The sequence below is a fragment of the Psittacula echo genome (genome assembly GCF_963264785.1).
Source record: "Psittacula echo genome assembly, chromosome: 11".
Lineage (NCBI taxonomy): Eukaryota > Metazoa > Chordata > Aves > Psittaciformes > Psittacidae > Psittacula > Psittacula echo.
The window spans coordinates 5,591,004-6,152,749 of record NC_137746.1 but is presented as its reverse complement, the minus strand read 5'-3'; the positions used below and the strand labels follow the sequence as shown (position 1 = coordinate 6,152,749).

Genomic DNA, 561,746 nt, shown 5'->3' with positions numbered 1-561,746 from the left:
AAACGGCAGCAGCCCATCAGACAGGCTCAGGTCTGATTTGCACATGAGAGAAGAGGAGCCCTGAGCTGCGGAGCCGGGGAGGAAGCGAGAGCAGAGCGATGTGATAAACAGCTGGAAAGCCCGGCCCCGGCGCTGCGCTGCTCCCGCCGTCGCGAGTCGGCCCCTCAGACTGTTTATGGAAAGCCCAGTTTGCCGAGAAATCCATCTCCCGTTTCCTGTTGATCGCTGGGAGCCAAGGGCCGCGCTCAGCTAAGGGCTGCCGCTGCAGGCACACGGAGGGAGGGCTGAGCACAGGTCAGGGGATGCGGGGGACACACAAGGGGATGGATGGAGCTGTGTGCCCCTAGGAGCAGAACAAGCCCTTGGGTGATTCAGGGCATCCCCATCCCTTGGGACAAGGAGGGGTTGAGTGGGACCACCACGGGGGTGCCGGTGGGGTGCTCAGCCCTCAGTGTTCACCAAACACTTCCAAGCCTCCTTCTGGGGACAAGAAATGGGTCCCCCCCCTTCATTCCCTCCCTGCCCCAGCCAAGCCCGGTCGGGTGTGGAGGGAGCCTGTCGCTCTGTGTAAGCTCACTCAAGGCCAACACCATTGTTGCTGAAGCCGTGCCGGCTGGGAGCGGAGCCAAGCGGGGCCGGAGCCGCGGATGCTGCCGCCGTGGACTGAGTCATGGTCCGGAGGAGCGGTGCGAGGGAGAGCCGGGTCTGACCTGAAACACAGCCCGTATTCTGCTATGAATCAGGACAGGGAGGAAGGAAAAGAGGCTGGGAGAAGCAGGGAGCAATGAGTGGGGTCAGGCTGCTTGAGTCAAACTGATCTGAAAGGAGAGGGGGCCAAGGCAGCGAGCACAGTGATGGGGACATGATGGGGATGGTTACACGAGGGTCTGCAAGGAGAAGGGAGGGCTGGGGGATGCCCATGCCATGCTCTCACTGTGCTCCTCCCAGCTGATGCTTGGAGAAGAGGAAAGAAATGGCAAGGGCTTCCCACACCCTGTGCCAGGTCCCTCCCTGTGCTGCGGTCCCCATCCAGGCAGGGATGGGGATGTTGGCCCCGCACGCGCCTCATCCAGCCCCAAGCACGTGGCCAGATCTGAGCCATCCCACCAGGGACCAGCCCAGACCAGCAGCCCTGGGGATGGGCAGAGCTGGGGGGGAGGGGGGGGGTTGAGGGTAGGTCTGCTTCCTTCCAGCCAAGGAGGGATCAATGCACCCCAAAAATCACCTCTTAGCGCACCCCATTGCCAGCCAGGGCTGTGCCTCCTCCTCTTCCTCTCTCCTTCACCCTCCCCCATGTACATCAGCCATACAAGAGCCACAAGGGCTCCCAGAGCCTCCCCAAACCCCAGCAGCAATATCCGTTGTGGGAAATCCTGTTTCTGCTCCTTCCATGGGGCTTTAGAGACCCCAGAGCAACCAGGGGAGGACACCCACCCCTTGGTCCCTACCCTATTGCTGCTCCCCATGGGCAGGGAGGAGCCCATCAGCCCGGCCAGGGGCTGTCACCCATGTGGTCCCCAGCTGCTTGGAAACCTTCTCCTGGCTCCGGGTCACAAGTACAGATTTTTATAATTATTAGCCTTGGTAATTTACAGTAAAATATTTATTCTGGCTTGTTCCGAGGCTTTGGATTTGTGTTGGGTCTGGATGGCTTTGGGGAGGCACATGGCCATGTGGGGCTGGATGCTCCGCTCCCATCCTGTATAAATATCCATGTGGATGTGTGTGGCCCAGGGAAGAGACCCCGAGAGCAGCTCACTGCGATGCTTCTCTCCCCCTTCCCACTGTAACCCCCTCATGGAGACCTCCAGGCGCCCATGGACCGTGCACCCACCTTTGCACCATGGGGCTTCTCCCCATGCCACCCTGCCCGATGGGACCCCATGCTGGTACCGGAGTGATCCCTGAGGACAATCTGCTCACCCATCTCCGGGTGCAGAGCTGGGACTCCTCTAGAACATCCTTTGCAGCTCTGGCGACAATACCACTGCACTCTGCATCTCCTCACCAGAGCCAATAGCTGTGGATCCATGTTAAGGAGGAGCCCAGAACTGCTCTCCCAGTGCTGCCAATACAAGGGGGCAGCTGCTGTCCCCCCAGTGCCAGGCTGAGAATGGACCATAAGCAGGGGCAGGAGGTGCTGGCGTTGTGCAGACTGCAGTAAGGGGTGGCCCTTTATTGCTAGGGGGCCCCTAGCATCCCTCTTTGTGCTAGGGCTGAGTGGGAGCCGGAGGGTTTTGGGAACTCTGCAAAGTCAGAGCATCTTCCCAGTGTCCCTGGGGATGCGTGCTGCAGGGCAGTGTGTGTGTGTGTGCATGGCAATGGCACTGCACGTGGACAGGACCAACTCATCCCCTCTCTGCTGCAGGACACGGGGTAGGGGGAGGATGGAGGCGATGGAAAGGATGGGAGAGGGAAAGCATCCCGGGTGAGGGCGGGTGGATGGAGGTGACGTGGAAGGAAGAGGAGCTGGAGGATCCCGGCGGTGTCTGCGTGCTGGGTGGTCGGCAGGGCTCGTGCTGGGCTGCAGGGGGAGGGCTGGGAAGATGGGGGCTGGGCCCCCCCATGCAATGGGGGAAGACGTCCCCGAGCACCCTCCTCCGCCTGCCCCAGCGCTGGGAGCCACGTCACAGCCCCCCAAGCCCCAGTGGCTCCGGCAGCAGCGGCCCCACGATGCGCGGGGAGGGACCAGCGGTGAAACTCAACCCAGATGTGCAGCAGCAGGAAACCTCTGCACCGAGCGCAGGAAAGCCCCTCCAGCAGCCCTGGATCCCGAGTTCCTCCCCTCTCTGCTCCTCCAGTGCCCTGCAAAGGAGTCACAGGCGTTGTCCCAGGGAGGGATGAGGACAATGGCTCCCTAGGGATGCTCCAGCAGCTCTTTGGTCTCTGCTTAGGGTCAGTGGGCATGGGAAAGGTGAGCAGCAACCTGAAAGCAAGCTTTGCACCAGCAAACAATCAGTGCCAAGTCCCTGCAGGGCTTATAAAGAGGAGGAAAAGTATTAAAATGGTTGAAAACTATATATTATGTGAGCTGAGTTACACCTCCACAGCAGTGCCCGCCCCTTGACGGTGGGAATGTGCTGGTACCAGCATGATTCTTGTTGCTGCCTGAGTCCAGAGCAGTTATATCTGCATTTACATGGCTAGGAGCTGGTTTGAGGAATAAAAAACTGTCAGTGGAGATAGAACCACCCGCATCTTGGACACCCTCAGCACCCAGAGCCCTGTATAACACCTGCCTTTGCTTTTCTTCAGCGCTCAGCATCACCTCACAGCCCTTCCTCATCCCAAAGCAGCTCTGAGCCTCTGATCTGGCCCCGCTCCTCCTGCCTCCCATCTGGCTCCTGCATTATTAAACCAGACTCACCTTATCAGCCCCTATCTTTTTTCACTGCTCCAGCTTTGCCAGCTGGCAGCACTTGCATTGGGAGGCAGAACACGTTGGGACACCCCTTCACTGACCCTGATGGGTTTGGCTTTGAGAAGGCCACTAAGCAATAGGTCCCTGGGGAGTCCTATTCCTTGAGGAGCTGGAGCTGCCCCCCCATTTCATCCCCCTGCAGCCCCTCTGCAGGGAAACCTGCTGCTTCCCTGCCTGGAGACCCCCGGGAGGCGGCTCGGAGCCGCTCCAACACATGGCTTTAATAATAAACAGCGCAGGAAGGGACAAAGGCAGCTTGTGGGAGGGCAGCGGGAAGCGGGGGGGCAGGAGGAGGTGATGGGTGGGGAGAGAGTGGGGACATGGGGCTGGGATGAGGGGGATGCTAAAGGGGAGCATCAGCCCAGGAGCTGGAGGAGTCCCTGAGGGTACAGCTCCGCGCTGCCCGTCGCCACATCTCTCTAAAGGAATCCCATTCCAGAACTGGGTTAACTGCAGCCACCGGAAAGCCAGGATTAGTGGAAATTGGTTATAAGACAGTTTTCCTGGATGGAAGAAACATATTGTTGTCATCTGTCCTTTGACATTTCAAGCCTATTTTACATCTCCTGCAATTTCTGGTTTAGGCTGTGACATTTCAATGGGTGATTGGTATTTACAGCGGTAGGCGTTATAAATATCTTATATATAAGTGTCTTCTAACATATAGAAAACATTCTATACATTTGTAGCTTCAGAAACAAGAGCTATAAATCTTTACTGGAAAACACAGCGTCTACAAAAAGATCTCTTTGCAATCTAGGGGCAGATGAGCACACAATAAAAACACATTGACATGTTTCACACGCCAGAATTCAGCATTGCTTTATCGCCAAGTGTAAACATGTCACTTCCAAGTCACAGGAGGCATTAGAAGAAATACTCTGCATGGCTGTCATTCAAGGGCTTGGTGACTTGCTTCATCCACCACCCCGCCTGGGCATTGTCCCTGCTCTGCTCTCTGGTCCCACCACAAGGATGCAGCAAGTGCCAGGGCTGAGAGTCAAGGTCACGTCCCAGCAGCTCAGGGGCATGCAAAGGGACGTGTCCCTTCGGCGGGGCTGGCACAGCCACTGTCCCCTCCCAGTGCACAGCACAGGGTCTCAAGAGGCTTTTGGTGGCCCCAAACCTGGCTTTCCATGAGGATCCCATCAATCCAACAGGAGCCTGACCGCCGCCATAGCCCCACCAGCAGCACCAATACCACATCCCCATCCATATGGGTCCCTTCGTGTCACACCAGCACGCACCTTCATGACAGTATCCTCCGGAGGAGGTCCCCATCCTGGAGGAAAGGGCTGTGGAAGAAGACAAAGCCATTTTGCTTTCACAATCCTGCCGCAGTGTGGAATATTTGCATCATCTGGTTTTAACCTCCAGCATCTGGCCCGGGGATGCCTTTCTCAGGGAGCTCCAGCATTTATAGGGTGCAAACCCACCCTGGCTTCTCCCTGTGAGGGCAGTTTCCATGGCCCTTCCTGCCTCCCTCATTAGCTTTGCAGGGCTGAGGTCTTGGACAGGTTAGTGCTTGCCAGGCCCGGCCCCTTTCAGGTACCTCTTTGGAGGAGCAGACCTGGGAGGTGGTTCCTTTGGTGGGCAGGGTCACAGCGGGATCTCTCCAACATAAACCCAGGGTACAGACATCTTCTGTTTCACATAATTCTGATTTCATAGAATCCCAGACTGCTTTGGGTTGAAAGAACCTTAAAGCCCATCCAGCTCCAACCCCTGCTCAGGCAGGGACACCTTCCACTGGAGCAGCTTGCTCCAAGCCCCTGTGTCCAACCTGGCCTTGAACACTGCCAGGGATGGGGCAGCCACAGCTTCTCTGGGCACCCTGTGCCAGCGCCTCAGCATCCTTATAGTGAAGAATGTGTTTCTAATGTCTAATCTAAATCTCTCCTCTTTCACCATAAAGAGATTCCCCCTTGCCCTGTCACTCTTTCCACCAAATCTCATTGCAAAGCTTGATTTAAACGTTGAGCTTCAGCAGGCTGTAAAGACTGAACACAGCATGGAGTGCACGGAGGAGGAACCCATCGTACCCACGGCTCTCCTCAACCTCCCAGGCACTTCGAGGCCATCACAAGGGCTGAACTATCCTCCTTGCCCTCTTAATTAACAACCAATTAACTCAGGGCTAAGCTGGGCAGCAGCTGGTCCCACCTGGGGCACATCCCTGTGGCTGGATGGGGATGATGGGGAAGGCATCCTGGGCTTGGGAGCTGAGGATAATGGGCACAGGGTGCATGGCCTGGCTTTGCTGCAGCACCGTGTCTGGGCAGGCAGCCCCACAGCACTCCCCTCGCAGCCCCCTCTCCTCCATCCAGCGGCTCTCACGGCGCTGCACATCATTTGTCACTCTGACAGGTCCAGACAAACCCGGCTGGGATTAATTAGGCTCCATCTTTGTTTCCTGCAGCACTGAGCAAGGGCCGGGCTGCAGGAGCCAGCACATGGGCAGGCTCCAGCAGGCAGGGACTGGTGCATGGGGCAGGGGGGAGAAGGAAAGCAGGAGTCCCCTTGGACCCCCCCAAATCCCTGCTCCAGTGCTAACACAGCTGGTGGTAGCACACCAGCATGCTAACACATGCTGGATGCTGTCCCGGCTGGATGCGGGCCCCATCCCAGGAACACGAGGCTATGGGCAGCTGTGTAACATGGCCGGATCCAGGACTAGACAACTGCTGCCACCTCGTGCATGGAGGGCTGCCCCTTCCTCCCCAAATATCCCCCCAAAATGGGCCCCAAAGACAGATGGGATCCCCGGGGGGGAGGATGTGATCACGCCAGTGAAGAGAAAGAGGCAACAACCAGCAAGTAAAACCAGAGCCCCCCCGTTTATTAGCAGTTGGTTCAACAGGACCTTCCACCAGCACCTGAGAGCTTCTCCCAACACAACCCCATGGAGGACAGAGGGGATGCAGCTCCCCAATGGCTCCATATATGGCTGCAGGGGCTCCTGCAGGAATAAGACAGTGGAAAACCCCCTGCCCGTGAAACCCCTCTCACTGAGGGTGAAACATCATGTTCCTCCTGCTCCGGAGGCAAGGGCAGCATTCCAGGTACCGCATCCACCTCCAGCAGCAACCACTGCCACCCCGCATCCCTCCATCCGAGGGGGAATTTGGGTGCTTATCCCAGTAAACCTGTGATGGCTCAGTCTCACTTGCCATCCCCAGCAGCAAACCCCAAGGGACAGGACACAGGGATGCAGCTCTGTACAGCACCACCACCATAAAGCCGCATCTCCGGCTGGGAATCCATCCCCTGTATCTGCACTGACCTTCGTCCAACGTCACGGGTAACAACCAAAGAGACCACATGAACCCCTCAGGGCTTCGGTACAAATTCTGGCACTGAAGAAAAACAACCCCCTGCAAAATGAGAACCAAACGAACCCTCCCCCACCCCCCCCACACCCCAACATTATTAAAATACTTTTTGTTTTTAATATTCAAGAGGTTTGAAGTTCTCAGCATCCTTCTGACTGCCATTATCCCAATGTCCGCCCTGTCCCCAAGATCTGGCTCTCCTCTGTGCCAGGGGACATGGGGCACCGCTTGGCTTTACCACAGGAAACACCACAAGTGAACAAGATTGAGGGTGGGCTGTGGGGAACAGGAGCACACCGGGACCTTCAAACTGGGACCTGCGCACTGGGACCAGCACACCTGGACCAGCCTCCTGCTCCACCACAGTCCCATCATGCTGCCCATGGAGGGAGAACAAGAGGTTGAGGAGCTTGAAAACAAATAGAGATGATGAAAGAATTCATGCCTGAACCTTTCATAAGAAAAATCCACTTTTCTAAGTAGAAGTTGGGGAATCCAGTAAACTCTCCTGTTTCGTGCAGTGGGGCTGGTGGCAGGAGCAGCTCTGGGTCCCTCTGTGCTTTGGGTCTCCACCAGCTCCGTTCTTCTGCTCCAGCTCAGCAAAGTCACCTCCAGCATGCCCAGAGTGGCTCCTCCACCCTCGGACCAGGAGGTGAGGGACGGCTCTTTGCTGCCCTCAGGCCCAGGGAGTTGAAGCCCATTTTGGGCTGAGAAAGGAGGAATTCGTGCCACTTCCCCATGTAGGGCAGAAGGGACCTCACCGACAGGTCCAGGAATTAAAAAGGGAAAATGAAATAGAAAGGGGTATGGGGCAGGTTGGCAGCACAGGGACTGCAGTCAGGCTGCCTTGGGCAGCCTCCAGTGCAGCCATCTGCTCCTGGGGTCCTCTCCAAGGCCAGGTATTGCTGAGGAAGGTCCCGCTGGGTGCAGGGCTCCATCCCACTCAGGTATCGCTGGGTCATGGTGGGCAGCAGCTACCTGGTGCTCTGCAGCTCCTCCCGCAGCCAGGTGGGCAGCGTCTGCCCCATCTTGTACAGGAGCTTGGAGAGCTCTATGTTATGGTCCCTGTAATAGTCCCGCAGGAAGGCGCGCGACTGCAACGGGAGAACACAGAGGAAGGTCAGGGGACCAGTCCCAAGCCCATCACCCCAGCATGGCCCCCTGGCCCCGCTTGGGACCATCCCATGAGGCCTTCTGCATACTCACATCCGAATCCATCTCAGGGTACTTCCTCCCTTTGCTCTTCCCCAAGCATTTGGTTTTCCCTCCATCCAGAAGCTGACACCAGAATCCTTTCTTTGGATCAAACCTGTGAAGCGAGAGCTCTGCCTCACCCCTCTTGCCCCGTGCACCTTCCACAGCATCGCAACAAGCCCCTCTGCTTCCCAAGCCTCCACAGGAGCACTTCTCCAACTCATTTAAACCCACATCTCAGCTAACATCTCATTATTGACCCCCTGGTAGAGCAGGTTCCCTGTGCAGCTGCACAGTAAGCAGCCCACCGAGGTTCATTCATCATCACATCGTCCTGCTGAGGGAGCACAAGGGTCTACATAAGTTTAGCTATTATTTCCTGTGGCACTTTCAGCCCTGGATACCCTCAGGAGCCCCACAGCACCTGGGTGCAGACTCAGAGCAGCCACGTGTGTAGACAAGCCCTGCGCAGAGGTAGATTATTACTTTTCTAGGAGCTCTGGAGCCTCCTGCTTCCCACAATGACTTTAATGTCTGGAAGGCTCAGAGCAAGGTAACACCAACAGAGGTGCCACGCTGCCAGCAGCAAGAGCTGCTCCCTGCAGTGTGTGCACGAGGAGACAGGGTACCAGGGCTCAACACTGTCACATGCAGCACAAACGCACCCCTCAACTCTGCTCCAAGAGCCCAGACCTGCTCCCAGGCTGCCTGGTGTGACACCACCATCCCTGCTGCAGTGTCTGGGTAAGCACAGCAAAGCAGGGTGCCTGTTGGATGTTTTCTGATGACAGCTGCCCCAGTGCAGGTTGCAGCAATGAGGAGCTGCTGCTCCAGCCTCAGGTGAAACCCTGGTCTCACCAAAACCAGCAGAGCTCTGTGGAGAGCCCCAGGGCTGGAGGCTGCACCAGGAGCAAAGGCAGGTGGGAGGAAGGAGAAGCTCAGGGAAAGACTCACGCCAGGGTCTTGTGGTAATCGATGAAGTTGGTCACACCGAGGAATTTCTGGACTGTCTCCATCACTCTGGCAGGCTCCGTTCGGAGCAGTTTGCCGTCCAGGACCAGGATCTGCAAGGAGCAAGGCAGGGAGGTGAGGTGCTGCTGGCTCCCAGCCCTACTCTCCTGGGGCACAACACCACTTTCACTGCACCTTTTGCCATCTTGAAGCCAAACCCGCCACTAGCCTGTGCAGGGTCCCCTTTTGGATGCTAATGTGCTCTGGTGTTCACTTACACTGGGTGTTGAAAATGAAATGCAAACAAAAGCCAGGGCCAGGATCCATCCAGGACATCAGAGATTCAGCCTGGGGCTGCCCAACCCGCAGCCAGCCAGGATTGCATTACAGCAATTACGCCAGCAGCAGCCAACTAATAGACTTTATAAGGTTAACTGACAGTGGAAAAATCATTCAGGGACTGAGCCTGCACAGTGCCAGCAGTGCTGCAGTGAGCAGGTCACAGCAGGGCTGGCATCCAGTGCCCATTTCTCCTGCAGACAGCTCAACCACGGGCAGCTCTGCTGCTATTTTTGTCCTCTGATGCTGTGGTGACACCAGACAGGGCAGCCCCAGGGGGTCTGTGGCCAAGAGTGGCGGGTGAATGGTGAGTGCCCCTGCAGAACCATCCACAACCGTTCACCCTGTGGCTCCCTTTCAACCCTGCTTTGGCAGAGGACCAGCACAAGGACATCTTTGGGCATCATCCATCACCAACCTCACACTACAAGGGCTTTCTTGTACAGTATCTCCCCTCTGCTCCTTCTCCAAGTACTTCTATCCTCCCTCCCTGTGGTTTTTAGTGTATAAGCAGTTCCCATGGGAGCACCTTCGCAGCTGATTCTGGACCCAAGCTCTTTTCCCCTCACATTCTTGCCTGGTGAGGGGTGCTCCCCAGTGTGCTGCCACTGTAGGAGTGGGTGCTCCCATCCATACCTGGTTGGCGTGGTAGCTGTTGAGCCAGCGCTCGATGTGTGTGGCGTACCAGCCCGGCACCAGGCAGCGGTTCTGCAGGGTCCGGAGCTTCGGAGCAGCCTCAGGTCCTGCTGTGATCACCTCATGGAAGGTGTATTTCAGGGCAACTGGGTCATCATGAGCTCGTTGGTGCTGTCAGGCAGGAGCAAAGCAGGTTTGCTCCCAGGACAACCCAAATCCTAGGCTGCCCATGAGGCACTGTGTGTCCCAGGCCACCATGCTATGGTGTTCAACCAGAAAATTCAGCACCGAGAGCCATCCCCCCTCCCAAACCAAGCTGACAGAATCCCCTTGGCCACCACCCCACGGGGCTGCCCACAGTGGGGACAGGCAGTGGTGGGCAGCTCACCTGATACCAGGAGTAGGCTCGATCTGCAGGGTTGATGAGGATGGTGATGACTTTGGCCTTGGAGAGCAGGGCGGCAGCTCGCCGGGGAGCCACTTCTGAGTCAAAGTAGTTGGCACTTTTCTCGAAGTAGAAGTCAGAGGTGGTGTTGGAGGGGATGGGGAAGAACTCCATGTACCTGGGGAGGCACAGTGTGAGGTGGGTAGACAGGCACCGTGAGCTGCCCCAGAACCCCCCTTGCAGGTGATATCTCAGACACTCCGTACCAAGCAGAGCCCCCCAAGGTCTGACACATTGCCTGGGGCTCCACAATTCCCTCCAGTCATTCCAGAGGCCAGGCCTCACCAGATTCCCCAGGCAGACCCCCAAACCAGGAGATAACATATGCACAGAAGCCTGGCTTCTGCCAAGGGCAATTCTGAGCCCTGACAAGCAGCCTTGCCTTACAGACAACAACTCAGAGAAGAACCATGTGATGGCCTGAAAGCACAGGGCAGAGCGTGTGTGCGATTCATCCCACCTTGCAGCACCCAGAGCTGCCAAAAGCCAAGCAGCTACAAGGCTGATGGGAAACCCCACAGCACCATCGCTCCTGTTCCCAAAGGAATTGGTGCTCCCAGCTCAGCTCCCACAGCGTGGAGACCTACCAATCGATGCCCTTGTGGTAGTTGTGTCCGTTGAAGAACTGTATCTCCTCGAAGGTCTCTGAGCTGGGGTAGTTGCTGCTCAGGTCTGGGTGCATCCCCAAGAAGAGATAAAGGGCAGTTGTTCCTTTGGACAGACAGAAAGCAAGAGCTGACTCGGGACAAACCTCCCTCTGAGCTCTGCTGCACGGCAGAAGGCTGAGAGGCTCTTTGAGGATGTGGGGGAATCTGGCAATCCCCCTGGCATGCTCATGGCACAGAGGGTGAAGAGAAGTACCTGTTTTTTGAGGCCCAATGATGAGGAGCTTTGGGAATCGGTCACAGGTCTTTTCTTTGGACCAAATGTCTTTGTGCCGTTTGTCTTCACAGGGATCCTGAAACACAGGAGGGAAGATTAGAGACAGGGCAGCCTGGATGGGACCACACACCACTGCTCAGCCCCCTCCAGACTCAAAAGACACACAGCGAGGCCACACTGCTCAGCAGGCAGAGAAAAGACCAGGCTTATCTCCAGATCTATGGAGCAAACTCCTTCCTGGCACCACCCCCAGAGCCACAGAGACATTTAAAAGCACTGCCACCCAGAGGATCAGAGGGAAACCCAAGCTGGAACGGACCTGAGGAGGTCATTGACTCCAACCTCCTGCTCCGCCGAGGGCCAGATATACCCTATTTCCCTTTCCCAGCACAATAAACGTGGCTGATCTCCCCATTCCAGGCATGGGAGGTACCTGCCACAGCGGGTCCTTCTCCTCAGAGAAGATCTGGAAGTACTTCTGTGCCAGCTGCACCGGTGGCAAGGTCTGCAGCTTCAAGTTGGTCCAGGAGTTGAGGAAGCGGACCAGGTGCTTGAAGGTGTACAAGCCAAGGCGGTCGTTGCCGTAATTGGACAGATGGGTCATGAAGATGCTGATCTGAAGCAGAGAGGATAGAGCAGGGGTTAGTGGGACCTCACCCAGCAGCCATCCCATGCACTGCCTCCCACCCTGGCTAAGGACATTGGGGGCATCTCCCACAGTGGTGCTGAGGGACAGCTCTGCAAGAGACACCTCTCTATCTGTTCCTGTGCAGTACTCACGGGGTTGAGGAGCACGGTCAGGAACAGTTCACCCCCGTTGATGATTTTGTCCAGCTCACTGGAGCCACCAGGGTATTCGTTGTAGAAGATGGTGTGTGTGAAGAGGCCGCAGGTTTGCCGGGGGAGTACCTGGGCAGGAGAAAGATACGGATGGAGTAGGTGGTGAATTGGCCACACTGCCTCCTCCAGGCAGCCAGGGCTGGTTCCCTTTCTCCTTCTAAACAAAAAGGGGGTCCTTAACCCCCCAGGGGTCAGCACCAGCTCTAGTGTCCCTCACCACCCTCAACTTAAATCCTGCTACCCACAAGGGACAAAGGTGAACAGTTGGAGGAGCCAAGAATTGTCCTCATGTAAGCTTCCTCGATGCAGGATGAGCAGAGGGCACAGCCTCCTCAAATCAAAGCTGCCCAAAACCCACCTACTGAGGTTCTGGGTTTTGGTGGCAGAGGCAAGAAGAGAGACAATGGAGCCTGGCCACCTACCATGATGCCATTGTGGATGAAGCCACGGCGATAGCGAGCGGGTTTCAGGTGGGGGTATTCCTCCGTGCTCGTCACTTTGATTGACCAAACCTGCTTCCAAGCTTCGTACAACTGCACGTGGACGGGGTACACACCTGAATGGTGGGGGGCCACGGCGTACCCCATGTCAGTGGGGATGCCATGCTCCTGCAGAGAAGACAGAAGGGAGTGGGTGACTGTGGAGACCCCAAAACCACAACGTCTCAAACCAACTTCTCTCCAAGGGACTGCCCATTCCCAACTATTTGTGCGTCTGGGGAGCAACCAGGGCAAGGCTGTGTTCACCCATCCTCTCCTAACCAGGGCTGTCTCCTTGAAAGGGAGCCCAGGAGCAGACATGCTGGGTGGACACTTGCTCCTCTGCTTCATGTGGACCATCCTCATCCCTGCCATTTCTGCTGTCAACAACACCACAACAGCAACAAAGCTCTTCTGCAGAGAATGAGGAGATATATCTATCTACACAGGACTGTAAACTGGTTTATATCAGTCTGCTTCTATTGTTTACAAAGCAGCCTAGAAATTGAGCTGGAAAACTGCCTATCCAAGTAGGGGTGGTCTGTCTCGCTCCTATTAGGCACCTTTAATTATCAGGCAATGATTTCAAGTTAGGCTGAAGATCCCCCACTTAGGCCATGAATCTGGCTCTACTCGTTTGGATTCAAGACAGCTGTGAGCAAACCAGTCGATCACAGCATGATCTGGTCTCAGTGCTGACTTTATTAGGACCACAAAGGGGACGGTCCAAAAGGACGGACAACCCCTTACCAAGCTGAAGGTCAAAGCCTGCCTTTATGAACCAAACATATCCCCAACAGCTCGGCCTGCAGAGGGAGTTTCCATCAGCCTGAGCTTCCTGGCACACAGCCACTGCTCCAGGATCCCACATCATTGCCTAGCATTGAACAGCATCAGGCTGAGCACCCAACCACATCCCACTGGAGTGGAGCTCTGCATCTCCCATGGAGCCAGCCAGGGAGGCATGGTTGCAATGCATAAGCGATGCCTCCCTCTGAACAGACACCGGGGCAGCTCACTGCCACAGCAGCAAGTTGGCGGCTGCAGATAAATCCTTTTGCTCCAGGTACTAGTGTATAAATGGATTTACCCGACCAGCTGTAACATGGGGGACATGACTTAACATCACCAGGTCCCTAAGCAGAGACTGTCCCCCAGGTCACCTGTTCGCCCCACTTCTCCATTCTCCCCCCACCATAAGCAACCCCACCAGCAGAATCTTACTCACGACAGCGAATTTCTTGTTTAAGGTCATCTGCTCGGCGAGAACCGACTGGTTGTGGAAGAGGTGAGGCTGCATGTGGCTCCACATGTGGGGGAACCACCAGAACTCCCTCACGTAGGACAGCAGCAGGTCATCACCTTCGTCCTCAGCATCAGTACCTGTGGGCATGACACTCACCATCACCACCAGACACACAGAGCCCCTCTTGGTGACCAGTTGATGGGGTGCAGCAGGGTGGGATGCCCAAGGACACCCCTGCAGCCCCGCCATCTGCCTCTCTGAGCACTGGTTTGTGCCCCAACACACAAAGCAACGTCCTCACCCTCCTTACCCGTGTGGAAGAATTTCCCTGAGTATCCCAGGTTGAAGGTGAAGTTCGGGATGTGGGTGCGCAGCTCGTTCTGCGTGTCAAACAGCGCCTGGGAGAGGGTGAGAGAAAGCATGATGTCCTCAGGATGTGGCCACTGGGATGGCTGCCATGCCAAGGTGAGGAACCATGTCCCAGAAAGCTTCACAGGAGGAGAAGGGATGCTCTGGGAGCAGGAAAGCTCATCCCTGGAACATTCTGGAGCAGGCACAAGCACCCATCCCTCCCCTGCCCACCAGCCAGGACATCACATCCACACCTTGACATCTTCCACCTTCATGCGCGTGCCCTCCTTGCCCACAAAGATATCATCGATGTCCACCAGGATGTAGCGGTCGAGGGGCAGGGAGAGCCTCTTGCCCGTCAGGAAGGAGACAGAGTCCACAAAAACCAGCTTGTGCAGCCAGAAGTTGAGGTTGTTGCCAAAAAGCACCCTCTGGATTCCGTCATGGAGGCCCAGGTCCTGCATCACGGTGGTGTGCAGCGCTGCGTCCACGCTCATGTGCGGGATGGACTCGGCCGACTTGGTCTTGGCCAGGAGGACAGGCTCATAGGTGGAGTGGTTGGACTGGAAGACGGTCCAGTCCTCCCCGGGGAGCACACCCTTCTCCACCTCGCTGGGGCGTGTGATGTACAGCAGGGGAGACTTGGGGTTGATGCTGCAGTCCTTCAGCGCCAGGTTGGAGTGGAGGAAGAGGGGGAAGCCCTTCAGCTGGGCGCTCAGCAGGCTGTTCTCGTTGGCCTGCATGGGGGAGATGGGAGCTAGAGGACGTGGGATACTGGGGACGAGCGCCTAGACTGGCTGTGCAGGCAAGGGCTCACTGGGGGCACCGACCATGGCAAGGGGGGAAGCAGCTGGAAAATGGGATACTAAAAGCAATGTAATGATCTCAGAGGTGTTTTTACCCCCAAAACACTGAGGGGCTGCACAGCCCTTCCACAGGGAGAGGGCTAAGATAGTGCCCTCTACTAGAAGCCTGTGCCCATGCCAGGCTGTGAGCTGGCTCCACACCATCTCAAGCTGCCTGCAGAAAGCAAGGGGAGGGCAAAGTCCTTACAGGGACACCCCAGCCCCCTGGCTTATTCCTATCTTGGCCGCAGGGTCTCAGCTCACCCCGTGCACCCCCTTACCTTGAAGAAGCCAATGATGCCCACGCCATACTCCACACAGTACTTGTCCAGCAGCTCCCGGTTCCAGGCGTCCAGGTTGACGTACTTGAGGATGTTCTCATAGATGATGAGCGCAAAGCGTCCCCGGTCCTTGTCGGTCAGCGTGGGCATGTCTCCCTTCCCTGGAGCTATCTCTGTCCTGTATTTGAAGCGGCTCGACTCCAGAATGGCCACGATCTCCTGACCAAGCTGTGAGTAGAGGCTCTCCACAAAGACCAGCACCAAGGGGTCCGTGCGGGAGGAATCAGCCACCTTGAGGGTCTTCAGTGGCAGCAAGCGGGAAGGGGCCACCTTGGGCTCATCGCAGTCCGGCCCCACCACGTCCCCAGAGGGCTCCAAGCCCTTTTTCCACCCATATAAATAATAAGCAGAGACAAAAACACTGAGCAGGCAGAACGCAAAGAGCAGGAGCAACACCACCTGCGGGGAGAGCTGCCAGACACCGCGCCGGGCCCTGGCCAGCACAGTCATCCTTGCATCCGTGGGGTGAGGTGGGGCCCCTCTCCCTGCTCACCCCCTCCCCTTGAGAGTGCCGGGGAGGGGAAGAAGCAACAACCGATGCACTAAAGAGCAGGTAAAGTCAAACTGGGTACTCCTAATAAATTAAACCACTAGCGGGCTGCCCGGGCAGGCTCTCTCCCCTCCAGCGTCTGGCGTCCCTCGCTGCCCAATTCATGTCACCATGGCAGATGCACCCAGAGTCCCCTTGCCGAGCCGAAATCCCCGTGGTGGTGGCAGCGGTGGCAGCAGCAGCACCATGGCCGCAGCAGCACTAAGGGGCGGCGGGCGGCCTTGGCGCAGGTCGCGGCAGGCATGGGGACATGGTGGCTCCCTGCGGTGTCCCGGTGTCCTGGCTCCACACAGTGCCCTGCAAGAGAGAGGTGGGATGAGTGGGGATGGATGGTGCTGGTACCAACGGCAATGCTTTTACTGGCAGATCTCTTGCTGTGTGCCAGAGCTTGCTGAGAGGGTGCTGTGAGCTCCTGATGGTGGCACGAGCACAGCAGCACGCACATGTGCATGGGACCCCGGCTATGGTGTGAGCCTGGAGCGCAGCAGCATCACCGGCGTGCTATGGAGAGGAGCCCCCATCACACCAAGCAGATGGAGAAGCAGCCTCACTCCTCCTGTTTGCACAGTGTGGTGAAGAGAACAGGGGTGAGAGGGGTCTGAGCCCCATCTCCCTACCAAGGGCAGGGAGGGACACAGGCAGACAGCCAGCACGAGGCCGAGCCAGGAGCCGCCAGCCAAGGTCACTGAGATGGGCACATGGGAGCAGCCACATGGAGCCAAAGGGACCTTGGGAATATTTTTGTTTCCCTGTGAAAAGCCCATTTCAAAAAAGAAAAGAAACAAACAAACAAAAGAGGACTGGGCACTACTTGCTGGGGGTGAAGTCACCCAGGGCACACACACTGATGCAGGCAGTGTGCTTAAGGAAGAAGTGAAAGTGTTGGTATGGTGTCTTATCCCCAAACTCATCACCAGTGCTGGGGACAAGGGCAAAAGCCCCTGTTCCTCCCCAGGGAGAGCTCTCTGTGCCCCACTGCACCGTGGCTGAGCACCCACCCCACAGACACCGGCCAGGTACATAACGGGATTAAACGTGGCGGGCTGAGCGGTACCATGGATTACAGGCTGGGGCTTGGCAGGGTAATCCTGTCATCCCTGCCCTTCCTGCATAAACCCTGCTCCAGGATCCGCTTCCCACTGCCGGCAGGGTGCTGCTTCACCCAGGCCCTGTGCACACTGTCAGCCTCCATCACCAGCACCCACCAGCATCCCTCACTGCCGGCTGTGCCAGGCACAATGGGACATCCGGATTTATTGACTTGTAATTTATCTTTGTGCACATGGATGGTCTCCAGGCAGGACCATGAGAGCACCCACCTTTGCTCCTCAGCCCCTGAGGTGTGCCCTGCCCCAGCTCACAGCTTCCTTCCCTCCACTGGGGCTGGACCTTCAGCATCCCAAGGAGAACACCACACCGGGGCTTTGGACCGGGGTATTTCTCCAGGTCCAAAAGAAGCAGCACACTGGGACTTGATTTTAGGGAGGCTTCCCTGCCCAGGTACCATGCCTACTGATGTGGAGAGTTGGGACCACATTCTCAAGCACCCTGCCCATGCCATCCTGCTCCCCCTCCCTTTCTTTCATCTATCAGGAGCAGTGGGTGCTGGCAGACACATTCCCATGGTGATGGGTGGGCAACTGACAACCAGCAGGTTTGATGCCAAGTGGTGGAGATGGCGGCTGACGGGCATGACCATGTGTCCATCCTTGCAGCACCCTCCACACAGCAGATGGGAATGGGGCCCCACATCTACATCACCTGGCATTTCCAAGGGGGCTTTGTTAGTCCATTCTCTTCTAAAAGCTTTTAATTATGGTACTTAATGAGCAGGCTTTTGAGACAGCATCTCCAGGCAGACACTGACTGGCTCTCCCTGGGGAGGGAGCCTGCCACGTCAAAGCACAAGAGCAACACCTGCATTGGACCCCTGGAGCAGCTACAACATGAGCCGCGACCAGGGCAGGCAGCATCCCACCCCACAAACCTGGTGCTGAGGCAGGAAGCAGCAGGAATCCTGCTCTGCCAGTTCACTGCAGAGAAAACCCTCCATGGGGAGGATGCTCTGGGGTGTCGATGCTCCTGCTCAGGGCTTTTCCCATATGAATTCTATGTCAGTGATCCTCATAGGGAGATTTAAATGAGCTCTTAGGCAGAAGTTCTTCCCTGTGAGGGTGCTGAGGCGCTGGCACAGGGTGCCCAGAGAAGCTGTGGCTGCCCCATCGCTGGCAGTGTTCAAGGCCAGGTTGGACACAGGGGCTTGGAGCAAGCTGCTCTAGTGGAAGGTGTCCCTGCCCGTGGCAGGGGTTGGAGCTGGAGGAGCTTTAAGGTCCCTTCAACCCAAACCACTCTGGGATTCAATGAATGGGTGCTGGTTCCACGCTGCCCAGCAAACCCCTGCTCATCCCTGGCAGTGGGGGGAGAGCCAAGAGCAGGCCAGGGAGGGTTTGCATTGGCAGGTTTAGTTCTAAGAGAACAAAACAAGCTCTCAAAAGCAACAGCCTTTCTGAAACAAAAAGGGAAACACGATGGTAAAACAGAAGAAAGCCCACAGGAGCTGGCAGGGTGACAGCGGGAGTCAAACTTCCTTTTAACCTGATTTTTAGAGGCTGCTCAGGTGCCTTTTAAAACCACGGTGCTCATTTAAAAGGCACCGGCTGGAAATGTCAGCCAGAGTCCCACACACAGACCTGAGGCCCCCAGAAACATCACACAGCACCAGCAGGCTTCCATCACACAGGGGGTGCTCAGCCTCACACCAAGGACCACAGGAGAAAGAGGCCCAGAAAATGCTCTTTTCTAGTGGGTTTCTGAGCACAGCCCTGGCCCAGGCTCCACTGAAGAAGACGTTTGGAGAGGAGGCTTAGCCACAGTGCTCTTAATCCGGCCGCCCTGACAAACACAATCAGCATCCGAGCAGCTTCCCCAGCGCAGCCGGAGCCTGGAGCACCCTGCAGGGCTGGACCAGTGTCCAGGAAAGCCCTGTACTATCAGCACTTCAATCTAAGGCAGCTGTAGGAGGAAGGGGAAATGGTTGAAGAGCTTTGCTAAATCCACTCTCCAGCATGGTTTGAGGACTGCAGCTTCCCCTTGTCCGGAGCTATTGGCCAGAAACACTCCTTGAGGACCACTGTACCCCAGAAAGCCAGAGGGGCACTGGAGGGGATGAAACCACCTCTGTCAGCAGCTTGCAGCACTCTTCCTTTAACCTCCGGTGAGATTTTGCAGGGATGCAATGGGAGGATTAAATATAAGCAAGGAAGTACAAGCAGATCCGGAGGAGAGGGAAGGGTCGGCAGTCCCGGCAGACAGCCACAGCAGGGTTTGATTTATCAGGGTGCAATAGGTCTGGCTGCAGGTGCAAGATGTGAACATCAGGCAGTTCACAAGTCCCAGTTGTCAGATAAATCAACTGTCCCAACCCATCCCCGGGACGGGAGGTGAGCTCAAAACCATGGTGCGATGCAGCAAGGAACTGCTCACACATCTCCCTTTCCACTTTGGAAAAGGCTGTAAGGGAGCGAGTAAGCGTCCACGTGCATGGAGAAGAGACCCCAAGACCTTTCATGTCCAATCCTTGACTCCAGTAGCTCACAGACCCCCCAACATTCAACCCACAGTGATGGGGCCACATCCTAAACACCGTACCCCTGCTCCTCACCCCTGAGGGAGAGCCCCACACCAGCAGTGCTGGGTAATCACCTCATCACCCCCACTCCAGCTCCACTTCCCCACGTAAGCCAGCCATGGGGGTTAAGCCTGGATGGAGGAGGATTTAGACTCAGGATGCTAAACTGCATCGCCTAGCTCAGTGATCTGCAATCTCTTCTGCTCGCTCCAGTGCCTCCCTTCCCATATCTGACCACCACAGTGGATACAGAAAGGTTGGCCTCACCAACACATCTGCTTATCTCCCACTTGTTCAGCTCTGGAGCCCTCAACACAAGAGGGACATGGACCTGCTTGAGTGAGTGCGAAGGAGGCCACAAAGATTAGACATTAGGCAGAAGCTCTTTCCTGTGAGGGTGCTGAGGCGCTGGCACAGGGTGCCCAGAGAAGCTGTGGCTGCCCCATCCCTGGCAGTGTTCAAGGCCAGGTTGGACACAGGGGCTTGGAGCAAGCTGCTCTAGTGGAAAATGTCCCTGCCCGTGGCAGGGGTTGGAACTGGATGAGCTTTAAGGTCCCTTCAACCCAAATCAGGCTGGGATTTGATGGCAAAAGGCTACTGGAAGGTCTACATTCAGCCAGGCTGGGACCTAGGATCCCAGCAAGGTGACAGCGCTCTGCCCACCATGCCTGCTGCGCCTCACACATCCTCACCAGCATCCTCAGCAACCACTAACTGGTGCCCTGCACCCCAGGAATCACAACTACCTTTAAAAGATGCACAAAAGGCAGCCAAATTATTGTTATTATTAATAGGTTTAAGTTCTCTCTAGAGGGAATCCCCTTCATTCCACTGGTAATATTTAGCGGGCTACAGATCTAAAACCCCTGAGCTAAGCATGTCCTCAGAGAGGAGATTAATGCCATCATATTATTCAGGAGACAACTATGAGCTGAAGACAGGGGAGCTTGCTTTGAAAATGAAGAAGTAACTGGCATGAAAACCTGCCTTTAAGCACCTACCTCTGCACCGCTGCCTTTATCAACTCTGAACAGCAGTGATCCCAGCCTCGGCTGGAAACAGCAAAGAGCTGGGAGTGCTGGCATGGGAGAAGAGCCATCGCAGGCTGCAAAGGACAGCTGCCTGCCCCTGTGCCTATCGCCTTCCTCCCCAGCCAGGGCTGGATTCACTGGCCAAGAGAAGGCACCATCAGGAGATGAAATCCTTTGCTTCAGTATGCAGTGATGTGAGGATGCACACTGGTACCAAAGCACAGGAGGCAGCAAGTCCAAACTCCCTCGTGTAGCAGCCCAGGGAGAGTAACCTAAGATAAAAACTTCAACCACTGTGAAAATGGGATTTTCCTGGCAATCCCCATTTACTGACAGCCTGGGAGAGCCTTTAGGATGGCCCCAACAAGACACGGATGGAGGGATGAGCTGTATGGGCATCCAGATCCCTCCTGTCAGGCTGCAAACTCAGGGTGTCCAGGCAGGGAGAGGGATGCGGAGCACATGGAGAGGGGAAAACAAGCAGAAGGGCAGAAACAAGCTGAAACAAGCTCGTCCTGGCCGCCTGCTCTCCCCGAGGCTGCCCGTGCACCACAGGCAGGTTTATAATGCCAGATAAGGAGCGTCTTAGCGATAGATTACACGGGCTGCTTAAGTGCTTTGCAAACAGTAGTTACAACATGCCAGGGAGAAAAACACCCTGCTGCTGGCCGGGGACAGCCCCAGAGCTGCTCTCCTAAGGACACCCGTGTTTGCCCAGTGCCCAAAAGGTGTAAAATCAAACAAGGACAAAGGCAGCCTCAGCAGCTGCCCTTGGGACAGGCAACTGCTCCCATCCCAAACCCTCCCAGCTTGGCTTCTCCCCTCTGTGCACAGGCTGGATGAGAGCAAACACAAGGGAATATTGGGAAAATTTATCTGGATTTATTCAAGGTCTGGAGGGTTTGCACCCCAGGAGGACTTCAGGAGGAAAATCCTCCCTTTTTCTCAGCACTTTGAGACTCGATTTATAAAGCCTGGTTGGAGCATCCTCCTGGATTGCTGCTGCTGAATCAAATACCCCCTTGATACCTCGCTCCCTTTGGATATAAACCTCCGGCTCTGGCTGCCCACAACCTGCCTGCTCCTCTGAGAAAGAAACAATGAGCCCAACGCAAGCGGTCAAAGATCTTCACATTGAAAAAGTTATTTTTGGCCACAGCCCCTTGCTCTGGAAGAGCTGTTTTTCACCCAGAAAGCCCTGTGAGCACTTTGGTTTTACTGAAGAGATAAAGGTAATGTTTTTCTCATGTTTTCTTCAAAAATACAATCCGGAAAATGGCTCTTTCCCTGCAGAGGGATGGAAAAGCAACGTTTGGTCTGTGGTAAATCACTGCCAATATCTGCTGATTTTTTAGGGGAGAAATAAACCCAAAACAATGATAAAACCCAGCCCAAATCCCAAAGAACTGGGTGACGTTCCTGGAAGCCCATGATTAAAACTTCTCCCCATGGCAAGCCCGACTGACAGGGCTTTTAAGACTAATTCTAGCAAACCCCATGTCCTAAACCCACTCCCCAGGTCCTGCCCCTGCTAATCCCCATTCCCCAGCCCTGAGGTGCTGCAGCCACCAAGGAACCCCCCAGAGACATCACTCCATTTCTGATCCTTGGGCACTGGTGGCTGCCACCCCCCTTGTCCTCAGTACCCTGATTGTGAAGAGCACCCCTCCACACCCCCCCATCTCCAAACACCAGCATGAATCAGCCTCATCCATTAATTAGGCCAGCAATTAGCAGCAGTCATTAGCTTTCCTATGTCCCAGGGCTGCTGGCTGGGCATTGATGCTCCCCAACAGCATCCCTACCAAACACCCCAACACCCTGTAACCAGGTTGTGTTTTGGGCCACGCTGCTGCCTCCCCCCAAAAAAGCAGGAGCTTTTTGGAGGTGACTCCTCCTCACCGGTATTTTTTGCCCTTGAATCTTTGGGAGCAGCCTCCCTCCAGAGGAAGGAGCTGGGGGAACTCTCCCAATCCTTAATTGAAAGAGGCGCTTAACGAGGAGAGTTTCTTTTGTCCCTTAATTGAAACAGGTTCTTACTGACAAAACTCCCCATGAATTTTAAGTGGGTTCGCAAGGAGGGGGAAATCCACTCAATGAATCAGGTTTTCCTGCTTTGAAATGTGCCATGTGGGTTCCTGCAGCTCTCCAAGTGCCCAAGAGCCTTTCTGGACAAGCAGGGCCTGCATCCCAAATATTTTAAAAGGAAAAGGGACAAGGGGAAAATAATCTCATATCAGTTTTTATACAGTGCTGGATGGCAGCCTGTGCTCTCACTGCAGGTCGCACAAGGACTCCTTCCCAATGAAACACTGACTGAAAACATCTCAACACCACCTTTTGCTGCCTGTGACACTTTGCTTGGCCAGATTTTCCCTGGAGAGATGCTGATCCTGCTGCAAGTGCGAGGGTGATGGTGGATCACAGGGAAGCAGTGATTCCTCCCCTCCAGCCACGGCAGCACTGTGTGTCCCATGGGACAAACCAGCTGCTTTGTTTTCTTGACAACTTCCCATTACAGGGAATTCGAAGTAGGAAGGAGAGCAGTTCCATCCTGCCACTCTGAGGAGCGCAGGCTGCCCTGCCAAGCACTTAAACCAGCCCCAAAACAGTGCTTTTGCAAAGCAGTGTCCCTAAAACCACAGCATGAACCAGCTCATGGAGAGCAACCACCCCCCAATGCCTGCATCCTACCCCTGCAAGGACGGAGCATTGCACAAGCTGCCCCCTCCTCCCAGGGTCTCCTGAGGATCCAGACTGCATTCATCCTGCCTGATGCTTTGCTGAGCCACAGCCAAGCTCTGCTTCCCTGCAGTCTGCCAGGAGCCTAATACATCCATGGGGCTGAGTGCTTCGAGCAGGTATTGAATGAGAAGCCAGGTAACTGCCTGATGTGCTGCAGGGACGGCTCTCGGGCTGTTAGGTCCTTTGGGGAAGGGCTGGGAAGCACAGGCGGATGCAGAGGCGGGATGCTCCAGGACCAGCACACTCTAAGGTCATGGCCAGGCCAAGTGGAGGTCAGATCCTTTATTAGACCAATGGACAGAGTTGGAATAAATGACACATTTTGGGTGTGCAGGCATTCCTCAGGCCCAAGAGCACATCTGTGTTCTCTAAAGGTATCTGTTAGGCTAATAAACACATTACCTCTGCACGCAGACTTCACCACCCTTAAAAAGTACCAGAGGCTGCAATGCTCACTGATGGTGAAGCCCATGTGTGACCCTGCAAGGGCAGCATCAGGGCTGCTGGCACCCGAGCTGCCTCTGGCCTCCCCTCTTTCCAGATCCCTGTATGAGGATGGATGAATCAAGCAGCATGTCCATTAGAAGCCTGTTGCTTTAGTTTACCAGCTCCCAGGCTACAGCATCAGCCCTGTCCTCTCCTCCTCCTCTGCAGAGGTTCCAAGCAAAGCAGATGCTTGAGGAACCAACCTAGATGCCCCATCTACACCTCCACCCATTGGCCTCATGCACTAGCTTGTGCTTTCAGCCAGTGAGAGCTAATAAACCACCATAACATCTGCTGCTTCATACCCCACCAGCCAGCTGGGCCAGGGGACCACACCATTTCCAACTGCTCTACCTGGGGATATTCCCCGCTCGCTCAAGTGGGCTCCCATATCCCCACTCAGCCATCAGGCACAGCACCCCCATCCCAGGTACCATGCATAGCCTCCCTCTGTCCCGGCCTTGATCCCACTGTCCATCGTAAATTCATGAGGCCAGCACAGCCAAGGGATGAATCCAGGCTGCTGCAGCACACATAAAATGGCCTGAGCTCTATGTTTATACTTCAGGCATTGACAGCATTTTGCAGCCGTATTTCAGGACAGGGCTGTTGACACTTTCTAACACATCCCTTTTTTTACACTGGTAACATCACCCCAGGCTCCAAGCCCTGCAGGGCTGTATAAGGCTGTGAAGAAGCAAACAGTGGTCAGGAAGGGGGATATTCAGTGAGATGCTGACAAGTAGCTGAAAAACATTGGGGTTTTGCCGAGGCCAAGGCACGGGAAGCAGAGCCAAGAGAGCAGCATGCTAGCTGGAGCAGCAGGGACACCCAGGGGCTGCCATCCTTCCAGACCATATGCAGAGCCATTGGAAGAGATCCACATCTCCACGTGCGGTGTAAGAAGAGAAGGACACTCCTCACTGTACATCCAACCCTCAACATGCCCAGAGACAAAAAGAAAACACTTCTTCCTTGCTTTGCATCAGTGATGAGATTTCCAAGATGCTTTGAGTTCCCTAGAAGTGGGACAACAGAGGAGAGAGCCCTTGGGAGAGAGCCTTGGTCTTTCCAAAACAACCTCCACCTCCATGGCTTTGAACCAAACTAGCAGCAGGGCTGAACTCCAGGCGTTAATATCAGTGCAACTCCTTCTAGGATAGCTCACACTGAGGATCTCTTGACCTTCCTAAATCCTTCCAGGATCTCATCTTCCCTGGGCAAGGGCTGCAGCAAGGTCCTGCTGGTTTTGGGAAGGACACAGCACCAAGGCGCTCCCAACCCCAGCCTCCTCGCCAGCACCGGCAGTCACGTGTGGGATTTACGGCTCGATATTGATTTGTCTTTGCAGGCTCTGCCATTCCAGTCGGTGGCTTTTGCAGGAAAACAACATGAATCATAAGCTACAGACCGCCCTCTCCCTACGTCCGTGCTGTTTGACTCACCCAGCAATTCCAGGGGTCCTGGTTTGAGGGCTGCCTGCTCCACTGCACCCAGGGATGGGCACAGTACAGGGGTGCAGGAGCCATCAGCTCCCACAAGCAGCTGGGGACGGAGTCCTGAGGTTTTACAAGGTGGTCTCCAAGAAAGCAGCATCATGCTTTCCCTCCATCCAAGTCCTCCTTCTCCTGTCTCAGGCTACAAAGGCACCGGCACACTCGTGATGATGGCACATTGCAAAATGCACAAAGCAATGCCAGCATCTCGGCCAAAAACACACAAGGAAGTCAAGGGCAGTCATAGGCTCACAGAATGGTTTGGGTTGGAGGGACCTTCAAAGGTCATCTGGTCCAACTCCTTGCAATCTCCAACTAGACCAGGTTGACCAGAACCACATCCAGCCTGGCCTTGAATGTCTAATCCCGAAGTCCTAAAGCACCTTCTAGAGCAGGGCAGGAAACATCACTGAGACGATGAACCCCAGTCCTCTGTGGCCACAAAGCAACCGCAAGATATAAGAGCTTAATTTCTTGCTTCTCTCTCTGTCCTAACCTCATTCTAGTGGGCTCAACCTCAACAACCAAAACTAAAACCCAGCTCAATAAGGTACATCTACAAGGTAGAATTCCACAAAAGACCATTTTAAGCAAGGCTCTCCATGATGCTGCCACACAGCACAAACAGCCAAGAGAGCAGCTCCATCTCCAGTACCTGAGATGGGACATTTGACGGCACCACAGCCTTTTACCTCCAGCACAGACACTCAGAGATGCCCCCAAAACCAAACCTGAGTACAAAAGCCTGCAAGCAAACAGGGGCAGACATCACCAGTGATACTCAGCAGTGGGGACACACTCGGCTGTGCCATACTTCACTATGACATGCTACTGAAAAAAGTATTAATCATTCTCTCTCCATTCCAGCCTAGTTTTGACTTAGAAACGGCATCACTTTTTCTTCTGTTTAAATTACCGCCAACAGCGCATTCAGTGTGCCCTGTTCTAGAGTACTGACAGAGCCATACAGAAAGAAATGGGGGGAAAAAACCCAAAGCAACCCACAGTAAACAGCCTGTTTGGATGGGATGGGTTTTCCATCCCCACCCAAACACAAGCACATCAGATTCACCAGCTTTCCAAAGGCTCAGGAAGCGGGAAAGGGTTTGTGTGTGTGAGCTTTCCTGTCGGTATCTGTGCCCTGTGCTGGCAGCTCCAGGGTGGAAAGGAGGGATTTGGGGGCTGCAGCACCATGGCACACACGAGGGCCGGGCGAGGTGACCCTCCTGTGTGGCTTGGGGACCAGCAGGATGGCAATACAGGAGGTCCTGGCTTCCCCATACCCATGCACAGATGCTCCAGACAAGGCGCAGTGCTGGGAAACATGAGCTTGGCCATCACCTTTGCTGTCCTTACCAAAAAGGAGCACTGACATGGGTGAAGGGAAGATGCTCAGCCACCCCACCAGTGGGATTTGAGGGGGTTTTCCTGCTGTATAAAGCCCCGCACGTTTTCTCTATTGTTTAATTTCCTTCTTCCCCACCCAGAGCAAGTTCACTGAGAAGCGAGGAACTTATTTCCTATTGAATCCGTCCTGGTTGTTTTATTTGGAAAAGGACGACTTCCTCAGCCGCGGTCCCCGTGTGCAGCCGGGAGCAGCAGGCACGGGGCTGCTCACCTCCCAGTCTGCACCAGCACAGCACTGGTACAAAACACTCCGGAGACTGGAGCAACAAAGATGCTGCTTTGCTGTAGGAAGAGCTGCTGCTTCGAGGCTGTTGGTGACAAAGGAGCATTGCAAGGCACTGGCTTCCCAGCCCTGCGCGCACCGGCAGCGGGAAGAACACCAGCCCCACGGTGTGCTGCGGCAGCGGGAAGGGAGAGCCCTGGCGTTGGGATGTGACCGCGGTGGTGGGAGCGAGCACCAGCCTCCATGGGAAGCAAAGCCCATTATCAGTGATGCCCAAAGGTGGCACGCTGGTGCAGCTTCCATACTACCGGGCATCACCGGCTGCCCCATCGCTAGCAAAACCCAACAGATTTGGGGGCAATAATAAACACAGCGATGTCTGAGAGGCCCAGAGTTCACGGGTGGCTGGGGAAACGGAGGACCTCTCCTAGAGGGGAAGATACGGCGCTCAACAGAGTCCGGCCACGCCGTGCTCCATCAGACCTGACCTCCTCCAGCCCTTTATGATTCCCCGCTCCTGCCGCGTTCGCTCCCGGGAGCGGGGCCGCTTTAGGCCTCGCACCCCACGCCCCGGGTGCCCGTGCTGCGGCGTGGCCTCGGCGGCTCCCCGCCCGCCGCGCGGCCCCGGCCGGCTCCTCCCGCTGGGCACCGGAGGGGACGGGACGGCCGGGCTCGGGGGTGAGGAGGACGGTGGGGCCCGGCAACCCCGCCGGCCCCGCTCCCCTCCCCAGCCCGGCGGCGGTGCAAGGCCCGGCGGGTCCCGGCCCGCGCTGCCGCCCGGCCGCCCTTTTGTCTGAGCTCCCGCCGCGGTCGGCCCGTACCTGCCTGCCCTGCCGGGCCCGCTCCGCACCGCTCCGCCAGGCCGCCACCACCGCCCGCTCCGCTCCGATCGACTCCGCCGGGCCCGGCCCCGCTGAGCGCGTCCCGCCCGCCGCCCCGGCCAGGCACCGCCCCCCGCCCGGCCCGGCCCGGCCCGGCCGGCCCCCGGCAGGCCCAGGCCCGGCAGCGCCGCGCTGGGCTCCGTGCCCGGCCGAACGCAGGACGGGGAGTGCGAGATGCGGCCCCGCACACAGCGGGGTCGGACCCACGGGGCTGCCCAGCGCCGCTCCCGGCTGCTCAGCCGCGGTGAGAGCCGTGTCCAGCCCCGGTGGTGCCGGGCACACAGGGTGACCATGGGCTGTGCGCTGATCTCCCGACGGGAGGGCTCCTTTGATGCCCCGGGCATGGGGCGTGTACAGTGATGCCCCGCGATGCTCACAACAGGTCCCTGCTCTCACGGCTCTTCGCTGGGGCAAGCACCGTGAGGTGTCCTGAAGGGTAAAGACCAGGCAGTATGTTTGGTGCCACAGGGGTGTTAGGCTGATGCCTCCTACAGAATCCTTTTGTCTCAGTGCGCCCTTCGTGTCAGGTTTTGAAGCCTGAGGTTGTCCCCATCCTCCTCCTCATGCACAGAACCTGGGTGTGATTTCAGAGCATCAGTACATCACATCATTTTGCCCCTTCCATCTCAAGACAAGCTCAAGGTGCGCGTCCGAGTTACGGCTGGCAGCCCTGCAACCTGCATGAACACATAGAATTCCCTTTGTTCCTCAGAAAGGGGAAAAACGAGCTTAATGTGGCTCAGCTCTCCTGCCCCTGCTCTCCCCATGGAGGCTGCCAGGGGCTCTGGTAGCATGTGGAGACACGCTCTGGTCCAGGGGAAGGGAGCCCATCACCAGCAAGAGCTAGCCAGGTGTGCCTCACCACCTGCATGAGGAGGGATGCAGTACATGAAGAAGACCCCATCAGGTTTCATGTCCAGCCCATGGGGACAAGTTTCATGTCCAGCCCATGGGGGTGAGATATAGCAGAAGGTCTGCTGGGTTTGGTTTTGTCGGTGTGCTCTGGGACAGCTTCCGACTTAACAGGAGTTGAGGAAGCAATTTCAATCAAATGAAACAGGCAGATAAACAAACAAAAAGCAAAGAAGAAAGGAAGTCATAGGGAAGGAGACACAAAGAGTCGCAGACAATTATGGCTGCACATTTTCTAACGTGCTCCGAAGCACTCACTGAAGTCGAAGTCCTCTTATCCTTAAACATTTCTTTTCCCGCACAAGCCTTATCTCTGAAGATCTGAGAATATCTTTGCTTATGCCAAAGTTACTTGAAAGCTCAGAAAACAAAAAGGGACAAACAGGAAGCTTTTCAGCTGCAAACTGCCGTAAAGGGTATTAAAGGGATTTCTTCTTCAGCCTTGAATGGTTTGCAAACTCAGCCTGAAAATGTATCTGTGGTGGGAAGAGCTTTCTGAGGCCATGCTAACCTCTGTCAGAGCTCTAGCACAGGAGGTTCATGCACGAATCATGGAGCAAAAAGCCAGCAATGAGTAATTCAAAGGCACGCACCAGACTCCAAGGACAATCTGCAGAATCCACAATCTCCAGCTGTAAACTTTTCCACTGAAGAGTTACTTCTGAGAAAAAGGAATTTGATGAATTCTTGGCTTGGCTTTTGCTAATACATATTTTTTTTTTACCCAGAATGAAAAGAAGGCTGCTCAGGAAGGCATTGCTATTTATTAATACCAGCTCTGCAGTTTACATGAGTATCAGGTAGCAGGGCTTTCTTCCTTGCCTATCTTCTATTTGCAAACACAAAGGAAACCAGTTCCCTTCCTGCATGCCTCAGCTTCCAGGCTCTTCTTCAGCACATCTGTCAGAAAGAAGTTTAGCGGCTTTCCTCCGCATTGTCTCCAATTTATTAATCAACACTTTCAGCTCCCTACTGAGTTACAGCCAAATTATGGTCCCCTTGAAGTCCATGGCAGCACTTCCACTGGCTTCATTAGGACCAGAAACCGGCTCTTGAAGTCTCTGCCAATTCCTTAAGTGCTTTAACTTCAGCGTCGGAGATTTCTTTTTTAATCTTCTTACGCCTGTTTCTGACACACCATTTTACATGTGTGCATGCACAAACTGCCTTTCGGAACTAAAAACGGCCTTAAAAGCAAATGGAAAAGCTTTCCTTCTTTTTTTTTTTTTTACCTGTGAATGGTTGCATTTGGGGCCCAAATTTCTTTTTGCCGGGGCTGCTACAGGAAAGATGCCATTTCGAGGGGCCCAGAGCTGTCTGAGAGCCAGGACCACAGACCCTGCTCTGTACTAAGTAGACAGCAAGGGTTCAGCCTGCTCGGGAGAGCTTTGACCTCTTCCAGCTCCAGTCTCTGTTTCAAGGCCACCAGTAAGGCCACTGGTCTGGTGGTTCGTGGGAACAAGACCCAGGCATGGAAAGAGCACCAAAATTCCTGTTGTGGGAAGCCCGGAGCAGGGACCTTTGCAGGTCAGGCCAGTTGCCTCCCACTGACCCCTCACCAGGACCAGTTCACACCAGGGCCAAAGCCCGAGCAGGAGAAGAGGTTGTGAGCAGCATTCCCATTTGCCTTGCTTCTCCGGCTCCTTTTCTGTTTAGTCACCGGCTGAGTTATGAAATCCGCCTGCAGCGTCACTGTGTCTGTGGGTTTCCCATGGGCTGGAGAGGCTATTACCAAGGAGCAGCTGGAATGTTAATTACCCATTAAGGAACTAAATCTGGGGGATTTCTCAAAGCAAATACACATCATATTTGGCACTGACCCCACCGTGGCCTGAGTGTCCTTCCCATCCAGGACTGAGGATGCAATCCTTGCAGCCCCTGCTGGGTGCCTCCCTTCTCGCTCATCCCAGCCAGAGAAGGTCGTCAGTGCTGTCTTCAGCAGCTAGGACAGCCTGGCTGGAGCTGGCACTGGAGCTCTAGGCACATTCTGCAGGCAGACACACCAGGACTGGTGCAAGGCAAAGTAAAAGGAAAGAATTTGTCCTGGATACTGGAGAAAGCCCCATCCTGCACAGAGCCTGGAGGTGCTGGGAGCAGCCTGCCTCCCAGCTGCTCTGGGGCTGTGGACAGCATTGGATTTTGAATGTTGGGTTGTTTCTATTTAGAAGCTCATCTGGTTATTTTAGCCTGTTACCCCATAAGTGGACGCTTGCCTGTTTCCTTGCCTCTGGCTCGCATCTGTTCCTGGGGAGCATCTGAGGCTGGTGCAAAGCAAAGGATCCTTACAGCCTGTGCTGCACTCGTGGCTCCTTGAGGAGAGGAGGAGTCCAGGCTGACCGCACACCCTTCACAGTCCCCAAACTCCTTATCAGATGGGTCACCCACAGCCACACACATGGCCTAATGCAGGGTGACCTCTGCAGCACTCGCGTGCTGCTAACTCCTTTGTTCCCCCTCCCTTCAAATCAGGCCACGGGCTGTGTCACTGGAGCCTCTGGCTGGAATTACAGCGCTCCTGCCAATGTATATTTTAAAAGCCTCTCCTTCAATATTTAAACAGGAAGATCCCTGTCTGCTAATGAAGAGAGGAGCAGGTGAAGGTGGCCCATGGGGTCAAGCCAGGAGTTATGGTGAGCAGAGAGAGCTTTCCAGGGGAAGAAGCCCAGCACATGAGGAGCAGGGAGCCTCACGGACCAAATCTCTTCTCCCTGGTGGCAGCTGAGAGGTTTGCATCTTGCAGAGACCTGGGATGCTTGGCCAGAGAAAGGAAAAGGTACCCCAAAAGACGTCAGCCTTGTTCACACAGGGATGTCCCCCTATAAACATGCAGCACCCCAGTGCTGTGGAGCTGATGGGTGTGAGAAGGAGGTCAGAAGTTTCCCACAGGGCAGCAGCAAATGCTGTCAGTCAAGCAGAGGTGCTGCAGACGTTTGCCGGCTTTTGGACAGTGCAGCCTCACTACGGGGCCATTATAAGGAGGCTCCCTCGTACATCTGCTCCCCTGCAGCCGGACCAGCTCTGACTGCAGGTCCTGGGCGCAGATTGGAACCTGTCAGCTTTCCCCATCCATGCAGGCACCCATGGGCGTGCTCCCAGCCTGTCACTCACAACCCAGACCCACGTGGCACCGAGCTCACTGAGCGCAGGGGCAAGGCATCTGAAGCCGAGCAGTACCAAGGCCAGGTAGTGGATATGAAATCAAGCGCTGTAAGGTCTCCTTCAATCTGCCTTTTTCCAAAGGTCTTTGATGTTTCCCATCCTTACTCTCCTGAATGCTTTTAAAATCACTTGGAAACAGAAAACATTCTCTTACTGGACAACCTTAATGTAAAACTGTACAAATTTATATCGTTTGCTGGCGAGGTGGAACAGATCTCCCGCTGATTGCTCTGGGAGGGCAGTCCCTGCACTACCGCTCGCAGGGGCAGAGCCCACAGGGAATGACCTGGGTTGGAATCTCTCCCATTAGCTCCTTAACAGAAAATACTCCAGACTTCTGTGTATTAAAACCACCACATACATCCCCTTATGGGGAAAATCCCAAACACCTCCTCACAATCAGAGCTCCTGCCTGAGCTCAGCGAAATGACAAGCAGCTGCCTGGAACCCTGACAGCAGAGGGGGAAAGGCTTGTGCCGCAGCCCAGCCCTATCTGAGCCCGGTCAGTGCGGACTGCGGCAGCATGCTGGCATTAAACTGGTTTTCACCGTTGTTTTTAAACCGGTTCAGGCCTGCATTTCCGAAGCATGCCCAGCAACACCGCCATCTTTGGGAGGGATGCGGAGGATGGAGGATGCAGCCATCTTGGGAAGGGACATCGGAACGTGGCCGCCGCCATCTTGGGAAGGGATCCTTCGGGAGGCGGCCGCACCGTCTTGGGGAGGACAACCGGCCCGGTTTGCCCTCAGTAGCGCCGGTCACGGTTTCACGGGACTGGCGGGGCCGGGAGCGGGGCAAAGCCCTGCCCGTGCGATTGGGAAACGCCGCTCCCCAGCGCCATCTTGCCGCTTCCCGCCATCACTTCCGGGTGAGCGGCGGTGACTTCCGCCTCCTGAGAGCACCACTTCCTTTGCAGCGGCGGCCGCCGGAGCAGACGCGCAGGTGAGAGCGGGGCTCAGCGCATCCGCCGCCATCCGCCCGCCCGCGCCTCTCCGCGGGTTCCCCGCCCGCTGCCCGCCTCCTGGGGCCCGGGGCTCCGCGGGGCAGCGCTCATGGCGCTGGGGGAGCGCACCCGAAGGAGCGGGGCGCTAGGCCGCGGGCGAGCCGGGGACTGGCGGAGCTGCGCGTCCGGGGCTCCGGCGCACGGTGAAGGGCGGCTGGGCCTGGTGCAGTGGAGGAGCGGGAGGCCTGGCCACGGGGCACGACCTCGGGCTGTGCTCGGTGGAGGCAGCGGGAGGCGGCTGCGGGCCGGCCCTGAGTGGCCGGGGCTGTCCCCTCTGCGGGCTCGGATGAGCGCTGGAGAGCAGCGGGTTCCTTGCACCGAGGTCAGTGTTGGCTTCACAGCGGCCGCGGCTCAGCGTCTGCACAGTCGTGTTGTGTCGCTGTCGCTGGGGTTCATGGCTGGAATGTCCATGGAGCCTTTTGCTGGCTGAGGGAAGAGGATGTGGGTCTCCGAGTGCCTGTGTAAGCCTTGGTTTAACAGTCGGTGCTCAGTGCAGATTGCTGTGCAGAGAGGACCATCGGGCTAAGGCCTGTGAGTGAAAGTAGGTCGTGCTTGGATGGAGTTCCTTAATGAAGCCATTAGGCTTTTCTCATATGCAAGGCGCTGGTTGTAGCTGGTATTTGGCAGGAGAGGGCAATAGGGAACCATCTTCCTGTGCTCAGGAGCAGGTACACGGGCTCCCCAGCCAAGCCCTGCTGAGTGTCACGTCTTCTATAGCTGGGTTTGGGCTTCAGGGCAGAAGACTTACCTGGGTTAGTCCCAAGGATGTGGTCAGGACACCAGTAACGTAGAACCCAAGCTAGTATTGGAAAGGTCTGCAGAGTCAGAGCTTTGTTACAGTACGCTGGTCTTTAATTGCTTGGTTAGTTGTTTCCTTTCCATAAAGTCATAAATAAGCAAGGGGGAGCTCTCAGCACTGCCGGTTATCAGGGAGAAAGTCTCCCTCGTGCTCTGGGGACATCAATTGTATGAAGCACAGCCTAGGTACCTCCTGCTCTGAAGTGCAGCTGGAGAGACCTAGCTAAACAGTTGTGGGTGGTGATCTGTCTGGCAGCATACAACAGAGCTGAGAACCTTGGCTTTTGTAAGTCCACTTGTATTGCTACCTGTGTTTTGCCAGTAGTAACATACCTTGCTTGGTAAAGGGTTGCAGTAGCAGGGAATTCAATAAAATCCTGTAGGAGAATGCTGAGAAATGCACCATTGCTCACAATTCTCTTTTGTTGTTGTTCAGAAATGGCACCTCGTAAGGGCAAGGAGAAGAAGGAAGAACAGGTCATCAGCTTGGGACCTCAGGTTGCTGAAGGGGAAAACGTATTCGGTGTCTGCCATATCTTTGCTTCCTTCAACGACACTTTTGTCCACGTGACTGACCTCTCTGGGAAGTGAGTATTGACCACCCATGGCCTTGCTGCAGACCCTGGGTCCTTCAGTTTTGAACACAGAAATGAGATTTGGGTCGAGGTTCCACCAAAGCCCTTGAGCTTTCTTCTAATCTTCACTTTTGCCTTTTGTAGGGAAACCATCTGCCGGGTGACTGGCGGCATGAAGGTGAAGGCAGACAGAGATGAGTCTTCTCCCTATGCGGCTATGCTGGCGGCCCAGGATGTTGCCCAGAGGTGCAAGGAGCTGGGCATCACTGCCCTGCACATCAAACTGCGTGCTACCGGTGGGAATAGGTATGTTGGCTGGGCCTGGCTTTCCCAGAGGATGTGGCATGGTCTTAGGACCATTCCAGATTGCACCAGAGCCCTTCTTCGTGCTGCCTCAGTTGGTAACGTGACTGCAGTCTGTGAATTTGACTTCAGACTTGACCCAAAGGATGTCTGTTGCTTTGTGTGGTGACTGGCTGATGCCACCCATTCTGAACCCATTCTGAATGGCATCTCCAGTTGACTGGTGCAGGGGTGTGCTCTTATTTATCTGGTAGTGGATGGGGAGGTGTTTGGAGATGTGTTACCTTGGGATGACACTGAAGTGCCTGTCTAGTGGTTGGTTGTGAATGATACGGGTCTGAGAACCTGGATGTTTTGGGATGAGGAAACTGATTTTAACACCACCAGCTGTTTGTCAACTGTGTCCAACTTCTGGATCATTTAAGGGATTATTGGTTGTGATTCTCTCCTCCAGGACCAAGACTCCCGGACCTGGTGCCCAGTCAGCCCTGAGAGCTCTGGCCCGATCTGGAATGAAGATTGGTCGCATTGGTGAGTGATGGAGAAAGCAATACCTAGATGTGTCTGTTATGGTACATGAGTGCAGAGCCTTTTTACTTCCAAAAAAACCCAGTTTTGAGGGATTATTTAGTAAAAGGAGCTTTACAGGCATATGTGCCACTCAGTTTGATGATTTAACTTTGGGATGTTCTTCTTGGCCTCTCTCAGATGGCACTGAAGGTGTGATTTAATTTAAACAGATTCTTAAGGGTATGATTCACCAGGAGGCGGCGTGAGCAGGCTTCAGAAACAAGTTTCTGTCTGCAGGATAAACCCAGCTGCACAGCAGGGTGCTCATGGTCCTCTGCTGAAACAGTGCTCGTGCCAGAGCTGTTCAGTCGCCTGGAAATACTGTGCTGGTCTCAGTTTAATACTCTGAGTCAGTACTAGTGGAGTTCCAGCTGTTCAGGGAAAGTCATAAGTTTTTTGGGGAGTTGTGAGAAGCAGTGGTGTTGGCTGCTACAGAAGTTACCTGAAGCACGCTCTGTTTCTTTGGAAGCGCTGTGGCTGCCCAGTTTAAGTGGGATGAGAGAGGGGGATTTTTACTTCTGCAGCATTAAAAGCTCTTGGTGAGCTCGGAGATAGCTTTGCTCCTGTGGAGTGTTCATCCTGCCTGTGCGTGGCCTCTGCACTCACAGGGTGCAGCTGTGGGGTGTCATGGTTTAAGCCCAGGTGGTAACTAAGTACCACACAACTGCTTGCTTGCTTCCACCCCTGGTGGGATGGGGAGAATCAAAAGGTAAAACCCGTGGGTGTTTAGTAATTGAAATTAAGTAAAATAACCCAGCTGAAACCAGGTCTCAGGGTGTGTGGTGGGGTTGGGTGGCTCTGCTGTGCCCAGTTGGTTTCTTGGGGTACCTCTGGAAGGTAACAGTGTGGTTCTTTGTTTCTTTTCCCTGCAGAGGATGTCACCCCTATCCCCTCTGACAGCACTCGCAGGAAGGGTGGTCGCCGTGGACGTCGTCTGTGAACAGTGCTGCACCTTTGCTTATTAAAGCTCTTTTAAACCTCTTCTCCACGGTCTGTTTCTTATTGAGGCATGCTCAGAAGTTGAGTGGCTTCAGTTTGATTACATGCATGAATGGCTCATGCTCTTGGGGCTGGGCTGGTTTGGCTGCGAGTGGTTAGTGCTGCTGAAGAGGTGCTCTTGATTATACATGGAAAGCTTCTAAAAACACTGGAATTACAGCTCCCTTGGCTGCTCTGTTTATGTATTTATACTTCCAGAGGTATTTAAGAAAATGACTCCTTACTTCTTAGGCACTGCTTTTTGCTTCCATGGAATGTGCTGCCATCACCTGGAATAAGTGCCCAGATCCACCTTTGCCAATGTTCTAGCTCTCTAGACTTTGAAACCGCTCCTGTTCCTGTCACTTCCTCAGATGTGGCAAAATCTTAGACCAAGATTGACGGGCATACAATACTTGAGAGCTGCAGATTGAGATTGGTGGGTTCTGTGTGCCTGTGGGTAAAATAGCTGTGGCTTCTACAGCCTGAGGGAGAGATGATGCTGTCATTTGCAATAGCCATTTGCACCTCCTGTGCAATAGTGAGGTCAGCCCTTGCACAGAGCAGCACTTGTTTGCTTATGAATCCCAGTTTCCTCACAGTGCAGTGTGCTGCAGGTCAGGTTTGTGTCAAGGCAGCTACAGCTCGTCCAGCTTTGCCTCCTTGGTTGTGGTTGTGGGCTCTTGGCAATGAGTGAGCTCATGTGGAGCTGGAGAAATGTTTGTGCAGGAATACTTGTGGTCAGGTTTAAGTGATGGTTATTTATCAGAATTGGTTGAAAAACTTAAGGATTCTGAGCAGTTACTTGGCAAATAGGAACAGTTTATACATGATGTGTGACCTGTGAAGTGAAGCTGGCAGGCAGTGTTCTGATATCCTGGGATCTTGGACAAAGTATCTCCTCAGACCTTCCCTGTGAGGGTGCTGAGGCGCTGGCACAGGGTGCCCAGAGAAGCTGTGGCTGCCCCATCCCTGGCAGTGTTCAAGGCCAGGTTGGACACGGGCTTGGAGCATCCTGCTCTAGTGGAAGGTGTCCCTGCCCATGGCAAGGGGTTGGGATTGGGTGATGTTTAAGTTTCCTTCCAACTCAAACTATTCTATGATCCCAAGGCTTGAGAGCCTCATTGCTTTCATGTGGGCTCCTTCCCACACCTTTGCATCTCCAAATGCTTTAGAGGGGATTCCTTTGCCTGTCTGCTCCTCCTGAGCCTCCCTCCCCACACAGGAAGGGTGCTGTGGCTGATGGTGTCGGAGGTGCTCTGCTCTCAAAGCAGTCTCTGTTCTGGTGCAGTTATTCAGCCTGGGTTGGTTCCAGGCTGTGTTGCTCCTGTCAAGCTTGGTCTTCACTTGCTGAGGCCCAGCTCTGTCACAGTGAAAGGGGATGAGTTCCACAGTAGAGGAAACCAGGCTGTCTGATCTGAAGCCATGGTGTACCTCTGTCTTCACAGGGAGAGCTACTTGGATGCTTGTGGTTTCGAGGTGAGTCACGATCTCTTGGAGGTGTCCTTGCTGTGGAGAAGAAAGCTGGGCTTGTGAGCAAGCAAGCTAACTGCCGCTGGGGTTTCTGCAAGCTCTTGCTTAATGCATGACTTCCCTTTTCTGTGGAAAAAAAATCTGCCTGGACAGATGCTCCTAAGCCAGCATTTCCCTTGGCACAGCCACAGAGGTTTATTTGTAGTTTCAGATGTGGCCATGGAAAACTTGAGAGGAAACTTCCCTCACTGTCCTAAAAGTGCACTATTTCCCACTCAAATTGCTCTTTTCCTGTACTTAAAGTGTTCCTTGAGCTCTGTGTGGAGAAGGTGCTGAAAACATGAACCCAGCAGTGACTCAGCCAGCACAGAGGAGGGAACAGGGCAGAGGAGCAGGATGCTGGTTGCTACTAACACCTCTAGGCAGTAGTGTTGTGTGTACTCTTACAGTGAAACTTGCTGCTGTTCTGGTGTGTGTTGCTTTGTCCCTGGTGACAAAGGGCTGCTTCACAGGGTATCTTAAGGAAAGCTCTACAGGAATATAACATCCAGTGCAGGTTGGTACGAGTTTAACAGACCCTGCTTGCCTCTGGGTGTAGTTTGAGGTGGTTCCTGCTCAGCTCCATCTCCTGCTGCCCACGAGGCAGAGCACAGCCACCCCAGGGTTTATCCAGGCTGTTTTCAAGGACAGGCATGGAAATAGGAATGTGTCTGCTCAGTGGGATGAGAAGTGGCTTTTCATCTGGCTGGTGGGTTCCCACCATGTCACAGGGTCAGGCTGACCTCAGGCTGGCACCCAGTGGTGGTGAGCCTTGCAGTGGCATTGGCTCTTCAGAGGAGGTTGTTGAAGAACCAGATGGGACCTTCGGGTCTAACCTGGGGCAGGAGGAACCCAGACCTCCCCCCTTGCTTGGTGCATCCTGGGGAGGTTTTTGGGGCTCACACAGGGAGCAGGAACTTTGCTCAGTACAGGAAGGTGGATTTGCTTTATTATCCTTTACCTTTGGAGGCAGGAGCTCTGCTCTCCAGGCCCAGCTGCTGTAAGCCCAGCCTGTGCCATGTCCCCTCACCATGCCGTGGGCAGGGGTTTCCCGGGGCTCACTTCACAAGTAATGGCAAAACCAGCTTTTATTTCTCAGCCAACCTGACATCTGAAACAGCTTCCTGTGTCCGTGTGAAACCCCAGGGAGAACTGGTGAATGAGGAAGAGAAACCGGGGAGCTCAGCGCAGAGCCGGCTGCAGGAGGTGTCCCAGGGCTGGCTGGAGGGAAAGGCTCTCCTGGCTGAGTGTGTGGATGGGTTTCATGCTCATGTTGGTCCCTGCCCTTTCCCAGCTGGATGCCCTGTGTGATTTGGTGAGGAGCTGCATCATGGGATGCTCATCCCACCGCAGGCACAGGGCTGTTTGGGATGCAGCACATCCCAGCCTCATAAACCCCTGGAGACTGATCTGTGCTCTCTGGTGAGCCCTGTGGCTCAGTCATTCCGCTTGGGTTTGCCCAGGGGCTGATCCTGTGCTGCTGAGCCATCACCTCATCATGGGCAGTGGGGAACATCCTCACCAACCACCAGCCCAGGCAGGATCTATGGGCTGGGAGCTGCAGGATGGGGGCTTGGCTGGTTACAAACAGCTTCATGTGGGTGCTCCTGGGGCTGTTCCTGCTTTCCTGCCTGAGATAATTGCTCTGCTGGCTCGGGTCGAGGTCCTTGGGGAATGAGCAGGTCTGAGCTGAGCCCTGAGCCTGCTCATTGCTCCAGATGGCTGCTTCTCACCCCACAATCAGCCGGTTCCCAGCCTCCTCTCATGATGCTTGTCAGGTTTTACATGGGCAGCACAGGATGTGCACAGAGACGAAGCCTCGGAGGTGATGGGTGCTGATGAGTCTGTGCTAGTGCGGGTGCCAGCCGCAGGCTATGGGATGGAATAAAGCAGTCTGGAAGCTGCTCTGTAAAAACAACTGTGCTTTCCCAGGAAAATACATTTACTGACTTAAAAACCACTTTAAATGCCATGGCCAGTGCAGAAAGGTTGAGGGGAATTACTGAAGAAGTCAATGGAGATGCCAGTGTGCAGAGCATGGGCTGATTTGGTGCTGGGCTTGGGGGCTCAGCCAGTTTATTGCCTGTTTGTGGTTTCAGAGTCAGGCCCGGCTCCATGAAATCACTGCGGGGGTTCGCTCCCCAGGTTCCTGTTCAGGCTTTCCTTGGTTCCCCTTAGGGCTGAGGCTGGTCACCGAATGAGCCTGGAGCATGGCCCTGCCATGGGGGGCTTATGGGGAGCTGGGCTGAGGCTGTGAGAGATACCCCTGTTTCCCCAAATCCCCCTGTGACCAGCATGGGCTGAGGGCAAGGGGAGAGACAAAAGATTATGGAGGGGTTTATGTGCTTTTGCTTCCCTCCCCTTTATTTTTAACACCTCGGGATGGTTTCTGGATGCAGCAGCACTTCACAAGCAGCAGGTAAATGATTTGTCTTCAAAATAGCCTCGGCAGAGGAATGCAGATAGGGGCAGAAGCTGGGTATGAAGTGGCCTGGGGTGAGGCTGATGAACACCCTTGGGCAGCAGGTCTGTGCACCTCTGAGAGCCCCAATGCTTTCCTGCTGGGTTGCATGGGAATGGGACCGAGCACCAAAGTCCTTCCCCTGTGTGTAGGCTGTGATTTCCCTCCTGAGAAGCTGGAGCATCATCCACCAGCACCTGCTTCTCCTGCAGGGCAGCTGCTGGGATACCTTGCCTCGCTCCTTGGAAATGCTTTTCATACAATCCCAGGTTGGTTTGTGTTGGAAGGGACCTTAAAGCTCATCCAGCTCCAACCCCTGCCATGGGCAGGGACACCTTCCACTAGAGCAGGTTGCTTTTAGGTTGTTATTCCTTAGCCCTGTTCTTCCAGCACACTGCTGGGCTGGCCGTGCCATCCCGATGGATGGAGTGGCTGAAGAAACCCACCTGTGTCCTTACCCTGTCCTCAGCCACCTTCCAGCCCTGGGGCCATGTGGAGGTTTGCAGGTAACCGGTGACATCCGGGCCATTGCTTTTGGTTTCGCACTCGGTTTCACTTCTGCTGAGCCCTGGCCATGGTTTGCTGGGTCGTGGTGCTGGGCATGGGGTGCCTGGAAAGGCCAAGCCCTATGGCTCAGCGCTGGCACTGGGGCTGTGTCAGCCCCAGGGTGCCCCAGGTCCTGTATAAAGTCACCTACAATCAGTGTTATGGGGTGGAATGGCTGCTCTTGCACATACAGCACTAATGGGGCCGTGGGGTGGGCTATGGGCTCACACTGCCCCACTCCCACTGATGCTTTGGGGTCACCCACCTTGAGGGGCTGCTTCTCCTCCCTTGGGTTTGGGGGTTCAGCCGCTGAAGCCATTGCAGATAGGGCAAGAGGGGTGCTGCAAAGGGAGGGGGAGTTGAAAACACTCGGTGATCCTTTAATCATCACTCCTGCAGCCCGAGAGGTGCTGGCCAAGCAGCCCTGCCCCGGGAGGGTACAAAGTGACCCCATGGAGGGTCCTGCTCAGCTCTGGCATTGCACTCAGCATGCCACTTCCTTCCTCACGCATTGCCTTCCAGCTCCCCATCCCACCTCCTGTACCCCATATCCCACCTCCTGTACCCCATATCCCACCTCCTGCCCACAACCAGGGATTCCAGAGCCCCTCAGGCCCATGGCACTGGTTGTCACCAGGCTGGACATCATGATCCACCAGTGGTAATGGGGTGGGAAGCGACGCCCCGCGGAGTGACTGTGGTGCTCACAGCCGCATCCAGCATCATTTGCGGACCGGGGACCTGCCGAGCTGAGGTCTGCCTGGCAACAAGTGATGCACGTCCCGGCAGCCAATGGGGATTTTTTCTGCCCCCCCCGGGGGTGTAGGGGCAGGGTGAGGGCCGGGGTATTTCCCGTGGCAGCGCTCGGGGTGCTCATTGCCCATCGGGGTGCGCGGAGCAGCCATGGCCGAAGAGCAGCGGGACCTCATCTCCAACCCCGGCAGCAGCATGCTCAATGTCAGGGGCACCCAAAGGTGCTGTACTGGGGGCACGGGGATGGGGGCTTGGGGAGACGGGGGTCATGGGGAGGGCAGAGCGATGGGGATGTGGGGCAGAGGAGGTGTTGCGTGGCTGTGGGGTGGACCATGCAGTGGACCCGGCAGTTGGGCGAGGAGGGCACAGAGTGACTGTGGGACAGAAAGTTGGGGTCATGCTGTGGCTATGGGGCGCTGTGGAAACAAGGGGGCCGTAGCGTGGCTATGGGGTGGAAGGAGCTGGAGCATGGCTGTGGGGAGGGCAGGGGCATGGGGTGGGTATGGGGTTGAGGGGGTCACTGTATCTCTGGGGCTATGGGGACATGACATTGCTATGGGATGGACAGGGGAACAGCACGGCTATGGGGCAGGCAGGGACACAGCGCAGACCCAGACCCCAGCCAGCTCTGTGGGGCCACCCCCATGTCCAAGCCAGCCCCATCTCCCACACCCCGGGGCACTCCCAAAACTTCCAACCAATCAGAAGCCCGGAAGCTCTGACATCATCAGTCGCCAGGCAGACATCGGGACGGCGAGTCCCGCTCCGGACATTGCCTGCGGCAGCCGGACAGCACCCATGGGTACCCGCAGCTCATCGGGTACCGGCGGCTCCCTGCGGCCCTGCTGCACCCCATCAGACCCCGTGCAGGGCCTGGCAGCGTGGCAGGCGGCTGCATGGCGTTGGCTTTGCCTTCCCTTGCCATGGGGCGCGATGGCAGCAGCGACACCTTCGTTGTTTGCACCAAGTGTTAACACGGAGGTGCAATCTGGCACCCCATAGAATCATAGAATAGTTAGGGTTGGAAAGGACCTTAAGATCACTTAGTTCCAAGCCCCCTGACATGGGCAGGGACACCCCACACTATGGACATGTCCTGAACCCCCTGGGACCAGGAAGGCTTCAGAGGACTCCATCATTGCAAAAGGCGATGCCCAGAGCGATGCCGTGCCCCTACATCCCCTGTGCCCCTCCGGCGCCTCCTCCCTCTCACCCCACGGTGGTTTTCGGTTCCCCAGTGTGGAGGAGGGACCTTCACGCTGAGATTTCACTTCTGCACATCGCGATGGGGGCAGTTTGTGCTTGTCTGGTGGCAGAGCCCCTGGGAGGTGATGGTGATGGTGATGATGAGGTGTGAGGACATCTGCTGCTGGGGGCTGGTGCTCCCCATGTCATGGCAGGGGGCTGGAACTGGATCATCTTTAAGGTCCCGTCTATGACTCCCTGTGCTGCAGGTCTGCGCTGGGCAGCAGAGCCGCCCTCTCCACGGTCTCCATCCTGGTGGCCCTGCTGATCGTGGGCCAGGCTGTCACCATCTACTTCGTGTACCAGCAGAGCGGGCAGATCAGCAAACTGACCAAGACCTCGCAGACCCTGCAGCTGGAGGCACTGCAGAGGAAGCTGCCGGCCAGTCCGTAACCCCACAGCACCGCTGTGCTGGTGATGGAGGGTGGTTGGGAGAGGGGACCACCGGCCCCGGCGCCCCTCACGCTGCTCCTCCCTCGGCAGGTGCCAAGCCGGTGAACAAGATGAAGATGGCCGTGGTGAACACCCCCATGGTCATGAAGGTCCTGCCCCTGGTCCCCTCTGCGGGCAACACGGTAAGAGATGCTGAGCGCTGTGTGGCTGCTGCTCGCTGCCCTCGGGGCTCAATGCCAGTCCTTGTGCTCATGCTGTCCCTTTGTCTTTTCCCTTGAGGCCATGGCCCCGGCCAGCAACAGAACCGTGGACCAAGTCAAGCACCTGCTGCTGGTGAGGTCCCCTGTGTCCCTACCGACCCCATAGCTGCCCCCTCCGCTGCAGGAGGCGATGGGACCCTCTGCTTCCAGCTCACTGTCTGGGGACCCGTTGGGATGCTCAGAGCTGGTGGGAGCTCCTGGCCTCCTGCAGTGCCCATGTGGCTGATACAAGCCGAGCTGCTGCCCTCACACCTCATTTCTCTTTGCCCTGTCTCACTGCGGTGGTCCCTCTGCAGCAGGCAGACCCCAGGAAGATGTTCCCAGAGCTGAAGGACAACCTGATGGACAACCTGAAGCGCCTGAAGAGCACCATGACTTATGAGGACTGGCAGGTCAGTGCTTGCTGCTGCCCTACTCATCCCCTCTGAGGAGCTGCTTTGTGCAGGGACTGGGCTGTCCCCACCAGTCCTGCTTGAACCAGGTCAGGGTTACTCTCACCCCAAGGATGCAGGTGATGGTCATGATCTTCCCTGGTCCAAGCTGCAGCTTGGTGCACAGCTCTCACTCTGTGATGGTTAATGTGCTGCTCCCCTTTATTGCAGTCCTTCGAGTCCTGGATGCACAAGTGGCTGCTCTTTGAAATGGCCAAGAACTCCAAGCCAGAGGAGGAGCATAAGGAGATCCCAGCAAAGAAAGGTACCAGGGATGGGGGCTCCTGAGCTGGGAAGGTTTGGGATGGATCCTTTGGGAAAAACCACCCCCTGTAGGTGCCACCATGGGGCTTCCCAAAGGCAACCAAACCCTCATCCCTTGGCCAGTCAGTCATGGACCTCTTCATTCCATGGGGAGCCTCTGGCTGGTGGTGCTTGGGATATCACAGGGCTGCTGCTTGTAGGGCTTTTGGGATGAGTGAATGTCTGAGAAGCTGCAGCACCTCCCCACATCCTCAGTCCTTGGCTGGCCCCAGCGCTTTAGGTCACCATGGTGGAGCTTCTTCACCTTCCAAATTGGATTTAACTGCTCTGGATGAGAAACTTCTGCAGATCCCAGGCAGCAGAAGGGCTGGGGGGGTGCTCACAGCATCTCCCCTTTGTTCTTGTTGCCCTTAGTGCTAACTAAGTGCCAGGCGGAGGCCAGTTCTGGGGGTGTGCATCCGGGCCGGTTCCAGCCGCAGTGCGATGAGAAAGGTGACTTCCTGCCCAAGCAGTGCAATGCCTCCACCGGCTACTGCTGGTGCTCCTACAAAAACGGCACCAGGATTGAGGGCACTGCTACCCGGGAAAAGCTGGACTGCGAGGGTAGGTGGCCAGGGAGGGGAAGGAGAGCAAGGAGCAGCCTGCGTGGATGCTGCTCCTTGTTTTACTTGTGGATAGGGAGAGCTGACAGAGTGCTCAAGCTGTAGGGAGCATCCCTCATTGGTGCCAGCACCTTAAGGCTGGAGAAGTCCCTAAACCCAGCCCTCACCTAAGGTAGCTGCAGCTCAAGGTGTGAGGTCGAGGCCTTCCATCAGCCCCTCGTTGCTCCCAAACCTGCAGCTTGTGGTGTGGGTGCAGGCTCTGCCCCACTGCCCTCAGAGGGTCCAGCACCCACATCCTGCCCTCTCTCTGCAGTTGCTGCCACTGCTGCCCCCCGCACCACTCCGGAGCTGGAGGAGATGATGTTCTCTGGGGTGGACATGCTCAGGCTGGGCGCAGAGAAAGGTGAGTCCTGGGATGGGGAAAGCCCTGGGGGCTGCAGCAGAGGATGCAGGGGGCTATGGGAGGTACATGTCCACCCCCAAGAGCACCAAAGCAGTGCTGGGGAGGTGGAGGTTGCGATGGAGACACAACAAAAGCAGCCTGAACTTTGGAGGGTCCTGGAACCATCTCACTGACTCCTTGCCCTCTTTCCCCTACAGTCAACTAGAAGAGGATGCCACGGTTGCTGGTCCAGACTTCAGCATCCAGCTCACGTTTAGTCTCTTTGCTCTGTTTCATTTCTGCTCTTACACTGCTTTCCAAGGCGATTAACACTGGGTGCCCCTGCCCCTTGAGGGTTGTGCCCCTTCTGCTGCAGGACCAAGCTGCCACCAGTGCCAGAGCCACAGAGTCCTCCCCCCAAGGTTGGTACAGGGGGCTGGAGAATGATTTCAACAGTGTCAGACCCATAAATCCTGTTCCCTTTTGCTCATGGGCATCCCGCAGCAGCCCAACAGGCGCACAGCTCACCCTGCTGAAGAATGAGCCGCTAATGCTTTCTTACGCTGAATGAACATTAAAAGCAGCAAAACAACCTCCACCAGCTTCTTAACTGACCCCTGTAGGTTGAAGCCCTGTTCGAGTGCAAGAATAGAGGGATTTTATTGTGGAATGCTTGGCTTTGATTCATGTTCACATTCAGCTTGTGCCTTCAGGGTGGAGCACAGCCTCAGCAGCGGGTAACAGTGGGCAGAGGAGTTGACCCTGGAGCCAGAGGGGCTTCTAATTCTTCTGACTAGAGCTGATAATTCCTTTATCAATGACCTTACAAGCTAATTATATCCAATAAACTTCCTGAATAAGAAAGCCTTGTGGGCAGCTTGAGCAGGACAGCGCCTACGTGTGCACTGTCCTGCATTGTTTTAATCTCAATAAAAATCAAGTCAAAGCCACTTGGACATCTGTGCCTCGATCCAGGGCCGTACACATTCCTTGCCCCATTCCTGGCCCAGGAGTTGTTCCATCTCCATGCACACTGGGGTCCCCCTGCACCCCAGCATGGTCCCTTTAGGTGAGTCCCAAAAGGGTATGAGGGCAGCAGGCAGAGCCCTGCCCTCACAGCAGAGCCTGGGAGGGAGGAAGCCAAAGGGCCCCAAGCCCTTTGCTCCTCATCTCCTAAACCCCATGGCTGGGAATGAAGGCACATCTCATACAAGATGCAGGGGAGCAGCAGGCTGGCTGATGTGCCAACCAGTAATGAAAACCCCCACATAAACCAGTGCTAGAACACAGAGTTCAAAGTTGAGAAGCAACAGACTTTTTTGTCCTTAGGAGCAGGCAGAGAGCAGTCAATCGTTCCCAGGGGATGAAGTGATGCCTACAAACCTGGACAGATGCTGGACTCTGCTACTGTACCTGCAGCACCCTTGGGTGATGGCTGAGCCCAGCGCTGCCGGGCCCTGCTCCCCTCCCTCCCCCTGCACCAGCTGAAGCAGAATCTCCTGCTTTTCTTTATTTTTGTATTCCATAAAAAACCCAACCACCCACATAAAACGACACCATCTTGGCCAAGAGCAATTGCTGGACACAGCTGCTCAGTGCAACTCCAGGGACACAATAACCATCATTGTTGGAATAAAAAGTAAACCCAAGAGCTCTCTTCCATAGTAGCAAAAGGACAGCACAAATCACAGGAGGGGAGAGGAAAAGCACAGAAAAAGGGAAAAGTTTCTCTTAAAAATATAGCTCTGTGATGAGGAAGAGGTGATGGGGGTCAACGAGGAGGAAGGCAGTTTATGCAAGCTGGCTCTGCTCCGGTCAAACTGCCTCCTTGGGTTCAGTTCTTGTGCAACAGGTGAGCCATCGTGAGTGAGGGGCACTAAACAAGTCTCTGGGCCCCAGCAGGGCAAGAGGAGGCAGCAAGTTGCACTGCTCTGCTCTAACAGTCACAGTTAAAAGAAGTTATAAATTATTCTTAAAAAAAGAAAAAAAAAAAAAAGGCTGGAATTCTCCTGATGAGCTTCCTTTTCCTCTCTGCTGTGTGATCTTCACCCACAAATCCTTAATCACAGGGATGCGGTACCTTTGGGGAGAGGAGTTAAAGAGTTAGGGATGGGGAGGAGGAGAACAGTCTTACAGCTGAGCAGAGTGAGGCAGAGTCATCTGGTCCACTTCCAAGTGCCTACAACACCACCATCTATTCCACATTACTTTTCCAAGCTCCCTGTGCTCAGCAGGGGCAGACAGACAGTGCCAGAGGCTGCTTATCTCTGCTGATGACAGAGGAGAGCAACGTCCAGGCTGGAAATCCAGTTCTCAGCAGCTAAAGAGTTGAGGTCAAACACATCCTGAGAAGCCAGCACGCTGCTGTGTGTCCTTCCTTACATTGCGGCGCTCTCTGACCCTCTGACCTAAGGCCAGGCTGACTCAGTGAGCATTCAGAGGGCACACTGTCTTCCCAAGCCTGGGCCAAGGCTACTGCTATTCAGAGGTACTGACAGTCCCCACAGGCCAGGTACCTTCTCGCAATCCTTCAGGTTCGGCTGTTTTCTTCTTCTAAAAAGAAAAGGGCATAAAATAAATTAGTGTCATCACACCACAAATTTAAAGGACACAGCAAAGCCACAAGCCATGGAGGCTTCTTGGCTACCATCTCTAGAGGGACATATCCATTACAAAGAACATCCTATAGTGTCCCTCTGCATCCTTTCCTAGCCCTTGGGATGGAAGGCAGTAGCCTGCCAAGCTTAGAGGTCCAGTTTCTGCTGAAAACTACATGAATAGAGTTGAAGAGCAGCACTTCTACCTTGGGCAGATTCTCTGCCACCAGAATGGCCCCTGGGTTTGACCCTTCCAGGGAAAGGGGTCTTTCCTGAGGGAGCAATACAGGAACAAGCCCTTCTTTGAGCCACCCCAATCCCAACCAGCTAAAGGTCAGGGTTGTCTCAAGAATAGCCACAATTAACTGCAGCCTCCTCTGCATTGCCAGCAAAGCTCTGTTCCTCTGCAGCCTGGCATGCTATTAGGATGAGCATCCCAAGTGCAGTTCAGAACAGCTCTCCCTGTGGTACCCCACTTCAGGGTCTTGCACGTACCTTTTTCTTCTTCTTGTGAACCTCAGCAGAGCCATCTGCTACAGGATCCCCTTCAGAAGTCACCTTTTTGCCCTTTTTCTTTTCTTTTCCAGTCTTTTTTTCTGGGAGAGGGAAAGAAAAGTCAATTAAGAGAAGGATTCTGGTATTGTGAGCTCTGAGATGGAGCACAGACTGGCAGGAACATCTCCACCAAGTGTCTGATCAAACCTCAGCAAGCTTTACAGGGCAGTAGCTGGGTGACAGCAGGGCCCTGGTACACAGCAGCTCACCCAGGGCTGCTTCTCCAGCACCTCTGGTCTAGAACGGTTTGATCCCACCATTCACGCACATGTGTGCACAGAATTACACAGGATTCCATTCCTTCCACCTCCTGCTGCCCACCCCCTCTGAGCAACCGCTTCAGTGCTGGAGCAGCTGGACCAGAAATCAGAGCCAGGAGAGCTGCTAACACCAGATGGACACAAGGTTCAGCTCAGCACAACTGCTTCAAGAGGCCTCAGCTCACCTGGGGCAACAGCCCACACAAGAGCTGATGGACAATGTACTCCTCCAAAAGGAAGGGCTGCGTGGAAGAGAAACCCCAGCAGATCTGGCCCACCCATTCTATCTCTTTGTCTTTTGAACCAGCTCTGGTTTGCAAATGCAGTCTGCACTGCAAAGAAAAGAAAACTGCCTTTGCATTAGGGCAGCAAACAGCATTACAGAGCAGATGCAGGCAAGAGGGGCAGGAAATGCTCTTAACTGGGAGCAGCAAGCAGGAGCATGGAACAATCCTCCTCTTTCTTCAGAGATTTGAAAGCAGCAGTAATAGCCTCGAGTCAAACCTCTTGTCTGAGCTGCTCACCAGGTTGCAGCACAGACAGTGCTCAGGCAGGGCCAGGAAGGGGCACTGTCACCCCGCAGGGAACAGCAGTAGATGACACAGCAGATGACAGCACAGACTTCAAGGCTGATCTTTTAAAGAGGCTGGCAGCAAGCGGCTGTGTTCAGGAAGCTCTAACACGAAGCCCTGCACCCATGAACACTGGGCTGCTTCTGCCATGCTCACAGTGTGGCAGAGACCTTCTGCCTGCCATCCCCAGCCACACTGCATCCTAGCTCTCTGTTAGGGTGTGGTGTTTGCCAGAGAGGAGCCAGGGCAGGGAGCTGGGTTAGCAGAGCTGTTCTGCATTGCAGACACAGAGCAAGGCACCACACAGAGTGCAGTGGGCAGAACACAGCCCTTGTGGCTTACAACCAGCAACACCTCTCCCAGAACAGAGGTAGGAGAGCCCAGCTTGCTGTCTGCAACACAACCTGATGCTGAGCCTGCAGAAAAACACTGAAGTGAGGTGTTAAAAACCTGGCATTGGCTTTAGGCGGGCCAAGAGTGGCTGGAAAGCTGCCCATTGTAAACGGACCTGGGGGTGCTGGCTGACAGCAGGCTGAATATGAGCCAGCTTGTGGCCGTGAAAGCCAACAGCATCGTGGCTTGTATCAGAAATAGTGTGGCCAGAAGAGCCAGGGCAGTGATCTCCTTCCTGTGCTGGGCACTGGTGAGGCTGCACATCGAATCCTGTTTAGTTCTGGGCCCCTCAATGCAAGAGAGACATTGAGGTGCTGGAGTGGGGCCAGAGAAGGGCAACGGAGCTGGTGCAGGGCCTGGAGCACAGTGTGATGGGGAACTGCTGAGGGACCTGGGGGGTTCAGTCTGGAGAAGGCTCAGGGGGGACCTTATCACTCCCTACAACTGCCTGACAAGAGGCTGTAATGAGGTGGGGGTCAGTCTCTCCTCCCAGGTAACAAGCGATAGGACAAGAGGAAATGGCCTCAAATTGTGCCAGGGGAGGTTTAGACTTGATATTAGGAAAAATAACGTGTAAATGTGGCACGTGGGGACATGGTTTAGTGGTGGGCTTGGCAGTGCTGGGTTCACAGTTGGACTTGATGATCTTAAAGGTCTTTTCCAACCTAAACAATTCTATGATTCTAGAAGGGAAGTAGGCAAACAGGAAGCTAATGGGAAAGTGGGTGCTCCTCACAAACGCAAGAACCTATAGCAAATGCAGCCCCAGATGCTTACTTTTAGCTCCTTTTTTCTTTTCCTTGCTGCCTGGCAGCTTCCCCAGCTCACCAGCTACTTTCTTCTTTTTCTTTTTGGGTATTTCTTCATTAGCTTGCACTTTCCGCTTCTTCTCCTTGGGCTGCCCAACAGCCCCATCCTCTTCTGGATGTTTCCGCTTGTGAGACGTTTTCTGTTTCTTGTTCTCTTTGTCTTTGCTCTTCGCTGCTTTCACAGCCTTGTCTGCCGTGGAGGAAGGTTTCTTCTTTTCCTTCTTTTCTTTTTTCTCCTTTTTCTTCTTCTTCTTCCCCTCCAGCCCTTCCACTGGGTTTTGCACTGAAGGAACTTTGGCTCCGGCGATCTTGGTTTCAATTCCCAAGCTTGACTCCTCTGACTGTGGGACGGAGAATGGTGCAGATGATGCTGGGGTCATTTGTGCACCTTTTGCCCCAACATGATTCTCTTTTACAGCCAGGGCTTTCTTGACTGGGGAAGGCTTGAGGCTGGCATGATCTGGCTCCATTTTTCTTGCCACCTTCTCTGTGTTGGAGGCTCCTGTGGCTTCCTGCCCTGGAGGAGGACAGCTGTTCTCTGCAGAAACATCGATAAGAGAGAGAAGACAACTCAGGGAGCATTCTTTACATAGACCACAGGGTTATTGGAGGATGGAAACATGCATGTGAAGAGGAGCATCTGGCCCTCCCCCTCACAAGCAAATCCTGCTATAGCAGGGTCAGGAAAAGGCATCTCATCCTGGAATCAAATATCCGGTGAGGAAAGTGGGTGACAATAGCTGCAAGAGCTTTGACTGTCGGACCTTCCATAGAAGCCATCACTACCACAGCACACCAATGCAGTGTGTATCACTGTCAGGGAGAGCCCTACTCACTCCCATTAATTGCATTAATTATTGCAGTTAAAGCAGGATTGGGAGAGGCCAAGGCACACAGCACAGAGGCTCACAAGAGCGGCATTCAAGGCAGAAAGGGCTGTGCTGTGGCCAGGGGAAGCCAGCAGACGGCAGCAGCACTCCACACTGCTGAGCTCTGCAGCGGAGACATGCTGGGAGCAGGGCCCTGCCCCAGTGTCACCCTCCTGTGCCAGCACCACTTTGCTCCTCAGCCAGGCAGATTCCAGCCCTTGCCAAAGGAGACCCACCTGCTTTGTGGTTCGTAACCACCTGGTCCACGTCTGTGTCAGAGTCACTGCTGTCACTGCTGCCGCTGCTGGAGCTGTTGGCTGGGCCTGCTTTCACAGGGGCCCTGGCATGGGAGTTGGCAGCAGTCACGGCTGCTTTCCCTTGCCCTGCTTTGTCCACAGGCTGGAGGGGAACAGTCTTTGGTGTCTGGGGTGTTGCTGGGGTCCTGGAGGGGCCCAAATAGCCTGTGAGGAGGGACTGAAACAGCAGAGACACACTGAAGAGTCACAGCAGGGCAGCCTTCTACACACCAGACATTCAGATCTGTCCCTGCTGCTATTGCTCCCATGCTCCAAGTGAAGAGCCCACCTTTGGCCACCCACAGAGAGATCCTGCACTGTTCAGTCAACCCTGCAGAGAGGCCAGGGCTGAAGGAGAGGGGCCAGCACTGACAGACGCTGCCTGAGCTGACAGCAGCAAGAGCTTATGGCCAGAGGTTCTCCTCTTTGTTCTTGCCTGGTAAATGAGGCCTGGGGGAGGCTCCTGGCCATTAGCATGCACCCATGCACAGCTAATGCACTGCAGATGTGCTGCACGCCCTGCACGTTACTTACAAAGGGAATTTAATGGCTTGGACACGGGTTAAGTTACAAATAAATGTGGAGAAAGAAATCCTGCTGCTATTGGCACTGCACACCAGCTCTCCTGGATTAACCCTTGCAAGGCACCACCTCCTCCCATGCCATTCCCCCAGGAAAGGCACCATGAGCCCAGATCCAAGGTCCTGCAGCCTGGGGAAGCATTCCAGGTTCAAAAGCCTCTCTGCACTCATCAAAAGGGCACTGCTCACAGCACGGCACTGGGGAACCCCCATATCTGTGCTGGCAAACCCACCCAGCACCCTGTTTGCTATGGCTCAGCATTCAATCCTCTCTCTGTGCTTTTTAGGAGCCAGTTGCAAGACCTGAAAGGATCCCATCCTGCTCAGCTACCATACCTGTGATGTTGCTGCCTCCTCCTCCTCCTCCTCACTGGACTCCGAGGAGGAGCTGTGGGCTGTCTGGGTCCCTCCTGGTTTCTGCAGCGAGCCTGCTGAAGGAGCAGAGTTCATCCCATTAAATCCAGCACTGCTGCCTGGGGCTGAGCTCACGTTCCCAGCACAGTTATTGCCTCCAAAAGGCCTTCTGCCTCCAAAGAAACCAGTGTCCTACAAAGCTGGAGAGGAAGAACTCCTCTTCAAGCACTATGTGAAGGTGACACACCTCCCACAGGGTAACAAAACACTGTCCCCACCCTGGCCTGGCCAGCAGCACTGAGAGCATCTTCTTGGGAGAACTGACCAGGCTTGGGGGGTTGCTTGGGTGCCTCCTCATCGCTGCTGTCTGAGGAACTGCTGCCCATGGGCTCCTCCGCCTGGGTGGGTGGCACAGCCTGGTTCAGGCTGGTGTGCTGTGCTGGCTTCCTCGACTTGGCCATGGGGCTTCCCAGGAGCGGAGCAGCCTGTGGTGTGGCAGCACTGCCTGGGGGAGCTTTTCCCACAGGAACCGTTTGCTTTAGGCTAGAAGCAGTGGGGACCTAGAGAGAGAAAGATGAAATGCATCTGGAAGGAGGAATAACTGCCCATGCCCATCAACTATAAGAACAAGCCCATCTGCTCTGGGCTGTGACCACCTCAGCCCTTCTTCAGCAATAGTGCTTCAGTCTGTGTCAAGGTCAGCCCAAGAATCTCTCATCCAGGGCACAGAATCTCCATCTCCCCTGGCCCAGAGATGAAGCAGGCAGCTGTGGCAAAGCAGACAACTCCTGACTGTACAGGGCACTGCTATCAGAAAAGAAGGAAGAAATCAACCAGCAGCTGGGAGGCAGGAACACAAAAGGTACCAGGGCCACCCTCTGCTCATCTGCCTTACCTTATGGTGTGATAAAAGTGGTTAAACCAGAGCAGCTCCTTTCCCCGCCCTCCACAAACACATTCCCTCAGCTGGGGACAAGGCACCAGACTCAGACTCCAGCAGACCCATCTCCTCAGGGAAGCTCCCCAATTCAGTCTCCTCTGTCATTACCTTTTCTGCCACCACCTCTTCATCGGAGGAACTGCTACATGAGCTCTCGGACACTCTGATAACTGGAGGGGCAGGAGGTGCTTCTATCCCCTTCTGTGGTGGCAGCGTGGCATTAGCCTTAGCAGCCACTGCACTGGAAACCTTGGCTGCTTTGATGTTCTGCTGGGGCAGAATCTAAGATAGGTGAGAAAGAAAATGAGGACAGAGCACAACTTGCAGGGGAAAAGAGACAGAAGAGACCAATCCACCACTAACTCCTGAGCCCTTCCATCATTTTCAGCACAGCACCAAGGCTGTTGCATTAGCTCAGTGCCCCAAAGGCACTCATCCTGAGGGCAGGCAGGCAAAACATGATGTGATCCCTATCCACTGCAACACCAGCAAGACTGCTTTTGTAAACCCTGCTTTGCAAAGTGGCCACTTGGACTCCAGGATGTTTCCTACGCTCTAAAAACCACACAGTAAGAGTTAATTGGCAACAGAGACAAAGACACCAACCACAAGGCAAATCCGTCTTCAGGTCCACAAGCAAGCCACAGATTGCACAGAGCACATTAACAAGAAGCAATTTTGTTGCCTCCCATTTGAAACCTCCACACTAAATGTAAGGGGGATTAAAAATAGAAGAGCCAGGGGCATGGAAATCAGACACTGACACCAAGTCCAAGACACAAATGCCAGCAGAGGAGGGAGTAGGAGCAATGAAGGAGTGCTCAGCCTCCTGGTTTGTGCTACAAGCAAGGCTACGTGAGCAGCCCTCCCTCCTCCCCAGCTCCCTGACAAGCTGGTCCTTTGTGGGCTGACATTTCCCTCACACAACATCTGGCCTTCAGCAGGGAAGGCAATGCTCTGCTGTGCTGAGAGCCGTCACTGCGACGTGAGCTCGCAGCAGTCCTGCACACTCCAGTTACAAGCTCCAGTTACAGCAACTGCATTACTTTATACAGGCTTCGTCCTATAAACAGGCTTTAATCAAGCACTGCTCAGGCTGGCTGCCTGCCCAGCAGCCCTTCCCCTGGCCACAGCATCAGGCAAACACCGGGAAGTCTCCTGGAGTGCATCTCTCAGCAAGGGTGCTGGCTGGGCAGGGGACACACGTGCAGGACAAGAAGAGCACTTGGACACTAAGCCCTGGGCTCAGAGCAGCAGCCAAACCACCACCATGTAGGAACAGCAGCCACGTTCCTCAGTCAGTGCTTCTCCACATGGCTTCTTTCTCAGGCTCAAACTGCAGCAGAAGTGCAGAGACCCAAGACAGCTTCACAGTGAGGCAGCTCAGCCACTGCTCTGCAGGACTGGCATGGAGATACAAAAACATGTGACACAAAGAGATTCAGGTGAGATTGCTGGGACTGGCTCCACGACACATAGCAGTGCCCTCGGCACAGATACAAGGTCACCTCCCTTCTCCAAGGCAGAAGCGTGGCTCCTCCAGCTGAAAGGCAGCAGGGCCACTGTGCTACTGCTACAGGGAAGATCCTTGCAGCCTCCCTAGTCCTGTAGAGGGGGAGTCCAGAGAGCTCCAGCCACACCACACAACCAAGGGATTGGGAGGAACCAGAGGGAAGGTTGCCTTGGAGCTACCCAGCTCAAGAGAACACTCTGCCTGCAAAGATTTGGCTGCTTTTCCAACCTAACTCTCTGGCGGAGGGCAAAGGGGACAGAGTCCTAAAGGAGGCCTGGCTTTGTGCCTCTATTCATGCTCCTGCCCAAACATTCGCACCCTCCACTGCTCCTTCATACTGTGAGCGTGCTGCAGCCGAGACATGTGCCCAGAGCCAGGTCAGTGAGACCCAGGGATGCCACCAAGGAAACCTGATCCAGCCAGCGGGAAGGTTCCTCTCTGCACCTCTCATCACTCACCAGCTACCACCTCACGAGTCCAGAGACCCACACCCAATGGGTCAGCAACTCCTTACCTGAGAAGCAGGCACCACTTCCTCCTCTGAATCTGACTCCTTGCTGGAATCATCACTGCTCTCCACAGGTAGAGGGGCTGGGGCTGCTGCTGGAGCTGGTGCTGCTGCTGGAACTGGTGCCTTCTTAACACTTGTTGGCTGTGGCACAGCATTGGTTTTCACTGCCAGGAAAGCATAAAAGATTGTCACCATCAGAAAGAGTTGTTCTCCATGGCTGACCAGAGCAGGAGCTATCACACCAGGCTGGGCCATTCCACATGCAGGGGAGAAAAGGAAACCCACAAGGATGCAGGTGAGGGATCCCGGCCACTACCAGGGACTTACCAGCTTGCAGAGGCTGTGTCTGTGCTGCAGGGGACTCCTCTTCACTGTCAGAAGTGTCACTGCTCCCACTTTCTGAGGTCTGGCTTTTCAAGGTGCTTCCCACTGCTTTAGGAGCCTGGCTCAGGTTGGGAACAGCCCCAGGCTGTCCTGTTAACCTCTTAACAAAAAAGAGACACAGGCCCAGAAATGGGGAATTAGTGTAGGTATTGTCCAGGAGTTTAAATGCAGTTTCAGCTCAAGTTGGGTTTTGTTTTACTCTTAACACAGCTGTTACTAACACTAACTCCATCCCTGGCCTGTCAAGATTGGAAGGGGCTTCAGGCACTGCCTCAACTGAGCTGCTGAAGACACATACCTCCTCCTTTAGCAATATGCTTTTGAACAGGAAGCACAAGTGTGTTTTATCTCACGAGCACACAGGGTTCATAACACCAATTCCTTATTGAGGCTGAGGCACTGTCTGAACAGGAGCTTGAGGGCAGGAAAAGCACTGCAACCCCAAGATCATCATTTAAGCATGACCTTCCCCCAGCTTGGAGAATTAGTGGGAGCTGGGGAGTCTTGTGCTAAATCACTTGCAAGATTCAGAGGCAGTATGAGAGAAACTCCATCCTAGAGCTGCTGGAGAGCTCAGCATAGACACAGGGCTGACAAGCACTTAGGAACACAGGGGGCAGGCAGAGACAGACCAGTATCCACCCTGGAAACCGACCTGTCAACAGGTCTAAGAACTGAGACATCTCCAGACAACAAAACTCTGCAACTCACTTGCGTTGTACCTTTCTATAGCACCCATCAACACTGTGATGTCCCAGAATAGGCCACGAGCCAGTGCCTCAAGCAGTGTCAGTGCTGGGAAGCCACGACTATCAAAGCACAAGATACACAATTGCCAGGTGAGAGGATCTGTTCCCAGCTCCTCCCTTGGCTTGGGCCAAAGGAAGCAGACACCCCCTTCTGCACATTGCTGAGGACTGGTGGCGGCAGAGGGATCTGGGAACTTCACCACCACTGATATTCAAGCAGTGCTCTGCACCCACTCAGTTTACTCCACTCATGGCTCATCTCTGGGCTGCTCTGCCAAACAGTACACCATGCTTGCCAGGGCAGGCAGGCCCCATCCAACCCCCACATGATGGCAGCTCGCTCCAGTGCTCCACCTCCAGCCACGACACTCCTGCAAGGTGAGAGATTCCCGCCTGGCTGCATGGCCCATGCCACCCCCTCTCCCGACACAGCCATTCCCTCTCAGCCCACAGCAGAGGTCCAGGAGCACTTCAGCAGTGCCAGCTCAGCCGGGGGCTGCTCCTGGCCAGCATCTGAGAGCACCAGCCAAGGAGCTTCCCGGGAGGACAGATCTTCCTGTGCTTCCTGGCACAGCCCTACCAAGGGCTGCCACTGGGGCAGTGTTTATCATCTCCAAGCCAAACACTAAACAGACAACAGCATCTGCATGTTTATCCCATTACAGAACAGCTCTCTGAACAAGCCAAGCACATTTTGACTCTGCTTAGAGAGACAGAAACCTCCACTAGCACTTTGGAGGGGGGGACTGCAAACCTCACTTGTCTGTTTTGTTTTGATACCAGTGAGTCACTAGCTCCAGGAGAGAGGCCAGATTTGCAGTGCTGAAGAGAGAGAACTACTTGAAGCAGACACAAGAATTCACACGCTTGAGCTTCCCTCCCTCTCGTCCCAAGCACTGCTGTGCAAGGGAGAAGTGTACAGGGATCAGAGCCCACTCACTCACTTTTAAGACCTTCATAGCAATGGGATTGGCTTCTCCCTCTACCTGGATGCAAGGCATAAGGGCTGCTTCATTTCCTAACTTAGCAAGAGATTGGGAAAGAGCTGCTGTACAGAGGCATCCCGACACAGAAAAACATAACAGCATCCACAGAGAAACCACTATGAGCTTTATACAGCCTTGGGACTCCTCAGATCTTCCAGGGGGGAGGCCAAGGTCCCTCCATCCACCTCATCTTGGTCACTGTCAGATGACTGACAGCCGTCACGTCCTATGGCATGGCCCCAGGTGGGATCAGGCCAGTGTTCCGCTGACAGGCATCAACAAAACCACCATGTGTAACATGCAGTTTAATAGACAAGCACACTAAAGCGAATCAAGTATCTATCTCTCTGTATGTAGTGAGTAAGGACAATAAAGCAAATCAGAGAGATATAAGTAAAGCACAGAGGAAAATTAGCAATGTATCAAATCATTACTGCATAGAGAGAACAGAGATTAAGAAGAAACACGTCACTAATTACCACCAAATCATCACCCAGGCCCACACTTCAAGCTGGGAAGCCCTGCTGCAGCTGATGCCAGGAGTTTCAGGTAACTGGGAAAATTCCCATGCGGTGCATCCACCTATAGGTCAGGCTCTGGATTTGGCTACAAGAGGATCCTGCTTTTATACCCCTAGAAAAAACAGTCGGCTTTATGCCAGCTCATTTACTCGTGGGGCTGTGCAGGATCTCATGATCTCCCTGCTGTCAAGGTCAAAAGACAACTGCACCTTTATGTTTTCCTGCCTTTTCCCATAAACATATATAACTCTACTGAACACACTGACAAAAACATACTCTGTTTTGTCTCTCAGTCATGAGTGGAAAACAGCTCTCAGCTAGGATCCCATTCATTACAGCCAGCAGCATGGCTGAGTTCATAGAATTTGTGTTGGAGGGGACCTTAAAGCTCATTCAGCTTCAACCTCCTGCTCAGGCAGGGACACCTTCCGCTAGAGCAGGTTGCTCCAAGCCCCTGTGTCCAACCTGGCCTTGAACACTGCCAGGGATGGGGCAGCCACAGCTTCTCTGGGCACCCTGTGCCAGCGCCTCAACACCCTCACAGGGGAGAGCTTCTTCCTTATACCCAACCTAAATCTCCTCTTTAAGTTTGAGTCCAGGGAGCAGATAACACAGGCAGACAAGAGCCACAGGTACTGAAGTAACTCAGGGAGAAGGAAAGTCATGAGGAAATCATTTTTCCTGCTCCCTCTCCAGCCCCCTGAGCTGCCTGTGGCTCAGTACAGTGACTCAGCGCCCGCACAACCCATCTGCCACTCCACTGGGTCCATTTACATCATGCAGTGCTGCATGACAAGAGGGGAAACAACACTGAGCCACGTGTGCTGAGCACGCTGTAACAATCACACTCCATTGCTGCCTGTGCACCACCACGGTATCACCACCAGGACCAGTATCTCAGCTGTGTCACAACACAGCAGAGGTACAACTGTCATCTGCACAGGAGCAAGGACAGGGCTCAGGAAGGGAAACAGCCTCTCCATCTGGTGTGAGATTTGGCCTGTGGTCCAAGATAAAGACTTGCAGGCACAGCTTCCACCAGTGCAGCCTGCACAGGTTTTCCTGAGATGCTAAAGAAAGACACAGGTTCCAAACACACATGTGCATCTCATGCCCAGGCCTGGTAAGCAGAAGCTGAAGCCTGTCCATAGGGGACTTGAGTGCCATCTTTGAACCAAAACATTCAGGAAAGAGGAAGCAGATCAGAATTAGCAGTTCCAAAAGAAAAGGAGCTCACAGCATCCTTAAGATCAATATAGACTGTGCCCCATCACCATCCTTCCCCATCCCCAAATAAGCAAACACCTTGTCAACTTCTTTGACTAAATATTCCTGAATCTTCAGGGGTAAACATACCAATTAAGCAGTTCAATTTAAGCATGATGTTCATTTTAATTGTGCTAATCCACCCCCACAGGGAAAGATGAAGCAGCTTCCAACGCTCTGTATCTGTTTGGATCTTGCACAGAAGCCAGAGGAAGTTGCAGGATACAGTAAGTCAGTGGTTAGCATATGCCCAAGTAGCAGATGGTGAGGATGAGCTAAGAAGAGTTTGACTAGGAGGACAGGACTGTGGACACAGCTAAGCCTAATGGTTTATCTTCAGGCTTCACTCGTGGTCTCTGCCTGTAGGCTACTGATATGTGAAGAAACAGTCTGTTTGGCAAAAATAGAGCTTCCTTGATGACAAGCTCTTCCTTGCTGACTGTGGCTGTTGAGAGGTAATCACCAGTCTGCAAGAGGGAAGATGCTGAAGTGGTTAAATAACCATTGGCAAGACAGCTACCTGCTGCTGCCAGCTTCCAATCAACACCTGGGAGAAACAAACCTACCCCAGCACATCCTTCACCTAGAACTCTAACATGGATGAGTCTTGATAGTCTTGCAGCAGGACCCCATGGCACAGCTATCAGAATAGCTGCTCCTGCCACCCAAAACTGAATCTTCACATAGAATCACGCAGGAAGAGAGCAGCACAGAGCCAACTGTTAGAGATCCATCCCCCTCCACCCACCTTAGCAGACCAAGGCTATGAAGACAAAAATGCAGAGCCTCTCTGACTCCTGCCTGTCAATAGTGAAAGGATGTGCTGACAAAGAGCCTCCTTGCTAGGACACGTGAGCCTCTGCCCCCGGCTTCCCTTCCTCCCTTGCAGATAATAGCTGCCATCTCCAAAATGCTGCTCTCAGGGCAGTTTCTGCAGGGCCCTGCAGCTCAGAGTCAAGGCAGAAGGTCTCTGTACAACATGCCTGAGGGTGCTCTCAGAAAGGGATTTGCTTCTTTATAAGTTCAGCCACCTGAGTTCAGACTAAGTTCATAGTCCTTCTCTCAAGAGAGGTCCTAAACAAATCCTCACAGGAGAGCCAAGACCAAGCTGTCTGTGACCGCACACACAAGGGTTACAGAGGGGCATTCTGAGGAGCAAAGCATGAGTGAAACAGTTGGTATCTAAAAGGTTACACCCCCTCCCCTAGTTTCCAAGTAGAAAGAAAGATCTTCCTCTCTGAGGGACAGAGATACAACATAGGGACAGAGATACAACATGCTGCTGGTGTTTCAAGGAGATCAGTAGCATCGTTTTAAGGGATAAACAATTTTTTTTGCATATCCCATCCCTTGGCACTGAGTTGAACACAGTATTACCTACCTTCTGGCTGACAGGCACAGGATAATCCTCCTCTTCGCTGCCTGAGGAGTCAGAGCTCTCCACTGGCTTTGCACTTTCAGCAGGCTTTGTGGGAGCAGCAGTCCTTCCCAGTGTGGTTTTGACCTGCTTTGGCACACCTGGCTTTGGTGCTGGCTTTCCTTGGGAGAGGGGAAGTGTTTTTGCTGGAGCTGCTTTGCCGGAGAGCAATGCTGCTGTTGTAGGTTTCACTGGGGATGGGACAGCTTGGGAGGATTTTGGAGGTGGCTTTGTCTGGACAAGACAAGAACAGTGAAAGAAGGCAAATATCACAGCAGCATAATACATTTTGCACACACTGTAATCAAGGGAAGAGATTTCAGAGCCCCCTGGGACAGGTGAATGTTAAAGGAAGATCAGCAACTGGCAGGACACAAGGCATCCTTTCATCTAGCTATGCAGGGATGGTCTCCCAAGATGAGAAAGCAGGAGCAGGAATTCTCCATCAGCCTGTGATACTACCAGTTCCCTCCAGTGAGGTGCACTGCGGCACATTGCACTCTCCACAGTGGGGAAGCTGAGCTGTGCTTCACTTTGACAAATTAGACACTATTTATTGCAATTTACAGCTGGGAGGCAAATTCAACCAGGACAATTTGCCTCTTCAGGCGGCAAAAGAATTGCTGTGGCTTTTTTATTTAAAAGTACTGATGGATTTTTTTTGTTATTATTTTTAAGAAGGGAACAATGGCTTGAATAGAACTCAAAGACATCAAGGTGCCTTTAAACATCCCCTGCCTCTTGCCTCCCACCCCAGTATGACCTTGCTACACACTACATGCATTTACAATTCCTTTTCACTGTAATTTCTAGCCTTGGAGGGGCATGCAAGGAGAAGCAAGAGCTCAGACAGACGCACCTGGGTTACCGATGGAAGTTCCTCATCTTCACTGTCTGATGAGTCGCTGCTCTCTGATGTGTCACCGGGCTTTGCAGCCCCAGAAACCGTTGTGGGTGCAGGTTTGGCCTGGGTTGGTGCCACTGCTGTCTGCCGCACTGCATTCCTCTTGAGGGATGCTGGAGTAGCTGGTACACTTTTCACAGGCCCTGCATTAACCAGCACTGTTTTCACAGCTGTTTTTGCCTGGGAACAGGGGGAACAAAAGGGAATCACAGCCAGTTAACATCTCAGAAGAAACCCATTGAGAGTTGTAACTGCATGGAATCTGTTTTAAAGGAGGCTACCTCGATAATTTTACCAGGACAGGCTTGTTCAGATCCACAGCCTGGGGTGTATCTGAAGCAAACCACTTTCTCCATGGATTGCCTGACTATATCTGTGGAGTTGCACACCAATCACCTCCTACAGACCAAATGATCACCCTCAACTTCACGCACTAAGAGGAATGGGGATAGAATGGTTGATGCTGGCAGGGGTTAGTGGGACTCTCAGCCACACAGCATGTTTCTTTGGCTTTGGAGATCTCACACACCCAGGGAAGGGGGTGTTGTCAGAATACAGCATTGCAGCATTTCCTCTCTACTTCAAGGGAAGGGAAGCGATTTCCTGGAGACAAGGAACCTGGCCTGGAGAAGTTACCTGGACCACTGGAGTTGCAAGCTCCTCCTCGGAGGATGTCTCATCACTTGATTCCTCACTGCTGCTCTCAGCAGCCCCAGCTGCCTGCTTTGCCTCTGAAACACAAGCAAGGAGATGTCACAGCTGCTGCCTGCTCTGAGCTCCCCGAGCATGATGCTAATGTAGCTTTTGAAGTCAGGAAAACAAAACAAGACACAGAGAGAACTACGGGGATTTGCAGGGAAGAGGGCCTAGCCCTGCTGAAAGCATCAGTGGCCTGCTGGGAACAGCTTCTCCAGACCAACACTGGTCCACAAACACCTCCCCTCAGTGCAGGCAAAGATGGGAAATCCTTCCTGGCCATCCTCTGACCCTACAGGAGCTGCCCAGCCACACACAGCTCCCTGCAGAGGTACCTAACATGGCTGGAGCTCCTCTGGAAAAGAGCCAAGAGAAGGACCATTTTCAGAGCTTCCCCCAACACACACACTGCAAAGCAGTAAGATTTCCCTAAAGACCTCAAAACTGAAAAGCAATCGCTTTACAAGTGGGAATATAAAGAGGAGATGCTGCAGTGCCCTTCCAAAAAGCTCAAAGCATCTGCAGTGTTAGTACTGCGTCTCCTCCAGATATGCTATGCTTTTATCTCCAACCCTATAGTGCTGGGTGCTGCCAGACGGACATCTCAGCACAGAATCTGCTGCTTGAAATGGGAGCAGGCATGCTGGCTTCATCCCACAGAGCTCCGGAGCTGGCTCTTCTGCAGTATTCTCACAGCCTCCCCTAGGAGCAAGCATCGCTCTGAGCTTTCCAGCACGGGAGCTGAAAGGCACAAGCTGAAAGCACAGCTCAGACCTGATTCCATGCTGGAGCTGGAGCACACATGCATCTACCACACTCTGCTGGCTCCTTACCCACTCTGGGAGCTGGGCCCTTTGCAGCCGCTGTCTCTTCTTCCTCATCACTCTCTGATGAGGAGCTGCTGCTGGAGCTTTCTGGTGCTTTGGTCGATACTGGTGCTTTGCTTTGACCTACTGTGGTCGTGGCTGTTGTGGCATGCCCAGGCTTCCCAGGACCAGGCAGTTTCTGCCCAGGCTTGGCTGGTGATGCAGCTGGTGCATTGGGCTGCTGCTTGTTTGAGACCACAGTTCTGCTTGCAGCAGAGGGCACGGCTGCTTTGCCTGCCAGGGCAGTGGGTGTGTTTGGAGAGTGCAGGGAGTTGGTGGCAGCTTTGCCACTCACCACAGCTGGTGGCACCTACAGGGAACAAAAGAAATTAGAAGCCTGTAAACAGAGGAGGGGCTAAGCTGGATGCAACATATCTTAAAGAACAACCTGACAGCCAGGAAAGCCATAGAGCTCTTTAGGGAAGCATCTGGGGCACAGATCTAATAGAAGCATTATGTCAGTGTAGGAGGGTCATTTAAATACGAATTCCAGCCCACAATTCTACACATCCTAATGAGCCTGGGATAGTCCTGACTCCAGAGTACTGTCAGCCTTCAAAGCCAAGAGAATTGCCTTACCACAACTGCACCTTTTCCAGCTGGTGTCTCCTCTTCTGATGAGGAGTCATCCTCTTCACTGCTTTCTACATTCACTCCCGAGTTGGTGGCCAGGGGAAGGCCGACTACTGAATGGGAGAGAGCCACAGAGACATCCTGTGAGTGCACCTCTCGCATCAGGATGGCCTCTGGTTAGCAGGGAGGGCAGGGTCCCATCTCCACATCTACCCCAACACCACCACCACTGTCCTTGCAACAGGCAAGTGTTTCTCTCCTCCACCCCATCCTTCCCACTACCACGACAAGGAACCTGCCCAGATCTGAATGTTCCCAAGGACTGGTCTACAGCAGGTGAGACCAAGCCAAAACATACCAGATACATGGGGTTTTGTTACACTACATGAGCCACATCAGCTAAACCAGGGATCTATTCCAACCTCTAGACAGAGGCTTTCCAACTAATAAGTTCTTCCTTCATCCATCAATCAGGCCCGCCTTTCCTGGCCCACAAACACCTGAGACCAACTAGAAGGTGCCCCACCGTGGGCAGCATTAGGTTCCTGAGGCTTCATCCAAGCAACAACACCCATCCCTCCCCAGTGAATTGCAACAGATTTCTCCTAGCTTGAGCAGACATCTGTGCTCCCAGAAACTCCACATGGCAAGGAGGTGCTAAGCTAGTTAAACACAAGGGAATAGCCACCACTTTATAAGCATTTTCTCTATCCAAGCAAGTCCAGCTGTTCCTACACAAGCCTCTGATCCACTCTGTCAGTGCCAGGGAGGTGAAACGCTCCTACCATTTGCAGCTTTTGCCTTCTCTTTCTCATCCTCTTCTTTGTCTGAGCTCTCAGAGCTGCTCACGGGATCAGGAACTCTGATCTTTTCTGGGATGGCTTCTTCCTCATCACTCACCTTTCTTCTCCTGGAATTTGAGGGAGTTCTGAAGGAACAGAATTTGCATCAGAATGGGGAAAAAAAGTGTCTTAAAAAGAATAAAATGCAATTATACACCTACTCTCGGGTCAGACTGCAGCCTAAGGACAATCAGTGTCATTCCTCTACAGCTCCTAAAGGGGTGGGAGAAATACTTCTCTAATCTGCAAGGAACAACTCCAGTCTTCCTCAGGCAACCCCTGAAAGCAACATATCCCTGCAGTACTCAGAGGAGATACTGTACATGTTTTCTCCTGTGTCCTAAGCAGACTCTTTCACCCTTCATCAGAGAAGTAAAAATGTGTATGGTCAGGCTGGTTCTGGTACAGGACAAATTCCTTCTCCAGGAGGCAGCTACAGCCAGACAGTAAGTGCAACCCCAGGGTTAGGACAATGAACGCCAAACATGTCTTGGTATGCCACAAGGCCAAGAGAAGTGAGTCTGAAGGCTGTAAAAGCCTTATTCTATTTCTTCATTTGATTTAGGAACAGGATTAGTTTAACAATTTGGCCAGTAAAGACTGTGCTTATCAGTGTTTTAGTAGCAGAGCTGTAACAGCAAGGTTTTTGCAAGCAGGCAAAGCCAAGGGCACATTTGCTGTTACAAAGTCCTGTTCACTACTATAACAATTTAAAAGAACAGGGCAAGCCACACATGCAGCTCTGCCCCTACAAACTCTTCCTGATTCAGCAGCAGCTGATAACACAACAGGGACTACTGTGAGAATCTGTTGTGGATGACCAGGGGCTCAGGGATACTGCATGAGGACAAACAGCAGGGCCCCAAGGCACTTGTTAGAGGGAGGAACTGCAAGCCTGTTTCTGCACTGCTACATCCTCACCTAGATCCAGTTTTTCTCCTGCTCAACAAAACCATGGAGACACAAGAGCTGGGGCTGCACCAAGGCACGAGGTGTTCTAGCAAAAGACACCTTTGAAGCAAACACCCACTTCCTGAGGCTGCTGCCATGGCTGCTCTGAGGAGCACCTTCACTCCAGCGCTTGTCAGTACAGGCACAGAAGCCCAGCTCCAGATAACCCAGCTCTGTGGCTGTCACCAGTGTCAGACCAAAGCCAGCGGCGCACAGGGTGGGTGCAAATGTCACTGCACCCCACAGGGGAGGTGCTGCAGACCTTCACATGGGGTACTCACTGGAATAACTACACAGGAAGGTGCTGGGCTGAGTATGTAAGGACTTGAAACCAAGAGACTTCCTCTGAGTCAGTAGATACATGATCTATGACAAGGTTTAAGATCCTGTAAGAACTTTGGCATTTCAGTATCTGCTCTAATTTCCTGCTCTTGGGTCAACACTCCTGCAAAGCACGTGGCTTTAAAACAAAGTGAAACAGAACTGGGAGAAAGATTTCTGCCAGTAAAGCATGATTCTGAGCCCCGCAATACTCCAGTATTAACCTCAACCAGCAAGAACAGCATCAGCTGCTCAAAACTAGAGTATAACAACTTATCCCCAAGCTCAGACTGCTGAGCACGATTATCATCCAAAATACTCTAACAACAGAAAATTCTAGCAGATAAAGCTCACACATGCCATGCAATCTGGACATTAACACAGCCTGGAATTTGTTCGATCGGCATGTCCCCCTTCGACTTACTTTTCCCAGTGGGTAAAGATGTCCTCGAGAGAGGCCGAGAGGGAAGGGAGCAGCTTCTGTGAAAGCAGAGGGAACACGAGTCAGGCATCAGCCCCGGCTCAGGCTGACACCAGACAGCAGCGGCTCCTCCAGCATCCCCAGGATAACGGAACCATGCCCCGCACATACCCTCCCAGTAACACCCCGCTGCTCCGGGAGCCGCCTCCCTGGGCAGCACCGGCAGAACCTCCTCTGCCCAACACGTGTTCGGGACGGCTCTAACTGGCGGGCTGCCGGCCTCAGCCGTCTCCCCGGAAGCCACTCGGGGCCGGGACAACACGTGGGTCCAGCGTGGCGCAGCGGGAAGCGGCACAGAGCTGAGGGCCCAGGGCGCGCCCAGCCTCAGCAGCGAGGGAGCAAAGCGGGACCGGGACCGGTGACGGAGGAAAGGGGACCCGGGCCCTCCGAAGGCCGTTACTCCCCTCACCCCCTGTGCGGGTGCCCCCGGTGCGGGTTACCTGCCCGGTCTGCGCCTGCAGCTCTCGGGCCGCCCGGGCGAACCCGGCACGGAGCAGGTGCTGGTGGATAAGGGCGAGCAGCTCCAGGGCCCCGCGCCTGTCCGCCGCCATGGCGCGGCCTGCGGGCCCCGCGTGCAGCGTGCCCGTCGCGTCACAGCCGCTTCCGCCGCGCTGCCCGATGGGAGTTGTAGTGCGGGGTGGGCAGGATGAGGATGGGGGCATAGCATGGCGGGTCTATAGCTGCGTCCGCGGTGGGCAGGGGGGGATAAGAGAAGGATAACGGGGGACAGGCCGCTAAGAACGGGGTGGGAAGGGCTGTGGTTACTTCAGACCCAGCCCTGGCAGTGTTCAAGGCCAGGTTGGACGGGGCTTGGAGCAAGCTGCTCTAATGGAAGTTGCCCCTGCCCGTGGCAGCGGCTGGAACTGAATGAGCTTTAAGGTCCCGTCAACCCAACCCAGGCTGTAATTCACGGGTCTGTGACATCCACTCAGTTTTCCTGCTCTGAAGGCAGAGGCTTCACTCTTACCACACTCTCTCAAGGCTGACGTAGTGCTGGGGGAATATTGAGCCGCTCAGGCAATTCTGGGGCTAAACCAAGCAAATTAAGAGAGGGACAAGGAGTTGCTGATGCAGAGCAGCTGCTGGAAAGGGGCTGCGCCGTCACCACCGTGCTCCACACTGACACTCTCCAGGAACAACCTGGCTCCCTTCGCTTCGGTAGGGGTTTATTTTTGGGAGGTTCAGTAACGTCCATGGCGCGCCCATCGCTCGCTGAGATACAGGCCCTTTATTTGTATTTATAGGCAAGATTAAATATAAACCTGGCCCGGCTCCAGCTGGCTCTTGTGCCTTTGACACCGGCATCACCCAGAGCTGCAGAGCCACTGCCCGGGTGGCAGCTTTACAGCTCCTGTGAAATGAATCACAGCCCTGGCTGGGGCTGGCACAAGCAGCCATTGATGCTCCGTGTTCATATGGCCACAGCACACGCCACAGCGGGGTGGCTGGCCCAGGGCTGTGTCCCAGAGTGACTGCTGATACTCTGAGACGACCCGAGGTGCAAGGCCTGGTTTGGAGACCTGGTTCTTCTAACCTGAGGGGAAGAGCCAGGTAAAAGCAGCCTGGAGCGAGGCAGAGCAGTGAAGGTTGGGTGTCTCTTGGAAAAGCTGGCCTCTGATAGTGAGCTTGGGTGGAGATTCAGCCTCCTTGGTCCACAAAGGGCGCTGCCTGCTGCAGCTATGTGGATGAACAGATTTAGATGTATTTTGGTACAGTCTGGAATGGTTTTATACCTCCAGGAACCCCTTGGTTTGCTTTATTAAAACCCTATTCCTGTCTCTGCCTGTTCCCTCCAGGATCCTTGTGATTACAGGAGGCGCTGCCCAGACCTCAGCTAAAAAGAAGCAGAGGGTCCTTCCTGAGCAGTGGAGCTCTGCAGACAAATGTCGCACAGTTAAAGGATCCCTGTGTGGTGCAGGGAAGTGCAGCAGCGCTGTTTCTCTTGGTCTGAATGGAGGGTGGGTCGGAAGAAGGCTGGAGGGTGGCAGGTCACCAGAGCAGCAAGCCATCAAGATGCCATTAGGGTGACGAAGGAGGGTGAGAACATCCCGACAGCTCTCAGGGTAGGATGACACAGGCAGATCCCTCAGCTCACTTTACAGGAGAGGGGAGCAAAGTCCATGGTAGCAGTGCCCTGGGTCCGGGTTGGAAGTGTTCTGCCAGGACAGCTTTTCCAGGGCTCTCCATTCTCTGTGCCAAGGGAAGATGCTCTACAGGGTGCCTGGGGAAATGAGGTGCATTAGTTCCCCAAACATTAGAATACCGACAAGCCCCTGCTCTGCTGCATTTCAAGGTCTCTCCTCTCTGTTGGCTTGGAACTCGCGTGCACTAGAAAGCATAAATGGTTTGGTTTTGACCAGTTTCAGTAAAACATGGAAGGGAAAAATATAGATGAGCACGATGGGAGAAAACACATTCAGGAGAACTGCTCTTAAGAAAACCAAATAGAATATCTCAAAGCCCTGAGCATCATGGACATATGCCTTGAAAACCTGACTCCATTTCCCCCCCAGGTATCTCTTCACAGGTCCACTACAGGTCAGGGTCACTTGAGTCCAAAGCCTCATCCCCTGGAACCATGAATACCCTCAGCAAACCGCAGCATGGGGCCTGGGAGTAGCACAACCCACTTGAAGGAAGAAATCTGAACACAAATAGTATGTATGCTGCACCACAATTACAGGTAGCGAAGGTATTTGAGGCGGTTGGTAAACATGCCAAATAATAAATAGAGCTATTCAGTCAGCAAACAGCTGCAGGATTATAAATAGGAAAACCTACCCCAGCTGAGACCCAGCAACACGCACACACTAAGGAGAGATTTGTGTGTGTGTGTGTTTTTTGGAGGGAGGTCGAAACTATTTTGCCCACTCCTTATTTTAGGAAGGTGGAACGTCCCTGGTGTGTTTCAGAAGCTAACCTCTTGGGTATGCCTTCTCCATGCCAAGACACTGAGTCACGGAGGGATCGCAGGAAGCTGTTTCAAATCCAGACAGGGGATAAAGCAGCTGTAATTGAGGAGCCAGCTGAGCTCTGTCTGCTCAGAACCACACAGCCCCATCCCTGCCCTCAGCTCTACAAGCCGAGAGCTTTGCTCGCTGCCGCTTTCACATGTTCCTTGGTTATGGCTTGGGGTCAGCCTTGTCCACATCTATTCCGTTCTGAATGAGTGCTTGTGTCTGGGCCAAGCCCGGGGTCAGGGGGCGTGCTTGCAGGCTGGAGAGCACTGTCCTGCCTCCAGTGGGAGCTGACAGCCTCCAGGCAGGTCTGCTGGACCCCTGGGCTTGCAGGGATGTGTTGCTGCTCTGCAGGCTTCACTTGAATGCATTTGTCCATCCATAAGTTTCATGGCTGCTGATACCAGGCAGAGCCACAGGGATGTTGCTCCCTCTGCCTTGGCCCCACAGCCGAGGGGTGGGATGGGTGGTCAGGGACAGGACCCTTGTTGCCTCCAGCAGTAACTCTGATATGTCTCATGAGTCAGATTGTTGGCTCAGTGGGCAATCCACGTTTAGGAGGATAATCTTCCTGGCCCAGTTCAGAGGCTGAGATGAATTTCCCTGCTCAAGTGCCCTGCACTCTCCCTCCTGAAAAGCACCTTGAGGAGAGAGAAGAGAGTATCAAAGAAGATGGGGATGGGTCAGGGCAAGGGGAGTGCAAGAGAGATGGAGATGGAGGGTGTTAAGGGATGGTGAGGAGTGGAGGTGGGAGCACAGCAGAAAGAGGAGAGGGGGAGCATTGAAGGGAGACATAAGGACAGAGGAAGGAGTTCTCATTTTGAAGGGAAAGGAAGGGAATGGAATGGAATGGAAGAGAAATCTAAGGGGGATGGAGAAGAAGTGACCAAGGAAAGATCAAGCCAGCACAGTGATTAGCTGTGGGGATTTGTTCACTGAAGCCCCTGGTTGGCAGCTCAGGGTGCAGAGGGAGGGCTGCCCGGTGCTGCTCTGTGGGGCTTTGGGTCACTCTGATACCAGCACCACTCACCACAGCCTGGGGAGCACATCCTGGGCTCCTGCCAGGCCCTGGGCAGCACTGGGGGCAGAACTGTCCAGTGCCAGTTTCAGTGCTCTCAGCCCCGTGGGGTGGGCTGGGGCTTTACAAGGACAAGGAGCTGCTTTGGGAACAGTCTGACTCAGGAATCCCGGTTTTTTTCTTTCTCTCCCCCTTTGTTTTGCTGTTCTCCCCCCCTCCTCCTTTTTCTTTGTCTGCTAATGCGCAGCAGATGGGAGGAAATGCCATTTTAAATGCCACAGCATCCTGATGAAACTCGATGGGTTATGGCAATCTCGGATGAATCATGGCATTGTTTTGTGTACATGGCCCTGCTGCAGTTCGGCCTTGCTTGGGCAGCTTTGTGCCTGCAGCTTTGCTAATCCACATTGGGTTGCTCAGGGATCACCCCAGCAGGTGCCCCCAGGACCTGGGTGTTATTAATTAATAAACCAGCCTCATTTTGGAGGCAAAACTGAGCCCAAAGCGCGTTATTGCTTTATCATTGGTGGAACCAGCAGCCAGCTTCGAAACATCTGGTCCACGCTGCCTTTGGGGACGTGGGGGTTATAAATCACACTCCATTCCCATGTTGTGTTTATAGGCTTTCCGCACAAGGTGGAAGAACAGGGTTGAGAGAACCCAGCCCAGCCCTCCCCTCCCCTCCCCACCACCTCCAGCTTAGCCCATGGTCCCTCCAGAAAGCTGGGCTGTGTCCCTGTGCTTCATCCTTTGCCCTGCATCTGGGATGGATCCACAGAGCCAAGGCTGAGGTGGGTTTCTGTGATGTAGCCGCTTGCTGACAGGTCTTCGCTTAAGGTGATCCAATCATTTCATCTAAGCCATCAGGCAGGAGTTGGGTAATATTGACTCACTCGCTGGCAGCTTGCTGCCAGATGAGGAGGAACAGCTCAGGAGTTAAAAAAATAGTAATAAAATACACACATCGCAACAGCTCCATCACTGAACCTCGCAGCGAGCCAGCCCTCTCAGCTTCAAACTCAATAATCGTGGGGGGAAAACTCACCTCTAAGCCTGCAGAATATAAAGCAGCCTTTTAATTTCAGTAGCTGAAAGAACAGATTTGAGAACTACAACGAGCAGAAGACGTGACATTAAAATTTGGTTGCAATATGCTTAACAGTCTCGATTGGAAGTGTATCTCTGGCTGTGTCTAACTGCTTGTGTCTACTGCCGTGGCAGTTACTCAGTGCTGGCACAAGAGCATTAAGCCATTTAATTCCTCCGTTTTTTTGGTTGTAGATCTAACATACATGGATGCAGTGAGCAGAAGGGCTGTTATGAATCAACCCCCATCCCAGCCCTGCTGTCCCCCAGGCTCTTGCTCTCATTTTGCAAGCATATCCCTGTTAAAAGGCCTGGCAGGCTCGTGGCGTAGCACAGCCAACACCAACAGCCACAACAGCTCCGCTGTGTTTATCCAGATTCCAGCAGCTGTACCTGGGGGGAGAGGGAAGGGGTTGTGTCTGCATTCATGAAGCCGTAGGTCTGAGATATTACTTTTCTCCCATCAGGCATCCTTTGCTGCTTTAATTTAAGTCAAAAGCAGTGCAGCAGGAAAAGGAGGGGAAGGAGGGAGTGGGAAGAGGCTGCTCACACTGGGGTCATGCTGTGAACCTGTGCTGTGGCTTGCGCCCTTCTAGCATCCTGAGCTTCCTTAGCTCAATTCTGACCAGAGCAAAACCCTTTCTTCTGGTTCAGTGTCCAGGTATGAGCCCTTGTTTCTCAGCAGTGAGCTGATGAACTAACAGAATGGGTCACCCAGGGGAGGGTTCACTGTGAGGAGCATCACTGTGTGTCCCACTGCCCTGCCCTGTCATCACCATCCTGGTGTGGGCTCAGCCGTGTGCTCGTGGTGGAGATGCAGTGATCTGAAAACAGGGAAAGAGAGAGTTAAAAATAAGGAAGACTTCACCTCTCTCTTTCTGATGGTTTCTGGTTTGTACGTTAGTGTCCCTGGTCCCCTTGTGCCTGAACAAGGCTGGTGGGCACAAGGAGAGCACCAGTAATAGGCTCTTGGTGTGTGCTTATTTCATTTAGCACATCCTCAGTGCTGTGGTGAGGGCTTTAGAGATGTTCTTACAGCAGTTGCTTTCTCTGCTTAGGGATAAAGCCACAGTAGTTAAAGGGAGTGGACAGATGCCAGATGCATTAGTGCTGCTTGCAATCATGGAGGGCCCATTTGTTGGGTGTTTTGCCTCAGAATGTAGGACCCCCCAAGAGCCTACCCTTATTTGGGCAGGGCTCAGTCTGAAGGCAAGAAAGACTTGCACATGCACATCCAGCATGAGCTTTGCATTGTGCCATAGTGGTGCCAGACCTTCCTGATGCTTGTGGCATGAGGAGCCGAGGCTGGGGTGATGGCCCTGCTTACAGCATCCTCATCCTCCATAAGCATGAGTGCCGAGCCAGCCCGGGCCCTGCACAACAGAGGGAGCCACAGCCCAGCACAGGCAAATTCTGCTGGGCATCCCTCCTTTTGGGTCCGTTTTGAGGTGGCTTTCCCTGTCCTGATGGGGGATTTTGCTGTGAGGTGATACAGCACGAGTGGTGTGTGAGCTGACTCAAGCAGAGCAGTGATGCCCCACTCCTCCCAGCACAAGGAGGTCCTTCCCTGAGTAGGCACTGGGAAAACCACCCTTGAGCCATTACCTGACCACCCTGCCTCCTGCCAGACGAGGAGTGGGCAGGATGCAAAGCTTGTGCTCCTGGTACCGAAACTTGTCTTGTCTTTGGCTTCCTGGGCAGGCTGTGGAACACTCTGCCTCTGCTCAAGTGGGATGCAGCCCCACGCTGGCTCCAGCCACATTCTCCGGTTTAGTGTCACTTTGGTGTACCAGAATAGCTCAAGTTTCATGCAGGAACAACACGTACACATGTGCTTCTGTAGAAGTAAGAAGTTCTTTACTGTGAGGGTGGTGAGGCACTGGAGAAGATTGCCAAAAGAAGTGGTAAATGCTCCATCCCTGGCAGTGTTCAAGGCCAGGTTGGACAGAGCCTTGGGTGATATGGTCTAGTGTGAGGTGTTGCTGCCCGTGTCAGGGGGGTTGGAACTGGATGATCTTAAGGTCCTTTCCAAACCTAACTATTCTATGATTCTATGATTCTATGAAGTAACATGGAAGAGGAGCGGGGTTGGATCTGTGCTGGTGCAGACAGCAGAGATGGGCTCTTGCAGCAATGTTAGTCCGTGTCCTCCTGGCCTTGCCAAGGGGACAGCACGGTCAGAGATGCCTGTTAATCTGTGTATGACAACAGTACATGGGAATTGCAAACAGATTCTTGCGTTATCTTGCTCAAGGGTTATTGCAGTAAAGGGATTTAAATTGGCTTTTCTGACAAAGCATGTATGCAGCAATTCAGAAATTCCACCAAAGCACATATATATGTGCTTCTCTTGGAAACAGAAAAACCCCATTATCCAAAAAAAGCCCTGCACTGTTATTAAACTCTGGGGTTTTATCCACGTTTCATTAGGAATCTGGACATACTTGAAATGGCTTTCAGGTAAAGCTGAATGAATCTCCCTCTGTCTTAGAGGCTGGTGTGGCTTAATTTCCTAGCGGAGATTTGGCTGCTTTGGGAGTTGGGTAGGAGATTTCCAGCACCTAAACTGGGAAGGAGGGAGTGCCTTAAAGCAGCCCAATCTGAATGACTCGCAGATGCTTTCAGTGGCTTGCTGGGAGCGTGGGGGGAGCAGGGGCGTCAGGATTGAGAGGAGCTCTTCCTTGGCCAGTATTGAACCAGATGGGCAAGAAATTGCTCTTGAGATGCATGATTCACAGTGCTAAGAAGCGGCAAAGCTCATCCTCCAGGAGCAGCCTTCCTGAAGCCCCTGGGAGCAAACGGCCAAAGCAGGGATGCTGGAGCAAGGAGCAGGCTGAAGGCACTCCCCTGCCTTCCCTAGAGCAGGGGTCCTGGATGTGGCCGCCTCAAAGCCACAGCAAGGCTGCCAGCCCGTGTAAGCCACAAGAGGGTGACAAAGTCCCATCCTGTGCTGTGGTGGCCATGGACAGACCCAGAGATGTCCCTGGCTGGCAGAGGACAGCAGGGCCCCTTGGAGACCAAGCCAGGCTGGGCAACCAGAGGCTCTTGGGAAGTCCTTGCTGAAGTCCTAGATGGGAGAGATGCTGGCTGCAAAAGGGATGCTGGTTCTGAGGAGCTGGGGACTTTATTTCCACCTGGCTTTAATTAGCATCACTGGTGGCATTGGCAGACCATTCCTGTTGCCAAAAGAGGGGGAAGATCCCCAAAATCACTGTAGCAGGCAGGGAAAGAAACCTTGCCTTTAATCCCCATTGGTGGTCTAATGTGAAACCCACCTTTTGGAGTAATTTTGAAGCACTGCTCAGTAACTGTCCAGCAAGTAACTGATCCCAGAGCATCTGCACCACGTGGAAGTGGTACTGAGAAGGGAGGATGCTCCTGCTCCTGCCATGTCTTTTGCCCCCATGGGGAATCTGTTGCAGCTCCCAACCCTGTGGCCTTCCCTGGGAAAAAGCAGTGGTCCCCGCTGCCTCTGCGTGCTCTGCCTGCCTCCCTGGAAGCTGCAGCATCCCCCTGGAACACTGTGTGGGCTTCTCGCTAGACGTTCTTTGCAGTTTTGCTTCGAGAGGGACAGCCCGTGTTCCTGAGCAGCCGCCCAAGGCACTGCCCAAGACAGAAGATTTAAGTGTTCTGGGAGGTATCCAAGCTGGAATCTCGTCCTCCTCCTATCCCACGAGGCCTGGACAGCGGGTGTGGGCTTGACAACATATCTGGCCATGAGCTCCAGCCAGCTTCCTTGTAACTTCATCTGCCGGTGGGATGGGAAGAGCCTACAGTGCACCAGACAGGAGGGTGGCTCTGCCAACCTCTGATCTTGCCTGTTGATGGGAGCAGGCTGTGGAGGGAGCTGGCCGTGCCTCCATGGCCCTGTTTTCCCACGGAGCATGGCTTCATTTCACCCCTCATGCTATTGCAGGAGCATCTGTGTGCACCAGTGCATGTGAATTGGGATGTGTATTTGCAAATCCCCTCACTCCCATCTGTTTCTTATGCTGCTATTGATAGAAACACCCCTGGGTGCTTCAGGGGACCAGGGATGTGGGATGCTGGGATGCAGCCATGCAGCGTGATGTGAAGGAGGGTGTGTGTCCGGGTAACACAGGCTCTCTTCTTGCAGCTGCAGCTTCTGCCCTGAGTTTATACCCCAAGGAGATCCTTCTATTTTCTCTTTAAATATTAGAAGTAGTTAGAAGCTGCTTATGAGTAATTGCTTGGACTGAACAGTCTGGTTTCATTTAAGTGGTCAGTCTGAAACACTGGATGATTTCGTAAGGATAAAAGTAAGAAAGACTCCTTCTCTTCCAGGCTCCCCGGAACTTCCATGAGGTTAAACCCCACCTCTCCTCACCCACCCAGTACTCTCTGTGGAGACCTCCCCGAGGCAGGAGGGAGAAAACATATCTTCCTTTGGGAAGAGTGGTATGAAAGAGGAGTTGGTTACGCTGAAACCATGGGGTTTGGTGGGGAACAGCTCATCCCACACTACCTACAGTCCCACAGCAACAGGCAGAAACATTTGCTGCCACTTCCCAAGCCAGAACCATGGAATAAAGCCGGTTGCAATGCTGAATGTTACAGTTCTCAGTGATTCTTGTGACAGCGAATCTGCCTCGGGCTTCAGTCTCTAAGTTGCCCTTAATACCACAAAAATCCCTGCAAATTTCATGTTGTCTTTGGCCGTGCAAACGCCACGCTCTGCTGCAGTGTCGATGGCAAAGGAGATTTTGCAGGCCTTGGCCTCGGTGGCGCTGGTTTGGATGAGCCAGCGGCGGGGAGCGGGTGGAGGGAACAAGCTCCGTTTGGTGTGTTCAGCACATTTTATCAGCTTACCCGATCCGTAGGCAGATGAAACAGTGCAAGTCAGGCAGGGTGAGAAGAGATTTCCCAACAGGGTAAGCAAGCATTTGGAGACAGGAGGAGTGTGGGAACTGCAAGGGAAAGGAAGTTTTGGGATCTGTGGCTGGGGAAAGCTTTGTGCCCTCCCTGCCCGTAGGGATGTAGGGCTGTGGGACGGGACTGTGTGGACCCATGCAGCCTCTCCAGCATCCCCCTGCACAAGCTCTGTATTTGCCTTGCTGCTCCTTGACACGGAGCCACATCCTGATGCGTACCAGGGATGTGATGCTGAGAGGCTGGACCTTGCAGCCCTGGGCTCTGGTCACCTAGCAACTGTGCATCGGATAGCACGGCAGCGCTAAATTAATGGTGTTCGGCAGGACCATGAACCCTGCTGGGCCCCACATCCGCATCCCTGCAGCTGGAGCCTCGGCTCCTGCAGCCTGTCATGTGCTGCCAGGGTAGCTCCATAATCCATGTTCATGCTTCCCCCTTCCCAAATCCCTCTCCCCATCCTGGATTTAAGCCAGTCCTGTGGCACCCCGTGCAGTGGGAGCCGCTTTCAACCTGTTTGAGAATCAGTTTCTCCCAGGGCGGGATCCCGACTGTGCTTTGACTTGGTTCCTGGGGCTGATCTACACCCCTGCTTTCATTTAGCTGGGTGTTTAGGGGAGCTGAATATGGGTTATGCCTTTCCATTTATAGTTTTAGCAAAGCATGATTGGATTTTGCTCCAGTCATTTCTTATCTTGACTAAAATGTCAGTTTTGAAGACCTATTATTAGCAATTTTGTATAGCTTCTGGATTACTGCACCTAATCATGAATCACCCTCTGCAGTATTGATACAGGTATAGCTGCCCAACAGCCATTCTGTAAGTTATGCCTGTGACTGAGAGCAGAAAACCCTTGATGGTAAAAGGGGTGGGTTTGAAACAGGGGGATAGCATTCCAGATCTGGTGTCTGGAGCACATTTATCTGCCATCCTTGCGTGCAACAGGACTCCCTGTGCACATGGTGTGGCTCAGATCCAGCTCCCAGCACCAGCCTGGGACTCTGCTTCCAACCCCTTCCCCTCACTTTTCCTCCTTGCTGCCCATGTTTCCTTGCAGGGTCCCCCAGAGCTGGGTTTAGTGCTTTCTGTTTGGGTAACCCCCATTTCTTTGCTCAATCTGGTGGGTTTACAGCTGCCTGTGCTGGAGTAAATACAGCTCATCCCAACCCACAGCTCCAGGAGGAGGCTGCTCCAGGCCCCTCTCCTTTGGAATGGAGTTATTTCCATGTATCAGTCTCACTGTGCACAGTAGAGCTGCAAATGCAATGTGCTGCCCCCAAAGAATCACTCCTGGAGGTTTTCATTCAAGTGAAATACTCCAGTGTGCTCCCCACTAAATCCAGATGACAGAAACTGGGATTTCTTATCCTTTTGCTCTGTTTCCCATTCGGAAGGGAGGAATTCAAGCTCCAAAGTTTAATCCTAGATTTCTCTGCTGATGGAGCTCATTGCACAGCTAGGAAAGGAAGCTCTGGTATGCTTTGGGCATGACTGACGCAGGAGCACAGCTATCCTAGACCTCTTCTCTTCTGGTTCAGGTCCAGAAGTCAGACAGGTCTCTGAGTTTAAACAAGGACTGTCTGGTTTGACTCATCTTGGGAAGCAATAGCAGCAGCAGGGCTGATGCATAAAAACCCAGGGCAGAGGGGAATGCAAACGCTGAGCATTCAAAGCTCATCCATTCATACCTTGCTTTCTACCCATATAAAATGTGGGCACCCATGGCCTTCGAAGAAACTTCAGAAGAGGCAGCACACCCTCTCCTGTTAGCAGTGAAGGCTGATGAATAATAGAGTGGACTCACCCACTCGTGCTTTAATCTGTCATGTTCTATGGAAATTAAGCCCTTCTCTTACAAGAAGGCAATTTGTGCTCTTGGCATCCTCAGCGAGAAAAGAGCTCTCATCTCTCCTGCTGGATTATTGATACCTTTTGTATTAAGTAATGCAATGTCTAATTGAGCTCTGCCTGTTCTGAACCGCTCCACAGCTGGGGCTCAGCAGAACAGAGACCTTTAGAGAGGGTGGCAGCATCCGTGCTCTGGGGAGAAGCAGCCCCTGGGATGCGAAGGGAACACATCCTGGGTACACATGTGGCCGCTCCCCCTGCTGTGGTGCAGGTGGGAGTGCGGCTGGCACAGGCAGGTGTGTTTTCCTTGCTCTGAACCGGGGCTATAAACAAGCAGGGAGCTCAGAGCATCCTGCCCTGCCCTGCGGCAGCTCCCCCGGCGAGAAAGGGCTCCTTGTCTGGAGCCAGTACCTGAGCCAAGCCGGGGAGTGCCGGCTTCATCCTCCTCCTCCATGCCTTGGCTTGAGGCTCTGGGCAGGCATCCTGGCCATCACATCTCCTGCCAGCCAAAACCCACCGCTGCCTTTGAAGAGGTTGCACCTGAAAGGGGAGATGGGAGCTAGGGGCAGACAGGAGCCATGAGGCTGCCCAGCCCTGGGGAGCGGGTGGCTGGTCCCATGCTGTGGCCTGGGAGGGGAGCCAGTACCCTGGTGGGGGGTTAAGAGGAGGTAGAGGGGATGGGACTGCTCCCATGGACCCAGCAGTGTGCCTGGTCCATGGGTCCCTGCCTGCCATTGCTGCTTCTAGGAGAGCTGCCTTCCTAGGGTTAGTGATGGAGCTTATCTCGTGGTAAGGGTGAACAGCCCTCTGCTCTGCCAAAGGCACCAGGGTGCAGCCTGGTGTGGCTATGGGATGGAGGGGTGTTTGACACCGATGCTGGGAAGAATTGCTCTTTCTTCCCAAGCCCAGGCAAAGCTGGAGGAGATGCCAGCATCTTGCATGCTTTGAGTATTGAGGAGTTTCTGTGTATCCCATAATAAATTGTGTCAGGAATGAAGGTGGGGAGTCCAAAATCAATAAGCTGGGGAAGCCGATGTTAGGGTCACAGAGCATCGCTGCCAGAAACCAGCTATGCTAAATGCTTAAATCCTTCCTTCCGCTGTCTTGGGACCTTCTCCTCTGCTTCAGAGAGAGCCAGTCCATTGAGGCCAGGGGACCTTAGCAAAGGTCAGTCCTTCTGGAAGAGATGTGTGTTGGGGACAGAGCAATATCAGGATCCTTAGCCATGAGGGCCCGATGGGACCAGCGCAAACCCACCTGCCCAGTGTGCTCTCTAGCTTTCCATCTCTATCACACAGGCAGGTTCGTCACCTCCAGCCTGTCCTGCTTGCAAAGCCAGGCTCAGGTTGCTTCCCCTATATTCTCCCCACATCCATTGGGGATCCATGTCCCAACGCATCCCTGATTCACATCAACCGGGAATTCTCCATCCATCACGCGAGCTGCAGGGCTTGCTGGGAAGCTGCAGCGGGATGTGCCTTGATTCCAGGGGTGTGGATTTTGGGCTTGGGAAGGGGGAGCAGGATGAGGAGGGAGAGCACCCAGGCGATGTGGAAAGCTTGCCATAAGGCATGGGAAGAAAGGAGCGGTGCCAAACCCATGGGCTCCTTTCCAGCTCTTCAAAGCAAGCACGCCAGTCGTTAGAGAGAGGAGAGGAGAAGGCGGCGAGCTGCAGTTTCCCGGGAAGTGGGGAACAGCAAGGAGAGGAATATCAGATGGAGGAAGGGGAGCTGATGGACTGAAGTCTCCTGATTGAAGGGGAAGGAGGAAAACCAAACACGAGCAGCAAGACGCTGAAGCCGTTCCATGGGAGAATTTGCAGAATCATTGAGATGTATCCTCAGTGACCAAAACTGGAAGAAAAATTCCTTAACTAAAGAGCCAAACTGCTCTAATTTAGGGATTTTATTTCATATTTCACTTGTGCTGGGAGACCGGGAGAGGAGGAAGGCGAGCTGCAGTGTTTTGATTGGGAACAAAGCCTCGCCAAGCCCAACATGTGTTGTTAGGGGCTATGGTTTACATTAGAAAAGACTCTAATACTGTGCTACGGCTTCTAAGTGCATTTTGATGATGATGATTATTTTCAACTGCGCAAATGGCAATGAAATACGGGCAGGGTATCAAAAAAAAGAGGCTGTTTGGCTCCAAGAGCAACAACCAGCAGTGCTGCGGAGCCCTTGTCTGAGCCATGGCTCATGCTCTCCTCTCTGCCCCCATAACGTGCTACCCAGGGGCTTTGGCATCCAATGCCATGGCTGCTGCTGCTGCAGTGCTCCTCATTCCTTTAATGATCATGAGGGTTGCATAAGCAGGAACTGATGCACATTTGCTCTTTTCTCCTCCCTTGGCTCCAGCTTCCACAGAGAGAATGATGGTGTGTTCAGAAACCTCTGAGTTCCCCCAGTCCAAGCCCCATCCCTGTAATCTAGTTGAGGTCTTGCCACAGCGGTTGCTGCTAGAGAATCAGCTTCTACCCACAGGGCCCATTGTGGCTGGAGGCAGGGAGGTGCTGGGCTCGGGGTGAGGAAAATGTGGTCCTGGAGTGGGAAAATGGGATTTTTAGGGGATGCCAGGGAGGAAACAGGTCCTGGCACTGCCTGGCAGAAATGCTGCTTGCCCACTGTGCACAAGGGAGGGGAGATGATCCCAAGGGTATATCCTTGGAGGATAAGACATCAGGGGAGCAGAGTGCTCATGGCAGGGAGAAGACCAGGATAGAACCATGATCCGTCCCTAGTCCAAGGGCATGAAGAGTGGGACCTCTTGGAGGCTCCCAAAGTCAATGGAGAGACGTTCACCTCCAGCTTGGGACCATCGATGCCTCGAGCCTCCTTCCTTCCCTATGCATCTCCTTGCTGCTCCCTCCTCTGAGCCTTTCTTCCCCACCTTCTAGACAAAATAACACGCTCTCACCATTCCTGGGACTGCTCCCTTCTTTTCCAGACTTGCCTGGGCTCTTTCATCGTGCCAATAAAAAGGTAAACGCATCACACGTTGGCCGGGGAGAGCGGAAACCCTTAAACATCTGAGAGGAGAGAGCGACGCGCTGTGTTTTCTCGAGGCAGGCTTGGCTCCCCAATGCCCCGTTAGGTCAAATGTCTTGCTCTGAAGAAGGAGAGAGGGGACTTATTAAAACCCTTTCATATTTCTTATTTTTAAGGTCCATTTCGACGGGCCTGAGGCCAAAGCGTGAGGGGGAAGGGCACCGTGCAAACAGATTGTGCAATATTTGCCTTGCACAGAGCTCCCATTGTAAAGCCTGGGAGTTCTGCTTTCAATAATTCCCCTGCCATAATGCCTCATTGATGGAGAGAGAAAGGCAGCATTGAGGGCTCAAGGGGCTCCAGCCCCTGGAAGGGTTAAAAAATAAAGAAAAGGGGGGAAATAAGGGAAAAAAAAAGTAGAAGATTTGAAGCTCGGTTTGAAACTTTGCTGTGTGGCCTCCTGGCACATCGCAGGCGCTGAGAAATATGTGGAGCCTGTTTGCATAACCCCGCTTGGAGCGAGTGCTCCCGGAGCCAAAACACAAGTGCGGCCGGAGCCGGGGGGCAGTGGGGAGAAACAAGCAGGAAGGGCTGTGTTTGTTTTCGTTCTTGCCCCAGGCCACATGAAATTAATGAAATAAAAAAAGGGAATATTCAAATATTTGGTTAAAGAACCAGCTGTGCGAATGCGGGGAGCTCTGCCAGCTGCAGGGACACGCAGGGACCAGGCACTGGTCAGGGTTTGCTGCTTTGTAGGTCATGTCACCAGGTTGAAATGCTTCAAAAGGGCATTTTGGGCTTTGGCTGATGGGTTTATCCCATCTGCTGTGTGATTTCTTGGAATGGGGGGTTTGCTTCCAGCTGGGAAGGGTCTGCGGGTATGTGGAAGTGCTAGGTTGGGGTGCAGTGGGTGACGCTGTGAGATGGGGAAGCTCAGCTGGGGTGCAGTGGGTGATGCTGTGGGATGGGGAAGCTCAGCTGGGGTGCAGTGGGTGATGCTGTGGGATGGGGAAGCTCAGCTGGGGTGCAGTGGGTGATGCTGTGGGATGGGGAAGCTCAGCTGGGGTGCAGTGGGTGATGCTGTGGGATGGGGAAGCTCAGTTGGGGTGCAGTGGGTGATGCTGTGGGATGGGGAAGCTCGGCTGGGGTGCGATGGGTGATGCTGTGGGATGGGGAAGCTTAGTTGGGGTGCGATGGGTGATGCTCTGCCCACAGAGCCACTGTTGGGTCTGTAACCAGCACCCATCTCCCCATATGGGGCTCCCCATCCCCTTGAACCATAAAACCACCATGGGTCAGGCTGGGAGCGAGGTTCAGTGCCTTCTGTGTCAGCAGCTGATGTATGGGGAGGAGCGGGGCTGTCCTTGCCTGGGCAGATGCAGGACTGAAGCAGGCAGGGTCTGCCTGCTGGCTCAGCATCCACGGCCAGGCTGGCTGCCAGGGGAAACCTCCTTGTTGTGCAACGTGCTGGAGCTCTCCAAGGAAGCTCCTGGCTCATGAGACATCTTTGAGCAAGGCTGGACGAGTGATTGCCCGGAATTAAGAGCAGTGGGGAGGGAGGCTGCAGGCCTTTTTCCATCCCTAGACCTTGTGATGCATTAATCACCCATGGAACAGCCGTGCAGCTGGCTTGAATCATCCTGACCCAGGAAAGGGTTGTCACTTCTTCCTCTTCCTCCTCCTCCTCTTCCCTGACACCTCCTGCCTCCCCACCAGATGATTTCAGGGGTGCTGTTTGAGAGTCCCATTGCACCCCATTGTTCCTGGGATCGAGAGCAATTCCGTGTACCGTTTGCTGCTTTTCACCTTCTTATCATGCCTTGGAGGAGAACCCATCATCTCCTTCCTGGGAGGTATCTGTGTGCTGGGACACAGCTGGCTGCCCCAAACCTTCAGAGCAGGGTCAGTGCCACCAAACTCACTATTGATTCATGCTTTGGCCCTTGGGAAAGCCCTGAGCTGAGTTAACTCTGCTCTTTGCTCCCAGACCTGGGGCCAGCTTGGACCCAACAAGGATTTCCACACAGATCCAGAACCCAGGAGGTGCTCAGCTCTGCTCTTTCTCCTTGAGGTGGGCTCCAGCCCCACTTCTGCGTCCAGAGAATCCTTTCTGCTGCCCCCATCTTGCACCTCCCTTCCTGTGCCAAACAAGACACAGGTCATCTGTGGTCTGTGCTGCTTCGAACACACTTTTGCTGCCTCATCTCAGCCCTGACATCTCCAGTTTCCTCTCTAATCTGTGCTATTCACCCAAACTGACTATTATTTATTTATTTGGAAAGAGCTGTGATTATAAACCATGGTGATAACTCTGCCTCTGCGCCGAGGTGTGGGGCCACAGACTGGGATGCTCAGGGAGCCCTACAGCCCCTTGAAGGGAGGCATGGAGAGGTCTCCCTCAGTTGCAGGGACCCATTGGGAACCATGGAGGAATAACAGGACCCAGGAGCTGGGGATCCCAAACTACCTCTGTTCCCCTTCAGTAAGGTCCAGATTTTGCCAAGAGGAGGGAACTGTTTAACACTGTCAGGGGAGAAGAGGGAGACGTGAGGGAGGCAGGCGAGTGGTGGGAAGGAGCGAGGGGAAGGGAGAAGAGAAGCAGGCGGAAGAAATGAGTGATGAAGCCCCAGGGATTAATCAGACCTCACTGAAAGGCCCAACCCAGCCCTGCCGCGCTCCTTCCAGTGAGCCGGGGCTGCTGCCAGCAGGGAAGGAGCAGAACACAGCCACTCATCACTGCCTCCTGTCCCCCTGCTCCCCATCCTGTGCGTCTGAGCCCCCAGGCTCAGGGCAGTGCCCTGCATTGGCAGAGGGACCTAGTGCACACCAAACCCTGCCCCTGGCTGGCTGGGGCCACGGCCAGTATAAACGGGCCCTCTCTGCCTCAGTTTCCCCATTTGGAAAATGGGTGCAGCAGCACCCATCCCACTCTGTAGTGCTCTGCATGCCCCTGGGTGGATTTATTCAACACTGGAAGTGTCCCAACAAGTTTTAGCAGCTTCCCTTTGCCCAGGATTTATTTGGATGGGGATTCGATTTATTTGTTTGATGATTCTGGCCCCTGCAATCCCCCCACGGGCACAGCCCTTCCCAGTCCTGTCTGGATGCTGCGGGGCTTGGGCTGAGCATCCCACCCGGGCCATGGTCACACGTCTCAGGGCAAGCAGGGAGGGCAGTGCCGGTGGCTCAGGGAACACCACCATTAGGACCCTGCACGCTCGGGAGCTTCCCAGCTTTTTCCTGGAGCTGCTGAGCTGGGAGGGGCCGAGCTTGCGGCTCCCCATAAACCTGGCGGCTTAGCCCACGTCCCAGACAGATGTTGGGACTCAGTGCTTTGCAGCGGAGGTTGGGAAAAGGAGTGGGATGGCTTTCCTTCCCTGGGAGAGCTCGGAGGAGCGCTCGGCACCCCTGGGCTTGAACTTTAGCACCCTCTTCCGCAGGAGTTGAAAGGAAAGGATCATCACATCGTGTCGGGATAGCAGAGGAGACGCCAGCTACTTCCTCCAGCAAGGTTTTAATGGGGTCCTTCATAAAGCAGTAACAGCAGCGAGTGAACGCCAGGCGGGCAGGAAGTGTTTGCAGCACTCAGGATGCTTGGGGATCACGGCGAGGAGCCCGTCCTGCCGCACAGATGGGTTTGATTGGAGCGGCGCGAGGGTTATTTTCTTTTGACTGAAGGCAACCCAGCCCCGGCGGATTAAAGCTCTTTGTGTGCTCCAGAGTGTGCCTTCATGGGAGCTGCTCCCGCAAAACTGGCTGCAGGGGGTGCGGGGATCATCCCATAACTTGGGGGGCTCCCCTGGAGGACCGGGGTAACTCCTGTTTCTGTGGCTCCCAGACGATGCCGGGGCAGTAGCTTCCTTCGCAGGCGTGCTCCAGGATGGCCGTCTATGCCCTCACGGGCTTCTCGCTCGTCAGCCTGCTCAGCTTTGGCTATTTATCCTGGGACTGGATGAAGCCCAGTTTGGTGGCCGACGTGGCCACAGACCCCATGGAGAAAGTGCTGCCCCCCACCTTTTCCAGGCCACCCCACATCATCTTCATTCTGACCGATGACCAGGGCTATCACGACGTTGGGTACCACGGCTCTGATATCCAGACACCAACGCTGGACAGGCTGGCGGCTGAGGGGGTTAAGCTGGAGAACTACTACATCCAGCCCATCTGCACCCCTTCCCGGAGCCAGCTCATAACCGGCAGGTAAGGCTCACACCCCACTTGTGTCCCTCCTCCTGTCCCTTCCTTAGCTCTGAAGGGCTTAACCCCAGCTCACTGCTAGGCAGACGGCCCCATGTATTGGCAGATGATGGAGAACCTCCAGAGAAAGGCATCTTGCTGGCTTTCCTTAGAAGGCTTCACGAGTAAACAGCTGATTTTCTCGTGGGAGATAGTAGCACATGGCAAGGCCAAAAATGCAGATGCTATTGGGTCGAGGATGTCACTTTGGGTAAAGGTGGTCTCTGGCCATGAAATCCTGCAGTACCAGGCAAGGAGCTGTGTCCCCAGGCTGTCCCATACTGCTGTCACACTGGCCCTTGGGGATTTGCTGCTGGGCTGTGGGGTTGAAGGATCATTCTCCCCTGCATCTGTGAGTCCCTTGGACTGTAGTTTTCCCACTTGTGTGTTCAGTGCTGCATTATCCAGAGCCTGCTGGTTGCTGGTCCATCGCCCTCTCCCATAGTGCACAGTCAAATCTCCCCTTATCCTGGGATGTTCTGCCTCCTAGGACAGAAGGGGCTTACCCTGGAGCAGCCCTGGGAGGTCAACACTCACCATAGGAGGTGCCTATGGATATGGCAGTGCAAACCCACAGGGATTGCCACACAACTCTTGCTTGTGCTGCCCAACCCTGACAGAGCCCAGCCACTCTCCATGGGCAGGCAGCAGCAGGGATAACTGCTGGTGGCATCCTGGTGGAGCAGCCCAGTGTGCTTTTGAGATGTCTGCTCAGCCCCTCTCTTGTTTTTGCATCTGCTTTTAGTGTTATTGGATGGATGAGGAGCTCCAGGTCTCTGGTGTGGAGCTCTCTCCATGTGGCTGTGTTGGGTGACATGGAGATCTGTATTATACATTTGGGGTCTCTAGCACATAAAATGCCATCTCATTCCCACCCAGCGCTGCTCCCTGTTGCCACTGATTCCTCCTGGCTCTTCCCTGGCAGGTACCAGATCCACACAGGGCTGCAGCACTCCATCATCCGCCCTCGGCAGCCCAACTGCCTGCCCCTCGACCAGGTCACCCTGCCACAGAAGCTGCAGGAAGCCGGCTACTCCACACACATGGTGGGCAAGTGGCACCTTGGCTTCTACAAGAAGGAGTGCCTGCCCACCCGCCGGGGCTTCGACACCTTCCTGGGCTCCCTGACGGGCAATGTGGACTATTACACCTATGACAACTGTGATGGACCGGGCGTCTGTGGCTATGACCTGCACGAAGGGGAGGACGTGGCTTGGGACCAGAGTGGGAAATACTCCACCTTCCTCTATGCCCAGCGTGTCAGCAAGATCCTGGCATCCCACAGCCCCAAGGAGCCCATCTTCATCTACGTGGCCTTCCAAGCGGTCCACACGCCTCTGCAGTCACCCAAGGAGTACATCTACCGCTACCGCTCCATGGGCAATGTTGCCCGCCGCAAGTACGCTGCCATGGTGACGTGCATGGATGAGGCAGTGAAGAACATCACTTGGGCCCTCAAGAAGTATGGCTATTATGACAATAGTGTGATTGTGTTCTCCACTGACAATGGTGGGCAGACCTTCTCCGGGGGAAGCAACTGGCCGCTACGGGGCCGCAAAGGGACGTACTGGGAAGGAGGAGTTCGTGGCATTGGCTTTGTCCACAGTCCCCTGATCAAGCGCAAGCGCCGGACCAGCTGGGCGCTGGTTCACATCACAGACTGGTACCCGACTCTGGTCAGCCTGGCCAGGGGCAACCTGAGCAACGTGCCAGGCTTGGACGGCTACAACGTGTGGCCTGCCATCAGTGAAGGCAAGGAATCACCACGAACAGAAATCCTGCACAACATTGACCCCCTGTACAACCACGCCAAGTATGGCTCCTTGGAGGATGGATTTGGCATCTGGAACACGGCCGTACAGGCCTCCATCCGGGTTGGGGAGTGGAAGCTCCTCACTGGTGACCCAGGATACAGCGACTGGATCCCCCCACAGACCCTGACCAACTTCCCAGGGAGCTGGTGGAACCTGGAGCGTCTCACCAATGGTCTGAGAAAGTCCATGTGGCTCTTCAACATCACCGCTGACCCCTATGAGCGCTACGACCTCTCAGACCAGCGCCCAGACGTGGTCAGGACCCTCCTGATGAGGTTGGTGCACTACAACCGGACGGCCATCCCTGTGCGGTATCCTGCGGAGAACCCCCGAGCACACCCGGACTTCAACGGTGGTGTCTGGGGACCCTGGGCCAGCGAGGATGATGGGGACGAGTGGGAAGGTGGTGGGGAGCCCCTGAAAAGCAGGAACAAGAAGAAGAAGAAGTGCAAGATCTGCAAGCTGCGCTCTTTCTTCCGCAAGCTGAACACCAGGCTCATGTCCAACCGCATCTGATGGGCGACTCCCCCAGCACTTGACCCAGCCTGGCAAGGCTGGAGCTGTGGATGGCAGTGCCATGATGTGGGAGCAAGGGAGAGGGACAGATGTGGAGATGGACAACAGTCTTTTCCTTACTCCAGGGTTCACCTCAAAACACTTCACCTCTCTGGCTGGACCGGTGGCAGCAGGGAGGTGGTCCTGGTGGGCAAGGAAGGGTGATGTGGGCTCAGTTGTGGTGCTTGGTGATGTAGTGCAAGTCTGCTGAGCTGGGCTGGCCCATGCACAACCCCTTTCGAAGACAGAGACCCTTTTCTCAAGGACTCTGCAGGCAATTGCAAAAGCTTTAATGTTGACCATTGCAGTGGCAGGAGGAAGCATGAGACCCTGGGGTGGCTCTGCCTGCAGGTTGTCCCTCGTCTTGTCCCTGTATATCCATGCTCCTGACTCTGCCTGCTTCCAGGCAGCTGCTACATTTGCTCTTGCTCTAGAGCCTCCCCCAAACCCAAGACCATAGTGTTTTCCTGTTATACTTCTTTGTGGAAGGATGGATTCTTGACCATGGACATCAGACTTGAGACTGCAATGGCTGGACTCAGCCTTGCTGCTACAGGAACCATGCCTTTTCCCCTCCACTGGCTTGGGGGACCAGGAGCAGCCCCAGTGAGGAACTACAGCCCATGCAGATGTGGTTGGATGCTCTTAGAGGACACATGGTTCCCCATGGCTCCACATTTGGGAAGCAGGTTTGTCCCAAGTTCTGGTGGATTTCATATAGATCAGCCACGCAGCAGACTCTTCCATCCACAGGCTCTACCATCACCATGTGCATGGCTGTAGGCACCCATGTTCCTCCCCATCCATCCTACACATCCACCCATCCAACTACCGCTTCCCAGTGCTGGGGTTAGCTCCATCCCCATATCCCCACTGCTGAACTTGAAGCAGAGGGAGCATCTCAAGAAGGTCTCTGCAGAGGCTGATGTGCTGCTCTTTAGCTGCAGGACCTCAAAGCCATGAAGGGGGACAGGGACAGCTCTTGCCTGCCAGCACCACACCACATCCCCTCCCTGCAGATGGGCACCACTCTCCCATCAGCACCAGCACTGAACGGGGAAACACCTCCCCATCATCACCCCCCTGCCATGGGGAGCCAGCCCCTGCGGCAGCTCCAGACCAGCGCCGAGCCCCCCCGCGCATGCGTACGTGTGCTCGGAGGAGAAGCTGGCGAGGATGAAAGAGGGTAAATAGCTCGAAAAGCACTTGGGATGCATGGTGCATTTCCATTTACACAATGTGTTTTACATTTCTCCCCACAGGTTTCTCTTGGTGCAGCGTGTGTAGGCGAAGGCCCTGCTGTGAATTTTGAAAATAGTTATTTTTGTCTCTGGAAAATGAGGCCCGTTAGGACTTGTCAGCTCTTGGATGAGCAGTGTGGGCTTTCTTTTTTATTTTTTTCCCCTCTTTTTTACCCCCCCCCCCCTTCTTTCTCTCTCCCTTGCAAAATAACATTCATTTAAAATCTGTCATTGAAAGATGTGACAATTGGCAGCGTGCACGCTGAATACCTTTCAGTGTGCTTTCAAGCCCTGTGTGTGAGAGAGAGGGACGGGGATGGGAAGAGAATGCAATGACACATTTGTATTTTTTTCCCCCTTTCTTACTCTTAGCTTGGATTATTTGGGGGAATTGGGATTTTCTATAGAAACAAAGAGAAAAAAAAGAGAAAGCTGACAGCAAGGCAGAATAGAGGAGACCTCTTGTTGTAGAGATGAGAAGGAGTTTGAGAAGCTGGAGCATGGCGGTGTGTGCACCGGTCCCAGCTGCTCCATGCACGCCCATCACCATGCCATCCCGTTGGTCCCCTGCATCCCTAAGGACAGGTTTCAGAGGGGAACTCAGCACCTCCATCAGCCCCTTCTCCATCCCTGGCTGCCTTAGCACACTGCTCCATGGAGACCGCTCCCTGCAGCATCACCCCATCAGAGGTGAGCCCGGGAGGATGCTGCACATCCCCAAACTACCTCAACCATCCAGCCCGCTCCCATGGGATGCGCTCCATCAGTGTGCCCACTGGCAAAGCCAACCAATTGCTGAATATAAAGCAATGCTTTGCTGAAGAAAAGGAGACTGCTGCAGGCTGAGCTGGAGCTGGGCAAGGGGTGATGGCTGCTGGGGGCTCCGGAACAAGGCGCTGCAAAGGGAGAACTGATGCCAAAGGGAGGGGGAGAGCGGGGCTGGCCATGGGGCGGGTACAAGGCTTGGGAAACAGCTTTCATTTCCATATTTATATAAATACATCCAAGTTTAGTCCTTCTTTTTTTTTTTTTTTTTCTTCAAAAATGGAAATTTCCATGAAAACACGTTCGATTTTTCTCCCTTCACTTTTACTAATATCCCCACGACAAGGTTGGTCTGGTCTTGCTTCATTTCCAGTTGCTGGGCTGGTGCCAGGCTCACAGCCTGGCCATAGCATTGGGTCTGTGTTCTTTTGTTTTAATTAAAAAAAAGTTGCATTATGGGTTTTTACAAAAAGAAACAGTCGAAGGAAAGTCTCAGTCCCTGAAAACAACGAGGAAAAGTCAGCAGGAGCATCTCTGGATGCTCGGAAAGTGCAGAGCCTCCAGCCCAAGGACAGCAGTTGTCCTTCACCTCTGTTTCCAGTCCCGTATCTGAACATTGGCTGTTGCTCGGGTTCCCCATCCCACCACTGCTCATTAATGGTCTCTGCAGGAAAGAATGAAGATTATGCCCAAATCCTGTGTTTTCACACAGTTGAAGCCCCTTGGCAGTGCCTGTGCACTCTGGCTGCCAAGGGGTTAATGCAGCTGGTGAGATGCTCGGGTGGTGGAGATGTGTTTGCACAGACAGGCTGAGCACACCCCTCCTTCCCAACCACCTGTCAAAGAGCAGTGCAAACCCAAGGCTGTCCCAAACTCCGGCAGGAGCTGGGTGCAGGATGGGGCCCTGCAGAGATGATGGGGCAGGGGGATGCATCTGGGGCCAGTGGGCTGAGAGGAGGTGAGAGTGGGGTGGAATGGAGGGGCATAAGATGATGACAAGAGATGAGGATGAAGATGGGGGTAGGATGGGATGGAATCGGGATGCAGGTGGGATGGAGTTGGGATGGGATAGGGACGCAGGTGGGATAGAGTTGGGATGGGATGGGGATGCAGGTGGGATGGAGTTGGAATGGGATGGCGATGGGGATAGGGTAAGGATGAGGATGGGGGTAGGATGGATCAGGCAGGATTGGAGGTACCTTTACAGCCCACAGGCGTCTTCCACTTAGGAAAGGAAAGAAGCCCAGTAGGTGGAAAGGGGATGGGCATCTTACCAAAACGCCATGGTGGGAGGGTGTCAGGGCACCCTGGGCACCTCGTGCTGGGGAGAGGCTGCTCTGGACCAGGGGCTGTACCTCATACCAGGCAGTCGCATCCTTTCTCCTTCCAGGTGTCTGAGGACGAGAGGCTTTGCAGAGGTTTCTCCCCACCCAAAGCCAGCTCCAGGGAGCCGAGTGGCTCCTGCTGGGGGTCCCCAAGTATCCATGGCCATGTCTGCAGGAGGATCCCTGCCCATGGACCCTGGTGTTGGGGAGAAGGTGGCCTTGGGGACACCCTGTCCCAGCCCAAAGCAGTTTCCTGTGGCTGCAGGAGTGAGCTCTGGGACCCGCAGGGACAGGGCCAGTCTGCAGACGCAACCCTCAATGTAAATCAACTCTTCTTACCATGGTATTTATAATCTTTATCTAAAAATAACCCCAAATTCAGCTTCCCATAGGACAGCAACTGAGCATCCCCCAGACCCCAGCTTGTGTGTGAAACTGTCCCAGTAATTCTGGGATGTCTGCAATATGTAATTGGCAGCTCCACTGGTTTTGCATGCAAGGAACTGCTGCAAGCTCCTGGAGGCCCATGAAGAGTCCTGGGAGGAGGGGGACCTGCTGCAGCCCCCCAGGGACACACTTGGTCCTCCCTGAGCTCATCCAGTGCATTTGGGGTTTAGCATCAGACCTCAGGTGCCCATCCTGGGCTGCAGAACCCACTGTGTGTGGGGATATTTGGGAGAGCAGGCGGCATCCCTGGAGAGGCAGCCCAGTGATGGAGAGGAGCTGATGGGGATGAAGGTCTCCATCAGGCGGCCAGACCCGAGCACGGCAGCTTGGCTCTCCAGGGCCCTGCAGGAGCACATCTTGGGCTGGCCGGGAACAGAGGCATCGGCCAAAGGGAGACATCCAAAACAGATCCTAGGGCTTCTGGGAAGGGGCTGGAACTGCTGCCCTCCGCTGGGAGCGGGTGGGAGAGCCCCCAGCCCGAGCGGGACAATCCCGTCCGGAGCTCTGCTCCCCTTGGTGTTCTCCAAGCACCCGGGAGCGGAGCCGCACAGCGGTTCCCGCTTGGGAAGTGCATCACCGGCAGAGCAGAGCGTGTTGAGCACCCAGGAGCCTGACACCCCCTCACCCTCAGGAGGGAGAAAAGCAGAGGAAAAGGGGGAAAAATGAGCAGAGTGCGGGAAGGGAGAAACCTTTCCTAGAAAGCCATGTCTGTGCCAGGCAGGAGAAACCTGGGCAGGGAGGCAGGGTCCTCATGGAGAGCTTTGGCATCCTCCCTGCCCCCTGTGAGGGTGTTGGGGTGCAGAGGGAGCTCTGGAGGGAAGGAAGGGCCAGATCCATCCTCCTGACTGTGGGATCATGTATGTGGGGTTGAACACATGTATCAGCCCCCGGGTGGCGCGGGAAAAGGGGGCAGGTCACATTGCAGCACCCATGGGCACATGTATGACAGCAGAGGCAGGAGCGAGGCGGGGTGAGCTGCCCCCGGCATCCGTGAGGCTGGTGTGGGGGCTCTTCCTCTAATCCTTTGGCTCCAAGGGGCTGATAGGGGTTGGCAGCGTAAAGCTGGAGGAGGAGAACATTCCATGAGCATCCATATGGCTGCAGCAGCTCCCACGGCAGCCCCCTGCCTCCCAGCACGGTTCTGTGTGGGATGAATGAATCCCCCTTCATGTGGGAGCAGGATGGGTAGGAGACGGGCATGGCAGGGTGGTGTTTCGGGTACCACCACATCCCCAGGGCACAGATTGCACATGTACATCACCCATGGTGGCCGGTGTGCTCTGCCCATGCAGTGGCAAGGCCATATGGGTCTGGAGTCCATTGGCCCTTAGGGAATATAGCCCCATGCCCTGTCCATGCAGTGGGAATTGTGTCCTTGGCACCAGGGTCCCCCTCCAGCTGGGCCATGCAGGAGCGGGAGGCTGGATGTGGGGATGCAAGGTGCGGATGAAGGTGGGTAATGGTGCAATTAATGGAAAAGCCATTAGACCTTTCTCCTCCTCCCCCTCTTCTTCCTCACTCCGCCACTTGCTGTCCTCCTCCACTTCCACCTCCTTTCTTCTCTCCCTCTCTCTGCTCCTCCTTCTCTATCTCCTCTCAAAGATTTCTTCCTATTTTTGTCTGGTTAGAGCCTTTTCTTTTCCTTTTAACCCTTCCATGGCGGCATGAAAGGGAACTCAATCCATTTCAGCTGCCAAAGGCAATGCCCTCCCAGCCGGTAGTGGGAGCCCCTTCTTTTGGGGTTGTGGTAGCTCCTCCTGCTGTAAAATCATCCAGAAACAGGGCAATAGCTTAGAAGAAATCTCTTCGGGGGGGCTCAGAGGTGGGAAACTGCATGGGGTGGCGTAGATGGAGGAGAAGGTGCTGGATCCCCAGTGGGTGCTGGCAGCAAGGTGGGCTCAAAGGGAAACCTCTCCCTAAGGTCTTGGCCCTCATCACTCCACTTTCATTTCCCTTTTTGTGTCTCCTCAAGCAGCAGCAAAAATCCTGATGAGGATGAGGGCAGACCTTGCTCCTATCCCACCATGAGACCCCCAGCACCCCCCAGCACTGCCAGCCCCCCCCTGCAGCACAATTGGGGCCACCCCTGCAGGGGACCCTGGCTGATGGCAGGCCAGCCTGGGGACCTGTCATGGTTGCTCCAGCTTCTCCTGACACATTTCTGCTCCATTAACTTGCACCCATACCAGTGTCCCCCATCCCAGAGTCCCCAGTCCTGGAGGGATGCTGCTGCAGGGCCTATATTTTGGGGGGGAAAATCAGTTGCCGGGGCGACAGCATCCTCCTGCAATATGAAAACCAGGGTTTCCATGGAAACCCTTTTTGCCCCAATTATCCTTCCACTGCCATGTCCTTTAATTTGCCTTTAACATTTGCATTTTAGGCTTCTCCCCACCTCCTCAGCAGCAGGGTGACCCCCGGGCAGCCCCCAGGGCCGGGTCCCCATCAGGGCCCTGGTCCCCACGGGCGCTTGGCGGGTTTGGGTTGCAGTTGCCCGGGCAACAGAAACAGGGCGTTTCTGGCAGCGGTGGTCGCCATGGGGACGGGGATGCTGACGAAGGCTTGTGAAGCTGAGAAGACAAATTGCCCTCATCATTATCTCCGGGCTTGTCAATCAAACATATTCCCTTATTTACCTCGGCGAGGAGAGAGCCCCAGGAGCACACGGAGAGGGAGGGAGCGAGAGGAGAGCAGCTTGTCCCAAACTCGGCACTGGGGAGGGAGCATTTCCAGCCCCTCGGAATGGCCACCATCACCTGCAATCGCTTCACCGAGGAGTACCAGCTCTTTGAGGAACTGGGCAAGTAAGTTAGAGATGGGGATGGAATGCTCGGAGTGGGGCTGTACCCTGGCTGGGAACTGCCAGAGATGGGAGAAAGGAGACAGGCATGGAGCAAATGCACTGGGGAGCAGTGGGGGCAGATTTGGGTTAGGATGGGGGGGATTTGGGTTAGAATGGGGGGCTGCCTGCTCCATCTCTTCCCGAGTTCGGGTGCTCGGTTGGGAGCTGGGGTCAACCCCATGGGGCTGGAGCTGCCCAGGGAAGGGGGCGGCTGCCATTCCTAGGGAAAAGCTGCTCCTGAATGTGGATGCTGCTGGCTCCCCTGGGAACTTCTCCAGCTGGGAGGAGGGACAGGACCGCGGAGGAGGAAAGCCAAACCGCGGGTGCCCCTTGCATTTCCTTAGGGAATTTCTCCTTGTGGATTCACCGGGGTTTGGTGGGTTCTGCAGGAGACCCAGCCTGCCTGGCAGCCCCTGGTGGCGCTTGGACAGTGTCGGGATGTCTCCCACCCCTATCCCACTGTGAGCATCCCCCTGGGTGAGCCACAGCTTGACCCTGCTCTGCCTCCTGGAGGGCTCAGCTGGGCAGGTCGGGATGGTCATCGCGTGTGCCTGGATCAGGGTGTGATGTGTGTGCAAACAGAAATGCCCATGCATGGCATCCGGGGGCACACCGAGCATCCCGGGGTGGATTCCAGGAGATTCCAGGTCCTCCATGCGGGGCTGAGGGAGGGATGCTCCGTGTCTCCCCGAGCATGTGGCTGTGAAGCAGGTGCAGGAGTGAGCAGGCGTGTGCCTGTGTTTTGGTTCCTGTGCCTTTTTTTGGAGCTGGTTTGTGAATCTGGGGCGTGTGGCCACGTTCCCATCGGAGCAGCTCGGCGATGTGGTGCCTCTGCTGGGTGGTTGGTGCCCGGGCTTTGGATGTGCAGCCGTGTCCATCCATAGGCTCCAGCCCCGCATTCCTGCATCTCCTGTGCCTAAACCGGCATCCGCACACATGTGGGAGTGTGAAACGAGGATAAGGAGAGGATGGGGATGGAGAAATCGAAGGTTGAAACACAGGAGGGTTTTGGGCCAGGCTGAGCACTGTCAATGTTCCCCAACCAAACAGCAGCACAAAGTGCAGCTCCCTGGATGCAAGCAGAACCTATGGTCCCAGGATGTGCACGTCCATCCCCTTGGCACTGGGGTTCTGGCAGGGAGCAGTGGGTCAGGGAGCAGGTCCCTGCAGTGGGGACAGTCCCCACTGGCACTGCGGGCATGGGAATAGGGAGTTGGTGGCGAGGTGGGATTTGGGACCTGCTTTTCCAGAGGGTTCTCATCTTTTCCGGGCTCTGAGGCTCTGTGGTGGTGGCAGGGGGTGGGCAGGAGAGGCAGAGGCTGCAGGGAGCCTGCGGGGAGGCTGCTGGGTCCTGCCTGGACAGATGTGGCTGCGGGGATATGGAGGGGAGCGTGAAGGCCAGGAGCGATGGGGAGCACCGGGATGCGTTTGGGATGCAGCACTTTGCTAGGAGGGTGCTGACACTGAGGGCTGAGCACCCAGACTCGGGGGCTGCCCACACTGCTCAGCACCGCAGTGTAAACCCTCCTCGACAGATGTGTTTTGATACACTCCTGAATGAAGGAACATGTGCCAGCTCCCTGTGAGCATCACACCCCAGCCCACCCGACCCCTAGGATGATAAAGGGACTGAGCTCCAACCAGCATTCCCAGCTTGGAGCATCCCTTAGCTTTCCCCTCCACTCCAGCAGACAGGTACCACCGCAGCACCTAGGTGTGTTCCCAGCTTAGGGGCTTCTCCAGGCTGGTCAAGGCACTGTGGAGCTGGTTGGGGATTTTCCACTGGGATGGGTTCCAGCACATCCTGGCACATTCAAAAATCAGCGGTTTCCCATGGGGAAATTTCCACTTTCTGGGCTTAGAGAAGGAAATGAGGACAAAGCTGCACCTCTGCTCTGCTGCAGCAGTGCTCACAGTGGGAAACGGCATTCCTCCTGCAGCGAGATGCTCCTGGTGCCGGTCAGGATGTGGGGTCTGGCAGGGGTGAAGCAGGGCGACAGCACAACTCTCCCACATCCAGACCCCAAAGGAAAGCAGCATCCCGCAGGAGCTCAGAGCAGAAAGGGTCCATCTTGAATTTGCTGTCCCAAGGGACTGGGGCAGTCCCCTGGGGGGACATGGGGTGTCCCCAAGCCTGGCTGGCAGGAGGAGAGGTGCTGGGTGCCAGGCTGCTGCACCCACCAAGCTCCTTTGCCACCTCCTCTTCTGTCACCCATCCTGACACCCAGATGGGCTGGGGGTTAAGGTCCCGCACATCAAACGGTAGCACTGCAAAGGGGCTTTGTGGATGGGGGTTCTGCAGAGCCTACCCCATGGGGCACGATCCTTGGCACATCTCTGCACCTTCCAAGCAGGGACGTGGACCTGTGGAAAACCCACTTCTGCACCCCTGGCAAAGCCCAGCAAGCGATGGGACTCTCCAATCTCCCCCATTGCTCCTTGCTTGCAGAAGGGGACCAGGTAAAGGTGAGGAGCAGCAAGGGGGGGGGGAACGGAGAGAGGATCCTGCCCACAGCCCCCCTGGAGTAGGATGAACATGAAGTGCGGCTCCATCGGCACCTCCAAATCCGCCTCCAAGGCAGGTTGTGGGTGAGGCTGGGGACAACCACGGCACTGAGCGGTTCGAGCTGATCTGCGGGAGATGGGGTTATTAAAGAGACCAAGGGAAAAAAGCAAACATGGAGGAACAAAAATTCCCCAGCCCACACCGAGCTCTCGAGAGAGGAGATAAAATGCCTCGGAGGAGGAGGAGGTGTTGAAGAGAGGGAGGGCGGCAGCAGCGCAGCCCAGCGCTGGCAGTGAAGGTGTGAAAAAGGGAGAAGCGGAGCAGCCCCGTGGCAGAGCTGTTGCTCGGGGGAAGGTCGTGGGGCCGAGGCATGGACGGGTCGTACCTGGCCCAAGGACCAAGGGCTGGGATGCAGCGGTGCTGGAGCTGAGGGTTGGAGGGACAGGGCTGGATGCTTGGGTGCGGGTTCAGGGGCACCCTGAAATGGCAGCCGGTGGGGGGACATGGACGTGGTCACTACTTGTGGTCCAGTGCTAAAACTGGGACACGCTGTCTCCTCTGGGATGGATGCCCCATCTCAGAGCTAGGCAGAGATGGGAACCCCCAGCTGCTAACAGGTTTGGGGTCCATCCAAAGAGCCAGCACCCCAGGAGGGAACTGACCCACGCCACTGCCCATGGCCAGGGAGCAGGACACGTCTCCTTCAAAAGGGGTTTCTTGCACCCAGATGGGGCTGAGCTCCCTGCCTGGTACTCCCTGCACTACCTGCAGGCAGCCTCTGGTGCAGGAGGGACTCCCTGAAGGTCTGGACAGGGACTGGGACAGAGCTATGGCAAGTGTGCTGTACCCAGGGTGTCCTGCACCCAGTGCATTGTGTCCCCTCTGCCCTCCGGGCTCACAGGGTCTTGCCTGTGCTTCACGGAGTCCAAATAGATGTTTGGTTTCTGTTAAAAAGGCCCAGTGAAGCCAAAAGCCATGAACGCAGGCAGGGGTGTGAGGCCTTGTTCTCTGACAGTGCAGTGCATCCCATCCCTGGATGCTGCATCCCACATTCCATGGCTCCCTCTTCTCTGCCGTTTGGTTTAGTTTGAATAAATGCATGAGTGAGTGGCTGTGGGCATTGGGATCAGGAGTGGCCATGGGTCCCACAGCCTTCAGGGCATCTGGGACATCTACGTCCCTCTAACTCCATGTCATATCCTGCAGCAAAACCCTGTGGCTGGGACACAGACCCTGAGGTGGGGCGGATGAGTGAGGGCTTCCCTGCTTCCTGCACTCGCTGCTGCAGACACTCCTGGCACTGCAAGAGCAGCACATATGTCTTTAGGAAAGAAATATAGGAAAGATGGGTCACAAGGATGCACAGGAGTCTCCCAGTCCTGGGCTGTGCAGGGTTCCCAGCGGGATGGGGAAAGTGGCACTGCAGGGCTGGTGATGGCTCCAATCTCCCACACGCACAGCAAGCTGGATACAAAGCATTTTGCTCCCCCTCTCCAATTATCCCCCCCTCACACTACAGGGATATTCTCAGCTCAGCTGTTCCAGCAGCCGGGATCAGACAGCAGGATGGGGAGGCCGGGAAGCACCGGGATGCTGTTCCCCTGGCACGTGCCGTGAGCGATGCTCTGCGCGGCGGCGCTGGGCGCGTGGGCTGCCGGCTCCGCTGGGGCTCCAGCTCCATCCCTCCGCATCCCGCCGCTCGCCTGTTCTCCTAAAGATCCCATTCAACCCCAAATTGCCCATCTCCACCCGCCCCCACCAGTAAAATCAATTATCCGCCGCTGCTCGCCAGCCTGGCCTTTTATTCCTCAGCAGGGAGCGGGAGCTGGGGGGGGGAGAAGGTGGGGCTGGAGGTGGGAGTGCTTTTGATAGTTGTTATTTTAGCGATTGGAAAGGTTTGGCAGGGAAGGAACCTGGTACAAAGGTTGTGCTCAGCAGGGCTGGAGCATGCGTGTGTGCGTGTGCAGTGCAGCAGCTCTCAGCATCGTACTGGTGTGCTCTCAGTGCTATGAGCTGGCAGGGCTCGCGGTGTGGGATATGGGGCAGAGAGGCTTCTTTGAAGCATCCCAAACACTCGTGTTCATTTTCCTGCCGGGAGACCCTTGCACATTGGCTCGTGTGTGTGCAAGCAGCAGCAGCATCAGTACCCATCCTGCTTGGCTGCAGTGGTCCTGGTTTGCAGGGTCCCTTGCGCTGATCCTGTCCAGTTTTGCATATGAGGGCATCTTGCACCTCTGGCCTGCACCCATGGTTGTTGTTCACACCCTTCTGCAAAGTGCTGCTGTGATCGCATGGTCTTGAGCATGCAAAGCCACACACATAGGCTGAAGTGAAGTGTCAGAGTGCTGCATGCTGGCTGCAGCCATCCTAGTGTCCCTCGGAGCCAATATCCCTGGTAAATTACTGCCCCTTCTATCCGAGGGAATAGGTAGGGCAGAGCCTGGGAAGGAGAGGAGGAGGAAAGGTGCATGATGCCTGGGTTGTCCCAGAAGCAAATCCTGTGTTAATCCATGTGCCTACCCCTTTCATTCCCCAAGGCCAGTGGTGCAGGGAAGCCAATTTAGCCCCTTCCCTGCCCAGCACTCAGCCCCATCCCTGTCCCTCACCCCACAGGCACATTCAGAGCTGAGCCCTTCAGTTCTCCCTCTGGCTTCTTGTCTTCCTAGGGGTGCTTTCTCCATTGTCCGGAGATGTGTAAAGGTGCTGGCAGGACAAGAGTATGCAGCCAAGATCATCAACACCAAGAAGCTGTCTGCTCGAGGTAGGTGCTGACGGTGTTTTTGGGGAGGTGAGAGGCAAGCAGGGTTTCTGGAGCAGGAATCTGTCCCCTTTGGATGGTTCTGGGATGATGCCTTCGATGTGCAGCAAGGCAGGGGGTGTTTAATGTGCAGTGGGGGAGCCCCTTATCCCACTCTGTCTGTATGTGGTACACACTGAGCTCCTTTATGGATGCAGTGAACATCCCAAGGAGATGTCTTCATGGCTGCTCACTGCATCCCATTCAATCAAATGGATATACCAGGACTCTGGGGGTTTCCCAGACCCCAACCTGCCTGGGGAGCTGCAGGACCCCATTTCCCTCTGAGACCCCCCCACAACCCTGCACACCATGTTGCGGCAAAGTGATGGATACAGCCCTGCAGCAAGTCAAACTGCTGCCAGCCTTGGGTGCTGGGTAGCACAGTTATTCTGGGAGCATCACCTCTGAGAGGTGACCCTCTGTCCCCGCTCTCAGGGGCTGCAGGTTCCCTTATCCAGGTACCTACATCAATGAAATGGGGAGATCCTTTAAGTGGGGGGTTGATTTCATTTCTGGCCGGAAGTGGTCCCTCACCCCTCACTGCTCTCTCATTAATCGCTCTGGTGAAGCATGTTGCTGCTGGAAGAGGCACTGGTGGGTCTGTTCTGGCTGCTCCTCGGGGCAAGGCTGAGCTGAGCCAGCACAGAAAACCTTCAGTGAGTCCTTGCCTCGAGGCAGGGACCGCTCTGCCCCAGGCATCTGACAAAAGAGCTGCAATGAGGAGGATGGAGAGGATGGAACAGCAGCTGCCGTGCCCCTGGCTCCGGCTCCTACTGTCTGGGTCCATCAGGGAGTGAAGGATGGGTGCCGGGAGTGAGCTCCCTGCTGGGAGGGTTTAATTAACTCCCTCCTTAGTTTCCTTCCCTAATGCCACTGCTCACCTCCAATGGCAAAACTGAAATGCAGAAAACGGTGACAAACTCCTTTCTGACCCCAAATTAAATCAGTGCTTTGCAATCTCCCTCCTGCAGTGCTACCGAAGAGGCACAGCACTGATGCTGAGCTCCCCCCTGCTCTCCCCAGCATCCCTCTTTGGGCATGTGGACCATTCTCTCCCTCTGAAGCTGAAGGCTCCCAGTCCAGGGCTCCGGGCTGGTTGTACTGGTCTCGGCGCTCAGCTCCTGCCCGTACCCCAGAAAGCAGCGGGGTGGGCAGCAAACACCTCCTGGCCTGCAGCGCTGCCTGGAGCAGCAGATTGAGCCGCCCTCCCTCTGCTCCCTCCTGCCTCCGCTTGCCCGCTCCCCCAGTTTGCCCCTCTCCATCCTCTTCCGGGCTTTGCGCTGTCCCTGCCGCAGCTCCGTGTCCCTCTGTCCCCTGGAGAGACCTCACTGGGGTTATTTTCCCCCCTGAAATCACCACCTGCTTCTGCTGATGGCCTTGAAATCCCCGGTTCTGCAGTGATAACACAGGAAATGGTGCTGCGAGGAATCCCCAAAGGCGAACAGGAGCCACTCTCCCGCAGGGATGTGCCTAGGGATGTGCGTAGCCCTCACTCCATAGGGATAAGCACCTTTCCCAGCCCCTCCTGGGTGCCACCGGCTCTCCAGCGCTGCCCCTTCCCCTTTGGAAGCACTCCATCTCTTCCCCCCTTTCATCTCCCTGATCCATTTTCCTCTTCGCCTGGTTTTCGCTGGTCTCCCACTCCCTCCCCGTGCTGTCTGCACTTGATCAAAGCACACCAGCCTCCCGCCAAGCCGCCTGTGCCCGGCTTTGCCTTCGCAGGCGTTTTGGTGGTGACAGATTGCGAGGGTACAAAGAGGGGGGCAGCGCCTGGGGGGGGCTGCATGGTGCTGAGGGTGCCGCGGCTCAGCCAGGGAGATGGAGCTGAGTCGGGCGGTTTGTGGTGGGAAAGGGATGGGGGTCACATTCCCTGCCCTTTCCTGTGATCTCTGGCTTCTAAGCAAGCAAAGGAGCTTTGCTGCATACGAGATTCCCCTTGGGCCATTTGGCTCCAGGTTGCAGATGGGGAAACTGAGGCAAAGAGTGAAAATCAGTGACTCACCTATGGTCGCTGTCAGGCAGGAGCAAAGGGGGACAGAAAGCAGCTCCCAATTGCCCAGAGAAGTGCTTGTCCTCACTGGTCACACTGTTCCTCCATCCTTTCCCTGCCCTACACCCCACAATGGATTTTGGTTGTGAACAGCAACAGCCTAAACCCTGCCTTGTCCCTGTTGCTGTGTCCCACGGCACTGGGGAGCACTGCTGGGGGCTGAACAAGGCCAACAAGACTGTCCCAGACTTTGGCTTTCAGATCCCAGACAGGCTGCAGAATCCACCCCAAGCTCCAGGGTGAATGTCTCCTCGATGTCGAGCCCCACAGTTGCTGCATGGGTGATGCTGAGCCCTGGGGAAGCTCCAGCCCCAGCAGTGAAGGGGCTGCATTGCCTTGACATCTCAGCATCAGAAACACTGAGGTTTGGTTTGATGCAGAGTGAGACTCTGGGGTGTGAACCTGCAAGGTAACACTGACAGACAAGCAGCCCTAATTATATCCACACTTCTGGGTTCCTTCTAGTGTGAAATGCCTCCAGACAAGGCACCTCCATGCAGGGTGGCTGGGGCAGGTAAAAGGAGGGAGAAAAGTGCAGAGCCAGGGAAAAAGAAACAAAATGATTTGAAAATCATTCTGAGCTGCTCCAGAGCGGAGGCTTTTTTGGCTCAGCTCAATTTGCTTTACCCAGAGCTCTGCTGTCTCACATCCCTGAGCCTGGCAGAAGCCAGGGAGATGGACCTGTGCTGCCTGTTTGGAGACTGGCCCCAAAGCAAAGCAGATTTTCAGAGCCAGGGTTTTGTGATATAAGAAAGCAAAGACCTGATGTGAAACGGCTGGGGATGGAGAAGGGAGTGAAGTGGATGGCCCCGTTTCAGCCTGACATCTCTCACTGATCGGCTTTATCTTCAGCTGTTCAAACTGTACCATGTGGGGCCAGGAATGCCCTTGCTGAGTGCCTGTGCTTGACTGCATTAGAGAAAACAGAGCAAGTACTGCTGGCAGTGATAACTCAGGCAGCTCTGGTGTATTCCGGAGGTGATCAGGGGCTGTTCAGCAAACAGAGGGGAGAGAAGAGTGTGAGGGATCATCCAGCACCCAGGACTGCCTGTGGCATTGGTGGTTGGGGGCTGCATCCGTGCTGACATACTGTCCCTCAGGCCCTGATGCTGAGCATGTCCCCAGACCCATTCTTCTTTAGCGGAAAAAGGATGGGTTTGCTCCTTGACAGCTGCTCTATGCCCCCAGCTTCCCTGTGCTGGCAGCTCATCTGAGAGAGCACGGCAGGAGCTGGGAGCAGATTATTCCCTTCCCCAGACCCTAATTTAGGGCTGTTGCCTCTTTCAGATCACCAGAAGCTGGAACGAGAAGCCCGGATCTGCCGCCTGCTGAAGCACCCCAACATCGGTAAGCACATCCTGCTCCTTCCCTGCCTGCCAGCCGAGCAGCCAGGCAAATGTGCCACTGTTCCATGCTGGCTTTGTGCACTCCTGCTCTCCCATGCTCCTGCCAGGGCTGGGGGGTCCCTATCAATAACATAACCCTACCTGCAGCACCACAAGCTGTTTGTCCTTGCCCTGTGCTCCAGCCACCACCCCAGAGACGGAGAAGGGGCTCAGTGCCTGCCCTGTAGCTCCACAGAGCATCCCTCCTCTTCCTCACGGGAGGCAGCACCTCCAAACGGGGTCATGGGGAGAAAGGCTTCCAATGCACGCAGGGGGGCCGGTCCTATCTAACCCACTTGGCCATAGCTCCTCAGGGAGAAGCGGGGCCACAGCAGGCTGCAAGGGGCTATTTTTACTCCTCTCCCGCTCCCCGGGTGCTGTGTTCCTCTGCATGCTCCAAAAAGCGGCTGCAGCTTGGAGCAGCAGCAGCAGCACGGGGCGTGTAGGAGGAGCGATGGCGGGGGGAAGCGAAGACTTTCCCACCGACCGTCCATCTGAGAGTAGCCTCCTTCGGAAAAGCTGTTTCAGGAAAACTCCTGAGCCCCTGCAAAAGACAAAAATAGGCCAGAAGGAGAGAAAGAGAGAGAAGGGAGGGGAAAAAAACTGCAGCAAAAAGAATTCCCAAACCCCATCTTTGAGAGTGATGCTGATGCTGGTGGTTCGGCAGTGGGAATGGGGATGAATCCCCTCTCCGCTGCACCCCAGGATGTGCCAACCCCAGTGGGATCCTTTTGGGAAAGCATTTAGGGGTAGGACAATAGCTCTGCAGCCGTGGAATCTGCAGCCAGGAGCTGGGAGCTCTTCCATGCTCCTGGTGGCCTGGATCTGTCCTTCCCAAGATGTCCTGCAGCAGATGAAGGGGGACAGACCCAGGGCCACTGGGACCAGTGGTGCGGCTCCTGCTCCATAAATATTTCGGTTTGGAAGGAGCCTGTCAGCTTCCATGTGCCTGAGGCACACGGCTGAGTGGCAGCTCTGCCCCGCATTGCTGGGGTGCTGGACACTGCAGGATCCAGCTGCTGTCCTTCCTCATTCCCTGCTTCGGCAGGACCCCATTTCCTGCAGTCCTGGTGGGAAGCGCAGCCTGCCCTGGTCACAGCAGCATCTGGAGCCTTTCCTTTGCTCCAAAATACACGTAAGGATTGCTGAGACCTGAAGGAAATGTGCTGTAAAGTGTGTGAATAACAAGAAATACTGGGAATGGAGGAACCCATTGCCTTTCCTGCTCCCTCATCCCTGCTGCACCATACCTCACTGGCCATGACCTGCAGAGATTGCAGGCTCAGAGCACCCCTGCTGTAAGCACAGTGCTGGAAGGGGTTAACGGCATGAGATGCTAACAGCCCAATCTCCACTATTTATACCCAGGAGGTTCTTCTCCACCCCACACCCTCTCTCCCTTCATCCCCCCCCACTGCTCCTGCTGCTTGGAAACTTGGGCTCCAGCTTCCCTTGCATGCAGCACAAGCCAGCTAATTACCCACCAGGAGCTGGAATGAGCTCTGCCACTGCAGACCAGTCCTAATGAGAGGAAGAGGAGTCGCTGCTGCAGGGGGCGAGGGGAAGGCAAGGCAGAAAACAGCTCTCCATCTCTCCCATGGAGAAGCATCCCAGCTGCTGATGGTCTTCGCTGGCTCCTTACCTGTGTGGAGGGGTCCTTCTATCTCTCTATGGGAATGCCATGCTGTGGCTGTGATCCTGGAGGAACCAACCTGTGCCTGCAGGAGAGCCCTGCACAGAAAGCCTTGCATGGGTGGTCAAGGGCAGCTCCAGGACCCGCAGCACATCCGCGGCACTGGGTGATGTATCAGGGAGAGCTGCAGTTTACCAAAGCTGCATTTCCTCACAGGGAATCTTTCCTTGTTGGGGAAACTTTGGCTACACCCAGCCCTGGAGGTTTAACTCCAGGTACCCCTTGTCTACTGACTCTCAGTCCTGAAGCTGTGTCCTGCCCCTGCCTCGGACCTCAGTTCTGAGCTGAAGTGGTTTGGCCGGCACAGCTCTTTGTGACTGTGGCCAGTAACAGATACTTGTAGGATCAGGCTATATTTAGAGCGGCTGCTCTTTCTTATGCCTTATTCCTGGCTCCTGGCAGCTACAGGCAATGGGGCTTCCCAAAGCAGGGGCTGTATCTGAACCATCTGCTTATCGTTACACTGACCCTGTCCGCACTGAACAATACCCTCAAATCCCTCCCAGGGAGGATGAAACAGGAGGAAACATGTTTCTTCCAGCAGAGGAAGGCAGAAAAGCTGGGATTACGTGTTGGAGAAAACCAGGGAGCAGACAGAGGTTTTGGAGTGCAGGGGATGTCTGCAGAGGCCAGCAATGGGGGAGTATCCAAGTGGGAATCTAGGCCTGAATAACCAGAACCTGCTGCATGGTGACAGGTTTGCGCCAATCTATACCTGGCATGGTGTGACCCTTGGTGTGATGATCGGGGTGAGATGCAGCCCCACAGGAAGAGGTGGGAGACAGGGAGAGCACTGCCTCCAAAGGAAACTTATCCCGTGGTGATTCCTGGATATCCCTGACCTGAGACCACCCAAGGAGGAAAGGAAGGTCATGAGCAGAAACAAGAGCAGTGTCAGTGTCTGGGCTGGCAGCCCAGCGCCCTGGCTGAGCTCTCCCTGTACCCCGATGGGGCAGAGGGCTGGGGCATCTGCTCCTGCAGCCTGTTCAGGACACAAGATAGCCCAGCAGCTGCCAGGGACCTCGGCCAGGCACCAGCCCCGGGCAGTCCCTGATTTGGATGTGACCTTTGAGCCTTGCACCCCTGCCAGAGGCTGGGGATGCGCTGGGGTCCAGCCAGCAGCAATAGCAAGAGGAGGAATAGTCCTGCTCTGCCCTTCCCCAGCTCCTGCTTGTGCCCAAACGGGAGCAAAGGGGAGCAAAGTGGGAGACAAACATACCCCATAACCCTTCTGTCTCTGCTGCAGTGAGGCTCCATGACAGCATCTCTGAAGAGGGCCATCACTACCTGATATTTGACCTGTGAGTAATAGTTAAATGCATCTCTTAATCCACCGGCAGCTGCGTGCTTCCACCCCGGGGTGATGCACCCTGCATCCCACAGCCCCCCCAAGCTCTCCCCCATCTGTCACCTCACCCAAAACCTTCCCACAGGCTGGGTTTGAGCCAAGCTTGGGTCCTCTGAGCCAAGCAGAGGGCAGACTGTGCCCCGCACACCCAATGCTCCCCCTGTGCATGTTGCAGTGGTGTTTCGGAGGAGTTTGCCAGCACTGAGCGTGCCATAAATCAATCCAGCTCTTTGAGACGGCCGAGTGTGACTTGCCCTGTTCTCCTGCAGGGTCACTGGTGGGGAGCTGTTTGAGGACATTGTGGCCAGGGAATACTACAGCGAAGCGGATGCCAGGTGAGCACGGACACACACTGGGCTGTGGAGGGGACAGCAATTGTCCCCTTCTCCTGTGAGCTGCTCCCTCCCAGGGTCCTGCATGTCTGGCTTGCACAGCACAAGTTTCTTCCATGCTGGGAGGTGTTTTACAGCCGCTCTGCAGCACATCCACATAAACCAGATGTGTAGTGGAAAAAACCAACCACAAACCCAACTCTTTTTAACTCACTCAGCCCCTGCGCCACGAAGTGTGTGTGTTACTGCAGGGATGGCTTCCCCTTGAATAAGGCTTCTGCCAGCCATCACTTGCAGCATCTTTCTTCCCCGGGGTGATGGCACAGCCCACATCTGATGTCCCTGTGAAGGACCAAGGCTCTCTGTTCTGGCAGGGGGGAAGTGCAGCACCATGCTTGTGCCCCAGCCAGAAGCATGATAGCACAGACACCACACAGTCCTCACCCCTTCCCCTCGCAGCTGCGCTACCATCGTTTGCAAGCATCTCTCTGGCATTTATCACTTGCAAGCACTAAGGAGGAGCAGTCAAGACAGGCTGGGTGGGAGGATGTGCTGGAGCTCTGCTTCTTTCCACCACCCCGCTGGCACCAGGTACCCTGCTGCAAAGGCAAGGGGCTGGGACCATCTGAGCCACCCCTTCAGTCCATGCTGCTCGGCCAGCGGACATCAGGATCCTCATTTGTGTGAGGGGACATGATCTGGCCCCCTCCAGCTATTGCTGTGTCTCTTGGCTTTGCCCCCAGGATAAGCATAGCCCATACAAATATCCAAGGGAGTGGTAAGCTCTGTCTGCATGGAAATATTGCAGAAACCAATCTCACTTAATGGGTTGCCTGCACTGAATCCACTTACAACTCATCCACTTATTAGTGTCATGCAAATAAAATCAAATACATGTAAATAAAGGCGTTCTGCCTTGCACACAGCTCTTTGGGAGCAGAAATGATCATTGCCTTGGTCCTTTCCCTTTCTTTCTCATGCATGCAGCAGAGATGGGGGTTTAATGAACTAGATACAAAGCCAACAGACACAGCAAGAGCCACCTGTGTTAGAGGAGGCCAGGGAAATGGGGCTGAAGTGAAGGTTACCTCTGTGTTTGAGGAGCACATCTAGGTTTGGAGACCATATCTGGGCTCACACTGTGACTACACCACTGGTCTCCAGCTGCTGTTGCTTCTATGGGAACCCCACGGGTTCAGCTGTAGCCCCCATGCTCGCAGTGACTGGGTGTCTTACTGGGTTACAACTGCTCCCTATGGTTGTGTGGCTTTTGGTGAGGGGGACGCTGAGCTGTGCTACAGGGCTGCTGGTGGGATGCATGATGGGGAGAGGGGCAGGGGGTGAAATGCTGCCGAGTAGAAGTGTCAAAGGGAGCTCTGCCTTGCTGGCACTTCCCTGAGCTCTCATCTTTCTCCTGCAGCCACTGCATCCAGCAGATCCTGGAGGCCGTCCTGCACTGCCACCAGATGGGGGTGGTCCACCGGGATCTCAAGGTAGGAGCTGCAGGGGAATTGCTTGTGAACCCCCTATGCCATGCAAAACCCTGTAGAGCAGTGCCCAGTGTCCTCCAAGGCAACTGAAACAGCAGTGAAGAACAGCATGTAGGGCTTCTGGAGAGTCACAGGGCAAAGACCAGCTCTGGGGTGAAACAGCACAAGGGAAAGGGGCTAGAAAGGTCCTTGTAGTCCTTTTGCTCCTCTTCAACCCCTTTCTCCTCCTGCAGCCCGAGAACTTGCTGCTGGCATCCAAGCTGAAGGGTGCTGCCGTCAAGCTGGCTGACTTCGGCCTCGCCATCGAGGTGGAGGGGGACCAGCAAGCATGGTTTGGTGAGTTGGACTGGCCCGAGGTGGGGCATGTTCCAGCCCTTGTTTGATCAGGGGGGGCTCCGGGAGGGATGCACATCCCCAGGAACTGAACCCCAGGTCATGGGAGCATCCTGGCAGCACCAGCCTGGGAGGCAGAGGTTGATGTCTCCAGCTGAGCCCCTGGAAACAGCCCAGTATTGATCCAGGGCACAGGCAAACAGCTCCACAGGACTTGGTGAGTCACCAACATGTCCTGGTGAGCTGGACAAGCCAGCAACAGGGGCAGACCCCGGTGGAGGAAAGCCTCTTCCAAGTGCTGGATGTGCATGGCAGAGCACTCCAGGCTGATGCACCAGCCTGGGGTGTCACGTTTTGCTCTGCTTTTGGGATAAGCAGAGGTTTCTGGAGGGAGGGTGCCTGTCGCACTGGGTTGGCATGTGCCAGGACCAGGGCTCTTGGCTCTCATGGCACTGCTGGTGAGCTGTGTGGGGATGGGAGCTGCATCCTGGCAGTGTGTGACGGACTGTCTATCCCAGGTTTCGCTGGCACCCCGGGATACCTCTCTCCTGAGGTGCTCCGGAAGGATCCCTATGGCAAAGCTGTGGACCTGTGGGCTTGTGGTAAGTCAGACCGGGGCTGAAATGCCAGGAGAGGGCTGGGATGGCTGCGTGGGATGAGGCAGGCTGTTCATCCAGCATGTACTGAGTCACAGTTGCTAGACACGTCTCTGGAGGTCAGGGTGGAGGATTCACCCAGCAGCAGCCGCAGGGGAGCCTTCTTCCACCTGCAATGGGGAGGAGGCATTGCCTAGCCCTGCCAGGGCACGTAGCTTGAGGCTGTGCATGGTGGCTGCTGTCTATCTCCCCAGCTGCTAAGCACATCAGCATGGAGCTGGACCCACCAACAAGCCTTTCGCTCCTTAATCAGGGAGCAAATCCTCCCATTTCCTTAATGTTTCAGTTTCTCTGCTTGAGTTGGGCCATTCCCTGGGTTCAGTTTGCTCATACCTCCAACGACGAACTCTCCCACTGATCCCACATCTCTCCTGGGCAGGCGTCATCCTCTACATCCTGCTGGTTGGGTACCCACCCTTTTGGGATGAAGACCAGCACCGACTCTACCAGCAGATCAAGGCTGGGGCTTATGATGTGAGTGGATCTGTCTTGCTCCCCCCTTTCACAGTGTCCCCTCTCTCCTGCTGTCCCTGTCTTGCAGCCTGCTGCTCCAGAAAAGCAACCAGGGCAAATTCAGACAGATGGGAGCAAGTTTCCTTCCTCTACTCTGTCCAAGCTGCCGTGCCCATGTGCACACTGGCATGTTTCAGTTCCACTTTGCAGGACAGATAGGTCTCATCCTGGGCCTTCCACTTTCCTCACTCCACTCCTGCTCTCCAGTTTTCCATCTGGCAGCTTTTCCAGTTGCTACTGTCTCCCCAGTCTGTCCCATAAGCAGGAGCAAAGGGTTGCAGGAGCACCAGCTTAACAGGCTTCTGCTCCTTCTATTGCTCTCTGCAATCTCTCACCCTGGTCCCTTTGCTTTGGCAGTTCCCCTCCCCTGAGTGGGACACAGTGACTCCCGAAGCGAAAGATCTCATCAACAAGATGCTGACCATAAATCCATCCAAGCGCATCACAGCAGCAGAGGCTCTGAAGCATCCCTGGATATCGGTGAGTTTGGTGGCACTCAGTGGTTAGGATTGAAGATCTGGAGATGTGGGGGTTCACAAGAGGGGAACATCTCACCAGGAGCACATGTTATCAAACATACTGCCTGGCTCTCTTCTCCATCCTGGGAAGATGGTTCCTGGCATGGTTCCTCCCAGCGCTCTCAGAGCAGCCTTTTCCCTGAGGCTTTGCAGCAGAGAAAAGCCGGGAGTGTGAATGCAAACAGCATGTCCCCGGGGGAGCTGGTGGTGGGAGAGACACACATGTTCCCAGCCCTGGTGGGGACAGGCTGGTTCCTTGGCATTACAATGGGGGGGGGGGGGGCCTTTCCTCGGGGATGGTGGGAGCAGGCTTGTGTTTACCCATCCACACACCCCATCAGCAACCTCCTCGCTGCACCTCACTGCTCCGGCTGCCGGTTCTCGCCCTGGATCAGCACCTAAAGACAGGAGGAGTCCATGGGTTTAACCCTGGGATCTTGGACCATGTGCAGACCCTGAGCACACTGACTGGTCAGCTGAGGGGTTAATGCAGGGGGCAGCCAGCTCTGCCTGCATCCCCCCCTGCCAGAGCAGATCCTGCTGACTCCAGAGCTGTGATCTCCTGCTGCCCATTAAAGTTTCATCTCCTGCTGCTGCAGGCAGCTCTGGCCTCTGCCTTGGCCACGGGAGATCTCACACATGTGTGAGAGCAGGGCTGGGGGAGCCTCTTCCCACCCTGGACCTGCTCTGAGCCGTGTCTCTCTTCCCCCAGCACCGCGCCACTGTGGCATCATGCATGCACAGGCAGGAGACGGTGGATTGCCTGAAGAAGTTCAATGCCCGGAGGAAGCTGAAGGTAACTCTCATGCTCTCCAAGCTGGCTGTAGAATGCATGGTGGGTTTGTTCCCCATATGGGAAAGGACAGGGTGGTGCCATGGGGGTGACAGACAACTGGGGAGCCCCACTGCGAAGAAGGGAAAAGAGACGGAGTGCAGTGGAGGCTGCATCTGGCTGGGGTTAGAGGAAAGCCATGGTGAAGGAAAGCACTGAGGCACACGGCTGCCCTGGACTCTGAGATGAGGACTTTGCCACTGGAGTCAGTGTTGAGGAAGCTCCTCTGTGGGGCAGGACATGGATCTGAGAGGCACAGGGAAGCCCCTTTGCTTGACGAGCAATTCACTGGGCAGGCAAGGAGCAAAGTGATCCATAGACAGACAAACAGCTCTGGCTCATCCACACCAGCAGCCCCACAAGCTCCTCCTTCTCAGATGCTGCCATGTGCTGCAGCCTGGACCCCCTCTGAAATCACCATCTCCCCAGGCTTCACTGCCAAGCACCCACCTTCCTGCTGCTTCTGAGCCTCAGCACAGTGCTGGGAACAGGCTCTGGACACCACAGTGCTTCCCCCAGAGCCGGAGACACAGAACGGGGCAGCTCTGCTTTGTGCCACGATCAGAGCCATCAGCACTCCAGGCCTGGCGGTGATGTGGCACAGAGCAGTACAGCTGCAGGCCACTAACAGGATTATTAAGGAAAGAAACTGGCTATAAACTATTATTACTTTTTGGCTAGACAAGTAATCAAATTAGTTCAGGCACACACTTCAAAATAGTAATTCATTACTGCAAGCAATCAGTCCGAAGTAATCCCATTATTCACTGAGCAGTTAGTTGGTAGCCTCGGCTGGAAAAGGGGAAGCATGTTTATAAATGTTATTTTGTGGTGGTGATCTTTGCGTGGCTCCCATGAAAAATCCCTGTCCACTTAGCTGGCACAGATTTAATTGCAATGAAATCCGGTTCCGCTCCCGGTGCCTTCCCTTTCTGCCAGCCCCGATCAGCGGAGTCATGCTACATGCAGGGCAAGGTAGAATGAGACTGAAATGTGCCCCGGGGATATTTAATATCCCTTTAATCCTGGAGGAAAGGCAGTTTTGGAGCATGCAACCCAACGCTGGGGATATGGAGTCAGGTACTCAGGGGTGCTTTTGATGGCAGGAGAAGGATATCATCCCGTGGGCCTGTTTTCTTCCAGCGAGGTGGCTGGGGACAGGTGATGAGCAGGGCTTTCTATCGCTAAGGCTGGCAGGAGCGGAAGGATGTGAGGGGCCAGGGCCCAGTACACCCTTTCCTTCTGCCTTCTGTGTCTTTCAGGGGGCCATCCTCACCACCATGCTGGCCACCAGGAACTTCTCCGGTAGGTGCCGTCTCCGGGGCTCACCTCCTTGTCTTACAGGGCAAACCCAGAGGGTTCCCTAGAGAGCCAGCTTTGCCTCTGGTGTCACAGTGGGGCTGAGGTTGCAGCCTGGTACATGGTATCATGTGCTAGTCCAGGCCATGTTACCTAGTACCTCCAGGCTGGGTTGAGATGCAAGAGAAGTGTCTGGCTGAGGCACAGTGGTCCCCAGAGGTTTAGTCTACATCCAACCATCTGGCTTGTGCCAGGGTAAGGATATGGGTGCCGAGGGCAGCCAAGGCTCAAGCAGCTGGTTTAGTGTCCTCCTGGAGATGTTTGTGTCTCTGGGAGAGCATCCTCCACACCATGAAAGTGCTGGAAAGCTCCCTGGGTTCCACTGCAGGCAGATGGCAGCAGGGTCCCTCGGGGTTAATCCTGCAGGGATCTCCTCCTGCTCCCTATATCCCAAAGCCTGCATAGAGACACGGGAGCAGAGCAAGGAGCCAATCTTTGCATGGAGAGAGGTCCTGGTACATTCACAAGCTCCCCTGCCCCAGTGTCCTCTTGGGGACACCCTGCTGCCTCGGACCAAGCCTTGCAGATGGGATTCCACAGGCATCGTGGCCATTCCCAGGCACAGAGCTCATTCTCTTGCTGTCACCTACAGCCCTTGCCACCACTGTGGATGGCCCCAACAGAGGTGCTGCAGTGATGGGACAAGCCAGCCAAGCCTGGTATGCTGACTGAGGGGGCTGGTGGCATCTACTTGGTGTTAGATGGGTGCTTTGCCAAGGCACCCCACAAGCGAGCTGTAGGAGATGGGGGCTGCTGGCCCCGCTGGGTGCCGGGGCTGTGTCCGTGGCTGGTATCTGCATTTGTCAGGGGGGATCGTGCTGGTCCCACATTTAGCACTTGTGGGCAGCTTGGGATGGGGCTGGAGCAGCCCAGCAGCTGGGGGGATCCGGTGTCAGCCCCCGCACCGCCGGGACACTCAGCATCAAAGGGCAGGAAACTCAAAAGCATCCCTCATCGCGCTGCCTGCCCCACGCACAGCTCGGCAGGGGATGGCGCTGAGCCCCTCCGATCCCAGAGTGTCCGTGTGCGGGCCGGGCGGTGGGCGCTGGGACAGGCGCCTGCTTTCCATCCATGTCAGAGCATGGCTGCAGCTGTCGGCGGCCCCGCAGCACATGATCCCGGCAGCGTGGGGCTAAAATTAGAGGGCGGCAGGCGGGGAGCCCATTCCACAGCGCTGCACCACGCTGGGGCACCAGCACCCCCTGCACACAGCCCTGCGGCCCCCATAGCGCAGTGTGACGCGGGGAGACGGGGCATGCCCCTGGCCGGAGCCACCGGGGCAGGCCGGGACGGTCACCCCTGAGGGTTGTGCTGGAGAGAGGACGAACGCCGCTGCTCCTGAGGGATCCTGCCGCCCGGCACCATGCTGCTGCTCCTCGCCCTGCTGGTCCTGGTGCCCTGCCTGGCTCTCCTGACCTCCTTCCTCCTCTCTCCAGGAGGCAAGAGCGGTGGCAACAAGAAGAATGACGGCGTGAAGGTAAGCGCGCTCCCCGCCGCCCTGTCCCGCCTGCCCTCCGCTGCTGCTGGGCACTGCGGTGGGGTCTCTGTGCAGCGCCGGGCCCCGCGGCACTCGGTGCTGTAAAGGGCAGCTCTTGGCCCGGCTGTCCCTGTGTGTCCCCGTGCTCGGCTTCTGCCAGGACAGGCAGTGCACAGCGCACCCAGAGAGGGGAGTGAGGAGAACGTTTCATTGCTGACCCTCAGGGAAGGCAAGAGGCAGAGGCTGGACCAGGAGAGGGGACAGGGGACATGGGGTTCACCCATCAAGTGAGATGGGTAGCTGCATTTCCTGCTCGCCCCAGCACGTGGCTGGTGGGGCTGGGCTCGTCCCCACCATCCTGTTCCATCCTGTCCTCAAGGGCTGGGGTGCTGCTGGGTGGCACATGGGTGTCTTCAGCCCTCTCAGCAGCGCTGCTGGCCCGCTGTGCCCAGTGCAGACAGAGCAAAGGAGCTTGGTGATACTTGGCAGAATAAATGGCTTGGTGATGCTTTCAAAACAAGCTGGTGCTTGTTTTCTTGGCCTGCAGAGCCCTCAGGTTCGCCTGACCCTCCAATGTGGGGCCAGGCCATGACAAGGTGGCTCCTGGAGGCAGCAAAATCCTGCTGCCGAGCAGCTTCCTCTGGTGATACGGAGATGTGGTGGTTGGCAGTGGTTAGCAAGCTCTGCCAAACTCCTGCAGGAAGGAATGATCCACCCAAGGTCTTTCCTTACCTGTTTCCTCATGGACACAAGGCATCACGCAGCAGGGAGAGCTGGCGTGATCACATTCCCCACCACAGGACAGGTCAGGCAGAGCTCTGCGAGCCTGGCTGCAGCATGGTTGCTCTCCTTCCTTGAGCCCTTTCACAATGACCCAGCTGCTGGGCTGTGAGGGGAGCAGGGTTTTGGGAGAGCAGAGCCCTCAGCTGGCTGCTGCCCTCCTCAGTGGAGCCAGGGCTCTGAGGCTGGATTGTCTTTCTCTCTCTCCTTCCAGACCCAGCAGCTGGGACAGGACAAGCCTGCAAGGCTTGAGACCATGCACAACTTCCAAACCTCCACAACAGACAATTCTGGAGCAACCTGCTCTAGTGGAAGGTGTCCCTGCCCATGGCAGGGGATTGGAAATGGATGAGCTTTAGGGTCTTTTCCAACCCAAACCATTCTATGAGTCTATGATATGATTCTGTGAGAGCCATCAGGAGATGCATTTTTAAGATGTAAAGGAGATTGGTGGAGGGAGAGCTTTCATCAGGCCTGGCCCAGCAGAAAGGGACAGCCTTGAACTTCATCTCTAGCATTGCTGGGATGGTGTGGTGGTAGAAGACCATTTGCCAGCCCAACTTGCTAATGACACTCCCTCTTGGACTTCAAAGTAGCTTTGAGGGCAGCTGTTATCCTAGGAAGTGGGGCACTTATAGCAAAATAGCTGGTTTAGGTAAACAGGCTTCTGGCCCATCACTACAACTCAGTGAGGAGAGTCTGGTTTCAGAGGCTGGTTGGTATTCCCAGTCCTCAGCCCCTTGTTGGAGAGTGGAAAGCAGCAAGTGAGGCTTCACCCTGAGCGCAGCCAGCCAGCCAGCCAGCCAACACTTGGCTCAAGAGAGTGTACGGGCTCTGCAGAATGAGTCTGCATTTGTATTGCCCGCTTTCCAGTAAGTAGAGGTGAGACAAGCTCGCTAGATGGCCAGGAGGTAGAAGAGGAGAAGACAAAGTAGAGGCAAACTCATTCCCAACAGGTTGCTTATGTTGGCCACCCTCAGCATTATCATTCCCACCTCATTCGCATGCTTAATCTGCGGGGATTTACAGCATAACCCAGTCATGGGGCACAGGGAAGCTGGGTGCTCTGGGCAAAGCTTTGATGGCCCATGTCAGGGCATCGCTGGTCGGTGGTCATTTCTTTCCATCTTGCTGGAAAAGTGAGGCAGGAAAGTGGAAACTTGCCTTGTCTGGGTGGGAAGGGAATGGTCCTGCCAGCTCAGAGCAGGGCTGTAAGTCAGGCTACGTGGTGTGAGTCATTGGAGGAAGAGTTGTGTTCCCTTATGGAGGAATCTGCTGGACTGACCATCCCCATGAGGGCAGCCACCGCTGCTGTTGCTGCCTAAAGCTATGCAGTGGGCAGCGGGTTGCTGCCTTCCAGCCTGCCCCCACAGCCCTCCAGCACGGGGATGGTGCTAGCCCAAGCTCTGAGGACTCCAAACACCCTCCTGAGGAGGTTCCTCCCTTACTAAAAGCATTCACAGGACCAAAACTCCCTCTCGAGCCTTGCGCTGGGGTCTGTGGGAAGTCTTCCAGTCCCAGCAGCTACAATACCTTCACTGCCCTGTGTAGTGTCACATCTTGTCCCATTGTAAACTAATGAACTCACTGCCCCATGTCACATCCTGTCCCGTCCTAAATTAATGAGCTCACTGCCCCGTGTCGCATCCTGTTACTGTATGTCCAGACTCGACGCGGTCACTGCTTTGTGTTGCATTCTGTTGCGTCTGAAACTTCTGCAGTTTGCTGCCCCGTCTCATATCCCTGGGTAGCAGAAGCTGTCAGCCCTGCTCCAACAGCTCTGTTCCACACGAGGTTCTTTCTAAAGTACTGCAGCTCACGCTGCCCTTTAGGACATCGGTTGTTTTGGTGAAGGAGGGACGAGGATTAATGTAGGAGCTGGCAAGGGAGGAGAGAGCTGCATCAGCGGAGGGGGAAACTTGGTGATGCTGCTGCTGGGAGCCAGTGAGGATGTGAAAGGAGCAGTGAGGGGGAATGGATATCAACAGTTTTTACACTGCAGCCCACACATGCACCCTAATGGGTTGCTCCATGGGCTTTTCCAAGAGGTTTGCACTCTGTGTGCTGCTTTCCCCTGTGACGGCAGGAAGAGCCAGTGCCCTGTTAAATGTGCTTGTAAATACTTCGCTATTTGGCACTGCAGCCTCTAATTCCTGCATGCTGGTGTTCCCTGCTGCCTGCTGTGATTCATCCCCTGGGAGCCGGAGGTGGAGAAAGGGCATGAGGCCAGCATGCACATCCCCCTGTCTCCTGGGTATGTTAAAGATGGAGATGGGAAGCAGAACACAGCAAGGAAGGAGAGTCCAGAAGTAGTTTGGAGTTGCAGGCAGAAACGTGGCTATGGGGTCATCCAACCCCAAAGCTTTAAAGCCTACTGCTAGTGGTCAGGAATGGAGATAAGTATGTGTAAGGTCTTCTCTTTGGAGAAGACTTGTCCTGATTTAAAGCACTGGACCTGTGCTCAGGACAGCTTCCCACGTGGTGTGTCTGCCTTGTGGGGTTGAGTAGCAAAAGCGACGCTGGCTTTAAACCAGCCAGACTAGCACTGGTCTAGGTCCAAAGCTAATTGAGCATCTCCACACTAGTCAGCAGCATGGGCAGATGCACCCAGAACAGCTCCAAAGCCTGAATGTCGGTATGGCATATTCACAGGGTGCAGGGTGGTGGAGCTGCCTTAGCTTTTCAGCATCCCACTCCTGTTCCTGCAAACTTGATGGCCTGGTCACAAAGCCACCAGAGTGGCCATCAGGTCCTAGGGGACTCCCTTTTGGACTAGCCAGGTCCTTGAGATGAGCAACACCAGAGATTGTGGCAGGTCAGGTGCCAGCAGGAACACGGGGAGGGAGCTGGCATGGCATCACCAGCACCACAGCCTGCAGTACATCCCTACAGGAGCACCAGGTTGCCCCCCCTGTGCCTTTCGTTTGACCCTCCAAGAGGACCACGAAGGGTGGCTCAGGAGCTGCTGCCTCTCACGTGCTGCTTTCAGCCTTTCTCACTCTGTGTCTCTTCCTGTTCCATCTCTTCTCCTTGTTTTTCCAGAAAAGAAAGTCCAGTTCCAGCGTTCAGTTAATGGTGAGTGTCCTTCGTCTTCCTCAATGCCGATATTGCTGGGCGCCTCCACATGCTCCAGCTCCCCCCGTTTTTGGAAGTTACCTCGGGGTAGGGAAGAAGGGACACCGGGGTTGGAGGGAACATCCTCAAAGCCGTATCACCCACAAACCCCATAAACAGGGTTGGTGCAGGCACTTGCTGGCTGGTGGGAAGCCAGCCCTGGTTCTTGCTGATGGGTTCTCATGCCGTTTCTCCCAGTTCTCCTGACTCAGGTCTGCAGGCTGCATCGGTCCAAGGAGCCTTGGAGAAACACCTTCCATGCCTCTGCGGGGACTGTATGGTCATGGGACACCTTGCCAACCTACATCGGGGTATTATGGGTAATACATAAGCAAGGCTCTGCTGGGAAGAGCTAGCAGAGCCATTGCTCTAGCTCCGCTAGCAGAGTTGCCTTGATGGGGCTCCTGGACAGAGACAGGGGGTCAGAACCCCTTTTTCCCCCAAAAATCTGTGTAGTGCTCAGCTGTTTCTTGAAAGAGCTGTGTCTCAGCCTTCGATGGTCCATGTGGGTCTTGGAAGCACTCTGTTTTATTGTACATTTCTCTCCCTACTCTGCGGTCAGTGTGGTCTCTCTCACTCCTACACAGTCCCCTCTTTCTCATCCCAGCTCCTCCTCGCTGTTAATTTGTACATCTCTCTCTTTATCGTACAGTCAACATGGTGTCTTCCACCCCTGCACAGCCCCTCTCCCTGCCCCTCCGGCAACGCTCCTAGGAACCCACCAAACCCCCCTGGACCTGCCCCATCTCTGTCCCCACAGGTGTCGGTAGGAAAGGCAGCGCCGTTCCTACGGGACCCTCCACAGCCCAGCTCTTGTGCCCTTGGCTACAAGGAGTGGAGGTCAGGGAGGGCTCTGCCAGCGCTGCCCTAGAGCTGTGGTTGAGGACGGGTTGGACCTGCTGGTGTTTTCCTTGCTTTCCATCCGTCGGCACAGTCGGGTCGGACTCGGGGGGCTGTCGAACACACGAGCTCCACCTGGCGTGGGGAGATGGCCCCTCTCACCGCCCCGTCCCTCCTTTCTGTTCTTTGCTCAGGAATCGTCGGAGAGCACCAACACCACCATCGAGGATGAAGACACCAAAGGTACCGGCAGGGGCACATGGGGAAGCGGGCAGGGTGCTCCAGAGGGTGCCCTGGGGTTGTTAGTCTGGCCATCTCTAATGAGATATTGGCCTTGGAGAAACCCACCACCATCGAGCTGCCCCTGGGCCTTTCAGAGGTTGATCCTCTGATGGTGAGGAGGATGGGGTAACCCAAAAATAGGGATGTTCCCTGAAAGCAGGCATGGAAATGGCAGGAATCTGCAGGGATAGCAGCCCGGCTGCCCGCTCCTCCAAAAGAAATGGCCCTTTGGGAATAGCCTCCAGGGGAAATCCCTGCCTCCCACCTGCCTGCCAGAGTCAGCTTTCTAAGAATAACCCAGGGAATAACGTATCAGTGCTAATTTGTAAAATCTCTCAAAGTGATCTGAGCACAAACCAAGATGGACTTTGGCCTGACATGAGGGTTAATGCGACATGAGTCCTCCTGAGGAAGGCAGGCGGTGCTTGGGAAGTGGTGGGTGTCCCTTTCCTCAATCCTTGAATTAAATCAAGCATGATGCTGCTTTGCATTTGAAGCAGAGCGTTGTTAATAAGCCCAGGGTTACCTCTGACAGCTCCTCCTGCATCCCAGGGAGCTAAGCCTGCCCTTGTAGCCCAGTCCCTTCCCAGATGAGCCGACAAAGGCCAAGGGCATCTCACCACTCGGTGATTAACCCTTTTGCTCTTTTGGAAAATACAGGGGTTTTCTGTGCTGCCCTGACTTTCAGGGATGAAAGCCCTTTCCCACATCTCTCTCCCACGTCACTCCCCTGCTTTTTCCTTGGACAGTTTCCGATGTCCCCCAAAGCCATGTGGTCTCTTTCTAATGAAAACCAGAGCTCTCACCGATGCTGCAACACCAGCACTTCTGCTTTGTGATCTCCTTTTATTTTCTGTTTCTCTTTAAACCAACAGTACGGAAGCAAGAAATCATTAAAGTCACAGAGCAGCTGATCGAAGCAATAAGCAATGGTGACTTTGAGTCCTACACGTGAGTATGCTCAGCAGGGGGTTGGATCGGGTGTGGGCTCAGCCTCCCAGAGCGGGTCCTTCCATGGAGGTTTTACTGCTTCCCGGGGTGACCAGGTTGATGTGGTGGTGTGGCATTGAAACCGGGAGGCAAGGGACATCAGTTTCCAAACCTGATGCTTCTCACACTAAGCCGACCACAGCTCTCTGGTCTCATTATTATGGATGAGCCTATTTCTGGTTTGCAGAGAGATGAATAACTGTAAACACGATTTATGGTGGAAGAAGGAACATTGCATCCATGGTATCCATTATATCCAGATTGCCACAGGCTGTTTGGAAGCATAACTGCTTTCTACTTGCTGAGCTGATGCTCTTCAGAGTACCCTTCTGTGTCCAAGGCCTATTTAATTAGCGTTGTCTGAGCGAGTGCAGGTCTTCATCCCTGCCTCAGAGAATCACAGCAGGGATATTTTGATGCAAAGCAGAGAATATGACTTTTTCCCTGCTGTTTTTATTTCCTACAAAGAAGATGGCCATGTTTTGGGAGGTTCAATTTGAGATAGTGATTGATGGAGAATTTACCCTGCCTGCTTGGGGTCCCGGCTGCAGTCAGCGGGCTGGAGGAGAGGTGGGGTGGGCTTCACGCAGCATATAGGGCTGAGGTCAGTTCTGCCTGAATTACTTGCTGAGGGAGTCATCCTGAGCATGGGCTTGCAGGGTCTCATGCCTGAGATAACCTCTCCCTTTCCTCTCCCCTTGTTACCTCCCCAGGAAGATGTGTGACCCTGGCATGACTGCCTTCGAGCCCGAGGCTCTGGGCAACCTCGTGGAAGGCCTGGATTTCCACCGATTCTACTTCGAAAACCGTAAGCAGCCCCCTTGCATCTTGAGGGACCCTTCCCACCTCCCATGGCCCCAGCTGTGTCTTGACCTCCATCAGCTTCCTGCAGAGAGGAGGGAAAGGGTGGTTTTGGGAGCACCTCTGGCTGATCTGGAAGATTCCAGCAGGAGGAGAATCAAGCCTGTTAGGTCAGCTGGCTGCATGCAGAGGAGTTGTTTGGTTAGCTGCTTGCTAGGTGGACCCATCCGGAACTCACCCATGCAGCACTGACTCAGCCCCTCCAAGCAGAGAGTCTAACCCAAGCATCTCCCCTTCCTGCAATGCAAAAGCCCCCCAGACTCCATCTGCTGCCTAAAGCCACTTGTCCTTGTGCCCTCTTCAGTGTGGTCCCGGAACAGCAAGCCTGTGCACACGACGATCCTGAATCCCCACATCCACCTGATGGGAGACGAGTCCGCCTGCATCGCCTACATCCGCATCACGCAGTATGTGGACGCGGGAGGGATTCCCCGCACTGCCCAGTCCGAGGAGACCCGCATCTGGCACCGCCGGGATGGCAAATGGCAAATTGTTCACTTCCACAGATCCGGTGCACCCTCGGTCTTACCGCAGTAACCCCTGTGAGGCTCCGGGGACAGGGAATGGGGGGGCAGGAGGGGACGATGCAGGTGATAAGGAGAGGGATGCTCTGCCAAAGGGATGGTCGGAGCAAACTCCTTCTGTTCCCGGTTTGTGTTTTGCAGCTGAAGCGCGGTCCTGCCCGTGTCGGGTTTGTCACTGACTGACTACCAAGGGGACGCCCCCTCCGACATCTTCACCTACGGGACTTTGGCTGTTGGCTCTGCTGCTTGGTTCCCGCTGGAATAACCCCTCGCTTCTCACCGCACACACGCAACAGCCCTGCCGGCACCGCGCAAACATCCCATCGAACCCCCCCACCCCGCCGGGGCCCCCTTCCTCTGCATGAACCATGAAAAGAGAAACCATGAACCTAAACCCGAGTGTCTGGCCAGTGAGGTGATGTGCCCTCAGCTGCATGGCGTTGGTGGGACACCCCCACTACCCAGTACGTCTCCTGAGTTGGGCTCGGACTCATCATCTGCCTCCATCCCCACCTCTGCCGGGAGCCCCCTGAGGAAGAGGAAGGCGGTGGGGTAGTTTGGAGCCACTCCGTGCTGTACCCTCCCTGTGTGCAGTGGATTTTGCTTTGCTGCTATCAAGGTCCCTGTCCGTCTCTGTGGCTCTTGTCTGCTCCCGACCTGAACTACTGCTTCCAGGCAGCCTTGACTGGGGAACCACGATTTAAACCATCTGCAAAGTCCATTTTCCACGTGCCCCCAGGCGAGGAGGGCAGTGTTTGGATAGGTGAGTAAAGGCTATCTGTTTATTTCCCCTTCCCAGGAGCATAGGCTGACTCCTTCCCAGGAAAGCAAGTAGATTTGCACCCTGGCTCCGGACAGATGGGGATGCTCTCCCTCCTTCCTCCCTTCTCCTGTCGGAGCAGGGACCAGAAAAGCTGGGAGAGGAGAAAGATGACTGCTTCCCAGCACTGCGCTGGCACAGCCGGGAGCCGGGGCTCTCCCATGGTGACAGCATCTCTCTTGTGCCCTCCTCCTCACCCACCACCCATCCTGGATCCTCCACCCCTGCCCCTCGCATGCAGCACCCAGTGTTCCCCATGCTGGGATGGGGGCAGCTGAGCTGGGCATGGATTCGGGGTGCAAACCTCCATCACCCACCCGACTCCTTCCAGCGATGAGGAATGCGAGCTTTAGTAACAAAACTCTGTGCTTTGAAGAAAACAAACAAGCCTTTAGCTGTCTTCTACTTTGAGCGCATGCCTTTTTATAGGGAGAACAACCTTCCGTGTATTTCGTAACTTGACTTTGAGTATTTGCTGAAATGGATCTTTATGTAATAACTAGAAATGTTCAACTGTTTAGGACTGGGGGGGGGGGGTGTTTGGGGTTGCTGTTTTTTGTTATGTTTACATTTGGAGATGGGTTGTGCTGCCACAATGCTCCTACCAGGGGTCCTGTGGACGCCAGCCCCCACCCCATCCCATCCCTCAGCATTGGGTGGGCAAAGGCACCCATCTCCAGGGGCACCCACCTTCCCGGGACACCTTCCTGGGGCACCTTCCCGCACCCCTGGGTAAACCCAGGCAGTGGCTCTTGGGGAGCCACTGGGACATGGCTTTCAGGACGGAAGACATGGCCGGGAAGGGGAATTTTGGTCTCACCTCTTTGCTATCAGGGAGAGGTCTGAGGTTGGATATTTTCCTGGCAATTCTTCCATTTCTTGTTCTCTTTTTTCCAACTGGAAGCTCTTTGCTCATTGAGGTGAGGCTCCTGCAGCACTGCTGCCCCGGGGGAACTTTCTAGCTCCACTCTTTTCATCTGCATGGCGTTTAACTTTCTAGACAGTGAGTGTGTTGAAAAACAAAGAAATGAACAAAAAAAAAATGCTTGTTTTGGACATAAAAAAAAACAAAAAAGGGGAAAAAAGAAAAAAAAAAAAAGGAAATGTTTTTTTCCATGTAAATTCTGAGCGTGTATTTCGCCTTTTCTGTGGTTTTGAATGCTTTGCTCTCTTGTCAAGGCAGGGACAGCTGCTGTGCAAAATGCAGCCTCATCCTTGCCGACTGCAAAACTGTTTTCCCACTGAATAGAGGGGAAGAAATCCAAACGGCTGGGGCATGAACAGGCCCTGAGAGGTGTTCTGTTGTGTCCCGCTGTGCCGGCGGTGCGGTGGTTGCTGGTGATGTGTGTAGGAGATGCAAATGTTCTTCTCCATGCTCTTGGTGGACCTGTGATGTTTGACCGTGGAGCTGTGTTGGCTTGCAAGAGGTGGCCCCAAAGCAGGGAAATCCATGCAGGGAGAGGATTAGCTTTTAAGGTAGAGTTTGGGAGTTTTTACAGACCTGTTTTTTCTTCCTGTAGTCAAGTAGTGCTGATTTTATTTCATTTCTAAAGGAAGGACTCGGCTCTTTCACAGTTCTTTCCCTCTGACACCACAGTGAGTGTTTCATCCACCTCCTGATGCCCAGGCTCTCCAGGTGTCAGGAATGGGTTTGGGGATCAGTACAAGATGGATGAGGATGGAGGAGGTCATAGCAGGGCCCTGCATAGGGGCTATAGTGCAAACGCTGTTTCAGCCTGGCTTTGGAGCTGCTGATAGCTGTGGACCTCGGATGAGCTGTGAGGGTGAAGCTGTTCCAGCAGACACTATTGGAGGAAGGACTGGGACAGGAGGTGCAGTGGGGTTTGCCAGGGATGGAGGATGAGATGCTGTGATGGATATAATCTGCTTTCATTGAGAGCCCACTTTGGGCAGTCATTGGTAGGGAGGGACATCTTGGTTTCCAGTAAGGCTTTTGACATGCCTTCTCAGAGGTGGTTTCTCCTCTTTGGGGTTTCCATGTGGTCATCTCTCCAGGAACAGGTTCCTCTGGAGGCAGCTGGATGTCCTTGCAACACCTAAAACGTTTCTGATCCTTTCTGAGAGAAGCAGAGTCTGGGATTTCAACTCCTTCCAGTCTTCCAGTCAAGCTGAAGCCTGACCAAGGAAGACCCAACTTCCCAACCTGCCCATGCTGGCAGCATTAAGCACCTGCACTTTAGGGGTCTGCTTTGCCTGGTTTCTATTCCCCACCTCACCCTGCTTCTCCAGAAGTTTCTGTATCCCCAAAGCATCTCTGCACAAGCACTGATATGCCACTAACCTTTTCTTTCAGTAGCCATGACGAACAGCTTCTGTCTTTTGTCTTCCTTCATATCTCCTGATTTGTCCTAAACTTGCAGGAAAATTAAAACATAATCATCAACTGCCACTGTCATTTGGCTCACAGAGCCAAGGCTGCTGCTGTTATGTCTGTACCTTTAAGCTGCTGGTACTGTCCCTGGCACATGCTAACTGGCATCACCCCAACAATCCCACCATGGCTCTGGGGATGACAAGGGCCAGGGCATAACAATATGGACAAGGCTACCTTGTTGAGATGGAGATTACTACCATGGACCTGCTGGATCCCATCAGCCTCAAGGCTGTAGATTAGGCTGTGGCACATTTCATCCTCTAGTACAGACAAAGTCCAACTCACCTGGTTGCGTGGCCATCTGGATCAAACCCACATCAGAAATCCTCCAAACAGGTCATCTCTTCCACCTCTTACAGACCACAGGGGCTATCCAAGTGGAAGCACTTGCTGGGGTGGTCTCAGGCTCCCAGCTCCATGGTGAGCTTGGCAATGGCCTGTTTTCCCTTCTTGGCTGCCAGGGTTCAGCAGCAACAACATCATGTCTCAGGTCTTGCTGGTGCATCCACTCTGGAAGAAGAGGCCATCCTGGGTCTCTGCTCTTTGCTGGAGGAGCGGGTGTTCTGCTCCTTACCCTGGCCAGGCACAGACAGGGGAGCTGTCTGTGCCCCCCTCCTCAAGTATATGTCCTCTTTGCCAGGCATCAAACCCCTGTCTGACCCCAAACCTGCTTCCTTTCCCTTTGCCTTCCATGAGTTGAGGTCCTATGGAGCCCCAGAGGTTGGAGCAGGCAGCAGTATCCATTTGCTCCCATTTTGAGATCATGGTCTGCTCTGCAGCCCATGGCAGGATCCCTGGGGAGGACCAGCAAAGAGCAGTGCCATGTCTGAGAGGGAAAGCCACATAGCCCCGTGGACCAAGGTGTGTCTGTCAGCAGAAGATCCCATCACCGTCTCCTCTGATGAGAAGGGCTAGCCCTTCTTCCTTACTGCAGGACACAACTCATGGTGTACACCACTCTCTTGGTGCAACAACCATCCTCCTCCTAGCAGTGTAGAGACCCCACATTGCCCATTTCCAAAGGCACAGACCCCAGCTCATCCACACCAGACAGGGAAACCCAGATGTGAACAGGCTGTCGAACATCAGAGGAGGGGCTGACGGCCTCTCTGCCGTCCATCCCCAAAGGCCACCCACCAGCTCCTGGCCGAATGTCCTTCCCTCTTGCAGGTCACAGGGAGTGGAGGGGGCTGTATGGAGCGGCTCCTTCCTTCTTTGGGTTCTTCTTGTCCCTTTTTTCTAACTGTTGCACAATTTTAGGGCTTTTGTAACATTTTTTGGACAAGCAGGGAAAACGTTAACAGTGATTTAAGAGAAAAAAAATGAGATCTCTCTCTCATATATATTATATATATATAAAAAACTATATACTTACAGGAAACCTCTATGGAAATATTTATTTAAGATGATTGCAAAAAAATATATTATAAAGGAAGAGTTTACCAAGCTTTGTCACGTAACAGAAGATCAGGCCCCGGGGAGGGGTGGCTGCCTGTCCCCTCGTGTCTGTCAGTCCGTGCGGTTGCAGCTGAAGCCTTTCTCTTCTCTTTTCGTAAGTGCACTCGAGCTGTTGAGCAGTGTGACCGTGTTGGATTCAGCGGGAGCTTGGGGTGGGAGGGTTCGGGGGGGGGGGGATGTTTTTGTTTCCTTTTCCTTTGTTTTATTTGGAACCTGTGGCTGTGAACAGAATGATCACTGCTCAAATCGGATGCTCTATCTGGGGAGGGCGGCGGGGGGACCGGGCGCGGGGTGGGTGTGGGAGGGAGGGCGAGTGTCAGTTTTATTCTTGGTGTTCAAGTGCAATAAATAGCTACCAACTTCTGAGCATGGAAACGGGTGATTCTCCGTCACTGCAGTGACTCACTGTCTGTCACCGCCTTGTCCCGCTGTCACCGCGCTCTTTCCTCGAAAGCAGAAAGGCTGGGATCAAGCCTTGGGCAGCAGCTGCAGGCAACGAGGGCTTTCCTCCTGCCTGCAAGATGCTGGTACCCTGGGTGCTGCCTGCCTCTTGCCGCCATCACCAACCCTGGGCTTTGGGAGACCTTGATGTCATAGAACCATAGAATGGTTTGGGTTGGAAAGGACCTTAAAGCCCATCCAGTTCCAACCCCTGCCACGGGCAGGGACACCTTCCACTAGAGCAGCTTGCTCCAAGCCCCTGTGTCCAACCTGGCCTTGAACACTGCCAGGGATGGGGCAGCCACAGCTTCTCTGGGCACCCTGGGCCAGCGCCTCAGCACCCTCACAGGGAAGAGCTTCTGCCGAAGAGCTCATCTCAGTCTCCTGTCTGTCAGATTGAAGCCATTCCGCAGTCACTACACCCCCTTGTGAAAAGCTCCTCTCCAGAGGGACCCCAGGGTGGGTTTGGGGATCCCAGGGCAGCTTTGCCCATGCTGTCAGGGTGGCACGGGGGGATAGGGGCTGGGCTCGGGCTGCCACGGTCCCTGTGCCCCACCGCACACCCCAGGCCCTGCAGCTCCTGAGCAGCGAGATCCCCCCTCCTCATCTTCATCCCTGCCATGTGCCGCATCCCCGGCAGGGAGCAGCATCAGACCGGGAGCGAGCCCCGGGCTCCCGGAGCGGGCAGCGCGGCGCGCTGGAGCCCAAAGCAGCGCGGGTGATGTGCCTGTCTTCGTGGTCTCTGGGAGAACCGGGTCGCATCCTGGGATGCCGGGTGAGGATGCGGTATCGGTGCCAGGAGCAGGGTGTGCTGCCACCAGCGCATCCCACATCTCCCTGTGCTCACCCACACATGGCCCTGGGGATGTCCCCTCTGCCATCCCACGGCCCCAGCACCTTTTGCTCTTGGTTTCCTTTCACTGCTGTCAGCTTTGCTTCCCAACACATCCCTGGTGCAGCCTCTGCTCCATCCTTTCCATCGCTCTGCAACTGATTGGCAGCAGCTACCAAGTCCTGAGGATCCTGGGATTACAGGGAAGGATTTGAGAAATGTGACAGGACCCCATGCAAGTAGAAAAAGGTCAGAGACATGCAGAAACCAGACCAGCTTGGTCAGCCCAAAGCACCTCCATCTCCATCCTGTGGGAAGGCATCAGGCTGTCCTGGTTCCTCTGGGACATTGTGGCCATCAGTGACATGAAACACCATCACCGGCTCCATCACACCAAGCAGACTCCTATGTGTGCCCCTCCTGGGGCCAGCCCAGCCTGTGCTCCCCAGCCAGCACCCCCAGCAATGGCTGGGCAGCACCATGACCTGCTGAGGCCTCCTGCTCGGTAAATAGTGTCAAGGTTAGAGCGAGGGATTCATTGGGGCCATAAACGTTTATGGCAGGCCCTCCCCGCTGCCCAGCCACCACAGCCTGAACTTTCCATCAGCGATGCTTTTATGGCTGGTCTCTAATGATTAACCCTGCCTAGCGGCCGAAGGTGCTTTGCAGCACAGTCGTGAGCCCCACACACATGGGGAAGCTGGGGCTGGGGGACCCCCATCATCCCTGCAGGCTGCAGCCATAGTGGGGTGCTTTCAGGAGGATGTGGAAAGCCACCAGTGGTCCTGCAGGGAAAAGGAAGGGCAGAGCTGACTGAGGAGAATGCTCAGCATTCCTGTGCATGAGAAGGTGGCTGGGCAGGACAAAGGCAGCAATGAAATCTCCTCCACCATTAGGAAGTGTCATTCAGGAAAACTAGCCTTGCCCCAGAATTCATTCCTGGGCTGCCATAGCCCTTGGGGTTAACAGCCCAGTGCACCAGGGCCACATGCATCATCCAGCCATAAACACTATTTTTTCTGTTTATCCTGGGTTTTCAGCTTTTACCTGGACAGGACAGAGATTTGCAGGGCAAAGCACAGAAGGGCTGTGCCCTCCACCCCTGGAAGCATCCCTGGATGTGCCCTTCTTGCATGCTGAGGACCCCCAAATAACCCAAGCAGAAGCTATGTCACACACTGCTTTTTAATGGCGAGCTGGTGGTACATGGGAGAAGGCGCACATGACATCAGGGTGACAGAGACTGGCAGCATTGAGTCCCAACAGCCCCATCCAAGACCTCACTGGTACATCCCAGGACAGCAGCATCAGCAAGAGATTGGGTCTTTGGGACACAGGCCCTGGGAGACACCCCAAAATCACACACTGGCACTAAAACACAGCCCTTCTTTCCCTGGGAAAAGCAGCACGCTTGGATCTCCCTTGGGGATGGAAACTGATCCTCTTTTGGAGCTGGGTCCAGCTGAGACATCTCTGACCTCCTGCACACATGGAGCACAGCTCACCCCAGCCCTACCAGGCACCATGGGGAAGAGCTGGCCTGACCCACTGAGGTCCCTGGGGGATCTGCAAGCTTGGAAAGGCCCAAGCTGGTCTGTGTGGAAAGCTTTATTATTTCTTCCTTCTCATTGCTTCAACTGCTCATTTATTAGGTCACATTCCTTGAGCAGGACACCGATTTGTACTGGTTTTGCTGCAGTGCCTCCGGCACACACTGTCCTCAGAGCACGGAGGATGTTGTAGTCCTTTCTTACACGTGTTTGTGGGTTACTGGAGTTAAATACACACAAATAGAGAACAGACCAATGCAGAGGATGTCCTCCTCCTCCCCACCTCCTGCAGCCAGAGCATCTCTGCATCCCTGTAGCTGGCGCATCCTTGTAGCTGGAGCATCCCTGCATGGGGAGGGCAGGGCTAGGGCTGAGGGTGGAGAAGGGCAGCCCGGACACTTCAACCAGACACCATCACAGGAGCACACAGACGTGTCACACAGTTGTCACACTGAACAGAAACACCTCGGAATGCCGGGACAAGCAGCAGCTCCATCCTGGCTGGGTCAGGGCGGTGATGAGGACACGAGCAGGGTCAGCACCTCCCAACTGCTCCCAAAACCAGCCCCTGGGGCTGTCCTGAAGTGCCACAGTGCAACCTGTGTGAACTGGGGGGTGAGCCCCCTCCCAGCCTGTGGGGTCCCATCACATCATGGACTCCTCCTCCTCCTCCATCTCCCGGTCCACCTCAATGGCCGTGTTCTCATAGCTGGTGATGCCGCCGTATTTCCGCATGTGGACCATGAGGGGCTTGGGGGACTGGCTGCCGGGCAGGCTCGCCACGTACAGCCCGGTGCGGTTCTCCTCCAGCGATGGGCCCCAGTCCATGGCGGGCCGGCTGGCCTGCTGCACCCGCTGCGGGGAGACAGGCACCCTGCACACCTCTGCTCCCAGTGAGGATGGGATGGGGTGGGATGGGGTGGGATGAGGTGGGATGGGATGGGGTGGGATGGGATGGGATGGGATGGGATAGGGTGGGATGGGATGGGATGGGATAGGGTGGGATGGGATGGGATGGGGTGGGATGGGATGGGATGAGATAGGGTGGGATGGGATGGGATAGGGTGGGATGGGATGGGATGGGGTGGGATGGGATGGGATGGGGTGGGATGGGGTGGGATAGGGTGGGATGGGATGGGGTGGGATGGGATGGGATGGGGTGGGATGGGGTGGGATACGGTGGGATGGGATGGGGTGGGATGGGATGGGATGGGATAGGGTGGGATGGGATGGGGTGGGATGGGGTGGGATGGGATGCGATGGGATGGGGTGGGATGGGGTGGGATGGGATGGGATGGGATGGGGTGGGTGGGATGGGTGGGATGGGATGGGGTGGGATGGGGTGGGATGGGATGCGATGGGATGGGGTGGGATGGGGTGGGATGGGATGGGATGGGATAGGGTGGGATGGGTGGGATGGGATGGGATGGAGTGGGAAAGGATGCGATGGGATGGGATGGGATGGAATAGGATGAGATGGGATGGGATGGGATGGGATGAGATAAGATGGATGGGGTGGGATGGGATGGGATGGGATGGGATGGGATAGGATGGGATGGGATGGGATGGGATGGGATGGGATGGGATGGGGTGGGATAGGATGGGATGAGATGAGATGGGATGGGGTGGGATGGGATGGAATGGGATGAGATGAGATGCAATGGGATGGGATGCAATGGGATGTGATGGAATGGAATGGGATGAGATGAGATGCAATGGGATGGGATGCAATGGGATGTGATGGAATGGAATGGGATGAGATGAGATGCAATGGGATGGGATGCGATGGGATGAGATAGGATGGAAGCTTGTGCTGAAGCTTCTTGGGAAGGCAGCTCTGTGCAAGTGCCCTGCTACAGCTGGGGAGCTGCTGCCGGGGGGGGTACGGTGCAGTGAGCTCTGCTGCCTCTGCTTTGGACAGTCTGGGGAGAGCAGCAAAGCCCAGCAGGGCTGGGAAAGCTGCGGGCAGCTCCATAGCCTGCTCCAAGGAACCCCACTCATGCTGCCTATGGCTGCCTGCAGCTGCCTGCAGGGGATGGCAGCTGCATTCCTCGCTCTGTCGTTGCTCCTGCAAAATGGGGGCAAAGTCCCACGTGCCCATGCCCGCCCCATGCTATGGACAATGTGAGCCCCCAAGGACAAGGCTTGTTCTGGAGGTGGAGATGTACACAGAGATGCCCCTTGAGAAGCAGCGTGATTCAGTGCCTGACTGGCACCGTGGGAAGGTGACGCTGGACATGCCCTGGGATGCACCATCTCCCACACCCCATGGGCAGCAAGGAGGGATGGGGACACACACCTCCAGGAGAGAGGATGCAGAAGGTGACAGAGGATACAGGTGCTCGTGGTCACCCCTGCATGTTTGTGGGGTGCTCCCCAGCAATGCCGGCCCCAGCACCTCCTACCTCCCACAGCGTCCCTTCTTCTTGGAACACAGCCACCACCATGCCAATGGGAATCATCAGGCAGGACAGGACTCCCATGAGGATGCCCAGGATCTCGGCCCAGGCAGGGAAGCGGTAGCTGCCGTACTCAGAGGGCTGGTACTTGACGATGTTGTACACCAGCAGAGCCTGTGAATGGGACGAAAGTGAGAACCCAGAGCCCTCTGAAGGTATCCTGCTCAAAAAGGGCCTGGAGATGATGGGGACCTCCCAGCAGAACCCGAGTGGTCCCTGGGGCAGGAGATGCCAGCAGTTACCATCATTGTTGCTGGGGACAGGACCATCCAGCAGGCTCTGAAGTAGGGCCCTGGTTTGAAGCCCAGCATCATGTGGATATCTCGGCAGAACCTCTTTATGCCTGGAGGAGGCAGAGGGAGAGGATTCAGAAGCTGTGATACAGACACAGCTGTATCACAGCTGTATCACAGTTGTGTCACAGACACAGCCCACCTTTCCCTGTGCCCCTGTGGGGACAGACAACTTACCATAGACACGTGTCACCACGAGGCAGGTAGTGATCACCACCACCATGAGACCAAAGCCAGCGCTGTAGTCATCCAGTAAGACCAGCCAGTACATCCCACCCTGTGGAGGCAAAGCACAGTGGCCAGCATCTCTGGGGCCATCATCCCAATAAGCCTCTACCTATGTCCTCCTGCTTTCGGGGACACGGTCCTCTTAGCCCCTCTGTGGGCACTAAGGAAGACAGTGGTCAGGCTCCCGCAGAAGACATTGTTCTTCTGGGGTTGTGCAGGGACAGGAATAATGCTGTGTTGCTCCCCTTGGACCTTACATCCTAACGAAGCCCAAAATCATCAGTTATATGTCTTCCACCTCTACAGCTGATGTGAATACTGGTGTCTCTGCAAACGCAGCCTGTGCCCTAAGCTCTCCACAACACATCCAGCCCCAACCCTTACCTCTGTTGTGAGGATGAGCCCCATCAGGAAGAGGGCAATGCAGATGACAGCAGAGAACGAAGCTTTCTTTGGCCGCAGGTAGTAAGGAAACTCATCTGTGACTGCTGTGACAATGGTTTCCATAAAGGCAAACTACATGCAAAGGAGAAGAAGGTCCCCATAGCCCCTGGGCTGCCCAGGCACCATGACTGGCTCGGTGGGCTCTATCCTTACCTGGCTGTCCAGGCCCAAGGTTAACAGCATGAAGAAGAACAGGAAAGACCAGAATGGAGAAAGGGGAAGCATTGTCATGGCCTGGGGGTACACCACAAAAGCCAGGCCAGGACCTAGGGGAGGCAAAGGACAGCAGGGTGAAAAGGGGGTGACAGCGCTGGGTATAGCGGGATGGAGGAGAGGAGAGCCCAGCAGAGCAGCACCACAGTGGGGAACTGAGGTGCAGGAGGGGTCCTGCAGCAGAGAGTGAGAGGTGCAGGAGAACCAACCTGCTCCTTGCTCAGACATCACTTTATTAGACATCACTTGGTGTTGCTCACAGTTTGCACGGCAGGAACTAGTTTCTCCTCTTCCCGCCCTTTGGCCAGCTGAGCATATAGCATCATCCCTCACTATGACCCCCTCAGGTGCCTCCCACCCTAAAAAGGATGCTCCTCGGTGCACCCAGGCAGAAGGTGAAGAAGAAAGGGTCTTTGGCCTCACCTGCTTTTGCCACTTGGTTAACAGGGACCCCAAGCTCCTGGGACATGTATCCCAAAACGGAGAAGATGGCAAACCCTGCCAGGATGCTGGTGACGGCATTGCCCAGGGTCACTATGAAGGTGTCCCTACAGAGGAGAAAGAAGGTGCTCTGAACATGCCCACTCCTTCCCACTCCACACCAGTGGCATTGCCAGTCCCCGGTGTCACAGTGATTCTCCTCCAGCTCCTCTCTTGGCATGTGCTTTTCATAGCCAAGAGGAGCGTCTATCTAATGGCATAGGTCATTTTGTGGGGCTCCTTCCAAGCTTTCTTTCCCCTAGGACAAGGGGACAGGACAAACAGGCACAACTCCAGCCCCAAACATCCTCAGCAGTCAGCACCTACAGCCCAAAACTTCTCAGCCAGATGTTGTGCTTTGATGCTTAGGAGAACTTTCTTCTACAGAGCCCTCTGTCCCTCTTGAGCCTGTGCAAGCTGCCAGGTATCTATAAGGTGCTTGGGCAAGGAGCAGTGCTGGGTGACCGTGTGCTTTGAACCCACCAGCTGAGGTTTCAATGGCTCCCCCAACCCATGGTCTTTACAAGACAGGAGCTGGCTCCTACCTGTAGATATTCTGATGGAAGGTGTTGTAGGAGGCGAAGGTGAGGAGGCCCCCAAAGCCTACCCCAAGGGAGTAGAAAATCTGCAGGGCAGCCTCGATCCACACCTGGGGGAAGGAAGCAGGTCTGAGGAGAGCCTTTCCTTGCTAACGCACTCACCACTCACACTGGGTCTGTTGGCTTGTGGAAGGACTAAGGAGAGGATTTTAGAGCCAGCTCAGTGTAGCATGTAAATGCCCTTGTGGTCTCTGCTTACCAACACTGCTGATCCCAGGAAAACCCCTGCTCTGCACACTGAGATTGCTTGAGAAAAACAGAACAGCCAAATCCAGCATGAGCACCTATAACCACCCTATAGCCCATCACAGGGGTTAATCCTGCCCATGGTTCTGGTACTCAGGGGAGGTGGAGAGCATGCCGTCCCCTGCATGGAGAACCAGAAATGCAGGCATGGGGCTGTGCCCCGTGGGAAGAGCCCTATAGACAAGGTGTGGAGCAAAGACAGATTGCTCAAAAAAGGCAAGTACTTTTGGTCTAGGGTCAATCAAGAGAGGACTTCAGGTCAGGGGGTGGCCAGAAAAGGCATCAAAGTAAAGGACCCACCTCTGCTGCACAGTGAAGGTGCAGAAGAAAAGGTTCGTTTCTGTGTGTTGGACAAGACCCTGCTCACCTTGGAAGAGAGCAGGTGATCGAACTGGGGTGTGAGGTAAAACCGGATCCCTTTCCAGGCCCCCTCCAGGGTCACGCCACGGATGAGCAGCATCACGAGGATGAGGTAGGGGAAGGTGGCAGTGAAGTACACGACCTGCGGGAGAGCAGAGCCCACTGGGAGAGCTGGGGGCGAGAGCACAGCACAAGTGGTCCCTCCCAGCCCTCCACTGCATCTCCCCACACTGCCCGGTCCTTGGGATGCAGCAGGACCAGTGGTGTCAGCCCTGGCACTGTCTGGATGTGGGACCCATCCCCAGGATGCTGTTTCTGGGTCTCACTTTCCCAGATGTGCAGAGAATCACAGGCACTGGTGAGCATCGCTGTAGATCACCCCAAAAAGCACTGTCCAGCTCTTACCTTTCCCGAGGATTTGACTCCCTTTAGGATGCACAGATAGACGATAGTCCAAGAAAGGAGCAGGCACAGACACAAGTTCCAGCGGATCCTCCCAGGATCCCCAATCCCAGAGCTCCCCTGGATGTGCAGGACGTATCGGCTAGGGAGAAAGGAGAACTGCTAGTGAGCGGTCATGAGCAATTCCTGTCTTCTCCCTGAGGCCTCTCTGGACCCAGCAATGCCTCTGCTCACAAAATAACCTTGTCAAAAATCCCAGCGATGACAGGCAGCTATTTGATGGGAAAGGGGGAGCCGTTGGTGTGATTTCTCCACCGTGCATTAAAGAACCCATAGGAGATGCCTGGAGGCTTGAGAGCAAATTCCCAGCCAGCCCAGGTTTGGGATGCATTTCGGTCTAATGTATCTCCAGGCCAGCAAAGCAGTGCTAACTCATGGGCATTTCCCACATCCCAGGGACATGATCCTAATGCCTAAACTGAGATACTGCCCACAGCTGACCCATGAGAGCCCATCGCTGCATCCACAACACCAACCATGAGACATCCAGCACAAACCCTTCACCCGTCACCCCATCCCCATGCTCTTGCTGGTTGAATGCCAACCATGTCTGTATATATAGAGTGACTTATAAGGAACACTGTAGAAAACTTTAAAAGACAAGAGGAAAGGGAAGATTTAACTGAAAGTGGTCTAGTTGAAGACATCCCTGCTCATTGCAGAGGGGTTGGACTAGATGAGCATAGAAGGTCCCTTCCAACCCAAAGGATTCTATGATTCTATGTCCCCATGGCCAGGCTGAGCTCTGTACCTCCAGTACTCCTCGCTGGGGCTGACGGTGTTGGTGATGTTGACGGGAAAGGTGGTGTTCCCCGTCTTGATGACGTGGTGGTCCAGGCACAGGTCGGTGTTCCACCAGTTGCCGCAGTGCTGCCAGGGCAAGTCGCTTGTGAGGGATGCAAAGAGGTAGAAGAGAACGTAAGCAATGATCATATTGTAGTAAATGGCCACCAGGGAGACGATGAGGATCGTGCCCATGCCAACGCCTGGAGGAAGGAGAGGGTAAAGAAGGAGTGAGCCATCTCTCCGGAGCAGAGAACACCCAAAACCAGGGTCAGACACTGGAGCTCAGCAGCCAAATGTTTAACCAGCCTGAGGTTCACCAGGAGGGGGACCTTCTTATTGTACCCTCCGGACAAGCCTTCTCTGAACTGATGATCTATTTCATCACACAGGTGATTTTACTCCAACTTGATGTCAATGCTTGATTTGACCTTTTTTTGAATGCTTTATTCTTACCTTCCACAGCCATTGCTCAGCTTTGGGGCTGTATTTTGTACACTGGCTGGCTTAATAATGTTTATATAACATGACATCCAGAGCCTCCAAAGACTGGTAGACCTCATACATATCTTGCAGCTATTAAGCTAACCCAGAAGTCCATCTTGCTCCACCTGCCCCCAGGATTTAACCTAACATGAGCTTTGAGGATCATGGGATGCGGATGTTGGTCCATGTCCTCATCAAGCAGCTCTTCCAGTGGCCACACAGAAGGTCTGGACTTCACTCACGCACCTTTAAAGAGAGGGCTTATCTTCCAGACAGCGAGCGGCCCCAGGCTGGAGAACTGGCCAAGGGACAGCTCCATGAAGAAGATGGGGATCCCGCAGATGGCCAGCATGATGAAGTAAGGAACCAAGAAAGCTCCTGCAAGAAGCAAGGAAAAAAACCCCTAAAACATTCTACCAGCCCAGCTCAGCCAAGGGGAGATGTGGCCCCTCCAAAGGGTGCCCAAGTACCTCCTCCATTGGTGTAAGCTCTGTAGGGAAACCTCCAGACGTTTCCGAGGCCCACACAGTATCCAATGCAGGAGAGGAGGAAATCCAGCCGCCCCGTCCAGTTCCCTCTGTCCTCTGGGCACCCGGAGCCTAGGTCCCCGTCCTGGCTGCTGGGGCTCACCAGGAGCTCTGGGGTGATCGGCTGAGCAAGAGAGCAGGGGATGGGATAGAGCGGAGAAGGTTAACGAAGGAATAAAAGCAGGGGGGGGAAGAGTGGAGAAGGAAGGAGCTCTGAAAGCTCTGGTGTGAGTTTGTGACCCCAAGTTACAGCACTGACACTTGTCCAGCCCTTACTTTGCCTGAGGATTTGACTCCCTTTAGGATGCATAGTTCACCTGGTACTGAGGTACAGAGGCAGGAGGGTGCTGTGGTCCCTGCTGACAAGGCACTGGGACCAGTACACGAGGAGCCCATTTGGGAACTTTCCCTTCTTTTTGGGCTCTTAAAAGAAAAAAGCAGTCATCTCCATGTCCCTGAGTTCAGGGGTTGTAGGGAACAAGCCCATGGGATGTGATTGAGGGAGAGGGATCTGGATTTGGAGGGATCAGCCAGGAGGAGTTGTCGGTCCCCAGCATACATATGTGTTTAAAGCCTATAGCAGGCCTTCATCCATCCCCTGGGAGATGAGAGCCGGATGAGCAGAGCCCGGTGCTGCCCTGCTTCAGCCCCTGGGGAAAGTGGCAGCTATCTCCTCTCCTCCTCCTCCTCTCTGGCTGGACCAAAGGATGCTCTTGCTGCCAGTTCCCATGGAGACAAGGAGCCGCTGCTGATGGAGATGGCTGCAGGCTCCCATCCTTCACAGGGTGCGCCCCAGCTCACAGCCCTAAGGCACCAAACACAGGGGTGAACCCATTCTCACCCAGCATGAAAACCCCTTGAGAGACAGGACAAGCAGAGCAAACTCTTCCCAAAGCCAACCTGAACTGCAGAGCCCGAGCTCTGGTGTTACACTAAACCCCATCATTAAAAGCCCATACCCGCTGGATGCTGCCTTCACAAGGCAAGGGCCAGAACAGAAAGCTGAAAACACAGGCTGAAAAGTCAGAATGTGACCCCAATCCTGTTGCTGTAGAGCTGTTGCCTGGCAGCCCTCCTGCAGCTAAAGCAGCTCTCCAGCTTAGCAACTTTTCCAAACCATGGCCATGCCTGGTAATTAACCCAGCACACGCAGTGAGCATGACCCACAGAAACCTGTGTTTGTGGGTGAGGGACAGACTGCTCTGCTACATCCCCCCCTAAAGTTTCAGCAGCTAAATCCTGTATTCACAAAGGTCCCTCTGCATAGGGACAGGAGCTAAGGGGCCGTCACAGTTTGGTCTTTCCCCCCACCAGAATGCTTTCCAGTCCATCACACTGCTGGGGACCTGTTGCTTTCCAGGTTTGCATCACACCGAAACAGCAGGCAGGGATGCTGGGACATCATTAAATCCTCTCGCTTAATTCCTGCACCTCTGCCTGAATCCTGAACAGCTGCAGAAGGGCAGCAGCATGACCTGACTAAATGCAGGTGCCCATCCATCAGACGTGGCAAGGAAGTCAACAGAAGCAACCAGAAGAAAGGAACCAACCAGACCTTTTCCAAATGACATGGCCCAGTCCCCATCTCTGTCACCCTCTTCAGAGGCCATGGGATGGAGTTTGTCACCCATGCCTTAGTGATGACTGCCCCCCCTTGTGATATCTTTAGCTGGAGCTCTGCAGTTTAAGCTTGGGACCCCAGAGCAGACAGCAGAGACTGCTCAGGAGTCAGATAGACCCCAAGGAGGGTGACACTGCAGTCACATCGGGCAGGGTGGGGAAGCACGGGCCAGGGATGCTGCTGGAAAACACACAGACAGGCTGCTCCAGGACTGTAATGCCCCCAAATGCCTCAAAACATAGTCTTCCCATAGAAATTACAGCAAACCTGGCCTATTTGCCTTACTAAAAATGAACTGCAAAATGCAGTATTTAGGGCTTGCAGCCCATCTTTGTCCCAGATAGCAGAGAGATGCACACCTCTACTTCAGACTGCTGAAAGCTCACATGCTGGCTCAATTCCATCCTCTTTTTTTGGGATTAATGCTCTTTTTCAGCCTTTGTCATAACAGGAACCTTCTTTTCCAGCAGCAGCTGAAGTGCTGTAGTGCTACAATATTGCTCTAGTGCTTTCCACCGTCAACAGCCATCTTTCAAAGCGGGCTCCTGTCTCGCGGTTATAAACAGACGGGGACTAACAGCTCCCTTGGCAACCACATCCTCTTTGAACACGGCATCACTTTCCATTATTCACCACAAGATGCTCCCAAAGAAGTCGGCAAAGCAAAGGTCACTGGGAAGAAAAAGCATTTTAGTCTCTGCCAAGACAAGAGCTGGCTTCCATAAGGAAATTGCCTTGTGCTAATTATTTTCTGTAAACCAATTTGTTTTAGTGAGTGCAAATCTCAGCTGCATCCGTGAGAAACCAGCCAGATTGAAGTTACTTTTTTATCACATTTTGCCTCCATTCAAACGGGCATTGTGGGGTTATTTTGTCGGTGTTTTTGCATGGACCACAGCCTTTGGTTGGGAGGAATGCCACCCAGCACCAGATTCCTTTCCTGTGGATCCGAGCCATGTGCGAGCACAGTGCGTCTGTAGAGTGTGAGTCACTTAGGATTAGTTTGAATTGCTGGTTAATCTCTTCGAGAAAAAAAAAGAGAAAACGGCATAAAAATGAATTCAAATGCGAAATCTCTTAGAAAGGGAAGTAAATGAAGCATCTCGATGGGGTGGAGGAGCCCCTTGAAGGGCTGCCCCAGCCCTGGGTTCCCCCAGCCTGGAATCACAACACGTGCCAGGAGAGGGAGCAAGTGATGCTGGAGCCGCCACAGGGGATATGTGGAGATTGCTGAGGCTGAAGCAAACTCATTACAGTGATGTCCAGAGCGAGTGTGCACCACTGCGAATTCTTACGGACTTTCATCCTAAAACCCTGGGGAAGGAGTAGGGGAAGTCTGAGGCAGGCAGCGGAGGGCAGCGGCTTGGGCCTGGCTGGGTACAGGGAGGCGCAGCCCAAATCCTGGCTCCAACCGCTGCTCTCCATGGGCTTTAGTCCACTTCTACCAAATAACCCACAAAGCAAATAATCAAGCAAATAAAACCCATCCGTTCTGCTCTTCTGGAACTACTCTTATGCAAATGCCAACCCGAAATCCTTAGTGCCTGAGAAAGATCTTCTCTATTAAAGAGGAATTTCCATATGTCTAAAACATGCTTGGTGAGAAGGCTTAAAGCTCCCAGCTCACTGCTGGGAAGCGGATCACAGTGACAGGGAGAGGATGCTATTGGGGCGCCAGGGTAGGCGCTGCAGCCAGGGCTGTGCAAACTCCTCCATTGGCCATGGATGGCTTCAGACAAGCCCAATTCCAGCACTGGACATGGGGATCCCAAGGTGCTGGGTGGCTGCAATCACCAGGTTCTCCATCTGGAACTCAGCAAGAGTATTTTGGGGTAATGAAGGATAGGAAGGCCCTGGGCAGCAGTGGGAATAGGGAAAATAACTCTGGAGACATCTGCTTTCCATTCCAGTGAATTGCTGCGGGACTAAATGAGTTCCTGAGTAAATGCTAAACACGATCACCAGCAGCAGAGGAATTCAAGGATCTCAGGAAGCCTTTGGAAGGGGCAGAGACAACTTTTAATGGTTCTTACAGTCACAAAGTCATCTGAAAAAGCAATTTGTAGGAGAGAGGAGGAGAGAGAAGAGCCAGATGATGCCTCCAAACAACAGCGGAGGAGGAAAGGCAGCCCTGAGGCTGCTGACTTTTGCCAGGCCACTGCTGGCTTTTTTATGTCATATCCCAATATCCCAGGAATTTCCTGGCAGGGATGAAACTCTCCTGGGTTTTCATTCATCTGAAGGCTGGTGGAGGTTGGAGTTTTCCTGCCCTGTGGTTAGTGGGCATGGTTTGGCAAAGGGCAGAGCCTGTGATGCTCTGGGAAGGGCTGACCCACTGGCAGCAGCAGCGTGTCCCCATGCAGGAGAAGTGGCTTGGTCTCCAGTGGGAGGGTAGATGGGGACTCTGAGCCTGGAGTGGCTCTGAGGGGAGCCAAGGATAGGAAAGCCTGAACTTGGCTTAAAACGGGTTTCCATAAGGGTACAAAGAGGGTTTGCAGCTCTGCCCTGAACCCAGAGGTCAGGGTCCAGCACTACCTTTAAACGCATCCGAGGAGGAGGCATCCGGTGGGAAAGGCACTGCCCAGCTCCCCGCGCTCATCCCGGAGGATGAGGGGGAAACCCTCACGTTCCACCACCCCCGAGCCCGGGCAGCCCCCGGGGCTGGTGGGAGCCGCCTTCCGGGGTACCACGCTGCAGGCGGCAGCTCTGCCCCGGGAATCACCGCCGGGAATCACCGCCAGCATCCTGCGGGAAGAGGCAGGGGAAGGGGCAGCTCAGGCCCTCCACTGGCCACTAACCACAGCGACCCACGGGTACGAAATGCCCCCATCCCTCTGCCCCACATCCCGCTGCTGCCCCACGCACACACACTATTCCCGTGGGCAATCCCCGCCAGGGAAAAGTCTGTCGTCTCCCCACGGAGGCTCCCGTGAAGGGGGTGGCTAAAGGTCCATGCCTTGTCCCCGGCTCCCAGCCCTGGGGGCATCCCCGCTTCCCGGCTCTCACCTCCCGGAGATGCTGCTGCCGAATCTTCTTCATCCCAGAATCCTGTTGCTATGAGCTCCCCGCTCCCGACACTTTTCCCTCTCGCTTTCTCCGGCGATAAGGAGGGAGAAGGGGGAGACGGCGAAGCGATAACAGGCAAACGGGGGGGGGGGGGGGCACACAAACACCTTCCTGCCGGCGGGGGAACGGGGGGAGCGAGGCTGGAGGGAAGGTGCTCCTTGAGTTGAGGATGGCTGCTGAGCGGGGAGGGAGGAGGGACGGCTCTCCCAGGCTGGAGAAGGGCTGTCTGTCAAACGCACCCCTCCGGGGGGGTCGGGACCTCAGCCCCCCACCGAGCCAGCAGGGAGGGATGGAGCTGACTTACTCATGCCATGAATGCATCAGGTCTCCGTAAGGATTGAGCTGACTTTGCAGGCACCCTGCAGGTCCCATGTGCCCCAGGAGCGGTGGCAGCAGTGCGAGTGCAGGTGCCAGAAGCTCCCAGCATCTTTCTGTCCAGCTCTGAGCTGATTTTCTCATGGCAGGACATGGTTGGAGCCTGAGAAGGCCAGAAGTGACTTCTGCCCATGCTGCTGGCACTCAAACCCCAGTGGAGGGGAGTGGGATGCTCAACACCCATCTGTCCCTTTGCGTAGAACCAGTGCATCCCACCGTGCTGTGAGCAAGAGCAACCCTTGGGCAGGCCCATGGGTGAGAAGCTGAGCCCACCATACCATGGGCCTGACGCTGCAGGTCACATGCCCGGGGTTTGGATGTTCCTGTTGAATCAGCAGTGGGATCCTACAGCCCCAAAGCCCAGGGGTGTGCAGGCTTTTCCCCACCAGTCACATCCCCAGTGAGATGGCAGAGAGGTGATGTGTGTCTTTTTCTCCCACTTTCATGGTGGGAAATGTCCCCAAGAGAGACAACCCCACATGCCCCAGGGCCAGCGTGGTACCAGGAGAGCTGCTGTCTGCCACAGTAATGCCTCTTTCCCTTTATAATATCCTTTTGTCCTTCACTTTCCCCCTGGACTGTGCCCAGTCCATCAGGGTGTGTGTCTCTTTTCCTACAGTGCTCCAGCCTGACCCAGACCTGTCTCCAGCTGCTTTGCTCAGGTTTGAAGCTGAACAGGCAGCACTGGGGATATGGAGGACAATGACTGAAAGGACCCAGCCTGCCAGATGTAAGAGCACATCTCTCTGACACCCAATGGCCATCGTGCTCCTACAGCCCTCCAAGCACTTATGGCAATTTTCCCCAAAAGAAAACCTCCGAGTTTTCTTTTGCTCTCCGAGTGAGGAGCATAAAGACACATTTCTGCAGGCTCCAACATGATGAAGTGGCTCAGTGTTTGCACTGTGGGCCTTTCAGAGCTAACATTTACCTGCATTTCCCAGTGGCAAAAGTGGAAGGAGCAAACTGCATAACGCAACAAACATCTTTCTTCACACTCAGCTTCCTCAAAAGAAGAAGGTCTTTGGGCAGCCATCCAGGCAGGCTCTACCTGCCTTGGACTCACCCATCGCTTCCCCCTCTCCCAGGATGCTGGTGGGAATGCTGAGCCTGGATCTGGCCAGGCTGGCCCCATTGGGCACTGTCCCTGCCTCACCCTTCCTGCTCAGGGCAGGGATGCTTTGTTTGCTCTTCATACCTGTGCAATCTGAATCAGCCTTTCGGCTTTTTCCCTTGGGATCCACCTAAAGAGAAGTGTCCCACAGCCACCTCTGCAGCATGGGAGGGAAGAGACTGGTGCCACCTTGTTACAGCTGTCCCAGTCCCACATCACATGGACTGAGCCCTGCACAAACCACCCAGCCTTCCCTGGGTGGACTTCAAGCCCCTGTCTTGCCTGCAGGCCAGTGTTTACCAGTAGGGACATCAAGGGCTGACACTACCCTGAACTGTTCGTGTTGATACCGCTGCTGGTGGGATGCTCTGTACCTTGAGCTCCCTTCTCTGGTTAAGCTGGTGTTGCTTTGTTAGCACCATCATCTCTCCATCACCTTGGACCACCAGGGTGTAGACATCCCACCCAGGGCATCTGGGGTGCTCCAGCATCTCATTGCAGAGCTGGTGTGAGTCTTGCATCACCCTGGAGCTGGCAAGAGATCCACTTTATGGAATAGCACCTGCCAGAGGCAGTAGGAGCCAGAGGAGTCTTCCCATGAGAAGCAATGCAGTACAGGTACTCCAAAACCCTCCTTGGGCAGGTGACAGATTTAGGGTCAGGATTAGGGTCCCCATGCCCTGATCCCTGAGTGCCTACCACTAGAGAGCACATATGGGGCTTGCAAGCATTTTCTATCAAGCTTTGCCTTCTCCCACCCCTAAGCCACCCCTGAGACATCAAGTAACCCTTTCCCTTCCCTGGGGCTGAAGCACAGGGAAGGACACACACATCTCTCCATCCCGATGCAGTGCCCGACAGGCACTGGCACTGTGCACGCTGCTGCCATCCGTGGGAAAACACCCGCATCCCAGTGGCAGTCACCTGGGAAGAGGCGAGAAGGTGGCGGCTGGCAGCAAGATGGGCCCGTGCCCAGATCCGTTCCATGAGACACGAGGAAGGCGGCAGCGGCTCCGGTTAGTCACTGCCGGGAAGCGTGCCATGCCGGAGGCTGCCGGCATCTTCGGCACATGGTGTGCGTGGCCTTATTTTGATGATGATTCCTTTGAGGAGGGGCAGCGGGAGCCAGTGGGAAGCATGGAGGATGGAGCAGGAAGAAGCTGCAGGGGCTTTCTGGGGACAGTCCCCAAGGGCTCCCTGTTCTTAAACCCAGGCTTTCCCCATAAGGATGCCCATGTAGGGCTGTGGCATTCGGGAGGCAGCTGCTGCAGGTGCTAAACCAGGTGCCTGTCACCTGCCTGGGGTGCAACTGACAAGGTGGCACGTGTCTGGGGGGTTTGGACCAAAGGTCCTAAAGCTGATGGGGACATGGGGTTCACAGCCTCTCTCCTGGTGTGGAGGGAACCCTGCGGGACTCACCCATCCCTGCCCAAAGGATGGTGGAGGGAGGAGGCAGGGGAGGACACAGGCTTTGGGACGCAGCAGATGCATTTTGTCACCCATCCAAGGGGTGTGTGTGTGTGTTGGGGGAAGGGGTGCCTGGGTGTGTGGGTGCATTTATTGCCTCTTCCCGCCAGCGCTGGCTCCCTGTGCACACACAGGACACAAGGGCACAGCCCCGCGGCTCGCTGGACTTTTACCCTGCTGTGCAAACAGGCAGGCGCCAGATTAGGGTATCAGTTGGAATTTCATCCTGTCAACGGCACACGCAGACTCACTGGGAGGGCGGTGGAGCATCTTCCCTCCAGCCTAGCCCCTTGTCTGCTCATAGGCACCCAGCACAGCGGTGAATCTGGGACATGCAACGTTACATCCTCCCCAAGGATTCTGCTTCCCTTCAAGCTTCCCCCTTGCAGGTGATGAGGATGCCTGGGGCTGCCACTATCTCATCCCCTGCCAGGGCTGGATCCCACTGGCCAGTCCCCATGTGGCAATGACAAATCGGATGTCAAAGGCAGGCAAAGCTGGATGCGGGAGGAAGATGCATATGGAGGATCCAGCCCTTGGCATGGGGACCATGATGGAGTCTCCATGCAGAAGTGACCCCAGTCTCCCCGCTCCAGCCCAGATCTTTGTGCAGGTGGCCCATCCACTCTCATCCCTTTTCCCATACAGCACCAGCTTCATTGTGTTCGCCTCCTCAGCCTGTTTTAGCTCCTGATGCCCCACATCCCCCTGCAGAGATGCAAGGAGGTGGTGGTCCCATGCCATGGGCTGCCCAGGAGCCATGCTGGTGAGCACGGAGTCACCAGGGTGCAGTGGGAGGTGCAGCTGCACTCACAAGGTCAGGAAGAAACCCTTTGCTCTGTGCCTGTCTCTGCAATGCCACCTCATCCTGCTCCTGCTCCTCCATCTCCTCCACCCACAGGACTTTATCCTGCATCAGGTGTCCCTCCACAGCCTGTCCTGCCCAGGTATCTGGTCACAACCCCCCCCCACCTCTTCCCAGGCAACACTTGGAACATTCTGGGGCTGGAGGAACTGTTCTGGGCAGTGATTTGAGGGCAGCCGCATGCTCAGTGCCCAACAGGAGCAGGAGGACGTGACTGGGATGGAGAGAGGACAGTGTCAGGCACCGATGCCAGCTGTCCCAGGCACTATCTCACATCCTCATTCTCTGTTTGCTCTTCTTGGACAAGGAGGATATTCAGCCCATCAACAGCCATAAAATGAGATTAGAGGCCAGGAAGCACCAATGGGAGGTGGCCACGTCCTCCGTGGGCAGCTGGCCTTGTTCTTTGGCCTCCAGCAGCCCAAGCCTGGCCTCACCCTTTCCCTGGCTGCCCCCAGGGCTGTGAGTTTGGAGGTGATGGGTTGCCCAGCACAGCCACCTCCCTTGGTGACAATGGGATGTGGCTGTGCCATACAATGGTATGGGCCATATCACTGCCAGCAATATCCTTATGGGATGGGCACACTGCATGTTACAGGGACAAGGCTGCTGTGCCAAGACATCCATCCATCCATCCATCCATCCATCCATCCATCCACCCATCCATCCATCCATCCATCCATCCAACTGTCCATCCATCCATCCATTCCATTTCAGTGGGTCTGGTCTCATGAGCGTCAGTGCTGGTGAGACCCTGGGGCTGGCATCCTCCCTGTGCCACAGCACCATAGGCTGGGAGGAAACAGCAACAAACCCACAGAATTCCTGCTTGCTTTTATTGTCACCGATGCCTAAAATATAAAAAGGAAAACCAGTTCTGCCTTATATACACATAAACTGAGCCAAAGTCCCGAGCCAAGGCAAACATCATCCTCACCACTGCGCGCAGCTGGCAGTGGTGGCTGATGGAGGTGTCACCTGCCCCCATGGAGGGAGACCCAAATCCCACAGGGGATGGAGCAGGGCTGTGGGCACAGTAGGACGGCAGGGACCCGCTTGTAAAACCCAGAACGTGCCTGGATACCTTGTTTTCTGGGCCAGGACATGGTGGGAGGGATGAGAGGCTGGCAGCAGAGAGCGCAGCCGACGGATGCAGTGCACAAGCAGTGTTGGGTGTGATGTGAGGGTGCTCTGCAGGCAGCAAGGGAATGTCTGCTGCTCCACGTTTCTGGAGCTTGGAGAGATGGTGCTGGGAAAGGCCATGCAATGGTTGTGCTTCCTCCTCCCTGTCTGTCTTGGGAAGCCGCAGCCCAGGAGCTGCAGACCCTCCTGTGTCCCAGTTGCACTCTGTGGCCTTTGAGGCATTTGAAACTGGGCTGTAAGTTAACCCAGGCCAATAGAGTGGTCAGGACCCAGCAGGATAAAGGGACATTTCAGCTGCAGTTCACCAGCAGGAAAAGTTACCGACACACAGCAGGCAAGAGGTGATGCAGTGCATGGAGGATGGGGCAGACAGGGAGAACAAAACCCGCAGTCCTTTGGGTTTTGAAGAAAATCCTCTGTCTTTCTGGAAACCACCTCTCCATCACCGAACACCAGAGCATGTGCCAGCCCTTCCTCTGCCTGAGACACCCCCTGCCCACCCTGGCAGCAGCTCCCAGTGCCCTTGGTGGTTGCTGTCCTTAGGAGAAGCACCTTAAAGCTCTCCTGGTATCGGCCCTTCTGGAGCTGGGTCTGGTTCTTGCATCATGTCCCAGTGGCAAGCCTTCACATTCTCCTCCTATTCCCTACAGGAAAGTGGTCTCAGGGCTCAGCAAAGTGGTCTGGCACCCATGTGCCTGTGCCTAGTCCCTTTCGCTCCTCTCTGTGCTGCAGGTAGAGGATGGTGCAGTGCTGCTTTGCCATGGCACAGCCAGCGCACCAGAGCTTCTGGATGCATCTCTGTGTGTCTCTTTGTGGCTGCAGGGGCAGAGCTGGGAGCACAGGAATGGGCACTACAGATAGGGGGGAATGTGGGTGAGGATGTGCTGGGCCTCTTGCCAAGGACGTGCTCCGGCTCATCACCATCACCATGGTTTGAAGGAGTCCCTCAACAGGTCCTGCAGCCAAGAGTCCTGCCTGGCTCCCGCAGCCCAACTTGCTCTGCCTTCAGCAGCCCCCTTCCCAGCACAGCAGATCCAGGAGACCAGCTCATCAGAAACTTGTTCTGCCTTGAGTTCAGCCAGGTCTCTTTTCAGTCCAGTCTTGTTCGAACTGCTCCAAAAGCATCGGGCAGAAGGACACAAGGCAGCATCCTACCAGCTCCACTTGGAGCACCACCGGAAAGTCAGCCTCCTCCACCACCCCCTTCCTTCTGCTGATGTTAGGATCTTGCTTTGAGCTACAAGTACTAGAGACCAGACCTGTGTGTGTGTCCACGGCAGAGCAATACTACCTACCCTATGGTTTTTACATAGGAGAGAACCCACCAGCCCCTTGGGATGGTCCCGGTGCCACCTTGCCCAGCCTCGCTGCCCACCTCATTGGCTCAGCCAGGGCCCATCATGTCTTTGGGAAGGGGCTGTCACTTTTCAGAGCACATGGGCTGGCTGGGCTCTGCTGCATAGTGCTTATCTCTTGGAGTCTATAGCTGGTGAAGGGGATTAAGGCATGAATTCTTCCTTGATGGTCAGTGGAGATGAGGAGACAAGGTTCGGGGCAGTGCTGCTGCAGAGGCCCCCGATGGGTCCCAGGGTGCTGACGGCCGGTGAGGTTGGTGTGGTGGTGCTGGTGGGCTGGCTCTGCTGCTGCATCTTCTTCTTGTTCACCTTCCTCTCTTTTGCCCTCCTGTTCTGAAACCAGATTTTCACCTGCAGAAGGACAAAGATATCAGAGATGGGGCAGAGATGGGGACGGCAGAGACGGGGATGGATGCAGATGATGACAACCCTCAGGGTCCCCCTGGGGCAAGGAGGGTATCCCACAGTCTGGAAGAGAAGGGAGGTCTGTGGAGCAAGGTGAGACCAGCACTGCCTGCTTGGGCTGCATCCCTTCCCCTCCCCAGCCCCATCTCTGACTGGATGTGGCTATTTGGGATGCTGCAGCACTGACCTGCCGCTCGGTGAGCCCCAGGGCAGCAGCCAGCTCAGCCTTGCGGCGGATGGTGATGTAGCGGCTGTAGTGGAACTCCTTCTCCAGCTCCAGGCGCTGGTGGTCCGTGTACACCACCCGGTACTTGTCTTTCGTCCTGGTTTTGCCTGGCAGAGAGAGCAGAGCAGGGCATGAGGGAAAAAAGGGAGCAGTGGAAGGGTTGATTCATCCCCAGGGGCGCAGAGGAGATACACAACCACCCGTGGAGAGATGAAGAGAAGCATAGCAATGCCCTGGGGACCAGTCGGGAGACTCCTACTAGATTTAATGCTTATCCTGGTAAGCATCAGGGTGTGTTTCCATGTTGGAAAGTACCTGGGCTTTGGGGAGATTGCTTGGTGGAAAGAGCAGGAGGGATTCAAAGGCATCCTGAGAAGATGGACCATAAATCCCATGTGCCATGAGACACTGTCCCCAAGAGGAGCTACAAGCCCTGTGGTGAGCTGAGGACATTGAGAAGCCTCAGCGATACCATCCCTAGTGGAAGCAGGAGTTTGGGTGGTGTAGAGCAAAGCTGTGCTTCAGAGGCTCCACAGTAGACTTGACTCTAATCAGACATCAGAGAATCTCCACAGAGCAGAACTCCAACCCCCAGGCTGCAAATGTGTTTCTCAACCAACTCAATTTTATTTCTCTCCCTCTTCCTCGTTGCAAGGAGGTGGGGATTCTCCTAAGACACTCTTATGCTGAATGATAAATGTAAAAGAGCTTTGGAGAGAGGACAATCCACGGCCATGGTACGCTGTGAGTGGGAGAGGGGCTCCCTTGGGGTCATTTCCCTCACAGCATCCCTTGGGATGCAAAAGGCAGTTGGTTTTCTACTAAACAAGCAAGGGACAGCAAAGGTCCTGGTAAACCACCTGTAGAAGCACCCCTGGGTGCAAGTGGGAGCTGGGGTGGGCACAAGAGATGTCTTGCCCTGCTGGGACTTGACCCCGTGCTCCCAGGCACAAAAGCAGCAGCCCCATGATTCAATTTAGCACCCAATTTCCATGACTATGGCACTCTCTGTGTCCTCCTGCCATTGCTCCTGGAGGTGCTGGCATGGGCTCAGCATGATGTGAGTGTAGGGTGATGGTTGGAAGTCCAGTGTGGTCCCCAAGAAGCAGTGAAGCTCTCCAGCTTGAAGGAAGGTAGGAACATAACAAGGCTGCAACATGGCCAGAAATAGAAACCAGACCTCCAGTCTTTAGCCACTAACTCATACTTCAGGGATATGATGAATTCAATCACTGCTTCAGAGTGTGGAGCTCAGTTCATCCTAGGGCTGTATAGAAGTGAACACCTAATCCCTTCTCACTACCACTGAGAGCAAGCCTGCCTCTGGCCACACAGGGTGACTGAAGACAAAAACAGGGTAAGAAAGGTGATTTGATTGAGCAAGATGTGTATGGAGATGTCTGCAGACACACAGCTGAAACACAGTGGTTTCATGTGCGAGGGGTCCACAACAGTGTTGCTGGGTTCTTGTCTCCTCTTTGGCAGCTCAGAACAAACCTGACCACGGCACAGTGCTGGGCTGGAGTGATACCAGGGCACCCTGCACATGTGGGACCCCACATTCTTGCTCTCCCACTGGGTCCCTGTCCATCCCATGGAGAAGGGCTCATCAGTGTGAGAAGGATCCTGCATCCCAGCCCAGGAGGGACCTGGGCTCAATTCACAACCACAGCGATTCCCAGGGAGTTACAGAATAAACCAGATGCGCCGGTGGAGATTGATGCAAGGTTTAGCAGCTTCGTGAGAAACCAGGCTCCTCTGTCAGCTCCGGGATCAGGGACTCCTACAAGGCTTTTTTTTCTCATAGAAATCTGTCTTTTTTTTCACTTTCATTTGAAAGCAGAAACCTTTTTTGAAGAGATAATGACTTAAAAATGATCTTATTTGCAATGTTGCTATTTGAATACCGCTGCTTGTGGTAAAAAAACACAGCTGGAAAGCAAAGGAATTGACAGATAATGTGAAAAAAAAATTAAAGAATAAAGAAATAAGGCGGTTTGTGAATACCACATATGCCATGAATTTCAGCAAGAATTATGCTGCAGCTGTAAATAGATCCATCACAGCCTGTTCTTTGTAATTCCCTTTCCCTCTTCATCCTTGAGGAAGCCTGTGCTTTGCCTCTGGTCTGATAGCTACCGGCTGTGCTGGTGAGTCTTTAGTGTGTGAGCTGGTACCAGTCTCTTGATGCCCAGTATAAGATAGCAAAGACTCAAAGCAGAGATCTCCTGACCAAGCCAGTGATGGAAAGTTATTAATCTCAACTAATTGCTGGTTTCGGATGTTTGCTGTATTCGGGAATGTATTGAGAGTGATTCACAAGATAAAGAAAAGGATTCTCAAGAAATACTATTGACAATGAATAATTCAACCACCTTGAATATGAATGCTGGGTTACACTTAACTCTCTCCTGGAGATTTTTTATGGCTCTGTGAAAGGAAAGAGGAAATTCAGACAAGCTCCTTATGAGGAGCCCTCATCCCTATGGGGAAACTCTGGCACTGCCGTGGGGAGCATGGCTGAGCAAAGGAATGGAACCACTCTCACATTTCCAGGGAAGTCCAGTGGATGTGGACCAAGCTGTCCCACAGGCACGATAACCCGGAGCTGCTTCAGCAGGAGGGAGCATGGTTGGGATGAACAGGGGCCAAAGTGCTGGTGATGCCTCCTAGCACAGCGGCTGGACCCTTTCAGCCCTCATAGGCATCTAAAGTGCCTCCTGCTTGTCCCCAAAGCCCAGGCAAAGGAACTGCTCAGGCAGCCAAACGGAGCCATCCACAGGGCCAGTGGGAGTGGGAGTGGTTTCGGCTTTGGGATCAAGGCAGGGCCAATGGCTGCGTGGGGAGAGGGTATCGTTACTACTGTTAATGTATAACCCTAATAGCACTCACCTGAGCCGTGATTAGATAAGGGAACAGCTTTAATGTGCTGTGCAAACCCCAAGGGAAGCGCTCCTGAGTGTACACGCACATGCACTCATGCTCTCACACACGTGGGGGGACAGGTTCCCAACCCCAGCCTGGATCCACTCCCCATGGCATCCCTGCCCCAGGGATGGAGCTCCTGCCCTGGACTGGGTCAGGAGCCTGGCAGGGAAAGGATAAATCCAACTAGATCCTTGTGCCCATCATCCAGGGCTCTGCACCCTCATGGCCATGGTGGAGCCTGTCAGACAGATGGTAATTCCCCCTCTCCAGTGCTGCTGTGCCCAAAGGGTGCTTTCAATAAGAAACTGTGCCCCAAACACCCTAACAGGTAATATGGGGTATTTGAGGCTATTGAGGAGCTCCAAGAACAGGTGGGAAGGGACTGGTTCAAACCAGGAAGGAAAGTGACCATGGGGTGGCTGTGGCACCTTGGGAGGAGGCGGAAAACAGTGAAGGAGCAGAAGCTGATGTGTGTTATTTGGAACTTCTCTTTTCCCAGTCCCACAGAGCGATGCACCCAGCACGGCTAAGAGGGGATCAGGCCATCTCTGAACAGAGGATCCTCATCCACAATACACAGCCCTCCCAGACACAGCAGGAGCAGTGCGGCTGCCAGAAGTGAGGAGCATAAACCCGCATGGCTTTCCCAAAGGTCTCTATTTCACAGGTCAAAGCAGCTCCAAATTGCAGCAGCAGCAAACCCTGGCTCTGCAGGGAGCCACTGTGCAGCCATTAGGGCTCTGATCAGGGCAGTCCTGACCCACTTGTAGAGGTACCAACAGGAGAGCCCATCATGGTGCTGGGTGTTGTGCCCCATTGTGGAGGCCTGGGGACACATTGGACAGGAGGTGCTGGCGTGGGGGACAGAGGTGCCAGGCTGCTGGGTGGCTCTGCACGCCCCATTGCACGACGGCTCCTTGCATGGTTGGTGGGAAGAGCCTGGGCAATGTGATCCTGGAGCTGCCCTGCGTGGTGGCACCTTCCTGGCAGAGCTCTGGGCATGCACTGGCTCCATCAGTACAGTCTTGTCTGCCTGTCTATCTGTACTGTGTACCTGGCTCCACACTATCTGATGGCACTACAAGATTCTAATGCTGAGAAGCACCAGGTGAGAAAGTCCCATCACTGGTGAGAACCAAGGGAAGAACTTGTCCACACTGGAGTTAAAGTGCAGCAAGATGGGGTGTCTCTTCCCTCATCACTGGGATGGGGGCTTTCTCTCCAAGATAAAGCTGCTTCATTCTGAATGAGCAGCATCTTCCTGGAAAGAATTAAATCCTCCCACCCCAGAAGAATCAGTGCTCTATCAGGGTTTGCCATTCCTCCACAGGGAAAGCATCAAGGAAAACTTTTCCACACTTCTGCCACAGATTAGGCAATGCTATGGGTGGAGAAACTGAGGCACATAAGTAGCTCTGAGCCAGAGTGGAGTCCCAGGGTCAAAGCCTTGGGACTTGTGGGACTTTGGGCACCTTCCTTCAGGAGGGGAAATCCTCCTCCCTGCAAACAAAGGGACAGCAGAGCAATGCCCCATGACAGAGACCACAGACCCAGGAGAGGGCTGGGGTCAGCTCCTGAAGCTCAGGAGCCTCCAGGCTGGCTGGAGCCACACTCATCTGGCAGCCAGATGTGCTCCAGCTGCCTCTGTGAGCAGGGGTCGATGCTCCCTCTGCCGAGCAGCAGTGACAGCAGCCGTGCCGTGCAGCAGTGATGCTGCTGCTCGGGACACACAGCCCAGTGCATTTCACTGTCCCTAAACCCACTGGCAATGGGAATCCCGAAGTCTGCACTGACTGACACCTCCCTCTGCCCCCCTGCCCCACACTTGCTTGCTCTCCTCATTTCCCCTCCTGCTTAGCAGCCTCCCCAAAGCACCCACGCTCCTCTGTGGTCTGGAAGGGGGATAAACCCAATCCCCCCACCCTCCCTGAATGCTGGGAACGTGCAAGTCAGGGTTTTCACAAGCCTTCCCCCTTCCGTGCATGCTTCAATATCATCAGCTATTTCTCCTCTGCCACAGGAAGCAGAGGAGTGATGGATGGGAGGACCAACACGGGGTAAAGAACCAGAGCCATGTGGATTGCTTCATCACCACCAGTGAGAAACGAACCCCTCCAGAAGGCAATCCTTCCCCAGATCCCTGCCTGAGATCATTCCTCTGACAAAGGGCATTGGATATAGACAACTGCTGGGTGTCAAAAACTGGGTGAGAAGAGCCACACGCCCCCCAGCATATTGAATGTCTCTGTACTGCGGAGGAAAGGGATGACGGAAGGAAGGGAGGATGGATGAATCCATACCGAACAGACCCTACCAAGTCTCTCCCAGCTCCAAGTTGGGGAAATGAGCATTTCAGCCCTCAGGGTTGAAGGCAGGACTCATCTATGCCTGAGGGTGCTGAGGGTCCCAGCAACCCTCCTACCCCCAGGGTAGCTCCGTGCATGGCTGTTTGCCTGACACTGTCCCAACCTGGGGATTTTTTTCTGGTGCCAAGGACTTCAGAGCAACAGCAACACTCCCATGGGCACCCACAAGGGATAAAACCTGATTCAGGTTGGTATGTTGTGCGCTGGCAATGCTTCTCTTTCAAAACCACGTCGCTTGACCTGACGGCTTTGTAGCCTCCTGCACAGAGGATCAAGCTGGGTGCTTCCAAAGAAGCTTTGCTGTAAGTCAGTGTGGCTGCATGCCCGAAGGCTGGTGGAGTCATGAGGCACATACTGGGGCTTGGTGCGTGGCACAGACATGCAGGTCAGCCTGGCTGCTGGGAAGGGGCAGAATCATTTGGGTGAAGAGCTGGATTCGGGAAGCACAGACCGGTGCACAGGAGCACAGGCTGGCCCTGGCTGGGCTCCGTACTGCTGGCACAGCAGGATGGGGCAAGATCTGCACCCACACCCATGGGCAAAGCCACCCCTCCTGCAAGCCTCATCTTCCTCCCAGGAGCTGCAAACCCCAAGGGGATGAGGAGCAGGTTGCTGGTGGCTGCAGTGAGCCGGTGGTTCCTAATCCCAACCCCGTGTTCTTGGACACAGGGCAATACGACAGGAGATGCTTCAACCCCGAGGCTGGGCGTTGTGGCATTTCCCAGCCCTGCAGTGATTCAACCCTTTATTTTGGCAACCGGCAGATTCTTTCAGTTGCTCCCATGGTTTTACGAGCGCTGAGCCAAGCGCTGCCAACCAGGCTCCTGTGCCGGGTCAAAGACCGCGCTAGGGCAGCCAGGGCTGGCCAGCACATGCAGGCTGGGAACAGCCCCTTTCAGAGCATCATCTTCACACCAGCCCCATGGCACTGAGCCTGGATCCAGCGCATCCAGCTCTGTCACCCAGCTGGATTTGGCCTGGCTGTGGCAGGAAGAGGACAGCAAGGTGCCGGTGGTCCCATCTGCTCACCAGGACTCCTCACCCCCTTTACAACCCAATAGAGCTCAGCCCATCCTTACTATGAGGCATAAAGGGTGGAAGAATCCATCCCCTTATCCAGACAATCTCAAAGCTAACAGCACTGGAGTAAGCGTCCTTGAAGGGTCCCCTTGTAGGAAATATCTGTCATTGACCAGAGGTTTAAAGTGTCCCTCTGCTAATCCTGGGGTATTAGCTGGCCAAGCCCATCACGTAGGTACTGCCAGTGCTCCAGGGAAGCCCTTTTTGTTCAAGGAAAGTCAATTCTAGGAAAGTTTGAGAGCCTGTACCTTGGCCAGCAGGCTGAGCAGGCAACAAATCCCACCGGGGGCCAGAAGCAGGTTGTGGGTTAATAATTCAAGGGGAGAAGACTGATGGGGCCTGATGCATGCACACACCGAGAGACCTGGGGGAGCAAACAGTCTTACAGAGAACAACCATCTCCTAAAGAGGGGTCCCCCACCCCCTGCAGGGACTGACTGGGGAAACACACTGCCCTCCAGCTACCATCATCACCTCAAAATGTACACATGAGCCCTGCCTGTCCAGGGAAAATGATTCTATCTCATTACTGGGGTTTTTTGTCTTTCCTCCAGTTTTCATGGATCTCATTAGGGCAACAAATAAACCTGGAAAATAGGAAAACTGAGATGGAAAACTGCACACCCAGCAAATAGCCACTCGCCATGCTCAGAGCATCACTATTTGCTCTCCATCACCCCATATCGTGCCCGGGCACCATGGGCACTGATGCCACCTGAAGCCCTCCATGAGCACATTCACCTCTCCAAGGGATGCCCCAATTGCACTTTCGCTTGCAATATTTAGCCCTGCAGCCCCAGGTCGATTAGTGACCTAAAAGCCAGACCCGAGGCAGTATCTGAGGATTTGCATAACTAACGAGCAAAGGGTGAATTTCAAAGTCCAGGCAGCCGCTGCCTCCAGCGCCTTCCTGAGCTTTTTATAGAGCCGGGGTGTAATTCACAGGGAAGTTTGCAAATAATTGTGAATAAGGAGGAAGCTGAGGCTCTGCCACGCTGCTCATGAACAATTTATGAGCGAAAAAGAGGTGACATCGGAGGGAGAAATGAGGCCAATCTTCCAGCTTGGGCCCCTCCAAGTCCTTATTTCCAGCACTGGCCCTCTGGTGTTGCAGTCCCTTCTGCTGCAGGGTTACCTTGGCTCAGCTGGGTGAAGCACACACGTATTTAGCAGCAGGTATATAGAGTCACTCCCTGTAAAGCCCGACTGCCATGAATCACTGGGAGATTGCTCGCTGGTTTCTCTCAGCTTCTGGATTGCATTTGCAGAAGCCCCAACACACTCATATTCCCTGTGCAAAGTCTTCTGTTACCACCGCATAGCTCATTCCCAACAGCTTTCAAACTATGGCCAAGAGCTGTTTATACAAGGCAAGACAGAGAGGGAACCTTAATTTACAACCCTCTGAAGTATTATGATTTATGGCGTTCGCAATGAAACTGTTGATATTTATAGCAAAAGAACTGCGTATTCATTTCCTATTCCCACTGCAGTGAGATGGGTTGTTAATCAATCCACACTGATTAAAGTCCAGTTTATTGATTTCAATAAAGTGATTCATCTCAGAATTCCACCCCTATCTCTGTCAAACCCATCTCTGCCCTGCTGTCTTTCAAGTTGAATGGAGAAGAGCTCTTTTTATATTTGATGGGCAGCCCTGGAAAACACAAGCTGCATCCCACTGTCTCCCAGCACATAGTCCCACCATGGTCTAATCCTGCGGTTGCTTAGCACCAGCAGCACTGGGTTTGGAGCCAGCAGGGATGCAAGGACAGGTCCTTCATCTGCAAATGCCTTAGAAAGGGATCTCGCTGGTCATCCATTCTAAGGAAGCACCACAAGAGAGGGGCTTTCACCCCAGCACCCCTCCTTGCATCACTGTGGCTTTGCTAGGGTAGCTCCTCCTCCGTATGCAAGGAGAACAAGGCTGATCTACTTGTCCCTTTTGTATGTATTTAATCTAAGAGATACAAACTGAGCAACTAATGATAGCTTTCCAGAATTGAATCAACTCAATTGTCATCTAACTCAATCAGAGGCACTTTCAAGCCCCAGTTTTATCTCAGGCCCACTGCTGGGTGTAAAGCCATGCCCTTGATCCACACCAGAGCTGTGCTGATGTCTTTCTTTCTCCTCTCATTAATTTTCCCTCCCACCTCTTTCCTCAGAAGAAACTGAGATGTTCAGACCTACAAAGCCTGCAGAAGTGGGGGTGTCCCAGCGGCTTGGGGGGCTGCAGGATCACCCACACTTCCATCCCAGGACAGAGGAAAACCCCAAGCCCTGGCACATCTGTGGGTCTCCATCACTGGGTATGGGAGGAGACATTTCCCCCAGATAGGTCTATGCAGTGGTTAAAATGGGCCAGGAAGCACCAGCCTGCCTCTCCTCTCTGCTTTCTGGACCCAGGCTGTTTTTTTCCATTTATTGGGATGTTCTGTCTGCTCCACTACAGCCACTGGTCCTGCTGGGACAGCCTCATCCCTGTCACATGAAAGGGGCAAATAGGAGAAGCTATATTTCATGCTGGAAGACCCCAGGCACATCTGCACAAGCCCCTCACACGAGGGTCTCTACATGGGTCTTGATCAGCAGGGAGCCAGAAACAAGCCTAAAATTAGAGACACTTTGCAAACAGAGAGCCCTTACCCCAGGGATATGGGGCGGCAGTAACCGAAAGCAAACCTGCCCCCAGGAGATGCCCACAGCCACTCCTGTAGTGAGTTCGGCCTCAGCAGTGCTCAACAGAGCTCATGGCCAGCACAAGAGAGGGACAGGGGTGGCAGGTCCAGGCAGGGCTGGTGGGCAGAGGTCCCCGGCTGGGCTGGCAGCGGGATCACAGCCTGGAGGGGGAGATGAAAGGGCACGGGCAGGGCAGGACAAAGGGCCCCGCACCTCACCTCGCTGCCAAAGGAGCCGGCCACCATCTCCATGACAAAGGCAAGCCCTTGTCAATTTGGGCTGTCCCCAAGGGGGATCTGCCCAGTGCCTTTGAAGTGGGCAGCAGGGCCCCAAGGGCAGGGGGCTGGGGTCACCCAGACGCTTCCCCCTGGCCCTAGGTCAGGAGTTCAGCAGGGACAGGAGCCCGGGGACATGGGGACAGGACCCCGTGGACAGCACACCAGCAGTAGGGAGAGGAGGGGGGTACCTGTTTGTGGGGTGCAGGGCACCCACATGCTGTGCACATGCACACGCAGTTGTGCTGCTCCTGGAGCACCCCCATGCACCCTCCACGTGGCACTGCTCCCAAAGGCACCACGCTTTGCACACACCATGCACACACAGCACTGTGTGCACACATTGAGCGTGTAGCATCCCCCATACACGCTCGGTGACACTATCTACACAGCAAAGCCCCATACACACATGCTGCTTACACATACACAGAGCCTACAGCACCTCATGTGTGCTGAATACACCTTACACACACACACACAGAGCACATGTGGCACCTTCCCTCCACATATACACATACGGTACCGTCCCTGCACACATGCACACACAGAGTACACATGCACGCAGCATCAGGCACCTTGCACATCCCCATACCTTGGGCTCTCACATGGAGCTGCATGCCAGCTCACACTCATGCACAGCCGCAGCCCCACACGCTCACCCCTGCACATACAAGGCACCTCATCCAACCCCCCTTGGGACTGCTGAGCCCCAGGATCTGTGTTGTCTCTGGCTCTGCTCATCCTACCAGGCAAGGGCAGGGGTGCAGGAGCAGAGACTGGCTGGGAAAAGGACTTTCCAGCCATAGAACCCCATCTGTCAACAGCACGGAAGGACAGTGCGCTCCCTGCCCATCCTCAGCCCCTGCCACCATAGTGGTGGGGTCCCCCTGCAGCTTGAGGCCAGGTGCCATGGTGAAGGCAGGAGCATGCCCTGGGGAGGGAAAGCCATAGAGCAGGATCCGGCCCCACAGGGCTTCAATCCCGAGGATGACGCAGGGGAGCAGTGCTGAGGGGTTTTCCTTACCGCTGCTGCTGGTGCTGGGAATGCTGCGCCTCATCCACTCGTATGGGGTGCGCCTCTGGGCATTAGGGGAGAGCTGGGGGACCGAGCTGCTGATGGGTGGAGGCAGGAGTCCAGAGCCTGGGGGCTGAATGGGGTTAAAATCTGGGGGGCTGAATCCAAACTGCCCGGGGCTGGCAGTGGAAGGCGTAGCAGGGGTCCCATAGGAATGCCAGTCCTCTTTGGCAGGGGTGTAAGGAGAGCCCCAGGCGGCTGCCGGCTGCCCGTGGTGCAGGTCGTTGTTAATCCCCGGCACATGGTGGTAGCTGGCGAAGTCCGAGTACTGAGGCGGCCCCGGCACGTAGTTCTGTGGGTTGAGGTTGAGGCCGGGGTGCCGGACGGGGCTGGGATACATGTTGGTGTCCTTATCCAGAAGATAACCTACATACATCTTCCCTGGCCGGCTCCATGCACATGCTGCACCGCCGTGCCGCCGACTGCGGCCGCCTTGGGCTCGGTTTGGTTGGGTTTGGTTTGGCGGGAGGTGGCTGCTCCTCCTTCTCCACCACTCACCTGGGCGCCTTGGGGAGCTGTGTCCTGGGGCCAGGCACCTCCCTGCCCACAGGCTTTTATTGGGCCCAACCTCTCCCAGCATTTGCATTGAAAGGCAGGTTTGCATTTCAAAGTGCAGGAACCCCAGCGGGTGAGGGGGGACAATGCAAACCTCCCACCCCAGCTGCAGCAGGGACAAGGCACTGGGTGACCCCTGGGAGCACCGGGGACCCCGTATATGGTCCCTTTGTAGCAGCTGGATCTGGGGACACATCCCATGAGGATGCCCCAAGGGAGCACACCCCATCCCTGCAGCCATCGGTACCCCAGAAGGAGGGTGCCTTGGGAAAAGCTCTTTTATTAAAGCCTGGTTATGGGCAGAGGACAAACTGGGCTGTGCCTGCCATCAGCACTGATGTTGGGGGGTATCAAACCCATGCTTCATTGCGCTGCTTTCCCATGCCTGGCAGCAGCATCCAACTGATACGGGAAAAGGGGGTCTGGTGGGAAGGGAAGGTGCTGGGTGCTCCTGTGTTTACTGCATCCAAGGCAAACCCATCCCTCCAACCCCTATAGCAAAGATCAGCCTTAGAGAGCAGGACAGATGGACAGAGCCAGCTGTGTGCAGAGGGTATGCCCCACCATGGACCCAATGGGTAGTCCTTGGGCTCTGACACAGCTCCGAGGGGCTTGTGACCCTGTGGTTGTTCCACAGTTGAGGAACCTCACTTGTTCCTTGTTCCTCACCTGTTTTCTCCCTTAAGAAGCAAAACCATCTCCATGTTTTCTGATAGGGAAAACCAAGCAGAAACGAGGCCTGGTGAAGCTGTGTCACCCCCGGCTGTGCTGGCCTCCACTGTGTAGTCACAGTCATCACTTACAGGCTGGCTTTTTCTCCTCGAACTCAAGCACAGCCCCACAGAGGCTTCAGAAGGGTGTTTTGTCACCTCCTCCAAGGCCAATTCTACCCTTTTCTCTGCACCGTCCCATTCGCCTGCTGGAAACATGAGCAGGGAGAGGACTGTTCAGTCCTCACCCTTCTGGGGCATAAACAGCCTGGAATGTGACAACAAGGAACAGAAAAAAGGAGAGAAAAAGAGGCAGAAAAAAAAAGGGATTTAGGATGAAATTGAGAGGAGGGGATAAAATAAGAGACTTTCAGAGCTTTTCTGATTGCAGATATGAACCTGGGAAGTGTTCCCAGCCTGGGATTGCCTGAGATCTGTGGGGCTTAACAGGAAAATGGTAAGAATCCCAGCAAAGCCTCTCTGGCTTGAGGAGCTCAGTACATTCAATGCACAGTCATTTCTTGCCACATTGCTGCTGGTGGCCGATGTCCCCAGCATTAGCTGGTGGGTTGGGGACAGCATGAGTGCTTCATGGGGCCCCACTCACCCGCACATCAGCCCTTCCTCCCCACAGCATCCTGAGCTCTCCCGTGCTCATGGAGGGATCAGCATGTCCCCGAGCCCCTGCAGCACTGCTGTCATCTGTTTGCTCAAGGTGGACTTTGTGAGAGCTTGTTGTACCCACCTCGCAGCCCTCCGAGACACAGCCAGGCCAGGCTGCTGCTGTTCCCAACCTGCAATCAACCAGGAGCCACCTCCAGCCCTGGAGCTGTGGACCTCTGCATCAATCCTGGGCATCTCATCCCATTGCAGTCCTGATTACGTGGATGCCCCTGTGACACATCCGCTCCCTGCAAGAAGTGGGAGGCAGGATGAGATCAAGGGGAGATGGGGAAAGAGGTAAGGGGCCTGGTTTGCAAGAAAGGAGTAAAGTCCTAGCAATGGGAAAACACCCCCAGAGCTCGCATCTGCCTCCTAACACTGAGCAAGGCCAGAGGTACCATGAGAGATGAGTTATTTGCAGCATCCTTCCTGTGCTCCCACTGTCCCCAGCCCCTTGCCCAGCCTTGTCCTAGCTAGTGACAAAGGTGACCATCATGTATATCCTACCCAGTGAGCATCTCTGCTCAGACTGCAGCACAGATTGATTGATGTGCTCTATAACCCCATCTATCCTGGATTTTTCCCAGGGTGTCAGCACAGTCATGAATTTCTTCAAACAAGAGAGCCAAGGCCTTCCTCTTCCTGCCAGCAGAGATGCTGGTTCAGGAAATGGGGAAAAAAGGAAGAAAAGAAGGAAATTCCCCCCTGAGCAGATGGTGGAAGGCAGGTGGCTGCTGGGTCCCACCCCAGGGATGGCTGCATTTCGGGGATGGGGATGCTGGGGTTATTCTTGCCACTGGCTGTATCCCGCAGGCAGTGATGGGCAGCCAGGACCCCCTTTCTCTTTTCCCAGCCCCTGGAACTGAGGCCAAGGGCTCAGGCAGCTGCTGAGGACCAAGAATTAAGGGGTCTGGGTGCAGCACCCCATATCCTGCATCCTTCAGCAGGTGAAGGGCTCATTGGGGTGCAGCATCACCAAGTGCCTGCTCACAGCCCTGCCACCAGCTCCCCGGAGTGGGGTGGGCGCACAGGTGAGGACAACTGGGCCATAAAGATCCACCAACAATGACTTCCTTCTTTTCCTTTTCTTTGGCCTGTGTATTGCTGGTGGGGATTACAGTTGGTGAAGTTTATGCTGGGGAAGAGTCAGGTGAGGCTCCCCTCTGTGGGCTCACCAAAGCTGCTAGAATGGGCCTGAAGGGTGATGCTGGTGACCCTCGGTGCCTCAGGATGCCACCCACTGCAGGGTCCCATACATGAGAAGGTCAGGGGCTGCAACAACCTTTAGGGGCCCCCAGCTGGGTGATAGGAGACAACAGTACCCTCCCCATCCACCTCAGAGACCCCCAGCAGCAAACCCAGCCTGCGGAGCTCCTGCTACTCCTCCAGCCCTGAGATTCCTGGTGGAAACCAGGCGGATGCAGCAGAGAGGGAGAGCAGCCAGGGCTCCCCAGGCACTCCCTGGGGCTCGGTGCTGCTATCCGTGATCGAGTGATGCCATCTCCTGGAAGCTGGAGGGCTGGGGAAGGGAGCGCGGGGAGGTCCCCGGGGCCAGGCTGCAGGCGGCTATCACAGATGGAGCAGGTTTGCAGGAGAAAGCGCCCCATCACCTCCTCCTCCCGTGCAGGAGGCTCTCACCCTAGGAACCAAGCCCTGCCTTGTCCCCTGGCTTGCTCTGAACCCAGCCATGGATTCAGCAGGACAGGGAGATGCCTGCAGAGGGTCGAGTAGGTGCCCCCCTTCACTTTCCTTTCCTTTTAGAGCCTCCTGCCCCACCAACTCCCTGGCAGCCCCATGGGCTTGTGGCCATCCTACTCTCCCCTGCCCCTGTTGCTCTCAAAGGCAAACTTGTGGCCTCTGACCAGCACATCCCAGAGCTGTGATGCCCCCCACACACCGCAGCCCAGCCTTTCCTCCTGCTGCAGGAGGAAAGGGAGAGCAGAGCATGTCTCCTGTGCGTCATTCCTGCCATACACCTTTGGAGCAGCATCCCAGAGAGCAATGGAAGGACGGGGCAAGCACAGCCACTCTGCTGAACACCGAAGAGCATCCCCTCCTCTCTGGCAACAGATATCAGCGCAACCCTCTTGCAGAGGACAACCCCCTGCATCACCTCCATCAGCCCCACTGCAGACTCCACATGCCCTTTGGCTTTTTCCACATGCCTGAACTGCATCTCTGCTGGCACTTGTGTCCCCATGCTGAGGATGGCTCTACAGAGCTGGTCCCCAGGGATCTGGATCAGCTTTCCAGGTAAAATGCTAATGGCACAAACCCTGGGACTATCCTCAAGAGGATACAGGGGACATTGACACATCTATCATCTCCCATTGCCTTCCACCATGCTCAGGGCCCCTTCTCTCACATGCTGGTGATGTGATTCCCCCTGCCCCAGCACAGAGCTGGGCGCTCTCTGTGCAGCTGATGGGAGCTGAGGATGCCTCACCCTGCAGCCTGTGACAGGGACACAGAGTCCTGAATGTGGCTGGGGCTTGGCAGGGAGCATCCTGACCGTGCTTTGCTCCGCGTTTCAGGCGCTGTGTAAACAGAGGGTTAACGACTCCCACATTAAGTGACTGCAGATGTGTGGGAAAGGCTGGGGCGACCGGACGGCATCGCTATTAGTATTCACCCAGGAGCCTGCCGCTACCTCCCGGGGCTCCATAGAGCACATTTAATACCAAGGCTCGTCGTGGGGGTTAGGAAGAATGCGTGGGATGAGGTGGGAAAGGCCCCACGGTGGGGAAAGGCAGCAGAGTAACAACCTCTGCTGCTGGTTAGAGCTTCCTTCAAGTGCCTGAACCCCGAAGATGAAGGGGATGGGTCGGCATACATCATGGCGTATGGCTCAGTGCTACCTCCTGACACAGTCACCCTGTAATGTCCATGGCTGGTGTTCCTGGTGCTGAAGGATGCTCCCCAGCATGGGATGCTCCCCAGCACATTATGCTTGGCCATACAGTCACTGTGCAAGGACCACAGCACTTTCTGCCTCCCCTTCCTCCCTGGGCACTGCTGTCACCCACTGCCACCCTGGTAAAGCAGGACCATGTCCATGGTAGTGGTTCCTCCAGAGGCCAGAGCGGAGCTCTGCAAAGGGCTGGATGAAGCCTCCAAACAGCCCTCCCCAGGTCTAAGGAGCTGGATCCAGCCAGGAGTGAGTGCTGGCAGCTGCCACGGTGTATGGCTTGCACCGATGTGGTGCTGTGCTCCCTGGAACCACTGCTCCTTTCTTGTGGTCTATGGCTCGATACCACATCAGAGCGAAGCTGGAATTCCTGGGCTGGCTTGGAGTTGATAGAAATTTGGAGGAACCGAAGCTAGGGCAAATCTGGCCCTTGTTAAACCTGCAGAGAAGCAGGAAAGGCCAACATCTGCTTCTTCTTCCCCACCTGCCTCTTGCCTCTTGGTACATGGGACCTGTTGCTGACTCCAGCACAGCCATTCCCATCTTTGTGTGCGTCACCTGGTGTCTCTTCTCCACATCAGGCATGAGATATGAGCTTTTTCCCATGGTCCCAGCTCTACCTGAAGAGCTGCTTTGACCCAGGTGATGCCAGAGCAGACCATGCCCTGGAGTGTCCCTATCTCATTGCATGACCCCAAGCCCCGCTAGCACTTAATGATGCTTATTAAGGCTGGAAATCTCCATCCGGAGCTGCTCTGAGCCCACTCTGCAGCTGTCCCAGCCCCAGGGGAATCACGAAGTCCATGAACGGGGGGTGCAGGCACCAAAAATAGAGGTGAGCAATGAAGGGGGATGAGGCAGACGTAGCCGCGCTGCTTCCCTCCACCCACCCGCTCGCACCACGAGTCCCTCTGGCTTCGGCGCTTCCTCCGGGCTGGCCTTTCCCAGGAGCTGCTGTAACCCCGATGTGCTGCTCCTAAACAAAGCGCGCAGCCCTGGATGCTCCCTGGGGAAGCACAGCACGGGCCGCTGCGTGCTTGCCGGGATGCTGAGAGCTCTCCAGGGCTCTCCCAGCATCCCAAAACAACGAACCCTGCCCTTTGCAGGCTTATGCTGCAAGAGGGTTTTGTTTGTCTGAGTTGTCCTTGCTCCTAGCCCATGAGTGGGCATTTGGGTCATCTGTTTGCAGAGGGGAGAGAGGGGAATTATGTCTGACTTTGGGATAAGGATGCTCTGCCGTCAAGCACGGTCTGTGACAGCTTTTCCACCCCCTGCTCGCCCCAGGTAGCCCGCCCTTGGTGAGAGAGGTCCAGCAGGATTGTACCAGCGAGTTTCTCCCTCTCTCACTGCTTTAAGAGCAGCGATGTTGTCCTTGGAGGGGGAATGCTGCCTGGAAATAGCTCGGCTGAACTATTCCCAGCAGCCCCACCGCGCAGGGTCCTGTCAGACACGTCTTTATCCCTCGGGAAAAGTGTCGGGAAAAGTGTCGGGAAGAGCCATGTGCTCAGCACGTCCCCTCTCAGCCTGCCCCCCGTATGAGCCACTCTCACACTCGATAACTCTTCTGCGTGACAGATTATCCTGGATCACTGGGGGTGCTGCCAGGGCCCCCTCACATGTGCCTGTCACCACGTCTGGAGTCAGGGAATCAGCCAGCCTGGTGCAGAGGAGAAGCAGGGTTTCATCCGGCCATCACCCTTCATTCCACTGCACAGCCTGCTGTCAGAGCCCTCCAGCTCCCGGGGCTGCCTCTGCAGTATCCTTCCTTTTCCAGCCTCCATCTCCTGCCCGGGCTTAATCAGACCAGCATCTCCTGTGCCCTGTGAGTGCTGGCACGGAGTCGGTGTGTGAGCCCTGTGCAAAGTGCTGCTTATTTCGTGTGGATAACTGGGGGTGCCACAGCCCAACTCTCCTCACCCTCCTTTCCCTTTTGTTTTCCATAGGTGCAAAGAAAACACTGATAATGGGCGATAAGAGGCAATCTCTTAGGCTCATCCAGCCCGGGAATCATTAGCTGTGCCTATTGTGCAGGCGTTTGTAGTGAGGCAGGAGAGAATGAATCTGCCTTGCAAGTAAGTCAGGAACGCAGATTTCAGTGGTGTTGTCTTTATGGGAAGGGCTTTTCAATTCTTGGAAAGGGAAAAATAATGGTAGAAGGGTATCTTTTCAGGGAGTCTCCTTTTTCAGGATGCATCTTTGCAGTTTTTCTTGTTTGGATCCCACAAAAGCACATCCCCAAATGGAAATGGTGGTGAGAACTGATGGGTCATAAGATAGTTTTGATCCACAGAGCTTCTGCACCTTGTTACAGTGCTGAAATGAATAATAATAGTAATACGACAAATCCCCTTTTGGACAAATTATAAAGTTTCGCCTATTGAGAGATTCTCAGAAACTTTCTTTGAACTCATCAAGGTGTGGGGAGGTTTTAAAGCAGGTTCATGAGCCGGTTTGCACCTCCCCAGCACAGGAGGGGTGCAGTACATCGGAGCTGATAGCACGGCAAGATCTAAACTCCTGCTGCCTCTCCCAGCTCCTTACCCTTTAGCAGCCCAACCAAACCCATCCTGTGCCGCAGCATCCCAGCGCCACAGAGCTTTTATCTCCCTTTCCATAAAGGAGGTCTGGGAGGGAGCGTTGGCGGCCGGGGGTCAGCGGGGCTGGAGGCGCAGCGCCGGCACGGGGAGGTGTCCGGGGGGAGTATTCGGAGCCGGTTCAGTACAGGCCTTCTTTAATAAAAACATGAGTCAGCTGCTGGCGTGGGCAGCGGATTTTCTAAACATCCCCTCATATCCTGAGAAAGGGAAAAAAACGAGAAAGAGAAAGAAAACGGGGGGGGGGGACGGGGGGGGGACGGACTCGAAGGGAGGGGAAAGATGTAAAAGAAAAAGAAAACAGGGAAAAAGGCCAGAATTGAAAGCAGACACAGGGAGAGAGCAGCTCCTTCCCTCCGGTTTAAGGAGGAGAGAGCCGAGCCGGGCCGGGCTCCTTTTGTTTCCCGTTAGCCGGGCCCTCGTCTCTCCCCTCCTGCAGCCTGCAGCCTGCAGCAAAACTCCCCTTTCCTTGCAGCCTCTTTGGCTTCTCCTCCTCTTTAAAAGCCTTTCCCCCCCCCCCATGGCACTGTCTGCCGGGCTTTAATCGCAAGTTTTGCTCCGCAAAGGGTCTCCACAGAGGGTGGAGGGAGGAAGTCGGAGGTTCCCCGCTCCTCATTGGCGAGGCAGCCTCTCCCCTTCTCCTCCTCCCCAGCTCTCTTTTATTTATACACGCACTCACACGCGTGCACATCCCTTGGCCAGGGGCTCTGCTCCACGCTGGGGTCCGAGCTGGCCGGACCCTGTGTCCCAGACGGCCTGGGGGCTGCAGGGATGCACTAGAGGAGGAGAGCGAGGGTTTGGCTGCAGCCCAGCCCTGGCACAGCCCAGCCTCTCCTTTTGATTTGGGTTTTTTTTCCCTCCCCTCCTCCCTTCCACTTCGTTTCTTCCCTTCCTTCTCTTTCTCCTTTAAGTGGGAAAGCCTTGCCAGCTGGGGAAGGCTGGGAGGGCAGGGAGAGCCTCGGCACACAGCAGATAAAGGGTCCGGAGGAGGAAAGGAAGGAATCTCGGGGCAGCCAGTGCCCGTGGGACGTGCGGCACAGGCGCTCGCCCGGTGGGACCCTGACCAAGGTAAGCCCTCGCGTCGCCCACCCGGGTGCAGGCTCGCTTTCCTTCTCTGCTCTGGCTTTCCGACCAGGAAGACTTGTGCTGGAGGTGGTATGGACCCCAAGGATCCTCGCACTGAGGCAGTCCGGGTGCTCTGGAAGGGGCTTTGCTTCCCTGCAAGGGGCTGGCACCCCAAAAATGCCCCACCAAGCCCTGGGGAGGTGGTGTTTGGTGGAGAGTGGACGAGCTCTGCTGCATCCCATGGGAAAAACCATCCCATCAGCTCTCCCCAGGTCCTGGGCTAAGACAGCTGCAGGGAGCCAAGGGGAAGCTGTGGCTGTAGGGCAGGAGGGGGTTCTGCTGCAACAGGAGTGGGGTCCAAGGGATCTCTGCTTTTCTGTGGGGAGCTCTCGATCTCTCTCTGGATCAGGGAGTTATTCTGGCTTTCCTGACCTGGCAGCTGTGGGAGGACTGGGTTGTGCATGGGGTCGCTATTCCCAGTGAGGCATCTTTTAAAGGTGTGAGTGTGCCCCATTGCAGAGCAGTGTCACTGCAGTGTTAGACCCTCCAAACACATCCATGATCATCCCTAAATACAGGGTGCTCCTAGGACCACTCTGCTTCGATCCATGCTCCTGGTGGGACTCCTGTCCCCATAGGCAAGGCCAAGGTGTAGGGGAATGTCCACAAGCCCTGCTCAGGGCCTCTGCCCTGATGTGCTGGATGCTGGAAGGGGAAAGCCTGTTAAAACCCTTGTAAGCATGTATGTGGGCAACAATTTAGTGTCCCAAGAGCTCTGGAGCTGAGGGATTTCAACAGGCTGGATCTGGTCTGGGATGAAGCTGTGCTGACTCAGGCAGCCCCAGCAGCTTGGGGACAGGGATTGTATGCCCTGTGGGGCTTCAGTGCTCACACTGGGACCACTGTGAGCTCAGAACATCCAGCTCCTGCACTCACCTGTCAACAGGAAGGCCTTCTACAGGGCTTGTGGTGGAAAAGGATGTTGTGCTGCTCCATCCTTGCCCCAGACCACTTGGGGCTTCTGCTAAAGCAGTGTGAATATAGCTAAAAGTAGTCAGTTTAGCGCGTAAACCCTGTCTGCAGGGGCTTGGCAGTCCTAAATCTTTTCAGAGGGTGTCCCATTGATGACATAGACTAGCAATATTGAGCCCCAGTGCTCCACAGGGACCAATGAGAGGTTGGTTGAAGGTTCATTTGCCCCTCAGCATCCTGCAGGACAAGGAGCCTGTGCATCCCATACTGTTGGGAAAGGGGCATGTTCCATCAGCAGTGGCAAAGACATGGCTCTGGCTGGCAGAGGGCATGTGCTGGCCTGGCTCAAAGCGGAAGATGCCAGAAAGCCACCCTGGCTGGCCGCCAGCCCTGGGCATAGTCTGACATGAGGCTTGAAGTCACTCTGTGACACTGATGTCACCCAGGCTGGGGTGTGCTTGTGGCCCTGGTGGCAGTCGCCAGCCCTGAGTCCCTGGGTCTAGGAAGCACCCCTGTGTCAGTTGGTACATCAAGAGGGGTCAGTGTTTTGGAGAAGCATCAAGTCACGGTTGACCCATTTGCAGCGTGCAAAGGGCTTTTCTCTCTCCCTAAACCCAGCTGTCCCTTCCTAAGGCTCAATGGCATGGAGGGTCCTCACTGAAGGAACAGGGAGAGGGTCTGCAACCATCCGATTACGTGCCCTTGGCTCATCTCCTGCATCCCTGCACAGGATTCAGGTCTGAAAAGGGAGCGTGGTCTGAACCCAAGCACACTCAGCTCTAATGCTGCAGTCAAGGAGAAGTCAGCCATGCCTTGCTGTTCAAAGCCCTGGGCATTTCTAGTGGGGTCCCGCAGGGCCTGGGCTTGGTCCTCTGCAATCTCTACATTAACCACCTGGGTGATGGACGAACACATGCACTAAGCTCTGTGCTGGCACCAAGCTGGGTGGGCAGCCAGTGTATGGGCAGATCAGAGCACAGGGGGATCCCAAGGGCTCCAGAAGTCTGGTGTCAACCAGGCAACAGAGAGCTGTGCCAGCGTGCTGCCATTGGGAAGGAAATACTAATGGCTGTGTGTGATCTTGGGAGCTAACAGCTGGTATGGTGGGAAAGGATCTGGGGGCTGTAGTGGACACAAACCAGACTGCAGTGTGGTGGGGTGAAACCCGCAGCTCTTCCCATGGGATGTGCTGAAAGGTGCAGGGCTGGAGGCAGTGTGAACATGCAGACTGAAGGGAGCGGGTCCTCCCAAGCAAGTGATGCTGAGAGCTTCAGCAGGGATGTACATGGAGTGGAAAGGCTTGGGAAGAGCAGGGAGGGTGATCAGAAGCCCAGGAGGGGCTGCAGAGGTTATAGAGAGGGGTTGATGGGGATCTTTGGTAACCAGGTATCATAAGGACACGGCCTTCATGCAGAGGGAAGGTCACTGCAAAGAGAAAAGTTAGCTTTTAGGGGAAATGTCTGTGGGTTTAGAGATGTGAGACTGGGTGCCTTTGGCAACACAGGTTTCAAAGGACATGTTGGGTAAACCTCTGGCTGGGGAGATGTGAGCACTGCAGCAGGACAATGACCCCAGGATCTTCATTTTTGATGGGTCTGTGATAGGATTTCCAGAACCACACTGTTAAGGAGAGCACTGAGCCCTTCTCTGGGATGAGGGCAAGATGACATTGTCTTAGTGAGCACTAGAGGAAAGCTGAAGTCAAGAAGTGCTCTCTAGTGATGCTATACAAGAAGACACTATGTTGGCTGGCTATGGCATCACCTGAATGATAGGGAGGTGGGATCAGCCACTGCCACAGAGTGCAGGCAGGGACTTCTGTGCCTCGCTGCACCCTGGGGCCAGACAGCCCCTGAGGTCCCTCCGGCCCCAGTGTCTGATGCGATGCTGAAGTGGGATGGGATTGCAGTGGTGTTCATAGGGTCAGGCTCCAGGAAGCATCTTCCCAGGATGCAGCAGCAAAGGGCAAGAGTGGAGGATGTGCGCAGTGACCGAATCCCATGGGAGCACAGCTGCCGGTGGCTGCCTTTGGCCCAGAGCTGGAGGAAGCTGGGGACCCTGTGAGCTCGGGGCTGGCTGGATGTGCCCTATCCCTGCGAGGGAGGATCCAGGCTGAACACGTCGTGGAGTTTGTTTGTTTGTACTTTAACTGAGGGAAAGAAATCCCCTGGAGAGGAGCTGCAAGAGGAGGGTATAGACCGGGTATTGTTTCCTGAGAAGCTGGAGCAGCTCCAGGAGGCTCCTTCCGCTCCACCAGGCAAATTGGACATAACAAGGCTTGTTTTAGGGGTGGCTGTTTCCCTCCTCCTTCTCTCCCCAGTTGCCTAATTAGGGTTCTTAAGCCAAGCGCATCCCTGCCCTGCTCCGATCCCACAGGGACACCTCCTCCTGGAAGTGCAGCAATTTCCTGGTAGTACAGGGGACAGGGAGCAGACCCAGCTGGGACAGGGACATGTGCCAGAGATGCACAGAGGGGTGCTGAGATGGGTCATGCACTGACAAGGTGGTCCCACAGGTCCATTTCCCCCCCAGCCTGGTAACAGGAGGCTTACAGTGAGGGGCTGTCCTTCACATCCTGCTTTTTCATCATCCCTGGGCACACACTAACATACTGTGATACTGTGATACTGTGTGATACACTTGGGACACAGGCTGTGGCATGCCCTAGGCTGGTTCTCCTGCAACCACCAACCTGCAGAGATGGAGCACTGTGGTATGGAAAGCCTGTGCAGGGAGCAGAAAGGCTGCTGCCAGGAAAGCCAGGATGGTGCAGTGAAAGTGGTGCATGTCCTGCACCCTGGATGGGCTCATCCTCTCTGCTCATCCATTCATCCAGGTCTCTGCTAACACCCATCCTATGCTCTTCCCCAGGCTCAATCAGAGCCAGTGTGTTATGGAGGATGTGAGGTGCAGGAGCAGGGAAGGGCTGGAGAGTGCAGGGATGTAACCAGGGCACTGTGCTGGCTGTCAGACCCTGGGCTGCAAACAAGGAGACAGATGGAATAGGAGGTACCGTCTCCCTGCTCTGGAGAGGGGCTTCTCAGTACATCCTATGGGCAGCACCAGGGCTGTTCGGGGACCGAGGCTCCCAAAGCAGGCAAACGTGCCCCTCAGTGTGAGGCCCCATCCCGCTGGTCCCTCTGCCTTCCCTCCTGGCCTGTCTACCATGCGAAAGAGTCTGTGACTGAAATCTTAATGCTACCGAGACACAGTAATTGGCACCAATTAAATTGCTACATTCATGTTTGAATTGCTTTAACTGGCGAGACACACTGTCTTATTTATACAAAAAATATGTTTGCTTGTGGGTTTGTCTGAACCGGGGCCAGCAGAAAATGCACCATTCCGAGCTCCAAGTGCATTCCCCGCTTGCAAACTGAAGTCACCTCGGTTCCAGCCTTTGCAGAGCAAATGGTTGCAGAACAGAAACCTGCTTTCCTTGGGGCTGAGCGCTGCCAGCATCGTGAGAGGGGTCCTCTCCTCTCTGCCCACAGGCAGCTGCCAAGTTTCCCTCTCCAGCCTGGGAGCTGTTTGAGAGAATATGGTCCGGTTCAAGGATTGCTTGTGTGGAAAGCAGGACTTGATGTCCATTGTGAAGCAGTGCTCAGGGGAGGGCAGGGGGTGCTGGCAGCTGCCAGCCCCAGTGCTGAGTCCTGCCTCAGTTTCTCCTATGGAGGATCCATGAGGTTTTGGGGGCAGAGGCTGTTGGCAGTGCATGGATGCAGAAAGGAGCTGATTTTTGCTCTGTGACTGAGGGGAGAGGAACTGCTGGAGATTATAAAGGATTCTTCATGCAGGATAGCTTGATGGTCTTAAAGGTCTTTTCCAACCTAGTTGATTCTATGATTCTACAGCAAGCATGGCTTGTGCTGCCTGGCCACAGCACATAGGATGAGGTTATCCAAGAGGGAAGCATCCCTTCTGTAGCCTGTAGATGCACAGAGAATGTGTTGGCTTTCTGCATCACCTGCTCCAGAAAACTCCACTGCTGCCTCCAGGTCCTGCTGTGGGGATCCTCTCCCACCCCAGCCACAGCACCAGGCTCCTCTCCGGGCCCTGCACATGGGCAAAGGGTGCCCTGACCACAGAGCTGGTGAGCACCTAATCCCAGCCACAAGAGCCTAAAACCCCAGAACAAAGCGGTTTAGCTCTGGTCTTTCTCAGGCAGCCAAGAGAGAGGAGCTGATGGATCCACACAGATTGTTTCCTCCTCCCTGACAGCTCTGTGTCTCAGGGCAATTTTCAGAGCAGGATCAGGTTGCTCATCCTTTGCTGGGATGTGGGGATGGGAAGACCACAACAGTGACAGCTCCTGGGGCTCTGCAAAGCCCCTACATCCTACTAGGGCTCAGGATGGCTCTTTTCTTGTCCTGCCCCCATTGCCCTCCCCTCGCAGCTGATGATTAGTGTTAATTAGAGCCAGCTGGGACCTTTGGCTCCAGCCCTGGCCCCACCATAGCAGCCACCCTCAAACAGTGACTGTGAGCAGGTGATGGAGATGCTGATGTGCTGGGGACTGTTTCCTCCTCATGTTTACCTTAGCAGAGTGCTTCCCTTGAATTCCCCTGAAGGCAGACCCGGCTTTCTGACAGCCATGGCACAGGAGCAGGGAAAGTCCTGGGTGTACCAGGGCATTGGATGTGCAGCCAGGATGGTTCCCAGCCAGTGGTCCCATATCCCCTGCTTCCCCTCTGCACTCCACTGGTGGCAGGGGAAAAGCATTGGGTGAGCAGATGGGCTCTGCTCAGGGAGGCAAGCCCCATCCAACCCCACATGCACAGAAGCTGGGACCCCACATATGCCAGTTTGGGGGTGGCGAAGCCAGAGAGCTCTTTGCGTCATTGTTGCCCTGAGGATTTGCTGCCCAGCTGGAGGGGCCAGCAGTGGAGCAATGCAGGGAGCTGCGTGTGTCCTGGCTCATGGTTTGGGTGCCCTGCAGCCACGTTCATCCCTCGCATTGCTCACATTGCTTGTGAAGCAGCCTGGTGTCTCTGCTGTCAGGGGGTCGGTCATGGACACCCCCAGCTGGGCTGTGTTGTGTCCTTTAGGGCATCCTGCTGGAAGATGGCATCCCCCTGGGACAGTGGGACATGAAACACTCCCAAAGGGGCACATTTGTGCCTTCCTCAGGGAGTCATCACACTGCAAGGGGTGAACACAGCCCTGCTCCAGCACCCCCTTGGTCATGCACAACATCCTTCAGGGCAGTGCTTCAGCCAGCCCCCAGCATCACCATGGCCCCGGCACCTTCCTGCTGCCCCAGGGACACCAGGGAGGGCAGGATTTGGCCGGGGTACGCAACAACGGACAGGCAGGCACTGCATCAGCCCTGCTCAGCGCGTGGCAGCCGTTCATCCCAACACCCCCATCCCTCCTTCCCTGGCCCTTGGTCCTCTCCCAGGGTTTTCCCACAGCCTGGGCCAAGCTCTTAGGCTCCGGGAAGCAGCCCCGGGGTCTGGCCTTTCCTCGGAGAGCGGAAGCGGGGGAGCATGCGCAGCCCAATGGGCTATGGATACCAACACTCGGGGCTGGGGGATTATTTATAACACTGGCACCCCTCCAAACAGATGTTTCGTTTTAGTTTGAACTCGCACTAAATGGGTCACTCGCTTCCTTCATCTCCCTTGGGCTTAAAACAGAGGAGGAAAGCGGGGAGGAATAGGGGTGAGAGTGTGGGGTTCTTTGTGGTCCCACGTCCACCTGTGCCAGCTCCTCACTGAGAGCCCATGGCTGGGGGTTGCTGGGTGGCACATGCATGGGTTTTGCAGTGCATGGGTTTTGCAGTTCTCGGAGAGGGAGGATGGATGCAGCTAAAAAGGGGCTGCGTGGGGCTCACCACCCCACCCCATTCCTCACATGGCTGACCCTGGGGCTGCTGAATCATGCTGCTGGGGTCCAACACAAACTCGTCATCCTCCCCAGCAGCCTCCCCCTGCTTTGAAGGCACTATCCTCGTGTTCGGCTTTCTGACAGATGCTGTCAAAGGGAGGAGGCTGGCTCTGCGAGTTCATGTCCTGCTGTTTGCTACAGAACCAGTGCTCTCATCCACACAAACACCTCCTTCAGGTACCACCAAAGCTGGGGGCAGGATATAGGGTCCTGGGCAGGGTCTCCAGTCACACCAGCCCTGCTGTCTGCAACAGAGACAGGCAGGAGAGCTGTCCCCATCAGTGGGCACAATAACCCTGAGCTTTCTGCCCCATGCTTTGGTCATCTCCTAGAGCCGTTGGTCCACACCAGGGCTGTGGCTTTAAACACTTCACAGACCAAAGAGATCTGCCAAAACCACTCGGAGGGCTCAGGCACTAGCGATGCTGTCTGTGAGCGCTTGCAACGCCTCACCTCTGCATGACTAAAAGAACCCCCAAACTTTTGCACGTTGCAAACAGGCACCCAGGGCTCTCAGCATCCCTTGGTCTCACAGGGGAGACCCCTTGGTGCTGGCAGGTGAGAGGGCAAGGAGGGTTTTGTCCCCCAGGCATTCATTCTTTGTGCAGGGATGTCCTGTGGGACCCCAGGAGCTCCCCATCCCCTCTGCTCCTCTGCCTGGTTTCACATTTCCTACCTCTGCGTTTTATTAGCAGCTGTTTATGGGCTCCCCCATGTGTGTGCCCTGCCTAATCCTAGCCATGTGCTGGGAAAAAGCAAAAGGGCTCTGTGCTGACAATCTGGCCTGTGAGTAAACACGGTGTCATGGGAGCCGAGGGACCCCAGAGGAGAGATGTTGCAACTCCGGACGGCTCCAGCCAAGGGAAGGGAAAAAAAGCAGCTCAGTTTTATTTAGATTAAAGGGTGGGAAAGAAGCAGAGGCCGGAGGGAGGGTGGCAGAGGAAAACAGGACAAGCCAAGGAGTTTCACTGCCGGACAAGCACGGCTTGGGTTTCATGGGTTGCCAGGCTTTGCTTGGAAAGCCTTCTGCCTTCAAAAGCAAGGGGACGTGCCCCCCCCCCTCAGCCAGGAGGAGCCCTTGCTCCCTGGCTGCGAGTGGTATGGATCATGGGATTCATAAGGGGCTTTTTTTCTTGCATACGGGCACCCATGATCTCAGTTAATGACTCAGATGCGCTCAGACAAAGAAGAAATAAAGTATATTTTACTTCCCGCTAATCTGCACCAGATGTCCCTCGCTGTTTGGCAGGGCAGCAGAGCCAGTGAGCATTGTGGGAGCGCCTGGAAGCATAGCTCCAGCAAGAAAAGGGGATAGAAATAGAACGCCAGAGGAAGAGAAAGGACCAGCGGCTGCATGAGAGGCCTGGCTCCACTTCTGCTCTCCCCACAGCCATCAACTGAGATGCCCTCATGGGCTGTGCTAGTGGGAGTACCTCTGCCCGGTGCCACGGGAGCAGGGAGGCTCAGGCAAGGGGGACAAGAACAATGTGGGGCAATGGATACAGGAATTGCCTCTGGAAACGTAAATGGGATTTGCTGGTGTCCAGCAGGCAGCACATCCCCTTGTGGTGATGGATGGTCTGTATGGACCAGAGCTCACGCCAAGGGGGGTTTCACCCTCCCTGTCATGCTGAGCCATCCCCTTCACTGTGCACCAGCTTTGCAGGCTTGTTCCCAGCTCCCACAGCTCTGGGGGTAATTGAAGGTCCCCCTTACCTGTTCTTTGTAGGGTATTAATGGTTGTGGAGGAGAGGTGAGAAACATGGCATGCTTGGGAGGAGGGCTGGGATGGCTTCCTTGGTGTGGATGCCCATCTACCACTGTAGATCTCATGGTTTAAGGCATTTACATAGCTGGAAATGGCCCTGTCCCATGTGATCCATGCTTGGGGATGGGCAAAGCCAAATGATGCTCATGCCAGCAGGGGCTGCCATGTGTGTTGAGGTGCTGTGCCAGGAGCACTGCACTGAGGGAAGGGGACTCCGAGCTGTGGCAGAGAACACCAAGCAAAGTCAAAGGAAATTCATACCTTGTTACCCAAGAACAGTCAAGGCTGAGCCCACACAACATATTTTGGGCATTAGCAAAGGCATCTTTGGCTTACCAGCATCCTTAAACAAGAGGTAGGTCTGGAGTGGGAAAATGGTAATACATCACTAAGGTTTGGTGATGCTTGAGCTCCTTAGCAAGGCACTGCAAGATTGGAAGAGTGGCAGAGATGGCTGAAGGAATGGTCCTCCCTAAATAAAGGTGGGACAATCCGCAGCAGAGGCTGGATACGGCTCTTCCGTGTATTCAGTCCCCTGGGTGTAGCCCTGCTCCTGCTGCAGGAATTCCCATCCATCAGCCACAGAGGCATCAGCCCCCAGCTGTGACAAGTAGGGGAGCAGGAGAGGAGGCAGAGGAGAAAGCCCAGCTGTCATCAGGGTTGGGATGCAGCAGAAACGGGAGCAGGCTGCTCCGCAGGAGCTGTGAAGTCATGAGATGGGGAATCATGAGACTTGAATCCTTGTCCTGGTGCAGCCATGGCCCTGCTGCGTGGCCTTGGCTGTGCTGTTTGACCTCTTTGCTCTGGCCCTTTTGCCTGTGTTCTGTCTGTGAGAGCACGTCTCTATGAGCTGTCAGAGCCCGGGGTGCCCAGGCCCTGTGGGTGCTCAGGGATGTCGAGGTCCCCCCATTTATCCCATCACCCCACGCAATGCACTGCAAAAGCAGGAGGTTAGAGATGTTCAAAGGGGCTTTCAGCAGCGCCTGGCCCCAGCCTCATGTGGGACACTCTCCTTCCAGCTGGCAGCGCCTGGGAAGCGCGACAGCCCCAGCGGTGGCTCAGCGCTCCCTCTGCAAACTCCACTCTCGGCATCCGGAGGAGGAGCAGCGCCGGGCGCATTCCTGTGGCCACGCATGCAGCGTGCTGGCCAGCCTGGTGTGATTACAGAGCAGAGATAGGAACAATGTGGCTGTGTCACCGGGCAGCGACACTCGCCTCTATCCATGTCTCGTTTGGACTCAGAGCTGTCCCAGACGTCCCATGCCATGGTGCCCAGCTCTGGGCTGGCTGGGCAGCGTGGAGGCAGCAGACGTGGTGTGCAGGCTGGCTGGGAGCCATCCTCCTCCATGGGATGTCCCCAGGGACCCTAACCCCCGGAGAACGCAGCCACCCCATAGGCATGTAGGGCTGGATGCGGGTGCAAGGCTGCATCACCCGGCCTCGCTGTGAGCCAGCTGACCGCCTGTCTCCTCTCCCAGCCACATTCCTCCCTTAGAATAATAAACAGAGGAAAGCTCCCTGATGGCTGCCCTCCCATCGCAGTGCTGGAGAGGGGCAGAGGGGAGGTCTGTACTTGTGCTGGTGGCGAGGAGAGGATGGTGAGGGGTACAGCGTGGGGATGGAGGGCTGGGACTTCACCTTGAAGCCACGATGGAGCTGCAGGGCTGACGGAAGGGTGCTGGACGTGGCACTGCTGCAGGACCTCACTGGCCAGGATGAGAGGAGACAACAGGCTGTACGGCTTGAAAATGCTCAGGTCCTGGCCCATGGGAAGGATGTAGGAGTCCAAGGGGTCTGTGGCACTCTGCTAACTTATAGGGCTGGAAGGAGACAGTGCAAGGCAGCTGAGCATCATGTAGGTGCCTGTGTTTCATCCCTGGGCGGGATAACATCTGGGCGCCTGCTTTGCTTTTTTTGCAGAGTAGGGCTGCACCCACCTCAGCCCCTCCTTGTCTGGCACTCACAGTGTGCTCTTGCTAAGAACAAAAGCTGAGTTTGAGAAGGGAACAGAAGTGCTCTCAAGTCTCTGTGTGCATTTGCATCCCTTGTGAAAGGCCTGTGTGCACCCACATGTGCAAGCACACGTCTCCATGACAGGGAGAGAAAGGTTTGCCCCTCTGCAAGCCAGACTGCATATGTCCTGCGGGACAGGCAGAGCTCAGCATCTCCGAGCATTGCCTCTAGCCCTGGCCAGAGCAGACAAACAAGGGAGAGGTCACCACTCTGAGACGTTGCCACCCTCCCACTCTGCTTGGGAAGCATCTCCAAGCTAAATGCCTTTCTGCAAACCCAGCAGCTTTATTAAAACCAGCTATGAACACAGGGGAGGCGGCAGATGGAGCCTGCAGGGCTCTCACTGCCCGCTGAGGCAACAGCCATAGTAGCCTGGCACCAGCATGTACCCACCAGCTCTGGCAGAGCAGGAGTTTGCCCCATCAGTGAGCCTGCAGAGATCAGAGGGACTATGTGTATGTGGATAGTCTATGTGGATAGAAAAGCCAAGATCTTGCCTGCAATAGGACTAACAGTGACAGCCATGAAGCTGGACACAGCTAAAAGCTGGGAATGAGCTTGGGAAGAGCTTAGCTGCTGACAGGCAGATATTTGGAGGATGGGGGGGGGGTGAATACAGCCTGGCTTGTGCATTCAGGCAGGGAGGGGTGAGAGGAGAGGATCCCAGCTGTCCTTAGAACCTTGATCATTGAATAATGGATGAATCACACACCTCTGTAAAGGAGAATTGGGAAACAGAGGTAATTGTTCTCATGGCAGTGCTGGGGGGGCAGTGAGTTCAGATTGCCCATCCTCCTCGTCCCTCCTGCGGGTTGGTGCTCTCTGAGGGTGGGTGCAGTGAGGTCACATCCATTTACAGCCTGAATTTCACCTCAGTCCATTCACCCTGCCCACCCCAGCTCTTCCCTGTGGGTGCTCTCATCCCCTCAGGCAACGGCAGAAGGGAGCAAGAGTCACTGCGGGGTTTTCTGGAGCGGGGAGAGGGAAGCTGCTGAATAAGCTGGAGAGCTGGGAGGGTTTGCTGGTGGATCAGACTCTGCTGAGCCAAAGCAAGAGAATACTAAAAACATCTGACAAGCGCACGTCATTTAAAAACCATTTCCTCCTTAACATTGAGCAGACCAGGAGGCCACGCCAGGGCCAAGAGGCGTCTCGGAAGAGACGGTGCCTGGGACCGGGTCAGCAAGTCTGGATTGCCACTGGCCATCCTTGTGCCTGGCCAGCAGCTCCCCAGGCACTGTGTCCGTATCACAGGGCTTCCCCTTGGGCTGTGCCTTGTGAGCAGGGTCAAAATGCCTCTTGTGACCCAGCAGCAGGGCCGGAGCTGTGAGATTCAGCTCCATGCTGAGCATCCTCAAGTTCAGGACTGTTGAATTCATTTGTTCAGGCACAGAAAAAGCCTTTTCCCTGTTAATACTTCCCTTGTAAGCTTCTTCATTTGCTTTGTAGAAATACTCATCCCAATCCCTGCAGGCACTATGGGAACCTGTCACTGTGTTACATGAGGGGCAGACCCCACTGCTCTTAGGGAGTTCTGAACTCATCTGGGCTCTTGATTTGCCCCAGGCAGGGCTAAAAATGCTCTGTGGGAAAGATTTCTTGAGAAATGTTGACAAAAGCAATTTTTAACTACAAAACCCTCTTCAATATTCCGTTAGAATATACATAGTTAAAAGTTACATACAAGAAACTCGGGGGTTTTTTTTAAGGGGGTTCCTTGGGCTGTTTTATTTCGTTCGAAGGAACAGAAAATGGTTGGAGGGGGATCTGTTTTCTAGCAAGTTTTGTCTCACTGGGACAGAGGGAAGCAGAAACTAAGGGAAAAAAAGGCAACTTGTGGAGCAGAGGGACACAGAGGCAGGGCTCTGCAGTTGGGGGAGCGGCATCTTGAGCACAGATTGACTAGAGTTGACTTGAATGAGCAAGAGTTGACACAACTGCTGGAGCCTCCAGCAAAATCCCTGTTTACCAGCGGGAGATGCCTTAGAAACAGTTCCTTCTGCAGATCCGGCTTGAGATGGAACCAACCACCCAGCTGGGAGGGAAAGGCTGAAAACTGGGAAGAGATGGGAGGTTTCTAAGCTGGAGAAGGGTGGCTGAGGGACCTCCCTCCTCTGCTGCAGTGCTGAGCTCATCCTGCTTTGCTCTTGGCAGGATTCAGCCACCAAGCCATGGAGCCCACCATGGTGTGCCCTTCTCTGAAGACATCTCTGTGGTTCCTCATCCTCACTGGTGAGTGCTGTGGCTGGGGATGAGTGTGCAGGGTTGGGCCCTGCATGGGGATGCTGCCCTGGGATGCTCACTCCAAGGCAAGAGGGAAGAAAGGGGCAGTGCCATTGGGCAGCACAGGGGTGAGCAGTGTGCTCCGGATATATCTGTCACTCTTAATGACTGGGTCCATGGGCTCATCCCTGCACAGCGCTATGGTGGGGTTGATGTAAAGTCCCCACCTGCTTCATGCTGATGCACAGTTGGGTGGAATGAGAAGACCTTTGCAAAGGGGGCACTGTCAGGTGTGCTCAGTCCTTAGTAGACATCCGAGAACCCCCATTAACTGGACATTATGGTCACCCCAACAGCACGAAGGATTTGGTCAGACCCCATCTATACAATAACCCCCGCAGCAACACAACAGGGCACCCAGCTGCATCTGGGCTGTTCAGAGCATTGCTGTGTCCCTGGGGGCTGTCCCCAGCTGCCCTCCCCACCGGTGAGGTCACTGGGGAGGATAACACATCCCACTGGGACATCTAGGTAAGGAAGCTGGGAGAGACATGGGGAGCCATTCAGGAAGACCTTGCCTGCTCTATTGCTTCCAAAGGATTTCCTGCCAGGTTTTGCTGCCATTCCTTTTCCACTTTCTTGTAAGCTGACATTGTTTCAGCCTAGACTGTGTCCCATCTGACACTGTCCCTGTGGAGAGGCAGCCAGCAGAGCAGGGAATTGCCTCATCTCCTCCTCTCCTCCTTGCCTGCTAAATGCATGGCCATTCCAAGCCTTTGAAGGTGTCACCGGGTGGTGAGAAGCACAAGGCAGCACTGGGTGGCACTGAGGGTGCAGTTACCTCGCAGAAAGGTTGGACAGACACAAGACATAGCCAAAGCATAAAAGGGGAGGCTCTTTACTCATTATTGCCACAGGCAACACGGGCAACTTTGAACACTGCTAAACCCATGATGTCTTATTTCCTCTCCAGTGAGGGTTTCGGGAGGTACAGAGAATGAAGGGTGACCTATGTAGGTTTAATTTGACAGGACATTCCTGTGGTGACCAAGGAGGACAAATCCAGGAAGGTTATTTTTCAGTGTAAAGGCTGACACCTACAAACCAAACACATTGGCATGAGGTTGTGCTCCAGCCTGCTTCCCTTTGGATGAGAGGAATCCAACCTGGTCTCATCTCCCTCCTCTCCCAGGTCTGCTGGAGGTAACATCCGGAGCCAGCAGACTGCACATCGAACCTGAAGACAGTGAGCTTGTCCTCAGCCTCCACAGCACCTTCTCCCTGTTGTGCTATGGGGATGGAGCAGTGCTCTGGGAACGGGAGGGTCAGCCCCTCACTGCATCACTGGAGCACAGGGATGGTGTCTTTGTCAGCAACCTCACCCTCAAGAACGTGACGGGCCGTCACACTGGGGAGTATTCATGTACCTACAGCCCGGAGCAGGCTCCAGAGCCGGTGGAGAGGAAAGCCATCTACATCTATGTTCCAGGTAGGGGACAGCATGGCCTCATCCCCCCATTTACACAGCCTTTAGCAGCCAGGAGAAAGAGGGCTTTGGATTATTCTGTCTCCAGGTGCTTGGCCTCCCCAGATCCTCCTTCCCATTGCAGAAGACCCCTCATAACGTCATCTGGCTGTGGCATGTCTCTGGTATGCCAGGTCATGGGAGAAGCCCATGTGTGGTGTTGTTTGGACAAGTGGCAGGGGAAGCAATGGTGCTAGGCAGCAGCATCTGAGTTTCTCTCACCCTCCCACAGGTGGTTTGGCAAGCCCATGACATCGCAGCTCTGCTCTGCTATGGGGAATAAAGGAAGAAGCATTCCACTAGTCAGGAGATAGAGCCCTGGGGCAGTCCTGGAGAAGCACAGAGCAGCCCTGCTTTAGCTTCAAGCAGCTTTCTGTAACCAGCATTCTGTTTCTCCCACAGATCCCTCCTTAGTCTTCCTTCCCACAATGACCTCTGAAGAGCTCTTCATCTTCATCACGGGCTACACTGAGGCCATCATCCCATGCCGTGTGACAAACCCACAGATGCAAGTGACCCTCTATGAGAAGAAGGTGGAGAACCCCATCCCAGCAGCTTATGACCCACAGCAGGGATTCAGAGGCTTCTTTGAGGATAAGACCTACTTCTGTCGGACAATTGTGGATGACCAGGAGGTGGATTCAGACACCTTCTATGTCTACAGGATCCAGGGTGAGCTGCCACTGTCTTGTCCTGTGCACCTGCTGTGGCTGCTCCTTCAGCCCAATGGCAGGGGACAGCAAGGCTCTCCAGCTGTCTCCTTAGTGATGCTCTTGATCAATCTAGAGGCTGGATTTAGTCCTGTCTCCATTACAGAAAGCGTCAGCTCCACCCCTTAGGGAAGAGGCTTTCCAATGGGCCAGTTCACTCAGGATAAATGGACTTGGCGCCCACTCACCCCTTCCTTCATGCTTCATTCCTTTCTTGCACCTTCTCCACAGTCTCATCTGTGAACGTCTCCATCAGCGCAGTGCAGACCGTAGTGCGCCAGGGAGAAAACATTACCCTGATGTGCACCGTGAGCGGCAATGAGCTGGTCAACTTCAACTGGGATTATCCCCGCAAGCAGGTGAGTGCTCCAGCCCCATGGGCTCCAGGCAGCAGCTCCAGCCTTTACCTGATGTCCCCTGGCAGTGACTCATCAATACCCTAGGTGAAGCTTCATAGGAAGCTGTGGGATGCTGCTGCTGCCACACAGAGGGGCTTGATGGGATGATCCTTAGACTCAGGCTGCCTCAGTGGCCTCGGATCAGTGCGTGTTCCCTGTTGCTATGGCAGCAGACTGGGGTCCTCTACCTCCTCCTGCTCCCTCCCTGTGAGCCTGGCTTTGTAGCTCCAATGGCAGAACATGCTCTTGAGTTCTCAGGCCCTATCTCCTGTCCCTGTTGTGCAGGCAGGGAAGACCGTGGAGCCCGTGACTGACTTCCTGCCCGGATCCACCCACGAGATCCGCTCCATCCTCATCATCCAGAACGCGGAGCTGGAGGACAGCGGGACCTACGTCTGCAATGTCTCTGAGGGCTACCATGAGAAAACAGACCGCAAGGACATCACGGTCCATGTGATCGGTGTGTTGATGCCCACAGACCCAAAGCCACCACAGCACACGGGTGTCAAGGCAGGATGTCCCAGAGTCAGAGTCCCTTTACACTACCCTACGTAACCGTGGCAAAAAGGAATCCTCACCTCATATCACCCTGCCCACTTCATTATCCCAAACCTCCCACTATGGCTTTTGTGACCCTTTATGATGGTTGAGGGTATAGGTAAAAGCATTTCTGCACTGTGCACTGCCAAAGTGATGTGAGATCATATTGTCACCTCCAATTTGCATCTGTCCTTTGCTCATGTAATTTGAGGGAACCTGCCCCATCTCCACGAGATAACAGCTTTCTCCCAACATGCCACCTGCCCCATGAGCTGCTCTGCTCCAGTGTGGCTCTGAACCACACTCCCCTCACATCTAGCTTGAAGCCTTGAAGGATGGATCTGGAGCTGCCCCACCACTTCTGTGTGTTCAGAGGGTTTTGTTCCAGATCCGTGTTTGTCCAAAGGGCTGGAGAAGGGGTTATTTCTCTCTCTGACCCCTCAATCCCTCCTGTCCCCTCTCAGAGCGTGGCTTTGTGCGCTTCCACACCAGCCTGCCCAGCACTGTGTACGCCGAGGTGCACAAGAGCCGCACCATCCAGGTGGAGGTGGAGGCCTACCCACCACCCAGCATCGTGTGGCTGAAGAACAACAAGACATTGACCATGGAGAGCAGCAGCGAGTTCACCATCACCAGCAGGAACCTGTCAGAAACCAGGTGAGGGCCTATCGCTCCCCACCAGGGTGCAGGGAAGGGTTAATTCTCAAAGCAACCTCCAAATTGCTGGTTGGACACAGCTGATGAATGACTTTCTAAGGGTGGATTTTGAGCATGCATTGGATGGGTGGGAGCTGGTTGCCCTTGAGCATTATCAGTCCCCAGATACCCTCCCACATCCATCACTGTGGGACTGTGTCTCCTCCAGGTACCAGACAGGTCTGGTGCTGGTGCGGGTGAAGCAGGAAGAAGGAGGCTTTTACACCATCCGGGCTTCCAATGAGGATGATGAGCAGGAGCTGTCCTTCCATCTGCAGATAAATGGTGAGGATGGGCATGCTAACATGGGGCTGTGGAGTGAGAGCAGTCTCAGGGTGAAGATGGACCTTCAGGCTGAAGCCTCTACTCCCCTGGCTGTGGCTCCAGAGTGCTTTGAGTTACAGAAAGAGCATTCAAGCAAGAAGCATGCTCATATCTCCCCCTTGGTCTCAGAGCAAGAGGGAGAGGGACGCAGTGCAGACATCAGCAGCTTGGTCTTCATGCTCCGTCTCAGTGTAGTAGATACAGAGATGATGCTTTTCCCTGTGCTTGCCTGTGCTCTCCAAGCAAGTTAGATGGGAGCAGGTCTCTTCCATACCCCCTCAAACCTTTCTTTTTGCTGTTAGCTTTCAAAACCCCACAAAATCAATGCAATGAGTCCTTCCTCACTGCCTCCTCATCCCCAGGCCATGTCAGGGGCACAATGGAATCAGGTTCCCCTTCCATCCTGCAGTCAGAAAGGAGGGTTAATTCCCACCACTGTCTCTTGGTTTCAGTGCCAGCCAAAGTGGTGGATCTCAAGGAGAACAGCAGTGCCAGTAGTGGGGAGCAGACCGTGACGTGCTCTGCTGAAGGCATGCCCCAGCCGGAGATCAGCTGGTCTACTTGCAGAGACATCAAATGGTAAGTGGAGTGATAGAGCCCATGGCAATGGCTGGATACTTGAATTTATTACAATAACAGATTCTTATTTATCTATTTAAGTATTTATTATTATTTTTTATTTATTTATTACTTAGGGCAAAATTTTCATGCTGGCCTCAGAAGAGATTTTCCATATTATGGGGGAGGGGGAGGAGGATTTGGAAGAAATTTATCATTGCCACCTTCCAGTACCTAAAGGGGCCTACAGGAAGTCTTGGGAAGGACTTTTTACAAGAGCGTGTAGGGACAGGACAAGGGGGAATAGACTTTAGCTGAAAGAGGGGAGATTTAGATCAGATATTAGGAAGAAATTTTTCATTATGAGAGTGCTGAGGCGCTGCCACAGGGTGCCCAGAGAAGCTGTGGCTGCCCCATCCCTGGCAGTGTTCAAGGCCAGGTTGGACACAGGGGCTTGGAGCAACCTGCTCTAGTGGAAGGTGTCCCTGCCCGTGGCAGGGGTTGGAGCTGGATGGGCTTTAAGGTGATTCTATGATGTACTCTTCTGGCCACACACCCAGGCAGCCCATGGAGGTCCCTGCTGCCTCTCAGATGCCTTTATCCTCCCCTGGACCAGGTGCAGCACCAAGGGGCAGCCCACCCGGCTGCTGGGGAACGAGTCGGCAGAGATCGGGCTGCAGACCAACGCCACGTACCATGCGGAGCTGCAGGTCTACCGCGTGAACAGCACCCTGCAGCTGCACAGGGTGGACGAGCCCCTGCTCCTGCGCTGCACCGTGCACAACTTCCTGGGCACCAGCTCGCAGGACATCACGCTGGTCCCACACGGTGAGGGCTGAGGGAAACGTTTGAGACAATGGTGGGGAGATGGATTTTTCTGTCCATGTCTCCAGCCTGTTCTCACAGGCAGGAAGCCTGGGTATTTCTGCCCCAGATAAAGCCTCCTTTAAGTCGAGCAGGAAAGGATGCTCCAGGAGGAATCTGGAGCCCCATGGACATCCCCTTCTCACCACTAGCAGGGTCATCCATCTAGGGAGGCAAGATGAGGGTGCCTGAACAGGTCCCTGGTGCCTTGTTATTAACCCGTGGGTCACTAGATGGTGCCACGGACTCAAACATCCACGCACCAAACATCCTAAACCCGAGGAAGAACAATCTGAGTCCAGGCCAGAGCTGTCAGTGCCCCCCAAGCAAATCAGCCCTCCTGGCTCCTTACATTGTCCCATGGTCAAACCTCTCACAAGGCAGCAGGCTGTAACCACCCATCACCCTATTACCCATGGGGGTGCAGGGCACAGGTCTGCCCAGGAGGAGAGGACAGGCACTGTCCCCACACAGAGAAGAGTTCAGAGCCAATATCTGGGGGGGATGCATGTAGCAGGAGGGGAACAGTGGCTAGAAGAGGGAAGGGGAAGGGTACAAGCTGCACTGCTGTCCCCTGCTTTCCTTGGGGTACCCAGGCCATGCAGAGGTGGAGGAGTCTGACTGCTGTGCCTGTTATTGTTGTAGCCTTGCCGTTCAAGGTGGTCATCATCTCTGTCATTCTGGCCTTGCTGGTCCTCACTGTCATCTCCCTGATCATCCTGATCGTCCTGTGGCAGAAGGTAAAAGACCATGGGCTCCATCAGTCTCTGCATGCCCCTGGCTAGACAGGGAATGAGGCAATGACTGCAGGGACCAAAGACTCCCTAACAAAGCTCACCAGTATCCCCCATGCCCTCTCTGACCCTCAGCCTCTCAGATCTCTCTTCCCTTTACTCCCATTTCCAGAAACCTCGCTATGAAATCCGCTGGAAGGTGATCGAGTCCGTCAGCTCTGATGGGCATGAGTACATCTACGTGGATCCCATGCAGCTCCCGTATGACTCCAGCTGGGAGGTGCCCAGGGACAAGTTGGTGTTAGGTAAAGGCTTTGCAGGCCCTAGTGATGGACCCCTGGGGTCCTGGATGTCTGAGGGTTTAGGATAGGTTTGGGTTTGTGATCTCCAAAAGAGACCAACCCAGAAAGAAACAGAGATCCCTGGATGTGGTCCCAATCCCAAACATCACAGTTCACAACCACTTCCATGCCCACCAGGATCACTGGTGTGGTTTCAGACCAGGGACTTGTTTTTTCCAAGCTCCTCTCCTCGAGGACCTTCGCTGACTTTGTCTCCTTGCTCTTTCTCTGCAGGACGCACTCTCGGCTCCGGTGCCTTTGGACGTGTGGTGGAGGCAACAGCCCATGGCCTGAGCCATTCGCAGTCCTCCATGAAAGTGGCGGTCAAAATGCTCAAGTGTGAGTTGCCCCCACACCATCCCTTTCCCTATTCTAAAGCTGCAAAGGCCAAACAGTGCCCATTCACTCCCCTCCTTGCCCTGTCGAACAGCCACTGCCCGGAGCAGCGAGAAGCAAGCCCTCATGTCTGAGCTGAAGATCATGAGCCACCTGGGACCTCATCTCAACATCGTCAACTTGCTGGGAGCCTGCACCAAAGGAGGTAACTGAGAACTGTCCTTGGAGTGAATAATTCCTGCTTTCTGGTTCAGAATGATTCACCCTTCCCTATGGAAAGCCTTGTGAGGCTCTGGAAGCATTTCTTTCTAATGTGATTGAAACTGAGCAGCCATGTTTCTGTTAACCTCCACCTCCCATCTCAAACACAGATTTCAGGTTCCCGAAATGCTCAGTACTAGAAAGGGAGCTTTCCCTCCTGGCCCTGCTTCGACATCCTGCAACCTGGCAGTGCTTCTTTGGCATGATACTCACTGAACAGGGCCAAGGCAGGGCTGATGTGGGTGCTGTCTCCCACCAGGACCCATCTATATCATCACCGAGTACTGCCGCTATGGGGACCTGGTGGACTACCTGCACCGCAACAAGCACACCTTCCTGCAGTGCTATGGTGAGAAGGCACGGCGAGAGGCAGAGCTGTACGGGAACACCCCCAAGGAGGACCACGTGCAAAGGTACTGGAAAGCAGCACTCTCCTCCTCCCTGGTGCCTACCCCATCATAGCCCTCATCAATAAGGCTGGTGTTCCCAGGAAGGATAAGTACACTTAATCCAGACCAGTGCAATAAAAGCTGGGCCAGCACTGGGACACAGCTGATCGCTCTGTTACCTTGTAAGACCAGCCCATGTGCCAACCAACCACCTCTAAACAGCTCTTGGCAGATGAGGAGTTAGCAGAGGCAATATGTGTGTCCTGGAGGATGGGTTTGCTAGCACACACTCTGGCTGCTCCATGCCAGTTGGGAATATTCCCTGGCATCACTAACTTCACTGGCATAACCATGGCTATGCATTCAGCACAGACACAAAGGGTTCCCCAGCATGTCTTTACCCTTAGAGACCCCAGCTCTGCATTTTCAGGGCAGGTTGTGTTGCTACTGAGCCTAAGGGAGAAGTGCTACAAGGAGTGCAGTTGCACAAGAGGTCCTACAAGGAAAGGAAAATGGTCCTTCATCTGTTTGCCAGATGTAAGGGATGCAGGCACATCAGCACAGAGAAATGGTCCCATGGGAAGTTGGAAAGCAGCATTTCCTTCTAGCAGGCCGAAACAATATAAAATATAGCAGTGTCAAGACATCAGCACAGCTGCCCTCTACACTTCCTGCTTGAAGGCAGCTGAGATCCTCGTAAGCACTAAGGAGTCTCCCAAGCCGATGGGGATGTGCCCCACAGCTCCAACCACGCAGCAGACTTCCCTTGCCCAGCACCAGCATGCGGAAGATGGGTGCTGCTTCCCAGATGCAGTTGTTGCTCGCTCCCTGCTGTGTGGGGCATTTCAGTGCTGGGGCTGAGGGCTCAGGAATTGCAGTCCCACAAATCACTGTCCCAATCCCCTGCGTCTCCTCCTCTCCTCTGGATCTAAACAGCCTCTTTGCTTCCCCCACAGTCACCTCTCCTTGTCTGTCGAGAGTGATGGGGGCTACATGGACATGAGCAAGGATGACTCCCTGGATTATGTGCCCATGTCTGACATGAAGGGTGAAGTCAAGTATGCTGACATCGAGTCCTCTAACTACGGCACCCCGTATGAGCTGGACAGCTATTCCCCATCAGGTAACAGCTCAGCCACAGCGGGAGGCTGAGGGGCTTGCGCTTTGGGTGCGGGATGCCTTTGCTTGCAGAGAGGGGTGATTTATATTGAAAAGGTCACTTTTGGGATGAGTTTAGCGGTTGGCTGAGTAACACCAGCATCAATCTCTGCTTGCTCGTCAGCTCCTGAAAGAACAGACCGGGTGACGCTGATAAACGAGTCTCCCCTCCTCAGCTACATGGACTTGGTGGGATTCAGCTTCCAGGTGGCCAATGGGATGGAATTCCTGGCTTCCAAAAATGTATGTATGGCTCTGGTCCATGGTGCCTGCATCAGAGAAGGCCAACACTGCTCTGCTGTGTGCTGTGGTCAGCTTCTGCTCGTTGTCCCTCTGTCCATGCCAACCTCCTCCTGGGAGAAGTGGCAGTGAGATTGAATAGCTGCTGACCACTTCTCTTTGGAAACACAGACCTGGGGAGCAGCATGACTTTATTTGCACATGACAGCTAACCCTGGCTTAGATTGAGCTCCAGACCTCAAATTCCTTGACCCTGAGCTCCTCCCAAGCCATGCACAGCACATCTGTGGTGTTATATCATCCTGTTTACAGGGATGACCAAACAGTGATGACCTCCCTGTGCTACAGAACAAGGCACTCGACAGCAAAGCCACTACTCTCCACATCATGCCTGTTAAACCACATGATCTGAGCCTCCCAGGCCTCATCAGAAGTGTTTGTTTAGTGGAAATTAAGCCGCCACACAGGACTAGGCTCTGGGATTTCCTAAGCTTTCACAAGGTCTTAGGATTCCTATGGTTTTCCTGGCTTAGCCAAGGGCAGGCAGTAATACAGTTGGACTGTGTGAAACATCACACAGGGCAGGGCTAAGAGAGGGGGCGAGGATGGCACCAGTGATGAGCGGAGAGAAATTCCTGGCTCTCTGCCTGTAGCCAGACAGTTCATGGTCAGTGCTTCCTTGTGCTGTCTGGGAGCCCCTCGCAGTGACAGTGTCCTGCCTCCCCCTACAGTGTGTGCATCGTGACCTGGCTGCCAGGAACGTCCTCATCTGTGAGGGGAAGCTGGTGAAGATCTGTGACTTTGGCCTGGCACGAGACATCATGAGGGATTCCAACTATATCTCCAAAGGCAGTGTGAGTACCAGGAGCTGTGCAAGCCCTTTCTTCCTGGGGCTTTGGGCCTGTCCATCATTGTGCCAGGGGTGGTGACAGGGCAGGACTCCCAGAAGATGGTGTCAGCATCCTGATGTGCTCTGCACGTTGTGGAGTACAATTGCATATCCCTATCCCCAGGCTCTTACGGAAGAACCTGGGCAGCAGCAGTAAAGCTGAGGATGGTCCCTGCAGAGCCCATCACTGGCAGCAGTGCTGCATCCATTCCCTACACAGCACTGAGTCTGGTCCTGAGCTGCAGGCAGGAGGGGTACAAGGTTGGGCAACCCAACAGTGCTGCAGTGGGTCATTGGCCACTCTGGGAAGAGGTTCACAGACTTCTGCTCTAACCACCAGACCACAGGCAAAGAGGAAGTGCTTTCCTCTAGGCAGCTACTTTCCAGAAAGAGGTCTCCAGTTTCTCAAGGCAGGAGAGGATGAGGCTGTAACTGAGCTTGCCCAGAACCTGCCCTGTGACTTGAACACAGCATGTGTGCTTCCAGCCCTAAGATAATAGGGAATGTGCAACTCCAAGCAAAGCAGGCCATGTAATTCCCAGAGAACCTGAGGCTGGGGGAGCTGAGAGTGGAGCCAGGCCCCTCCAACCCCAATCTTTACCTACTCCATGAACTTACTCTCTACTTCTCTTGTGCTTTCTCCCATTTGCATGGGAGAGCAGACAGGCGCTCAGCGCCTGGGCAGGGAGACCCTCCTGCAGAGGGGCTGTGGTTTTCCAATCCAGCCTTGCCATAGCTGCTTTTCCTTCCAAAATGGGAAATGAAACTGGGCCCCTCTGCAATCCTTCCTGGAGATTATTTTGGTATTCATTGTGCAAGCAAATCCCAGGAACAGCACAGCCAGTGCTGGCTGAAACAAGGGCTGTAGATGCAGCTGACTCTCCTCTTGTTCCATTTTTTCCTCTTAGACCTTCTTGCCCCTTAAGTGGATGGCTCCTGAGAGCATCTTCAACAACCTCTACACCACCCTGAGTGACGTGTGGTCCTTTGGGATTCTCCTCTGGGAGATATTCACTCTAGGTAAGTGCACTTGAGATCACGGTGGTATCTATAGGTCTGATAGCACGTTCGCAGGATCCCTTCTCAGATTCCCATTTCTAATCCCCAAGTCCCAACCTTACCAGTCAGGGCAGCACTTCACTTCATTCCCTGTCTCCTTCTTTCCCATGCTGACATTGCTGTTTGGAAATGAAATGAAACAGGAAAGGTACAGAAAAAGGAAACCTTGGTGTGAAATGCATGTTGGCATTGGGTGGCAGCAATCCACCAGCCTGATCTCCTGCTCTCCCTTTACACCTAGGGGGGACTCCATACCCTGAGCTGCCTATGAACGAACAGTTCTACAATGCCATCAAACGTGGCTATCGGATGTCCAAACCCACCCATGCCTCTGACGAAATGTAAGTGCTGCCCTAACATGTTTGCCCTGGGCCTGCAATACACAAGCTGCAGAAGCATTTCTGCCTCTCCTTTCCCCACTCAATAACTCACCAGAGTGATCTCTCGTCCCTCTTGTTAGCTACGATATCATGCAGAAGTGCTGGGAGGAGAAGTTTGAGATCAGACCATCCTTCTCACAGTTGGTGGTGCTTATGGGAAACCTCTTGGTGGATTGCTACAGAAAGGTATGTTCAAAGCAGCCTGTGCTGGAGGTACAGGAGAGGGTCAGTGACCTATAGAGGCTTTGGTTAGGGCCCTCAATCAGGGTTTGGAGACCAGTGTTTAGTGCTCCTGTACCAGAGGATTTTGCTGTGGCTAAGTCTCCATTAGCTTGAATACCCAATGAAGGTGGCTTGAGCACCCTGGGGATACTGCTGAGACAATCAGCATCAACAGACAGGCAGCTTGGATCTCAGCAGCTGCAGAAATCAGACTGCCAGGAGATCAAAACCCTGCTTCCAGATGTTTGGTGTTCTGGAGCTGTGGATTTGTGCCCCCGACATCTCCCTTAGGAAACGTTCATGATCTGTCTCTGGTGGAGGCAGGGTAGCTGAACCCAGCTAGGAGATGCCAGGCCCTCTAGAAAAAGCCTGGGAGGCAGGGAAAGCAAATACAACACAAGTGCATCTTCTCCACTCACGAGACCTTCCCGTTTCTTTGGTAACCTGCAGAGGTACCAGCAGGTGGATGAAGAGTTCATGAAGAGCGACCACCCCGCTGTTGTCCGCACAAGACCCACGATCCCCAGGCTGAACAACGCCAGGATCACAGCCAGCTCCCCCCCCAGCAGCATCCTCTACACCTCCGTGCACCAGAATGGGGGCGAGAATGATTACATCATCCCTCTGCCCGACCCCAAACCAGAGGCAATCTGTGACCTCCCTCAGGAGGCCTCCATCAGCCGGGCCAGGTAAAGCATCGCTTCTGAAAGCCGTCCCTTCTCCTGACTCCCCAGACATGAAAACAGGGCCCTCAAGAGGAAATGGGGATGCTCTGCTGAGGGATAGACCAGGGCTGGGTTTACCAGGAAAGAAGAAGAGCAGCGTCACCTCCATCTGAGCCTGCAGGGATAGAAATGAACCAGGGGAGCTGGGACATGAGCTAAGATAAGGTGCCATCTCACATCCCCATACATCAGCCAGCACAGCTGGGGACAAGTGACCCCATTCACAAGGAGGAGGGCACATAGGGACCCATGGTCTGCAGAACACAAGGGGGTGCATGTTGTGTTTTAGGGCTGAATAGACCAGACTGATACTGTCTGGAAAGCTATACAGATAGAGTGAGGGTGCTTGGAGCTCGACGTGCTTCTCAGCTGTTGGGAATCCTCTCCCACCAGGAGACTTAGGGCAAGGCACTCATTTCTCTCTCCCTCTTGTCTCCCTTCAGCTCTATGCTGAACGAGGCTAACACATCGTCTACAATATCCTGTGACAGCCCCCTGGGCCTCCGGCAGGACGAGGAGCAGGAATGCGACCCACAGCCAGGCTGCCAGGAGCTGACCACAGGGCACCAAGAGGTGGAGGAGAGCTTCCTGTAGTCAGAGCTGGGCTGACTCTACATCTCCCTATGGAGAGGCCAGCTGAGGGGCTGACCCAGATGTCACAAGAGCCATGCTCTGTGTCTGTACATCGGGACACCCCTGCCTGCCCCAGCATCCCTCCTTCCCTCCTGTCTCCCAGCGTTGGGTGGGGAATTGAAGACTTTTCCCCATTGCCATCCCCTTTCCCCTTACAAAGAGGTAGCTCAGTGCTAGCAACCTTCCAGATCACTGCCACATCCTCCTCAGTGATGAAACCACTGCAGGAGGGAGACATCTCACAGGCCAACATCTTCTTTTCAAGTGGAAGACGTGGGTTGGTTCTCCACAAGAGACGCCACTTTCTGCGTTACTAAGATGATGCTCCAGCCTCTTCCCCCTCCACGGCGATGAGTTTCATCTCCCCTGCACCAGCACTTCTCTGATGGTCTCAGCACCAGCCACACTGTGGTTCTGTGAAATGCCAGTGGGATGGATGATGTGCCTGGAGTCTATTGCTGGGGCGTAGAGAACCTGTAACACCAGCCTTCAGCTGCTGGAGATCAAGAGTACATTGGGTAGATTCTCCTCCAAGCACAGCCAAGTCCTGGAGAGAACAGCCAGCGTCTCAGAGATACCGAATCACCATCTTCCCTTCTTGACAGCTCTTCTGTGGTGGAAAGAGCATCACAAGCACTACAGGTACCTGTGGCTCTGGGGCACAGCTCTGCACCCATATAGAGAGGCTGTCACACCCTGAAGCCTTTTGTGCCCTGCATGGCACCAGGAGCCCCAGGGGCATGCCAGGAACTCAGAATGCTCTCACAATGACTCTGTTGTTGTAGCAAAGAGGGCAGTCCAGTGTTGTTTGTGTTGTCTGTGTGGACACTAAGCTAATTATTCTCTATTGAAGATTTAAAGGGAACAAATATATTAATCCACTAGCCAGGGCCAGTATAAGAAGCAATATGGCTACTCATTAACCTACTGCCACAAAGCCCAGCTCATCCGCTGGGAAATCGTATAACCCTGCCAGCTGCAAAACGTTTGTGCCTTATCTTTGGGAAGCAAGGGATCCCTTTTGATAGACTGTTCACTCAAACACCCTTTCTCAGGATGGGAGGTCTCGCTGGTCCCTCCTTAGTCATAGCAAGACTATGGGGGGCAATAAGGATGCCAGAACACCAACCCAGGGATATCTTAAAAGAGAGATAGGGAAAGAGACTGGGAAATGTTTGGTCACAGTTGAACTGGATCTCACATCCTGCCACTTTCTGGGGGCCAGACATAGCCACTTGCTGGGCTGTGGCTGAAGTGCCATGGGGAACCAAGCAGAGCAGGAGTAACCAGGGAGGATTCCTCCCTCTTGAAGAGTGGTTTGAAGAATAAAAGGGCAGAGACTTTCCTCCTGCTTCTCATCTCCTTCCTCGCAGGCAGGCCTGGGATTAATGCTCTCAGCAGGCACTTAAATGAGGAGGCTCAGAGCAGGAGGAACACCAGGCTTTTCAAATCAGTTGTGAACAAACCTCTTGCAGAGATAAAAGCTGGGCCCTGAAAAGCAGGTCTGACCCCATAGAAACCAGCAGGGCTTTTTCTTGCGTGGAGCTCTGCTCGCTGCATGCCCCCACTGCCATTAACCCCTCCATTTATGCACCTCTGTGCACGCAGAAGCTGCACAGGCAGGTTTACAGATTCAGAAGTTCCCTCAGCATCTCGCTGGGCTTCTGCCACCTCAGAGCCACTGAGATTTCTTTTTACTTCAACATATGAAACTTCTGCCAGAAACCCCCAGCAAAACAGCTTCTGTTTTAAGTTGTCTGTCGTGGCAATGCTGCCATTTGTGCAGCTAAAAGAGGAGTAGGTGTTTTGTGGGCTGATGTCCTTGCTAAAATGTGAACATAAGGAATAGCACTTTTATTGGCAGCCGGTGGAGTGTATTTTCAGCTCATGTGGTCAGATTCCCCACCATCCGTAGGAAACACACTGTGAATAACAACTGTTTTTCCATGCTCTGCTCCTCCTGCTTGTAACGAAGGAACCATCTTCTGTGGCTACAGCTCATAAAATGATCCTGACCGCAGAGAAACAGTAATTTATCAGATCCTTAGGGTCAGACCACTTTATCTGTGTAAGGTGCTTGGTAAGATCCGTGTCACTGCAACTTGAGCCCATAGGGTGGCACATCAGATCATCCTCATAGCCCCTGTCTGCACCAGCTCCATTTTAATTTGTCGTTCCCTGTTAAAGGTGACCAGAAGTACCCAGTACTCCAGGAGAGGTCAAATCTAGACCTCACATAGGGCATTAATAGATCTGGTCTGTACTGGATTTGGCTTGCCTGGTGTAGCTGTGGGTAACGTTGGCCTTTCCCCAGCCACAACATACTGGCTGTTTGGAGTCATCCTCTGACCAGTCCATGCACCTACGTCTTTCTGCTCTTCCAGCATTTCTAGCCCAGCTACTCCCCACTGTTCCAGACATTGGGTCATCAGCACATTTTGTTAACAAACTGTTATTTTTGGGCTGGACTGACTAATAAAAATATTGAATACTTGTAGCATCCAGAGCAGCACTAGAGAGCTGCTTTTACTACCTCTGTCCGGCCCAAAGATTTCCCCATCAGTTAACCCTTTCTCATCCTCCCTTTGGCCATTTACTTATTTACTTCACAAATCCCATACTAAACTCCACCTTGTACAGATTAATTATTAATTAAATTAGTAATTTCCCACTATCAAATAGTTTCCACCGTGCTGAAAGAGGAGATCTGTGTCTTCTCCTTGCTGGGGGAACTCAGGTATCCTGTCCTATTAGCTGGGCATTACCCTTGGATGCCTATTGCATTTTGCCCCATTTGTAGATGTATTGCAACTATTATTTCCATCAAAACCTGTCCTGGCTGCTGACATGGTGCTAACCCCCCCCCCCCTTCCTTCTTAAAGCAGGTACGCCAGACTCTTTGCAAAATAGTGCAATTCTCCAGAGAGATAGGACCAAATATTTGCCTTTGGCCAAGTCTTGCACTTTGTGGTACTTCCCTGTCCCTACTCAACTCTTCCCATCACCACTTAGGGCATGTACACTGGCTGCAGCGAGCAGATCTCTACCAGGCTGGCAGTGGGCGAAGCCAGCATCTTTTGCTAAGCATCCCTGTGACTCTCCTCTAAGAGAAGGCTTGGTAAAGCTGAGGCTTACAGCAGCCCCCAGACAAGCTCTCTCTGCTGCCGATATTCCAGTCCCCACATGTCCCAGAGGGCGAGGGCCAGGAGAAGGGGTCGGCTGTTTTGCACCCATCAGTTTTGCAGCCATAATTTCCCCAGTGAGGCTCCAAAGGGAATCAATCCCTCTGGGTTTCTAGTTTCAGTGATCAGCATTTTTATTTGAGTGTGGTTTTGTGTTTAGAGGTGGACCCAAACTGACCCCCCCCAAAAGGGACACATCTTGCCACAGCTTGGGCCCGTCTCTCGTGCAATATCTTTTATGTGTAGATTGTATTTTACTCTGCAGCTGTCACATCGTTATCAGCACCAGTGTATACATAATCCTACTGCCAGTCACTGTTTCATACATACCTACATGTATCCCAGAAACTAATGTGACACTTTGGTGTCCCTTTCCACATGTAAGATGCTTCTCAGACTGTGTGCACAGGTTTTAACCCTTTTGTCCTTCTCGGTTTGAGCGTGTTATTATGTTTTTAAGCACGAGTGTCACGTTTAGTGTTTGTTTGTGTCATGTAAAGAAATGTCGAGCACAGCGGACTTTACTCGTAACTGAATCGTCTCTGTTCACCTGCCAAGGGCACCGTGGGGGAGTCCCACGGGGACCAGAGGCAGAAGCGCAGTGCAGATGTGCAGCCAGAAGGAAGTCAGCCAGAAGCAAGAAGCGGCTCTTCCCCTTCTTCCCAGTCAGGGCTCCGGGCTGGGGGAGAGGCAGCACCACACATACAGGGTACTGAGGGTTCTGGCTGAGGGGAAGCGCAGGGTGTGAAGATGGGCAGATCTGAAGAGGGGGATTTCACACATGTCTCCTTATGGGGGTTCCTTCTAAACTGAGATCCCAGCTGATGTGCGAAGGAGGCAAACCCAGTCCAAGCTTTGGAGGCAAATCCAACACATAAGCATGAGGAAAGGCTCTGGTCGGGCTCAGCACTTAGCTCAGGTCCCAGGGTCTTGTGGCCAGTTCACAATGCAAACCACACAGACCAAGGGAGAGTCCTTGGCTGCCAAGCCAGCTCTGGGAGGTGCAGACACAGCCTGATTGCGCTCCCACTTGGGGAACATCAAGGTTGCCCTAGGACGTGCCAAGATGGATCCAGCTGGCTTTGGCAAGGGCAGGGGAACTGCTGTGGTGTGGCTGCATCAGCACTTTGGAGAGATGACTCTTGAAGGGTGGGATGAGGCAGGGAAGCCAACTCACACTGGGAGGCTGCAGTGTTCCATCAACCCTGTCCTTTCCTCCTTGTGGGCTGCACCAGAACTGCCCAAATCCTGCCCTCTCCCCCTCCTGCTGCGCTGGCTTGTTGGCATCACGCTGTTGCTCTGCAACATCTCTGAACAGAAGCAGCATCTGCCTCCGTGCTGTCTGTCAGTATCCATCCCGAGGGCAAAGACAAAAACAGAGTTCAGACTAAGGTACCAAAGAGTTAACATTTTCCTAGGTTTACGGATATATTTGTAGGGTTTGTACTATGTCACATCTATAGCCATGAGATACTATTTTTATGCTGTAAACTTTTACAAATACGTTTTTAAAGAAAGAGTTTAAAAATAAAGGTGTTTTTCTTTTTGCAAAGTTCCATCTCTTCCTTTTGTGTGCCTGGTTTTGGTTGCTCCCACTCAGCGCTGGGAATACAGCTTAACCATGTGGTGGGTGAAGGCTAAGCATGTTAATACGCTGTGCATGACCCCAACGCTTAGCAAAAGCCAAGCTGAGAGCCAGGCAGAGAGAAGCACAGCAAGGCTACAGCTGATTCCTGGGACATGGTAAGGAAAAGGGGCTGCAAATAGGGAACGATCTGCCCTGTCACGTTGGTAACTGTCCAGTTTGTGGATCCCATTGCACTGGGAGGAGGTGGGTAGAGGGAAGGACACAGAGAGGAGTTCCCATGTGTATCCCCTGTGCCTGAGGTTTGGGCCAGCAGCACCAAACAAGGGCTTGATGTGCTCCTTGGGATCATTGCTGGGTCTGTGCTCAGATCAAGGTAGGGATGCAGGAGACACCAGGCTGAGCAGTGCTGGGCTGAAGGAGCTGGGAGACAGCACAGTGCTGTTTGTTAGTTTTCCCCATAGTTCGGTAGCTCAGGTGATGGGAGAGACTGGAGGTAGCAATGGGGCAGGGCACCAGCAGCCACGCTGCAGTGCACAGTGCTCCTCATGTCCAGCTCTCCTCCAAGCTGGGTTCTCCTCTGTCTCTGGGATGAGGAATTCACTGATGCCCTTTAAGGATGAACCCCCAAAACACTGGCTCCCCACACGGCTGCTCCTCCCCAGCCCTGTGAGAGAGGCACCTCCTGAGTCCAGCCCAAAGTTCTCCGCTCTCCTGGCTCCAATGGAACTGCTCTTACAGATAATGCCCGCAGGCTGCTAAGGGAGCCGTTTGCAGCCAGCTCTAAAGCCTGGGGTTGATGTGAAGAGGGGGTTTTGAGCTAAGGTTCAAATAGATCGATGCTGACCCTGTTTGGAGGCTGCAGGATGCAGCCCAACGCAAGTCCCCGTTGGCAGCAGCTGTGCCTCTCTGGAAACCCTTTGTGCACCCAAAGACCAAAGGCACTGGCTGCAGCAGAGGGCAGCTCCAAGTCCTTTTCCATGCTTTTCCTGCCTCTGCTCAGTTTGCCAGAGAGGAGGTTTGGAGGCTCCGGACCAGCTCAGGCTGATTCTCCCCAGATACTCCCTGAGTCACCTGGCAAGACTCAGCCACTACAGGCAGACAGGGCTGAATCAGCAGGGAAGCAATCACCTTGTCCCCAAAGGGGCTGCAGGAAAGGCTTGGGGGGGAGCAGGGAGGGGGAATTGGGAAACCTCAGCTCTGAACCCAGCTGGTTCTCACTGCCCGATCCCTGCCTGGCAGGTCTGCTTGTGGGGATGCACTGAGTGCACACAGGCTGTGACTTGGCACCTGCGGACCCACATCCCCTTGAGATGCAAGGGGCCTCCTCAAAGAGCAGAGAGGCTGAGTGATTGCTTCCCTTCTCTGCATTAAACCTGCTGGGTTCAGTGCTTGTTCTCACTGGTGAGTCAGTTCTCTTCGAGCTGGCATGTGTTCCTGGAAAAAAAGAGTTAAAAAGAAGAAGGAGGGAAACAAACATCCTTTAAAAAGCCCCTTTGGCTCAAAAGGAGGAAAGAATCATCAGACAGACATCTCCTGTGGCCCCACTGCTCGACAGCCCCCCCGCTCTGGGCAGGAGCCCCCCAGCACACCACACTGCCTGTTCTTCTTCCCCACATCCTGCCAGGAAAAAGTGCTGAGAGGAAATCTCCTCTGGCCAAGAGCTGCCTTTCCTCCTCTCCGGACTCGCTCCGGCTCTCCAGCCATCCTCCTGGCCAAAACCAGGAGCTGTCTCCATGCTCGCATGACTCTTAGTCATCCCCAGCACAATCAGCCGTGCTCTCATTCCTTGGCCCCAGGACCTTGTCTTGCTGGTACCTCTCTAACTGCCCTCTTTGGAGAAGCCCATTCCCCTCAGTTTGTGGAGACATGAGAGCCCTTCTCCACATGCACCTTTGCATTGCAAGTGCAGGCTCAGCAGCCACTTTTATGCAGTCATTCTGGATAAGTACATCTCCTTCTGCCTATGTTTTAGAGCCAAGTGTCCCTGCAACCTCCCCACTGATGAGGCTGCAGCTGAATGCAGCTAAGAGGAGCCTTCCAACAGGACCTTCCTCCCTCTGCTTCCCAGAACTGTCAGGTAGTGGCTGTAACTTCCCATCCCAGAACTACCATGAACCATCATGAACTTCTGCTGCAGCGTGGGGTTATCAAGAGATAGAGCAGAGAGCAAAGGGCACACTGGGTCTGACTTTATGTGCTAGCATCTTGCTGACTTGAGCATCCCTAGGACAACTGGTTTGCTTTAAGCCTACTGCTTTGGAAGAGGCTCAGGGGAAGGTTAAAAAGTGCTCATTACTGCTCCCAGGTGCCTGGCAGGTTCTTAATTAGAAAGTGGCTTTAAAAGGCCTCTCCCCCAGCCAGGCAGTGTGATGGATGGGATGAGCTTTTGGGGAGGGTCAGTAGTTGCTTGAGCTCTGATGGTAATAGGGATTGCTGTGAGTCCCGGGCTTGGAGGTACTGGGAGAGGAGGAGAGCTGGGTTCTCATGTGTCCCCCCAGGCCTGCTGAGGACAAGGAAGGGTCTGCAGGCTGGGCCCAATGTGTCTCCTGGTTGGCGAGGGTGGTGAAGGCAAAGCCTGCAGCTGGCTGGGCTTGATCCTTCCTCTGCATGGTGCTGGAGTGGGGCTTGGGGGTGATCCTGTGTGGCCACAGGAGCCCTCTTTGCACCAGGGGTTGTGCTCTTGGTCAAAGCAAAGCAAGCTGCCCTCTTCACAGGGAGCTGCTCCAGGCTGAACCATCTCTGTGGGCCTGTTGTGAGGGTGATGGCCATGCTCCTGTGTGGGTCCTTAGGACCTGAAGACAGCAAGATCCACCAGGCCTGAGGTAAAATGGAGTCCGCCCATCAAGGCAGGGTTTTGTGTCCCAAGAGTACAGAACTCCCTGGGGGTTTGGGTGGCAACAGTCAGGGCTCATTGGCACGGTCCTAAGCCCTGGCATGGTGCAGTGGTCCCTGGGGCTGAACCCCAATCTGATGCATTAGGGTGACCCTAACAGCAGTGGGGGACCAGCAGTGGGGTGCGTGCCTGGCCCCACCTCTGCGCGGGGGCTTGTCCCCGGTGACGTCCCAAAGCTCTGCTTTGTTTTGTGTTTTTTGCCCTCCTGCTTCAAAAACAAACAAAAAAAGGGAATTTCTTCACTTGCGGTCTCTCAGAAAGGAGAAGCTCCCACTGGGGACGGAGCTGCTGCTCGAGAGGATCCTGCAACGCATCCCTGCTCCGTGCTGGGGGCACCGTGCTCCCTGGGGACATGGGTCCTGCTCTCCTGCTGCTGCTCACCACAGCCAGCAACTGGCACGGTAGGTCCATTGGCACCCCAAAGCGCCCCATTGTGTCCATGCTACTCTGGGGCAGTTTGGGGGTGTAATGAGGGTTTCCTGGGTGCCTGGTGTGGGTGTTCCATCCCTCCCTCAGGTGAGAAGGGGTGACAGCCACAGTGGTGCTGGGGACAGGGCAATGCTGAACTTGGACTAATGGGCACAAAGCTGAGCCCCCAGTTGTGTCCACCAAAAGCTTGCTCTGGGCTGGGAGGGTCCCTGCTTCTGAATGCTGCTGGGTGAAGCAGCCACTGCTGCTGTAGACAGGTTCAAGGAGCCCTGGAATTCAAAGAAAGCAGGCAGGAGAGCATGTCTGCTCCATGACATCACATGGAGAGACACCAGCTTGGCATGTAGTGCAGACTGGGCTTAGCAGCATTCTGAAGGTCATCCAGAGCTGGTTTATTATTGTCGTTATAGAGGGAGGGCAGTGGTGGGAAGAGGATGTGTTGAGAAGTCTGTATTGGCTCTGAAGCCCAGCAGCGCTGAGGGCTGGCCTGTGGCTGCCTGCAGCACTGACAGGGTAAGGCCAAGGGGTATGGAAAGGCGCACATAGCATAGGAAAAGCCTTGGCAATGGGAAGAAGGGGAAGGGAGACCGTTTGGGTCTGGGTAGGGGTCAGGAGGAAGGAGAGGTTCAGCAGAACGTGTGTCCTGAGGAGAGCTATACCTAAAATAAACCTTTGTCCAAATGGGTGGGAGCTGAAGGTGCATGGGCTGCAGTGAAGGAGTTGGAAGTCAGCTGCATCGGCACCTTGGGATGCGCCTTGGGGGTGTCTGAGGATTGCTGTTTTCTGGCGGTGCTGGCACACACAGCAGGGCTGTGGGGCCGGGATGTGATGGAAACAGAACTTGGGCAGCCAAAAAGGGAAAGGTGAATCCGCCTGGGTTATGAGGTTGCGGAGATTGCCAAGAGGCAGTAACCCATCAACCTCAAGAGGCACTGAGCCTGTTCTGAGGTTTCCAACCCAACAGACAGACCAGTATTACTAATCTTACATCTGAAGTGCTGGCAGCCTCTCAAACCTTGTGTGGCACTTTCCTCTTGAGCTTGCTTGGGGGCATAATGAGACTTTGGTGTAAGATTCCCTCCTGGAAGGGGGTAGTCTGGGGGGAAGTGTATCCTTGAGCCGCTTCACTGTTCATGCTTTCACCCAGGATATTTGCATCCCACTTGCTGTTGCACTGCATGGTTTTTTTCACTTCAAGCAATGTCTTTGTCACGCTGAGCTTGTCATGCCTTTTCCCATGCCTGCTCTGCTGGCTTCTGGGTTGTGAAGGCTTCAGGGCTTGTAATTGCTTATGTTTATGTGACACCCTGACATGGCAGGCAGTGCCTGATAAGGGTGTCAGACACACGTGTGAGTACTATCACAGTTGGCCGTCTGCAGCACAAAACTGCATTGTGCCAGGGTTGTCCAAAGCCATTGCCTCAAGCTGGAGTCAGAGCCCAGCTTCCTTCTACCTCTTGGACTGCAAGCACATCTTCTGACAGTAGCAGGGCTGACATGGTGTATGTCATGGTATGATGACCCATTATACCCATGGGCTCTTGCTGAGGGGAGTGTCAGGGGCTCAGATCCCGGTTTCAGATCGAGCAGAAGACTTGAAACCTGATCAGGTCGCATCTGTGGTTTTGGCCATCTTGAGAGGTCTTCCTGGGGTTTCTTTTGTTATGGGGGGTGATTTAAACTCCTGAGGTAGAAACCCCTAACACATACATGATGAGCACCCTTTTCCCTGTGCCCTGCCTCACAGATACTGGGGGTGACTCTGGGGAAGGTGTCCTCAAACAAAGCGTTTCCTTGCCATCACTGAGTTGGAGGAGCAAGGAGAGCTCATGCCTAGTGTGAGTGTCAGGACCAGACCTTAGCCTAGTTATCCCCTGGTCAAGGTCCTGATGACTGGCTTCTGTGGTAAGGTTCTCGGGCACCTCTGTTACAGCCTTCCCTTCTTCCTCACCATTTCCAAACCATCAGCAGACGAAGTAATGTTTTGGCTGGCATGGGAGAGGCAGGGACAGAGCCTGCAGCTGTAACTGTAGGTCTCGGTTACACAACCCAAGTGTGGTAAAACCATTGGCCAGCAGTTCCTGGCAGTGCTGCGGAAGCTGCTGGAGAGCAGCAGAGACATCCTTGGGCTTCATGCAAGATTGCACCGTGGTCAGCAGGGAGAGAGCCTGCCCAGCAGCACTGCTTCCCCATTCTGGATAAGGACCTGCTGGCCTGACTTATCCCCAGCACACTCAAAGGAGTGGATGCTTGCGTGCCCTTCACCTGCATTCAGTGTCTCTGCCCTGCCTGCCCTCACTGCACTTGTGTGGTGGTTGTGCTATTGATAGGAGCCTCCAGTGACAGCCTGAAGGCTGCTGGCTTCTTCACTGTTATACAGAGCACCTACCTTGACCCTTTTCTGGCCACAGTATCTCAGTGGAGGATGATGACAACAAGGATGCAGAGTGATGTGACTCTTGTTTTTCCTGTCTTCCTGATGTGGCCAAACCAAGGACCAGCTAAAACATGGCCTCTCCTCCCTGAGCCAGTTTGACTGCAGCTCTGCATCAAAGAGCTTGTGTACCCCATCAAATGATGCTGAAGCCTTGGATGTGAAGGGGTAGCTGAAGCAGAAAGGAGGGATAAGCATTCAATGAGAGCTAAAGCAACAGAAATGTGTCAAGGCCTGCTAGAAAACACACCAAAAAGGGAGGAATCTTGTACCTCATGTATGTGGAAAATGTGGTTTTGTGAAGGATTCTGGGATATGTTTTTCTCCACTTTGGGAATAAATGAGGCTTTTCCTCTTTCCACAGAAAGATAAAGGCATCACGCACGCAAACCCGAACAAAAAAACCCCAACAGATAAAACGTCAAATATTCCATGCTCCGAAGCTCCGTGTCCTCTGCTGCTCCCCACAGGGACAGTCAAGTTGATCCAGGCCTTGTTTGGGTTTCCCCTGGACAACTATATCATTGTCATGCACCAGCAACACTCTCCAAGGCCTTGAGTCTCATGTTCTCAATCCCTCGTTGCATGGAGGGAAGCATCCATCCAAGACTGCTTAAATGATGCTCTTGAGCTCTTATGGATGGGCTCTGATGTTACACCCTGAGCACAGCTGGAAGCACAGGGCACATTTGTACCCTGGACATAGTCTTGCTCACCACATGAGCTGTGAGCAGGGCTGGATGCTGCTTCTGCTGTTGTGTTACAGGGGCAGTGTCTAAAGCAGCACCAGAGAATGGATTTGCTTTAAACTGTCTTTGCTACCCAAGACCATAGCAGCCTTCTCTTCCCTCCTCCCTGCAACAAGGGCTGTCACATCTGACCGCTCTTTCCCTTGAAGGAACATGTATGTTATATATATACGTATACGTAGCTGGATTAACGGTGTCATTATAGGGTGCTTTTCCCTCTCCCACCTCATTTAGACTTCAGATCATTCAACTAAAGAGCTCCTATGAGTTCAGAGCAGTCTGCTGCAGAGTTTGACCATCACAAGACCAAACCCAGCCCCTGTTTCTGTTGCCACCTCCCCAGAGGAGCACAGCCTGCAGTGACCTCCTCTGCAAAGAGCATCAAATCGATAAACTGTGCAGCTACCTTTATACTTCATGTTATTTGAACCTGGGTGTGTGTCCCTTTAAGCTGTTAGCGTCTGGGAGGGAAAGCAGAAGTGAGAGAATAGCCCTGGATAGAGGCTGGAGGGGGGTGCGGAGCCCCCTGAGCACAGATAGCCCTTTGCAATGTGTTTCCTGTCCTCCCAAAGGCCTGCCGTGGGGGTGGCAGTACCACTGCTTCCCCAGCCCCACGGCACTGATTCATTTCTCACTTCCCCCCCACCCTAAATATAGGTGGTGACTCAAAGAACTCACTGACACGGCAAAACAGGGAAAGAATATTTCCCCCTGACACTAAAGGCTGGAGTGGGACCCTGGTTCCCCTTTATTCAGCCAGCAGAGAAGCCATCTTCAATGTAGAGATGGCATTGGAAACCCAGATGGGCTGCGATGCCACTGTCAGCATGGCCCAGAGTGCTTATCTACAACTGCAGCCATGGGCTTTCACGAGCTGTTCAACTTTCCTGTGCCTCAGTTTCCCACATATAATAGATAATAGATAATAGATAATAGATAATAATAATAATGCTGACTCACTTTGTAATGTTTTGATGGTATCTGGGAGGAGAATGTACTGTGTGGTTCCATGACAAGGCGTAAGTTGGTGTCCATCAAAATCTAGTACCTGGTAACCAAAAAGCCAGTGCAAGGGCACACACTGACCTCCAGCTCTGCATAAGCTTTTCAGGTCTGTTTGAGCTCATCGCAGCAACAGAGAGCCCCATTCACTAAACCTTATCTAAACTTCACCAAATGGTGCTATGGGCTAACCCAGTTCATTTAGTAGCTCCAGCTTTGTCACAAAAGGAAAACTGTTGTAAGATGAGGCAAAACCCAGCAGGAACAATTCGCAAGCTAACCTCAGACCTTATCAGCTCCAGATGATCAATTTTCCTGTCCCAGTACTCGAAATGTTCACATGTGGGGTTTCTGTCTTCCCTGAATTCATTCCTTGGAGTATCAGCTGTGTCTGTCTGGTGGATAGAGAATACAGTGATGACAGCCTGTCTGAATCTCAAGCTCAGCCTCCTCCTGATGCTGAGCTACTCCATACTCAGCAGTGTGAACTCCAACAGAGCATCTTTAAGGACCATTTTTGCATCCTCACTCTTTCCTTTTCCTTTGTAGGCTCAGCATCCCTGGTGATCAGTCCTGACGTCTCTGCGCTGGTTGTCAGCACAGGTGATCCAGTCACCTTGCACTGCTCAGGGAAGTCCAAAGTTGAATGGCAAACCAAAAAGGATGTATTCAGCAATGACACCAGCAGCACGCTCAGCATTCCCAAGACCACTTACAGGGATACAGGCACCTACGTGTGTGCTTATGTCAACAGCAGCGACAAGAGCATTGCAACTGTGCATCTGTTTGTGCGAGGTAACCATGCTTCCCTCTTCCAACCTACGCTGGCAGAAGAGCCCCATTCCAGGGTCCATGGCCATTACACAGCTCCTTTCTATGGCTGCGGTTGTGTGTGTGTTTGGGGACCAGTGCAGGCTCCTTGTGAGGCAGTGGCTCACCCACAACTGTGCAAACCCACATAAAATGGGGCATGGGGCTGAAGCACTGGGGTACAGAGCTGCATCTCCTGCATGTGTGGGAATGGCTGGAACCTCTCCCTCCATTTCACTTGGCTTTCCTTCCCAAAAAACCATGATGAAAGTCTGGTTGGTGTGTTATGAACAGTGAGATCTGGAAATCAGAGACCATATTAACAGTACCCCAGATAAGGGACAGAATCGCATGAATCACATCCTTACAACATGACCTGAAACCCAAATATTCTTTTACCCCAGAAGAAGTTACACTGTGGTAGCTCCATCACTTGAGTTGACCTCTTCCCTTGTACCAGAGATTCTACCCTGGGCAGGAAAGCTGGAGGCCTGGTAACTGAAACTAAAACCATGGCGAATAGTTTAATTAGAAGTAAGCATACTTCCCAGGCTCTCTGCCTGTGTGCCTTTACGGGTTGGTTGCTGTGCTCTCCTCAAATGCCTTGGCTGAAATTGGGCTTGTCGTGTGGGTTTTTGGAGGCTGAATAGCTTGAATAAAAATCAGGCAGGCGTTGAGCAGGGCTGCCCCAGAATCGAACTCCCACTGGGCAGCAGTGCTGGAGACTTGCCTTTGCTGGGATGTGTTTCTGATGCATTTTCTGATCCCATTCCTTGGCCGACCTTTCCTCCTGAACAGATCCCAATAACGTGTGGAACACCCTGACTTTCCGGGTTGGTGTGACCAGGGGTGGTAACGCTGAGCTGCCCTGTCTTATCACGGCCCCCGAGTATGGATCCGGTGTGACTCTGATAATGGATGGCGGCTCTCATCTCCCACCTGGGACCAACTATTCTTTCAGTGCCGAGAAAGGAATGACACTGTACAATGTGCAAAGCAAGCAGAAGGGCTTTTACAGATGCCAAGCAGTGATAAATGGAAAAATTGAGAAGTCGCCAAGAATAAGACTGCTTGTGGAAGAAGGTAAAGGCTTGGGGTTGCTGGTGTCCTCAGGGAGACAGCAATAGTTAAGCTGGCCACAGTAGGCAGGAAAGGAAAGGAAAAGCTCCTCACCAGTGGAAGGAAAGACCTGAACCTGCAGTCTTTAAAGGGTATTTAATGGAGGCAAAATTCCATTGGCTCCTGGCAAATTACCAGCAGTGTTAAAATCTTTGCCAGCACTATCTCAGAACAGAGGAAAAAGTCCACCTATCTCCCTGATGATCTGCAGGTCCTCAGGCCCTGATGCTCAGGACATACCCATGGCAGAAGATTCCTCTTCCCTTTCAACTCACAGTGCTGACTGCTGTGCTGTCCCCCACCTGTACTACCCCCCATAGACATGCACTAAAGGAGTGATGATTGCTAGGGAAGGAGAAGGCTAGGGAAGGTAAAGAGGCTGGAGAGGATAGAAATGAAAAGGTAGCCAAGCCCTAGGGAGTCTCCAAAGCACTTGAGGCCTCTGGACCAGCTGACGTTGACTCTTTCCATGCTTGCCTTTGTGTAGCTCTGGAGAAGCCTGTGTCAGTGATGATGGACCCTATAGACCACGTGCGAATTGTGGGCGAGCCTTTCAAAGTCACCTGCAGAATAACTGCTCCTTCCCACAAGTACGATGTCAGATGGGAGACAGCAGCAAAGAATGTAAGTTGTGGAGCTTCAAGGGGGAATAGGGCTTTCCTGGAGACTGGGAGATGTAAGAACTACCCAGACCCAACTCAGCTGCCCAGCCAAAGCAGCTATTCAAGCAAGCTATAGAAATATGGATATGAATATGAATGTCATCCTTTCCTTGGGACGACACAGGGTTAGGAAATACCTGCTCATTGTCAGGATCTTGCTGCAAGAGTGAAGGAAAGCGTATTGTCTCAGGTGAGTTTATGGAGCAGGAGCCACAGTACCTACTAAGGCAATGCTTCTCCACTTTAGAAGCCAGGGCTTACGAAGTAGCAAACATGTTCAGGACACCCAATTCCCATGAGGAAAAATATGGGTAATGAAAGGGAATGCGCTTCAGAATATCCGTGGTGCTGGCTTTTAACTGCTAGGTGGTTAGATGAGGTTTGTTAGAAGTCCTTATTACACCCAATGTCATTATTAAGGAGTTGAAATAACGTACAAGATATGTTTGGATCACACAATGTAAGCCCAACTTGCAGTCAAAAGGCTGACAACAGCTATTATAACCTGAACTGCTGTGGAGTGTCTGCCCTGAATGCTTCAGTTTAATATGCCTCTTGGTCTCCACCCAAATGGCTTTCACTGACAGAGGCTCCATAACCAAGCCCAGAACAAGAGGGGGTCGGTATTTGTGCCATAAATATTCAGTTCCACCTTCTCCCTCCCAAGAAAGTGGCTGATGCTCGCTCCCTGCCTGACAGGTCTCGACAGCTCAGAATCGTAGCTTTGAGAATGAGAACTACTTCATCAGCGATGTCCTGTCCGTTTCAGCGGTGTCCATGGAAGACAGTGGGAAGTACACCTGCATAGCTAACAATTCAGCAGGAGTCAGGAATGCCTCCACAATGCTTCAAGTAGTAGGTGAGCGCCTTGATTCTGCCCCTATCCTGTTCCTAGTTTTGTTGTTGGAAACATGGTTCTTGCTTGTGCTTGAGAACTGCGGAGCTGCTAGGAAAAGACCTGGTGTTCCTTCTGCGTCTTGAGGGGTTTTGGATTGTGGGTGAAACACCTGAAACCTCTGCTCAGTTTCTGTGTGTTTATAAAAATCTTTACAACAAAAAGAATGGGGCAAGGTTATGCTGAAGACCAGGAAAGGCTGGCTACAAAGCAGAGCAAGCCATATGAGCAGAGAATGGATCTTTGTCTCTTCCAGAAACAGATCCACATAAGAGGATTTGGGTATATTATATGCTTGTTTGTACCTCAAGAAGGAAAATTCATCCTTGCAGCTCATACCTGGGGTTTGCTGATGACCCAAAGTTGCTGCAGACCATGGCTTAGAAAGGGCTTGGTCTGTTTCCGAGTGAGAAGCCAGCAGTTCAGCTCAGCAGCCTGTCTTCTACAGGTGATCAGGAGATACAGTTTTAGCCTCATCACTTACTAGGATATGGCATGTAAAACCTATTTGCCTGTTCATTAAGGTTTTCCAGCTCTCCTCAGGCAGAGTGTAATCCAAGCTGCCATCACAGAGCAGCCACTTACAAATACTCCTCTGGCAACATGACCTGTGTAATGCCTCATTCCCTCCTGCAGTCTCACTGCTGAAGCTGCCCTTTCCAGAAACAATCCATTTACGAAGCTGATACGAGTTTATTCCATGTCTCCGGACATGCTTGCTGATGGCCATGCTCTCTTCCTTCCTTCAGAGAGAGGTTACGTGTTCCTCGCCCCACTGCAAGCCACCAGCCAGGAGGTTTCTTTAGGAGAGAGTCTGATGCTGCAGGTCCAGATTGAGGCTTACCCAAAACTTCTCCACTGGGGCTGGGAGCACACAAACCCCCTGAAGAACACTGAGAGCACCCCACTGCAGGGTCAGATGATCCCTGGAAACAACAGGTATGCGCTTTATGGCTTATACCCTGGCCATGGCATGTTTCCAACAAGGCTTTCCTTGTGATACAGGCAGACAGAACACTCTGGATTTGAAGAGGGGAACTGTTCTGCCTTTCGGTCTTCTCTTTACAATATTATTATTAGCAAACCACAGTGAGCAGCTCTGAGCAGACCAAGGAGGACACCACCTCTGTCTAACTTGGCAGCCTTCTCTATAGAAAACCTTGCTGAAGTCAGATCCCATTTGTGGTCTGGTTGTTCAAGTGTGCACTCTCCTTGCAGGAAGAAATTGCAGGGGTGGATGAACAGTACAAAACACTGAATTCCCCTGGGGCTTCTCAGACCTCTCCCATACTCTGAGGTCTGGATAGTGTATGCATCCAGCGGCACTGTGCACCCACGTCAAGAGGAGCCATAGGACCTAAAGGAAGGCACAGGCCTGCTCTTCCAAAGCCTCCAGCCAACTGAGGCCAAAAGGAGACCAAAAGAAAGGGAGTAATTCCCCTTTCATTTTCTTAGAAAACAAAAATAATCCACAAGAGGAACTGCACCACTCAGCAAAGCAGAATGGCTTTAGGGCAAATTATCTCTTGCACTGGGGTCTGAGAAATGGGCTGGGGCAGAATGGAGTGGGCAGTAGGGACTGTGACTTGATGGGCTAAGAAATGCAATAACTCATTCTGCCAAAGGCAGGAGGACCAGCATCCTCTGGGCCTTCAAAGATGATGGTTCAGATGTTAAACTCTTCTTTCTGAGCTTTCACCCACCACTGCCTTTCAGAAGTGGTGTACACTTGATGGCAAAAGGTCTTTCCTCTAGGGAAGATCAGACCTTCCCTGCTTACCCTGCAGAAGAAGTAGCAAAAGCTGGGATCAATGCTGGGAAGTGTTCACCCACTCCAGGGCATGGGAAGCAGCAGCATCTCACTGAGCAAAGACTGTGAGTGCCTGGGTTTCCTCAGAACAGCTTATTCATGGTGTTTACTCTCTGTGTGAGCAGGTATAACACCACGCTCTTCCTGAACCGCCTGCAGGAAGGAGAAGGAGGTCTCTATATGTTTTATGCCATCAACAATGAAACCAATGCATCAATTACCTTCAGTATCTCCGTGAAATGTAAGTGCCTGGCATTGCTCTTTCATTCTGCTTGCCCTGGGGCTGCTGCCCAGCTGGCAGCAGGTAGGATGGACTACAAGGATGCTTGCAGCCCAGTGCTCACACAACACAATCCAAACCCATGCATAGCACAGGGCTTCCTGGTGTTTTATTGTTGCGCACATGGAAAGTAAATCAGAGCACAGAGAATGTGGTCATAGCATTCACTGTTCATGTGCCTTCCCCAACAGCTCCTCCAAGGCTCTGCAAAATCAGGGTGGCAGCCAATGACTCCAGCATCCTTCAGTGCATGGCCATCGGCTACCCTGCCCCACGCATTGAGTGGTACCAGTGCCCCATTCACTCTGACAGGTAAGAAATGCCCAGGAGACTGAGCACCTCCAAGGTGCACAGTTCCTCTTGCTATGCTGACATTTGCGGAGCGGGTAATGTAGTAGAGCCTGTTCAGTAACAGCAACAGGGATGCTGCCCTCTTAAAAAGGTCCCTGGGGACTGAGGAGTAGGTACTGTTTCTAATGTCCTGACCTTGAAGAGTTCAGCCACCTGTGATTCATGTTCTCCCAGTGCTTTTCTGAGGAACATTTGGATCCCTTGGAAAAGCGCCCTGGTGTATGCCACTGTAGAGCTGCATCCTGGCTGGCCCTAGTCATCTTTCTGGGGCCTCCGCAGGCCTAAAGCTCCACAGAGCACAGGATTACCGAGCTACAGTGTGATGGAGGCAACAGCAGCTGCCTGGTCAGGGGTTGCTGGGTCTCACACCCATTCAAGGAGGGAACTGCTGGCAGAACACAGCTGTAGCCACATAAAGACAGTCAAGGCTCTGTCTATACAGGGATTTGATGTTAACGGACAGGTCTTTAGCTGGGCAGAGAGTAATAAATCTCACAGAACTGCAATCATTAATTCCCTTTTCTCCTCCCTAGACTGATACAGGCACCAATTCATTTATGAGCAACTGGGCTGCAAGGAACACTCATTCTCTCCTGCTTGGTATCTCTGCAGATACGAGGACTATAGGCTGCTACTGAATGACTCCAATCCCCAAGTGGTGAACGTGTTGCCCTTCCGAGAGATGGAGGTGGAGAGCAGCATCCCCTTCCAGGAGCTGGGTGCCAACTTCACCTTCTGTTGTATGGCCATTAACAGAGAGGGGAACGCTTCTGACATGCTTCACTCATTCACCATCACCAGTAAGATACTAACTGGTAGCTTGGCAGAGTGGGGAAGGATGTGGGGGCTTTTTGAGGACCCATCTTTCTATACGTATATCCCTGTTGTCTTTCATGAGAGGTGGAATAGATTCCACAAGCCCCCTGTTCTCCCAGGAGCGGGGAGGCTTTGGCATTTGTCAGTCCTGGGAGCCATGTGGGAATTGCTGGCAGGGCAAAGGCTGAGCCATGCCATGAACACCTTATAATTGCAAGACCCAGCTCCAGAGTGCAGGAGCTGCTGCCCACTGGAATCCAGGGGTTGCATCTTTTGATGGGACTGTTCTTGCTGCACAAATCTCAGCCCCCAGTCAGTCTGACCAGTACCTGGTGCTGTTCGTGTGGAAATTGGGCGCATGAGGGGAGCCATTGCAGCTTTAAGTTTGGCAACAAGAACCTTTCTCAGTTTCCAACAGCATTTTAGGGTGTCTCTGAGGCCAGTGCTGGGTTGTGTTGCATACGGGGGAAGCTTAAGTGGTCAGCTGGGCAAAATGCCTATAGAGATACAGTTGAAATACGAGTGTTTAACTCATTCCTGTGTTTTTCTCCTCCAGGAAGTGTCATGGCCCCCCCCAACAAACTCTTCAGCCCCATTCTCTCCACCTGCATCGGCACATTGGTCCTGCTGCTCCTCCTACTGCTCTTCCTCCTCTACAAGTACCACCAGGTCAGATTCCCTGTTGTGTAGCAAGGGCTGCCCAGCTTCTGCTGACAGCCACAGGCAGGGAGCATTCAGCCTGGAGGCACCAGGCAACTGCCTCCCTCATCTCCATTGCCTCCCAGCTTCCCCCATGAGTTTCCTGCACCGTACCTGCTCTGTTCACACCTCTCCTGCCCTGCTCCCTCAGTCCTGTAGCCCAGAGGTCAATGTGACTGTTTCTTGGAGTCAAAGGTGCTCATTCTGTGCTGTCAGTTGCAGATGGTTTCGCTCTGATCGCCTGAATCCACAGTCTGAATTACAGAGGGGAAAACAAAAAAGTGGTTTGCAGCTTGCAGCTACTTCTTATTCTCCTCCCTGCTTTATGCAACGTTGTCTTTATGGGGGAACAGGATGATGTCAGAAGGCGTTTGTCTCCAGGAAGACTTGGTCACTATTTTTAACAAGAACCTGCCCCATTTTCTCTGCAAGACTCATTTGCAGCATTTAGAATCTTCTTCTGGTTGTTTCCATAAGCTGTACCCATCAACAGCCACCCCTGCTCCATCAGTGGGTGACAACCTCCTGGTTCTCAGCTCTCCCTTTTGGCACTCTTCCTTTGACAGCCTATCAAGGCTGCGGATTTCACAGCAAGTTCTGGTGCTGGTTGTCAGAAGATCCAATAGAGCCCTCTCCCAAACACCTACAGGTTTACAGGCAGAGCTGTATTGGGCCAGTAGTCCAGAGACATGAAGGGTGCATTGATGTGCAAGTAGCTCTGAAGAAATAGCTTTTAGGAAGGTCTTGCAAGCCCAAGAGAAGCAGGATGTGTTTATAAACGATCTTGCCTATCTCAGCTGTGAGCTTCTTTAGCCATGACTGATAGCTGCAGTGCTATAGGGGAATCGTGGAGCAGAAAGCAGCAATGCTCACCCTCTGGCAGCAAACAACAGCAAATACATTGAGTGCATGTGGCATCTTTTATAAGGGTCCTCCACCAGAAACTGTGCTGCTTGGAGCATCCTGTCTGAGCCTTTTTCAGCAGCCTGCATGGGTGAGGATGTTCAGCTCTCAGGCAAAGAAAATAGAAGCAATGTGGGGGAGAAAACAAGCAGATGCTTTGCATCAAAACTGCAGATCTGTTTGATTCAGTTATGGTCCCTCATGCCTGTGCTAACCCAGCTTTGAGCATCTCCTCATACACTGCATCCTTCTCTGCAACTATGTGGAAGTGGTGAGGAGAAGCATTCCAGAACACACCTCCTGGTAGCTGAGACCTGAGGGTCTCCATCACAGCCATGGTCATTCCACCCTGTGTCTGCCTTGATGGATCTGAGACTGCCTTTACCACAGTGGTCCTTGCCTGTCTCCTTGAACAGGAGCAAAGGCCACGCACACAAAGCTATTTCACTGTCTGTATTTGTATTTGTGCTCCAGCCTGGCTGCTGAGCCCTCTCAACATGAATGACAACCAGCACAAGCTCTGCTCACAGGCTCCATCCAGCACTGCTTGTCTCTGCCCTGCTGGGTTACTTCTGCCATGAGATTCACGGAAAAGAGAAGAAATTCTGACTTCTCTTTCTCCATTTCTTTTTTCCCCTGTAAGGGAGGTGGGTCTGGGGCAGCCCCACTGTTCTGTTGCGCTCAGCAGCACAGGGTACCAGGGAAGGGGATACAGTGCAGACATCTCCCTCCAGCCCCAGCTGGGCACTGTCAGACACTGGCCTGGTGGAACCTTGCTGATCCCAGCTCTGTCATCCCAAGTGAGGGCATGGGACTACTTTAAGTAAGAGGCAAGAGAGACTCCTGCAGCCGTGGGTCATGACTTGGAGGGGCTTTGGAACAGCAAAGGGACCAGATTGTCCAGTAAAGACCCTGTCTCACTCAGTCCAGGTTCAAACCAAGAAGTCTTTGATGGACTGAAGCCTGTCTTCCCTCTGTGCCTGCAGAGTGAGAGCTGGGACTGGGGAACCCCTGGGACTTGAGGAACATGGAATAACTGGAGTGTCTTCCTTACAGAAACCCAAGTACCAGGTGCGGTGGAAGATCATTGAGGCCTGTGAAGGGAATAACTACATCTTTATCGATCCCACTCAGCTCCCATACAATGAGAAATGGGAGTTCCCCAGGAATAACCTCCAGTTTGGTAAGAAACTTTCCTCACTGCTTGCCTGGTGCTGTGCAGCTCATCACAGAGCTGAAATGCTCCAAGGGGCAGAGCCAAAGCAACTGGGCAGTATCCAAAGCTGCATCTGGGTGTTACAGCAACATCCTTAACCAGGCATTGCTGCCCTCTTCCACACAGGGTGGCAAATCTTAGGGTACAACCTCCCTCTATTGCTCTGAGGAAGGTTGAGAGGACCATGTCCCTCCTCTAGTACAGAGCTGGTGAGCCCATGGTTGGACATGGCCACTTTCCTACTGTCTTTGCTCATAGCAGAGTTCCCCTCAGATGTTAACCAGCTCCTGACTAAGGGATGTGTCATCTTGCCTGGGCTCAGCAGGAATCCCCTCCCACCAGACATCCTCCTCAAGGCTCATGCAGGACAACTGCTCAGTCTTTTTCTATGAAGCATCTCGTAAGCACATTTTTTATTCCCTTTGCAGGAAAAACTCTTGGAGCAGGAGCCTTTGGAAAAGTGGTAGAAGCCACTGCTTTTGGGCTGGGCAAAGAAGATTCCGTCCTCAAAGTTGCTGTGAAGATGCTAAAGTGTAAGCCCAGTGCAATCTGCAAAGGCTGAAATCCCCCCATAACCTTTGGGCAGGATGCAGTGTGTGCTCACCATGTGTTGGTGCTCTCACTTCTGTTGGATGTTCCTGTGACACGTACTGGTGTTGGAATCACACTGCTGCCACCCTTGTGGACATGCACGGCCAAAGGCCCAGGGGGTGCAATTTCCTTTGAGTGTGTCTCCTCCTTTTGTTCTGTACCTGTGTCTACACCTTTTTCTGTCCTCTCCTTTCATCTCTTCCTTGCCCTTTCCTCCCTTCTTCACACAACCTTTCCTCTCTTGTCTTAACAGCATCAGCAGACACGGATGAGCAGGAGGCTCTCATGTCTGAGCTGAAGATCATGAGTCACTTGGGACACCATGAGAACATTGTCAACCTGCTGGGAGCTTGTACCTATGGAGGTAGGATCCTACAGCCCTGCTTCCTCATGGACACCTCCCATTGCCTGCCCCTCCGAGGCTCTTCCCTCTCCTCATCTCACAACAGAGAGCTGATGATCTTGGCAGTGCTTTTTGGACATGTAACTGTGCAAGGGCCCATTTCCAGACATGCTCATGTGCAGTGTGGGTTCTGCTGCCCTGCCAGGAAAAGCAGTCCCCAGGACAGGCCACAGTAACATCAATTCTTAATTAACCCTTCCTGCCTCTCTCCCAGGCCCAATCCTCGTCATCACTGAGTACTGTCGCTATGGAGATCTGCTGAACTTCCTCCGGAAGAAGGCTGAATCCATCATTATCCAGGATTCCGCACTGGACATCTCTTTAGATAGTGCTGCTGATTACAAAAACATTGACCTAGAGAAGAAATACATCCGGAGGTAAGAGCAGAGTTCAGGTGGCCACAGGACCGGGTACTTGCTGGGAGAAGCGTGCTGGGGAAAGATTGAGGCCAAAGCTTTGGTGATTTGCAGAACACCAGGATGTAAAAGCCGCTGGGGTTGTGTATGTTTCGATTTGGTTACACATCCAGGTTTTTTAGTGTTTGGCAGCAGTCATTGAATACCCCAGAATAAACGCGTATTTCAATCCAGTCTGTCCTCCCACAATCTGGAATCAAAACTTTCTCACTTCCTGCACTTTTGGGCACATGGGTTTTGTAGAACAGGAGGCTGAGCATTCCCCATCATTCCTTTATAGGCAGCCCCTTGATGAAAGGGTAGCAGTATTTGAACTCTCACACCACAAGGCACCTCGGTCCCCTTTCTGAATTGGCCTCAACACTGACTTTCCCTTCATCCTCAAGCCCCAGGCTAAGCCACTTCCTGCAGGCAGGGACGTGGTTTCTTCTCTCAGTGGATGTGAAGGGCAGAAGGTACTGCTGGAGGGTTGTTAACAGCCTGCCTCCATCTCTCTTGGTTCTCACTCAGTGACAGTGGCTTTTCGAGCCAGGGTTTGGAAATGTATGTTGAAATGAAGCCTGTGTCATCATCATCATCTTCAGCATCATCAGATTCTGCGCAAGCCAGGGGTGAGTTAAAGGTTCACTTCCGAGTTTCCGTGATTTCTTTATCGTGGCCCCACCTCATCTGGTTTATCTTGGGGAGCCGGGGCACAGCACGGCTTTTGGTACTCGCCAGGTTTGCAGCAGCTCTGCAGCTTCACTTTGAATTTTCAGGGAAAAGCCCAGAGGAAGAAGATGGAAGCAGGGAGGACCTCCGTCCCCTCAACCTCTCTGACCTCCTGCAGTTCTCCAGCCAAGTGGCCCAGGGCATGGCATTCCTCGCATCAAAGAACGTGAGTGCCAACAGAACACCTGCTCCCAGCATCCCAACTGGGAAATGCCAGTGCAGGCAGCAGGCACCGTCCATCCTTGTCTGCATGGGAGCTGGGATAGTTTTGAATGGGGTGGCCAAGCTCAAGCAAACTGCTGCTGGAAATGGGCCTCTGCTCTGTTTGCTGGGTTTTCAGACTGTGCCATGGTGCCTGGTGTCCCCTTCAGAGCCGTGGGTTACGGGCAGTGTTAAGGATGGGAACTCAGGGCTATGTGTCCTGCTGGTCTCACCATCTTCTCCCCAGCTTTTGCATGAGGTCAGGAACTTTGATGTGAAGCTTTCTTGCCTTGGCAGCTTCCCCACTGCCCCAGGGACAGGGAACCGAAAGTGGCCGTTGAGCTGTCTGCCAGAGCTGGCTCATTTGGAGTACCAGGGAGTCACTGTGTGACTGTTTCAGAGATGAGGACACAGTGTCAACAGCCCCTCCTTCCGAGCCTCCTCCCACGGGAAAGATGATGGCCCCATGAGCAACTATAGCATGAAATGTTATGTTGCACCAGCATTGCAGAGCCTGTACTCCTTGTACGTGACACAGTGCCTGTCGCAGGGACTTTTCAAGCAGTACATGTTCCCTTTGCCTCTGTTAAGTGTTGTTTCAGTGACAGGCCCTGGGCTGTAGGGAATTAGCTGGGACTGCTGGGGGATGTTGGCTGGACCTCAGTTGTGCTCTCTTCTCTCCAGTGCATCCATCGTGATTTAGCAGCCAGGAATGTGCTCATATCAGATGGACGGGTAGCCAAGATCTGTGACTTTGGCCTGGCCCGCGATATCATGAATGACTCGAATTATGTTGTAAAAGGCAATGTAAGTAATTGAAATGGGGACAAGAGAAGGTACAAGGGAAGGGTGCAGCTGGAGCATGAAGGATGTGGGATAGGGTAAGCTGCCAGCTTGTCCCAGGCTGCAGGACTCTCTGCTCTTCCAGGCCCGCCTGCCCGTGAAGTGGATGGCCCCAGAGAGCATCTTTGACTGCATTTACACAGTGCAGAGCGATGTGTGGTCTTATGGCATCCTTCTCTGGGAGATCTTCTCCCTTGGTAAGAAAGAACTGAGCTTACAAACCTCTTGTTTTCCATGGCTTTACCATTGCCTCAACAAAAGAGTTTCCAAAGAAATGGATCCTGGATGATTTACTGTAACTCAGAACTCCCTGAAAACAAGTAGCAGTGGCTCAGGCGATGCTCCAGGCTGCCTCTAGCCACCCTATAAGGCTGGAGTGTTACAGGCTCTGACCTGAGAGCCATCTCTGCTTCTGTCACTGTCACAGGTAAAAGTCCATACCCTGGCATGGTGGTGAACAGCAAGTTCTACAGCATGGTGAAGCAGGGATACCAGATGGCCAGGCCAGACTTTGCTCCTTTGGAAATGTGAGTGGATGTGCTAAAGTGACACTAGGGGTGACAGGGTCGCTGGAGCTGCTTCCTAGGGGGCAGGAAGGTAGCACTGAGACCTTGGTCCAGCAGTGTATGCCCTTGAGCTTCAGGTTGGATCCTCCTGGCTGCTCCTTGCTCCTGTAGGAAAGCAGGACCTGAAGCAGTCAGTTAGGACTCTCTATCCACTATCTCCTGCTTATGGACAGAAAGATGGGAGCGCTTAATGTTATATGTTACATTCCTGGCCTTGGTGGGTTTTCTTCCTTTTAAAGTCAGCTAGTTTTGACTCTAGGACTGTAAGACAAGTCTGAGTAGGTTATAGGAAGGTAATGAGTTTAACCTTAAAGAATATAGTACTGAAGGCATAAAGCTCCTTAGTTTATCCACTTCCATGTTCACCTTTACCTGGAGTACTGCACATGTACTGACCCTGGGTTTTATAGTCAGGGGACTGCTCAGTACTGTGTGCCTGAAATAGAGAGTACAGCACAAGGAAGCACAGAGCCTGCAGCAGGACAGTGCAGCCATCCTGTCCCTGTTTGGCTCTGCAGGTACACCATCATGCAGGCGTGCTGGAGCCTGGAGCCCACAGAGAGACCTACCTTCGATCAGATCGGCTGCTTCATCCAGAAAGAACTGGAGGTGCATAAGGAGCAGGTGAGGACTTTTGAAGAGAATGGGGGAGATGTGCTTTCCTCCTACATGAACCTAGCTTCTGGGCAACTCCCCTGGTGCTGGTCCTTGCCTTTAACTGATGGAACCAGTTTAGTGCTGGTGGGCAGTGCAGAAAGGCATCCAGACTTCCCTGTGCGCAAGGGTTAAGCCACTCCCCACCATGACCGAAGGAGGCTGGACAAAGAAATACAGCTGCTTTGCAGCAACCCCTATGGGCAGCAATAGGGGTAGCGATACTACTGTCAGGACAGCAGCCCTGCCCCATCCCATTCACCTGGATTGGACAAAAGGCACACTCCTTTATCACTAGCCATCCTGCAGCTTCACAAAAGCATGGGCTAGCCATGCCTTGTGGGCACAAAGGGCAGCGCTGACTGAGCATCCAGCCCTAGCTGGTCATCCTCTGATGTCCTACACCACTGAAGGGACTGAAACACACTTGGGGTGGGGTTTTTGTCTTTTCTTGATTTCAAGGACTACACCAACCTCCCCTCCACCACCGAGGAAGACAGTGGCTGTGATACCTCTGGCTGCTGCGAGGAGTCCTGTGAGCAGGAGGACAGCGGGCAGCCCCTTCTCAAGGGCAACAACTACCAGTTCTGTTAGCTGGTACCATTGCCCCGGGTGGATCCCACCCTCCTGGATCTGCAGAGTGCATGGTGCTGCCCTGCCCTAGGACAAAGATGCCTTCAGCTTTGGCTCTCCTTCTTCTTCTGAAGTATGAGTGTTACTGACTCCCTCACTGAAATGACAGTGCTAGAGTGACTCAAAACCAAGACTCACCATGGGGTCCCTGAGGCCTTACCTGAAGCGTAGCATAGGTTGTGAGGATGGGAACATGCTACATCTCTACAAGATACAGAGAGGTCCCTGGCACCTGCCTCCCCATCCCCAGTGGGGCTGTGAGTGGTTTGGTTTTGTAGGGTTTTTCAAATGCTAGTTGCAGCCAAGTAAGACATTCCCACAACTGAACCCTTGTGTTTTATGAGCACATCTTGAAGCTGGAACTACTTCACACAGCAGAAGCAGTCCTCTTTCTTGGTGGTCCTGCTCTCTTCCCTTTGCCAGTCTGACCCTGGATGGTGCAGAGTGAGTGTTTAGATACAGGTAAAGCCTCTACTTAGCATTAAATACACATTAACCTCTACATTTCCTCACCCAATCTACCTCTACACAGCTGATGCTTTGGCAGGGAGTGTTTGGGTGAAGCGAGCCAAGAAGCCAGCCCCAGGGTTACGTGAACCTGGGGATGAAGGGCAGTTATTTCTCAGGTAAAACACAGGCATAACTGGTGCACTTCCATGTCAGCACTGAACACATCCCCAATCCAGGAAAGAACGGCAGCTTAAACAGATATGGAAATGATCAACACACATCCTACAAACCTTCTGCATTATTAAACATGTAGCAATCACTGCCTTTGTCCCAAACACAGATATGCTCTTGTACATATTTTCCTGAGTGTATTTTTAATAGAACAGCTGAGATAGAGAATAGTTTTTCATAAGCTAGGGCCTGATGCCCTTAAACTTATTGCTCGTCGAGCTCTTGTTCAGGGCTACTAGTGCCAGTAATGGAAGTAGCTAATGAATCTTAACTTCACCTGGCTCTATACACCAGGTACAGGCACTGACAGGACTCAGGCAAACTACAGTGAGACACAACTACTCTATCACAGGTGGCCTTGGTCATACCCTCAGCAGTTAGCTTGTGGGCCACTTCTGATTATAGTAACCCTGGGTTTATGCTAACACTGAGTGATTCTTTCCTCCTTACTAAACACAAAGCTAATTTATCTGTCAGCATTATAAAAAATGAAATGTTTAGCAAAATGAGTCTCTTCTAGAGCTTTAAAAGAACTGTTCTTAAGGAAGAATGGATCAGAGCACAGGTCTGCAACTCTGCTCCCAACTCCTCAGACACACATCTTCCTCATTACAAGTTCTCAAAACTATTCACTCTTGTGTAATGCAAAAACTTATTAAAAACAAGATTTTAAAGCACTTGCTCTGAGTGGCCTGTCTGTAACAGAGGAAAAATGTAGTCCCCATGAATGGATATAATGGGGGAGTAATTTGAATCGTGATGATGGGACATCTGACAACAGTCACTGCATTTGAGATGAGCACATGGCAGCCACCAAGGGCAGGGGAGAGGCAGAACGGCCCTGGTGAGCAGAGACTCGGAGTTACTGCAGCAGAACCTCTTATAGCAATTGCTTAGATGCAGCAGGAGCTCCTACCCAGGCTATTAAACAGATCCTGAAGAGAAATTACTGTCATGTGCTGCAGACCTCCTCTGAAAGTCACCTCAGGAGCTGCCCTGGGAAAAGAAATGCAGAACAAGAACAGGGGAGTTGACATCTGCAGAAGAGCTTATAAGAACTATACCTCAGCTCTATTTAGCAGGATAATTTTACCTGACACTCTGGTGAGGTGGCCCAAGCCATGTTTCAAGCGGCTCCTCTCAGAACACCAGGCTCTTCCTCATCACCCTGGCAGTGCAGAGCAGAGTCATGAGGTATGTGCACACAGTGCTTGTGCCCTTTCCCACTGCAGCTCCCCAAGTCTTGTACACAAAAACCAAGCTACTCAGCCACAGTTTCACCCCAAAAATTGGAGGTAATTTATTAAATTTTATCACTGACTGAAAAAAGTCACTAATGTTTCTTAATAATAAGTTAATGTTCTTAACAGAAAACCCCCAAGCCATATACTGCATTTGCTCAGACTTAATACATTTAAACAGTACGGTACTCAATAGGTTCCCCTTCATAGAAGGGAGTTTTCAACCACACCACAAGCCTTTGAATCTTCCCCACTGCTCACTCAGGCAAAATAAACTCCCTGGATGGCAACTTCAGCAGTCCCGCATTCCACTTCTCTTCTGTGTGGGTCACAGCACCCATCCACCCACCTTCACCTTCATCACCAGCAACAGCAAAAGGGAGCGGGCAGCAGAAAACAGATGTAACTTTACAACTGCAGCCCAAGGTGTTCTCCAGCCATGCTGCAGAGGCAGAGGTCTCAGCCTGCCTCTTCTCAAGGAGCTGATAAAGCAAACTGGGCAGCAGGAGGCTGCTCTAAACCCCACAGCACTGTGTGGACAGGGGCAGAAACAACATGACACCTAATAGAGCACTAAGACTGCCTGTGCGGATGCAGCTCTGCTAGTGTTTCCCCTGAGGGTGGAAGACAAAACCCTGCTTGCCCTGCTCACATTGCATTCATCCTTCCTCCTTGGCTCCACAGACATGTTTTGTGATTCTGTTCTAAGGGCATGACAAGAGAAAGGCAAGTCCTTGAACAGAATGAAACTGCTGAAGAAAACTGTCCAGGACAACAGCACAGAAATTGAGCGTCCTTTCCACAGCCACCTCCTCACATCACGCTCATACTGCTGGCCAAGGAGCCTGGCTCCTCTGGGGCTCACCCAGTTAATTCTTACTTTAACATACAGAACACTCTCCACTGACTGTATGTTTCAGCTTCTACATTGTTAGTGCTTATAGAAAGGACAAACAATTCTAGCAACTTTCTGCAGCTGAAGCACTCACAACCCTGGACCCCAGGATTGCTGCCCAGACACAGCCGGTTAAAACTGCGTGGCTCCTCCTCAACTAAAAACTCCTTGCAACCAATGCATATGAGACCTCTGCAAGATTTCCAAGCAGGAGACAGATTAATTTAGGGCACTATTTGGACCATTTTTGACAAAATCTTTGCTGTCTGCCACTCATGCTGCTCCCACACCCCCAACCGGCCACCAATATGCACAAAGAAGTCAGCAAACAAGATTCAGAATTAAAATCCCTGTGTGCTTGATACTCCCTGCTCCCAGGAAGGCCTCTGCCCTCTCCACTTGCCTGCTGCAGGGAGGGTGATATTTTGCACAGTGGGTCCATCACACACCTCAGGAGGCAGCTGCAGCCTTCGTCAAGGGGGTGATGAACCCATGCTCACAGCAGCTATCATGACACTATGGAAGCACATAGCTCTTTGGTCATTAACAGCAGTCAAAGCCACCGGCATCACATCTCCAATCTGTAAAAGTAAACCCAAGCCAGACACCTTGCAGAAGCTGGCAAAGCCCACCCATCCATATGGCCAGAGACAGACACCAGCAGGCTGTTTTGTTACTCAGCAACCTCTATCATCATCCTGCTTCCCCTCCTCATCCTCTTCTGTTTCTGTTTTAATCTGGGCCACCCCGAGCCGGTACAGAGCATCGCGAATCACCACCTCCCCAGGCTGGCAGCTCTGCACAATCTCCTGGATCTGCCGATTGACAATTTCCCTGCTGGTGAGGAAGTCCATGAGGCGGTTGTAGAGGTAATAGTGTGTGGCGTTCTCAAAGGTGATGGGCTTTTGGCGGACATTGCTGGTTTTGCTGTCGTTGATAGCAGCAATGATGGCGCTGTACGGCTCCAGCTCACGGCACAGGGACATGCAGTGGTGCTGAGCTGTTGGGTCTCGGGAGCTGTTCTGCTCCAAACCCGTGTGAACAATTCGGCGTGCTGCTGACTTGGTGATTGGGTGCTGCATAGAGTGCTCAGCCACAGTCATGTCCACACTGTAGTGCTGGTCGAGCAGTTCAGGGCAGGACACGTACTGCAAGAGAGACACGTACCAGGTAGAACAAAAAGCAATTTCCCCACAGCTGAGAAGAGCAAGACAAAACTGGCACTTGGTGGAACTCCAACCAGCACTATGATCGAGGAGAGAGGGAGGGCCAACTGATTCAGGCTTCCACTAAACACCACAAAGGTGGTCCTCACTCATATGCCCTCAGAGATAACCCCAAGGCATTAGCAGCCCTTTTCTTCTCTCATTTTTCAAGCAACAGCAGTAGTTTGAAAGAAGTGAGTTGTTGTGTCAAAGTGACATACTCAAAATTTCAGGATTTGAACTGCTCTATTAAGAAGCATGAACCTAATGTAACACCCCAACTGACAGATAACACTTTCCACTGTGCTCAGAAGCTGTGAGCTGGCAAAGCTGCAAGTCAGGAGACACTGATCAGGCCAAATTACCTTAAGGCACAACACATGCTACATATACTTTTTTAAAGTTACTTAAATCTCACTTGAAACTTTTCCATATGGGATTGGCACAGCAGAGTGCAAACTGAACATAACTAACCGTTGGAGGATCCATGGGGTCAGAGAAGCAGCCCTGGTTCTTCCCCCACATCTGGGAAGTCAGGCCAGAACAGCAGACATCTGCACACAGTGCCACTGAAGATGCTGTATCAACAACATACACTGGAGGCCAGTGACGTGAGGAAACCAACAAGTCCACATGATCCCGGGCATTTTCTCCTCTTACTATGTACTTGGAGCCACACACAACCTGGAAAGAAAAGGATTAACACGAAACACCACACTAAAACTGAAAACTTATGGGAAAAATATAGCCTTAAAGTATGAAACTTCCTTTCAGGTATTCCAGAAAACACAGTAACTAGCCAGTTACTTTCTCTAAATATATCCTGTTTCCTCCTCATACACATTCAACTTTATCTTGTTCAAGAAGAGGTAATTTTCAGCTACATATCAGGAGCAACATCAAAACCAGGCTTCAGATCACTAGCTGATATTAAAATCCCTCCAGGACTGGTCATACTCTGAGCCCCAAGGCAGTGTGTTTCATTCCAGAGGCTCAGAGGCACCTACTCCATTGCTTCTATTTAATAAGGGAGTTCCACACTGGTAAGTCAGGTAACATTGAATATAGCAAGACAAGAAAAAACATTGCAGCTCCAGCCCTCCTTACCTGATGTGGACACACTTTGTAGATTTTCCCTCCTGTGTGATGAGCAGAGGCTTGTGTGATACTTGTCCCATTCTGTACAAACTCATAGAGAGCCAGGAGGGAGTAGCAGAGCCGGTCCTAGAAAACACAGGCCCCAGAAAAAGTCTGGATGTGGTTAAAATTAATGGACTCCTCCAGGGGTAGAAGCCTGCAGGCAAGGTCTCCCAAATCCTGATCTCCTCTTCATCCAATAACTTCCTAGTCCCACACTCAGCACTGTGAGGATGACAAGCAATTGCATGATGCTGAGCCTGTGACAAGGTAATTACAGGCTTCCTTTCTTCTAGTCCACAAAAGTTCAATTTATTTCACCATGTGTAAATTATCCTATAACGTGTAGGCACTCACTTCTAACCCACCCCTGCCCTCAGTGCAGTCAGATGAGAAGTTAATTAACTAGGATGGCAAGTGTGAATGAGGGAAAGAGTGAAGAACAGCTCCACTCCTGCAGAGTGTGTGGGCAAACAAGCCATTACCTTTGTATCTGAAGGCTCCCAGGGGATGCTGCACTGTGTCAGAAAGCTCTGCAGCTCTTCTTCACTGTAAGAGCTTAACAGCTCAAGCCTGAGGATTTCTTCCTGAAGGAGCCTCACCAAGGCACTCCCATTACCTGCAAAGGCAGGAAACAAGTCTCAGCATTCATTCTCAGGAAGGAAAGTCACCCAAAGAATTTATTCCAAAGACTACAGAAGCAGAGACTGCACAACCAACCGCCAGCAAGAGAAACCCATGAATAGCTCAAAGCATGTCACAGCCCACACTTCTCTCAAACCCGCTGCTAATGAGGTCACCAGACTGAGCTCAGCAGAGCTGCAAACTCCAGGAGCACTTCTCTATCCTGTCGTTTGTAATCTTTAAATTACTGCTGGACTGACATGAGGATAAACAAGTGACTGGTGAGTGCAGAGAAATGTGACTGAAGCCTTCAGACTGAGCAGCTCCATGCTTACCCTTCATATCTCCCTGGCTCTTCCTCTGGAGCTCCACTTCCAGGAAAGCCCATGTAACTCTTCTGCAGCTCTAAAACAGCTGCAGCCCTATCTGCAAAGCCAACTCATACACTTATTAAGCTTGCAAAGCCAGCTTTCCTTCTTATACCTAATGCCTAAACTGTTAAGGGAACTGGGTGCTAACTAAATTCAGCTCTCATACATCTGAGCTTATTCATCACATGGTTTCTTGTTACATGCAGTCAATGACCTGCATATACTGAATATTGACAACACTGATCAGGACTAGCACTCTCACCTCCCAGACTCGTTAAGTTCTGTAAAAACTTATTCATCTTTTACTGAAATCGTGATATTGAGCTGCACGGCCTGCAGCTGTCTCAGTCCAAGTATCAGTCTAACAGGACATTGACTTGACTGGCATTCAAGTTGTGCATGCATCCCTCTGCAATCAGACTGTGTATTGTTTGGGGTACAGTCTCAGATGCATCAGAGCACACCAACGTATTCAAGCTTTCCCGGGCAGGCCAAAGCTCAAGCTTACTTACCCCAGTATTCTTGCCTTCTCTCAGCAGACAAAATTGCAATCATCAATTCTCAACTCTAAAGATCACCAAAAGTCACCACCACATAAAGCACTCCCTTAATAAGCACAACCTCAGCAGTTACCTGGCACTGGCTGTGCATTCAGGTTCTTGTCCTTCTCAGTGTTGATCACCATCGCTCCTCTCATCAGTGGAGGGAAGAAAGGAGCAACAATAGAAGCATCAAACTTTGTGATGGGGATGCTAGAAGGAAAAGCCACCTGCTCAATCACCTCTGTCTCCATTGTGGACCAGAAGTCTTCTACATTCACTTCACTTGATGGCAGGAATTCCGGCCAAGTAAACTAAAAAGAGCAAGAAACGCACTGGTCAAATACAAATAGCCTTAGCTCAACTGACAGTTTTGAGTGAGACAGCCTCACTCAAGGCATAAGGACTCAGGAAAGTTCTCAGGCTAAATACAACATGATGGTTTCAGACTCCTAGAGTTCCCCACCACCACTTTTCTGTGGGTGAGAGTCAAAACCATTTACTTGACATCAAAGCCAGACATGCTGCATAGGACAAGTGGGGCTTTTCTCCTCATTAGAGAAGACAACACCTCAAGAAAACTGCTGTTGGAGAAAAAACAGAATGCTTTCATGTCACAGGAAGAAGGCCAAGTTCAGCAGCTTTCATCCAAGGTCCCTAACTCTGAGAGCCTACTGGACAAAAGCTGTGGTCCAGAGACAGAGGATCTTGTTTTCCCCAAACCATACATCAACGCCTCTAAGAGGAAGCACAGGCAACACCACTCCAGCCACATCCTCTTACTAGGCATCAGCAAAAAACTGCTCACAAATGTCTCATGTAATTATTGTGCGTCAGAAAGACCAGAGTCAGCAAAAATCATTACGATCTGCTTTGAATACAAACAGGATCTGAAGGTTGTGAGAAGCCCACCTCTATGTTTTTCAGTGCCAGGACATTTTCCACATTCCTCTGGGCTATTTCCACCTTGGGGGTTATGCCACAGATTCCACAGATCATATCATTGTAATCCCGGACTGTCAGGCATTCAAAGGCCCAGTAGCCATTGCACAGCAGTTCCTGGAGCTGAACCTGCTCATCAGGGCTCACGCTTTTTTCTGAAAAGAGAACATGCCACTATTAGAGTTTTCACTTCCTAAAGTCAGTGAAGAGGTGCTAGAACTCTCCTATGCAGAGTTAAAAACAAAGCTGATCTCCAGAGAGTTGTTACAAAGAACTGGTCATCAAGATACTGTTTGGTTTAGGAAGTGATTTAACAGAAACATACCACACCAGAATTTGCCTTTTTGTAACCTAACAATCATCAGGAGGTCAGTTTAGTTTATTACAGTAAAAAAAAAAAAAAAACAAAAAAAAAAAAACAAAACAACCCAAGAAGGAAAACCCACCAGTTTGCTCCTGAACAGAGTCGAGGATATTGCCAACAGCCACTCTGGGATCCTCTCCAAGTTTAATGTGGTTTCGGATTGCAAACAGAAGATCCAAGCTCACTAACAACTTGTTACCCACATTGAAAAGGCCTGCATTTAAAACACAAACCACTTATTGTCCATAGGGTTCCAGATCTTCCTCACAAAGAAATATATTCCTTATTGATATACAACATACAAATACGGTTCAGAGGATAACGGAATCACATGGATAGTGCTTCTGGGACTGTTCCCTCTGCAGATTAGCTCATCTCAGACTTTATGCATTTAAATTTAAATGCTTTTAAATTTAAAAAGCTACAAGGAACAGCAGCCAATCCATCTCCTCAGCTCCACACTGCATTGCAGGAGGCCCACACTGACTGCCACTCAAGCCTCACCAGTCAACACTGAGAAACAGCTCTCTGCAGAGATGTTTTTGACTCATCTCAGGGGTTGTCTTGCAGAACACAACATTTACCACTCACACAGTGAAGCAAGGCACAGTCTTTCTCAAAGCATTCATACGTGCTTTCTCTCAGAAATACAGATTTACTTGCAGAAGAATAGTGCAAGTAAAAAATAATTCAAGCTGAATACACTGGGAAAGGGAAAATGCTTTTCTGTAAGTTGGTATGCTGACATTTTTCCTACCTGTGTAAATATCAGTGAAGCTATGGAGAGCCAAACACTGCAGGTTCAAGCACACTTTGACCTGAGCTGTAACCACCTGTAATCTATTAGCTGTTAGCAGCCAGCACTCCTGAGGACCAGCAAGGGAACTGTAACAGACAAAAGGCAACTCAAAGTCAAGCCAACAGGGGTTTCAGTCCAGTCCTGCAGTAACTTTGGATGTTCTAGAGGAGATGAGTTCATTAGTAAGTCAGTCTAAGCCAGTTCACATCATTTCACACCAGAAAAAGAAATAACTACATTAAAATGATCCCCCTGGCAGAGTCAGGTCACTGCTCACATTCCTTTAACAGCACTAAAACATATCTCCAGCTCCATACATCAGGCACATAGTACTGGAGAGCTGGAGAAAATCTACAGCCCCAGCTGCCCTGGAAGAAGTGTCAGCCCTATTGCTGTGGTACAACAAGTGGTGGTTAGTAACACGTTTTCTCTGCTAGCCTGTCCCCGCACAGAGATTCAGAAAGGCTGCTCCTCTGCAGTACAGCTGCTGAGGAAGAAGTTCAGACAGAAAAATGCCAGTTTTGCCCTAATGCCAGAAATACAGCTGAGAAACCAAGAATCAAAGTGAAAGCTAGCTCCCTCCCACTGGCAGGGGTTTAATTAGAGGATACACAGACACATGTGAGAGTCCCACTGCAAAGCAGCCCAGCATGGAAGCAAGGATTTACAAAGCACAGGTTAGTAAGTCATGAGGTGAGGGACAAGGGGCGGGATAGCACTGTTCTGCAAAAATTACTGAGTATAAGAAGTACCTCTACCAGAAAAAAAAAAATCTCAGTTAGTACTAACCTGACCAAAGGGAAAACACACAACTGGTATCAAGAAAATCTTTTTCATTGAAGAAACAAACACAACAATAAACTACCCAACATTTTGCTGGGGGAAGCATTTCAGCTCACGCTTTTGACAACAAAAGGATGTTTGGCAAACTCAGTAAGGAGATATCCTATAGGCTTTCACAGAAACCTGCTTAAGGTAATCCAGCCTACATACTGGTAGCTTCTGAAAGTATTTCAGGTTTCTATTTGGATATCTGTTCAAAAAAGGATTCACTCAAGCCCATGCTAAGCCATGAAAAGAACGAAAACAACATAAGCAAAAAGATCACACAGGAAATATTCAGATCAGGAAGAGAGAGAAAAGGGAAATCACATAATGCATATCTCACAAGTTTGCATCTGTCAGGCTCAAAACATCAGAGTGGAAAACAAAAAAGAGATGACTAATGAAAAGACTCTGTTTCAAGATAGAAAAAAAATAGATCTAGACTTAGCAGTCACTTTTGATCAAGCTCTCCCCTTGTATAGAAATGCCAACTATGACACACTACACTGCACAGGAGATACAGTTTATCCCTAACCAGCTAAACCCTTTCCACACACTTAGCTTAGTGCCACTTACATCCGCTTCAGTACCAGGGCTAAAGCAAATACTATTTCAGGCACACTTTAACAGAGTATCAGCACAAGGTTGAAAGAGTCACAAGTCTAAAACAGAATCTTACTTCTGTCCCCCTTTGAACAATGGGCTGTTACAGAGGAGGCACTGCGCAGATGGAGACTCATAGTAGTTTGACCAGGAGGTCTGCTCTATGGTGACTGTCTCCTCACTCACGTTGGACAGGATGAGCCGTGAGCTGTTGAGTTCCTGGATGAGCGTGAAGACCTCTGCCAGCTCCGATTCATTCTCTGGGATCTGCATTACCTTGCGCAGCAACTGCAACGTGGACTGACGCTGGATCTCTTTCTGGGAGGGGGTTAAGGGTTCACTGGTGTTCAGCATATCAGACTGACCTGGACTCACCTCCTAAAAAGCAAGTGAAACATATTCAACTAGGCAGGCACGGGATGAAATGTTAAGAAGCCCAAAGAAGTCAAAAAAGGTAGGAGAAACACAGTAATCTTTGTACCCAGCAGACTCGACTTGACTTAATTACAGAGCTCAGCCTTTCAGGAACTCCTATGATACTGCTAAGACCATCAGATTTGTCATTAAACCGGAGCATTTGGATTGAGGATCAAGAGGGTGAGGACAATCGTGTGACAGGAATGTTAAACACATCTAGAGCCAGAAAATAAGAAAACAAACTAAATGAGGAAGAGAGAAGGCACATGCCTCTCAAAATGCAAGCTGCACTAAGGGCACTGCTGTTCCTGACACAGCTGCTTACACTTGAGTTTCACACAGGCCATTTCAGTTTGTTTTGTTCAAAAACATTACACAGTTATGTTCTTCAAAATAAAAAAGACAAGTGCAAGAGTCATATTACCACAGAAACTAACATGCAGCCTGTCTATGTGCTGAGTGGGCATTTCAGCTAAGAACAGGACACCTCCTTTTTTTCCTCTTCTTTTTTTTAATCAATTCTGTATGAGAAAAGCCAACCTCTGAAACTTCAAATGCAAAAAATCCCCAGACAAACCAACCCCAGAATTTATGATTTACATCCATGTAGAACAGCAGACCGCTGAAAACCACCTTTCTACAACAGGAAACAAATACTACACCCTGAAATAAATTTAGGCTGGAAGTAAAGTTGCACTACAAGCCCTTAAAAATAGGAAGCTCTAATAGATCTACTAACTTAACTGACATTAGCCACAAACTGGTCACAGAGCATACTTGGGAGTTTCTTGATGAGGTTCAGCAAAGCTAACACAACAAATGTGACTTTAGGGGTGATTTCCCCAGCACGTACTGACATGTTATAAGCATTTTTAAGCTACAGAGACATCCAGTGGTAGAACTGAGTGCTCTCAGGCTCATTCTCAGCCTGAAACACCAATACTGCAGGAGTTGGACAGTAACATCATGAGTGTTTTCAATAGGACACTATTGTCACAAAAGCTTACAATAATGAAAAAACAATAACATGTTCCCATGGGCACTAGCAAACTAAGGTACTTCCCTGCCCACCTCATGACAGCCTTTTGAGAATACAAGTTATTCTGAACCTTACCAGGGATTTTGCTGTTTTCTCAGCTCTGTCTTTGGCAAGATTGTATCCACAGCTTGGACAGATGCGTGGCTTGTGCCTGTTTGTATACACATAACTACAAGAGGGGTTCTTGCATTTCCCTCTGCCACGTGACGTTGCCAATCCCAAATCCTGAATGACACACAAAAAAGTATTTACTGAACTTGACTTTTAGACATCTTAGACTTTTAACAGTTGGACTTGATGATCTCAAAGGTCTTTTCCAACATAAATATTTTTGTGATTCTATGACAACAAGGTTCTAGAAAAGCCTGCTTGAATATCATGCTTTTCCCCACGTTATGATGCCCCATTTAAAAGTCAAACAGGCCCTGTCACTTTGCACTGAATACTTTTAACTGGCATTCAAACATTTTGGGGCCAGTTCCAGAGACCATAAACACTCACACGTTGAATTCATTCAGAAAACACTGATCCTCCCTGCTGAACTCAAGGAGAGGTGGGGATTACACTAGGACATGAAGGAAAATCTAGTACTTAACAAGATTTAACAGTATGCAGTCACCCTGGATTAGGTCAACAGATGATACACAAAGTACAGATTGTCTCGCATTAAATAGGAGAGATATTTCTGCAAGTCAGTAAAGGAAAGCCACAGAACAGGCTATCCCAGAGATGACATTCCCTGCAGCACAGGTCAGACAACCTGAAAAATGCTCACCAAAGTTACAGTGCAGCTGTACTTGTAGGAAGGGAATAGGTCTGGTTTGACCTCCACTACTTCAACCTGAGATGCCCTGCTGGTCAAAGCACTGTGGAGCTAGAGATTGAAAGCAGAAAAAAAACCAAACACCCATGAGATACCTACTTCTGAATACATATATCCTGTAAGCAATACCTATTAGCATTTTTCCCTTCGCAATAAATCAATTAATGTTCATTTGATATCAGAGGACTACAATACACTGTTTTGCATATTAAGGCGTTACAATTCACACAGAAGTATTACAGCATCTTGGCATACTCTCTCATATTTCACAGGTGAAAGACTTCATAGTCAATATTGCATGTCAGATTATCAAAGCACTAGCAGATCCTCAAAACATCTTTTGGAAGTAACTGGGAGTTTCTCAATGCAGTCAACAAAAGGAGTGTCCAACAGCATTTCTCAGTTCAGTTCTACACTCAGCCATCTCACATTCATGCTGCTTTTGAGCTGTATCATAAAAGCTGTCAGTCATAGATCTTATCATAAGACTGCTACATTTTTATATTCTATTTCTCATCACTCAGGTCGTATCATCTGTGAAAAGAAAACCAACAAAACACAAGGAAACAAACAGGAAAATAATATGCATTTGAAGAATAAACTACAGGTACCTTTCGCTCCTCAGCACTTGGTGGCTGCAGAATTGACTGGCCCAATTGTTTCAGTGTACTGGGCTTCAAGCCTGATGTTCTCACAGGGGAATGCTTGTCTTGAAAGAGAAAAGGGATGCAGCAGGTTAGATATGAGAAAACAGGACCTGTTTCATTCAACGTCTTCGCTAAATGCCATCATAGTCATGTGAGATTTTTTCCTCTGAACTTGGAATGACCCAAGCAGGTGTTTCATGGCCCATTCTGCACAATCAAGAGAGTGCTTTTCTCTAGCATAGGTCACTATCTCCCTTCAGACCTATCTTATTATGTGAGAGAGAGAGAGAGCACTTCAATGTGGTGAAGACAGACAACTGCTCCCAAAGCGTTCCAGAGAATACAGCTCTTACCAGCATTCCCAAAAGCCTGTCTGTTGCTCGACTGTTCAGTGCTGGCTTCTCTCCCCACGCTGGCTGGTGCAGGCAGAATGGCTCGCATGGGTCTTGCTGCAGCCAGCAAGGAGGGCTTCGGTCTTGGTTTACTCTTTACTTCTTGTCCTTTGTGTGTAGGAGTTGAAGCATCAATTCTGAAAGAGGAGAGCTACAGTTGATAAAAAAATTCCATCGATTCCCCCTCAACCTCAATTTCTTCTCTTTCCTGAGCTGTGCTTTATTAGCACAATAATCACAGCTACTGTGAAAGGAGAAGCAGCACCAAGGATACATCTGCCCTGTGACCACAGTTTGTCACTTCAAAAATATTAGCCCTGATAAACAAAATCACAAAGGAACAATCCAGAACTAGCACAAAACAGACAGCAAACAGAACAGGCCTTACAGGAAGCACTGCCAACATCTTACAATTTCTTGGGTTAGTCTCATCAGCACACAAAAAACATCATATGCTCCCATAACATGGAAAACTGACTCACCCCACTGGCTTTTTTGCAGAGGCATTTGGACTCGGCACCTCAGTAGATAGTAGCATCCCCATCCCTACACTATCTTTCTCTGCCTGCTCTGTGGAAGACTCTCCTTGCCGATGACTCTCTTGACTCAGCACCACTCCAGTAGCACTCAGTCTGTCTTCAGCAAGCACACTGTTTGCAAGAACATGAGCCTCAGAGACGATCACTTCCTCCCACTCCAGCTCCTGCATTTGCTCTCCAACAGGCACAGCATTCAGCAGCTGGCTGACAGCTTCAGAGCTTTCCAGGGCAGACTTGGAGGTACTTTCACTCACAGCTGCTGGCTCTGTGAATACTGACTGTTGACCTCTTTTAGCTGCTGGAGTTTTAAGAGAGGTGCCTGAATTTGGCTCAGATTTGTTTTTTGGTTGCTTTTCCTGGAAATAAAGAGATAGTTATATTTCAGAGCTCTACATTTTAACAGATAAGTTTGCTTCACATATGCCAGGTTTGCCATGCCTTATTTAATGCTGGATCAAACCAACAGAATCCTAAGTATTTAAGCAGCAAGTTGTACAAGAGCAGACAGACATCATCTCCTACAAAAGCAAGTCCCTGTTAACATTTTACCTAGCCTCCTGGCCCTCCATGTATTATTTTTAGACACTGTTTATTGTGAAATATCAGTCTTTCTTAAACTCCCTCAAATACCACCATTAGCACCAACATCACAAACTCACCCACCACCCTCTGTAATAAGGGCCCACCTCCTACACTCCGCTTTCAAAGCTTCAGCTCTGATGCTGTCCTTTCACATGATTGAGAATCCAGAGGGAGAGAGAGAACTCCTGTCTTCCTATCTTTTGATATGTGCATTCAGAAAACCATACATTTGAGCAAGTACATGAAACAATTACTTCAGAAAGGTTTTCTGGCTCTAAGAAAAATGTTACCCTCAAGGCTAAGGCTATAGAACCCATGTATTGGGGCCAAGAAAGGTTTGATGTAACACTGAATTGGTATGCAAAAAGACATCAGAAATGGAACCAAGAGCTTCTGGCATGATAAACACATTAATTTTAAGCTCTCTACAGAGTTCATACTCAGAAGGATAATCCAGGTGCTCAAAAACAGCCATAGAATCAATCTTAGAATGGCTTGTTTAAAGGAGACCTTAAAAATCATCTAGTTCCAACACCTTCCACTAGACCAGGTTACTCAAAGCCCCAGTCCAATCTGCCCTTGACATCTTATAACCCATGCCCTTTCCTAAGGAACAGAATGGTACGTACATATTTAGTTTTAGTTCTACTGATGTTACTGCCAGTTAAAAAATCAGCTGGTGCATGTTTTTCCCAGGCATGATACCATAGGAAAAAAGTTGAACTGTTTATGCAAATGTGTTCCCAGAAGAGCAGAATGAAACTGAAAGCAGGAAAACTCCTCTAAAAGTATTCAGCTCTAATCAATGCAGAATTTAACAGGAGCAGACATGCCATATTTAGCCAGAAACACATTTTTGCCGTTAGTCATCTACTTCAGCAGGTTTACAGAACAAAAGCTAAGACACCATCGTCACTATTTGTGCCCTACCACACAGGAAGTCCAGCCATCAGATCAGACACTACAGAGTTTGTAAACTGCCTACAAAAGTTCTTGCCCCTAAATGTTTAATGGATCTGGAAATGAAACAAAGCTTCAGAACAAATCCATAAAAAGCCACTGAATGTCAATGCAAAATGTCACACTGACTATCCTTGAACTTGTGCTTGAGTAGGCTTGTTTCAGACAGAGATTTACAGAAGAACACACATCTATTCAGAGCTGACCAGTTACCATGACATTGCCAAAGTTTCAGGAGCAAGTGTTTTTTGCTGTATACAGCTAGTAGAGATGCCAACAACTTGGGCACAGTAGGTACCATGTGGAGGAAGACTTTTCCACTAAAACAAACTTCACAACTCCACCAACACCTGGTGATTTCCTTCCAGCCAAAGGTCAGAACATCATGAATGATCAGACACATGGCCATAAGTCAACAATACCCAAAGCCACTTCAGCTTTCACTAAATCAACTTTATTAGCTAGCTCCTAAAGGATCATATGCCCACTACAGTTGAGAACTGTTCCTCTCTTCTGTTGAAAAAATGTTGAAAGACCACAGGAAACCTCAATTTGTAGAAGAACTTCAAATACAGATAAATTACAAAAAAATAAATGGCTTAACCAAGTTCCTGAGGTTAGCTAGGGCTGCAGCAGGAAGAACACGCAATGCCTTCCAGTCACAGGAACTACAGAACACAAGGACAGGGATTGCTTCTGGCATTATCTGACTTACTGTGCTAGATCTACACATCTAGAAATATCAGACATTCACAAAGACAGCACTTTTTGTCTAAAAACCAGGGAAGGAAAGCCAAATTTACCTTTGGGATCCATTTCCCTCCCAGGAAGTTCCCACATAATGGGCATTTTGGTGGCTTATGCCTGGTGACATAAGTGAAAGAACAGCCAGGATTGGTGCAATTTCCATGTCCCCTTCGAGTATAGGTGGTTGTCTGAAACGAGAGTTGTCAAGAATTTCTCTACAGAGCTGAAAAAAAACCACAGAGCTGAGCTCATGGCTCCCTTTTTCCTCATAAGCGCTTTACAAAGTGTTATTCAGCAAATCACCAGCACTCAACTATTATTCCTTTCACTGATCAACCGCTACACAGCTGGATCAGAGTGAGTCAGCACCATAACTACTCTGAGTGTAACTGCTCAGTCTATACAAGTCTTCACTGTTACCAGAATTAAGTTCAAATTGCAGAGCAGAGATGAGCAACGCATATAACCTACTATAAGGAGACGCTAACCTTGCATTTACAGTGATGTAACAGTTCTGAGTAAATCATACTAAGAGAGCAAGAAAATTATTCGAACAGCAGTCCACAGCAAGCCAAGATGGGACTGACAGACTCATGTCAATGGAGCAACAAGACATGAAGCCAAGCACTCACGATGTAGAGGCAGTTTTCATTGGTGACTTACTGTTGGATGCAGTGGTCCCTGTTGCTTTACTGTAACTTGCTGTGAACTATTGTAACACCACCAGGCACTATTTATAAAGCCAACTAAAGCAGAACCTGTCATCTTTGCCAGGACAACTGCATCAACACATTTGAGTTTCCATCAGTGCAGACATTGATATTCTGAACTCAACACTCCCAAGGCAGCTGCTGTGCCATAGGTCCCTAACTAGGTATGGGGTTTCTTGAGAAATGCAAGTGCTGCTGTCAAAGAAATGAGACAATTTAAGCTGAGTACTTCTCAGGAACTAACACCTGAGGTGTTTCTAGTCTTCCCAAGACACCTGGAAGAATATGACACTATCTGCCACTATAAATATCTGCAGTTTTCCACCAGCTGGAAGTATAAAGGGCCTGGAAAACAGGATTTGAGGCTAGCTTATACAACCCAAGGAGCTCAGTGCTGACTGTACAATGAATTCCTACAATGATTACAGAAACACAGGTGGCTGCAGCAGTTAGATTGAAGAGAAATAATGGTATTCTTCCTCATACAAGAGGCCACAAAACCTTTTACGTAAGTTCTTAAAACCTTAAGTGACTGTTCCTCTCCTGCCACATGGGCAAAGCAACAGCCACCCACGAGACTGGAGAGCTCATGTTTTCCTGTCAAAAGAGTAGATTCTTACCCTTAAAGGGATGGATATTGGCATTTTATGAAGACCAATACGCATCCAAGTGGAGGACACAGACAGCTACGCAGGCCCTGGAAAGGGCAACACAAAGTGCTATTGGCCAGATGTGTTGTGATAGCATTATCTACTGTTTCCAAGAACTCCTTGAGAAAGAAGGCAGCAGAAAGAGGCCCTATAAGACACTTCAGAAATTCAGAGACCCCCATTAGCACACACAATGCATAAAACCAGGGACAAGATATAAACCGACACAATGGCTCCAAATTGGACCATGATCAAACCCTTCCTACTCTAGCTACGACAAACCTACAGTGACATATCTATACCTTAAAATACCACACAAGACTCTGAATCTCTTACCAATTTAATGGATGCTGGATTCTCCACAACAGAATGAGCTGGCAAAGGTAACATAATGAACTGTGTAGCTGGTGTGGAGGAGCTGCTCTCTTCAGTATCCTGAAATGAAGTCAAAGGGAAAATAAATGCAGAAAACGAGAGATATGGTGATCTGTGTCCCACCCTCTCATGAACACTACCATTGAACATGTGTCTTAAGGACTGATGAAAACAGAAAGCAGAAAATAGGAGTGATCATTTCAAAAGCAATGGCCTTAGCAGGTTCACTCTGGAAATTACTAAACTCTTCAGAGATTGCAACTGCAATCAGCAAATTCTTACCAAATAAAGGTTTCTATAACCTATCCCTAAAACCTCAACTTAAAATTACTCCCTTCTACCTCTCTGTAACCAAAAAACAGCTATCAGGAGCAGAGGTAACATTTTCTCATCCCTAAAAATCTTGTAGCTCAACTGCAGAACCCACTCCAAGTATTTTTATAAGAAAAAATTAAAACACCCCAAGCAGTCATCTTAAGACAGAAATTATATCAGCACATGGCAGAGCCAATCTACAAGCAGAGACTCTAATCACAGACTTACAAAAGGTGCTGTCTCCTTCCCCACTGAGCTTAAGCTCTTGCAGCTACCAAAAATCTTAAGTAAAATGTGTTCAGCAGCATTTGGAGCATTTCAGGTGAGAGTCTGGCAGGAGTCTGAGTCTCACTATTAAAACTTACCCTCCCAGTCACCACGGTCACCACAGACACACCATCTGACACCTTAGGACGGGCCACAGCAAGGCTCCCACTGGACATGTCTGTGGAGTTGTTAACTAGAGTCTCCTCAATAACTACTCGAGCTGTCTGATATGGTTGCCCTTCTATTTCCAAAGAAGCCTCATCCAAGAGGATATCTCCAACCACTTTCTCCGTCACAGGCCCAACATAATGAGAGAGAACCTCTGATGCAACTGCTTCCTCCAGAGCATCTGGCTGGGTGAAGGCAGCAGTGTCTTCTGCCAGCCCTTCGATGGCGATACACTGCTGAGAAATGGCCACATGGCTTGAGTCCACAGAAAGGATGTTCTGCACAGCATCACGGGGGACACTGGTGATGTTCGTGGAAGCTCTTAAGCCTTCAGACGCTGCCTGACCCTGTGTGACACACAGTTCCAGAGACTGCCTGCTCCTCTCTTCATGAAGAGTGGTTTTGGGAATAATGATATAATCTGAGCGAGGAAGAATCTTACGGAAACCTGGAATGTCTGGAACTACTGCAGCTAGAGTGGACACCTTGGAATTCTGTTGGCAAAAACAGAGTATAGAATAAATAAATAAGAGAAAGGGAAGAGATTCAGGTCTCAATCCTGCTATTTTAGAGCCTGAAGTTTAAATCGTTTCCGAAGTAGATTGCTGAGAATTTCCCCCATGACAGAGCCTGCAGAATCCCTCTCAGCCCTGGTTTTACCATCCACTTTGCCATCAGTCACTCTGATGACACAACACAAAAATAACTATCCCCATCAGCAGATATTAGACATATCTGTCATGAATTTCAAGACATTATCGCTTACTGAACAGAAAGTGAAAGCAAGACACAGGGGCCTCACACACCGCTTCTTTACAGGCTCTCCTAAGCAGAAATACAAACTGGAATCTGCAGTTAAATGATCCTCCAACACACAGCACTATGTGAGCAGTTAAGTGCCTTTCTTTATGCAGCAAAGAGATGCCAGGAAGCAGACTTACCGGGTCCAATCCCTCTTTCTCTAATTTGGCTTTCTCCAAGTAATAGCTTTTTTCAGCCACACTGAGCAACCTCCAGCTCTCACTGATCTTTTTGTTGATTTCAGATTGAGGGAGGTGGGGGAGCTCTTGCTGTACTTTCAAGTAAATATCATAATAGTAGAGGAGGTAAGCAGATCTGAAATTAAATCAGACACCACAATATTAAGGGCATTCTACATAAATTCTTCTGGCAAAAGAAATCTACAAGTTTTACGTTTGTCTCAAGGTCAAATGACAAGTATGTTACATTCAATTATACTTGTAAATGTGGTTTTTAACCAAATGAAAACTAAGATTCTGGGGAAAACCTCTTAAGTAGGGACAAAGAGGCTAAGGCAAATTATTTTGGGGTAGACAAACTTTAGATCAAGCAATGGTAGCACCTCTAAAGACAAGAATATCCAAGTAGGCTCAGAGTGTCAAATTAATGTTTTCTACATGATATGTTACACTATGAAGTGTTCCAAGCATACTGCAAAGTTCATTCTCATCAGAAACTGCTCCCACAGCACATAGGAGCTGAATGAAGGCACAAGGAACTTACCTAGGCTTTTTGGCTTTTTCTCCATGATCACCAGTGCTTTTGTATTTCTTTTTCTTCTTAGATGGCACTGGTGATGATGCATAAGTGTAAGTGCCCTCTATTTCCTCCATTACCACAGTTACTTCAGTGCCATCATACGGAGCCTCCATTGCTAAAAACATATATTTTATGTTATGCACTTGCCAAGTTAGACCGAATTTCTCAGAACAAAGACTGCTCTTGATCATCTTTGCAAACTGCCAGCACCAATGGCCTAAGTTTGGCTGTTATTAACTAAGGTAAGTACATGTTAGCTATTATCAATTTTTAGAAGAAAATACTTTTATTACTACAACCTCAAACCCATCTGTTCAGTGCAGGCACACTGCATCTGCACTCCAAGGCTGCAGTTCCCCAGGAACCTTACAGTTAAGTTTGGCAATCCAGAAGGAGCCTCATCACCCAAGAAGCAGGTGTCCAGCTACAAGGTACCATGGCCATGCTCCCAAAAAGTGAAGCCAGAGCCTGAATAAGCACAGAACCACCTCAAGCCACCAGATCTCTAAGGCTTCTGGCTTCACACCGATGATGGCCACAGCCTCCAGGGCGCTGGGAGGCAAAAAAGACACGATAAGCCTCAGGAGGTAAAGGGCAACGCTACCCAGGCTCAGGCGCAGCCCACGCCTGACCCGACCTCGGCCCCACGCAGTCACTAATCCCGGTCAAGCCCATTAAATCCAGGTCCTGTCTCCCGCACAGTGGCCGCGGAGCACTGGCGAACTTTCCTTCTATGCGCCCCCCGAGAAAAAGCCCCATAGCCTCGGCCACTCACCGGGCAGCACTGGGGACGCACGGTGGGACAGGCAGCGAGCTGTGGTCACATCCCAGCCGGGGCGCAGCGGCGCGGGGGAGGCAGCGCCGGAGCTACGGGCCAGCCGCATGGAGAGGAGAGCTCAGATGGGCTGTGCGGGGCGGGCCACACCGGCATACTGCGCCGGCGGCAGGCCTGGCCCGGAGCGCTGGAACAGCACCGGCACCACCACCGGAAGTGCAGGAGGCAACATCCGGGTCGCTGCGTGACGATTGGAGAGGGCGGGGCTGGAGCAGCGTCCTCTTGCGTTATGGCGGGAAGGAGCGGGAGGCGCGGAAGGGGCGGGGAGTAGGTGGTGCGCGGGCGCTGGGTGTTTCCCGCCAGTTCTGACGGTGGCGCGGGACCTCGGGTGTAGGGGAGCGCGGCACGATTAGAGCGCAGTTAGCAAAGGGCTCTGTCTGCTGGGAGTAGAAGTAGAGTCGTGTGCTTGTGTTCTCCAGTGGTGCTAGCCAGGCTTTTGGTGTGGCTCAGAGCAGCAGGTACAGGCCTGTCCCTTCCCCTCATGAGGGAGGAGGTGAAGCTCTGCTCCTTTAGCAGTGCAGTCAGCCCTGCTTCCCGTGCCTGGTGATGAGGCAGATGAGGTGGCAGCATGAGGTTCAGATCTGAGAAAGCTCAGTGCCACTTGACTAAGGTGGTGGGTGTTCCACAGGCAGCTGGGTGTATATCCAGCGCCATGCCACCACAGCAGCATGAGAGCCAAAAGATCCTCCTGCTGCGAAATGGCAGCCACTCAAGTATTCTTGGGGTCATTGTGTCCCAGCATTTCTTAATCAACATTTCTCATTCGTTTTGGGGAATAGAAGTTCCGAGACACAACAAAGTTGTTTTCTCTGTTCCCATGCACACCAAAATACAGTGTTTTGCTCCTCAGGGAACAAAAAGCCCCTTAGGGCTCTCATGGCCCTTTTCCTTTGCACCTTTTGGAGAGCAGGACGTTGCACAGTCCTTGCTTTAACATGTTTTTCAAATTACACATTGTGTCATTTTTATCTATTCATGCCTATTTCTGTGTTTTACATCGTGACTTCTAACTTTAGAGAAATACAAACCACATCTATCTCATGCCTTCTTGGATCTCAGAGAAGCACAATAAGGGCTCCTTCTCTAGTAAGCCATTAATAAACGCCACAGAGCAGCGGTACGACAGCCAGTATGAAATCTGCAACCAGTTAGTTATTCTCCTGAAGTTCTCTACAGGCGTTTGTGTTCTGCTAGTGTTTATGTGCAATAATTGGTGGCAAACTGTCTGTTCTGCATCAAACGCTGCATGGCTTCACACAGCCCTATGCTTTTCTGAAGCTCCGTACTTTTATTCGGATCGATATACTAAAATACTGTTGGAATTATTACCTAGCCAAATATATATATTAAAAACAAACAAACAAAAAAAAAAAAAGGTTTAAAGGACTCATGAACAACTGAAAAGATAATTTAAGAGAAAAAATCTTGAAGGACAGTGGCTGTGCTTACATTGTTGTTCATGGAGGAGTTTCTAATGGCATGCAGGCTGTCGATGGTGTTAGGAACTCAAAACACCTGAATTTGGCATCTTGACTCTTCCATGGACATATGGCTTCATGTCAGAAGTATGATATCAACAGCATGTAAATTAATATGGTGTAGTTAGTATTTATTAACAATTTATTAATAATTAGTGATATCTATTGTAAGCCCAAGGGACTTTACAAAGGAGTACCTGCTGTGTCAGGAAGGGGAAGGCACTCTCCCCCCTGGACACTTTATGCATCGTTACCTCAAGAAATGAAAGGTAACAATGGAGATAGATTGCACAGGGATCTCCCTCTTCATTTCCCTGATAAAGTACAAAGGCCACTTTGAGGGAGTTCAGAAGGCAGCCAGGCATGCTGAACTAGAGCAGGTACCAGCCTTTACTTTGGAAGAGTCACTTGAGAGTCTGCTTAAACAGATGAGAAATCGTAGCAGATTATTATTAGCTTCATCCATCTCGAGCTCCCTCATCTGCAAAGCTTTCCAAGGCTGAACCCCTTCTCCTATTCAATCAACACAAAGTTGTCAGGCTGTAAAGTGCGGCTGAGGCGTCTTTTCTCAGTGCAATTTGACATCATCTCTGTGTCAGCCCCTCAAACAGCACCAGCCTCCAAGAGGCTTCCGTGACACCAGCCCTTGAAGCAAAAGCTGTGTGAGATTGAGACAGCGTGGAAGTGATGAGGGAAACACTGCCAGGAGCTTTGGGGGGTGATCTTCACGTTGGAGAGGTTAAAACCCTCATGGGACCTGCGCTGAGCCTCATCTGTGGTGAAGGAGGTGTGCAGGGAAATTTAGGAGCACTCTGGTAGACCAGCTGCAGTCACCAGGAGCTGTTTTCATTAGTCCTAAGTAATTTTAAACTACTAGGACACTACACTGGCGACCATAGGGTCACACCTTCCTTTGAGAGTACAACCACGCTGAACTAGGTCCTCCATAGCCCTGCACACATCTGCTACAGCTCCCATCTCACCCTGCTGTCCAGTCTTTGTGCTGATAGTAACTGCAGCAGCGTGATGGAGCAGCCGTCAGAGAGCTGGAGACAGCAAAGGAGCATCTGTCTGTTTGTGGAAGGGTAAAGGAGCCCTTTTTCCCTCAGAAATGTTGCAGTAAAGATGTTACTATTTATACAATGGCACCAGTGGAAAAGCAGAAAGGGATTTGTTGTATTTCTGATGAATTCTGGCATGTTTGGGAGCTGTTTGCAAGAACAAACATGAGGGATCTCAGAAATGTTAACATCTACAGTGTTTCTAATTATATACACAGGTGTCTGGGGAGTTGGGGGTTACAAAGCAACAAAACTTGGTCTCTTCAAGGTGTCTGTAGTGAACAGGCACAGCACAAAATTACCAAGCAAGAAAAGGAACCAAAAGTTCCATACTTCATTTCGGTAGCAAAAGGTAACTTCTTATTTTATCCAAAAAAGCAGGCATCAAACTGCTGGAGTTACTGTACCAACCTTTCATTTAATCCTCCAGGATCATAAAGATTTCAATTGCTCTGCAAGGCTGCTATAGCCACAGTTAGCACACAGGGAAAAAAATGCTTCGCTGTGAGGGTGCTGAGGCGCTGGCACAGGGTGCCCAGAGACGCTGTGGCTGCCCCATCCCTGGCAGTGTTCAAGGCCAGGTTGGACACAGGGGCTTGGAGCAAGCTGCTCCAGTGGAAGGTGTCCCTGCCCGTGGCAGGGGTTGGAGCTGAATGAGCTTTAAGGTCCCTTCAACCCAAAGCAGTCTGGGATTGTGATGTGTTAGGTGATGAAACTAATGACAGCCAGGAGAGGAGGCACCCTTAAAAAGACTGTAGAGGGTTCCTGGGGCAGGAGAGAAACCTAGTGATGCATTTGTGCACAGTAATGAGCAGCACAGAACAGGCGAGGCAAGCGTTCCCATCGCTTCTTTATTGCCAATAAAGGAAAGGAGATAGCTATTGAAATTGAAAAGTCTCATTTCATTAAATTTGGAAAGGGCAATTGAAGCAAAGCTGTGCAAAGCTCACCGGAAGGAACACACCCAGCGTTGTGGCCACTTGATCACTGACGGCGTCTTGGCTGGTGGGAAGGGGAGATGGAGGTAGGGGCAGCCATGAGGGGAGACCATGAGAGGAGAGGAGGGGCAGCCATGAGGGGAGATCATGAGGGGAGAGTGGGGGTGTCCGTGAGGGCAGATCGTGAGGTGAGAGGAGGAGCAGCCATGAGGTGCAGCCATGAGGGAAGATGAGGGATGGCCATGAGGAAAGATCATGAGGGGAGATGAGGGGTGGCCATAAGGGAAGATCATGAGGGGACAGGAAGGTCTGCCATGAGGGGAGATCATGAGGAGAGAGGAGGGGCAGCCATGAAGGAAGATCATGAGGGGAGAGGAGAGGCGGCCATGAGGAGTGGCCATGAGGGAAGATCATTAGGGAAGAGGAGGGGCGGCCATGAGGAAAGATCCTGAGGGGAGAGGAGGGGAGCCATGAGGGAAGATCATGAGGAGACAGGAGGGGCGGCCATAAGGGAACATCATGAGGGCATAGGAGTGGCGGCCATGAGGGGAGATCATGAGGGGAGAGGAGGGGCAGCCATAAGGGACAGCCATTAAGGGAGATCATGAGGGGAGACGAGTGGCAGCCATGAAGAAAGATCATGAGGGGAGACGAGTGGCAGCCATGAGGGGAGATCATGAGAGGACAGGAGGAGTGGCCATGAGGTGTGGCCATGAGGAAAGATCATGAGGAGAGAGATGGGCGGCCATGAGGGAAGATCATGAGGGGAGAGGAGGGGCGGCCATGAGGGAAGATCATGAGGGGAGAGGAGGGGCGGCCATGAAGAAAGATCATAAGGGGAGACGAGTGGCGGACATGAGGGGAGATCATGAGAGGACAGGAGGAGTGGCATGAGGAAAGAACATGAGTGGAGAGGAGGGTGGCCATGAGGGAAGATCATGAGGGGAGAGGATGGGTGGCCATGAGGGAAGATCATGAGGGGAGAGGAGGGGTGGCCATGAGGAAAGATCATGAGGGAAGAGGAGGGCGGCCATGAGGAAAGATCATGAGGGAAGAGGAGGGGCGGCCATGAGGAGAGATCATGAGGGGACATGAGGTGCGGCCATGAGGGAAGATCATGAGAGGAGACGATGGACGACCATGAAGGAAGATCATGAAGGGAGAGAAGGTGCGGCCATGAGGTGCATTAATGAGGGAAGATGAGGGGTGGCCATGAGGGAAGATCATGAGGGGAGACGATCGGCGGCCATGAAGGAAGATCATGAGGGAAGAGGAGGGGTGGCCATGAGGGAAGATCATGAGGGGAGAGGAGAGGCATCCATAAGGGGCAGCCATTAGGGGAGATCATGAGGGGAGAGGAGGGGTGGCCATGAAGGAAGATCATGAGGGGAGAGGAGGGGTAGCCATGAGGGAAGATCATGAGGGGAGAGGAGAGGCATCCATAAGGGGCAGCCATTAGGGGAGATCATGAGGGGAGAAGAGGGGTGGCCATGAGGAAAGATCATGAGGGAAGAGGAGGGGCGGCCATGAGGAAAGATCATGAGGGAAGATGAGGGGTGGCCATGAGGAGAGATCATGAGGGGACATGAGGTGCGGCCATGAGGGAAGACCATGAGAGGAGACGATCGGCGGCCATGAAGGAAGATCATGAAGGGAGAGAAGGTGTGGCCATGAGGTGCATTAATGAGGGAAGATGAGGGGTGGCCATGAGGGCATATCATGAGGGGAGAGGAGAGGCATCCATAAGGGGCAGCCATTAGGGGAGATCATGAGGGGAGAGGAGGGGCAGCCATGAAGGAAGATCATGAAGGGAGAGGAGGGGCGGCCATGAGGTGCATTAATGAGGGAAGATGAGGGGCGGCCATGAGGCAAGATCACGAAGGTAGAGGAGGGGCGGCCATGAGGTGTGTTAATTAGAGAAGATGAGGGCGGCCATGAGAGAAGATCATGAAGCAAGAGGAGGGGCGGCCATGAGGGAAAATCATGAGGGGAGAGTAGGGCCTGCCATGAAGTGAAATCATGACGGGAAAGGAGAAGCAGCCATGAAGAAGAGATCATGAGGGGAGAGGAGGGGCTGCCATAAGGGGCAGCCATGACGGGAGATCATAAAGAGAGAGGAGAGGCAGCCTTGAAGGGAGATCATGAGGGGAGAGAAGGGGCAGCCATGAAGGAAGATTATGATGGGGGAGGAGGGGTGGCCATGAGGGAAAATCATGAGGGGCAGCCATGGTGGAAGATGATGAAGGGGGGGGGGGTGACGGCCATGAAGGGAGGGAAGATCATGAGGGAAGATGAGGGGTGGCCATGAACTGGACCCAGAGAAGCATCTATTCCTATCACTGTTGAACTGCCCCTTTCAGCACAGTGCCCATAGCCACAGCTCTCACCATAACAGCAGGACTTGAGGGTGGCCGTGGCCTGTAACTTAATCCTTCTCAGAAATGCAAGAAAGGTTGACAGAACTTATGGCCACACTTTTCACTGCAGTGTGGACATACAGTAAAAGGCAGCACAGTGCCAGCAGTGAAATCAAAAGCTAACAGCTTCTACTCCTGGCACAGTGCAACAGGTTGCCTGCTATAAGGGGTAAAGCTTGACTGGGTGGGAGACAGCAGAGCCTTTTTGGATCTGAGCTGAGACTGCAAAATGAGCTCCCTCAGGACCTGGGAGCCATGATCAACTCCACTAATTTCTGGTCCCAGAGCACTGATGTTGTTTTTTAAATCTTGCCTCGTGCAAGATAAGTAAATACATATTTTTTTTAAGAGATACTCACTAGGACATGACACTCCTTGCACTCACATCTTCCCCTGGAGATAGAATGGGAAAATGAACAACAGGAGGGACGTGAAACCAATAGCAGTATATTGGAGAAAGCTCAGATACTGGTACCGTTTGTCTGAGGTACACTGAGTAGATGTGAATCCCTCCGGTCTTGCTCATTCTCCTGCTCTGCAGTGCATATGATAGCATGGAAGGTCTGGTTTGCTCTCTGATGTCACGTTTAGGGTATGTCAGGATGCTGATGGTGTGCACCATTGCTGGACCTTCAGTGGCATGGCTAGGAAAGAAAGGACAGGTTAGATGGGGCTTTAAGCAACCTGCTGTAGTGGAAGGTGTCCCTGCCTGTGGCAGGGGGGTTGGAACTGGATGATCTTTAAGGTCCTTTCCAACCTAAACCATTCTGTGATTCTATGAAATCCTCCAGCTTCCCGTTCAGCAGTAGTTGATCGATTACAGTACACTGGTGTTCTGTGACAAGTACTGAAGTGCCTCTTGGCAAGGAGGCAGTTTTCCTGAATACAAAAAGGAGCTCCTACTGTCAAACAGAAAAGGTGCAATCCTGCTCTCTGTGATGTTAATCTGGTTTCAAACAGAGCAACTGAGCGGAGAATCAAGTCTCCAAAGTTCATGTTTTTACAGTGACATTCAGAATAACCGCATCTCCTGGTGTTTGGTACAGGATAATACTGTTACTGAATGCAATACTGCTAATCTCATCTCCACTCTTTCCACTGAAGGGGAGAACATCAAAGCTTTACATCTGGATCTCCTACCCAGTATCTGTCTGCTGTCTCTCTCCTCTCCCCTCCCTGTTTTTAGTCTGTTTTGAGCTGAAACCCTTGCCTTATCACATTCAGCAATTGTCTGTTGATTGCAAGAATTAAAAGAAGTAGGAGCTGTGGCTTGGCTGGCACAACAGAGCACTTCTAAATGTCTGCAAGTCTCTGGCAAGCAGAACTCAGCACCAGGGTCTCTATTCATATTATACTTCAGAGTGAGTTGGCATCTTCATCACTCAAGAGGGTCCCTGAAAAGACCCTTAGCAACACAGTTCACATGGAGAGACACAGTCAAGCTGTCTCCAGCATTCCAAACTCCAGTGTCTTACAGAGGTTTTCTGGACAGTAAAGTAGGATGATATCCAGGAATGAAGTCAGATCCCCGTGCTTCCTTCTAACAAGTGCTGGCTTGTTTATACAATCCCCTCTGATAATATACCACTGGCAAGTCCCAGCCAAAATCATTTGTTTGTCGCACTGTAGGGGCTGTATCTATTTGCTAATGCCAAAGGCATGTATCTCATATTTATCAGCACAACCACACTGGAATAGAAGGAATGAGCTTTCTATAGCATTGTGCCAACCATGAAACTCAAGAAGTCCTGGCCATTATCACAAAGCCCACAAACATCCAAGAGACAGTTCATTAAGACAGCAGGTTGACCTAACCTACTGCCTACAGTACAGTACAGATAAGAATTTTCAGATCAAAACAGACCGATAGAAGAGTGCAGATCCTTGCAACTCTGGATTAAAAACGCCAAATCTGTACTCAGTTACCACCACTGCAAGAACAAGGATATATTAAATTCCGTTTAGGATCCTCATTTTTAAATTGCTTTTAAAAGTTGCCAGTCATCTGAATGCATGACTGAAGAATTTTTGCCACAGAACTGGCATTCTGGTTTTTGAGTGGGCCCAGTGAAAGGTGGGCATGTGAGGAAAGAGATTTTTCATTTATTTCTCCTAAGATGGTGCAGGATACCAGAAATACCAGAAATACATAGACCTAATGAGAAATCTTTAACAAAGGGAAAATATATGCTGAGAAACAGAAAGCAGCTTCCCAGAGTAGGATCCATTCATCTGTGGAATGTCCCTGCAAGGAATCAGGGGGAACCCAGGACTTAAAAAAGAACTTGAAAAGACAAAACAGTAACAAGTGCACTGGAGGGAACACGGAGATCGTGCCCCAGATCTTCCATTTGATAGGACTCCTGTGCAGCTGGTGCCTGCCTGTTAGTGCTTGTTAGTGAAAAGTCTCAACCAGAGCTCAGACTTGAGGTTTGTCTTTAACAGTGGCGAAGTAGGTTAAAAATTCCAGGGGGGGCCTGGAAGGGCGTCTAAGGAATAAAACCAGAAGGGGCTGCTAACATGCACATAACAACTGACATCTTTTGGGGTCTCCTCTGGTGAAGGGTAACTTTTAAGATACAGTTCCCTAGAAAGACAATTACCTTCATGTCCCGTGGCTCCAAAATTAATGAAGCAGCAATGAGGTAGAAAGCCCCATTGAACTTTTAAACGACTTGATGGATTTCAACAGAATTTGACAGAGGGGTCAAGGTCTCCATGATGTTGTATTTGAAAAGTTTTGTGCAAGAGCACAGCAGGTAGAGACTGTCACTTGAGTGAGCTGACATGTTATTAGACACCACAGAGACAGGCAGCAGGCAAAAGGCCGTTAGGAAACCTGGCTTTCCTCATTCTGTGGCTCACTGATCTACTTGCAAATATATTTGCTATGAGTTGCAACTCATACTTCCACAAGGAACAGTTCAGTCACTTCCCAGGATAGACTCCATCCTCCGGGGAAAATGTGCCACTTTGAGACCCTTGAATAAAAGGGTCACAGGGAGGCTGAGGAAAGTGTTTTGTTAATAAATGGCTCCACTAATAATTGATGCAATGCAGGCCACTGATTAGTGAAGACATTACCTGACCATCAAAGCCATGATAGGTTGCTTTCTAGCTTCCTAATCTAGCTGTGGTAGACATTCCACCTCAGGAAGTCACCTAAATGTAATTTTTGCCTTGCTGATTGCTCAGGTAGACACACAACACTGTAAATTTGCTTTGCAGTTAGGACACCTCACCCTGCTCTTCAGGCTGTTCGCTGATGCTGCAGCCCAGAGCATCTTCTGAAATAGTTTCAGCAGATGAAGCTCCTCTTCCAAGCGCACATCTTAGCAATCATCAAGGAGGGAAGCACAAGACAGCACAAGACAACAGTAAGATATGGCTAAAAAAAAAAAAAATTGGCTTTTTTAATTAGCTTCCTTAGAACAGAAAACAACTGGGTTGTATTTCTTTTGAATCATTCTTGCCCAAACAATTCCAAAATGCTTATTAGCAGTGGAGCAAAGCCCAAGGTCATCCTTTGGTCCATGCTCTGAAAGCAGTAGATGCTGCTGAAAAATTCCAGACACTGTTACCATTAAAACCCTCCCACACCTGGATTCACAAATCATTAGTCTTTTTCTGAGAGTTTGGAATAAATATTTACTCCTGAGAATTCATAATTCGCTTTTCTCTGAGTATTTAATAGCACTTTCCAAGTAAGGTCTGTCTCCTTAATACATAACTGACGGAAACGTAATTGTTGCAAGATGTGTTCAATTATAATGCTTTTTACTGCAGTAGCACTATTCAGCTGGCACATATGACATGTTTTACAAGGCTCTGAGTGCTGCACTTGTCCTGCTTCACAGAAGAGGAAAGCAAAGCTCAGCAGTTTAAGATCAGCTCATCTAAGCTGGGAGAGAGACCTAGCTGAAAAGAGCTTTACTTTCTATCCCCAATACAAGGAAATACAATGCAAGGGATGTTCTTAGAGGCATAGCAAAAGAAGTAGCAATTAAATACCCCTTGAACAGGGGATACCAGGAACAGTGAGAAGTCAGCACTGCCCTTGTGTTGCTGGTCTGCTGGCAGAGCTGTTTGCTTAGGCACTTTGGTGAGTCTGAGGACTGCAACCTGCTCCACCAGTGCCACAGGATCCAAGAGTGGGGATCCAGCCACAGCCTGAAGGTCCCCTGGGCCTGTGAGGTAAGGAAGTGACTGCTGCACTCACAGCAGGGATGGGGCGTGCAGAAAGCTGATGGGCAGCACAAGAAATAGTAGTGGGGTTGGCTCAGAGAGACACATCTGCAAGCCACCTGGTTCCTTGGGAAAGGCAAGTTTGGACGTGGTGACTGTGGCCTCCTGTCACTTGTGTCCCTTTGTCCTAGAGAACAGGGTCTCATGTGTGGTCATGCTACAGACATACCCTGAGCTGCACACACAAAGCAACACCCACAAGGGGCAGAACTCCACATGACAGATCCAACTTGTAGGAAAACTTGCCTCCGAGTTACTTTCACATGCAAGGGCTTGAATAATGCTGGCAAGCGGTGCTACTTTTACCAGTGTAGAGACAGCTGTTGATGAGTCAGAACATGGAAATAGCTCTGCTGACAGCGAAACAAAGACCCTGGTCTCCTGCCATAGTGTAGAGGCAGTCACTGTGTTTGGAACAGAGCAGTTCCCAATTATGCATTCCAGTCTACAGAGCAATTGATCAGAGAACCTCACATTTCTATCTCCTTCAGTCCTTTTGTCTAGTTGCAAACTTGCTGGCTGTTGAAACCAGAAAGTTAAGAGGAGAGCAGCAAGAGCAAATAGGGGTACAGCAAGTAAGTGCTGTGAGGAAGGACAGAACAAAATGACTTGGTTTAGTCTGGAGGGGGTGGAAGAGATGCATGATAATACCCTTTAAATATGTAAAGGTGCAGTAGAGAAGGTAATAAGCTATTATCTGTGTCTGCCAGGAGACAAGAAGTAATGAATTTCAGTAAGGGAGATTTATTGGTTAGACATTATGGAGGGCTCAGAACAGACTGTGCCTTGGGAGTGGATGCAATCTCCATCACAGGAGCCTTGGAAGAGGTGAGACACCCTGTGATCAGGAATGGTTTAGCCAAAGGAGTTCTAACTCCCTTCCATTTATTTCCTGTGATCTTTTCTTATACTATTCTTATAGTATATACATGATTAAAATACCCTAGAACATCTCCCTGCTGTCTGGGAAATCTATGAAAAGTACTTTAATAGCTGTATTTCAGAGAGAGAAGTTCTTGCCAGGCTGTTCTAGCTGCCTGGGTTGCAATGAGATTAGCTGGTGTCTTTTTAAGAACATAATTAGAAAGACCAGGACTCCAAACAAACTACTGGCTATTAACCACCCAACTCTGAATGATTTTGCATGAAGCCAATTGGAATTTCACACAATGGAGGACTGCAATGCCAGAGACCAGTGTACCCTGTGCTTTCATAAGACATCTTTGCCACCATAGCAATCTAGTGTTATTGCACTCCTTGAAGCAGCAGACAGTTTCAATCAATTCTTGCCATGCTAGTTTTGCTATCTTAGCTTTACTTAATTGGGTACTGCAGGGTTGTCTCAGAGAGTTGAGATCTGCACTTGGAAACCACTAGATTCTTTTATTTAACCCAGGAAAGAGAAATGGGATTTCACATCGCAAAGTTGTCAGCAACAAACTGGACCAAAAATGCTGAACACTGCATAAATGCATTAGCTGGGGTCCACTTACACAGCCATCTGCTGAGTTCAACCCTGGAGATTAGCTCCCAGCAACCAAAGCCCTAAATTATTGTTTTAATAATCATGTCTTGATTTGTGTCGGAAGTCCACTGCAGAAAGCAAGTCAAGTTTTACTCTGGCCTCACCGCCTGGGTTTGCTATCAGTGCGCATACATCCACCGCGCCTGAGGTTTAATTCCTCCCCAGTTTCCGCATGCAGATCTCTTGCTGATTCCTCTTTTGAAGGTTTTTGTTTCTGGTGCTCAGATCTTGGCTGACAGGAGTGCAGCCATGCTGTGTGCTGATTGCAGCTGGCAGGTGGATTAGAGCACATTCAGATAGCTGTGAAATGCTGCTGAGAGACAGAAATGGCAGAACAACAGATTATTTCACCATGAAGAGCTCAGTAACTGATGCAGACAGTCACGTTGAGGAGACAAGCTGAGGAACATGCAGACATAAAGCACTTCTTGCTTCCATGAGCCCCAAGAGATCTTCCCAGCTCAAATTTTAGGGATCTGCTGCCAGTTCCCTTCCTCCTCACCTAAGCTGGTGGATTTCTCTGAGGTGCAGGATGTTCTCTGGTTCTTCCAAGATATGTGAGAGCGACAGTTGCCAAGTAACAAAAACTCATCACTCTTTTCCTGAAATGTACAACTTCTCATTTTTCTGTTTTGTAGAATGGACAGATGAAGCTGTGATTTAGGACCCTAGTCCAGAATCAGGATCATTTGGACTCCAGTATTGTCCCTGGACAAATCTATGGGATACAGAGTTCAAGGTGAGGTAGGGATCTCACTGTCTTTGTGGCTCTTGTTTTCAAAAACAAAACTGGAGATGCATTTCATGATTCACTGAACTGGGTTGGTGACCAGTGCAATGGGATTTCATCAGGAATAGAGCAGTGCTGCAGCCAGGGAGAGGCAGCCTGGTATTTCATCGAGAGGTCTCCTTCCTCCACACATATGTAAAAGCTCTCATATGGTTGATCTCAAGCAATGCTGGAGCAAAGCTGATAGATCCCACTCCTTCACAGGAATTATGAGCAAAATTCAGCCCATTGTGATATTTGTGGCACTAGAGGAAGTCCACAGAAGAGCACATAGGGTGGTTGGGGATGAAGAAGCTGGTTAGGAGAAGACATGACATGAGCTAAGAGAGGGGAAAGCTGGAGAAGTAGGACAGCATCAAGCATTACAAAATGAAGAAGGCACAGGGTAAGCACAGGTTCAGCTGCTGTTCAGCGAGTACCACAGTACTGGAACCAGAGGGCATTTGCTTAAACTAGTAGGGGATTGCTTTTAGCAGATTAAGAAAGTACTTTTTTATACCATGGGGAGTGAACTCCTGGAACAGACAGCCACAGGAGGCTGTGAAACAGACAGGATTGTCAGAGTCAGGGGGGATTAGACAAAACACAAACAAAAAGCCTAGCAATGGATACTAAATGGTCTAGACAGGAATGTCCCCTCTAATATCCCTAGTACAACAGTTGTGGATGCTGCTAGGTGTGTGAGGGGAATGGACCTCTGAAGTGTCCAAGTTAGCATGCTTTCTGTAAACAGAATCTTTCATTACCTTGACCTAAGACAGAATGCTGGACTGGATGGATCCAGGTTTACTGTTATCTCTTACTTGTCTCTAGCTTGATAGAGGCTCTGTTCTTCCTGCACCATGACAGAGTCCATTCCCCTTTTGATGTTACTCATCCTAGTCCCAAAAGAGCCAACAATCTGCCCCACGCTCTATGAAGAAATGCATTAAATTCCAAATTTCATCGAGGGCCTGATCCTGTCTTGAATATCTTGAACTCTTGTTCTGTGACCCGTCTTCTTTCTTCCTTCCATGCAGCAGCAAGGACAAGTGCCTTGTAGCTGAGCTGCCTGCTCATCCTGGAGACAGTGTCTGAAAGTTTGTGACACATTAGCAGAGTGTCACGGTGACAACTCCATGCTTGTGCACTTCAATCAGCTAGTTATAAACAAAACGGTTTCTCCTCTAATGTTCACAGTCTTTGCTACCACACTAGAGAGGACTGAACTAATGAAGATCTCCTCCTGTGAACTCCATGAGGGATCCGTACTACTCCTTTTGTACTCATTACACTGAGCAGAACACAGACCAGAAAAAGCATTCTTTGCTGGCTATAAATCATGAGTGGCACTAAGGTATTGCTATTAGCAGGAGAAAAATGCTTTCCTCCCATAACCTCATTCAGCCCCACATACACACAATGCTTTGGCGAAGGGTGCTGAGGTGTCTGGATAGAAAATTAAATGGAGATTGTGTTGTCTGAAGATAAATTGGTATCTCCGTTGGTGTGAGTGACTTTGTCTTTTTCTGATTTGTCTTTTAACTTACAAAACACTGAGACTAGAGATAAGGATGAGTTTTAAAACCCTTGCCTTCCCCTCCCAGGCCCTCCTGAACAAATCCTTTCTCTGAAATGAGCTCAAAGAGAAGATAAGTGTTCTGGCAGTAATATGCAGTATTATTTTTGGCACTTGAAGAATCTCAAGCTAGATAAAGGAAAACTGAAAGGAACACAAAGCTCTGATTTTTTTTTTTTTCAAACGCAAGGGGCCAGATTCTGCTCCTTCATGAATACAGAACCCTTTTTAGCTCTGGATTGTTGCAGTAATTCCTGTTGTTCACCAGGTTAGCTGATCCTGAAGCCTGATTTAAAACCTAGCACATTCAAAGACTCTGTTGAAATAATGCAATAATACAGCCAAAAGACAAAGGCGTGCAAAGAAAGCACCAACCCCACAGCTCCTGCCCAAACAAAAGCTAATTTGTTTTCAGACCATGTTAGCTGGAACGCTGATAAGATTAACACCTGATATCTAGGGAAATGCTGAGCTGTTTGTGACCTCCTTCAGCAGAATGGCACTCCAACCCTTCTCATATTAGCATACGTTAGAACTGCTGCTTTCCTGGCCTAGTGTGTATGTCCCTACAGAGCCTTTGTGAAAAGTTCAGAGCCGATACGTTTGTGGAATATTGAATAAAACGTGCCGTTTGACATTGTTTGCTTGGACTGCTGTGAGTAATGGGAGAGGGCACATGTTACTACAGAGCAGAGAGCCACCAAAGGATGGATGTGGCCTTTGTTGGAGCGAACGAAGCACAGGCATCACAGAAGTGTGTCACATCTTTGATTCTAAGAGAGCCCTGACCAAAGGACCCAGATCGCCCTGCATTGATCTAAATGCCAGCTCTATATATTGCCTTAAGACAACGAAAAGTAAAAAGCCCAAACCTTTGCTCTCTTTACGCACATGAGCTTGTTACAGAAATATATACTTTGAAAATCAAATGGGAACGGATTTTCAGAAGAAACTGTGTTTTAGAGGCAAAATTTCTAGTGCTTGCAGAGCCTCCAGTGTCCAAAGCACAGCTCCTGCTCTGCAAATTTCAATGTGCTTTGTCAAGCCTGAAAGTTTGGTAAGAGACTCTGGGACTCGAGGGCTCTTAGAGCAGCCTGTAGTAGGAGACAGCAGTTACTGATGCTGCTGGTTTTGAATGATGCTGTTGCCACATCTCAGCTGTTGTTGCATTTATCTGGCATGTGAGTCATGGTTGCATGGGATAGTTAGAGGCATCCCCATCTGTGGTGTCTATTCAGAGTTAAGCATCTGCTAGGGCTCACTTGGCAATCAAGAACTGTTCAGTGGTGCATTTTATAATACAAGATTTGTATGGCGTGACCAGGAGTATCCTAGCATGAGAAATAGGGAACTCAGAATCTCCCTCCTAAAAGCTGTGAAAAACCTCGGGTGAGTTCAGTGAAGCAGCATTTTGAGAAGGATGTCAGCAAGAATCAGAAAGACCCCCAGAAGAAACTCATTTGGTCGTCAGGAACACTGTCTTCCAGACAAGCTTTGCTGAAACACTTGTTCGGTTTTTTTGTCACTGTGTGCCTAACCCTGTAATGATAATGCCGTATCTCTACCAGCTGTGCTGTTGACATGAATCATTCCATCCCACATCAGGAACACCAGGGCCAGCTCTGCAGAGGGCCAGCATTCACTGAGGCACCTTCGTCAAGGAGCAGGCAGCAGGAAGATGCCTTTGACTCCAAGAATATCTGTAACTCCTACAGGATCTGCCCTTAACACCAATACAGCAGGGTGAGCTGGGTCCTTCCAACCCTGCCCCAAGCTCTACGTAGTTCAAAAACTTAAAATGCTTCTGGTCATTGGTTTCAGGGAATTGATCATGGCAGTAAAGCCATCTTTACCAGTGTTAGTATTTGGGGAACCTTCACCTCTAACAGATTTCTGTTTCATGGAAGCAAACTCATTCCTGCCTTCAATGCAGTCATGATAGTCTATAACATACTCTTTATTTGCCCAAATCAACTTTTGGTAAGAAGCTTTGCTTCCTTGATCTCCACCTTCTCTTGTTCTTCTTGGCAGCGGACACTAAGGCCACTGTCCCTCAATAGAGGCATTGTAGTTTTCCACAGGGATGTATATCAAGAGCCAGTTTGTTGCCAGCAGTGGGTGTGGAAGGTTGTATCTGTCTTCCAATAGCAAGGAAAAAGCAGCAAGCAGAAATCTATCAGTAAAGCTGCACAAGTGCATTAAATAAAGCCAACAGAATGATGCTGTTACACTTGAAGTAAATAATTTCTCCTTCTCAGTTTGCTCCAGCATAAAAATACCTCTTCCCTATAAATGCTGCTGCCAGTATTTATTTGTGAAGAGCTGGGATCTATTTATTTATTTATCTATCCATATTTAGTTTAAAAGTCTGGGCTCAAAATTAAACAGTCATTCATAATGTCATTATCTGCCTCACTTTGCAGTCAGATACAGCGTGTGGTGTCACAGGACAAAACCTTTGGCAAGGCCCCTAGAAGAGCAATTTAGTTCCTCATCCATCTCAGCTGGCAGCATGATTGGCTTCCAAGCTTGCATTGCTGAATGTGTTACTTTACACTGACATGTATTATTGAGTGTTCAATCACTTTCTGAAGTGTTTATTGGTAATAGTTGAATTTTTTCCACTCATTCATTCCACTCACTGCTTTTGAAACATAAATATTTCTTTGTATCTTGAAGTTTGGTGGAAATAGGGGGAGAGTTCCTCAGGAGGATGGACTGTAGAAATGACCAGCTCATTAGGCAGGGACAGAATTTACCAGTGCTGCGGAGGAGAATATCCTCCTCTTTTCATCAGGATGAAACAACAAACTCCCACCACCACGCTACAGCACATCACAGGGCAAAGGTTTACTTATGCCTTGGCTCTCCCATCATGTCGTGGCCTGTAAGGAAGGAGATGACCCTCTCACTGGAACATCAGTGACTTCCTGACGGGATCTTCACAGATCCAGAAGCTTCCTGAAAAGAAAAACAGGCTGTGACCTGCAGGACCAGGTGCTGGGGAGGTTATTAGACATCAGCATGCCCATGACTCCAAGTATGGAGAGTGGGCTGCAGGCCCTGCCTGGCAGTGATGTCTCTTGGGAAGGAACCAGTGACCACTTTCTTGTACCTAGTTAGGAAAATGGAGCAGGGGATCAGAGAAATGAACAGAGACTAAAATCTAGTGTGGCAGTTGTAAGCTGAGCTGGAGAACAAAGGCCATAGGCAGGACAAGCTGGGGAGGAGGCAGGAGAGCTGGACTATCAAATAAGTCCTTTGACAGTTCATCTCTTGAGGACTCCAGTTGTGACAAGCCCAGCAGCCTGGTCCAGGCTGGTGTCCTCAGGACTGCAATCCTCTTAACCTCTTGTCCTTGCTCCAGGGAAGACCTACAAATCAAAGGTTTTCTTTTTATCTTTAATGAGGAGGTCCCTCAAGTCTCTTTCCTGCACCTGGGAGTTACTTTGCAATCTGATGAACACTGACTTTTACAGACAACCCCAATGACGAGCTGCTGAGATCACAGTAGCAATCAAGGCTCCTTTGATGGTGGAGCTAAAAATATGCTCCTCAGCTGACAGCTTTAGAGAGGAGAACATATAGTTTGGTTTGATGGAATACATCTTCCTTTGTCTGCATGTCTTCTTCTGCCAGGGGACACCACATCTGTGACAATCATGCAAGCAGGTTACATCTGTCTTCTGAACTGAAGCACCCGACCTATGCTACCTCCAACCACAGAAAGAGTAAAGATTTAAAACCTTCCGAATGCTTTGGAGAACGGTGTCTTTGGAGAATGGTGTCATTGGTAGATCTGCTTCTGGTCATGCTGGCAGCCATCAAGTTATTGCATGTCAGGAGCAAGATCTTAGGGTCTGGAGATCACCTTTGCCAATATCCTAGGTTCAGTTTCAGTTCCCTTGACCAGCTGCCCCAGGTCTTTCCTATCCACTACTCTGCCTGCTCTCCTCCTTGCAAAATCCAGAGCACTGGCTCCCAAGTTCCCTGGTTAATGAGGTGCCCCCATAGCCTTGCTCTTGCACTTGTAAAGGAAGCTGTGGTAAGTAGTGTCACTGCCACCTCCTGGGCTTTCTGAGGACCTGAGCTCATCCCATGGGTTGCAAATACAGATTAATGCAAATGCTGTGCAAGAAATCATGGATTGCCCAGCTTCAACCTGCTTCAACTTTCTCCCTTCCCAGGACACCAGAGCAATGGCACTTGCCAGCCCATGCTTGCAGAAGAGTGTAGGTCTCCCCTTGGAGACATTAGCTAAAGTTGGAACATTAAGGCTTTTGGGTAGGAGACATACAGATGAAGAAACATACACAATAAGGTTCTGCATTTGTAATGTGTAATGTGTCAGAGGGTAAAAGGTTGAACAACCCATTTTGGCAAATGGAAATAGCAAAAGGGCGTATTTGGCTAAATGAAAGCCTCATCTGTGTGATTTTTCATGCTCCTGCATGCGTAACTTGAATGCAGAGAAAGGCAAAATTCATTTGTTTGGTCAGACAGAAATACATCAGGTTTATTGTTTTGCGAGATACAGGGGGTGTTTCTACGTGGCTGCAGTAGCTATAACGTTTTGGCAACACAATGCTCTGCCAAAAAAAGGCATTCACACAAGAATGTCTCTGGGCTCAGTCAGCCCCAGTCCTGGAGGTGGATGTCCCATCCCTAAACCTCTGTGGGCAGTGGTACATTGCCAGGAGTCTGTTTGATGCTCCCATTTAGGGTGCTGGCCCTGAAGATGTATGACCTCCCTCTAACAGAGCCTTCAGTGTGGATGCTTTCTGGCTTGTTCTGGCAACGGAAGAACATGAGGAAGCCGTTCCGGTAGTTCTTGTTCATCCATCCATAGAGCAGGGGGTTGACAAATGTAGAGCACATGGCGCCAACATGGAAAACAGTGTACAGGAGTTTGTAGTCATGGAAGATAAGGACCAGATCAAGATCAATGGCAAGCTGGAATATGTGGAAGGGGAGCCAACAGACTGCAAATACTACAACTACCATCACTAGCATTTTGGTGGTCTTCCTCCTCCGGCACTGGTTTTCATTCCTAGAAGTAGGGCTGACATGGTTTTTCAGCTTGAACCAGATCCTGGTGTAGGCAAAACAAATAACTGCAAGGGGAAAGACATACTGCAGGAGGAGCATGGACAGGCTGTAGATGGTGGCATCTCTGTTATTACCAGAAGGCCATTTTTCTGAGCAGACAGCCATTTTGAGGTTGATGGATGGGATTTCCTCATATCGGTACTCTCTGAAGATGGCCAGAGGACCTGCCAGCACAGCTGCTGCTAGCCACATGACAGCAATGATGGTGAAGCTGAGCCTCTTGGAAATCCTGCTGTCCAGGTGGAAAACAATACACCGATACCTATCCAGGGCAATCACAGTTAGGGTGAGAGTGGACACATGGACACTCAGAGCTTGAGCATAAGGAACCAGATGACAAAGAACAGCCCCAAACTTCCACTCATCCAGCAGTGTGTAAACTAGCGTGAAGGGCAGACAGAGTGTGTCCACCATGAGATCTGCCAGGGCCAGGTTAGCTATGAAGAAGTTGGTGACAGTCCTCATGGTCTTGTACTTCACTATGATGTAAATGACCAAGGAGTTGCCAATGAACCCCAGCAGAATGATGAGGGAGTAGGCAGCAATCAGAACAACCTGCACCCCCAGGATCTTGGTGCTGTCCATCATAACACTGCGGGACCCAGAGAAATCCTGGCTAGGAGTGACAAAGTCCTTGGCATGCCAGCCCTGTGGCAGCTTCTCCTCCAGTGCTGTCTTCTCCATGGTGAGAGTGCTGTTTGCTCCCTCCAATGGTCCCATGCGTGGCCTGAGACTTTCTGTCAGGAGGTGAAGGAGGTCTGGAACACAGACACAGCAGAAGTGAGAGCTCAGGAGACAGCAGAGCATCTGCAAGAATTGAGACTCAGAGGGCATGTCTCACATGGCATTTTGAACTAAACAGCAGCAGTGGTGGCATCCTCCTTCCTTCTCCCTTACCCCCATCCATTCTCATACTGAACGGTCTCGCAGCTCTCTTACACTTCCTATTAGAACCTATGATCAGTTGAATGCCAGTTCCCCAAGGAAAGGTCAGGGAAAAATGCAGCATTTCACCCAAGCTTCTGAGATTCTGTTTATTTGAATCGAATGGGGAAAAAAACCCTTGACTAGCCAGGGCCAGAATGGTAGGTCCTGAAGGTAGCTCCTGCTCATGGAGCCCCTTTGCGTGCTGCCTCTTCTACTTTCTCAGGCTAGGCTTCGCAAAACAGGGAAGTCACTTCAAGCAAGCCAAAAATCTGGGACCTCTTGGGGCTGACAGAAGCAATCGCTGATGGTGTCAGTCATCTTTGATGAGATTTACTGGCCTACAAAAAAAAGCCCTGAGTCCTATATTCCTTAAAAACTAGGAAAGGACAAAACCAAGACATTGTCAAATTCATGGGTTCTTCTCCAGCTCCCCATAACTGTTTATTTCCAGATTGTGCACCAGGTTTTTTCAGTTTCTTATTTCTCACCTCTCCAGGTGAGAAATGTCTCTGCATGAGTCTCCACCACTGCTCCTGCTAGTGATGCTACCACCCAACTCAGCCCAGTGGACCCTGCTCCCAGCCCATGGTAATGTGATTAGCAAAACTAATACCATTTTATGAGGCAAGGAGCCACTCTCTGTGAGCAAGCAGGTCAGGTGTTACTCCCTTTCCCTCACTATCAGGCCCTGAAGGTCCTGTGAACCAACTAGCAAAACCAGTTTTCTTCCTCCCCTGCCAGCCTCAAGGTTCCTGGGTGCCAGGATGATTACTCGCTTCCTGTCTGGCCTTGAAGGTCCCACGCACTCAGTCAGGCAGCTGTTGATGACCCCATGATGGAACAGGGAAGCATAACAGCACCTAGCACTTTCCATAAAATCAAGCATTTACAGGTCCTAAGTGGGGAACTACTGGACAGTAAGACCCATAGCCAGGGACACCCCCACCACCCTCTGCTCCCTTCGAGAACTGAGTGTGTCTCTTATACTTTTATAGGATTTTTAAGACTAGATGATGATTATTATATGGGTACAGCAAACCGTGTATTAGAATTTGACCTGGTCTGCAGAGGGTTCAGTTGATTATAAGTTAAGTTGTATTATAAACTGTGTATTACTTAGGTGATCAGATATCATAAGTTGCATCATAAATTCTGTATTGCACTACTTGTAGATTGTACTACATGGATTTGGCTTATAGAAATCCTGTGCTACACTAACCATAATATCCTGTTAAGATAACAAAGCTTTAATTGTAACCACGATTTAGTGCTGCCATCATTGCCAAGGATCCTTAAAAGAACCTGTCTGTCCCCTCCATGCGGGTGACACCCAGTCCGTGCTGGCTGTGCAAAGAAGGGAGCTCCTGCAGGGGCTTTTGCAGGGGGCAAACTGCTGGAGCTGTGAACCAGCCTCCTGCAGAGCTGCTGCTGAGTGTTCAGGCACAAACAGGCCTGAGAGGCAAAGCTGCGACATCAGTGAGCTCCTGCCACGTGGTGCTCAAACCTCTGCATGAGCATGGCTTTGGGAGCAGGGAGCTTGGCTGATGAGCCAGAACTGACTCAGCTGAAACCCACGGCTGGTGTTTGGTGCCATTGTAACACCCGAGTGCTGTCATGACAGGGCTATCATTGAGTCCAAACACAGCAGGAGAAAAGCCAGCTCTGTTACTGGCTCCTTCTCAGCCTCCGTGGCTCAGAATTGCTGCTGGGGTATGCGGAGAGGGGTGGACATGGTCCCTTATATATCCCATCTCCCCATCACTGTGTGGGGCCCCCATTCCCACTGCACACTTGATCAAAAGTGAGCAAAAGTCATGACTGTGCCCAAACAGGGTGGTCTGCAGAGCACTGTGTTTTCTCTGACCTGCAGAGAGAGGGGATAATGCCCTGCCACTGAGGGCTTAAATGAAGCTGGGAATTAGAGGCACACTGCTGGGAACCTTCTCAACTGAGGAATTAATTGGTCTGGGTTTGTACCAGATGAGATTGGAGCATTTGATAACTGGGTGCTGGTGGGCTTCCTGCAAGTCCCATACCCTACCAGGCAAGTGTTTAAGGACAGCCTATCCTCGGAAAGGGGGAATGCTTTTCTGTACATTTTATGAAATGCTGAAACTCATTTCAGCCAGTTCCATAAACAAACAGCATAAAATATAATGCTGGCAAGATGGTCAAGGTGGCAGTGATTAAGTTGCAATTACTAATTCAGCTTGTTCTTTCATTGCTCCTCAGAGTAAGGGTTATGATCCCCCTTAGGAGCTGCTCCTAGGGGCTGCAAAAGAGCTGCCTATGTTAAATAGCCCCTGCTTGCACACTTGCTTTCTCCTGCCCTCTCCATGTCCCTTGGCTTGCCTAACTTGCCTAACTGCAGGCCAATTTACGCCAAAGATTCCTGAAAATGGAGTAGCTGGGCTCAAATACTGTGATAATGGATGCCATACAGCTACCTAAGAGGATAAGAAGGTAGCTCCAGGCAGCAGGAGGAAAAAATGGGTGGATTTGCTGGGGTAGGGGTTTGCTAAAGGGTAGTCTCAGATCTCCACAACATCACTGCCCCCAGCCCTGGAAAAGTCCTAGTTTCTACAGCAGGAGAGACAACCTCAGAGCCACTCCATGCAGCTGATGCAGTGGGATTCAGAGCAAGACAAAAGGCATTACTTTATCACTGTCACTTGTAACCCCTTTTCTGTGACTTGCCCATTTACCTTCAGTACCCAAGTCCTGGCACAGCACCAATGGACACTCCATTCCCTTTTTCCCCACCTCACCCACCAATTGGTTGCCAGTTCACATGTTCACATCTCAGGCTTTTCACTTTCACTGGAGACTGGCAGCTACCCACTATCTGAGAAGAGCCAGGAACACCATGATTATTGAAGCTGTTTTGCTTCCTAACAAAATGGCCTTAATGGAGTCATTATTTGATTTGCTTTGCTTTGTGTTTTTTTCCAAAGGAGAACTATTAAAAATCAATTAAGGCATTTTAATTAAGGGACAAAATGGTCATAACAAGTGCTCCCACTCCAGGGGCTGCCTGGAGGTCACAGAGATGCTGCTAGGAGTGGACTGAGGTCTGTTCCAGCAAGTAATGGAAGAACTGGCATATGTCTAGGCTGCTGCAGGCACACGCTCCCATGCCCAGCAGGCCTGCCAGGCTAGATGGAAAAATCCTTGGAGCAGAGAGACACAACTGATCTGGGAGAACAGAGCAGCATGGCAGACCAGGAGTAGGCAGAAAGAACCCTAAGCCCTTTCCTCTGTGCTGGGCTGCCATGAAGGGATGCAGAAACAGGGCATTGCCTGGATCCTGCCCTCACCCTCTCTTCCAACTGAGATTCAGCCAGTATCCCAGCAGCAGGGCTGGGACCCAGGGAAGGCTCCCAGGGAGGCAGAAAACTGTCCCCTGTGCCAGCAGGCTTCAGCCTTTGGGAAGGGAGGAAGCACAGAGGAGCCGTAAAACCTCAGCTCTTCGCTGAGCACACTGCTGTCCGTGACTGAGAGGGACAGTGACCACAGTGGCAACTCCAAAATCCATTCCTACAGCAGGCCTAGTCTAGGTGTCCTGGGACTCACATGCACCTCCGCTTCCTGGGGACAGCCCAGCTCCCTCCATGTCCCTGCTGCAACCCGAGGCACACAGCCTGGTCCAGCTCTGTCAGGGCACATCCAGACCTGGAAGAGCCATCTGCAAAGCCTGGCAAGGTTCAGAAAGCAGGGCTGGAGGGGTGGGCAGAGGGCTGGAGAAAACAGAGCTTGTTAATTAAAATTCCTCTTTTTGTCCCAGGAAGTGAGCCTGGAGTTGCTGCAGCCAGCAGGCACGTGGCATGGGAGCAAGGGGTGCAGGAAAGAGGGAGGTAAGGGCAAAGATTGCTCGGAGTGTAGCCAGCAATTGTAATTCTATCACAGTAATCGTGGATTGGAAGGGAGGGAGTGGAGGGACTTTGACCAGCCTCTACTCTCTGGCTAGTGACAGCCACAATCTCCTCCTACAGCAGCACTGGGGTGTGAGCACTGAGGCTGATGGATACTCCCATGGCTGGGTTCACTGACTTATTCTCTGCTGTGTCCTTTCCCCAAAGCCTCTAAACTCCATGAAACCCTTCATCTCCAGCAGCGGCCTGGAGCACTGGCTCCCAGTGCTTATCCCCAGTCCCATAGCTGGCAGGTGTCTGTGGCAAGAAGGTCTGAGACCATCCCTCATCACCAGTCCCCAGCTGTCACCCTGGGGAAGCCACCTTCTACCACCTTCATATTCCCCTACAGCACTCAAGAGGCAGCCACGGGCTGAAGCCCTGCACCACACAGCACAGCACTTAAAAGAGGAGAACACAATAAACTGAGATATGGAGGTTAAATCAGCTTGCCAGAGACCACAAAGCACATCCATGACAGGGCTAGGAACAGAGCCCAAGTTTTCTAACTTCAGTCTCCTGCATTCCCCACCAGAAAGGACTCTGCATCTCTCAGGATAAAACCTGAATGTGGATTTCAGGACCTGCATGAAAATGCAAAATGTAAGTGATGGAGGGGAAGGGTTTTGCCTTCTCTGTGCAATGGGCTGGCTTCAGGGCAAACAGCAGCTCTGGGGTGATTTCCTGAAGCCAAACAGCAGAGAGAAATTGTCCCAGGCTCTTCCATCTCAAGTGAAGGGGTGATTGTCCTACTATGACACCATTGCAGAAGGGAAGACCCTCTGACCTGCCCACTGTCTTGTGCATCTTTCTAAATTACCTACCCAGATCAGGCTCATTGGTGCAGAAACCTCATGGCATCAGACACACATTGCCAGCCCTGCACATGCAAAGCTCCCAGGCCCCGGAGCTGCTTTTGGGGGACCCCAGTGTAGAACTGGCACTGGGAGACAAAGTGCAAGGAGGAGGGGATACTTGTGGTTCCTCACTCCAAGTATTTGCAGGTCCCTGCCTAGGTTGGAGCCACAGAAGACTGAAGGGGACAAGGCAAGAAGCCAGTCAGCTCAGGACAGGATGAAAAAGGTGGTGATGAGAAGAGATCCATTTGGCAGTGATACATGCTTTCTCCTGGAAATCTCTCCTACACAAAGCAGGGGAGAACAGAGCAGGACCCCTTGCCCTGTGGGACACACCATGGGAGAAGAACAAGGCTGGCTAGGAGACAGGGCTCAGCAGGTGGTGCTGCAGTAGAAACACACCAGTTTCTGGGGTTGCAGAAGGGAAGAGCTTGGTGGAGGGATCCTCATCACCCTGGGGAGTCTGTTACCTCCTTAAATCTGGGGAGGCTGGGGTAGATGAGACAAGGGAGGAGAGGGAGGTAACAACCAACAGAACAACCAGGGAGAAAACCCAGTACCCTGCTTTGGAACAGACCAGAAACTCCATAGGTGAAATGCAGGCTAGAACAGGACTACAGAAGGCTTCCTCTGTTCAACAGTTAACATGCAGTGAGCACAGAAAGACAGCAAGCACCAGTTTTCCTCCTGCAGACCCCTATCTCCCTTTGCATCTCTCATTGAGGGCACTGATCTCTGGCAGTGAGATGAGTGCCAACAACATGTGCAGTCCCAGCACGGGGGAGCTGACAGGAGGTTTGAAGCAAGCCATGAGGAGGCAGATTATGGGAGAGATCCATATTTCTCAGGCAGCAATGCACCTCAGCCCCACACCTGCAGCTCTGTCCCTGTACATGCCTGGTTTGTGCAGCCCCCTGGAGCAACCTGCTCTCCTCACTGCCCTCCCTCAGCGTCCTGCTTGCCAGACTCCCTGTCGAAACTCCTGCCAGTGTTTCTTGTTCACTTTCTCTCTATTCCATCTCACAGCTGCCAGTCCCCAAAATTCAGTTTCCCAAAGATGCTTGGACCTTTTTTGCCTGGACCATGTGGCATGGCCAAGACCTGCCCTCCCTCCCTCCCCCCCGCCATACAGATGAGCCCTCCCCAACCCACCTGCAAAGGCCAGAGCATCCTCCTCCTCCAGCAACCAAGCTGCTCACCTCAAGTTACTGTCTCATTGCTGGCTGGGATGGAGCACTTGGTCCTCTCCACTCTCTGGGAGTCAACCTGTGGCAAAGGGGTGAAAAGCACTTTTCTGTGACTGTCCTCAGAAAAGCGAGGAAGTCAGGTGAGGATCCAGGCTGCTGGAGGGTGCTTCATCGCTGGAGGTAGCTTCAGTACCACCCCGAGCATCTGGAGAGCACCCTCTTGCAGGGTGACTGACAGCCCCCGTATCACAAGGCTGGATGCTGGGTTAGCTCCTGAATGACAGAAAGGCAGGGAGCGTGTGTTTAACAAACAGAAATGGAAAGGGGGAGGGAGCCTGCTGCTGCTGTTTATACAGTGTTCAGCCACTGAGGGGCTTCTTGCATCGGGGAGAGAGAAGCTTTTCCAACACATCCACAGTTCCCTCTTTGGTGAAAAGTGGTGGGAGATGGAGGTCTGCAAGCTCCTTGCCTGTGCCACTGACCTGGGCAAGGTCCATCCACCCTTACTCCAGAGCTGTCCCATCTGCTCAGGCTTTAAACTTGTTGGGACTGGCACAGTCTTGCCCAGGAGCGAATCTTCCCTGCAGCAAGAGGTCTGCAGGTCCTGCAACTCAGCAGAGCCCTCAGAGACCTCCCCTCATCCTCCTCTGCCTCTGTGTTAGTACAGTGCCCTGCATGGAGCAGTCTGCTGCTGTGGGACAGGCCTTCGGGTACTCTTGTGATGCAAACAGAAGTAATGGTGAGAAGTTTTAGCCACTTGGCAATGGCTCAGCCTGTTCCAGAGCCAGATTCAGTGTGGAGCTGGGAACTCGAGTGAGTTTCTATTTTAGGGTGCTCAGCACTACCCACGCTCCTGGAGCAAGAGAGAGGAAGAGGCACAAAAGCAGCATCCTCCTGTCCAAATCTGCAAAATCCAAGCTTGCCAGAGCCCAGGGAAGCACCCTGAGGGTGGTACAGGGAAGCAGGAGAAGCACAGCTCCCTGCCTGCCCAAAGGGTTTGCCTTCAAAGAAGTCAGGTGTGTTCCTAGCATACGATTTGCCCCAAGGCAGTGCAGTGCAGAGGTTAAGGAGGAGGACATCTGTCCTTGGCTTTGAGTATCTACAGCTAGTAGTTTATCTGAAGTCTTGCTCTTCACCCCCACAGTGGACTTTGGTTTCCTCTTCTTTGTGAGAATGAAAAAGGGGAGGGTTTTCAACCACCTTTCTGTGACACAAAAGTCATGATAAGCCAGGAAAAATAAAACGTTTCAGTGGCTTAGGAGAAAAAGGAGAGAGAGAACATGCCTAAACTAAGTCACACAGAAAGTGAACCCAAGACTTGGACAAGGTCGTCATGAGTCCCATCCTTCCCCTTGCTCTCCCAGTTACCCCTTCGGGAAGGAAAGGGCTCAGTGTCCCAGCACTGACAGCTGGGTAAATCCACCAGCTGCACTTGCTGGATTTCTATGGGAGTTTTGTGTCTTCTCCCCCTTAGTTTTCCCTAAGGCTGTTTATTTAGCAGCTCTGGAAAGCTGAGAGTGGAGACGAGCAGGACAAGATAAACCCACTCAGAAGGGGCTATTGCTGTCTCCCAGCAGTCCACAGGAAGAGGCAAAGAGTACCTAATGGTGTATGCTACTGCTCATGTTCCTGGTGGATGGATACTCCTCCTCTCCAGGGTCCTCAGCATTGGATAGTTGATTTCTGCTCAAGACAGATGTTCTTTCCTCCTTTCTTTTCTGGTGTAAGATTTTTCTTGCCCATTCCCCAGAGAGTTCCCCGCTCTTCTCTTCCTCAGGCTGGAATAAGACGCCGGGAGAAAAGGCAGTGATTGACAGGAGAGAAACTCACTGCAGCCTGAAGCTGTGAACCTTCAGAAGGACCATGGGGTGAATTCCAGTCATTTTTGGCACGTGGTGCTTGCTGGATGACAGCAAATGCAAGCTCTTAAGTCACAGACTAGTCACTGCAGTCCTCAAGACCATCCTCTCCCACAGCCTCAGGGTCCAGCAGAGAGGTTAGCACCAAAACCTGTGGCGTTCCCAAGAATCCACTCAGCTCTCCAACCAGATAACATAGCCCAAAGCCCTTGTGCTTGGCAGAACAGGCAGAACCCAGGAAGAGAGACCTGCTCATGACTCATGGTGATGCACATGGTCACAAATCATCCCCCCACAAGCGATGGAGCAGTGCAGTAAGGGAAGGCCGAGCTTGGAGCACACTTGAGGTGTCACTCCAAGTGGCAGCCACCAAGACAGGGTTTGTTCCCTGCTCCCTCCATGCTCCCCATCCCTCTCTCCAGGAGCCAGGCTCTTCTCACGGCACCACAAACAGGCTGCCTGCCAGCCTGCTACAACAGCTACAACATAATTACTCCCACCCAGCTACAACATAATTACTGCTGGCGGCGAGTTCATGCAGCATAGCCCTGATGCTGCCCGGCCATCAGCTCCTCGGCAGGCAAAGGACACCCATGGTCTGCTCTTCCAGATCCCCTCTTCCTTTTGTTAGGGCAAGAGGAGCAGTCCTGGTGCTGGCTGTTGCAGCCACAAAGACCTCCCAGCAGCTAACAGGTCTCAAAAGAGCTGAGGGTCTTCCCATCCGCAACCAGCAACTATACCTTGAAGAATGAGGATGGGGAAATACAAAGATAGCCCCTTGCATTGTCCTAGGGAAGGCTGCACAGCCCCAAGCAGAGGTGGCGGGACCCACTGCATGCACAGTGTACCCTCAAACGCTGGGGCATTTTACGCATGGACTAGGTACACACAAATGCCTGCACCAGTGTTGCAGGAGCTTCGTGTCCTTTCAAACACGATGGGATTGTTCAAAGGATCTTTGCAGCCCAAAAGCCTTTCCCATGGTTGTGCTTTGATTAGGCAAGAGCACCTCTGCTCACCCGCTCTTCTGAGAACACAACAATGAATTTTATGCTCCAGGGAGTAAAAATGATGTCAAAAAGCTGAGAAATGGGGCAGAGGAGAGGGCTGCCTTTTCATCAGCCCATGATCTGCTCTGCCTCAGCGAGCAGGCAGGTCCTTGGTCTGCACACCTTGCAGCTGTAAGCCACACTCTTTAGCTAAACTCCTGTCATAAAAGGTAGGCATATTATCTGATCACTCCCTGGGAGAAATCTCTGCAAAATCTCTAAGAAATCTGTTACCAAGGCTTCCAGATGCTCCCGTTCATCCTGCTTCATCTGGAGCACCAGCACTGACTGACTTAAAAAAGGAGCTTTTCATTTTTCAGACATCTGCTTAATTCCACCTGCACATAATCAAAATATTTCCATTGCTCCTTCCTGCAGTGTCATGCCCGTGTTTTGCTGAACAGCCTCAGAAGCATCAGCATGTTGTAGTAATACAAAAGCCCCTTCTCCATTTGAGCCCCAGAGTTCATGGGTGCAGCGGATTTGGGAGACTGTGATGCATTTGGGAGCTAAATTAGCCACAAAGCTGCTCAGGGGTGGGAGGGAGGATAGAAAGCTGTCTGCACTCTTTCTGAATTTAAAAGCAGATGTTCTCATTTCGTAACTGCTTATTGTCCTCATAGGAACATTTCTGGAATTAGTGGAGGAGCAGAGATAGCGGCAGGGACAAGGTTTTGCTGAAATACCTGAGCGATCTGATGCCACAACGAGAGGCACTGGAGAAGCAGCAGAAGAGACAAGCTGTATGGGTTGGCCTGGGACTGACAAGTCTCTGCTCTCCTCCAGGGCAGACAGAAGACAGGGATGTTGAGTTTGTCTTCAGGGTGAGAGTCAGTGAGCCAGGAAAAAGGAGATAGTTTGGAAAGATACTAACAGGGTTTGTTTGTGTCCTGCTGAAGAGGACACACATGGCCACACTTCAGCTCCTGACAGGGTTGGGAGCGGGCGGGGACAGGGCTCCACTTTGGGCAATGCCACAGGGCTCATTTGATGTAAGTTGATAAACTCCCTTCCCCTCCTATCCCTTGATCTCCTCCAACACACAAAATCTCATTCTTCATCCTCACATTAGGGCAGAAGGACTCTGGGCAGCTCAGTTGCTCCAGGCAGATAGCAGAGCCTCTGAGCTCAGAACTGGCCCCTTCATTTAGCTGTGGTTTCTGCAAGTCACTGCACTCAAAGCTTCACTAATTTATTAGAGGGTTGTTGCTTGTTGTTTGTGTACTGAGCCAGGTAGAAAACAGCTTCTGCAGAAGAGGATAATTGCAGTCAGATAAGCTCTTCAGAGCCAGGATTGCAAAAATACAATACTCTGTACACCAGCAGTTGTCTGGATGGACTAGAAATCTGGCTGAGTTTTGGGGAAGGGGAATGTTTCCCGGTCCATCACAGACTCTCTGTCTGCCTTTGGGCAGATTATTTGATGTGTCTTGATTCCCTGTATGTGGAAGAGGTGATAAAAATGCTTCACTTTGGCAAACACACCCCTGGAGCAGTGGGGTGCATGCACTACAGGAGGTTGGGTGCTTGGACGTGCAGCAGTAGCAGCCTTGCTAGGACAGCTGAGATGACACTTTTGCCCCATGGGGTTTATTTCCAAGTTGCCCGTGTTCTGCAATCAGGGTCTTGCTCTTCCAGGCTGAATACTCATGCTTCATAGACCCATGATGAAGTTACAAATCTCTGGCCAGTCTGTCACTCCTGAGATGACAAACAGCACTCTAAATACTGGACTCTGGCAATGGGAGCAGGCAGAGTTGGATGGGCTGATTGCAGCCTCAGCCTGAACTCTACCTAAGTGTCAAGACTGAAGGCGATGCAAGCACTTGGGGAAAATTCAGGGCATTGGCATGTTTTTCATGAACTTGGTGCTGCTAAAAGGCACAGGGTTTCCAGGAGCTGAGATCTGGTGCTCAGCTCTGCCATAGAGACAACAGGATCATATTTGCTGCTTCACTGCCTTGCTCCATCTTTCCCAAACCTGTGGGGACCCACATTAGCTGTCAGCAAGCAGCAGATTATCCACACCATGCTCAGTGCTGTGCCAGCAGCTGTTTCAGTGCACACCAGTGCTGCTGATGGCTCTTCACATCAGGGCAGGAGGGTCTGATCCACTCCTGACACAAACCCAGGGGCTTGGCTGGGAATCCATCTGGCTCCGTGTTCCCTAGAAAACATGACTCAAAAGCCGCTGTCTGACACTGAGATAGGTATGACACTGAGACCCCAGGAGACAGAGCACCCCAGGGTACGTGCAGAGCACGCACAAGCCAAGCTGGAGAGCACAAAGCCTTATAAAGGCAGTGCTCTGATTTTGTCCTTCTTTTAGCTCTTCAGGCGACGAAAAGGACGGCTCACAACCCTAATTAACTGGAACATGCTAATACCACTGAGCTTCCCTGGCCAACAAATCTGGCACAAGGCGTGTGGGACACTTTCCAAACAACTGCTATGGGGAGCGTGTGCCTGCAATTTATTATTCGATGAGCAGTGTTTCCTCTCTGCCTTCACTGAAGAGCTCAGATCAGACATGAGGGAGGTGAGTCTGAAGCCTGTAAATCCACTTCGAAAGTCATTTCATGCTGGAAGGAGAAGAGACTTATTTCTCCCCAGGCATTAAAGGTATTTAAGATGCCAGGAGAAACAGGGATTTGCACAGCACTACCTCTGTGAGCACTCAGGACTTTCAAATGCTGCAGCATGTGGTGCTCAGCTTCCCACAGGGAAAACCATGTTCCTTCAGGGTGACATTCACCCTGGGCAGAGGATGGACACCTTCCCATGACATCCTGATGTGAGGACCAGAGCAGTGTGCATCATTATTACCAGAGTGAAGGGGAGGAGCACAGCCTGCTCTGGTCACTGGAGAAAGGGAAAAGGCAGCAGGTGCCCTGGCACCATGTCTCCAGATGGGTTATTCCCTGTTTTCATAGCTGTCCTGGGCAAGGCGGTGCCCCTGCTTATTCCCCTGGAAAGGAGGGGAAAGGAGCCTGCCTAGCTCCTATGACAGATAAATCACTCTGTGAACTTTGAATGGGAAGCAAAGAGCAGGGCTCTGAAAGAGATCAATTCATCCTCAGGGTAAGGTCGTCACTCTTGGCACTTACTGTGCTGTCACAACCAGGAGCAGAAGACACAGCCTCCTGAAGGCCATCACCTGCCTCTGGCCTTGGCTTCAGCCTGGCTGCATCCTGCAGCGGCCCTGGCCCCAGGGCTGTTTGGGGCAGCTCCAGCACAGGGCTGAGTGGCAGTGAGCTGAACAACCAAGCATCGCCACAACCTCACCAGTGCAGCCACTGGGAACCAGTCAGATTTGTGTGGTATTCCCAGAACCTGGGCTCTGTGGCCATCTTTAATGCAAGTTTGAATAGAGCAAACAGCCAGGGGAAAGCAAATTTGGGGGTGTGATGTGATTTCATGGCTACTATGACTGTGAAATATGGATGCTAACCAACAAAAGACTTAAGCAACTTGAGCAGCCAGGTCTGCCCAGCCCATTTCTGTAGGGTGAGCTCATGAAGACCTTTCCCTACTGTACACAGCTAAGGTGAGAAACCTCAAAGAAGCTAAAAACAACCCACATGCTTCAGGCCCTGCAGAGGTAGCCCCATACATCTGTGAGTGCTCAGCAGCCTCACCATGAACCAGGCAACCAAACGAAGAAGAAGAGTGTTGCAGGGCATCTCTGCCCAGGGACCAGGTAATGGGCTGTTTGGGAGCTGAAGCATGACCCATGATGGGGAAGGCTGAGAGGACAAAGCTGCTTTGGCCAAGCCCTGTGCTGTGTGTGGAATATCAGAGGGGTTTCATGAATAGCTCAGAATAAACAGGCAAACAAGCGGCAGCCAGAAATGTTAATATTTGCACAAATCTCCTGATTTTGGCGCCTGGGTGTGGGGAGGATGCTGGCGGAATGCAAACGTGGTGGATTCCTGGCTGCCTGCAGGGGCGGCATGGGGAATCTCACATCTCCATGTCTCAGACAGCTAGTGATGGTTTACACAGGGAGTCCTGGGGAGAGAGACTGGGATTGAGAAGCCCAGCAGCCATATGAGGCCAGTCCCCAAGAACTCAGCTGATTGAGTGTCCTTGGAATAATAAAAGCCATGGTTAACCAGAATTCATCCTCCTGTGCCTGTTCTAGGACCTGTTTCCTGCATGCCATCACCAGTGGGTTGTGGGTTAAACCACAGCCCCAGTGCCCCCAGAGCCACGCAGCATCCAAGGGCTCAGAAGCACCCCAGTCCCAGGGTAAAACTCCCTCCCTCCATGTAGTAGGAGATGGATTTGTCCATGCTGATCCCCAAGCCTTCTCCATGAGCTTCTGGACACACCAAGGGCAAAATGACCCAAGCCTTCAGATCACTCGCCTTACTTGACCTAGGTCCTTTCACGGCATGTTTGGGATGGTTTGAACTTGCTCAACACTGCTCACCATCTCCATCTGGCTCTTCTCTGGACCATGGCTGCCAGTTCATGGGGTACTTGGGGCCAGTTGGATGCCTTCAGAGCACAAGGCTCTGGCTTCAGCAAAGCAGCAGTGTCATTTGGGCCTGGGAAGAATATATTGCCAAATAATGGCCTAACCTTGGGTCACCCTCCTCCTCCAGCTATTTATCCAAAGATATCTTATCTTGGAACATTGCTTCATTTCCTGTTCACTTTTCTAACCAAAGTCTTTAAACCATATTCCTGCAGCTGAGGTCATGGAGGGATGTATAATATTCATTAACGGTGATGCAGCCGTTACCTTGATTCACCTCATCCTTTCTTCTTTCTCTTTTTTCTTCCCAATTGCTGCTTTCCCTTTCCATTTCTTCCTCTCTCCTGGTCTCAGTGCAGGAGAGAGGTGGCAGGAGCCCACTGAAGTGGAGCCTCCTGGGGTGCAGCCAGGAGTCTGGGGATCAGTCCTGGACCAGAAGCACCACACTCCCTCCTGGCCAGGGATGCTGTGGGCAGTGGGAAGGGCTGGCTCCAGGCTCAGCCCCAGAGGGTCATTCCTTTGGAGCTTGTCTGGATGAGCACATGGAAGAGAACAGAGTTAATTCAGCTCAGTGTCTGAGATGTGGAACTAAGGACCACTGGCAGGTCCCAGGTTAAGAACAGAGGATAGGACTGATAAGTCTTTCGACAGTGTTTAAAACAAACTCCCACATGTGGGCTGTCAAATCCCAGCAGGCAGCTGAGCTGGGAATTGCCACGTGCTGCTGCTCTTTGTTCCCTTACAGACACACCAAAACCACCACCTCACCCCAGTGTCTGTGGCTGGAGGATCCCTGCCTCCAGGTTTCCACTCTGCAGGGGACAGGCTGTGAGTGCCGAGGGGCACAGACCAGCTAGCACAGGAGTCACTGCTGAGGGGCTGCCCAGCACCTCCCCACTGGGGCTCCAGCCCCAATTCGCCCCTCTGCCCCCTGCACTGTCCCATAGCCAGTCACTGCTCAAGCAGAGTGTGATCCAGAGGGATCAAAGTCCTAGGTGTGTATGTGTACTCAAACCAAAGTGAAACAGGGAAATCAAAATCCAAAGCCTCTAAAGCCCTCTTGAGCTTTCCTGCCCACGTTTGGAGAGCTGACACAAGGGACCAATACTGTGGATGAAGTGGGAAGTACAGTGGGTCCAGCTTCATCTCCCTCCTTCTCTGAAGCCAAACAGTGCCTCTGACACCCATCTCCAAGAATACATGTTTGATGCATGGAGTGGAGAACTGCAAAGGGGTTTGGACCCAATCCACGAGCTTTCAGCCAGACCCTTCCTGATCCACATAATCCTTCATCTCCCCAGCGCATAATCAGGCTCTCCAAACACAGTGTTCTCAGGTCCCAGCCCAGAGCTTGGAGCCTCCCGAGAGGAATATGCTAAAAAAAGAAAGAAAAACATTACACTGCCAACTGAAGCGAGTGCTGAAAGGAAGGAGATGCCAGGAGCACTTAAACAAGAATCCGAGACCCAGGGACGCTGGGGTGTGTGTGTTTTCAATCCACAGATGGGAGATGTGTTCGTTGGGAAGTGACTGCCACTCACTGTTAGCTTCAGACCTTGTAGCTGATGTCCCAGCAAATGAAATGGCCATGACGAGGACATCCCTGCCTGCATTAGCACTTTCTCCTGGGATTGATGGATTAGTGCAGAACATGGTAAAATGGCATCGCTCCTCCTTTGGCTCCAAAACATGCATTTGCATCTCAAACCTACAAAGTTGGAGCTGAGCAATGTTACAAGGGCAGTCAGTCTTGTCAACAGTAAGGGGAGATTTGGGGAAAATCAAATCAAATCGGGGGTTCAGGACTCCCTTGGGTGCTGTGAGGTGTCCCACAGTACTCAGCTGGTGCACAGCATTGCTCCCATGAGAGCAGCATCCTGCAGCCCTCAGGGTATCCACTGGCACAGCCCCATCCCAGTGCCACAGCAGGGGGATGCTCCTGCTGCTCACACTGCACAATGTGCCCAGGACCAGGTTCCAGCTGGGGCTAACAGGGGAGCTCAGCATCACCTGAGCTATCCCAAATTCTGCTCTTTAAGGGTGAAGCTTCATTTATCTGGCTACAGAGGCTCACCTCCTCCAAACAACAGGCCTGCAGCTGCTCCAGGGTGCATGAAGGTGCAGGCTGGGGGGTATCACCTCCCTGGGCTCTGCAACCAGCCCCACAGGGAGGGATGAGCTCTCTAAACACAGCACAGATGCTGATTCACGGGGACATCACCCAGCACTGACGGCTCAGGCTGCTGTGGGAACATAACCTTCCACAACACATTCCAGATCTCCGCTGAAAAGCAATTACTGATGCTTTTACCTCTATGCAGAGCTGCACAAATAATGGACCCTGGTGCTGCAAGCTGCAACAGGTCAGGGAGCAGCACCCTTCTCACCCCAGGCTGCGTGCCCTGTGCTGGGTGTTTTGCCTGCAGGTTTGTGCATGCATCTGTGTGTGTCTGTGCATAGTCTGTGATTCCTCCTGGAGAAACAGTGGTGAAGTAAGGAGATTAGAGGCTGGACATGGCTGATGAACCTACTTCCCTCTCAAAAGGAGATGATTCAGCTCCCGCCCCAAACTCCAAGAGTTCAAAGCCAGCTATTTCTCAGGGAATGCTGGCTTGTGGCGGGAGGATGCCATGGAATGCCAGCCCCTCTCCCACTGCACAGGTGCTAGCCACGCTTGGCTGGCAGCAGTCACTGCCCCTGGCAAGCCCCGGCCCATCTACATAGTGAGATCCAGCTTACCGGATGCACGAAACTCCATAAAGGTGAGGAATGAGGTTTTGCTGCATTAAATCACAGCTAAGCAGAGGCTGTTCAGTCATCCCTGGTTCCCTGTGTCATCCCCTAGGTCCTGGTGTCACCAGCTAGTGACATTCCCACAGGGATCCCACTGAGTTGTGGAGAGGGAAGAAAGGCAGCAATGGGAGCAGGCTCAGCCTGTTGGAGACAATTCCTGCCCAGTGAGTGATTCTTGTCCTCCAGTGTCCAGCTCTCCCCAACAAGGGGTCCAGAGCCCCCAGAATAATTGCGTTGGGGCTGGCAGCATATTTGGGCACGGCCTGATCTTGTTAGTGTCCACGGATGCCACTTCCTTAACTACCCAAAGGCCTCAAAGCACTTTCACAGCAGCCCACATCCTCCCTTCTTGTCCATGGCACTTCCTGGGGCTCAGGATTTTCCCTGGGGGCACCCCTAACCCCCAGGGAAAGCCCCCAGAGCTGCCTAAGCCAGGGCTCTGCATTGCAACGGTGAGCAACAAGGAGCTTCAGCTCATCACTGCTTTGTCCCCATGGGCAGCAGCCCCCAGGACAGATTGCTCCTCATGTAGTCAGTGATGCTCCAAGCCATCAGCACAGAGCTGTGGCTGAGCATGAGACCCCAAGGGGCTGGTAGAGACAAGGGAGAGGCTGATGCCTGCAAGCAGGGCTGCTGTGGCCACATGCCAGCGGGCAAGCATGCACAGTGCAACAGAAAGCCTGGGAAAATCCCTCAGACAAGTAAACGAAGATGGGTGGAACCCTAATTGCACTGCTCTAATGATGAGAAAACATAAAGCAGCAGCAGGAGGAGGAAGGCAGCAGATGGACAGCACCCCGCACATCACGCTGTTGGGGATGTTCAGATGCTAGCAGCGGTTAGGAGACAGACAGTCTGTGCAATTCATGCTTGTTCCCATTATTTCCAGTACTGAAAGCTCTTGTGATTTTTCTCACATGTCCACCACTGTTTGCCACTTCCCACAACATCTCAGGGCCCACCATCAGATGACCACACAAGGATGAAACCCTTCCTCCTTTCCCCTGCTGACAAGCCTGCAGCCCTTGTGATTACAGCGCAAAACCCTGTTCCCCCAGTGACCCTGAGACTTTGGTCAGAGCTGCTACTTCAAGGTGCTGGGACCTGTAGAGCTGGCTCAGCTCCAGCGAGCTTCTGACCCCTGGAGAAGGGAAGCCAGGGAACAGAGAGGACAGGTTATTCCTGCTGCCCATTTCTACGCTCGCATTGCTGAATGCAGCGGCAGGGCAGTGCAGTGCAGTGGCAGTGCAATGTCAGCAATGCAATGCCATGCAGTAGATGCAGACAGAACAGTGCCGAGCAGCGTATCGCAGCGCAACACGCACCCTCCCACTGGCGGGGTGCGATCCCGTAGCACCTCTGCCCTGGCCCGCACGAACATGTGACCACATCACATGCCGAAGCCCTCCCACCGCCCGCAGCTCCCATCCAATGAGCGTAGGGGTGGGCCGTGAGTCCGCACGGCGATTGGTCAGAGCGGGCGTCAGTCCATGAGTGGGGCGAGGTTGAGGTTGCCTTTGCGGAGGCTGCGGGCGGCTCGGCTCGGCGTTGGAGGTTGCGGTGGGGATCGAAGCACTGAGGCCCGTGAGCACGGTGGGTGCCGGGGGATCAGGGCTGACCATGGGAGCGGGGGGTCGCGATTCAGGCTGGGTCTCACACCTCAAGGCCCGGGCGCCGCACTTCAAGACCCGGGCCCGGAGATGCTGCGGGCTCTCTACAGCCCGGGGCCGGGACCGGGCCCCCTCACAGCCGGACGGCCGCAGCACAGGCACCGCCAGGCCCTGCAGTAGGACCAGGGCCGGGTGACGCCTTCCCTGGGGCCTTGTCGGGGCGCACGGGCCAGCGCTGTGGGACCCTGGGGGTAGCTTTGCTGAAGTAACAGGAAACAAAGTTGTTCGGCAAAAGGCCTGCCCCTGTGCCGGGGATTCTCCGGAATTCCCGCCGCTTGGGGCTTTGCAGGGCTGGATACACCCAGGGCAGCAGCTGGGCAGATCTGGTGACCAAACCCTGTCCCAGAGCACTCAGCGATGAGGAGAGGCAAAGTCTGCACTAGCCCCGAGGGAAGGGGATTTGGGAATGGTGCCAACTGACGGTGGGGCCTATATGCCAGCAGGGATGGCCGGCAGGAGCCAGGACCGGAGCCTGCGGGAGGAGCTGACATGTGCCATCTGCTGCGAGCTCTTCAGCGAGCCCGTCATGCTGGACTGCATGCACCACTTCTGCAAGGCCTGCATCCAGTGCTACTGGGCGAGAGGCACCCGCGTCCCCTCCTGTCCCCAGTGCCGCCGCGAGTTCCCCAGCCGCACTTTCCGCACCCACTACCTGCTGTCGGGGCTGGTGGAGAAGGTGCGGCGCTGCGGCTCTGTGGAGCACCAGCACAGGATGCAGGTGAGTGGCATCTGCCCAGCTAGGGGAGAAGGGGCAGGTACCACATGAGCCTTATGTGGCCACCATAAGCCTGTTACTCCCTCTTCCTACAGCCAGTTCCCCTGCAAAGGAGCCCCATGCATGCCTCGCCTGCCCCGAGTTCAGTGACATCTGTGTCTCTTCCTGATTCCTTCCCTCTCCTTGTTTCCTTCCAGCTCTCTGTCCTCTGGATGCTTTCTTCTCTTGCATTTGTTCCCTCACTGCTGTGCCTGACTTCCATCGCAGCCTCGTTTCTCACATAGGGACCATGCAGCTGGGGGTGAGGGCTGCGTGCGCTGCTTGAGGGGTCAGTCCCTGCACAGGTCAGTTCACAGCACACAGAGTTTAAACTATCAACAAACAGATATCCCAGGCTGGAGTTCCCAGCCTGGGGTGATAATAAGTAATGTTATTTATTAAAAATAAATCTTTTTCGTTGTATGCACACATACATAGTTCTTAAGCCTGTACATCAGGTGCTTTTTGCTCCTTACTGTCTTTATAATTGCAGCCTTCCTCTAATGTTGGCCTCAGGACTTAGGATTGCTCCTGAATCACAGCAGAGTAGTGAATGGTCTCCTCACCTTCTTTAACTTGTTCCTGCAGAAGCACCTGGAAAATGCTTTGCAAGCTCGTCAGAAGGAGATGGAGAACTTCTTGCAGAGGAAGCATGTGACACAGGAAAATATCTGTGGCCTGATGGTAATGCCTTGTGATAACTGCTTTTTGCACAGCTCCTAGGTTAGTGTTTATAGAGGATCTGTGTATCACTTCAGCTGGGATTTTGCTCAGTTTCCTATAAAAATCTAGGTGGATAACTTCTGTAGGGATCTAAACAAGCTCCCCTGCATGTAGGCCAAAGTCCATTGCTACTGGATGTTCAGTGGAGGCTTTGAGGAGCAGCATTAAGCAGAGCCTGGACAGGGTGAGTGGTGGAAGCTGTCAGCTGAGCAGCCTCTTCTGGCCTTGCAGTGCTGCTGCTTTGGGAGAGAGTTAATTCTTGGAAGCTCTAAAATCCTCTTGTGTGTCTGAAGGGGCGGCAGCAAAGCCAAAGGAGCTGGGTCAGTGACAATGCTGGCACTGCAAAGAGCGGTGGCCTTGTTAAAAGGACTCACTGCAAAGCTCTGAGATGATATGAGGAGCCTGAGTGCTCTCTATGGGCTTGAGCAGCACCTACTTGTCACTGATCAATGAAGCAAGGACAGCTACAGGCTGTCTGCACTTCCTTCTTGAGTGACATTAAAGTATTAAAAGCCAAGGAAGAAGAGTTTAAGGAAAATTGAAGTAGCTCAGAGGTGAGATAAAACTGATGGGAGACTGTCCTCTAACTGGAGTCACTGATCCCTCTGCACTGTTTCATTACTTTTATCCCATTGCCAGACTTGGAATAGACCTTTGACATTAGTGAAGTATTAGCAAACAAGCACATGTGGCTGATGGTAGTTGCAGTGGAACAGCTGACTATGAGATGTTTCAAGAGTACGGGAGCAAATTGCTGACCTGAACAGGGAGGCCATGCCCATCATCTGCGGTTCTGGTGTGTCAGCACAAGCACCTGCTGGAGCAAAGGGAGGCTGGGGTGTTGTGTGGGCTGATGGAGCTTCAGATATAGTCTGAGGGAGATGGGTTTCCTCCTGGTAGAAAGGGATGTGCATCTCAGGAAGCACTCCCTGAGAAAATAATGAGGGCTAAGGTTGCACTTAGAGCTTAAAAGCTTGAAGATTTGGAAAATAGAAAGTCTTTGGCTGTCTCTTGTAAACAGGCAGGAAGGCAGAGCAAGCACAAGGCTGGCTGGCTGACCAAATAACTGGAAAAAAGTGACCTCTGAAAGAGCTGAATGGGATTTATCAGCCTTATCTACAGAGATTAGTTTGTGCAGCTCCCCCACCTCCATACAAACAGCAGCCCTGGGAGGTGGAGGCAGCAGAGAAAAAGAACAAGTTACCAATGTCAGCCAGCTCTGCCTGAGGCCTGGTGTGACGTGAAATAAATCCTAACCAACCTGAACAGTTGAGTCTGCAGCTCCAGGAAAGCAAAAGAGCTCCAGTCTTACACACAAGCCTGGTGGTGTGGGAGAGGACTGTGGGTGCCCACTGTGGCTGTGTGCAAGGATTTCTAGTTAAGGTGACCAAGCCATTGGTGGAATTTTTGAGCCATCCTGTGCACCTGTTTGTGTGTTTTAGCTGCCAGACTCATCTGCCTTTTCCTTCTCAGAAGGTGTCTGGGGAGCTGAACTTCAACATCCGGGCAGAGTTTGCCTGCCTTCATCAGATCCTGGAGGAAAAGGAGAGAGCTGTGCTGGCAGAGCTGGCCCAGAAGGAAGCACAGTCGCTGGCCCAGCTGCACAGGAACATGCGCGGGCTGGAGGAGGGGATATCAGTGCTGCAGAGGGACATTGAGCGCATAGAGCACACCCTGAGCAAGATGGAAGAAGTGTCGTTGCTGGAGGTGAGTGTCCTTGGCTGACACTGGCAGGAGGATGAGGGATGCTCCAACATCTGACTATGGGGTGGAGAGAGTCCTAAATGACAGAAATAGGCTGTACCTGGAAGTTGATCTCACTGGCATCCCTCCAGATTATTTGCCCAATCTCTTGGAGTCTGAAGGCTTCAGCCACAAGGGATATAGTGGTCTCTCAGATGTGGTGGGTCTCAGGAGCCTTACTCCTTCTCTGTCACCCATGTGAAATTGCCTTGGCCCCTATGCCCAGGCAGTTTCCCCCAGGATGAGGGTCCTAATAGGTTGGTTTCCTCTCTCTGCTGTGTGAAAGCCCAAGGCAGGACAAGGAGCTTATTTGTGCAGCTGCATGAATTACAGACAGTGACTGCTAATTCTCTCTGCTTCTCACTGCAGGTGGAGAGCCTGGATATCAGGTATGTGTATGGTGTGAAAGAAGCCGATACCCTTCTCAGAAGCTTACCTCTGTCCCTGGCTGAGACCACACAGGAACAGATCTTATCTCAAGCGTTTAAAGCATCAGTGAGCTGCTGGTACTGTGCGAGCTGGGGGCTGACCCCAGCATGTGTTGGATGTTCTTCTTGGGGAGCATGTGTGACAGGATGGCTGACTATGCTGGTTTGGAATGGGTGCAAGAGCAGTCCATGCTGCAGGCAGGAGCAAGGCTGTGCCGCAGTCTTTGAGTGCTTCAGCTTCTCCCTGCCCTTTCTTACCTTCTTACAGCTCACGGGGCTGCAGAACTTACCCTGAGGTTCAGGTTTGTCTGAGGCTGTGAGTAGTTGAGGGCTAGAACTGCCATAGGGGGGCATGTCCCTGTTCCCTCCCTTTCTGGGCAGAGGTTTGACTGCTGCTCTCTCTGCCCCAGGCCTTCAGTGCATGTTGAGACCCAGCCTGCTTTTGACCTGGAGCACTACAAGGACAGCCACAGCGGTCCCTTGCAGTACATCTTCTGGAGACAGATGCTGCGCTCCATCTGTCCTGGTGAGTGGATCGGTGTGAGGGATGGATGAGCTGGATGGGGGGGATGCTCTGTAGAGGGAATATGCAGCTGGTAAAATGCCATGTTGGCTGTCTCCACAGCTCCTGCCCCCCTCACCTTTGACCCTGAGTCAGCCCACCCCAACCTGATCTTCTCCAGAGACCTGACAGCGGTGACAGAGAGGAGTAAAGCTCTGCCTGTGCCCATCAACCCCCAGCGCTTCCGCCAGTGTGTCAACGTCCTGAGCTCCCAGACCTTTGACAGTGGCCGGCACTACTGGGAGGTCTGGGTGGGCAGCAAAACCAAGTGGGACCTGGGGGTGGCTGCAGAGGCTGTGGACCGGGCAGCAAAGGTCAAGCTGTGCCCGGAGAATGGCTACTGGACACTGCGCCTGCGGAACAGGACCGAGTACTGGGCCACCACCACCCCCTGGGTGCGCCTGACTCCCCGCCGGCCCCCCCGCAAAGTGGGGGTCTTCCTGGACTGCCGGGAGGGCACCGTCACCTTCTTCGATGCTGGGGACATGTCCCACCTCTTCACCTTCCACCAGGTCTCTGCAGACAGATACTGCCCCTTCTTCAGCACCTGCTTCAGCGACGGGAAGGACAACATGGAGCCCATGCGCCTCTGCCACCTGGCCCTGTGAGGAACAAGGAGGAGCTCTGGGGACACCAGCGTGGCTCCTTGCTCCTGCCAGCTGGATGCTCCCCAGGACAGGAGGCCAGTCTGCACACATGCGGGTGTTGGAGGGGCTGTTCTGGTTTCAGTTTTGGAGGAAGGAGGGGGATGAGTTTTTTCCCAGCTCCTGTCTGCCTTCTTTGTGCCATGGGCTGTGAGTGCTGTGCTGGCACTCCTTGAAGTACAGCCTTCCATGCCTGAGCATTGCACAGTTCAGTAGCCACAGCCACAGGCTGCTTGCACCTCCTGTTGCTCCATGCTTCTTACGTGTAAACCCTGTGGGGGAGGGCAGCGGTCCTCGAACACCATCAAGTGCCTTTGGACACTGAACTCCTGGATCCCAGCCGTTGGCTTCCTCTGCTCAAAGGGCTTCGTGGGGAAGGGCTATAGGCTGGCGGCAGAGGGAGCTCGGTGCACAGTGTGGAGACCCACTGCAGTCTGGGACTGTGGTGCTGCCTCCCCTCCACTCCTGCCTCCTCTCTTCCTTCACTCCCCTCTCCTCCCTTCCCTTCTCTTCCATTCCTCTCCCTTTCACTCCCCTCCACTCGGTCACTATTAAAGCTCATTGAAAAGACCCCTTTGTCTCAGGACTTGCGTGCTGGGGGGGATCTGCTGCACTGGGACGTATGGCCTGGGGATGCAGAGCAGCTCCATGGCCCCTGCTCCAGCCCTGGCTCTATCACCTGCAGCACAAGTTGGGTGGATTTGGCTGCTGCAGTTAGCGCCTGGGGGGTGCTGGCAACGTCTGCACCTTGCTCATGAGTCTGTGGAGTTGACTTGAGGTGCTGGGTTGGGCCTGAGCTGGGCTGGTGGGAGGAGGATGGAGTGCTTTGAATCATCATATTTATCCCACTCAAGTCCATTCCAGGGTCAAAGCAGAAGCCAGAGCTACCCCAGTCCTGTGCAACTGCTGGCACTGGTTGGAGCCTGCAAATGCCTCCTCTGCAGAGGCTCCACTTTCTGCGCTGTGGGAAGGGCACTTGTCAAAGCAAGTCCTTCGCTGATCCCTAGTGGGGATGGGACAGGGGCTCTATCTTCCCATGGTACCACAAGGGGCATTTCCCCATCCTATGCAGCACCACTGCAGTGTGCCAGGGCTGAGCTCTGCTGTAGTTCTGGGGTTGCCTAATGCCTGTACTGGGGCAGGAGGTGGCTGCGCTCAGCCAGAGAGGAGGATAACCCATGCAAGATGCAGGCAGATGTGCCCTCCTGTGCCCAGGGCTCTGCAGCATGGGGTGGAAGCGGGTGCAGAGGGGACCCCGTTATTGGGAAGCTGCTGCTCCATGCAGTACTGCTTGGGGGTTGGATGTGGAAGGGATATCAGGGGTTTCTGCTCCTTCCATGCTGAGCCCCTGGGCTGCACTCAACCCCCTCTCCCAGCTCCTGCATCATCTTGCTGTCCCCAGCCTCAGCTGAAATAAGAGTGGAGAAGAAAGAGCTGTTGGCTTGGAAATGCTGCTGTGAGTGGGGCTGTCATTGCAGCAAGGGCTAGGAGCCTCTGTGGGAAGGTGATGCTGGTTTGATCTCAGCAGGGAGCTGAAAACCGTCCCTACCAACCTGAAACCACAGGCAAGGGAATCTGGGCTGCATCAGGTGGGGTCTGCAGCGGGAGCAGGAGTGGATCTGCTGGGACAGGCAGGCAAAGAGCACACCCAGCTCCTGCTGCTGTGTGCTGTGGGAGCCGGCGTGGCGGCACGGGCTGCAAGCTGCTCACTGCAACGTGTGCCAGTGCCATCGCCCACCTCCTACACCTTCCCCTTGCCAAAGCAGAGCTGGAGAGCAGCGAAACCTGCTTGTCCCACATCCCTGGGCTGAGTAGGCTTTCGAAGCAGCACATCCTTCCTCCTCCTGCCGGGCTGTGTGTGGTGGCTGTGGCGTGCTGCTCCAAGGCAGAGCTGCATTTCAGGGTATAACATCCTTGCCTGGCTCTGCAGGCAGGTGTCTTGGGGCAGGCAGAGCCCCTCCACTGTGCAGCATGTACAGCAGCTCCTGTGTGCAGGGAGAACACTGCTCTGAGGTGCTGTACATGTGATTTAGCCTGGTGAGGAAGTGCTGCCTGCTGTTAAATGCTGTCTGAAGAGTGCATTTCACTGATAAACCACGGCACCATGGAGTAGAAACTGTAGGCGTGATGTGGGTGCAGTGACCGCCTGAGCCTGGCTCTGGGTTCAGGCAGGAGGGATGGGGATGGGGCAGTGGGCACCATGGAGGCGAAGCTCTCCTCTCTGCTCCAGCATCTGGACTCTGCACATCCCAAGCTGGCTCTTGCCATCTACCCCCAGGACCAGGCTGTCTTCTCCTTGCAGGTTACCCTGTCATCTTGTCCCTGGGTGTCCTCAGAGCCACCCCAGTCTGCTTTTCCCATTGCTGTCCCTGGGCCTGGGCAGCATCCAGCTCCTTGCTCTGTGTGTCTTTATCCTGTGCTTTGGGGAAGCCTCTGCTTCCTCGGGTCCTCCCCACGTGCTGGAAGGGGCTCAAGATTTTAAAATAAGATCCTTTTGTTTCCCAGGGCGGCAACAATGGAAAGGTCCCACCGGTCCCACAGGCACCCTGTGTTTGTGATGGAAAATTCCCCGTCGTCACGGGGCGAGCCCTCCCCGCTGTCCTGCCGTTAGATGGCAGCATGGACGGGCTGGTCCTGGCCGCTGCCGCCTGCACGGTGCCACATTTGCGCTGCAATGGACGCAGGATACCAAAATCCCTTGATTTGGGGAGTGCCAGAGGATCCCTCTTCCTTCAAACCCAGGGCAGAGCCTCCACTGATCTCATTCTCGGCTTTTCCAGGCAGTCATTTGACTGCTTTGTCCAGCATCTCATCAGTGTGATGTGATCCATCCCTCCATCACTGCCCACACCTCACCACCTCGCTGCTCACCTCTCAGGTGCACGATGCCCCCTGATGCTCACAGTGGTCTTCAGCATGGGTATGCTGCAGTGACAGGAAGCCCCATGGCTCCATCTCTGATCACAGCCCCCAGCAGTGGAACGGGGTCTGACTCCAAAATCTCAGCTCATCACCCTGCAGTGATGGGCAGCGCTGCCCCTTTGTGCGGTCCCTCTGTGCAGTCCCCAGTTTATCCCTGTCATCATAGCGAGTTTAAAAAGCTCTCCAGAAACTTGCAGGGGTTTGGGCACTCACCTGGGTGGGGGGGACACCGTTGCTTCCTGCTCCTTTCCTCCCCCTTTGGGATCAAGGAGGGAGGTGGTACAAGATGAGCGTGCTGAAGAGTGATGCAGTCAGTGCTCTCAGGGTTAAAAACTCAGTAACAGGGCTGGGGGGAGTCAGGTAAAACAAACTCTGTGGCTTGGAGCCCTTCCGAGAGCTCTGGGAGAGGGATGGGGTGATTTCTGCCTTGGCTTTGGCAAGGAGAGCAGAGTGCACGAGAAGTTTTCATGCCTTTTCAAAGCCACGAGCGCGTGGTTCTCATTCAGGCTCTTTCTTCGCTGTCTGCGAGCGTGTATAATTAACAACCTCCCGGGTGCAGCGTGGGGCTGTGTTAATTCATCCACTCAGCACTCCTTGGGTGCCAGGCAGCTGGGCAGGGCTGTGCCCACTGTGCCACTGCATTCCCAAATCTCTGCCGTCACAGCACATTCCCAGTCAGTTCACACCGAGACAGAGCCACTGTCACCCGTGGAGCTGCCCCATTCTGCTGCCAACGCCATGGTCGTGTGCATGGGATTTGGTGCACACCTGCCAGAGCAGGGGGTGGGGTGTGTGCCCCGTGTGATGATGCTGGGGGTCAATACAGCTGCCCCATGCTGCTGGCAGTGCACTTGGATAGACAGCATGAGTGGGGCCCCTAGTGCACCCCAAAGGAGTAGGGGTGCAAGTGTGTGCACACAGGGCATCTTTGTGTGCCCTAGAAGTGCAGGATGAGTGCAGGAGGGTGTGTGTGGATATAGGCATGAGCTGTGGGCTTCGGGGTGCATGCAGGCACGAAGGTGTGCATGCAAGTAGATGAGAGGTGTGTGTTCACATGAGGGGTGTGCACAGTAGTGTGAAAGGGTGTTTGTGTGCATTCCCTCTGGGATGAAAGCCTGGGGTGTGCACACAGATACACACAACAAAGATACAGAGAGGTATGAGTGGGATGTACAGAGGTGCACACAGGTATGCAAGGCATATGGTGGCATGGATATGCATACAGGTATTGGGGGGCTCATGGGTACATGGGGCAAGGGCGATGCACAACCATGCACACAGGTTCAGGACACACTTGTATCCAGCCTCAGCGGGATGATGCTCACCCATGCACCCAGCTGCAGGGGATGGATGGATGGATGGATGGATGGATGGATGGATGGATGGATGGATGCTCACCCATGCACCCAGCTGCAGGGGATGGATGGATGGATGGATGGATGGATGGATGGATGGATGGATGGATGGATGCTCACCCATGCACCCAACTGCAGGGGATGGATGGATGGATGGATGGATGGATGGATGGATGGATGGATGGATGGATGCTCACCCATGCACCCAGCCGCAGGGGATGGATGGATGGATGGATGGATGGATGGATGGATGGATGGATGGATGGATGCTCACCCATGCACCCAGCCGCAGGGGATGGATGGATGGATGGATGGATGGATGGATGGATGGATGGATGCTCACCCATGCACCCAGCCGCAGGGGATGGATGGATGGATGCTCACAGGTGCAGGGCTGCCCGCACCCCGATGTGCGGGGCTGCAGACACCACCGGTGCCGGTGCCCGGTGCCGCAGGTGCGGCCCCCCCTCGCCCCCGCCCTGCCGCCCCGCCCCGTCCCGCCCCGCCGCCCGCCCGGCGCCCCGCGGGCTCGGTGGAGGGCGGCGGGCGGCCCGGGCGGGCGGAGGAAAAGGAAACGGCCCCGGTGCTCCCCGCCCGCCGCCGCGCGTCGCCGTAGCTGGGGCGCGGCGGGAGCAGAGCTCGGGCGCGGGGCGCTCCGCACCGCTCCGCATCGCCCCGCACGGATCTGCCCGCGGCCCCGGAGATGAAGAGAGTTTGCACGCTGCCCCTCTGGCTCTGGCTCGGCATTGTCTCGGAGGCAGGTGAGCGCCGCGGGGCTCTGCTCTGCCCAGACCGACCGGACCGGACCAGGGCTGCCCGCTCTGCCGCCCGCCCCGCACCTGCGGGAGCGCTGGAAGGGAGGGGACCCGGCGCTGCCTGTAGCGGCTCCCACATCCCGGACGGGGATGTGCCGGGATCCAGCGCTACGTGTCCCGGCGTCTCCCAGCCCCGACGGGGACCGGCGCCGCCCGCCTCAGGGTCCCCCAGCCCGGGTGTCCCCGACGGCTGTGACCGCGTCCCCGCAGAGAGAGGATGGGACGGGACAGGACGGGAGGACGCTGCTGCCGTCCCTGCGGGTCGCGGGGTGACCGGTGGGGAGCACTCGCCGTGCCCGTGCCGCTCGGTGCGAGCAGGGGGAAGCCGCATGGGACTCCCGCAGGAGGGGTTTCTCCGGGCCGGGAGGGGAGGCTGGAGGCCGGCTCCATGCGCTGAGTATTTGGTTTTCATGTGCGGGGTCATTAATTTGTGAGCGCCGGGCAGAGTGTTGGGGAGGAGGTGGTGGTCCATGCAATGCCGTCCAGGTTGCCTCTGCTAGTGGTCAGTGGCCACTCTGGTCCACCTGAGAAGTCACCCAAAGCAGATCCTGGTGAAGTGCTTTTCCTTCCCATAGCGCTTCTGGGGTAAAAGGCTGTTGGGCAGTGAATCAAGCCCCCTGGCCACAGCTTGGGTCATATGGATGTGGGACCGCGGCAGAGATGGGGCTGCAGTGCCTGTCCAGAGAGCAGAGACCGTAGGGCAGAGCAGAGCTGTGTGGGTGCTGCCAGGGCAGCAGAGATGGGGCACCAGCCCCACCAGCTTCCCCTCGGGGAAGCTCCTGCTAACGCAAGTAGAGCATTTGCCACCTGTATCAGAGCAAGGTGGACAGAAAGTTGGTGATGCTGGAAGCTTGTGATGTGGGGAGGTGAATTTGGGGAGCATAAACAGAATTCTCTGTAGCCTCAGCTCAGTGATTCAGTCACTGGTGGCATTTGCTGCCATCACTGAAGTGAGCTCACGGGAGGGCTGCAGGTCTGACCGCAGAGATGCGGCATGGACACCATCACCGGCAGCAGCACCATCAACCTGCTCTGCCCAAAATGCTGCTGATGGCTCTGGTGCCACCAGGCTGAAGGACCCACCAGGCTGCTGGAGCTTGGGGGAGCTCTGGGAGGCAGGGGAGGAAGGGACCTGCTGCTGGTGGCATCGTGGCAGGAGCTCTCTTGTTAGCAATTTGTAAAGCATCGCGTAGCTGCTCTCGGGTTCTTTCATCCCCCAGAGGTGCGGGGCTGGGGGAGGCTCTGGCCAGCGCGGCTGCGTGATGTGTGGGGCCTCCTCAGCACAGAGCTTTGAAGCTCTCCGGCGTTGCCTGATTAGTGCAGCGACGACGGGAGATGTGGAGCTGAACCAGGGGATTGTACTCTGGGGATTTGCTTCCTCTCCTGTTCTACCTGAGACCAATTTGTCAGTGCATAAAGGACACACAAATTCCTCGTTAGCAGTAATGTCAACTGGTGAAAATATTGGCTTGCCTGGGAAGCAGGGATTAGGGTGTGAGACTGTTCTACCTGGGAAGGGTGAAATATTCATCTCAGCATCATGATAACTCTGTCCTGGCCCTTCATCCTGCTTGTTCCTCCACCCTGGTACCTGGTTAAATGGGCCAGGGCTAGGAGGGGATGCTATGTGTAAGAGCCCACAGTCTCTCCCTACATCCCGCCTCCACAGTGCTTCAAGGATGGAGAGGAACTGGGAGCGTGTGCTCCCTGCAGAGCAGCGCTGACCACCCCACTGCCAAATAATCCCATGGTGGGCTCTGGCTTGCTGCTTTCAAGAGCATGTGCCCTCAGTGTGAGGGAAGGGCCTGTGCTTGTGTAGGACCTGAGCCGACTAGGTTGGCTGCTGCTGCCTGCCCTCCTTTAAGGTCACACAGACCTTCCCGACTGGGTGCTTCGACAGCCCCGCACTGACCGTGCCAGCAGCAACATTTTCCTTTGCAGCTGGGATTTGAAGCAGTTGCTTTATTGCAAGTAATAAACACGGCCCATTTCAGCAACACCCCCGAGTGCACAGCAAACCCCGCTCTGGCTTAACCCAGTTCGTTGTTAGTGATGAAGCAGAGCCAGGGCCTCCAAGGAGGAGGTGGGTAATGGAAGGGGTGCAGCCCTTGGTCCCCGGGGAGGGGGCAGCCATGGCCCTTGTGCCCCACTGTCTGCTTAGGAATGGTTTTGGATGAATGGGCTGCAACTGCTGCCCTGGGATCTGGCCGGGGCACACAGCCCCGCGGCTCACTGCCTGCACAAACAGCTTGCTGCTGAGCTCAGTGTGACGTCAGGTTGGGGTGACGCTCCCCCAGCAGCACCATGTCCCCAGCCAACACAGGCAGGGTGCGAAGGGGCTTCCTCCAGCATATCCCACCCCACTCCGCTGCCCCTCTCCCATGGGCTCGCTCCACACGGATCGCAGTCCCTAGGGTGTCTCTTGGCCCCACGTTGATGTGGGTTTTGCCAGGGCTGGCGTGGGAAGAGCAGGTGCTCCCAGCCGGCAGGGAGGGAACAGGCTGTTCCCAGTGTCCCAGGGCAGTTCCTGGGGAGGGAAAGGGAGAGCAGGATCCCATGGGAACGGCAGCATGGCCAGGCAGCAGTTTCCCGATGATGCACAGGGCATCTGCAGTGCTCAAGAGGCTGCTTTGCAGAGCAGGAGGGGGCTTTTGATGGGTGCCCCAGTCTGCCCATCTCTCAGCAGGTTTGGGAAGCAATGTGAGCCCTGGAGATAGCACCCATCTCACCCACCTTCTCCCCAGCCACTCGAGCTGGTCCAGCACACGCATCTCCAAATGAACATGGTGTCTTTGTGTTCAGCATGCTGGCCTGAAACAGCCCCAAGCAATGGGGACAAGCTGGGGGTGACCCCCTCACCCCCATTTTGGGGGGTCTGTATGTTGGGGCTCCCCACTGGTGGGGAGAAGCTGCAACAAGCCTGAAGCACTGGGGAGCCTGGGGGAGTCCTGTAGGTGTGGGGAGCAGCAGAAAGTCCTGTGATGGCTGAACCCCGCTGCGCTGCCCATGGAGGGTGGGGAGCTGGAGCGGAGCAGCTGTGGTTGTGGTGGCTTCCGTGTGAGGAATGACGAAACGTCACAGGGCTCTTCCGCTGGGAAAGACGGGCCGGGGCATTGCGACACAGGGCTGCACAATCACTGCTTGCCTGGAGAAGGCTGTTCCTGGTGTGTCCCTGTGCTGGGAGGATGCGGAGCGCGGTAGGGGCCGGTGGCTTGTTGTGGAGCTTGTCGCCAAGGGGCCTTGTGGGTGTCAGATGTTTGCCTGGGATCATGCATGGAAAATACATGGTTTTGCCAGGAAAAGGTCCACAGGTGGCTGGTTAAAGCTGAAAGGCCCCTTTCCCACCCAGGCTGTGAGCCAGAGGCACCAGTGCTGTGCTTCACCTTGACTTGCCCCTCTGCAGGTACCTCCTGCAGATCTCCACCAGGGCAAGGGGCAGCAGGGAGCCAGGCGCAGAGTCCCAGAGGGTCCCACGCCAGCTGGGTGCTATGGGGGGACTGCGACTGCCCAGTGCATGCCAGTGTCTGCTGGGGTGACCAGAGCTGGAATTGTCTTGTGTCCTTCATTAGGAAAAGAAATATCGCTGCAGCTGCACTGGCACCTAGTGCCTGGTTAAATTAATTCCAGGGGGTTTATTGCCTCTGGCCATCCCAGATCTTTGTTTCTTGTTTCACGTTGTTAAAAGAGAGGGTTAGAGGGATCCCAGGGGGGCTTTTTTCTCTCCGGCCAAGCTGTTTTTGGTACACAGTATTATTGCCCATCTGCGGTGCCTCATTGTTAATCCAGAATAGTGGAAGTGGAGATGGCCTGCGGTCAAGTGGGAGAGGAGGCACGAGCTGCGGGCAAATCACTGCATCTCTAGGTGCAAGTTCAGCATGAGGAGGGTGAAAACCTGGCCCCGTGGCAGCTGGTGCTGAAACTCCCACTGAGTTTTATAAGCTGAGGATATTAAGCAGGGAGTCTCTCCTGGAGTCGTTTCCCTGCTGAGGTAGCAGAAACAGGTCTGAGCCATGACTTGTATTTCACCTTGCAACTTCTCCCACGTGTGAATTGTTTTTCTTGCTGCGTTTCTGCCCCCTCCCTCCAGGGCGAGGATCTCCAGGGCAGGTTTTGCAGGCCCAGCCTGGAGGTGCCATGGGATGGATGTCAGGTGCTAATGAGGCAGGATCGGTTTAGGGGGTCAGGAAAAGACTCCAAAGTGGAGGAACGCAGAGAACACGAGCACGCAGAGAACACACCACCACAGGTGACAGGGAAAGGCAAGTGCTGTGGTCTCCCTGACTTTGAGCACTGCTGCTGCTCCCCTGCTCTGCTTCTGTGCAGTGAAAGGCAGCAGGGACCACAGGGCTGTCCCCAGGAAGGACCATGAGAAAGGGCTCAGTGGATTGCAGATTGTCCTGGTCCCTCTTACTGATGGGCCCTGGGGTGAGCAGAGAGGAAGACGAGATGTGATTTTCCCTGTCTGCAGCAATCAGAACAGAGTCAGTTACAACTCCTGGTAGAGCCTGGAAAACCCCAGTTTAGTTTAGAGGGAATAGGCAAGAGAATAAGTTCAACCCTGCTTCTGGTCTCAGTGCATGCATAGAGGAAAGTGATCTGAATAGCTCAATAATGCTTTTGGGACCCACTGGTGCCATGCAAGGTGTAGCCACCCACCTGTGTGCAGCCCTTGGAGGGGTTAAGCCTTCTCCTGGACATAGCTCCAGTTGGAAAATGCTAGCCAGTGTGCTGAGTCCACCCATCTTGATCTGTGGTGTGAGCGCTGGTGATGCAGCACCTGTGCAGCATCCCATCTCAGCACCCGTACAGCATCCCACCATGGCCACACTGCACAGCATGGTGCAGCCACCCGCCCGGGCAGGCTCCAGGGGCCAGGGCATCCCTCTGGGAAGGGTTAATCGAAGAGGAGCAGTGCCGATGCCAGGCTGGATGTCCAGGTTCTCCCTTGGCGGAGGTCAGTGGTGGTTCATGGGAAAGGAAAAATTGGCAGCTGGGCCGGATGTCCCTGCATTTCCCCTCTTCCTGCAGCCGCCTGAACGACGTTCCTTATTTAGCTTTCCTGACGGACAGGAGGAATCTGACGGCGGAAACTGTCACTGCCTGATAACAGCTCAGGGACCCCTTTATGATGGGCGGCACGGCAGGGAACAGGGCAGCATTCCTCCTCACTGGAGGGGAGAAGCCAGGTAGCTGGGGCTGCCCTTTGCTCCAGGGTTTTGGGGGTGTCTGTGGGTAGGGAGGGAAGGGCACTCACAGCCCTTCCCTCTGTGCTGGTTTGCGTACGGACCCCCTCAGTGCTATTTAAAAGACTTTCAAGGCCAAGAAATGATGAATATATATCACATTGGCACTTCTTTTTGGTGAGGCATTTGAGCTGGTGAAAGGGCCATGGATGTTAAGAAGGGAGGCATGGAGAAAAGCCACCCTGCTGATGTCTGAGACCAGGTGAGGCTTTCTTTCCATTCACTGACAATGAGGATGTGAAGGGCAGCCAAGGCTGGGTTGCTTCAGTGGGAGCTGGGAATGATGACCAGCGCCAGGAGTACATCAGTACTGGGACTGGCTGCCATACAAGAGTGCTCTGACCAAGTAGATAAACACTGCAAAGAAGATGTTACTGCATGTTTTATTGTCCCCAGCTATCTCTCCACAGAAGCTGGCATCTTGTTAGCGTCTGAGCCATTCTCTGCTATATGCCCGTGGTGACCAGCCTCAAAAACCACAAAAGGTCCTGAAATACAGCCTGTATTTCAATGTATCCATTGATTTTTATCTTGCTTCTGTAGAGGCCACCAGGCTGCTTCCATACCAAGAGCATTGTTTCCATGGCAATTAATGTATTTAAAAAGGGCAGAATGTACAGCAAGACTGTACTTTTTAAAGAGCAAGCCCTGAGCAAGGCAGCTCTTGCTGTTGGACTGGACCTTGGACTCTCAGTCCGTGCAATGCACAGGTTGGCATCGCAGGGCATGGTGGTACAGGGCTCACACAGACCTGTGAGACTACAGCCTGGAACCCTGAGGTCGCCAGCCCTCTGCTGCTCAGAGAGTGTTGTGTTCCTGGGAGCTGGATGCTCCAAGGTCTGTGTCTGACCATTTCAGTTTTAGCTGAGCATCTTCCTTCAAGACCTCAAATCTCAGCAGGAACTCACAAGAGTTGTTTCTGTGCTCTCTGAGCAATCCATTACATGACCAGGTCACCTACCTGAGCATCCGTGAGTTGCAGGATTGAGGTTTAGGTCCTCAGACTATGCTGGTACCTCAGGACTAAATGCTTCTCATTTCAGCCAAGTTCAGATTCCTTTTGTTTGCTTTCCATCATCAAGCAACAGAGGAGCTCCACGTGGAGGGAATTGCTGCATCAGTCCATTTGTGGTTATTTATTGCTCTGTCGGTGCCACAGGTGTGTGCAAGGCTGGTAGACATGGGAAGGAAGCAGGGACTCCTGCCTCCTGCCCTGAACCCAGTGCACATTTCAGATGTGCTGGGGATGAGGTAGGTACCCACAGGGGATAACAGGGGTTTGCATCCTCTTGGCTATTCTGGGGCAGAGAAAGCAGCAAGATTCATACTGCCAGTTGCTTGAAATTGTATTTATTTCTTATGGCATCACTTCCTAGCATGATGCATAGTTGCCATTGCAGCGAGATGAGTTAACTTCCTGATATACCTTCCTGGGCAGGAGTCATCTCACCCAGTCCCATCACATAAAACTTCAGTGTACAACCTAAGGCACTTGCTCTACAGTCAGTATGAGGGAGGAAAGCTCTTTTAGAGGTGCCCCATCCCATCTTTAAAGAGGTGTTGAAGGAATTGCTTTGGGGAGGTGATAGCTGAAGCTGCTCCCAGCCTGTATGGTGTCCCCACATCTGCATGTCCCCAGGACCAGCCTCTACCAGGTTGCATTTCTCCCCATGATCCATCCTCTTCTTCACTGACTGCCCTGGCTCTCTCCACCGCAGCTTGCAGCTCCACGAGGGGACAGGCATGGACTGGTGGAGGGTAAAATGAAAGAGCAGCATCAACCAAAACAACCAATGGCCCCAGCCTCTGGAGATGTAGGAGGAGGAGGCTGTAAGGTACCGGGATCATGTGGAGTGAGCGGTAGACAAAGGAAGGAAGTTTTTATAACTGGGCCAAATCCTGAACTCCTTCAGTTGTATTTAGGCCAATGCTCCAATGACTGCAGTGGAGACTGGACTGAGTAAAGAGAGAAGAAAGGGCTTCAGGATCTGGCTCCTGGGTAATTGTGTCACATGGGAAGCTTATAAGGAATTTGCAAGCTCACGATGGCTTTGCTGAGCAGCCAGTGTGCTAGCAGTGCCCATGGCAGCCAGGCTCCTGCCTGGGTCACTGTCCCCTGCCTCTCTGGGGACACGAAGCACCCATCCTCTGGTGGGTTCACACTTCAGCCGCAGGCAGGGCTTCACGGGGGTCAGCAGGTCCTATGGAGCCCAGCTGGATGGTGGCTCCACAGGTCTGTGAGGGTCTGCCTGCACATTCATGAGGCCCAGGGCCCTCCATCAGCTTCCTGAGATTCGGAGGCACTTGGGGTCTCCATGCAGCAGGGAAATCTGTTAAAGGTTTACTGTTTTCATGTGTTCTCCCCTAAAAGAAACTACAGAAAGCTGTGTAGCAGAGTCTGGAAAACCCTCCATCTGTTTCCCTGCATGCGGAAGGTTCTGGTTTGCTGGGAGAAGCGTGTATGTATCGGCACAGACACACTCACCTGTGCTGACAGTGAGGTTCAACTCCGTGCTTGGCTCTCCATTGTGACTTCTTTCCCCCATTTCTGAAATACTGGCATCTGCTGAGATGGATGTTAGATACAGTGACCTAAAAGAATAAATACTGGCAGAAGTGAGGGTCAAGTCAGCAGTTTCCATGGATGACAGTAAATCTTGATATTTACTAAGGCAAGAAGGTTGGGCACGAATGTGGTTTATACTCAGATTTGGAACTGCCAGTTCAGAGCGATGGCAGCAGCAAAACTGCATCCAGGAGAGGTGACGGCATCCAGCACCCACAGAAATCCATCACTTATGTGTTGGGTTATTCTAGCCTGAGCAGAGTCCCCAGTGAGGTGTAAGCTGATCTAAGTGACCATCATCCCTTCACCACGCTGCAGTGCTCGGCCCTTGGGAAGCAAAGGGCAGAAGTTTAATGGTGTGTCCCAAAAGCGTGGTGGATGGCTGCAATGTGGGATGCTCCCATGGGAGATGCGTTCACCCTGAGAAAACGCCGGTGCTGCTAGGCAGGCAGTGCATGGTCCTTGCGCTGGGATGAAGCATGGGGAAAGCAGCCACCTTGCCTGCAAGTGGGGCTACCTAGCGATGCCTTTGTAAAGCGATTCAACTGTTGTAGCGTGCATCTGGGCCTGATGACTCCTCATTTGGTTTGTTGGCTGTTGCCAGGCTATCAGACTTGGCAGGTCCTGGGCTGCTGTCTCTGAGTGCTGGTGCTGGGATGGGATCTTCATCTCCCCTCTGTGCCATGACATCTCAGTGTGCAGGTGAAAGGGAGCCACAGCATACCCCATACCACGCTGTTCTGGGCAAACGGGCTCAGACACAATATATGTCCTGTTGGGTGACAGCATCCACCACATTTGCTTGCTCACATGCTACAAGGACTAATGGAGGCAACCAGAAGGCACGGGAGGTAGCTTGCTGTCCCCAGTTTGCACACAAGAGGATGGGCAAACCTCCTGTGTTGCAGGGAGGCAGGAACTTTTCCAATGACATCAGCCACACCACAACTGCACCCAGCCCAAGGTGGGATGCTGCTGCCGTGGTGCCTGCGTTGCCCAACACTGCCCCTCCACAATGCTTGGTATTTCACAATATTTATGGCTGCTCTTCACCCTTGGCTGCTTAGACAAATAAAGCCTAATGCAGCCTGAGGTACTTAATCCCTGGCTCTCCAGCCTCCCAGCAATAACAAGGGCTGGGTGGCATTTCAAAGAATGCTCTGGGGAAGAGGGGGAGCGCTGGGGTCTATTTTTTATATGGCAGTGGAAATACAAGCCTGCATTCATTGAAGATAAGCAGCGCTGGCCAGGCAGAGCTCCTGCTCTGAGGTTATAGTGCTGATGGAAGGCAGGAGACTCCGCACAGCGCTGGCCCCACAGTAACCTTTGCCAGAAGAAAAACACTTCTCAATACAATAGTAGATTTAAAAAAAGAAGAAAAATAAACAGGGCCCCATGTGAACTTCGGAAACCTGTGCTGGCGTGAGGAGAGATGCGCTGCCGAAATGGCCTGAACAGCACCTGGAAAGGCTCTGGCACCCAGACCCACATTGCTGGGAATGGGAAAGGGCCCGTGTGTGTCCTCAGCCCCTTGGTCCAGTGTGGTGCCAAAACAGCCCTGCTGCCAAACAGCTTCTCCTGCCTTTGTGGTCCAAGCCAATGTCTTCCCTTCGTTCACGCCTTGGCTTTCCCAAGGAAGGCCATCCCCAGCCTCACCCCACGGCTCTGAGCGCAGAGTACCTTGTGGTGACCAAAAAGGGACAGCCAAGGAAGTGGCGTGTTGTCTCTTTAGCACAATTTCCCTGTTAGTGCTTGTGCTCCTTTGGTGGAAGTCATTAGCATGTGTAAACGCTTCCTTCCCATTGCGTCTGCTTGCGTGCTCTCCCCACTGAGCTGCGTGGCAAGGGAAGCACCTTTGAATGGGAAAACAACAGCCAGGCTCCGAGCGTTAACAAGAGTAACGGGGTGTTTATGGAACTTGGTAACCCTCTTGTAAGCTATTTTTAAATGGCAGCATAATGTGTTTTAGCTAAACTGGCCTCCAAATAGCACCAGAGTCCAACGCTGCCATTTAGGCTGGGTGTTTCATCGTAGGAACTGTGCTGTGATAGTGTGACATTTCCAACTCAGCCTTTCTTGGAAGGGAATTAAATGAGTTTCATAGCTGCGTGAGGGGTGTTATGTGGAGGTGGAGAGAGAAATCTGTGCAGATGTTAAACAGCCAGCTAATCTCAAGTGACGCGAATGCCCTGATACACTTTGGCTCTCGGAGATGATGATTATCATCTCCTGCTGCAGCGGGTCCTGGCTTGTGGTCACAGCTCTGTGCCAAGAGAAATGGAGAGCGTGTGCATTGAAGTTGCCATCACTGCCCTGGACAGCCCTGTGGGGCTGGCTCTCCTCCCGTTGCCCCAAGTCTCTCCATCTTCAAGTCTTTCTGCCCATTAGGAAGCAGATAGGATCGCTGGCCTAGGGGTGAGGAGCAACCAGCAAAGCCCTATGTGGGGGGAGAGCTTTGCTGTGCTCTCTGGAGTCCTCCCCTCTTGAGGACCCTGTAAAGAGCAGAGTAAGATTTGTATTAACACATTAGGGGAGGCTCTGGGTTTGGCCAGCTCCGGCTGCTTTCAAGCATGGCACAGAGCCGAGCTATGCAGTGTTTCCAGGAGCACTGAAATTTCTTATCTCCTGTGTTGCTGTAGGTGCATTTACCCCAGGGAATTGCGCCTCCTGTCCTGCCTGCGCGGGTGCCAGGAGGGCTCTTAGATCTGCAGCGAGCGCTCAGAGCTCTCCCAGCAGCCCTCTCTGACCTCGTACCTGAGGCTTCCTTCCTCTGCCGCTACCTCTGATGACTAATTCTGCTTTGAAGAGCGTGTGCCTGTGATCTTCCTGCCTCTCCTCGTGCCCACCCCGACGGAGGCAGCAGAAGGGGTCGTGCAGATGCGCACGTGCGGCCGTGCATGCGGGAAGCTGTGCTGGGGAAGGGGGGGGTTCGTGCTCTCCTGCTCCCCATGATCATGCCCGTGACCACTCTTCACTTTGCTTTTTTATTGTTATTATTATTCTTAGATTATACTCGATGCTTGAAAACCCCGCTTTGATAATCAGGAAGTTTAAATTCTTCCTGCACTTTGCTGTACTTCCTATTTTCTGGATCCATCCACATCTAATGTAGCTTTTCCATGTTGCATTGGCTCAGGGATAATATCAGACATTTTCTTTGTTCCTTCTTATCTTTCATTAGAAGAAATCAGGATTCCTCCTTTCTTGCTTGAGTATCTTCTTTTTCCAAGCCAAAGCAGCCCAGTTCCAGCTGCCCTACCCTCTGTGGCTCAGGCAGGGATGGAGGTACAAAGAAGCTGCATGAGGAGCTTGCAGAAAGCCTGGAGCAGATGGGGGATTGAATCCAGGTTTTCCAAGGCCAAGATAATCATCTAATTGCAGAACTGTTGTTCCCCATTTACCCTGTTCATCAGCTTCCCTGGCACTCAGCAGCAGGAGATCAACTTGAGGATGGGTTGTGCTGCAGAGAACAGGCACTGCCAGCTCCAGGGCAGCTGCTTGGTTTGAGGGCTCTGAGTGGATTTCAATTCACAGCAAAGTAGCAAACATCTGGATGCAAACTCCAGGGACACGAAGATGGAGGAGCAGGTCTTTTCGCTTGGCATGGTGCCTCCCAATCCAGCTGTGTGGCTTGCAGACCCCTGTAAAAGCCCTGCATGGCCAGGCTGGCTGCAGCAGGAGGCAGGCAGGGTCTGCAGGTCCGCTCATGACAGGGACAACTGCCCTGAGTGGGGTACAGGGGCTTCCTCAGTGTTCTGCTCAGCCTGTCTGTAAGCCAGCAGTCTTGGGAAGAGCTACACTTCAAAGGCCAGCCATTAAGCCCACACACATCAAGGTATAAACAACCCTGAGACTTGCTTTTTTCTTTCCAAGTGCTGCTGCCCTTTTCTCTGTGTGCTCAGTGCCCACCCTCGGGCTCTGTCTGACTTCCCAGCAGCTGCGGCTGCTTCATCTCCCAGTGAGAGTTGGATGACGAAGCCTCGCTTAGCTTGAACTCCATCTTCCCCCAATGCACATCTGTGGCTTGCTTTGACAGGAATTTCACCTGGGCCTCTGGGAACTCGTGATGGAGATGCAGTTACTGATGTCCGAAGTGAGGGTCTCCTCTCCGCTGCTTCCCAAGCTTTTACCTTCTGCCCAAGTACTAGAGCTGGTCCTGACCCTGCATGGGCAGCTGGGGCTCCAGGAAAGGGATGATGCCCTGGCATGTGCAGGGGAATCCTGCCCTATGCACCCACTCTGCTTTGGTAGTGGGCAGTTTAGAGGCTCCTAGATCTGGATGTCTCACCTGGGTCAGTGTGTGTAGGAGCTGGTGGTGACCTGTCCTCTGGGAGCATATTCCTCTCTTTGGGAATCTCTCTGTGGGCCTTCCACAGTGTCAAAATCCACAGTTTAGCTGAGTTGCATGAGAAGGTGCTTTGTCATCTGCCTTGTAACTTCATGACGTACAGCGTGAGAAGCAGTTGATGGTCATTTTCTTTAGTTGTTTTCCCTTTGTCACTGTATAGGCGTATCCTTTCTTCTCAGTGGCCAAAGATGTCTCTTCAGTGTCCCATGGGGTTTGTACCACTGCTGCCAGAGGTATTTCAGGCCAAATGCCCCCCTGGAGTTACACCTGGGTGTAAGACACGGGGTAGAATTCAACTTTGAACCCTGCAATGGTCAGGCAACCCCTGAGCAGTCCCAAACGGTTTAACTGGAGGTAGCAGGAGTACAAGCACTCGTCCAAAGACCCCAGTGCCCACTGCAGGGGACGTCCCCAGCCCATCCTGACCATCCATTTTGCTGGCAGTGCCTGTCTTCCAGGTGACAGATGTGGCCCAACACTCATTTCACACGGGCTGTGGACCATCCATTGTCTCCCTTCAGGTTAGAGACATAATGAAGGGTGTTAATTTCTGTTACCAGTCCCCTAAAGCCATCCGATCCCTCTGCTCTTTCTACGCCACGTTAATCACGTCCTGCAGGGGCAGAGGATGTGAGCAGGGTGAGATTTTCAAAGAAGTAGATTAAAACAAGAGGAGAAGCAACCGGACAGCGCTGAAGATGTGGGAGGATAATTTTAATTGAGTTTTGTGAGGTTTAGCCATGCGGTCAATAGGGGCCACTGGAAGAGGGGTGCCTATATATGCTGAGCAGGGCGGCTCATCTTGGGCTCCTGGCAGTGGCACAGTGGGAGCTGCCAGTGGCATTTTGGCAGGTCTGAGGATTTCTACCCTTTGAGGAGTGAATCCTGTGGACAGAATAGGTCCTGTTCCTGCCTGAAGGCGCTGGGCTCCTGCTCCCCTCCCCACGCATCCCGCTGAGCCGGAGCTGCCCTCCGAAATGTCAGGGAGAGGAAGCAATCCTTGGCTTGTTAGTTTCTACAAGGAAATAAAACGCACAGATGGCTCGAGCATCCTCTATCTCAAAGGCAGGAAAAGGATTCTCCGGGCAGGAGCAGGCAGCCAACAAACCCGGAGCGATTCAGCGAATGGGGGACCAAACAAAGCGGTGTCTGGCCAGCAGCAGAAAGGGTGGGCCGAGGGGAAACGAGCTCTCTGATGTGCGAGAGCATCCCTCACCCGAGCAGGGCAGCAAACAGCCGGCTCCCCTGGGGCACGGGGAGGCTGCTGACAGCAGAGATCCTGGAGGAGGTCTGCAGGGTGGCCCCGGCTGACCCGCTGCCCCAGGCCGGACATGTGGCTACCTGACAGAGGCTAACTTTGGCTCAGGACATAGCCTCTTGGGGAGGATGGAGTAGGGAGTGAGCGCGGGGGGGTGTCAGGGAGAGGAAAGACGGCAGGAGACAGAAATGCAAACATGGGCTGACAGCATGGGGCAGGGGGAGGGGAGGAGGAAAAAGCAGGGTAAACCTGGCAGGATGGAGCAGGAAACCAGGCTGGAGTGAGGCAGGGCGATGGTGAGATAGTGCTTCCTGCGGGGGGAGAAAGGCAGACAGGTAAACACTCCCAGGCAGCGCTCCTTGACCCCTCTTTAGGATGCTTTGGGATGACGGCACCATGGTGGCTGTGCCCATGCAGGGCACATGACCATGTCCCTAAAGCAGGTGGCAGCATGGTCGGGCATCAGGTATAGCTGTGCTCTGCTGCCTCAGGGCAGCTCATTTGTGACATACCCTGCTTTAAATCCCTGCCTAGAGGCACCAAGGGACCAGGACTGAAGGATGCAAGGGGAAACTTTGCTCCTCAGGACAGCCCAGCTCTCTTGAAAGTGTATTCTGCTTCCAAGTTCTTCTGTTTCTGTCTGCTGATGAGACTGCCAGCTTGGAAAGTCCAAGAGCTCCTGCCTCCATACATCAACTTACCCAGAGATGTCCTGGGGCAAATTAATGTCTTGTTATGCTTTTGGTGCTGGACAGGAGGGATCAGGCACCCAATAATGATGATCACCTCTGTGTTTGTGAGTGTTGGTTGAGTTCCTGTATCATTAGTGCCTTGTATCCCTTGAAAAATGACAGCTTGCTCTGGTTGAAGCAAAGGAACACCTTATGCTTTGGGAATATCCTCACAAAACAGTGAGGACACAGATCCACCACACTTTTGATTTGGTGCAGTTCTGGGCTTTGAGGTCCACAGATGAAAATCTCTGGACAAGAGGAGTGTTGCCTCACCATTAGCATCGCCCACCCTGAGAAGGGGAAAGGCGTTGCTCTGGGTCTGAATGAGTTCTTTGTGCCTGGGGTCAGTTGTGTGGCTGGGACAGTGATCAGTGATGCTGCAGTAGCACAACACAGGGTGCAGAGGGTCTGATGCTGCACAGATGACCACAGCCCCTGTGTTTAACCCCTTCTGGGACAGCTCTGAAGTGATGGTCAACCCTAAGCTGCAGAAAAAGAGCATCTTTCATGAATGCCATAACAGAAGGGACCTGCTTCCTTTGCCCTTGTGCAAATACATAATTTTGGGAGGATTTCCAGTTTTTTACCATTATAAGGTTTGATTTATTCATTGCTTACACCTCAGCCTGTTTGCATCTTGCCCACAGAGCCCTTTAGCACGCCACTTCTCTGTTTTTCCCCCAGCTTCAGCATGGGCATGGGTGTCTCCTGGGCAGAACCTGCTCCATTGCAGTGAATTCCCACCATGGTTTGGAACTCACCCTGCCCACTGTGAGGCTGGAGAGAAAGCACCTGGTATTTCACCCCCACGTTTGCTGGAGCCTGCCGTTCATTTCTCAGCCTCGTGTGATATCTCACCTCTCTGCAAAACAAGCCTTCCTCCGTGCTGGCAAGCACCGGGAGGAGGAAGAGGAGGAGCTGACAGCCCTACGTCCAAATTCCCCCTGCTGCCCTGCCAGCTGCCTGCTCCTCGCATGACGTGACACTCACGCTTTGCCACTCCAGCCCACAGCTGGATGCTTGCCCTGTGCATGAGAAGGAGTCACTCCATGAGGGAACTTCACAGCCCTGTAGGTGGGAAGTTGGCCCGGCTCTGCCTCCAGCATGTGGACTTCCATGTGTCTGTGGGCAGCTGCAGGCCCTCCAGCACCAGGGCACTCGGTTACACCAGCACAGGGCAGGTGGGGAAGAGGTAGCTGAAGCAGACGAGGAAGCTGGCTGGGGTTAGTTCCTGCAGGGCAATGATGCACGTGCAGTTTTGCCAGCAAATGCTGCTAATTCGGACAATCCCAAGGACTGAACAAGCCTGCAAAGCTGGAGAAGAGGTCTGCAGAAAGGACAAAGCAAAGTTTCTCCTCCCTGTTCCCCAGTACCGGCTATGGCTGCTGTTCTGCATCAGAAAGGGTCATTCAGTCCCCATTTCATCAATTGACAGTGAGGTACCAGAATTTTATTGCTGGCTGTCCAGGAGCAGGTCTGTGCTCACATAGTAGCTATGGTGCATGATTGCAGGTCTAAGTGCATGCCTTGCCCTGCTTGCAAGGGAAGGACCCCACTGCTGGCTTTGCAGCCTGCAGGGGCAGCCAAAGGTTTGGGCTGTGGGTAAAACCCAAGTGGCACAAGAGATGCTTTGCAAGAGGAGCCACAGTGAGCTATAAGGTAGTGCTGGGCCCTGAGCAATCCCAGGGCATTTGGAGTGCTGTTGAGCTCTGGCCAGGGACGGGTCAGAGAAGCTGCCTGTATCCAGTGAGTCAGAAGAGGCTCACCCATGGGCTTTGCATTGCACACTGGGGATGGGGGTAAATTCAGGGGCTCCATCCTGGATCCTCAGTCTGGGGATCCAATTACCTACCACAAACCTGCCAGAAATCCCTTATGTAGAAAGTGTCCCGGAATCTCTCTCAAGTTCCTGCCTTGCTTTGTCAGGATGCTCATTGACTGGAAATTTTGCCTGGATACCATGAAGTAGGGATGGGGAAGCAGAGTCAGGAAAGCTTTGTTATAGGAAAAGACACCTTTTTTTCCCTTCCAGCCTATCTTTTGCCCCAGTACAGCACTGGAGCAGCCGGGCTGGGTTGGGCTGTGCATGCGAGGTGCAAGGAGACAAGCGGTAACCCACAGCCTCAGCAGTACCTGTGGTGGCAGGAGCGTGAGCCGTGCCGGTTAGCTGGGGACACGCGGCCGCTGCGGCCAGAGCGATCCAGCCCAGCGCCGGGGAAGGAAGTCAGCGAGAAGGACAGAGTGTGAACAAAACCCTGTCCGGAAAGGCGCCCGTTAATCAGTCAGCGGGGCCGACTCAGCAGAGAGGGAGGGAAGGGGAAGCGGAGAGGGGCTGAGGTGGTGTGCGGGGGCTCGGAGTGAGGATCCGGTGCAGGGCTTCCTGCGGGTGGAAGCAGACGGAGAGTGGGAGCCGTGTTGTGCCATGCTATGCCTGCACCTTCACCCATGCGCAGCCTTCGCATGGGTTTCCAAACCCATTGCTCACCGCAGCCGTGCTGCCTCTGACATAAATGCTTTGCAGTGATTTAACCATCTGCAGCCATTACAAGGGAAAAACAGCCCCATGAGTGTGGAGAGGTGAGGTCAGGCACAAGGCTGGAGCCTGCAGGCTGCTGGGTCTCTGCAAGATGCCGCAGGGTGGGTAGCACTTTCTAGGGTGAGCATGGCTTCCCCAGCAGGCAGGGAGAGCCCTGGGATGCAGGCCCCCAGGCCTGCCACTGTGCTGGGAGCTGCAGTGATTTCAGAGTGCAGAAAGAGGCAAAGGGAGATGGAGGAAATAGAACCAGCAGATATAAAGAGAAGGCCCTGGGTGCAACCTGGCCCCTTTCAGAGCTGAGCGCCGAGAGATCAAGGCTAGGAAAAGCGCTGGGAAATGCACTCCTCTGAAAATAGACAAGGTGTGAGTGGCTGGGATCCTGCTTCCTCTCGCCGCATCCCATCAATCCCCCTCTGTTTATTTTAATATCCCACTGCCAACTTGCTTGGAAACCACCTTTTAAAAACAAAGCTCGCTGGGGCTGCTGCATGCCTTTTTAATTACACTAATGCTCTCCCTGTGCAAGGGCATGATTTGGTGTATATGAGAGAGCTGGATCTGCTCGGAGGGCCGAGGAGATAAAGCATCACCAAGGTTGGAGGTGGGGAAGGAGGGACTCGGAGGAGAGGAGGCGCTCCATGCTCTGGAGGCATCTCCCTTGCACCATGGGATTTGCTGGAGACACAAACCATCTGTATGTCAGTTAGCAGAGATTTAATGGCCAAACTCGGCACCAAGTCCAGTGCTGGGGAGAGTGAGACACAGGAGAGACCCATAGCAGGACACACGCTCCCCTGGGGATGGGAAGGACAGGGGCAGCAGTGGGGTGGATCCATCTGGCAAGCACAGAGAGGGATGGAGAACCTGGGAGGGGGATAGAGCTGATGGCCTTGAAGATGCTTCTGCAGGCTGGGAATGGCTCTTTGCATCCCTTTGCCTGTTTTGGATGCCATAGGTGCCTGTGGACATCAGCATCCCGAGATGAGTGTGGGGTGGGACGTCAGGGTGAGCAGTGGGTCCCCAGCATGATCCAGTGCCTGATGCAGGGAGTCCCTGAAGCTCCTGGCAGTCTGGGGCTGATGAGGAGGCTGGACATCCACAAGAGCCATCCCATCCCTGTGCCGCGGTGCTTTCGGAGGGAGCAGTCGTTCCTTTTCCTGTTGTACTCGCGGAGGGCCATGCACAGGATGCATCTGCAGGAATCCCACAGCCTCAACCTGCACAGATCGTACTTTTCCTTTCTTCCCCTCCACCCCCTGCCGCTGTTTGCTAACAGGTCACCGTGCAGCACGTGAAGGGAGGCAGGGGGTTATTTCTGCAGCCATCCTGCTCTCTCTGAGCCCAGCGGTGGGGCAGATGCAGCACACAGCAGCATCCGAGAGGCTCCTGTCACCTTGGACCGCTTATTTAGTGGTTCAAGCAAGGGGGACCACTCTGGTTTTAAGATTCAATTTGGCTCCAGTCACAGCCAGCCCCAGATATTGCTGTGCCATGGTTTTGGGATTCTCTTTCTTCTTGCTGCCCCAGAGCACTGATGGGGTGAGAGGGTCTGTTGTCCCAGCCAGCCCCATGGCAAGCCATATCCTTTGCATTTTGGGCTGAGCACCATGGAGGTGCAGGCCCTGCTGCTTGCTGGGGAGATGGACTGGCAGGCTGTGGCCATCTGGAAAGCAGTGTTTGCACTGGGATAAGCATGTCCAGCATTAATAGGAAATGCAGCTTAGTGGTCAGATTCCTTTCCCCCCTACCCCCTTTTTTTAATAAACCTCGTTACATTTTGAAGGGATTTTACCAAAAATGCGGTCATTTATTTGCACGGCCCCGGGGCACATTTTTGTCTGTGACATTTGACGTCCCCTCCCTTGGGGAAGGGGTGGTTGGAGGCATGAGGCAGGGTTAGGTCCTGCACGGGGGCTGAGGGCCGGTTCCAGAGGCCATGGTGACGCCAGCCCGAATGTGTGTTGAATGATGACCGATGGCTGCTGTTGTTGTCACTGAGAGAGGGGTGTCTGCAGGACAGGACATGGGGAGCAGGACCCGCACATAGGCTGAGGTGGGCTGGGGCTGACGCCGCCTCACGTGGGCGATGGAAGAGGAGGCAGGAGGTGTCCGGGGGGGAGATGGCTGTCACCCCGCCGTTGCCATGGGGGCAGCCGTGGGGACACCACTTCGGAGCCGCGCGCAGGCGGGAAGGAAGTGGAGAACAATCGGGGAGAACAAGGCCGGCGGCCCTGGGCTGGCGGTGCCGCTCCGCACGTCCCTGCTCCGCCGCAGGGTCCCCCTCAGCAGCCTCTCCTGGTGGCGGCAGAGCCGGGCACCTCGGCTTCGCCATGGGCATCTCAGAGGCCGCGTGTCAGAGGGGCTGGCGGCCATTGGTGTCTCCTGGTTTCGCCATGGAGACACATTCATCGTGTGGCTCTGCCATAGGGATTCCAAGGGCTGCGGTCCTCAGGCCATGGTTTTGGAGGAGAGGTGTCACGCAGCGTTCCTGCTGCTGGTGATCTGTCGCATCTTCCTGTCACATCCCTGATACATGGGTTTGAGTGTTACGGGGGAAGGAGGGAGAGGCGCACACAATGTGGTCGCAAAAACCTGGTGTTTCTATAGAGAATCGAGTTAGCAACGTATTTTTGCATTCTTTTCTTCCTTAGCATTAACATCTACCTGAGTCACAGCTTCACATTTCGCAACGTTGATGTTTTTTTCTATTTCGGGTTAGTTTGCTTGCTTGTTTTTGCAGTCACTGAGACTTCTCTTTTGAATTATCTCACATCTCCAGGAGCTGGAGTTTTAAGATAAAGATCACAAAGTAATGACAGTCGGTAACACTGTGCTAATGAAAAACAAGGGGTATGTCTCTGAGGGTAACCGGTACTTCGAGATGTTTTGTCCATGAGGAGCTGGCTTAGGGTGCATGTCTGGCATGCCGGAGATGCAAGCATTGGAGAAGTGGGACTCTCCCAGACAAAAGCTGGAAGAACAGTGTGATAATGTTTAACTGCCTGTCCTTGAGCCTGGATAACTTCTCCCCTGGAATGCCTATCCAGCTTTGGTGGAGGGAAGGGGGCTGCTGTAATCCCCAAAGGACCACCTGTACCTGAGAGCGCCCAGCAGGAGAAGGGCATTCAGTAAATCACTGCCAGCTTCTGGGAGCATCTCTGTACAAATGCTAAGAGTTTTGCATTTGTGGTGTGTGGGCACCCTGATTTGTCCCTCTAATTACAGAAAACTACATGTGTATAAAAAAATCTCCTGCCAGATTCCCTCCAGGTAGCAGATAAGAACATTTCAGAGCCCTGTTCCAAATGAGCTCAATCTCAGTCACCTGGTGAGGAATGGCCACACCTGAATTCCCTGATTTCTGGTCTTCCATTCTTTTTCTGGCCCTCATCTGTGCTAGTCTGCCTGTCTGAGCCCAAGAACTGTCTGGCTGTAGGGCTGTTGGTGAAGAGCTGCTCACTGGAGCCAGAGAGGCTGCAAATGAACCACTTGTGGCTCAATGAGCCAGCATTAAACTGTCTTTTAGGAGCAGACTCCTATGAGCTGCTTCCTCCAAGAGGCCCATGATGCCAGGCTAGCTGCTGCTCACAGTGGTGGGTCCAGACTAGAAGATGTCTGCATCATCCCCTCTCTCCTTTCTTTCCACAGATCTGGTGAGCAGCTATTCTATGACCCCCCCTACTCTTAGCATCACCGAGGAGGAACACGTCATCAACGCCAAGGATACGCTGACCATCACCTGCAGGTAAGGCACAAGCAAGCGTGGCCCTGCCTAGACTGGTCCGACCTGGTGAGTGCTGGAGGACCAGGCAAGGAGAGCCCACCAGGGACACTCTGCCTGCAGTACACCTGCAAATTAGCACAGCTGACTGGAAACCTTCCACATTCACCAAGTGTGAATTCATCTAATTAATTAAAGAAGAAACTGAAGATGTCTCAGAGGGGATGGTGAGAACTTCTGCTGTAGTCTTGTAGGCAGAAGGAAGATACAGAAACATTTGTATGATCTGATAGCTCCCTTGTAAGCTCTTTAGGGAAACTGGCCTTCCTGACTCTCCTTGTCTTTCTCTGATCTTGTTTATTCTCACCTCCTCAGGGGCTGCAGTTCTGGTTTTTAAATCTGGCAGGTTATTTGCAGGCGCATTGAGAAATGTCCACAGGAGAAGGCAAGAATGCACTTAGTGATGGCTGTGAGAGGCTTCCGGCTTTTCTAGGAAGCTGGGATTTCATGCTCTGCCTCGTACACATGGGGGTGAAGCTAAGTTCCAGTGAGGCCAGGTGAATAACTGTGAGAAGAGCTGGAGCATCTCTGGTTGTTTTGGAGATGTGGCTCTGAGAAGGTGATGTGCCTGAACTGATTTATCCCACGCTGGGACACTTGGCTGTGCATGTTTTCAGCACTACCCCCTATCCTGGAGAACTGATGAAGATCAATTTTCCTGACAAAGCTGGAGTTTTCCTTCAGCAGCTGAAAGCAGATCCATGCTTGGGATCCGAGTGCTAGGGGCCAGTGGGGATATAAATTCAGCGTGGGCCTCAAATGGGTGTTCCTCAGTGTTATATATAACCGTGCAGTAATTACCGCAAGCACTTGGCTGGCATTGTGTTCATGTCTTGTCACAAACATATTTAACTTTTCCTGGAACAGATGGCATTGCTTTTACTTTGTGAATCAGTTCATAGCCAGGGGAGAGGGACAGAGGAAAGGTTGTTGATGGTCATACTGAACTGATTTCACTCTGTCTGGGAAGATAAGTGGTTGTGGGCTTGTTCATATGGTGACCTGAGGAGTCATGGTGTGTGCTGGGCTGTAGGAAGTGCACAAGCTGGAGAACTGTGGTCTGCCATGTAGCTGCTATGGGGGCATAGAGGAAGAGGAAAGAGTGTGAGGACTCCAGTGCTCTGCTGTGACAGCATCCACAGATGATATTGGAACTGACACTCTTTGTTAAAACCTTGGAATAGGGGAGATTCAGTGAGATTATTCTGAATGAGCTTATAATCAGACCAGACACTTTCTCAGCAGTGGCCCAGGGAGGGACACAGAAAGTGGTTTCAAGGCCATGTTGCTGGCAGATTGAGCCAAAGCTAAAGGACATCCTGAAGTTAAGAGTTGTGGTTAAAGACAGTATCTTCTGCACTCAAGCATAAGTGCATATCTGCTTAGCACCATGAAGTGGGAAGCCTTTCTTTGCAGGTACCCCTTCTGGACTCTGGACAAGGCTGCCCTTACCTTGTGCACTTTTTAGGTATCAATTAATATGAAGGAAAATCACATGAAGTGGAAAAACAAAATCTTATTTCCAGTGCAGACTGTCCATGGCCTGCATCGTGCAAGCTACAGAGTCAAGTGGGACCAAGCTCCGCGTTTCCTGCTGCAGTGCCAAGGTTCATCCTTCAGGCTCACAGTGCACTGGCATGGACACAGCTGAGATAAGGAAGATCCCTACCCCTGGCTCCAAGTGCTGTGCAGGACTGAGCTGGCCAGCCAGAGAGCAGCAGGGCCACCTGCAAATAGTACTAAAACCCCTGCACCCTCTGCTCGTGTTGGCCCCTGGCTGCCCCTCACTCCTGCATCCTGCTGTCCCAGCCGTGCTCCTTGCAGGCTGTGCAGTGTCCTTCACACCATCTGCAGGTCTCAGCATCTCCTGTATGGCTCAGAAGTTCCCCTTCTCCCTCTGAGCTCTCAAGCCTGTGTTTGTCTTAACGCCTTGAGGAGAGGATTTTGACTGCAGGACACTATTATTTCACTTGAATGAAAAGTAAATCTTTCCTGGTCCCTGGAACTCTGATTACACCCAGCTGCTTCTCCAACCTCTTCTCTGGACCATGGCCCACCCTGGGAAGACCTGGCTTGTGTTAATGGGAGCTGAAGACAAAAACATGCAGACCACCAAGAGAACAGGCAAAGGAGAGGGTGGTGGGGCAGGGTAGGGCAGAAACAAATATGAAATCAAATCCAGGATCCAGGGATTTCCTGCTGAGCATCATGCTGGAGGTGCCTTCAGTTTGACCCTGGTCTTCCCTTGAGAGCAATGTCCTCTGGCTGCTCTTCGAGCTGCCCTGGAGCCAGGAGTACGAGCCTGCTTGAAGCAGTGCTGCAGCAGAAAGCTGAGCTCAAAACCCACCATGTGAGACTCCCTGGAGACCTTTCAAGCTTTACCCACTGAGCGTGAGAGTCCCGCAGCCAATTGCCTTCTCAGGCTCCCTTGCAGCAGCCTGGATCTCACACACCCACAGCTCTGCAGCCCACCTAGCATCATCAGTGACCAGAGTCCATGCCAGGCCACGGGATAAGCGATGCTTCTGGAGCTGGGCATGCTTAGCAGAGACACAAAGACAGCACGCCACAAGGAGCCACCAGATGCTGGGGCTGTGCTTTTGCAGATGGCATCGCAGACAGGCATGTTCCCTTGTCACCCAACACAATGCACTCTTGAGAGGCCCACACAGAGCAGGGGACCAGTGTAGGAGCATTCCTCAAAATACAGATCATGCCAGGGCTGGCTGAGAGCCCCAGTGATGTTTTGATCTAAGCATGTGGCAGAGCAGGGCAAAGGGGCTGATGCCCACATGGACAGTGCATCTTTTATTAGCTCCCGTCCTGAGAAGGAAGGAAAGAATATTGTGAATCTCTGCATTCATGCCCTCAGCAGCCTGTGCTTCGGAAAAGCAGAGAGCTTGTGCTGTTCCAGCTCATGAATATTGGAGCAGAGCCCACAGGATCCAGCTGCACGACAGCAGGAGCCTCCAGAGGGATCAACTTGGTCCTGGCTGTGCCATCCCCATCCCACCTCATCCCACCCTGCAGATGCTGGGCACCCAGGCGGGGAGGGAGACATAGTATTTACAGAAAGAAGGGCAAGGTTGTCCTTTGCTGCCCAGTGACTTATTAATAGAGCTGGTTCACAGATGCACAAACCCGACTCTGACAGAGAGGAAGTCTTTGACCCCAGAGCCCTCTTGGCTCCTATGGAGGAAATGGGTGTTGTGGCGGGGCTGAAGGAGCCTGAGGATAAAGCAATGCCCCACTGTGTCTGCTCCGGAGCAGTGTCCAGGGGCACACACCACCTGCTGCTCTTTCCTACATGTGTGTGACTGCTGTGAACATCCTCTGCAGTGCTGAGGGGGGATCTGTCTTATCCCAGGTAAGCCACAAAACCAAGCTTTGCCCATCATAGCACGCTTGGGAGCTTCAAAGAGGATTGAAGGAAAGTGGTGCCAATTGCAACGTCTCCCTTGAAGACCATCTGTCCTGAAAATATTTAAGAAAACAGCTGTGGAGAAGCCCACAATGCATCTGTTTCCAGCTGGCTTCAGCAGGCTCCATCACCCAGCAGCACATTATTGGAGCTGAAGGAAAACAACTTGGGAATAAATCTCTGAAGGTGACAGGAAGTAGGAAACCATCCAAAACTGCTGTCTGGACCTTCCCTCAAATGCAGAGGGTAGATTCAGAAACAAACCCACGTGAGTCTGGCCTGTCATCCTCCCTGTCTTCTTCTGGTCCTCTTAAGCACACCATTGAGGTTAACTTGGACTCACACTAGCGCCTACACCTTTTGTGTCTCCACTGGCTCTGGTTGAGCAGCACATGATCAAGGAATGCCTTGGTTTAGAGCTGCCCGCAGGCTGGTCTGCAAGTCTGTTTGTACTGGCCCATCCGTGTTTATACAAATACGTGTCACTCAGTTAGTGCAAGCCTTGATGGTTAATAAAACAAGTGGATCTGATAATGTGTGAAAATCCCAGTGGGTAAACAAACAGAAAGCGGAAACACTGGAGACTTGTACAATTACCCTGCTCCTTGTGGAGAGCCAAAAATGCCTGAGCAACCGCAAAGGGCTTTGGGGCTCCTTTGTGCAGTTGGGGTGTGAAGCGCTCAGCTCTGGGTTGAGAACAGGGCCAGTCCCATGGTCTGTGCTTGGTGCAACGGAGCCATGGGCACAGCAGCAATGGGCATGGCAGAGGCCACTGGTTGATCAGATTTATTAGTGTTTTCCCTGTGCATGCGTAGGATGGGGAAACTCAAAATTCAAGAGCTTTATTTTGATAGAAGTGCTTGTGAGACGGCTACTTTGGAAAAGCCTGCCTGTGATTCATGGCCACAAGCCACCAGAGCTGTGCTTCCAGTCCTGCCTCAGGCACCGATGGCATTTTCCGTGAAGGCAGAAGTCTGAGCTGGGTCAGAGGGGCTGCATGGCTGTTCCCAAGGGCACATCACTGCCTCCAGAGCCTTTATGCCTGGTGATGTGGGGAGAGTGCAGCACAATATCTCCAAGCTCAGCCACAGTGAGCAAGACAGCAAGGTCTGCAGGAAGATAAATCAGCTGCTGAAGACAAACACAAAGGGGCAGGTCTTTCCCCATGCTTGGACAGGAATCCTGTCCTTGTTGCGTATGAGCCGTTTGCCCTCCGATAGGACCTTATCTTACTTCCTTCTTGCTGTCTGCATTGAGCTATCGGTGATGCTCATGATCTGGCTGCGCTTAGAAGCATTTGCCCACAGAGCTGCCCTGGCAGAGGAGCCGCATGTGCCAACATGCCTATTCCCAACTTGCATAATAGATGAACCCAGTTTCCCCTGATAGAGCAAGCGGTGTTGACAAAGCGCCGTTCTCATCCCACAGCTGTCTCTTGCGAGGTCTTCTTTTTTCCCCCTTCTTTTGCACATTCTTAAGTGACTTTCAGATTTACTGGCAAACTTTCAAGTGGAGACTCGGCCTTCCTCTGAAAGGGGCTCTGATTTCACAGAAGGAAACTTCCAGCATGGAATAAAAGCTTGTTTTGTTTGTAGTAAACAAGTGCAGCTATGGCAAGCTATGGTGGCGCGTGTGTGCGTACATGTGCATATGCAAGCTTCCCGCTCTGGAGATCCTCAGTTATATATAAATAGACACGTGCACGCTCTGCCTGGGGGTTTCTTGCAGTTCCTGGACTTCTCTGTTTGTCTTTGGGCTGCTGGTGAACAGGGTCTGTGGTTATGGAGAGGTGTCTGCAGGCTGGAAAGAAAATGGGAAGGGGTAGCAGGGTTCTGTGCAGAGCAAGGGATCCCCTTCCCAAAGCAGCAGGGAAGGAAGCAGTCATCTGAGCCTCCCTTGTTTTTACCTTGTGGTCTTTTATCCCTGACTCCCTCCTGCTTTTCTCCTTTCCGTTTTCTTTCCAGTCTGCTCTCCTTCCCTCATTCTCGTTCCCACTCCATTCATCACAGCATGAGCCCCAGCCAGCAGCTACGCTGAGCCAAGGGAACTCATCACATCCATGTGTTTTCTTAATAGCTCTGGACCCTTTTAATAATGAGACGGAATAGAAAATAAATGGAGCCTTTCCCTCAGGGCCCTATGTGGCTTCTTGTTCTGGCATCAATACCAGCAGGACAAACACATGGGAGGGGGAGTCCTGCTTGTGAGTGGGTTGATATCTTACAGCTTAGCATGGCCAGAGAGGTGGCCTGGGGAAGGGATGAGCCCCTGCTTCCCCAGCAAGCAGATTAGTGAAGCTGCTTGTGTCTGTTCCTCTCCTTGGAGGGCAGCCGTGCCTCAGCCTGATAGATGTGTGTGGAGTCACACAGGGCAGTTAAATCCTCCCTGCATTCCCCCTGCTCTGCCCAAAGCTAACTCTCCTCTTTGCCCATGTTTAGAGGCCAGCACCCCTTGGAGTGGTCGTGGCCTGGAGGCAAGGTGGACCCTGCTGGGAAGGAGAAGGAGACCGAGTTGGTGGCCTCAGCAGCCCCCAGCAGCAGCCGGGCAATCCGAGAACAAGACTGTGAGGGCACCGGCACGAAGCCATACTGCAAAGTCCTGGTGCTGACGGAGACCCAGGCGAACGACACGGGTTACTACCGCTGCTACTACAAGTACATTGATGCCAAAATCGAGGGCACCACAGCGGTCAGCACCTACGTGTTTGTGAGAGGTAAGAGCCACCCGTCCATGTGCACCTTCAGCTCAGGGGCAGTCTGTGCACCAGCATCGTAGCAGGAAAAGCCCAAAGCGCACCCCAGACTCCCAGGGGAGAGCGTGGCTGCTGCAGGCTCAGGGATGGGGTCAGGGGGTGGTGGTTCCCTGCACTTTGAGGGAGTCAATATCCGTCCATGGCAGCAGCGCCCGGGATTCAATTACGTCCTGGCCGGGGGGCATCGCTCCAGCCAGGCTGGAATGCAGGAATTTAAGGAGTGAAAGCCGGGCCTCAGAGATGCTTCACCACTAAAAAAAGCACCAGAGTTAGCTTCTGGGCAGCTGGGGCTCTCTGAGGTGCTGGCAGCTAGGGATGATAATGTTCCATGAAGCTGAGACAGAGGCAGAGGAGCAGTGGTACGAACATACCGTGTGCAGCCTTCTCCTGTCCCCAAGCTCTAAGGCCCTGGAACCACTTCACAGTGGCAGATTTGGATGCTCCTCTTCACCCAGTACTGGGGCTGCTTGCACAGGCAGCATTATGAGAGGTGTTTTGGAGGAGAAGGGCTATCCGCTGGGCTTGAAGCTGGAACCTCAGCTCAGCAAGTGGCTGCGGGGCCAACACTCAGCTTCTCCATGACCCAAGGTCTCCTCCTCTGCTGTCTCCCCTGCTGCTCGCAGCATGCTCCAGCAAGATAAATGAGGGCTGTCCCCTGGGAACAGTTGGCTGAGCTATTTCTCTTTCCGCCCCCATTTATTAGTTGGTGCAGTTGTCATGAGCCAGGCAGGTCATGACATACAAGATGCATTTTTGAGAAGTCCCAGGGCAAAGCCAGATTTGCCTCTGCAACTATGCAGAGAAAAATGCAGGGGCAAATGAGAGAAGCTGGGCAGCTGCTGGAGAGGAATGGAGATCTGTTTGGGCAATTGCATCCTCTTCCAGTGGGCTCTGCTGCTCATCCTAAAACAGGACAGAGCTTCCCTGGATCCCAGACATGTTGTGGGGAGATGTCCGTGAGCTGGCCAGGGGTGTTCAGGCACTCTGGAGTATCAGGATGGAGGCAGAAGGCTTCTTAACACAGGCTTAAAACAAGTACAACCCAACAAGCTTACATGCAGGGAGCGCTTTTGTAGGAGCCTGATTTGCTTTGTGATCCAGCAAATGCCACTTTGCCCCCTTGTCCACCTTCTCACCTCCAGCCTCATGTGCAGCTCAGTAATGGCTCTCCTGTTTACCAGAGAGCAGCAAATATGCACGTGCAGTGTAGCTTAAGGGCAATAAATCCCACACTGCTGGGGCCCATGGGACTCACAGTGCCTGTGGACAGCCTGTGTGCAACAGATCCAGCCAACACCTCGCAGCGCTGCTGTGCACATGGCTACACTGACTCCAGTCAGGCTCTGCCCTGTTAGGGCTATCAAGCATCCAGGAAACCTCAGAATCCGCCTTTCCAGACAGGACAAGCTTTCAGGCAGGAGAAGGGACATGTCAAGAAAACCCAGGCATACAGTAACCACAGACATTGCAGAACATCCAGATAAAGCCCTGCCTGTTCCTGCTGAACTGGGCTGCAATGTGAAACTGTCCCTCGAGAGCTTGGAAGCGCTGATGTAAGTGTTGGGGATGTTTGGAGACAGCATGGTCAGACCACAGGTTTATCCATCAACCTCATTTCTCATGTTAAGAGCTTGGTGGAATTGCCAGGAACCAGAATATCTGTGCTTGGCTGGAAAAATGGGTTCTTCCACATTTTACCTGCAGCTCAGTTCTCAAATGAACTCTCCACACATATATCTCATTTCCCATGTGTCCGGTTAGGTGTGTGTTTTATTACAGCTACAGATAGTGCTGTAAACATACAGAATGCCTCATCAGGGTAGAATAAGATGTGTGCAGCCCCCATCTCATAAAGCTTAGCATATATTAATGAAGAAGATGCTAAATTATTCCCATCCGACCCATTAAGACAGCCTAATAGAAAATATGTGATGTGGTCAGAGAGGGGAGTTAGTGCATGAATCACAAGCTCATTGGCAGCAGGACCAGCCCAGTAAATCAGTTAGCTCTTGGCTGCAGTCTGAGCTTCAAGGGGACCTCATATTCTCTCACCTCTGACAGTTGTGCACCTCCTCCCTCTGCCCAGGGCTCAGGAGAAGAATGAGGAACATATCCACACTCGGAAACAAATCTGTGATTTCAGAAGTCAGCAATCCTGAGGCAGCACAAAACCCCAGGAAATAAAGATGAGAATTCTCTGGGCAATCCATATTTTCATAAAAGCTGACCAACACGTTTGCTGTGCATGGCTTGTTTCACCTAAGCTGTAGAAAAAAACACTTCAGCAGGTCTTTGCAGCATATCAGTTTTAGATCAGATTTAGATCAGTTTTAGATCAGATAGATCAAAAACTAAAGGAATTCCCTTATGCACTTAACAGTGGAAGCACTGGGTTGGATTGGCTTGAGCCCAATGTGTTTTGAACAGCTTAGGCAGCAGCTGGCATGAGGCACTGGAAGACAACTTGCTGCTTTCCTACTGGTCATGGCTTGGGATACAAGTGTATCTTGGTCTCACCAGCTCTTTCCAGTGTATCTGGAAAGAACCAGAATTGGGGTCCATGCTGCCTGTTACCTTGTTATCTCTTTGGGATCAGGTTGGTCATTGTGCCCTGTGTCTGGATGGTGCCTGGCACAATGGACCGTAACACATCTCCTTTACTTGCTGCCATCAGCTCTTTCCAGCCTGGACCCCTGCTTGGGCTCTTCTCATTTGACACAGACAATGCACTGAGCAGGATGCAGCAGCGCCTTCTGCAGACCCTCTGCTTCTTGGTACTGGGTCCCCATGGAGCTTAGTGCAATGTCCCTGTCCTTGCTAAGTCATGTCACTGATTAATTTGGGGTGGGTTTGTTCTTCCTGTCAATATTTGTGCTTGCGGCGGTTGGGAGGCAGTGGGGTGGCAGCCCTGGAAAGCTCAGCTCATCTGTTTATCTGCCGGCCGGGATGGCTGCAGGATGACATCTGCATACCATTCCGCTGCGGATCACTTCCTCGCCCTGGAAGGTCACGCTGCCTACATGGCACCAGGTCGGCACAGCCCAGCACTGGCTGGGCAGGCACTGAGCCCAGGATGAGACCTGATGGTTACACAGAGGGTCAAACCCAGGCAGAAACCTTGAGGGGGACAGGAAAGGGGAGGTGACTTCCAGCACTGCCAAATGTCACACAAGTGCCGCTCCACCGGTATGGTGTTCCATGTGGAGGAGCTGGCTGGGCCAGGCGCTCACCTCTGCTGCTCCCTTTGCATTCCCGAGCTCCAGGTGTGTCCTCTAAGTGTTACACATTGCAGATGGGGCCATCCAGCTCAACACCACTCCCTCTGGCAAGCTCATGCTGTAGCAAAGCAAGCCAGAAAGCCTCCTTTTCTTCTGGTTGGTCCCTCTTCCCAATTCTTTTCTTGCCTCTGTTTAGTAACTTCTTCTCCTTGTATCTCTTCTTCAGATTTTGAACAGCCATTTATCAACAAGCTGGAGACCCTCCTCATCAGCAAGAAGGAGTACACTTGGGTACCCTGCCTCATGTCCATCCCTGATCTTAATGTCACACTGATCTTGGTGAGAGCTCAGCCAATGGGAGATTCTGGACCACAATGTTCATTTGTTCTGCATTTGTAATGACCTGAGTGGAAGCAGGACAGGCACTGCCAGGAATGGAAAAGCATGGGACACATTTTCCATGGAAAGTACAAGCCCCTGGCTTCCTCGTTTTATTTGCTGGTTGAAGCTGTGCTGTCCAGTTCCCTTGGGCAGACCCCACGGGTTTCCTGCCAACCTTGCTTCTCTTCCCTGGAGCATTATGAAACAAAACAAGACTTTCTTTTAATCCCATTTTCCTGCAGCATCCCCTGTTTCTCTGGCCTCTGTGATCTACAAACCCTTTAGGTGATCAGCATCCCCACGAGGGAGGAGGCTGCAGCCCTGGGGCTGATGACTAAAAACAGCTCTGTTATCAGTTTGTTTGTGCCTTTCATTTTTTTTTTTTTTTTTTCCCTTTTTTTTCTTTACAATGCAAATACATCCTTCCAGGATGAGTGTTACTATTGTACAACGGCCTCCAGGGACACTCTGGGGGCCAGGGGCCTTTCCCTTGCCCGGGAAGGACACTACCCAAGGTCAGCACTCATCCCAGTGGGGCTGATGTTTGGGACATCAGCATCAGTTTCCTTAGCTATCACTAGAAGTTTCCATTCCTGGAAGTCTCTGGCCCACTCTGCAGATGGAGAGGCTCGTGGTGCAGGATACGCTGCGCAGGGTATAGGGGAGGCTGGAATTCCTAGATGACAAACCCTTGGGGGAGAGGGCAGGAGGCCAGCACAGCATGATGCTGCATCGTTTCTTCCCGCAAAAGCGATGTGTTAGCCAGCAGAAAGCCTGGAAGGGGTGGGGTGGGAATGTTGTTACCTTCTTTTTTCAGTTGGCAAAATCTTGATTTTTCCAGCAAAATTCCCTCATCCACCCTGATGGGAAGAGCACTTTCTGGGACAACAAGAAGGGGGTGCAGGTACCGACACACTTGATCAGGGATTCCCTGTATGTCCAGTGTGAGACTGTCATTGACAAGAAGGTCTTCAGATCCAATTTATTCATCATCCATATAGCAGGTGAATACTTGGGAAGGTGCAGGAGAGAGCGGTTTGGATGACTGAAGTTTATCAGTGTGGCTCATGGGGTTGTTATGGTCCTCTCTAGCTATACTGACTCTGCATGGTGCTTGTATCTCCTCCTCTGTGTGGCAGACAGAGACACACCACCCACCAGGGGGTCATACCGAAGTCTCCTGTAACTGCATGGTCTGAGTCACATAGTTAATAGATCTGAAATGCATTTCCACTGCCTCTTCCTCATCAGGGAGCGAGCTGTACGACATCCAGCTGTACCCCAAGAAAGCCATGGAGCTGCTGGTGGGAGAGAAGCTGGTCTTGAACTGCACAGTGTGGGCTGAGTTCAACTCTGGCATCCGCTTCCAGTGGACTTACCCTGGCAAACAGGTATCAGCAAACAGAGCAGCTCCAGAAGCACGGGGCAACTTTCCCTCCAAGTCATTCCTTCCTGCCCTTTCATGTGTGCCTCTTCACATCCCTGGCAGGGCTCTGCTTCATGATTCTAACCGTGATGAGCCCAGCACATCTTGGTCAGAGCGCTTTCCTGTTTTTCTCTCCTGCAGTGGAAGGCAGACAGACGGAAGACCCTTCTTTCTCCTTGCTGAGGTCTTATTGCTCTGGGGCTCTCCTGGGCAAACACTGGCTTCATTTCCACCAGTGCAAATCCAGAGCAAACATCATTGCCTTAAAAAGAGCTGCTCTAGCCGCACAGTCCTGCTTACCAAAAGCCTGTGAGGGGGTCCCTTCCTGTGTTTTCCTTCCCTTACCCACTGCGTTTTCCCCCTGTTGTAGCCTCTGGCTGTTGTGAACAATAAGATATCAGTAAGGGCATCACTGTTCAGGTACCTGTAGGCCTCCCATCCTGGTTACTGGGCTGCAGATAAGGGCAGAACTCTATGCTAAGCTCTTATCCCAGCCTCAGGGCTTGCACAGCCCCATCCCGCTGATGTCTTTCATCCCCTTCTCTCTGTCATCTCCCACAGACACAGCGGGCAGTGATAGAGCCTGAGCGCCGGTCCCTGCAGACACACACGGAGCTCTCCAGTATCCTAACCCTGCACAATGTCAGCCAGCAGGACCTGGGCAAGTACACGTGCACAGCCACCAACGGTGCCCAGATGCTGGAGGAGAGCACGGACGTCATCGTGCATGGTACAGTGCCTTCCAGTCCCTGCAGAGCCACAGCCAGAGCCCATCTGCAAGCACAGCAAGCCCCAGACTGCTTAAACAGTGCTTGACACAGGGCTCAGTAAAGGCGCTCCTGCACCTCCATCCCACTCTGCTTTAGTAAGACCCAGCCTCCATCCAGTCCCTCAGCCCTTCTGTGCCCCAGAACCACTCTGGGATCACATTCAGCAACATGCCAAGGTGACAAGTGAGATGCAAACACCAAACTGGCCCAAACACCATTGGGATGGCAGGACACACAGGTCTTGTGGTTCTGTGGCAGAGGCAGTGTCCCTGTGGCATGGCTGGCTGGGAGGCATGAGCTGCAGGAGCACAAGGTGCCATCAGCACTGGGTGGCTGTCTCCTGGCAGCAGAATGTGATGGGGCAACACAGCCTCCCTGTGCCCCTCATGGCTCCCAGCAGCAAGGCAGAGGCAGCTCTTCAGCTGCCAGAATCTCAAAGCAGTGCTGACCTGCCCAGCCCTGCCTGGCACCCACTCCCTTCTGCTCCAGAAAGGGGCCCCTCCTGGGGACAGGGGTGCAGAAGTGAGGCTGGGGGTCATATGAGCAGATAAGACAACAGTGGATTTTGGTTATTTTGACTTCAGTGTTTCAGAGAAGTAGTCATTGTCAACTGCACTGCCTCAGCACCCTGCCTGTCCTCAGTAGAGAGAGCAGATCTTGGTAACAGCATGTTCCTTTGTGCTCTCCTCTCCTCCATGCTCACCTTTTTGCTTATAGAAAAGCCCTTCATCAACGTGGAGTGGAGGAAGGGCCCGGTGATAGAAGCCACTGCAGGAGATGAAGCCGTAAAGCTGCCAGTGAAAGTCGTGGCTTACCCCCCACCAGACTTCCAGTGGTAACGCACCTTTCTTATGCTGATCACCTTCTCTTCCCTTCCTTCCCTCCACCAACTAGGAAAGCTTAGCCTGGTCCCTCTGTGGCCAGGATTGTCCCAAATATCACATTTTTCCACCCATGGGGATAATTTCTCCCACCTACCCTGGCTTTCAGCTGCACAGATTGGGATGGGAGGAGGTGACATTGCAGGGAGAAGCAGCAAAGGTCCCGGCAGCTCAAATGGAGCTTGCCCCTCTTGTCCCCCTGCAGCAGGGGTCAAGGCTGGCCAGAGGAGCAAGACAGCTCTGCTTATGGCAGAGCCACAACATCCCCAACCCCAGGCACATCCATATAGGACCCGTAACTCAGGTCCAGGGAAAGCCCAGGGGTCTCTCCAAAGAGGTCCCCAGTGCTAGCAAAGAGCACCCTGACTGTGCTCTAGTGGGGACCAGCGAACCCCTGCCCAGCTGCCAGTGGGACACTTCCTCCCCATGGCTGCATTTTCTCTCTGCCTCCCCGCAGGTACAAGGACGGGAAGCTAATTCCCAAGCAATCTCAATCTTCAATGCAGATCAAGGATGTGTCGGAGCAGCACTCTGGGACATACACGCTGGTTCTGCGGAACAGGCTGGCAGGGCTGGAGAAGCGCATCAGCCTCCAGTTAATTGTCAATGGTAAGGGATGGGTTCAGGGCTGGGGCTCTGGGGAAAGCCCATGGCCCCAGCCTTTGGGCTACTCCAAGACCAAGTCCTTGTTGTTGTCCTGAAGTGGCTGGTACCTACATCATCTCCTGCTCCCTCATTGCTGATAGATGCTCTGGTTACATTGAGGCTGGTTCCTTGTGGCCTGGTGATACGGCATAGTTCTCTTCCTGGCTCCATCACTCTCAGCAGGATATGTCCTTGCTCAGGAGCCATTTACTAGGACAAGATTTGAGGGGTGACCCTGACTGATGTGGACTTGAGGGCAGTGCAGCTACAGCACACACAAAGCCTGGAGCTGGAGCTGTTCTCTGGGAAGCTTCTGGAGAGTTTTCCCCTACAGAAACTGGTCCCAGTCATGCAGGAACCAGATGCCAGCAAAGAAAGTGTTGGAAGGGCACTGCTGCTTGGAGATTTGTCTCCAGCAGGCTCTGTAACCCTATGTTGGGGGCTGCCAGACAGTGCTTTGAGCTCTGCAGCATCCAGACAGTCTCATTCTGCAGAGGAAGGAGAAATTATGCCACTTGAATCTAAGTATAATCTGCTCTGCCTTGCTGGTCTGAGGTCCCCAGGAGCTGCCCTGAGAGCCACAGTGCTTTAGTGCCCAGCCTCTGTAGAGATGGGCCTGGGGAGGGCTGTGAGTGGCCTGGGGATGCAGGGGCTGACCTCACGGTGTCACTCTGATCCTTGCAGTTCCTCCACGCATCCATGAGAAGGAAGCCTCTTCCCCGAGCATCTACTCCCGGAGGAGCCCCCAGGCTCTCACCTGCACAGTTTATGGCATCCCAGCACCAGAGGTGATCCAGTGGCAGTGGAGGCCGTGGATGCCCTGTCGCATGTTCTCCCGACGCAGCCTGTAAGTGCCATTTCTTCCAACACCAGTGTCTTACCAGGCCATGAGTATGGCATTGCGGGCTCCTTGTGACCATGGCTGTGTCCTGGACCCCATCTCACTTTTGCTGTCCCAGCCACAACATGGCAAGAGGAGTACAGCACTGACTGATAGCTTGGAGCACTGAACACCCACTGTGGGGAGGCAGAATGGAGTCCACCAGAGACACTTGTGATCCATGTGGGAGTTTTCCCCAGCCTGGCTGGTCCTATACACCCCCTTGGTGAGACCCTGGGACAGGAGCTGGGGCTCAGCTCATTCCTGCCCTAAAGTCCCTGTGGTTCTTTGGTCCTTCGTCATCTTCTTGGTAATGATTAGAAGCTAAAGTGCATATAGGCAGGGGAGTAGAGGTGCTGTGTGCAGGGAAGAGTTGCTGAATCCAGGGGAAGAGCCAGCTGCTGGAATGGTTTGCCAGGAAGGTGTTTGTGCAGGCAGCACTATTGGTAAGCAGGAAGGGTGCGTGCCCACTGCCTGTGCCCTGGGAAGCTGGGGCAGCACGAGGCAGGGCTACAGTGACATTTTTTAGTGGCAGGAAGAAGGAAAAGGGATGCTAGGGAGTTATAGCCAGAGCAGTCAGGGTGGAGGACATCAGGGTGCCTGGAGGAAGCCAGGTCCTGCAGCCCTGTACAGGCTGTTACCGAGCCAGGGACACCAGAGAGCTCTCCGTTGCATGCAAGTGCACTGTGGCCCTGTCAGGAAGCAGAGGGGCCCATGAATTATGAGCACTGTCTCCCAAGGCCACCATATTTCTGCCTAGCATAGCTCCAGAGGATGCAGGAGGCTTCTTTCCAGCTTCCTGTTGTTTACACAGCTCGCCACTGTGTTCGCTCCACCAAGCGCTCTGCCCCACACTGCCAGTGCCCTTGCCACTGCCCTTGGGTGCTCAGCTCTCCCCTGCTTCCCTGTCATCATAATCCTTCTCCCTCCACACCTCCCACCCTGCATTTTGGGCAGACCCTGCTCTCTCCCAGCCCCAGCTGCATTTCAGAAGCAGGCTGCAGGCTGGCAGATTTAGTCACTTCTCCCAGCTCTCCTTTCTCAGCCTGAAGAGGTGCCACCATGTTCCTGTCAGATGCTAATAGCATCTCTACGTGGGATGTTTCCCTCATGGTATTTGTTGAATCAGGAGCAGCAGAAGCACCTTGGGTGCTACACCATGTGCTCTCCAGGCCAGCCCCCAGCCAGGCTGTGACATTCCTGACTCTCAGTCACAGCAGAGGTTTAAGGCCTTGTTGATGACCAGAGGCATCAAGAACTCCCTGAGGCACACATGAACCAGTTTCACCCCTACCTTCCTCCACCCCTAGCAAGGAAAGATGAAACCACAGTTTTGGGGGTGAAAACACTGCCTGAATCTGTTCCCTGCCTTGATTTTCACATCTGTAGATGTCTGCCTCACTAGTGGCTGTGGTGCGCCCTTATAAATCACATTAGAACTGATAACTGAAAGACACAGGAAATTTTGCAGAGTCAGAGGACAGGGACAACAATTCTCAGACACAAAAGCTGGTTTTGCTGCCTTTATCCCAGCTGACCTGCTCTCCATCTCTCTCCTCTTTCCCCTGCTCCTGGATTAGCAATAGCAGGCACCGGGCAGCGAGACGTCATCAGAGGGACCGGATGCCCGAGTGCAGGGACTGGAAAGATGTGTCGCAGCAGGATGCAGTGAACCCCATTGAGAGCATCGACACCTGGGTGGAGTTCGTGGAGGGACGGAACAAGGTGAGGCTGAAGCTTCAAGCCCATCAGGAGTGAGGAGCTGGAGACAGGCACTTCGGAGGGGTCCTTTGTGATCAGCCAGCAGAAACAAGCCTGGCAGAGACAGATCTGGGGAGGGCTTCACACCTCTGCTACTAAAGTAAATCGTTCCCAGCTCTGGGGCTCTGCAGTACCAGGCAGCCCCAGGGCGAGGGAGAGCTGTCATCTTTGAGGAATTACCCTACATCCAGAGAGGCTCCTGCTGGGGCTGACTGTGCAGGAGGATTTACACTGATTGCTGTTGAATGCAGGGCACCCAGCTAGGGAGGGCATGGGGGATGTGTGCTATAGGGGCTCCTGTGGCTATTTCTGAGCACTCCTGCATGAGCTGTTCTGGGAGAGCCAAACCCCACAGAGCAGCCTGGGCAGCTGGGAAGAGAGAACAAGAGTCACAGACTGACCAGGAAATCTCTGGCTTCAGGAACGTGCACGTGTATGGCAGGGTATTTCATCCAGCTGCCCCATCCCAGCGGGGTGAGGGTGGTATGGAGATGCTGGCATCCCTCTGCTGCAGGTTTGTGAGTGCAGCACATGTGCCCCACAGAGCTCACTTCTCCATCACAGTGTTTCCTCTCTGGAAGGAACATCTCTCCTTTATTGCAGCATGTGACCTACATGCTCTGATTGCTGGCTGTTTCTTTCTGTCTCTCTGGTAGCTGCGAGTGTCAGGTCTGTGCCATGACGGGGTTCCTGTTCCCACTGGTGTCGGGCACCAGCCGCTCACAGAGGGATGCAGAACAAACAAAGGGGCCCCTGTTTCCGAAAGTCACTTCCTGTTTTCCTACACACCTCCAAAGGCACTTCCCGTCCCCTGGCCTGGCGGGAGTTCATCACTCCGCCAAAAGGGTGGCAGGGGCAGATGCTTCTCCTCCCAGAGCAGCCGAAGGGAGAGGCAGTGATTGGTGTCCCCCAAGCAGGCGAGCATGGGTGGTGGGAGCTCCTGGGTGAGAAGCCCTTGTGTCTCCCTCCACATCTGACTCTGGTCTTGGTCCCTTTAGATCTTTTCTTTGTATTCCTCATTGTTTTCCTTCTGTTCCTCAGCTGTGTCCTTCTCATTCTGTCTACTTAGTTGTAACTGTCCTGGGGGTCCAACTTTGGTTGTGCAGTCCAAGGACATGCAAGAGTTCTGGCTAAAAGAGCTCTTAAACTTGCAGTAGGATGCTATGTCCTCAAACCTGCTTTCTCTCCTTCTCCTTTCTGCCTTTCTACTCCTACCACCCTCCTCTGGATTTTATTCTGTCCAGAAAGGCCAGAATGAGCCGCAGGGTGTGCAGCGCACAGCCATGCACTGCAGGATGACATCAAATCCAGAAAGCCCAACACAAACATAACAGCGCAGATTAGAAGGAAAATCCCCAAGAAACAGGAAAAGCAGCACACAAAAGTGCCAGCAATAGGGTCACCTCAGCTGTATTGAATAACCCCAAGAAACGGAAAAGGCAACACACAAAAGTACTAGTAATAAAGTCACTTCAGCTGTATTGAATATGCACTGAATGAATTCAGTTCCTTTGATTAACACAGGCTAATACATTGCCACTTACAACGGAAATGCTTCCCAATAGGGTGAATAGTAAAAAGTGAAGTAGTTTCCCTGTAGGAGGAATATTTTTTTTCATGTTAAACATTGTCTCATTAGGGGGGTTATTGCATGGATCCACTTGTCATTTAAACTGGAGGGAAGAGAAACCTGTGCTTCAAACTGCAGATCTCCTCTAAGGGGAGTGCTTGCAACACATTTGGCCTCTCACACATGTACAGTGTGAGCTGGGAGGAGGAGAACATCCTTACTACCCTGCTGCCTTTCCTGGCTTATTTGGAGGCAGCGTCTCCCGGGTCTGTGCTCACAGGACAGCACCCTGGCTCACTGCCCAACCTTAGTCATGTCTTGCTGGAAGGAGGGAGGAGGAACCTTTCAGGGCCCTGTCTATGTACACTTAAAGAGAGAAGATGACAGCTTTTTCTGAAGTGGTGAGAGCTGGGATGCTTTCACAGGTTTATTTTCCCCTTATGGATTAAAGGAGTGTTCTCAGGTTTGTGAGTACCTGTAAATTCCACTGAACTCTGTGGGACACCAAGTAGTCACTTAACTGGAAAGGGCTCAGAGAGTCAGAGCTTTGATGTCCTTTCTCTTTCTCCCCACTGTTATAAAGCTTGGAAGCTTAGCCATCCCTCAGCCCTGCATCCTGTTCATGTCCCCCTTACTGGGCACAGCCTTGTCCCCATGGTGACCCAAGGAGCTTAGCAAGAAGTTTACTTCCATGGAGAGGCACCTGTGCTGGTTGGGCTCCATAAAAAGGAGAAGAGATCAGGAATAAAACCATGTTGCTGTTCCTAGAGCCAGCAGATGAGGCTTGAAATGCACAAAGGGCTATTGAATAAGGGACTGTTTTTGCATAACCCTTTCCTGGGTACAGGTACCACCTGGGGCCAGGCTTGCTGGTGCTTTGCTGTCTGCTGCTCTCTGCCAGAGAGCAGCACTGATCCTACTTCTCTCCCCTCTTGCTCTTCCTAACTCCTTGTCCTCTTTTCCCCCATCAGACAGTCAGCAAACTGGCCATCCAGGAGGCCAATGTCTCAGTCATGTACAAGTGTATTGCCTCTAATAAAGTGGGTCGAGACGAGCGGCTGATCTACTTCTATGTGACCAGTGAGTACTGCAGATGTCCCCTCCAACTGCACCAGATGAGCTCTCTGCTTGAAACAGAGGACCCTAGACCTGCCAGATCTTGTCATTCACAGTTAGCACCTCAAACAGTGATCGGGAGGCCAACAGGAAAGCAGAGCTACCCCAGAGCTCTGCTGAGTGGCAAAAGCCTGGAGCCTGGCAGCAGACAGCACAGGCAGAGTTTGGCAGGCAGGCCTGGGGGTGAGCCAGTGCTGCCTGTACCTAGGTCCAGCTCTGGGGACATCCTGCTGGCTCTGGCCCAGGCAGCTCCCTGGGCTGGGGATGTGCCTGGTCCTAGAGCATCCTCTAGTGGCGCTGCTCCCAGCCCGGGTCCTGCTGGCCGGAGCCCCCGGCACGGTCCCCACCGAGTTTTGGTGGTGGGAGGAAGCTGAGTCTGTAGAAGCCAGAGCTCAGCAGTCGTGGCCCATATGGAGCTGTATAAGCGGTACCCTGTGCTGGCAGGAGTCTGTCCCTGTCTGCTGGGCACAGAGAGCCTGACAAAGGCACAGCAGAGGTTTATCTTCATGCCTCTCTGGACAGACCACAGAAACCTGGGCTAATGGCCCTCATAGGCAGTACCCATGCTGTCAAAGCCACCAGCTTTTGCAGAGGCAAATTAACATCTTCAGTTGCTGCCCCAGTGATGCTCTGCATGTGCAGTTGTCCAGCCTGACTGAATGTGTAAAAGCAGGCATGTGTGCAATCCAGAATGTGCAGCTGAGCTGAGAGCAGTTACAGCCTAATTCAGACCTCCCAGACTTGTTTCACTTGTGACCTCATCTTAATTGGACCCTGGGACTTTAGCATATCCCTTAGCACTTGCTGGGCTTAAGCTGTTTGTTGCCAGCAGTTTGCATGTCACAGTTCTGCTCTAGGCTGGTTTCCTTTACTCTGGATGAGGACGGGGGGGGGGGGGGGGGGGGGGGGGGGGGGGGCCTCGGAGAGCTAAGCCCAAGGAGACAATTTTGTTGTGTCTGGCAGCTCAGCCATAAAAACTCATTCACATGTTCACTTCCTTCCTGAAAGCCATTCCAGACGGGTTCGAGATTGAGTCCCAGCCCTCGGAAGAGCCCATAGAGGGGCAGGACCTACAGCTGAGCTGCAATGCAGACAACTACACCTATGAGAACCTGCAGTGGTATCGGCTGAACCTCTCCAAGCTCCACGATGAAGAGGGCAACCCCCTCGTGCTGGACTGCAAGAACGTCCACCACTATGCCACCAAAATGCAGGGGGAGCTGCGCTTCCAGCCAGACTCCAATGATGCCACCTTGCTGCTCACCATCCCCAACATCTCCCTGGGCGAGGAGGGAGACTACGTGTGTGAGGTGCAGAACAGGAAGACCCGGGAGAAGCACTGCCACAAGAAATACATCTCTGTGCAGGGTGAGGGTCCACAGGGCAGGCGGGAGTGACAGAGGAGAGCTGATGCTCTTGCTGCCATCAGCTTCCCAGCCCATCCCCAGGGGAAGCCACGCAAGCAAGCTAAACTCAAGGTGGCAAAGGCAGGGCACCTGGGTTCTCAAGGCACCCTTCAGCAGGGGTCAGAGACCCAAAGGCCCCCAAGAACACAGATATTCTTTTGATCAATCAGTTTCCCGTTTTCCCCTCCTCCTCTTTGTGCTGCTCCTCCAGCCCTGGAGATCCCTCGCCTCAAGCAGAACCTGACAGACATTTGGGTGAACGTCAGTGACTCCATAGAGATGCGCTGTAAGGTGGACGGCAACCACGTTCCTGAAATCAGCTGGTACAAAGACGAGAAACTGGTAGAAGAAGTGTCAGGTACAGTGGGCTGGGGGTGAATCAAAGGCAGGGAATCATGTCTGGTGGCTTTAGAGCTGAATGCTGCTGGCTTCTGGGTGTTGCTGTGCCCAGGCAAAAGCACCCATTCACTGAATTGGCTGAACTCTGGTTATAATCATGTTCTCTCCCAGTTTGATGCAGTCTTACTGGCCAAGTCTATGCCCTAGGGCTTGGCTCAGCACTGTCTGCATGTGCACATTCAGCTGGAGAGTAGAGAGAGAAAAATTATTCATCTTCTTACTCAAAGCCCAATAGCTGGAATCATTGCTCACACAGGGACCAACCCAGATCCCATGGAAGGAACATGGGAAGGATCTAGGCACACTGCAGAGGGAAAGGAACAGGTCCTGGAGCTGAAGCAGAGCTTGGCACACCAGCTGAATTGCCTGGGCACCAACCATACACTGCCTGGGAAAGGCCCCTCCAGGGTATTTCTGGGGCGATCAGGCCACAGAAGAGAGCCCCTACTAGCTGGTTTAATTTCATTCTCCCATCTAAAATGAACCAGCCAAAAAACTAGAAGCCATATTCTGAGCCTGAATGAGTCCAGTATATTAATCCCCACTCCTTGTGAGTGACCACCACAACCCTCTTTGCCTTACAGGGATTGATCTGGCGGACTTCAACCAGAGGCTGAGCATTCAGAGGGTGAGGGAGGAGGATGCTGGGCTCTACCTGTGCAGCGTCTGCAATGCTAAGGGCTGTGTGAACTCCTCGGCCAGCGTCTCTGTGGAAGGTACCAGCAGCCACGACACCCCTGGGGATGAAGGGGTAGGAGCAGGAGTGTGGCCAAGGTCCCACACCTCTTCCCTGTGACACCAGAGATGCAGCGAAAGCCCCTAGGCCTTGCATGGTCCTATTACAGGAGGATCTGTAGTCCGGAGCATGTTTAGCTCAGGAAAACACACCTCCCCACATCCTGAAGCAGGCCACAAGGGATAACTGAGCTGGGGCACAGAATGGGAATCTCCGAAGCTACAATTTCCCTCCCATCCCACAGGCTCTGATGACAGGACCAATGTGGAGATTGTCATCCTGATTGGGACTGGTGTAATCGCTGTTTTCTTCTGGATCCTCCTTATCCTCATCTTCTGTAACATCAAAAGGGTATGTGACTGTCCCTGGGCAGGAGAGGTGGCATAGTGGGGTTTGGGAAAACACCGTTGCTGTGATGTGGGGCTGTATGACAGCATCCACTAAAAGGAGGTAATTGAGTGATGCTTCAAGCACTCTCACTGTCAAGAACAAGGGTTGTGGTAATGGAGGTGACAGGGAATGGCCTTTGCCATGGGGAAGCAGGTTAAGTCAAGCAAAGGAACCAAATTCCCTCTGGGAGTCAGCACCCAGTGCCAGGGGAGCATCTTCCTCACCCTTTGTGTTGGCTGATTCCTGCAGCCAGCCCATGCAGACATCAAGACAGGCTACCTCTCCATCATCATGGACCCCGGCGAGGTGCCCTTGGAAGACCAGTGCGAGTACTTGCCCTATGATTCCAGCAAGTGGGAGTTTCCGCGGGACCGCCTGCGCCTGGGTGAGCCAGACCCCCTCCTTGCCACTGCGTGCTGCAGCCAGGGCTTCCCGGGCTGCTCTGCTGTAAGGTGTCACATTTACCTTTCCCACAGGCTCTGCTCGAGGGCAACAAACAGCCCTTCACTTCTGCAGGGCCATTTCCTTCCTCTGCTTTTTCCATGCCAGCTCTGTCTCAGTTCCTCCCATCATCCCTTCCCTTATTCTCAGCGACAGAGCAAGCAGCCACGTGGGAAGGGCACAAGGTCCACTCCTTCCTTTTCCTTTATGATGTTTTTCTTCTTCCCATGGTTTCCTGTTCAGATTTTGGGGTTTTTTTCATTCCATTCTGCCTGTGCTGCACCTGCCTTCCTTCACACTGCCTCTCTCCTTACCTACAGGTAAAGTCCTGGGTCATGGTGCCTTTGGGAAGGTGGTGGAAGCATCAGCATTTGGGATCAATAAAAGTAACAGCTGTGAGACTGTAGCAGTCAAAATGCTGAAAGGTACGTGGACAGTGAAGCAGGATGTACAGTCAGTTTAGACAGCAAAGAATGAGACATCTGCTAGGAAATGTTCACTCTGTAAATGCCTGTGTTCTGCGTAAGGCATTTGTTCAGGCCCTGGAAAATGTTTTATCTCCCACAAACACTCCTTGGTGCTTCTGCTTGAGCCAGCCCTGACCTAGGGGAGAGGAGCTGGCACCAGCCTCTTAGTTTATGGCTTCTTGGCCTCAACACACTTGATGCGTTTGGCCTCCCCTCATGGATGCTTTAGCCTTATTCAGCTGCACTGGGAGGCAAGCGGCAGAAAGACAGCAGGGACTTGGGAAAGTCAGATGTCAAGGAAATTTAGCTGTTTATAAAGGCAAAGAATTAAATGTGTCTCAAAGGACAAACAAGAATCCAGAGCCCCTCTTTGGCAGGTCAGTAAAGAAAGTATTGCTCCCAGTTGCCTTCTTCCAAATGTGCCTGTATGTTATGTTTATGGATCAGGTTCAGAGCTGGGTAAGGAAGAAGGCTGCAGTTCTTAACCTGCTCTGAGGGCTAAACTGGCTTTGCACCCAAAGCCTGGTCAATCCAAGGTGAGATTTCAAGCTTTCGTAGCCACACTTTCAAACATGCATCTGAAACATTGTCATTTGGCACCCAACAAAATACCTAGGCAGTCTCTGGCCAGCACAGGCCTGTACGTGGAAACCAAATCCTGGCTCATCTCAACAGTACTTACCACTGCAAGTGTACAGATGACCTGCACAGCAATTGCAGAGGGAAGCCTGGCTTTAGTCTTTTGAGGCACGGCTCTCACCTGACCCATTAGCTGCAGCTCAAGAGCATGCTGCTGTCTTTCGGACTAAATGTACAAACTCAAGTAAGGCAAAATGCACACAGGGAAGCTGAGAAACATGAAAAAGCACAGAAAATCAGAGAACACACCCTAAGGTTAAAATAGAGGACCAAGATTTAATGTGAATTGGGCACTCAGAGAGAAGATGAAGTACAGAGGGCTGGCAAGGTCACAGCACTGTTTTTGCTGCTGGACAGGAATCATAAAAAGATATTCTAGGTTTGAGCTGAGAGAGTTCTTATCTCCAGTCATGATCAAGAGACTTTTGTTTCTAATTTTCCTTCAAATTGTTTTATGACTCGTTATCTCTGTCTAGAGGCCAAAAGGGCAGAGATTCAAGCATGTGCATCTGTATGTAAGCCTTAAGTGATCTTTTTCCCTGCACAACTATTACAAGGAAAAATATATTGGGAACAAGTTGTGTTGTCTCTTGCTCTGGGTCCCTGCCCTGGCTGGCAGCACTCTACATGGTATAGCAGGGATCCTGGAATCTCCAGACAAGGCTCTGACATTTCATATGGAATACACACAATAACAAAATGTACCAAGGCTTCAGGGTCACAGCCTCCTCAGCAAGACTCCCATTAACACTGTGCTAAGAAAAGGGTGGTGAGGGGGAGTGAAAAGCTGTAAGGAGGCATCATGACAAGGTCTGTGTGTTTCCAGAGGGAGCTACCGCAAGCGAGCACAAAGCACTGATGTCGGAGCTGAAGATTCTCATTCACATTGGGAATCACCTCAACGTCGTGAATTTGCTGGGTGCCTGTACCAAACCCAATGGTAAATATCCCAGGGTAACAGGTTGTGCCTGCTCCCAGAGATCAGTGTTTGTCCCCATGTCCTTTCTGCTGGCTGCATGTGTGACTACAGGGACACATGGGGATGCTATTGATGTGTCTGTGTGCACTTAGGGCAGGTGCCACAGCTCAGCCGGGCTGCACATAACATGATTTGGGGCAAACTCTGACCAACCTAAGCCCTTATCTCCTCTCCTCTCTTGGGTCCCCTCTTGCCAGGTCCACTCATGGTTATTGTTGAGTTCTGCAAGTATGGAAACCTTTCCAACTACCTGCGGACCAAGCGAGAAGGATTCAGTCCTTGCAGGGTAAGTAGCTTCCTTTGCCCCTAGGGACCTGTTGCACGGCTATGGAAGGAAGATGTATAGCCTGAAACATGATCTGACATTGGCACAAACACACTCTCTGTCTAGCACCAGATCAGGTTTACACAGTGATCTTGGTTCATGTGCACATCAGGGAAGCAATTGCTTTCTGCAATGGAAGATAAGTGCTTCCAAGATAGAATTATAGTCTAAGCAGAGGAATAGATTGTGCAGCTCATGGGTGCAGGGGTTACAGTGTGTGTTTCCTGCTGAGGTTTTTGGTTTTGTCTCCTTGCCAGGAGAAGTCTCCCAGGCTGCGTATTCAGGTCCAGTCCATCGTGGAGGCAGTGAGAGCAGACAGGAGGAGTCGGTCTGGGACTAGCGACAGTGCTATCTTCAACCGCTTTCTGCTGCACAAGAGCCCGACAGCACAGCCAATCCAGGAAGGTAACACTCCAGCCTTGGCAGCAGCTCCCCGCTGGGCCCACCAAAACAATGCCAGACTTGGATAGTTTGAGGAATGGGTAGGGCATGGCAGCAGCGAGCTGGGACCAGGCCTTGGAGTTGATCACTGTTGCATGGAAAATCCCTGAACAGGGATAATGCAGTCATGTGTTGTCTCTTGTAATAGACTCAAAGCCCAGAAAGCAGGATTAAAATCCTTTGGATTTTTTTACCCTAAAGAAAGGGAGAATTGAGAGGGATCTCAGTGAGTCTTCCCTAGGACAGGAATAATGAGCTGACCCTCGAAGTCCTTTCTAGCCCTGTTTCCCACAGCTGTGTCTGACTGACATGTGCTGGAGGCTGGACTCATTCTCTTCACACTTAAGCAAGTTCTTGCCATATGCCACCTAAGCAGAAAATCCCAGAGGGAAACTGATTCCTCCAGTTAGCACTGAGGACTAGTTGTGTCTCACCAAGAGGCTGGTTGCATCCCACAGCCCTGGAGAGAGGCAAGGAGAACAAGAGACCGCTCACTGTCTAATCATTTTCTTGTACTCCTGGACAGTGGATGACTTGTGGCAAAGTCCCTTGACAATGGAAGACCTGATCTGCTACAGCTTCCAAGTGGCACGTGGCATGGAGTTCCTGGCATCCCGAAAGGTGAGTTCACCTTTGCCTTCACTCCTCTCTTCTTTTGTGCGTGCCTAACCAGACAAGACCTGCCTACAGCCACTTTACAGGTGACACACAGAGAGATTCAGTGATCTGCCTCACACTTCTCAGGAAGTCTGAGGTAGCCCTGTGTACACAAAGGTGGGAAATAAGTCCTCTGGCATCTCATCCTCTCTTCAACCATCTCCTTCTGAAATTTTTGTCTTTAACTCCTTCCCACTTCCACCATTCTCCCATTACAGCTCAGGTCTGGGAGGGGAGAGGGATGCTCTGTACTTTCTGATGGTGGTTCTTGTTCCTCTGATTTTCTCCTTTCCTCTTTGTGTGCCCTCAGTGCATTCACAGAGACCTGGCTGCTCGCAATATCCTGCTGTCAGAGAACAATGTGGTGAAGATCTGTGACTTTGGCCTGGCCCGGGACATCTACAAGGACCCAGACTATGTCAGGAAAGGCAGCGTAAGTGCCATCTGCTCAAACCCTATACAGATTAGGTCCCCTTTAGCTATTCATAAACTACTCTGGGGATGGAATAAACTGAGGAAAGAGTGGAACCACTTGTGCACCTGGGACCAGGAACCATTGGCCCAGTGATGTATGTGCTCTCCTTCTCTACCAGCAGACTTCTGTTGCCTTCCTTCTCCCCCTCACTCTGTCGTTAACTTACTCTTCTTTCTTTATACTCTTTCCTCCCCCTTTCAGTGTCTTCATCCCTCCCTCTGGTCTAACCAAACCTTCATTCCTCCATGGAGAGAGGAGCAGAGCTATCTGGTTTCCTTTCATCCCTTTCATACCATTCCTACAAGAAGGGCTGTCCTGGGACATGTCCCTGAGTGAACACTTGTGCCTTTGCCTCTCCTTTCTGTAGGCCCGTCTCCCACTGAAGTGGATGGCTCCAGAGAGTATCTTTGACAAGGTCTACACTACCCAGAGTGATGTCTGGTCCTTTGGGGTCCTTCTCTGGGAAATCTTCTCTCTAGGTGAGTGCTAATGAGGGTTACATGATACTGAGGGAGACCTCTCTTCCCACATAGCAGTTTGGTGGGTTAGTCTGTGCAGGAGGCCCTGACACTCTGAAGAATGTCTAAGGGATGTGATGGGAAGAGACATCCATGTAGGCAAAAAAAATGTGGAGGCCATATCCACCCATGAACAGAGTGAAGGGGAGAGAGGCATGCAGAGGCAGCCTCCAGCTCACTGAGTCAGAGCAGCCTGTCTCAGGCAGCACTAAGGACTTGGGCTGTGTATGAGAAGTGACCACATCTCCCAGTGTTTTGAGAGAAAGGGCAGTCTCAGAAGGACTGGTTTCTGATGGCACATTTCACATTCCCACCCCTCTTCAAACCTCCTTTAGGGGCATCTCCATACCCTGGAGTCCAGATCAACGAGGAGTTCTGCCAGAGACTCAAAGACGGTACCAGGATGAGAGCTCCAGAGTACGCCACAGCAGAAATGTGAGTCAGAAACCTCCCAGATCCCAACACAGGGCAGGGCAGGACAGGCTCCTCTGTGGGATGTAAAGACCTTTCAGACAAGGTGGGGTATAAGCCAACACAACCTTCACTCCAGGCAGCTTCCTGGAGGACAGGCCAGATGGGTTCGAGTCAGAGCTATCTAGAGTGTCCAGAGCAGGGTAGGAAGTGGCATAAACTGAGCATCTCTTCTTGGCAGATACCGTATAATGCTGAGCTGCTGGCATGGTGATCCCAAGGAGAGACCAACGTTCTCCGACCTGGTGGAGATACTGGGGAACCTTCTTCAGGAAAATGTCCAGCAGGTGAAAACCTCTCAGTGTCCCTGCTCAGCTCCAGACAGCTCTTTCTTCTCCCACCACTAGCTCTCTTGCTGTGCCCTCCTCTGACTCCCTGGCCAATGCAAGACTTTTGCATAGGCCAAATGATAACACAGGGTTTCCTGAATCAGAGAGGTCTGTTTCCCAGAGCTACTGGAGAGCTCATTTCTGTTGTAGCCTTCTAGCTGCATCCTAATATAGTTCCACTCCGTTCAGGGCGGGTGCGCTCTCAGTCATCATTCCAGCACTTCCATCCCAATCCCTAGATGATTATCTGAAATTTTTCAGCTGACTCAAGGCCCTGGCACTCCTGCCTCCCACACGCCTGCATAATGAAAACCAGGACTTCACCAGGAGTTCTGAAACTCCATCCTTGGATCTAAATGTCACGGCCATGTGACCCAAACAACTGTTCCATTACAGCAGTCACATACACAGATTTCTTTGAAACTATTATTAATCACTGCTATGCAGTAACTCACCAGGACTTTAAACTGCGATGAGCGTGCAGCTCTGGTTTTAACTTCTCCTTGATGTTCCATTTCAGATGACAGCTAAATGCTTAAATATGAGTACTGGCTCATCCTGATGCCCCTGATTTTAACCTTTCAGCACTGGATCCCAGAACAGGCATGACTAAGCTGCAATGATGTGCCCATGGGAGCACAGTGCTCTGACTGTGTAGGTTGGAGAACTATAAGTGCCGCAGGACTGGGTTGTTTTCTGGCTCACACACAGCTCCACACACCTGCAACATTTGCAGCTACTTAGTGCAGAGGGCATAGAAATCCCCAGCCAGATAGTTTGTTCCAGAGGAAAAAAGAAGACGTAAACTAGAATCTTTCTCTCCAGCTCTGACAGCTTCTTCTTGTAGAGCCCTTTCCTGTGGGAGAGCCTTCCCCTCCTTGTAAGGCCACTCACTGTTCTTCCTACCAGGAAGGAAAGGATTACATCCCGCTGAATGACTCTCACAGCTCAGAAGATGATGGTTTCTCTCAGGTGCCTTCCTCTGCCCAGCAAAACTCAGATGAAGAGGACTTTGACATGAGGATACACTGTCACAGCCTAGCAGCAAGGTGAATCCCCTCTGGAAAGGGCAGAGAGAGCTCAGCAGGCAGCCAACAGCCTGAGCCTGAGGAGGGATATGGGGAGAATCCATTAGCAAAATGTTGGGAAAACCTCAGGGGATCAGGTGTGATCCACAGCATCTTGTTTATAAAAGCAAAATCACTTTCCTTTCCTGATGAGAAAGAGCCCTAGATGTGCAAGCCTATAACATTCCTTCTCCTGCCTCCAGCTACACTGCCAGAGCACCACGTCCCACTAAAGGTGTCATGGTTTATCAGGTAGCTGAGGAAAGAAGGTGTCAGCTGGGACTCTGCCCTTCTGCTAATGCAGGAACTTCATCCTATCTATTTCTAACCAACCCAAACTATTAGACCTAGGCTTCCCATCCCTGGAAAGCTGTGATAGTGAGATGCCTGGGATCTATTTGACATTATTCTGCTTATCCAAAGTGGAGAGACAATCTGGGTGCTCCCCTCTGAAGAAGTAGTATGGGCTTGAGAGGCTAAGGTGACCCCATTACTCTCCCAAAATCCACCATTTGGGTCACTCGACTCCCTGCATACTTTGGTTGCACCGAGGGGAGGTTGCTTTGGGTCCTGTTTATTCAGGACATGGACTCTGTTGGTTTTACTGAGTACAGTCTGCTTCTGTCAGCAGATACTACAACTGTGTCTCGTTCCCTGGTTGTTTGACGGGAGGAAATCAGATCAGGTGTCCATCCAGGATAAAGACATTTGAAGAGTTTCCCATGACACATACAATGTACAAGGCACACCCGGTGAGTAGCATCTGAGTGGAGTGGAGCAGGGGGCAAAGAAACGTTCATCTGTTTCCTGACACCTTCGTTGTTGGTATTGTGGAAGGAAGATCACTCCTATCTAATGTCAGTCTGTCTGTGTCATTCCTGTTCAGTCCATCTAGTCCTATGCCCATTCATTTCTCCACCTGGAACATGGGGGCTTCTCTGCAGCACAGCTCATACTGCCTGAATGTGAAATAGGGAGGTTAGGTCTGCAAGCAAGGGGACTGTAAAGGACCTCAGAGAAGAGCCTGCTCTTCCTCCTTCTCAAATCTGTGAACATGGCTTGCATAAGCATACTGAAATCCAGCCAGGACTATGTAAATCCAAAATTCTTGTACCTCCTGTATCTTGACCCACACAACAGTGTGCAGTAGGGGCCCTCCTGGCCTCTCTGAACTGGGCTGGTACTTAGGATCTCCTCTAGTGAATTTAAGTCATACCTTTAGTCTCAGAGGGAAATCTCACCTCTCACAGATTTGATGGTAATACAGCTTTCAGACAGAGAACTCTCTATTTTATTTTTTTTTTTCCCTCAAAAAGTGGCACTGAACTGCACACAGTATGTGCTGCTTTTAAGAAGGCACCTAACAAAATCACTTCCAGCAAGACCATGGAGCATGCTGGTGAAGTGCCCCTACTCTTTTTTCCCTGTCATAGACACACATGATCTCATCTCCTGAATGATTCCTCCTCCCTTCCCACTCTGATCAGTCGACAGGGATGTTACTGATAACTCCTGTTGCTTCCTTCCAGGACAATCAGACAGACAGTGGGATGGTTCTGGCATCTGAGGAATTTGAGAGGATAGAAAACCGACACAGAAAAGAAGGTGGATTCAGGTACTCAAGTCTAGCCACTCAGCCCTCCCTGCTGCCAAATGCAGTGAGACCAGGAGGCAGCTCCTGGTGTCTCCTCATAGGATATATACCTCTTGGAGCTTGCAGGAGCGGCAGGGCTCTGGGCTATGAGCCAGATAAGTCCATGCACATTAACAAGAGGCAAAATGCATAAAGAACAGACCTGCCTGCTGCTTCCTAGGTTTAAAAATATAAACTGCCCATTCAGTGAGAATATGTTCGTTAGGGTAACGAAGCACAGCGGAGTGACGGGGTTGATAAGATTCTTAATGCTTATTGACACTTTCTGGTGAAATGTGTCAGGTGGGATAGATGGAAACTATGTGGCTGTCACCTCTTCCTCCCTCCCACAGCCCTGACCCATGTCAGCCCTGATGTGGCATTGCGGGGATGGTGCAGGCCTTAGGAATTCCCACATGCCAGTACTGAGCCTGGCAGGCTGAGCTGACACACTAAGGATGCTATGGATGGTTATGTCCTGCCCCAGACTTGAATGGAAACTGGGCAATAACCTGACCAGCTCATCTCTGCTTGGTGCCAAGGCAGGCTGGGACCTTGTCTCCATGACAGTGTGTTGGGTGAGCCATGTCAGCTCATGTGTAGACAAGAGTAGTCTCAAGCCTCTTCCTCACCTCCTCTGCTCCTAACATCAAATCAGACAGGTCGTTGTCTTTTCCCTTAGCCGTAGCCCTGTGACCTCTCTGCTGTTTTATTGGACTGTCTCCTGCTTCTTGTTCTTGTCCTCCTTTCCCTAAGGCACGTTCCTTTGTATCCTACACAATGGGCTACCTGGCATCCCATCTTCTTGAAAACACTGCCCTTAAAACTGTCCTTGAGTGTGTCTTTGCCCTCGCTCTTGTGACTTCTTGCCAGTCACCTGGTATTGGCAGGCACTGAGATGGGGTTGCTGATTTCCTCCCACAGGTTCTTCATCATCTTCCTTTGTTTCCTTTCCACCCTGGCTGTTGGTCTGTATTAGTCTCTGTTAACTCCTGCCAGGTCTAGGAGCAATTGTGGCAATGTCTCTTGTCTCTCCCTCTCATTCGCGTCCAAACCTTTTCCTGGGCTTCCCAAAGGTATCTAGAACAGCTCAAATAACTCTATCACTGGGTTATGTGCAGGTGTTCCACAAACCATATGGGCTGTGCCTAGGTTTAGAGCAAGACCTGGTGGTGTGCTTTGAAACAGAGGTGTAGGTCCATTCCTGACCCTGCCTCTGCCCCATGCATTAGCATATGATTCCTGAAGCTGGGATCTCTTTAAGCAGGATAGAGGGTTTCCAAATGTGCTCAGATTGATCTGTGTGTCTCTCCCTCCCAGCAGTAAAGGGCCCAGCCGAACTGCGGAGCTGCCAGGGGAACAGTCTGACCTGCGGGGCAGATGTCGTCCGTCGTATGGGTCCCAAGTCGGAGGCCAGACTTTTTACAACAGTGAATACGGGGAGCTGTCAGAACACTCTGAGGACGGCAGCTGCACCCCGCCTGGAGAGGGGGCCAGTCCCCCCACTCTCCATGCTTCCTTCTTCTCCGAGCAGTATTAACGGCACCAGGCCCTGGAGGCACTTGCCGAGGCATCCCCTCTCACCCTCCAGGCACGTCACCAGAGTCACTCAGAGCTTCTCCTTCAACCTATGCCCAACCTGAGCAGGGAACCTACCCCAAACGGATGGAGAACTGCAGCACGATGGCCCACACAGCACCACCAGCTGCAGCTTCCCCATGCCAGGACTGAAGAGAGCACTTTGCTGATTCCTCGTGTTTCTTTTCTTCCTGTGGCTCAGACAGATGCATTCTGCCAGCGAGTGGGTGCCTGCGTTCAGCACTACAGCACCTTCTGCCTAGGATCCTGCCTTCGCTCAGATCAGCTTCCCATTCAGAAAGCCCATTTCAGGTCAGATATAAATAGATCTGTCTTAGTCTCAAGTTTCTTCCTGGTGTGCAGCCTGAATGTTTTTCCTTGGATTGCTTCCTCCTCCTCTCCTCATGATGTCAGCTGCTGAGCTGTGGAGCAGAATGAAAGGAAAGAAATCCCTAGTGGTATCTGCAGCAAGAGCAGGACATTTTAAAGAGGTGTATGGAGAGATCCCGTGGAATCTTTGTAAATGTTCATACACACTGTTCATTCTGAGCAGATGCCAGCCTCTTCATCTCCTCTGCAAGCAACACCCACACCCCCCTCATCTCTGCTGGGAGGAAACTTGTCAATCTGCCTTATCACCAGGATTATTTTAGCCATCTTAACACAGCTAGTGCTGAGTAGTCATCAGATGATGGTTAGAGTCCTCCCTGTGAGATAAATAGCAAATATTTTTGCAGGCCCCATGCAAAACAGGGTTTTATGTGATCTGTGCTGGGAGCAGGTTACTCACAGGTCTGCTGTCTCACCTTCACCTTCTCCTAGAGCACTGCTAAGATCATTTGTTGCTCCAGTGAGAAATTAAAGCAAAGCTGTTAATTTCAGTTGGTTTTTAAACATACAGTGAAAATGGGTTGCTTGCTGGGAGGAAAAGGATCAAAGTGGTAGGGAGTGAAATGTTTATTTCCGAGTTGCTGCGAGGGTTTTGGAAACAATGGAAGGAACAGAGCTCCAGCAATGAGGTGCTCTGGGTTTCATCCCCTGGTGTGCTGGCATCACTGAGCACATGGAGGGCAGCACCTGGCCAGGGCTCAAGCCCCAGTTCTCCTGGATGGACAGTTCTGGACCATGACCTCTTCTGTCGCTGTGATTCCCTGGCTCTAAGAAGGCACTCTGCCCAACAGGCTCCTCTCCAGTTTCTCTTGCCAGCACAGTGTACCTGTCTCTGGAGGAGTGAGGAACATTTATTTGCTGAGGAAATATCTCATCACTTGGGCTTTCTGTTTCTAGAAGATACCACGTGAATTCAGAGCCCTGGGGGACCTCTGCAGCCCCTCTCTACAGATTTCTGTGCTGCTGCCTCACCACTTCCCACCTACTTCTTTCCATCCTGCTCACAGAGAGCTCAGCCACAGAGCATGGTTACATCAATGCCAGAGGAGTTAGGGTGAACAGGATCATTAGAACAGCTTGTCACCATCTCTTCTCCCACGTGCCCATGCTGGTTGCTGGCACAGGTCTTTGCTCCAGGGCATCTCAGCACTGGGGTGTTTCTGCTTGTGGGCCACTCCTCTGTACAGAGAGCCAAGGGTTTGGCCTGGACTTTGAAAACTGTGTTTCCTCTCAGATGTATTGCTTTCCCAAACTGTTATTTCTTTTCAAGCAGAGCGTTTTATGCGTTTCCTGACATGAGCCTGTGAGTCCTTACGGATGATGTTCCCAAGTCTTAATTATAGTTCTCCACACAAGTGTAATGGGGAGATTTATTTAGCACATGGGAAAAGCATGTCTGTCATTCAGATTCTCTAAGCCTGTGCTTAGAGCGCTCGATGTTCTCCTCCCTTTTTGTGTCAGCAGAATGACATGGCTATGATTTCCATGGCAAAAAAAAAAAAAAAAAAGAGGCACAAAACCGACCAAAACTTGAGCCAAACTGGCTCAGGATGTGGAATTGGAAACTGCATGTGACAAAGAATTCCCTGACTTCTACTGATGTTCCCTGAAGTTGCCAGGAATTTAAGCATCTTTAAGTAATTGTTATGACTCGGTAAGAATCCTCTGGCAGGAGATGCTGGAGAGCGAGGCCAAGGAAGTAGGACAGCCCACAGGGTATAGGCCAGACCAAATTCTCCTGCCCTCACCTTGCCCTGGTTTTTGAACTGGTGGTTCCCTTGACAGGAGGAAGGCTGCAAGTGCCCTGTGCTGCTGGGGGTCTCAATGGGTGGAAGGTGACAGGCAGCTGAGCTAAATTCAGGCTGCTTGCTCAGTGATGTGTATCCATAGGATCCAGGCTCTGTTGTTCCCAGTGCTTCACAAACAGTTCTCTGCCTGGAAACACAGCCCCATCTGAGGGAGGGCCCAAAAAAGAGGCCTATAAATAAAATAATAGTTAAAAAACAGAACACCAAAGTAGCTTCTAGTCCTTGTCCATATGTGAGGGATTGAAATGTATTAGCAAAGTCCTACACTTGCAGGGCACTGACAGGATTCCTCAGCAGCAAGGGGACAAAGGTATCTGAGCACCCTCAGCACTCCCAACCAGCCAGGACAGCTGCACTTTGTCTCTAGGTTCAGCTGTAAATTTCTCACAAGCATCCTTGTGCAGAAGGGTTACTTCATTAGAGCCATTGTTAACGATCCCCTGCTTCTCTCTAGGGAAAGCACTGGTGTCACATCTGATTTTTGAACATTCAAATCATTCGACTCCACATAAGTTTATTTTCTCTCATTTGCACCATCTTGGGGGGTGTGTGGAATCAGATCCTATTGTATCTGTATCAACAGCATTGCATGAACAATGCAGCCATGATACGAGCAAATGCTGGCTCCTCTTCAGACACTCCTGCTGATGAAGAACAATTGTAGCGTGGGATAGTGAAGAGCTGTTGAAACAATTGTACTTTCATGCTCTCTTAAAAGTATACTAAATTTAGAGTGTACAAACCTGATACCCTTTCTCTACATTCTCGCATTATTTCTGGCATTATGATTATTGGTTTCCAGATAACTGTCAGCATGGAATGAAGCTGGTCTGGTTTGGTTTTAAGATGTGAGGCAGCAGCGCTGCCTGTCTTTCTACAGCAACAAGGCAGTATTTCAGTTTTAAAACCCAGGGTTTGATAACTGTGCCCGCTCCATTCACAATGCGCTCTGGTTTTGGGCTTTTTACTGGAACTCAACATAGAAGCTAAGCTATTTATCATCATCCTCCTTTAAAATGAATGTTCCCGCTCTACACATGGTCTCATTTCTCCTTACAAAGTGTTGGTGTTGAGAAGACATTCCTCTCTCATGAAAACAAAGCGTTGGGTCCCCTACTTGCAAATACACACTTGTGTCTCTGAAGAAAATCCTGTGTATCAAGTAACACTTCATTTATATTGCAATATTTTAACCTGGTACCTGTTGTTGCTACAGCAGCATTCAATGTTTCAGTGGGCTGCCTTCGAAGCAAGTAGGTTACAACATGGGTTATGTGTGAGTACAAAAGTGTGGTCTGTGAGTGTGTGTGAGTGTTTTGTGGGTGAGTGTGTGAGTATTTGCACGTGAGTTTTCTTACCAGTGAGCGTATGTGAGTGTTTATAACTCACGTTGAGTCTTGTCTCTGGAAGTTCACGGTTATATATCAAACCAGTTAGAACACTGCTTTCTTTCCTCTCCTCCTATAGTACTTGTTATCCTTTGTCATTAAGAGTTTTGTTGTAATATCTAAATGTGAAAATGAATAAAGTCATAAACTGGCAGCTGCTCTCTGGTTCCTGGAGCCAGTGCTGCTCCCCACACAGCACTTGGCGGCCATATAATAAGCATGGTTTCGTTTTATTATTTTATTCCCCTTTGCATTTCCCCTCATCCTCTAGGAAACAGCTGGCCTTTGCGGCACTTCCAGCCAGGATGAAAAGCGGTCTTTCCTCAGGATGAAGCGGACACGCTCTGGTTACTCTTGCTGCCAGGAGCCGCCGGCCCAGCGCCCAGCCCTTCGCCCCGCTGCCATCTCCCCCAGACCCGCGACTCTCCCTCAGCCCCGGGACCCCGCGGCCGCTCCTGCCCTCCTTCCCTGCAGGGTGGGACCAAGGGCGGCGGAGCCCCCCGGACCCTGCTTCAGCTCAGCACGGAGCCACCCCTCAGCGGGCGGAGGGAGGCGCCGCAGCGGCCCGCAGATGGCGCCCTCAGCCTGGCGGCGGCCGCAGGCCTCAGGGCAGAGCCCGGGCGGGAAGATGGCGGCGGTGTGAAACCTACAGGGAAGCGCAGGGTGGGTGTGAGTCACGGGTGGGGGCCGGGCTGACGGTGTTCCACGGCCGGAGCGCGCTGGAGATGGAATATAAATGGATTCGTGGATGTTTCTCCCACAAAATCACCAGGAGCTGGAGTGAAACCTGAGGCACGGCTCCCTCCCCAGCCCTGTGGTGACTTGCGAGGACCTCAGTGTCTGCCAAAATACGGTCTCCTGAGGAGTGATCGCTGGCAGAGGATGGCTGTCCTCTGCAGGGTGAGGAGACGTGGGAACATCCCCTCAGCTCCAGCCTCTCCACCACCATCAGTCCTTTCATCCATCACAGGGTGAAGGCAGCCTAAAGGACCTTTGGACTCTCCCTTTCCCATCCAGGGACTTGTCTGTCTGGGAATGTGGAGATTGAAGCAGTTCTGTTCATGAAATCCCCCATTTTGGTGGTACTCTGCTCCTCTCCTGCCTCCCAGCCTGTCCTTAGGCTTCCTTAGGAAGGCTCACGGCTTGGTACATGGCACAGAGCAACCTCCCAGCTCCCACTGTGTGAGGAAGGATGGGGATGGGACCAAGCAGGCAGCCCTCACCGGGAGTCAAGCATGGCAGACACCTCACCCGGGCAGAAACAGCCCACAGGAAACCGGACAGGGCAAAATGAAAAGCAGCCTGTCCTTGTGGTTAGAAACAGGAACTGGGAAGTTGCTAGCTGGGTCCTTCAGCTTGTTTTGCTTCTAACATGGCCAGCAAATGTCTTCTCAATGCTTTTCGAAAGTACTTTGAGATCCTCCTCTGAAAGTCAATGCAGCAACAGCAACGAACCCTTTAGGCTGCTAGGATTCCCTGGCCCCTTCTGAGGACATTTCAGCATTAAAATGATGCAGAACTCCATGCTGAAATAGTAAGCTGCTGTCTGCGCTGCAGGAACAACGGCTCCGAAACACGCTCTGCACAGCTGCGGTCTCAGTGTGCTGGCCACAACTCTTGCCCTCCATCCGGGGTGAAAGTTTGGGTGAAATGTTGAGGGGCCATTAATAGCGTGTGGTTCCTCACCCAGCATTTACCAAGAACAGCAAAATGAAATGAAAAGGCCCAAACAAGTGGAAGCAGAACATTCAGCTGCTGCTTCAGAAACATTTCCTAGACTGTGCTGGTATTTCTATAGAGCTTTTAATAAACAGCTTCTCAGAGGGTTTTAGAGCCACATGCTACATGTGTTTAGCAGAGCCCATAGGTCCGCTCCATGCCAAGATGTGGGTTTGCAAGCCTGCTGTTTTCTTTGGGAATGGCATGGGTCTCTACAAGGGCAGGACTAGACCCACCACTTGCATCTCAACAAAACAGACTGCACTTCAACAGCGTTATCTGCCGCACATATGCGACCAGTGCATCATGAATGGGTAAAGTACAAAACCTCCCAAAAGAGAACAGTTTAATAAGATGCTTAGGTTAAACATCAGGCTTATCTGAGGGCCTTACTGAGCAGCCAGGGAAATCACCAAGGAGACCGTATCTCAAAAGAGCACAGCTATTTGTTCAGAAGTTCAGAAATTATCCTAGCTCACAGCCCTGCAGTACTTGTTTTCTTTGCCATTTATAATTGTCAGACACTTTGCCTTGCAAAATCCAAGGCGGCCATTACACCGTTAGATTTCCAAAGAGACCAAAATCCTTAGAACTGTTAGTTAAAAAAGTATAATTCACCAAGTCCTGTTTTACAGCATTTCAAGGGATTAATATTTATTAACAGTGAGTGTTTGTAACATTTCCCATTTGGTACTCCAGAAGCAAGTAACTCTGTATTAGGTAGGACTGACTGAATCCTGACATGGAAGCTGTGCAGTTCCTGCCCCAGCAGCACTTTTGTCATTAACTGGGCAGACTGGATGCACCCCACCTCATTTCCACACACATAGCCCTTTTTCCCCCCATTTCACACACGCTATTAAAGCAGCTCTAGTGTCTTTTTCACGGCCAGCACTCCTGACACATGGAAATGAAAGGCGCTGAGGGTATGTACGTGTCCCTACACCCAGCCCCATGATGAGCCAGTCCCTCATAGGAGGGAGGGTCTAGAGTTGGCCCGACCCATTGAAGCCCCACTGCCGCCATGGCCGCGCTCGTCCGCACCGCCACACCCTGGTGACGTCATGCTCGATAGCCCCGCCCCTCCTCTAGCCCCGCCTCCCCGGGGCGTGTCTCTCGCCCCAGCCTCGCCTCTCGCCCTCGTGGCGCTGGGCGGAGCGTGCAGTGTATGCGCAGTGCGCGGCCGCCGGGCTGCAGGCGAGGCGCGGGGCTGGCGGATGAGCGGGGAGCTGGTGCTGCAGGAGGGCCCCGGGGCGAGCGGAGCATGAAGCAGCGGCCATCGGCTGCGGCCGCGGGGCTGGGCAGCGCCGTGCGCCGACCGCCGCACTAAGGCGGTGACGAGCTCTGAGGCGAAACGAGGCGGCGAGCCGAGCCCCGTGGTTGTGTGTGAGCGCGACTGAGGCTCCTCCCGGCGGGTTCCTCAGGGCTGTGCGCTTCCTCCCCTCGCCTGGGCATAGGCGGGCTGCCGGAGCTCCTCCGCGGGCGGCATGAGCGCGGCTCCCTGAGGGACCGGCGGAGTGGGGCTCGCCCCGAGCAGCCTCCCTCGGGGGCCGCGGCCGGCGGATCAGGCTCGGCTGGGACCTGCCATGCTTGCCCTGGCTCCTCCCATGGCATGAGCCCGTGTTCTCCTCCCCTCTCCGCTTGCTTTTGGTCTTTCTCCGATCCCGGGCTGTCAGATGGGATAACGCGCACCCGGGCGTGCGGCGCTCGGCGAGGAAGCGGTGGAGGTAACTGGTGACGGCCGTCGGCTCGCCCGGAGTCGAAGATGAGCTGGCGGTGGCCTCGCCAGCACGGGAACGGCGGCTCCTCCGTCCTGTTGCTGCTACTGCTGTGGCACTGCCGGGTCCTGCCGGCCGGCGCCGATAACGCCAGCCAGGCGTACTACACCGCCCTCATCAACGTGACGGTGCTGAGCCCCGAGCGCGGTGGCCCCACGCTGCTGAGAATCGACCGCGGTCGCTACGGACAGGATTCCCCCAAGGTGGAGGTCAAGGGCCTGCTCGTGGCTCCCGTCCCCATCAACGGAGGTAACGCTCCCTTTGCAGCCTGCGGTCGCTTGCTGTTGGGTGCCTCCTTCGCGGGGTGGTTGGCCTTTGTCTGAGCTTTCAAGACTTTCCCGGGGAGCTCTGACAAAAGAGGAGGAAAAACTTGCCCAGACGAAAACCAGATGATTTTTAAATCCATGATTTGACAGTGCTGGCTCTGCAAATCTTAGTGTGTTTTCCGGCATGGATGCCAGCACGCTAGCGATATTGAGCAGTGAAGGTGTTATTTCTCAGCTAATTACAGAGAGTCTGTAGCGACAGTTAACAATATTTGGTTACAGCGTTGCCATGAAGCTGAGAACAGCTGCACAGTTATCTCAGTGTGATAGGTGTGCATCTGGATGGCTGTTGCAGCTGCTCGAAGCTGTGTTTTCTCGGTGTATGTTTCTTAGAAATGCTGTTGAAGCATCGAGACTTGGAAGGACTAAAGCCATTAAGTTGTTACTGTCTCGCCAGTCTAAAATGTGATTGTCATACTGAATACTGTGTAGTGTTTCCAAATAACTTTTAAGTGAAGCTGTTGTCCGTCATTTTGGGTTGGTTTTAACAAGCATTGTTTTTACAGAGAACGCTAATTTAAACAAGCGAGAGTATTGTCTGATTTTTGGCTGAAGTGGAACCAATTGCTTCAGTCATAATGATGTGCTTTTAGTAGTATCTTATTTTTGCAAACGAAGAAGTATTTTGCAAACGCTTCTTGATGTTATCTAAACTGCCATCTTTAAGAAATGGATCACTTGATGGATCACAGTGGTCCCAACCTGTCTCCTGGACAGTAAACTCTGAATAATGCATTAAGTGAAATAATGTAGTCAGTTAAAACTAGACTCTAAATGGTAAATATTAAGAGGGGTTTTTTAAGTAATTGGTAATGCAGAACTACTATATTATTAAAAGCTTTTGAGAATTTACCAGATCTTAAGATCAGGAAAATACTTTGATGCTGCTTCAGAGCAAAATGCATGCTTCTAGTAGGTGAGAAGCACACTGTGCATCAGCAGATGCTTGTCAGTTTCATTGAAACTCGGTTTCATTAGCTTTGGAAAGTGTTAACTAGAATATATTAATATAGCGTATCTTTGGGTGGATGGGTGAGGAAGCAGGAATCGTTGAGCAAGTCTACTGTAAATGATTTTCATTTGTTTTTCAAGTCCTACTTTCCCTTTGCTCTCAGAGCCATCTGTCATCAAATATGCTTAGTCTTTCTTTTTTCTGCTTCCTGGTATTCCTCACTTCAACACACACACCTCAACCGCTGTATGAAACCAGGAGGTTGTCCTGAAGGTGTTAGTCATGTAAATACTGTTACTGCAAGCAGTATCTTTAGGGGTTTCAAAACTGCTACCTTTTAATATATGCAAGGTATTAAACCTCATTATTTTTCTAATAGCTGCATTATTTGCCAAGAAAAGCTTTCAATATTAATTACTTTTTAACCTGCTTCTGTAACTTTTTCTGCTTCCTTCTGATACAGTCTTTACTAGAGTGTGATTAAAACATTGAGGGAGGCTGACAGCATTTTCACTGGAAGCTGAGAGAAGTGCTAAATAAAATTTTGAGCAGTCCATAAGCAGCATTTTTATACCTTACTGCTGAATACTATGTTAATACTTCAGTGAGAAAGCATAGCAGGAATTGTGACACTGCAGACCTCGGTTTCCGCAGTTTTGACATGCTGCAGTCATTAGAACTTTGCCATCAGTTGTTGAGGAGGTTCAGTTTTGTCCTTCTGTTTGGCAACAGAAGACTGTTAAAGCAAACACTGCAGCAGCTGTTTTCCTTTAAAGTTCTGAGTCGTTCTATGTAGATTGCTATATAATACACATTTTGAGTTTTGCCGAGGCATGCTTTATGTGCCTAAAAATATTTCATGTAGTAGAAAAGACTGGAATATTTTATGCTTTTTAGTTAAAATGTTCTTGATTACTTAAGGGTCTTATGTTTATATTCTGCATTTTATACCTAGGTTTTTATAAAATATGATGCTGTCTTGCTGAAAGTAATTGCTCTAATGCCTTCTTATCAGTTTCTTAATACTGCTGTAGAACTTGTTTGCAAAATATTTTTTCTAATAGTTCTTAACAGTAGCTCTTAACAGTAACATTAACTGTTAGAGCAGTGAATGCTCTACCCAATTCTCCTATGTTGAGAAGAAAAGGACTCTACAACTGCTAACAGCTATCTTTGAAGACTATAATTTGGTTTACTGCTGTTATGAAAGCTAACAAACAGCAGAGATTGAAATGGCTGCGTATGCATTGGCATTATGAGTGCATCGCAGTTTTATGCTCCAGAAACTGCTTTGAAGGAAAGACATAGCGATCAGTGGAAGGGGATAATGATACCAGTAAGACTCCTTGAATATTTTTAGTGGTAGAAGTACATCCAGGAATATCTTGTAATTAAGTAATTGTTACTAGAATCTCAGCCAGCCACTAGCACTAATTCTAACTACTCAGTAGCCATGAGATATAGTCCTAGAGACAGTAGATCAGCAATTACTAAAATGTGGTGCAGAATAATTTGTCCCTGCTTTGCCTGTGGAAATAACAGGCATGCTCCTGGTTTACAGCATGAAGTTATGACTTGCTGTAGTTTGAAACATAGTTATTTGACTTTGAAACTGCTTTGATGTCAAGTATTCATCCATTTGTGGGCTATCCCTTGAAATTTCCACAAACGTGGGTGATCTGTTAGAGCCTTGATGGTGTAGACTTAGAGCTGAGATGTTGTTAGTGACTAAGATTTCTTACTCATTGCCTTCAGGGAAAGAAATGAATTTACTAATTCAAGATTTAGGGTCAGTGATCTGCTGCTGAACATACACCATTTGTAACAGCACAGTCTGTGATTTTAAATGTTGTGCTCTGTGGTGTTTTTGGTTAACCCGTGTTCTTGAATATGCCCAATATTATATATACTATGTCTTGCAGTTGCCAGTCCCATATGATTACCTGTCCTTTAAATCTCAGTGCAGAATGATGCATTGAATCACTTCTTTAATTTCTTTAGCAGAATTTCTTTAATTGAATTCACCATGTCGTGTTAATACACATATTAAAACTCTTTCCCTGTTCTTTTTATAGACACTTGTATGAAATTGATACTGGCTTTCAAAAGCAATGCTCCCCTGGAAGTGATACGGCTGTAATTCGTATGACCGCTTGTGAATGTGACATCCAAGTGTAGCTTCAGTGAGCGATCAGTCACATTTGGCTGCTGGGTGTAAATACTACACCTGTGTACATATGTCTTTCCAAGTGCTTTCAATGAAAGATAGTAGCACAGCTTCTCTATAAATCTCTCTTCCATTCTTCCACTTCTAGTTCATTTTCTTACTTTCTCGAACTTGTTAATCTTTCGTCATGATTTATTTATCATTTATTAGAAAAGTGTTTGAAACAGCTTCTGGATATGCGTATATGCAGATTAAAAAAAATGCTCTTCTTATTGTGCATGAAAGGGTAATAGTGAAAAGCATCTTCACATCCTGATGCAGCTTTTCTGATAGTCCAGGTTTATATTATCTCTTCGATATGGTTGCTGAGCACTTCTCATTCAGTTCTGTAATCTGTTATTTGTGACTTTGTGGAACCAGTCATTTCAGCCCAGACTTCTTGCAGTAGCTGTCTAGGTGCTTGTGGCAGGGTCTGTACAGCACCGTGTAAGCTTTCAGTCCTGTGCCAGTTCAGTGACCTCTGCTTTTAAGCATCATTGGTATTAGGTGCCTAACAGTAGTTGTGGTGCTAACATTTAGGTGTCAGACGTATTTCTCTTGCTATCGAAAACCAAGGTAGAAGCCATTGAAAACTGACTTTCATGGTTCTTGGTAGAAACTTAAGCATTTTGTGGCTTAGTTCCCTCAAAAATGTTCTCCATGGTGAACAGAACTCTTCTGTAACTGTTGATTCTGGGTTATTGCATGTCATTCTGGGTTTGGATACACAGTTCATGGCTGGAAACATCAATCCAATGTTGTCCTGGGTTTAGCTGTAACAGTTGTTTTCTCTCAAAGTCCCCTCCTAGACGGCTGGACCTTGCTGGGAGGTAAAATTTTGTGCACCTTGGCTGGCTTGGATAGGGGAGAGCAGGCAAGTGAAGAGGACTGGAGGTGGGAGTGAAGTAGCAGCAGACTCAAAGCTGAACTTGAAAATGCTCAGACTCACTGAACTAACAGGTCAGAAATGAGGGGGTGAGGGGAGTGGAAAGGGACTGAAATCTTAACAGCATGTGGGGATGATGGTTGCGTGAAATCTGCATTGGAGAAAGAACTTGTAGAAAGGAGACATCTCTGCTGAAGGGGTAGTAAGCCTGTGACTGCACAAGGACACAAAATTTGAAGAGAAACATATGTTAGAAAAATGTGGAAGTGGGGAAGAAACAATATTGGCTCAGTGTTAGGAATGAAGGTATATCTTGTGCATGGTACTGTAACTATAGCATTTGGTGGCATCTGACACTTCATAAACATGTTGTGTGAACAAGTTTTAGCTGCAGAAGGTTTGAAATGCCAGTTTTCTGGTAACTGCAGAGCTTTAGGTAGCATTCAGACAGAATTTTGTATTCCTTTCTGGCCCAGAATCCAAAACAGTAGGCTTTAGGAAAATGCAACAATCAGATACATTGTAGTGGAAGAAAAATCTTGTGCTGTGCATCCATCCTTTACCACTGATCTCAGTATCCAGCTTAATTAGCTGTCATTAATTGATAACAAAAGTGGAGGTTATAGATTGGAGTTTATAGTCATAATTGTAGTATCCTTACTGAGCTAACACGATTAAATCTGGACTATTACAGGACTCTTTTAAGCTTCAGTGATTTTCTTTTGTTCAACTTCTTCCCTGAAACAAGATTACCTCTTGTTGAAAGAGTTTCTCTTAGTGTTAAAGCCAGCTTTAGTCAAAGCAATTACCTGAAATAGCTCTTGATAATAGAATGTCACTGTATATAACTCATGGACGCAACTTTTTAAAAGTTGAAATTATAACTGGCTTGAATAAGTTCTATATTGATAATAACACAAGTAGTAATGCATTGAAAGAAAAGGTATCTATTACACGTATTAAACCCTAATGGGATAGCAAAGAACTAGTATCTTTCATTGAAATTAGAATCAATTGGTGCTGCTGTGTTGCTTCTATAAACTCCCCAGCCAAATTCCTTTTCTGGAAGCTTTGTTACACAATTATAACTAATGTGTTGTGCAAGGCTGTCTGCATTGCTGGTCAGGTGTGCTATGTAGCACCTGAGGGAATGCTTTGGGATGCAGGCTACATGGGACTCCATCTTTCCATGTGCTGTGTTCTTTCCCAACGAGTCTCTTGAGTTGCTGCCCCTCAAAACGTTGGTGGTGTCTCTCCATCTAGTGTATTACAGTGATTGAAGGTCAGACTTTCAAACTATTCCTGTATATGTAGCTGAGACAGACCGGCTCTGGCAACTGGTGCTGGCCTTAGAGAGTAGAGTGTTAACAATCAATATTAAAAGATCTGATATTAAATATATATATACACATATCTATCTATTTATCTGATAATAAAAAAGGGCAAAAAAAAAAGGAAATAGTTAATGTCCAGGCTGTGGGATCATAGTGCTGGCTTTTTTCTGTGAAAAGGGAACAAAGTCTGAAAACAGTCAATGCAGCAACCTTGACTGAAGTGGGACATCCCAGGTATGTTTGAAGCAACACAAGAGTAATATAAGTGTACAGTATATGAGCAAAAGCAAACCCAGTCATAGTTCACAAGTAGGAGACAGTCTGCATTCAGGAAGGTGTGTACTTCTGACAAAGCCTCTGACAGCTGACCTACTAATTTCATTTTTGCTCCCGCAAAATGGCTATCCCTCTTACAGGGGGAAGGCTAAAGGGCCTGGTCATGCAATTGGAAAAGATGAGAAGGAAAGTACGATTCTGTGCTGATGTTAACTTGCAAATACTTCTTCAGTAGCTGTGGAAGCCTGGTTGGATCTTTTGCATGATGAGCTAATTCTTTCACATGGATCCCTAAAATGCTGTCACAAGCATTAGTCCTTCAGCAGGAAAGGCTCTTGAATTTAAACAAAACCCACTTAATGCTGAAGGAGAAACATATATGCAAGTTGAGCAATCCTGTGTGTTCTGCAAGAGGAAACTGGAGCTCTCCTAAAGTTGAAAATAAACACGCAGCCTAATAGTAGATACTTAAATTGCAGCTGATCCCTCTGTAAAGAGGCTCTTCTGTGATGTTGGGGCCTACAGCAGGAAGGGAGATATTTACAACAACATTGTACATAGCTCTTTAACCCAGCAGGCTGCCACTTCTAACAGAAAATTTGGTTTTTTGCCAACACATTCATGGTACATAGGTAGACATGGGGAAGGGAAAGGCAGAGTAAATAACTTGTATTTCAAGTAAGCCAAAAGAGTAGCACACCCATAGGGTGTGCAATCTAAATGCTTAGATTGCTTTCTGTATGCTTATACCTCCTGAAATTATATGGGTGGTCATATCTTTTTGCATGAAAGTGGTTTGTTTTAGAGAAATATCAATTTAATGTGAAGTTGCTTTTCATTCTGATATGGACTGCTGTTTTGGGCCGCCTGCTACATGAAAGACATTGAGGTGCTGGAGTGTGTCCAAAGAAAGGCAGCAAAGCCTGTGAAAGGCCTGGAGCACAAATACTATGAGGAACGTCTGAGGGAACTGGGACTGTTTAGCCTGGAGAAAAGGAGGCTCAGGGGAGACCTTACTGCTCTGTACAACTGCCTGAAAGGAGGTGTCTCAAGGTGGGAATCAGTCTTTTCTCCCTAGTAACAAGCAATAGGACAAGAGGAAACGGCCTCAACCTGTACCAGGGGAGGTTTAGAGTGGAGATTAGAGGCAATTTCTTCAAGAGAAGGGTTGTCAAGTGTTGGAACAGGCTGCCCAGGGAAGTGGTGGAGTCCCTATCCCTGGAGGTATTTAAAAGGTGTGAAGATGTGGCACTTGGGACATGGCTTGGTGATGGATTCAGCAGTGGTTGGGCTTGATGATCTTGTAGGTCTTTTCCAGGCTAAAGGATTGTATGCTCATCCAGGTAATACTTGCAAGCTGTAGTCCTTTTCATCCTGTTTGGACTTCGGACAACGGAGCATGGATTGCATGATAATGGAGAGCTGTTGATGACAAGTCTTGCAGAAACTGTTCGTTTTTCTATGTCCCTTATAAATACCAACTGATATGCCTGGCTCGTCAGGTATATAGATGGTTTATTTTAACCAGCTCACTATACTGGAAGGGTGACTGTGATTATAAGCCTTTCCCTGTTCTCAGATTGTATTGTGAATTGAAAAGATGGGCTGAAAAACTCAGACTTTGTACTATTGTTCCTGAATTTTATTTAGTTAAAAGTGAAAAGACTACATGACATGTGTGGTGAAATAGGTTGCTAATGTACAGAAAAGAAGGTTGTGACTTTTCATTGACTCTCGAGTGACTTGCAGATACTCAGTTCAGGTTTGTCTAAAACAACTGGATTTTCCTAAATGTTTTTGTACTAAGATAGTGCTACAATAATACTGTCAGCTGTTAAATTTTCATCCAGACGTACTGAATCCAACTAGTCAGGAATAACATGCTGTATGCATTTGAGTGGTGTTTGTTGGTCTATCCCTGGAAAGCTTTTATCTCTTAATGTCTTGTTTCCTAATCCTGTTACTCTATCCAGTAACATTTCATAGCTCTGTCCACAGCTGAAAGACTTTGATCTCTACCATGGTAGAACATTCTGTACTACTTTTCCCACAGATGCAGTTACTGTTATCTCTTTCTGCTTTCTCTGTCTGTTTTTAAGCCCAAAATGTAAAGATGCCTACGTAAATTATTGTTAAACTCTACTGTATAACAAACTTTGAGTGCTGCATCCGTTTTCAAGGTGCCTTTTGCTGCTTCCAGCCCATTACCTTATTTTTGTGGCCATTTTTGTTTTCACTTGGTATTTTAGTTTTTGACCATGATTGTACCGAAGCAAACTACCTAATCCATAGCTCTTCATCCATCCTGTGTATTTAAGTAAATTTATGTTGGCCATAGTGTCTAATTTCAGAGTTATCTTTGGCAGTTTGAGGAGAATTTGTGGAATTACAGCCATGTATTGAACAGTATTTTTCCAAAGGATATATCACATCAAGATTCTTGAATATGATTTTACTGGGGAACGATGGGATTTCTAGCCTTCAAGGCTTGAGGAATTTCCTGTTGCTTTTTCCCTCCTGCATTTGTAAGTGGAAATGTTCTGAGCAAAGGGGAAGTTTGCATTAGATTGCTTTGGTCTTAACAGGCAAAATGCCTTAACATCAGGGTTTGTTGCAGTGTGCCGTGTTGTGGTTCTACCATTTTCCTTTATTTCCTTTAAAAAAAATGTACTGTTCTCTTAAATTTCTTAAATGTAAGGCTAAAGACAAGCTACAAAAGTGCAGTCGATATGGAAGTGCACTCCTAAGATCGTTGCTGTTCATGATGACTCTTACCACTGTTCCAAAACAATGTGTGGATCAGTGCTAGCTGTCAGTCTCCAAAGAGATTCAAGTAATAATGTCAGGGTAATGGAAGAAAATACTCTATAAAAACCAGCTTCAGGCACCTGTATTTCAGATTTTTCCCTGATTCCTGTATAAAACAAAAGCACAGATACAAAAATGCAGCAAATAACTTAACATGTCTGAAAGGTCTAATACAGCCTTGAAAAACAATTGTGAAAAGGATGTGCTTGTCTCTGGCTCCCCACCCTCCTTCCAGGGGAACAGGGAGAGGCACTTCTTGTCCAAATTAAGAGATGTGATGACTTCCTGTGTGATTGCCACGGTATAGATTCAGCTGCATGAGTTCTCTTCAGGCAAGCAAGAGATTTTCTTTCTTCTTTCAGTAAAGATCCTTTAGCTGTTTGAATCTCCTCTGCTACTCTGCTACAGGTTTTAACCTGAGCTGTGTTAAGCTGAGAATGCTTAAAAAGATCTTTGTTTTGTTTCCAGCTGACAGGTTAAACTGGATGTTTTTTGTGGTAGATGGTTTGCTGAAATCTCATCCTCTGTGCTAAAGAACTCACTCCTTTAAAAAGAAAAAAACATGGGACACTTCATTTGAATTGCTCTGAAGAACTGTAATGCTTTCAGAGCTATTATGGAAATAAATTGTTTGTTTATGTCTTGAAAAATCACTGTTTATCCGAACCGTTTTTTAGTACCCAAAGATTCTTGTACTCTTGGCATTTGAAAGGGTAAATATATTTGTATTATAAGTTGCTGTTGGCTCTAAATTTCTAAACCCCTTTAATGATATGACCAGTGTGTAACACTAAATTGTGTGTTTACAGTTGTGTAAACAGAAATGTCTTTCATCAATTTCAGCTGCTGTACCCTGAAGATATCTTCTGTGTTTCATTTTGTGCCTTCTGTACATAGCTCTGTGTGGGTTTGTGTTGTTCCAGGATACATTACAACATCAGAAAGGACAAAAGAGCTTTGCATTCTGCTGAATTCGGGCATCTGGCATTTGCTATTTCTCTTACTCCTCCTTTATGCCATCAGTACCTGTTTAGCTGCCAATTTGAGTACATTGTGTTTGCAAAACCATTTGTTTCTCTATGAATTTGAATGCACTTCCTTGTAGGCAAAATGCATGCATGTAAAAAGCCCATGTTGGCTGCTGGGGTTTTACAAGATCAGCTTTAAATGTTGTCCTTTTTTGCCGTAGCCTACACTTGGCAGATAACTCAGAAATCCTGTTTTCACAACCTATTTTGTTTAGTTAAACTTCCCACTGCAGTGATATTTATGACTGCTTTAGAAAAAAAGTTATACCCCCCAGAATGGCTGCTAAACAGCTGTTTCATAAATGTCTATAGCCTGTGATCCATATTGTAATGTTTTTCAACCTCTAGGCAGGTATTGATTCAAATGTGAATTCATTGTTCTAGCTGCACTAGAGTTAAAAATAGCTTGTGTTAGTGAGCCTAATTCTTGGGCATATAGTCACAGCTTTTAGCATGTGAGACTTGGTTTGTTAAATACTTCTTTTTTTCCTATAAGAATGCAGTTATCTTTAGGCTTTGTTAACAAGAGGGGGTGGCTTCCTAGTGCGTAACAGTGAAGTAATTCATCAAAACTTGGAGTTAGGGTTTTTGTTTCATTTTTTGCCTGTTTGAACAAATTGCCATCTGGGTGAATGTATTTTCCATTTCAGTTGCAGATCGCCTGGGCTGTGACCCTCGAACACGTTTCCAAGTTCCACCAAACACCAAGCAGTGGATTGCTTTACTACAGCGAGGAAACTGTACATTTAGAGAGAAAATACTGCGAGCAGCTTCACATAATGCCTCAGCTGTGGTCATTTACAACAATATATCCAGTGAAGAACCTGTTACAATGACCCATCAAGGTAAATAAAATGTAATCTCCTTCACCGTAATACTTTTCTGCCCAGGTATTCTTTTGCCATATAAACTACTGCTAAAGACCTCTTGGCAGTGCACGGATGCTATTTGAAATAGCCTGTTCTCTGATGAGGCTTACATGCATGCAATATAGCAAAATAAGCCAGTAATTCTGAAAAGTTATTTTCCTGTAGTGTACATTTTATCCAATGAGGAACACTTTCCTCTGCAGTGGGGATATAGGTGTTTCGGAAGGAGGAAGTATCTGTAATATCTTAGGAGGAATCTGTTTCAAACCTTTCTGAAGAAGAGCTAACATATAATGGAAGGTCTAGAATTTTACAAAGCTTCTGAACCTGAAGAATTTTTATAGTAGCATGTCTTCAACTGGCTGTTATGATGGGAGTTTGAGATGTTAACAGTTATCAAGATCTGAGCTTGCATGCTTTTTTTTGATGATGGTTTACAGAGGGTTCTCTTTCTACAGTGCGTCTTTGAGTGCCATACATGAACCAACAAAACATGGGGGTTTGGAGAGCAGTTGTCTCTTAAGTTGTCCAGAGTTAGAGTACTGCTGGTCTAGAATGATGCTGAAAATCTGGATTTCTACAGATTTCTACTTTTTTAGGACTGTGTAAAATTTCTCAGTTACTAGTGGGTTACTTTAGCTAGCGGGAATCATACATGAACATTTTCCTTGGTTAAAAATGATGTTCACAATTCTGATAACTGCACTTTTCATTTTCCCAGAAGGTTTTTTTCAATTTGAAATTATTTAGCTTAATCAGAAAAGACATATTTCTGTATTTGATGGCTGGCTGATTTTATTTTATTAGAGTACTTTCCTTTTTCTTTTAAGCTTAGGGGATTGCTTGGAAACTGGAATTCCCTAATTATTTCTCTGCATATTGTCACACAGAATTGAATTCTTTTACTAAAGAACCGCAGTTTGCTTCTTTCTCTTTTTTTACAAGGGAAATATCTTGTGGCTCTTCTGGTTTAGTGGGGTTTGACCTTCTCAAATTTTTGTACTACAGGAATTTTTCAGGGAGATTTTGACCTCTGTTTGGCAATTCAAAGGCTGTTGACAATCCAGTTTTATCTTAGGTACCTTCCTAGGACATTTTTGCAAGTAGTCTACAGACAAAAAGTCCCATGTTCTCTTGAAACACTTTTTACCATCTTCATTTTGTGGTTTTTGACACTGCTCTCTCTACTGAGGTAACTCTTAAGCCTGCGGTTCTGGTCTCTCTTTGAGATGAATTCCTATATGATTGTAAGGTCTGCAGTCTCTGCTTAGCAATGATCTCTGACTTCTCCTGTGGCCTGGAATACCTTACTATGGCAGGAAAAAAAGACTATGAGTAACACTACAGCTCTAGCATTGTTTGCCCTGTTACATGTTCAGTTATATAAAGGGTTTAATTGTAACTTCAGTACCTTTTTTCTTGTAATGCTGTTAGATTTGGCAGGTGCTTTCATAGCAGTGGGATGGTGTCTGGCTTTTATTAGGAAATCCTAGTTCACTCAGTGTTTCAGTTCTGACTGGTGTGTTGCCTTTGAAACTCAATCAATAGGTGCAGTGGTTCTGGTAGGTTGAAATAATGTCTCAAGTTATAAAATGTGAGAGCTGCTGTGGATAAAATTATGTCTTGTAAGCCAGCCAGGCAACTGTTTCAATACTTGATACTTGGAGAAAAGCCAATACTGTTTTCAGTATGTTGACTTCAAAATACTTATTCATGGCAAGCTTTAAAAAAATGTAATTAGTAGAGATGATGTATCTGAGTATTTGAGATACTGATGTTTAGCTGCAAGTACTCAGTCCCTGGTATACTCTATCACTGATTTGGGCTGTAGGCACTCTCTCAAAATTAATATTTGATTTGAAGTGTTCAAACTGTGTGACAGACTAAAAGTAATTATCTAGAAATGAAGTACCACCTTACTACCACACTGTAATAAAGAGGAATGTCATTCCACAGCTTTTGTTTTGATTGCATTATGGTCGTGTGAGGGATCTCCTCAGCAATCTGTGCTTTGCAGAGCTTCCTATAAATAACTTCCTGTTTGCTTGATGTAGGAACGGCGAGTCTGTGTAACTGAGATGTAGATTAGTCCTTCTTTGGTGTTAGCCTCAGTACAGGAAGGGTTTGGAATCCCACATTCCCTTCAGTGAGAATTATTCCAAGTGCAATATAGATTGATGAACCTATGCAAACGAACATCTGTAAAGCAGTCTTACATATGTTCACAGCACTCTCCGGTCTTTTTTTCTGCAGTTTCAACCATATCACTGCTTGTATGCTGATTATGTGGTGAATGACCACATCATCTGCTACTTTGATATTCTGGTGTGCTACATCTCTTTAGGATTTTCTGTTCCTAAAGGTGGGGAGGAATTGATGCTGTGTATCTAATAGTTGGTTTGCTGCTAATTCATTTAAATAGGTGTTGAGTAAGGTTGATACAAAGTGAAGATGAAGGTGAGCCACCAAGCTGGTCTTGCTTCTGCAAGATATCCAGTGCTGTGCAGTATTCCTCTTTTTCTTTTAAAAATGCATTCTTCACAAGACAATTCTGCAGCTGTATTACGATGACCAGGTTCACAGCTCTACATTTTCTTTCCATAGACAGGTGAAAATGGACTTTGTGTCATTTTATATCAATGTAATGTAATTTTTATGCTGCTGTGTAGCAAGCCTTAGGAATATTCTTTCTTCCTGGTAAAGCAGAAAGGAAAGTGGCAACTGCTGGTAATGCGTACTCTGTGAAATGCACACTTTCCTACTTTGGTATTTGCATAAATTCCAGTCATCTGCTTAGGCAATGTTTGTGGTAAAAATAAGTAAAATATTATATAGATTTGTGTGTTGCCCACCTACAGAGAGGTGATTACCTATGAGAAGAGCTCAGTAAGCTCTTCTCACCTATGGGATTAGTATTTTATTCAAGTTATTTTATGGTTGCACACACATTTGAAAATTTTAATCTTATGGAAATTTGTTCATGCTCAACATATTAATTAGCAGAATATAAATGCCTCCTGGTGGCTGGATAAGAACTGTTGCTCTTCAATCAGTCTATCATCACTATGTCATGTGAACAGTTTCTATTGCTATATCAGAAGTTGCCTTTTCTTATGTAATAGTCCACTGAATCTCTGCCCCTTTGACTTCAAGTTGTGTTTTAAAGTAGGTATTGATCTTAGGGAGTTGGTGAGCTTTAAAAACAACAAAAACCTGTTGTTGTTTGCAACATTGTTTCCTCTTCTCTGTGTATATCTATGTATGTATTACTGTGCGCATATAAAATAAGCTTATTTCACACATTCTCATAGATGTCCTCTAAGTGAAGGACATCTTTCCCAGCATAGGTTATGTTAGACTATGATATCACTGACAGGAAGGCAATTTTATGAGTGGTTTTGCCTGCTACTTCTGTTAAAGCAGAACGAATAATGTCTAATGTAAAAAAGAGCCTGTGTGGTAGAGAGAATATGTAGTAGCTGTCTCCTTTATAAACAATTATGGGAAGAGGAAGGAAATGCAGGTAATGTGTCTGGTGGAGACAATCCTGTCAAGTACAAAATAGTTAAATTTGATATTGAGCTTATCTGTTAAAATCTATACTTTTATTTGGATTCATAGAAAATAATATAAGCCAAAGAAGCCTTTAAATTTAAAATTTCATACTCAGAATTTATGGAACAAATATAGGCAGAAAAATATAAACAAATATAGAAGAGAGTGTCAAAATGAAGTTACTGGGTTCCAGTAACTGCTGTTCATCAGTGCTGAAGAAATTTCCTGAATTGTTTAAACAACTTCTAATATAATACCTTTTTCAGAGGATTTACCTCATAGAGGTAAATCTTTCAAAGTGTTTTGAACAAGCTGAAGGTGTTTCACGAAGGTTAATCTCCATTGCACTTCAAAAGAAACGATGCCTTCATTTTCTGCAAGGTGTTTGTTTCTTGATGTGCATGGAAGGTGACATTCTGCTGTGGTACTGTGAGAGAGCTGCCCAGCACTAGCTCTTAGAAACAGCTTCATCTCCTAGGGGGGATTTCTCATGGCCCTGTATTCACTTAAAAAGCACACTAGCACAGGAAGGCAAGTTCTGTACTAGCTTTGAACTGTGCTAAACCTGAATGTATTTTATGTGGATTATTTTAGGTCACTGGGTCAGAGGCAGGAGGAACAGGAAGGAATTTGGAGGTATTGCCATCTAATGGCTATTCCATGTTCTTGCCCTCATTCGGAGTGGGTAGGCTGCAGATAGCAGCAGTTGAAATGCCACTGTCTTGTGGCACTCTCACTGCATACAGCCAAACTCTTCCTCTGCTGCTTGCCTTTTCCTCACAAATGTCTGTTATGTAACTCTAATCTGAACTGGTGCATGAAAGCTATGGCATTGCAGATTATTTTGCACAAATGTGTGCTGATGAGTATTTCTGCTCTATACCACTGCAAAACTTCCCTTGCATTATTGAGATCCACCCTTTAATCCACAGCTCAAAATTTTATGGTATATTGCAATATTGTTGTTATATTATTTATTAGTTTACACTGGCATACTAGTGAAAAGAAAGGAGAAATGAGTCATTGAAGTTGAAGCTTGAAAAAAGGCAAAGCAATCAATAGTCTAACCATAGTTTATGTATCCTTGATCACTTTATATTGTTAATATTTGCTGATTGAAAATATGGGGAACAAGTGTCAACAGCATTATATTTTATGCTGTTTTCCCAACTGTTTCTTGGGAGTTGTATCCATCAGGAAAATCTGTCACACAGTAGATGGAGGTGTCTGACACTTAACAAGGTGTGAAGAGGAGCGTGTTTGAAGCACAGATTCTGGACCATAAGGAAGCACTTGTCTCTTCAAGACAAGCCAGGGAAACCCCTTTACAAAGCTAATACAACCTCAGTGCCTTGCAGAGCTTCTTATCAGTGTTTCTGTGTGGTACATGCCTCACCCACAACTGAAATAGCAGCCAGGCTGATTTTTCTTTAGCCAGCTGAAAGGGTAATTAGTTCTGTGACTGTGAAAAGGCCCATGGGACTGTTAGTGACTGTAAGTAATTACATTCTTTTTTTAATCCAAAGTCTGAGCTCCAGCAGCTGAGTAATTCCTAAACTATATAGATTTGGTGGAATCAGATTTATGATATTCATCTATGAACATGCTATTTATAAAGCTCTAAAAATATTTTGTAGTGTCCTTGGGTAAGGCTCTCTTGCCATTTCTCTTTCGTGCTTCACTGAATTTGTTTGGAATGACTTTCCGGATTGATGGATCTGTATGGAAGTTGTCTGTAGATAGAAGAAAATACAGGAGCATGACAGATTACCCTTCTTAGAAATATGAGGATTTTTTAGCTCCAACTTCCATTAGTGAGAATACGAACTGCTGTCCAGAAATAGCAAAATGGAAGCTGTCTACTAGCACTAGAGAATGCAAGATTGTGGAGACTTTTGCTATCAAAGTGTCTTAATTGACAACTAGATCAATAATGTCTATATTATGTTAATATTATTGATTAATCAAGGATGCAACACTGTAACCAGTGATTAGGTGTTCACCCACATCTAAGGTAACAGGTGTTGTACACTGTTTGGAAGTTTAAGTGAAGAAAGGTGGTTTTCAAATAAGCAGAAATATCTTTTGAAGATAAAGACATATTTCAGAAATGTGTGAAACTGTGACATGAGGAACATTTTTCAGTAGTGTCATGTGTTAGGATTATACCATTTCCCTAGTCAAAACTTAATGTGATTCTTCTACTTTTTACTAATTTGCATTTGTTCAAGGTTTGAATATAAAATTTGGTCTACTCTGCTAGCATACTAATACCTCAACAGTAAAAGTAGTCATTAAATAGAACTGTAAATGCAGTTTACTCACCATAATACATAGTTAAATTCTTGTAAAACTATATGAATGAAAGAAAAAATTCTGTGCACGGATTATGGGAAGGGGTGATAAAATGATGAATTCCTTTGTACAGAGTTTGTGGTGGGGTTTTTATTTTTGCATCATTATTTAAATGGAATGTCCGTTTCCTTTTCAAAAAAATTGCAGTGTAAGTCAATGCAAAGAAGCATTGCTAAAAATGTTGTGTGACATGTCTCCAAAATCATTGTGACATCTGTCTGCTTTTCCCTTATCTAGGCTTGGTTTTCCCTAGCGTAAAGAACCCGAAAGGTCACATGTATTAAAAATATATATAAATATATTTCCCAGAAGATAAAAGTCCTTCTACAGAAAGGGAATATGTGATAAAAGTGGAATGATCAAGGCAGTCAAAAGTGAAGGAGAGGGACATGGCGAAACCCAAACCCATTTTCCTTACCATTTTAAGTGAACTCTGCTGCAGTTCTGGTTCCAGAACATAAATTTTTCTTTGGGTGCTCCCCCCTTCTCAGCCCAGCCATGAAGTTGTCCTCATGGTGCCCATCAGGAGCAGCTTAGAGAAGAGGTGAGTGCATCTTGTAGCTTAATAGAAGGATCTTAATTTTTCTATCAGTGTTCCGTGTAGTGTAACTTACAGTAGAAGATAAGGAGCTCTCTGGGTGAGGTTGTTAGAGAGGAAATGATCTGCAGTGAATCTGAAGTCCAACACCTCTGTTCTACAGACTAATATTGTATCTTTGAGGGACTATAAGAACTGGTTTTCTTGAGTCTGGTATGCTGACTTTAGCAGAGGCAGCTGGACCTTGTCAAGCTTGAGGAAATCCAAGGGCATAGCTCCATCATCTCATGTGTATTGGCATGATTTGGACTTGTGAATGAAGCAGGATTTAACGGTGACTACCTGTTTTGATTTTATGCAGATTTCTTCTTAAGCAATGTCTTCCTGAGTGTCAGAATGGAGCAATTGAGTTATGAAATCATATGTTAGTAATTGTCATCTAAATACAACTCAATAGTTTCCTCACCTGATCTTGTTATTTAGCTCTCCTTTTAGGAACTCTTACTCATACTAGCTTATAAAGCTGATCAAATATGTGGCAAGAACATGACAGTGAGGCATTTCTTGTTTAATGAAGGGGCATTGGAAAGATCATTCCTGCTTCTAAGGTTATTATTTATCACTTATGGACTTAATTTAATGTGCTACAGGCTAGCACAACAAGAATCTGATTAGGCTTCAATGTTTGTTGTGAAGTTAGCTGTCACACCCATCTTTGGAAAGCTACTCTTGCCCTTTCTGGTTTTCTAATCATATGCCTCAATCCTAAGCTTGTTTTTCTTAAAGGAGCAGAACTTTGTGGACATCCGTCATATGTTTATGAGCATTACAGCAATGCATGGTACATTGCAAAATCCTGAGATGTATGTAATCATATCTAGAGGGTGTAGGGCAGTGTCCTTTCTTAGCCTGGCAGGATAAAATCTGTTGAAGCTCTTTGCTGCAATCAGAGAGGACTTTTGAGTGTTCTTCAGACGCTGCTTGTAAATTGACTATATTTTGATTACAATTCGCAGAAGCCTGTTCCTCGCTGAACTTGGAATATCTACTTCTCTGTCCTCTTAAGTAGACAGCCCAAATTCAGGTTTTAACCTCTTTTTTTTCTTTTTTTTTTTTTTTTTTTTTTTTTTTTTTTAGATTCCTTTGCATAGGTTTGTGTAGCAAAGACACTTGTGATTTCTGCGGATACTTGCTTAATGTTTTGGGATACTTGCTTGTTCAACTGGTTGCATATAATTGCGTCATCCTATCTGACTTTTACATAACCATTTTATATAGTGTTGTCCTTCACAGTTTTTCTTACTGTAGTGTTGTAAGATCCATCTGACACTACAGAAAATAGACATCCTGAAAGTAAATGTTTACAGAGAATAATTCATCATTTTCAGTATTACAAAGGCAACAGGAAGACAAAAGTTTTAAAATGCTATCCAGTCTAGTTTTAAAACTGATATATATTCTTGGCATTAAATTCTTGCCTTGTTCAGAACTAAATAACTGACATTATGGGTGTTTTCTGTTTTCAGAAGTATTTGATTTGGGACATCTAAACCAACATATTTTACTCCTGAGATTGCACTTGTGTGTTGACAGCTTGGATGTGCTTTTGTTTGCTTTCTGATTAGATAAAAATCAAAATGTGTGCAGCTAGACCTGTTTTAATTGCTCTGAAGACATGCCAAGGCTCTTCCTCTTGGTGTCTGATTTTCCAAAAGCCTGTTTCAGAATGTGAGACGTATTCTTCATGACATGTTTCTGATTTGTATCAGAATAAAACGTACCTGAATAATTTGTGCATTTTTCCCCAATGTTATGGAATACTTATGGAATTTATATTTAAAAGGTATAGTTTTCTAGTAGTGCAGCTTTGCATATGGCTTAGTATGTCTTTCCCTTTCCCTCGCCTCATGGGTTTCATGGATCGTATCCTCTGTGGCTAAATCCTTTACCTTATAGAGGTAATTGTTGCTTCTTTTTCTGACCCTTGCAGCTCAGATATCCTCTGGTGTTTTCACGGAATTCTCAAAATTTCATATATAACCATAGTTCTTCATTTGTAATTTCCTAGTTTCTTTGTTGACATTTTGTGGGCTACTAAATTCTGTTGGAGTGGTTTCACTGTTACTTAATGTTATTCCAAGAAATCAGTCACTCACAGTAATAGGACTGATCCCTTTCCTGGGTACTGAATAGTGTGTGTTGCTGTATTTTGATTTCTGATACACGCTCAGAAGTGCTTAGCATACAGTTACAGGATTCTAATAGAATAGGAAAGTCTGGTATGTGAAGATGGGCAGTTTTATTTCCAGTTATCATTATGATGTTCTAGTTGTTGCAGTCAGGTAGGTGGTGGCATTTCAATGTCTGAATCATGCCCTGCATCCAGCCTGCAAGTGACTGTTTGCGCCATTCTTTATCTGTATCAGGAAGGTGGGATTTTGTTTGATCTTTTTTAAGGAAGTACTCAGAAATATCCCCCAGCAGAATTACTCAGATAAATGTGTTAACTTTAGGTTTTTCAGAACTGAAGTCATAAAAGCATTCAATTAATTATTGTCTGCTATTTAAAAAGAGAATGATACTCTTGTGCAGGCATGAGATGAGTGCAGTCTGTCTGTTTCATGCTCTCCCTGCAGCATCAGCAGGCACTATCAAAGAGCTAGGAAATTACAAGGACTTCAGCTGAAAACATCAGCCATTAGAAAAGTCCTAACCTTTGTTATTAACCTGACTTAATTCCCACTTCTCTGCATACCTTGTTGCATCAAATCAAAATAGTTCAGTGCCTCCTATAGGTGTTCCAACATGTGCCATGCATGAGATGGGATCTAAGTTTTTGCCTTTCCTGTCTATGAAGGTGGTTGAAGCATTGCAGCAGTAGCAGCAGTACAGTGCCAGGTTGCTCATATGCCCAGGAGGAAATGTCTCTCCTGCCCTTGTCCCAGAGTAAAGACCAAACAGCTGCTTGGACTGTTCACAAGCCTAGGAATAAAAAAATCTGCTGTTTGGTGGTTGCATTTTGCCAGGCTGCTGTTCCCTGCATCCTCCAAGGGACAGTAGATGGAGGGATGGTGTCTGAAGTCTGCTCTTTGAGCCATGGGTGTCTTTAGCTTGGTATCCTGGCCATAGTTGCCCATATTTTGAGCTTCAGGCAAGCATTTGGTAGATAAGAATCAACGAAACAAAACACAAAAGAAAACCATTATTTGCTTGTGATGAGACTAGTAGTTTTTCTTTGAGATGACTTTCTACTGACTTTCTCAATGTGCTCTGTTAGAATTTCTAGGAGAGATGGATAAGCTATGGAGAGTGCAAAGCAGTTTCCTTAAGAGCTCTGCAGGAAACTTCTGGATGTTGCTATTTTTCCCATCTTCTTGGTTTTAGTGTCTTAGCTTTTAAATGCTTCTCTCTTCTCCTCTCCCAAAGTATTGTTACACAGATTTAATGATTAATGCAACTTCATTCCTTTTTATACATAGAGTTGTATAACTGTCCTAATTAAACATGCACATGGTAAAATTGCACGCTGGAAAGAGCTGTCTGGGCTTGGATGATAGCAATTAAATGATTTATATTCACAGGTGTCAATATTTATCTTAGGCCTATCCTCTGTCCTAGCTCGTCATCTATGGTTGAGCATGTAGTTCATTGGCTTTAGCTAGCATTCCAGCTTATCTTCCCCGGACACTGTTCTTGGCTGAGGAGAAGTATTGCTTTTCATGAGATTATGTAGCAAGACCATATTCTAACTTTTGCAAACACTGTTAATCTTTCTGTGTTCACCTGAGGGATTTTTTTTCTGCTTTAAGTTTCAGAAATGCAAGGTTTCAAGATGCTTAAAATATATGAATTGGTGTCTCTTCCTGCCCCCAATTGTTCTCAGACAGGGAGCTCTTGCTAAAGTTATTTAGGGTGATGCCCCTGACAAAAATACGGATGAACCAAGTCCCAGTTTCCACTGAGCTTCAGTATGTTAAACAGGCACCATTTATTTTTCTTTTTTGCAGTTCTCCTTGGCTCTTGCAGGGTCAGAAGCAGCAGTAGCACTTCGGCTGTTCCCAGTTGAGTCATTCAGAATGCAAATCACTTTGCAGCCATGCCAGTGGTTCCCTTTGTGCTGGCCTTTATATAAAACGCATGACAGATTGTCAGCTTTGTCACATTTCCTGGGCAGCAGGGAATAGGTAGACAGTTCAGCTTTTGATTTGAACAGAACTGGACTAGTATCAGAAGGTATTAGTCAGCTTTGCATTGCAGATATCTGTAATCATGTCAGGATGCTACACTGAGTGCTTCTGGCTGATATTCTGATACTAACATAATTCCTTGGTGCAAATAAATACCTACTGGGTAAACTCAGCAGAATATGTGCCCTGAGGAATACAGTCCCCCCACACCCTTCCCTGCCTTGCTTTGCTATCCAAACTAGATACAGAAAATAGTATTAAAGCCTAGGGAAAATACCAAGTACCTGCTCTGGATTGGTTGTGCACCACCTGAGCTGCAGGGGCTTGGAGTTGCAGGAGCATGTGCTGCATCTATGTATAGAATCTTGCAGGAGGTTGCTCTTGTCCTGTAATTAAGTGCTGCAAGTCTAGGCAGGGACTCTTCCCAACTGGACAGATAGAAATTAGAGTAGATTGCCTGAAAATAACGTAAGTGGTGGATTTTTACTGTTTCTGAGCTTTGCTGCCTTTTTAATATCTTGATTAGTTTGCATAAAACCAAGCTCAGTACATCTTGATCTGAAGTGTCCCCGGAGCTGAAATACAGTGGACCTTGTGTGAGTCTGTGGATGCTAGTGATTAAATAAGTTATATCCATAAACTGTGTTGGGTTTTGGTTGCTTATTCAAAGCTTTTGAGTTAGTGACACTTGTTTCAAAAAATTCAGAAGGAAACACTGAACATTCTTGCTACTTAGACACATGTTATTAGGACAAGGCATGAATGTCTTTACCCTTTAAATTTTAAATAAGGAAAAGTTGAAATTTCTTGGGGAAAACAATTTTGAGGCTGTAGAATGTTTTATAAATTACTGTGCTAATCCTAATCTCTGAGATTATCAACTTTGAGTCTTCTGCATAGTTATGTCAGCACAGTCCACAACACCAATGTTGGGGAACTTGTTCTGAAACCTGAGGATAGTCACTGCAAAAATTACTATTTAGCATGGTGAATTGAAAGAGCAATGAAATAACATTTAAGACTGTTACACAACTCTATTAAAGCCCCCACTTCTAAAAATTATCTGTCTGGGTCTTTCACACTGACTTATTGTGCCCTGGGTTTTAAAGATGCTGCTCTTTGGGTGTTCTACATCATTTTGTGGCTATAATAACTTCTTAAAAATCAAATTTTGATTAAAAGACTGAAGAAATTGCTTGTGTTAAAATAGAAACTCATGTTCTCTCTTCACTGTCGCAGTAGGTTCTCTGTAACTTAAATCCACTCTAAATCCAAAATCTCAGTCTGAAGTTACTTGCATTATACAGCTCCTCTGTGAGGGAATGTGAACTGAAGCAAACAGATGGAGCAAACAGATGAGCAGACTTTGCAAGCAATTTGAAAATAGGTCTTGAAAGGGGTTTTAGTGTAGGAAGCAAATAGAGCTGGATGAATAAGAATGGTACTCATAAGGCTTTTTTCTTTCTGGCTTTGCTTTTCCTATAAACTTTGCTTTCTTTGAACTTAGATCAGAATTGCCCTGAGTTTAAGCTCCTCTCTTTTTATAGGGCCTTTGCTTTTAAAACATGGGTGCTCTGTCTTCTCTACAGTTGATTTTGTTTTTTCTCAGCAAGTCTTGTGGTTTGATTCTATTACTATCCTTGTATCAATAATTTTCCCTTTGGGACAGAAGGTAGTGTAGAGGCAATACACTATGAAAACCAGATGGGCTACACATTCCAAATGGAGCTTACGAAGCTGTCAGCTTCATTGCGATCATATCAAGCGTGTCTTTGTATGGATGATAAAATCAGCACTCAAATTTCTGCCAAGTTTTTTTCATTTCTCTTTTACCTTGCATCCGGACTTACTTTCACTTCAGACAGAAGGGATGTATGTAGATGTTTGACTTTGTTGCTTCTGTGCTGGAAATGTGATGTACAGGTTCTTGACAACCTTGGTGGCATGTGAAAGCCACATAACCTCATGGGGGAACTTGCATAACTCTCCAGAGGAACTTGTACACAGCACTGTGTATACTAAGACCACTCTAGGAATATCATCTAACTCATTGTCTAAATGTTTTGCTGTGAGTTGCCCATCTAGGTATCCACAGCTTCAAATCTGGAACAAATGTACTTTTGAAGGCTAGTTCAGACTGCACACAGTAATTATAATGTGGGAAGTACTGTGTAACCGCTGGTAGAGACCTGTTACTATGTGTGGAGCTGCAGGTAGTTTGAATGTTAATGCCTTAATTTGAAAATGTGATTTTGAAGAGCAAGCCATGAGTTGAGTGTCCAGTACCATGTTCTGTGTGCTATAGATGGCTTAGATTGAAATCTTTAAGTTGTCAAATGACTTTGCATTTGGAAAATCTTATGTGTGATATACTATTTTTAAATGTAAATTACATATTTCTCTCCTTTGTTATAGGGACTGGAGACATTGTTGCTGTCATGATTACAGAATCAAAGGTTAAGGAGATCCTGAATTACTTGGAAAAGAATATCTCTGTCCTGATGGCAATAGCAGTTGGGTCCCGTGTTCCTCCTAAAAACTTCAGTCGGGGCTCTCTAGTCTTTGTGTCAATATCATTCATTGTTTTGATGATAATTTCTTCAGCATGGTTAATATTTTACTTCATCCAGAAGATCAGGTATACAAGTGCACGTGACAGGAATCAGGTAAGGGCACTCCTCTTTTGTTTCTCTGTGTTCTGGAGGTGATGTTTCTGTGTGCAGTAGTCAATAGAGAACAATTAATGTCCATCAAACTAGTGTTCACAGCCTCTTTGTTCCAAGGCAGGGAATGTTGCTGAACAAGGATTTTTATATAACAAAGTGTTTTTATTCTGAGCAGCACCAGTACAAGATCTTATCACATGACAGGAAAGGATGGAACTGAAGAAAAATATTTGCATTTTGATGAGTAAAAGTCTAAGAGGAAGATCCAGTTCTATGTTGGCTCAGTAATACGTACTGTGTGTACGTTGGGAATGGGCAGGAAAGTTAAATAGTAAATGAAATTGTATAGTGTAGGGGAACACAGAGCTAATGTTACAAATTCCAACCATGTTCTCAAAGATAGTAGTTAAGGTAATTCAAGAGGTATTTCCAAACTATAATCTGTCATGGATGTTAATTAGTGATCTGTGTTTATTTTCAGCTTTATTCGAGATTACAGTTGGTATGGACCACCCAATTCTCCTGGCTATGTATTTTAAGTAAAATTGAGTTCAGTATGCCTTTTTTACTTTCTTTTGCAATTAATTTAAGACCTGAATTAAGTATGGCCACACTTGGAGATCTTGACTACATCAAGTCATCAATTCAAATATAGATTAAATGTTAAAAGTAAATGTTTTACTAGTGTGGACTTAATGGTGCACTGCCTCCAGAGTGTGCCTTGGCTTTTATCAAGCAGGGTCAGTAAGCCTCAGGAAAACCACTGTGCTCTCTTTGCCTGTATCTGTCAATGCTATCTTAGAAAGCTGCTGGCCTCTAGCCATTGTCACCCCTCCTTCTCCCAAATTACAGCTAATACACAGGAGCTCACTGTGAGACAGTGCTTTGCTGTTTTGTTAAACCTAAAGCAAATGCAAACTTAAAACTCAGTTGTGACAAAGGATTTCCTTTTTAGCTTCTATAAATAGTGTCTGATGCTGCAGGTCCCATGGGCATCCTGTAAATTTTCCTAAGGATGTCGTTCTTAAATGACCACACTGTAACCAGTACTTAGTGTGGTCCCTTGGGGTGGTGGAAGTTTAAATATAACTGTTACTCAATGAATGTCTGTGGAATATTAAATTGGGCCTTCTCTATCCCCCTACATGGTTCTAGGCTTCTTCCAAATGTCTGCGTTTCAAAACAGTTGCTCCGTGGGGAAAGGGCTTTTATGACCTTTTTTCTTTCTTTAGATTTTTACAAGGGTCAGGAAAAACTTGATGAAAATTTTATGTGGCTTAAAAAGCTGAGCTTATTAAACTTTAATAAGAAGGTGGCGACAGCTAAAGCTTATTTTTAAAGAGCTTTGAGAGCTTTCATGGAGAGAAGGCTGTACTGTTATGATGAAATAACTTTGTTTAGATGATGATCTTGTTTTTATAGAATCATAGAATCATAGAATAGTTATGGTTGGAAAGGACTTTATGATCATCTAGTTCCAACCCCCCTGCCATGGGCAGGGACACCTCACACTAAACCATGCCACCCAAGGCCTCATCCAACCTGGCCTTGAACACCGCCAAGGATGGAGCATTCACAAACCTCCCTGGGCAACCCATTCCAGTGCCTCACCACCCTCTCAGTAAAGAATTTCTTCCTTATATCCAATCTAAACTTCCCCTGTTTAAGTTTGAACCCGTTACCCCTTGTCCTGTCACTACAGTCCCTGATGAATAGTCCATTCCCAGCATCCTTGTAGGCCCCCTTCAGATACTGGAAGGCTGCTCTGAGGTCTCCACGCAGCCTTCTCTTCTCCAGGCTGAACAGCCCCAACTTTCTCAGCCTGTCTTCATACGGAAGGTGCTCCAGTCCCCTGATCATTCTCATGGCCCTCCTCTGGACTTGTCCCAACAGTTCCGTGTCCTTTTTATGTTGAGGACACCAGAACTGCACACAATGCTCCAAGTGAGGTCTCACGAGAGCAGAGCAGAGGGGGCAGGATCACCTCCTTCGACCTGCTGGTCATGCTCCTTTTGATGCAGCCCAGGATACGGTTGGCTTTCTGGGCTGCGAGCGCACACTGCCGGCTCATGTTCATTTTCTCATTGACCAGCACTCCCAAGTCCTCTGCAGGGCTGCTCTGAATCTCTTCTCTGCCCAACCTGTAGCTGTGCCTGGGATTGCTCTAACCCAGGTGTAGGACCTTGCAGTTGGCATGGTTAAACTTCATCAGGTTGGCATCAGCCCACCTCATAAGCGTGTCAAGGCCCCTCTGGATGGCATCCCTTCCCTCCGGTGTATCAACCGAACCACACAGCTTGGTGTCATCGGCAAACTTGCTGAGGGCGCACTCAATCCCACTGTCCACATCACTGACAAAGATGTTGAACAAGACCGGTCCCAATACTGATCCCTGAGGGACACCACTCGTTACTGGTCTCCAGCCGGACATCGAGCCATTGATCACAACTCTTTGCGTTCAGCCATCCAGCCAGTTCTTTATCCACCAAGTGGTCCACCCATCAAATTGATGTCTCTCCAATTTAGAGACCAGGATGTCATGTGGGACAGTGTCGAAGGCTTTGCACAAGTCCAGGTAGATGACATCAACTGCTCTGCCCCGTCTGTCAGTTCCGTAGTCCCATCATAGAAGGCCACCAAATTGGTCAGGCAGGATTTCCCTTTAGTGAAGCCATGCTGGCTGTCACCAACCACCTCCTTGTTTTTCATGTGCCTTAGCATGTCTTCCAGGAGAATCTGCTCCAAGATCTTGCCAGGCACAGAGGTGAGACTGACTGGTCTGTAATTCCCTGGGTCATCCATTTTCCCCTTCTTGAAAATGGGGGTTATATTTCCCTTCTTCCAGTCATTGGGAACTTCACCTGACTGCCATGATTTTTCAAATATGATGGTCAGTGGCTTAGCAACTTCATTCGCCAGCTCCTTCAGGACCCATGGATGGATTTCGTCAGATCCCATGGACTTGTGTGCGTTTAGGTTTTTAAGATGGTCTTGAACCAGATCCTCTCCTACAGTGGGCCTAGGGTCCTCATTCTTACAGTCCCTGTGTCCGCCTTCCAAGACTTGGGTGGTGTGGTCAGAGCCTTTGCCAGTGAAGACCGAGGCAAAGAAGTCATTAAGAACCTCAGCCTTCTTTTTAAGTTATGTCAAAGCACACTTTAAAAAAAGAAAAAAACACCAAAACCATGCTGTGTTTTGTAGATAGTGCAAGTAGATACTGATATTTCACATCGTTGCTCTTGCAACGCTTCCGCCAGACATATGCAAGTCTTTTGCATGTGATGGTGGCTTTTCCATCAAGATAGTTTTGGGTTTTAAAAGCAAGCATATGCTGTGTGCCTATCCCCTATTGTATGAAAATAGCAAGTTCTGAGCATTTCCAATGTTAGCTTGAAAAAGTATTTGTTAAAATTAGAAAATGGAAGTGGTGTATCTCTTAAATGGAAGAGTACGTAGGCCAGTATGTTTGTTCCAGGATGTGTAATTGAGATTTGCTTAAATTGACCTATTTCTCAAATGTTAAAGTTAGGAAGATATTTCTGCCTTCAGGAAGCAATAACTTCCTCATCCCAAAGCATCCCCTCTGTTTCTGCATTTCCTACATGGGTATTCCTCAGTAGCTGGAACTGAGTATCTGATTTTTTTCAAATCCATGCTCTAAAAATCATAAGAGGTGTTCTTCTGTGGAAACCACAAAAAAAGTGTTTATGTAATTCTAGAATAACAGTGGTACAGTTGGTTGTCCTGGACTTCTGAGGTCCGTGTTTCTCAAATAAAAGCAGCTGCCTTAGTTTCAGTTTCTATGCAGAGAATATGCATAGAAACTGTATGATACAGGGGGTACACCTTATGCAGGATTTGATTTTTTTCAGTTGTATAGAAGGTGGGCAGAAAACCCACACATTTGTTTCAAGTGATATGGGAGGTTTTGGTAAGTACAGTTCACATTCTCAGAAACAGCCCATCTCTTTCAAATGCAGAGTACTTGTTACATGGTGGAGGTGAAAGATTCAATACATAAACTTCCCTTTTTCCAGTCAATGTAAACCAAATCTGATGTCTCGGGTCCTTGAAACAAGAAGACATGAGCTTTGTTCCACTCAGTGCCCTGGGTCTGGGATCTCATGGACCAGTTGGCAAACAGCCATTCTTCCTTGTTTGGGAGCTAGGAATTGCTGTAGGAATGAGCACTTGAATTGCAGAAATGGTTCTTTCCATCCACCAGTGGTGGTCGTAAAAACAGCATAAACAACAAAGAGCTTGGCCTCTGCATTCAGATTGAGGTTCATTTTCAAACCAGTATTCATTTCAGCTTTATTTAAGTCTGTATTGGCTTATTTAGATTTCATGACCCATATTTTTTCCTTTGTGAGATCCTGGTGGTTTCAGGTAATAGCAAGAGAGAAACTAGGTTACACTGAGAGCATCTCTTACGTCTCAGAATAAAATTGGCCTGCTCAGGGGAAAAAAAATAGTAATAATTCAAGCTTCATAAGAGAACCAGGGGTATATTACATACAGCATCCTGAATAAAAAACAGTATGAACAGACTACAATGGAAATCATCAGGATTTCATCAGCTTCAGCTTTTATCTGGGCTGGGTTTGCTCAGTTTTGTCACACAAATGTTGGATCACTTTTGTGGACGTTGATACGGTCTATGACGTTTATGCCCGTGCTTATTGAGTGCATTTGTGAGCTTAGCTGTTGGGTTTTTCCTTCCTGACATCTGTGTGCTTTTGAGTGTGTTTTCTGTCTTCTTGTCTTATGTGTGAAAGCCTTCGGTGTTGGCCTACTGCCGTAGCGTGTATTGCAGTGTTAGTATTGAGCCCAAATAAGTCATTCTAAAGGACAGTAATGAAGCTTGTTTATCAGGGTTAATTTGTGTTCTTTTATTTGTCACTTTACTAGCGTCGTCTTGGAGATGCTGCCAAGAAAGCCATCGGTAAATTGACAACCAGGACAGTAAAGAAAGGTGATAAGGTATAATAATAATATTTCAACATGGTAAATTTGAGCATCATGTTTAATTTTTACTAGGGGAAACAATCTGTTTTTCCTTTCTGCTTCTGATTTATGACCTTGCCTTCCTTGTTGGAGGCTTACTTTGTCCTGTGGTATTTTGTTTAACTCTTAGTATCAATGTATGCTGTTAAGTCTGTACATTTCAAAGATGTTTTTCTTGCTTAAATACTACTTGCACTCCATCTGGCAACTGTGACAGTGGTTTTGTGTGCTGGCTGGCTGGAGGTTTTGCTGGTAGGAGTACAGAGGGCTAGCATTGTTTATGTGGAATTCTGTAAGGTTAGAATCATTCCATATGCAAGTTGTGTAAAGTAAATATAAGTTTAAAAGACTGGTAATTAAGGGCAATCTCTTATGTAAAATATGAATAATATTATTATAATAATCTGAGGGGGAGCATAAACAGGTATTTCATTAAAGACAGTAAATGCTAGTCCAGTAATATTTCTTGCCAGTATAAGTATATATAAATTAACATAGATGGTGTGTTAAGGCCTAAATTTTTTCCACTTTTAGGAGCACTACTGTCTTTGATTCTTAAAGGAAAAAAGTCACTTAATCTTTCTTAATTTTTGCTCTTTAATTTGCCAAAGGCAAGGGAATTCTGGCTATGATTTGATTTTTTTAAGAGAAAACTATTTCCTTGGACTTTTTCAGTGTGATTTGGTTTTATCTTTATCAATGGTATCAGCAATAGTGTTAATAAAGATAAGAATCTTTTTATCTTCATCAGGAAGTGGTGGTAAAATTTATTTCCAGAGAGGAGGCAGAATAAATGTCTTTGCTCTCTTTCCCCTCCCTATGTAGTTTTATTTCAAGGCACTAAATCCTTTTGTGGTTATGGGAGTACATAGAGATATGGGGAACCTTCACAAACTAAAATTAAAGATGCTGTCATTTGACAGCATAAATTCACAACTGTCAAGTGACGTGCAGGTTGCAGTACAGGCAGCATGAGGTGCACACTCAGGTGAACAGAGAGTAGGAGAAAACCTGTCCATCAGAGCAACCCACTGGGATTCTCTGCATTCAGCACCAACTGATGCTGACCAGGTAGTGGCTGTTTTGCTGAGGTTCCTGACTGTAGCTTCCTCATAGATTGCTGGCATCAAAAAGAATAGAAAAAGAATAATAAACTTGAACTAAGAGAAGGCACAGTCTGTTTGATGTCACAGGCCCAAACATTTTAAATCTATATTGCTGATGCCATACCTACATCCAAATGAAAGCTGCCCTTTTTCATTAGCCACTTTTAAATTCTGATGTTTATAATAATAAAATAAATCATAACTTGGAAATCAGGAAGGAGAGGAGCCAGTCAGTGATCCCCATCTTCATGTCTGGATAATAACTATGATAATTCTGTAAGTATGCAGCAGACAAAAATATGGGACTACTCTGAAATAAGTAAAATGTGCTGTTTCTGGCTATAAAAGAGAATTCCAGGATTCTTGTCCTGGAAAAAAACAAAACAGAACAGACTGAGTAAAATAGAAGTTTAGCTCCAAGCTAAAGTAAAGGCTCTAGGAAAATTGCCACTATATTTTATAGCAATCCAGCTTAGTATTAGAATCATCTTAGGCCTCAGCTTATGCTTCAAATAATCATGTACCAACTCCACATGAGGAAAGAGTTTTGAATGTACGAGTTATATTCCAGCATAACTTAAAAAAAGTAATAGCCCAGTCGTTCTTCTGTATCTTCATAGTAACAGCCACTTGGCACAATGGAGGTCATATGCTATTCACAATTACTTTTACATTTGTCGTAGCCTCAACTCTTGACTTGAAATTTCATTCTATTCATTTTAGGAAACAGACCCAGACTTTGATCATTGTGCTGTCTGCATTGAGAGTTACAAGCAGAACGATGTTGTTCGCATTTTACCATGCAAGTAAGCTAGTAAAGTTGCTTTGTTTGGAAACTATTCTTTCTTTGTGCTCCTTTGATTGATTTCATGTAATATTTCATATGTATTATGGTTTACAGACACAACTGTTAGAAGTTTCCGGTCCTAGTAACACCCACTTTATTTTAGACTATGATAGTAGAAGGTATGAAGGTGTTAATTTGGCACTGTTATGACCATAGAGATTAAACAAAAGTTCATGATTTTGAAGATGGGCAGTTGGGGCGTATCAGCAATGGAACTATTAAGATTGTAAGGGGGAGGTGGGCGAGTGGTGCAGATTTAAGGACTGGTCAGACCCAAAAACCTGAAGTATAATGAACCGGGTACAGCTGCAGCATTCTGCACAGTAGATATGCAACACTGGCTGCTGGTTTCTGAAACAGTGTAGGAAACAGAAATGCAGTCTTTCCAACCTTCATACCTCCTCTGACATCAATCAGCCACTGTGCTGTCATCTCTTTGATCTCTTTGGTGCAGTCTGTTCTTCACTTGTGCCTGAAGATTTGTATTTGCTGCATTGGTGCTCAAAATTTAACAACTTCCTTCTTTTATGCCATTCTCTTGACACTTAAAGGTTTTCATTTTGTTTACATTCCACTTCCATTCTTGAGTTGTTTCAAGATACTTGCTGTTTGAAAGATGCTTTTAAGTACTTTTCCATAAGGTGGTTTTGGTGAATTGGTACATTTTGGTAGCCTTAAGGATTAGCAAGGACATCTTTCCCTTGTATTGTGAAATGCAAAGATTCCTCCTTATCTCCAGACACAAAAAACACATTATGATGTATATATGCAGCCAAGATCCAGTAATTTAGCCTGTGCTTTGTATATAGTGCTCTGTATGATACTCTAGAAGCAACAGTGTCATGGTGTTGGAGTCAATTTCAGTCACGCAGCAGCACTTAAGAGCTCATTATTGGTCTTCGAAGTCCTCCTGCAGGCTGCTCTGAATAGCTGGAATATTTTTCTTCTAATGCATGATGAATTTCTAACATCATAAAGGGAAAACAGTATTATATCTTACTGATGTAAATGTGTGCATTCTACTTGTGAAGCCAGAATTTTAATTTAGTTTACTTTATCTTCTTTATCTCTTAGACTTGGGAAGCAGTGACCTGTTTTAGATTCCTGGTGCTGTTGTTAATACACTGTACAAATGTTTGTTTAGATATTTCCATTAAAGTATTTGGGATTAGAAGAATTTGGTCTTACATAAAGATTTGGTCATGCAGATGTCTGTGCATTTCTTTTTTTACATTTCTATCATTTTTATTCAAAGATGATGTCCTCTTGCCCTAAAAAATGTACTCCCAAGTGTTAACTAAAGATCCCAGTTATGTTCTGTATTGGAATCTCAAGTACCTCTTGCATCTGTGAATTGAGCCCTAGTCTTTGATTTGTTACATAGAAGATTACTTTGAAGTTAGAGGAGGAACTTCTGGAAACTGCACACCAGTTTTGGACCACTAAGATGATGGTTTGATAAAGTGTCTCTTAAAAAAAAATCTTTACTTGTGTAGTTCAGGGTGGCTCAAGGATGTGGAATGGAGGTTCACAAACCCCACTTCTCTGTGCCTTTCTCTCGATACTGAACTGAGGTCAGAGAGATGTCCTTGCCAACAAATAGAGAATGAGTCTTCATCTGATTGGAAAGCATCTTCTCTCACTAAGCATAAGGCAGATTTGGGACTAAAAGTCAGCTTCCTTAAACAACTGCCAGTGTCCAAGCAATGGCTCTGTTGCTGGTATCAGCAGATACGATGCAGATCATTTAACCAAGATGATAATTGATTTTTTTTTTATTCTTTTTATTTTTTAATTTAAAAAAATCAAACTCAGTTTCCTTCAGACAACTTTGAGGCACAGTCCTGCAGATAGGAAGCTCCCTGCTCTCAGGGATAGTTACAGGTGCTTCAGGGAGCTGGATGAAGGTGCATCCGACTGCCATCTTAGCGCAATTTCCCATATAAAGGAGATATCAAGGCTCTTGTGTATATTTTCTGTTCTGTTTTTCACAAGAATATAAGGTCAGTGGAGGCTCAGGTTCCATGCCTGCTGAAGGCCGTATGACAACTTTCATGTTCACTTTCTACTTCTTTTTTTAAATCTCACTTTTCATCTGCTGCAGCTCAGGTTTGAGTTGAGTGCAAAACCACTTTGCCTAGGCAGAAACATTGAAGTGGATATGCTCCACAAGACGTTATATTTGTTAAAGAAGAGCCAAACAGTACCTGCAGAGGTGAGCTGGTGAGATGCTTCTCTCAGAATCTTGTTTTGGAGGTTTAATCCCTTTCTACTTCCTGATACTTTAGCCTCTCATTGTAGTGCAAAAGGCAATGGTAGTTTAAAATGGAAAAGAAAAAAAATAGACAATCTCAAGCCAAACGAGACATTTCAAGAAGACCATGGAGAAAATGGCTTGTCCAACAGGAGGCAAATGAAAGGCTTGAAGTTTTTCTTACTGTGCCTGTTGAGGAAGCTATAATCATTACACAGTAGGAGTCACTGACATATGACATCCTTGCTGCTTTCATCAATTTAGAAGTAGCATTTCCCTTTGGTACCACAACTGTTCTCTGCAGTTAAGTGTGGTCTGCCACTCAGTGCCTCAGCAGAGAGGAGTCTGATCTGGGCAGGGACACAGCAGGCAAAACCTACCAGAAGCTGGGCAACTTGCACCTCATTCTATAGTGAAACAAAATGTTTGTGATGTAAAGTTTTGTGGCAGGTGGAGAATTGTGGCCAACTTAAAAATAAAGTGAAAATGGTTGCAGATAATGCATTGAACTTTTATCATTCATTTTGTGCTTCAGAGAAATATGTTCAGTACCAGCAGCCTATGGACATACCTACAGCTTTTGGTGCACAGAGGCTACCATCTGTCTCAGGCTTAGAAGCCTGAGGAGCAGCTCTGTCTTTTGTGAATATCATTATGTAAGTTGAAAATGAGTAAGCAAATGTTAGAAGGATTCTAGCAAAAGGCAAACCTCATGGACAATTTCCTTTATTCGGATATTTCTACACCATCACACCACTATGTCTAGTTGATGAATGGGCACTGGGTGAAAAGTGATCAGGAGAGGGTGCTGTGAAGGACTTGTAAGAGATGAGGGAAGGGGAGAGCAAAGTGACTGCTTAGAGAAAAGCAGACAGTGACATTTGGAAAGGGTAGAAAGATGACCTGGAAATGAAGGAATTTACCAGGTAGGGAGAGAATTAAAGGAGCAATGAATACACTAAAATAAATGATTTTCGAACCTAGTTCTTTAATAATTCCTTTACTGGCATAGAAGGAGGAAGTGAGAAAAGTGACTAAGCCAGATCATCTGTTGATTCTGTGCTGCTGCAAATAGCTGCCTTTTGTTTTTAGGAAGCAAATTAACACAATATCTCAATGCCATCCTTACTGCAGTGTCTCTGCACAAGCACCGTTTTCTCTGCTACCTGCTTCTGAGGGCAGTCTCTCATTTCCCCCAGCAATACTGTATTTGTCGAAAGCACTGAGGCAGCTCTCCCCTAGTATTGTCTGTTGGGGGCACACATGTGGTGGGTGCCTTCCTCCCCACCACAGCAGGCCAAGCATCTCTTCTCAGCTGTGCTAAGTGTGATGGGCAGCCTGCTGCAGGGCAGGAAGGACCTGTGTGCTGCTGGGAGGTTTGTACCCCAGGGCAAGGGGAGCAGTTGCCTTCAGCAATAACCAAAGATGCTACTTCGCAGCAGCACATTGATCCCCTTTGGCGGTATGCTGCGCTGGGAGCAGGGAAGTCTAGTGAGCTCTTGGGAAATAGCAGTTGTGAGCTCATTCAAACCCTTCTCTTTGTGTGATATGCTAATTCAGAGGCATTACACCACCAAAAGAGATTTCTAAATCACTTTTTCTTTGTGAAATGCTGCAAAGAAGCTGTGTTGTACAACAGTCAGGATTATGGTATTTATTACAAGCTTGAGGGCAACTGGCTGGGGTACGCTGGCACAGTGGAAAAATACCTGCAGGTCACCCATTTGGAGTTATGCCTGCATGGGAGACTTTTTCAGTGCTACTAGCCTGGCTGCTGGCCATGCTTCCTCTAGCCCTGAGGCTGGAGAAGCAGCAAAAGCTGTGTTGCACTTCACTCCTTGGTATGTGGCTTTTTGGGGACTGTCATCAGCTGCTGTGACCTAGACCATCTTGCTAGGATCTCTTCAGATTGATGGTCTTGTAAGGCAAGTGACAAATAAAAACATGGAGAAGGTTTATGATGGAGAATGCAAGGGCTTACTTTGTCAGACTGAGGTTTAAAAATAATTCATGTGTTTACTGTCTATATTCCTGTATAACTTCTCCTTAACTCTTTCAAGCAGAGATATCCAGGCAGACCCTGAGCCACAATGATGGTATCAGCAAGCTTTTTAAGGAGTAGATAAACGGCATAAGTAGTAGGCAGAGCCATGCTCTTCTACATCAATAAATAACCTTTGGAGAACTGCACTCTTTTGGAATTAATAAATATTCTTGAAGGTTTAGGAACTAAAAGCAAAGAATGAAGAGGTCACAAAATAGTTGCGCTGTTTTGGTGCATTTGAACTCTATCAAACTGCTAATGACTCTTTAGAGTAACTCATAGTATTTAGTGGATGCATGTTGTCATCCATATCAGTTGCCTGCTTCACTCGATCAGAGTGCTTCTACAGCACTGATTAGCCGATAATATATTAAAACTGGTTTCATACTTCTGTGGAGTCTTCATGTCTGCTGTTTCCCAAAATATTAGATTTTCATGTTTATCCTACTCTACAAAAACAGACTTCAGAGACTTAATAAGAAACATAAGCAACTAAAAGCCATGATTTGCCTAACATAGAAAAACAACATCTCTATATGTTTCAGGAGATTTCAATCCATTTTCTGCCACCCAGGATTTCTGCATAGTTTCCTCTAGCTTTGTGAGTAATAAAGGGAATGCAGTAAGACCTAATAACAATAAAAGGAGTCTGTGTTTTGTGCAATTATTAGAACAGTAATCACTGTACATATCCTGTTTTTCATGATTGCTATATTGCTAAAAGCGACACACCAGTGAAGTGACTGAGATCCTCTTAAGTTTCTGTTCCTGCAATATCTGGGTTATAGATAAGCAAAGTTCTCTTGCTCCCTGTCCATCTTCTGTTGACTGTAAGTCTATGCAGCTTTAGTTAGTACAGGTAGGATATATAGTTGTAGCTGACTGGAGCCTAGTATGTTGCTATATTTTAGTCCCTCCATCAGTCTTATGAGCCACAGACAAAACATAATTATATACCGTCTTTTCCATGTTTGTTAGCAATTTTAGGAGTCTTTCTCTTGGGCCTTTTTCCAGAGATTTGAAAGAGAATTATCTGGTAATATGCCTCATTTGGTCTCTGGTTTTGAAATCCAAAGGGGTAGGGAGCAAAGAAGTCTCTGACCCCATGAGGAGTTTACTGAGGCATAGAGCAGCAAGTATAATCTGAGAAGGGAGGGGACAGAGTATCTCAACTTTATGCTGCCTTGGGGGCATGCACGATCTTACAGACCATGCTCGTGCCTCAAATAGATGGCAAGAACTGCTTGTTCTGCCACTGCCCCTTGCCTGCTGGTTTCAGAGCACAGCTCTTCACTGGCTAAGCAGCCCTTGTAATTGCTGATCTTTGTCATGATCACCAGGCTGTTCTGTTTGGGTGTGCCTGCTCTTGCTGGCTTTTTGCTTTGCAGTCATTGCCACTGGAAATGAAAGATCTGGGTTCTTATTGTAGGCAGTAGTCAGACTAGGTTATGAGTCGTTGCTAAAGCTGTATTGTGTAGAAAGTCCAGTTACAGCCATTTCTGCTATGAATATGCTCTGATAAGTTCTTTGCCTTTTCAAAAGCCAAGAAGCCTCTCTGGGGTTCAGCTGTAACAATTATTTTTCTCCTTTCTAGTAGCTGCTGCAGTGCTGTGTTTCAGCTTTAGTCTGAGAACAATGCTGATAACAACACACTGATGTTTTAGTTGTTGCTCAGTGATGCATACTCTGATCAGGGACTGTTCAGTCTCTCATGCTCTGCCAGTGAGGAGGGGCACAAGAAGCTGGGAGGAAACAGAGACAGGACACCTGACCCAAACTAGTCAAAGGGGTATTACATACCACAGCACATCATGCCCAGTATAGAAACTGTGGGGAGTCACCTGGAAGGTCCAGATCACTGCTTGGGTCGAGCTGGGTATCAGTCGGTGGGTGGTGAGCGATTGCATTGTGCATCACTGCTGTTTATTGAGGTGTTTTTTTTCCTTCCCTTTTTAGTTTTATATTCTCTCGCCTTGTTACTTCTCTTATCGTTATCATTATTAGTAGTAGTAGTAGGTTTATATTATATTTTAGTTACCGGACTGTTCTTATCTCAAGCCGTGGGGTTTACATTCCTTCCATTCTCCTCTCCATCCCACCTGGGGTGGGGGGAAAAGGGAAAGTGAGTTAGCGGCTGCATGGTTCTGAGTTACTGGCTGGGCTTAAACCACAACAAAGCCATTTCCTTTAATTCCCTTATTTTAGATATGTTGTTTTGGTCTCTGCATAATACTTCCTTGTTGTATTGGTTTATATCAATCCCCATACTGTTATATTTTTATTTGTGTATGTGACTTAAGATTTTGTATTTAATGTAGGTGGCTGTTCAGACTGTTCTCAATCACAGAGTTCACTGCTATGCGAGTAGAAACCCAGTTTGCCTTTTCATCCTTGAAGGATTCTTCTTTTTTTGTTTGTGGTGGTTTTTTTGTGTTTCTCATGACCGTTATATGATGATGGATGTGTTTTCCTTCCTGGAATCAAGAAATATTGGTCATAGGGAAAGCTTTCTTTTTATTTAAATGTGATAATTATAAAAGCCCTTTCTAAATCAAACATAAATGTGCTTGGATTGGTTGCACTGACTTTTGAATAAAATTAACTGCTGGTCAACCTATGCTCTTCCTGTCCAATTTATGGCCAGGTTCTACATAGAAATTGAGTGAAAACTTTACGTAAGGTTATAGTGGGGACTTTGTTACCCTAGTTATTTTGCCCATGTGCATACTCATATCTGCAATAAAAGGAGAGGTGAAGAATCCTCCTTTTAAGTGTTTTTCTTTGTAGTTGAACTATTAGTAAAGAGTGGCAACAACAAGCAAGAGGTTTTGATTTTATTTTTTTTCTTCTTGCTATCAGCACAGAATACTGACAATTCTAGAATTTGTTCTGCTGCCTGAGTTCAAAGAGCAGCTATCTAAAGGTTTGTTAAAATAATTCCCATTATGTGAAATAGAATTGTTTGCGAATTATTTGTGTGCTTGTCTTGTTCTTCTAGGCATGTTTTCCACAAAGCCTGTGTGGATCCATGGCTTAGCGAGCACTGTACATGTCCAATGTGTAAACTGAACATTTTGAAGGCCCTGGGAATTGTGGTAAGTTGCACTGTTATATTGTGAATGAACTGGTTTTGCAATTAATAACAACATACCTGGATTTTGTACAGTAGGATTTGGTGCATGTCATCATTGCTCACAGTGGTAAACCATACCGGCATAGGCTATGATACAAGCGTATTTGTGTCCCTTTCTTGAGCCTTAATCCTTTTATCTGCTTCTTCCTCCACTTCTTTAAGATGGAATGAAGTAGCAACTTCAGATAGAAGTTGCTAATTCATGTTTTTCTCTCTTGTGTGATCTGAGGACAGCCACAGTGGCTGAATAAAGTGTGTGTGTGTGGTTTTACTCCATTTATAGGTTTGCTACATGTAGAAAATTCACCGTTGTAATCTGGAATTGCTTTTATCCCTCCAGCCAAACGTGCCATGTACAGATAACGTAGCCTTTGACATGGAAAGGCTCACCAGAGGCCAGCCAGCAAGCAGGCGATCAGCACTAGGTGATTTTGCCAATGACAGCTCTCTCAGCCTGGAGCCCCTGCGCACCTCTGGGATGTCACAGCTTCCACAGGATGGGGAGCTAACGCCAAGGTCAGGAGAGATCAACATTGCTGTGACAAGTAAGTTTTCTTTGGCTTCCAGTACTCTTCTATGGTTTCCGTGGTATGTGGCACTTGCTCTGCTGTAGCTCTGTGCTGCAGGGCCGTGGTGAAAGATTTTCCTGCAGGAACAAAGGTGACCTCAGTGTCTCTGTACGAGGCGTATGCTCCGTATTGAAACTGATAACTCTAGGTATGACAGTGCCAACACTTCCATTATTAATGGTATATCCATTTAGATCTGCATGCAAAGAACACTGGATGACCTAAAATGGCAACAAAATGACCCTCTTGAATTTGGTAACCAGTATGAGAAGCTGAGTTGCCAAAACCATTATTTACCCTTTCAGAATATTTAACATGCCATAATTTATACAAATATAAATATTTTAGCTGCTTGCTATTTCTGCAGAGATTTTTTCCCCTGAGAACATTACTACTGGGATTTTGATGTCTCTTAGCAGATGTTTTTTGTCCCAAAAATTGTGAATTAAAAAGAAGTATTTGATGTATCAACATTTGAGTATTGTCCAAGTGGTTATGATGTCAGAAAACTGTTCCTGCACTGCTTGCAAGCTCTCATCCATAAGAACAGCATGGGAAATTTCCACTCACTGGATTTTACCTAGGGTTTTCAATGTATGATAGCACTACAGTGAATACAATGTCTGAAATTGCATAATTTTTCCATATGCTCTAGAGTCTCAATTTGATGCATGAATGGTTGGCTTTCTGTCTGAATTGCAATAATAGAATGCATGCAGGACAACAGTCTAATTTCCTCCTTGTATTTTGCTGATGTGCATCTATGATCTGGATTTTGAACTTAGTAACACTGTTTGCCACTGATATATGCATAAGAGGCAGTGTAACTGATGCAGTCCATTGGAGTGTTTCTTTAGAGGCTGCAGTAAAATAAATGTCTTGTTTAAAAAATCTCATCTTATAAAACACATAGTCTGTATCCAGACGTGTCTTGATCTGAGAAAGAAAAATCCACATATAAAATCTAGGTACTTTACAAAGCAAATAAGTCACTTTGTCATGCAGTGTTCGACATTTGATTCATCTTGTATTCAGCTCTGTTGAACAGAGAGCAAATCTGTTGGTGTGCTGCTTTCCTTGCCATGAATGGGGAAACTCTGTAGTTTAACTGAAACTTTTCACTGATTGGTTTTACAGAAGGTATTTTCACTCTCTGTTCCCAACTGTAGCACTGCTCTTGCACAGATGGGATGCCAAGGATAAAACAAGAAATAATCAGCAACAGTTCATTCTGACAATGTTTATAAAATAAGGCTTTAGGAAAGGCTGTTCAAATGTTTGGATTTTATGGGTGACACATGCATTCTTTGATGCATGCGAGTTAAACCAAAAGCTATATTCAACAAACATCTTTGTATTCTGAACTATTGCGAAGTGCCAAATTGAACTTTGAATAGTGAACATTCTATAATAGCCTGCTTTATGCTACTTTTTATTTTTTCAGCGTGTCTGCATGTATGCGCTAATGTTAAAATTACTTTCCCATGTTGTATTCCTGTCTATTTAATGGAACGCTCTACTGATGTTTTACTATTGGACAAGCCATCCTATTTTTTGTTGGTTTTTAAAATAACGCTATAGCATTTATTTGGGGGGGGGGAAGACACAAATTAAGTGTGAAACTGTACTGGGTGTGCTTATGTGAAGATCCACATTTCAGCTAATCTAAACCAACCCTGACAATCTTCTTTCTAACTTGGGGGCAGACAGAGCTTTCATTACATTTCCCCTTGTTCCTGCATTTCACTTTACATTAAGTAATTTTTCTTTGTCACTAACCCTTGGGATCAGCCAGGAAATGTTGTGCCATGCTTTTTTCCACACCTTTCTCCACTTCTTCTTTGCTAGCCTTCTCCAGTCAGTAACTCTGTGGCTAACCTCCTTCTGCTTCACCTCCTGGTGCCAGTCATGGCTTAGAAGCCTCTTGCCTTCCGCCAGTGGTGTTTGAGGGGAATATTGGCATCGCTTTGACATAAGCCTTCTTCCACGAGTGATTTCCTCCCTTTCCTTTGTCAACAGAAGAATGGTTTATTATTGCCAGTTTTGGCCTCCTCAGTGCCCTTACACTCTGCTACATGATCATCAAAGCCACAGCTAGCTTGAATGCTAATGAGTAAGTAAAAATTCAGATGTTTCTATATATTTCTGGTGGGTGGGTGTCATGGAAACATTGGGAACAAATACCAAGGAATAGGAAAAACATAGTTTTCAAAGAATCAAATGCCTTTTCTGCATTTCTCTGATGTAAGTCTCTCTCTTAACAGTAGGTTCCAAGATAACATTTAAATCTCTCTTAATTTGTATTTAGCTGTATTGTCGAGGAAAATCTTCCTAAGTAGAGACACGGAACAGGGAAAAGAGAGAATATTTATATTTAGGTTCTGATCAATGATCTAGGTAAACATTAGATTTCTGCCATTATATATCCATGTTCAAGATTCACCTGGCAGAACCAAAATTACTCCTGTCAGTTACCTTTGGCAATCATAGTCAAATTTCATATTAAGTAAAAATAAAAATCTGCATCCCTAGTTGGCACCCACTCAGCAAAGAATAAAGGTATTTAAATAGAAAAATACCTTGCTGCTTTCAGGAGAGGGAGATACAAAAGTGCCGAATACACTACTGTTTCTTCTCTCTTAAGTGAAGGTAGCAGACCAGCCTTCTGAGCTCTCACTGTAGTATGCTTAAGAATTACAGTCAAAGGAGTGCTTAAAGGAATCCATGCTTTCTTAATTCTTATAGACACCCCAGTGCCTCCCTTCAGATAGGCTGGGCAAGAAATGACGCTAGCACCTGAGTTTCACTCTTTTTTATAGTTCTGTGTAGGCAATTATAAATCAATTCTGCAGATCTATTAACTGGGTACATCTGGTGTATGGAACATCTGGGCTCGTGATACATATTTAATCATTATCTGTTTGGGGAGGGGAAGTGTCAAAATCTTTCTTTGTCTCAGGACGTCTTGATGCTTTCCATTAATGTGTTGATCTCTTACCAAAATTGGGCTGAGATTCAAAGGCATTCTCCTGCACAGCCTGGAAATGTAGCATTATAAGCATGATTTTTTAATTATATCTTTTTAGATGAGAAGTGCTTTTTTTTACTTTTATTGCTGCCTGGAAAGTATAAGGTGTCCTTCTCAATAAGATGGAAACATGGCTAATAGTCTCCAGTGTAAAATTTTAGACAGCTTTAAGCTCATCTTCTTCAGGAGGGGCTATAAGTTCTTACAGGTTCTGGTCATCAGGGACCTTTATTACCAGTAATTTGCCAGTCTTCCTTTCCTCCTCTTTTCAGATGCTAATTCCAAAAGGGGTTAATGAAAAAAAGTTTTAGAACTTCAAACAGCCCTGTCAGGTCTCCTGATTTATTTATTTTTTCACATTTGTCAAAATCTCAGAATTTCCACCATCAATCAGCAGCTTGGCAGCAAAGCTGTGGCTGAACATAGTTAATCTGCACTGAAAAATAGCTTGGGAAAGCAGGGAGCAAGATGAGTTGTGAAACAGGAATGACTGCATTTCTGGGCATTTCCACATCATGAGGAAGGAGAGAAGGAACTGTAGCCCGCGTAGTATCATCCAGATGTGGGCACTGATAGCAGTTGCATTTCTACCTGCCTTGCAGCTCTTCTTTTTGTTGTCTTTTGCTCTGTGGAATCTGGGTCTATTTTTACTGAAAGGGCAAGCTTCTCCACACTGCCAGAGTTAGGGCCTCCAGCAAAGTGTTTTCACAGTGATGTTTCCTTAGTACAAACAAAGGATGTGCTGATGTAAGGAGAGAGCTCCTTTCCCCAGTGCTAGGAATGAAAATATGAGCATATACAAGGCTTTGCTTTGAGGCAGACTTAAGAAAACTAGCAACTGCAGAAACCAAAGCTGTCAGAAATCACTTACTCATGGAACTGAGGTACCTAGCTGTAGCCTTCATCCTCAACAGCTTTTCAGCTGAATCCTTTGGGATGTAAGCAGCCTCTACAAGTGCTGCCAGGTTCTACTACTCATTTTAGACAGTTTAAAATGTGAATATATGACACTAATCCTTAGATTTATTGTTTAATTGACACCTTATGTTCCCCAGTGCAGACTAAGCATTTCCTGTGCTGAATATCATGCCAAATACATGGCAGCTTCCTCTCACTGCAATTTCCATTAAATGTCATAACAGCATACCTGCTTTTTATGCTGTTCTGCATATGAAAAGCAATGCTAGCATACCCTACATTTGTTACAGTAGTGTTTCAAGAGGAAGCTGAAGGTCTTTTTCTTAGAGAAAACAACAGTAGCAAGAATGAGGCCAGGTAATATGCTGATGCAAGTAAATGTGCCAAATATTCTGCATTAAAACTCACCTAAAAACATGTCCTGATCCTTTCTTTTTACTATGTCCTTCCTGCAGCTTAAACATTTATTTAGAGCACTAGCTCTGGATTGTATGTATATACATATCTAACTATGTGTGTGTATATATGTTTGTGCGTATGTATATATACACACATACATGCATTTTTAAATAGTCCCTGATAAAAGTAAACATTAAGTGATAAGAGAATAAGGAACCAGCTGCTTTCTCTTGGTCTTGTAATATTTGTGGACTGTTACTATTAAATGAATTAGGTAGTTATTTAAAGGAACAAAAGAAGCAAACTGCTTCTTGGGAACAAAAAGCAGTTTGAGAAATTACTGTACAACTGCTTTAAAGTCCAAAAAGCCCAGATGTTGGATAGCACCACTGAAAGTTGTCAGTAGCAGATGGAGTTTCCTCAGAAGGTCAGAAGTGCTCAAGCCTTTGTCCTGGCTTTGTTACTGGTCATGTAAGAATGATGAAAGGACCTCTTAATGCTCTGGCTTGTATAATTAGTCATTTCTCACTAACTTATTTTTACAGGATTGATTGATTTATTTTAGTACTGGCAGTATTAACTTTAATATAAATATTTTGTTCCTCTTTTTTTCTGCCCCACAGAGCAGAATGGTATTGAAGAAGCGCTTTCCGGCCGATTGCCTTGGAGAGAGACACCTATTTTTATGCATCATTTATCGATCATGCAGCACAAGCAATTACTTAGTACATTCTATTTTTTCATAAAATTTGCTGATGCCAAAGCTTTGTATTAAGGAAAAAGTGAAGAAATAAAAAAACCCCTTTAATTATGAAATCCTACTGTGTGAGAATTGTATTTTTCTTGGACTTCCTGTGTTAGTACTTAGGTCTGACAGCCTTTTGTACATTTTATATGGTGCTTTATTTCCTTTGAGTAGTTTTATCTTTGCAGATCTCTGTTCTTCTCCTTTTATTTTGGGACACACAAGCCTAACAAGTGGAAATCTCACGGAGTGCTGTTCTTATGATGCCAGCCAGCACTGGAATGACTATCTAGGGTACTATTAGCAATTATTCCATACCAACTTGTTAGGGAAAAAAGCTGGGAAAAGCATTTTAGTATATAATAGGCTTACCTTGACTCCAGCTGAGAATGGATTTGAAATAAGAACATTTTCTCCATTTCTCCTCCTGTAACACTCCTGCGTCACACTGGGAGGTTTGCAGTGTGATTTTTGTCTTCAGGTCAGGCATTGCAGAAGGTTTGCAACACTATTTGCTCGACATACAAATCATAACCCTTTTCTGTCTTTTACTTTCTGACAAAAGTGAAGCTACCCTAAACCACTTCTTTCTTTACCAAATGAAAAGGTAGCTTTCCCCTGCTGTCATCTGTGAAGCCTCCTTTCATATTAGTGACAGGGGTTAGTTTTTGTTCAAATTCAGATTATGAAAGATTGATAATCGTCCTTACTGTGATGTAGAAGCTGTATGCAAACATGTCCCTTCTTGCAGAGGGAAAACATCTCTCATCTCTGTCCTCAGCTCAGGCTGTTTCACGCAAGTTTACTTACGCAAGCAATGTATGAGTAATTTCACAACAGTCAATTAAAACATGTGGACCTGATTCACATCCAGATGATAATGCCCGAGTTAATGAGATGGGTAGATGAAGGTAACTAATCAGTTGATAGAAGCTAAAGCCTATTCTGCTGCATTTGGTTGGTTTTGTTGTTCTTGTATCAAGACATAGACATTTGAAACTTAATGCTTTCTAATTTAATTAAATGAACAGAGGAGCAATCTTACTTTGATTTAATTTTTTTATGTACTGGGAAATAGAGGATTTAATTTAATTTTATTTTTACGTATAGGCACTTTCAGAATTTAGGAACACAGCCAGAGTCTGCATTAAAATAGTTTCTTAATTCTTGTTTGTCCAGCAGCCTTCAGCTGAGGCAGCTTTTATAACAAGAAATGAAGTATGTGATAGCTTCAGCATATTTTGTAGAATTCTTTTGCAGTATGTCCTTGTGAAATTCTGAAAGAAACATGAAAACAAGCAATAGAGCAGTAAGTGCATCTTTAATAACTAGAAAAGCCCGTTGTACCTACTCATGAAGAGGAAAAAAACCCTCAGACTGTGTCCGAGATCTGTCCCCTTCTAAAATACAGCAACTGAGCGTTGTTGCCAAAAATGGAGGAGTGTGGTTAGAGCAGAGTTTAGGGTACAGGCTATGAAACAAAAGGGTGACCTATTTTTTTTCTCACCCATCTCTCAGCAGCAGTAGTAAAATTGGTAAGTTTGTGCTTGTCTCCTGAAACCAAAATCACAAAGTGCTTTTTAATGCTGTGGGAGGGATGCTCAGGCACAGCCTCAACAGCGTGGTGACCCAGATGCAAAAGGCACCACAAACGTGTCCAGTTCATGTTGCTTCTGCAGAACAGCAGCAGAAAGAGAAGTTGAGTGATACTGGGAAGAAAATGGTTGACAGAGATTCTAGTGCATTTCCTTCTGTAGAGGATTTAAATAACCCAGGGCCATCCTTTTTAATCTTTCTTTTGAGCCTCTAATAATTACCTCAGCAAAGTGTTAATAAAGAAAACAGACCGTATCTGCTAGGTTAATTGCAGGTCAGGTTGGCAATGCAAGTTTATCCTGTTGATATATTCAAAGATGGACTCTGCATCATACCAGAAACTCATTTTTTGACTGGATAGACAGAAGGAAATTCCCGAAGTGTTTCATAGAATTGTTTAGGTTGAAGAAGACCTTTAAGATCAGAGTCCAGCCATTAAGCCAGCACAACCAAGTCCACCACTAAACCATGCCCCCAAACATCACTTCTACATGTCTTTTAAATACCTCCAGGGATGATAACTCCACCACCTCTCTTAGCAGCCTGTTCCAATGCTTGACAGCCCTTTCGGTGGAGACATTTTTTCCTAATATCCAATCCTGGTGCAGCTTTAAGCCATCTCCTCTTGTCCTACCACTTGTTACTTGGGAGAAGAGACTGACTCCCACCTCGCTACAGTCTCCTTTCAGGTAGTTGTAGAGAGCAGTAAAGTCTTTGCAAACAACAGATCCAGCAGCCACCTTCCCTGGCTGGCTCCCTCACCAGCTGTGTAAGGAAGTTCTCTTACACACACTCCAGGAACCTTCCTGACTGTTTCCACTGTATTGTGTTTCCAGCAGACACATGGTAAGTTGAAGTCCTCCATGACAACAAGGGATAGCCTTTGGGAGACTTCTCCCAGCTGCTTATAGAGTATTTCATTTGCCTCTTCATCCACGTTGGGTAGTCTATAGCAGCCATGATATCTACCTTGGTTTTCTCCATAATTCTTGCCCATGAGCACTCAACCTTATCATCACCATCATTAAGCTCTTGACAATCAAAACACTCCCCAACACGCAGGGCTACCCCACTGTCTCTGCTTCCTTTCCTATCCCTGCTGAGGAGTTTACAGCTATCCATTGCTGCACTCCAGTTGTGCAAGTCATCTCGCCATGATCCTGTGATGACAACTATGTCATAGTTTTCCTGCTGCACAATGACTTCCAGCTCCTCCTGTTTGTTGCCCATGCTGTGTGACTTTTGTTGCCTGCCATGCTTTCAGATATCCACATATAAAAGATGAGTAATCTTATATGTATAATCATAATAGTGGAAAGGAAAGGAGCTGGTCCCTCTTTCCAGATGTTGCAAAGATGGCAGGACTGGACTGACAGAAGAGTGTAATAGGATGTAGTTTAAGAGGGAGTAGCAGTGTCTTGCTACACAGCTGGCTTCAAGGAAATGATACGTTATAAAATAATCCTGCTCTCTTGTTCCTTAACCAAGAGTGTGTTTCAAAGAGATTGAGATAGGGAGTGCTCTGATCAGATTTCTGCATTAAGAAGTCATTGTGCTGAAGGAGCTGTGGAGGGACTGCAGTTTGTGGCAGGAACTGGCCCTGATTAATGACTAAGTGCATTAAAATACTTTCAGATGGAGAGGGAACACCAGGTGATACTTAGTCCTGATGCACCTGCAATGCTACAGCAATGCTCTCTCTTGAATTTTTGGCCTTGGTGGTGTGCCCACTCCTGTAGCATCCTGTGGTAGGCATAAAGATCAGTTCCAGACTAGTATGTTTCTTTTCAGACTCAATGCAAGTTATCTGAAAAGCTTTTATAAGTATGTGATGAAGAATAGTAGCAGAGCACACTGAAGGATTCATCTTCCTGTATTAAAACTGAATGCAGTTCCCGGTTGTTTTCCTTATCAAAGGGATAAATCTCGATCTGTCTTGGTAAGTGCAAAATAAGAAAAGCAGATTCATAAGCTGAATTTGGAACTCTGTATCTTTCTACTCGTCCTTAAAATACATTTATTCACTAAATTTTTCAGCTGGACTGATGCCATATTTGTAAACTTAACACGAGCAATTCTCTGTGTTAAGTCGAGCGTAGCTGGGTCACAGTGCCCTGCTGACTCTGTTTTTCTAAGCCATAAATTGTGGGCAAAGATAGCAACCTGGTTATTAGAGCTCCTGAAGATGGAGTGTTGAAAAGCACTGAGCAGCAGCTGTATTTTCAGCACTGGGCAGGCTATGCTGAATGGTAGAGGGACATTTAGGACAAGAATGAATGATGTGTCCCAAAAGCGGTATGCAAGCCAAGAGATTTGTATCTGTATGGAAACATGCAGCCTCCCTGGAAGTGGGTGGCTTAAATTGCTTTTGCCAAGAAGCAAGAAAACATCCCAGTAGAGAGTTTGAGATGTGTTGGATATACAGTGCCTTTGCCCAGATTAATTTAAAACACTCGTTGTCAGATGACCTGTCTGTCTGGTGATTAAATCTGTCCCTTGAGTCTGCTGGAGTGGAAGTCTGGGTGCACACAGAGGAAACGACAGCCTGGGCTGTCTGCTTCCTAATCCCTTGTTTGATTTTTGTGTAATAAAAACAAAAGCAACACCAGGCTTTCAGAGTCCCCTTTGTTTCGTTTCAGTATTGGCTGTTCTGCACGGAGCCCTTCAGCGGATGGAGGAAAAGGAGATGAAACATCCAGTATCCATAGCGTGTTCCAACTGCAGGCTGAGGCTCAGCCATCAAAAATTAGATTATCTTGACCCATGACACATTTCAAGAGGAATCTTGAAATCAGTTTTATCTGGTAGAGATATATAGAACCAAGTAGGTTCAGGTTGGTTGTTTGAAGACAGACGATGACCAGCTTAGTTTCAAGTTTAATAATAAATAAATATAAATATAAATATAAATATAAAATAATAAATAAAAAATAAACCAGTCATAGTTTCAAGTTTACGTTCTCCTAAAAACTCAACCTTTTTTAAGCGTTGCCCAGTTTTAAAAGCCTCTAAATTTGGGTGAGGGTTCAAATCTAGAATGTGGGGGGTTGTCATCCCCTACCAACTGCTTCTGCAAAGTATATTCCAGTACAGTATGTTTCTTCCAAAGACCTGGATATATGCTCCTGGCAGAATGAGCAGTTCACTCCTTTTGAGTTGCAATGCAACTACTAATTTCACTCGTGTTTCAGTCAACTTCTTGCAAAATGAATTTGGCCTCTGCTTAGATAAGTGGAAAATTCATCCTTGCTTTTGCTGTTCCAACACTTCTATGCATTTGATTATAACTCTAGCTTTTTCTTTTTGATCCTGTGTCCTCATTGTGGCTGGGATTGAGTTAATTTTCTTCTTAGTAGCTGGTGCAGTGCTGTGTTTTGGATTTAGTATGAGAATACTGTTGATAACACACCAATGTTTTAGCTGTTGCTCGGTAGTGCTTAATCTAGAGGACTTTTCAGTTTCCTGTGTTCTGCAGTAAGGAGGGACACAAGAAGCCGGGAGGGAGCACAGCCAGGACAGCTGACCTGAACTCCCAAAGGGATATTCACATCACAGACCATCATGCTCAGGATATAGACTGGTGGGAGCTGGCTAGGAGCAGCTAATCACTGTTCAGGGACGAGCTGGGCATCAGTCAGCAGGGTGTGAGCAGTTGTAGTGTGCAGCACTTGTGTTTCTTGAGTTTTATTTCTCTCACTCTTTTTCCTTCTATTATTACTGCTGTTGTTATTGTATTTTACTTTGTTTCAGTCATTAAACTGTTCCTATGTCAGCTCATGGGTTTTACCTTCTTCCAGTTCTCCTCCACATCCCACTGGAGACAGGGGATGGAATGAGTGAGTGGCTGCCTGGTGCTTAGTTGCTGGCTGGGGTTAAACCACAACATCCTAATAAGGACTTCTTTTTTTTCTTATCTGAGTCTCCGTCTTTTGAGTGAGTGGGGGAGGAGGATAAGTGTTCTGCACAGTAGCAGCTGAATTCTTCTCTCATACCTTTTGTGAGCTCTTTATTTCAGAAAGGCATAGGCTGGACTCAAAAATTGGCACAGAAAGAAGGATACAAGCACCTAAATTTTGCGAGGGCTAAAACTGCAGTCCCTGAAGTGTCTTGCTCCACTGGTGCCTGAAACTGGAGGCACCTTGGTCTGCTGAGTGCCTTCTTGATGCACTTGGAAGCTTTTCAGTTGCCTCCAATTTGGCTCATGTGGCTGCCTGGTGTATTGTAAGCTAAGCAGCCTTGCTCCCAGCTAATCCCTCCTGGGATCGAGAAACTGAGTAATGAAACGTTTTGGCCAAGGGCCTGATCTGATAGATGCTTTCAGAGAGAACCATTCGTACAGCAGTAGGCTGGGCTCCTTGCAAAACACATCTGTGGCTTTGGAGAGCCAAGAGCCACAGTCATGCCAGGCCACCAACGGAAAACTGAACTTCCATTCCCCACTCTGTCAACAGCTACTTAGTGCTTGGTTTGCGTATCACCAGTGTTGGAGGAGAGGGTCTCCTTTGGTTCCGTGTAAGGAAATACGTAGGTGCATGTTTCCAGAAGGTGACTCCGGGTGGATGGATGTTGCTGAGCTCTGGCAGAGGTCAGGCTTTCAGCAGCATCGGTTGGACAATCCTTGGTGACCTTCTTGCTCTGCCTGCTCATTCCTTTTGACCCCATGGTGGAACATTTTGTGCTGGTCACAGCAAGGGAACTGGGCATCTACCAGAGGTTTCTGGGTTTCTCAAGGAAGCACATGCCTGCTTTACAAGGCTGTAAATCAACAGCAAGCATCGAGTGCAAAACTCCGGCCTGCCCCAGCCTTGCTCAGACTTGACCTGTTTTATCTGAAAGAACCATTTGAGGTGGGACTGTTCATGCATATGGAAAGCAGTTGCTTTGAGCTGGCAGGGGAGCACACAGATGGAGGTGAATTATTTCATATGGCTGCTACTGGGTTTTTTAACTTGTGTTGAAGGGTGGCTGTTTTTTCCATGCGTACTGTGTTTTACAAGGATGCTTGTGGGCATTGTTCACATGTGATCCTAATGAGGTTTTGTTCTACCTCCTGTAGGCAGTCACTTCTTTCATCGTAACTCTCTGTCCCCTCGAAGCCTGGTCTACGAGAGCGAGTTCTCAACCATCGAGCCTGCCTTGGACATGTATGACGAGAACAAAACCTGAAAGGAATCCATGCTCCTTCCTGGCCCTTTTCCCGTTTTTTTGATTTCTCATTCCTATTGTTGTGTACTCTTTCCATGGATCTCCTTTGTCTGAAGAAGAGCTGCTTTTTCCAGAACACGAACCCACCTTCTCGATTGCAAAGACGAAGACCAGCTGTGGTGGTTTCTGAGGGTGGCATCTTTGAGCTGACAAAGAATTGCGCGCAAGCAAGGTTGTCTGATGGAAATTGCTGAGTAACAGCATGGGGAGCTGTGTCGGTCCAGCCGCGGCGATGCAGAAGAGGTTTTCCGGTGGTCCTAAGAGTTTGTGTTGGACTGCAAATGTGTCTCTTACACAGGCGTCTGCTGTTCCCATTTTTTCCAGTTGTCCGGATGGTTGGGCAATGTCAGAAAGGGAACTGGTTGTAGAGGAGATGGCCAGTGACTGGTAAAAGCACTCCTATATCTTGGTCAATCCATAACCTTACTGTGAAATAGCCCATTCTAAAAGGGACCTTTATAAGTGCATTGAGTTTCCTACAACCCACGTAACCCCGGATAATAGCAAGCCAGTCTGACGTTAAAGCTGCAGAGAGGACCTGCATTTGCAGAAAGATTTCAAGGAACTTGATGCTTGGATTTTTTTCTCTGATTTGATTGAAGCAGGAGAATGGTCTACACAGAATATACTTCTGGTCGTTCCGTGTGCTCAAGTCAAGTGAGTCTCTTCCTATAGAGAGGACATTCACAGAACCAGCACTTGATCTACCTGAAAACCATAAGACTCTTTGAAATATGCAGGAATCTAATTAGCTTTCTTTCTCACTTAACCTTTTTTTTGGGGGGGAGGAGGGAGGGGGGTGGTTTAAAATAATCCACCGACTTTTTCACTGAGGTTTTTTAAAAGCCAGCATGTTGGCATTGCACAGGGAAGAAAAGAGGTAAGCTTCTTATCCCGTCCTCCCGTTGAGATCTGCAACAGTTAAATGACAAACACGTTCTCTAAGCCGTGCCCTTTCCCACTGACATCAATAACAGGAATGCAGAAAACAGCAGAAGAAAGGAAAGCAGCAATCGCTTTGAGACACTGCAGGAAAAATCAGTTTTTAGTGGTATGTGACAAAAGGGGGGGGAAATGAGTATTGTTTGCAAGCTTCTGAAAGAGTAATGCAGAAATGGAGAGCGAGAGAGGAACCTTTTGAGTTAAGTCATCCACAGTGTTCCTCAAATGAGCAGACGCGGAGGAGCGAGTGCTTCTGCTCCACCTTTCCCTACCGGACAAATGCATAGCTGTTTAATGAATGTTTGGATTTTTCTCCATTGCAGTCTAAGTTACTGTAGGTGTAGAAACGCATTTGTGTCCTTGTAATGTGAAACAAAGCTTCACCTTCTGTATAGGAGTCTTGAGAAATCAGTTAAGCCAAAAAGGAAGGTAAGACATTACCCTGCCGCGCTTTCATTTCATCCGCTTTCGCTACAGGTGGGGGAATTTCCTCTCCTTTATTATGTTTTCTAATTGTATAGCTGCCTGCTTGACATATATCCTTACCTGAAGTGTGGTTTGGCTGTGTCTTTAACACGGATGTTTAAGAGAAGAAGAAAAACCCAGTGCTGTAAAATGAGGAAATGATCCTCGTCACCGAGCGTGCTTTGACTTTTGTTGCTGTGCGTCAGCTTTATTTAATCTGATAATTCAGGAGTGGGTGGCATGAAGTGTAGGGAGGCTTTTCTCTTAATACCCACATTTATATTTACCAAATGCACTTTTATTGTCATTCAGCCCAGTCTAGAAATACGCTTAAACCCCAAAAACCTTTAAAGAGCACAATTTTAACACCCACTTTCTCCTACAAAGCAGAAGTGAAGGCTGCAGAAAATGCCAGCCGGTGGTTTGAGCGGCAGCAGGTCTTGGTCAGCATCCTTCCTCTTTTGCAGATGTGCAAATGGGGGCAGCTCTCAACAGCATCAGCAAGCCCAGGCAGAGCTCCCAAACCCAGCCTGGCTGAGCTGCACTCAGGCCCATACAGGGCTCGGGGGTGGCAGAAGGGCTGATTGAGCAACCCTTGTTTTCATAATTCCATCTGCACAATCACAGCAGGCAGACACATGAGAGCGGGGCCTTCCACAACAAATATCCAAGAGAAAAATCACCATCTCCCAAGGATGTTACAAGGCTTCTTGTTACCCATAGTGGGCAGCCAGGTTACAATAAACCAACAAGCACCTGGGTGTTATGGTTAAACACGTAAATCTCTGGGTGTCCACAATGAGCATGTCCTGTGCACAGTGCAGAGCTCCCCGGTGTGGTTTGGGGTAGGACAGCCTGGTGTAGCGCTGCGCAGGGTGCAGATGCTCATGGTAAATCCTTCTTGTAGGGGCTGCCTCAGCCCAATGGAGGGATTTGCCCCAGGGCCACTGGGCATAGTTTTGGCACGAAAACAAACCTGATGATTTCTCAGCTGTGACAGACCATTTGCACCAGCCATGTACCAGAGTGTCCAGAAAAGCTAGAAAAGGCATGGAAATTAAAAGAAACATTAGAAAGGACAAAGGCCCCAAAGACAAAATAACAAATAATATCATTTGTATTTTGTAAAATCTAATTTCTAACCTAACATCCTGGTTTTAGCAGGGGGAGGAAAGGTTTGCCTCTGTGGAGCTCAGGGTCTGGTACAGTGATACAGAAATGGATTTGTGCTACAGCAACTTGGATAAGGGAGTTGATGATTCCAATTGACATCCTGGATTTGGAAAATCTATCAGCACTGTAAAAATGAAAAGCTAGTTCAAACAATTGATCCCTACCTACGTGCTGGGACGTGCCATAGCGGGTGTTCTACTTAGTCATATTCAGGATGGGGAGGAGGCACCACATGGGTGATTTTTCTGGGCTGCACTGGTAAGTTTGAGGTTTTCCTTTTAATATTAATCAGTATATAAAAAAAAGCTTGATGGGCATTGTTGTTCTTGTTCTGCTGCAGTGGTGCTGTGTATGGTTGAGTCATTTCAGAGAAGTAAAATATACTGCAGCCTACCAAGAAATGTAAGTGCCAGTAACTTGGGAAATCATTTCCAAGGTTAAAAAAAAACCCAGTTCTTTTTAACAGAGAGCATTAATTTTGTGACTTTAACATATATATATATATATATATATAAAAGCTTTTATCTCCAAGTGTTTCCCTAAAATATTTAAACTCAGCAGTTCACCTTCTCTTTCCTGGCCTCCTGTTCTATGAGAGTTTTGCATGTTCCCGTAAGACATTTGTAAAATCAAGGTTTGCTTGTGTTCTTAGAGGATAATTGCCAGTAAAAAAGAAACAGACTGTAAATGTGCTTTTTACCTATAATATTAACAGTAAGTATTAAATTTGAAGCATGTTAAAATTAACTTAATGACACTTATGATTGCTCCCTCCAGTGAGCTCATGTGTTGGTATCTGCACTATCCCCCTGCTTCTAGGATGCTTGCCTTGGCACCTGAGGATGCTATAGGAATAGCCAGATATCCTACATAAGCCAAAGAAAGATCAAAAATAGTTAAATGTTTTTAGGACTATGTTACCAGACTTTTACACACCTTCTGTTCTCTTTAAACACACTCATGTAAGACAGTGCAAAGGCTTGGGAGAGCCAAGAGCTTTACCAGCTACAGAAAAGCAGAGGGAAGTCTGCAGGAAGCAAGAGTCACATTGATGCTCCAGGACTCATCTAGCCAAATTTAGGTTTGAGATAATGCCACAGTCATAGTTCATGAGCTGAAGAATGAAGGCACCAGGGTTGAGCTGAAGTTCAAGCAGCTCTGCAGCCTGATTACTGGGGGGGTGAGTTAATTGTTAAAAGTATGTATTGTTTTGCTTAGCTAATAGTCATCTGGGGTTTACAACAAAGTAAACATCATGGCAATGCACAAGCCAAGGCACAGTGGGCAAATACAAGAGCCATGGGGCTGCTGCCAGCCCTGTGGTGTGGGGAGAGAAGGGCAGGAAACGCCTTGAACTTCCCAAGTGAAGCTTTCACTCCTTTTTCACTCCATGTTACACATCCATAGGTGACCTAATTTTCCAGCCTAAGAGGTGCAGAAGAGTGCATGATGTGCCATGACAGGTTGCATATGTGCTGTTATATTTGAAGATGCCTTCACTTTTTCCTTGCTGCACCGCAGGGTACTGCTGTAAGGGCAGCCCATGCTGCAGCATGCTGGGTGGAAACCGCTGAGCAAGGGAGGGATGAGAGAGGGAAAGATGCTCCAGTTTACCAGATTGGGAGGGAATCAGGAGAAAGGTAGAGTGTGCTTCTGGGAGCTGATGCTCATTTCTGCTTTGTTACCAATGTCTTTGGAATAATCAAGAGGAAAAGTGATACCCCATACCACTTCCTCATGGGATGCAGTGACAAGAGTGGGGCTCTGGCTGGGATTTTGCTGCCAGCACAGGGTCACAGTGCTGTGTAACCCCCAGTCAGTGATGTCCTGACCTGATGGCCAAAACCCTGATGTCAGTGGGGCCCATAAGGCTTACCTGGTGCAGGTGCAGTGCTTTGGGGGGATGAAATGCACTTGCATGAGCCTTTGCAAAGCAACACCAACTGACACCATTTACCTAGGTCGGTTGTTTGATCCTTTCATTCACCTGCTCTTTTTAAATGCCTGCAGTGTTCCCAAATACTCTTAATTCTCCCCAGTTGATCTCTGGTCTCTACCCCATTGATTACTAGTGGTTTCCGCCTCCTCTGGAGAGCCAAGTGAAGGTCCTCATTGTGCAGACACTGTCATCTACCCAACCTCCAGCATCTTCTTCACCACCATGCTGCCACCTTGCCAGCCAGCCCCTTGAAGGGGATTCATCGATCCAAACCAGCATCATGGTCTGGGGGAGCAGGGAGATTCCTGGTGGGCTGGTTTTGGCCAAAGCAGGCTGTGTGCACTATGAGTGGGTATTGTGGGGTGCTCATTCAGTGGGTCCCTGCATGGAGCATCCTTTCGCTCCTCAGCCCACATGCCTCATGGAGATGCCCAGATGAACAGAGATAGATGTGTAGGTTGTGCAATAATGTCTGAATATTTATTCCTTTTATGGCAATAATGTCTAGGGTCTCTGGGCATGGGTGCACTGTGGTATAAGGTGTTGCCCAAAAATAGTCCCTTTCCTAAAGAGTTAATAATTAAGTATTAATGCAAAGTAAGAAGTATATAGGGTTTTATTGTAAGCTGAAACTATTTAGGGTGGTTTTGATGCAAGGCTGATTATTGGGGGGGGTGTGTGAATTAGTGTTATACAGCTGGGACTGGGGTTTCACAGCTCAAAAATCTGCTGGTTGTGCATGTGAAGCTCCCTTGCTCCCGCAGGGCATGGGCTATTCCCTTCTCCTCTTGCATCTACCTGCAGCTTGCTGCAGCTGAGCCCCTCAGGCAAGAAACCTTTTAGTCTTTGCCCTAAGCTCAGCTGCATGTGTTTGCTGCATCATTTGCCTTTTGTTTGCTGCTTCTCATGTGCTCCAGGGCTCCGCTTGGCTTGGCTCTGACTTGGTCTGCATTGCCCAAACCCCTCCAGGGGACAAGAGCCATTAATTCCCAACAGAGCAGCTCTGCTGGGTTGTGGTAATGGCATCAGATCGCTAGATTTGCTGCTGGTCTGCAATGCCTGTGTCTGTAACACCCTCTGGCTGTCTCGGGCAGTAAAGGCTGTATGTGCCCGCAGCCTTTGCATGTACCTGGGCTGCACTGGGAGGATCACACAGAGAGCAGCTGGACAGCTCAGCTCAATGCTGCCAGTACAGGGAAGTCTGGGCTTGAAATTAGAATGGATTATCATTGCTGCTCTCAAGCCAGGAATGTTTAATAGGGCTTTTGAGGTTGCTAAAGTAAAGCTCCTGTTTGCAGCTTTGTGCATTTCCTGCATTGCAGCCAGCAAGGCAGCATCCCAGCCTGGCACTAGACAGGGCTCACTTTGTGCTAGCGATGAAAGGTGCTCCATGAAAAAGAAGCCTTCTTGGTTGCCACCACATCAGCAGGTAGACTTTTTCCACCCCTTGTGTCTAGACTTAACTCCTAGCAGTGGTAAGTTCTGTCACACTACTTCTAGAAAGGGGAATAACATTCCGAGCAAAGTGACTGACAGCACCATGCTTCTGCTTACCCAGTCAGCCCTGCTGCAGTTTGCAAGTAGATGTTACATACTAAACGCTTCTCATGGCCTGCTTGAGGCCACGGCTGGCTATGCATAGAGCACACCGAAACTGCATCATTTCATCCCGGCAGAGAGGGGACACTGGAACCTTTGGGCCTTTGGGTGTGGGAGACTGCAGCAAACAGCAACAGAAAGCGTGTAAAATGAAGCCTGTTTTGAGCGGCTCGCTGCAAGGTGAACCACACCAGTGTGACCACACAACCTGGAAATGCCAGCAGCTACCAGGGGTCTGGCCAAGGAATGGGGACACTGCAGGGACACAGGCACGGTGGGTGGTGCGGTGCCCTCCAACAGTCAGATCCTCACAGCCCTTGTGAAACTGTAGCTTGACAGCAGCAGAACTTCTTGACATGTTTTGGTGTAAGTATAACGCTGTATTGTAGTTACGTGGTATATGCCAATATGTTAACAGTGTATACCGGTTAGTTAGGGTTTACTAATGTAGTACATTTCAATAAAAAGCAATTTAAAAACACAGAGTTTGTGAGCTTGGTGTCTCTCAAAATACAGGGGGATGAAAGCATCACCCAGTGACTCCAGTCCCTCCAGTATTTCTTATATATATCTTTTATATATATATAGTATAGAACAGCATTGTCAAAAGATCCATTTTCAGAGAGGATTTTTCCTACTCTGACATAAATACTGTTTTATTTTCCTATAACAGTACCTAGAAATCTGAGGCCATTAAAAGCCACATGGTTCAGAGCGGTTTATGACTATACAGGAGACACTAATCCACCTTCCCACAGCATTTGCCACCTGACAGATGGCACATAGTGAGCAGGAACAGAGATAGTAACACAGAGAAGGCTCCTTCAGCACCTTCTGCCAGTGCTTGAACCCTTCCTGCAGCACATCCAGCCTTCAGAAACCACCGTGCGGCTCCCAAACACAGCCATGGCATCGAGACGAAGGTAGAGCCCTGAAAGATGAGCCTGCTAATAAATATTTATATTGCAGTGGTGTACAAAGGCTCCAGCAGGGATTAGGGCATTACACTGACACAGAAGATAGATCATCCCAGGGTTAAAGGATTTATAGGCTAAAGAAGACGCGGCATTCCCGCCTTCCTGGGAGCTGGGTAATAATCTCTGACACGGTGAATGTCAATGTTTTCTGCTGTGGTAACAGTTTTAGAGTTTGCAGGGAGACTCTTTAATGGTTCTTAAAACAAGAATAGCAGTTCAGTGGTAAACCGATCTGCAGCCAAGAGATGAGAAGGACCCACATCTGCTTTCCTGTTTGCTGCAAAGATCATCCTTGGACTTGATCACAAGCCCTGTATGGGCTCCAAAACCGCAAAACAAGGACTTAAATAAAGCTGCAGCCAATAAATTACTGCATAAACTACAATGGAAGGGAGCACTTCAATAATCTTGGTTGACAGCAGCTTCAGTGGGTCCCATGGGGATGCACAGGAAGATGAATCTTCATGTACCTGGTGTTTTGCTATATAAGCACACTACCCTAGTCAAACTTGAACTGCCCTAGCAAAGGTGTTTTCAGTGCAGGGTGCCACCGAGAAGCAGCGGAGGGGACCCCAACTGCCCACTGAGGACAGTGCAGGAAGGTGCCACTGAACCTCCCTCCAGGGACTGGGGCTCGAACCCACCACCTCCCCGCTCCCGCACCACAGCGGCAGCCTGGCACCGCCCGCTGCAGTGAGGGGGCCGCGACGCCAGAGGGCGCCGTGGCGCCGCCGCCGCGGCCCCGTGACCTGGCGCCGCGGCCCGGCCGCTTCGCCGGCACCGCCTCCCCGCTGCTGCCGGGCTCGGCCCAGTCCCGCTCTGCTCCGCTCCGCGCCTCTCCACCGCAGCGGCCCCGCCGCGATGTGGCTGGGGCCCGAGGAGGTGCTGCTGGCCGGCGCGCTGTGGGTCACGGAGCGGGCCAACCCCTTCTTCTTGCTTCAGCGCCGGCGGGGACACGGCAAAGGGGGCGGCCTCACGGGTGAGGCGCGGCGGGGCTGAGGGGAGGCTCCGGCTCGGCCGCAGCTGGTCGGCGCTGCGCGGGCAGCGGGGCATGTCCTGCCCCGCTGCTGTGTCCCCGCAAGGCCCGGTCCGGCCCGGGGGGTGCTGAGAGGCTCCCTGACCGCGGCGCGGGCCCCGAGAGGGCCGGGCGGGAGCTGCCCGCCTCGGTACGGCGGCGGGAGCGGAGGGGAGACGGAGGCCCCGGCGGCTGGGGTGAGCCCGTTCCGTCCGGCGGGGTCTGTGCAGCGCCTGGCGCTGCGGCCGGGCCTCCCCTGGGTGCTGTTGCACAAGGGAGGGCGAATAATCGTAACGGGGGCGGCTGGGGTGACCCTCTTCCCTTGCCAGGAATGGCTCCTCTGTCATCCTCGCATTGCCTGGAATTGCTGAGTTGTTTTCTTTATGTATTTACCCCAAGATTAGAGGATGGAAGTGAGATGTAGTTTTAAACTAAGACCTTTATCAAAACTGCTGTGCCTGGGACAGGGGTGAAGTTGTGTGGGTGCCCGATAGCGATGGAGCAACCCCACTGTGTGTGCCTGATACCCTGTTTGCTAACAGAAACTGTTAAAACAACGTCACAGTGACCAAGGCACAATGTTAATAACAGCAGAACTGCCCCCTCACTTTTAAAACACCCCGTTTATGTGCAAAATACTGACAGAGTTACATGGATAACCCAATTGTGCTTTTTACGTTTGTGTATTTACACAACCAGTTTCATGTGTTAGCCCTGTTAACCAAACACACTGCAGAAATGGCACAAGCTGATAAACACCCTTAGCATGTTTCATTTGTTCACAGTGTTCAAAATTGTTTTGAATGGCTCTTGTTTTATGCAGCATAGCTTAATTGTGTAATTTCACATGTAGCCATGTAGGTATTCTGGAGTTCCCCAGGTTCTTGCAAGAAGAAATGATACCTAGTGCTGTTCTGGAAATGTTTGAACTGATCTGTTGTTGGAAGCTTGGAGCCAGTTTACTTCTTGAGCTAGTTTAGCTCAGTAAGAGAGTCTTCTTCAGAGCTCTTATGTGTGAAAAGCCACGTGCCCTCCTTATGGAGCTGTACAACTTCTTGTTGACATTTTAGAGGTAGAATCTAGATATTCAGCCTGAAAGCTGGAAAGGTGTGTAAGTAAGTTGCTGAGTTGCTGTTGTACTCAGATTCTTAAACGTGTCAATGTGTCTTCACTGATCCATATGTCAATATTTGATACGTTTGTTATTGTTATAGGAAGTATGCAAAATTACTTTTTAATACCTATTCTGTCTAAAACTGTACACAAGAAACCTGGAGCCAAAAATGAGATCCTGCTGTGCTGGATAGATACATATTTGGTCTAAGGATTACCAGATGAGCTTGCTATGGATGGCATTTCTCTTGAACTATGATCAGTGGTATATTCCTAGTCTATTACTTGCTTTTAGATAGCCAAAGGAGATAAAGGGGAGGAAGTAGCATGTCTCATGATGACAAATGAGATATGGGTGAGACTTGTGCAAGCCATATAGAGGAGAGCAGGGGGATAGAGCCTGGGCCTCCCAGATAGGGATCCAGAGGAAGAGTCATGCTCTCCAAGTTCTAGTGTTAGAAAACTAGCCATGAGGAAGTTGCAAAACTAATTTGCCTTAAAAATGTTTATAGTACATTCTGTAGAATAACAAAGCAAATAATCATCTTAGATATTTGACTTATCTAGAAAATAGACTGAATTGAAATACATGGGTTTGCTTAACGAAGTTGCTGTCAGTATTTATTCTGGAAGTGCTTCCTTTTTCATTTAGCATCATGTAAAAAAAATACATGAACTTCTGTGTTACCAAATTCTGATTCCCTACCTTCTTTCTTTGTTTAATCAAAGTACTTCCAGAAACAACACTGAAACCTGTGAGCACCAGTTTTTCTGGAGCTGCTTGATTCCAGTTTGGATGAGTTATCATACCTGCTGTTTGCATAGGTGATGCTGAAAGATACAGCATTGAAAACTCCGCGGTGTTTTAGTTTAGCGGGCTTAAAAATCACTATTGCCAACAAAAACCCCACAGAGGAAATTACGTTTCACTTGTATTAGAAAACTCTCCTAGGAAGGCAGAGGAATATAAGGAGGTTTAGGAGACACTTAATTGCTATCTAAACTTTATCCATTACCAGTGGGATTGGCTGTAGTTGGTTTATAGGTAATTTGCTTGCAGTGACTGGATGTGTGTCTTCGTTGTCTCAACCAAGTGCTGTTGTTCTTCCGTCACAGCATACATCATAGGAACATCATTTTTCCCTAGTTTTCATCCCGTATTTTTACTTAACCCAATTCTTCATTTTGGTAATACATTGTTTTAATTTCTCCTTCTTTGCCTTCTAGGTCTTCTTGTGGGAACATTAGACGTGGTTTTGGATTCCAGTGCCAGAGTTGCCCCATACCGTATTCTGCACCAGACTCAGGACTCTCAAGTGTATTGGGCAGTGGCATGTGGTATGTAGTGATGTGACTCTTGTTGGAGGCTGGATTTTTATTATTCTATTGTCTTTTTGGTTCAGATAATCAGTGATCCTACATCTGTAATAAATTTATAGATACACTATATCTGTATAAAACACTACAATAATATTTTTTTAAAATATCAAGAATCTTTGTGGTTTTTTACTTGAGAAGTGTAACTGCTCTATTAGAATGTCATGGTACAACCTTCTAATATCTGCTGATAAACTTTGATTAAGGCTTTAGGTCCTACTGGTTGCTAAAGAGAAAAGTATCTTCAGACGTATTTGTTAGACCAGTTTTGTTTATAATAAGAATCTTCACTTCTCACTTTGTGGCTGAGACATAAAATTTGAGCATGAAGTAACCACGTGCTAAGCCCAAACATCTTGGTATCTTGTTTTCACTGTTTCTGTCTTCTCCCCAGGCAACCACCATAATATTCTCCCTTGCAGAGCTACTTAAATTCTGCTGAAATGAGATTTAGAAGTTGCTGTGTTTCACTGAAAGTTTCCCTTTTGAGGAAGGAGGAGGCAGAGAGGAAGAAAGACAGAAAACAAAATGGCAAGCCAGAAACTGCACAGAAAAAAGCAGAATATTTAGTGGCTACGTATGGTGCAAATCTGAAATTTTATAGTAACTTGACACTAATGAGTGTGTTATTTTTGTGCAGTATCAGGAGTGTTTTAATTGATCTCCTTTATACCTCAGTTACTTTTAAGAAATGCAGCATGGTAAAATGAGCTGGGCTGTGTAACCAAATAATTATACTGGAGTAAATACATTGTCTTCATCCAAAGTATTTTTGTAATCATATCTGTTTCTCATTTGACTGTCAGAGTGAAAGTACTTAAAGTTATAAAATGTATATGGCTCTCCAGTTGAAAAATGTGTACTTTTTATGTACAATTCATCATTTGTAAATGCTAGTGGCAGCATTCTGGTCATGCACACAGCTTTGGCCTTCCAGCCAAAGGTTCCGGCCTTCGTTCTTACAACTCTCTCTGTAGGAATTGGTTTACTCCTTGTATGTAATTTTAATGTTGTTCTTAGATGTCAGTTACTGCGGCCTGGCTCATTTTAGCAATTTGTCTGCTGCGACTTGGTGAGAGATGCAGCTCCTGAAACAAAATGAAACTCAGACTTTATTCCCCTACCATTGTTGCTGGACCTGTGGAGGTTTTTTGACAACCAAAGTATCCTATAGTTGATAATTCTGTGACCTTAAAATAAGCCATTTTGTATTACTCAAAATCATTAGTGATTTAAAAACACTGTCAGATGGCTAGCACAGATGTCAAGTAAACTTACTGTTGTCTGATCCATTAGACTGTACACAGACTCAAATTCAAAGCCCTGCAGTGCTTTGAAACAAGACAGCTTACTTGCTTCTAGTTTTTAGTTTCAGATCTTGGAGTTATTTCTACTTACGAAAGCACGGATTAGGTGGTGTTGGGCTTTGTGGTTAGGTGTCTGGCTGCAAATACATGAAGACTGTTTCATTGCTGAAACCGTCTCTTAAAAGTCAGGTAGAGCAGTAGCTTTAGGGAACAGCTTGGGTGTCTGCTGCTTTCTTCTTTTCTATCATTAACCACAGGGAGGGGTGTAATGTACTCACAACGAAACCAAGTAGAGGGAGGCATGCTGTTAACTTTTTTAGGTATCCCACTGCTCTTGCACAAAACTTCAGAAGATGAATTTACTGCAATTTGGCAAACAGAAACTTGAAAATGTCTTTGACTTGCAGTTAAACAGGTTTCTTGTTAGGAGTATAAATTGCTTTTTAATTCTTCTGCATTTTTTCTGTCTGCAAGAGAACGCAGTGATAGCTGTCAATAGAGAGGAGGAAATCTTTTTAGTAAACACAAATCTTTGAAATAATGTCAACTAAGGTAACTTTCTATAGAAAAGCTCTTCAAATTGGTTACAGAGTGCAGCTTGTCCTTTGTGAGCTGTTGTAGATGGTTAAAGACAGCAAACTAGTAGGAAGTTTGGTGAGACCTTTTTACTTAAGAAAGTTAAAAACTTTGACATGAATATTTGGTTGCTTTTTGGTTTGGAATTTTATGCTTTTTGCTGACTATTGCGCATGGAATACGGAACCTCTTTGTAGGTGTAAAAGATTCAGTTCTTCTGTAGGTGTAAAAATTTCAGGATTCTGCTGAAAGTTAATTATTTTTGCTCCAGAATACCAGGAACTAAAAGAGTACTTCTTGTCTGGAACATAAGAACATGTTTTATCTGGGGAAAAAAGCTGTGTTTGGTGTGCACTGGCAGATAGGGTGGTCTGTTGGTAGTGTTATTATCCTTGGTGGCAGTGGAGACATTTCATTAGAAACATAATGTTGGTGTACATAAAATATCCTTGACATGTATGCAGTTACTGTGTTTGATTTCTCCTCATCACTGTTTGGTAATTATTAGTTTCCTGCTGGGAACTTAGAGGGAAAGAAAAGACCATGTTCTAATTTCTTTTTTCTTTGCTCTTCCCATCATCTTTCACCCCTTCAATTAGGGTCATCTCGTAAAGAGATCACAAAGCATTGGGAATGGCTGGAGAACAACTTACTGCAGACTCTCTCCATCTTTGATAATGAAGAAGATATCACCACCTTTGTGAAGGGCAAGATACATGTAAGTGACACATTTCCCTGAAGGACTTCCAGATCCTGCGAAAGAATGAGGAGGTGGCTTTAAGAATTTTTTACCGGAGGGAGGGAGGGAGCAAGAGCTCCATTGCAAAACTTCTCCCTACTCCCTTTTCAGACACACATACATTTGAAATTGTCATGGAATATATATGGTATTATCAGCATCATGTTGCAGTCATAACACTGGCCAAAGGTATTTGTGTGACGGAAAAAGTGACAAGCAGTAGACCTCAGGGAACAGCCTGCTCAGGATGCTCTTACTAATTAAAATATACCTCTTTAAAATCCTTGCTGATTATACCTTTGATGCAGAGAGAATGTTTAACAAGGATTCATCTAGCAACAAATACAGCAGGGAGAATTCTAGTTTGCAAGTAATACACTTGTCCTGCTGCAGTGCTCTAAAAGGCATCTAGGTTGTAAAGGAACTGCACCCCAATTTCCACTGACTTCTGAGTCAGACAGGTGTCTGCTTGTTGTGCAGTGGACACACTTCAGATTCCCAGCCCACAAATTCTCCAGAGTAGAAACCTGTAAATATAGTTTGCTATTGAACAGCAGCAATTTGAGTCTTTTTCAGTACTCTTGTCAGACTGTTTGTATTTTCTGTGTGCGAGAGAGATTGTGGTCATTTGTTTTTTCCTTCTGGCCATCAAGATCTGACAGACTGTGGAGTTCTGCTCTTCCTGGCAGATGATCTTCTTCCTGTTGAAGAAGCATGTATGCAAGTAAAAACAGACTTCAGTTCTCCTGCAGGGTGTTCAAAGTGTTACCAGGCCAGCCAGGAGAAACTCAGTCAAATGTTAAAGTGAATGCTTGCTGCATGTGTTCAGGAATGGATCCCAGATCATAGACTCCCAGGCTATCTGGCTGCTCTTTCTACATGTCTTTACCATTTCTCTAACATGACAGGAGAAATGATAACTGTTGTGTTGTGTTTCTTCTTTCTGTCTTCTGGATTGCTGCAGTGACCTTTTGCTGTCCATTATGTCTGTCAGCAGGCATGTTCCCTTCTGTTCCTTCTCTCATTTCTTCCCTCTCTCCTCCCATGTCCTTTCAGGGAATTATTGCTGAAGAGAACAAGAATGAGCAGCCCCAGAGTGAAGAGGATCCAGGTAAATTCAAAGAGGCTGAACTGAAAATGCGGAAGCAGTTTGGGATGCCCGAGGTGGAGAAGTTGGTCAATTACTATTCCTGCAGCTATTGGAAAGGCCGTGTACCCAGGCAGGGATGGCTGTACCTCACTGTCAATCACCTCTGTTTCTACTCCTTCTTGCTGGGCAAAGAGGGTGAGTTGCAAGCCCGATAGTTGTTTTTCTGCCATTTACCATGAACTTTTTGATGCAGTTGATCTTGTGTGTGACCTTTTCTAAGATGACAGGCTTTTTTCCCTTTTAGGAATCCTTTGGGCTCTAGCTCAATGCATAGATCAGTCCTTGCACTCATAGGCACTTCAGGGATGTTTAGACTGAATACCTAAGTCAGTTGTTGTACAAATACAACCAAAGTTTTACATAAACTGGATTGGAGAACCAAGCAGTATTTTTACCTTGGTGAGTTTTATTTGGAACCACCACCAGGATCCAATATTTACAGAGCCTGAACTCCTGAGTTAAAAGCTAATTTGCTGGAAAGAAAGAGTGAAAACTTGAGTAATTGTACTTGAAGGCATTTACTGGATAGGAGATAGTCCTTTTGTAACTGCATTATTTCTAGTCTAGTTAATCACAAGGATTACTTCCAAGTATTTTTGGAGAACCTAGTAAAAGAATTGTCCATGTGTAAGCGGGGGAAAAAGTGCTGCTACACTGAGAGCTTAATGGCCCCTTGAGCCTCATTTCTGATTGTTGTTTTTCCTCAAATGGTAATATAGGGGTTTTAATCTCTTTTTCCCAGTTACACTGGTGATCCAGTGGGTGGATGTAACCCAGCTAGAAAAAAATGCCACGCTGCTGTTCCCTGAGTGCATTAAAGTAAGCACAAGGGACAGTGAACTTTATTTTTCCATGTTTCTCAACATCAACGAGACATTCAAGCTGATGGAGCAGTTGGCTAATATTGCTATGCGGCAGCTGCTGGATAATGAGAGCTTCCTACAGGACAAGTCCCTCCCAAAGCCCAGGAAGCCTCTTAAGAACATCTCTGCATTAAAAAGGTATGTGTTTCCAGCAGTGAGGAAACAAGACAAATAACAGGGTATTGTTACAATAAATCTGCATTGCTGTGTAGCTCCCGATTGCCTCTGGGTTTTTCTCACTCTGGCTGTATCACTTATTCCTATCATGAGACTTCTGCCTGATCTTTTTTTCTTCCCATCCCAAATTGATACTGAGTTCACACACACCCTCATGTCTTACTCATGCATGAGTAGGCATGGTCAAGAGGAATTTTCAACCACAAACTGTTGAAAATCCTGTTAAAAAATATGTGAAAGAAGAAAATTACACCAGCCCCATTGTCTGAAGTTGAAGATTTCTAAAAAGTAATACACATTTGTATTGTAATAAGTCCTACTGCTGGGGACTGATCTCTGCACTTGCATTTTATCTTGTATTGCAGGACATGCCTTGTCAGTGAAGCATATCTGAAGGCTGAAAGAAGAGTCAGATAAGGGGTGACATCTCAGTTAGAGAAATGAATACTAAGAATACACAACACAGTCTGACTGTGGGTTTTGACTGGGTTTTTCCAGTGAGAAAAAACCTCTGGGGATAACTGTTTACTTTCCTTTAGAGACCTGGATGCTCGAGCCAAAAATGAGTGCTACCGTGCCACTTTCCGATTGCCCAAGGATGAATGCCTGGATGGACACACAGATTGTACCTTGTGGACACCATTCAACAAGATGCATATTCCTGGCCAGATGTTTGTTTCCAACAATTACATTTGTTTTGCCAGCAAGGCAGAGGAGGCCTGTCATCTCATCATTCCTCTCAGGGAGGTAGGGATTTCTTACCTGTGTATTAAGACTATAGGCCTTTCTTGTCTTTTGTGTGCTTCTGTCTTTTGTGCAGTGCTTTATAGATCATAGACAATCTCCTAGATCCAAATGGCCCTTGTCTTTGTCTTCTAGGTGACAATAGTTGAGAAAGCAGATAGTTCCAGTGTCTTGCCCAGCCCTCTGTCCATCAGCACTAAAAGTAAAATGACCTTCTTCTTTGCCAATCTGAAAGACCGAGATTTCTTGGTACAGAGAATCTCTGACTTCTTGCAGAGAACACCATCCAAGAAACCATGTGGCAGCGACAGGGAATGGAAGTGGAATTTGGCTGATCCTGGTTGCGAGGTACTAAGGAAATAGCAGGGAGGAGCATTTGTCTGCTTTTCAAAATAATGCTCCTTGCAGTGTTTTAACAATGCTCCTTACCAGCAAATGCTGTCTCTTTGTTAGACAATTAGCAGAGGAGGGAGGCTGCCTGAGCTCAGCTGCTTTATGTTCTGTTGTTCAGGAGATTCCAGAGTTGCCTTGCAGCAGCCCACTTGCTGTTAGCCCCACGTCTGCTCTCAGCAGTCGACCTATCAACTTCTGTGCTGGGGAAGTGCCAACAGCCTCACAGGGACTACTCAAACTCTTCAGAAGAAATTCCGAGGAGCTTTCAGGACCCAAAGGGGTAAATAGTATTTTAACTTAAAAGAATTAACTCTAGTTTGCAGTAGCTTGCAGATTTCCTCTCCTGGTCTGACTTACAGTTCTTTTTATCCCTAGTCAGTCCTGCAGTATCACTGCTTTGTCTGTCACAGTAACAGTGCTGCATAGATGTAACCTGACCATCAGCTTGCTTTATCAGTACTGAGATACCTGAGATACTTCACTAGAGGGTGAGAAATGAGTGTTACTGTGCTTCTGAGATGTAAATTCATGTCTGTGAAGAACTATGTTTCTTCAGATCAAGAAAGCAGATCTCTGCTTGCTAAGTAATCATCTTAGGCCATGGTTCTGGTTGCATTTATGTGCAGGTTTGCAAGGTATGATGCCATTGGACAGCCCATGTTAGTGTTTTAAAGACTTGACTTCAAGCGAGGTCAGAATTGATTCATAACAGTGTAGGTTAGGATGCACCTGTTCATTCAGGCAGAAGAATAAAGGCTTCAAATATCACAATGCAATGCATTTCTCTTGTGAAGTGTAGGCCTGAGTGTACCCAGAAATTACCTGTCCTACAAACATAAAATGCATTAACCTCCTAAAATGGACATATTTGTTTCTGTGAAGGCAAAGGAGAAGATGAAAGAAGAGTCTTGGAACATCCATTTCTTTGAATATGGGCGAGGGATGTGTATGTATCGCACTGCCAAGACAAGGGAGCTGGTGCAAAAAGGAATCCCAGAGAACCTTCGTGGAGAGTTGTGGCTCCTTTTCTCAGGTAGGATGTTGTGCTGGATACTTTGACAGCTATTAAGAATAAGCTTTCTGCACATCTCAAAGGAAAAAGGATAATTCTTAGCTCATTTCAGAAGAAATTAATCACAAGTTAATAACTCCTATCTGAATGATACATTTCATGGTGGTAGTGCCAAAAATGCAGTGATCACATTTCTGAGATTATGGGGTTTAATGAGTATAGTAGCTCTTTGGCTTCTTTTGTCTGCGTTTGTGTTGGGACCTAGACTCTTAACATGATGATTTCACAATGAGTTTATTACTATCATATCTATTCATAGTTAATGAATTCATGCAGTTCTTCCTGGCTGCCTCATCTCTGAAACTGTGGGCATAAAATCTGTATTCTAGAGCTCAAAAGGTGAAGCAATATTTATTTGTCATTACAGGGGCTTGGAATGAGATGGTGACTCATCCTGGTTACTATGCAGATCTTGTGGAAAAGTCAATGGGAAAGTACAATCTTGCTACAGAAGAAATAGAGAGAGATCTGCACCGTTCTATGCCAGAACATCCTGCCTTCCAGAATGAGCTGGGAATTGCTGCCCTCCGCAGAGTGTTAACAGCTTATGCATTCAGAAATCCAACAATTGGGTACTGTCAGGTAAGAAAGAAGCCTTAGATTTATTAGGTCTACATGGTGACCGTGATTGACTTGGTCTTTTTCTGCAGGTTTTTATTTCAAAGTTTCAGGCTTTTCCTTCATGCTCTCCATGTGGTGGTGTGAGAGCAGGAAAAGTGGTGATGTTGCAAGTTTTCTTAACTATCCCTTGGATATAGCATTGAAATAGACTTTGCAGATTTCTGTTAGGTGTAATGAGAGTCTTTTATGAGTTTTCCTGTGAGAGCTTTCCCTAGCTCAGGAAAAACATCAAATGGCTTCATTAAAAAGAGCAATTGAATCAAATAAGTGATGACAAACATGGGCAGTATATTGACAACCAAGCCAGTTGCTCATTTGTGAAACAACTCAGTTGAAATTCAGATTCATTTTGTGTATTGCTCTGGTACTAGACATTCTGTTATGTTGTTCTGTTACAATCAAATTGTTAAATTTATGAAAACTGTGAAAATTGTAGTTAGTCACACTGATTGATCTAAATGCTTGACAAAAAGTAATTGTATTATTTGCTGCCTCACAAACAGAGGAACTGAAACAGGAAGGTAAATTGGCTCAAGGTCATCTGTTGACTCATACCAGTAAAAGCTGGAAATAGATGTGACTCTTAGTGACAGTTTTGCTGTATTCATGCTTTTTAAGTTTAGCTGGTCTGTCATGAGAGAGCTTTCATGAACATCCTCATGTTTTTCTCCTCTGTGTATTTTACTGTGCTGGCTCATAGGCCATGAACATTGTTACATCAGTACTGCTGCTGTACTGCAATGAGGAAGAGGCTTTCTGGCTCCTAGTGGCTTTATGTGAGAGGATGTTGCCAGATTACTACAACACAAGAGTAGTGGGTGAGTCTTTCTCAAATTCATGCTGGAGCCTGGATTTTCAGCTTCAGCTGCACCAGCATCTCTCAGGAGCATTTTGTTGTTCAGAATGAATTAAATGTGGCGCATTTTTAAGATGATGAAGCACAACCTTAAAGTTGCAGGTGTTTGATGGAGATGTAAGAAGAGACACTACAGGCTACCAAGGTAGTAGTACTACCTTGTAGTAACAAGGAAGATGACGTCACTAAAAATTGGTAGCAGGAGGGACTATTAGCAGTAAAGAGGCATATCCAGGAGAAAATTATTGGGTTATTTCTTACCCATCTGAATTGTTTATTAAGTCTTTGGAATAGGCTCCCAGGAAAGGTTAGTGAAAGCTCCGTTTCATGGGCTTTTAAAGTTGGTCTGTATAAAAGAGTACAGTGTGATGTAAATAGCATAATATCAGTAGTTCTCCACCCCTCCTTTCAGGGTAAATGCATAGATCAGTGAGAGGTTCTGTTTCTACATGCTCTGCAGTGTAGGAGTAGTATCTATCTAAATGTTTGCTTTATTGAGGAGACAAATCTAGATAAATGTGTAAGTTTTAGTTCTGATATTAAGAGGCTTATACAAAATTGAAGTGAACTCATGATATTTTAAGAATTGATTAGCTAGTGTATAGTACCATGATACCACCAATTTGAATTCTACCATTGTTTTTGTTTGTTTTCCAGGTGCATTGGTCGACCAAGGCATCTTTGAAGAACTTACACGAGAGTATCTGCCACAGCTGTCAGAAAAGATGCAGGACCTAGGAGTGATCTCCACCATATCCCTTTCGTGGTTTCTCACTCTCTTTCTCAGTGTCATGCCCTTTGAGAGTGCTGTGGTCATTGTCGACTGTTTTTTCTATGAGGGAATCAAATTCATCTTACAAGTGTCGTTGGCCATACTTGATGCCAACATGGAAAAGTTGTTACAGTGCTGTGATGAAGGTGAAGCCATGACTATTCTGGGCAGGTACCTTCATTGTTCTTATTTATAATAGAATAGTAATGGTACCGTTTTAGTTATCATCTCTTCCTACTTAATTCCCTTACATAACAGGTCACAGATAACATTTAGATTGCAACTTGAGCTCCAGAGAGGTTTGCTATGGCTTTCTACAAGAGCTGAAATTGAATTTTAGCTCAAGTGTGGAGGAATCCCATATTTCTGAAATTGTTTGCTTTGCAGCATAATGCATTCCTGCATCTCAGTTTAAATTTGAACTCCGAAGGGTTGTTTATCTGAAATTCACTGACAAATTCTAATCTATATTAAGAACATATCCTGGCAGGAATTGCCTGGATAAAAAAACTTTATCAAGCAGATATCTCTCAAATCTAGTAAATGCAGTATTTTTCTTGTTTGAAATGTGAATCTCTTCTATGTGCAGCAAGATCTTCAGCTTACAACTAAAAGCTCACTTTAAAAAGAGTAGGTAGGCCCCACAATAGGATGAAAATCAACTTCAGATTCATTGAAGGTAGCATTGCAGGTTAGCTGGGAAAAATTAAATTGCCTTACGTGTTTAGATTAATGATACAAAGAAGTTGGGAATTACGTGTTTAGGATATGACTTCTTTCCTGGACACTAATCCTGGAGCTTTGCATCTGTTCTGTTTATTTCCCCACAGATATTTGGACAATGTAGTTAACAGACAGAGTGTCTCTCCCCCTATTCCCCACTTGCATGCCTTACTGACAAGTGGAGATGACCCACCACTGGAAATCGACATCTTTGAGCTCATCAAAACATCCTATGAAGTAAGGTTCTGGCTTAGTTTTTGCCCAAGAAATTTTTCTCTAGTAACATCCAGTTTTATACTTTGTGCAGCCTGAATCTGAGCAATGTTCATAGCTTGAGGTGTTTAAGCGCAGGCTTAAGCCATTAATCAATGTTTGGTATGAGTAAAGACTTAACACTGTTGGCTACTGCAGATTACAGTCTCCCCAGCACCAGTGGAGATTAAAACGAAGACTGTGAATAAGTAAAATTTGCATACCAGAGATTTCTTCCTGCTTTGCTAAAAAATCATCCATTCTTACTCATATTTGGGGATTGTCAGTGCTATGGAGTTGGGGAAAGAAATTAAGGACAAAAATGGTTAGGTATACTGCAGAAACATGGAAGCATCCCTGTTCACATGCAGAGGAATCCTGTTCTGGGATCCAAGTTACAATAATAGGAAGCTGGCCTGTTGAAATACCTCTGCACTGGTGGAGGTATTCATTATTCATACTGAGAACAAACTCAGAAGAAATTTGTAAATGAGTGATGGAAAGAACACAGTTAAAAGAACTGGTGTTTGACAGTTCTCTGCTATGCTGTGCTAAACGTGGGTTCATTTTGCTTTTTATCTCCTGTTTTTCATCCTGTCCCTTTCCAGCTGCTTACAGTCAGGCTGCCATCATTTTGCTGGGTATTTTGTTTGTTTCTTCAAATCTGCCATCCCTCTTCTTGATTTCTTTTAAAAAAAAGTCACCAAATTCATCTTAGTTGTCCGACCTCGTCAGTAGAAAAGCCTCTTAATTTTGGTGTTTCTAGCTGAATCTCATATGGGTCCTAGAAAAGAACATGTCTGGAAGGAATGCCAACCTGTCTGTATCTCCACCACGGCACAGGATCTGTATTTCTGTCAGTCCTGACAGATGCTTTTTCAGCTGTTCTTTTTAAACCTCTCATGCTGGATTTCTCATGAATTCTATATGAGTTCTCTTACAGGACAGATGTGAATAGGGAGTAGAGCTCAAGCTTTGTCTCATCTTCTTGCTGTTGGTAAAAGGCTTCTAGGAGCGTTAAATCATCTCTGAGGGGATAGTGCGCTTGTTAAAGACCATGTAATTGAACAGGGGTTGTTCTTTCTTTAGGAGATGATGCTGACCTGGTCTTCTTCCTTTCTTGTAGAAATTTAGCAATCTGAAGGCAGATGACATTGAACAAATGCGTTTTAAACAAAGGCTGAAAGTGATCCAGTCTCTGGAGGATACAGCCAAGAAGAGTGTGGTATGTGACTCCCAGATTGAATGAGCTACCAGATGGCATATTAATGCAGTGTGTTTTGCTGTAAGCATCTAGAAAGTTTGCACTGTAGCAAACCTAGTTTTGAGTGATTTAAAGAATAGCAGTTCATGTGAAAAATGGGTTTACTGGCTGTAATAATATATTTTCAGTTTTCTTACTTCACATGGTTCTCTTTAATCTAGTAAAATGGATTGAAGTGCTAGGGCATGATTGAATGAGGTATTTGGCATGGAGGGAGATAAATGCCACTTGTAAGCCTTGTAATAGTCTCCACTGCCTAGTACTGTCTGTTTCATTACTTGCCTGGAACCTTTGAGAAAAGCTAGCTAGCAGGTAATTACTTACCTGCCACTTAAAGAGTATGCTAGCGCATGGCCAAAGGGGAGTATCCATATCTATTGCAATTATCTGCCATGTCCTAGGTGGAGAATCTCATCCATAACTTTCTTTCACTGTTGTTTTTCAATACATGTGAGTCAAACATCTGAAGATAAAAGCAAGAGGCAGCGGCAACACAGTCTGCACAGTCAGGTCCCTGCACAAACAGGGAATAAGCGCAGCAATTTTTTCTAGGCATTCCAAATATCAGCAGTTTCTGCATGACCAGAAACTGTCTTTCTGACATATAATTCGTAGCAGCGGGAAGTATTAGAATGGTTGTTTTCCCTCCCATCCTGTGTCGTATCACCTTGCACTTGTTTGTTTCTCTTCTCTATTATACAGGTTTTTCCATGAGTCATATTTCATTTTTCTAGCTTTGAAATAAAATTTTCACTCTATTTTCTCCCTAACTATAGGTTCGAGCTGTGTCAGGTGACATTGGTTTCTCTATTGAGGAATTAGAAGAGCTGTATGTAGTATTCAAGGTAAGAAGCTGGAGTGAAGAAGAATGTGTTCTGACACAGGGAGAACAAATATCAAAATAAATTGAAAGGAAAGCAATGACTTTGCTTTGATTTTTTAATCCAACCTATGAGAAACAGATGTGGCATTCTGTTATACATGGTGCCAGTAAGACTGGCCCTGTTATGTTCTGGTTGATTGTTATTTTCCCCCCAAAGATAGCCAAAACACATTCACAGTATTTGAATCATACTTATTCAGAAAGAGATTGTGGAGTCAATGGAAGAAATGTCACACAGTACTTAGAATGGGGAGCTAGGATTGACTGTACCTCAGTTTTTGTTTTCAAGTTTGCCATTAACTTGATCTGTAATTGTGACAAAATTACTTAAGTGCTTTGCCTCTGTTTGTCAGTGGTTTTTTTTAAAGGAGTGGTATTACCCAACTCCATTTACCAAGTCACTGCAAACTCAGTTGCATTGTGCTGTAGACTGAGAAAGAGAGGCTTAATTCTTAAACCTGTTACAGTAAAGGCTGAGTGACATTTTGTTCAAACCTGAAATAATGGGTTTTGTATTTTCACTTAAAATTGTTTGTTGTGCTTTTCACAAAATCCCTGTCTCTTCCTTCATTTTGTATTATTTTGCAGTGAAGTAACACTAGTAATAACGGAGGAGATAAACTGTGTGTCCTAGAATGTCTCTCCTTTGCTTCCTGATGCTATTCTTGAGCTACAGCAAAGTCTCCACTCCTTTGGACTGTTGTAGTGTAGTATAATCTGACCTTTTAATCCTTCCCCTCCGAAGGCAAAGTATCTGATGAGCTGTTACTGGGGAAATAACCGTGCTGCAGCTGCCCGCCGGGATCAGAGTTTACCCTACCTGGAGCAGTATCGCATCGACATGGAGCAGTTCAAAGAGCTGTTCATCGCTTTGACCCCCTGGTCCTGCGGCGCACATACACCGGTGCTAGCGGGGCGTTTGTTCCGGCTTCTGGATGAGAACAGGGATTCTCTCATTAACTTCAAGGAGTTTGTCACAGGGATGAGTAAGTGGTGGGGTTTGGAGATGATATAATATTGCAAAACAGGTTTCTGTCCTTTTCCAAGCAGAGAACTAAAAGGAGATAGTGGTGTTTGCACTGTCACAAGGGGAGGGTGGCTGCCTTACAGGAAGCTTCACGAGAACGAAAGATGCCTTTTTGCTGCTGCACTGTCTCCTGTTTTAGGAAACAGTTGGCAAAACAAAATGCAGCTTTGCTGTGGATTTCTTTACTGCTTCTGCACAGGGCTTTGTGCAGGTATCATTTCCTCATTGCATGTGAACTCGTTCTGGTTTGAGCTTGAGAGCACAGGGTGATTCTTTGTCCTAAGGGCTGTTTTTCTTAACCTTGCTTTTTTTCTTTGCAGGTGGGATGTACCATGGTGACCTCACTGAAAAACTGAAAGTACTCTACAAACTGCATCTGCCTCCTGGTGAGTGATTGCTATTGCTTCTCTATACTGTTACTGTTGAGCGTGGTGTGTGCTGACATGCAGTTGTAAAGGGATGCCTCATGAATTTTGCTAATGAAGTGGGTGATAACTGCTGTTCAGTTAGCTTAGAGATCTTAACATTTCCTTCTCTGTAAATACAGCTCTGAACCCAGAGGAGACAGAGTCTGCTTTGGAGGCCACAAGTTATTTCACAGAGGATGTTACAGCAGAAGGTAATACAACACTGCTGTCTTTACCTCTCAGAGTAGGCAGGAGTTGCAGCATAAATCCATGTGCTATGAATAGTGATTTTGTGCAAAGCATGGTCTCGTGGTGGCAATAAGAGTACGTGAACTTGCTGTCTTTGTTGCATAATGGGAAAGAAGTTTGGAGCTTAAACTCCTGAGTGCCTATTTCCTGCACGACACAGCATGCTCTGAATCAGTCACAGACTGCTGAGAAAGAGCAGTGTGCTTTTACCAGCCCCTGTCTCCCACCATGATTTAGGTTTTTCATGCAAGTCTCATTGTCTCTCTCTTCTTGTTTTTGTTTCCTTCTCTGTGTCTGTCTGTGTCTGGCCTTTACTTCTCTTTTATCTGGGATATTGTCCCCTCAACCCCTTTTTCTGCTGCTCAAGTATCTCCTTTTGTCTCAGAACTGGATTTCTGCCTGCACTGTGAGTCTCAAGGTCAGTCCGTGTATTATGTGCATGCATTGAGCGTGGCTATCATGCTGATATCATCTGCTCACACCAGTGTGCTATTTTAAATACTCTGAAGTTGTAGCTGCTGCTCCTCTTTTCATGACACTCCCACTATGAATAAAATGCTATGAGTAGTTAGATACATTTCAGTAGATTCTAACTATTGAGTTTCAACCTGGATCAAAATAGGGTTTGTCCATCTTTTTTCCAATAGAATTTGTCTCACCCTAGAAATTGGCAGGTGGAAAATAAGCTCAGAGCAGAGCATGGGGGCTGCTGACCTGGGCAGATGGCACCTGTGTCTACTCCATGATCTTCTAATTTAAAGGAATAATGATTCATGCCATTGTATTGTAAAAGTGTTAGGAGACTAATTTACTGTATTTCTTAAAACATGATTTTGGGGATTGTCAAATAGGAGGTCGAAATACGTCAATTGTGCTAAATGTTTACCAAAATGTAATAGTGCTCCAAAAATAAAAATCTGAGTAAGGGGTAATTGTACTGTTTGGTGCGGAGTAGCTAATTGAACAGTCTGACTTGAGCCAAGACTTCTGTATAGTCTGGTGACAGTATAGAGAAGCAGAGGCAAAGTTTGTGAAGTTAGACTCTGCTGATTGCTCCCAAAGTGTCAGTTAAGTCAGTGAATAATGGTGAGTGTAGGTGTTAGTCACATATGTGCTCAGTAGTGGTCTGGGTTTTTTCCATTCATTATCTTGCTTTGGATAACTGAACTTCTTTAAGCCATCACATTGCTCAGCTGTCTTTCATATCTGTGTTTCACCCTTTCTTTTAAGAGTTCTGCCCTCTACCTCAGCTCTTAAATCCACTTTTTCAACGTGGCTTTTTATCCAGTTCATCCCATCATCCTCTTGCTTCCATCCTGTTCTATTCACTCATCTAAGCACCTTGTGGGACTGTGAGATCTATCCTAATATTAAACATATTCATGTATTATTTGAATTTGTATACTGAGTTGTCTTATGTTCTTCATGTGCTGTATTGCTGAAAATCAGTTATTAACCATGATTTTCTAATTCCATATTTTTTTAGAAACCCAAGAAGATAAAGGAAGGACAAATGAGAATGGTCCAGAAAAAGGTAATTCCATCATCAATAGAGACCACATTCTTGTCTTGTCACTCTCCTATTATGAACTGTTCATTGTCCTTTGCAGTATTGAGGAAACCTTTCAAAGTGTCCCTTGTGGACAGAGGTAGAGTGGGATGTGAGCTGGGAAATAAAGCTCTCTCACGCCTTATTGCTCTGACTTTTACATACCAAGAGCATAACATTTGTAATTCATGTCTGGCAAGTTGTCAGCTCATAGAGTTCATTTAGGAGAAGTCAGGCTGGTGCAGCAGTATTAGCATTTTGCTCTACTGAGCTGGATCAGATAAACCAGCAGAAAACAATGCTGGTAGACGCTTTCCTGTCAATAAAACCTGCTTCCAGCATGATTTTTGCTTGCACAGCGTTCACTTTTGAAGCCTGAAACCATTAACCACCTGACTATAGTGGCTTATTCTTGTCTTACAGAGGAGAAAGGTACCAGTCCACAGGACTACAGATACTACCTAAGAATGTGGGCCAAGGAAAAAGAGTCCAGGAAAGAAACCATTAAAGATCTTCCCAAAATGAGCCAGGTAAGAAGTGAATGTAAAGGTTTCCAATTAGGTGACTGACAGCTTAGTGGGGAATTCAGCAGAATGTGCAGCCGTTTTGCCAGCATGCTCAGTCTTTGCCTGCTGTTTACCCTGCTGTTCTGGTCTGGTGAGCTTTAGAAGCCTCTAATTCCACACGTTTCTGTTGAATTTCCCAGTGGACATGGGCAAACTGCTTTGTTTCCACCAATCAAATGTATTTGATCCTCTCTCCCTCCCAGAACAATTTTTCCTATAAGAACTGCAGTCTCTGTTTTCCCTCCAGAGCAGTTTCAAATATGCCTTCAGTTGTATAAACTTGTTTGGCTTTTTTGGTTTTGCATTGCCTTAAGTTACAGCTGCTTGGTGAAGAGCAAAGAATGTGGTTACAGGAAAGAGAGCCTGATGACTGGTGTGAGCTTTTCTGTCTCTGATTTCCTTGATGTGTGCTACTTAAACCGTTTTGGAAATGCTTGGAAGCTGACCACAAAAGAGTAGCAGGACAGAAGTAAAATGTTAGGTTTTCTCAGATGTTCATTTGTCAGGATTAAAACTCCACCACTATTAAATTGCTAGCTGTGTCTCCATTTAGCCACTATAGCAGAGAGAGGAGTTTGCCTGCATTGGGCTGTTCTGAATCAGTACAGCAAATTGCCATTTACTTAGTAGGGAGTCAGATAAACAAGGAGTTTACCAAGATGGTGCCAAGATGGTTGCTTAATCTGTCGCTTTGTTCAGCTTCATCACAAAAACATCAGCGTTTTTGGTCTTTGTCTGTTAAAGGAACAATTCATAGAGTTATGCAAGACCCTTTACAACATGTTCAGTGAGGACCCAGTGGAGCAAGAGCTGTATCATGCCATTGCCACTGTAGCCAGTCTCCTCCTGCGAATTGGAGAGGTTGGGAAAAAGTTCTCCAACAGGCCCATGAGGAAGTCTGAGGACTGCAAAGCAAACAATACCCAAGATCCTGTGAGTGAAGAGGAGTCACCAACATCTGAACAGAGTCAGAATTCAGCAGTTGAGCAGCAACCCCAAGCTGACCATGAGGACAAAACCTGCAGAGATGCTCAGCCTGAAAAACCACAGCAGGAGAACCAAACTCTAGGAGATGCATCAGGGGAAGGACAAAACTCTCCTTTACAGCTGCTATCAGATGATGAAACCAAAGATGATATGTCCATGTCTTCGTACTCCATGGTCAGCACAGGCTCCCTGCAGTGTGAAGACATTGCAGACGACACGGTCCTAGTTGGTTGTGAAGGCAGCAGTTCAGCTGCCAGGTATGGTAGCACCATTGACACTGACTGGTCTATCTCCTTTGAGCAGATCTTAGCTTCCATGCTGACTGAAGCAGCCCTTGTAAACTACTTTGAGAAAAAAGTCAACATTCTCCAAAAGATCAAAGATCAGAAGAAGGTAGAGAGGCAGTTCAGTTCATCCAGTGATTATGAACTTTCCTCCGTGTCAGGGTGAACTGGAGAAAGCAGGAATTGTCTTTGGGAGATGCAACAGGGAGATAATGTGACAGATGGCAGAATGGTTTGATATTTTGTGTTTGGGGACTTTTTTGTTTAATCAGAGACCAGTGACTACACAATTACAATAGATTCCAATTGATAAGGGGCTTCTGACAGTGACTTTTTTGTAGATGCTTCTTTGGCTACTCTCGCTGGTTAGGTTTATATTCTCGAGAGCCATTAGAACCTAATAGCCCCTGACATACAGAATTACCACCATAAATTATGCATGTCTGCCTTTTGCTGTCCTTTATTTTAAAGAAGTTTTATTTCTGACAGTAACTTCTCCTTGCCTGCCCTTGTTTGCTGTAGGTTCCTGGGTAACTTGCACAGCAGATGCAGCCTGGCTTGAAACCATGTTCACTGCTGGCTGCCATCCTGAGAGCTAACGCAGTGTAGTCAAGTGCTGTAGGGCCCTGACCCAGAAATAGTCTTGTAAGTTCTTCAGTGTTGTTCTGTGACTCAGCAGCTCTAGTGCAAATCTGCCCCACTGCTCCCAGCACCCTCAGATCTAAACACGGACATTTCTCAGGTCTGCAGGTTTCTTTCAGATGGGATTTGGCATTTTCATAGTGTACGATCACGTTCTCCTTCAGCATTCAGGAGTTTTCAGACAAACCTGGTTTTCTAGCATTTGCTGTTCTAATCCTTTGACATCCATTGGTTTTAGTTTGTCTGGGAAGCCACAAGCTCCTTGACCTCAGTGCAGAAGTAATATTAAGTCAATCAGTGGTCTTATGATGGTTATAGTGAGGGACTAAGTTCCTAAATTAGAAGGCGATGAATCAGCCTCAGTGTTACAGGGCAGTGACATACTGGTCTGCTGGACTTTTCCTGTCAGTACAAGAAACATCCCTTGTTTCTTGTCTGTTCTCTATTTTTAATAGATAATGATGGGTCCAGTTTTTAGGAGGACCCCTAAGAACAGTCTGATCAGTCAACCCTGCAAATTCCTGGGGCAGGAAGACGTGCAGGAGCATTATATCACCTGCAGCTGCTCAGTGTGTCCTTCCTGAGCATCTCCTGTACAAAGAGTCCAGCAGTGGACATGCTCTTAGAAATCCCTACTTATCGAAGGGCAATTATACTTAGAGAGGAAGAATTCTAAGCAGTGTGGCCCTCTGCCATCAGCCCTTTATGGGAAATCTCAATAATAGACTAGATCTCTTTTCCAGTTAGAGACAAAATAACTGGGAGACTGAGTGACTGCTCTTTTAGATCAGTTAAGACCAGAAGAAACTAAGAGTTAGCTTTCTGGTAGTAGGGCATGCGCTCCAAGGACGGAGAATTAATGTTGTTCCTACAGATAAATTCATCCCAGTACACATATGCCTTGCAGGGCAGGAGCGGGAGCTAAGCCCTCACTGAAGGCAATGTTTGCTATGGCTGTTGGCTGGGATTCAGAATGTGAAGGATGGGAAGGACACGGACGGTTGGATGTTCCCATTTAACACTACTTGGCATGCTACTCGGTGTTAATTCCTCCTTGTGACAGTCTCTGTATGTATTCACAGCTGGTACATACTCCTTATTTCTCTGCCTCCTGTGTCCTGCATCACTGGAGAGCAGCCATTAGTCAAACTGCTTTTACTAATTATTCAGTAATTTATTGTCATTTTTTAAAGTACAAATAATACATGTGATTTTACACTGTCTGTCTTATGTCATGTACTCAATAAAGGAACCAGAATCCTACACACTACTTTGACTCCTGTTTCTCTTAGCTCGTGAAGTATTGCTTGTATCCTGTCCTTGGTGATTATCCAAAACAGCAGATGTGGAGTTCCATCTTCTTTGTCTGTCTTCCCCTTTTCTTTTTTTTTTTTTTGTTTTACCCATTTTTCTTTTTTCCCATTTTATTTTTTCTTTATCCTTTTTTTTTCATTTTTCTTTTTCTCTCCTCTCCTTTTTCCAATTTTCTTTTTTTTTTTCATTCCCTTTTCCCTTTCTTTTTCCTTTCTTTTCTTTTTCCTTTCTTTTCCTTCTTTCTTCTCGCATTCTGCCCGGCCCTGCCCGTTGAAGGCCGCTCAGCCCAGCCCAGGCCCGGGAGGTCGCGTTAAGCCGGCCCCAGCGGCTGCTGCTGCACCACCCGGTGCTCTATGGAGCCCGTCCCCACCGGCCTGGGCCGCTCGCCTCCGGCAGGGGGCAGGCTCGGACGCTTCGGCGCTGTCACGTGCCCGGAAGGCGCGCGTTGCCATGGCGATGTCGGGATGGCGCCGCAGTACTGGGCGCTGCGGTGCTGCAGCTGCCGCCTGTTCCAGGTGCAGCAGGTGAGTGCGGGCCGGGCCGCGGGCAGCCGGGAGCGGGCCGGGACTGACCCCTCTGCCCCTTCCTAGGCCAAGCGGAGCGGGAAGTGGAGCTGCAGCGTGTGCGGCCAGCGGCAGGCGGTGCAGAAGGTGAGGGGCCGGGGGAGGCCTGTGCGGGAGGAGCATCCAGCGAGGCGGAGACGACCCCTGCGGGATGTTCTGGCTTTAATTAACACCTCAGCTGATTAAATTACCTGGGGTGGAGCCGCACGTCGTGTGTTTTCCTAAGCTTTGTTCTCCTTGTTTACAGCTTTACGGCCAAGGATCTGCCCTGGACTGTAGGCGCCATGTCCAGAAGCTAAACCTGCTGCAGGGTGAGGCAGAGGAAGCAATTGGGTGGACATCTCGGTACAGTGTTTAATCTTTACCTGCTCGTCTCTACGTGTGCTACAGTTGAGGAGTACCTCTTAACACCCGGGGTGCCTGTTACCTAATTTGGGCTCATGAGGGGTTTTACCTGTTGTAAAGTTATGGCACGTGCCAGTTCTGTCGTCACCTCATAGGAATAAGCGATTTGTTTGGTTTAGTGCCCTGCCACATTTCTTGTGACAAGGATTTTTTTTCCAGGTACGTTTATTTGATCAATAGTGTGCCTTGCTCACACCTTTACCCATGAAAATACATGCAGTCAAGTTCGGTTTTGGAAGGGTTTTGCTACTTGCCTTGTTTACTGTTTGATGAGCTGACTGTGGAAATGCCCATCTCACAGACTGGCATCAGTGCTGAGGCGCATCCTCAGACGAAAACATCCACTCTGGGTGCTGCTGCTGGCACGCAGGGGTTTCCACACTCTGAATCTGTTGTGTAATTGCTGCTGCTATTGATAAAAAAAGACTTGTTTAGTGCAGACATTTGGGTGTTAATTCCTGCTGGGCTGGAAAATCTGGGTAGCACTTTCCTGTTTATTTCATTCCCAAATCTGCTTACAAATCGCCTGATCTTGAACTGGTCTTGACCTGCTCCAGCTTCCTTTTCCCTCAAGGTTATTTCCAGAAATCAGTCAAAGCTTGTTAGATAACTGAGTTGCGTAAATGCACTGCTCCAGGGTTGAGCTTTGGGAAGAAAACTCCTTGTTTGTTCACTTTATCAAAAAGGGTTATTTCTAGTCTCAAAACATTGTGAAATAACTTCCTTCTTTTCCATGGTAGCTTGGGATATCATTAGTGGGGTTTAAGCTGTTGTCCCAAAGACACACTGAGACATCATGTCATAATATCCCTAGTTACAGTCAATTAGAGTTTATCATTTCATGATTAGTGGCTTTAGAGCAAACTTGTTTGTATAGAAACTACAAAGTTTCTATAGAAAGCTTTTCTCTAACTAGTATTTTCACATATTTGGGCAATATATTTTGCAAATCCTTAATTTGACGTTGCTTTTCTGTAGATCATTTCTTTTTCTGACATGCTTCCTATCTGGAGTACCTATCCACGCTTCCTATCCAATCCCCTGTGCTATGAGTAGGTGATTTGAAAATTATAAACCATCAGAGAGAACTGTGTTCTAGAAACTCTAAACCTCTGTTTTAGGTGCATAGAAGACTCTGTAAATGACAGCAAAAATACAGCAGCCCAACATGAAGACAGTTCAGTCCATCAGGTAAGATACCTTCAAAGCTGAAGTAAATACCAACCCATACTGACCCAGGTGAATCACAGTGAAATCAGTGATCCCTTTATAAGGTTCAGACAGCTAGGATAGTATATGTAATCAGAGAGAGAACAAGATGTATACCGAAACTCTCTGTTCCACTGGGGTACTGAACGTGGGAACATGACACAGGAACATGTCCTAAACTGACTTACGATTTGAGGCATTCAGCACATACATAACAATGCTAAAAATGAGAACTCTGTGTTTTGCTGTTTTCAGTCATTTTCCAATCTTATAGGAGGGAAGGGCGGAAGTCAGTCGCTGGAGTAAATATTTGGACAAGGACAGTGAAGATCAGGAAGATGGGGAGGAGGAGGCAGGTACAGAAAGGCAACAGTTCTTTTCCCCAAGGAAGAACGCTGTGGAAGAACAAAGGTGCGGAAAGACCTTTAAATTTTGGTAATTCCTACCCCTGAGCAGTGACATTTGGTTTGGAGGTGTGGGAAGTAGCTCAGCTCTGATAGCTCAATAAAGTACAGGTTGCAGTGTACATCCTGAGCTGAGCAGGGATTTGGTATTTGGAGATAAAACTTCCTTCTCTTACTGCTAGAGCCATGCATTTTGTGAACATTTCTGGTGACTTGTGAAATAAAATCACAGTGGAGCTTATCTCTTTGTGAATGGTTTTCTTGGCCAGGAAACACCAGAAGAGCTTCCTCTCCAGTGATGCTCAGGAGTACGCTGAAGAAAATGAAGTTTCCCAGCTTGCCTACCAAGCCAAAAAGGTTAAAACTGGTTATTTTAGTTGTAGAAGATGCTTCCTACCCGTAAAACAAAACTTTCTCCTGACCTCTTTTATGTCATCATCATTTTGAATTTTTATGAGTCTTTCTCTGCTCTTCTATTTGAATGATTGAGGAGGAGAAAAAAAATTGTCAGGAGTTTCTCTCTGAGAGTTTTTAGTCAGGTAAAAACAATACTACCTTGTGTAGGCTGAGTGGTTGAGCCAGATTCCTCCCTCAGCACAGCTGCAATCTGTGGTGCTTTGCCTTACTGAGCAGTGGCACCTATGTAATAATGCAGTGATTAAGGTTCCTGTGATAACCTGCAGCACCAGTGAAGTTGACCTGGGTCTCCAAAGCCCAGAGCTCATAGGCCCACCCAGTGCACCTGCACGAGTCTCAGCTCTGCCTCAGAGGGCTGGTGAGGATTCTTGTGCATTTGAAGGACCTGAGTGCTCTTTCTTTGCCTGCTTCTGTGCAGCTTGGCTGTGCATTCTGGATTTATAACCCAGCTCTCTTTCTTCTTACAGCGCAAGAAATGTTCAGTAGCAGTGCCTGATCAAGATGATGGAGATGCCATTTGTGGACACAGCATGGCTCCTGCTGTTTGTGAGCCCCTAGTGCCTGAGAAGAATACACCAACCCCAAGTGCTTGTACCAAACCCTCCAAGTGGGAAAAATTTCTCTCACGTTCTAATAACTACAGTGGAAATGCTGCCAGGATCACCTTATCACCACAGGAGGGCAGTGGAAGGTTGGGGCTACACAGCACGACTGCTGCAGATGCTGATGCGGTCAGTAGATGCTCAGAACAGGCCCAAAGAACTCTATCTCAAGGTACAGGTTTTGAATTTAAAAAGTATGTTGCTAGCACTCAGCAGATTGGCTCGAAACTGCCTGGTACCATGGTGCCCAGCAGCAGTTGCTCAGCTGGGGAGGATGTGTTATTCAATGAACATCAAAGCCAACTGATAAGGGCAGAATCTGCTGTCACAGACACCGCTGCAGGAAGATGCTGTTCAGACAGCACAAGGAGGGCAAACACCTTTGTTAACTGTAGCAATGGGCCAAAGCCTAGCATAATTTCTTGTGAACGCCTCTTCTGCACAGGTGATGAGTTTGATGATGATCTCTGATAAGTTCAGGCATGTTTGGCACTGCTTGTTTATCTCCATAATGTAGTTGGTATGCCAAGTACTGAGGCAAGATTTACTGTAAGCCTTGAAGGACTGCATTATTAAAGCTGTTTACTTGCTGCACAGCCGTGTCTGAGGGAAAGGCATGAGGGTGGAAGCACTGTTGCAGGGGACAAGGACTAAGGTTATGGAGTGTTGTCCATCAACCTCATCAGTTAGAAATTAGAAGGGAAGTAGGTCAGCTTGGAAGGAGAAAGTGCCCAGGCTCTAAGGATTCCAGGCCAGATCTCCCTTAGCAACCCTTTCTTCCAGAGCAGGCTTCAGAACCAGCAAAACATTTGATTTCAGCAGTGCAGCCCTAATGGCACCCAGAGACACCAGAGCCCTAGGCTGCTTCCCTTGCATAGGGAGCTCCTGCTGAAAGCAACATGCTCTTAGCCTGGTCACTTTTAACTTGGGTAGTTAAACACTCACAGAGACTGATCACAGGAAGTAGTATTTATTTTTCCTCCATTCTACAAGCACTTAGAAACATGAGACAAACTCTTAGCAGGAAGAAGAATGAATCACTGAGTGAGTTGTACTGTATTGTCTGCTTTCAGTTAGAAGTGCTTTGTGTTACACATATTACTACAAGTGAGGTGGCTGCTTGGAATACTGGATAGCATCTAGTGCTGCCCCAATGTCGCAGTTCTTTGTCTGCAGGAGTCGAGTGAGCCATCCACCCTCATCAGAGAAGCCCATGGAGAGCATCTGGGACAGAGACTCAATAAGGCGAGGGTCTGCTTCTGTTAAGAGAAGAGAAACTTAGAAGTTGAAACATTTCATGTAACTGACAAAGTAGCCAAGGCAATAACACACATTAGGTAGGTTAGCTCTAATCCTGGTAAACCTAGCATAGCTGATTAAAAGCTAGGAGGCATGCTCCCCTTTGTCTGCTAGGAGGGAGATATTTGAGATAAGAGATATATCACCATACCCCCCCATCACATATATCACACTCAGCTGTAAGAAAACAGCTGAGTCAGACTCAGCTGGCCTTGCTGCAGGGCTGTGCACTGTTGATCTAGTTTAAGTGGCCTTGTATACTGTTACTGGCTCCAACCAAAATAATGCTGTCTTAAAGCCACATGATGTACTAGTTCTCATTCTGCATCAAAAGGCTCTCTTGAAGAGTACAGAGCAAAGACATGATTTAGGGTAACACCTTCTTTCATTTTGTTCAAATGGCATATTACTCTAAGGTCAGAAGTCTTAGTAAGACTCAGCTGCCCACATTTCAAGAGGAGAACCAGCTGACTGTCTCTAACAGGATATAAGAGCTGCCATGCCTGATAACAAAGTTACAGACAAGTTTAGCTGTACTATATGTGACCTTAGTTTCTAGCATCTCTAAGAGCAGGTCTGCTTACATCAGCGAAGTTGGCAGTTCCTCAGTGAAAATTAATTTCTCCATGAAAGGTGTACACATTCTCATACCTGGTGGGAGATGTGGGTAGAGTGCTGCTTCTCGCAGTCCTGTAGGTCCTGGCTGGGGTGGATCCCGAGATACATCCAGGGAGCTGGGACCATCAGTCTCTGGCATTTGCAGGGACTGAAGTTCACCTGTGGAAGGATCCACTTCTTTGGAAGATAAATGAGTCCAGTCCTCATCACCCCCTGATGAACTGCTGGACTCACTCTGTTCCTGAAATGGAAAGAAAAAGAGTCCAGGTAGGTTGCATGCTCCTGCTATCTGCCTTTACACAAGAAGTCCCACCACCTCTGCTGTAAACCTGTAAAGCAAAGGTGCTGTGTATCACTTAATCTGCCAGTACCTTAATATTCAATCCCACAATGCACACTAAATAATGATCTTCCTTTTTAGTAAAGCCTCAGCAAGTAACCTACTAAATTAGTGTCACAGTTCTTGTACCTGGGACTGGAAGCTGCCATCTTCCGTTTGTGTGGGCACGGGATCTATCACCATGTCTTGTATTTGCTCTGCAACAGTATTTACTTCTGCAGCAGGCTCTGTGTTATTCCAGTCTGGTTTGGTCTGAACATTCTGGTTAGAAGTACCACTGCTTGACTCAGCATTGCTCTTCTCTTGATTGGGAGCAGCAGGAGTCACTTTGCTTCTTTGTCCTCCATGTTCCACATCAATATCAACTTCAATACCTAGAAGTGCATTTGAGATGGAGAAAGTCTTGGAGAGATTTTTCCAAAGCACAGTCTTAAATGAGCATGGATCAGTCCTCTTCTAAACACTGTAAGGTTTCTGTAATCATAGAGTTTGCCATGTTACATGTAGCTAAGCAACAAACAGTCATCCTTTATCCTTTAGATAAGCCATATATTTACAGGGTCAGGGCAGAAGTCATCCATGTCTACTTGAGGCAGGCAAACTCCTGAGCCACCACTGACTTAACACTAGTGTTACAGTGGTGACATGTTCATGAAATCTTTCATATATTCCCAAAGTGGGGCTCTGAAAAGGTACTGAGTGGCTGTTCTAAGCCTAGGCATTATTAGTACCAGGAGTAAATTAAGCCTCTGAGGCTTAGTAGATGAGGGAGTTCTGGTATCAGTCCCAACAGCTGCCTGCTGCTGTTAAAAGGACCTTTAAGCCAGTCTCAGGGATTGGGATAACAAACTGTAAGCCACTTACCCAGGGGGCTCAGAAAAGCTGCCACACTCTCCCCAACATTCTTTAAGAAGGTGACATTGGGGTCCTGAGGCTGGCTGTTAGTAGAAGCTTCTAGAAAAACAATTTCTGTTAGCACACACAGATGCTCAGAGGGAAACAGCACCTACAGTTATCCCCATGAGATCTTGGTGCTCGCTTCCTGTCACTCACATACACTGACAACAGCAGCATAGAGACAAAAATCCAACTCTGAGCTACCTCTGGGACAGAAAGCCAGTGGTATTAGCATTGTTAAGGCTCATTAGCCATGCTGAAAGGCAGATCTGGAGTAGTGACATGCTTGACCTAACAGTTTGGCTTGGTTTGGTTCCAGATACTCTCCTCTATCAGCATCCTCATTGACTGCATGGATCCAAGCATGCCTTAAAATAATCCCATTCTGAAAGGTGCCAATTATTTCAAGCAAATTAGGTTAGCTCTTATGTCTATTTTTCCACCCGGATTCTACCCTGTACTGCAGAACCTCAGCTAGTCTGGCTCCACCACCACCTTGCTTACCAGAGCATCTCCTCTTACCTTCCGCAGTGGGTGGACTGGAGGCTGCAGCGCTGGCTTGGGCTTGTTCAGAGTTCTGGCATGGAGCAGCAGGGCCAGGATATCCCCAGCAGTGCATCCATGGGAAGGGGGGAACACCATGCCGCATTTTACGGAGCCAGCGTCCTCGGGGAAGCCACTGTAAGGAGTAGAGTTCATGTGACTCTGTTCACACAGCCCCATTCTGAGTAAACGAAACTCAGGACTTAAATTTGAGGTAGTTCAGTAGTTCCCCTCCACAGATTTTACTCACCTCAAATGGATTCAGCAGTGGACTTTGGAACATCACCATGTTGTGCTCCTTGTGGATGCCTTTACCCTCGCAGGTGCTACACAGGTCATAGTCCGGGCAGACAGTGCACTTGAACCTGGCACCCACCACTGGCCCCTCACAGCCATCGCAGATCACGTTGGGGTGCACCATGTCACGGGGGGGCTCCTGGCTGCACTGCGAGCGATGCTCCCGCCTGCACTCCTTTTTCTCTATTAAGGGAAAGGAAACTTTGCATCAAGAACAGGTTGCTATTTAAAGGTTGGAAATCAGGCATAGGAGAAGGAAGCATAAGCAGCTCTCTTTGGTGCAGTATTGACTTACTAGGTCAGTTTATTTTTACACTGGCTGCCAAACACAAGCCTGGGGGGGCGTGTAAGAGAACTTCAACCAAGTGCAAAGGGGATCCACAAAGATACCTGCTCCTCTAACTCAGCATGCCTTATCTAAAATAAACATGCCAAGCGACGTGTTCTGGATTAATGCTGCACTACCGAGTTTGGCTTCTCATCCTACCTTCCTAAGCACTATAAGAACAAAATGTTTTCAAGAGAGGGACCCAGGAAGAGATGCCAGGAGGCAGAACAGGGACAACAGCCACTGGCTTGTGTGACTCATTAAAGGGACTGCAGATAAAGCTTTGCAGGTATCAACAATAACAGAAGGGAGTGTCTAAGCACTCAATACACTAGAATTAAGGCTTCCTTATGCACTGTCATGAATATTAAAGATAGCAGGGCCAGGCTGGTGTTTCTCAGGGAGCCAGCATGGCAACAGTGGCTCACACTGGGCCAGCCAAGATGACAGGGCTAGGAGGAAACCTGTGATCCACTTGCCACACCTCAGCAGGGAGAATTCATATTCTGGTGTATTACCCTGCCCTTTTTTTAACCTCCCCTCACAAACACCACCGGTTACACCAGGCCCTTGAGGACAACGGGAAGGGTTGGTGCTTGTCTCTCCCGTTTTCGGCACCCTGCCAGGAAGTGCACAGCACATCGAGTCCTACCACCGCCCTTCGGGGCTGAGCGACACTACCTTTGATGTAAACACGGAAGACGCCATCCTGCATGTAAGGCATCGCCATCTCCAGCTCCTCGTCGGTGGAAAACGCGATCAGGTCCCCGTCTTCATCTAAAAGGGCAAAGCGCAGCATTAGGTGCCCGGTCAAGCGTCACGGCGGCAGCCCGTGCCGGGTACCCCGCGGGTGACAACGGGGAGCCCTGTGCCCTGAGGCTTTCCCACTCCCCGGGACACCTCTCTCTCGGGGCCTGACCCACCGCCGTTCCCGCAGAGAAGCCACCCCCGGTCCCCGCTCACCCTTATAATGCATGCGGAAGGCGGGCGGCGGCCCGGCCCGCAGCAGCCCCTGGAAGAGCTCGGCGATGCGGTCATGGATGGCCTGGTAGCGGACGGGCAGCGGCAGTGCGAAGCGGCGGATCTCGCGGGCAGCCTCCTCCTTGCCCAGCAGGTAGGCTTTCACCGTCAGCGCCGCCATGGCTGTGGCGCAGCAGGAATTGCCGTCGGAGGGCCGGGAAATGGTGAGCGGCGGGGCGGTAGCGGGAGGCGGATCGGGAGCAGCGGTCTTATAGTGCCGCTGGGGAGGGGCCGCTCGCCCCGCCCACCGGTGGTAGGCTCCGCCCCCCTGCGAACCAGGCTCCGCCCCTCGGCCCGGTTCTCACCCCGGAGCTGCGGCCGGGGTGGTCCATGGGGGTCTAGGGGAGCGGGGCTGTGCTGATCACTGGAGCATCACCGGTGACTGGGCACTGGGGACCGAGTGCGGCGATGGTGGTACCTTCTGGGTGATCACAGTGGCCTCCAAAATCCACTGGTGGGCAAACATGACTGCAGACGTGCAGCGCACTTAGAGGTCCGCTGGTCCCCATCTCTTGCATTAGCCGGGGCATGTGCTAATACAGCGCTTGGCCGCCCTGGTCCTGTTTATCACCTTCATAACGTCAACCCGGCCAGATGATGGAGGTGAAGTCCCTGTGCCTGCCCCACTCTTGCCAGGTGCCGGCACCCATTGGAGGGCTTCACATGCTCAGCATGGCAGGAATAAATAACTCTTAGGCTAATGCTCTTCCCTGAACTTGGTGTTTCAGAAGGGGGGGGCTAAAAATAAAGATACTGATATAAACACAAGTGACATTAAGGAGGATGTTCTGGGGGCTTTCCAAGCTGGTTGGCAGCAGTGTTCTCGTGCAGATCAGATACAGTTGACAGGCCTCTTAATCTGGCCATGGGAGTCCAGCTGGCAGAACACACCATCTGTGCCATCCAAGGGTAATTAAATAAAGATGGATCGATGATTATTAGGTGCCTCGTTGGTATTAATTCCCTCTCACCCAAGGGCCTGACCACTCTGACTATTAGTGACATATTTCTTAGTTTAAGATAATAAAAGCTTAGGAGAAACTGTAATGATTTACCATCTTCTGCAATCAAGAGAAGGATAAGTTTTAATTGCCACAATGGGAAGGTAGTTTATTTCTTGACCTAAAGTATATATGTTGAAACACTTGGCTTTCCATATAGGTACATTTTTGGCATGTGTGTGGCAATTTTGACATTGTATCACTTCTCTGGAAAACACTATTTACAATAAAAAGGTTACCCTTTTAAACTTAAAACCTTTACTAGTATTTTCTAGGAATTTCCATTTCCAGGTATGGCATGGCAATATTCCACTGTGAAGCCATGAGTTTAGGTTTAAACATGAACAGATTCAGATTTGAGCATGATGATGCAGCACAGGGAATGATTCACCAGCTTTTACAGCAGGAGATATTGAAAGGTTTGGCCACGTGTATCACATTCACCTTCCCTTCTGCCTGTTTGCTGTGTGTATTCTTATTTCTGAAAGCGTTGGTGAAAGCTACTGACTTGACATCCTTGGATTATTGCTTTTCTCTATAACATGGAAAGGGTTAGCAGTTGTAGGACACGCAGCACACGACACTGCCAATGCTGACTCTGCCTTGCCAAGCAGCACCTCTGGTGTGTCCATCTCATGTCCTGTTTCTGAGGACCCTGATGGCCACTTCTGGTCTCATTTATAGAGCCAGAGATTTGTATTTTGGGGCCCAGCCCCAGCACACATCCCTTCCTTAGGAAGGGTTGCTGCCATCTTAGACAGGATCGATTGCCTATTCCCCTCTCCATCACGCCTGGGTGTTTGAGGCACAGTGGGTTGTCCTCAAGTTGCTGGGTCTTTTCAAGCCACTTGTGTCTCCACATTAATCAATGCATTTATCAGGCAATGCATGAAATTAAAATCAGAAATCTAAGCTTTCCTCCTTGTGAACCTTAATCCAGTTGGCAAACATGGAAGCGGCCAAAAGCCAAAGGGAATTTTCCTCCTCCTGGTGAGAATGCTGAGTCACGCTCAGCTTTCTGGTGGTGACACCATGCACTTTAACAAAACATAGGGAAAACAAGGCTTTCACCAGGCTGCTGTGAGCTTACCTCACCCATCACGGGACACAGCTGATTCAGTGAGTCATCTCCTTCTCTTCCTCCTCGAGGTCGGGGATTTCCTCCCAGCAAGCTCTTCTCTGGTGCAGATCTTGGACCTCCCTCTCCCTGCATTTTGTATTGCCCCCAGCCCTGAGATGTGCCTCTGGGCAGTTTCTCAGCCCCCTGTGGAGGCCATGCGAGCAGCTGGGCTGTATTCCCACAGATGCTGAGATGTTTTTCCCTCTGTTTGCTGGAGGATCTGGGGTTTGGTATTCTCAGTGTGAAGCTCTGGCTGTGTGGATGTTTTCTTATGGTTCTTTAGGAATCCCATAGCATCACAGCAACCCCTGCTCAAAAAGTGGTTTCTCAGCCCTTGGTGCTGAGCAGCCAGCTTCGCAGGTGGATGTGGCAGAGGAACAGCAAAAGAGGTGGGGAAAAAAAAGCCGTTTGAGTTTTAAATTTCGAATGTATAGAGGAAAGGCTCAAAAAAGGAGCAATCAGCATCCCTGCAGTGCTCTGCTTTCTCTCAACACCCACATTCTGCTGGGAAGTGTTTAAAAACATTTGGTGAGGTTCTTGCTCTGAGGGCAAAATCACCAGAATACTCCTTATGGCCAAACTTCTCATGTTCACAGTAAAGCCCTGGCAGGATGAAGGCTAGGGGGTCTTTTCCTTGATTGCAAATCACCATAGAGGCTGTTGATGATTTTCCAGAGGGAATTCTTCCCTAAATCATTGCTCCAGCCTGAGGCCCAAATCACTGCCCTGGCACTCTTGGTGAGGAGGGGAAGGTTTGTCCTATGTGTTCCCACTGCTCTGGCAGTGACGTGTGGTCATGGAGGGACAGTGCAGAGCCGCAGCGGGTGGGTGCTCACCAGGCTGGACCGGGTGCTGCAGACCACATGCTCCTTCCAGATGCTTCTGGAGAGGTGCAGGATGCTCTGGACACATCACGTCAGATGGTAGTGACTCAGCTTGATCCCATGATGGTTTCCCTCCTCCTCCAGCCCAGTGAAAACAACTCGGTGCCTCTGAAGCAGGAACTGTCCTTCCTCAACCACGCAGGCAGAAAGGAAAGCCAGGAGGGTTTATTTTTGCTGTCTCATTTTTGAGGTTGAGTCTTCCTGAAGGTTAGCTCTGCCACGTCAGGTGTTTACACAGGCTCAGCACTACTTGTTATTGGTGTGACATGTAACTTTTACGGGCAGGGAACTCTGGGACGGTGTTTTCACTGAGACAGAGGAGCAGATAGGGAAAACACTTGGAAAGCAGGCACGAAGTACAAGCACACTACGGGTGTTGTGAAAAGACTTAAGGATTTCATGTTCCCAAAAGTGAGCAGGAATGCTTTGCTGCCTACACAAATTGCTTGGGGTAAATGTTGCACTGAGAACCTGACGTGTGGCTTTTGCCCTGAATTAAAGCATCAGCCTGTCAACACATCCAAGGTAAACACCCTGTTGTGATCTTCATCTCTGGTGGCTAAGGAGAATTGGAATGCTTAACAGCAGCCTATAAGACATACAGAAAATGAAGTTACTTTTGTTTATGAGACAAACAGCAAGTGCTCTTTGCTTGTGGAGGACTGAGCCCAACCTGCTCACAACTCCAGAGCCAAGCTCTTTAGCGAGCCAGATAAAATCAGCTACAAACCTGGATTACATTCCCTATCTAGGCCTAGCAAATGTTTTCTCTTTCTAATTTCTGTAATGGCCTCAGAACCTCTGGATTGCTTTTGGAGTGCTCTCTGTGGAAGGCCCTTCATTTCTGCAGCGTGCTCAGTATTGCCAACATCAACTGTTCAAAGATCATGAGATCCCCATAAAACAGCCATCTTCTCTGTTTATTTGCTGCTGGGGTTTTGAGTCCTTGCAGTTCATATTTTAGACTTTGACCGAGGCTCAAAATCTGCTTGTTAAAAACAGAATAAAAGCCAGAACTGGGATAAAGGGAGGGATTTCAAGAATAAAAGGGAACTTTGCAGGTCTGAGAGAAAGATCGCAAGTGCTGGCAGTTTTGCTTAGTTCCTCATTTTTCACAAGAGAGCCCAAGGTTTCTGTCATGCGAGGGTGCTATAAAGCTCATTCATTTCTTCAGACTTTTATGAAGACAAAGTGTAATAGCAGAAATTAGATTAAGCTTTATCCTTGGGAAAGAGTCTAATTAATTGTCTTGGAGAAATTATTAATGCTATTCTGTTCTCTTCCACTGCAGACACACCACGTACCCCGGGTGGCAGGAGCATTTTCCACCTCTGAAAATAAACCAGCCAACATCTACTGCTCTAAAACATGTCATGTTATCTCCCTAAACTCTGTCACAGTGGTAGGATTTCACGCGCCTTTCTCACGAGCAGCTCTTACTTGTCTGCAACCTCTGGGGAAGGCAGGAGGTCGCCATTAATTCCTGTGAACCCTCTGTTTGCTCCTGGGTTTAACACATAGGTTTAAGGCGAGAAAGCACACGGGCTGAGTTGAACAGAGCTTCTGGGGCTTGTTTTCTTTGCTCTGCTGGTGAAAACGCTGTTGCTAGTGTGGTTGTGATGTGCTGCTGGCTCGTGTTCTGTGGTGATGGTCGCTTGGGCAATGCCTTGCAAAATCCCAGGGAGAAAGCACAGATTCCTCATTCTTTTCAGTATTCCCAAGAGTGATGTTCAGTGCATTTCCTTACTCAGGGATGTGCTTGGTGTGAGCCCTGCAGCTCCTGGCTGGCTTCTGGCAGTGAAGGCAGAAACCTGGTGCCATCCAATGGGCTCCCTCTGCCAATTTCCTTCCTGGATTTTCTAGTCACCGGGAGAGACCCTTTCGAGTTGAAAAATGTGTTTTATTTTATAAATTAAAGAAGAGTCCAAGGGTGCAGCAAACACGACCATCCCCTGCAGAAATGGGTGATCCATGCTTTTCTTCCTACACGTGTGGCTTTCAGTGCCTCAAGGCAGCCCCTTGGTGCTGAGCTCCCTTTGCCTTTCCAGAAGGAAAGTAGAGGCCTGAGGACACATTTGATGGATTTCCCCATCTCAGAAGGATTCCCATGTCAGCTGGAGTGCTGCCGGGAATAAACTTGCCCATGGAGCATGCATGGCTCCCAGCACATCCCTGCTGGCTACTTCAGCTCCAAGGCTGCAGATGAGCATCTCTGAGTGCCTGGATCCCCATTCCCACCTCTGCTTCACCTTACATTACTCTGATTGATCCAAACATTTCAAGCAACAGACTTGGATCACTGGATGCCAAATATTTACACATCTGAGAACTATTTACTCACTAAAAGAGCTCCAGGAAATGGAGGATGACAACTTTTGCTGGAGGAATGATGTACCCACATATGGAGCACATGAGCTGCCCCCTCCTTTTTGACCTCACGGACAACCACAGGAACAAGTTCAGGTGATGGAGCTGTTTAAACTCAGCATTTTGAACCCAGCCTCCCTGTATGGCTCCTCCTGGTCTGCAGTGAAATAAAACCAGACCCATTAATAGCAGAAAACAAGAGCAAAATAATATTTAAATCTGTTTTCTTCTATCCTTCACCCAAGAAGCAGCTTGCGGCCATAACCCCGGTTGCCAGGTCCTTTGCAAGAGCGATGGTGTCCTTCCAGGCAGCAACTCCCATTTGCAGTATTCATCCGGCATCGATTTCCTCTCAGTAAACATTAAGTGCTGCTTCCTTGACCAAGATGAAACGCTCCTGCAGAAATGGCAGTGAATATGCACTCACTGCACGGCCATGGGGGCTGCTGCCTGCATCTTATCCTGCACACACACCCCCAGCTATGCGAGGGTCCTTGCGCACACCCCCATGCACAGAGATGTGTGCACCCCCGTGCGTCATACAGGTGCATGTGCACACACCCACATGGCTATATGGACATATGGACCCAAGCATATGCACACAGACAGATATATGGACCTGGGTGTGTGTGCGCACACACACACGTGTATAGACCCAGGCAGGCATCCACAGGTATCTGTGCACCTCTATACAGACACAGGTGTGTGCACAAGTGTGCGTATGTGCATCTATATGAATGAACCAAGTATATGTACATGCACACACACATACACACACGTTTACACACACACCTATATGCACGTATGTACACACACGTACACACCCGAACACATACATGCATGTACACACACGTATGTACGTACACACACTCACCCCTACCTCCGCAGTCCCCGCACGGGGGCGCTCTCCGCCCGCTGCCGCCCCGCCCCTTTGTCCCCGCCCCTTTGCCACGCCCCCTGCCCCGCCCCGCCCCGCCCGGCCCGGCGCGGCCCGGCCCGGCGCGGTCGCTGCCTGGGGCCGGCCGGGCGCTTCGCCCCGCGCCGCTCCGCTCCGCCGAGGCCGCGCCGCGCCCGGGACATGCGGCCGCCCCCGCCGGCGAGGAGGCGATGAGGCTCCGCAGCGGCACGGCGCTCACGCTGCTGCTCGGCTGCCTCTGCGCGCTGCTCTCGCTGTCCTGGTACAGCGCCTTCGGCGGGCACAAAGGTAAGAGGGGCTCGGCTGCTCCGCCGGAGGGGAGCTGGGACCCGGCCGTGATTTGGCGCAGGGGGTGTTGAGGGACCCGGGCCCCGATGGATCCCGGGGGTCCGGCGCGACCCGGACCTGGGATAATCCTGCCCGGCGGGATCCTGCGGGAGCCTCTGGCATCCGGACCCGCCGGATCCGGCGCGTCCTGGCCCCGCGGGACCCCCGGTGCGGGCGTGCCCGCCCGTGCGCAGCAGGGCCGGAGGTGCCAGTGCCTGAGGTCCCTGCTCGACCCCGCGGGCGAGCGTCCGGGTCCTGGCGCTTTGGGCTTCGCTTCGGTGATGCGCTTCTTGCGCCCTCACGTTTATGGTGAACACCTTCGTGCGCGATGGGAACCAGGCGGGTTAAATCCTCGTGGAGAGGTGGCGATGCCAGCGGCTGGCGGGAGCAATCCGGTACGAGGGGGCTCAGGGCAAACTGAACGTGAGAGATGCGAGCAGTGCTGCCCGCCCCGCACACCCCTGCGGCTCGATGCTGGGTCCAGTAACTGAAGTGCACAGGGGACCAGCGCGAGGGCTGCCGGTTTCAGTGCTTCAGTACCAGTGCCGGGTTTGCACCGAGTAGGTGGCTGTAGAGCAGGGGGCAGGGCCGCATCCCATTGAGGAATCCCACACAGGTATCACAGAGATGCTCATCCCTATTTTTTCCTGACAACGGAGTAGTTGCTTTTCCCCATCCTGGTGCTCACTAAAGCAGCGCACTGGATTATCCTGGCCTGGAGGACAGTTCTGGTAGTTGCTTCTGAACTGTGTATCTGACTTGTGCATGGGTGCGGAACCTCTCGTCTCCATGCTAAGTCACTCAGCTCTTTCAGTTCCTGCAGTTTCAGAGGTTGTTAAAGGTAGGCAGTGTGGCCATCCAGCCCTTGACCCTTGCTTCCCATCACCGTATAAGCATCTCTCCCTGCTACAGGTGAGAAGCAGCTTTTGCTGAGCCTAAGATGTGACTCAGTGGCATTGCTGTCCCACGGCACACCATGCACAGTCACAAGGTGCAGCGTGTGTATGGTGCAAGGCTGGTGGCAGGGCTGGGGAAAGGTGTTTTGGCTCCGGTTGTCAGGATGACACAAGCCCATGTAGGTGCCCATCCAGCTCAGCAGCAGGGCAGGAGTGCCTAGGGTATGCCATCTTCCCCTGGCAGCTGTAGGCTGCTTGGACTTCTCTGCCTTGTTGATCAGCTGAAGAGGTTTCCTGTTGTGCTACTGATGTGGTTTAAATCCCATCGGAGCTGCCGGGCCCAGAGGCTTGGGTGACGGGCACTTGTAGTGCAGGAGAACTGCCAGTGGGTTGGTTGGCTTCTGCTGAGGACATTTTTAACTGGGCAGAACATTTGCACAACCGGGTGTATGTGTTTCAGACAGAAATGTTAGACCGTAAGTGTGATGCTCAGAGGAGCACTCTGAGAGGTGCGTTCTTGAGGTTCCCGCTGAGCAGTTGCTTTATTCATAGCTCTCTCCCGTAAATGAAGTGAAACTGACGTGCGACGCTGCACGGGCTCTGAGCAGTCACTCCTGGTTTCTGGAGCAGGGTGGCCAGCCCTGTGCTGTCTGTATTGTGTCATCCTTTGACTACTTCTAACAAGTAGCTTTTCCCCATTGCTCAGTCAAGCACCAAAATGACAACCTTGGTCATCACTGTCCCTGTCCTTCTTGGTAGGACCCTCCCTGGAATACATGTTTTCCTCCGACAGCAACAGATTGTGTTTTGTGAACAGCAGTGGCTACAACAGGTCACAAGCAGTGTGGGTCAGGCTGTGTCAGCACAGCAGGTTTCCGGCTATTATGGTCATTTACGTATCAGGCTGTTACTCAATACAGAGCTGGAGAAGACCTTGAGAGGTCACCCAGACCATGTCCTGCCCCTGTGCAGGATCGGTGATAACCAACCCCTTCCTGACAGATGTTTATCGTGTTCATACTTAAAACCCTATGATGGCAGATGCCTGAGCTCTCTGGACAATCTGTTTGACATTTAGCAGCTCTGCCATTCAATTTTTCTTATGATCTGAACAGAAATGTCTTTTCCTTCAGTTTGGTTTCACGGTTGCTCTTCTGTTTTCCATTTATGGGGCACAGGCAGAAAAGTTCCTTCCTTCCTTCTTTGCAGGAGCCTGTGGGACATTTGGAAGTTGCTGCTGTGTTTTCCCTTAGCCCCTGCTACTATCGATTAAACCATGCTGGTTCCTTTGATCATTCTTTTTAGCTTATGTATTCTTGGTTTGCAGTCGCTCTTGTTCCTCTCTTCTGGACCACCACCCTTCGTGAAGAGTGATGCTTAACAGAGTAAGGGATTACTTCAGGTCTTTCACATGCAGCGTTATTGTTTGTACATCCCAGTGTGTTTGCTTTTTACTTTTGCTGCAGAAACTTGTGTTTCGTTTCATGTTTAATCCCATCGACGCTTCAGCCATTCTTCTCCAGAACTCTTCCTGCTTTTCATTCCTCACCTTGTACTTGCTGGTTAATTATTCTTATCAAATCACATGACCTCACGCTTGTCCTTGTTGAACTGTGTCCTTTTGTGTTTTTTCAGACTGCTCCTCCTTAAAGTGTCAGGGTTGTTTTGAATTCTTATCTTGCTCTCCTGCATGCTTGGTGTAGCCTTCAAAGGCAATCAGCATGTTTTCTCTGCCATCAGCCAAGTTGTGGATGAAAACACCAAGTGGTGTCAGATCTGGGATGGGTTCCCCTGGAACCAGCTTCAGTAAAGTCCTCCCAGTCTGTGCCCAACCAGTTCACTGGTGGGCTTCCCACCTTCATGTGGCTCAGTGCAGCCCCCACGTCCCCAGCTCTATTGTAGGGACTTCCTATGAGACATTATCAGAGATCTCTCTGAAATCTTTGTTTCTCCTCCTCTTCCTACAAGTCCTTGCACCCTGTCACAGAAGGAGGTATGATAGGTCTGATGTGATTTGCTCTTGATAAACAGAGGTTAGCTCTTGCTCAAGTTCTCCTTGTTTTCTAAGCACTTCAACCGAACCTAAGCTGATTATTCTGTAATTTCCTTCATCCTCTTTATCCTCATCTATTTTTCAAAGACAGGCTTTGTGTTTGCCAGTCCTCTGTAACATCAGCCATCGCTCATGAGTGGCTGGAGACAACTCCGAGTGATCCTGAGCTGCTCATGTCATTGAGTTCTGGGGAAGGCTGTCAAGGTGCCTGTGTTGACTCTGATGGGGTACAATATTGTATAGAAACACATGTAAAGCATCACAGAACCTTCCTGTCTTCCTGCTTTGTGTTGGGAGGACAAAACAATTAGTCAAAAGAAATCAAACCAGGTCAAACCAGCTCTAGAGCTGCTTCTCTGTGACTGATGCAGGGTTTGTTTACCCACTAATGATGTTTTGCTGTGCTGTGGTTATTAGTGAAGTTTTGACCTCATGGTCTGCAAAAACAGATGCTGCATCTTTCCAATTATAAATGAGGTTGGAAATAGTCTGCTGGAGTAGGAAGAGAAGGGCAGCCTCAAATAGCACAACCAGTCACCCAGGCAGCCGATGTCCAGCATCATGGGTGGTTCGGAGGTGGACCACGTGCTGCACATGGTGGTGGTGGGTGTCTTGGCCAAAGATTAATATTCTCTCTGTGCTGATTTTAGGTTTAAGTATGATTTAACTTTCAAAACTGAATGGCTGCTCTGGAAGAAGCTCTTCCATAAACTGCTGTCATGAGGTGGACCTGTAGGGTTTAACTGTGTAGGGTAACCTGTGGTCAGAGGATCAAGGCACAGGCAGGCTCAGGCATTAGCATGCCTGACATGGAAATTACAGGGGGTGTTCTACTGAGAGCTCGGTAAAACAGAGAAGCTTTTATGACTTTAGACAAGTCACAAGTGCAGATAGGATGAAAGTGAACAATTAAACCTACCTGTAATTAAATTGTTCTGGGTTTTTTCTTTCCATGATGAAAACTGTTCAGTTCTCATCTTGGCTGACCAGTGAGCTAGGTTCTCCCAACATGCTGCCCCTTGGGAATGCTGCATTTTGAAGGTGGGACTGCACCTCCAGGGTATGGGTGCATAGCTCAGGGTGGGCTCTGTGCTTATGCTGCCTATGCAGGCTTCCCCTGGCAGCTTTTTCCCCCTCAAATCTTGATAATTTATAGTTACCCAATACTAGCCAGCTCCAGGTTTCCATTGTAAAACCACAACTGCAGTCACTTCTGTACCTGTAGATGTAGGTGCGCAGTGAGGTTATTCTTTGCATAGTGGCTTCACACCCCTAAGATCGGTTTTTATTGCTTGCTATTTTGGATCTCACCTTGTGGGAACCGTTCTTCCCGTGGGCATTGTGGAAGCGCTTCAGAATAGATGTGCACAGCTCCTTGGAGGAGTCACCACTGGCATCCTGGGAGGGTACCTCAGTGCAGCTCTGAGTGCAGGGTCTCTGCTGTGCTTTGTGAACGTAGTGGGGAGTGGGGTGACCATGGGGCAACAGCTGCAGTGTGGGCATTGTTCTGGTGCCTGTTGCAGCTGTGCAGGCTCAGACAGCATCTCTGTAAAGTAATATTGCTTATCTGGTGCTGTGTGCGGTGCTGGCTCTGCTCGCTTGGGGTGTCCTTTGTGGGAAACAGACTTTGTCCCAGAGGGACATTTCTCTGAGTGTGTTTACGAAGTCTTCTTATATAATGCATAAGAGCTGTGATCGCTAATCTGCTCTAGAAGCAGCAGAGTCAAAGCTTGTGATACTGCTAAATATGAGCTGTCCTGGGGCATGCACGGCCTCCCGCTGCTGTTTCATTTCTGTTACCTGCAGCAGCTTGACTTCAGGACTCTGTACTTTCTTTGAGGTCTCAGGCACTGACTGCAGCCGGATGGACGTGAGTGAAAGCCCTGGTCTGAGCTGGAGTCATTTCACTACAGCCCTTGGAAGCATTTAGCGGGAGGAGAGATGCCAGCAGCAGACCTGCTGTGTGCTCCTGATGGCTGGGGAGGTGCAGGCAGGGACCTGGTTGAGGAACCCCAGAGGTTAGAAACCTGTCATTAAAATGCATGGCCAATAAAAAGATGTGCAGGAGCATTTCTGAGAGCCTTTACTTGGCCTGCGTGGTGCCCAGCAGGCATTGTGTGGAATTGGTGGCTGGAATGCAGCAGCATTTGCAAAATTATCCTGCATATGACTTGACCAAATTCATCCCAGGAGTGAGGAACACCAGGCAATCTGTCGATAGCATTTATCAGAAGAACTCGTCCCTTGTCTGGAGTCACCTGTGTTTCTGGGTTTGTTTCTTTGCAGTTTTTATTATGTCTTTAAATAGGGCTCTTGACATGCATTGCACAAGCACTTGTCCATGTCTCATTGTTGCTTCAACAATAAGAGCTGTGGTTGTGTGACAGGCTTGAAGTTACTGGAAAAGAGATTTCTCCCAGCCAGGACAGTGTTCCCCAGAGACTTGGATTCAGGTCCTTACTATGCCGTATCCCTCCCAGTCTTGGGAAAGTAAATCAGCTGGTTTCATGTCTCAGTGTCCATCTGCTCTCTGGGGACAGAGGCATCTCTTGTCACAGGGGTTTGGAGGACACAGCAGCGTCTGACACCAGCGTCTGTGTCAGTGCATAGTAGCAGAGCAGGCAGAGGAGGTTAACACACCCCCATTACATCAACCACTTACTTCTCTTGGTTTACTTCTGTTACAGAACAAAACCCTTTCTCGTTTGTGATTCTCTTTGATTCATCTAAAACAAATCATTGATTTGTGCTTACATCCTGAATGTTCATTGATTAGTCACTTAGTGTTTAATGTAGAACGCATCTGTAGAGGGCTAGTTTAAGTGAAGCTGCCTGCCAGTCATCTCTAGAAAGCTCTGAAGCCTGCTAAGTGATGGAGAAATTGCTTTAGTGATAGACTAGGCAAGGCTGCTAGCAGGCTGCTGCAGGTAGGCATGGGTTAGCCACGGTTCTCCCTCTTCACAAAACCCAAACCAGGCACCAAAGTACCAATTTCTCCGTTCATGGATGAGCAAATCTTGGTCCTGGGGTGCCTGGCTTGGCAGAGGCATCCACCACCACCACCCGGTGCTTTGCCAAGGTGAGGCTGAGCCACCTGCCTAAAAGTATTTGGAGACGAAGATTCGTTTCGTGTGAAGATTTTTCCATATCATAATTGTGCCAATCCTAATGTGGATGCTTTGTTTCTCACGAGACAAAGCCCAAGAGATCACTGGGTGAGAAGGGCTGCGGCGTAGGCAGAAGTCATTGGTCAAATTAAGGGACTACGGAAACTATTAAAACAAAGGGCTTCAGTGGGGGCTGGCAGGTTAACGTGGGGAGGAGGAGAGGCTTCTTAGAGAGTGCTGAGCAAGCATCTGCTTAACAGCTTCCTGTTCCAGGGAGGGGATCGTTGTCTTTGATGGAGGGAAATGCATTTCTTCCCCCTTTTTTATTTTAATTGAAGTGTAGGGAGATTTTTATTCAGCAATGGCTTTCTTGGGTTTGCTTTTGGAGTTCATGTCAAGCTTCTTTTGGAAAGCAAGATTTCTGTTTTAAACTGTCTCTGTCTCTGTTAATTGGGCACTGGCCACTTCTTCTGTTTTTGTCTTGGTGTCAAGTCACATTTGAGTCTCCAGTATCTGTGCATTAGCATGGACGTCCCTGGTGCAGAGAGACAGCTTTGTAACTCCATCTTCCCTCCTGCCTTGGAGTCACTCCCCTGATATTTAAGTATTCCTGCTCTCTTGCACTAGGAACAGGATAAATACTTACCTCAAAGTTAATCTGTATTTTGAAATGACCAGACACTTTTGTGCCAGATGTTTTATTTCTCCTTGTATTAAAGTGTACAGCACTGAAATGCAAACCATAAGGTTTTGAAGAAGCTTCTGTGCCAAAATTAATCTCCACCCACCTTATTTTCATTATGAGTTTTGTTGCACTGCAGTGCCCATTTGCTTACAATTGTCACACTGATGCTTTAGGACTTGTTGGTAGTGGGACAGACGCTGAACTGGTGGAAAAGCACAGTGTTGGCTTGCGCCAGTGCCATTACCTGGTCTACACCTATCCCCCAGTGAGTTTTTAGACCATCCTGATCACATTTTCAAGGCTGCCTTAGAGCACATAGGTTTTTCTTCTAATTCTGTGATGGCAAGAGCTTTCTAAAAGTAAAGTTTAGCCTTTTTTGTCACTCACTACTTGTGTGTATGCTGCAATAAATCCTCTATGGATTGTCACTGCTCTGAGGAATTTTATGGCTGTGGTACCAAAAAAGTTGTGTAGCCTCGTAAATAATCTAAGAAACTTCCAATACTGAGATATGGGCTACTTAAGATACGTGTAATAGCACTGCATGCTTGTATAGCCTGTTCTAGTGAAAACACAGTAGCAAGACTGACCCTGCCAGTACCAAGAGCTTCATACAGAAGCAGCTGGAGAAGTTTTCTGAGTAAGGACTAAATTGCTGTGTTCCTCCCCAGAAGGTGGGTGCTCAGGGGAGCAGAGCTGCTGCGCAGTGTCCCCGTGGCCTGTCCCCATGCTGGGTGTGAAGAGCAAGAACATTTGACCGTATGGGTTGCCTGGTGCATGGATGCACCTGGATGGTGTTGGACTCTCTGAGATTCGACTGCTGCCACACACAAGTATCTGTCAAGTGAATTGTTCAGCTAACGCTGGCAAAAGCAGTGTGGTGGTCTCTGCTCCCTCCTCTCTGTGCCCAGACTGTGATCTTTTCCTTTTATTTGATCTTGCCTTTTGTATTTTAACTATTCCTTTTTGTTGCCATCTCTCATTGTGTTCTCTCCGGAGATGGCTTTGATATCTTTTCTCTTTGTCTTCAGTTTCGCTCAGTTTCCTCCCTTCCTTCTTCCTTTGTTGTTGCAGAAAATGACTGGGATGGACGTCCTCCCACACATCTCTCCCTCTCTTAATCTTGTCCAGTTCAAGTTATCTGCTATTTGAGGAACTTTATCAGATGCTTATCTGATAGTGTGGCTTAGTTAACTCGAAGCAGTAATTTTGGGTAGAATCATAGAAGAGTTCAGGTTGGAAGGGACCTTAAATCTCATCCGCTGCCACGGGCAGGAACATTTTCCACTAGAGCAGGTTGCTCCAAGCCCCTGTGTCCAACCTGGCCTTGAACACTGCCAGGGATGGGGCAGCCACAGCTTCTCTGGGCACCCTGTGCCAGCGCCTCAGCACCCTCACAGGGAAGAACTTCTGCCTAAGAGCTCATCTCAATCTCTCCTCTTTGAAGGGGGTTGAAGTTGGTAAAGGTTGTCTGCCTGGGGAGGAAGTGGTGCTGGTCCTTGCACTGAGTGTCAGGGGTTGCTCTGAGTCCCTCCGGATCCCAGAAGTGATGGTGAGGCAGAGCACAGCCCCTCAGGATAAACCCTCTGGTTTCCAGAGTGGGGATGTGCTGTGGCGCAGGCATCATGCGAGGGCAGCTGGTTCTGCCTGGCAGCGAGAGCTCATCCTGCACCTCAGGGATGGAGCTTAAACCACATTGAAGGCAAAGCAAGAATGGTGTTTAAAAGCAGATTAATTTACTGACTTTAAGGAGCGAGAGGTATTTCGAAAAGAAAATGGGAAATGCAAATTCTAGCTGAGCACAAACGTCGTCGTTCGATGGCTGAAATCCTCTGCCATCATGCCAGTGGAACTGCATGAAGCATGTCTTTTCTCTGGGCTAAAGAGCTGACCTGGGTGGGGGAGGTAAGTACCCGGAATGGTGGATGAGCATAATTAGGACATGATTGTGGGTTGGCTCCATATAGATCAGTTTGTGTTTCATTAATGTCTGGTTCCACCCTGTCTGTCTGTTTTATTAGATTAATTTATTACTCTCTGAAAGTGCCTCTCCAGTGAGCTAAAATATCTATTTACTGGAAGTATTTAGTTACCATGAAGAAGTGTATTTGGCGTGTGTTTGGCAAATATTAACGACATTCTTCTGTTTCTTTTGCAATTTAATTGTCTATTTATCTTGGGTATTGATTGTAGAAGGCCTTGGTAATTATTTGCTGATTTTGGAAAGAATGATTTTTAAAGGCTCGGATTACTTTTGTAATATTAATCATTAGCTTGGTGTGCTTGCCTCAAAGGATGGGCTCCCTCTGACGTCTCCAGTTGCAATGTGGACATTTACTGTCTGAAACTCTGCCGCTGTCTTAAAATAACAAAATCATTACTGGCGTCTTGTGCCTGAAACGAAGCAGAGATTTGCAGAGACGCAAACCTGGCAGTCGCAATTAGCTCACAAATTTGCTGTTCCTGTTGGCAGGAGGAGTGGCCAGATCCTGGAGCCGAATACAAAGATAATTTGATTTACGTTCTGCTCTTTCACTCTTTTCCACATTCATTTGCTGCAGTATTGGTCTCAGCTCTGGTTCAGGGTCAGGGGGGGAAATGGGCCGCCCCTCTCCAGCGGCAGCACAGGAGCAGCACAGCTTTGCTTTGCGGGAGAGAAGCAGTACTCCAAAAGGGTGTTACGCTTGCAAGTAAATGTGCTGCCATACAGAGGCACATCTTGCTTTGGGGGAAGGTGAGAAATTGGAAAGTCTCCTCCGGGAGCTGAGTAATTGGCACCTGCTCGTATTGTGTCCCTCTTCCCACTTTTAATAACTTGTTTATGAAGATAACTCTCCCCCAGATCTCATTGCACAGCCGTAAAACGTGCTTTTTTAAAACATACATGCATTCCTATTCATGTCAGGTCTGAACACTTACCTCCTTATGTTTCTGTAAGGAGGAGGCATAGCTTTTGTGTCATCCAGGCATCTTTTCTCACTTCTGGGCAGACTCACGGATGGCCATGGGGAGAAAAGCTGTGTCCTCGCCATACCTGGAAGGAGATGTAATTCTTCCATTAATACAAACCCTGGCAGGCGGTTAGAATGGCTGGGAAGGGAATTTTGTCTTCCTGTTGCTTTAGGCCTTGAAGCAAGGGATTGTGTTGGCTGTTTGAAGGATGTTGGCTTTATCGCCACTGGAGCTTGCACAGTGACATACATTACTAGAGAGCACAAAACGCGACATTCAGTGTATGCCCCTGGGATCTCCAGTGCAGTGAATTCCACTTTTTTCTCTTGCATCAAGTGATCTGTTTAATTGATTTTAACAGTTTCATCTTTGTTCTTTTATTAGTGGATCGTGGTGCAAAAAGAAGCTGGGGGGGAGCATTTTTGGATCCTGTCCTGGATAATTTGGTGACTAAGTCTCGTTGAGCTTCATCTCTGTGCAGGTGCAGTGATACATCTCCTGCAGGGAATGCGGTGGGAAGAGCCTCTCCTCCTCCTCCTCCCGAAGGCACATGTGGGGAAGGAAGAGGAGAGGCCAAAATCATGTCCATGACAATTGTTTTCTGATTCTTTTCATCACCTTATAGAATGAAAATGATAAGAGGAGCCTCAGAAAAGAGGGCATTGCAGCAAGCCCTGGAAGGAATGTAATCTCTTTTCTTTGTACCAAGGTATAAAGATAATTCTGATCAGGATTGAAACAGCGGATGGCAAATAATTCTTGAACAATCCGCTTATGGAGTTCCAGGATGCGAATGAAAACCACTAATGGGATAAAGAAGTATCAAGATAATTATCTCTGCTGCAGTAAATTCCATCCTTTCAGGAAAGTACTCTTGCGTGGACACTAATTTCATGTGTATGAAATACTAACGCTGACTGGACGTTTAGCTGATTCCAAAGTCGCCATCATCTACCTTTTATCTACCTGGTTGGTCCTAATAAATCTGATTTCTGGTCTCTGCTATCCTGTTTCATTTCCCCCCTGCTCCCTGCAGCAGGTTAAAGCTGCCAAGCACATTCTCTCCAGGGCAGATTTGAAACCTCCTTCGCCCTTTTCTTTTTCATTTGATGTGCTGTTTTTGGAGACTTCCTCGGGCTTTTTTCCCTTTCATACCTGGTAACGCTGTTGTTTTAAGTCTGACAGAAGAGCTGCTCGCAATATTAAGGTATGCAAGATACTTCTTAATTTGATCTATTTTTTTCCCCCAGCAAGAGCTCTGCCATGCAGTGCAGGGGACAGCACAGTGCTCCAAACCAAATCCAGTTATACAGTCAGTTAATGAGGCTCTTGTTGTAGACTCTTTGCCACCTTTGTGTTTGAATCTAATGGATGCCCCACGGATGAAGTAGAAGGATGGCAGGAAGAGAAAAGAGCAGTTTTGTATTGACAGCATCTGTGACGTTTGGATGGGGTTGGATCAGTTAACAGTGTTCAAAGAGCTGCGTTACAGATCTCTGATCTCTACGACCAGAGGTCAGAGGAGCTCTGCTGTTTGGAGGTATGGGTGACAGAATGCACTTGTAAGAAGCGGCTGGTTCTTCGTTATCCCCCATTAGCTGCAGGCAGCTGCATTTGCCAGCTGTCAGAGAGTCATTTCTCTCCAGCCTCACAAGAAGTGAACTGAGGCACGCCTGAACCAGCCGCAGCATCCTTTGATGAGCCAAGCTGTGCATTCGACAGTGGGAGCCAGGTATCGGGACTTCAGCTGAATCAGCTGCCCATGAGCCATCCTCCAGCTGGAAGAAGAGGATGGGCGGCCAGCATCATCCCTTTGCAAGCTGGAGGACAGATGCTGTGCATGGCTGTCTTGTTGGGGAAAGACTCCATCATTGACAATGTGGAGAGTGCCCAAACACAGTTTCTTAGTGGTAGACCCTCCAGTCACAAGGTTCCCATCTTTTCCTGCTGACATGGCAATACAGTTAGCGTTCACGTATCTTTTGGAAGTACAGAAGGGCTTCCTTGCTTTTGACAAGAAGTCAAACCAATGCTGTCTTGTCCATGGTGGGCTTGGGTTTCCAATCTCCTTCATGTGACACAGAGAGGTTAGAAGGGCCAATCTTGTGCTGAGGTCCAAGGAGCCGGTATGTCTATTTTTGCTGTCGACTGGAAGCTGCTCTTGACACCAGATTTGCCGTTCATACTACCATGAGCTGTCACTTGCCTGTCCTAACCGGAGGATGTCCTTAGAGGCACCTGAAGCTCAGCCCTCCCATAGCAGTCTTGGATTTGGGACAGGTGGGTTGCACAAGGGTCTAATATGCAATTAGGCACAAAACTGATAAGGCACTTGCCTAGCAGGGCTGTGTGTATAGAAGAGGGTTCATGGGATCCTTGCTGCCTCTAGAAGGCTCTTTAAGAAGGGAGTTGTGTTTAAGAAATGTGATCACCTTTCATCTCGGTGACTTGCTTCTTAAACAGCAGCTCTTAAACTGAATTGCTTGCACAGAAGAGTCAGTATCAAGGCTTCTTCACCTGGTCACAGTTGCTAGTCCTTTAGCTTTAAGAGCAGGGTTCAGCTTTAATAGTGATGCCTGGTGCAGGGTTTTGCCCTAAAAACATACACATTGTGCAGGAGGAGTCTGGTGAGTTCTGGCAATTGATCCCTCAAAATTGATCAATTGCTGTGTAAGGCAAGATATCCATCTTATCTCTGAGAACACCAGCTCCTGTGTGCTCTTGATTTGCACAGGGGCCTTGACGGGGAGTTTTATCTGGTTCTTGGTATCACTGCACACCTTTGAATGAGCCCCTCGCTAAGAAATGTCTTTGCTTGCTCCTAGTTAAGGATGGCTGGTTAGCACAGTTGTGAGTTGAAGTCTCATTTCTTCAGCCGCATCCTGTCATGAAGTTGTACCTGTGCCTGCTGTGCCAAGTGTTACCTCCACAGAGCATGATAAACTGTCTCCTGCCATCTCCTGCTTGGGTGGACTGTACCCAGGGAGAAATGGTGGCTTTTCAGTGGCTGGCTGCAGAGTTCTCTGAGTACATCATTCAAGTCACTTGAGAAAGGCAGATATTTCATGTACCTTTGGAAATCTGTCAGCACAGTGGCAGATTGCTTGGCCTGAGTAGCGTTGTCTTGTCTGTTCAGAACTTCTAAAATGCAGGTCAAGAAGTATTGCTTTAATAGTTAAAGGTCAGGCAAAATGACAACCGTTAGCCCTTCATAGCAGCTGTGGTCATCAAAGGAGGTGTTTTACTGCTAAGACTGAAACTTAAAGCACTCCTCTGTTCCTGTGTTGCTCCCTAGTGCTGGTTAATTATTTTTAGAGTCTTCAAACCAAAGGTGGCCATTTCTGCAGCTACCTCTGATGATGACCCCATGGTGCTCAGAAGCCCCATCTGAGAGCAGGATCCTCTCTGGTGTGCCCTGAACATGCTGGGTACATGGGAAAGCCTTCCACGTAGCTTCACCATGGAAGGCTGGGCTAGAAGTGGGTTGTGTAAGTGAGGCAGTCATCAGTGCAGAACTGGCCATTTAAAATCCACATCTACTCACTGGCATCATCTGGGACCAAGATTTCTGTAGTGCTGGAGATGACCATATGGGTTATTTGCATCAGACTGACAGACTTACTTTTCACTATGAGGGTGCTGAGGCGCTGGCACAGAGTGCCCAGAGAAGCTGTGGCTGCCCCATCCCTGGCAGTGTTCAAGGCCAGGTTGGACGCAGGGGCTTGGAGCAAGCTGCTCTAGTGGAAGGTGTCCCTGCCCGTGGCAGGGAGTTGGAGCTGGATGAGCTTTAAGGTCCTTTCCAACCCAAACCAGTCTGGGATTTGACAGAGAGGAGGAAAGGGGAAGATGTTGGCAAGAGAGAGCTCATAGGTGGGTAAATCTGGGTTGCCAAACAGTGCAGAAAAGGTCAAGAACTTATTTTGGCTGCTGGTGTGTGGCATAGCACACAGTTGAGAAGGTGTGGATTCATTTGTATGTGTGCTCTTGTTTCATTTCACTTCCAGAAGTCCTTATTTCTTCTCTGCTGCCAGCTTCCTCTGCGTTGCCCTCTTTCCCTCTGCTCTGCCTACATTTCTCACTGTGATTTCAATTATTTATAGCATTTCTTTTCCCCTTAAACTACTCTGCTGTGTGTGCACTATTTAAGCAGCTGTCGCTTCCCAAACCCGTTCCGCTGACAGGTGAAGAGGCAATCCTTGTGCATACAACTCGTTAAGAGCATTTCAGGGCTCTTCAGCATGGGCAACTATGTGAATGTAGAATTGCAATTGGATCTCATCTCATGGAAGGTTTTGATTGCAGCTGAAGAAATAATGATCTGCTTATTAATGTAGAGTAACAGGAGGAAGCTGCTGAGGATAACAGGGAAAGTGGAGGAAGGATTTCGCAGAGGAGCATGCCCCCTTTTTTTGGTGACACTTAAACAGCCTAAACCAAGAGGCATATTCTCCTCCCAGTTACATCAATACACATTCAGAAGAACCTCATTATATTAACTTAATTTCTTTTCAACATGGGCTGGTATCACTGGGAGGGGAGTCGTGGGAAGCAGGGAAGTGCAGGTTTACCGTGCTGGGCTGAATTCAGAGCCGAGGCTGGGAGAGGCAAATTTAGCTGTTCAATTTAGTACTCATCTTTACCTCTGCGGTATTAAGCTTGGGGAATAAGCAGAAAATGTTTAAATCCCTTTCCTCATTGCTGCTGTGTTCAAACTGAATTAACTCTCGTCCAAAGGAAGCTTGCGCTGTAGGAAACATCTGCCGTGGTCCAAATTGTGTTTGAGGTCGGAATTAAAATGTATGGAACTGTTCAGTGGTGAGCAGTGAATACACAAATCCTGCTCTTTGCCAGCAGTTGTTTTGTGAGACATGATTTGTACTCTTCCCTTGTACCTGTGTGGTTACATGAGTGCGTTACTGGAATACGAGCCAGCACAACCTATCTCGGGAAATAATGATGATAAGGTGGAGTGGCTTGCTAGAATGCCAGATAATTTCTTATTTCAAGCTTACATTTGTTTGTTTATTTGTCTGCTACAAATGGTGTTTCTGGAGTGTACTCGTAATTGATGTGAGGATGCAATTGTATTCATGGTGCATCTGTGTTGGGGCAATATTTATGTGCAGCGTCTGCTCTGTGAAATATTTGTTCTCCTCAAGGCTCCTCCATCCAAGGAGCTGACGTAAGCTCTCAGGGAAAGCACAAACAATTTTTAGAGCTGTTCTAGATACAGTCCTTGTGCTTGTGTATCTCAAAAGAGCTTTTGCAAAGATGGAACAAGTCTCAAGTGCAGACTGACCGGGGAGAGGCTGGTGCTTTGCTGTATTTGATGAGCTTTCAGTCTGCTGAATTAAGGAAATCTTAACCTCCCATTTGATGGAGTACTGTCTGAGGACTGGGGCTCTCGGGGTGTATTTGAGTGCCTGGGCTTCCTTCTGGCTTCTTCTGGGTAAAGGCCATTCAAGTTTGAAAAAATTGTTCAGGTTCCTTGAATGGTGTCCTGTCTTTCAGTGGGAATTGCCGAGATAATTGCAAAATAAACTGAGGAGTAACTGACAAAAATGAGCAAAGCAGAAGTTAGAGCAGGACTCGGTGCTGTGTGCTGATGCTGTATTTCTGGTGCACAATAGCAAATGTTGGTACCACATCTATTTCAGAGGTTAGTTACATAATACTGCCGAATTCCTGATGCATTAATGGATGTTTTGGTTCATACTGACAGCTCCTGAGACCCCAAAGCAGCAGGGTGAGAGTGGACTTCTAGACATGGAAGTGGATTGATGCAAAGCAAAGCTGTCTGGGTATCATTCATCCTATTTCACAGGTGGGAAATCAAAGCGCAGGAGGGGATCCCAACCTGCACATTGGGACCCCCTTCTGACCATCCCTCCTGCAGCTCCTCAAACACAGAAGCCATGTCTACAGAAGGATGGGTTTGCACTTATCTGCTGGCACATTTGCTACCAGAGGAATGGCATTTATTGGGTTACTCTGGAAGGTCTGTGCTTGTAGTGGGCTGGAAAGTCTGCGGAGCTCAGGGCCAGGACCTCGAGAACAGCCAGAGAAAGCATCCGCGCTGCAGCATCTCACCCTGCTCAGATTATGTTCCTCAGCAAGGCTCCAGTGCTAGACAAAATACGTGTGTGAGGAGGCAGCCGGTGCCAAAGCAGCTCCAGGAAAGCAGCAGTTGGCCATTAATTTACTCAGAGGTTGGGCTGGGTGGATTGATTCTGCTGCTGTGGAAACCCAGGCGGATGAAGGGGCAGGAGGACGGGGGGTTGGTCACAGCTGAGTCTGCTGTCGGTGCAGAAGAAAGAGGGAGATTTTAATGTTTTGTGGTGCCTCTTTTCCTACTTTGGAAAAACCTTCTTTTTTATGTGCCTGTGTGAATGCTTTCTAGCCGAGTGCTGTGACTATGAGTAGTTCCTTGAAAACTGATGGTGAATTTTGACCACGTACAGCCAGTGTCTTCAAGTTCTTAAGGATTCTTCTCTCATTTTGTGATGTGTTTCCTTACTGCATTTATATGAGTGATTTTATATAACTTCTGAGTACTAGCAGGCTTGCAATCATTTTCTTCCCCCTTTTTGGTTTGCTTGGATTTTGTTTAAGCTTGTATTTTTCTAAAGCACTGGAGCTATGTCCTTCTTCCCAACAGGTTTCAAACTCCTAATCTCACTTTAGTTCGATTGGACCATGGTATGGAAATCCCAGAGGTGATCTAAAATCCTCCAGGTACTTCTGGAGGTAGCCAGGAAGTGAAGAGAGAAGGTCTGTTTGTGGCTCTGCCAGAGGACAGTATGAGCTCCTCTGTCAGGTGTGGGTGAATCCATATGGAAGGTGTTACCTTCATAAAGCCCCAGGCACAAGAAATGCTTTAATCAAAGCTTTTGGTTGAGTGTGGACACCCAGATTTTGGATTCCCCCCTGGGAGGGGGTGGCCGTGGCCAGCACCATTCTTTGTGCCTGGTTAGCAGCTCAGCTGATCCCTCATAAAGTCCTGCCCAGTGCAGAAATTTAACAAGATAAAGTTTGTCTTTTTCCTTCTCACACCTCCAGCAAGGTGGGAAGTAACCAAGAAAGAAAATAATGGTCTCATTTTCGGTAATGGGACCTTCCATTTCGTTACTCCTAGCTACGGCCAAGGCCTCATTGTCTAATTTTTGTTGCTCCGACTACTTTGTTTTTCCTTCACTGCAATCAAGATAATGCAGTGCAATATTCCACTAAGAATTTCAGCTATTCAATTACCTTTCATAAGTTGACTTAATTGGCTCTTTAAGTGATAGCTCTGTATTGTGTGCAATCAGCATCACTCAAGGAGGGAGCAGGAAGAGGATAAGGACTTTGTTTCTAATCAATAAATAAAGGTCTTTGAAATAATGCTGCTTGCAATTTGTATCACAGGTTAAATTACACTGAAGATGATAGCCTCCATGTTCCTTGTGGAGCATGGCTATGACAGAGTAACAAGGCTTTGCTATCAGCAAGTACGTGGGCTTTTTACTCTGTGTTTCCAACAAATCCAATGTTCTCCCTTTGGATTTTCTCCTCCCAAGTATTAGAGAAAACCAAAACAAAACTGCTGCAGAGGCCGGCACAGATGGTTTGGGATAATGTGTAATATGTTTAATATGTAATGACTAATCATTTGTTTTGCACCTCATAAAGTATGCAAATGAATGTGATACCTGGTGATAAATAATTAAAAATGGAGATGCAAGGCAAGGGGAGATTGGAGATGGAATGTATGGTAAACCAACTTCAAAAAAGAAATGAGCAATCCCAACAGCCTGAGCGGCTCTTCCGAGCTACCATCCATAGAAACAGACACTTCTTGGTGAAGGTTTGCCTCTGGTGCTTGGATCTAAGGGACTTCTGGCCAGCAGTCAGAGTTTGGCCAAAGCTACAGATCTCAGGGTGCTGCTGCCCTTGCACAGCTCTGTTGCACCTCAGGTCATCACTGAGCTTATTCCTGCCCTGGTTTAGGCAGCAGGAAAACTTGGCCAAGCACACCAGGTTTCTTTTAGGTATATATGTTTAGGGTTCTTTTTTTCCTAGTTAGTGGGGTAAAAGTGCTTCACTTTTTTTTTTTTTTAAGCTAAAGTTACTAATAATAATTATTGATTTAGTCCTAATGAAAAATATTTTGCATCTAGAAAGGTCGTCTTGAGATTGCAAGAGCACAAGCCTGGAAGTCACCCTTAGTCCCTTGGTGCTGCCGCTGCCTGGGACAATTCCAGCTCCTGTCACCACAGTCCCATTCCTGTATCTAATCCCGTTCCCAGGCATGGGGGTAGATGAGAACTGCAGGTCCTGAGCTGAATAGAGAAACAGGTTTTAATGTTTAAGCATCCAGCATGCTGCTTCATTTCCAACACTTTCTGCACTGTAGGGAGTTTAATTTCATTTGGGCGACTGACCCAAGGGATGTTCTTTGCAAGGATCATCTAGCTCAGACCATTAAAGCTGGGATCTAATTGATTAAAGATGCTTATTTCTTTGCTCCCCGTCTTATCCTGGTACAAAATGGATAGTCACCCTTCAGTACAATGTTCTTGCTGCGGGAGGGAAGGTGGTGGTGATCCAGATTTATAAACCTGCACTGAAGAACAGCTTTTGGATCATTTCGTGTGTCAGCTTGTAGGAGTTGTCATGGAACTGTGGAGGTGGTTTGAGCTTGCCCTTTTACCAGCTAGAGAGCAATGCTCCAGTGTCCTGGTCCAGCTCGGAGTTAACCAGGTCCTTTAACTGCCAGCAATCTTCTCCTGGCAGCCACTGGCTGGTGTCAGGAGCTTTCGTGCCCAGACACCCCGACAAGGCTGTGTTTGTTAGCGGAGGGTTGGTACGGTCTTGCCTCAGTGGACAAATACTGAATGGTCATTTTGTGATGACAGTAATTGCAGCATCCATGTAGTTTCGCCATCCAAGTGTTTTACTGATGATCCCAAGCGCTAGGTTGATTCCATACTGACTTTGCAGAGCACCGCAGCACTGGGAAGGTAATTTTGTCTGTGTTGAGTTAAGCAATATAGGGGAAGAAGGGAAAAGAAACAACTTCTTTGCTGTAAATTTACCCTGTGGCTTTCTTTGCTCATGGGAGGGGCTGTTATGATAAAGTCTGGTCTATTTTCACATCTGCCTGTGAAGAATGTAGGATCTATCTTTCAAATGAAATTTGCTTTGCTGTGCTGCCAGCAGGTTTTGTTTTTTGAGTAGCTATTTTTGTGAAATACAACCTGAGAATTTGTATTGGCTTAACACGTAAAATGTAGCCAGGGGAAGACGCAATATTCATCTTTACTGTGTTTGTTTCCCCCATAATGGGACATTACTGCCTGCTGTAAAGGAAGCAGTCCCCAAGCCGAGGGAGCATGCCCAGTTATTTTCTGCTTGCTCCATTAGATCATGTGCAGACCTCCTGATTTTTTTATGTGCATGTGCTTTTCTACTTGTTTAATCCTGCTAACTGCTCTTCTGGTTGGAAATCCATTTCTATAATGCTGGGTATTACACAAATTTGTTGAAGCTCTTAGTGTAGATAACAGAGGTGAGGCCAGTTTGCCCAATCAGGCTGTGCCAATTTTCTGCTTCCCATCAGTCACACAAAGGGCTTTACGCTGCCGCTCACCGAAGGCATAAATGCATGCAGTAAAGAAAAATAAACTTTAAGGCACAAATGGAGTGCTGTAAACATCGCTTGGATTTTGATTCAGAATCACAGAACTTCTCTATTTTGATTTACGAAGTCCCAGCACAGCACAAATTGCATGGCTCGTCGTGCCCTGTGGAAGTCTCTCTTTGTATTCTTGTTTTCTGAAACATTTCCATAACTCGTAATCATGGGATCCTAACAGAGAGCCCTTGTGTAAATAGCTTTTTGGTCACCACTGCTGTTTACTATTACCCTGTACAGCATGGTAATGGAAGCTCCTTATTCAGTACTCATAACAAATTGCAGCATGGATGCAGGTGGTGGAGTTTTGCAGCCCCGTATTTTGGGGGTTTGTTGTGTTCATGATGCTTTGGGGACCAGAGCTGGGGCGGTGAGAGGCATCTTCTCTCCCCGAGCGCTGCTTGTGATTCACAGTGTTTGTGTAGCTGTTTCCAGCAGAACTGAGCACATCCCTGCCTGTTGTACTGTTCTGCTTGTTTTAATCTGTTGAATTTATCCATGGCATTTTGCCTGGTGGCGAGCAGTGGGAATGTTGTCAGCAGTGGCAGAGAAGGATGCCAGGCTGCTTTTTTATGACTATTTGCAGTGAAGCCATAGAAAGTCCATCCAGGGCCTCATGGCAAGGGTTTGAGTAGCTCTCAAGCATGCACGTACCCTTTGTTTAATCAACAACCTGCTTAAAGTTTGGTGTGAGTTTGTATACTCGTCTCAACTCCTGATTTAGCTATCCAGTTTAATTGCGAATAAAAGGAACTAAATCATTCTGGCACACTTTGATAGCTACAGCACTTGGAAACTCTTCAGCTTCTCTCTTTCCTCTTTCCTGATTTCTTCCCAAGAATAGTTGCGACACTTTTCTTTTTTAGGACTTTGCCCTAATAATTACATCTGTGAAGATCCGCTGGGATGAGTTATCCCACAAGCAGGATTATGCCCTTAAATGGAAAATAAGCCGCCGCAACTGCCAAAGTTTGGGAAAAAATAATATTGTGGGAAAACTAAGTTGCTAAATGTATTATTCCATGTCGCTGAGCTGCACAGTCAGGAAATGCTTGTTAGTGTGGAGAGGAAATGCTCGTGTCTTCTAAGTGCTTATTGCATTCTTTTTTAATTGTTAAAACAGGAAAACATACCTCTATTAAAATACCATCTATAATGCACCCTCTGTGAAAGGGAGGGAGCTGTGAGAAAACATCCGAGGGAGATGGGGAGGCCAGGCTTGCTTTATGAACTCTTTCATTTATTTCCTGGCTTCCCTCCCTTTGCCCCCCAAGCCGGTGGTGGGCCTGGTCCTCCCCAGGCTGCCCGGCTGGTTCCCTCTTGGCAATGTGGGCTAAATAATCCAATTAAGCTTTGCAGCTTATATAACTCCCTTGGCTTGAGGCAGCAGCCGGACTGACGGGGATAGAAAACACATCTGGAAATAGTGTACTAAACATACTGCCGCGGCGGGAGCCAAAGCGATTTGGACAGACTTGCTCATATGCACAAGATGTCCTTTGAACAGCGAGACGTGTGCGTACCGTCTCCTTGCTGAAGAAGTTGAAGCTAGAAAATGCTCCTAACCATAAATCGTTGCCCTGGCTGGGAAGCTTAACTGGCTTTTCTTCTCTCTTTTTGCCTTTGGAACATCATCTGGCTCTTCCTCCTCAGCTCCGGAGGATCAGCCAGTCCCTGTAGCTTGCTCTTCGTAAATAACATGTATGTTTATGTATTTCGAAGGTGGAAGGAACGTCCAGCATCATTTAGACCGAGTTCTTATCTGAATACACATCATAGGAGCTGCTTTTTATTTAAACTGAAATATAACTTGGTGTGTAACTGGAACAGAGCTCTGAAGAAACAACTGAGTTTTTTCCTGAGAATTCATTACAACCCTGGTAATTTATGTTAATGGTTAATGACATTAAGTATTAAAACATGTGCAGTTTACGTCAGCTTGAGGGCTGGGGAGAAAGAAGAACTCTGCAATCCCGTATTTCAAGTAGTGTGCCCAGAACAAGCTTAGTAAAAAACCAGTGAACATCTTAGCACTCTCAGATGTCTGTTCTCCTGTTGATATCCATTACTCTCAGTAGGGAAGTTATGGGCATTAGCAGCGGAATGAATTTCCCTTCATGTGCAGTGATGTGCTCTTATAGCTTCTTTTTATAGTCTACTGTCTGATGTTAAAGTAAAGAATTTATTTGCCTTTGCAGGTGCGTAAGGCTGGTTTAGCACTCGTGCACTGCCTGTTCCTGGGTGCTTGCATGGCTGCCTGCCCAACACCTTCCAAACCTATGCTGGGAAGGGGTGTAGAAACATCATGCCTGTAAATCTGATCTGCCACACACATATAGAACCTCTGGGCTTGTCCTCAGGAAAGCATGTGCAGGGAATTGGCTACAGTCAATGTGCTGGGTTGCAAATGAGCGGTTCGAGAGCTGCAGAGGTGATGGAGGTGGTTTAGTGGATGTCACTGGGGTGCAGGAATGCTGAAGCAGTGTTCTGTGGCATCCTCACCCCACTTTGGCTTTTGAAATGGTCCAGCCACTTCTGAATGGTGCCCAAAGAGACACACCTGGGCAAAACCCACAGTGCCAGGGAGGTGGTGCGGAGCATGGGGCAGCTCTTTGGGGCTGTGCTGGTCTGCACCAACATAGGGCTAATAAACGCTTGACCCACATTGGCAGCATCCAGGATCCCTTCAATATCTTTGCACTGGCAGGACTTACTCTGTTTTTTTACGAAAAACTCAAGATTTTCTTCCACTGTTTTGATTTGTAAGGCTGTCAGAATGCCCCTTTGACACTGGACGTGGCTTTGGACATGGCCGTGGGAGTCTTCTAAGAGTATCTTCTTAGTCATAACTGTCTACACACAGTGATGATCTTATAGTTTATACATTTGGGGTTTTTTCCATGGTCATAAAACTAAATGATGAGTTCCCCAGAAGAGGCTGCATGTCTTGAGCCACTCCTCCCAGCCCATGACAGCGTTGGAGCTCACCCACCTGTGTTGCTCCTCTTCAGAGAGGGGTTTGCTGGAGACGATGACACAGCTCTGCCTCTGCTTCTTCCACATTGCTACTTTATCTGACAGACTGTCTGCCCTCTCTTGATGTTTTATCCCTAGAGAAGAAGAAAATATGGACGTACACCTGCACTGGTGCTTTCTGGGCTGTATAAGGTGTAACTGTTCAGTAATGGAAAACTCTCCATGGGCTCTGAGGCTGTTTGCTGGGTGCAGCTCATGGGTTCCAACAAAGAGACAAGGTCTCTTCTGCTTTCAGCAGGCAGCCTCTCCATCTTGTGTTCCCCTTGCAGCACCTAAACATGTCAAACTGAACCTTCTGTAACATAGCTTCCCTCTGAGTTGGAAAGTCTGGAAAACTGAGCCACAGCAGCCCACAGAGCAATTAGCATTATCTTATATATGCCACCAGTAAAGGTAACGGTGTGTGAAATACTGAAAACCCAAATGCATTTAAATAGATGTGTTCAAAGGAAATGAGAGGTGTGAACTGTGCATCTCCGCTCACAGGGAGCATGAAGTGTCCTCTGCCAGGTTGAAACAGCACTTTAGGAGTAGTTGTGAAATTAAGCATAAATGCCGTGGTCTTGTGGTCCCAGGCTACGAGAAGCATACCTATTTTTGGAGGTGGTAAGCAGCATGCTGTAAGGCTCAGTGCATTGCCTTTAAGCCATAAAGTAAACCTGACATTGCAAGAAAGCAAAACTTCTAGGGATGTGGTTTCACAAGACATTTGAACTGCTCTCTGTTTGGGCTGTTGTCCAAAAGGGCATCCTAGTTCCCATGTGCTTCCTTTGCACCACTGGCTCAGTCAGCAGGATGATCTGGCTGAAAATTAAACCCATAATGAGGATGCTTAACTTTCTAGCTGGATCAGCCCATGAAGGCCATAGGGCTGCATGGGTGTTGGTGCCATCCAAGGAGGCACAGCGCAGGGAGCACTCTGCCCATTTCGGCACTCCTGGCTTGAGATCATTGAAAGCCACTTGTGAGACCCTGGAGCTTGGCATGGGGGAGTGGGAGATGCCAGTTACATTTAAGAGCAGCAGCTTGTTGAGAAGCTTTCAGGCCTCATTTAATAAGCAACCAAAGGTCTTAGCAGTAGGACACCCGTGTAGACAGCATCCTCCTCCCCAGCTGTTTATTTGCTACCCTTGAAATGTCCTGCAACCCCCACCTTGTGCTGTGCCATCACCAGCATCTGTGTTGCCTCGCAGCAGAGCCCATCTTCTGGAAGAACACTGCTGCTGGCATGGGGCTGGCAGGCAGCTCTGCAGCTGAACTGTTGTCAGATGTGGAACCGGGGCCTCCTGGCTCTGTTAGTCCCTGTGTTTTCAAATAGGGAAAAGTTAAATTACTGCAGGTTACAAGTTGGGAACTCCATCTTGTTTGTACTTCCAGTCACACGTTGTCTGGGGGAAGAAATAAGGGTTTTTTTTCACTCTAAAGCAGGCTGGTGTGGTTCTGTAGAAGGGGGTGTTGGTATTACTTGATAACCCTTTCTCATGTTTTCGTTGCTGCCGAATGGAAAAGGGAGAAGTGGGTCTTCCTACTCTTTTAGCAGTATGTTTTTCTTCCCAGGAATTATCCTAGCATATAAAATGAAACAAGAGCCCTCAGATAGCATCAACACTTAGAGTTGGTCTGAGTGCGCTATTTAATGGCGATGTCTTGTTTTTTCTCTGGAGAGAAGAAAATGTACCCCATTAAGTGCTCATGTTACAAGTCCGCACCCTGGGGGATAAATATTTCAAATATTAATGCTGAGTAATTTTTAAAAGGTTCTGGGTGCGTTTTATTTTAAGCATCCTGCAAATCATTTAAGACAGTTAAAAAGAAATGCATTGAGGTCAGCTCATCCCATCATCAGTGCGTGGTGATTTAAAGAATCTGCTCCTACCCGCCACCAGCACAGGCGTGCATCTGATGGGGGCATTGGTACAATAAGGAAATTGTAATCTGCTGCCGCGGATCTGTAGTTAGACAAGATGTACAATTTACATAAACACTGGAGCGAAGGGAACACTCTAAATATCCTTTCACTCTAACACAGTCACATGCATTGCAAATGAGTTACTCTTTTGGAAAAAGAAGTCAAACCTGACTTGCATGGAAGCTCTCAGCTATTAACATCAGCGGAGCCAGTGACTCCAGCCAGAACTTCTGTGATTTCCTTGATATCCCTCTGGCTTAGTACATCACTCTAACTTTCCCATATGTGTTCTCTGATTTATAACACAGCAACACTTTATTTTGTAAAATTCTTTCATATACTCAGCTGTGCCAAAAGATTCATATGTTATTGATCAAACAAATTCCCCCTGTTCCAGGATGTCGGCTGTTCTGAGTCTGGTGATAACTTTAGTGGAATGATGAATGCGATGGTCGATCGCACAAGGTGGTGGAGAAAGACAATGTCCTGGCACTTATTGCTGTTGATCAGTAAGTTATCCTTCAATTTGCAAAATGGAACTGCTTTTTCTACCTGCCACTGCCACATCTCATCCTGAAATGGGCTGAGTTCATCCATCGGCTGTGAAGTGCTGGTGGCTTATGGTCATTTGTGGGGACGATGATGACGATGATGTTGGATTTTAGTGGTGTTGGGAGGAGGCTTAACAAGAATTTCATTTCGACTCCTTCACAGGCAATTAACGACAGCTGCTGCTGGAGAAAGGGCGTGATGATTAACACAGTGACCTTTGCTAAGATCAGCTTCCCTTCTTGGAGGGATTCCTTTCGGCTGGACTCACGAGCCATTAGCACTAGGCACAGAGTGGGATGCATGGATGCTCTGGGGGTTGGTGGAACAAGGCCTCTGTTTCACTATTAACATAATTAGGTTGTAATAAAAAGGGATTTCCTAGTAGACTGTGAGGCATTTGCTCTGCTTCTGGGTTTTCTGCTTCTTTAAAGCTCCAAAGTTAGGTTTTGCCAGCACCCACAGGAACGTGGTCCTGCGTGCTCCAGACATCAGCTCTTTCTTCAGGGCTGATTCGGTTCGTGAGATCTTACTCACTAACTTTGGTATTTGTGGTGAGAATAAGGCGAAAGGGAAAGAAAGCCAGTCTGGAGGTTTGCAAGTGGTGAGAGCCAAGCAAATCCAATTTGGGTTTTTACTGCGTGTGATGGTTTGCAATCCAGCATGAAGCTGACGGCCACAAGTGACAAATAAAACAACCCATGGCATGGTCAGCACCAAGAGCGATGTGCCTGGGCCTGGGTGATCCAAGACCAGCACTGACCGCATAAGCAAGCTCCCAGCCTTTCCCATTCCCCTTTTCGCCCCCCTTTCTTTCCACCCCTCACCCAGGTTTGCCTCTGTAATGTCTTCACTTAAAAATCCTGTAGAGCTGCAATTATTACTAGGCGTAATGACCCATGATTTCTGTAATGCTTTATTTTGTTCACTTTCAGCATGTTTTTATTCCCCAATCAAATAAAGAGTATTAAAAAACCTACCAAGGACAAAGCCTTCGCTTCCCATTTGAGAGAAAAATGCTTCGAAAGCTCTATTTGTGCTACACAGGTAAATAATTAGATTTTTAATGAATTAGCTTTGCTTTGAAGATGAAGGCTGTAGTGTTCCTAATTAAGTTGTGAGGAGAAACAGAGATTTGGAGGTTTTTCACCCCAAAAAAAGGGGGGAAAAGAGGATTGCCAACGCAGATGAGGCTGGGGACCACCTTGGTCTCAACCCCATCTCGTGGGACCTCCATTCTTTCAGCACCTTCTTTCAGCATTGTTTGAATTCATTCTTCCAGTGTTTTCCCACGGCAGTGAATCCAGAGATATCATATACTTTCTCTGTGCAACACATTTCCTTTTATCAGTTTCAAATTAATATTTCAACTGAATGGTTACTCCTGTATTTTGAGACAAGAAGAATGGAATTCTGTGATATATTTTCATTATATCACTCTGGTTTATATACTTTTCGTCATGAGCCCTATTATTATGCCCTTCCTAAGATGAATAATCTCATATATTATTTTCTTTCTTTCTTCATAGAGCAGGGTGGGTGTTTTTTCAGGCCTTTGATCATTTTCGTCATCCTCTTCTAAAGCCCCTTTTAAGTCTGTAATAATACTCCTTTTCAGATGCGGTGAAAACTATTCTGGGGTTAGCCAGCACCATTTTAATAATGTTGTAATCTTCACAGTATTATTCCCTATCCTGTCCACTAAGCAGACTAACATCTTGTTTGCCTCCTTTTCCGCCTCCGTTTTTCCTCTGGATTGCTGCTGCCTGAAAAGCAGCGTCAACATGCTGATGGTCTCCTTCCTAGTTAATATTGTTAATTAAAAACCAGGTAAAAAATATCTTGCTCCCCCTGCCCCCAGTTAATTTGTACCCATCAGCTTTGATGTCGATTTGCCATTTTGTTGCCTTTTCTCCTGGTCATTTGCTTCTTTTCTGGCTCTGATGAGCTTACCTCTGTGTCAGCTCTGTATTTGGCTACTTCACAAATTCATCTTCTTCTCCAGATCCTCACTAAATCTATTAGACAGTGAGTTTAATACCAATCCATATGGCTTCCTCCTGATAGTTAACCTTTTGCTATGATGAAAACTCACTATTTAATTCTGCCTTCTTTATCTTCAGCTCAATGTCAGTATTTGCCCTCTTCCCGTCTCCTCCTTAGCTGTTTTGCAGCAAAATGAATTGCCAGCTGTTTTCTCTGTCTTGTTAAATCCCTTGAATGGGTTGATAAAACCCCAGGAAAACTCAGGACCAGTTCCTCTTGCAGAAGCTGATGGTGGTTTATACCTACCAGGGGTTTCCTCACCTGCCAATGCTTTTGTTTGCGGCCGGTACAACCCAGGGGATTCGCAGTTATCTTGGAGCCTTCTGTATCATTCAGTGTGATTCACCCGTGGAGCTGGGCTGCAGAAAGAGATCCCAAACCTGTTCTGCAGGTACCTGAGAGCAGTCTGACGGCTTCTGCTGCCTCCTCTATCCTGATCCAAGATATTTGCTGCATAGGTGATGGGCATCACTGTTTGCTTTCCTAATTTCTGAGTTTGTATATCCTTGCTTTAGAGCCTGCTCCCCTCCTGCAGCAACCTGGGGAGCTTTTTGGGTCCAGGCATAGGTATCCCTATGTTCTGCTTTCCTTCTTGGAAGGGGAATTATAATGTTACCATACATGTTGTGGTTCACTATGCTTATAATGGGAAATCTGCTTATCCTCAGCCTTGAAAACTTACTTCTTTGGACTTTAAAGCTTATTCTTGGAAGTATCTGTGTGGATGTTGTCTTGACTCCATCTCAGATGCAAACAGTTGCTCCTACTTTGAAATAATAAGGTGCAGGTGGTACTTATTTTCCTATTTCTTTCTGATGGCATATGGGCTGAGACAACATTAAACTGCAGCAAGGAGACATGCAACAAGAATATGATCAAAACCTACTGCTGGAAAAATGAGAAATGGTGACTTAAGGGAGCCCGTGTTCCCTGGGTAGGGACCATCAGTGGAGAGGTGCATTGCGTTTCTATCTCATTATGCAGAGCTCTTGAAGGTTGAAATGTTGTTAAATATACCACAGGCTCTTCTTAAATGGCTTTATTAGAAAAAAGCCACGCACACACACCAGATTGCAGCCGGTAGCAGCGCTTGCTTCATTTGAGGATCATTTTGTCAGACAGGCTGACTTTTAATAAGCCTTTTGTGCCAGCTGATGTGTTAGTTCACATGATGGTGATAGAGTGGGGTGCTCAAATCCAGCAGCCGACCCAAGGCAGTGCAAGAGCCTCCATGGTGCAAGGCTGATCACTCCTGCTAACATCACCCAGCCAGGCAGCCAGCACCTTTTACTGGGTGGGGACATTGGGTATCTCTTTGTAACATGCCATTGACCATGATGCTGCAGAATAGCTCCATGACTGGTCAGGAAGGTCCTTGAGCACAGGCTCTAGGTTGAAGCATAGTAATGGCACAGAGGAGTGCGTTTGGCTGGTATGGTTGAAATATGTAATGGACCTTATTCAGGGTAGCACACATGCTATCCTATGCTGCCAAAACATTTGTGATTTTAAAAGATGAGTCTAAGACTAGCTATGATGGTCTGCTGGCTCATGGAAGCAGAGACGATGTAACTGTCATCTTGCTCATCTTACAGGAGCACAGTTACCATTTCCTCAGGTTTGAAGGAAAAAACCTGTTCCATCTTCATCCTGCTTGGCAAGACAAGGACTTTTGGGGGGTATTTTAGATGCTCAACTATCCTCTCTTTTTCTTTCTGCTACTTAAGAGGGCATTTTTAGTGTCACAGTTTAACCTGTAGCTCCACGTACCCCAGCAGAGTTGCTTCGCAGCGGCTTTTTAGAGGCTGTGTTGAGGTTTAGTTCACGGTGAGTCTCTGAAGTGGTTTTCTTCCTTCTACAGCCAAAAAACCAAAGGGCAACATTTTGCTTTTAATGGTATAAAATGTTTATTGTGGAGTGACTGCGTACCTGTGTGTCTTAATACCTGTGTGCTTCACTAACCATCAGATTTCCATGTAAAGCAGGACTATCCTTTTCTGCTGCGTTTAATTCACCGATACGGTACAGAAACTCCTCTAATATCCATTTTAATGGTCCAGTGAAATTCTGTTAGCAAAATACCTAATGAATGCTGCGATTCAATCAGGGCAATCTAGAGTGTAATGTGTGGAGCAGTGCCAGCATTATATCAATCATTACACATCAAAACATAAAAGCAAGAAAATCCCTAATCATCATCTAACTCCAGGAGTTCTTGTGAATGGCTGGGGATGAAGCCAGGCGTAGGCAGCCTGGGATGGGGACAGGGATGGTGGGATGGATCACCAGCTCCATTCCCTGGGCTTCACCGGTTGCATTTTTGGATTACATAGATGCTGTAGCATGGGGAGAGGATTGTTTGTGTGCTCTGGAGTCCCCCTAGGCCTTTGCAAGTCCTAGAGGGGGGAGCGGTTACTTATTAAAGGGGTGCTTCAAATAAAACAAAGGAATAGTCATTGCAGGGACATTTTCTGTAGGCAATGTAGTTTTCTGCTCCAGCTCCCTTTGCAGTGTGAACTGGGGACTGCACTTTCTTTTCTGTCTCTTTTTGCCCTGGGAACTCGTGTAACAGACGGGTCAAAAGGTGCCGTTGTGCTCTCAAAGCCCAGATTTTATGAGGATAAACGGTTTAGTGGTTTGGGGGTTGTTTTGAGTTTTTTAAACAAAGTCTCTTGAAAGTCTTCCTAATGAGAAGCAAATCCAGCTAGCAAAGACTTTGCATTTGCTTTTGAAAAGATTGAATTGGAGGGAAAGCTCTGGCTTTGGCCATGGGTCTGCTCTGCTGGGAGAGGTTATCTGCAGAGAACAAAACCAGAAGTAATTGGTCCTGAAATGCGGACACATTTAAAATGCACTGCAGGTTCCCTGGGAGGTTGGAGTGTGAGCTGAAAGAGTAATGCAGAAGAATACAGAATTATAATATTCCTGACTGTATATATAAAGAGATATATAGAGAGACATAAATAGATATGGAAGGCTGTGAGGTTTCATGGTGGGGTTTTATTGGCACTGGTCTGATTTGGTGCCCATCTGCTGGTTTAGGATCAGATTCGGTATTTGCTTTCACTCAAAACCTGAAAATGGATAAGCTGAGTGGACACAGATGTTGCAGCCCTGACCTCTGCAAGCCTAGTTTGCACTTTATAGTCACTTAAATAAGAATGAAGCCACAGAATTCTCCATCACAGAGAAATACTTGGTATTGAACGGATGCTGTCTTGGATGGATGAAAGCCTTGGGGAATGCTGCAGATCAGCTCTGTGGAGCTCCTATAAGGCTCCTGGGGAGCACTCCATGAGTCCTACCAGCGTGTGCCCATCACTGCACGCTGCTGCATCCTGGCTGCTGAGGAAGGAGCCCATTCAAACATCCCTGCCTGCTGCCTCACCAGCAGTTCACGCTGTCACCCAGCAAACCCAGCACAGGGTTCTCAGCTGGCAGCCGTGGCCAGGCACAGCTGGGGTGACAGAAGGGAGCAGAGGGGGAGCTATGGGTCAGTGAGTGATGCTCAGCTGGATGCTTCCTATGGCCACTGCTTCCCGCTCCAGGGATACACCCCCAGATCCACTCCCATAGCGCTGGGATGGACAGATGGATGCTGGAGCTCAGCTGTGCCCAGTGCTGCCTTCTCTGGCCTGCAGAGAGATGGCCTGTTTGAAGCTGCTGGATGCTCGCTTGGAGCCTTAGAGCCAGCCTGTTTCTAAAGACAGCTTTGCAAAAGACCGTTGGGTGCAAATATTAAGCATGACAAGGTGAGAAATGGGTTATTTGCAGGGCACTGGGCATGCACGATGTGTGCTGTAAGTTTGAGAGGATTTTGGTCTCCCAGCTCTGTCCTGCAGACGATTGCCTAACTCTGAGTTTCTTTCTTTATTAAACCAGTGTATTTTAAGCCTGAAGCATTGTGTTATCTCCCAAGAAAAAGTAAGCTGAGTCTTTTTTTAATATAGTTCTAGCTATAGGAGTTTTTATCCTGCAGTGCTTGAGTCTGGAGATATTTTAAGAGTGCTGCTATCTTGTGCTGGGAGGGAATACAATAAATATGTAGATAGGGAGTGCTGCTGCTTTGAAAGGTAAAGGGCCTGTGCTGAACTGACATGAGCTAAAAAATTTGTTCAGCCTAATTAGCAGCAAATCACTTCTGTGTCCAGCCTTGCTTGTAGAGTTGGGACCAGTTCCCTCCCCCTTTATCCTCTGATGCCCTTCGTGGCTTTTCAGAAAGCCCTGGCTGAGGGTTTTTGTGAGGACGGCAGATCCGCATCCACGTGTCTCTGCAGAGCAGCGAGTGCAAAATGGCATTACTGGGAATTCATGGGAAACTGTTACACCCATCCTGGGCTTTGGCTCGGATTGTTGGAGCTGTCACCGGCACCGGTCACCATCGATCAGCTTTTAAATTTCATGAAATTTTAATTAAAGAATGGAAAGCCTCTGAAGACATCACAGGAGAAGAGCAGTGGAAACAAATACAATTTCACTTCAACCATTAGCTAGAAAAGCAGTAAATGGTTGACTGCACATCGCCATTGCAGTTCTAATGAAAAGTACGGCTCTTGGCTTCGGCGGGCAGGTCATTAGTGACGAATAATCAGTGACATTTCCCTTCTAAATCTGACACAAACGGAGTGCAGTGCGCTGGAAAAAGCCATTAAGTGCAAAGCCTTGCTTTTACTCTGCTCCCAGGTATTGCAGGATGAGATCTAATGGCAGCCTTTAGCTGTGATTTGGCTTTGATAGCATCTATGGGATAGTAACCCCCTGGTATGCTGAGAGCCAAATGCTTCCAGCCTTGTACAGGCATGATTCCTGCTGCCATCATGTCTTGCAAAGACAGAAAGTGAGACTTGTTCCTTGCTGCTGTTCACAGATGCAGCTGGTAAAAGATACAAGTAGGAAAACCTATAATCTGGAGTACTACTGGGAAGCTGAAAGGTTTATTCTTATGCCTGCGAGGTGCCAGCAGGTAAAGCTCTAGCTCATCATGGAGTCAATTTAAAGCCTGACATCCCTCTGTGAATTCCCGTGGCAGCTCCCAGAGCTGGGTGTTCACCTGTTTATGTGCACATTCTTCAAGGTTTTCTCAATGGGAGTGGAAAGCGAGCGGCACCACACAGGAAAAAGGAAGGACTGGCCTTGTTTGTGTCTGCATCTTAACTTCGTGTGAATAACGGGCTGTCAGATGGACACAGTCATCAAATGGGTGTGACTTCCTCTGCTCGCTCCCCACGTGCCACTGGCTTTGAAAGTAACACTGAAAGGTTAACAGGAGCCAGACGGCCTTGGGGGGGTCCTTGGTGTTGAAGCAGGGAATCTTTAAGAAGGGGTTTTTTGGGGGAAGAGAACCCATGGGGGAAACTTTTTCCTAGGCAAAAGCATGACTGGGAAGCACTGTTGTCTTGGAAACTCACTGCTTTGGAGCTGGGTATGTCTGATCTTCAAAATTCCTTTTTCTTTATGGACCCCAAAATAGAAGCAGTCAGTGTGTCTTTCTTCAATGGTTCTGATTTATATTTAGCCCTGTGTTGGGAAGTTCCAGTGCAGTGGTTTTGGTCATTAGCTCTCCTGGTTCTGGGCTCTCTCATTAGCTCTCCTGTAGACCCTGGGCTAAAGGTCTACTAGTCAGTGGATAAATCTGTTCTGGGTATAGTCCTTACTAATATTTAGCCTTACTAAAAACACATGAGTGACCACAGATAAAAGTAGATTTTTTTTAATGAGTAGTTTCATTAATAATGGGTTAAAAAACAGCCCAGGAAAGTTCATTAGTGGCTAACTGATTCCACTCCCAGCTATTATGTAGTTAGTTCCAGCTGAAAGCTCTTAAGAGTTTTATTGCTTAAAAAAGGCATGTTGATAAGATGTTGGTTTAAAGAAAAAGCTTTGTTACCCTATCAAAAGTTTATTTTTATATATTGTATATGGGATGCATCCTTAAGGTGTATTTCCGAACACTTGGATTTATGTAAGCATCCACGCAGCTATTTCCTGACATTCTTTATCCTGCTGTGTTTCAGGATGGTTAGATTCCAAAAGTCCCTTTTGGCTGTTAGAATTTGGGACTCTGTTCCAAAGCTGGAGGAGGTGCTGCCTCCTCCCTGCCCTCATGTCCCTGCAGAGCCGCATCCCTCTTCCCACTGTCTTGCTTTCCATCACTCATGCTCATCCATGAGATGCCCTGTGCCATCTGTAGAAGACCATCAAGGTGCTGTCCAGGGGTTCTCTGGAATTACTGACTCAAACGCCCTTTGACTTGTGCTCTTAAAACTCTTTCCTTTGTGTGCCATAAGGAATCCAAAGCAAGAAGCAAGGCGATTAAAAATATTGATGTTCCTTGGGTTTGTCTTCAACAGGTCATCACCACCAGTGCTTTCAGTTCTCTTTTCACTTGACTGATTCCCTGCTGCTCACTCCAGCAGTCACCATCTCACACCCCCAAACTTCCAGAGGGAGATGCAGAATATTGCTTATAAAATCAATGCCAGCAGCTGACTCTCCTTTCTGAGTATATAGTGAAGAACTAACTACCATGAGACTTATTCTTTGCTGTGTGCTTCGGTCACAGAGAACCAGATTGCATTTCTATGTGACCTGGAAACCAAAGTTTAAAGAGAAAAACAGGAGTAGCTTTTTAGTTGTAGTTCTGCGACTTAAACTGCCCTCTCTCCACCCCTCTCACCAACCAGCATGCTGGACCCTAAATCCACATGGATTGTGGAGGTAGGGGATGTACGAGTGGTGAGCATCACTTTTGTGGCTTGAAACCCTTCAGAGCACAGAGGAGAAAGCTTCTCTCTCTTTCCATCCATAGGTGACATTGTGGACATCTACCAGCGGGAGTTTCTCGCCCTCCGGGACCGGCTGCACGCAGCCGAGCAGGAGAGCCTGAAGCGCTCGAAGGAGCTCAACCTGGTCCTGGAGGAGATCAAGAGGGCGATCTCGGAGAAGCAGGCCCTGCGGGATATAAACCGGACCTGGAGCAGCTTATCTGGTGAATAAACAGAGACGTTGAGGATCTCGGGCTGTGTGGAAGCTGTTGCTAATGAGGAGGTAGAGAGGTGTGTGCGTGTGCGCAGGGCTGCGGACAGGACCTGCTCTTCTCTCCCCCAGCGCCAGCAAATTGTGGAGTTCAGAGGGACTTGGGAACCCTTAAACTCCTGTTTAATTAGAGGTGCACAGGCATCGTTAAACACTGATGCCGAGGATTTGCCCAGTTGCTTGCTTACAAGCTTTTTATTTCCCTTGCAAGTCATACATGCCTTTTCCTATGGCTGTATTGAATCCATATGGAAAATGGGTATCCAAAGAGAGGGGGGAGGAAGGAGTTAGGCTGGCTGAGCACCCCTTGCCCATTTATTTGTTCTTTTTTCTTTAAGTTGCACAGTTCAAGAAAATTGGATCCCTACAGAGAGATCTGATTTGACCTTCATTTTATCTTCATTCTCCCCCCTATTTCCCAAATATTTTGGGACTTCTTTAAGGCCCTCCTGGCTCCTGCTGAACTTTAATTGGGTTTGTGGTAGCATGTTAAAGGTTGGCCTGATTTCTCATAAGAAATAATACCCAGCAGTAGTCTCGGGTGGCCAGGCTGCTCTAAAAAGGCTTTTTGCCTTGCAGTCTCTTCCTACCTACCGTGCCTTGCAATTGATTCCCTTTTCCTTTTTAAGACGAAACCAAGTTAAAACTGTGGAATATCACCAACAAGAATGTGCTGCACCTTCCCACCATCTTCCATCATTTGCCGCATTTGCTGTCAAAGGAGAACAGTCTGCAGCCAGCCGTGCATGTGGGACAGGGGCGCACTGGAGGTAAATGGAAATTAGTGCTGCTTCTGGTGCTCTTCCTCACCTTGGTGCCTGTCCCTCCCCTTTCCTCCGGGCCTGGCTGCGGTATGGATATGAGCAGGGCTGGAGGAACGGCTGCATGCATCATGCAAGCTTCCTTGGTGACACGTGGGGTGGGTAAGCCTTGTCACGTCTGCAAGTCTATGGGGTAGTGCTGTGTCTGCTCTTGACTGGCACCGAAATGTTCTCGATGCTTCTGCCAGATATTTTTTGCTGCTTTCCATCTCCAGAGTGCTCTAGGCTTTGCCTGGAAGGTGGTCAGATGAAAGCATGGTTTGCAGGGCGTTTCATGGAGACTTTCAAGTCGTCATAGGCAACAAATCCCATCTGAAACAGGACTTTGGTTACTAGACGATTCCTCCCTGCTCCCAAATCCCAACCCAAAGCCAAAGACCTGACTCTTAAACTGAGGTGCTTCTGGCCATGGAAGGGATTTGGAGAACCAAAGTGATCTCGAAGCTACCATTCACAGGCTGAAAAGGCCCCTAAGAGAGGGAGGGTTTTGGGATGTTTCCTTAGACACCAGACTTCAGGGAGAAAAGAAGGAGTCTGACTGCCCTGCCAGCCTGACACACTGGGGTGCTGCTGATTGGTACTGGGCTGCGGGACAGGAGTATGGGATCCCTACATAGCCCAGGAACCCGCCAGCCTGCTAATCACTGCTGGTGTTTAATGATGGAGCATGGCACCAAGCAGGTGTCATAGGAGCAGAGCAAAGAGCCTTGTCCCAGCACAGCCCCCTCTCTAAAATCTCTCCGTGGCCCTGGGCAGTGTCCGTCGTGATGGGAATCCCCAGCGTGAAGCGGGAGGTGCATTCCTACCTCACCGACACCCTCAACTCCCTCATCTCGGAGCTCACTCAGCAGGAGAAGGAGGACTCTGTCATCGTCGTCCTCATTGCTGAGGTAAGACAGAGCTGTTTACCCCATTTCCCTGGCCCCCATCCCATCCCGTCCCATTCCATCCCATCCCATACAAACCCATTCGTCTGCCAAATTCAGTGCCAAACAGGACGGCTGCTCACCTGCAGGTCAGCTCTGCTGCTTGCTGGGGCAGATAAGCCTAGCCTTAGGCTGCTGCCTGACCAGCATTATTAGGTGCATCCTGCCCAAAATGAAACACTGTTTGGGCCATAATGGGTCAGCATGTGAGCAGGCAAACATGTACCATTAGCAACTGGTGGTGTAGCACGCGCTTTTATCTTTTCCATCTAAACCGGAATGGCTTTTGAGTGGTTATTCCCAAAACGTGCTGGAGCAGCCCCATGGCCATGTCTAGGGGAGCTCTCAGACCTGCTCCTGAAGCAGTTTTGTTTCTCTGCGTACTTGTGAGACAGCACTAACGCCCTTTCAGAACCTAGAAGTCCACTGTTTTGGGGCTGGGATTAATATGCCTCTTTGTACTGGTATCTGGAGCCCAGAATCAGTTGCTGAATCCAAGGGCTAAAAAGCCTTGATACATTAATCCACAAGAGCTGCTTTTATGTATGGGTTTAGATGGTTATTTTTCTCCATGGCTTTCCCCTCAGGATTATTTTCTTGAGCCTGAAGTGCATTTGTCTTAATTTCCAGAAATCCGGTGAGAAAGATAAACCTCAGTTTATCAGCATGTTACGGGGAGCGGAACAGAGATAAATGTCTGGGTTTCCTGCCTATTTACCCCTAATGTGATGTTTTGAGTAACATTTGGCCTTCAGGTCTCTGACTGGTATTTTGTACAAGGAGAAGGTGTGCGCAGATGGGTGCAACCTAAAGTGCCCGGGATGAGGTTGAGTCCTGGCCATCATTTCCCTTTGAGCCAGGACAGGTTTGATCGCTGTTTTCACAGCAGGGGAGTTAAAGCACGAGATGTTTTAAGGAACTTGGCCAAAGCCATGTCCTGTTTTGAATGGCAGTGATGTTTTTTGTAGTTGACTTGGAAATGAGGTGCACACTGTGATGGCAGCTCCTGACCTTCCCTGTGTACCTGTAATGAGGGAAGTGAATAATGAATACATTAATTCTGATGGTGTGAAGTGCAGGAGCACACGCGCCATATCCCAGTAACAGCGATGGTAGATGTTGCAGGTCACCACCACCACTGCTGTTCTCTCTTGCCAAGCTTGCTCTTGTAGCTACTCAACATCCTTTTTCCAAGCTTTGACCACGGCCATGCCCACTGTGCCTCTTCCCAAAGTGTTTCTTGATGTACCTGCACTTGGCATTGCTTGTTAGAGTTCCTCACTAGCAGGATAAACAGGGGAGAGGGTGGCATGAACCTGCAGTGGACACTGAATAATTTGGAGACTCAGGACAATAAGTGGAGCAAGCAAATGTCCTTTTGGGGATGGGGACTTCCCATTTCCGACCCATTTCTAACCACCACGAGTTTCATCCACAGTGGCTGGGCAGTCTGGGAGAGCTGGGGGCTCCTTGACTGGTGGAGGGGAGCCCTGGGGTGAGCTGGACAGCTTGGCTGTCACCAACACATGATAGGTATTGCAGTGGCAGCCGGGTGCTTGGAGCGGAGCTGTGTGTTTGCTCCCAAAGCAAGAAGCATCTTTCCTGTCTTTGTTTTTCCTGTTGCTGTTTCTTGGCAGCACTGGGGTAAGAAATCAATCCAGCACTGGGAGTCTGAGAGCTGTTTGGGAAAGGGACCTTTTTCCTCTTGAGAAAACCCTCCCTTGTCACCATTCCAGTGTGGAAACCCTGTCCTCAGCTTGACACATACATCCCCAGCATCTCACTTCTCACCCCTGCCTGGCGCCAAGCGCAGCAGCGGCTGGTCCCAGCTTCTGTGATGCTGCATCTGCAGATCCACACAAGACATGAAGTCCCATGATCCATACAACAGCCCAAAACAATGCCACCACCAGGAAGCAGGAACAGTTTTTGCTCCTGGGTCTCCTGCCCTTTGTTCTTGGATTTTGTTTTCCCGGTCACTGTGCAGATGGTTTCTGTCCGGTGCCTGTCCCTGTGTTTGCACTTAATCTTGCCTGCAGATAGCGGCATGCAGCACTGATGGCCTTTGCCTCCCAACTGTTAATGGGTTGCCGGGTCGATTGTGGGAAGAAACTGTTCTTCTAGGAAGAAAAGCATCAAAATGAACCTGAAATGAGAAATGCATACTTATAAATAGACCCCTCTTTTTCACAAAAGGGGCGGGGAGCCTTTTCTGCCCAGAGTATTTGCTTGGATGAAAGCCAGGTCTATAGAGAAAATAAATAGTCCAGGAGTTAACACTTTGTGCAGTCGCTTGGCGCTGGCAGGGGCAGAAGTTACAGGAGAGAGCACTTAGGGAAGATGTACAAGGTCTTGAGTCCTTTGGTGTGTGATGCCTTTCGTTAACACTGGCCATAAAGGAGGGCTCCTAAAAGTCCATCAGCATGAGGACAGTGATTAAATGGGATAAAGGAAGACATGGAGATGGTACAGTGGTGCTGGCAGTCCCCCTGGAGTGTGTTGAAGGGGATTTCTGAGCCATGGGGAGCACAGGCTGAGGCTGAAGGGTCTAACAGTGCTTATCTTCTGTTTTCAGACGGATCCGCAGTACACAGCCGGAGTGGCAGAAAACATCAAAAACTTGTAAGCAGTTCCAAATGACTACAGCCATACGGTCTGTGCTTGTTGTGAGGCCAGGGAACGGCTTCTTTAAGGAGAAAATACACACTTTGCTGCTTCCCTTTTGCGTTTCTTGTTGTTTTCTTTCTTCTTAGACTCTGCGCTCTTTGCTATTGCAGCTTCTTTCTGCTTGTTCTAAAATGCCTCCCATGCGTAGCTTCTAGTAGGCTGCTTTGTGCTCGCAGTATGTAACACACGCAGTAATGCTGTTTCACTTTGCGCTCGCTGTCCCGTGGCGTTGTGAGAGGATGGATTGATTTAGGTTTCCAGCAATCCTGGCAATTGTGTGTCTAGTACAGCCCTCTACCTGCTCTGCAGAGTCAGAGCAACTGGGCTATGTGGGAAGCACACCCGAATGCTCCTCCCTTCTTTTGCTTTAAAATCCATGATCCGTTTTTCTTCCCGCTCCAGCCTGTTTGTTTTGCCCTTGTTTCAGGCACTAGTTGCATTAGTCTCTCACACTAGCTGCTATTTATGTTCTGGAGTCTTAGTGGCTTTCGCAGCTTCGGCTGTGGCTGTTTAAGCAAAAGCCAGTGATGGATTTTTAACCGTGAGCTGGTCCAGGCGTTAACAGCGTCAGAGCTCGGAGGCAAAAGAAAAAGGTGGTGAGAGAAGAGGCTGTGACTCCCATCCAGCTCCTGCGACGATTGCATGTTTCTAAAAGACCACAGTCACTGTAAGGAGGAGATGCAGAAGGGCAGCACATCCTCCCAGCGCCCTGTATCCCAAGCCAGTGATGGGAGAGGGGCTGGGGTGTGCATGGGGAGGGTTGTGTTCCCAGGCACTTGCAGAAGAGCTGAAACAGAGCCCTCCATCTTGCTGTGCAGGAGCTGGCAGAGCTCCCCTCCTTCTGCTTGCTGGCAGGAGGACGCACTTATCGGGGGATAATGGACTGATTGTCCAATGGATCCTGATGAAATTACTGGGCACTGCTGCAGAGAGCGCCTGTGCATAGAAGGCCTGAAACTTTAATTGACTTAATGATCTGATTTCTTGCCATCCCCCTCTGCAGCACCTCCTGCCCTTCCCTCATGCACTGAAATGATTTCTCTTCCAAACTGGATGGAGGTGGTGTGGGGCCAGGGCAGGCTGCTGCTGCTGCTGACCGCAGGAGGGAGAACGCAGTGGCTGCTTCAGTGCAGGTTTTATCAGCTCAGTGAGAAGTGTCTGTTTCACTGCTGCGTGAGGAAGGGGAGATTTGATAATGTCAGCTGAAAATCCTGCCAGTCCCGAAGAGGGAATAAGGGAGGGAAAAATAAGTGAGAAGTTTTTGGCAATCTCACTGCTTTGTCTCCCTCTGCCCCATCTCCCATCCCCCGGGCTCTGCACAAACAAAGGAAATCAGCCTTGCACCAAATGTTCTCAAAAAGGCAGTGTAAAAATAACTGGTTTTCCTGCTTATCTCTCGCAGTCACAATAATCTCTGCTGTTGCTTGCCAGGCTCTTGTAGGTACCCATTTTTCAGATGGGTGACATTTTCTTTCTGTTTGAGTTTGACTCTTAAAAGGGTTCTTAACCACGTTATAGGGAAAAGAGATGCTGATTTCATCAGCATAAGGGAACCAGGTAGAATTCCTGTTGCTTCTCCTAACTACAGCCCAGCAGTGGTTTAAGTAACTTATTAGAAATGCATAACAATCTCTGCAAAATGGTTTTTAATGACTGATGCATTTGGAAAAGTCTCTAAATGTCAGGAATGCCAGCAAGTCCTTTCTTTGATGCACCAGTCCATTTAATCCTGTAGGAAGTTCATGGTCCTCTTGGCTGGTCTTAAGAGCTGCATGCAGGAGAGAGGAGGGATGCTGGGGGAGAGCACACAAACATGGGGCTATTGGACACCATGAGAAGGAGAGAGCAGCTTTACAACTCCATGGCAGTCCCTGCTGATGTCCTTCGATGAGGCCTTGAAGTGCTCTATCTGCTGGGGAGGTTTTCTCTTGGAGGCTGTGTTTTTTGTTTGGCTCTGCAGCTCGGTGTTTACCCAGTGATTTGGTCTATGAAATGATGTGTCAGACATGGTGTTTGTTTACTGCTGCTTTTCTCCTTCAGATTCCCAAAGGAAATACACTCAGGTCTCCTGGAGGTAATTTCCCCATCTCCACATTTCTATCCTGATTTCTCCCATCTGCGGGAATCCTTTGGGGACCCCAAGGAAAGAGTCAGGTGAGAATCAATGAGCTCAAAAACAAGCAAGATCTGAATTAAGTAACTGCAGCATCTCCCCCGCTGACTCCAGCAGGGAAAGTTCATCTGAAGGGTCAGGCGAGGCCCTAAACTTGCTTTATCCAAGGAAGTTGTGAACTAACACCAGCTTTGCAGGACTTGCCTTGTGCTGTGGTTGTTTTAACCCAGATGATGAGGGATTTTGGAAGTCCCTCTGTTACTCGGAAGTAGCTCTTAGCTGACCAGTTTGAGACCAAAAGGGAGAGGCCGTATGCCATCCCGTGCTTCAAGAGCTGTGTCTCTTTCCCAGCTTAAACCAAGCCTCAGCTGGCTCCCCAGAACAGCTCAGTATTCCAGGAGAGATTGGCGCTCCCATCGCGTTTGTCTCTTGCAGGTGGAGGACAAAGCAGAACCTTGACTACTGCTTTTTAATGATGTATGCCCAGTCCAAAGGCATATATTATGTGCAGGTGAGTTTGGTGCTGGGGGGCGGAGGGGAGGTGGGTGCACCTGTGAGTTCAGTGTGGCTTGTACCCAGCTGAGAGAGGCAAAGAACATGTCCAGTTGTGTGATGCAGCAGAGTGGAAGCGGGTTGTAATCAGATAGATTCAAAAGCTGGGTTTCCAAGATGCTTGTAACTTGGAGACCTCCCACCAAGGGAGGGCAGGAATCCTTGATTCGTTTATTTGTTAAATTGGGTGACAAAAATCTGCTTGGAGCACCTTCTGAAATAAATTAGGTCTATGCCAAAGCTTTCCTCTGGTCTACAGCGTGATTGCTCTGCATGGAGAGGCTCTTCCTGGAACCTGGATGGGTCACTGGCACTGAGTGTCCTTTCCTCTTGCAGCTGGAGGATGATATCGTGGCCAAACCAAACTATCTCAGCACGATGAAGAACTTTGCCTTGCAGCAGCCCTCTGAGGAATGGATGATCCTGGAGTTTTCTCAGCTGGGGTTTATTGGTAACGTTCTTCCCTGCTCACCCCAATCCCATCAGGCATGGACACATGTGACTGCTGGTTCTTGCAGGCACTTATGCTCTTGGTCTAAAGAGTTATCCCACAAGATAGTGAAATACTTGGACTTGATCCCTCCCTATTTTTGCAGTGACCCTTGTGTTTGCACACCGCAGGTACTGCTGATACTTTTCATAAACATAAACTTGGTCACTGGCCCAGCCAACAGTCAAACAGCTTAGATGTGACCAGTAGCTTTTAGGCTGGATGGGATCTGGAGTTGCCTAAGAGTGTGCAAAAGGAAGTTTACATCAGCACAGAACTATTTTGGGAACAGCAGTACATGGCTGCAGTAGCAGCTTGATCTGTTATTTTGATACTGGTTTGACTGGCTTAAAACTTGCAGTTTTCAGGGCAGGAAATGGCCTGTCCGGCAGCTGGCTGAACGTTATTCATCCTCATTTCTCACTACTGAATAGAAGAGTTTTAGACCTTTTGATACTGTTGTGACCTGAGAGACTCTAATGCTTTCTAATTCTGCAATGAGTATTGAATCCAGAACTGCATTAGCGATGGCAGCGGTACTGGTACATAAACCAGAGCTGCATGCTATTTCCTTTACGTAGAGAGATGGGCACATCCAGCCTCACAGCCCAGTCTCCCATGTCTTTTCTTCCCAGCTCTGATTCTTGACATTTTATACCATAATTGCTCTCTTTTTTCTTTCTTTGTAGGAAAAATGTTCAAGTCTCTGGATCTGAGCTTGATCGTGGAGTTCATCCTCATGTTCTATAAGGACAAACCCATTGACTGGCTGCTGGATCACATCCTTTGGGTGAAAGTCTGCAACCCTGAGAAAGACGCAGTGAGTAAACAACCTCTGTTGAGGGGAAACCTGTTGAGTGTGGGCAAATGCACCCTTGGTCTATGTGCCCAGAGGATCTTTCCTGTGAGCTCTGGTGCTCTCTGACTTTGCACTGAACCGTGCCATCCCTGGGGAGCGTGCCGCAGGGTGTCCTTGCAGATTGTGTAAGCCAAGACCTGGGAGTTCAGGCTTCTGTAGTCTGCAGCTGCCAGCAGAGGCATTATTTCTGCATCTGAGCACTAACAGGGTATTCCTGCTCCGGTCCTCGAGGACAGTGGCCGTTCCCCATTCTTCAGTGCTGCTTTTCATTCCCGTGTGCTTCTCTCCCTGAGGCTGTTCCCTGCTCGCTGCCTATAACCCCAGAATAACCCTCTGGCTCTGGGCTCGTGTGCTGTACCCGCCTCAGCACACATGCAGGCTGCCCAGACAGCTCACCCCAGATGACCCGAGCGCAAGCCTGCCGTGCATAGTGTCCCAGAACGAAGCCAGAGCACGCAAAGCTCTTGTCAGGGTTTCTAGGAGGGTGCAGAGAGGAGAAATGGGCTTCGTTTTCATGCTGCCGTCTCGCTTGAGGAGATGTGTCTGCACAAAGCCTTGCAGGCAGCAGCACAGGAGCCCCCGTGCCCTGCGGAGGTTGTGCCTGAACTCCCATCGGAGCAGCAGCGTGGGGCTAAAGCAAGTGGGAATTGCAGAGGAGGAACGTGTGTGACAGTAAATGTAAGATGAGCTCACCACCAGATACTCTCCTGTCTTCTCTATGAACATATTGTATTTACTCATATGCTTGCTCACCCTCCTCCTCCGGCAGAGAATGAGCAGTGGAGTCCCTGTGCAATTGAAGCCAGTTGCTTAGGACAGAGCTCATGGTCACAACTACTTTGTGGTGGCAAATGGTCACTCAGGGGATAAATACTGTATTTATGTGTTATGGAGACAGGGCATCCTCAGGGCTCTGCAGAAGTGGGGCAAAGATGTGGTTTAAATTGCTCTGATCCCTGGCAGAGGCCGTGTCGTCGGCTCCAGTCCCTTGTGTGCAGCAGGACCAGTCTCAGTTGATGTCTGCTGTGTCCTCCTGGGAGTCCAAACCATGTGCTCAAGAGTGACGGAGCAATCCCCAGACCTGTCTGGCAGCCCCCAGGGTCCCCACAGCTATGGGTGAAGGCAGAGTGGCGGGATGCTGGGATGGAGCTGGAAATGATGCTGCTGTCTGTGACCCCTGCCTTCAAAATCCTCAGCTTGGGCGTAGATTAAATGCAGATCCTGCTGTGCAGGATCATCTTCTCCTTAGCAAATCTTCACTCATCTTCTACCTGGCAGAGCCCAGGCTTTCCCAGGGGAAACTGCAAACCTCTTGAACGTGTTGCCTTTTTAAAAATTAACCTACTTTCCGTGTGGATTTCTGGCTCCTTTCCCCACTGTTTGCATGATTAACTCTGCCCAGTGCCCTTTCAAACACGACTTTCCCTTGTAAACCCCACTGTGCGGAATCAAATTGGTAGCAGGGAGGATTTATCTTTTTTGATTGAAATTTGGTTGACCTGAGCTTTCGGTAAGTGCTTTGCCTGCTCTGGATAGATCCTTCTTTTTCCTTTTTCAACTAATTTTAGATTTACCTGGGCTAGAGCTGTGTGAAAGGATGACCTTCTTACCACCAACAGAGCCATTCCCCCTCCTGGCTCAACTGAGACAACACTGCTCTCAGCAAGTGCTTCTTTAGCACAAGGGTAAAAGGGAGAAAGAGAAATCAAGCGATGCTTTAGCTCCCTCTGTTCCCCTTCCTCCTCCTCTCCCCATCCAGAGATCAGACCTGATGGGTTGTCTCTAGGATTGCTGGCGATGAGTAGCCATAGCCATTAGCATGGCTAGTTTTAATATTTTTAATGTAACATGAGCTGGATCAGGGGATTATCTCCTCTGCAGCTCATACGGGTCATGCCTGGAATTTCCCAGCTCCTGGTGCTGCCTGCGCAGGCAGCACATCACGGGGGCTCATTGTGGCTGGCATTCCCTGCTGTGCCCTGCTGGTGCCAGGGTTTCTTTGTGGGCTGCAGGAGCAGATGGTGCCAGGGGTGTGCACGCTTTTCTTCTCATGGAAAAAGCAAAAGTCAGAACCCACTCCCCCAGACTGAGAGAAATCAACTATTTCTAAACGTGACCACTCGTTTCCATGCTCTCAGTGGTTTTCCCCTTTGTCCTCCTTTTCCCATTCCATTATCTTTCTCCCTCTACCACACGGAAAATCGCTGCTGGATCCGCGCTGCATCTCCCAAGTTTATTTACATGGTGAGATGAGTCTGGAGCAGTCAAACAGCTTTGACAATGGCACGTGCCAGACATCTGCTTAACAGCACCTGCCAACAAGCTGAAAACTGCCCGTCTGGAAATAACCTGCTCTTGCTGACGGTTCACTTAGGCTCTGAATATCCCTGGATTTAATGTACTTTAGACTTTGGTGATCCTGAGCTCCGAGTTGTAGGAATAAGGTTTTCCCAATGAGCCACAGACAAAAGAAACTAAATTCTGTAGCTGTCCCTAGCTGACAGCACAGAGATTTGCTCAGCTTTGCTAAGCTATGCTTGGCAAGGAGAAATCTGGCACTTAAACCTGGGCACTCCAGCTGCCTGGAGGGTGAGTGGCCAAGAGTCACAGTCAGGTTCCTACAGAGTGTGGTTAAAAGCCCTCTTACCGAATGAAAGCCAAAACAGCAAAGAAGGGCACAGAGATGGGGAGGAAAGGATGTCTGTCACTCCTCATACCCTTGTCTGTTCCTCTCATGGGTTGCGGTTGACTGCAGAGGTTTAAGTCTGGGGCACTGAGGGATTGTCTCATTTCAGAAACACTGTGACAGGCAGAAGGCAAACCTGAGGATCCGCTTCAAGCCATCGCTCTTCCAGCACGTGGGAACCCACTCCTCCTTGGCTGGGAAGATACAGAAGCTGAAGGTGGGTACCAGCCGCCTGTCCAAGCTGCAGATGTGGCCTTTGTGCCAGGCCTGGCCTGCAGGCACTGAGGCACTGGCTGCTCTTTTGGGGTGGGGAAATCAGTGACAGCAACTGGTGGGACGGTGGCAGCTGGATTTCTGTGCAGTGGTTGTGTTTTATTCTGAATTACAGCGAGCTCGTGTAGCTCCTGCTTCTCGGAATGGCAGTGACATGTACCGAGAGTCACTGCAAACGTTTAAGTCCTGGCTGCCCATCCTGATCACCAAACTATAGTTCATGCAATTGATTTCAAAGCGTCTACTGGAAAACCGTAGAGACAGGACTCCTGGGTTGGGTTGACTTCCTTCCTACCTCACTCCTCGTTCCTGGGGCTTGCTGATAGGTGAACTAGAGCTCTCTGTGTAAGAGCTTAAATTGTGTGTGTGTGTTTAAATATCAACACAGCTATATGTGCAGGACCCATAGACACACACAGACACCAGCTGTGTCTGTGCGCTCAATCCTCTGTCTGCCTGATCCCCAGGTAAATGGATGGTGTAATCCAGTTTGTATCAGTGCCCATCAGGCTGTGTAATCCAATCATTATGTGCTGCTGTCAGCCTCACAGCCGCCTTCTCCTCAGGTGTAAAGGCTGTTTGCAGCGCTCCTGGGGCAGGGATGCTTGGACAATGAAGGGCTCTTTGGTGCTGGATGAGAGTGAAGAGCAGCGATGCTTCTCTATGCTGCCTCTACTGACATTGTGTTCTCCTGGGATCCAGTCACGCATTGCCTTGTCTGGTGCCTTTCCCAGATTGCTTCCATCCCTCATCATTCTGTGCTGTACAAATAGAGAGCTTTCAATTTGCAGTGCCTTGTTGCTGGAGCCCATGTTCCTCATGGGTGAAAGCAGCTCATGACCCTTTTCTTCCTCTTTACTTTATGCCCACCAAGGACAAGGACTTTGGCAAGCAGGCCCTGCGCAAAGAGCACGTGAACCCTCCCGCAGAGGTGAGCACCAGCCTGAAAACCTACCAGCACTTCACCTTGGAGAAGGCTTACCTGCGGGAGGACTTCTTCTGGGCCTTCACTCCCACGGCCGGAGACTTCATCAGATTCAGATTCTTCAAGCCGCTCCGCATTGAAAGGCCAGTGCTTGGGGGAGGTCAATGGGGTTGGGCAAGGGAGAGCCTGGAGCATGCAGAGACGCTTTCCTTTTGCTCTTTTGGCTCATGTTAAATGTTTCGCCTGTCTCCTGCTTGGCTGCCCAGGAGGAGGAAGTGGTGCTTTTCCAGGGGGATAATAACTTGACCCTTTTTGGTGGGGCCATATTTGATGGAGTCCTTTGCTTTCCTGCTCTTGTGAGCAGTCCATGCTGTATCTAATCCGGTGCAGAAAGTCTCCTTCCAAACCATGTGCTCGTGGGTTTTTTGGTAAGGGCCCTGTTCGGTTGAGCTGTTTGAACGTTCAGCTGGGGTGAAAGCCTTCATGTCACCCCTCTCTCAGTGTGGGTTTCCATGGCTTTGGTCTCTGTCACAGGTTCTTCTTCCGCAGTGGGAACATCGAGCACCCAGAAGACAAACTCCTCAACACGACTGTGGAGGTTTTGCCGTTTGACGTAAGTGTTTTATTGAGGATGGAGCTGGGGGTGGAGTGGGAAGCACAAGAGGTTTGAGAGAAGGGAACTGCTTAGCGCCGTCAGGAAAATCTTTACAAGGCTTGAGTGCCTTTGAGAGCTGCTGCTGGGGGGGTCACGCCTGGTGTGGTACCACCTCGGGAGCAGGGGTGCTGTGCTGAGCCATCACTATGGGAGCCATTGCTGCCTACAGAGAGAATGCCGGATGGGTGGGAGGGCTGCAGCGGAGGGAATGGAGCCAAGATGGCGCAATGGAAGCAGCAGCATGAGGGCATCAAACGTCCTCTTGTTTTGGAGCATGAGGCTTGAGGTGTCAGGCAATGGGACATGGTGCTGGCAAGGGCAGCTTCAGGGTTGCTGCTGCTGCTGCTTGGAGCTTTTGAGTGGCTCTTGCTATGGCCTTGCACAACGCTCCTCTCCTTCCCACAGAGCCTGCAGTCGGATAAGGAAGCCTTGCAGGAGGGAAGAGGTGCAGTGTTCAAATACCGCAGGACACCGGATGGCTACATCCAGATAGGTACAGCAGGGTGCGGGGTGCTCAGCTGCCCGCTGGGTTTTATAACACAGCCCATAGCCTCACCCTCAAGGGAATCAAGACCCTCAGTGCTGTTCACTTGGCAAAGAGTTATTTCTGCTTGGCAGGAGCCAGGTTGGAACAGGATTTAATTGTCATTTCCTCTCCTCCACTGCTCTCCCTCCCCTCTTGGAGTAGGTGTCCTCTTCAGGTAGTTTTCAGCCCTATATTTCTGCCTGTCTCTGCTCAGAGCTGGGACCAAATTACTCAGATTATCCATGTGCCTGATCTGCTGTTAAAAACCTTCACCCCAGGCAAGTTCACACCCTCCCTCCACAGCCTGTGTCAATGCTCACAACACTTGAAGCTTGGACTTTGTCTCCTGCTACCTGAGCTTGTTTTAGTGCTTGCCATACCCTTGGACAAGAACAAGTCATTGCAGCCTATGGGGAGATGCTGGTGCATGGTAAAGCTGAGACTTGTTCTTGCTAAGACTTCTTATTTTAAATAGACAAATTGAAGTCCCCGGCACACGTGGCTTTCTGCCACTTAACATTCCTCTGCAGTGCTGTCTGGTTTCTTCCAGTTACATTTAAAACGAAAAGAGTAAAATCACAACCAAAAAAGGGACATTATTATCTCCATGGCATAGATACTGAACCAACATTTGTCTCTTACAGGACCATGCTGTCCCACTCTGCCCCACTCCTCCAAGCAGTGATGTGTAGCCGAATACTCCCTATTTTGCTTTGTTTAGCTGATTTTTTGTTCCTCTAAGCATAGCATTTTGCACTGTACTGATGTCCACACTGCTATAGTTATTTGTGGTCCCCCCCTTGGATGGGTGCTGGATGCCAGGAGTCTGTCCCTGTGTCATCCCTGTGCTCTCCCCACCAGGCTCCTTCTCCAAAGGCGTTGCAGAGGGTGAGGTGGACCCCTCCTTCGGGCCGCTGGAGGCCATCAGGCTGTCCATCCAGACCGACTCCCCAGTGTGGATCATCTTGAGCGAGGTGAGCCGTGCTCCATCACCAGCGGGATGCCACAGGGCTCCTGCCCTGCTCCTTCTGATCCCAGCCCTCTCCGCTCACAGATTTTCATCAAGAAGGCGGAGTGACCCGGCCTGCGGAAGGATGGATGGACACACGTGGATCCTGTCCTGCTCTCTCCTCTCCCGCTCCCTCCTCCCGGGGCGCCTCGCCCGGGTGCAAGGGCAGCGCAGCCGGCCTCAGCCCTCCGGCATCGCCATCCCTGGACTGAGCTGCGGGGCCAGGACATCGCCTGCTCCAGGAGAGGAGCAGAACCAGACAAACCCCGGTATCCGGAGCAGAGGGTGATGCCCCTCGTGGGTGCAGCTGCTGAGCTCAGGCCACACGGACACAGGGGGTTTGGGGCCGGGATGAGCGCTGGTAAGCGTGGGAACAGAAAGCACCTTCAGCCCAGGACAGAGCCACCTCTGGCTGTACTTGGAGCGCTTGGGTACCTTGAGTCCCGCTGGCTGACCCCGTGAGTGCGCTAGGATGGAGACGGGCAGGGATCGAGGTCTGCCTTGAACAGTCCTGGCCACAGCTGAGGATTAAGTGAGGGTGAAGACTTGACCCTCCTTCAGCAAAGGAGGAATGAATCCGAAGGGGTTGGAGCTACGAGTATGGCAGGGAAAACAAAGAGAACTATGAAATATGCCACACTGTGCCTGCCAGCATTGAACACAGCCCCTTCACTCACAGTGAAGTCTCTAGTGTCTTCATGCCTTGAGATTGAGTGCAGAAACCATGGTTTTTAAAAGAATTGTTTCAGTTATTGATTGGTGTGATTGGTTTTTTTTGGGGGGGAGAAAATTAAGCAGAAGTAGCCCAGTTCAAAACTAGTAGGGATTAGTGTAAATCCCGCTGTCTCTTCAGCTATACACTGGAATGCATTATACTACTTTCATGTGCTGTATTTTTTATTATTGGATACATTTGATTTTTCAAGTACATCTCTATAAATATATAAAATAATGTGCACTGTAATAAAAGCTAAGTTTAAAGCTTTGGTGCGGCAGTGACAGTCACTTGTGGCAGGGAGGCACTTCCTCTGCCTCTGTCCTCCAGGGGCCTTGTAGGTATCCCTGGGGACCAGGGACCAGATGTAGCCCCTAAACCCTAAATAAAGCTATTCCTCAGCACTCATCAATAGCCGATACTCCCAAAGCACTGCTCAGTCCGCAGCCACCTTTGGAAATCACAAGTGATTTCTACTGAGAAAAGGGATTTACTTTTCTGCATATCCGTGGTGTGATCCTTCAACATCCATCAGTACAGCAGTAAGGAGGAGTGACAACAGTGAGTGAAGTTACAGGTTAATCTGTGCTCTGTGGGGCAGAGCCAAAGGTATTAGAGGTTAGACAGCACAGTGCTAACAAAACCTGGCAGTGAAGCTCATCATCAGAAGCAGAAGCTGGACATCTTTTGCTTTCTAGAAGGGCGATTCTCTCTGAACAGTGGAGCTCCACAAGCAGAGCAGTGCCGGCATCCACCTCCCTTCAAAGGTAAGCACTGAGGGGGGTTTGGAAGAGCCATGGCCCCTCTCACCAGGCACCGAGGTGCTGGAGAGGCCACACCAGCGCTGCCATCCATGGGGAGCGGCAGGGAAGCAGGAAGTGTGCCAGGAGACCAGCCACCGCCAGCCCCAGCAGCAGCCACAGCACCCGGGCACTGGCATACAATGGGCCCAACCTGCACAGGGAGAAAACACCGTCAGACACCACCACCAGACCCAGGGCGTGAAGCATACTGCACCCTCCTGAGCCAGGGAAAAAGCCGCAAGCACATAGAGACAGGAGAGGAGAAGGATGCAAACCTGCCTTTGGTCCCACCTGTGGTAAGGAACCTGCCCCAGAGCTGCATCCCACACCCAGCTCCCTCGGTGGGCCTGGGGCTCCCACAGCCCCAGCTGGGTACTCACCGTCCCTGCGCAGCCGCAGCGTATCCCTGGAAGTACCTGAGGCGGGTGTAGAGGTAGAGCAGCCCGCACACTGCAGCCACAGCTGTGGGGAGATGGGACCGAGTCCTGATGGGGCAGAGCATCCCCAGAGGGACTTCTCAGTTGCTATCAGCAGCTTTATGCACATTGGCATTGGGCACCCTTTGGTCTGTCTGGGCAAAGAGAACTGCATTCCCCAAGTAACGATCTCATGGGTACAGAGAGGACACACCTGAGTCACAATGAGATTTAAACTGAGCTTTTTGCCTCATGCATGTTGTGATTCATCCCTATTACCTTGATGGAAGAAGATTCCAGCAACCCAGAGGAGCGAGATGAAGATTGGGAAGTACTCTGAGCAATTCACCCTGGTGAGAACCGGAGATGAGAGTTAAAAGCACATCCTCATATATAGCACATGCACAAGTAGAGCTTCCTTAACAGTATTCAGGGAGCTCATGCTGTAAGAGGGAACCTTCTGCCAGATCAAACTCAGCAGAATGCAACCTGTAGCCAGGTACTTCCTTTCCTTTTTATTTCCTTCCCTTTCCTTCTCCTTTCCTTCCCTTTCCTTCCTCCCCATGTCACTCCTCAAACGTTTCCCACACACGGGCAAGGACACGCAGCTGTTTTGTTCAGGATTTAGTGCCATGCTTGAGCTACCCTTCAAACCAGTTCCAGCCAGTTCCTTCCAATCGCTTATGAAACACAATGACTGAGATGAAAGATGGAATCTGGTGCTTGCGGGAAGCTGAAGTGATTTGTGATCATTTCCAGTCTAGCTCCAGCATTGCTCTCTCCATCGGAACAAAGCAGAAAGAATCAGCCTCAGCACTGATGTTCACAGGACAAGGGCTTGAAAAAGGGACAAAACCTAAAACATCCTCGTGGCTGGTTCTGCCAGCAAGGCCCTTTGCTGTAGTTTAACAGCAACAACGTACAAGCAAATATTAGGGTATTAATTTGGAGGCAACATTAATAATGAGCTTAATGACTATAATGCATTAATGTACCTCTTTCACACAGCCACTAATTTGTAATGTGGCTGCCTCTCGCAGTGCCAGAAGGAGGATTGTCATGGATGGACAGAAACACTGCAGCCAGAGCAAAGTGTCTGAATCACCCTCAGACCTCTGCACACAAAGCATCTAAAAACCATAATTTACAATACGTAGTATCAGTGGTAGCAAGTGGAAAGGTGATTTGAGGGTGACTTCAGTCTCTCCCAATTAGTGACACTTGGCTCAAGTCATATCTAGGCTCACCACAGACAAGTCAGTCTTACTGAGCTCTGAAGATCCGCTCGAATTCAGGGTGACCTGTTGTCCTGGGAGGGGAGATCCTGTGCTGCCGCCGGGCACGGATCACCTGCAGTGCGAAATAGGCTGTAAAAGGAAAGAACACAGAAGGGTAACAGTCCAGCAGCGCTGTATTTAGCCAAGCTTTACCTAGCTTGGGATCAAACAAGTGGTTAGAAGAAAAGAGCTGGCACTGCCTAGGTTCACAGCCCAGGCTGTCACTCACAACCTGGAATAAATGTGCCAATAAACGTTCTTGAAACTACTGATGTCTCAAGTATTGAGGTGCATTACTACATTGGTGCCTCTGAAAATGAGGATTTTCATATAGGAGACAAATGCCTTATAAAACCAGTCACTTCGGTGGCTGTGGCACCACGCCATGAGTGAGTCACTCGAATTAGCAAGGTCCTAATGCAGCGTTTCCAGAGCACTGAACAGGGAGCCAGGCTGCAAGGAATGCCTTGTGGACTGTCTCGTTCTAACAAAGAAGATAAAAGCAGAACAGCAGGATAGAGAAGAGAAAGTAGGGACAGATGCTGCAAGATTAAAGACAAGACAGATACAACTATTTAATGCTCTCAGGGTCATGTCCCAGTCACTGCTCAAGAAATGGACTGAGCTAAAGTTGCTGCATCAATGCATAGCTCTGGCTTGTGGCATAAGCCTGGCTGTGCTGAGCAATGTTCTTTGTCCTGCTTGGTACCAACTGCACCATCTCTTTTGCTTAGGGCTAACAATATAAATACATATATAAAATAATATAAAACAACCCCCCAAGAGGAGCAAGAGCCTTTAGGGGATGGCTAGCTGTCCTAGATGGCTAGGCATGAAGCATTAAGGATGAAGAATCACCCTCAAATCAGCTTCTCAGAATGAGCTGAAAAACCCACACTGCACGAGCCTGCTCAGCGTGGACTTCCAGGCAGCAGAGTTCAACCTCCTCTGCAGAACCTTTCAAACCAGTTTTCTGTGGTTCATGTCTCCGCGTTAAAATGCCTCTATAGACTCCCATGTGGCTCACATGGGCTGAGCCCTCCCTGCACTTTGCTCCTCAGCCAGACCTTCATTCTCTATTTGATTATGTCCACAAACCTGGCAAATCATATTGGAGCTGCTATCTGCCACATCTGAATGAACCTGGCAAACAAGCTCTTTGTTTGTGACATTGCATAAGCTTTACTTATTTCCTTTGAAGCCATCAGAAAGAGGAAAAAAACCCACCTAAACTTTGGTTCTGCTCTGTTATAGTGTTCAATACAGGGCAGGGGCATGCACCACAGGGCACTAAGCTCAGAGCTTTGCTAAACTGACCATAACTAAATTAGAAAAGAAAAAGGTTACTTGAAAGAAGGTGGAAACTGTGAGCTCCCAGAAAACACGAAGAAAACTAAAAATCAACCAACACTGTACTAAACTCAGCCATCAAACCAGGCGGCCTGCATCAGGATGGGATGGAAGAGGATCTGTACATACTGCACATGTCATGTTTCACTGCTCTGCCTTCTCGGAATGAACCTCAGATCTGTACTCACGTACAGAGCATCATTTCAAAATACACAAGAAAAGCCACTGCACAGCTCTGACTCAAGGTGACATTGGCACACATAGTTCATACTAGTGAGAGGGAAAGGAAACACAGTATTTTGTAACTGCTTCTTCACTTCCCCTGCAGAGACCATTAAAACGAGGCTACTTCACCCAATTTAACATAGATAGGAGGGTGCCAGTGCTTGCGATTTATCTGCTGGCTTCACATCTATGCATGGTTTGCATAGCATGAAAGTTAATGCCTAAGGCTGCAACCTGTAAAAAAACACCTGAAGCTCTCATAAAACAAATGTATTTGAGACAAAACTGCTATCCAGGGATTTGTTACTGAGGGTTTCCCACTGGAAACAGCTTAGCAGCATTTCCATAACTCAATTTCAGTTTCTCTTCCTGTCTTCCCTTTGCACACTAAACACTCCCTCCATCCCCACTTAGTAACAAACACAATTCATGACAAAAGTATCTTCCATTTCCAGTCACAAATATTTCTCTGTAAATTGTTTGAGGGGAAATTACTGATAACTCAGAAATCTTGAGCTCTATTCTTCAAGGAGCCAGTGTTTTAAATAATGCTTATATTAAGAGACGGATCATCTGATGGCTAAAAATACCTCGGGCTGCTCAGATTCACATCCGTTTGTAAGCAGAGGTGTGATAGCTCTACAGTGAATTAATTCAGTAATTAAAAACCCCACAAACCAACCTTGTCTTGTTGAAATGGGGAGATTTTAGTAAAATGGGGGCTCTGTCCCCACCCCAAGCAGAAGGAATGTCCCCTTCCATCACCCTCCTGAAGCCCAGGGAAGAGAGGCCTTTGCCTAAAGGACCTACAATTAAACACAAGAGGCAGGCAAAGCTTGGCTGTTGCTTCTAAGTGGTCTAAACCAAACCCATCTATGGAAATAAGAAGTTACAGGGTTTCTCTGAAGACGTCCATGTCTGATTCTGACCAGAAGGGGTTTTGCATTATATTCCAAATTACTGTGTGCTGTCAAATCACCCTGTCATCTGCTCTGTGCAGCTGAGCTGTACAAACACATAATAGCATTGGTCACAGAGAAATACATATGCTTTTCTACAGACATACATGTTTGCACACTGATCTCTTCATCAGTGTACTTATTAACCTGCCTTTGTTTTAGCCACCTCCAACCATTCTTAAGTTACAAATTACCTGCTAAAATTCAATCACAGAGAATACTTTGAATACATTCTGCTGTTAAAATTGTTTTACATTTAAAAGTAAAACTTGAATCTCATTTCCTTCTAGGATGCTGCCCTTGAGGTTTGTGGATCATTTCAGTCCCTATTGAGTAACCGGCATCCACAGACACAACACTTCTGCCACAAACAGCCAGACATTTGCATCTTTAAACCAACTTTTACTCCACAGAGACTCCAAGCAAAACAGAGAAACCAAGTTCCACAAAGCTTAATACAATTAGCTTAATAGTACCTAGCATTATAGAAAGGACATTTACCTTGCTCCAGGACCCCCAACACTGTGACAGTGGCCAGCAAGTCCACCTGATGCCTCATGTTGCTGATGGTGGCCCAAACCCCAGGCAGATGTGATGGGTCCAGCTGCTCCCCTGCCATCTCTGCAGGACAGCACTGGGGCCCTGGTGTTCCTCTGCAGCAACACGTGTTTCCACCTCCACGCCTTAACTCTCTCCACACCACACAGTTTCCCAAAGCAGACAGTCACCAGGACATGGTGATTTCAGACCAGTGCCTTTTGCTGAACCACAGAACAGCAGAAGTTCTGCATGCACAAACTGAGAAATCCTTCCAGTTATATTTACAGACTTTGTACTGTGATTGAAAGAAGGTGGAAACTGTGCTGGCAATGGAAAGATAACCGGGTATTTTTCAGCTCTTTTGCTGCTAGTTTCAATCAGCTCTAAAGCATCTACATTATGTGTGAGGTTGTAAAAATTATTAACAAGCATTTCCAAACTAATGGCTTGACCTTCTGCTCTTATTCCCACTAATGGAGTTGATCACGTGAAGGGTTTTCTAGACTCCAGCTGAAGTAGCTTAATTCTGTTACTGGATTCTGACTTTTGAGAAGAGCATTCACATGTTTTATCCTATTAATACTGTAAGTTTACCAACTAAAAGTATGGTTCCTTTCTAGCACTCAGTCACCTACTGTAGTTTTCTGCTGTTGTTACCATTCTGCCATACAAACCTTTTCCTGGCTAACATACAAACTAAAACTTCTCTGTTCCAAATGGAAGGCAGGAGAGGATGTAGAAACATGTGGACTCTCAGAAACACTGCCCTGACATCAGCACTGTAAAATGCAAAATCTGAAAACCAGCAATATTTTAGCCGTAAGTAACTTTTCTCCCCACTCCACAAAAGCAAAATACGCATTAGTTCAAAAAGTTATCCTGTGTTTTGGAGCAACTTTATATGGGTAAGGCTATTCTGACTTTGAAGTTTTTAAAGCCAAAAAGGAGAAGAAAGGCATCAGTCATCAACAACTAACATCTTCCCTTAGCTTTGGTGAAGAGAGGGCACAGGACATGGTTGAGCCATTGCATTTCTCTGTGTACAGTCCCACCCAAAGCCTCAGTACAGAATTTGTGCACGATACCAACAAGTAGTGCCCAAGCCTCCAGTTTCTCCTGTGGGATGCAGCAAGTTTGTTCTCCTGGTTTGGCTCTGCATCACCTCCATGATCATGTTGAAAACAAAACCCAAATAGACAACTGTACACTTTCTGTAAAAAAAGCCATGCATGTCAATAGCAAAACCGCTCCCTTTCTCTGCAAAACACTCATACGATGGGACTTTAGATCCTCCAAGCTGCTAACAGACCCAAACTGAAAGAGAAATAAAGCAATTAACCTTAACAGAATCTCTTGGTGACCAAAGATTGCATCTGGGGATGAAAGTCAGAGGGGAAATGCCACCAGCAATGTACTTGTGCTCACACCATTTCAGCAAACAACCCAGGCTTTAGAAAGCATTTCCAGTGCAGATTTACATTTGCCTCAGGAAAAGCACTAACATCAAGCACTATATAAATAAATAAATCTGCTTCTGAGCTGAGACTCCTTAAAATCTTTAGAAAAACATACACAGAACTCCAATAGGGGACAGTTCCACTCAACATAAAATACAAGGCAGCAGCTTTAAGGGGACAATAAAACAAAAGCTATAAGGTATATAAACTTCACAGTTGCCCACAAACTAGAAGCAGCTCATCCTGGTATTGCTAATTATTATTACATTTAGTTCTTTATAAGCTCCTGAAGTTACAGGTCCCCTCCTGCCCCCAAACACAGCGCAGAACTTGCAGAGTAGGAATATACTCAAAACAGAAAGTCAGGGTGCACCTTGTGAGGAAATCTGAAGGCTGGGGCTTTACAGGCAGTAGCTGTATGAAACACCAGCTCCAATGCTTGGAGAATGATTCTTCGCTGTTTGAAGCTGATTAAACTTCTTATTCCATAGGGGAATGCTTGAAATCATAGTAACAAGTAAAACAAATACAGCCTTTGCAAGAAAAGCGTGTGTCACACTTTGCAAATTCTTCATTATCACTACTGCTAAATCTGTGGTTGGAGAGGTTGCAGATATTAGAACTTATGACTAGATATCATCTGTTAAAAGGCGCACTTGACAAACAGGAAACACTACATACAAGGAACTGAATTCTTCGGTCTGCTGCAGGTGGTATGATTCACTACAAGAGATGCTTTGAAATGCTCAATTCGGTGTAATTTGTCAAGTAATAACTTGTTAACAAGAACGTATTAACATCCAAACACACACCACCAAAGCCAGGCTCCTCTGAGCACCGATGGGACCACAGTTCCTTGTTTTACTTCTCTTCTCACCAACATACAGGTAAAGCATCCAATTGAAGAGGATCAACAATCCAGCAGCATCTGAAAGACCTATTTGCCATTATTTTCCACAGCCTCTTCAACCCACCAGCTCTATGCAGTGGCTTGGGGACCTTATGAGCTTTAAGTCAGTATTTTGTTCCCTGTTTATAAACATTTAACTCATGCTTGCAGTAAACGTTCCTCATTTAACGGTTTGGTGAGGTTTTCTGTGTGCACGTCAAACACGCATAACCCTTGTCTCTTTGCCAGTCTCAAGGAAATCAGGTTGATCCGCTAAGGCTTGCTAATTCTGAAGGAATCTGAGCATATTTTTGGAACTCTACAATTCTGCATTGTGAGGTCTCAGTGGTCATCAACATCTTTATCACCAGCAACCCCCTCTGCAGTCCCATCTCCTAGCTTAAGGCCTGCAGCTGCACTAAAAACCCAACAGTCCAGAAGCAGTGTGTGTAGCATCAAGCCTTGGTTTCAAACTGAAGTTTTCCAAGGCCTCATTATCCAGTTGTGGCCTGTTTAAATGGACTTTCTAACACTGTAAGAATTGATAAGACACAGCAGAACAGGCTGACCAAAACCGTGCGCTAGGATGAAGGTAACCACCTGGCTGGGAACAGCAATGCTGAACTCTGCCCAGCTCACACAAATGCATAAAGTCACACCAGGTATGTTTAATACACTAGCAAAATATTTATTTTATAATGATAAAACAGAAGTGAAGGATTTCTTTTTGGTGTGCACCAGTAATTGTAGTAAAAGAATAAGGGGATTAATGGACTCTTTATACATTTCAATGACAAAAATTCATAAAGGTTAGCATCAAATTCAACTGTTCTCCATTTACAAGCATAAAACTTACCATAATACCCCCCAAACACATATATAAAGAATTATAGTTTTAAAATCTATAAAAAGTAAAAAATATACAGTCAGAAGATCTAACTCTTATTCAAATCTTTAATATAAAATTGTAAACATTTATTTACACAAAGGAAATGTGTATAACAAAATTTTGAGCACCCTTTTCAATTTAATCGTGGTTTTTGGAAGGCAGTGGATGTTGCACAGTGACACTCTCACCTTTCCTACCCAGCCAAAACCGCAGTTCATAAATAAAGCCATGGGCGGCTGGCTAGGTACAGTTCAGGGGAGATACATTTTATTGCTCTGAAGCTGCAGCAAATGGAAAGCCCAAGTGCATATATAGACAGCTACATGTTCAAGGGCACAAAGGCAAAGCCCAGCCCTACCTATGCACCTATGTACATCTAAACCCTATGTTCATTTCCATTGAACTGTTTCCACTTTGTTACAGTGACACCATCTTTCCAACGGTCTGATCGCATTATGTGGACAGGGACCAAAACCAGAAGGGATGGCTGCTCTTCCTAGCAGGTTAAATGCTGTTTGGATCCTGCTCACATATGAAGACCAATGGGCATTATAAGCCAGTTTGCCTAGAATTACACTTAATTTTACTTCAACAGTACCATGAAAAGGCCCTGTCATTGAACCTAGATACCTTCCTGAACAAACCCGGTGGTCAAGCAGGGCAATATCCACCTTAGCTTCCAGAAACAGTGGAGGGAAAGAGCACACCTGCATTTTCCTGGACATTTAGCTGGATTGCTTTTTTTGGTAGCAATAATGCAAACAGCAGATGCTCTTTAACTCCAATTAAGAAAATCACAACTGGATGGATTGTATTTTGACTTACTCAGAACAAAGCCTGTGTGCAAAATCTACTGGAAAACGTAGCAGATTTCACCACAACCTAAACAGGGAAGAAAGACGAGCTGAATCCTACTACCCTGTAATTTCTCTCAAGCGTTTGTAAGGGGGAGAAAAAAATAGTGACACTGAAGGATGTCACCTGAAATTCTGAGGTCCCAAGCACCCCCAACAGGAAGGGAAGGCACACTGGTGCAAAGTTAACCCTTAGAAATAGAAATACAGCAAACACTCCTTCCCCTGCCATTGCTAGTTTGTATCTATACTCTTCTAATGACACTTACCTTGGACCAGGTTTTGGTTTAACTGAAACAGTAAACCAAACTCACTAGCTCTTTTCTTATGTTGCCAGTATAAGAAAAGTTAGCATCAGTTATTTGCATCTCAACTACTTATTCTATAAAATACCAGAAGTGTCATCAACTAACACCTTCGTCTTCCCATCCAAAGACAATCTTTACGTTACCAAAAGCTCTATGAGGGATTAAGTCTGCTTCAGTGAAGTTTTATCCACTATTCAATGGTGGGACCCACTGATCAATGCACATCTTTCACCCACAGTTCAACATGATACAGCATCAAATCTGTTCAACAGAGCGTAATTCATCCACACTAGGTAAGTGTGCTGGACAAACCATGTTCCATGCATATATGGAAAGGGTTAAAGTATTAGTGTTAAAAAAGCAGTTTTTAAAAGTGCAAATTGTCTCAAAAGGAGCTGCAGATACAGTAAAATATTTTCCTTCTTTGAAATCAATGTTATTTTTCACTTCCCTTCACCCACCCTGGAAAAAACCCTCTCACACATCTCTGCAGTGCAGAAAACTCCTGAAGAAGCCAGTCTGTGCTGAAGGAAATTGCTTTTAAATCACAATGCTGGGTTTGGTTAGAAAGTTCAAAGGAGTTTTCCAAAACAGTGGATTTTGAAAGGGAAGAGGTATTTGTGCATTTAAAACAAAAGCTTTCAACTTTTATTTTCATTTTAAAATAAAGGTTAAGGCAAGGTGGTTTGTTGGTGGATAAGGGATTTTTTTGGTAGAAAGTAAGGACTTTGGAACACTCACTGTTCCCACTGTGGTTTTTGTCCTTTCTGGGACTGACCCCAACTTATGGGTAAGAGGTCTCCTCAGGCTGAGCTGAAGAACCAGCCTCAAGGGATATTAAAAAAGTAAATCCACCAGTCTATAGAAAGATTATCAAACTCATAACCCAGTCATTAAAAAAACAAAAAGGTATTTAAAGGGGGAGACTTCCGTATTGGAGCAATCCTGATACAAGTATCCTCCCAGGCTGCCTGTGCTATTATTGCTGATAAGGACTTCCCACCTCTCAGCCAAATTCCTTTTTCCCTCATTTTTGTCCTGAAGTGACAAAGTCTTGTGCTCATTGCTAACCTTGGGGAATGAACTGATCTCAAAAGTTAGTTTTACTTTTTACAACAAAGAAAAACTAGATGAGCTGTCATGAAGCAAAGCCTTCATTTAAATACAACTACCTTTGGAAATAAGTTATGAAGAAACAGGTGCAAAGTAAATGGCTTTACAATTCATGTTAAACCTACTATAGTTTAAAAGTTCTCCCATAAGAAATTCCCCCTTTAAACACAGCAAGGTATAAGCCAAGAACTGTGCCTCTCTACAACAGAGTGCAAACTGCAGCTTAAAAGACTACAATCTATTAAGATGACTACCTAGACTAACTGGCCAGGTTTTAATACTTTCTTTCATCTATTACCAGCATCTAGCAATATTTACTGTGAAATATCACTTGCTTATTGAGAATACAGGCACATGCTTCAGCAATGGGGAAAAGAAACAACTCAAAACATTTTGCAAGCATACTCAGGTGCATACAGCCTCTTCTCAAATAAAAAGTCAGAAGTTTCATGGACAGTACTACAATAGCATGTCAAGCTACGAACAAATAATTATTGCAAGTACTAGCTGCAGGAGACTAAGTCCTAAACACAATTTGTGCAACTATTTGCTTTCTTTCTGCACTATTTCTTGTGGAATTTTGTTTTTATTTTTAAATAATTAAAAAAATTTCATTTTAGAACACTGCAAGTGAGATTTCTGAAAGGCTGGCGAGGACACGCACAGGATTTTTTGACCTGTTCAAGTGTGCGACTCCTTAGAGACACCAAGACAAAGCAAACTACTCCTGCGGACCTGCTTGGTGCGCCGTCACTACCTATCAACGCTCATTGAGAAGCAGCTCCAGACCCTTTCGCAACCATTTACCTCTAATGCCTGCAAGTCTCCTCAATGCCACAGGTTTTTTGGTCCAAGTGTTGTTTCTGTTTCACGAAATAATTAAAAAAAAAGTAGAACCCCCACCCTCAACCCCATTTTAATGAGTCCCTAACAACTCATCCAGATCATTCATCCATTCCTCTGAAGTCCTGTTTTTCAGCAATGAGTCTATCAGATCTGTGTCACCAGTTAAGTTCTGAAGTCCGTTATTGCCCGACTGACCACTGTAGGCAAAAGGCAGCTCTTGACTGGTTGTCCTCACAGGGTACCCTTGACTACAGTGCAGGTTACCTCTGCTGGGCATTTGCTGATTTGGATTCTGGTTGAAAGCATTCAGATCTGGAACAGTCTGGTTGATGCCAGGCAAGACTTGCTGTGAGGGTACCTGCTGTTGTGTAGGTGGGTTTGTCCGCTGCTGCGCACCTAAAGATGAAGACAACATCTGCCCAGAGACGGCAGCATTCATAGAGGTCATCGGTCTGCTGGTGCTTAGGCTTACCTGAGGCATTCCTTGGGCAAACTGTTGGTTGGCCATCTTTAGATGAGTTTGCTGCATGTGAAAAGAGGAGCTGGTAGTAAACGGTCCTAAGCCACTGTTTGCTTGTGTCTGGTTGTTAATATTAGGGATACCTTGGTGCTGCCAAGGTGGATTTTGAGTCCCTATAGCTGCTGGCACTCTTGCCATCTGTGGCTTAGATAAGGTTGGATTCAGAGCACCTTTATTGTGCTGCTGAGAAATACTTGAGTTTGCTAAGGTATTTTGCCCATACCCAGCAGGAACAGCAGCACCCTGGCCCAAGCTGCCTTGTCTCTGCATTGGTGGCTGTCCGTTGGCACTTTGAGCTGCATGCTGGGGAACCATCTGTGTCATACCAGAAGCCAAGTTGTATAATCCTCCTCGCTGAATGTTTTGCATATTGGTATACTGAGTCACGCCCCGATCCTGCTGACTGGAGCCCGACTGGAGTGGAGGAACAGAACTGTGTCCAGGTCCCATCTGAATCATGTTCTGGGTTTGAGGAAACATCCGTGGACTACTGGAGCTGGACTGTCCCAAATTACTGACCCCAGGCATGGCTGAAGATGACCCTGAAATACAAAGTAATATTTTGTACATTAAATACTTTGGTTCAACCAAGCTTGTGGACACTATAATCCAGAACACAGGTTCAGCTGCATTTGTATAAGCCAACCAATGCAACCAATACACAGACAGCAGTACTTTAATTAAAGAGTGTCAACTATTGCTCCAGTTAGCACCTCCACCTTGATCACAAACACAGATATGCCAATGTCCTAAAAAATCTGAATATCACTTCTAAGAGTTCAGCATCATCAACTAAAAAAAAAAAATTAGACTTTAAAGGCAGGACTCTGATACTCCCTTGTGAACAAAGGAACACACGGACTCTGAAGTGCATGTTAGGCTATTAAAAATTACCACTTACTGCACACACATTGTCAGTTATCCCGTGCACACACTGTTTATCTCTTATTGCACAACTGTAGGGTTTCCACTCCTGTGCTTTCCCAGTTCCAGACATCTTTTATTTCATACGACTATCACAAATTTTTGGCAAAGTATCATTTGGATTTCCACAATGAAATATTTGCTATGTTAATAGCACTGCTGATAACCAAGCAAGATGATTTGCAAAAAAAAGTCTTCTCAGCAAAAAAAAAATAGGCAAAAAAAGTTCCTTGTTCTCATAAACAAGTAAAAACATTTCTCCCTATAAAGAAACAACCCCCTACTTAAAGCAAAAAAAGAGCAGAGAAGCACTGTGGAGTGTAATGCATATAAGCCCCCATATACTTCTTACAGTCAACCAAGGGAAATTTACCTACACCAGTTCTTTCCCTACTTTCAAACCAAAAAGCAGCAGATATTTTTTCATATTTAAAGATAGCTGAGGAATACTGCCTCTCCATCATTATTACTTTATCCAGATATAATTATTCAAATATATTAAAATACAATTCAAATTCTATTGAATTGTCAACAAAGCATACTATAAAAACACCAATGTTATGAGGGGGTTGGATGGGTGGGAGAAGAGCCTTACTAGAAAGCTCCAGTGAAGAGGTAGGATTTAAGACGCAAAAAAATAGTTATTATCATCAGAACAAGGGAAAAATAGATTTGATAATACTGACATTCAGTATAGCAAAACATACGCTATTTCTACTGCATTTCTGTAGAAAAATAGCAGGAGAAACAAAACGCTTCCATGCAATATCTGAAGGATGCTACTAATGACTGTGCTAACACACAAGCCTTTTGTATTGAGTTGTTTCAGCTAAGTAACAAAACCCAGTCATAGCTCTGCATAGACAGCAGATAGTCAGAACTCTGTCAGAAAGAGGGTATCATGTTTCTATTTGCATCTTTTTCCTTCACCATTTATTTCTGTGGGAATATAGAGATTAAGGAAACAAAATGTGGGGAATGAGTATTTTTTTGTACTCTAGGTTTATGAAAAAAGACAAGTGGCTTCTTGATATCCTGTTAGTAAGGATTTTTCAGGTAAGGAAATGAGTTTTTACTGTTCTCTACATTTATGAAGCTATTCCAGCTTAAGCGTTACGCAGTATTTTATTTATCAGTTTTAACACTGAAGACATACCAAGCTGCTTCTCCTACAAAAAAAAAAAACCATGCAGGACACTAACATGTAATGAAGAGAATTCAAGTTGCATTCCCTTCTAAAGGTAACAGGGGTAAAAATATGAGCCAATGTTAAACTCATCCTAGAAGATAAGAGAAATAATACATCCCTTATTTTTCTTTAATGAGGGCCTGTGATAGATACAAGCTTCAGGGAAATAAAAAGAATCCTAATATATGAAAGTCAGAAAAATTTACAACCTGTAAAAGCAAATACTGGTTTAAAAAGGCTTTCAGAACAATGAAGGTACTTAAGAATTTTACCCACTTCCAAAGCAATGTTAAGAATCAGAAGCTTAAGTTGTCCCAGATATCTGGGACATGGGAAGCTGTTACTTTGCAACAGAACCCCACAGTGACATGGGAAGGTGTTGTAATAAATTAATTAAAAGCTATCCAACCCAGGGAATCTGAAGACACCTTGGTTTTTACTCCTGATATTTCTAATGCCATTATTTCCATTGCCATGTTTACTCACCTGTGAACTGTCCAACCGGTTGCTGGTACGGATTCTGCGGCTGATCCTGATATTGGGGAGGTGGTCGAGTCAGATGCCGCTGCAGCTGCTGCTCCTGCCGCTGCTTCTCCTAAGGAAGGTTCAATGCAAGACAATTAGAAAACAACTCAAGCTTTTTCCAAGGGTGACTATCTTGGATAAAAACAAGCTATCTGTGTACTTTCATGTGGAGCTGCTAATCAAAGCGGCTTCTCTAAGTGACTTAAAGTCACTTCAAATCTTAGTTCTCAAGGCTCAGACAGAGTCAACTTCATCTGATGAGTGACAAGCCTAGGAACTCAGACAACAGCATGTATTACAGGAGTGACTGCAATACATATCTGAAGCCTCTAAAACGCAGAAAAACCTGAGATTAAAAATCTTTTAACCAGTAACAATCAACAGGCATTTTCAGCAATACTCTAAGGCCACTAACAGGTAGAAAAAGAGCTGAAGAGTGTGTATGAAAGAAATTTACACATCCTTTTTAGCTCTTTACCCCAGATCAATTTATTTTAGACCTCTCTTTAGAAATCAAACAGAAGTTAAAAATATCATTAGGAAAGTAAAAACATTTAACTATTTTCTAGCCCTTATTTTCAAAAAATTAAAAGAAATACGAGCCTAAATTCTTCTATAGCACAGGTTTTTCTAGATGATTACGGAAAATGCAGCACTAAATTTATAACAGAAGCGAGACAAGTTTTGCAATCATTGTTCAAAACCATTTTCTTAATGCACCAAACAATTGAAAGAAACCCTACTAATGGTTCAAAATAACCCTGCCTCTTTAAAAGCACATTCAACCTGTACCTACTCAATGCTAAAACCATTTGTGAAATAAAACAAGATAATTTTCTGTTAGGAAATTTCTGGGGAAAATTAAACTTAAAGCCTTGAGGGGAACATCAAGAGTGCCTGTACATCCACTAATGGTACACTCAAGAGATCTTGACAGTGTAAGCAGCCACAGGCTGCTTTTACAATACAAAATGTATCAGGCGAAGTATTTCTGGCTCTTCTTCCACAGCTATCTTCAACCAGACTGAAATTCAGAAATAACTAAGGAGGGATACAATGGATAACTATCTATCTATCTGAAAAACAACACAGAGCACAGAAGGGGACAGAAAGTCCCTTCCAAGAGCACTGGTGTAAAGACACAAGCAATAAGCCTTTAAAGAAGAGACGAGTGCAACATAACAAATAAGCAGACAGACATTACTACCATCCTTCTGAAACATCTACAACTAAGAAGCTGTTGAGACATGCAGAGGAATGAAGAGGGCAGGCTGCTTGACAGAAAGGACCTGCTGCCTGCAGGACCAGTCAAACCTGAAAGAGGCTGACCACAGAAGCCAAGAGATGCCATAGCTCTGAGAAAACTAAGAGCTGCAGAACCTGGCTCAGAAAAAAACCAAAGGAAAAATAGTAAAAATGCTAAAAAATGCAGTATGCCAAATGCAAAGACAGCTTTAGAGTGGCAGGGAATGCCACGGAAACTACCTGAAATTGTAATTCTCCTGCAAAATAGATGCCAAATGATTCAAGGATCTTTTGTAAAACTACATCCAGTATCATGTGTATCCAAAGAAATAAATATCAAATTAGAATGCTATCAAGATCTAGCCTGACTGGGCAGCAAAAGGCCAAGAAATGTGGCAAATTCAGTGTAAGTCTGTTCAGCTCTAAAGCAAAGCTTTACTGGATCAGAGTCCCAGTATCACTATCCAAAGATGCAAGTTGTAGAAGTTAGAGTTACCACAACTAGGACAGGAATAAAATATTTTCATAACACTGATATTTACTACAACAACATGTGCTGGGTAAAGCAGAAGCAAAATAGGTTGGAAAATTTTATATATATACATATTTGAACACTGTGTTTGAGATATGCTACTTACCCCCCTGTGAATATACCACCCCACTGTTCAGAGGTCTGACGGCCATTGGGCCCATTACTTAGCTAAGAAAATCTACTGGGACACAGCTTTAAAAGCTCTAAATCACCAGTAACCAGTGGAGCAAAAGTACAAGCAAGATGCCAACATCCCGTATTTCCTTTCTCCCTACCTTCTTTCAAAGAGTACCTGTTTGTTAACATTTTGAGAGAGTAACAAACAAATGTCAAAAACTACAAGCCATCAAAACCTGAATTATTTACTAAAAAGTATTACATTTATTTATTGAAGTTTATAGATCACAGAACTCATGCAGAAAATATTCTTTTACTGAGGCTCTGGGCATTTTTTGTCCTTCGGTCTTTGATAGTGTATTTCCACTGTGATATTCCCTTAGCCAAATTGTTTTTACCCAAATATCAAAAATGTACCTTTACCAACATTCACACAATTTTATTTAAAACACTGCCAACCACATTATTATCTACACTGGCTCCAGAACTTAAGGGGTGTTTTTATCACGTCAATCTAGTCCTCAATTTTAAGAGAAGTCTCCAGGTGATCAAAAAAGCCATTTGCTTGGACTTGGCACAGCTCCACTGATGCAACAAATGGTAAGGTTCTCCCTGGGTCTCAAACCTTCTTTGAAAATTCATTTTCCCCTTCTCCCACACCAAACATTTCTGTGTATGTACAGTGCCAGCGCCTGGAACACGCCTGCATGGATTTTTAGAAGTGCAGGAAAGCACTGATGACAGGAACAAGGCCCTTTGGGCTGATTCCCAACTGAAAGACTTGCAAAATGTTTAAAGCTTAGAAATGTTCACACAAGGAGACTGTTGCCCTGAGAGAGGCTAAAGCAGCTTTCTGCAGTCTGATGGACAGCAGTGCTAAATTCTTTTGGCAGGGTAAGATACAAGTTGGATGCAGATGTCCAATTATTTTCCTCAAATAAACAAGTCAAAGATGTTTTCAAATCTGAAGCATGAACTGCTGTGGATCTCATAGGGAAAACAGGCAGAAGGCACTTGCTTGCAGAAATCTCTTGCTCATCGCTTCCACTTTTAAAGCTCTACAGAACACATCAACAGTATCTCGACTGTTATCTTTTCTTTTTGCTCTGATTCCATTTGCCTTTCTTCTTTCACAAATTACACCATTGCTGGTATGATACATTCTCTCCACGTATTGTCTGGTATTTCCACACTACTCAATTCTACCTATTTTATTCTTATCATTTACCACAGTGCCTTGTAACAACAGTAAAAATAAGTCTTTGCAAGCAAGTGCTACGTATTTGGGTTATTACAGACACAAAAAACAGCAATTATACTTAAGATACCAAAGTGCCCTGCAGTTTACATCCCCTATTTTGTAATATGGTAAGTGTCCAACAAAATCTCAAATGCTATTTCATCTGCCAAAGCAAATCAGTGCAAAGGAAAACAGACTGCTGCTCCCCTTACCTGCTCAGCCAGAAGATGTTGCTGTCTCTGCTCCATTAGGAATTGCTGCTTCTGTTGCTCCATGAGCAAGTGCTTTTGCTGCTGCTCTCTCTGCTTCTGCTGGTCCATCAGCATTCGGTGCTGCTTCATCACTGCTGCTTGCTGCTGATTGCTGAGATAAGGTGGGTTGCTGTGGTTACCTGCCATGGAGACGTTGGGAGCCTGGGCACCCACACCAGTGCCCGGGACAGAAACAGGAACACGAGGAACGTTAGGAGAAGGGTTTTGATCCTGCAGAACATAGAAAAAGTGACATGAGCTACAGAAAGAGGTGAGCCATCCAGAATTGAATTAGTAACTATGTAGTTACACAGGTGAGGAAAGGCACTATCATGGTGGTGACCATGATTTGTGGTGACCATGATAAGGAAGAAAGACCTTGTATTTACAAAGTCTACACAGGGTGGGGAATCGTAACACACCTCAGAAAAACAGAAATTGCCCATTATTGCTTATTTGTACTTTAACACTATTTAATAAAAAATTAGATCAGTTCCTTGTATTTTCCCATCTTTATGCAACAGCTTCTTCACCTGTGAAGCATCTAATAGAAAAGGCAAAGTGTGATACAATTTCCACTTCAGCTAACTAAAGACAGCTGAAACCCCACCTTTAACATGCCAGACACAGAAATGATGGTTCAGAGTTAAGTTCAGAAGCCCCACAATATTTAGGAATAGAGGCTTTAACTTCAGTCTCAAAGTACTTCCCAAAGTCAGCTCAAACAGGTGAGCATAGCTCTGTTTGCTTCTGCTTAGCCAGGAAACGGCACCCGTTACAAAGCACACCAGCTTCAGTTTATTCTGATAGCAGCTTTTCAAACACTACATTTTAAATTTGCATGATACAAAACATTTACTTAAATCCTGCCTCTTCTGTCAACATTTAAGTCAGCAACTGTCTGTGCCTCCCCTCCTAAAGTTGATTTTCTTGGTATTTACTATTTGCAGGTGAAGGGTAAGAAGGCTATCACTGATCAAAATGAGCCTTAATGTGTTTCAGTAGCATCCAACCATCACCATATTCCACAGAGAAAAGTACTTCTACAGATAAGCCTTTTATTAATTTTTCGTAAGTCTGCTTTTCTGCAGATTGGGATGTGGGATAAGCAAGAATAACATGGACCAATTACAATCCAAGATCCGATACTGTCCTCTTTGTACCATCAAATCCATCTGAAATTTGACAATTTTTCTCCTTTTTAAGCACAGTTCAGCTTCCTCTCCAATTACAAAAATACTAGTTTCAAGATTAGACTTCAGCTAACAAGTTGGCTGCAGTTTCATTAGAAATCATGAGCCATACAGATGCAATATTGTGCTAAGTTGTTCTACATGCAGGTTTTGGAGAAATTCTCCAAAGTATTCATCAGTATTTCTGTTAATTCAGTACAAGCAGGGCAGTGTAGATGCAGGGTGACTCTCATGGTTTTCAGTGAGAGAGAGATGTGACATTCACAATCATCCCTACCCTTCCCCTTCTTCCATCAAAACGTTTCTAGAGTGTTACTTCTGAAGTTTTTGAAGAGATTAATCTTTTAGTGCCTTATGAAGCACACACTGATCTCAGATTGTTATTTGTCCATCAGTGTGGTCTTTATCACAGGCTAATCAGATCTTCTTCAAACGGTTTTTGTTTTGCTGAGGGAATGAACGACTACATTTGGATCTCCAACAGCTTTTGATAGAGAAGCTTTAATCCTTATAACAAAGACTTTTTTTCTCAACAAGCCCTCTAGTATGTGCATTGAAGGCACATGTTACAGAATCCCAACTCTGTACTTCCATTCACTTCATTAATTTTCACCTGCTACACACCTGTAGTAACAGTTCTATAGAAGGCAAAGAAGCACCATCTGTGACTTTCCTTTACAGGAAAACCTGAAGCATATTGCTTCAAGCAGACAAATATTTCTATCATTCATTTTTGAAGGCATATTCCTCTCCTACTCTGTGCTTCCCCCATCCCCAGAGACTTAACCAGTAACAAATCCTTAGATTTGTAAAGTCCCAAGGAACACCCAAGAAACCAGGAATGCAGCCCCACTTCCATCTCTCTTCAAAAAAGCAGCAACTGAAGGCATGTCTTTTTATAGTAAGCCAACTCTGACACAAGTAGGGACTAAAACCAAGGTAAAGAAATCAAAGCTTCTTTGAGAACACTGCTTAACACTACAGTCTTATGAGAGTTATTTTAGGCAAAAGTTTACAAAGCATCTATTTATCTTTGTAAGTAGAAGCTTCTATGAAGTGTGACATAATTTGTCACCCACAAAGTATATTAAGCTGGAAATCACACATTACCACATGACCTAGAACTATTAAAAACTGTCCCCAGTGCAAAAGAGAGTTCTTGATTCTTGTCTCAGCTTATTGCATATTGTAATTTTCTTGTTTTAAATCATGTTTAAATCAGAAGAGATTCAGAGCAGCCCTGTGGAGAAGGACTTGGGCGTGTTGGTCAATGAGAAAATGAACATGAGCCAGCTTCAGTGTGCGCTCGCAGCCCGGAAAGCAACCGTATCCTGGGCTGCATCAAAAGGAGCGTGACCAGCAGGTCGAAGGAGGTGATCCTGCCCCTCTGCTCTGCTCTCGGGAGACCTCACTTGGAGCATTGTGTGCAGTTCTGGTGTCCTCAACATAAAAAGGACATGGAACTGTTGGAACAAGTCCAGAGGAGGGCCACGAAGATGATCAGGGGACTGGAGCACCTCCCCTATGAAGACAGGCTGAGAAAGTTGGGGCTGTTCAGCCTGGAGCAGAGAAGGCTGCGTGGAGACCTCATAGCAGCCTTCCAGTATCTGAAGGGGGCTTACAAAGATGCTGGGGATGGACTATTCATGAGGGACTGTAGTGACAGGACAAGGAGTAACGGGTTCAAACTTAAACAGGGGAAGTTTAGATTGGATATAAGGAAGAAATTCTTTACTGTGAGGGTGGTGAGGCACTGGAATGGGTTGCCCAGGGAGGCTGTGAATGCTCCATCCTTGGCGGTGTTCAAGGCCAGGTTGGATGAGGCCTTGGGTGGCATGGTTTAGTGTGGGGTGTCCCTGCCCATGGCAGGGGGGTTGGAACTAGATGAACTTAAGGTCCTTTACAACCCTAACTATTCTATGATTCTATGTGGCAACTGTTTCGAAACAATACTGAGTAATCTGTACTCCAGCCTTACCTATCCAACACGCTCTTGCAAGACCTTAAATCTGCTCCTAAACAAAGGTAACAAAACCCAGAACATTCACCTGACTGTGCGGCAGTCTGTAGGCAATGTTTCCAGGCTTGGGTTTCAACAGGATCATCCCATTTTGGTCATCACTCACATGAGACAGAGGTGGCTGCTGGCGCTGTTGTATGTATGCCAACATCGGTGTCTTGTTCTGACCAGGTACTGTCACCCCTTGTTCACATTCTGCTTTGTAATGTGAAAGAGGTTTGGTGTTCCCATAGTCTAGCATAGAGCCTTGACTATTCACAGCATTCTGGTTCAAGTTGTTTTGCTGATGACCCAAAATGTTCACATGGTAACTGCCTCCAGCTCTAGGTGAGCTTTTATTTCCCATATTAGGCATCATGAGTTTCTGATTGTTGAAGTCAGGCTGGAAAACTGATGGGCTGGTGGGATTTTCCATGGTATATGGGACAGGCAGTGGACTATGCGAAGGCCCAGACTGTTGCCACGTGGACATCTGATTTGTTTGGTGGACTTGTGAAGCTTGTTGCTGGTTCTGCAACATCTGGTCTCTCTTCTGCTTGGCAGCAATCTGCTGAAGTTGATGAGCAGAAGACATTTCTTTGGCACTTCCTGCACCCTTCCCAGGTAACAACACATTGGGAAGAGGCCTCTGGACGTTCTGAGAGTGGTTTGATGCCTGCATCATGGGTTGATTAGGATTTTCAGTCATTGACTGACTGGAAGGCTGAAACATAGCCTGAGAACTACCAACTGCTGGAGAAGCGGCACTTACAGGTACAGAAGCAGCACCAATAAATGCTGGACCTGAAGAAGTGGATCGAACCTGGGGAGATCCCATCTGTTCTTGTTCAAAGGGTGCTGGGGAAAACTCAGTCTTTATGTTAATATCTTGTGGCAATGGAGTCTGTGCAGCTGAATTTGAAGAATCTGCATCTTTTTTTTCTTCAAAATCTTCATTAAAGAGATCCTTCATGTCTTCATCGGGCACTGATCTATTAAGCTCCTCAATAAGTTCCTTCCATTCTTGCTCATTAAGATTAAGATCAGGCATCAAGTTATTCTGAGATATAGACCCTCCTGCCCCAGCAATCATACATGGAAGATCATCTACGGGCTCCTGCTTCAGCTCCTTGTTCAGACTCAGAGGAAATGAGTCATCAGCATCACCACCTCCGTTCATCTGTAGGCTGGAATCTGGAAGACACTTCTTGCTGATGCCATCTAACCCCATGGGATGCTTTCCGTTAAGTTGTAAGGTGTCTCCACCACCAGATTTCTTGTCAAGATGATGGAGTGGAGACACAGGGGGCATTCCATTGGAAGAACCACCCACTCCGCCAAGGCCATCATCACGACGTAGTTTCTTGGACACAGAAAATACATCACCATAGCCATTCTGCTGATCTCCATTCTGAGGGGAAGCAGCACTATCGAGCTTTCTTTTCACAGTCTCATGGAGCTGCTGAAAAAGAAAGGCAGGCTTTAGTTATTAAGTTTTACATTTCATAGATCAGGATTTTTATTTCTTACCAGAACATTGTCTAGCCCTGAATAAAACATTTTAGGAAAAAAAGGTTAGAAAAAAAGTTCTGTCTTTACTTTGATAAGATTTGTTTTACAAGTCATCACATGAGATGACTTCCTTACTATCAGCTCTTAAGATAAACTTTCAAAACCATACCCTATATCAAACAGAGCCCACTCCTTCCAAAAGCTGCCATACACTTTGACAACAACAGAAAGTTGAGAAATGGCTGTGAACTGGAATATATAAAGATTTTTCCTATTCAAAACTAAGAAAATACCGAAGAATGTTAAGATTCAAATTTTAGATGAGAATAAATAACTGTATAACTGTTCTGTAAGACACCTTTATAAAGCATTGAAATATTTAGAGGGAAACAGAACCACTTCCCTTGTGATTACAATTTATAGTACTTCATACATACATACATACTTCATACATACAAACCCAGTTTGTAACTAAGTGACCACTGTTCCACACTGATGTAAAATGCACTTCAAGTTCAGTCAATTCTATCACATCTGAATTAGTTTATTCCTTCCCTCCTTTCTCCTAGAGCATTTGTCACCTGCTCCTCTCTGCATTATGACCACCACAACCCCAACCAGCTCAACAGTTGGCTTCTCGGAACTGGTGAATGCACATATTCTTTTTCTTGCAGTGCCACCTAGAAGCAACCAGAGGGTACAGCAACAGTTTTATAACCAGAGTTTAAGAGTCTTTGTTCAACTTCTCTTTCCTGGCAGCATTCTCTCAAATATGAAGTTCTTTCCATTGACCTCAAAAACATCTGAAAACAGAATTCATGCACACATCAAAGATCACTATAAACTTTTCCTCCCCTCAGGTGCATTCTGTAAGAAAAGCTGCTCTTTGTTTGTGCTGGAACGCTACACCAACGCAGACAAACCTGTAGGGCAGACACGGCTCCAACAGAGCAGGGCATGTAAAGAAGGAAGGCTCCCATCAGCTCCCCTAACCTGTACAAGATGCCTTTGAACATCTCAGCAGGACACAGGAGGAGAATCCTCACAAAAAGCCACCCATGTGAAGCGTGGTTCACTGAACAACAGCTCTCTCAGATGGGAGAAAAGCAGCTCGTTAAACAAACCTCAAGACAAGTATGCTTTTATGTTAATATAACATGCAGTCTCCACAACGTAGTCCACTAACCCCCGGGGAAAACTGTCCCATCCAAGAAAAAACAGGGGAAACCTCAAGATCTCAGCACTCAAGCAAGAGGTTGTAGAGCCAGCATAAACCATCAGAAGAATTTCACAGCATTTGCCTGGGCAGCAGCATTCTCCGATTTCAGGACAGAGGGACTGGTTCATGGTTAATTGCTGTGATCTTTTCTTTTTTAAACAGTCTACAGTCAGCTGATCTGCAGGAAAAAAACACCATTATTTGTTTAATGCTTGCATAGGTAGCAGCAACATCTTATTTTTATCTGAGGGGTAGACTGCAGCTTCCCAGGAGACCTGATCTTCCAGATGGTTCATGGAAATAGCAGCAGCAGACCTAGTAGGACAAGGTGAGGTGTACATCTGGAGAGGAGGCTGGAACTTGAATTCCCTCAATTTGAACATCAGCTCCACAGCTTGGAGGAGCAGATTTAGAGTGAATTTTCCAAATACTGACTTGAAAAAATAATGGAAATTTACTTTTTGTAAGGAGGTGAAACAACAGAAAGCAAGGAAGCCTCAACTCAATCACAACATTTGTCTTTCAGCAAGTTTCTCGGTGTTTACTTAATACTCCAACCGGGAAAACCAAAGCTCAAGGTGGATGAGTAACTTGCCCAAGGTCATATGAGTCAATCACTCAACGTTTGGGAATGGATCCTCCTTAATTCTAAACCATTAGGGAGAAACATACATCCTGAAAACTGACATACAAATAATAACTTCATTTTGGTCACTGAATATATTCTTCTCATAGTTGAAGTAAATTTCTGTATTAAAACAGAATATATGCCCACTGGGGTCACTGCTGTAACTGTAATTCATATAGACAAGGAACTAGGACTTTGGTAGCATTACAGTTATAAGTGCACACAGCTCTTCATAGGCTGCACAACCCACCTGGTTGTGCTGGACAAATGTTCAGAAGCTTATCTGTCCTAAGGTCTTTGGTACTGTACTGCACCGTTAGTAACATATGCAGCTAACTAGTCTAAGATTAAATCATCCAAACTTATAAGCTACACTTACTGTAGTCTGGAAAAATATAAACCCTCTAATATCCACCACAGCCTCCTCCTGTCAACAAAAACACACAGGGACTTTGATATCTAAATGGGTTTTAACAGTCACAACATGCAGATACCTGATTCTTGGTGACATCTTCACTTCAGTTGCTCTAGAGAAAGTGCTCCTTTCACCTAAAACTATATTCCTTTGTCAAAAAAAAAGGAGATTAAAGAAAAAATAACTTAAATAAAGTCTCTATGAAGTAAAATTTTGGGGTGACTGCCTCCAGCCGTGCCTCTCCTCAGGTAAATCTAAGATCATTTGAAAGATACCCTACCTTACATGATAGCCAACAGACATGTAGGAAGGAAGAAAGAAAATCTGTTTATCCTCTATCCATATCAGAAAAGATTGAGCCCAGTTCACAACCAGGACACTGAACTTCTGAGTTTCAGAAGCTATTCACCAACTGCACTTGCATCTTAGTTCTCCTTTCACAGTAGAAAGAGTCAAAAGCAATAATGCAACTTTCTCTTGTGAAGTTCCCTTCTTACACAGTATCTCAGCTCTCAATTTCCTAACAGAAAAAGAAACACTAAATTCAGTTCTTCCCCGATTTGTCTGTGTCTATCCAAATAATCTGGTTTTGGGGGAAAAAACCAAGGGATATGTGAGACACACGTCAGACTGCAGCTATCTACATATCAAGCTCCTCCAACAGAGTTCTCAAGGCAAGAAAAACCTGTTCACTTCTGCCAAAATGCAAGGAGAAAACAAGAAAGCAGAACCACCGACAAAGTACAGCACAGCCTGCTACTCACTGGAAAATCCTTTTAATTTTATTGTCCTCTATCATTCCATGAGGCAGTGGCCCACTGGCATACCGCCCATGGTCTCCTCAGCAGAATCAATCCATTGGATTTGTAACACATGAGCCAATCCTTTCCATTGTCACAACTTCACAAAAAAAGATGAACCTCCACGATCTTCACTATTTAGCTTTGCCTAAAAGTATCACCCCAGAAACATTTATCCAATGTGCTTAAGCCAATATAGGAGCAGTGCAAAAAAAGGGATGTAAGCAAGCCTCAGTCCTTTGGCCCAAAACAGGACAGTTTCTCAAGGAGCCACTGAAGGGCCACAGGCTGCACCTCCTCCAGACCACATCATCAGAGTTGCATTTTATTCATGTGAGCAAATAGCCCTCAACATGGTAATAAACACACTTACTGGGCAGGAGCACACGTAAGTCAGGCCATAACTGCGGGCTCCTCACATGAGGAACACAAAGTGATAAATCCCAAGTGTAACCATCACAACAAAAGAGGTGTCCAACATCGTCAGCCTCTGGCCACTTAATTCACAGCACACACACTTACATATACACTTTCCTTCCCTAGGACACAGGACCACAGTGATGGAGATGGATACATAACCAGTCAAATGACAAGGCTTCCATCAGGAAATGGACAGCACTCAGACAGTTTTGATAAATTGCATTCAATCTCTATCTTAAACCCACCAGTTTTACCACTGCGGTGCTCAGCCACACTCACGTCTAACAGCAGGGGCGTGACAGCTTCCTAAAAGCTGTTCACAGACTACCATGGAAGCCCAACATGAAGAAATTGGAAAAGCTTTAAAACTTCATCTTAGTGGGAAAGGGGCATGAACCACCAATCAAACCAGTGCACAAAGTTGTTCTGTGTTTTGTTGCTGTTGACTTTTCCAGGAATCAAAACATCAATGTGAAACACTCAATACCTGAAACTAGTTTTAGATATGATCTGAAACCAATGACATTTCAATGGGTTAGAACTCAACAAGCACGAAAGTTTAGTTCACGTTGTTCACTTGGAATTTCACAACGCAGAATTTTTAAGCTGAGGACAGTCAACTAAACTTCTTTTGTAAAACCTCTGTGATTTGTTATACTTGGAGTCCTCTAACGGAACACAGGAATTGTTCAAGGCCAGGCTGGACTGAACTTTGAAGCAACCTGGTCTAGTGGAAGGTGTCCCTGCCCAAGGCAGGGGGGTTGGAATGAGATGAGCTTTAAGGTCCCTTCCAACTCAAAGCAGTCTGGGATTCTATGATATATATGTGTAAAAATGGAAACTGTATAAAAGTTTCTTTTTTTCTGAAAACATACTTAGTGGACATGGCAGAAACACAACTTTTTTTAAACGTGGTTCTTATACTGCACCTTTCAGGCTCCATACAATGTTCTTCTTTAGTTTTATTTGAAGCATCTATTGCAGAGATTAAAATATTCTTACAGGACTCAACAGAGCTTTGATTTTTTGTATTGCACTTGGAAGAAGCTTTCCATTTCAGTCTCAGAATTATGTCTACCAGGATTTGTCACCATTTGTCATACCAACCAGAGAAACATAACGCTGGCCATTTTCAAAGAAGAAATGCTGTATTATTCTAGAAACAGAATAACAATCTGTTCCAATGTGTCTCCTAACTGGATAGCAGCATTTTCACTTAGAAGGGAAAACCAAAACGTATTATACCTGGTTTTCTGTCATGGAAGTGGTAGCACTGAAACACGGATAAGCTCCCATGAACCACTATAGACACAGATTCTCCTTTCCTGCCTGGCCAAGGACAGAGACAACAAAGTTCACAATCTCTTAAGCTGGAACAACAATGCGAGTGTGAGAAATTGCAGTGTATGGAAAGAAAACAACATCTTGACTCCAAGACAGTGAAAACTCCCCCTTTACTGTGCATCTGCCCACAGCTTCCAAAACTGCACTCCCCCTGCAAGACAAGTGTTTTATTACCCAATGTGTTCCTGCATTCCACTGTGTTGTCAGAACCAAACTGCTGGACTAATTTTAATTCTGACTTTTACTTTAATTCCAGAAGACTTTTGTATTTGGGCGACTGCCTGCTGGAGTGAAGAAGGGCTGTGGATATGCAGGTCTATAAATATCCTGAGCCTTCATTAGTCACAAGGGGCAGCTTCTGCTACAGGAATTGTTCTGCTGAATCAAAAAGCACTGCTGTGCCTTCAGCTGCAGTGCCGGCTCTACTACCTCACTTGAACTTCACCAACAGCAGCACATCAGTTACTCCCACCTCCTTACAATTTAGGAAGCATCTCTGCATATCTAACTCATCTAGTACGGGAAATGTTTCAAACATACAACAATACCTCACACAGAATTAAAAGGAGACAAAGAAAAACCTGTCTGAGTTGTTGGGCAACAAACTATCAGACTTGTCAGCAAAAACAAACAATGGTGGCAAGACTACACTGCACTAGAGTTATGTATAAATAAGACGGAAATAATTTGCTATTTTTGTGGTAAAACATAATTTCACAACTTAACACCCCTACACCACAGCTTACACAGAACCAAGATCTTCTGCATTGTTAGTGTTCCAGCCTAAGCTTCGTCAGGGGAATGCTATTCATGCTTGTCAGTACAATCCAGGCAATCTATTCCCTTTAATTTATCACTTTAGGTCTTTTTGACCAAGAAACATCACACCACTGTCCTCATACTGAAACTTCTTTTTAAACTTCTTTTACTTGGTGCTTTTGCTTAAATTAGAACTTACCAATTATTAATGTAAAAACTACCATTGCTTCCAAACAGAATCCCAGACTGGTTTGGGTTGGAAGGGACCTTAAAGCTCATCCAGTTCCAACCCCCTGCTATGGGACACCTTCCTCTAGACAAGGTTGCTCCAAGCACTGACAGTGATGGGGAAGCCACAGCTTCTCTGGGCAACCTGCACCAGTGCCTCAGCACCCTTAAAGTAAAGAGCTTACAAATGCTGGTCTGCTCTTCAGCTTTACTGCAACCATTCCCAAGACAGGTCATCAGCTAGATCTCCTCTGCCAATTCCAGAAACAGTGTCTGTGAGTTCGTGGCAGCCCTAGACCAATCAAACCATGTGCACAACAACTGCTCCCAGGTGGGGAAACAACCTGTAAGAGACAGGCAGCAGGTCTCCTTCCAAGAGACCACATCATAAAATAAGGAGTGGAAATGAAAATCCAGATCTTGCCATTCTCCTTATTCACGTGTCAATGGAACAACTCTCTTCAGCTCAGTGATACACTATGTTACAGTCTATCAGAGAAACAAAAGGAAGCCAACCTTTTACTGCAGAGAATTTAAACAGCATTATTAGAATGAACTTTCTCAAATCAGAACCTGGCAAAGAGGAAAAAGTGTTCTAAGGGACAAGTCCTCTCTCTTCCCAACTGTTTCTCAAAACAGGGACTGTTTCTCAAAAACGCAAGATTACCACAACACACAATACATCATCCTACATTAAGTATCTTCTACTTCGAACAGTCTTAATAATGCAATCTTAAACAACAGAAATGAAGTAAATGTCAACATTTGAATTTCCTACTAAATAATGGTTTCGAAATTTAAGAAGCTTTTCATCTCTGTCTTCAAATGAAGGACGGCCTACGCAGTGCACAAGTTAACCAAAGTACTCCTGTGTCAATACCGTATTATCTTGGTTTCTATGGCTCAAATTTTAGAGCTGCTTAGTGAGAAAACAAAGGAGGAATCTACCCCTTACTTGTGCTTATAAGCAAGGTCCATTCAGCTTCAGGATCTAAACAGATAAAAGACTAATTGAAGAAAAAATATGTGATTCTGGCCACATGAAAAATCACAGAAGACATTAAGACGGAAGTGGCAGTGCCATCCTGCTCCCCATGGCTATTCTGAATGCTACAGATGCTCTGATGTACAGCATCTGGGAGTGCACACACTGTCCATGCTTGTGGCAGTGCAGACTCATGCCCTTTTACTATGAGCCCTCTGATGCTAGATCACAAATGCTTTACCTTCATATGAGTTGTCATCTCTTTCAAGGATCAAAATAAACACTCCATTAACTTTCAATGCAAAGTACCAGTTTCCAAGAGAAGATTCATACGCAGCGCCTTGGAAAACTCTGGACTGTAACAGCAATGATAGCTGATATAATGCATGTTTCACTGATATAGCAGCATTCTTTTGAAAGGAATGTGCCCAGGATATTTAAAACCAGGTAATTTTGGTGTTCATCCAAATTTTATTGAATATTGTAAACCAAGCCCCTGTCTTTCCTGTAGAAAGCACATGCTTGGTCTTGATAACAGCTACATGATTGCTAGAGGTAAACGTAGGTTGGTATTTTATGCCAAAGGAATGAAATTAGCAGCAGAAGTTTGTTGTTGTTGTTGTTGATGGGTTTGGGTTTTTAAAACCTGAATTACTAAGCAAACCAACTTTATACCCCAGTACCAAGGTGATGAATCAGCAGCTGCAATTAAGCTTACAGTCATGTATCCTGGGAAGGAAACAGCAGGCCAGCACTAGGAAGAGTCATTCATACACTAAAACCCTCTTCTGTTGTGTAAATTGGCCACTGGCAGCGGCTTCCTGTACAAGAAGGGCTTCCCCAGATGTTCAGTGGATTTCAGAACCTCACTGCTGCTCAGAGTCCTCATTATAATGGATGCTAAAGAGATCAAATCCACATTCAAGGCAATTCAAAAGAAACACCACCAATGAATTAAAAACATCTCTTTTAGGAGATCAATATGAAGATGTGTGGTAGCAGTTTAAGCAACTGGATTTGATATGCTAAAGAGCTCTATGTGTAACAAAAATAAGCACTGTTAATGGATAGAGCCCAATATGCAGAAAACCTTAAGAGTCCAAACAAGAAATAAATGAAATCCCCCCAAGTCTTTAGATAATAAAATACAATTTTGAGTCAATTCTGACACAAGTTTACATTCAAGATCAGTCTACTAAACAACGGCCACCCAGGAAGTTTAACAGAATCACAGAGTTCTCTCTCTTCCTCAAGTACCCTTCTTTAAGAACCATCTGAAGTGCTCTAACTGTGTCATAAGCATCTCAGTCTTCAGAAAGTCAGCAGGTCCCAGATTCTCCTATGTGTGTTAATAAGAACAGCAAACAATTCAAATGAATAACATTTTCAGTTCATCTTGCAGATACTACAAGCTGCACACATGCTGCCAAGTGCTACTTCAAGTTACATCAACGCATCCATGTTTCAGTATTTCACATCATGTCCAGTCATACCCAAGTATAGAGTAAGCTGTAAACTTAACTCACTGAGGCTCAAGAGAGTAGAGAATCACATCCTCCTTCCCTCCTAATCTGATCAAACACACAGACCATCTTACAAATATGATTTAAGCTATACATTGACCAGGAAATGTCTAGATCAATTCAGTATCTCCTTTTAAAGACACTCAGAACAGTACTGTATCATTTGCACGCAGGCCACCATTTAGAAATAACTGGGTTTAAGAAAGCCAGGTATTAAGGCAGGCGGCCTGTAAAGGTTATCCTACTAACCTACATTACATGACACGTTAGTACACAGCAGTATATTTAAAGGGCTCAGAAAAAGTTAAGCAATAGCTATCTTGATATACAAACAAGGCTGTATGAATATATCCCGACAACCAGAAATGCTAGAGAAGCCAGAGAAACATTAAGATTTTGAGCTAAGCCAGTTTTTGATGGGTGGAGTGGGATTCCCACAGCGTTCACACCCACGAGAGTGAGTGGCAAATAAGCAGCTGTCTTTCCACTGAAATTCTTTCCAAGATGTACCAGAATTAACAGACACATTATTTATCTTAAAAGTTCCCCTCAGTAGCAAGCACATCCTTATCAAGTAACTCCACCAAATCCTGACCGTCTAAATTAAAAGACATAAGCAAGAAAATATCCAAAGCCACCGCAGTATTAAGGTTCCTCTGACAGTTTCTGCAGGGACGTTTTAGATTAATTGGCCAGAAACATTCACAGCACAGTCGTTCGGAGGACCATAACCACCACGGAATGCTATCCCCTACTCCTACCACATCAGGCAGCAGTTTTTACGTGCTCCTCCAAAGCGCAAAGGTGACCAGAGAAAGAATAAACCAGCCCTTATCAGCTGCGAAGTTGTAACCGAGCAGAGAGGAGCACTCACTCCACAAAGCAACACCAGCCTCAGCCCTCCCACCGCAATCATCGCCACCAACCCCGAGAGCTCCATCTCCTTCCTCCAGCCGGTGCCAGCTCCGGAGGTCACTGTGCCAGCCGGGTGCAACCACCCCGGCCCCTGACCGGGAACGAAAACGCGCACGGGGCCGGCGCCTTACCGCGATCAACGTGCTGCTGCGGCCGTGCTGCTCGCCGCTCGCTGCCTCAGCGTCCAGGCCGTTGGCTCCGGTCCTGTCGGCGCTTCCCGCGACGGCGGCGGCCGGCGGAGGTGGCGCGGGTGGCGGTGGCGCCGGGGGCGGCTGCCTGTGCTTGCCGGCCCGCTTGGCCTTGGCCTGCAGGCAGCGCTGGTGCAGGGCGAAGGTTTGCTGGCGCTCCAGCTCTAGACGCTCCGGGGACACGGCCTGGTAGCGGGACTCGCAGGCGCTGTGGTGCCGCCGGCAGAGCTCGATGCGCCGGCGGAGCCGCTCCATCACCGCGCTGTGCCGCGGTACCACGAACTCCGCCATGGGGCAGGGGGGCAGCACCATGGACCGGAGACCGATGGGGGCGGCCGCCGCCGTTCACCGGCTCTTCACACCGGACCCCGCCATAGCGGGGGCTCCCCCGCTCCTCCCCCTGCCGCGGGCCTTCCCTGGGCTGCCCGCCGGGTTCGCCCCCGCCCCGGTTCCTCCCCCCCGGCCCGGCGCGGTGCCCGCTCCGCTCCCTCCCGCCCCACTTCCTCCTTCTCCCCCGAGGCCGGTGCCGCTTCGCTTCCCCCCCCCACACACCTCTCCCTCAGCCCTGACCCGACGGCCGCTCCCCACCCGCCGCAGGGCCCGGCCGGGGCCCGTCGCGCTGCCCCGCGGCCGCCGCTCTCAGGCACGGTCCGGCCCGAAGCCCCGGCTCCCCATTGTTATCCGCGCCGCCGCCATCTTGAAATTGTTTTTCCCCTCAAGAGCCGAGTTGAGAATAAATAGGCGGAGCTTCCTGGGTGGCGGGCGACGTCACGGCGCGTAGCTCGTCACGAGCCGCGATGGACACCCAGCCCAGCCAATGGGAAGCGCGCGTTTCCGCAGCGGAGGCGTGGGTGGGCAGCGCTGAGAGCTGGAGGCGGCCTCCGGCGCGTTTAAAAGGCACTGGCACGAGAGGGGCGGGGCATAGGCAGCACAGCCAATCAGGTGCGACGAGGGGCGGAGCCAGGAGTGAGTGGCAGGTGAGGCGGGCTGCGGGTCCCTGCGCTGGGAGTCAGCCAGGAGCGAGGATGAAGACTGAGGTAGGTTCAGCTAATGGGATAAAGCAAGCCAAACCGGGTTGAGTTTCGTTATCGATTAGTCATTATATATATATATAATTTTCTTTTCCACCCAAGTTGCACCTTTTTGAAATAGACAGGACATTCCTGGAAGTGAAATTGTTCAGCAACACTAAAAACCACCCCAAACCCAAAGAAATCTAACCAAAACCCCCTTTCTGACACCATGAGGCAAGAGTGGTATTATTTGGGGAACAGTTCGGGATGGACAGGTAACCGCAGCCCAGCTGAGCACTGTTGTTGAGGAAGGAGTGAGACAACCCTCCACAAGATGCACTCTTAACAGCAATTAGCACTTGCACCAATCTCCCCTCAAGCATGAGTCAATCATACAAAGAGACATTGACAATACATCCTACAGGCCATACCCCCCCGAGGTGCTGCAGCGGGTTAGGTGGGTAGCTGCATCTTTATCAACTCCTTTAACTGTGTACCAACTCCAGGAGGAAAACCTGTTTTCAGCATTTCTACTGCTCCTAGTCCCTGGTTTTGATTCACCATCTCAGCCTGACATCCCCCACCTCATACACTCATGCTCAGTGGAGCATCGTTCTTAGAAGCTGCCACATTAGTGTGCACAGACACAAAAAGCACAAATACACCTTCACGTATTCACAATTCCAAACCTAGTTCAGTTACAACCAGTAACAGCGCTTCAGTGCTCTGAAATCATAGCTATGCTTTAAAAGTACTCAGGATAAGGAGACACCTCCTTTTTTTCCTCCAAGGCTTTAAAAATACAAGTGATTCTGAGATTAAACTGAGCCACCCAAGTCAGAAAGCAGGATAAAAAGTAACTTGAGTTGTCTATCCATTTTGGAAAGTCTTCATTTATTGTAGTGATTATTTAAGAAGCATACACTATGGTATCAAAAAAGGCTGTAACATGCAGACAAAGAGACCTATTCAGGAGGTTTAGCAGAAGCAAATGTAGATTTACAATTAGCTTGAATATAACACTATTTAAAAGCTGATAGCAGACCTTAAGTTCGCTTTTGATGCTTTGAAAGAACACATATGCACATGGAATTGTTTGGGAATTTAAGGCAATTTGCATATGAAGATAAAAAAACAACATATTTTTATGTTGTGCTCAAAATGTTAGCTGAATTGAAACCATTTACATTATACTTCATCTCAAAGGACTGAGAGTCAATAAATAGCAGCTGCTCCTTGATAAAAATACAGTCCTGAGAACAAGCTAGTAGCAATGCTTAAGCTATGACATCTTCCATGTCAGAGTATAAGCTATTTTTGCAATAAGGAGCAGTATTTACCAGGTGTTGAACAGGCAAAGGCATTCTGAACATGCAATAGCTTCCAAGAGAAGTCTGAAATTACTTCCAGTATCTTGCTTACAATAGTTTATTTGCACACTGCAGAAAGATCAAGAAATCCTGCTATGCATTGGTGAGCACTAATATTTCAAACACAACAACCAAGGGATACAACATAAGGACGACAGGCAGCAAAAGGTGTTTTACAAAAGAACCCCAAACCAAGAGTCTTTTAGTAACTGGTTAGATTGCTTGCAAGATAACTGCAATACTCTTCCCTCCCCAACCCCTGTGAATCACTCCCCAAACCAGACCTATGCTATGACCAAACAACACTGGAGTGTTTAAATTCAGTGCAAGAAGAGTAGTTTTAGGACATTTAATTTCACTCTAAATGAAAGGCAAAAGTTTATCTATACAGACATCCAAATGCCAACATATTTGGTACAGTGTAATGAAGTTACATAGATTTCACTCTCAGAGGTATGCTCCTGTGGTCACCTGCATTCCACAAAAGAAAAGGTGTTTGAAACGGTATAATATGGTAGACTCAATGCTTTAAAAAAAATTTATTCAGCTGGACTTGGAATTCCCTAACATTCACAATATAATTTAGGATGCATTTGTTACATGAAGAGCAGATAAAAAGACTTAAACAGTTTCACATACCAGTTAAGATATCCCACATGCTCCTTCCCCACCTACAATACTGACATCTTGTTTGTTTGGGGTTTTGTTTTTCCCTTAACAAATACTCAGTTCAACTTGTCTACCCAACTACCTCCCCCATTCCTACAGGAGTAGACATACAGTGATAACAGTGAGAGGATATGGGACACTGTCCTATCCAGTGTTTGGACCCTGGAAAGGAGTACACCTAGCTATAAAAATAGAGTTTGACGATGAGCTGAACATGAAGCACTTCAGCAACCGAGGCAAAGTCGCACTCAGAAAAAGCTGCATTGTCACAGAGAAAGGAAAGCATCAGTGGCTGAACAGAAAGGAAAGGGGGAAGTAGTCTAACCCCACCCCCCACAATCCATTAGCTTTACACAGAGTTCAAGAACTAACAAAATCCATTATCTGCAAGGTCCGCAGAATTCAATGCCACCTTAAGATGACTCACTCCAAATCCTAGATAATTTGTCAACACTTAACAGGGCTTTAGCCATGCACAGTATGCATATTCCAGAGACTACCCCCTTCCTTCCACCCCGCCTTCCTCTTTCCCTTGCCCCCAAAAGAACAAAGTTGATTGATTAGAGAGTTTCACTACCGGTTTCCCCATACACCCCACCCCAGTTTTCTTTTGAGGGCAGCAGAGGGGTTTGTCAAATACATTGACAGCTTTTCTTGAAACAATTATCAAATTTTAAGGGATATAAAGACATTGGTGTATTTAGGAATTTACAGACTTGTAAAAAAACCTAGTTATAAAACTGCATTTGTATCACCTAGCACTTTCAAGATTCATTGTTATTTCTTCACTAATTAATATATTAAATTAAGCCAAAACTTTGCGACCGGAAAAGTTCTACCAATCTACTTAAAAACTGAAAAGAATATTTAAAACCAAAACTGAAAAGGTTAGTTATGTTACATTCCAAAATCCACAGCCTGTTCTAGTAAATGCATTTTTTACTACAGGAATGATGTTCTTTAAAACAGATGATTGCAAAGATTTTACTGCTAGACACTCCGTTACATTGGATAGTGTGACTGAAACCTGTGGATGGTGAAATCTTGAGGTTTGTCCAAGTTTCAATGTAAGGTGTCCAAGGTCCTCTCCCAGAACCATGTTTGGAGAAAAAAATTAAAGAAACAAAAAAATTACAGATCAAGTTCTTATGACTTTTTTTTTTTTCCCCCCCTCAATCTTTTCTTGGCTTTCTGTTTCTGGGTGATCTATTCACAGTTTCCTCCTCCTGCAAGAAAGTAATGTGTGTAAACATCAAGGAAATAAAATCAAAGAACACCCTTAAATAAAACATTTTGAGCTAACCTAAAAGAATTATCTACTTTAGGATTTCATTTCTGAAAGTACCTACCACTGTTACACCCTTTCTTTCTACACATGGCAAACACAAATCCTCTTGTTTTCACAGTGGACATACACTATTTGCTGAGAGTACTCAGCAGCTTCTGCTGCTGTGAAAATCCCTTTAACTTTGAGCAACACTTCACCCATTTTTAAGTCAACCATTATGTCACTGTGGAGCACTTAAGAAGTCACATCCTGGCTGCATACAAAGCTGAATAAGCCTTTTGCCTCAAGAGGATGCATTCCACAATCCCACTCCTCTCACAGTGCAGGGTCTAGGGCAGTGCTTTTAGCTCTGATGAAGGTAGCCATAGAAATTCCTATTCAGCAGGGTGATTAAGTTTTTCAGAGTTCTGATACCAGGAGGGAGTATCACATGAGGCAAGTTAACTTTTAACATGTCACTAAAGCTTGTTCTACATGACTTAAGGAAAAAAAAAAAAAAAACGCACAAGCTTCCCTCAAACATTAAGCACTTTTACCTCTGATGCAGGTTTCCTGTCCTCTTCCTCCTCCTCTTCTTCCTCCTCCTCTTGACTAGCATTTCCTATATCAGCATCACTTTTCTGCTTCTCTTCTAAAGGAAATAAAAATACCTCAATTCTCATGTCTGACTTCACTCCACCATTGGCTTTACTGTCTGTCAATCCTGCTGGTTTGTTTTATCAGAGGAAACACTCAGAACTGTTTCAAGAATATCTAGTTCACCTACCTAGCTTCTCTTCATTCGCTTCCTCTTCTTCCTCCTCTTCCTTGTCCCCTTTGTCTTTTTCTTCCTCTTTCTCCTCATCCATCACATCAGGCTGAGGAGCATCAGTCTTTTTGTATTCTGCAGCACTTGGCTGTTTCTAAAAACAAAACATTGTCAAAACCAGGCAATTACTTGTGACATAAATGCATATTTTGCTGAATCTTTTTTAAGCATAATACTACTTATAATTGGGCTAAATTCATACCTTCCCAGAGCAGCAGAAAAGGACAACAAGGAACACTGGCAAAGCCACAGTGAGGATGTAGACCACCCAAAGCCAGGGACGCTCTTCAGCAGCTGCCATCATCTGGCCCACAACACCAGGCTATAAAATAAAAAGAATTGTCATATTTCATCCCATACAGCAAGTCATAGCAGTTAAGTTTAAGCTCCATAGATTTCAAATAGGCTTTTTGCAGCTTTAAACATTGCATTTCCTACCTCAAAAAATTAAAGCCACCTTGCACAAGTACTTTTTCTGCATAGTTTATGAATTAAGAATTAGGCTAAAACTAACAGTCCAATTGTCAGAGCAAAAACTTCACAAAAGAGCAGCGAGTACCCATAGCTACTCATAGCAACCACTACTGTATTATTATTAGGAATGGAGGTTCCAATCTGGCTTAGCATAACACCTACCCTTGGTACATGTAGGGATATGCTGATAAAGACCACAGAGGGAACAGCAGCAATGCTCCTACTGTCCAAGCACACAATGAAACATTCATTTCTCACCTCCGCAGCACCATCAGCTGCCTTTTTCAGTCCCCATCCATCACTGGCCCAATCATCAGCTACAGCTCTTTCAGTACAGATAATAAAGTTGTCAAAAAAGATGTCAGAAGTCATTGACCACAACTCAAGCCCCACAGCACTGAAGGGAGTCATCTTGAAAGGTTCCAAGTCTTCAAAGAAATCTGGGTTTGGGATCTTCCTAGGTTTCCAAATGCCCTGGGAAAGACAAGACATTCAGCCTCACCTACTATAATGCAATTTTTAGTTTTCAGCCCACTTTGAACAGGGTGAAAGACCAATCCACTGCACTTAATAACAATGTCTACCTGCAACTTGTCAAGGTTTGAGAAACAATTCTCATTCGTGCTACAAATAAGTGAAGCCAAGCAAACACTTTCAATGTCTCCACTTGAAACAGTACAATCACAACAGATTTTTTTTTAAATACATTTGCTGAATCTAAATCCTTCTGTTTTTTTCTAAGAGAAATACACTGGCCAGCAGTTTAAGCAATGAAAACACCAACCTGATAGTTCACATTATCAATCATAGGAGGCTTCCATTTGCCTTTGTAGTTTGGATTGTCAATCATTGGTCGCTGCCAGGTACCACAGCCAGGCGCTGCCTCACATTTAGGATTTGCAATCTGAGGTGCCTCCCATTCACCATCCATGTCCTCATCCCTGAAAAGGGAAATTAATTTTTGAAATCTGCCTCTTCCCTTTATACAGAGTAAGATCTAGACACAGCGTAGGTCTGTAGATACACATACCACAGAAGGAACATGGATTTCAAGAAACAACTTGGAAGCATAGAAGCTCAACCAAAGCCAGTCCCCAAGCACAGCCTCTCCCACTGCCCATTCCAAGTATGGTACATCTGCAAAGTGACCATCCCTGCCTGTTCAGCTTTTATCACAAGAGAATTGACAAGTGCATAGGGGAACACAGGAAGATAAGAATCCCCAGACCAACTCTGCCTTCTACTTTTAAAGCAAGACAGCACGAATCAACAACTTCGTCAGCAAGGAACACTGAACTTGCTAAAAACCAGCACCAAAACCACTAAATACTTGCTGTCATTTGCAACAGGCATTAAACATACCAATCTTCAGGCTTCTCGGCATCAGGGTCCGCTACATATTCTGGCTCATCATCCAGCCAGCCCTCTGGCTTCACAGCATTTTCATCCGCGATCTTTGCAGGAGCATCCTCATCCCTTGAAAACAGATTATATATTAATACATACAAGACATAAAAGTTCTTAACTCCAAGGCACAACTCTACACATTGCTGGTAGGGTAAGGCCAATGCCATTATTTCAGACCAGAATCACATTGCAATCTGTTATCTAGATGTGCGCCTCGTGGCACAGTCCTAACACCAACTGTAAGGTAATACTAGTGATTTTTTAAAGCCAACCTAGAAAGGGTGTATTACAGCAAATCCTGTATCTTGGTCGTTGCTGCAACCACGCATTTGAGCTTGAAATTGAGTCTGCGGTTCACAGAGCACAGGTTCAAAGACAGAAACCCACTGTCGCTTTCTGATTTAGTATGTCAGATATTTCAGTCGCTTGGAACTATGTATTGCGGAAACAACCACAAATATCTTAGTTATACTTCCTGCAGCTCATCTTTTGATCTCCCCAAGGATGAAAGCATCAGCTAGCACAGCTCTTTCAGCAAAACCTTTATCTGTGGCCAGCACAGCAACAGGAGCACTAAACAGTAATTTCCAGAGTACACGGACTCTGCTTTTTCTTACCAAACTGCTGCTCAGATGCCTAAACTGACTCTGGTTTGATTACAAGGGTGAGATTCAAAACCTTCTATAAGTCATCTGAGAAAGACTTTTTGATCAGGACTGAATTATCAAGCTAAGGTGTCCTTCAATTCCATTCCTCCAACAGCTTACCAGTCATCTGGTTTAACAGCATCTGGGTCTGGGATTTTTGGTCTCTCATCCCAGTCCTCAGGCTTCTGGTCATTCGGGTCCTCGATCTCTCGGGGTGGATTCACAGGAGGGGACATATCATTTAGCAAATTCCCACTGTTAACAACCGTTTGATCAACCAGGATTTCAAAACTGTTATCAGGATTCAAGACTGGAAGGAAAAAAGTTGACATAGCCATTACACAGATGATAGAAAGCATGCATCATACAGCATCACTCATTCCCACTGTACAACTAAAGCTTCAGCAAACCAAGCTACCACCTACCCAGCAACTGTTTTATATGAACCTTTCTCCTTATGCCAAAGTATAACTACTGATGATGTACCACATCTCAGCTTGTGAGAGAAGACTCATTACAGGGGTCCTATGTTAAATATGCTAAAAGCACAAAGAAGCTTCTAGAGCAATTTACCAGTTATCGCAGCAAGTTGGCTTTGGCACTGTTAAGTATTCCCTTAGTAGAAAGAACGTATGTATTCAATTCTACTCAAGAATAAGTCTCCTTACTACTGACTCACAGGATTTTCATCTCACTCCTCTCTTTATCCATTGCTGCCTCTGTAGTAGGAGAGGCTAGAGATTCTCCTGAGTATTCCTCAAAATATTTTAGTTGTAACTAATATACTAGACCAGACACTGTACTTCAAAACCCACTGAGTTTGTCTAGTACCATAAAAGCAGCAAGAAAAAAAAAGCATGAATCATCCCTGTAAATCTAAAGCCTAGCATGTCCCAAATTACTAGGAGGCAGCATTCAAGCAGTTTTACATAAATGTTGATAGTAACTTTGGATATACTTAGCAGATCAAATTACTTACAACTGTTCCTTTAACTACTAAGTTCAAGGTCTTATGACCATTCTTACATAAATCAAGATTTCTTGCAAAGAAGAAATAAGCCTTTGTAAAACAAGACCAGTTTCTGCATTCAGAGCTTTCAAGTGGTCTTTAGTAGCATGGTGTGTCAACACAAATATTCCATTCATCTGGCTCATTTTATGAGCTTTTAATTCAGGAAACACAGTAGTAGTTATTAATATGCATAATGAGTAGTCATCATACCTAGAGTGTAAAGATGGGTCTTCTTATCAGTAAAGTAAGTCTTCAGGTCCGCATCTGGACGCTTTGCGTGCTTCTCCTCGTATCTGCCAGTCTTTGGGTTTTTGTGCCGGAAGATGAAGTGCAATTTATAGTCCTCTCCACATTTGTCAGGGCCAAACATGATTGTATATGGAGTTTTGTCATGGAACTGATCCTTTAAAAACAATGCAAGACTTCATTCCAGTATTCTGAAATACAGCTTAAGTCACTGCCTGGCATAAGAACTCCCAATTCATCAGAAATTATTCTGCAACTTGGCTATCAAGCAGTGAAGTACCCATACTAAAGCTTGCATGAGGAATACTAGCCTCTAGAAAAAACACACTGGCATGATCCCAGCTGCTTGATTTTGCACCTTTGGTCTCTACTTCTCATATAGAAAACAGCAGCTATTCAAGTGCTATCAAAAAGATAAGTGTAACAACCACAATGTTGCAAGTATATCTCCACATTATCATAAAGCATTTTAAAAGCTATCAATACAGAAATATCATTTACTGGTAATAATGAATGAGTAGTTAGTCCAGTGAGTTTCTTCTACACAGTGATAAGCAGCATTAGAAGTGAGGACAATTTTTATTTTGTTTACACTTATAAACTGTGGTACAGTCTCAATCTGAAAGCTAACTGGATATAATCTCACCACTGAGCACTGCAAGCAAGTCTATTTGTTCTTGCTAATGGTACCTTAAAATTCAATGCACATAAACTGGTTAGACAAACAAACAGTTTTTTGGGTGTCCTTTTTTTAAAGGATACTTTGGAATCTATATTAATAATATACCTGCAATGAGGCTGGAGAAGGAAAGGAGAAGGATGGGTAACAAGTCGTAAAAGGTACTTCCTATAAAGTCTAGGAAGATGGCTAAAGAAAACCCATAGGCTACAAAAGCTTCTGCAAAGCAGTTAAGCTTTGTCTGAACAGGCTAAACCACTTCAGGTGGGAATATGATTGAGAGAAGAGAGAATGATTCTTCATTCTTAGGAGTTGTAACATGGTCTCTTCCATTGACCACACTTCTAAGACAATGCATTCGAGGGTCATTTATGAAGCAAATGGTTCTATATAGCTTGTGTGTATAGCCGAACATTAGTCTCTTTTAGGCAATAAAACATGGGATCTTCCTTCTGCACCAAGAGCTTCCCAAGAAGGTTACTCCTCACACACTGGCTACTCTCATGAGACACATCCTCTTTGGTCCTAGAACCTAAGGAAATCTGAAGGATTGTAGACTTTAGTAGAGATCTACAACTGTTCAGCTACTAGAGAGCTCCAGAACTTTCACTCAAGAAGCCAGAAGATTTCAATATTTATCCGCTCCAACTGAAAACAGTGGGGAAAATGCTGAGTGCAAAGTATTCTGGTGACCAGGCCACATATAAGCCCCACTGCCTTTACTGAAGGAGTTTCTTCAGGCAGAAGCAGTATGAGAAAGTTTGCTTTCACAGCTAATACTCAAAGTAGTAGCATTACTCACCAGGTTCAATTCAGGAGTTTTTGAAAGCAATTTTACATAGGCCCCACCACACTCTATTCCGTTTTGGAAGTTAACTTCATACCTAATTTTAGTTTTGGACAGAGAAGTGGAGAACATGTTATACATAAGGAAAAATTACTTCTGAAATACACAATTTCAATTTTCAATTACAAAGTAAGAATAAAACTGTTTTGTTGTTGCTTGCTTTAAATTTCCCAGTGAATATTAAAAGTACACAGTGCACCCTAAGGACTAATATTTATAAGGGCCTGAGAAACAAGGAAGAATAAGGATTCAGAAGACTTAACCTGACAGAAAAGATTAAAGGAATTGAGTACTGGTCTGGAAGATCATGATCTAGAAACACAGAGAAGGAAGAAAGAGTTCCAGTACGTAAAACACTGCAACAGAGATTAAGGCAAACCAATTATTTTCTCTACAACTACTATGGCATACAGACAACTCAGTCTGCAAAATTACCAAAGTGACAACAATTGGATCCTAGGAGAAGCCCCTTTAGGGTTGTAAGTATGCAACAGTATATTTAGGGATGCCAAAGAGTCTGAAAAAGGCAAAACATCCCTGTCAGGAATAGGCTAAGTATGCTTGATCCTCTCTCAGTGCCAGCAGCTGGAGCAGATGACCACTGGGATTTATTTTTAGTCTAGTATTTTGAGCCAAAACTAGAAAGTCAAGCAAAGCAGAGTGACCAATTTGCTATCTTGTGCATATGTGAAGTAGCTTACTCTTGGTTTAAAACTGGTAAAGTTCTTACTGAACTACTTCCCCCCCAACTTGGTAGTCTAATATACATGCAAATAGCTTTTTCTACATCAGTCATGGCCAGAGTTAGGCAAGCTGTTCATCTCCCATTGACAGAGGAACTAAGACAAAGGAAGGACAAACAAGTGTGTCTTTATCACTCCGTCCACTCCACCTTAGAAACAGGGCAGTTTACTGCATAAGGAAGAGCACTGACCTACATACAGACCAGCTTCTGTTCCAAACGACATGGACTTCCACAATTAGCAGTACAAAAGTCAGTTGCCTGACCTTGTTACTACAATTAAATCAAGTGAATTCAAGTCCCAAGACAGGTTACCAAGTCTAGTTTTTATGGACTTCTTTCCTCTTCAGGCTTCAGAGGGAATATCCTGTTCTTAACCTCCCACTTTGGGAATCTGGGTTGCTATTTTACTTTTACTTAAACAGTGTAATAACAGGTTGCAGCATCATGTGTCATCTAGACCCCTAGTCAATAAAAGCTCAGTTATGGAATTAACCTCAGCCTGCTATCATGTCACCCTTGAAATAACAGAACCTGGAGTTATCCTTTACTTACTGTATAATAAGGGGTTTGGTATCGAATACAAAAGGCTTTGCAAGTTTGGATGAAATTGCATGGTGCTTGGCTCGGGTTACCAACACAAGCCCTTTGTCTCCTGGAAGCTTAGTGTCCTTCATGTCTTGGACTTCCCATTTACCTGAAGAGAAATTAACCAAATGGTATCAAAACTTGATCAAGACAGTCTTTGTTTAGCCCAGTTTTGAGCAAGATAGTCAGCATTCTGCAATAATACCCTCCAGGGTACATTAGCAAATTATCAATATAACATCTTCACTAAGTTATTTTTAAATCTCCAAGTGGATTATTTTGGCTAAATCAGAACTACACTTATATTGCTAGCCAGGTATAAAACCCACCTCTCCCATATTCTTCATTGAATATACTTTTAACTGAGAAACAGAAAACAAAGACTTGCACCTCTTCTTTAGATATGACAAAATATATCAGAAACCATATATTATCCAGACCTGGGCTGGACTCACCATCATATTTGGCAATCTCATCATCTGTATCATCTTTTTTGGCTCTGGAAAGGATCCATCTAGAAGACAGACATCCGGTGGTTGGAAAACCATACTTTTACACACACACACTAAAAGTCCTGCCCTTAAAATAAAGCAGCCCTTGCTGTCCTATGATTACACCCCAGTGTCTTGATCCATTGAGGAGTTCTATCCCCAAGCCTGCAAAGCTTTCTGCATTTGCCACTCTCTGCCCCCTTCAAAGTAGGATCATGGTCTCTATGTCTTGATCTCGTAAAAAACAGAAGTAGTACCTCAATAAGTAAGTAGTACTTACTTACTCAAGTAAGAAGTCAGATGAGGATTAAGACATTACACGTAAGGCTCACCTCCCCCTTGTTACTAGAACTTAAGGCAACACTAATTTAACTCAGTACTTTAACAGCCAGTCTCACTGTAATCCTCACCAACCATAGCCCTTTGATTCAATTTGGGTAATACAGGCTCTAGAGAGGGTTTCATTTTTTATTATTTGCTGTACTGAATACTTCAGGCAATACTCACCCATCCAGAGTTCCTTTATCAAAGGACTCTGCAAAATACACCTCGCCGGTAGGGACTGGGGGCCTGTAGGTAACCTGTTGGAGAAGAGGAGCATTTACACACCTTTCAAAGCACATTCTCTACTCTAAAGAAATACAGAACTCACATTCCCACTTTACACTCAAGTAGAGTTTACCTGGAACACCCTTGCAGCATAAATATAGAAGCTATGTAAATATTGCTGCTTGAACCAAGCCACTGTGCTCTTGTCTGCAACTAGAAGTCTATCTAGCTGGAAACATTAGGACTAACTCCTGATAATCACATCACAGATTTCAAGGGTGGATCTAAGTCTTCAGGAAGAATGCAGGGGACATGAGAATAGGAACAAAACAGCAAAGCTTAATTCCAAGCCCTACTCCCAGATAACATCTTTAATAAAATGACAACATATTAAATGGTAGCAAAGACAACTCTGATCAGACTCACATTAACCACAACACAACCAGTAATTTAATCTTTTAAAAAGTCCCACGCCAAACCTTTGGAGTTGGAGGAGGAGTACTCATTTCAGGCTTTGACTCTTCTGCCTCCTCAATGCCATCGTCCAAATCATCCTCAATATCAACTACATCATCACCATCATTGTCATCATCCGTATCATGTGCCTGGACAGCAAGAGTCCCGAGAGCTAGCAGGGTCACATACAGCAGCCATTTCAGCTCCATGATCTGAGTAAGACAGACAAGGCAAAGAGGTCAAGCCAGCACTGCAGACAGAACATATAGGATTGCTTCTCAAAACCAAGCATCCAAGACAACAGGTAAAGTGCCTGGTCATACCACTGAAGGGAAAGTGCAGACTTTTCAGCTCCGTTATTTACTGCATCTGGCTGGTTGAGACAGCTCTAAAAGCCAGAGAGAAATACAGCATAAAGTAAGTACTTAATACAAAACAGGCATTAAGTGAGCAGAGGGCCACTTGTACAAGTCCTGCAGATCATGCTGCAGAAGTGTCTATTTTGTTTACACCGCAACAAGGGGCAGGACAGCAGCCGTGTGCACAGCACCACAACCTCTGTAACTGCAAAAGCTTAAGCAGAAAAACCCATTTCTTATTCGCAAAGGACTTTAAATATATCATGCAGCAACCGGGATTTCCATTCAGTTCAGAAACTGAAATACAATTAGCTAGCTTTTTCAAGCAAAGAGTAATCGATCCTCTACCTCCTGTTCAATATTTTGTTTCTCCTTTCAACCATGGGATACTTTTATTCATCAGACCCTTTCCCAGGTTTTATCCTGGTCTTACAGCCAACAGACACTGATACTACTGGCAGATGTCTGTCTATAAGCAGATGAGGCTAGTGAGCTAGGCCCAGGAGAAAACTTCTTACTACTTAACAGACAATTGCTTTGATTTCCCTCTTTCAATCTTTAATTTAACAAGATGACCAAAGAAGAACATCTGTTAACTGAGGCTCTACAGAATTAAAATACCACACTTAGCTTATCACACTTATTTATAAGGTGCCTAGCACATTATCACACCTGAAACATGGTAGACACTGGCAAGCTGTAGCTCAAAAGATCTTGTAAAATAGGCTTCAATTTGACTTTCTTGCTACAAAAACTACAAGATCACTGCACCTTTCTGTTGATGCAGAAGGCAACACTGAGCATGCTGTTCACAGCTTTATCTGCCACAATAACCTGTGCCTTGTCACCTTTTCTCCTTTGAATCACATTCCAAATCTTTCTTCAAAAACCAGAGTTGTGACTAATTCTTTTTAGAAGCCAATATGAAACAAAACATCCCTCCTTTCCCAACACTCCTGCCTCAGGCCATAGCCCTGTGGACTTACAAACATAACTCAAGCAGAGTTAATGGTGCCTGTAGGGGAGTAAGATCATGCTAGAAAACAAACTTCAACTTTCCAAAGCATGGTTAGGCAACTAGAAGAATTTACAGTCTTCAGTGTTTATCAGCACTATCCAATGCTCCAAAATTACGTTGCAGACCAGATCTACCGTCCTTAGATTATTCTTTAATGTCTAATAACAGAAGGGATGTTTTATAACTACCGCAAAACTGTATTTCAAAGACCTGTGCTGAGGTCACGTCCAGTTTGTCACTACAGCAACATGCAATTGCAGCCAGTTCTCTAACAATAGTGATGGCCTTGAGGATTATTGTCTAAATGCATGTTCACAGCCCTCTCCCTTCACAGCTCAGGCAACTGCACCCAAACACCTCTGAGCCCCACGAACACCATTCACAGCTGACAGAAGCTTTCAAGTGTTGATACATATGAGTAAAGCTCATTTGTTTAATGCACAGCATACAGCCAAAATTCAAGTCATAGACATCAGAGGAGGTCAGAGCTCTTACTGCTGGAACCCCAATATAAAGCCAAGGAATGAGAACTGCCAAGCAGTTGGAAGTTGAAGCTCCTCGTGCGCAGATAGCAGAGCCTCTGAACAAACTCATGCCCACCAGTATAAAAGCAGTTACAGAAAACAAGAGCCTGAGGTTTCATTTGAAAAAGTGATCTTCAGATCTCTGTCTGACTGAAGCAACTGCAGGTGAGATGGCACAAGGACACCTTTCCAAGGGAAAGGTTGAATTTTGTCTTACCAACAGGGCGTCACCAAATACATTCTTCACAGAGCTGAATTGAGGATGATTTTACCTAAGTTTTACAACTGCTTTCAAATTACATCATGGAAATAGAGTGATCACTTCATCATTTGCAAAGCGATACGAAGAAATTTATCTTAAAAGTATAGCAAGCCTAAAAATAAGCCAGTTCTCTCCTAAGAGGAGGGAGTTCCTGCATACCTCCTCCCTAGCTTGTGCAAAGGCTATTAATGACTTAGCACACAAATAATCCCTTAAGTAATCTCACCACTAGCAATAAAGTTTTGGTGAAAGAATTAAACCATGCCAGTACTGACTCCATACGTAATAATTATGTACTTCACAATTCCACTTCAACTACAACCCTTTGGAAGTATTTGTCAGCAGCAAATAGGCTTTGCTAAATGCTAACACACAAACAGCAAAGCCACAGAGCCTCATACCGCAGGCAAAGCTGCTCCAGAAATTCTTTTACCAAAGCAACCTTGTGATACCAGACAATTCCATCAGTATCTCATAGAGCAGGGCAGAAGTTATGCCACTTTGTGCTCCTAACACAACCATAGGTATCTGCCCTATACATTTGTCAGTGTGTGCTTTGTCTCAATCTGAGGCCTCACTGAGCCTCATCTCAAGGTAGAAAGGTAATCTGTTCAAGTTCCCAAGAAAGCTTTTTTCCCCTCTTCCAAAGACAGCTACATGCATGAAAAGAAGCTAATCCAGTTTCACATCTTTGCGTCTTTCCAATCATTGGCAAGCAGTATTCACAAGTTCATATCCCTACAAAAAGCTGTTTAGGACACCTCCTACATATTAAATCAGTCCCAAACTCAACATAAGCTACTACTCATACACCTTGAGCACAGACTGGCAGCATCTCCTGCAAATGCCACTTGTCATTTCAAGCTCCCTATTCTGCTGATCTCTAACAGTATACAAACTACATTATAAGAAATAGAAGCCACCATGTTCTCAGAAGAGCAATTTAAATATTGTAGATGTGTACTTTGCTGCTTCTACCCATAATGGATGTGCTGCTACAGGAGAAAATTTCAACTTCACTTCACACAATCCTTAGAGACACAACGTAAACACAACTACGCCCCAATAATTTAGATTATTCCTAAATAGGAGATAGAAAGGGAGAAGAAACTCAGGTTTTGTGTAAAACGGGCATGAACTCATTTTTCAGTGGAGTTTAAAGCTGCTAGCAACTACAGGTGTTCAATTAGTCACCTCAGCTGTAGTTTAACCTTCGGATGCACAGCCACCTACTCCATTATGATCAGATTTCTCCCCTGAAGTGTCCAATTTCCAAGCCATCATCACCATTAGCCATTTGTGACTCTGTCTGCACTTCCCTTTAGGTTGAACTGTGTAATATTTCTGAAGGTTAGTGTATTTCTGACCATCCAACAGCCAAAAGCCTTTAACAAAGGAGCCCTTTCATAATAAGCAAGAGCTTCTGACGTTTCCATTCTACCTTAGTGCAATCCTCATTTTCACAATAACATTTCAAGTCAGAGATGACTAAAACTTCATCTACTTTTCTTCTAGTAAGGTCTTCAGACACTTATAGACATTGGCACCACCTGGACTGAAGGAAAACTACTGCAGTATAACAACAAAGTACTAACTAGGAAGAGAGTTTGAGACTGCCAGGGCTAACGAATCACTTATTTTCTTCCATGTGCCCGTCCACAGGCAGGCTTCTACACCAGCGAACTCATAGCTGACATTTAAGCACTGTTCACCTGATTGTCAAAAGGCTGAAGCATTTTCCCTTAGAATTGACAGGAGCTGGACCAGAGCAATGAAAACAGACACCTGGAACAGCTACACTACAGACTTTACAAAGTAAGAACTAAACCGAACTGGAGTGAGATTCAGATACAGTATCAGCTTCTTACCACAGAAGCGGCACTCCAAATTAGGGCTAAGTGATTGCTACCTCTGTGTTTTAAGGCCTCCAAAGGAAGTCATGAAGCTTCAGTGATTTATCTTTATTTAGAATTCCTCTTTCACTGGGCATAAAGGGGAAAGTTCATTTTAACGATTGGCATAACCCTGCAAACACTTGACCCATACAGCAGACAGCTGTCTTCATTCTCTCCAACATACATGTCCTGGGGAAGGACAGGCAGCGAAAGGGCCTACACAAAGAATGTTTAAGTCCTTTGCTATCATACTTACAGAACATACTATTTAGAAAGTAACTTCCCTGTCAGGTCAAACAGAGCCTGCAAAACCAGTTTAATCCTCTACTCGGTTACTCATCTATTTGAGTGGTTCATGAAGCCAGTCCTTAACATGGCATAATTCAGAATGTGTAAACTACATTCCAATTGCTACTGGCTATCTAGTTTACTACTTCACTTTCTGCTTTTAAAGAAGTAACAATCAGATGAAATAGGCCTTATTAAAAATAAGCTGCTATAAACTACACCCCAACAACTTAACTGGAAGAACATCATTAACTGGTTTCTATTTCAGCAGCATCCAAAGCAATAGCTGAATGAATTCAGTATAGGAAGAGCAAACTTTGCTAGTAAAGTTCTGTGTTCCAAATGCTTGATTTCAGTATGGTATTTACAGTGGAAGCACACCAGTAAAAACAAGCACAAGGCATCCTCATGCAAGGCAAGAATTATGGAAGAAAGATTTAAAGACAAAAAGACAGAAAATGCATCACAATACAAAAAAAGCAAGCAAAGAGACAAGAACAGAAAGGCCAAGACACAGATACACATTTTCTCTCTCAAATTAGATTTGTATGGTTTCTGAGCAAAGGCTTGGCCACCCAACTTGGTAGTTCACTAGTTTCTCAAAGTCAGAAATAGCCAAGAGTAGAGAAAACCTCTTCTACATCTCACAATCCCCTCCACCTTCCACATCCCAGCTCCTCTGCGGTGCCAGGGTAACTGTTTACACAGCCTCATGATGATCTGCAGCAGGTTTATGATGGCTCAGAAGCCTTCTGCCATGTTATTTTAACCCTGAATCAATACCCCAGTCCAAGCCACAACACAAAGGCAGAGTTGTAGCAGGACAAGTGAAAGTGCTGTGAGATAAAGTAGTCCAAGGATAAAGGAAATAAAGCTGTTGGGAGCACAGTTGGGTTAATGCCATAGTTTCAAGTGCAGTTCTGTCATCCACACTTGTCTTTAGGCAGACTCGAGAAACGGACACTCTATGGCAAAGCTGAACAATTGCATGGGCAAACAGTGTAATTTCAGCAACCAGTACATAACCTCCCACCCCTCTAAGGGGGTATAATAAAATTATGTTCATATATATGCAGCAATGCATATGATGTAGAAAACACTTTTCTCTCCCTAAATGCTTCGTTTTACAGCTAGACAACTTCCAGCATTGGGGAGATTCTGCCTTTAACATCATATTTCAATGAACAGCAGGCATGGCTGAATTCAAACCACCTTGCTTGCAACAGGCCCAAGGCAGGAGCTATGTGGGGAGGCTGGTTTACTTCCGTCCCTCCCTCTTTGTTTTTAAAGGAGGGGGTACACTGCTACATCAGATTTGAGGAAATTCTCCAGGAGAGGATTAGCCAGACCTCTCCTGAAGAGCTCGACAGCCCCACAGAAAAAGATGCCTTCTGTTTGGGTTGCAAGGAACACAAACCAGGCAAGAGATTAGGTGTGAAAGGTGGCAGCAACAAAGCTTGGTTTTAAATATTTCAAATACGCCAGCTGCTAAAATTAATGTGCAACAGCACAAATACAGCAAGGGAGAAAACACCATGTACCGTTTGTCAGCAGAGAGACTGTTCCCTCAGAACTGGAAGTCCTTGGAGGGCAAAGACAAGAACTGCAAGGATTTCTGGCCATAAAACAGATGGGCTGCTAGGAAAATTACATTAAGTGGGGGAGATCTGGAGGTGCCCCAAGATCTTTCAGACCATCATGCCTAGAAATCAATTTAAGTTTGCCCTGCTACAGAACTGATTCCAGCAAGAACAGGCTGCCACTGTGATCACTACTAGAGGCAGAAAAATGAAAGCCCAGAAAAGGAAGTAAAAGGCAGGGCTAAGTACAAGTCATAGTCTATTCTCAGTAAAGGATTTATTCATTTACTTAGGGGGAAGTGCTGCAGCACATCAAATGAGAGGGTAATCTAAAAGAGACTGCAAGCTTTCTTATTGCTTTGCACTAGGCTTTGCTTCCTAGGACAGCAGTTGATACCAGGAAGCAGTTTGTGTCTTATACACAGCTTGTAATGATGTCTGTGAACTGTACAAGCATTCCCTTCTGTTAATTAGAAATACTGATACTTACTATGAACACAAAGTTCAACTTGAAGCTTTTCCTAGTTTTAAGTGTTCTGGATAAACATGTGTAATGTGACCAAATCAACAGTAAGGAGGACTTTTTAGAGTCATTCAGGTGCATCTGAGTGAATGTAGAGTAGCCTATTTTAAACTGCATTTAACCAGCACTTTATCTGCATTATCTCATACATTATTATAGTTCCCTATCTCCTTGTAATATTTTAGCAACAACCCAAACCACAGTGGGTAATGTCCCAAAAAACCTGTGTGTCAGCTCTGCTTAATTTACGATGTGAAGTAACTATACTGCTTTTAGAAATACACTGCATTCCTAGAGACTAGTTTTGAGACATCTAGCATACTCTAAATAAGCTTCAGAGAGAGTTTTCCATAATGCTCTGCAGAAACACTGCAGCATTAATTATGTTAACACTAAGAATAAAGAAGTTTGGACTTTTACTACTACTACCATTATTGCTAATCTATGTCTGCCTCCCTTCACAACCAAATCACTTGCAGCATTTCACTTTCTACAGCCTAGAAAGTTCTTAACCACAAAACTGCATGTGAAAGTTCTCTCTTTAGAGTCAGTACAGACAAGAAAGCATCAGGCTATGCATGCTTTAATTCAAAGGTGTGGAGTTGTTTGTTTTAAAAGCACATGATACAATCTTCAGACAAAAATGAGAACCAAGATGCCACTTATACACCATTTTGAATACACCCAACACAAGTGACATTTGGGTGGTAAAATTCAGAGCATGAATTGAGGTCCCTCAAATCCTGAAACATTGCTGCTGCAGACTCTCCTCGTCTGTACTTCACCTGTTGGGCCTCCAGTTCTGCACCTTCAACTCCCTCATTCCAGAGACTTCTGCTTCCCCTCGCACAGTCCGAACCAGGCCCGACGCTGAGCTCCATACCCGCCTCCTCTCCCAGCTCTGCGGGGCCTCCCACTCATGGTGAGCATTTTTAGGGAGTTCAACGCTGTTTCCACGCGTTAGCGGCCAGCATCAGAACAAGCAGCCAGATAAACCCCACACCACACGCCAACCCACATCCACCTCCGACCCCAACCTTCCTCCCCACAGAAGCCGCTCCCCGTCGAGGAGGGGGAACACTGAAGCCCTCGTCAGCCTCGCTTCAGCCGCGGTCCTCCCCCACGCCGCTCTCCATCCCAGAGGTCCCAGAACTTACCAGAAACCCCACCGCTCCCCGTCAAACCTCCCAGAGGCCTGTGGGCGCCGCAGCAGCCCCATGCCCAGCCGAGCCGTGGGGACCTCCGCGGGCACGACCGCTCCTCCCACCCCAGCTCCCGGCGCACACACGGGCCCGCCGCCGCCTGCCACACCCAGGGCCCAGCAACCTCCCGCCGCCGCCGCACGCCCCCCGGGCTACCCCCGCCGCTTCACCCCGCCAATCCCCCGACATGCCCCGCGGTGGGCCCGTTCCCCGCACCGCGATGGTGGCGGAGCTGCCCCAGCCCGCAGCGACGGAGTGCGGGCTGTGAGGACACGGGGACAGACAGACGGACACTCACCCGCCGCAGCCCCGCGCACCCCTGGCCGCCCCTCACCTCCGTCACGTGCCCGCCGCCACCGCCCGCCTATCTACCGCGCGCCAGCCCCGCCCCCGACCCACATCGATCCGCCTTCCCCATTGGCGGAGAGCTCATCGCCCCGCCCACCACGCCGCCAGCCGGGCGTTCTGATTGCCTCACACTGCCGCCAATCAACGGCCAGCCCGCCCCAAAACACGCCCCAACGGCGCTGCCCTTCGTGGAGCGCTCTTATTGGTTGTAGCGGTTGCAGGAAGTGTTGGGTGATTGGCTGGTTGAGGGGAGGCCGTTGAGCGGTGGGCGGGGACGCGGCGGGTCTCCGTCCGAGGGCGCCGCGGTGGCTGACAGAGCGCGGCGGGCGGGAGGCGCTGAGGCGGTGCTGGGCCGCGGGGAAGGGCTGAGGGCGGACCTCGTCCTGCTACTGCTGCCGGCCCTGAGGCAAGACCCGAGGGGCTGGCCTTCCTTCGGCCCTCGCGGCGGAGGAACCCTGGGTCTGCCTATGCCGCTGGAGGTGTTGCGAGCCTCACCCCGGAGCTCAGGGGAGGTCACTGTCTGTCCTGTGTCTGCGTACCACAGTATTAAACAGCAAAGTCACCTTTATGTGTGCCTTCACAATCCTTAGCTCCTTAGAAAAGGTTTTTCAAGTTCTCCTTTTTATGCAGATATTCAGTATCTTTGAATAGGCATTTACCAAAATCTAGTGTATTTTGCTCAATTACTAACTGAGGGTTTAAGAAAGCCACACAAACACTCCCATGCATTAAGAACATGGCATTGCTGCTCAGGCAGCTGCGTGTTTAAAGGCCTTGTAATATCAGAAAGCTTTACACTATGCTTTATATCCAAAATTAACATAATGAGGTGCAATAATGTGTAAATGCTGAACATTTATACATGGAAGTACAGAAGCACAGGGGAATGAAGAAATAACTGTCCCTGCTGTAATGACTGGGAAGTAGAGGCCAAAGGTGGTAACTTGTGTGAATGGGGCCAAGATTAAGCTTTGTGAGTCCCTGCCTCCTGCTGCACACATACAGCAGCATGGGACAGCGATGAACAAGAGCCCGCAATGGGGAGAGCAGGCTCCTGTTATCCTATTGGCAACATCACTTTTAAGTTGTATCTGAGCTGCTCCAGCTGGGAACAGCTAAATGGAAAGCTGTATCTGAACTGCACAGTTCAAAGCAAGCTCCTGTGTGGTCTGTGGGCCTCAGCCTGTTCCAGCAGATAGGAGGTATTCTGTAGGAGTACCAAATTCAATACTGCTTAGGAGGGGCAGGAAGAAGGAAGAAAGAAATAGGTTGGGTTTGGGGTTTTTTCTAAACATAAATCTGTTTTGAGTTCATGCAATGAGTCAGCAACATAACTCTCCCCACAGAGAAAATTCCACCGTGTTTGGACAATGCAAGCAGGGCCTCGGCGGTCAGAAATAAGGCTCAGCAGAAATGAAATCAGCAAATCCCTGTTTACACTGAAGTTTGGAATAAAACACTTTTTTTTTTTTTTCCAGAAAGCACCCAAGCTGGGTCCTGAACCTCGCCATTGACTGAGCTACAGCCAGAGACGGAAGATGCAGACAGACAGGCAACACAGGAGATACCAAGTGCTTTAAATGAGAAACTAAAAACATCACAGAAGAATGCTTCAAATGGTAACAAAGCAGTATAATTTAGCAGGCTCCCTCCTCAATCTAGGCGTCCAGTTTTCCACTAAATATCTTTCAAGCCGCTCTTTTGAAACAGGTTGTTAACTCCAACATAACTCCCAGGGCAGTGTAATACTGCTGCAATCACATAAGCACGGGGAAGTCAAACACACACATGCCTGTCCCACATGCTTTCCCTTTCTCTCCCACCCTTTCCCAAAAAAGAAGACATTCCTTCCTTTTACAACCTGCTGAATCATGGCACAGGCAGGCAGCCCTGAAGCCCGTTCCTGCCTGTGCTGCTTTGTCATTGTGGGGAACAGCATAAGTTAAAACAAAAAAATAGAAGCTGTTAAAAGCATACCTTACACTGTGAGTTCTGAGGTGTTTGAACTTAGATAAAAGGAATGCAAAATCAACACAAGAGAGGGAAATAATCCAGAAAGGAAACAAAAATAGAGTGATAAAGGGAACAGAAGAAACATGCATGGATTTAACTGCTTTGGCAGCTGAGAAAGTGATATATTTAGACTACGGAGTGCCAGGGCAGGGGCAGTGAAACAAAGAGGGATGAACAGGGGAAGTTTAGATTGGATATAAGGAAGAAATTCTTTACTGTGAGGGTGGTGAGGCACTGGAATGGGTTGCCCAGGGAGGTTGTGAATGCTCCATCCTTGGCGGTATTCAAGGCCAGGTTGGATGAGGCCTTGGGTGACATGGTTTAGTGTGGGGTGTCCCTGCCCATGGCAGGGGGGTTGGAACTAGAGGATCTTAAGGTCCTTTCCAACCCTAACTATTCTGTGATTCTATGAATGGCGGATACCACACAGCAAACGTGATATTGTCAAGGAAAACAGTTTAGATGTGTTCAGGCTTTGCTGCAAGAGATTTGCCTTGCTCCACTGATAAACACTTGTGGAGCCTTGTTCTCTGATTTGGCAGTACATTTGGAAGGCAGCGTGATGAGGCTGGCAGAGCCGAACAGGCAGAATTCAGGGGTGAGAGACAATCCTCAGTTTATAAGTTTATAAATCCTCAGTTTACAACCACAGCTTTGAATAACTGTATTTTTGGGAACTTTTCTTGCCCTGTTACCAGACAGAAAAACCTCTGGCACTTTTAGCTGCTACTTTCCATTCTGAATTCCCTCTAACCTCAGTCTCTGAATCTTAATCCTTGCAGGGCACTGCCACATTGCCAGTGCTCTCCCTGCATGTCAAACATTAGGGTAGTCCATCTTCTCAGTCTCATTCTTCTCTGGAAAACTGGCAAGAAGTGAGTGGAAAATCAAGCAGGTCAGAGTGGCTGGACATTAGCGACACCACACTGACAGATAGCAGGCAGCCAAGGCAGACGACCAGCAGGAGAATGTTGACTTTTGCTCTTTCAAACTTTGAACTGCAGGAGGGAAGACAAGCTCACATCTCCATATGGGCAATGTCCATGCTCCCTGCTATTCGTGGAAAACACATTACAGTGACATCTCTGGAGAGCACTCCTGAGGAAAGGATGGGAAAAGACACTGACATTATCAAAGTGGAGGGCTAGGTATCTAAAGGAAATACTAAAGACCAGCTGTTTTCAAAGCTAATAAATCTGAATTTTGGAAGTGTTATAGATCAATTGTAATAACAGGAGGCAGATAAGTCTAAGAACAAGGAAAAAGCAACAGGGAACCAGAGGCAGAGCACTAGCAGATAGATGAAAGAAGTTGGGGAGACACAGTACTGAGGTGAAAGAAGATAACCCATCCTCCTGATGCCACTGACACAAGCTAGGAAGTGCCCCTGGGAACAGGAACTCTACAGAAAACTTCTGGGATCCAGAAGTTCAGAGTTATTGAAGACAATGGGTGCAAGTTTGGCCTGAATATAAGATAGGGAAATCCTGATGGTTTCCCTGGCTTTTATGCAGCTTTCATGGCATTACACCAGCTCTCTGGACACCATTTGGTTTCCACTGTGCCCCTTTCCAACACTTCTTTCACAGGTCGGATGCAGGTTTGTTTGAGAGTGGCCCTCAGCTATCCCCAGAATTGAGGGTCTCACACTTGAGGCATTTTTATCTGAGCACAGTTGCAACACATGCAGAGGAGTTACAAGGGCAATGCAGATGACCCTTCAGATGCAAACACAGCAACCCCAAACAGCTAAAGCCTTGCCAGCAATAGCAGCAGGCCACCACCACCTTAGTGTCCTGAATGCATCAGTAATACCCAGATTTTTCTTCAAAGGACAAAACGCTCATTGCATTTCCAGCCCAATGAGACCCAGAGCACAGAGGAGGGCTGTGAGTGTTATAAGGCCATCAGAGAGAACACTGTGCTGAAACAGAAGGTCTTTCCACTTTAGCTCACGTTTCAGGTCAGTCAGGGCTGACAGTGACTGACAGTGGCTGCTCTCCCCCAGCTGCTCACAGCTCTGTGCTATTTCCTCTACACCAGTGTCTATAGAGCAACACAGAACCTGCCTGTGAGTCAGTACCTCCTTGCACGTGGCCAGCCCAGGGCTGTCTGGCTCAGCACTGGTCCATTTGCTTGTTTGGAAGCAATTGTTTTGCAAAGAAGCTTTTGGTTTTTGTGAAGAACAAAACCGGTTTTAAATTCTCAATGGTCAAGTTTCCAAATGTCTTAAGTTCTGACAGACTGATGGGGTGCAATGAATAGCAACCAAAATTCCATTAAAATGTAGAATATCACAGAGAGAAAGGAAAGAGGTAAATGGGTTCATTGTTTAGGGGAGAGACAGGAAGGATGAAGTCAGGACTGACTATGAAGAAAGGCAGGAAGCTTCTCCCATGCCAACATGTGATTGCTCCAGGGCACAGTGAGATCCCATGGCCAGGATTGCCCAGGAGCCCCCCATCTGCACCCCACTGACCCCTTGGCTTCAGCCTCCAGCCCCACACCAGAAGCCAGGCATCTGGGACCACATGCAGCCCTGGGGTGATAGAGCTGGCCGCAGCACAGTGCTTGCCTTCCCCACCTTGCTCTCTTCTTAAAAGACAGACAAAAATCATGGTAGAGGAGCTGCATTCCTGACATACCATGTAAACAGCACAAGGCCACCTGGCACCCCTGGTCCCTCCTAATCCCAAATATCTGAAGACAATAAACAGGGAATTAACAGCACTTAACTTGGTGACCTCTCCGGATGCACCACTCACGATCACAACCATCAGCTCCAGGAGGGCTGGATCACAGAAGACAAATATTTCAGTTGTTTTGGTGAGCCTTTGTGTCTGATCAAAATATCCTCATCACTCTTCTCCTTTAAGGAAGACAGAAGCCCAGATGTGGTTGGTAGCCTGCATGCTGGCTTTGGAGCTTCATTTTTTCACACTTCTGTACTGTTTTCACTTAAACCTTGCATGTGGTTTCACACTGAGCCTGTTTCTCTTTGTATTACCAGCGTGCCACCCTCCACATGGCTTCCTCCTTTGTGCTTATGTGGCTGCACCATGGCCAGAGTTGGGCACCTGTCCCAGCTGAAGGCAAATCAGCTAAAAGACATGGGGTTTGATCACAGATGGATTAGTGGGATTGGCCGTTTTAGGAGCAGCACAGATGTATATATGCTTGGACAACGTGTGACATTGAATCTCCAATGCCCAATGTAATTGCTGGTAAGTTCATGCTGGAACACTCCACTATCAGTCAGAAGGGCTGAGATGGTCCTTGCTGTGGAGCATCATTTTCTGGTAGATGACACACGTGGAAAACTGAGCTTGGCAACCTTTTAAAATTGCCATCACAGGCTCTGTAAGTCAGTGATGTGCAGGAGGGACTTGCTTCTGAGAAACAACCCACAGGGAGAGTCATGGCACAGCTGCACTGTGGCCACTGCAACCAGCCAACAAGGATTCCATGTACACTCTGTATCCCTAATAACCACTCAGTCACACACTGGAGCTGCAGGGCAAAGTGACTGTACACATTTAGCTCCCTCTCCAAAAACAACAACACAGCTGCAGAAGCCGTGCTCAAAGGGGTTTTCCATGCCTGTGCTCACCTCAGGAGGGTTTCAGCAGATGATGGGATCAGGTATGTCTGTGTGTGCTGTGGATCTATGTCCATTTCTCAGATAGACTGTGAATTTGTTCTTAATCAGGTGAAAATATTTCTCTATACATGGAAATTACTTAAGAGCTGTTTCCAGATGCCAGCTTCAAACTAAAGCTCACACGCACCAGAGTCCCCACAGAAGCTGCAGTCACCAGCAGCTCTGGTCCCTGCACCATCCCTTAGCCTGGCCAGTGGTTCTCCCTTCTACTGCCTCATCAGGACTGGATTCATACACCAGAACCACAGCAATGTCTGTGTTTCCTTCCACTATTGGGATACTTCCTGAACTAAACGTGCCTCGCAGGAGGGTGACCTGTGCAGCCACAGAGATGTTCTCCTTAAGGAGCAGAATATTCCTCCCCGGCTGGGATCCCTCCCTTTGCAGGCAGCACACGGCTTGATGTGCCAGAGGCTGTAACTAAAGCACCACCAATGCGTCTGCTTCTGCATCCCAGCTTTGGGAGACCATCCTCACCTTCCCATTCTGATGGGTTTATTTCTCATACACCTGTTACTCAGAAAAAAAAGGCTGATGCACATTTATTTTCCAAATAAAATGATAGCGAGACTCTCTTTGTAAGCTGCAACCTCCTGTGCTTTCCTAAGGACAGCTAAATGGGATGAACGAGAGCGCTATAACCAGGCACAGAGGAGGGAGAGGCTCCCTCTGCTATTTCTCCCAGGGGAAGGTGCTGCTCAACACCCACTGTTCACATCTGCAGCTCCCCACTGCCTTCTGGTGGCAAAAATGCATTAAAACCTCCCTCCCAGCGCGGGCTTCTCCTCGCAAGCCGGAGCCAAACACTTGTGCTGAACGTGTGGTTTGGGGCCCCATCTCGCACCCTTCTTGGCGTCGCCTGCAGTCACTCGGACATTCCTCCTCTTTTCTGCAGAAAAAGGCTCCATTCTGTGCCAGAAAGGAAGGCGGGGAACAAGCAAACCCTCTGTTTCTAAGGGTCCGGCTCTGCCCTTAGGGATTTGACGTGTCTCCAACATTTCTCTACCTTACAGAACCTTGCAGCCCTCAACAGCCCTCTGCCAACATCCCCCAAAAGTGCAGGCACCTCCAAGGTTCAGCCTTACTCTGGCTGCCCAGCGTTAGCTGATTGGGAATGGTGAATGGATTTCCCTGGTTGCCAGGAGCAAAGCAGCCAGGAGTGAGGGGTTTATAGGATTTGCTGCTGCTTGTATTTGTGATAGTCATCTCCTAGGGAAGAATTAGCTGCTGAGTCTGGAGGTGGTCCCGTGCCTGCCTGGCCTCTGAAGTCCAGCAGGAAAGAAGTGTGTTGAAGGATTTTGTTCCTGCTGGAGAGAGCGGCTGCTCTAAGCAGGGATGGCAGTGAGGGCAGCACAGACACAGCAGTAGGATGAAGAGGAGGACCATGGCTTCCAGCCCCTTGTGTGGAGTTCTGTGCAGCGAAAGCAGCCTCAGAGGGTCTAACCTGGTCATCTGCTGGAGTTTTCCATGGGAACATGCTGCATTTTCGAGCTCTGCTGTGGCTGACAAAACCAAGATAACATTATAGTGCTGTATCTGTTCCTTCCTTTGAATGGTCACAGAGCAAAATTCCCTTTCATTAACTTGTTGTCAGCCTGGATTCTTGCTCTTGCCTGAAAGCATCTGGAAATGGGAAAAAGGAGTGCACTGTGGAGAGGTACTGGGGGTTTCTCTCACGAGAACATCTATGTTTATATTGTACTGGAGTCACTTGCTCCTGGGAGCTCCCTGAAGTGTATGGTGAACCTTAGGCACAGCCTGTGATGTCCACATTTACTTTGGAGACATCTGGAAACCCTCTGAATGGGAAGCTAAGGCTATCCACATCACCTATGGGAGCTCTGCAGCCCTCTTGTCCTCAGCATGAGGGCTCTGCTTTGGAGCTGCTCGTACATGACGAAGAAGAGAGGACAGACTCAATGACTGTTTCTCCCTGTATTACACACCAACATCTTTGATGATCCTGACTTAGACCAAGGGGCTGTCCTCTATGCTTACTGATTTTGGTCTTGCTGCCACTGCTGTTTTAGGGGGGGATGAAAGGAAATTATGCTTAGTGTTATTTTAGAACTCAAAGAACCTTCCAGATCTGGGAAAGAGCATATCAACCAAAGATCTATGTGAGAATCTGGAATCCACTGGGTTTTCTTCTGGTTTGGAGTAGAGAGTAATTATTGTGGCCCTAAGGGTCTGGTGTTCTTGCTGTTCTTTACTGTCCTGAGCTTAGATTGACCAAAGTTTTCAGTGAAGCCATCTGAAAAGCTGGAAATTGTTAAAAACTCCTAAACATGGCTGTTCTAAATAATGTTTCCAAGGAAAATGGTGAGTCACAGATTGAAAAGCAGCACTGTGGCTGTGTGCAAGCGCAACATGTGGTGCAGTGGTCTCTGTAGAGTTAGAAGATGCAGAAGCTTTCCAGTGTATAAAACCAAGGGAGTGTGGACGTGGGGGACTGTCTGGCTATTAACAAATCAAGCAGAAGCTGGGGGATGAGAGGGTTTCTTTGATATATGGGCTGATAGGAAAATGAAGGTAGAGTCAGTCACAGAAAATGTCTGTTTGGCACCAGAGTGAAAGGAATGGTTAAGGTTACATAAGTGAAACATGACAACCTTTGCTCTCATTTTCAAGTCAAGTAGCTTTGAGTTAGATTTTTATCACTCAAGGCTTGAATTAATCATGAGGTGAGTGTTATAACTGAAAGAAATAGATCAAATTATAAAGACAAGCTGCTACCAAGCTCAGTGGAAACTCAAAAGAATGAGGAGGAATGAAGAGATAGATCTGATTAAGAATAATAAAAGTATCAGCTGTGCCTCAGGGGATGTTGCTGTTCTCAAACACAAGTTCCAGAGTCAAAAATACAGTGCTTTAGTTTTCCATCAGGAAACAAGGCCATGTAAGAGCTTGGATTCTTTCAGAGCATGCTAACCCTGCCGAGGTGAGGAGGTTTGCAGCTGAGCTGCCCCCGTTTGCCTCCATAGAAACTGAATTACAACTATCTGGTGCATATCAGACAAGTTCACTCTTTTGCTTTTACATTTCCACTTCATCCCTTTAATTTATTCTAAATGTTTCCTCCAGTAGACTCTGCTTTTTGCAAGTGTGTATACATGAAACTGGGATCAGTCACTGACTTTCTAAAAGCACATCATTAGCTTCCTTTGGTTCTTCTGGGACATTTTAATCATAGATGTTGTCATGCGAACAGGTACATTTTTAATTTGTCCATCAACTCAGTGACAAGGGTTTTCCTTTTGTTCCTGCTGGATAACCCCCATCCAAGGTAAAAGTGGACTGAGCTGTAAGCTTTCTGTAATCCCAGATAGACTTTCGCTAGAGTTTGTTTCCTGACAGCCTTTTACAGGACAGCAAAAAGAATCACAGGGATCCTCCCCCTTTATGAATATAAAGATGTAGATCTGAGGCAAACTCAGAAAAACACCCAAATTAAATTTAACATGAAAGCTGTTTGTAACTGGCTCCTAATTTTCTTAACTCATTACAAAACCAGATCAGTCTTACAGCTCTTTAGAGATTTTATATATATACACACACAGAGAGATTAAAAAATCTGTATCTATATGCATAACAAAAAGTGTTGGGTAATAAAAATATACATAATAAATATTTATACCCTGTATCTAGGGTTGAGAAGATCACTGGTACAAGAAATGTTACCTACTGGAAGAGTTGATCATTAGAGGACTTTGGGAGGAATTCGAACTCATTTTCACTAGAGAAAAAAAAAGTGCTCTGCAGATAGCAGCTGCGCATGTAAATCTATTGTAAATATTGAACCTCTGGAAATTATGAGCAGAGGTTTTTCTGTTTGCTTTAGTAATAACCTAAACATGCTCTCTGATAAGTCCTGTACCAGCAGCCTGGGTTGTGTATTCCTGAATAGGCACCTCCTTCTTTGACAGAAGTTAAACATTATAGAAACTAGTAGTGTCCTAATAAAACCTCCCACAAAAACTTGAATTAAGAATAACTCTGTAAGGATTTTATTGTCTCTTTGACATCCATCCTACTATTTATCAGACAAAATAAAATATTCTTTTCTTGCAGCACAGTCCGTTGGCATTTCTTTATAGACAATTTCTTTATAGACAATTTCTTACACACAATTTCCTACACACAATTTCCTTATAGAAAAGGTGAGATGGATCCTTAAAGTCAGCACACAATAAAGCCCTTGTAGGTGTGCATCCCTGTTCTCCTCCAGATATGCTGTTTTTCCAAACAGAGGTGCACGCTGATGTCCCAGTTCTCTTGCCCGTCTTCTCTGCTGCAGCTAACCACCTCAGAAGGGGTTTTGCTTGCTTGGCTGCTTGTAGCCAGTCCCAGAGCTCTCTGGTTGCTTCATAAGTGTCACTTCTAGTCTTGCCTGCACTCAAGTCTGGCAGACAAGCAGTTATGAACAGCAGGCAGTTACTGATTTGGTGATGTCAGTGAATTAAAATCCTATCCGGCCACCCTGGCTCTGGCAATATCTTTATGGCATTGGATTATATCAGCAAATTATAAGCAGTCATACAGGTTATTGGTAATTCTCTTTCTGTGGCATGTGGCTTAGCGAAAGATCTTTTAAATAGACTATGAAACACCAGTGCTCCTCTTGGGCAACTGCAGGAATTTGAGCTTGAGCTCTCTTTAAATCCCATTCTTGCATAATCTGCTTTTATTTGTAATTTCTAGTGTTGCTATTCCTGCTGCCAAAAGCTCAGTTGTCACTCAGATACCAGAGCTCTTTTGTTCAAAGGGCAAGGCAAATTATCCTTTGGTATTTGCAGAACTATAGCAATGGTGAAAAATTTAAGAGGGGTATTCAAGAGAAGCCCAAGACAGTGAATGAAGTGCACAAGCTGTAGACACTGAACCTGTACAGGGCATAGCATCCATTTGGGATCTCTGCAGGTGCTAGACAAAAGGATTAAATTTGGATGTAAAACTGCAGTGACCAGCACTAATACCAGAGCTTTCAGACACCAAAGACCAAGCTCCTGTGTGCTGCATTCAACTCTGCTTTGCCAGACCCCAGATAAAAGCCTACTCGGATCGTGCAGAGGTAGGAGATGAACACAGCCCTGCAGACAGAACTCTGCACAGCCAGGAGGCATCAAGCACTGACTTGGGCTTTGAGAACTTCCCTAGTGGAAGTGGCTACCATCAAGACATGCAAAGTTAAAAGGCAGCATTCTAGTCCTGTGCAGTGTGGAGCAGAGAGAGGGATGCTGGAAAAGGTGTCTCCTTAAGAGTGATAAAACAGGCGCACGATCCTTGTCCCAGTACTGTCTACCTTGCTTATTGCTGTTACAGGCACAAATCAATAGAAGTATGTCTACAAGGTCTGCAGACAAGGTATTGAAAGTGTAATGGCTTGTAAGGGGTTTGCACCACTAAGAAAACAAGCTTTCCTTAAAATAAACTTTGAATGCACCTCACTATAAGAGGGCAGTGGAATTATGTCAGGAAGCTGGAAGCAGTGGAATACTTCTTGTGTAAGGGCTACAAGAACTCCTCAAATGATAGCAGGTTCTCTCTGCCCTTTTCCGCAGCAGGTACTGGTAGTACGGCTCTAACCAGGAACTCAGTAACTACCCCTGATGAATTCTCTTATCAAAGCACTTACAGACACCACCCATCCCACCTCCAGGCTTTGGGAGGCAGATAGTCTGCAAAGTGACATGACTTCAACTGCCACTTCAGTCTCCCAGTGGCTAAAAGCAAGGGTGTGCAGGCAAGGTTGGTATTCAGCACTGTTTCTGGACATTCTATTCTTTCACACAATTGCATCATGCAACCATTTCACACCCTAAAAATAAACCCAGCTGGTTTTAAAGCAATTCCTGTGTCCCACTGTGGGATTGGCTTTGTGAATGATGAGAGGCAGTTCCTTGCATTTTGCAAAAGCTCCCTGTTCTTGACGAATTCAGAACTTCTCAGAGGCTTCTGGGAAGAGCAAGACTCTCTGACTTTGAGCCCCTGTCTGTCTGTCCTGGATTCCCATGACACAGCCCCTAACTGCCTCACTCTGTGGGCCAGCACCCCGTAGCTGGAGAGGCTGTAGTTGCTCTGAAGGTGCTGGAAGAAGACAGATGCCAGAATTGGTGCCTGGTCCCAGCGGCACCTCTGGGACTGCTCTTGGCCTGGTTTTGCAAGCCAGGAGCAGGGATAGAATGGGAAAGGCTCAGAAGGAGCCTCCACTTCTGGTACTTTGAATGGTGTTGCCCAACTTGAGACTCTGCGGGTAGGAATTACCTTGGTGGTGGACAGCAGAGCTGTTCATGCGACGTCTGGGCTCCATGTGAGGCTGGAGGTGTCACACTCCTGTGGCACCTCTTCCCAGGACAGTTGCAGCCCTGCTGTCCCTGCAGGTGCCACCACTGTCAGTACACCCAGCTCAGCCAGGCTCCAACACACAAAGGCTACAAGAAACAGTGGCCAGTAACCAGAAACCTGCCCTCTCACAGACCGGCATCTGCCTCCCGTGACTCATAGCTGCTCCCGTCTCCTAGTCCTGCGCCAGCAGGAGGCGTGGAGCTCAGCTCTGTTTAACTTCTCCTTTGGAGGCAAGAGAAGAGACAGAGCCCATTTGCATTCTTCTGGGCTCAGCTATTTACGTGACCCGAGCAGGCTCTTCACACTGCTTACACTATACTTGTAGCCTCATAACTGCAGCACAGTGTATGTACACCTCGCTGGCAGCATCCCACCCATAACCAGGATCTCTTCCCTGCCCGGCTGTCCCATGCACTCAGTACATCACTCAGGGCATCTTCTGGGGGCACAAGAGCAAAAAAGTTCAAAGAACAACAGACCAAAAGATGACCCACTCTCATCCACAGCATTGCCCTTGGTTCCTTCCAGAGATGCATTTCAAAACCCTTTAACACCACTGATGTCAGAGGAGCTGTACAGAAACATGTCTGCCTCCTAATGCATCTGTTGTGCTGCTGCCAGTGCCTTCTGCCCTCACAAAAGCTCCTCTACAGGCCTCATCCCTGTCCCATGCTGATGGCTGAAAACTCTGTGGTCTCACCCTCCGTGTTCATCCAGCTCAGCTGCAGCCCAGGGAGATGGACAGGGTGACACAGGGCAGGACACTCAGCAGGACACAGGTTCTACTGGGCAGCTCCACACAAGGACAGCAGAGCAGCTCTGGTGAGGGGTGACTGGGACAGACACAGCCCACAGATGGCCATGCCAGCCCATCACAGAGTGAGGGCTGAGGAAGCTGAGCTCAGGGTCAAGGCATACAACTGGGTGCTGGTAGCCATGGCAAAATACAAGTGGGAGGACTTGAGGTTAAATGCAGCTCCTGGCTGAGCCTGGGAGGCTTTTTGCAGCTCGTGTCTCTTCCCAGTGGTGTGATCCCTGCTCACAGTGCTGGCCTCCAGCCTCCTGCCTGCATCTCTGTTCATATCACATTTCACCTACTACAGATCTCCCTCCGAACCACCTCCTTTGTCTCCTTGAAACTCTTCCTTCCCCCTAACCCCGCATGGGAGAGGACTTTGGCGTGAAAGGCACTCAGCCCCTCTCTGATGCTGTGCCCAGCTCTATCTCATAACTGGGTAGGGCCGGCCACATCCGTCTTTCTGGTCCAGAAAGATAGAAAAGCTAAAGAGATCTATTTCTTCACCCCTGTAATTTAGGGAAAGGGAAGCTGCACTCCATGGCCACTCTTCAGCCTTTGATGTATTTTGATGTGCCCTTTGGCCTTGCAATTTTTTCCCCCACATGGTTATAGGATAATGCTAAGTGTGTGTTAACGTAAGAGCTGCCAAAGATGTTTGAAAGGCTTGTTTGTCCTCCTGCAAAGGGAAATCCTCCCCCTCCCCGACACATGCACTTATTGCTCCAGAGAGAGCACATAGAAGTACCATGGCCTTTCTGCCATTGTTCTTTTTTGTTTATTGCTACTCCTGACATTCTGATGAAAAGGGAGTAGGAAAATTGGCAAAACACATGGAAAGGAGTTTCCTGATGTGACAATAGCACAAGACAAGGCTGGGCAACAGAGGGGTTTAATTTGCCTGTTTTGATATTTTTAACAGATGCTGAGCATAACAGAAGGGGTACTATTCATTTGTAAGGATCTGTGCCTTTTGATGGTGGGTTAAGGGAAGAATTTTGGCATTGCTTTTATACGGATGTGCTTTCTAGTCACATTTAATAAGCCTAGATAAAGCTCACCAAACTACTTTAGGGGAAAGCTAAAAGAAAATCTCTGACTTACCCCTAACTAAATGAGTATGTGTACTCATTTGTGTGGTTTCCAAAGACTCAGCTCTCCATCTTGGTTTATAGAAAATGGCTTTGAATGTTTTCCCTATTTTATCTGTAAAGTGAACCCTTTGACTTTACTGAGATGCTGTCAATTTGGGTTTTCAATTGGACTGTCAATTGGAGTACTCAGCCATAGTCCTGCTTCATGCAGTGGAGAGGTTAAAACAAGGGGTTAAAGAGGGTTAAAGCAGAGACTGATTTGGCCCTCAGGAATTCTGCTATAACTAATCATGTGAGAACATTTATGTGACTGCTTTGATATGCCACAGATACAGAAATCTCAGCAATATGCGTCTGAAATCCATCTAGATGAAGAGGCTAACGTGCTTCTCCGATACATACTGTGTTTGTACTCCAAGGGATACTTCACATAATGCCAGCCTGGATGTTGCCGATCTAGTTGAAAACATCCCTGCTCACTGCATACGGGCTGGACTAGATGACCTTTGAAGCTCACTTCCAACCCAAACTATTCTGATTCTATGACTCTAAAACCAGCCACCTACTATTTTACTTTCTGAAAGGAGAAGCCTCTGTGTCAATTCACCCTGTAGGAAGACACTAATTCCTGACATGCAAAGCTTTTATGGCTATTGCAAAATGCAGATCCCAGGACACATTTCAAAATCCTCAGGGGATCTGAGCCAGCCGGGAGCCGCGGTGGGAATTGCAGAGCAGAAATCCTTTGCAGCTGACCTCACTTCCTAGGAACAGCCACACGTGGCCAACTGCATCTTTGTAAGGGACCAAATCGTGCATTGGCCGTGGTTTTAGTCTGTCCTTCCTTTTAAAGCTGAAAAATCCAAGAGTTCGAGGAAAATTTCAGCACAAG

At 49.4% G+C, this 561,746-nt stretch overlaps 21 protein-coding genes and 1 pseudogene across 39 annotated transcripts; 12 read left to right on the top strand and 10 right to left on the bottom strand.

Moving 5' to 3' along the window:
* Positions 1–7,544: 7,544 nt before the first annotated feature.
* On the bottom strand, positions 7,545–15,752 carry NDST1 (N-deacetylase and N-sulfotransferase 1; the record flags this gene model as incomplete). The annotated part of the gene is made up of 14 exons (XM_080627242.1): positions 7,545–7,847; positions 7,960–8,062; positions 8,902–9,011; positions 9,874–10,044; positions 10,262–10,436; positions 10,906–11,029; positions 11,180–11,276; positions 11,634–11,816; positions 11,981–12,109; positions 12,463–12,648; positions 13,748–13,902; positions 14,076–14,163; positions 14,371–14,853; positions 15,243–15,752. The coding sequence occupies 14 exons, from the start codon at positions 15,750–15,752 to the stop codon at positions 7,728–7,730; spliced, it is 2,634 nt and encodes an 877-aa protein (XP_080483368.1). The 3' UTR covers positions 7,545–7,727.
* Positions 15,753–32,603: 16,851 nt separating this feature from the next.
* RPS14 (ribosomal protein S14) lies at positions 32,604–36,053 on the top strand. Of its 2 annotated transcripts, none has more exons than XM_080627123.1 (5): positions 32,604–32,762; positions 34,058–34,208; positions 34,341–34,502; positions 34,954–35,030; positions 35,942–36,053. In XM_080627123.1, the coding sequence occupies exons 2-5, from the start codon at positions 34,060–34,062 to the stop codon at positions 36,007–36,009; spliced, it is 456 nt and encodes a 151-aa protein (XP_080483249.1). In that variant the 5' UTR covers positions 32,604–32,762; positions 34,058–34,059; the 3' UTR covers positions 36,010–36,053. The 2 variants fall into 2 exon arrangements, with proteins under 2 accessions (XP_080483249.1, XP_080483250.1); XM_080627124.1 differs by lacking the exon at positions 32,604–32,762 and adding an exon at positions 32,787–33,145.
* A 5,350-nt stretch (positions 36,054–41,403) lies between these two features.
* Positions 41,404–45,824, top strand: CD74 (CD74 molecule). Of its 2 annotated transcripts, none has more exons than XM_080627033.1 (9): positions 41,404–41,540; positions 42,774–42,949; positions 43,048–43,139; positions 43,237–43,290; positions 43,517–43,609; positions 43,820–43,913; positions 44,327–44,515; positions 44,828–44,917; positions 45,115–45,824. In XM_080627033.1, the coding sequence occupies exons 1-9, from the start codon at positions 41,470–41,472 to the stop codon at positions 45,120–45,122; spliced, it is 867 nt and encodes a 288-aa protein (XP_080483159.1). In that variant the 5' UTR covers positions 41,404–41,469; the 3' UTR covers positions 45,123–45,824. The 2 variants fall into 2 exon arrangements, with proteins under 2 accessions (XP_080483159.1, XP_080483158.1); XM_080627032.1 differs by having other exon boundaries at positions 43,514–43,609; positions 45,115–45,822.
* A 382-nt stretch (positions 45,825–46,206) lies between these two features.
* Positions 46,207–66,677, bottom strand: TCOF1 (treacle ribosome biogenesis factor 1). 6 transcript variants are annotated; one of them, XM_080627227.1, is made up of 18 exons: positions 66,544–66,677; positions 66,047–66,102; positions 64,294–64,436; positions 63,515–63,621; positions 62,903–63,245; positions 62,010–62,104; positions 61,329–61,553; positions 60,434–60,703; positions 55,474–55,630; positions 55,150–55,310; positions 53,231–53,404; positions 52,508–52,742; positions 52,165–52,259; positions 51,188–51,425; positions 50,051–50,620; positions 47,989–48,089; positions 47,413–47,449; positions 46,207–46,976 (listed from the first exon to the last, which is right to left on the bottom strand). In XM_080627227.1, exons 1-18 carry the CDS (start codon positions 66,652–66,654, stop codon positions 46,960–46,962), a joined length of 3,135 nt encoding a protein of 1,044 aa, XP_080483353.1. In that variant the 5' UTR covers positions 66,655–66,677; the 3' UTR covers positions 46,207–46,959. The 6 variants fall into 6 exon arrangements, with proteins under 6 accessions (XP_080483353.1, XP_080483352.1, XP_080483350.1 ...); XM_080627226.1 differs by having other exon boundaries at positions 46,207–47,449; positions 63,515–63,618; XM_080627224.1 differs by having other exon boundaries at positions 46,208–47,449.
* An 18,093-nt stretch (positions 66,678–84,770) lies between these two features.
* ARSI (arylsulfatase family member I) lies at positions 84,771–87,456 on the top strand (the record flags this gene model as incomplete). The annotated part of the gene is made up of 2 exons (XM_080626886.1): positions 84,771–85,090; positions 86,052–87,456. The coding sequence occupies 2 exons, from the start codon at positions 84,771–84,773 to the stop codon at positions 87,454–87,456; spliced, it is 1,725 nt and encodes a 574-aa protein (XP_080483012.1).
* Positions 87,457–94,015: 6,559 nt separating this feature from the next.
* On the top strand, positions 94,016–120,811 carry CAMK2A (calcium/calmodulin dependent protein kinase II alpha; the record flags this gene model as incomplete). 2 transcript variants are annotated; one of them, XM_080626825.1, is made up of 18 exons in its annotated part: positions 94,016–94,077; positions 99,288–99,382; positions 102,759–102,818; positions 105,796–105,850; positions 106,167–106,232; positions 107,650–107,722; positions 107,953–108,055; positions 108,571–108,654; positions 109,088–109,182; positions 109,579–109,701; positions 110,452–110,535; positions 111,834–111,876; positions 113,367–113,407; positions 117,230–117,262; positions 118,336–118,384; positions 119,299–119,374; positions 120,127–120,221; positions 120,579–120,811. In XM_080626825.1, the coding sequence occupies 18 exons, from the start codon at positions 94,016–94,018 to the stop codon at positions 120,809–120,811; spliced, it is 1,470 nt and encodes a 489-aa protein (XP_080482951.1). The 2 variants fall into 2 exon arrangements, with proteins under 2 accessions (XP_080482951.1, XP_080482952.1); XM_080626826.1 differs by lacking the exon at positions 117,230–117,262.
* An 8,128-nt stretch (positions 120,812–128,939) lies between these two features.
* SLC6A7 (solute carrier family 6 member 7) lies at positions 128,940–140,534 on the bottom strand (the record flags this gene model as incomplete). The annotated part of the gene is made up of 14 exons (XM_080627369.1): positions 128,940–129,149; positions 130,700–130,867; positions 130,996–131,096; positions 131,224–131,323; positions 131,659–131,790; positions 131,872–131,984; positions 132,355–132,479; positions 132,957–133,060; positions 133,624–133,758; positions 134,022–134,160; positions 134,830–135,064; positions 135,594–135,725; positions 135,818–135,998; positions 140,502–140,534. The coding sequence occupies 14 exons, from the start codon at positions 140,532–140,534 to the stop codon at positions 128,940–128,942; spliced, it is 1,908 nt and encodes a 635-aa protein (XP_080483495.1).
* Positions 140,535–147,024: 6,490 nt separating this feature from the next.
* On the bottom strand, positions 147,025–158,293 carry CDX1 (caudal type homeobox 1; the record flags this gene model as incomplete). Its single annotated transcript, XM_080627352.1, has 3 exons — positions 147,025–147,231; positions 147,473–147,618; positions 157,867–158,293. 3 exons carry the CDS (start codon positions 158,291–158,293, stop codon positions 147,025–147,027), a joined length of 780 nt encoding a protein of 259 aa, XP_080483478.1.
* Positions 158,294–179,237: 20,944 nt separating this feature from the next.
* Positions 179,238–192,220, top strand: PDGFRB (platelet derived growth factor receptor beta; the record flags this gene model as incomplete). The annotated part of the gene is made up of 22 exons (XM_080627293.1): positions 179,238–179,286; positions 180,470–180,766; positions 181,205–181,474; positions 181,744–181,871; positions 182,196–182,370; positions 182,915–183,107; positions 183,316–183,431; positions 183,923–184,049; positions 184,645–184,856; positions 185,538–185,632; positions 185,799–185,931; positions 186,202–186,306; positions 186,398–186,508; positions 186,824–186,977; positions 187,910–188,076; positions 188,236–188,354; positions 189,083–189,205; positions 190,149–190,260; positions 190,541–190,640; positions 190,760–190,865; positions 191,352–191,590; positions 192,070–192,220. The coding sequence occupies 22 exons, from the start codon at positions 179,238–179,240 to the stop codon at positions 192,218–192,220; spliced, it is 3,282 nt and encodes a 1,093-aa protein (XP_080483419.1).
* Positions 192,221–200,158: 7,938 nt separating this feature from the next.
* Positions 200,159–220,406, top strand: CSF1R (colony stimulating factor 1 receptor). The gene is made up of 21 exons (XM_080627254.1): positions 200,159–200,323; positions 205,086–205,331; positions 206,145–206,429; positions 206,953–207,089; positions 207,827–207,986; positions 208,772–208,961; positions 209,958–210,073; positions 210,304–210,424; positions 211,076–211,263; positions 211,836–211,948; positions 213,938–214,064; positions 214,526–214,630; positions 214,942–215,052; positions 215,306–215,468; positions 216,018–216,118; positions 216,266–216,384; positions 217,104–217,226; positions 217,348–217,459; positions 217,690–217,789; positions 218,347–218,452; positions 218,945–220,406. Exons 1-21 carry the CDS (start codon positions 200,275–200,277, stop codon positions 219,074–219,076), a joined length of 2,904 nt encoding a protein of 967 aa, XP_080483380.1. The 5' UTR covers positions 200,159–200,274; the 3' UTR covers positions 219,077–220,406.
* A 660-nt stretch (positions 220,407–221,066) lies between these two features.
* HMGXB3 (HMG-box containing 3) lies at positions 221,067–240,502 on the bottom strand. 2 transcript variants are annotated; one of them, XM_080627121.1, is made up of 20 exons: positions 240,308–240,502; positions 239,497–239,647; positions 238,914–239,088; positions 237,903–238,466; positions 237,184–237,282; positions 235,544–235,675; positions 233,142–233,554; positions 232,621–232,796; positions 232,232–232,329; positions 231,573–231,671; positions 230,873–231,022; positions 229,418–229,719; positions 227,872–227,999; positions 227,197–227,328; positions 226,721–226,905; positions 225,903–226,122; positions 224,760–224,893; positions 224,245–224,361; positions 223,612–223,821; positions 221,067–223,080 (listed from the first exon to the last, which is right to left on the bottom strand). In XM_080627121.1, the coding sequence occupies exons 1-20, from the start codon at positions 240,414–240,416 to the stop codon at positions 222,610–222,612; spliced, it is 4,065 nt and encodes a 1,354-aa protein (XP_080483247.1). In that variant the 5' UTR covers positions 240,417–240,502; the 3' UTR covers positions 221,067–222,609. The 2 variants fall into 2 exon arrangements, with proteins under 2 accessions (XP_080483247.1, XP_080483248.1); XM_080627122.1 differs by lacking the exons at positions 221,067–223,080; positions 223,612–223,821; positions 224,245–224,361 and adding an exon at positions 224,363–224,499.
* An 18,542-nt stretch (positions 240,503–259,044) lies between these two features.
* Positions 259,045–260,208, bottom strand: LOC308225754 (neuropeptide Y receptor type 2 pseudogene; annotated as a pseudogene). The gene has a single exon. The product of its transcript is annotated as a neuropeptide Y receptor type 2 pseudogene (transcript).
* Positions 260,209–278,057: 17,849 nt separating this feature from the next.
* Positions 278,058–283,593, top strand: LOC308226101 (zinc-binding protein A33-like). The gene is made up of 7 exons (XM_080627505.1): positions 278,058–278,147; positions 278,668–278,942; positions 279,567–279,662; positions 281,175–281,408; positions 281,814–281,833; positions 282,283–282,398; positions 282,498–283,593. Exons 2-7 carry the CDS (start codon positions 278,670–278,672, stop codon positions 283,040–283,042), a joined length of 1,284 nt encoding a protein of 427 aa, XP_080483631.1. The 5' UTR covers positions 278,058–278,147; positions 278,668–278,669; the 3' UTR covers positions 283,043–283,593.
* A 4,465-nt stretch (positions 283,594–288,058) lies between these two features.
* On the top strand, positions 288,059–340,370 carry FLT4 (fms related receptor tyrosine kinase 4; the record flags this gene model as incomplete). The annotated part of the gene is made up of 30 exons (XM_080627270.1): positions 288,059–288,116; positions 308,504–308,600; positions 314,496–314,770; positions 318,254–318,366; positions 319,250–319,412; positions 319,660–319,799; positions 320,396–320,564; positions 321,322–321,439; positions 321,943–322,094; positions 322,815–322,977; positions 324,597–324,735; positions 327,313–327,421; positions 328,466–328,825; positions 329,075–329,221; positions 329,847–329,978; positions 330,243–330,349; positions 330,638–330,773; positions 331,150–331,254; positions 332,762–332,875; positions 333,112–333,200; positions 333,497–333,644; positions 334,207–334,301; positions 334,648–334,770; positions 335,180–335,291; positions 335,666–335,765; positions 335,983–336,088; positions 337,040–337,179; positions 337,829–337,949; positions 338,727–338,812; positions 340,151–340,370. 30 exons carry the CDS (start codon positions 288,059–288,061, stop codon positions 340,368–340,370), a joined length of 4,137 nt encoding a protein of 1,378 aa, XP_080483396.1.
* Positions 340,371–347,349: 6,979 nt separating this feature from the next.
* RNF130 (ring finger protein 130) lies at positions 347,350–391,598 on the top strand. 2 transcript variants are annotated; one of them, XR_013957815.1, is made up of 9 exons: positions 347,350–347,740; positions 357,958–358,152; positions 371,227–371,477; positions 376,389–376,460; positions 378,314–378,396; positions 385,734–385,830; positions 386,209–386,413; positions 388,286–388,550; positions 391,406–391,598. XR_013957815.1 is itself a non-coding variant. In XM_080627368.1 (9 exons), the coding sequence occupies exons 1-9, from the start codon at positions 347,479–347,481 to the stop codon at positions 391,419–391,421; spliced, it is 1,275 nt and encodes a 424-aa protein (XP_080483494.1). In that variant the 5' UTR covers positions 347,350–347,478; the 3' UTR covers positions 391,422–391,598. The 2 variants fall into 2 exon arrangements, 1 of the variants encoding a protein (XP_080483494.1); XM_080627368.1 differs by having other exon boundaries at positions 388,457–388,550.
* Positions 391,599–406,225: 14,627 nt separating this feature from the next.
* TBC1D9B (TBC1 domain family member 9B) lies at positions 406,226–428,247 on the top strand. 2 transcript variants are annotated; one of them, XM_080626959.1, is made up of 22 exons: positions 406,226–406,402; positions 408,779–408,889; positions 411,411–411,529; positions 412,607–412,835; positions 413,443–413,701; positions 414,280–414,487; positions 414,620–414,832; positions 414,996–415,157; positions 415,760–415,910; positions 416,317–416,531; positions 417,271–417,388; positions 418,084–418,369; positions 419,029–419,158; positions 420,300–420,398; positions 421,214–421,282; positions 422,066–422,306; positions 422,668–422,733; positions 422,895–422,966; positions 423,371–423,421; positions 424,490–424,537; positions 424,976–425,082; positions 425,863–428,247. In XM_080626959.1, the coding sequence occupies exons 1-22, from the start codon at positions 406,285–406,287 to the stop codon at positions 426,553–426,555; spliced, it is 3,765 nt and encodes a 1,254-aa protein (XP_080483085.1). In that variant the 5' UTR covers positions 406,226–406,284; the 3' UTR covers positions 426,556–428,247. The 2 variants fall into 2 exon arrangements, with proteins under 2 accessions (XP_080483085.1, XP_080483084.1); XM_080626958.1 differs by lacking the exon at positions 423,371–423,421 and having other exon boundaries at positions 406,228–406,402.
* A 189-nt stretch (positions 428,248–428,436) lies between these two features.
* On the top strand, positions 428,437–432,800 carry MRNIP (MRN complex interacting protein). Its single transcript, XM_080626965.1, has 7 exons — positions 428,437–428,869; positions 428,936–428,995; positions 429,156–429,253; positions 430,435–430,504; positions 430,797–430,933; positions 431,196–431,283; positions 431,811–432,800. Exons 1-7 carry the CDS (start codon positions 428,699–428,701, stop codon positions 432,414–432,416), a joined length of 1,230 nt encoding a protein of 409 aa, XP_080483091.1. The 5' UTR covers positions 428,437–428,698; the 3' UTR covers positions 432,417–432,800.
* Positions 432,801–432,899: 99 nt separating this feature from the next.
* On the bottom strand, positions 432,900–437,484 carry SQSTM1 (sequestosome 1). Of its 3 annotated transcripts, none has more exons than XM_080626962.1 (8): positions 437,231–437,484; positions 436,949–437,044; positions 435,893–436,122; positions 435,622–435,778; positions 435,067–435,156; positions 434,332–434,576; positions 433,896–434,103; positions 432,900–433,204 (listed from the first exon to the last, which is right to left on the bottom strand). In XM_080626962.1, exons 1-8 carry the CDS (start codon positions 437,406–437,408, stop codon positions 433,047–433,049), a joined length of 1,362 nt encoding a protein of 453 aa, XP_080483088.1. In that variant the 5' UTR covers positions 437,409–437,484; the 3' UTR covers positions 432,900–433,046. The 3 variants fall into 3 exon arrangements, with proteins under 3 accessions (XP_080483088.1, XP_080483089.1, XP_080483090.1); XM_080626963.1 differs by having other exon boundaries at positions 435,067–435,153; XM_080626964.1 differs by lacking the exon at positions 435,067–435,156.
* Positions 437,485–443,687: 6,203 nt separating this feature from the next.
* Positions 443,688–493,168, top strand: MGAT4B (alpha-1,3-mannosyl-glycoprotein 4-beta-N-acetylglucosaminyltransferase B). The gene is made up of 15 exons (XM_080627176.1): positions 443,688–443,863; positions 477,620–477,799; positions 478,476–478,616; positions 479,424–479,557; positions 482,169–482,215; positions 484,301–484,414; positions 484,809–484,884; positions 485,262–485,376; positions 486,105–486,235; positions 489,070–489,177; positions 490,108–490,301; positions 490,693–490,771; positions 491,219–491,306; positions 492,201–492,313; positions 492,394–493,168. Exons 1-15 carry the CDS (start codon positions 443,767–443,769, stop codon positions 492,415–492,417), a joined length of 1,641 nt encoding a protein of 546 aa, XP_080483302.1. The 5' UTR covers positions 443,688–443,766; the 3' UTR covers positions 492,418–493,168.
* Positions 493,169–493,341: 173 nt separating this feature from the next.
* On the bottom strand, positions 493,342–500,834 carry LTC4S (leukotriene C4 synthase). 2 transcript variants are annotated; one of them, XM_080627081.1, is made up of 5 exons: positions 498,595–500,834; positions 495,550–495,649; positions 494,562–494,632; positions 494,247–494,328; positions 493,342–494,017 (listed from the first exon to the last, which is right to left on the bottom strand). In XM_080627081.1, exons 1-5 carry the CDS (start codon positions 498,710–498,712, stop codon positions 493,870–493,872), a joined length of 519 nt encoding a protein of 172 aa, XP_080483207.1. In that variant the 5' UTR covers positions 498,713–500,834; the 3' UTR covers positions 493,342–493,869. The 2 variants fall into 2 exon arrangements, 1 of the variants encoding a protein (XP_080483207.1); XR_013957797.1 differs by lacking the exons at positions 493,342–494,017; positions 494,247–494,328; positions 498,595–500,834 and adding an exon at positions 495,905–497,918 and having other exon boundaries at positions 494,380–494,632.
* A 261-nt stretch (positions 500,835–501,095) lies between these two features.
* MAML1 (mastermind like transcriptional coactivator 1) lies at positions 501,096–526,085 on the bottom strand. 4 transcript variants are annotated; one of them, XM_080627341.1, is made up of 6 exons: positions 517,423–517,435; positions 516,818–516,916; positions 514,774–516,186; positions 511,494–511,763; positions 508,109–508,217; positions 501,097–506,051 (listed from the first exon to the last, which is right to left on the bottom strand). In XM_080627341.1, exons 3-6 carry the CDS (start codon positions 516,034–516,036, stop codon positions 505,060–505,062), a joined length of 2,634 nt encoding a protein of 877 aa, XP_080483467.1. In that variant the 5' UTR covers positions 516,037–516,186; positions 516,818–516,916; positions 517,423–517,435; the 3' UTR covers positions 501,097–505,059. The 4 variants fall into 4 exon arrangements, with proteins under 4 accessions (XP_080483464.1, XP_080483465.1, XP_080483467.1 ...); XM_080627338.1 differs by lacking the exons at positions 516,818–516,916; positions 517,423–517,435 and adding an exon at positions 525,604–526,085 and having other exon boundaries at positions 501,096–506,051; XM_080627339.1 differs by lacking the exons at positions 516,818–516,916; positions 517,423–517,435 and adding an exon at positions 525,604–526,085 and having other exon boundaries at positions 501,096–506,051; positions 514,774–516,183.
* Positions 526,086–528,378: 2,293 nt separating this feature from the next.
* CANX (calnexin) lies at positions 528,379–546,924 on the bottom strand. Its single transcript, XM_080627504.1, has 15 exons — positions 546,896–546,924; positions 538,970–539,158; positions 538,449–538,522; positions 537,906–537,964; positions 537,418–537,559; positions 536,076–536,157; positions 534,559–534,751; positions 533,457–533,646; positions 532,645–532,758; positions 532,067–532,223; positions 531,541–531,756; positions 531,011–531,130; positions 530,767–530,902; positions 530,537–530,631; positions 528,379–529,938 (listed from the first exon to the last, which is right to left on the bottom strand). The coding sequence occupies exons 2-15, from the start codon at positions 539,153–539,155 to the stop codon at positions 529,885–529,887; spliced, it is 1,818 nt and encodes a 605-aa protein (XP_080483630.1). The 5' UTR covers positions 539,156–539,158; positions 546,896–546,924; the 3' UTR covers positions 528,379–529,884.
* Positions 546,925–561,746: the final 14,822 nt, after the last annotated feature.

Bases quoted from the DNA above. Each gene is read 5' to 3' on its own strand.
- RPS14 (XM_080627123.1), top strand. From the start codon at position 34,060: ATGGCACCTCGTAAGGGCAAGGAGAAGAAGGAAGAACAGGTCATCAGC. The intron at 34,209-34,340 runs GTGAGTATTGAC...TGCCTTTTGTAG, and splicing joins GTGACTGACCTCTCTGGGAA to GGAAACCATCTGCCGGGTGA. The intron at 35,031-35,941 runs GTGAGTGATGGA...TTTTCCCTGCAG, and splicing joins AATGAAGATTGGTCGCATTG to AGGATGTCACCCCTATCCCC.
- CD74 (XM_080627032.1), top strand. From the start codon at position 41,470: ATGGCCGAAGAGCAGCGGGACCTCATCTCCAACCCCGGCAGCAGCATG. The intron at 41,541-42,773 runs GTGCTGTACTGG...CCTGTGCTGCAG, and splicing joins AATGTCAGGGGCACCCAAAG to GTCTGCGCTGGGCAGCAGAG. The intron at 43,140-43,236 runs GTAAGAGATGCT...TTTTCCCTTGAG, and splicing joins TCCCCTCTGCGGGCAACACG to GCCATGGCCCCGGCCAGCAA.
- TCOF1 (XM_080627224.1), bottom strand. From the start codon at position 66,654: ATGGCGGCGGACAGGCGCGGGGCCCTGGAGCTGCTCGCCCTTATCCAC. The intron at 61,554-62,009 runs GTAACTTCTCCA...CCCTGTTCCCAG, and splicing joins TTGCAACTCCAGTGGTCCAG to GCAAAAACAGCTGTGAAAAC. The intron at 53,405-55,149 runs GTAAGGAGTTGC...CACCTATCTTAG, and splicing joins AAGTGGTGCCTGCTTCTCAG to ATTCTGCCCCAGCAGAACAT.
- CSF1R (XM_080627254.1), top strand. From the start codon at position 200,275: ATGGGTCCTGCTCTCCTGCTGCTGCTCACCACAGCCAGCAACTGGCAC. The intron at 216,385-217,103 runs GTGAGTGCCAAC...TCTTCTCTCCAG, and splicing joins CATTCCTCGCATCAAAGAAC to TGCATCCATCGTGATTTAGC. The intron at 217,460-217,689 runs GTAAGAAAGAAC...TCACTGTCACAG, and splicing joins CTGGGAGATCTTCTCCCTTG to GTAAAAGTCCATACCCTGGC.
- HMGXB3 (XM_080627121.1), bottom strand. From the start codon at position 240,416: ATGCGGCTGGCCCGTAGCTCCGGCGCTGCCTCCCCCGCGCCGCTGCGC. The intron at 233,555-235,543 runs GTAAATTTGGCT...CTTTATTTCCAG, and splicing joins GAGGGAAATGGATCCCAAAG to GAAAAGCAACCAAAAAACAA. The intron at 226,906-227,196 runs GTGGGTTTTCCT...TTCTCTTTTCAG, and splicing joins CTCTGTTCAGGAGCAAACTG to AAAAAAGCGTGAGCCCTGAT.
- LOC308226101 (XM_080627505.1), top strand. From the start codon at position 278,670: ATGGCCGGCAGGAGCCAGGACCGGAGCCTGCGGGAGGAGCTGACATGT. The intron at 278,943-279,566 runs GTGAGTGGCATC...TTGTTCCTGCAG, and splicing joins AGCACCAGCACAGGATGCAG to AAGCACCTGGAAAATGCTTT. The intron at 282,399-282,497 runs GTGAGTGGATCG...CTGTCTCCACAG, and splicing joins GCTGCGCTCCATCTGTCCTG to CTCCTGCCCCCCTCACCTTT.
- RNF130 (XM_080627368.1), top strand. From the start codon at position 347,479: ATGAGCTGGCGGTGGCCTCGCCAGCACGGGAACGGCGGCTCCTCCGTC. The intron at 347,741-357,957 runs GTAACGCTCCCT...TTTCCATTTCAG, and splicing joins TCCCGTCCCCATCAACGGAG to TTGCAGATCGCCTGGGCTGT. The intron at 385,831-386,208 runs GTAAGTTGCACT...TTATCCCTCCAG, and splicing joins TGAAGGCCCTGGGAATTGTG to CCAAACGTGCCATGTACAGA.
- TBC1D9B (XM_080626959.1), top strand. From the start codon at position 406,285: ATGTGGCTGGGGCCCGAGGAGGTGCTGCTGGCCGGCGCGCTGTGGGTC. The intron at 421,283-422,065 runs GTAAGAAGCTGG...TCCCCTCCGAAG, and splicing joins AGCTGTATGTAGTATTCAAG to GCAAAGTATCTGATGAGCTG. The intron at 425,083-425,862 runs GTAAGAAGTGAA...TGTCTGTTAAAG, and splicing joins ATCTTCCCAAAATGAGCCAG to GAACAATTCATAGAGTTATG.
- MRNIP (XM_080626965.1), top strand. From the start codon at position 428,699: ATGGAGCCCGTCCCCACCGGCCTGGGCCGCTCGCCTCCGGCAGGGGGC. The intron at 428,996-429,155 runs GTGAGGGGCCGG...CCTTGTTTACAG, and splicing joins AGCGGCAGGCGGTGCAGAAG to CTTTACGGCCAAGGATCTGC. The intron at 431,284-431,810 runs GTTAAAACTGGT...TTCTTCTTACAG, and splicing joins TTGCCTACCAAGCCAAAAAG to CGCAAGAAATGTTCAGTAGC.
- SQSTM1 (XM_080626962.1), bottom strand. From the start codon at position 437,408: ATGGCGGCGCTGACGGTGAAAGCCTACCTGCTGGGCAAGGAGGAGGCT. The intron at 436,123-436,948 runs GTAGTGTCGCTC...TTCCCTTAATAG, and splicing joins CTTCCGTGTTTACATCAAAG to AGAAAAAGGAGTGCAGGCGG. The intron at 435,157-435,621 runs GTAAGAGGAGAT...TTGTTTTTCTAG, and splicing joins CAGTCCACCCACTGCGGAAG to AAGCTTCTACTAACAGCCAG.
- MGAT4B (XM_080627176.1), top strand. From the start codon at position 443,767: ATGAGGCTCCGCAGCGGCACGGCGCTCACGCTGCTGCTCGGCTGCCTC. The intron at 485,377-486,104 runs GTAACGTTCTTC...CTTTCTTTGTAG, and splicing joins TTCTCAGCTGGGGTTTATTG to GAAAAATGTTCAAGTCTCTG. The intron at 492,314-492,393 runs GTGAGCCGTGCT...CTCCGCTCACAG, and splicing joins TGTGGATCATCTTGAGCGAG to ATTTTCATCAAGAAGGCGGA.
- LTC4S (XM_080627081.1), bottom strand. From the start codon at position 498,712: ATGGCAGGGGAGCAGCTGGACCCATCACATCTGCCTGGGGTTTGGGCC. The intron at 495,650-498,594 runs GTAAATGTCCTT...TTCCTTTTACAG, and splicing joins GTTGGGGGTCCTGGAGCAAG to CCTATTTCGCACTGCAGGTG. The intron at 494,018-494,246 runs GTGAGTACCCAG...CTCCCTGTGCAG, and splicing joins GCTGCGGCTGCGCAGGGACG to GTTGGGCCCATTGTATGCCA.
- MAML1 (XM_080627338.1), bottom strand. From the start codon at position 525,972: ATGGTGCTGCCCCCCTGCCCCATGGCGGAGTTCGTGGTACCGCGGCAC. The intron at 511,764-514,773 runs GTGAATGTTCTG...TATGTTCTGCAG, and splicing joins ACAGACTGCCGCACAGTCAG to GATCAAAACCCTTCTCCTAA. The intron at 508,218-511,493 runs GTAAGGGGAGCA...AACCTTCCTTAG, and splicing joins AACATCTTCTGGCTGAGCAG to GAGAAGCAGCGGCAGGAGCA.
- CANX (XM_080627504.1), bottom strand. From the start codon at position 539,155: ATGGAGCTGAAATGGCTGCTGTATGTGACCCTGCTAGCTCTCGGGACT. The intron at 538,523-538,969 runs GTTTGGCGTGGG...CTTCTCCAACAG, and splicing joins CTCCTCCTCCAACTCCAAAG to GTTACCTACAGGCCCCCAGT. The intron at 537,560-537,905 runs GTGAGTCCAGCC...ATTTCTCTTCAG, and splicing joins TGAGATTGCCAAATATGATG to GTAAATGGGAAGTCCAAGAC.